At 42.4% G+C, this 482,534-nt stretch overlaps 9 protein-coding genes and 1 long non-coding RNA gene across 32 annotated transcripts; 4 read left to right on the top strand and 6 right to left on the bottom strand.

The window, feature by feature from the left end:
• Nucleotides 1-1,687: 1,687 nt before the first annotated feature.
• ZNF207 (zinc finger protein 207) lies at nucleotides 1,688-11,711 on the top strand. Of its 8 annotated transcripts, XM_089477856.1 has the most exons (12): nucleotides 1,688-1,853; nucleotides 2,604-2,730; nucleotides 3,379-3,517; nucleotides 4,762-4,932; nucleotides 5,763-5,838; nucleotides 6,505-6,605; nucleotides 7,370-7,530; nucleotides 8,315-8,404; nucleotides 9,463-9,705; nucleotides 10,141-10,303; nucleotides 10,430-10,613; nucleotides 10,836-11,710. In XM_089477856.1, the coding sequence occupies exons 1-11, from the start codon at nucleotides 1,813-1,815 to the stop codon at nucleotides 10,588-10,590; spliced, it is 1,473 nt and encodes a 490-aa protein (XP_089333982.1). In that variant the 5' UTR covers nucleotides 1,688-1,812; the 3' UTR covers nucleotides 10,591-10,613; nucleotides 10,836-11,710. The 8 variants fall into 8 exon arrangements, with proteins under 8 accessions (XP_089333982.1, XP_089334009.1, XP_089333992.1 ...); XM_089477883.1 differs by having other exon boundaries at nucleotides 4,765-4,932; nucleotides 6,505-6,575; nucleotides 10,430-11,711; XM_089477866.1 differs by having other exon boundaries at nucleotides 4,765-4,932; nucleotides 10,430-11,711.
• Nucleotides 11,712-36,798: 25,087 nt separating this feature from the next.
• CD63 (CD63 molecule) lies at nucleotides 36,799-56,499 on the top strand. Its single transcript, XM_089477835.1, has 8 exons — nucleotides 36,799-36,909; nucleotides 40,293-40,373; nucleotides 49,515-49,703; nucleotides 51,303-51,377; nucleotides 51,842-51,937; nucleotides 53,360-53,497; nucleotides 53,599-53,682; nucleotides 55,835-56,499. The coding sequence occupies exons 2-8, from the start codon at nucleotides 40,308-40,310 to the stop codon at nucleotides 55,898-55,900; spliced, it is 714 nt and encodes a 237-aa protein (XP_089333961.1). The 5' UTR covers nucleotides 36,799-36,909; nucleotides 40,293-40,307; the 3' UTR covers nucleotides 55,901-56,499.
• RDH5 (retinol dehydrogenase 5) lies at nucleotides 54,743-71,764 on the bottom strand. 3 transcript variants are annotated; one of them, XR_016271777.1, is made up of 6 exons: nucleotides 71,373-71,764; nucleotides 66,511-66,844; nucleotides 63,627-63,885; nucleotides 60,283-60,446; nucleotides 56,893-59,648; nucleotides 54,743-55,283 (listed from the first exon to the last, which is right to left on the bottom strand). XR_016271777.1 is itself a non-coding variant. In XM_089477812.1 (5 exons), exons 2-5 carry the CDS (start codon nucleotides 66,821-66,823, stop codon nucleotides 59,425-59,427), a joined length of 960 nt encoding a protein of 319 aa, XP_089333938.1. In that variant the 5' UTR covers nucleotides 66,824-66,844; nucleotides 71,373-71,764; the 3' UTR covers nucleotides 56,573-59,424. The 3 variants fall into 3 exon arrangements, 1 of the variants encoding a protein (XP_089333938.1); XR_016271778.1 differs by lacking the exon at nucleotides 54,743-55,283 and having other exon boundaries at nucleotides 56,573-56,975; nucleotides 58,206-59,648; XM_089477812.1 differs by lacking the exon at nucleotides 54,743-55,283 and having other exon boundaries at nucleotides 56,573-59,648.
• A 5,299-nt stretch (nucleotides 71,765-77,063) lies between these two features.
• BLOC1S1 (biogenesis of lysosomal organelles complex 1 subunit 1) lies at nucleotides 77,064-88,669 on the bottom strand. Of its 2 annotated transcripts, XM_089477789.1 has the most exons (5): nucleotides 88,562-88,669; nucleotides 85,267-85,339; nucleotides 82,207-82,272; nucleotides 79,224-79,356; nucleotides 77,064-77,267 (listed from the first exon to the last, which is right to left on the bottom strand). In XM_089477789.1, exons 1-5 carry the CDS (start codon nucleotides 88,620-88,622, stop codon nucleotides 77,157-77,159), a joined length of 444 nt encoding a protein of 147 aa, XP_089333915.1. In that variant the 5' UTR covers nucleotides 88,623-88,669; the 3' UTR covers nucleotides 77,064-77,156. The 2 variants fall into 2 exon arrangements, with proteins under 2 accessions (XP_089333915.1, XP_089333924.1); XM_089477798.1 differs by lacking the exon at nucleotides 82,207-82,272.
• A 13,703-nt stretch (nucleotides 88,670-102,372) lies between these two features.
• Nucleotides 102,373-185,588, top strand: ITGA7 (integrin subunit alpha 7). Of its 6 annotated transcripts, XM_089477693.1 has the most exons (26): nucleotides 102,373-102,727; nucleotides 136,593-136,720; nucleotides 139,705-139,784; nucleotides 141,128-141,383; nucleotides 142,280-142,402; nucleotides 161,204-161,411; nucleotides 163,215-163,408; nucleotides 164,020-164,108; nucleotides 164,288-164,415; nucleotides 165,525-165,620; nucleotides 167,417-167,478; nucleotides 167,911-168,080; nucleotides 169,284-169,433; nucleotides 169,711-169,823; nucleotides 170,626-170,815; nucleotides 172,343-172,426; nucleotides 172,544-172,623; nucleotides 173,035-173,112; nucleotides 174,841-174,943; nucleotides 175,790-175,966; nucleotides 176,730-176,828; nucleotides 178,579-178,692; nucleotides 179,329-179,427; nucleotides 181,758-181,883; nucleotides 182,597-182,709; nucleotides 183,818-183,898. In XM_089477693.1, exons 1-25 carry the CDS (start codon nucleotides 102,558-102,560, stop codon nucleotides 182,705-182,707), a joined length of 3,228 nt encoding a protein of 1,075 aa, XP_089333819.1. In that variant the 5' UTR covers nucleotides 102,373-102,557; the 3' UTR covers nucleotides 182,708-182,709; nucleotides 183,818-183,898. The 6 variants fall into 6 exon arrangements, with proteins under 6 accessions (XP_089333819.1, XP_089333810.1, XP_089333800.1 ...); XM_089477684.1 differs by lacking the exons at nucleotides 142,280-142,402; nucleotides 182,597-182,709 and adding an exon at nucleotides 142,851-142,970 and having other exon boundaries at nucleotides 183,818-185,586; XM_089477674.1 differs by lacking the exon at nucleotides 182,597-182,709 and having other exon boundaries at nucleotides 183,818-185,586.
• LOC149322442 (uncharacterized) lies at nucleotides 178,985-190,751 on the bottom strand. The gene is made up of 3 exons (XR_016271773.1): nucleotides 190,532-190,751; nucleotides 183,781-183,954; nucleotides 178,985-179,406 (listed from the first exon to the last, which is right to left on the bottom strand). It is a non-coding gene; the product is annotated as an uncharacterized LOC149322442 (long non-coding RNA).
• On the top strand, nucleotides 190,573-216,023 carry MCRS1 (microspherule protein 1). Of its 4 annotated transcripts, none has more exons than XM_089477745.1 (15): nucleotides 190,573-190,644; nucleotides 194,980-195,080; nucleotides 203,432-203,561; nucleotides 204,944-205,082; nucleotides 205,333-205,491; nucleotides 207,343-207,452; nucleotides 209,797-209,905; nucleotides 210,341-210,479; nucleotides 210,573-210,648; nucleotides 211,821-211,849; nucleotides 212,416-212,508; nucleotides 212,712-212,794; nucleotides 213,835-213,922; nucleotides 214,968-215,095; nucleotides 215,510-216,023. In XM_089477745.1, exons 3-15 carry the CDS (start codon nucleotides 203,452-203,454, stop codon nucleotides 215,594-215,596), a joined length of 1,350 nt encoding a protein of 449 aa, XP_089333871.1. In that variant the 5' UTR covers nucleotides 190,573-190,644; nucleotides 194,980-195,080; nucleotides 203,432-203,451; the 3' UTR covers nucleotides 215,597-216,023. The 4 variants fall into 4 exon arrangements, with proteins under 4 accessions (XP_089333871.1, XP_089333861.1, XP_089333882.1 ...); XM_089477756.1 differs by lacking the exon at nucleotides 190,573-190,644 and adding an exon at nucleotides 190,894-190,992; XM_089477735.1 differs by lacking the exon at nucleotides 194,980-195,080 and having other exon boundaries at nucleotides 190,594-190,644.
• A 1,327-nt stretch (nucleotides 216,024-217,350) lies between these two features.
• On the bottom strand, nucleotides 217,351-287,405 carry KCNH3 (potassium voltage-gated channel subfamily H member 3). Of its 2 annotated transcripts, none has more exons than XM_089477652.1 (15): nucleotides 287,297-287,405; nucleotides 241,931-242,164; nucleotides 240,765-240,899; nucleotides 235,630-235,760; nucleotides 233,987-234,239; nucleotides 231,669-231,826; nucleotides 229,277-229,484; nucleotides 227,805-228,074; nucleotides 225,691-225,890; nucleotides 224,175-224,424; nucleotides 223,385-223,599; nucleotides 220,146-220,453; nucleotides 219,529-219,632; nucleotides 219,346-219,413; nucleotides 217,351-218,464 (listed from the first exon to the last, which is right to left on the bottom strand). In XM_089477652.1, the coding sequence occupies exons 1-15, from the start codon at nucleotides 287,370-287,372 to the stop codon at nucleotides 217,871-217,873; spliced, it is 3,204 nt and encodes a 1,067-aa protein (XP_089333778.1). In that variant the 5' UTR covers nucleotides 287,373-287,405; the 3' UTR covers nucleotides 217,351-217,870. The 2 variants fall into 2 exon arrangements, with proteins under 2 accessions (XP_089333778.1, XP_089333787.1); XM_089477661.1 differs by having other exon boundaries at nucleotides 241,931-242,065.
• Nucleotides 287,406-332,970: 45,565 nt separating this feature from the next.
• Nucleotides 332,971-416,639, bottom strand: SPATS2 (spermatogenesis associated serine rich 2). Of its 4 annotated transcripts, none has more exons than XM_089477627.1 (13): nucleotides 416,620-416,639; nucleotides 408,384-408,670; nucleotides 377,943-378,022; nucleotides 377,291-377,399; nucleotides 368,227-368,276; nucleotides 358,429-358,690; nucleotides 357,700-357,912; nucleotides 355,825-355,960; nucleotides 349,820-349,878; nucleotides 348,998-349,107; nucleotides 335,775-335,877; nucleotides 334,739-334,941; nucleotides 332,971-334,142 (listed from the first exon to the last, which is right to left on the bottom strand). In XM_089477627.1, exons 2-13 carry the CDS (start codon nucleotides 408,406-408,408, stop codon nucleotides 333,825-333,827), a joined length of 1,668 nt encoding a protein of 555 aa, XP_089333753.1. In that variant the 5' UTR covers nucleotides 408,409-408,670; nucleotides 416,620-416,639; the 3' UTR covers nucleotides 332,971-333,824. The 4 variants fall into 4 exon arrangements, with proteins under 4 accessions (XP_089333753.1, XP_089333752.1, XP_089333766.1 ...); XM_089477626.1 differs by lacking the exon at nucleotides 416,620-416,639 and adding an exon at nucleotides 415,759-416,037; XM_089477640.1 differs by lacking the exons at nucleotides 408,384-408,670; nucleotides 416,620-416,639 and adding an exon at nucleotides 405,862-405,880.
• A 3,338-nt stretch (nucleotides 416,640-419,977) lies between these two features.
• Nucleotides 419,978-428,967, bottom strand: LOC149322438 (dnaJ homolog subfamily C member 22-like). The gene is made up of 3 exons (XM_089508201.1): nucleotides 428,928-428,967; nucleotides 426,830-427,722; nucleotides 419,978-421,582 (listed from the first exon to the last, which is right to left on the bottom strand). Exons 2-3 carry the CDS (start codon nucleotides 427,649-427,651, stop codon nucleotides 421,403-421,405), a joined length of 1,002 nt encoding a protein of 333 aa, XP_089364327.1. The 5' UTR covers nucleotides 427,652-427,722; nucleotides 428,928-428,967; the 3' UTR covers nucleotides 419,978-421,402.
• Nucleotides 428,968-482,534: the final 53,567 nt, after the last annotated feature.

The following is a 482,534-nucleotide window of genomic DNA, read 5'->3' as shown; positions in this document are numbered from 1 at the left end:
GTCAATTTTTTGACTAAAATTTATAGACTTACAGATGAGTATATACAGTAATTCCTTTCTTACAATAGCTTCACTGGCTACTGATTCATTTCCAGGCACAATCCAAAGTGCTGGTTATGACCTATAAAGTCCTATACAGCTTGGGTCAAGAGTATGTGAAGGTCCTATGTTTGTATAAGAGCCTTCTCAGGTTTTGAGATATTTCTGGGTGGGAAAGCTGCCCCATCATTGTCACAGGCATGTTGGGTAAGGTCCCAGGAGAGGGCTTCCCCTGTGACTGCTCCCAGACCAAGGAATTCCCTTCCACAGGAGGCCTGTTGGCCCCTCTCCACTCTCCTTCCACCAGTAGGCAAAGATATTTTTATTTAGATAGGCTTTTGATGATTAACTGATTGCTGCAGACAGGAATTTTAACAGGAGTCAAGTGCTGTGCTTTTATTATAATTATGTTTTAGAATCAGAGTTGGCGGAAACCACAAGGGCCATCCAGTCCAACCTCTTTCTGCCCTGCAGGAACACACAGTCAAGCACCCCCAGCAGATGGGCATCCAGTCTCTGTTTAAAGACCTCCAAAGGAGGAGATGCCAGCACTCTCCAAGGGAGCAGGTTCCACTGTCAAACAGCTCTTGTGGTTGTTGGTGTTGTGTGCCTTCAAACTGCTTACAACTTAAGGTGATCTTATTACGGGGTTTCTTTGGCAAATTTGTTCACAGGGTTTTACTTTTGCCTTCCTCTGAGGCCGAGAGTGTGACTTGCCCAAGATCACCCAGTGGGTTTCCATGGCCGAGAGGGGATTCAGACCCTGGTCTCCAGAGTCACTGTCTCACGCTGGCTCTCCTTCTGTGATCTGAGAAAGAAGGGAGCGCTGCCTGTGTCACTGGGGATGCTATTCTCTGGACTCCCCAATAACCCCTCTTAGGCAGTCCTCCCTCCTTTCTTAAATCGAAAACTCTGGGTACATCTGCACTGTAGAAATAATGTAGTTTGACACCACTTTTAAGTGCTGTAGCTCCATGGTGTGGAATCCTGGGATTTGTAGTTTCACCAGGTCTTTAGACCCATCTGCCAAAGAGTGGTGGCGCTTCACAAAACCAGACATCCCAAGATTCTGTAGGCTGGACCCATAGTAGTTAAAGTGGTGTCAAGCCATACTGTTTCTACAGTGCAGATTCACCCACTGTCTCTACTGACTTAAAAACCCTCTGTGGCTGTATCTTTACCGCCGAAAGAACGTAGTTGGACATGGCTTTAGCTACCATGGCTTAGTGCTACGGAGAGAGCTCTCTGACAGAGGAGGCTGAAAGCTCACAAAACCGAAAATCCCAGAATTCCTTAGCACTGAGCCAGAGCAGTTAAACCGGTGTCACACTGGATTATTTCTGCAGTGTGTGTTTTGAGCCAGGCTCTCTCAACTGCCTCCTTTATAAACATTGTGGGGGTTTCCAGAAGGAAGCCATGTGACACTAAAAGAAGAGCCCTGTGGCATTAGGCGCTTTAGGGCGAACAACCCGGAAACTCCTAAAGCGAGCGACCCCGCTGTTTCTGAGGGAGGGAGGAAGAGGGCCGCCGCCGCCGCCGCGCTGCCCTCCGTCCGCGCGTCTCCTCCAATCAGCGAGGAGGAAAAGTGGGCCGCCGGTGACGACACAATACGTGACGCGCGCTGCATGCTGGGAACCCGAGAGTTGGGCGGCGGAGCGGCCATTTTGTGTCTGTTCGAGGAGAGGAGAGAGAGCGCGGGCTGCTTACGGTTGGTGCTGCTTCGCTGGGGCCGCGTTCGGGTTTCGGAGGGTCGCTCGCTGAACCGCCGTCGTTATGGGGAGGAAGAAGAAGAAGCAGCTGAAGCCTTGGTGCTGGTATCCTTTCGGCCGGGCGCTTGACGCGGCCCAGAGGGCGGCCTACCTTGGCTCTCAGTTCCCATTGGCGAGCCAGCAAGCGCCACGGGGCCTCAGTGCTCGCCTGCCGCCTGCCCTCCCACGCATGCTTATCCAGCCCCGAAGGCACTGGGGGAGGCTGGCTCTCTTGAGCGATTTGGATTATTGACCTGCCTCCCCATGGATCCAGGCGGGTAAGAAATAATAGCTATTATTATTATTATTATTATTATTATTATTATTTACCTGCCTCTCCCCATGGATCGAGGTGGGTAAGAAATAGTAATAGTAATAATAATAATAATGGTAATGGTAATGATCATTATTATGGGGAGAGGCAGGTAAATAATAATAATAATTGTTATTATTTCTTACCCACCTCAACCCATGGGGAGGCAGGCAAATAATAATAACAATAATAATAATAATAACAATAATAATAATAATATACCTTTTGCATTCTTTGATGGTGTGGTTAGCAGCCCTCCTTATTAAATGTCATGTGCTTATATATTGTACAATGATATCCACTTGCTAAGAAACATGCCTTTAAAAGAAACTTATTACAGCAGCCTTGCCTGACCTCATGGCATCAGTTATGCCTGGGTTGGCTGATAGCAATTACATGGCAACACCCTGGAGGTCACTGGGTTGTAGTAATTATTACTGATGCATATACTTAATTGTGTAAATACTTTACAATTTAATGTTTTCCTTAATAATATGGAACAGGTATTGTAACAGGGATTTTGATGATGAGAAAATTCTTATTCAGCATCAAAAAGCAAAGCACTTTAAATGTCATATATGTCATAAGAAATTGTACACTGGGCCTGGTTTAGCTATACACTGTATGCAGGTAAGTACACAAGTAGATCCTTTTCTTCTGTTAGTCTGTTACAAACCAATATGGTGTTTTATGGTATTTTATATACAGTGTGTGTGTGTGTAACTTTAATCATCTTCCATTATATACAAATATTACCAGAAGCAGCTGTTAATGGAGGCTTAGAAGGCTAGTCTAACCTAATGCTTTGCTACATATGGTTTTTGAAAAGCAAATGAACTAAAATGTGCCCTTGTTTAATGCTTTGATATATTATAATAAGATCAGTCAGTGAATCTCAGGTTTTTTTAATTAGGTTCTGACTGTAAGGTTGATGAGAAGCACCTAGAGAAAATGTAAAAAGTATTTTTATATGTTAATGTTTCCTAACTTGCATCATAAATGATTTCTGTCAATTGAATCAAATGCTGTAGCTAAGCTATACAAAGATAATTAGTTGACCCTTAATCCTGTGGACAACAAGCAAGACTTTTTCTGAAAGTATGGTTCTTCTTTTTAAAACAATTGAATAACAACCCATTGCCTGACGAGAAATTATATTTTTTGTTTCTTACAAATGGGGACCATACCTGCTTCATTATATCACGTGAACAATTTGGCTGTTATTGGGGCTAGAATTAATAGCAGTAAGTTGTATTACATGGGGTTCTCTTAATTAAGGTACATAAAGAAACAATTGATGCTGTTCCAAATGCAATACCTGGAAGAACTGACATTGAACTGGAAATCTATGGTATGGAGGGCATTCCAGAAAAAGACATGGATGAAAGAAGAAGGCTTCTTGAACAAAAAACCCAAGGTAAATTGAACCATTTTGTTTGCAGTCCTCTTTAGCTAACTGTTGCAATGCTAAATAATAATTGGATTCGAATACACACCAGTGTCTAATGTTTTTGCTAGGAACAACATGGATGGAGATCTAAAAATGTACAGTGCACCCGTGCTGTATGTGGGTGCACCGTATGCGGCGTCCAGTCTATGCTGAAGCCAGGGGGGAAACAACGGTGTGTGTGCTTACGGCGCATGCGCTGTACTGCACCACAGGCTTGTGCCCCATTATTTTCAATGGGCCACGAGCATACATGCTTTTTCCTTTACTCAGGTGAAGGTCCACTGTAAGTCTTTGTTTTCTCATGTTCATGTCTCACTAATAGTGTTATTAGACTGAAATGTCTGGTTAAATACTTGCCAATTTGCATATCTCTCATGGATGTGTATAACACATGCCTCCTTTTCTCTTCTTTGTAAGTTAATAATTGAACATTACACAGAGAAACTGATAATCAAGTCTGAAATGATCTTGATTATTCTTGAAGTAATTTTATTCATACACTGTATGATAGTTGTACTGTAACCGGCTCACATTTTAAAATTATTTTGATTGAAAATGACACAGAGAGAGGCTGATTTAGTTTGCACTTATTTGCTATCATGGGCCTGTTACAGACAGCCAAAATAAAGCTGCTTCGAGTCACAGTGGAGGTATGGTGTTTCAATGATGCATACGTCCTAAGAGTCCAGAAGTCGCACCAAAGCCATGCTCCAGCCCTAAGGACTGGAGCGTGGCTTTGGTGTGGTTTCTGGACTCTTAGGACACATGCATCATTGAAACACCATACCTCCACTGTGACTCGAAGCAGCTTTATTTTGGCTGTCTGTAACAGGCCATGGTAGTCTTGCTTTCTCACACTCCTCTTTCTTCATAGCATCTGTTCAGTAACTGGCCAGTTTTGAAGTTGTTGGTCTTGGTTTCTTTTGCTTGGGGTGAGATCTGATTATTCTGAAGGAAGTTAATTGAATACAACTGAAATAAATAAAGTGAACATTGCTCAAGAAGAGTTGCAAAGCCCTCTCAATAAGTGCCGAAAGTGTTTGTTTAGCTTTAGCCATAATTTTTTGGATTGAAAAGATATTACCATGTTAAAAAATATTGTAGCATTGTAGAGATCCACTGCTCAAAACATTGCAGGTAGAGTGATTCCAAGATGGAAGGGATCTAATTCCAAATAATTAACATCAGTCTGAATGTTAAACTCTTTTTAGCAGAGAGCCAGAAAAAGAAACAGCAAGATGATTCAGATGAATATGATGATGATGAATCTTCAGCTTCAACCTCATTTCAAGCACAGCCTGTGCAACCCCAGCAGGGATATATACCACCAATGGCACAGCCAGGTTTACCTCCTGTGCCAGGTGCCCCAGGAATACCTCCAGGTTTGTTGTTGCCGTTGTTGTTGTGTATTTTCCAGTTGTTTCTTATGGTGACCCTAAGGTGAACCTATCACAGGGTTTTCTGGGGCTGATAGTGCGTGACTCGCCCATGGTCACCCAGTTGGTTTCCATGGTCAAGCAAGGAACAGAATCCTGGTCTCCAGAGTCATAGTCTAATGCTGAAACTGTACCACGTTGGCTCTTGGATAGCTCCAAGTATATCTCCAGCTAGCTGGCTATTAAAGCAATGGGATGATTATCTTAGAACATACTCCAGTAATAGGATACAGTCTTGTGTGACTACTTAAAATGATAACTTAAATCAAATTATTAGCTGCTATTGACTATTATAGTAGGTCTCACTTTAATTGTTCTTAAATTTGAGTGTTTCTCATTGGTATCAAAATCAAATATCTTGATTTACATCCTTTTGTTCAAACGCTTCAGACGTGGTATGGTTTAATAAATTGGCAGCTAACTTTCCAATTTTGCAGCCCCTTCCTTGTTGTCATGATAAGCAACCTGTAGTTTGGAATGAACTGTCCTTGAATGGTGGGATTTAAGCATATAAATTGTGAATGGACAAAACTGTAAGGTATGTTGTCAGAGATTTGAAAATAGAATGATACAGCTGGCAATGTAGACATAAGATAAACATCAGAGTAAAATTCAGTGGTCATAGTATTAGATATATTGCTGTGTTAAGGTAATGATTTTGTTAGTTTTCAGATAATTTCTTCACAGATTTAACTGATGTTATTGCAATTACTATATTGATTATTTTAAAAAAGAAATTACCAGTATCAGTTATCCTTAAACATTCTGACTTTCAGGTATACCACCATTAATGGCAGGTGTTCCACCAATGATGCCAGGAATGCCACCAGTGATGCCTGGAATGCCACCTGGGTTAGTATAAACTGTGGCTTCAAGTACTCTCTTCAAGTCATGCCCTGTCATTTGAAAAAAGATAATTCTTTATTTTCGGTTTCCTATATGTTACAGCCTCAGGAGGTTCCAAAATCAGTATTGCTAATTTGTTGGTCTATAGAGATTAAGGGTGGTTAAGACAATTTGACGTAAACAGGACCTTTTCTTAGTACCACACTTTTAAACTTCTTTCATTGGTGTTGAATATTGATTTCTAAGGTGATTCTGCTCAAATGTACCTGTTTCCCATCTCTTCTGTTCAGCCTTCACAGGCATGGGGAGAGTTCTGAGTAAAGGCTACCACTTTACTTGAGTCTCACTTTACCTTTAGCCCTAGAGGTCTTGGGGAAAGCTTGTTTATATCCATGGAAGATACGGAACTAAATCCATTGTTGCCCTGATGATCACAATCCCCCCCCTCCCCACCGTCCCTTCCCTTCTGTAGTACTTGGTGCCATGTGAAAACTAGCCCCATTTCTCAGCCTTCCAGAGCATGTTCACCTACTGAATGCCAGTAAAAGATTAGGCAGAGATGCCATAGCTGGCTGGCAGTATCATTTTCTCAGTTGAGGAATATCTTCCATGGCCCTATTCTGTATTATCTGTAGCAGGTTCCGTTTTCATGTCATTCTTTGTATGTCACAGGATGATGCCGATGGGTGGCATGATGCCTCCAGGGCCAGGAATCCCACCTCTCATGCCTGGTATGCCACCAGGTAGGTCAGGAGTGATGAATCCATACTGTGGTGAGAGTTACTTTATTACATTTTTAAACTGGCTCTGTGGTTGGTAAGAATGGTCTGCATAGAAAGAATGGTCACAGGAAGCAAGGACATAGAGTGGCACTGTAGTGCAGTGGTATTAAAAATACTGGCTAAGACACAGAGAAGTGTATCTGCCTGACTCATTAACCTTTATTTATAAAAATTGGAAACCAGTAAAGTTTAAAAGACAAATAGTGGTAAGAAATAATATTTAAGATAGATTGTATTTGTGTATGTATATATTTGTAGCTTTCTCTTTCAGTCATAGATACAGCTGAATTTATGCGATTCTTAAGCTGGTTCAGGCTGCTGTTGCCATTATTTAAAATCATACCCACCCCTTGCACCATTACCATTTGTGTAGGTTTTTTGTTTGTTTATTTGAAAAGGTTGGGTGATACTCTTGCACCTTAGCAGTACCAGAATTTTAGTTTGTATGTGTCATGGTATCATAACAAGCTCCCTAATCCTTATTTACAGACTTGTGATGGTAGTCTATCTGACTGGAACGGGTGAAAGCAAGCTCTGTGGAATTGCTGCAGCTTATTTCTGCCTGATGTATGCAACCAGTAAAGGGGCCAAGAGAGGACTGCTTTCTAATGGTCCCTGGTCCTATTGTTGATGGATAAAGCCAGAGTTTTCAGTCCTAGAAGTAAAAAAGAAAAGTTGTGTATGAAAAAAAGTATTATTGTTGTAGTACCAAAAATTTTCAAAAAGAAAAAAAGTATAATTTTATTGTATTATAGGTATGCCTCCACCTGTTGGTCCTCGGCCAGGTTTGCCTCCCATGACACAAGCACAGCCTGTAACGGCTCCAGGTGTTCTTAACAGACCCCCAGCTCCTGTTGTTGCAGCACCAACCCCTCAGCCTCCAGTTACTAAACCACTTTTCCCCAGTGCTGGACAAGTAAGTCTAAACATCCTTTAGTGTATTTTTCTCTTTTTTCTTTTTAATGCATGAATTGCAGTAATAAGTTAAAGTGCAGAAACGCTAATTCTTTGCCACTGAAATTGCTAGAAAGATTGCTTGGTATTATCTGATATGTTGCACTGTATTTATTGTGCAGTATATTCTTATCACAACGTTGCTATTTATGCTTATGGTCATTTTATCTTCTCAATATCCAGCTAAGGAACTTGATATTCTTGTCAAGTCAATACTGAATGGGTTTTTTTAAAATTTTTATTTTCTTTACAGAGAAATAAGAATGGTTTATGATTTTTGTAAGTAGGTGCTCAGGGCTTATTAAAAATTCCTATAAAAAGTTAGTAGACATTTAAACAGCCTTAGATTTATACTTTCCTGTTATAAGAAAACAAAATGTATGACTAAGGATATATCCTGCAACTGATTTTTTCATATATTCCTTTTTTTCATATAAGTCTAAAATAAGTTCAGTTATTTTATCTTACTGGGGGGATTAAATTGTTTACATGCAGTTATGGAATAAAGTTCACAGCTTCAGAGTTAAACCATTAACTCACTAAAATAGGATAGTCTGCGTGAGGGGTTCATGTCCTCTACTGTTTGTATTTATTGTAAATGATTTCTTCATAATGTAATGTTGCATTTTGAACTTCTGCTGGGAAGATATTCATTTACAAAAAAACAATCAACTATCCTTCCTCTCCGTTATTTTTCACGCATTTATTTGGAGACTGTTTACTGTTTCCTTTCTTTTATGCTACAGATGGGGACACCTGTCACAAGCTCAAGTACAACTTCATCCAATTCAGAACTGTCAGCACCTTCTAAAGCTCTGTTTCCTAGCACAGCACAAGTACGCAGGAAGTTGCAGTTAAAATTGCTTTGCCGATTAACCCTTTAGACCGTTATGTAAACTTGAATGCCTAAACATATTCAGATAATTGTAGATTCCTGATTATGTTTAGCTGTGTGCCTTAATCTTAAATTGCTAGAAATTTTTACATGCCATGTACAACATTTGGATAATAGAACAAAGCGAAAGATTCTACATTGTGGTTCTAAAGGGTTAAAAAGAGAGCATGAAAGCAGTTAAGTGCATTTTAGTGGGCAGTAGTTTACTTGATGCATGGTTTATTTTTTTCTAGTTCATGCTGTTAGTTCTGATGCATCATGATAAATATAAGGAAATGTGGGAGATAATTGCATTGTGCACTAAATCCCAACCTAGTTAGTTCTAGTTTGGTATTCAGTGATTAGTTCAAGATACGTGCTGTTTGCTTGTCAAAGCATTCTCTCATAACTGAAACTAAGAGCTCTATATGTTCTGATATCTATATCATTTCCACTGGGAACAAGTATAGCTTCACAGATTGTAGGAAAAGAGACTAGTTCAGAACAGTAGGAGATATTTGAGCGGTCTCAGAACATCAGTGGGTTTTTATGCAGAGAATGCTTTTAAACTCACCTCATTTAATATTACAAATTTTGACACACTACTGTTCTTACAAAAAACCTTAAATGTTCTAATTCTGCAAATGCTAACTTATCTAATATACGTTAAACTAATACATACTAGATTTGCCCAATTAGTCTGTTTCTTAGTGAAACAGATCTTGAGCTTACTTTCTTGAGTGCGTTGTACAAAATTATGCAAAAACAATGGCAACAAATAGATAACGTAGTTTGTTTTGCTTCTGTTGTGGCTTTTGATCTGTAATGTCTCTAGTGTGTGTACATGGAGGGGGCCTTTTTATTTTATTTTGTACTATTTGCTTTGTGAAATAAGGCTGATCTTTTACTTTGGGCTAATGTAAGTGTGCCAATGGGCTAATGTAGGTGTACTGCTTCAGAGTTTAATGTTTATGTATTTTAAGTGCAGCTATTCTTATATTTAAACTTTGTATTTTGCAGGCTCAGTCAACTGTTCCAGGGCCAGTTGGTACAGATTTCAAACCTTTGAATAATGTGCCTGCAACCACCACAGAACCCCCCAAACCTACATTCCCTGCTTACACACAGTCTGCAACTTCGACCACTAGTACAACAAACAGTACTGCAGCTAAACCTGCTACTTCTATAACAAGTAAGCCTGCTACCCTTACAACAACCAGTGCAACCAGTAAGTTGATCCACCCAGATGAGGATATATCATTGGTAAGTCAAATAGGATTTCTGCTTGCTGCATAAATTACGATTTCCTGATCAATAGTTGTATAGATTGTATACCAGCTTTCCAACTAGTTCCTTACAAATTTAGTCTCAGTAAAATGTATATTTGATGTATATGGTAGAGAAAGATTATGGCTTGTTTTTGGACTGTTTCATATTGATTGGTGCTTTGTAGAAAGCAGGTACACAAGCAATTGTTGGTGTGAATGCTGCCTTTAAATTCTGCCTTAATGGTACTAAAATATTAATTTATTACTTGTCATTGAATTTACATTTTGTGGTATTTATCTCATAAGTTTAAAAATGTAATTCTCAGAGTTGATCAATTTAAGTTTATTATATATTACTTGCTTGCTGACACCTATGTTTCTGCATCTGACTCATATTAATGAAATTCCCTCCTTGTGTTTCCATTTATAGGAGGAAAGAAGAGCACAGCTGCCTAAATATCAGCGTAATCTCCCTCGACCAGGGCAAGCATCCATGGGCAATCCACCTGTTGGACCAATTGGAGGTATGATGCCACCTCAGCCAGGAATTCCCCCTCAGCAACAAGGAATGAGACCTCCAATGCCACCTCATGGTAATAACACACTAAATTTGATCTGGTTTGAAAGCTTCTGAGATATACTTAACCGTGACATTAAGTAACTTCTCAAAATTTAACTAATTACAATATTCCTTATTGTTTTCAAATGTTCCTTTTTAGGTCAATATGGTGCTCATCACCAGGGCATGCCAGGATACCTTCCTGGTGGGATGCCTCCCTATGGTCAAGGGCCCCCAATGGTGCCTCCTTATCAAGGTGGACCTCCCCGACCACCAATGGGAATGAGACCTCCAGTAATGTCGCAAGGTGGCCGCTACTGATGCTACTGCAAGCGCTCTAATAGGTTTGGAGATTAAACCTTTTCTCATCTTGTGCTGTTAATATAGCCAAGCTTCCATCAATTAAAACTTCGTTGTGACTTTTAGAAAAAAAAAAATCTTTCCACATACAAGGAACTGTTGGACATTCTCATTTTACATGGGAAAAATTATTTAGAATAATAAAGCAGAACCTTCCCTGATGTTGCAATTTATACTGTATGGCTTCTTTTTCATGTTTCATCTAGGTTTTTAGAAGTGAAGTATAGTAAATATGGTTCGTTAAATTGTGAAGGCGCTGGAAATACATGAACATACCATCTTAAAGGCAAGTTCTGTAACCTTACGTTGCTGTTCGTAAAATGATGCCTTCACAGCACTTCAAGTGCTGTTGGACTTCATGTCCCCAACAAAAGTTTGGTGAGGGCTTTAACTGTTACCATCAACTTGTACACTCAAGTCTGAACATGTAACAGTATTTAATGTATTTAGATTTCTTCCTGTTGCAGGGTTTATAAAATTGACCCACTAAGTTCATGTGACTTTCTGTATTGTTTAACTTCATTGTAATAAAATGAAAGAAAAAAAATTGTCTTTTTATTCATGACCAGCTGTGGACAACTGCCTGAAGGTTTGTACGGATGCATGTTGTGGTAGCTTATGCTATAATAAACACAGATTACCTGATGCTACATAGATACATTTTGAATTATTTAAACTTCAAAAACTGCTACTTATGCTGTAGGTGGCTCCTGAGTAAGTAGACATAGACCTGTACACTTATTAACCATTTGCAGCAAAACAGTCTTTAAGAATGTGGAGTTAAGAGGACATTGATACCTTTTTCTGAGTAGTGCAGCTTTCTTTAGCACAACTTTTAGACTTGCATAGCTCACCTCGTTACAGTACTGGCATGTCACATTTTCCTTTCTTTAAATGTGTTCTAAGTATATTTCATTATAGAGCACATTTCTTGATCTGTCTTAACTGTCTGCCTGTGACTCAAGGTAGGGACCTCCAACTACTTAATGTAATGCTTTCCATAGTGGTAGAATTCAAAGATATAGCCATGTTAGTCTGTAGAATCAGTACGTAGAGAGATCTTGTAGCACCTTCGAGACTAAATGAAAGAAAGAAATTGGCAGCATGAGCTTTCATAATGCATTTACATAAACTCATACAGCCAATTTCTTTCTTTCAGTTAATTTCAAAGGTGCTACAAGATCTCTCTATGTACTTAATATAATGTTTAGGTGGAAGATAATGCTGCCACATGCTTTACATTCCATGAGGTTTGTGTCTTAAATTTTCATTTGATCCTGTAGTTGATTTTGGGGCAGAAAAGGCATCTCTGTAGATAGTAAAGAGCCTTCAAATTGCTGTAGAAAGTGGGCTGTGTAGAATCTTCTAGTTAAAAACTATGGCTGAAGCTCCAGTATATGATACAAATCTTGCCTACCTTACATGATTACCAGGGCCTTGAAAGGGTTATGCCAGTGTGAGTGCAACATACTGTGCTGTGAACCTTACAACAACCCTGGCAAGACTTCAGCTGTCTTTTAACTGAATTTGGTCCAATTTATGCAACTTTTGCAAGAGAGTAAAAATGAAATTTCTTCCATTGGGTGACACTGAGTACTTTTAGTTGGAGAGCTTGGTATGTTTAGTAGGTTTTGTCAGCATATGTTGGGTCTTAACCTTTTTATGTCATATATACCCGTTCTTTTGTTTTTCTCGGTGTCTTCATATCACCAAAATCAATTAATTGCATGAGAGCTGAGAATAACAAAACAGACTGGGGTAATGTTCGTATTTCATCAGCTAGTTTATGTTCAACTCTTTTGCCCTCCCCCATAGCTGTAGTGCTTCTTAATTGCACTGTTTGTAAACTGTTACTGGTTAGTGTTGTGGGCAGTCTACTTCAGCTTTGTTGCTTTGCATTTGAAAGTATAGATCAGGCTGAAAACTTTCCATGCTGCTTTTGTACATGCTTTTAAAAATATTTTTTGTAAATTTCAGGCTAATAGGCTTCAGGTATGTCTTAACTTCCTGTAAAAACACAGGCTTTGTAGTCTTCATATATTGCATTTAGAGAAACTTGTTTTGCAAATGTAATTGTATTAAACAGTTTGGCAGTGTCATTTTCACACTGCATTGGTTGGCCACTCACTTCCAACAAGTACCCAAAATACACTGCCATGTTCAGTGTTGACTAACAGTGGCACTCATCATTTTACTGGCTTAATTGTTTTACTTTACTGTAATAGTCATAATGCAAGTATATGTATTTCTTGGCTAAGAAGTTGTTTGCTCACATGGGTGAGAACAGTGAGCACGTCTTGATCTTCCTTTGATGGTTGCCACTTTAGATCCCTGCTACTGAAGGAGTAGACTGCTGCTCAGTTTTACAGTGAGTTGTGTCTTAAAACTATTAATTGCTGCTACATGAACATTATAGGTGCATGCAACATTTTTTGCCATACATGTTTGCTTGAACACATTTTTCTTACATAATTGTGCCTTAAAGTTCTACGCAGAACCAAGAATCTTTGGCAAGACCAAAATCTTTATTCATCCAAGAAGATTCTAATGACATGCTTCATGTCTCATGAGTCATTAGCAAGGCGTGAACTATTATTGATCATCTAAATTTAAAATAATCAGTATGCTATGTTTAATAGATGTACACATAGTAATCATTTCTGCTATAGCTTTGTACTGCCTGTTTATATATGCAAAGGGGCCACTGAGAGTTGTCTGTATAGTAGTGTGCTTGGATTTGATAACTATATTGTTTTTCAATAGAAGAGGGCATTCTGAAGCCAGTAGATCATTTCATTCACTTCCAGAGGAAGGTTTGTTCAGGTTTTTTCATTTGTGATTGAAAGAGCACAATCCAATTTCTGTCCTGAATCCACTGAAAAGCATGGATACTTTGCATATGTAAGAGCTGCAAAAGAAAGAATACATTTTGAGGATCTGATAAAGGTGTTTATATTGTTAAATCTCAAAGACCTTACTTTGAATAAGATACTTTGTATGTATTCGTGTATGTATTTATTCATGTGTTTAGTTCAGACTAAATGGAAAACCATGATTTGCTGCTATGAGAATGAGCCTCAGTCTTGTGTGCTTTATTGTGATCTCTTGTGATCAAACATTTCTACATCTGATCTTTGAACTAACCACATTTCCTTATTGTGTCCAAACTCAAGAAACAGGTTCGTTTATTGACAGTGAAAGCCAGTCAGGATCAAATTGTGGTTTCAGATCCTGGCTTGTTCCCAAATCACAGTTTGCTCAGTTCAAGTATCCTGCAAATTTGTGGTTCGTGTCACAGTATGTTTGGGGAGGTGAAGGGCATGCATGCAAGACCACACAGCCTGTTCTCATAGTGAGAAATCATGAGGGTTTGGTTTGGTTTGGATCGAGGGTGAGGTTTGAACCCAGGCATAATATAGAAGTGCAATGTGGAACCTGAGCATTTTAATAGATACACCTGACATTGTAAAACCCCCGTCTTTCATCTGATACAATTGCCTTAATAATTGTACTGGTCTAGCTACTACGTAAAGAGTCCTATGAAATTCCAGCAGATGAGATTTCATCTAACATTCTAAACTTTAATGGAATTCATTTAATATATTTCATTGCTTAGATGAGCAAAACACCTGTTAATTGTCTAGGTTTATTGCAATGATCAACCAGTAGGGTGAGCACTCTAGTTGGATTACAACCCCATATGTGAAATCAGATACTAAAATTTTATATATGATATATGTGGGGCTAAAATTTTGAAACCCAACTTCGTCTGATCATTGGAATTTTGCTAATTTTGATTGCATGTATTTTTAACTTAATTGGATCATGTTTTTCTAAAATTTAAACTTTTCTTCTTCCTATAGCCCTGCCATAGGACAGGCTGAGGCAGAGTCTCAGTGTTGCCCTGTTCAGTCTGAGGCAAGTGGGATTTATTTTATTCATTCTAGGGGCTTTCACAGCTTTATAGCTGTTGGATATTTATGTCCCCAAACTTGCAGCAAGTTTGGTGAAGGCTCCTATCTTTAATTTAATTTAGGAATTTTTATAATCTTTGGATGGGCTCTATATTAATATTGATATTCTGACTTTTGTGTTTTCAGTTTATAGTTAGCGAGAAATCTTACAATGAGAAATTTTGCAGTTCAAATATTCCTGTGTAGTATTCTTCTACGACCTCCATGTTTGGTTTGGTGATGTCATCCTTTTGCCCTTGAAATAACAATTAAGAACTTTCAAGAGTTCTCTCGCCTGAGTATTCTTCAGAAAATGTCTTTTACGGTTTTGTTTGTTGATACACACCTCTTTCATTCAGGTCAATGGCATCTGTTGAACCTAAATTTAAATGAAATGATTGTCAGTTGTTTATCATGAATAAATATTAATGTAGAGCCTACAGAGTGGAGAAATATGCAGATCTGAGTTTTGTAAGATGGGAAAATTGAGCTAAACGTTTAGTAGAAAATACAACGTTTTTCATCAGCCTGTTTTTTCAGGGTGAACAGCTTGCAGTATTTCTATGCACCAAAACATAAAGTAATCATAGAGATTTGAGGATTTTAGCATTTGAATACTTGAATAATAGCATACCTCCTGCTAAGTTAATATAAAAAACTTTTACATATGCTTCATTTTAGAGCAAAAGTGTAAAAGGGAGGAATGCTTATAAGATTTTCAAATAGACTTAACAGACCTATGTCTTCTGGCAAATATGACATCTGAAACATAGTTATCATTTGAGAAGAAGAGTACGTAGAATCTCCATAATCACCCAGATTTTGTAGGTAGTAACCCATACAGAGCCTCAAGCTGCTTCTTAAATCGTCATTTATTTAAAAGTTTGGGGTTTGGCATGAAAGCTCTTCAAAGGGAAAATCTGAATGTACACAGTGTATGTGTACACTGATGGCCGTTTTCCTTTATGCAGTTCTCTTAACCCATAGTCCTCAAATTCCTATTGCAGCATTGATTACCTTTCTGTGATACCATTGTGTTTTCACTGGTCATTTTAAAAATGCTTAAAATGTCACATTACTTTAGTAACATGGCCAGATTCCTGTCACTGCCCTTACTCACATGCAGAACATCCTGACAAATTAATGGTGAATTGAGTATGACCACCTAATACCCAACCCTTAATTGTATTCCAATCACAGTTCACTGGTACTGGCATTGTGCACATAACTCCTGACAAATTAATGGTGAAGTTGGACAACGCTGCAAGATAAAACAAAGCTAATCAACCAGTCTTTTGTGCTCTTGAAAAATCTGCTTAGCTAGTTATATTTTGTCCCTTGATCAATAACCAGGCTATTAAAATAATTTGTGGTACTAAAGAGACTTGGTATAGATGAATTGTGTTCATAGTTCCCATTAGCATTAAATATCCATGAGGGAAAAGGCTGATTTCTTAACATGCTTTACTGTCACCATGCTATACAGTGGATACAGAAATGTGTTTTTTGTCCGAATGCATGATTTTAGACAGTCATCACTCGATGCATAGAAAAAGAAACAAAACATCACTAGCATTGCATATTCTCTTCGTCCACAATAGTCTGTGATATAAGATGCACAACTAACCAGTTTTCTGACCTGTGCTTTCTCACAGTGTCTATGGGTTCAGAACTGAGAGATGCTTAGTCTATGCCTATCTTTAATTATAGTACAGTGGGCCCTCGCCTTATGCGGGGATCCGTTCCAGATCCCTCCGTGTAAGGCGAAATCCGCCTATGCTCAAGCCCCATTGTAAACAATGGGGATTGTGCACGGCGGCGCGCGGGGCACAACGGGGGTGCACGCCCATTCAATTGAATGGGACACGCCGCCCCGTGCGCGCCCCGCGGCTTGACCACGTATGCTCAAGCCGCGTAAGGCGTGCCCGCGTATGACGCGGGTGCGCTGTACAAACCAAAAATGTAACTATTTGGTTCCCCATTTGTGCAGAGGTCATCTGAATAGGGTTTTGGCTTTTCTTTGCTGTTCCTTCATACATTTTCATGCATGAATTTCTAAATTAACATTGCACCAATAAAACTATATCCAGGGCTGAAGAAACTCCGATGTGAGCTCCTCCCTCTAGTTTGTTGACTGGTTTTTCCCTGGACGGAACTTATCCTTTCTCTCAAAGTCACTTTGAATCATTAGGGATCTTGAGTCTCTCTCTCATCCTGGTCTCTGAAATGAGGTACATCTCCAACTGTGAACTTCAAAATTAATTTATAAAGGTACATGTATATGTATTTATCCAAATTTTAGATTTCTTCTCCATCTACAGATCTTCAGAATATTCCCCAAATATCACACTGAAAATGTTCTGCCAGACTATCACATTGAAGAACTGGGAGGGGGGGGGGGGAAGAAAACTTCAAGAATTTTATACAGTAGCAATTCAAAGGGAAATTGCCATCTTGTTCCCCCTCTCAGTTTCCCTTTAAGAACTGAAGTGTCAAACTGGGTTTTTTTTGGGGGGGGGGGGGGAAGAGGGTTTAGAAAGGCCATTTAAGCTGTGGTTTGAGAGTTCTATGAGGACAGGTACAGTTCAGATACCTAGGATGTAACTAGATACTATGCTTTCATCTAATGGCATTTTTAACCTTCAGATGCTTAAGAGTATAAAATTCTTAAGGTTAAAACTAGACAAGTACAAAAAATGCTATTTTCTTGTAGGTGTTGAAAATTTTATTAATTTGGAACTGAGAATTAAACTTTTGTTAGCTGATTAACTTGACCTTCCCAATGCTTAGATCTCAGTTTGCTGCTTTTGGAAATGCTCTTTGTGTGAATCTTATTTATAGTAGTCCCCTGTTAGAGATCTGAAGACAGTACTTCAGTCTGTCTGGAGGCCACCTGTTATCCTATGCATAATTTTTAAATTTGACGAACACAAAATTTATTCACCAAGCAACAGCGTGATTGATTGAAAAGTTGCATTGAATTTGGCCACTGGCTAGAATAATAAAGATTCGGTTTTAATGAAATGAGCATGATTTTAAAATTGTATGCACATCTATATTTTTGTAGATGTACATTCTCTTATTAAATTACACAGTTGTCTCCAATGAAAGCAATGATTTTTGTGATAAAACATTTCATATACCATTTTCTCCACATTGCCCATTAAACACTGACATTTATAAAGGTGTTTTAAAATTGTTTGATGTACTGGACAATGTTGAAAGGTTTCAGATATCTTAATAGGTAACATGCAGTTACAATATCTGTGTCAACTATAAAATACATTCAAACTGATACAAATAGAATAAAGAAAATATCTGTTAATGGAACAAAAAAATACGTTTTCTCTACATTTCACATGCAATTCTGTGCTGTAATTAGCTACTGAGGGAGCTAAGGTTTTGCCTATGGCCTACTGTGAAACTAAAATGAACGCTTACAACTTTCCAACTTTTGTTTTTTCTGTGCCTTCTTTCTGTTAATATTCTGAGAAGACAACCCAGGAGGTCCATGTTCACAAATGAGATATTGAACATACAGGGTTTTGGTTTGTTTTTTTGACAGATACATCTGTAAACACAGTCTTCTTGTTATATTGGAATGTCTAGCTGTTGCCATGCTTCTTTGCTGGTAACAGGGATTTGTAATAGAGCATTGTCATCAGTGTTATGGATAGTGCTATCTTTGGCCCTGTCCAGACCGGCCTGAAAGGCCAGCCTGGGGGCAGAGTCAGGGTATAGCGTCCTGACGACACATGCTTGACTCTGTCACCCCAGGGCGCCCTGATGCCACGTGCCGCTCTGGATGGCACACGGCATCCAGATGACGCAGTACCAAAGGAGCGCCATATAGCCACACCGCCACAGCTTTGGCGCTCTTTCGAGGGTGCAAAATGTGCCCTGGAAAGGCCAGATTGGGGCTGCAGCATGAGGTTGCTGCAGCTCTGATCCAGCTGAAGAATAGCTGGCTGGAGCCGCCCCTTCAGGGCTGTTTGTACAGCCCCATAGATCAAAATAAGTAGCTTCCTTTTTTATTCAAAACATGAAGTCACTAATGTATCTTCTCTGATAGTTTTCTGTTAATATCTGCTTGACAACCATTAATTTTTAAATGTTATATCTATACTGATTGCTATTAAAGCTAAATATTAGGAGAAACGGTCAGTATACAGTCATCCCTCCATATTTGCGGATTTGATTATTCACAGATTTCATTAATACATTCTCTCTAGTTCTGTCTAGGTCCTCCAGTGCAACTCTGTGGTCAACTTTAACTAAAAGTTGCACTGAAAGACCATTTGTAGCTACTCCAGTGCCATTCTATGGTCAGTGTATGTTGAACATTGACCACAGAGTTGCATTGGAGGACCTAGAGATTCCTAGAGAAGTGCCCTCTCAGGTAAAAACAGTGTTTTTGTTATTTGCGGTTTTTCCATATTCACGGGGGTCTTGTTCCCCTAACTAGCGAATATGGAGGGACAACTATATAAGATGAGTCTTAAAGGTAACTAATTCAGCACTTTATCCCAGGCTTTCCAGTATATATAGTATACTTGGGCTTTTGTTTTTTCTTAAATCCTCACTACTAGTTGAGTTAAGAGCTCAATTATACATACTTTATCAGACATTAGCCTTAATCCAGCTTCACATGAATGAGTATCCACAAATGTGATGTCTTATTCTTTCACTGCCCTGGCAGCCCTCTACACCTGAAAACCGGTTCCAAAAGGTTTCCTCAATTTCCACAACAGATTTTGAGGGTACATGGAGGGGATGGGGGAGAGAGAACCGACCATTGGATTCTATCCTGTATATTAGAAGTGATAGAGGAACTCTTCGGTTGAGTTTCACTATTACTCTTGAAAGGATTCTTTTCTTTTTTAAAGTCATACCCCTTCATACTTTGGTTCAGTAAATACGTTCCACAAAACATGTTTATGTAATGCTGTGTTTTTGCAAATAAGTGCAAAAATTGGGGTTTGCTTTTTGAAATTTGAAATTTAAATTATTAATTAAGCTCCTTTTTGGTTTAATACAATTTGTGTTTTTGTTGACTAGCAGCAGAATTTCAGCATTTGCTTCTTACTGGTAGAGAAGAAAAATTCCCACAGCACTGCCAGTACAGGTTAGTTTAATCTGTAAGTACCTGATGTTTGTTTGAAATCCAGTACTACCAATACCATGTTAATACATCAGGATGGAGCCATAAGTAAGCTGAAGAAGGGTTATGGCTTATACACTGAAAAATAATAAATATACATGGGCTTCTATTTAGAAAGTGAAGGAATAATACAAGAAATGGCCAACTTGAATTTAACCTATGGCTTCATTTTAGTCAGATCTACAGTAGCAAATCTTTTAAGTTGAAGCCCATTTGACTAAGATTGGTTGAAAAAATAACCATAATCATTTTGGGGTTGAATTGGTATTTATGCCATTAACAGGAGTAATTAAATATTCTGATTATTTCTCCTTAGCAGTCCTCCTTACAAACACCTATCAGTACAGCTTTGCCACCTGACGAGTACATCTTTTCCTATGATGGGTGTTAACTGATGTGAAATGCTGTGTTCTCTTGAAAAGCCTTGGTCCTAGTCTTTATTTCCTCTTCTGGGTTTTCAGTTTTCTTTGATTATTTAAGCAGATCATGTATTTTTATAGTGTTGCTTTTGTGCTTAAAAGTGGTTTGTGGGAAAATGTAGTTTACTTTTCTTGGGACTGTATGTTCTTCCTTTCTTTCATTTACTGCTGCTATGTCTAGCTAGCTTAATTGTGCAGCCTATGTCAATTAAAAACCTAAAGGTAGTACACTAAAGATTTTAGCAATCATTCAAGGAGTTTAATTAAAGGAAGTTGTGTACTTGCCACAGGAGTTGCTTAGTTGGTTGCTGCATCTGTATGACACTGCTGCAGCCTCTGTGCAATGTCCATTATGAGTCCATTTATTCACCATATTCAGACATACTTACATGGAGAGTCCTAAAATGTTTCAGTCTCCACTTGAGCAGTTTGGAATATTTCTTTAGACCTTAATGGACATGGCTAGGTTAAACTGTTGAGGTTAGTGCTCTACTGTATATTAGGTGGATTGAATTTTTTGTTAATGGATCATTTGGATGACACTAGCTGTGTTCCCCTTTGTATTAGGGTACCACGAGCCAGGGAATGTGGAGGGGGCGCACACACTCCTTCCTCCTTCACCAATGCTTTGGCTAGCTCAGGCAAGCAAGCCAAGGCACTGAGGAAGATGGGAGGGCAGATGTGTGCAAACTCACCCCTCCTTCTCTGCTGCCTTATCTTCCTGAGCTGAGAGAGCCAGGACAGCAGAGAAGGGGCGGGCACCAGCAGCAGTACTGCACTCCCCACAGTGGGCGGAGGGCTCAACGAGTTGTCATCCCTACTCTCAAATGTCACCTTGTGTGGTCCACACACCCCTAGTGACACTAGTGACTGTAGCTATGCTACAGTATTCTGAGACCATTCTCTTTGGCTAATGAAAATGCTCTATAATACTACACTAAATGAACCATAGCTGAGCTCAGAAGGAGGGGCGATGTGTACACTAGAAAAACTCTTATTAAAGAGGTTTACCCATCCATTAATAAATTGAACAGTATAGCCCTGAGGATGTATAAAAGATGTTCATTCTTCTGGTAATTTTAATTTTCATTTCTCTAGTGGTCAGTGTTTTAATGTTTTATGAAAGAATGATCATCTGAATAATCTGCCACAGTTATTTACTGTGGAGGCATAATACTGATGCCAGTTCACTATTATCAGTATTCCATTGCTGAAAGGTTCTGTTGGTTTATTCTTAATTGGGAGATTTACCTGCTTTGCTTCTGCAATAGTAATTGAACATTAAAAATCCATCATTCATTTTAGAAAAGCCCCCCTTTTAAAATAAATTCAGCTATATTTTGTAAGATGAGAAGTGTTAAAAAGTGGATGTCTTGCTAGGAAAACAATTTTGAATAGACCTCCTTGTTTCTTATTAGAGGATTTAATAAAAATTTTAACTCATTCTCATTAAGGAATATTATTTTTATAATAATAATAATATATCATTATTATTATTGTTTGAATTCAGGGGGTACCCTGGGAGTGCATATGTCACCAAGATTCAGTATATATGGATACTAGAGCATATAGTTATTCCTTTGTGTACAGTAGTACCTACACAGGTTGTACAATTCTCAGTTATGCTGGAGAAACATTTAGGTCACAGGATGGGATGCTGCTACACACAAGATTATGACTACACTATTGGATATTTCAGTCATTCAGATCCTGGCACTAAGAGTTATATATCTTATATATTATATTATATTATATTATATTATATTATATTATATTATATTATATTATATTATATCTGCTCTGATTTGTTGATGCAGATTCTTTTAACACTAGTGATATTTTAGCAATATTGTATATTCTGTAGCACTGAATATATTAATGTTTCTTGGTACACATTGATTAACTAAAGCTGAATTTACTTCATTTCTCACAGTAACCAGTTTTTTATTTTGTAAAAAAAAAAAATTGGGGGGGAAGAATACATTCTGAACATTTGTCCGTATTGATACTGGGTTGATTTATATTTGCCAAGTGCTCTACATGGTATGAAGCAGCTAGCTTCTGTCCTGCTTATTTCCACACAGCAACTTTGTTATGAGTGACCACTGAAGTATTTTGTCAGTTTGAATACTGTAACAACAGACCTAGTAATCTTACTCTGGTCATATGAAATCAAATTATGTAGTCCTACAGACACCAGCAGTACCACAAAGCAAAGGAATTTATTTCAGACCTGGCAGATTGGTAAGTAGCTCTGTTTACAATCAGCTTACAATCAGCCTTTGGTTGATGAAAGTAATATAAAGATGGAACTGCAAATACAGACGATTTGTTTGTATTTCGCCAATTATTACTTTTATGAATAGCATCTTCAAATGTACAGTTCTTAAAAGCTGTGTATATTCCTTTTGTTTATTAAACTCTTTAGTCATAGCAAATCATTGTGTCTGAGTATTCTTCACGTCCCTGAGTCTTGGAATATTTGCACAGCATTATTTCTCATGTTGTAATTGAATATTGCAGCAAGAAGCATTTGTGAAAATATATCAAAGCACTTTTGTAAAGATCTTGTGCACTGTTACTGGGAAGCAAGGTCTATTGAACATGATAGAGCTTATTAAAGTAAACTTGTATAGGGTTAGGCTTCTTAATTGAAAATAGGGCGGCTTTTGGTTAGATTCAGAATGGGAGGCATTGGATTCAGAAGAGGGCAGAAACCTCTAGAGGAGTCTGAGAGTGAGTCGGCAAGGAAGAATTGTCAAAAGATTTCTTCCATGCCTACTTACTCTGGAAGGGAGCTTCCTCTGGATTCTGGTAGCTCCTGTTAATAGTACAATAGTAACAGTCTCCCCGAGGAGCTCCATCTCATAATCCCCCTAGAAACATTTAAAAAGAGCCTTAAAACCTTTCTTTTTTGCCAAGCCTTCCCCCCCCCCCCCCCGAGGAATGAAGTTGAGCGCTCTTGATGCCATCGATTCTCTGCCTTACCCTATGAATGATTGTATTTGTATAATTGTATTACTTGTTTTTATTTATTTTTATGAGATGTTTTTAATAGTTTTAAAGTCTGTAAACCATTTTGATCTAGGGAAAAATGGTATACAAATAAAATTTATTATTATTATTATCTAATCTGCACCCAATCTAGTAGTTAGAAATAGCCCAAATAATGTGCTGTGTCTGAGATGTTAGAAAAGTTGCACTTGCACATAGCTGTAAAGGAGGAAATTTGCTGTCCATTCCCCATTCCATTTCTCTGTCAGTGGGGAAAAAGCTATGATTGAAGAGAGAGACTGCTTACACCAGTTTCAGAATCTTTAAAAAGGAATATATTGCTCCATCTACTGCTTTTTTTTCTCATGTAAAAATAACTTGATTTCAAGGATATGATGTGAACTCTGCATTTCTCTTACGTAAAGCCTCACCATACATAAAAAGGGACAAGGGGGCACCAAGTACTGGGGACAATACTCTCAATGATAGAGGGCGAATTGGGCCAATAGTATAAGAACCCAACGGTGGACAGAAAATAACAATCAACTAGAAAGAATGACCAGTGGTGTTCAATAATGCTGCACTGATGTAAAGAGCATATGAAATAAACATGTTGAACCTGAGGTCTTCACGTAAGCATCACCGAAATCTGGTGGAATCAGTCTCATGATTGGAATGTAGCAATGAAAGGGTATTGCCTATTCCAAAGAAAATAACCAAACAAAAAAGAGTAGTATTATATGTTAAGGATGTGTACACTTGTGATGTGGCTAAGAGCATGGAAACAAACAGAGTCTTTGGGTAAAAAGGGAAGGGCCTGGGACGGGTGCCAAAGCCCATCCTTTTGGCCGAAAGGGCCCCTTGGAGCCCTTTCGGCCAAAGGGAAGAGCCAAAGGGAAGGGCCTGGGACGGGTGCCCAGGCCCTTCCCTTCGGCCAAAAGGGCTCCAAGGGGCCCTTGAGGCCGAAGGGGAGGGAGGCCGAAGGGAAGGGCTTGGGCACCCGTCCCAGGCCCTTCCCTTCGGCTCTTCCCTTTGGGTGAAAGGGCTCCAAGGGGCCCTTGCGGCCCCAGGCCTCTCTCTCTGGAGGGAGGCCTGGGGCCACATGGGCCAAGAAGGAGCCCGCGGAAGCGGCCTGCCACCTCCGCGGGCTCCCCCAGGGCCCTTGTGGCCCCAGGCCTCCCTCCAGAGAGAGAGGCCTGGGGCCTCATGGGCTGAGAAGGAGCCCGCAGAAGTGGCCTGCCACCTCTGTGGGCTCCCCCACGGCCCTTGCAGCCCCAGGCCTCTGTCTCCACATTAGGGATATGCCATCCCTAAGTGGCGGTGGCCTTGGCGGCGGCAAGACCAGGCTGGGGCCGGTCCTGCTGCCCCGCCGGGCCGGGGGTTGCTGACCCCTGGATTAGCATATCAACTAAGATGTTCAGGGAAGACAAGACAAGATTTAGTTTAGAAAAGGATACATCAGAATTTGCAAAGTATGTTTGGAAGAAAATAATGTATTGCCAAACTTTAATAAATTATTGTTAAGACCTTATACAGAGGAAGAACAAATTGAAGATTGTGAAATGGACAAGGAATGTAGGCCAAATTAATTAGATCAATGGGAGAAGGTATGGGCTAAAAGGTTTAAATTTTCTTGTTATGATCTTGAGAATTATTTTAAGATGATGTGTAGATGGTATATGGCCCCTGATAAATTATATGAAAGTGTAAATAACAAATATTGGAAATGTAATATGTTGTGTCCTTTCACCACCAATGGTAAAAAAGCAAGAAAATGTTGGTTAAAAATTAGGAGGTTGATAGAGATAATATCTATACCTTCATTATTTATCTTAAATGTGATAGACCTTGAAGAGAAATCTGAAATCTAGAACAATATTTTAATCTGTTACATGATCACAGCAGCAAGATTACTACTATATGCTAATTACTGGAAGCAGCAGAAAATTTTGAGTGTTGAAGAACAGAAAGAAAAACTATTGGATTTTGCTGCATCAGACAAGTTGACTAAGGTCAAAATCACGCTGCTGAAATAATCCAGTTTGAGACCACTTTAACTGACCTGGCTCAGTGCTAGGGAATCCTAGGAACTAGTTTATTGTGGCACCAGAGCTCTCTGAGAGAAAAGGCTAAAAATCTCACAAAACTACAGTCCCAGAATTCCCTAGCATTGAGCCAAGGCAGTTAAAGCGGTCGTAAACTGGACTATTTTTGCAGCGCATTTTGGACCCATGTTGATGAAAGGAACTTTGCAATCTTTTATAGAAGAACAGGAGATAAATGCAATTATAGAATTTGATATTTAAGAGAAATATTTTCTGTACTACAGAAAAGACTGTTTATATAAATGGATGTAGTTTATATAAATGGATGTAGTTTAGAGAGGAAATTTTATGCACAGAGTTGAATGACTAGCCAGAGATGTGTAGGAAGTTTACAAGGGAAGATGGGGATGGGGTTGTTTCTTGTACTAGTCTGTATGTAAGAACTTGAAGAGCTAACATGGTGTAGTGATTTTAGTATTGGACTAGGACACGTGGGTATCAAGTTTCAAATCCCCATTTGGTTATGGCTATGAGAGAGCATGGCATAGTGGTTTGAGTGTTGGCCTGTGAATCTGGAGATCAGGGTTTAATTCCCAGCTTGGCCATGGAAACCCACTGGGTGACTTTGGGCAAGTCACACTCTCCCGGCCTCACGGGACAGCAATGGCAAACCTCCTCCGAACAAATCTTGCCAAGAAATCTCCATGGCTTTAGGGTCGCCATAAGTCAGAAATAACATGAAGGCACACAACAAAAAACAAACATGTAAGAACTTGAAGAGCCAGCATGATGTAGTGATTTTAGTGTTGGACTAGGACACTTGGACACCAAGATTCTGATCTCCATTTGGCTGTGGAATCCTACTGGGTGACCTTGAGGAGGTTATATTCTCAGCCTTCAAAGAAGGGAAGGGTAAACCCCTGCTTAACAAATCTTGCCAAGGAAACCCCTTGATAGGGTTGCCTTAGGCCAGGATCACCATACATCGGGAATGACTTGAAACTACACAATCACAATGTAAGGACTTATCAATTGCTATTTCTGTCTGGTGCTATCATAGCCGTGTGTGTGTGTGTGTGTGTGTGTGTGTGTGTGTGTGTGTGTGAAGCATGTATGTGTTTTTATTGCCCACAAAACTGAAAAGTTAAATTGATTTTAAGTAATCCGCTTGCAGGAAATTACTATCAAAATATAAGATTTAGACTACAAAGCTTTGTTTTCTGAAAGGTGTTAATAGTCTGCTTGTAGAAACATTTGTGTAATGATTAAAAATTGCTTGTTGTCTGCAGTCCTCCAGACTTCCATTTTGGGGAGCACGAAAAGGAAACTCAGGGAATTACAGTCCAACAACATCTGGAGGGCTATGCATTCCCCACCCCTGCTTTGTTTGGTGGCATCCCTCATTAACTCTTCATATTTTACCACTCTGAGCAACGTGGTAAAGGAGTGGCCTTTGAATCAAGGAGCTTCCTCAATAATGGTATGTGGAGCTTTTTAAAGTGCTGGAAATTACTTGAAGCTAGTTAATCTCATAGGGTCAAAATACCCTAAAGAGCCCCTCTGATCTTGGAAGCCATGCAGGGTCAGCCCTGGTTAGTACTTGGATGGGAGATTGCCAATAAATAGCAGGTACTGTAAGCTACATTTCAGAGAAAAAAACTGGTAAAGCCACTTCTGAATCTTCCTTGCCTATGAAAGTCATAAATTGACAGATGACTTGAAGGCACATCTGATATAGTTGACCTCATAAGTTAAATAGAAATGCTAATTTCACTGATTTTAAGGGTTCCCAGTGGTTGGCATCTGCCTCTCCTTTCTCCGCTATACCCTTATTAGCCATTCAAAGGCTGCCTATGACCTTCTAGAATCTGTTCTTTCTGCTGCTTTGATTCTGTTCTCTAATGCAATGCTTCACTCTCTCACCATTCACTCATGGATCGGTGATCTTATGATGGTGCTTGCTTTGGAAGTGGTCCAGGGACAACACACAGTTCACCTACAAGGGAACAGTTTTCTAAAGCACCCAAAGCTCTCTTGTCAGTGTTTTGGTGATGATAGTAGAATTTCCTTCTACCTGTTCACCAACAGAAGCAAAATTGTACTCAGGAATTTTAATCTTGGTAACAGTATCACTGCAATTAATAAACCGCATAGCTATAGTACTCATTTTATGATGCAGGAGAAGTGAAATGATGATTCAGAGTAATTCAACTTGCCATTACAGAAAGAAAAACTTAGCAGGAAACATATGTATAAGATCTGTTTGCCTTTCAGTAAAGGTTTACAAAGAGGACTAACTATAAGCAGAATAAGACACTTCACTTTGAATTTAAATAATAAAATATTAAGTTAAAAATAATAAAATGCCAGTAGTGAAAGAAATTGTAATAATTAAAAGTTTGGGAGACAAAACAGACTTCACCTGACACTAAAGAGCTAACAAAGTAAGTGGCCTTTAGTATCTGGGAAGAGTAGTCAACAACTGCAAAGCCAACACCACCGAAAAGGTTTTATATCTGCTCTATGAGTGAGAGCATCAGTGTATATACTCTGCCTAGCATTAGATCCTTGAAACCTCAAGAATAATAACAAAATAGAGGCTGCATTCACACTGCAGGAATAATCCAGTTTGACACACTTTAACTCCCATGTCTCAATGCTATGGAATTCTGAGAACTGTAGTTTGTTATGGTATCAGAGCTCTGATAGAGAAGACCAAATGTCTCACAAAACTACAATTCCCAGAATTCCATAGCATTGAGTCATGGCATTTAGTAATTCTGTACTAGCTGAGTGTGACTATGAGCAAGAGGGGTATGGAGGTATGGCTGGCCAAGTGCTGACAAAATCCTTGAGATAGGGCTGAGATTTCCTGAGGGAAAGGGAAGATTCATCCATTGCTAAAACCACCAAAGTGTTCACAAATTATATCTTTTTTAGGGTTTATTTTTTTAATTTTGAGATGTTTGATCTCATATCTGCATAAGCTTTCAGAATCCACCTATTTTACGTTTACATCGTTTCTGGAGCGGGGGAGCTTTTTGATTTTGATTTTAGTTTAATTGAAATGTTTTGAAAATTTCATTGACATTTAATTGTAAGTGACACAGGACAGAGATTGTTATATTTATTGTTGTTTATTGTTTGCCTTCAAGTCTTTTCTGATTTATGCTGACCCCATCACGGAGACTTTCTTGGCAAGATTTGTTCAGAGTGGATTTGTCTTTGCCTGTCTCTGAATGGGACAGTCTTGAATTGCCCAAGATCACCCAGTGGGTTTTTATGGTCCAGCGGGGATTTGAATCCTAGGCGCGTTACAGACCGCCCCTTAGGGGCGGCCTGTAGGCGCACCTTTCCCCGCCGGATCGGGGCCTCAGCGGCCAGAGTGGCAGCCGCTGAAGCCCTGATCCGCCGCTTTCTGGGCTGCGGGGAAGCGGCAAAAGGCCCCTTCCCCGCAGCCTGGAAAGGGGTGTCCTTGGGGCTTCAAGCCCCAAGGACACCCCGCGGCGGCGGGGAGAAGGAGAAAGGGGCCATTTGGCCCCTTTCTCTTTTGGTCCGCTGGGCGCAGCCGTCTAAAGGCTGCGCCCAGCGGACCAAACCAGGAAGGAGCTCCAAAACGGAGCTCCTTCCGGGGTCGCGGAAAGGGCGTCCTAGGCGCCCTGCCGCAACCCCAATACGTCACAACCGCGCTGCCTCGTTTGGAGGCGGCGCGGTCGTCACGTATCGATGGCGGCGGCCGTGTGGAACAGCCGCCACCATTTTGTGCATGCGGAGCACGTGCTAGGGTTAGGGCGGTGCAGAAGCACTGCCCCCTCTTAACCCTAGTACGCGCTCTGCGCGTACTTTTTAGCCCGTCTGTAACGGGCCCTAGTCTCCAGAGTTATAGTCCAACACTCAAACCACTACACCAGGCTGGCTCTCTAGGTTGGTGTGTTGTGTGCCTTCAAGTCATTTCCAACATCAGGTGACCCTAAGGTGAACCTATCACAGGGTTTCCTTGCCAAAATTTGTTCAAAGGAAGTTTGCCATTGCCTTCCTCTGAGGCTGAGAGCATGGGTTTTATGGCCAAGCTGGGAATCAAACTGATCTCCAGAGTTGTACTACAACATTCAAGCCACTATGCCACACTATAAAAAATGAATAGGAGCCATCTCATAAAAAAAAGAAGCAGCAAAATGGATTTTTTGACTAATGTTACTGTGGCAGTCTTTTTTTAACATAAAAAACCATAAGAACCCAAGAAAAAAATAGTCACAAGATCCTTTAAAACGAATCAAGTATACTTAATACTTCGCAATATGCACCAACTCTCCTAAAATGATTTTATTAACACTTATTATCTTCCAGGAATTCTTTCCTCTTCTAGTTGAGGAAATGTAAAAATCATGGTAGTTAAATAAACAGTTGAATGGGTTTCATTGAACAAAAGCAAAGCACTGGTGGATATAATTACACACTGGTCAGGCTGGTTTACCCAACTGCTCTCTGATCCCACTGGCACAGACAACAATACAGTTTTACCTTCTTCCTCTAGTACTTTGGTTTTTGTGTTATTTGCTATACCTTTATTGTCTACAAAAGTCAATCTGATTTTAAAGAGCAATGCATTACCTTTTAAATGAAGTACTAGTATCACACAGTTAATAAAGTAAATGTGTTCCTGAGCATTACATCTTTAACAAAAAATGTGGTACTACAGGGAGAAATACCATGGAATAAATATGACAGGGTTGTTGTGTACCTTCAAGTTGTTTGTGACTTATGGTGAACCTAAGGCGACTCTATCACAGAGTTTTCTTGGCAAGTTTCTTCAGAGGGGGTTTACCATTGCTATCATCTGAGGCTGAGAGTGTGTGACTTGCCCAAGGTCATCCAGTGGGTTCCGTGGCCAAGCAGGGATTCAAACCCTGTTCTCTACAGCTGTAGTCCAATGCTCAAACCACTACATCATGCTGGCTGTGATCCTTCACCATAGAAAAGAAGAGCAGTTCAACATGTTGCAACAAACTTTGCATCCAAAACTAACAACATGTACCCGTGAATGAAACAACGAGGTTAGGTAAGCCTCGCATAAGTAAATAAAAACATTTTGAATCCTTGAGAGACCACTTGAAATCTTCTTCCAAAGTTCAGCCAAACAAAATACAACCGTATGTTAATCCTACTTATTTTATTTTTGGTGCCCAGACTAATAGATCTCTGCTTCTTCAACTTTATGGGGGTCGCAGGTGAGGCAGGCTTATTGCTTTCTCCCTTTTCTCTCTGTTTTGGTGTTCAGTATGCTCACATGCTCTCAGCCTCAGAGGAAGGCAATGGCAAACCTCTGAACAAATCTTGCCAAGAAAACTGCATAATAGGTTTGCCATAGGGTTGCCATATCTTGGAGCCAACTTGAAGGAACACAACAGGCACACGTGCACTGAAAGGGATTCTACTTACCGTGCTTGTTGTTGACAGGCACACACAGTTGCAGTAGGATCAGCTACAGCAAAATCCCATTATTACCCAGCTGAATATTTTATTGCATTGTTTACTGCAAGCACACTACTGTAATCTAACACTAAAAGTCAGTATTTTTCCAACCTTCTTTCACCTTCCTCCCAATACCACCGCTACTAAAACATCCATCTGGACAAGGAAGAAAAAGGGAGGCTGGGAGAACATATAAAGTGTTTGTAAAAAGGAAAGTAAGGCAGGCCTGTGCCTCAGGGCGAATAAAAATATCCTTCAAGCTAGCAAAAGGGCAGTTAGGGAACAATTTGGGCAAACAAGGATTTGCTTGTTTTCAGGGCAGGCTCTACCAATATGTCAAGTGAGGGAACCACCTTGGGATAGATGATAAAGGGATAGAGATAGATGTCGAGGGACAGGAAGGAGCAGCAAGGTGGACTGCCCTGCACTCCTGCTGCCTTCAAATGCGTTGTCTCATTGTCACTGAAGAATTATTCAGTTACCCTTCTGGCTGGTTTCTGTATGTGGAATGGAGTGTCTGCCATCTTAACTTTTCACTTCAAGTAGCAAAAATTCTTGAGCTGGCTCCTGTTTTTCCCCTTTGCAGCCATTGGCTGTCAAAGCTTTCCACCTGTTTAGTAAAAATTGATCCCAAATATTAGCTTTCAACTTTATCTTGGCTCTCACCTCACTTCCAGTCTCTCTGTATTATCACCACCATCAGTTCTTAAATTACTCATATGAATTCCCTCTCAATGTCATCAATTTCATGAAATTGATGGAGGGAAAGTGTCCCAAAATAGCTTTAACGTACCTTCAAATGTTAACAATTAGACTTCAGTATCCCCATGATACCTAGTTGCAAATGAAATAAAATAAAAGTATGGCAAAAGACCAGGCACAAGATATGCAGGACATATCACAGGGTTCATAGCATCTTTGACCATTTGGCAGCCACAGCTTTTAATTATCTTACACTTATTTATTCCAGCGCTGGAGATAATAAACATGCTTTTAAAGATACAGGATTCTGACCAGACTCCTGGAGATGTCCTAACATTTCTGACGAACTACACTGAAAATTGGCAAGATTTTGAAGTCTCTGGACATCTCAAGACTGACATGATCTCAAATAAATAAAAATAAAATAAATTTTAAAAGGGATACAGAGACAAGACAAAAGAGAGACTACAGATTCAGTTCCAACAGTGTGTGGCTCAAAGGAATAAATAGGAAATGGGCCCCTAAGTACAGCAGAAATGACTTGCCACACTTCGGAGTGACACAGTGTTCATCCAAAAACCATTAACTGCCAGAGTCCAGGGGTTGCCCCACTGATCATGGCTAGCAAAAGAAAACAAAATGATAATTTATACTTGCAGTGCCTTGTTTGTATTATATATTTTAAGACCCAAGCATTTTAACAAGTGTTCAAAATAAAGAATAAATGCCAATGGTTGCATAGTGCCCATAATTTTTTCTTTTCACAGCTCCTACAGATAAAGAACTTTTGCATGACAACTCACAGATTTTAATTTTTATTAAACGGAATTACTGCACTTAGCTCTACATCTGTAATAATCACCAAAGCTTGGATCCTATCCTATGGAATTTAAATTTGGAATATGTTTCATTAAAACCAATGTAATTTACTTTTGAGAAACCAGGCAATGCTAGAAGCTGTAACCTAAGACGGTAGGAAAAGCGGGTAGGAAAAAATAGCTCTCAGGCTGCAGTGGCTAAACACTTTATTTGGAGTAAGCTCCTGGGAGTAGTGGGGAGTGACAACAAAGTGTCCCACATTGGGCTACTTGCACGCAGCAAAATGTTGAGCTGGCCCTGCTTACTTCCAAGTAAAATAAGCAAACAAGCCTTTGCAGTTACTTACTCAATAGTATGATCCACCATACAGGTGGGCAGGCTTAATGAATGAAATCATGGTCCTGTGTTTGCAAGACCCAAGCAAGGCTGTTGATAACAGAGTGACTCATTTATTGTTGTGTACCTTCAAGTCGTTTCCAACTGACGTCAAGGTTATCATGGGCTTTTCTTGGCAGGATTTGTTCAGAGGGAGTTTTACCATTGCCTTCCTCTTCAGCTGAGAGAGTGTGACTTGCTCAAGATCACCCACTGGGTATCCATAGATGGGCAAGGATTCAAACCCTGGTCTCCAGAGTTGTAGTCCAACACTCAAACCACTACACCACGCTGGCTCTCATTGACTCATTCACAGAGTCACAGAGACTAGACAGCAGTCAACAGCAAATGATCCACCAGGATTAACTCAGACACACCTTTACTGCAACATAAACAGGCCATGGACTGCAGCTTTAGCTTCACAGTTCTATGTGCAGTTAACCTGACAATGAGACCTGCTGAACAGAATGAAGAAAATATTTTGTTTTATGCCAGAGAGGAGATGGAGATGAATCTTGGTGAATTCTTGTTCAGCTTTCATTTGCTGGAATATGTCTTTTATGTTATTTTATTCACAAATGGTGCCTTGAGACCAGTGACAGAGCAGACTGTTTCCCCTTGTTTATTTTATTTACACTGCACCCACTCGTTCCCATTTCTAATGTGTTCCTATGCATACAGAATGATCTGTTTGCCCTGTGGAGAATACTGAACAACTTTCTTGCCAATGATAGTGTATATCACACTGGAAGATTGGTAGCTATATAACTCCCTGAAGTTATCATCCTGAGTGTTATCAGAGTAGATATGATTATATATTTGGCAGCGAGTTTTGCTTCAAGATCTGAGCTGATTTTGCTGGATTTCCGCTGTTAGTAAGTTACCTTTTCAAGTTGGGTGGCTACCACCCAAGGTGTGTTCAAAGAAAAAAACCAGTGGGAAACAGCTGAACCAAAAAATTCATAAGAAGGTTCAGCGTCATCTGCTGTGGCTTAAATCGACAAAAGAAAAAAAAAAAGGAAGACACTTTGAAAATCTCACCATGTGTGAATCAGCTCACCAGTGCAAATGAGTCATGTTATCAACCGATTGTTTTCAAAGCGATAACCTTGTTAGTCTATCACAGCATAAAAAGGAAAAGAGGGTGGAAGGAAGAGAAGGGATCTTGCGGCACCTTTGAGACTGACTTAATTCAGCATAGGTTTTAGTGGCTATCAATCCACTTCTTCAGCTGTACTGATTGTTTGTTAACTGCCACTATTAAAGATAACTATGAAAACCCACTGGGAGCAAGTCACATATTCCCAGCTCTCAGAAAACCCTGTGATACATTTGCCTTAAGCTGGAAATGACTTGAAAGCACACACAATAACAACACTGTTTTTGTTTGTTATAGTTCAGTTCCTTGATTCCACTAGCCTCACTTATTGTTACTCATTCAAACAATGTTGATAATGATATAACAACTGGTGTATCCATGTATCAGTTGAAGTGAACTGTAGCCCATGAAGGCTCCAAGACCTGAAAATTTACCTCATAGACTATATTTGCATACTTCATTTATATGCTGCCTTTCTCCCAAGATGGGACCCAAGACTACAACTCTCAGAATCACAAGTTTGGGGGATTCTGGGCACTGTAGACCAAAAGTTCTGGAGAAGAGTGCTAAGGATACTGTGGACAGGCAAGAAAACAAACAAATGGGTTTTAGAACAGATCAAGCCTGAACTCTACCTGGAAGCCCAGATGACTAAACTGAGGCTGTCCTATTTTGGCCATATGCTGAGAAAGCATGACTCATTAGAAAAGGCAATGATGCTGGAGAAAGTGAAGGGAAGTAGAAAGAGAGGAAGACTGCATGCCAGATAATTGGATTAAATCAGAGAGACCATGGGCCTGAATGTGCAGGGCCTGAGCAGAGTAGTAGAGTATAGGGCAGTGATGGCGAACCTATGGCACGCGTGCCAGATGTGATACTCAGAGCCCACTCTGTGGGCACACATGCTGTCACCCTAGCACAGAGTTTGCCAGAGTTTCTTACTAGAAAGCCAGAGGGACGTGGCACTTTGCAATAAATAAGTGTGGTCTGGGTTGCAGTTTGGGCACTCGGTCTGTGAAAGGTTCACCATCACTGATATAGGGGATCCTGGAGAAGTCTCATCCACAGGGTTGTCATTTTAAAATTTTATATTTACATATCTCTGGTTGAAAATTCTAAAGGTCCCTCCTTAAACTGCAAATCCTAGGCCTGTTACAGACAGCCAAAATAAAGCTGCTTCGAGTCACTTTGGAGGTATGGTATTTCAATGATACATGCGGCCTAAGAGTCCAAAGGCCGCACCAAAGCCATGCTCCAGTCCTAAGGACTGGAGTGCAGCTTTGGTGAAGCTTCCAGACTCTTAGGACTCATGCATCATTGAAATACCATACCTCCAAAGTGACTCGAAGCAGCTTTATTTTGGCTGTCTGTAACAGGCCCTAGAATGCACCAGGAGAAATCCTGAGCAGTAAAAGTGGAATAGCAGCACTATAAGAGTGTAGTGTAGTGTGGTAATCTACTATCAAAGGTGCTACAAGATCTCTCTAAATACAATAACTAAGCAGTGAAGGGGAAGGCAGTGCCATCACTAAGGGGGTGCGGACCTTACCAGGTGACACCCTAAGGGGTGTGTGACACCACTGCTCCCAAACACCTGTCTTTTGGCAGAAACAGGCTGAGAGAGGGTTTGCCTTCCCCTGAGATCATAGACCTCACTGAACTACAAACCTCAGAATGTAACAGGAGGCAGTCAGGGCAATAAAAGTGGAATAGCAGCACTATAAGAAAGAAGTTGGCAGCAGGAGCTTTCCTAGGCTACTTCCTCAGATGAAGAAGTAGACTTTAGTCTAGGAAAGATCATGCTGCCAACTTCTTTAAGTGAGTCTAATAGGTGGTACAAGATCTGATTACAGAGACTAACACAGCTATATCTTTGAATCTTCAACCTCAGGGGAAAGTGAAGGCTCTGAACAATGCATTTTGACTGGCCAATAAAGGTATCACTGTTTGGTGGATTTTTGTTTGAATTTACTAAATGGCCAACACAGCTACTCCTGCATATTTCCCTAAATTTCTGCTACCCAAATTCCGTATTTTGGAAATTTTGGTTTGCTCTGAATGGTGTGTCCGTCTGATTGACTATCGTGTGTTTGATTGTACTCCTCAATATTTCTTTATTAATCAAACTTAAAAGTCTCCTATCAGTTAGAAATAGTTTTCCTAGGCTGATGAGAAAGTAGACTGAAGTCTAGGAAAGCTCCTGCTGCCAACTTCTTTCAGTGAGTATCAAAAAGTGCTCTAAGATCTCTCTACAGTGATTCCACAGACTAACATGGCTATTATATCTTTGAATTTTCAGCCTCAGGGGAAGGCAAAAGCAAATCCTCTCTGAACACATCCAGTAACATCCAAACAATGATACCTCTACTGGGCCAACCAAAATGCACAATTACATGTTGCAAGCTTTCAAAGTCACACTGGCTTCTTCATCAGGCAAACTGGAGAAAGAAATTGAAGACATTAATCATAGGCCTGCATTTTCTGTTTCTGGTCTCAGTTCAGATGGCAGGGAGGGCTATCTGCAGGCTGTCACCTCCCCTTTTGGCCATGGTCACTGGGAGATTTTCAAAGTCAAGGAAATTTAATGTCCTTTTGCAACTCAAAGAAGGTATTTCCTTGGAACCCAGCATGTCTCCATCCTTTGTGGAGCCACAGGCTGCTATATAGGCATTTCGTTGGCCCAATGAAGGTATCATTGGATGTTATTGGATTTGCTATATATGGTCAACACAGCAAACAAGTATCTAGAGAGCTCTTGCAGCATCTTGTAGTGACCAAGAGCATCTGAGGGAGTAGGCTGAAATCTAGGAAAGCTCCTGTTGCCAACTTCTTCCAGTGAGTCTCAAAAGTGCTCCAAGATCTCTCTGTAGACTGATTCCACAGACTATACTATACCTTTCAATGCTGCGGCTTGGCTCCTGCAATCCCCCATACATGCCTGCCTGCCTGCCTGCCTGCCTGCCCTATAAGAGTGACTCAGGGGAGCCCTGCCCTGCCCTGCCCGGCTCCATGGCCATCATCATCACCATCATCACATGAGGAGCAGCTGGGCCCTTCTCTGTCGGCGGAGGAGTGACGCTGCTGGGGCGGGGAAAGCGGGGCGAGGCCGCTATAAGAGAGGGAGGGTGCTGACGCTTTGCTCAGTGCTGCCTTTCTGGACCCTCAGGCTCTTATTAACTCGTCTGTGTTGTAGTTGGGCTTTTCTATTTATCTGCTTTCTGAAGGAGAGAGAAGGTGAAAGGTAAATAGAAACTTATTACACACACACGCACACACACACACATATATATATATATCCGGTGGAAGAGGGTTAGTTTTTTTAAATCTGGGAGTAGTCACACTGTCTTTTTGTGTGTGTCTGTCTGTCTCTGTGTGTGTGTGTGTGTATATATATATATATATATATATATATAATATGGTGGAAGAAGGTTGTTTTTTGAATCTGGGAATAGTCACACTCTCTCAGCCTTTATATATTATATTTATATATGGTGGAAGGTTGTTTTTTAATCTGTGAGTAGTCACACTCTCTCAGCCTCAGGGCAACCAACCCCCCCCCCCTTTCCTTTCTGAATAAACCCCAATGTTATGTTATCGCTTTATTTTGTTTTGAGGATTTTGCTTCTGGTGGCTCTCATTGGTATCCCATGCCTTTCTCTCCCCAAATGGCGTTGGTTGTGGTGGTTGTTGTGTGCCTGATTGAAGCCGTTTCTGGTTTATGGAGACCCTGTTTGTTCAGAGTGTTTTGCCATCTTTTGTTTTGCTGGTGCTTCCCTCTGAGGCTGAGAGAGTGTGACTTGGCTTGAGCCTGGGAGAATTCGAACCCTGGACTGTCCCCAGAGTTATAGCCCAACCCTGGAGCCACGCTGGCTTCAATGTCGCCAGGAGTCGGAAAGGGAGGCACATTGCAACAATGAAATGTAGAGTTACAGAGAAACAAAAGAGGGGCTGATGTAGAAAAGATTGAGCTAGAAAAGTGGGTTGATCTGGAAGGCTTGGTGTGGTGGTTTGAGTGTTGGACTATGACTTTGGAGACCAGGGTTATACTGTATAACAACAACAACACTCTCTAAGCCCCACAAACCTCCGTGATAAAGCAGGAAACGACTGGAAAGCACAAAACAACAACAAAAGGGGGGTTTACACAGTTAGCCTCCCTAGTTGTGTTGGGTCTTTTATTGCCTTTGCCCCCAAGAAAAATGCCTTTGGAGCTGTGTGGCGTCCTCCATTTCCAGGACATGCCCTACATCTCCTGCTTTCCCTCCAGGAGGGATTCCCAAAAGCCCTCCATTTTGAGCAGGACTTGAAGAAGCAGGAATGTCTGTTTCCACCAGGAGTGTTTGTTAAACTTTATATTTAGTCCTGTCCCCCATTTTGTTGGAAGGTCCTCCATTTTGTGTCGCCTGGTCCTCCTTTGTAGTTATGGGATATTTTAAAGCTTTTTTGGAATCTTAAAAGGAGAGAGAGGGGCAGAGGAAAAAGGGAGTGGGAAAGAGGTTTTCCTCTGCCAAACCGAGGCAGCCATGGTGGCTTGAAGGAGTCTGCCTCCATTTAAAGGGGAGAAACTAGTCAAGGTGGCCATGGGCCAGAGCCCTTTCTTTTCTCTCCATCTTTCTTTCTCCTATCCTTCCTTCTCTCCCAACCCAGGAAAAAGTCACAGATAAAAACCTTTGACATTATTATAAAATTCAAACACTGAACATGTCTATATAAAATCACATAAAATTGTAATACTGTATAATATAAAAGTCCTAGGTATGGAGGGAGTTAGGAGGGCATGGTCCAAAACACACTGCAGAAATAATCCAGTTTGAGACCACTGTTGTTGTGCCTGCATCCACACTGCAGAAATAATCCTGTTTGCCCACTTTAAATGCCATGGCTCAGTGCTATGGAATTCTGGAAACTGTACTTTTGTGAGACATTTAGTCTTCCCTGTCAATAAGCTCTGGTGCCACAACAAACTACAAATCCCAGGAATCCATGGGATGGAGCCATGGCACTGAAAGTGATTGAAACTGGATTATTTCTGCAGTGTGGATGCAGCCACAAACTGTCCTGGCTCAGTGCTGGGAGTTCTAGGGACTGTAGTTTTATGAGACATTGAGCCTTCTCTGTCAAGAGATAGCTCTGGTGCCACAATGAACCCAGAATTCCCTAGCACTGAGGTTAAGAGGTCTCAAACTGGATTATTTCTTTACTGTGTTTTGAACCTATGGGGATTAAGGTGTGAGAGCCAACATGGCGTAGTAGTTTGAGCATTAGACTGGGACTGCATCCACACTTCAGAATTAATCCAGGTTTAGCTGCCATGGTTCAGTGCTATGAGATTCTGGGACTTGTATTTTTGTGAGACCTCTGTCAGGGAGCTCTGGTGCCAGAGCTACAAATCCCAGAATTCCATGGCATTGGAGCTGTGGGCGTTAAAGCGTTGTCAAACCGAAATTATTTCTGCGGTCCAAAACACACTGGAGATGGAATAAATTTGTAGAGTACGTTTTTATAAGAAAAAAGGGGTGTATGTCTCCACGAGATTCACGGCAGTTTTGGAAAACTGATTAATTAAATGGTGTGTGCACATGTAGTATTATGGAAAAGATTTATGTATATTGTCTGAATTTTAAGTTTAATTATATATTTTTCTAAATATATAATAATAATAATAATATAATGACAATGGCGACAACAACAACACACTGCAGAAGTAATCTACTTTTACTGCCCTGGCTCAAAGCTAGGGAATTGTGGGAATTATAGTTTTATGAAACATTGAGCCTTCTCTGTCAGAGAGCTCTGGGGCCACAATAAACTGCAATTTCCAGGATTCCCTAGCATTGAACCAGGGCAGCTAAAGTGGTCTCAAACTTGATTATTCCTGCAGTGTGTTTTGGAGCTGCAGTGTGGATGCAGCTGAGACTAGGGTTCGAATCCCAAATCAGCCACATAAACCCACTGGGTGAACATCTGCCAGGGGTGCTTTGATTGTGAGTTCCGGCATGGCAGTATGGGGTTGGACTAGGTGGCCCTTGAGGTTTCTTCCAGCTTTATGCCTCTGTGAGTCTATGCCCTTGGGGGAGTCACAGTCTCCCAGCTTCAGAGGGTGGCCATGGCAAAAAACAAAAACAGAGCAAAACCTGTGAAGGAACTTGCCAAGAAAACCCCATGATAGGTTGACCTCAGGGTGGCCATAAGTCTTGAAGGCAGACAGGAACAACAACATGGAGGAGTGTGGGGAGGGCAGAGGGGCTGCTTGCCTTTCTGCTCAGGAATGGCTCACTGTTTGGAGGGAAAAGAGGCTCAGGATCCGGATTGGGAGAGTGGGAAGGTGTATGTGAATGCAGACTTTATCCCATGTCCTCAATCTGTTTCCATCTAGCAACCTATTTCTTATACGTAAGATCCTTTTTTAAAAACCACTCCCTTGAGGAAACTGCCCACAGTTACTGGAATTAAGGCGTCCTTTGGGGGCCCCCTCCTGTTTCCTCCAAGTTTCCTGTTTCCTTTTCCCAGCCTCCATTATAGTATGAATAACGCCCATCTTCTTTTTCTACCCCCTTCCTTCCCTCTCCTGTGGTGGGAGGTTTAGCTCTAACGCTGCTTATTCTCTTCTCTTCTCTTTTATAGGGATTAATCGACAAAATGGGCGTCGAAGGTGGTATGAAATGTGTCAAGTTCCTGGTCTTTTTCTTTAATTTCATATTCTGGGTAAGTCAAATCGGAGGGAGAGGGTGACATGGGGGTTGTTTTGAGCACTGTCTCTCATCAAAAACCCTGGCTGCTGTATTGCTTGCGCAGCAGAGAAGCTGCTTAGTTAAACTTTGGGCAATTAACCTTTAAAGGCTAATTTAACTCCACGACAAAATGGAGTGGCTTTCAAAGGCTAGTAGTTGCTCCATTTTCTTGAGGGCTTTCCTGTATGTATTTCAGAAGCACTTGGTTTCCCTAAGCAAAAGGATCTTGTTGCGCCTTTGAGACTAGGGTTGCATCCGCACTGCAGAAATAATCTATTTTGACACCGCTTTAACAGCTATGGCTCGGTGATATGCAGTTTTGGGAATTGTAGTTTGTTGTGGCCCCATAGCTCTCTGATAGAGAAGACTAAATGTCTCACAAAACTACAAATCCCTGAATTCCATAGCATGGAGCCATGGCAGTTAAAGCGGTGTCAAATCAGATTATTTCTGCAGTGTGGATGCAGCCTTACTGTGTAAAGGAAGTTGTAGCAAAAGCTTTCATAGATGCATCTGAAGAAGTAGACATAGTCTACAACTTAATTCACTCAGTTTCAAAGGTGCTACAAGATCCCATACTAATATTTCAGATTAAGACGGCTATGGCTCTGAATTCTGTTCCCCTGGTTTCCTTAGTAGCAAAATTATGTAAGTGCTAGAAAACTCCCCATCCAGGCTGCTCTATACTTGCAAAGTGGAGGGCCTGGCTGGTTTCCTTGGTCATGTTACATTCCTCTGAGACTCTTACATAGATGATAAAACATTTTACATGCCTCCCTTCATACTTTAAACCTCTCCAGTGTCATGGTTCCTTTACTAGGGAATTCTAGGAATTCAGCTTTGGAGATGCTCATCGTGTCTTAGTAAGAAAGTTGGTTTCACTTATTTCATATAGCAAAAGAGCAACATTTTAAAAAGAAACTTTATTTTAAAAGACAGAAGCAGAACTGCAGTTTTATAGTTCCATGATGTCAGAATAGTTTGCATACTGGTTCAACAAATGTAACCATATCCTCCTTCTCTATCATGTTATGGGATGGGTTTTTCTGTTCATGCGGCACTTCGAATAAGCTTTGAATCAGAAAACTGAGGATTGCAGAATTTCTCTCCTTGAGGTTCAGTAGGAAGGCACCAATCAACTTTTTTGAAGCAGAAAGTACCTCCATTTGTCTTTCAAGAATATAGCTACAGTTATTAGGATGCTTTTAAATGACAAACACTGATCTCTTTTCAACCGAGTGTAAGTCATTTTGCATCAGTTCTCCAGATATGGCACAAAGAGTTTGGGGAAGTAGGAAGCCAACGGTTTTGTGACTCTATTTTGGTCTTAAGCAATCAGGTTGCCAAATTTAACCACCTGGAGAGTTCAAGGTTCTGTTTCTTCCAATGGGGCTGCCACTTTGATCTTAACCCTCCTATTGCTGTTGCTACAAAAGCAGCAGTCATGGGATTCTGTGTGAGAAAATATATCTGGGATAGCCGTATTGGCTATACAGCAAAATAAAACAACACCCAAAATCTGCAAAACAATGATACTTCTTTGGGGACAACTAAAAGTGCACAAAACTCACCATACAAGCTTTTGAAGCTCCACTAGCTTTTTCATCAGGCAAAGGTGTGAGAACAATCAGTGGTAGCTGTGCCATTTTTCCACAAAGCACTGGGCTGGTTCTTACTGCTGGAAACAAATGGGGAGTGTTTGTGAAACAAATTTGGAAGTCCTTTGGCCCAGTTCTTTGTTCTGTGAAATATGGGATCAGGTTGTTAGTAAAGTTTCAGTGACCAAGCCTGAGTCACATGTGTAATTCTACAGAAAGAGGACATGGATTGCTCAATAGCAGAAGAAAACTTGGCTTTATACTTCCACCACCAATGTTCACTGTGACAAATGCTGCATTATATGGGAAGGGAAGAGTCTCTGGGTTGTGGCAGATGATCCAAATATCCCCCCCTCCATTTCTGGAGCAGTAGTCTCCTCTCAGTTGGAGGAGGGGTCCATGCTATCTTCAATTACTGATCAGAGATAGCAGGACTGCCTTTTCTTGTTGTTGGCCAGTGCTTGGAAGTGCTGCTTGAGAGCTCTTTCCTCCTTCAGCCTATTCTACACAGAGGGAAGGCATGTTTATGTGTGAAGGACTGATACCTGGTTGCTGGTTACTAAAGTACTGGGTTAAAAAACTCCACATAGCACTTCATTCAAGAGCCTGATGGCATAATGGGAGTGGTGGCCAGCCATTGATGTCATCTGGCCCACTGAAGGTTTGTGGGTGCGGGAATCCTTATTAGGGTAACTATTGAAGGGATAATATTTTACTTAGATATCAGTCACATCAGGGTATGATTGAGATGGAGGTGAAGAAAATGTATACGTATAAAAACAGAAAATGAGGGAGACCTCAATTAATAAAACTTTCAAAGATTTTCATAGAATCATAGAGTTGGAAGAGACCACGAGGGCCATCCAGTCCAACCCCCGCCATGCCGGAAATCTCAATCAAGCCATCCCCAACAGATGGCCATCAAGCCTCTGTTTAAAGACCTCCAAGGAAGGAGCTTCCACTACACTCCAAGGAAGGAGTGTGTTCCACTGTCCAACAGCCCTTACTGTCAGGAAGTTCCTCCTAATGTCGAGGTGGAATCTCTTTTCCTGTAGCTTGCATCCATTGCTCCGGGTCCTGTTCTCTGGAGCAGCAGAAAACAAGCTTGCTCCCTCCTCAATATGACATCCCTTCAAATGTTTAAACAGGGCTATCATATCACCTCTTAACCTTCTCTTCTCCAGGCTAAACATTCCCAGCTCCCTGAGTTGTTCCTCATAGGGCATGGCTTCACCATTTTAGTCACCCTCCTTTGGGCCCTCTCCAGTTTCCCAATGCCCTTTTTGAATTGTGGTGCCCAGAACTGGACACAGTATTCCAGGATCTTATGGAGAAGGTCATAATAGCACCACAGCTTGAAAAATAAGTTCAGCACATCAAGAAACAGATTACTCTTTCTCTCCTGTATCACTGTTTGAGGTGGAAAAGATTAGGAAGTAAATTTAGAGCCTTGGTCAGCAATCATTTTGTATGGATGAGACACTTGACAAGGAGGTGGGGGTGGCAGCAAAGGAGTAACATATTTTCAGTTTTCATATTGTGTCTCTATAAGAATGGAATAAGAGGACTAGGTTACTGGGTTCTTACTGTTTGTTGCAGAGACCATAGGCCATACCTTTCTCTTGCCATTCATACTGCAGTGACTAATCCCAGGATTGCATATTTACCGTCTTGAGCAAACTAACTGGGAAAGCCCACACACAGCTGAATCACCATCCTTATGAGTGACAAAATAAATTCTGTCCCATAAAAGAGCTTGTAGATATGTCCTGTTGCTATAGGTACTAGTTAGCACTGCCCTCTCTCATTTTGCTTCTGGTGGGGGGGGGGGGCAGGCTAGATAGCACCAAAGGGTCCCTTTAAACATGAGTTCAGCTGAGTTTATGCAGCAGTGCTTGACTTTGCCTGCTCAAATATGCTAACTTATATCCTGTTTTGATAGGGAAGTGAGAAAGGATTTGCCTGGGAACTGAAATAGGAAAAGTGAGTACCAACTTGTTGGTTGGCCTTTCTTAAGAAAAATGATGAGGAATGGAGTAATTTTAAAAAACATTTTGATGACATAGCTTCTATTCTCCCCTTTCCTATATATGGGTGTGGGGGTGTTCCTTGAAATCACTGTCATCGTACAGCAATCCCATAAATTTGATAACATTTTTCTTAGGCAAGGAATATTTAGAGGTGGTTTTGCCAGTTCTTTCCTCTGAAATGTACACTACAGCACCTGGAATTCATTGCGAATCTCCCCTCCAAGTACTGACCAGAGGTGATCTTGCTTAGATTCCAAGATCAGAGAGGATCTGATGCCTTTAGGGTATTTAGGCTACATCCTTTCCTGAATACTTCTTAAAAATCAAGGTACTAATATGGGAGAAGGTGGGGAATAGGCTAGGTAAGTCCAGATACTCATCTTTCTGTGTGGCAGATGGAACTTGATTTTCTCACCTCAGAAAGAGCTCATTAGCCGTATGTTTGCTCTCCCTGTTAATGTGACAAAATCACAAACACTGGTAGGTTAAAATGACCTCGAGGCTTAGTCATGTTGATATGTAATTATGGGATGTAGCCCTACTGAAAATAAAAGAATGTAGAATTTGAACTTCCATAATTGCTACATAATCCAAAATGATTTTTTCAGTATTTCACTTTGTCCTAAATTTACATGTGAAAATCAAAATTCAAAAATAGGTATTTTAACTGTATGTAGTTCTAATTGTATGCTTGGTATAGTCCAGATTTCTATGTATGTGTTGCCTTAGCTCTTAGTGATAAAATGACACTAGCTCTTGTATTCTCAGTGAAAACTACTTGGTTTTAAACCAAAGTAGACATAGAAACATGTACTGTGTTAGGTATTTTATAATAAGCAGTAACATGTTATGATTGTGAGAAGTTAGGATTTGTTTTTATATAACTCAGACAGGATAGTGAAAAACATACTATTTGCTTGGTTTGCACGGTTAAGTGGGAGTATTGCTTATGGTTTCACTATTGAGCTAGAGCAGATGTGAGTTGCTGTGCAACTACCATAGTCTTACTTTTGGTTGTGCTGACTAGGATTGATGAGGCCAAAAATATTGGAAGGGGGCCACAGTTACCCAACCCTAAGTTAAATCTAAAAGAGCTCTGGCCACAATTTTAAAATTTCAGTTCTTTAAGTGTAGGTTTTGGAAGTTGGTATTTTAAATTACTCTCCTCCCAAAAGCACACCCACACACCACTATTCCCTGTTAGCCCCACTTCTGCTAGGACAACTGGATGGCCAGGAGACTCATTTGTTTGCTTGCACTTGGTTACTTAATGTGACCGTAGTATAATATTAGTCAGGAAGTGAGTGAAATCGTTGTGGTTTTTGTCTCAGTTTATCTTTACTTAGGAAGCAGTGGAACATCAGCATGAAGGGAGGAAGTGATTACATGTCTTTTGGGAAACTTGCCAAGTGAGGCCACTTTATGCATTTTAGTAATGCTTATGATAAATGGCTTAACTGTGGATGTGCCATAAATTCTCCAAGTGTCCTTATAAGAAACAGTCTATGAGGATTCTATGCAAGTCTGCCTGTTCAGCTAAACAAAAAGGGAATGATAGAACAACTTAAATACACAATCATTATGTACTACACTTTTGTGGGTGAGAACCCTGTTGGTCAGGGCAAGAAACATTGTGTCATCAGTTGAGAATTATGTGTATGAGAGATGTGTGATGGTGGAGAGAGAATGCCCATGTGATAGAAGGCTGCTAAATGCTCCCTTGGTATGAAAGTGCAGTCTGTCTTGGGTTGAGCAAGGAGTTGTTGAAGATGACCATCTAACAGAAACATGTGGCTTATTATTCTGTTCTAGGACCTAAGTCCCATTGTTAGTCTCAGATAAAGTAGGCCCACTGAGTCATTGGGAGTTATGGAAAGGTTGATTTACCAGTTTCCCATTGATTTGGTGAGTATGCTCTAGATGGGTACAGCAACTGCATTAAGGCCCAGGTATTTTAGGTTGTTAATTTTACCTATTTTCCCCAGTGGAAAATAAGATTATGCCCACATTGACTGGGTTTGATTTATATATCGCTCTCTCTGCCTATGCATGGCTTGTGGAAACTGCCCCAGATATATTTGTAGTATAAAACTGATACAACTTGACATCTGGCTTGGGAAGGAAGAAGTGTGCAAACCTGAATGCAAAAACTGGATTGGACTGTCTTTGTCACACCTTCTCCATGAATATTGAGTTGCCATCTCCTTTGTCATTTCCTATGCTATGGCCAGAAACCATCAGTGTAAACCAACTTCTTGACAGGTTATATTTGGTTAACATATGCAGTAGCTTGATGTTGCCTCGATCTGATGGTTAGGAGGACAGTGACTGTACAAAGGCAGTCAGTAGTTTGAGGTCTCTCAAAGCAGTAAGTGAGCCATTCCCATCCACATTGTCACAGTTGATGCTCCAGAAAAGATCATAGTGTTGAATATCTCTGACAAGTTTAGAGAGTATTTTCCCTCCACAACATTAATTTTCGGATGCAGGAATAAGCTTATAGTACAGTGCGTCCTCGCCTTACGCGGGGGATCCGTTCCGGATCCCTCCGTGTAAGGCGAATTCCGCCTATGCTCGAGCCCTATTGGAAACAATGGGGCTCATGCGCGGTGGCGCGGGTGTGCGTGGGGCGCAACGGGTGCGTGCGCCCATTCAATTGAATGGGACGCGCCGCCCCTTCCACCCCACGCGCGCCCCGCAGCTTGAGCGCATATGCTCAAGGCCACGTATGGCGCGCCCGCGTATGGCGCGGGCGCACTGTAGAAGAATACCAAGTAATGAGGGTGCTCATGCATTCCTTTGGTAACAGTTGGTGTTCCACTTGCAGTGGCCAGTTTGGACTAGTGATTGGCATTGAGTGTCGTACTTTTCCAGTGGGATTAAGCAGAACACACTAGAACAAGATAAATTGGGATGTGGGAGGGTTGTCTGTCTGGAAGCAGCTTTCAACCAATCCCTCCTCCAACATCCTCAACACCAAAATGCGGTAAAGGTTGTTAAATCAGCACACAGGTCTGACTATTACTGCTGTGAGACAATATAACCTCACCAAGAAAGTGGTTCCTTGCCTTCAGAAAGGGAAGGGGGAAATGACATACAGTATATGGCTGAACCACTCCTACAAAGCAAACAGACTGCAACACCTCTTTTCTGGCTCTTCCACAGCCTTTCACTATTGCATCTCTTCCTCTTCCCCATGAGTGCACTTGAGAATTCTTAAAGAAAGGCTAGGGCACTGATTGTCCTTAACAGGTGAATAATGGTGATAAAACAATGTAGGACATTTCCTTTTGGTATGTTCCGTGTGCACCTGACAGCGTAAAACAAGTGGGGTCCCTCTCTCCCCTTGTGTTGAGGCACCTCTTTCTGTCCCCAGTGTTCCTATCTGACAAGAGTGTTGGTGAGAATGGCTCTTTGCTGAATTGCCTCCAAGGTCAGGCCTGGGTACCTGGAGAAGAGCTGTGTGCCATCTGGAAAAGGGCTGGGTCTCTTTGCCTTGGGTGGGTCCACCCTGCTGTGATAGGAAAAAGTAAATACTAGCTCCAGGAAGCACACCAACTATTTGGGAACTGGGTGGTGAGACAAAGTGAAGAGGGGAGGCATTTTGTGCTCTGGAGATGACATAGTGAAAGGAAACCTAGCAATGGTACTTTTTAACTGCAGTGCCTGAAATCCACTTACCAACTTGGTTGCTCCATGACTTGTAGCCAATAAAATTTCCCCAAACACTAGTCTTTTTTAGCACCGTAACTTTTATGCATAGTTCCAAATGCCAGGTTTCTTTATTTTGTCTCCCTGTCAGAATCAGCCTTGATTCTCTAATTCTTCCCCTTGTCCTAATCCTGTGCCTGTTCTTGTCTATTAAAACTGTTTGTTGTAGTTACCATTCTTAACTTTTGGTTTCTTGTCTTATCACCTTTCCCCTAGACTGCTGCCTGGTTTTAGTGGATGCATGTTAACCTTATTTTAGTGCCTATATCTGAAGGCCCAGGTGCTTTAAACTACGAAGCCTTTTTATGCAGTGCAAGTGACATTTGCTCTGAACTGTCCATTAGGGTGAACTTCTATTCCAACTAATATTCTGTTCCAGCTAATAATTGTTATACTTAACTAAAGGAACAAGCAAGCTTTTAAATTAATAGGATCATAGAATCATAAAGTTGGAAGAGACCACAGTGGCCATCCTGTCCAACCCCCTGCCATGCAGGAACTCCCAATCAAAGCATCCCCGACAGATGGCCATCCAGTCTCCAAGGAAGGAGACTCCACCACACTCAGAGGGAGTATGTTCCACTGTGCATAGCAGCTGTGGCTAAGTATGAAATAGTTGTGTGGTGCATCTTTCCTTCCATACCCTCCATGCTCACCTGTTCTAATCATATTTGCAAAGTGTGTTTCCAATTGCAGTTTTATGAAGAGTGGAACTAGATCCTTTGTGAGATTAAAAAATCCCCTCACACACACACAGGAAAGCAGCTAATGATGACTTTACACTTGTACCTGATTTCAGAAGCTACTTAAGGAGAAGTGCATTTAGTGAGGAATAAATGCATATGTCAAGTGGTGATGGAGAAGCCCTTTGCATAGATTGGGGGGGGGGGTGCAGGCTGTATTAAAATTGCAGAAGCTGGTTACCACCTTACCTTTTATAAATGGAAATACTTAACATTGCCACTGTGTGTGTGTTCATGCATATATGTTGCATAGTGATAGCATATATGTTGCTTCTTACACGTAGCTTTGACAGACTTGTTATATCCATAACAAGTAAGAAACAATTGCTGTGAAGTTTGTGCTTATTCTCAGAACAAGTGTGCCTTATTTATTATTTATTTTAAAATATTATTATATTGCCATTCCAGTCAAAGTCTTCTGTTGTTTTTTAAGCTTGAGAATACTTTTTGCATAGGGAGGAAGAGCTACACCAAGCAGGCTTTTATAAACATAAGGTGGGCAGTTGTGAGTTTTAGAAAAATGTGGTATATGGGAAACTGAAATTTGTATAGGTTAATGATTACACATCAAATGAGCTGTTTTCAACTCCATGTTTAATTAAATCAAGGCCAGCCTGAGATGTTTTGCTGCTTGAGTTGGAGGACCATGTGCTTGTTTCTCCACAAGTTATATTGCAGAATAGGATGGTCAAGACATTTTCGCATATGAAACAAAGTTTCAGGAGCACCCCTCCCTCCTGCTGACAGTAACCCTGCTATTAGCAAATCTGTATCAAGATGGATCCACCTTAACAAGGGAAGAGTATTTTGAGTGGAAGGGCATAGCTTTTTAAGAAGTTAATGCATCTTCTAAAAACAAGTTAGCAAAATCACAACTAACATGCCAAAAATTGGCTTATGTATTTTGATCTCAGCCATGTGTGTTTCTATGTGCAATAATTCACTGTTCTCTTTCATCATATGAGGATACTGTCCTTTTCCTCTGTGCCACTAGACAATATGTTCTCTCTCTCTTTCTGTCTCCCTCCTCCAGCTCTGTGGTATAGCTCTGATTGCCTTGGGGATTTATGTACAGATCGAACTCAACAACACGCTGCAGATTACCAACCCATCTGCTTCAGGTGCACCTATCGTCATCCTTGCTGTGGGCGTTATTGTCTTCTTCATCTCCTTCTTTGGTTGCTGTGGAGCAGCGAAAGAGAACTACTGCATGGTCACTACGGTGAGGAGAGGGTCAGTGGAGAAGAAAGAGGGTGTGGGGAGATGTTCAGTGGTCACCAGGAGATGAGTAGCAATATAGATTCATGGGGCTGATAGAACACTTGTGCTTTACTGTTCCAATGCCAGCTTCTACTTTTCCATGAAACCCAGGCATCTGTGGCTGTGACAACAAGTTCTGTTTTCCCTGTACCCCCATGTTCCCACAGCACAGGCTGTACTTTGCCCTACAGGTGTGTTTTAGTTTGGCACGATGAGAGGAGTGCTGTCTTTTTGTAGCAAGGAAAGTTGGTATGGCTGTGATGGGAAAGCCAGGATGCTTAGGATTTAGTAGTCTCTTTGAATTCCATGTGAAAGTTGATCTCTCTCTTTCTGACTTTATTGAGAACCCCACAGAAAAGGTATGCACACACTGATTTTCCTTTAAAAAAAAATAATTATGTACAAAAAAATTAATTCATCAAATCCCTATGCAGTGTAGTTTGCATAATCTATATGTAGATACATTGGAAGCACTGAAATCTTGATCACATGCAACCCAGTTTTGTCCCTCTCCTGTTGGGATTTCCCTCTCACAAAATTGCCCAAAATAATTTAACCTGTTAACCATGTCTGTAAGGAGTAAAAGTTTTGCTTTCTAAAAATAAATAAATAAAACGTAGAACTGCTTCCACAGTTTTGCTGGTGTGCAAGAATCTGTGGATGCAAGATTCTGAAATAGTCATACTCTAGCTAACATTCTATCTGGCCTGATGAGGGACTAATGTGGACCTTTGAGGTGGACAAAGAAAGATCTGCTGCAGAGCATGATTAAGGGCTTCACATTGTCTAGGATTACCCTTTTTTCGATCTCTGTTCTATAACTATGGTTTCTTGCCAAAGAGATAAAGACAGTATCTCTTGGTTGCTGGGAGCTAAATCAGTAACTAGACAATATGTAATTGACATTCTAATGCTATTTAGTTAAATCTAACGAAGTCTGAAAAAGAATAGTCCATGGATCAGAATGCATTTTGGGTAGGGAGACTGTGTAGTTGGTTCTGAAAGAGCCAGGATCTTTAATGATCAATCATTACAGGGTCCCTGTTCCCTACACATTGATCCAGCTCTCTTACATGAGTATGCTTGTATCCCAAGAGAAAACAGAAGGTGGTATTGCCAAATACTGTGGGTTGATATTTGAAGAGCAATTAGCACAACAAGAGATACAGAGACAAGTTAATGCTATTGTTTATCCCTGGGAGATACTGATGGATATGATAATTTAAAGATTATGGAAGCAGAGAGGAGACTGATGGAGAGTCCTGGCAGATTTTGGGAACCCTTGGTATGTTTAGAATAGGGATAAATACTGTGCCCCCTGTCTGAGTAGGCTCCAGTAGGAGGTTAGAGCTGAAGAGATAATTATGCAAGGCGTTCTCCTGTTTGAGGGCTATGCTGTCATGGTGGAAAACTTTGGTCTCAGGATTAAGGTGAGATTTGTGTGGTTTGGGATGGACATAAATTGTTTCCTCCTTACAACACAGGCCAGGTTGAAGAGGCACAATGGGGCTAGAATGCCCAAAGATTCCTGGATGTTAAAACACTTTATTCCCTTCTGTAGTTTGCTGTCCTGCTGACGCTGATCTTCCTGGTGGAGATTGCAGCTGCCATTGCTGGCTACATCTTTAAGGACAAGGTAAGAGATGTACCTGGATTTTAAGCTATTGTTGTCTTCATGCTTTTTCATGAAACTCCCTAGAGAGGAGCAGCAGATGAAGAAATCTTTCTTAAGGTTGATGGACACCAGCAAGACAATTTATCCAGAAGTTGTCTTTGCATCCCCAATAAAAGTGGTCTCCCCCAGGGTAGCTTAATTGTTCAAATTAGGGTCTAGCTCAGTGATGGCGAACCTATGGCACGCGTGCCAGAGGTGGCACTCAGAGCCCTGTCTGTGGGCATATGTGCCATTGCCCCAGCACAGAATTTGTTACTAGAAAGCCAGAGGGACACAGCACTTTGCAATAAATAAGTGGGTCTTGGGTTGCAGCTTAGACACTCGGCCTCTAAAAGGTTCACCATCACTAGTCTAGCTAAATCTGCCCTCCTTCCCTGGGGCTCAGCAATCCTCACTCCCTTTTCTCTTCTGCTGTCTTTTCCCAGGTCAAGACAGTAATTGATGAGGAACTCAGAGCAGAAATGAAGAGGTACAGAAATGACTCAAATATCGCCAAGACTTTAGATGACCTGCAGAAGAGCGTGAGTGAAACATGGAAACTATTTTCTGTGCCATATTTTTTTTAAAGCAAGAGGAGTGTGCAATGATGGGCAATAAAATTGGAATTAAAACCAGAGCCATTACTGAGAAGAGCAATTTTAAATGCACATATAGGGTTTAAAGTCTCAGTTTGCAGAATTGACCTGTATTTCAAAAACAGTTTGATGTAAGAGTATATGTGTAACTAGTGGCATGATAGTTCAGATTTTAGCTGATGCTATTTATTTATTACTGGATCTGTATCCCTGCACCTGAACTCAAGGTATGGCACTCATGGTTCTCTCACTTTATGCTCAGAATAACCTTTTAAGGCTGAAAGATGATTGGCCCAAAGTTACTAAGGGAACATGGAACCCTCTGTATTGTTTGGACCACCAACTCCCATGATAGCTGATCATTGGACAAGTGGGCTGAGCCAAGTGGAAGTTACAAAATACCTAGAGAGCCTCCCAGTTACCTGTGTCCTCTCCACCTGTTGCACTGTCCTGATCATTAAATTTACGAGAATCCCTGTTCACTCACACGAGGATTTGCTCAGCTTGGCCTCTTTTCTTTAGTAAGGGCCAGTGGACTCTTCTGGAGATCAAAGCAACATTCTTGTTTATCGCTCTTGTCAATGATGATGGTGGAGTAGAAAGGCCTCTAGGGAGAGCTACTCCAAATGGAACACTGTTTAAAAAAATGGAGCTGTTTTTAATACTTGTCTAGTATCATATTCACTGTAAAATTATAAAACTATTTTAGGTGGCTTTACTTAGGAAGCAATCATACATGTGCTAGCTGTTCAGGCTTGCTATAATTAGTAGGCTGAATTTTCAGTCCTTCCTTTCTTGGTAAATCAATAGTCTATGAATTCATCAACTCTTTTTTTAAAAGCCCTTTTAAATCACAGGGCATCACTGCCTCTTATGTGGCAGCGGATTCTATAAATCATCAGTGGGAAACTGCAGCATGATGAGGAGCCAGTGTTTCTCTGTCCTGGAGCTTTTGGGGACTGCTTGGCCTGCCAAAAGAAGAGGAAGAGGAAGTAGTAGTAGTAGTAGTAGTAGTAGTAGTGTCCTGGTTTTGAAAAAGTGTGTTTTCTGTTTTAATGTTAAATTGTGCAAGGTGTTCCTGTAGCCTATTTAAAAAAATAGTTTATCTATAAGAGCAAGAATCGGGGAAATCTAGACGAGTCAGTGCCTACAATAACTGCCTTAGGGGCCCTCAGACAGCCCCAGAGCCACTTTTCCTATCTGCAAAAAGGAATAATAATGGAATACTATGCAAGATGCTTAGCCATGAGTGTTAATGAAATATTTTCTGCTCTTAAAATGATGAGATAGATAACTAATCTAAAAAAAATGCCACTCTAAAAGATGCTAACTTCTCTCTTTCCTTTTATTGCCCTACCCTGACTTTAGTATAACTGCTGCGGTGCCTTTAATTATACTGACTGGTTTGATGTGAAAGAGTTCCAGCCTCACAGTGTGCCTCCGTCATGCTGCATCAATGGCACTGATTGCACCAAGAACCCAAATGAAAACAATGTCCATGTGGAGGTTTGTATGAGAGAGTATTAGGGAGACAAGGACATTTATCACTGATTACCTGATGGACTCCCTAAGACACTGTTCCTGACTGTGTTTATCTTTCTGTATAGGGTTGTGTATCAAAAGTAGAGGTCTGGATGAAGAAACACATTATAATTGTGGCTGCAGTGGCATTGGGCATTGCCTTCTTTGAGGTACCAAGAATTATAATGGTCTTTGTGGAATTGTATGCATGCATGCATTCACATCTTCCTTGTTACATTGTGCTTGAGGGAACTCAGTTCAGAATTATTAGCTTTTAGTGCAAACAAGTTCCGCCACTTTGCTCATGCTCTACCTTTTCCCCAAAACTGGAGATGCATCTGCACTGCAGAAGTGTTTGAAACCACTTTACCTGCCATGACTCAATGCTATAGAATTATGGGATTTGTAGTTTGGCGAAATATTTAGCCATCCTTATCAGAGAGCTATGGTGCAACAACAAATTGCAAATCCCAGGATTCCATAGGATTGAAACTTGGCAGTTAGTGTCAAACTCCATTATTAATGCAGTGCAGATGCATCCTTGGAACCAAGGTGGCTAATTAGTGTGTTAAAACAAAAATTAAATTCATTACATCAATAATTAATTTGTTAAATCAAAAAAATATGAAACGGCCTGTCAGTAGAGATCCGAAACATTACTAATCTTGACAGCTTTGAAAAGGCTGTCAAGGCAGAACTTTTCCGACAGATCTTCCCTGAGTAACTCACTTGGTCACCCAATATGAACTACCATATGGAATACAACAGGATGCTCTCTGTTGCTGACTGATTGTTTTAATAACTTTTTTTAATTATTGTTGGGAGAATTATAATGTTGTTGGTTTTGGAGGAAGGGAGAATGGGTTTTATTTTGTATCATTGCATTTTAATCTTGTTGTAAGCAGTCTCGATACTGCAGAAGAGGTGAGGTAAAATTATTATTATTATTATTATTATTATTATTATTATTATTATTATTAAACATTACTTAAAATGGCAAAAAACCTACGAGTTGTCCACCTAAAATAATACATTGAAATAACATAAAATTTAATTTCTAATCAAAATCATTGTTGCAGTTGACATTTATGGAGTTAAAAATTGCTATTGAAATTTTTAATGGATATGAGGGACCTAATCAATTAATATATCCATGGTAGCCATGTTGGCCATACAGCAAAGTACCATAACTTCCAAAATCCTCAAAACAATGATAATAATTTGTTTTATTTTTTTAAATGATACCTTTATTGGCCAACCAAAATGCATAAAATCCATGGTGCAGGATTTTGAAGCTTCACCGGCTTCTTCATGAGGGAAAGTTGCTTAAAATCAAAATGATGATGTTGGAGTAATAGCTCTACTTTTTGTCAAGATGTTATATTTGTTGTCGGTTAAATTGGTATGGCGGAGTATCTATGTAGGTAGAGGCCATTCTTCCTCCTTGGCCATGGGAGCTCTGGAGACAAAGGGCTGTAAACTCCAGGAAATAGAATTTAAAGTCCATTAGCAGCACAAAATGCAACTGCATATGAATGCTAGCAGGGATTCTTGCAGGCTTGAGCAATTTGGTCTGTGGGACAAGAGGAATTATGTTCTCTCTCTCACTGCCCCCCAGTTACAGCTGCTCCTGCAAACACCTCAGGCAGAAAGAAAGGGGTGGTGGTGTCTGTCTGCTTTACTTGGTTAATCAGAGCTGAGCTTTTGTTTGAAGCTAATGTTCTTAAGTTCTTATTCTTTTGAGGTTTTCAGTAGGATGGGAACTTAACACCTTGAAAAGAAAGAGCACAGGTTTGCAGAACACTAAAGTTTTACCTGCAGTGTTTTGGTTAAAAGCTTCAAGAGTAAGTCATAGCATATAGAGATAGACATATGACCAATATGTCATGCTTGGTAGTACCCACAATCAGTGTGCTGCTAAACTCCTCTGGTGGAGACATGCATATTGTGTTTAGCTATCATCTGTCAGCATCACAGTGTTTGAAAAGTTATGATAGCCTGGGAAGAAAGGACAAATGAGCCAAATGGACAAACTACAAGCAGAGACATTATCTATCCTACCACTTTCTCTTATTGGTCATTTTAAAATGTTAATAGTCCAGATACCAAGAAGGACTGCAGCAATGAGATGAGGGAGGAGAGACAGACTTGTGGTGGGGCATCCAAAGAGGAGGGGTTTCTTATATACCCAAGGAAAAGGAGGATGTAATGGTTGCACTGGAAACCTGGGCTACATATCAAAACCGTTTATCCTGCATGTGTATTTGTCCTGCTTGCAAAGAAAATCTTTTTATTGACAGTTTTCTCTTACTGTCTTTTCAGCTCCTTGGCATTATTTTTGCCTGCTGCCTCATGAAAGGAATTCGCAGTGGTTATGAGGTTATGTAGCCTCCTCTCTTCCTGTACATCTGGTTACTGCAACTATAATTACAAAACTCTGGAATATTTCTGTCTCATCTTCTGGGGATGCAGCTGACCGTCACGTGCCAATGGATCAGGGCCAGGTGCATGCCTCCTCTTCTGTTGCCTTTCTTGAAAATATATGCTGCCCTGAAAAGATTCACATGTTGCCTTACTTCTCTTCCCTCCCTTTTCTCATGGGAAGAGAGTCCATTTTCCACACATCATCCTCCCTTACTTGTGCCACCTAATGGGCATCTTGTGATACAGGACTGCTATTATATACCAACAGACTTTTCTGCTACCTTTAATAGCAAGTGAACAGGCACTCTTGAAGTTCTGCTTCCTCCAAATTCATACTTCCTTAAAGACTTCTAGGCTGCAGCTTTCCCCTGATACCATATGCATAGGAAGTAGACATACCTCTATTTTTAGGATGTTTCCTTTCCCCCGTGGAAAGGTGGGCTTTTGAATTGAGTAGGGACTATTGTTTTGGAGGCCATAATGAGATGGAAAATTGTGGGGTCTGATTTTTTTTAAGCCAGTAAATCACTATTTGGAAAATAAAAGACATTGTTTCTCCCAGGTGTTCTGATTGATTTGTGTTCAACCTCATCCTGGCCTACGTCATCCAGTTCTGGGTACACTTACCCTGGTCTTGGCTCATTCATCTGTCTCAGCCTTTTCTTGTGTAAGCTGAGCAGAGGAGGCAAGCTGATGGTACTGAATCTTGCTCTGGAAATGTAGGAAGTGGCTTAAAGTCTTGTGCTATGACAAGGATGGGGATTGTGTGTCCCTTCCAATGTTGTTGTCTACTGTCATGCTTCATTGAGGTTAGATTGAAGTCTTAACATCTGGAGGGCAATATGCCCCCCACCATAAACTAAGGGATCAGTAGGAACTGAGAGTTCTTCTTGTGTTAAACTAATGTATGGGTATTTTGATGCTTATTTTACTTCTTGATAGGAAACAACACTTACCCTAGATTTGTAATATTCCTTTATTCTGTCCTGCTTTCAGTTCTTGTCTAGGCTTTAGTCCATGGTAACTGTTAGTGGAATACCTTTGTAAGGGGTTTGTAAGAGAAATATTTATTTCATTTACATGACATTACAGTTGGTCCTTTGTATCTACGAATTCAACCATCCACAGCTTGAAAATATTTTTAAAAATAATTCCAAAAGCAAACCTTGATTTTGTCATTTTATATAAGGGACACCATTTTACTATGCCATTGTATTTAATTGGATGAGCATCCACAGATATTAATACCCACAGGGGGTCCTGGAACCAAACCCCAGCAAATATCAAGGGCCCACTGTATAACAAAGGATAGGCTCAAAGGTTGGCATTGTGGCCTTAAAAATGTTGGACTACAACTCCCAGCCATAACAGCACAGTGAAAGATGATAGGAGTTATAGTACAGCAACATCTGGAGGCTCACATGTTATCCACCCCTGCTCTATCAATATATGGGAGTAGACTTCCTGTTAATTTGTACAGCAGTTGCAGTTTTCCTGACCTCTTCTGTAAATATCATCTTAGTTATGCCACTGTATTGCCTTCCTTACCTTTAATCTGGTGTTCAAAATTGAACTGGGTTTTGCTCTACTGAATAACAATGAGGAAGTTGTGTGTAGCAGAAATCATACTGTGGTGAGGTCACAGGAAAGGCAGATCTAACACAGTAAGCTTTTCTTGCTGACTAGTTTTGCTCTTCCACCCGCTACCCCCCTTTTTGACCTATGTAATAAAACCAACACTGGAAGCAGGCTGTTTCCAGCACACTCATGTGACTAATAGCAATGCCTTCTTTTCATGTGAGCTGGTGCTAAACACAATACTATATTTATGTTGGGGTTGTTGAATGCTTTTTAAGCCTCAGACATTCTCCCTTAGTTGGGTTTATGAATGAGTCCATACATCCCTCCATGGGTCCTAGCCAGCATGGTTGTTGGTCAAGCTATGATGGAAACTATAGTTCAGTAGCAGCTGGATGGCCTTTTGTCTACCACTAGGAATAAAGAAAGTGCAGATATTTTTCTCCCCTCATTCTTTGTCTGGCAGATCCTCCTTGCTTCAGTGTTTTTTGGTTGTGGTATCTTTATACTGTTGCTGGCCCACTACTACATATGTGAAAGGCATTGTGGCTTGGCTGTGGCTGAAACCTGCCTTCCTAATCTTGGATATCTGTAGGGCAGGTTCTGATTACTGAGGGAGATAGATGAACAGGCCCTGAGCTACTCATATCCAACTAGGCTAAAGCTATATTTTCATTGTGTGGTTACTTACTCTGCTTATCTGTTTCCTTTCAGAGTAGAGAAGCCCTGATCATCTTTCGCCTTCTCTGTAAAATATCCTAGTTCTCAAATTGTAGCATGGGGAATCCCTGAGGTCCTTGGAAGTGTACAGGAACTTCCTTAATAAGGTGATAAATAAGAACAAAAAATATTCTTTGAAACATCTTTCTGTTCACCACACTCTTGCTATTTCTCTGCAGTGTCCAAATATGTGAAAAGTGCTCTGTGTATTTGTAAACCTCCTCGCATTCCAAACTAAGAAAAGGGTAGGATATTAATAATTTCCATGGACTGCTGAGGGAACCTGGCAGCGGTCCTACATAACTGGAGTGTGCTCTAGAATCTGCTGTAAGCTTGTCCCTCTATGATCCCTGTTCCACATTACCATGTCAGGTCTTCCCTTTAACAAAAGTTGACTTGGAAAGCTTCATAAGCAGTTGCCCTAAACAGTCAGCTGCTGCAACGCCCTTGCTCACCATTCCACAACTCATGTAGTTTTATACTTCTGTCCTGCTACTGGATATCCAGTTCTTCTCTCCTGACCCTGTAGATGTTTGGATGGATCCTGTGTCCATTTTTTCCCTTCACAACCTATAAATCCCATGTCTATCACTTACTGTTCCCTTCTAAAGGATCAAAAGCCATTCTTAGAAATAATAATCTTGATTTCCTTTTTGTAATACATCACTTTAGGAAGTACCCTCAGGATTCTACTTTTCCCACCACTAGAATCCTAAGACTAACCAATCAGTGTTGTAAGAGAAGCACATTTTGAATGATAGAATTATGAACCTAGAAATTCATTTGGAGAACTGGAACTGAAAACAACTTGCTGTTTTGTCACACACAAATCCATTTATGATTACCCTAAGCTCTCTATTTCAGCAGATAATGTGAGGAGTGGGATGAATTTTTGGCCATTTTCTTGCTACATTGTTAAACAATTTAGAAGTTAGAAATACAAATCTATAGCAAATCACTCAAGACTTATTTTCTGCCCACCCCGGTCTATATTATGTGTATTACGGAGAGTTTCAGTAACCTAACCCCCAATGACCTGTGGAAGACGAGGTGGGTGGAGAACACCTTTCTCTCACTGGTTAAATACTTTTATTTCTTCATAACTTTTTTTTTTTTTTTTGCAAATGTGATCTTTTTTGACGGTTGGGCCATGGGTTTGGTACTGGGTGTAGGAGAAGAGGCTTTGGAGTCTAGCGGACCCTGTGTGCTGGTTTTGGTAAAACAGTAGCCAGAACAATGTCCACCAAGAAGGCAGGTAGGTAAGTGGCTGGCAGCCATACAAACTTGGCATCCCATCCAGCACTGTAGCGGGAGCGAGGGTGCTTTGCCTGCAGGGCATGCTCCATACAGTTGGTCACTTTGCTGAGATCTGGATCACAGATGATGTTCATGATGAACTTCTGGACCTTCAGGTCTATGGAAAAGGTGGAGACATCATTTAAATGTTCATTAAAATTGGCTTCTTTTGTACTACCTGCTATATTTCCTCTGCTCCCCCATCCCCTCAGTACTTTATACAGATTGAGTCTCCCTAATCTGAAATGCTTGGGACCAGAAGAGTTGTATTTCAGATTTTTTTCTGAATTTTGGAGTATTTGCTCATACATACATAATGAGAGATACTGGCTCCTCAGCCTGTGGAAGATTTGCTGGATCTTACAGTATACATTCAAGACCCCTTCTCATAGTGAGAGCTGTGAATGCTGGGCAGTTACACCAAAGAAAAGGAGGGCTCTTTAAATTCCCAATAGACATCAGTGGGGGGTGCTATGGAAACAGTGTTGCTCTAATAGTACCTGAAACTGGAAAGGCAAATAAAAGCTAGTTTGTGAAAAATGTAAATGTTGATTTTTTAAAAAGCGGAAACAGTTGAAATTTGCTACAAGGAGAAAAACTACTTTTGTTTGCATTAAATTGCTGGAAGTTTTTCTCCTATACCTTTTTATAGAGAGAGGTACAGGCTGGTAAAAGCGGATAGCTCTGTTTACAGGAGCCAGACCTAATTCTTTCCTATCCATTCAGGCAGCTGTGGCTGCATTAGCACTCACAGTTTGGAAAGAAGTCTTCCCCATAGCTCTGGCGGGTCTCAGGGCTCATTCGATCCCAGAGTTGGCGCAAGGAGGCCTCTATTGATTCAAGGTTGGTCACAGCAGTCTTGAAAAAACCTGGTTCCACAATGGAGACCTTTACACCAAAATGGTACATGTCCCTCCTGAAAGAGAAGGAGTTCCATATGTACATTTGCAGCATTTACAGCCACATTCCATCAATACAGTATGTAGGAATCCTTTTCAGAATCTTTTGAACACAAGAATTGCACAGCTGCTGATTTGTTACATAAGTGTAGCCTTCAGTTTGTAGTTGTGTTAATATTTAAATGCTAAACTGCGACACACAACTACAGCCTGCATCCAGTGATCTCTATATGTATTTTGGGTAGGGAGGGGTAGATTCCAAGTTAGTGTTCACTGTCTGGTACCTAAGCATAAATGCAGAATGGAACTTTTTTTTGTCCTCATGTTTCAGAGGCAGGAAATTGACAGTCATTGCTTATTGTGCAGTTAAAAAAATGTGTCTGAAAAAAAGTTGGCAAGACTATAAGCAGTTAACACAAAAAGGGAAACTTGCCACCCAAGCAGCTTCCTGTTGTTCTTCAAGTATGCACAGAGATAAAAGGTTAAGGGCTTAAACTACACACATAACTTTTGCCATTTAAACACTTCTTGTTTTTAGATCATCATGGGAAACAATAAACCAAAATTCTTCCTGTCCACCCCCTTCTTTTTATATTGTTACTCAAGAGTAATTTGGAACCTTAGAAAATAAATGGTTGAAGAATGGTCCATTCTGGTATACCTTTATCTTACTCATTGCATCTGATCTTGGTGAGTTAATGCAATTTAGACAGAAGTTGAAAATGTCTCTTGAATTCATCTACATCAAAATGTTTTTTTTAAATGCTGTACCATATTCAGATTTTTCTGACCACATACTAGGCACAATCAAGTTTATGTTGATGGCTATTACGTGATCTAGTAAACCAGTGTGGTATAGCAGTCTGAGTGTTGGACTAGGACTCTGGAGAGCAGGGTTCAAATCCCCACTTGGCTATGTAATCCCACTGGTTGACCATGGGCAAGTCACATTCTCTCAGCTTCATGATGGCAGTGGCAAAACTCCGCTGAAGAAACTTGCCAAGAAAACCCCTAGGGTTGCCATGTCGGAAACAGGCACACAACACATTATGTGATCTCAGTCATAATGTTGTGTTGTGGTATGGTGACACCAAACCAATCAATGTGCAATCAATACAAAAGTCAGCTGTTCATCTTGCATGTGGCACCATGCTGAGATACATCAAGGGTGGCAAAATACTGACATGATGTGTAGAATACAGCTGAGGAGAAGTTGTTTGTCAAAGTATTTGCTTATTTGGCTTAACTATTTAAGAAGCAGGGGTGTAGTTACAAGAGAGGAACAAAATGAGGGCCATTGCCACCCAAATAAAAATTCTGGGAACTTTTCAAATTTCTTGCACTGCAGGGAGCTGTGTGTGTCTATGTGCCTTCAGCTCACCTGATGACTAATGGTGACCCTATGAACTTCATAGGGTTTTTAAAGGCAAGGAATACCCAAGAGATTGTTTTTGCCATTTTCTTCCTCAAATATAGCCTACAGCACCTGGTATTTGTTGGTGGTCTCCCATCCAAATACTAACCAGGACTGACCTTGCCTAGCTTTCAAGATCAAATGGGATCTGGTGCCTTTATTTAGTTAGACACCAATTATTCCAACCTTATAGTTCCTGTGTTTGCACTGTAACAGTGCTTGCCCCTCTGGATACCTAAACTGGATTTCTAAATACTGACCTGAAGTTTTAAGTTACTGTAATGCCAGAAAGTTGGGGATTGAAGGAAAATTTCATTGGGAGGTTGGAATTATTATTTGGGTGGACAATGCCATTGTCCCCCTCTCCCTCACCATAGCTACATCATTGTTCAGACACTTGTAGAATTGCATTTCTGTCAGGGGCCAGCACCATCAAGGCTCTTATAATTTCCCCCCACCTTGCTAAAAAATTTTCTAGAAGTGGAGGGCTGTGGGTGTCCAGCTGGGCTTGGGGGACGGCAAAAATGATTATGGGGGCTACATATGGCTTATTTTTGCAAACCCCAATGTATGTGGGCATGTTGCACTTTACCTGAGAGGAAGCTACACTGAAATCAGGACTTACCTCTCAGGAAACACAAATAGGATTCCACTTGAATTTTTTTTTCAGCACTCACAAGCTGAGATGAGGAAGAATGTTTGTTTCTATGCTTCCATTTTTAAAAATGTAAGTTCTCTTAGGTCCTTTGGGAGAAAGGCATCTTAGATATTAAACAAGCAAACATGAAAGTTGCCATAAGCTGGAAAGGACTTGAAAGCACATAACAAACCAAACAAAGTGTGCCGGGAGGGCTAAAGAATCCTGAGCAAAATAAAATGATACTAGCAGCACCATGGATTTGGGAACTCTAACTTTCTACGATAAATTGCAAGATAAGAATTCGTGTGATTTGCTGTGGAGGAATATTATTTGACTTCTTAGAGGAAAATGAATATATTTTCTACATTCTTTTCTTTTCTACATGGTAATTTTATCTATTTCTCTATGTAATTGTTATTATCTTAGAGTGTACGCCTTGGGCAGGCTTTTATATACTCCTTAATTTTATCAACTTTGTACAGCGCTGTGTATAATTACAGCGCTCTAGAAATAAAGTTTAATAATAATAATAAATAATAATGTGATCAAATGAAGGCTGAAGTAAGGTGGGAAAAATAATTAAAATGGACAGAGGTCCCTTGAAAAAATTCTAGTTGCTCACTCTGCCCCTCCATTCCTGAATTGTTCTGTCTTTGTGTATATATATTGAATCTAATGCTACAGTGCTATGAACATTACCTGAGGGTAAGTTTCATTCAGTTCAACAGAACTTACTTTTGAGTATACATGTAAAAGTCTGCACAGCTAGAGACCTTTTTTCTTTTCTTTTTGAGAAGTCGGAAGGTGAAAACTTAATGTTTTGCCACCAGCAGGAGGAGCAGCTGAGACAGACTGTTACTCTACCTTTGAGTGATGTGCAAAGAACAAGGAAGAATAAAAGCAGGAGGGGACATATGAAAGAAGAGGGGCTGGCTATGGGAATAAAGGAAATGCATTGTGTTTGCCAAGAGTAGAAGAAATGATGAACCAGAGGACTAGTGAAGACCAGGAAGGGGGGGGTGGGTGGGAACAAACATAGGAAACGAGAAAGGAAGACAACAAGATATGGCTGGAGGAACAAATTAATGGCTGGGGTGGGAAAGCTGGCAGAATGCTACAGAATGATCAAAAGTAAAGCCTTACCTGAGGCTGTCAGAGAAGGCTTCAACGGTGTATTTGGAAACACAGTAGCCACCACCGTTAGCTGAGAGGCGACCTAAGACACTGGAGGTATTGACCACGCGGCCACGAGCGCGCTTGAGCAAAGGCAGGAAAGCCAAAGACACCTCAATCACTCCGAACGTGTTGACTGCCATGACCTTACGGTAGTCCTCCACATTCATCCATTCGGTAGGGCCAATGGGGTTGGCCACGCCTGCGTTGTTAACAAGACCAAATAACCCTGGAAGGATGGAAATGGATTGTTGGTGGGGTGGGGAGAGAAAGAAGGGAGAAAGCACCTCGCTTTCCTCATCCCAAACTTTTGACCACTCCTTTCTCAGTGGAAGGGTTTGTTTGGATGTAAGGAGCCACATGGCTCTCCCACCCCACCCCAATCCTTGCCTATCAATTGGGGTTATAAAGGATGGAGTTAATGGTCAGTTAAGAGATGGATAAGGAGTTTAAATTCCTGCACTGCATACTGGCATTACTCTAATTCTGTGAGAGAACTGTGCAGGGAAAATGATGTCACATGTAGCTGTTGTATGTTGAATCAAGACCATCGGTCCATCAAATTTAATGGTACAGACATCCTGGTAGCCTCCAGCTGTTTCTGGACTAGACCGTGGCTCTATCCACACTGCAGAAATATTTATTTATTTAATTTCTACGTCACCTTTCTCCCAGAAAATGATCCAAGGCAGCTCACAAATAAAAACTCTTTAAAAACCTATTACAATAAAACAGTTATAACATCACATAAAAACAGTATGAAGTTACAAATATTAAAATCATGATAAGCCACGATACTCACCCCATATAAAAAAGCCACCCCATGATTACACATTAAACGTCTGCCTGAATAAAACCATTTTTGCTTGCTGATAGAAGGCAAGCAGGGGAAGCTAACCTCACTTCCCATGGAAGGGCATATCAAAGGGTGGGAGCAGCCACCCTCTGCATGATGCAGTTTGGGACTGATTTTACTGACATGGCTCCATCTTCTGGAATCCTGGGATTTGTGGTTTGTTGCAGCACCAATGCTCTCTGAGAGTGAAAGGTAAATATCTTTCAAAACTATAGTATTTAGCCATGGCAGTTATAGTGGTGTCAAACTTCATTATTTCTGCAGTGCGGATTAGCCTTATGGGAATTGTAGCCCAGAGTATGTGGGAGGTTTTAGATTACCTACCTCTGCTCTGCTCCAAGCAAAAGGGTATGCCTATGCAACAGAGGCAGCATTCTAATCAGAGCTGGGGGACCTGGATTCAAGGCAATGGAAGAGTCAGAGGCCATTCACACTAGGGAATAACCCAGTGTGGAAACAGAGCTATTTCTATTGATTTGCTATCATCAAAACTCTCAGTGGCATTGATTTGCCACGATCAAATCTCTCCATGGCATTTTATTACTGCTCACACTCGGGAATGTGGTAAAAGAGAGATTGTGAGTGCATGGAGAGATTTGTTCCTGCCAGTCACAGTGACAGGAGCAGATGAGGAGGAGGAAGAGGAAGGCAGATCCAGGGCAGGTGGGGGGGCAGATGAGGAAGAAGAGGGCAAGAGGAGGAAAGCAGACCTAGGGCAGGTGCAGGAGGCAGAGGAAGAGCAGGGACAACAGGTGCTGCAGCAAGGGCAGGATGAAGAGGAGATAGGAGAAAGAGAAAAAGCAGCAGTAGCGGGGGGGGGGGGGAGGAGGAAGAAGAGCGGAGGTGATGGGATGCTCCGAATGGGATCAACTTGTAAGTTCTCATTGGTGGCTCCCACAAAAAACCCGGTTCTTTTGAAAATAACCTCTGAAATTCCTGTCTGCCTTCCTCCTCCCCTTAACCCGGGTTAAGGGGGGGTTGGAAAACCTGGCACAAGTGTGAATGACTCCAATTTAAACAGGTTTGCAAACCAGTTTAAAATGTAGTGTGGATGGGCCCATAGTTTCAGTTCCCCACCTGTAAAAGGATATAGTGATGCCACACACTGTAGTTATAATAAAAGGTGGGAAGCATTCTGAAGATTGAAAGTAGTATAAAAATAATAAACCCTGGTTGGAACTTTGAGCCAAAGCTCAGTAAGAGAACACATGTAGAAGTTCCCCCTTCCCCAGTTCAATCCTTTAGAATATGTTAATGCATGTACCGTTAGAGCATGTGCAGACTTCTCTCTGAAACTCTGAAGAACTGTCACCAGTTACTGTGGTCTGTTCTCAAATAGATACACCAATGGTCTGAGTCAATCGAAGTCAACAGCTAGATAGCAGTTACACTAGCAACTGTGTTGTTGTTGTTGTTGTTTTCATTGAATTCCTTGGGCACACAGGTGAGCAGGAGGTTCAACTGTTATTCTTTGATCTTTATGCATTATTCCCAGTCAGTGGTGTGGTTTCTGGATTGTCAGTATTAGTATTCTGCATCAAAGCAATGCAAATTTTGCATTTAAAAAGTTGGATTTTTTGTTATGGGTCCTCAAGTTGGCTTCAACTGACAGAGACCCTGTAAATGACACATCTGCAGGAAAGACTGTTATTAACATCCCTGCTCAGATTTTGCAAAACTGGGTCCACAGCTTCCGTGACTGAGCCAATACATTTATAATGTGGTCTTCCTCTTCTCCCGTTGCCCTCAGATTTATTGAGCATTGTTTTTTCCCACTGAATCATGTCATTTCATGATATGTCCAAATTATGTAAATTAATGTGTTTATACTGTACAATTTGTTGCATATTCTTATTTTACATCAGATAATGGAAATTTAGCACACTGGACTTAGACCAGGGGGACCCATGTTAAAATCTCCATTACAGTGATTTTATTTACATACAGCCTTAATTCCAACCTGTTTCCCCCCCTAATCCCTGCTGGAGTGAGACTCACCTTTTTCACCCACTTCACCCTTCACCCACTCTACTGCTTTGCGGATGCTCTCAGAGTTGGTGACATCGAGGAGGGTGGTGCGGAGGCTTGGTGAACTGGAACGCTGCAGATTATCAGCCCCTTTCTGAGTCAGACAACCGGCTAACACTTGGAAGCCCTTCTTGTCAAGCCGCTTGGCCAACATGTTCCCAAACCCTGTGTCACAGCCTGTGATGAAAACATACTTATCCTTGAAGGTACGCAACATTTGCCGGTCTCGGAAGAACCAGACCACAGTCCAAAGGACACTGATGAGCAGCACATAGCACCACATTGTAGAGTTGTCCCTGAATGCCTGCAGGAAGAGGGAAGATTGGCAAGGTAGGTCAAGAACTAAGGTATGCCTGGCTTTCAATTATAACTCCAATTTGTTATCTTCTCAAAGTCAGGAATGGGACCTGTCTATCCTAATCACATAATAAAAGGCATGTTCAAATTACTGGGTTTTTAGATCTAGAACAAAGACCTTTAGAGTATCCCTTGTCTGCTGGTGTAACTTGGACCTGATACTTTTAACTGGTCTGGTTAAATGTTGTAGAAATAACAGTGCAGTCGTGTGTTCCCCAACCTTGCAGCACTTTCTAATGGATAAAGAAGAAATTTCAGTGGTTCCTAAATTTTGGTCACTCAAGTATTTTGAACTTCAGTTTGCAAAAGCTCCAGCCAGCTCAACCAACAATCAGGAATTCTGGGAGCTGATATCCAAAACATCTGGAGGGACAAGGTTTGGAAACCTTTGGTCTAATTATCTATGTTAGCAATATTACCACTAAAAATAACTGCTAAGTTTAATTAATGCAAAAGCTGTGTGCTTGCAAAAATAGCTTGGGTTTCACCTCACTTTCCATAGTTGAGAACCATAACAGAATGTGCTGGTACTTCGACTCCTTAGCCCAGACCCAAAAAGAGCTGCTGGGCAGAAGTCAAGTAATGTTCTACCACAACACATAATACAATCTTTATAACCCTATCTTGCATTCTGTTTATCATAAAATGTCAAAATGTCTCATTGAGGTTTGAAATTACTGCATGAAGTGAAACAGCAGCAAAAATGTGGGTTGGTTAGATCCTTGAGAAATTCAATAGATGCAAAGGGATCTTGTAGCACCTTTGAGCACAATAAGTTGTAACATAAGCTTTCATAGACTTGGTCTATTTCCTCACACCAAGTCTACGAAAGCTTACCGGTATGCGACAATTTATTTTGCTCAGTTAGGCCTGTTACAGACTGCCAAAATAAAGCTGCTTCGGGTCTCTTTGGAGGTATGCTGTTTAAATGATGCGTGCACCCTAAGAATCTGGAAGCTGCACCAAAGCTGCACTCCAGTGCTTAGGAATGGAGTGTGGCTTTGGTGCGACCTCCGGACTCTTAGGACCCATGCATCATTTAAATAGCATACCTCCAAAGAGACCCGAAGAGCTTTATTTTGGCAGTCTGTAACAGGCCTTAGTCTCAAAAGTACGCCAAGTTCTCTTTGCATAATGGTATTCCAGACTTACATGGCTATGTCTCTGAATTCTATTCGAGCAGATGTTATGTTCAGTCTTCACCCCAAGCCTAAATCAACCCACCATCTCATGTGGCACTCATTTGACACGTGCCAGCTGAGTGTTATAGGACTGTAGTGGCTTAAATCCAGTTCAATGCCTAGGAAATGGATGCTGAGCTTTCTATCACATGTTCACTGTTGAGACTCTCTGGGTTAAGTATTAGAGGATTAGCCCCATGAGCCAGAATTCCAGGATCAGGCAAAGTTTCATAACCCAGTTTTGTAACTGGCCTCATCCCAAACAAGGATAGGACATATGGGGCCTGCTTTATATATGGTCCAGCATATAAACATTGGGAGAAGAGAAGGAACAATGTACATTACAAAAAAAGAAAAAAAAAAAGAATTGAAATTGACATATCCAGTCTGCTTAGACAAGAGATAGAGACTTGGGATGGTTTTCCATCCTGAAATGTAGCCTGAATTGAGTCACAAATACAAAACTAACCTTCAGATTAGCAGGTTTGTTAAAATTCTAAAGCCCATAATCATCATGGTTGTTTTTCATATACAGTATTAATTTAAATGTATGCACATTCACACATGCACTATTATTTTATTTATTTATTTCCAGTATTTATATCCTGCCTTTCTCCCACAGTGGGATTCAAGGCAGGTTTATTAGCAGAGGCATAGCACTTAACATACTGTAGCCTGACCCCTATTCACCAATTTGCCAATCTATGTACAATTTAGCACTCTGTCTGGTATGGAAATTATTATATCACACACTTCCCCAAATATTAGATAACTATACCTAAGGATAACTGCCAAATAGAGAAACAGAGCTGCACCTTTTCTTGGTTGATACAATAAGCTGTATATTCAAGGCAAATAAAATCCCAAGCTCTAAATTCCAACGCTTCCAGCACTAGCTGCCTCGCCATCTCTTGTTCCTTCATCAGATATAATTTTCTTCTACCTTTATCAGTTAGTTATAGGACTATTGTAAATTCTTTAAAAGCTCTTCATATAAATTCCTTCCTTTCTTTTATTCAAAGGGTGTAAATCTAGCGTACATGAAGTGGAAGGTGGTTTAATGAAGTGACAGAATCCTAAATGGTCACTAGCGATAGCAAATACATTTCTATACTGCTTATCAGTGTACTTAAGCACTCCCTATGTGGTTTACAATGTGTAAGCTAATTGCCCCCAACAAGTTGGGTACTCAGTCAAGTGGACTGTAGTACTGGAGGCATATGATCACATTTTGAAAGTACATCAATGTTTTAAAAATAAACTTCAGCAAGGAAAGAGCTAGGTTAAGAACCATTTCTTCTGATTAGCTAGTTGTTTGCTAGGAAGGATATACATATAGATCAGGAGTGAGAATCATGCAGCCCACACCAAATGTTGGATTGCAACTCTCAGCAGTCTTAGCCAGCATAGCCAGTGGTGGGGAATGATCAGGGTGACCAGACATCCTTCTTTTCCACCTTCTGTCCAGAGGATTCCAAAATGGCATCCATTTTGAGCATGAATAAGAACCACACTGAGTAGCACCACATTTGCTGTTCCTCTTCAAGAAATTCATCCACTTGCAGCCTGTTCTCACTGCAAATAGGGGGACAGGATGGATCCTTGTAAAATTCTTTTTTCCTATGAGCAGCAGCAAAGACTTGCCCTTAGACTCTCCGGGGAGTGTTTGTTTCTCAGAGCAAAAATGGACACCAAGCAAACCCATGTTAGGCAGTAGGCTGCTTAAGGAAACAATGCAAATGTTGAAAAGGTTTTTACCCCTTAATTTCAGCACAATTGACAAATTAAAGGAATAATTTAAATGTAGATTCAGTCAAGGCTTTGTTGCTAGTAAAGTACAATTTTAAGCATTGGTCTTGTTCAGAGTTCTAAAAGTATTTTGCAAGCCTACCGGGCCTTTTTAACAAATATAAGTTCAGAAAACTACGGCTGAGTACATGATAAAATGCAGTATAAGTAATATAGCTGTAAATAAATTTTATGAAATGGATTTGTATTTATTTAACACAAATAAGGAACTGGTCACTAGTAAGCAATATTGTGATCATTACCCTCTCTGGTATTTCTCAAAGAGAATACACAGCTATTGGCCTGAAATCTGACTCAGTAGTGTAGTCATTATAATTTGACAAACAAAATGGTGTGAATCAAGAGGTGTGGGGAGGTGAGATTAGATTAAGTTAAATTAAAAATGCACACAGTGTCATCACTAGTATTGGCATCACCCGGTATGATAACTCATGGTGTCACATGCACACACCCCATTGACCTCCTCTCATATCATAAACCCTACAGAATCCTTACTAATATTTTTTGTACTAATGCAACTCATAAATTGTAATTCCCATATATCACTGAATGTAATGGCAATAGTAGGCACACAAACAACTAGTGAAATTAAAATTATACTTTTAAATTACAATCCCATGTGCACAGCCTAAATGTATTCATGCAAACATAGTTTCCTGTAATTAAAGTTAAAATTTGGTCATATGTGATGTTTTTAAAGGAAATTTAAAAAGAATAAAAAAATTAAAAATATATTATTTTAAAAAACCTAGGGCCTCTCCTTTCTCCTCCCATTGAGACTCACCCCACTCACACCATCTCTTTAACATTTTAAAGGTACACAGGTGAACCTGACAGCCCATTTCTGCCAAAAGGTTGATGTTTGGAGAGCAGTAGTGTCACCCACCCCCCTTAGTCTACTGGTACGGACCCTCTAGTGATGCTCCTGACCCTGGTAGAACCGGACACATCTTCAGTATTTCAAATGCCAAATGTTTTAAAAAACAACCCACCAAGCCTATAACCAAACTGTACACCTTTCTTCCACAGTATGAATATTGGAATCCACATCCCTACTTCTGTCCTTATTGTAAATACAGTATGTTGATTCCTCTAAGTAAATCCAAAGCAAGAAGAACTTTTTCAAGTGTTACAAGCACCAACCCTGACAATTGCTTCCTCATCATCCCACAAGAAAAACTAGCTATCCATTGTGCCACTCACAGGGTAGCAACCCTGCAGAGAAAACAATATGTTGTAGTGGTTTGAGTGCTGGACTCTGACTCGGGTTCAAATCCCCATTCAGCCATTGAACCTACTGTGACACTCTCAGCTTCAGAGGAAGGCAAAGGCAACCTCCCCTCTGAACAAATTGTGCCAAGAAAACCCATGATAGGGTTGCCTTAGGCTTTTTGAAGTAGGAAACGATTTGAAGGAACACAACAAGTGGGGTTTTTTTGTAATTGTCTGGGACTGGTCATGGTGTATCTCAAATGCCCCTCTTACCTTCTCACTAGGTGAGTGTGCCAACAGCTTCAGCTAAAACTGGAAGCAGCAGCAGAAGAAGCAGCAGCTATGCTCTACCGTGGTTAGGACGCTTTACTGTGCTTGGCTTCAGCTGCGCAAGACAGCAGACAAAAGTTCTGATCTTAGCCAAAGTCCATGAAGGGGGAGAGACCAGAGCCCTCCCCAACCAGCTCCCTGTTGAAGGACACCCAGGGGCAGCAACTGAATTCAGCATTAACTCTTGGTTCAGCTGCAAGGAAAGTTATCCAATCAACTTCCACTCGTCTATACTCCAATTAAATAACTTGGGAACCTGGAAAAATATGGCTTTGTGGAAGCATAAAATACTAAAGGGTTGCACGGTGCTGACCATGTGTAGGAAAAGAGACAAAAGGATCAAGTCTCCTTGAACCGTGCCCCCGAACAAGCTAGAACTGCAGCCAAACCATGTCATTACGAAGGCAATCAGAAAACAATGGGGAGTTTACAACTTTATTTATACCACAATCTTCCTGTAAGGAGATCAGAACAGCAGATATGAGTTCTCCTTCTAAGGAATAATCCTCTGAACAACTTGTGAGGATGGTTTGGTGCTGAAAGAGTGACTAGCTCACAAGAACCCAGTGAATTTCATACTGATGGAAAATTCAAACTTGGGTCTCCCTAACCTGATACTCTAAAACAGTGGCTCTTTACCTTTAATTAGCTGTGGCCTACTGAGGAAGTATTATCATTATAGCATATTTTCTAAGCCATAGGTAAAATCATTTGAATGTAAAAACAGTATTCCAGGGAGTTTATTCTGGTTTGTAGGTGTATTAATGATATATGTATATGAGATATAGATCTCAGGCAGACATTTAAGGAGATCCTTGTGCTGTCAATTGACTCTTTAACATATACTGAAAGCTAATAAACATACACTTCACAGCCTGATAAGGAAGAAATATAGGTCCACCTTAGGGTCGTCATAAGTCAAAAATGACTTGGAGACACACAACAGCAACAAGGAAAAGTATGTGCCTGTGTGTGGGAGGAAGGAATCTAGCAGCACCCAAAAGCTTATGCTGAAATATATGAGTTTCAAAGGTACTGTTAGAGCTCTCCTCCTCACCACCCATTTCCTTGTTAAGCTCAAACTGACACAGGTATCGCCATGAAAACCTCTATAACCTGTGTTACCTTGATCTCTGTTGATTCTATAATGTCCCCTTTTGCTTATTTTCCAGAAGCTCATCACACAAGTATTTTGTTTCATTCTAAATGTATGGGGGTTGCCCCCAAAGAGGGGAAAGCATTCCTGTTTGATTCTAATTTACATTATAACATTCTAAATGCAGAAACAGGGATTTTATCAAGTGCAGTTAGACATATATAACAGCTGTCCTCTCCAGAAGCTGTTGCAAGGGGGGGGGGGGGAGAGTCCACCTAATTTTGTAGTTAATGTGCTTTTAAGTGGATTCTGATTTCTTATGACCTTGTTATAGGGTTTTCTTGCCAAGATTTACTTAGAGGAGATTTGCTTTTGCTCCCCTCTGAATATTGCCCACAGCACCTGGTATTCCATGGTGGTCTCTTATCCAAGTGCTAACCAGGCCTGACACTGCTGAGCTTCCAAGGTCTAAGAGGATCTGGTGCCTTCAGGGTATATGGGCTACACCTGGCTGACTAATAACATCCCTGTATATCATAGCCTTCTAGGGCCATAACTCTTGATAAAAATGCTATTAGCGGCACTTAAATGTGAAACTGCTTTGCATTGCAAGTTCACTTCTGGCCCTTCAGCGAGCCACCAGCTGGAAGAAAGACAACAAATTATACTATCAGAAAAATGAACCTCATAATTAATAAGAATCTTACAAGAGGTTGAAAATGTGACACTTTGTGTAAATACAGGTTTTCCTTTTATTTAATCACTAATTTAGTCAACAAGGAAGTAGTATTTCCCTATGGTCCTCTGAATGAGGAACCAAATTCAGGAACTCTAGAAAAGTGCCATTTTAACACATGTTGGAACTAACCAGGATCCTTCCAGAGAAGCTTGCCATTCCTATTCCTCCTCTTCTTGACCTGGGTGCAGTTTTAACTGTGTTATACAGATCAGCCTCAGATAATATATCCATTTCGATTGAATTGATTTCACAGTTGTATGTAAAATTTGTTTTAAAATAACAATTCTTAAAAAGTTTTTAGGGCAACAGGAACTTCCTCTAACCTGGTATTGCAAACTGGCTAATTAGAATCAATTAAAGTATGAATTAAATTAGGAATTTGCTAACAAAGGAGGCAACTTAAGTTTATTTTGAAAGTGACTGACGTAAGGCAGGCTTTAAGCATCTACATTTCCCCAGTTATTATTAAATAGCCAACACTGAGCAGCCAACAAATGTTACATTACTAAAGTAGTTCTTTACCCAAAGTTTAGTTGTTTTACATATATTTTTGTAAAACTACTGGTTCCTGAGTCCTTCAGAGTTTAGATCAAAATATTCAGTTGAGTAATCATAAACAAATGCATACTCAATATTTTCATGATCAGATACATGAATATGCCAAAATGGCTAAAATAATACAGTATTTGTTTATATTGGTTCATAGAGTATGATAATAAAAGCAATAAAGGCCACTTGGAAGAGGGGTGGTTTCTTTGCATCCAGATTTTCCTGTGGACATTGCATACAGCCTCCTAATATGTCCCAGGAAATGGAATTTTTTAAGTGTTTCCCTCAGAAACTTTCATTGGGGTCTATATGGGAATCAGCTAAAGAAAGATTGAATACGAAAAGGAAATGAGGCTATATGGGAGGGAGGAAGAGGAAAGCAAGAAATTTTGGTGGGATGGGTGAAAACATTCACCGGGTATACAAAAATCCATGCCGCTGTTTCCTTCCCTCCAAAACTAAAAACACAAATAAGAAAGGAGTGGAAAAGCAATTCAATCATGGTAGGATTTTTCACCTTTATTCTAGTCTACATGGGCACTCTATGTGGGACTGCCTTTCAAAACCTCAGTGAGTCCAAAATGCTGCACTCAGAATGCTCACTGGGACCACTTTCAGGGAGTACATAACTCCCTTGTTAAAAGGGCTTCACTTGTTTCCACTTTGTTTCTGGGCACAATTCAATGTGCTGGTCATGACCATTAAAGCCCTATACAACGTAAGTCCATACTATCTGAAAGGCCCTATCTCGCCAGATGAACCTATCATCAGGAGGTTTTCTCAGTGCCACCACCATCACCTTCATTTCATGAGAACATGGGAGAGAGACTTCTCAGGGGCTGATCCCCCCTGTGGAATTAATTTCCTTCCATGGAAGACTTGGCAGGTCCTTCATGATTTGCTTTCACCAGCAGGCAAAGACTTAAAAAAAAATTAAGCAGACTTTCATGTGTAATTTTTAACCTTTGTATGCCATATACATGACTATATTGTTTTAATGTGGTGGTGTTTGTTTCTAAAATGTTATTGTTGGGCTTGAATAGATATTCATTGGCCTGTTACAGACAGCCAAAATAAAGCTGCTTCGAGTCACAGTGGAGGTATGGTATTTCAATGATGCATGCGTCCTGAGTCCAGAAGTCGCACCAAAGCCACGCTCCAGCCCTAAGGACTGGAGCGTGGCTTTGGTGTGGCTTCTGGACTCTTAGGACGCATGCATCATTGAAATACCATACCTCCACTGTGACTCGAAGCAGCTTTACTTTGGCTGTCTGTAACAGGCCTTAGTGATTCTATTCAAACCCCCTCTGGTAAGATGGTGGCACAAGAATGAAATAAAATAAATTCTGCTAAGGTTTTTAATGTAACAGAAATTTATCCCACTCACCACTTTGAAATTCTTAAAAATGCAACTCAGTATGTAATTTCAGTATAAATATACTTAAGAGTTTTTAAAAAGCATATTAATGATTACCTTAACGTTCTCAACTTTTCCCACCAAATTTCTAGCTCAGAGAAGGGGAGAAAGCATGCACTCTCCAAGCCCAACCAAATTCCTCCCAACTCTAAATGTAGTTTGGGGAGGGGGGCTGCAGAAAGTATTAGGGACAAGAATTAGCCTTAGAGAATTCCAATCCAGTTCCCTCCTCTGGAATTCTTGTAACATTAAATTCTGCCACAGGACATGCGCCTCAATTTAAAGGCAGAATAAATCAAATATCACCAAAATTTAAAATATTTATAAGCTCACTGTGTCTGTCCACCTCACATTTCACATTCAGCTGTACACTCTGTTGTAAGCAGTGCAATGAGAGTAAGAGAGTATCTGCACTATGGGATCAGTGTAAAAGTGCATCCAAAAATGTAAGCTTGCTTTACTTATAGTTGGACTGGTTAATAAAATACTACTCTCCGCCTCTTAAATGGGGTGGAGCTTCTTCCTGAATTTGACAGATGATCTGCTGTGGAGACAAGAAGGATGAGAAAGTCCCATAATGGGGAGGAGCGGGAAGGGTCGTGGAGAGCACGGGAAGCTGGAATGCCATGCCAAGTTCTGACTCCTAATCTTGTGATCTTCAGTGTTGTTGCTTATACAGAACATAATGAAAAGGCATTATTGATTCAAGGGCTCTCCATCCCTGTAGCTAGGAAGCAGATGGCAAGTAGGAGCTCTGTACATGGGGGAGAGAAAACAGGAAATCTGCCAGCTAAAGCCTGCTTTAAGTGGGTGGACAGGCTAAATATTAAGTAACACATTTGGCAAAAGGGAGGAGTGGAATGAGACAAGAGAGCAAGGACTTTTCCCTGACCAATTTAGAACATCCTGTCTTCTGTGCAACAAGGCTGGCAAAAGATGTGGGTGAGAAATTGAAGGTGGGGTGGGGGGTTGAACCCTCTTCCCAAATCCATGTCACCCCGTTTAGCAAGCATGTACTGCATACTGAATCACAGTAGATTAGAAGAAACCAGCCTGAGAAGGGGTCCTTTGTTAAGATTTCAAAAGGACCTTCAGAGAGGGATTTAAGAACTAAAGAGGATGAGGAGGCCACTCTGGGAGAGGTAATGGGCGGTAGGCCAATCCCACACTGAAGTACTCCATCCGCATGGGGTTGCCTTGTTTGGACATGGGAATGGCATATTTGCTTGTTCTATCTAGAATGGATCTGGGCAAGAGAGACAACCAGCACACAGGCTTGCTCCATTTAGTGACTCACACAACACTTGTAGTGTGTTTAAACCACATGATTTTATTCCATTATTTCTAACTTCATAGCAAAAAAATCAGTACAAACTTGTTCAGAAGAGCCAAGCCCTTCCCCTTTCAGTGCAATGTATATATTTTAACTTCTCACTCCATCCCATTTTGTTTTTGTTTCCCCAGAAACAAGACATTACCACACTTGCTCAGCAGAAGCACAACAGCATCCCTTATAGCAGCTGGCGTGGTAGGAGAAGGATCTTGTTCCATGCCCCAAAAAGCAGACATAGGCCTGTTACAGACTGCCAAAATAAAGCTGCTTCGGGTCTCTTTGGAGGTATGCTGTTTAAATGATGCATGCATCCTAAGAATCCGGAAGCTGCACCAAAGCTGCACTCCAGTCCTTAGGAATGGAGTGTGGATTTGGCGTGACCTCCAGATACTTAGGACCCATGCATCATTTAAATAGCATACCTCCAAAGAGACCCGAAGCAGCTTTATTTTGGCAGTCTGTAACAGGCCATAGATACTTAGGAAGGGCTTGCAGGAAAACAGCTTGCCAATTTACTCTCATTGGCTATCAGATGAGAATGAGAAGTAATCCAAGCTCTGCAGGTGCCAAGGACTGATGGGCAGCTGTCCATTTCAAGTGGTGGAAGGCTGTAGCTGCCCCTTGTAAACATACTCCAGGGCTGTGGCAATGGTCCGCATATCCATCTCAATGCTACGTGCCCAGTTTTCCACATCACCAATCTCCTGCCCAGAGAAAAGAAATCATGATCAAATCTCTATCTCTTACATTTTTCAATTTTGTGCACCTACATGCTGTCTTTACTCCCAGACTTGGCTAGGACTGAAGATCTTTCAGTTTGCTGCTACTTCTGTGGCATCTGAATTACTTGAGGTGAATTCTCCAAATGCTCCTCCATTCACTTCAATTTTCATTAAGCCTTTGGTTGAACCACTGTACATGCTCCAATTTACCTTCATCTCTTTACTGTCACCTATACTACTTACATTTAGATTGCAGGCTCACAGGGGCAGAGACACATCTATCTTCCTCAAGTTTCTCTGTAAAATTCTCTGTACACTGACAGTGCACTGCTGAGAGTAATGACAACACAGAGGCAGTTTACAAACTACTGCGACTGGGATTCTACCTTAATAGGTCAAAGGTACATTTCCTGTACTAAGGTACAGGAAATGAACAACATACCCTGGTAGACTCTGCCAGGATCAGACATGACTGCCCTTGTTAGACGGCTACTTAAAGGGGAGTCTTTTGTTCAAGAACATCAATCCCATTACCAGAAAACATTGTAAACCTATAAACATTACAACCATTTGATTGTGCTTTGTTTATTGGAGTCCAGATAATATACTACCAGATCTATTCCATGATTGGATGGTAAACTATACCAACAAAAATTTAATTTCTCTCTCTCTGAATAATATCTGTGTCCAGCAGGTGGTGCTCTTCAACTGGTTACTGTCAACGTTATCTATCCCTTTGAAGGAGCAAGAAAAGTATCAGTGTGACTGGAATAATCTCACCAGGGAATCTATATTTTTGATAGTGAATTTCTGCAAAACTGCTCTGAATAGAAATATGCAGGTTATTATTCTTCCTAGATTGCTCAATCTCTACTCACCGGTCCACTTCCAATCAGGACTTTCCTTACTCTGCTGCCTCCCTCTGATGACTTCATGTTCACTTCTGTACTGCGCTTCCAACAGTGGCCTTTATTAGCTATCTGCTATTTGCAATTTTTGTTGCTGCAAATTTTAGCCTTTTCCCTGCACCACCCTCACCACATTGTCTCAATGGAGATCAAGCCATAAACTAAAACACATTATGACATTTATACCAATTGAGTGACAAATATAAGTAGTTGTGCTGGCCAAATGGCTGTAATAAAGTTATTATTATAAATATAAGTAGCATTTGAGGTACAAGCAACACACAGGTAGCCTATGAAGGAAGAAGCACACTGGTCTCTTACTGGAAACTGCAGTAGTAACTGACATTAGCAGCTGACATTCAAGAGAGCCAGTGCACATCTGTTCAGGCTGAATCCTGCCAATGAGACAGCTGGACAGGAAGCCAGTGGTGGAACAGATGATGATGCCCTGTTACAAGTATTATAAAGGGTGCAAGGCTCTTTACTTCACTACCCTCAATTTACCAAGCAGGAAGCTTTCCTAGGAGAAAGTGAATTTACAATAGTCTTGCAGTCAAATGGCTTCCTATTTTGAAGCTCTTCTGTCCTTTCCAAAAAGTCCTCAGGAGGGGGTAAATGGGACAGAACAGGAATGTTTAACCCTTTCCTGACATGCATAAGTATTCCTAGATGCATTTCTCCCATTAGCCTTCTCCCAAATGATTTTATTCTATAGGAAAGTTTTTAAGGTAAAAACACCTGAAAAGTGTTGCAGGACTGCAACTCCCCACAATCCTCATTAGTGGCCTGTTGTCTAGGGCTGATGAGAGTTGTAGTCCACCAACAACCAAAGAATTAGCATTTGCTCACCCCTGTTCAAGGGCTAAGACCAGGATCACATCCAGTTCTGTCTGGATACATGTCCATGTACCAAGCCTTTTCTTCTGTGTATACCTGTCCTTCTCCCTTAAAACGAATCTTGCCCTTTTAGATCGAGCTGGAGTTTTTCTGAAATCTGTGCCTTCTTCATTTATGTAGACATCCCACTGACCTTCAGAGCCTGATTGAAGTTTTCCACCATACTGATCCACTGGCCTGTCTGTTTGGCAAACTGAGCAGCTTGGATCTGCAGTGTCTTCACCTCATGGTCAAGCTTTCTTTGGTTTACATAGGCTTGTGCCACCCTAAAGTGGGAGAAAGGCTCAGCAATTAATTGAGACAAGAAGAGGAATAGAAGGAATTTCCATTTATCAAGCCCTCTCCACTCTTCTCCCCACCAAGTGACTTCCCAGCTCAGAGCAAGCTAACCCTGGGGGCAGAGGCAGGCGCTGGGAGTCTGTAGCTGGGTAAGTTCCCAAGCTGTAGTAGATTTAATGGCTAAGCAACATCTGGCAATCATTATGAAGCACTGGGAACATCTGGATCCTATCAGGACTTAGGCAAAGGCAGGTGAAAGGTTGGGCATAATATCGCCAAGGGACATGAAGGAATCACCCACACAAGGGTGGATACTGGGGAAGGGCTGGTTCATTGCCTTGCAAATATATTAAGAGGAATGGCAGGAGGTAGGGGAAAGGATGCGCTATGGATAGCAACAGTAAGTCCAAAAATGATTGCTGAACTGTGTCACAGAAAGAGAGAAACCAAATCTGAAGAAATTCAAAGTTATATGCAGGAGACAAGGAAATTCTTCTTGACTGATTAACAGTTATATGCAATTCAGAAGCTTGGCCCTTAGTCCTTTCAAAACTACATGCCCATCAGACCATATATGAACTATTTTGTAGTCCAGTTATATACAGCACATTGATGCAGGGATGCCCCATTTTGCTTCAGTGAACTACCTTCATTTTCAGATACCTGGGTCTTTGCCCTTCCATCTGCTCTAGTACTGTATCTAGATCAGGAGCTGGCAACCCAGTGCTCTCCAGATATTTTAGAGTATGACTCCCATAAAGATAAATTAATAGGTTTATGGTCAAGAATTATGGCAATCATAGCCCAAAACATGTAGAGTGTGCCACTGCTTACTCCTGAGCATGCATGGGGCAAGGCAGGAGCAAACAAACATACTACTCTTGCACCAAAAGCATTTTACAAGTGCTGAACTGTGCCACAGGCCTCTCAGGTGGCAGAAGCTGTCATCTTTTACAGATGCCTCCTGTAAGACATCCAGAGGTCACATATACATCCATCTCCTTTGATTTAGTTGTATCAGTAATTCATCCTAGGGCGGACTGTCGAAAATCAAGGAAAATAAGCAGTTGCTTGCTATTATCTTCCTTCCTGGGCCACCTGATAACTCTTGAATTAACAGCTTTATGGAGCTCTGCTTCCTAAGACCTGAAGAAGAGAGCACCATCTCCATCTAGGACTGGTTTTACAGACGGAGCTCTCTTGCCTAGTGAGATTATAAAGAAAGCAGACTACCACTTGAGTTGTGCTGCCAGAGGTCAGGCAGAAAAGCAGATCCTCTCTGTAAAAAGTTCCAAGGTCATGGTGAGAGAGGCTTTTGGACTCTGCCACATGTATGCCTCCATACATCTTTAAGAGGTATGTGGCAGCTGAAATGCTTTAAATTCTTGACTAGCTGAGTAGATAACTGACTAAACCATGGTAACTGTTCTTCCTCCCCTCTTGTTTTTGAGATAAAGAATGCCCAAAATAAGAGGAGAAAGGTTTGTGGACACTTTTAGATGTTGAACACAACTCATTATCAATCCATATGAAATTTGCAAAGTTAGGTGCTAGCCTATGATTTGTCTTTCTTCAGCTGGATGAACTAGGTTCCTCACTGATGTGTAATTTGTCTGCATGTGGGAATGGGATGCTTTAATGAATTGCCTTGTATTTGATCTTTGAATGAATTACATTATTATATATATTATTCCTAATGACTTGAGTGTTTCAATAGGAATCTAGTATTTTTCTCCAATTAATAGCTTTCAACAGCCCTTCATGAAATGTTGCTCCTGTCTAATGAACTGGGCCAATTAAAACTCTCTAACAGTCATTAGTCAATTGTGTTCTGATCCAGTTCCCTCCATAATCAACTGGGCATTTATTCAAGTGTTTCCTGCTTAATCAGAAATAGTGTTTGAGAACAAGTCTTTAGCTTTCAAGTGAATTATTATAATCTGCTATATTCTCTTCTTTAAAAAGGCATTAATTAAGTCAAGTGCTCTAGCTTAATTATTAAAACATTTTCTTCATGGAATGAGTAAACAAATGTTTTCTGTACACAGAATACAATTTCAAAAAGTAACAAATGCATACAGTGAATATAGTGAAAAAACTCACTCCAGATCACCACTCCAAACCTCAGGGAGCCTCAAAAATGGAACAAAAGCTCTCATTAGAACAATTCCCTCTATATTCAGTCTTTACTTTCTATGGACAACTGTCTTCACTAACGTCATTACTTTACTGTTCACTAGAATTAAGCCAGATCCCTGAGAAACAGGATGGTAATAGTTCTATTGCAAATAGTTGACCATAGAAAGTAGAGACTGTTTTTTTTTTTTTTGGGGGGGGGGGAAGCAGTGCCAGTGGGAGATTTTTCTCCCATTGCCCTCAGGGGAAGGCTTTCTCCTGGTCCCACCACCATTATGGGTATATTTGATGAGAATGTGAGAGAAGACTTTCATGGTGGTTGCACAGGAGTCCAGTCTGGTCCTCTCTCTGCTTTCATTCTCCTGGCTGGCAAGGACCTTTTTATGTAAATAGAATTGTGGTTGTTGTGGTAGTTTTCAATGCTATTTTTTTCTTTCTCTTCTGTTATGTTTTAAATGTTTTAAGCAGTTTTAATTCAATGCTGTTTTAATCTGATAGTTTATTTAATTGTTGATTTAATTATTTGCTGTTATGTTTGATTTTAGCTGTACTCTCTCATAATCCATCTTGTAAGCCACCTTGAGTTCTACACTGCGAGAATAGCAGGATCTAAATAAATAAATGAATAAATAAATAAACCACATTTCATTCTTTGTATTATCTATTTATGTTAACAGTTTAAATAATCTAGTAAGACCCACCTGCTTGGGCCTTCCTGCAGCCTGGGGGTGCTGAGAGAGCCTCTTCCCAATTCCAGTCTTAAAGGACTTGTGGGGGACGAGAAAAGAGGGGCAGTCAGGGGAGAGTGGTATAGGACAGCATTTTCCTCTAGGTCTCTTGAATACCTTGTATCAACTCCAGCAGCAAGGCCAATGGGAGCTGTAGTCCAACGCATATGGACATCATCAGATTGAGAAAGATTTTCACAGCACTGGCTGCTCTACTTTTATTCCTAATACCAGAATGTCTCAGGGTAAAAGAGCAAGTTACAATAGCTCAACAGCCTGGCTCACATGCATATAACTAAAAGAGTGCCAGCTTTAGGTTTGAATGGCATGTTGGTTTCCAGCATATGAGCTATAACAGAGTCAACAAGACTGAATAGGTCAAAGCAAAGTCATGCCCACACAAACTTGGAACCCAGGCAGCTGGAGCCCAAGCAACTTTCCCAGGGCAGCTAAATGCAGCCAGTACTTAGAAGCAGTGATGTATTTCATGCTTTAAAATAGCAGGTGGGAATCAGGATGGTGAATCGAATGCATGGGGTTTTTATTTGTTCCAAAGCAATGGTACCTAAAAATTTACTTCAGGGCAGCTTTCAAACAGCTGTCTTCTCTCCTTCCCTCCGATATATACCATGCAGCAATGCCACAGGAAAAGACTTAAGCAAGCCTTGTCAAAACATTTCTCCCACTATCCCAAATAACTACTGTGGACTTGCACGACTGATGAAAAAACCCCTGGGGGGGGGGGGGGGCAAGAACCAGAAGAATGAAGTGGCAGAGGCAACTTCCTCCCTCCCCCATCAGCTAACCACAGAGCTAGATGGCGCCAATAGCAGAGGCTGGTTAAGGTCAGGAATCATGCTATAAAAATGTAGCAACTTCTACTTTCCATGTAGATAAACACAGTACAAAAGCAAAGGGGAGGTCTGTAGCTTGAATAAAAGGCAATGGGTTACTGGCATTTGCATCCACTTTTTTCTTTTAAATACCATTTATCACAAAAGTGGAGAACTTAAAGTATGACATGGGCAACATGCCATACTTGAAGTTCTCACCCAAAGTGAGAAAGGATACTCATCAAAAACCATGACTGAGTTTGCTGATGTAAGGAACCTTTTAAAAAAAATGTCTTTTGTTCATATTTGCATATTCTTGGCAACTCTGGTTTATGGACCATGGACTACCCTTCCAATATTATCATGTGCTTTTATAATACAAAGGATTAAATTTCTATATTTTAAACCAATAACTCTTACAATCATATCAAGCATTCCTAGGCTAGGGAAAGTGTTTTGTTTAGCTACACAGAGGTCCTGGCTATAGTAGCATTGAAAAACAGCCAAGGTACAGTAATTCAAACAGATGATCTTGCTAACCCAAACAACTTGGAAGTGCAAGACATTCATACTGAGAAAACGTTGGGATCATACAGAAAGTGAATGAAAACAATACTGTCAGTAGCATATTATCAGGGAGCTAGATTCAAAAATATATGGTGCTCTTCAGTTTAGAAGACAGGTAAATAAGGTTGGAGGGCATAATTTATAGAGCTTTATAAAATCATGCATGGTAGTATAAAGAAAGCAGATAGAGGTTTTCTTTCACAGTCAATACTAGAACATGAGGTTGTTCAACGAAGCTGAACAATGGGAGATTCAGGCTAGAACACAAAAAACAATTCTTCACAAACTGCATTTAAACTATAGTATAGAGTTTACTGTACACAAGGTGAAATCACAGCTGCAATGTGGTTGTGAAAGGGGATTAGGCAGATTTATACAGGATAAGACTATCAATTGCTACTAGTCCTGAAAATATATTCTCAGGATCAGAGGCAAGATGCCTCTGAATACTAATTGATGGAGAACGACAGTGTAAGGTCTTTTGCCTTCATATTGTGCTTCTGGGCTTCTGACAGAAATTGGGTTGTCCATGATGGGAAGCAGGATGTTGCACTAGATAGGTCTTTAGTCTGAGCTAGGAAGACTGTCCTTAAGGTTGTAAAGCAATTTTTGATCTTGAGTTCACTGCACTGACTTGACTCAACAGGCATCCAATTTCTGTTGATCCCCCACTAGGACTGAGAGATGCCTAACCTGGCCCCGATTTCTGCAGAATGCACATCCATCCTAGAAACTATCTCTAGAGATATGCGCTGTGCATGTGGTCCAACACCAGAGACCATGATTCATGGTACAGTGGGACTTTGATATCTGCTGCAGTTTGGTTCCAGAACCACCTTTCTACCTGAAATTGGTTAAAACCAAACAAAACCCCACAACTGTCCCATTTCTTTCCACAAACTATTTTGGACAATAGAAATTTCAGGTGGAATTTCAGTCTGCCAGTACAGTAACCAGCTAGAAACTGAACAGTTGGACACAAATACAACAGGACTCTCCTGCATGGATTTCTTAGAATGGCATTGAGCTAATTCAGACCAATCATAGCAGCAAGCAGTTAAGTCCCTCTATCATGCATGGCAAAAATCTTGCTTTGGTCTCCTTTATTTAGTATTTAAATAATGGGATAAATGATGAAGCCATGAATTACTGTATGTACTCATATATAAGTCTAAACATTTTAGTAAAAAAATTGTCACAAAAAAGCTAAGTCGACTCATCCATGAGTCAATATAAATACTGGTGAAAAGCAAGAGTGTGATCTATCCTGGAAGCAATGACCCCCTTCTACTCTCTAATCTATCCAGCGTTTAGTGTGAGCACAAACAGTTAGGCTTGCTGCAATTTTTAAAGTTCTTGGGCATTGTTTTCCTTTGCTTCATCCTTTAGATCCTTTATTACATGCCCCTAAATTTTACTCCCAACTTATCGACAGGTAATACCAACATCCATAATTTTGGCCCCAAAATTTGCCCTTGACTTATACATGAGGTAGATTTATAGTCAAGTATATATGGTAAACCTCAAAAATCACATGCAGTTTGATCCTAACTCATAAGCTAGAATAGTAACACCCATGTATTAACAAGACTTTGCTGGTATTTGGAATTTCCCATTGCTCAATACTACTTACCCTACATTCAAGTGGTCAACCAGGGCTTCTGTTACACAAGTGGCTGCAGCAATGGCTTCTCGCCGACGGCGTTCTAGAAAGAAAAGCAGAGGCCATTTCAATATTATCTGAAAATGTTCATACATTTGTGAGTGGGGCACAAACCAAAGATGCATTCACCTAGGCACTCTTGGCATTTCACATCATTTGTCTTCCTCAATGTCCTACACAAAATCATTAGAAAGAAAGATAGAAAGACAGATGTGTGGGCTGTCTCTGAATTACAAACTTAATATTTTCTATCCCCACTGCTATAAGTGAACACTTGATGTGCATAATTGCTTTTTTTGTGATAATTTTTAAAAAGGTTTTCTACATACACTAAAAATTCCAGTTAATTAAGCAAAGCAGAGATAAGAAAAAGATAAAATAAATATAATGGAAAAAAGAATAAAGTACAAAAAAGGGATCTGACCCTTTTTTCCATGGTTATACATCTATATAAAATAATCATACCTCTCTCTTTATAAACTACATCTTACATTTCTTCTGTTAATCAACTTATACTAATTTTCAGAACCAACAATCATCAAATTATGTTCCTATTTTCACAAAAAGTCTGCTTTCCAGCCATTTAAAAATGTCACAACACTTGTTCCTCCACATTTGCTGGGGTTAGGGTCACAGGACCCTGGTGAATGTGGAAAAATCGCAAATAACAAAAATGCAATGTCTTCACCTGAGAGAATACCTCTCTAGGAATCTCTTGGACTTCCAGTGCAATTCTGTGGTCAACATCTGCCAGACATTGACCAGAGAACTGCGCTGAAGGAGCTACAAATGCCTAGTGGAGTGTTCTCTCTAGGTCCTTCTAAGAATTTCTAGGTCCTACAATGCAACTTTTGGTTAAAGTTGACCATACAGTTGTGCTGGAGGACGTAGATATTCCTAGTGAGAACATATTAATAAAATCTGTGAATAATCAAAAAGTCAAAGCTGCAAACGTGGAGAGACAAGTGTACTATTTTTCTGTAATGAAAGCAATTTATCCATTCCTGTTAACTCACTCACTTTTAACAAATATTCTTCTTAAGTAGGAAATATTGACCTCTTCCATCTGTAAGCATTTAATCGTCTTGCTACCATGATCATATACTGAAAGACCTTTTCCCAGTTGTTCATCCCTAAGTCCCAGAACAAACAATTCTGGTTTTAATAATATATTGATCTTTAAAATCCTCTGTATCAAAGTATGCATTTGCACCCAGAATTTTTTACCTTTTCACATGTCCACCACATATAATAAAATGTATCTTCTTGTTCACACTTCCAATATACCGAAGTCACAATGTTGTAAGTTTGATCCTAGAAGGCATGCCTCTTCCTCCCCTTTCCACTGCCTGCCCAGACCCTCAGCTGCTTCTCTGGGCAGCCCAGGTGGGCAATGGGAAGAGGAGGAACTGGCCTGTGCCTTTTGCTCTTCTCTTCACCCCCCAACTGCCCTGGCCTTCAGCTGCCTCTGGAGAGGCAGGTGAGGGCCCAGGAGGGTGGTGGGAAGAGGAGGAACAAGTGTGTGTCTGTTCCTCTTCTTCATCCCCACCCACCCGACCTTCAGTTGCCTCCAGGGAAGTCCTGTCCCCAGGAAGCAGAAGCCTCACCTTGGGAGACAGAACTCCTGCCCCCTGAAGGTGGAAGCCTCACCCCCCCCCCCCGCACTGGGTAACACCAGGTGTCAGAACATGTTTAAGTTTGGGCACTTGGTCTCTAAAAGGTTCACCATCACTGGCTTAGGGAGTGCTAGTTCACTGATAAACAATACCTGTATATACATCTACTTGCTATTGCTATACATTCAAAACCCATTTTGGACAGTAACTCTTTTCTCATATACTGATACATTAAGATCATTTATACACACACACACACACACACATATATTAGAAAAGTTTATTATTAAAATAATTCGTTACAATACAATTACAAACTTACACACATACAAACTCAAGCATCACTTGTACTTACACTGAAGTATACTGAGTAAAGAAGGTAATATATATATTTCATTATTTATATAGAAAGAATGGGATTTAAACCTTATCTCTTTTATTTTTCCTTTTACACCCCCCATCCATTACTATTCCTTCACTTCCTTCCCTACAAAACCCTCTACTATTAACCTTTCCATATACTCCTTATTTCTTTCTTTCTTTCTTTCCTTCCTTACCCTACACTTCTCCTCTTTTCTTTCAAATTTCAAGATCTTAATCCTTTTTCCCCTCAACTGTATTCTTTCTTATATCTTCTCTTTAAGATCATTTTAACCACATACTTTCCCATTGTTTCATCGATACTGTATCCAAAGTCCTTGGCCCATTTTATCATGCAGTATTTCATTTGTTCTTCTTCCATGTCAAATTTTAACAACAGTTTATATATTTTACAGTCACGTGCCCATACATAATTGCAATTTAAAGTCTAGTTTATTTTGTTCAAAACCATATCTTTTTATCTATCTTAAATCTTTCACTTTATCATACTATGAATATCCATGTCACCCAAAGCTCAACTCATGAATTTCTAATTCTAATGATCTTTTATTTCTCACCATCATTCATTCTTTCAACCACATCAAATAGCAGGCAGTAATATATATATATATATATTCCAAATTTCATAAACCCAGGCCTCAAGCAGACAGCCCAAAAGGGCTGCTGTCTGGGCTGTGCCATGCAGATGATGCCCGCCTGGCATGCAGCCAGGGGCCGCCCCAGGTGCAGCTCTTTGCCAAAGAGCCTATCCAAAAAAGAGAGGTACCACTCCTTTTTGGTACCTGGTTCAGAACTGTGGCAGCAGCCTTAATTGAAGCCAAGCAAGTGTGACTGCCACGCTTCTGGGGCGAATGGCAGCGGTGTGGTCTTCGCCCCACAATCCTCACCTTTCTTTGCATCTTGCAACACCTTAATTTTAGTTTCCCCCCCCCCCCCCCTTCCCATATAAATCCTTCTGCCATAGTTTAATGGGTAGATCCATTGTCAAAACCAGTATTGCCTGAAATAAAAATAGCATTCTAGGCAAAACATTCATTTTTATCACTGAGATTTCCCCCAACAATGACATATTTAACTGGGCCCACAACACACTCCAACTCCCAGAATTCCATAGCCTTGAGCCAAGACACAGTTAAAGCGGTGCCAAAGCGGGTTATTTCTCCAGTGCGGATGCAGCCTGACTGTCTCAGGAAACCGCTACACGCCCCCTATCTCTGGCTGCCACTGGCCAGAGGGAGCAGGAGGGGCGGCGCCAGGCCCGCTCTCACCTTGCAGCTCCTTCCTCTCGCTCTGCTTGGCCTGGTGCTCCCTCAGCAGGCGCGAGAGCATGGCGGCGGCCGTCTCCCTGGCTCCCTCCTAGTCATGTGATGCCAGCCACAGTCACGTGACGACTTGAGGGGGGCGCGCTCCCGCTCCCTCTCGGCCGCGCGGAAAGGCCAGCTGTAGTCTTGTGCTGCTGACTGAGGCGCTTGTGGAATGCGGCCTTCCCGCCTCTGCCCCTCCTCCCCAGTTTTGTGCTGTTTATAACTTGGGTCCAAAACACACACACACTGCAGAAATAAGCCATTTTTGAGACCTCTTTAACTGCCCTGGCTCAATGCTAGGGAATTCTGGGAACTGTAGTTTTGTGACCCATTGAGCCTTCTCTGTCAGAAAGAGAGGGAGCTCTACTCTGGTGACACAAGAAACTACAGTTCTCAGGATTCCCTAGAACTGAGCCAAGGTAGTTAAAGCGGTCTCAAACTGGATTATCTCTCCAGTGTGTTTTGGGCCTGAGTCATTCAGGCCGCATCCACACTGCAGAAATAATCCGGTTTGACACCACTTGAACTGCCCTGGCTCCATGCTGTGGAGTCCTTGGTTGTGTCACCAGAGTTACTTCTCTGTCAGAGAGCTCTGCTGCCACAACAAACTACAACCCCAGGATTCCATAGGATGGAGCTATGACAAAAACACCAGATTGGGGCCATTGCAGATACGCCACACCATGCACCCAACCTGGCATTTTCCACAAATGGACTGTAAATTTCCTGGACTTTGAAAATCTCCCTATTGCTGCATAGCCAGGAGGAGGAGGAACCTGCCTGCAAAAGATATCCTCCCCCCATCATAACATCTTTACTAAGGACTGAAACAACATGCAGGCATCTGACTCACATCTCCAATTGTTTTGTTTTCTCCTGTCTGGTTTGTACCATCTTGCCTGAAGAAGAAGAAGCCCATGGAGCTTCGAAAGCTTGCAACAAGTATATTGTTCATTTCAGTTGGCCAATAAAGGTATCACTGATGGATTTTTGTTTGTATTTGTTAAATGGCCAACACAGCTGCCCCTGCATGTTTAAAGCGAATAACTGTTAAGGAGCTGGGTGTAGTTTGAAGGTGCCAGGATGAACTTGGCCACTGCTACTGAAAACACCAAGGAGCATTACAGAAATTAAGTGTGGTTGGCAGTGACTTGTCATCACCTACATATTGACTAAGAGTGAATCAGCAAAAGATGACATGGCGGTCTGATGATCTCATTGGATTGATTAATATGTGACTCAAAGCTGGAGCTGAATCAAAAGGGACACTATGATTTTGGACTTAAATAAAGATGTGGTTTATAGTGGGTAACAGGTGGAGGTGATCAGGAAAATTAAGATGACCAAGAAAAAAGTCCAGGAATGATGAAGGAGCTGCCAAAGCCACCTTTAAGTATTCCTTGTCTAAGAAAACCCTATGGAATTCATGGGGTTGCCATAAGTTGAAAGGCAACTTGAAGACACATACTGTACATACATATTCTTTGCAACCTTGGTTGAGTGTCTGTGGGATATGTCGCTTCTCGCTTTTCTATGTATCTCTCTCCCCGTAGTGGTATTGGCTTTTTCAAACTGGTATATTACTGCTATATTGGAATACAACTCCCATCAAATCCATCTAGAATGGTGGCCACTGGATTTATCATCTAGCACATCTGGAGGGCACCAAGTTGAAAAATTCTGGGCTAGAGGATTGTTGTGTTAGTACCACTGATTTGAATCAGACTTACTCTCAAGTAACTGTGTTTCGGATAGTATTCTAATAACAGCTTCTGCGTGGTTAACTGCTATCAAGTCGATTTTTAAAAATAATCTTTATTGAAGTTTACAATATGTACACCCCCAACGTTTTACATTCATAATCAGGTATATATGCTTATATTCCAAAAAGAATGACATTTCCCCCCACCCATCCCCTTTACGTTTGCAGTAAATACTTTCTTAACAGCTCATCCAAAACTAATTCTCTTTTATCAACAAGTTTTCCCTATAACTACGATCCTCTTACATAACTGTTTTGCTAAAATACCATTAGAGGCTGCGCCTGACCTTAAGCCTTCTATAGCACTATTTCCCACCTACTGTTATATTGTATTATTTATTTATAATTAATTTTTGCATACAGGAAGAAGTGAAATTAAAGTTGAGAGTGTTTATTTTATCTTCCATCTGTCTTTACAGAATTTTAATAATGGATCCCAAATTTCTTTTGCCTCTTCATATTTATCTTTTAGAGCCAGGGTGATCCTATCCATTTCTATTATTTCTAGAGATTTGCAGAGCCATATATCAACCGTGGGTACTTCTGAGTTTCTCCATAGTTTTGCAATTGTCATCCTGGCAATAGTTATCAGATACAAAATTGGTTTTAACTTTTGTCTAATATCATTGCTGTCCACCATATTCAATAAGAAAAGCTCCGGGTCCATCTTTAAATCCACTTGATATATCTTGTGTACTGTATCTCTAATTTCTTTCCAAAATATTTGCATCTTAGGGCATGTCCACCACATATGGTAAATGGAGCCTACATTTCCGTTACATCTCCAGCATATTCCTGTGTTGTTTTTGTAAATCTTGCTTAATCTGGAAGGGGTCAAGTTAGTACCACCTGTGGATCATTTTTATCAAATTTTCTTTTATATCCATGCATGATGTGAACTTTATATCTTTACCCCAGGCTTGTTCCCATTTATCTAAATTTATTGTATGTCCAATGTTTTTTGCCCAATTAATCACGCACGGTTTAATCCTTTCATTTTCTAGTTCTAATTTAAGGCATAGTTTGTATAATTTTGAGATTAGACCTATCCTTTTATCCCCTCGAATGATCACATCTAATTCAGTTTCTTCCCTACTCACTCCTTGTTCTTTGCTATCCATCCTGAATCTTTCTCTCAACTGGAAGTAGGAGAACCATTGCAATTTAATACCACTGTCCTCTAGATCTTTCTTAGATTTCATTGTCTTTTGCCCTTTTTCAATTTTTAAGATTTCTCTATATCTCAGCCAATTATCTTTCTCAATACCAGTGTTTTTAAATAGGGCTTCATGGGGTGAGACCCATTCTGGGATGGATCTATATATTTTCTCCTTGTATTTGTTCCAAACCCTGAATAGTGAATTTCTAATTATATGGTCGTTGAAAATTTTGTTCTTAGAGATTTTCCCATACCACATGTACGCATGCCAGCCATAGATTAAGTTGAATCCTTCTAAATTTAGCAGTTTGTAGTTTCCAAATGTATCCAATCCCATACCCAATCTATGCAGCATGCGTGGTAGTATAATTTAAGATCTGGCAAAGCCAGTCCCCCCGCCCTCCTTACTATCTATTAATGAAGACCACTTTATTCTTGCTTTTTTATTTAGCCATATAAATTTCGATATATCTTTTTTCCATTGTCCAAATATTAGATCGTTTTTTATTATCGGTAGATTTTGGAATAGAAAGATCATTTTTGGGAGCATACACATTTTAAATAGTGCAATTCTGCCCAACCATGAAATTTGTAGTTTTGACCAAACTTCCAATTTTTTCTTTATTTCTTGCCATTTTTTCTTATAATTGTTTTCAAAAAGATCACTGTTTTTATTTGTTATATATATCCCTAGATATTTGACTTTTTTCTGAATTTGAATTCCCGTTTTTGTTTGTAAATTTTCTTGCTTCTTTTTTTCCAAATTAAATGTAATCATTACTAATTTAGATTTGTTAATTTTGAATCCAGCACAAACCCCAAAATCATCAACCAGTTGGAGGGTTCTTTCCACATTTTTTAAAGGGTTTTCCACAATTATAACCAGATCATCAGCGTATGCTTTGATTTTATATTCTTGGCCTTTTATTCTAGTTCCTCTAATTTCTGTATTGTTTCTTATATCATTACATAGTATCTCCACACTCATTATGAATAATAGAGGGGAAAGTGGGCAGCCCTGTCTAGTGCCTCTCTCAATCCTAACCATTTCTGTTTTGGATCCATTTACGATAATTTTTGCCAATTGCTCCTTATATAATTGTTTTACCCAATTTGTTATATTATCTCCCAAATTCAGTTTTTGAAATAAATTTAACATATACTGCCAATTCAAATTATCAAATGCTTTTTCTGCATCTAAAAACAATAAAGCCAATTCTTTTCCTGGGTTCTTTTCATAAAATTGGATAATATTAATAATTGTCCTTATGCTATCAAGTTGATTTTGACGTATGGTGATCCTATGAATGAGAGACCTCCAGGTCATCCCTGTCATCAGCTGTTCTGCTTAAGTCTTGCAGCTCAATGGAACCTACTTCAAAGTGAGTGTGTGTAGAACACCAGTCTTACATGATAATCCTATTAATAATTACTCTAAAGTAAACTCCATTGAGTCCAATGTGACTTAATCCACAGTAATAGAATATAAGATTGCAGTCTTAATTATGTATATGGCATGTCTTTGTCAGTGTTCAATTTTGGATGCTTAAGAAAAAGTATGTACTGAAACCTCCAAGCTGGTAAGTGTTGAGGGAATGAACATCATCCCCACTACCTTTCATAGGCTAGAAGGCAAGTGGATTGATTTTCTTTCCTGTGAAACATTGCAGCCTGGATGTTTCAGTCCATGATGAGCAGTTGACGATGATCATTTTCTGTTTTAGCTCACAACAGGCACCAGTCCCTTTCTCAATTAATTGGGGGGGGGGGGGACTGATAGTTTCAGTCTCTTGGGAACAATGAGTTCTGTGGGTTGATAATATATTTAGCACTTTAGAGTCTATTCAGTGCTCTGGAGAACTAATTCATCCCTGCCAGAATGGTTTATTATAGTCTTAACAGATATAATGAAAAGCAAAAAGAGACAGACTAGGAAAGAGGAAAGGAGGTAAATCCAGATACAGTACTTTGGTTAGTGAAGGGGATCAAAACTCCTACTGAAACCAATTCTGATTTTTAGGGCTACACATGTTTAGTACAGGCCAAATGTACACCTGTACCAGTTCTGGGCATATCAAAGGATAGTCCATCCACCAGCTCCCTCTGAGGCCACAGGATGTTGCAAGCAGATTTTTTTTTTGCTAGTGAAAAGAGGTCCAGTCAAGCAAGAGTTGCAAATATCTTTGGTACTCAGTCTGCAGGAAGGGGTCCTACCATGAGTGTATTGAGAGTCAATCTGATAAAGAAGGAGGAGGAATCACTTTACCATTTGGATTCCCACTTGTCCACTACTTTCTCTTTTGCTTTATCCATTTTGGAGCCTGGAATACCTAAAGAAAATTCTTAAATAATTTGACCCTTAATGAGTTAGCATTCAAATTGTTGTTCTTTGGACAAGTTATCTGTTTTCTTTGACCCACCCCATATTTACTTGGAAATGCAAAGTGGAAGATGGCAGAAGTGACTGTCTCACCTTACCACTTCCCAGGCTGCTCTGAATTAACAAAAAGAAGACTTAATTGCTGATCCCTGTCCTGGCTATCAAACTCTCTCATCCCAATTTGTGGAATGTTGATCAGATACTTTGACTGCCTCTCAAAAGCTAGCATGAATGTAGACTAGGTTTTCTAGATTTTTTTATCAACTTCAAGAATTCCAAAATAAGAAAGGTCTTAGGAGAAGACTGAATCTTCTAAACAAGGAATTATTTTCACGTGTCTTTCTCTACTGCTATGCTGGTGCTGCTTCTTGGCTTTTTAGAGAAAGCTGCCCTCAGACTGTGATAAGAAGAGGGAAATGAGCTTTTCTAAGCCTAATTTGGAAGTTATGATTTATTTTCTAAGGAAAAATTTCCCATGTTACAATTTACGACAGAACAGAATTGGTAAAACTTGTATCTCTTCCAAGAAGAATGTATATGCTTTCTCTCATCTGGAGGTAATAAGTATAACTGTCATTTATATAACAACTTTTGTTCTTTCTGAAAGGGTGTTCAGAGCCAGCTAGAGGGCAATCCCCTTACTCACCAACTGCAGTGTACTTTCCTTTAATACCAAACATGGCAATTCTGCTGGGGCACTCTATTTCTTTTAGTAGTAAGATTATAAGATGGGCGGATGAGAGTAGAGGCTGGAAAGAGATGTAATGGTTACGACAGGCTGTAAGAAATAACTTTTTGAAAAGGAAAGTGAAGGTTATGTTTGAAAAGGCATTCAGAAAGGTCCTCAATTCTCTCCCATTTCCAGTTCAAAATCAATTAAATGGTGCTAGGAGCGTGACTTACTGGTATCCCTTGATCTCATATATGTTGTAAAAAGAATCTGAAAATGAATTATTTCTTCTATAGTTTGTGGCTTCTCTTCTTTTCTCTTTGTGTGGTTTAGAGTTCTGTTGCCAAGACCACTTGTCTATCTTTCGTAAATCTTGACTGTGTAAATAAAACAATAATTTTATAAAAGTAAAAGTGTTCTTCACAGTTGAAGGAGAATTGTGTAGACTTGCACACAAATTGAAATGCTTGTTTGTCAGGGCTGGGAAATCTTCGCTCCTCCAGGTGGTTGGGACTACACTTTCCATAATCCCTTATCATCAAGTAGTCTATTTTAGAATTCTGAGAGTTCAAGTTCAAAACATCTAGAGGGCCAGTGTACACTGTCTTGATATTTACTTTGGATTATTGAGCTGTGTGGCAGGGGGGAGAAAGGGAGGAGGAAGAGAAGGATAGATGCATCCTACAAGGGAGCAGGGAAGTGTGAGAGCAGGCAATTGCACCTTACACAATAATGGATTCAGGTGATGAGTGCTGACAGAAATGGAGCTAGAACAGAGCCACTGAGAAATGAGACAGAAGAAACTACTTGCCTAGCAGACAATCCCCCCCCCCCAGGTTTTCAGGACTTTAAAAATATTTTAAAAATAAATCTAAGAGGGAAACAGGCAAACATTTCTAACAGTTGCTCAGTAGTATGCTGAATGCTGCTGCTTGTCATAGCAAATGTGGGTATGAGAGATGGGAAGCAGTTTTTCTGGGGAAGAGATGACTATCTGGAAGCTTGAATGGGGGCACTCCTGTTACAAGGCAAGGAACACTGCAGCATTTTGATACAGGTCCCACTTGTTCTTCAGTAATCATCATCATAAAACTTTCAAAGAAGCAAGTCAGTCCAGAAGAAAGCATCGATTGAGGAAGAAAGGAATTGATACTGAGGGAACAAAATAATATCATCTTCCTGACAGTAGGAGCTGTTCCAGAGTGAAACAAGCTGCCTCAGAATATGGTGGAGTCTCCTTCTTTCATAGACTCATAGAATCATAGAATTGGAAGAGACCACAAGGGCCATCCAGTCCAACCCCCTGCCATGCAGGAACTCTCAATCAAAGCATACCTGACAGATGGCCATCCAGCCTCTGTTTAAAACTTTGGAGGTTTTAAAACACAATCTTGATGACCTTCTGTCAGGATGCTTTGATCTTGTATTCCTGCATGGCAGGGGGATGGATTGGATGGCCCTTGTGGTCTTTTTCAGCTCTATGATTCTATGTTTCGATTCTTGGGAAAGGAAAAACCAATCCTAAAGGTTAGGATGTATACACTGCTGCCAGTATTAAAACTTTTTTTGTGTGATTTGTTTTGATCTGACTCTGTCTGTCGGAAAGTTTTGCATCCATGTGTGCGGCATACAGTGTATAAATGCAATATATAGGAAAATGAAGCAGATATTTGGAAAGTAGTGTTTCTTCTGGCATTCAGAGGCAGTGATGGAAAATGTTTCACTTGCTGGATATCTGCCTTGGCATGCTGCTCTTCAAGACAGAGGAACTATGCCAGGAAAAAAAAGGATTGGTAGTTCCACTCATTGCAAATGATGCAGTTCTATGGTAACGATGAGAGGGATTGGTGACCAGACTGGTGGTGCCTAATGGCTTCCATGTCAGGATGGTGCATGTTGTTTGGGTCTTAGGCCAGCCTTTAAAGCAGCTACTCAATATGGTGACTGCTATCCCCAAAATATTATTATTATTATTATTATTATTATTATTAACCTTTATTTATAAAGCGCTGTAAATTTACACAGCGCTGTACATACAATCTTTTTAATTGGACGGTTCCCTGCCCTCAGGCTTACAATCTAAGACACAACACAAAGGGAGTGGTGGTGGGGAAGGGGCCTCTCTAGTAGGATAATACATATAAAATACATAGCAATATAGGAAATGATTCAATAAATCAGGCAACAAAAGAACATCAAATAGCAAGTGACAATTATGCAATGCCTGGGAACGCTGCCCTGAACAGGATGGTCTTCAACTCCGTTTTGAAGCTGGTTAAAGAAGTGATGGCTCTTGTTCACGGGGGAAGAAGGTTCCAGGAGTGAGGGGCTCAGAACCCATGATGGGTGATGTACAATGAACCCCATCAGTCAGCCAAATTGCTCCATATAAGGGCGAGCTTATCCTTGTAGAGCACTGGTTCCCAACCTGTGGGTCAGGACCCCTTTGGGGGTCGAATCACCCTTTCATGGGGGTCGCCTAAGACCATTGGAAAACACCTATTTAATTACCGTTATGAAGTAGCAATGAAAATAATTTCATGGGTTTGGGTCACCACAACATGAGGAACTGTATTAAAGGGTCGTGGCACTAGGAAAGTTGGGAACCACTGTTGTAGAGTTTTATGATCAAGAAGTATGAAGGGACTGTCTCTCCCAGCAGATGTCAATATGTGATATGTATTGAAAAACAGTTGTATCATTATGGTGACTCACAATTACTAGAAGAGAAGCAGGCTTTGCATTGCTTGTGAAACATCCTAAGCCTATGCACATTTATTTGAAACTAAGCCTAAGTGAATTTAGTGGGACTTACTGTTGCTTGGACATGCATAAGGTCTGGCTGTACCCAGCAAACTCCAATTTTCTTCTGAAGAAAAGAAGTGTAAAATAAGAAGCTTGAACATAAGGTAAATCAGAGAACATAGGAGCCTGTGTTACAAAAACATCAGGAACCATTTGTTTTAGAGAAGTTCTGCACTGCACCCTCTTTCTACACCGGACTGTCTTATTCCCCAATAGACAGTCTTAAGTAAACTGCTGTAATATCTTACTTGCTAATTTACCTGTTTGTTTGGAGTGGCATTAGAGTGGCTCAGCTGGATGACCGCAGAGGCGACCTTGTAGCAGCCAAAAGCTCAAGTGGTAGGCAATGCCATCAAATGCAGCTTTAGCCTAGTTGCTCCATTACAGATCCCAGGATGCTGTTGTGCGCCTGTGTTTCCTGATTCTACATTCTTTTTACAATTATTCAAGCTGACCCTTGATCCTGACCCCCTCTTTTTCCCGAGGGGCATTTAAAATTATTACTGAGTGGGAAGGGCAGGCAGGCTGGAATCTTTGTTTCTGCCCAATATAGCATGGTACATCTATTCAGGGGTCTTATTCTCTGTCTCTCTCTCTCTCTGCGCATGTGTAAGGCTGGGGCTTGCAGGAATACCTTTTCTGGGGTCTTCAGAAAGAATTGGGCCAGTACTTAGATTCTGTTTAGAATAAGGCAGTTTCCAGCAATGACTATGGCAAACTTATAGCTTATAGATAATAGATAAGCTGTAGTAGAAACTATAAGATAACCAGAATTTTAAAAGAAGCAAGACACTGGAACTGATATAGAAAGAATCGTCTCCCCTCAAAAAAGCAAGAGCTCTCTCCACTTTCTGACTACTAAAGTTGAAAAAAACAAGCCGTGCAAATGGCAGCCCTGCTAAAATCAGAAGAACAGGAATCCCAAAGGACTGAGGACTTCCAAGTTCTTCCTGTGATGCTTGTGCTGTTCCTTTGCTGCTGCTGCATTTGTAAATGATATGGATTCCCAGGGATGTGGGGCCTCTGCCAACACTCCAATGTCGCTTCAAGCTTTCACAGCTGTTTAAAAATAGTCCCCATGTACTGGAAAATGTGATGGCTGCTTTTTGTCCTGTATGTGGCTCATGGTGGGAGCTGAAGCAACACTATTCTTGTCTTCTTCTTTTTAAAAAAATATCTATAGACATCCCTGGGGTGTCTTGATTTGAAGTAGGGTTTTCAATAGTGAAGCCCCAGGGCCTCTCAGTATAATGAATTACATAACCTCCAAATGTACAAGGTGTGGTGTTATTCTTATATTTGAAGAGATATCTTCAGGTTCACAAAAATATTTCATTTTCTTGCTTAGGATTTCAAGGTGCATAAGGATCCAGGCAACGGAGAGTTTTGAAGCTACAATTCCAGTGGAGTGGGGAATGCTGCTCTTGGTTTAGCCCATACTTGGGGATAGAGTTCAGCACCACAGATAACATCTTTTAAGTTGGGATTAGAGCTCAGAATGGATTCACTGCTCCTTTGACAGAGGCGCCTCCAGTTGCACCTATAGCTACAGGTGAATTTTATTAAGGTAATAAACTGATGGTACCTGATACCTTTAAGGTTGCTGTATGCAACCATCCTGCTCCTGGCTCTGCTGGACAGAATGCCAACAAGTAGGGTTATATTTGCATATGCGGTAGATGTACTCATATGAGATGGTCTTTTCAGAAATCAAGGATATTACTGGTCAGCAGATCACCTTTGACTCACAGTTAGCATTGCCAAACATGTTTCACAATAAAATTAGCAATTTCTTATTTAGAGACTCAGGTCCAAAACACACTGCAGGAATAATCTGCTTTGAGACCACTTTATTTGCCTTGGCTCAGTAATAGGGAAGCCTGGGAATTGTAGTTTCTTGTGGCACCAGAGCTCCCTGACAGAGAAGGCTCAATGTCTCACAAAACTACACTTTCCAGAATTCGCTAGCATTGAGCCAGAGCAGTTAACGTGGTGTCAAACTGGATTATTTTTGCAGTGTATTTTGGACCTTAGTCACTTTTTTTTTTTTGCAAAAGCCAGTTAGATGTCAAACAGCACTATGCTGGAAAACACAGATGACCATGTATGGGGAACTGCACTTGTCCAGATACTGACAAACATTGTACAGTGAGTCATGAAGGGGTTAGAAGGAAGCAGATTCATTTGAGAGCATATGGTTCAAGTTTATACATTATCACTTTTCAAATTGGAGTTAGTTCCCTGCAATTCTTTGATTGCAGGTGGAAGGGTTAAACTGGCATTCAACAAAGGACTTCTGTTCCTTTGGAAGCTCCCAAAATGCACCAAAGAAGATTATCGCACTGCGTTCTGAGAACGTTCTCATCACGTGATGAGAACGGAACGCATTTGAGTATACCGCACGTATGTGTTCCAATTGGGTTCTCAGAACGTTTAAATGTGTTCCAAATGTGTTCCAGGAGGGTACAGATATGAATGTGTTCCCAGAGAGCTGAAACGTGATGAGAACGTTCCAACAGAGGTGTGTGCGGTATTCTTATCTGTTCTCAAATCCCTTCTCTCATTCCTCCGTCTCCTGATTGGCTGAAAGAATGACAGGCAGGGAGGGAGGCAGGCAGGTGAGCGACTGCAGTGAGGGAAGGTATGTGTGTGTGAGGGGGGAAAGAAGGAGGGAGGGAAGGGAGGAAAGTTGGGACAAGTGAGAGAAGAGGAAAGAAGGGAAAGAGAGAGAAAGAGAGAGGAAAACAGGGGGGCCAGAGCAGAGAGCAAGAGGGAAAGGGTCTGGCTGCTTCTGCGGGGGCCTCTAGTGTCATGTCCAGCGGGGCTCCTGTGCTGGCAGCCTGCAGGAGGCAAGGATGGCAGGGATGTCCAGGACCTTCTCCTCCTTCCCTCCAGGAAGGAACCCACAAAAGCTCCTCTGTTTGGAGCAACACACAAAAGCAAGCAAACAACTCCCAGAATTCCATAGCAAAGAGCCAGACAAGAATTAAAGCGGGGAGGGAAGCTCACAGGCCCCACCTGGAATATTGTGTCCAGTTCTGGGCACCACAATTCAAAAAGGACATTGAGAAACTGGAGCGTGTCCAAAGGAGGGCGACTAAAATGGTGAAAGGTTTGGAAACCATGCCCTACAAGGAACGACTTAGGGAGCTAGGGATGTTTAGCCTGGAGAAGAGAAGATTAAGAGGTGATATGATAGCCCTGTTTAAATATTTGAAGGGATGTCACATTGATGAGGGAGCAAGCTTGTTTTCTGCTGCTCCAGAGACTAGGACCCGGAGCAATGGATGCAAGCTCCAGGAAAAGAGATCCCACTTCAATATTAGGAGGAACTTCCTGAGAGTAAGGGCTGTTCGACAGTGGAACACACTCTTTCCTCAGAGTGTAGTGGAGTCTCCTTCCTTGGAGGTCTTTAAGCAGAGGCTGGATGGCCATCTGTTGGGGATGCTTTGATTGTGATTTCCTGCATGGCAGAATGGGGTTGGACTGGATGGCCCTTGTGGTCTCTTCCAACTCTATGATTCTATGATTCTATGATTCTATGAAGGCACACATTACATGCGCACACACACAGGAGGCAAAAGGGTGACAAGCAGCCAAAAAGGGGAATTGGGATGACAGCAGAGGACTCTTCTTTTCTAACCGGTTTAAAGAGCTGCTATGGCTGCCGGGGCTCTGCCCTTGGCCCAGTCCCCTTCCTGGCAACTTGCTTTCCTTCGGCTTGACCTGCATGGAGCTCCTCCTTCTTCCCAGCCTTGCAAAGGAGGTTTGGGATGTAACTTGCAAGGCTCATCTCTCCCCATTTCTCTTTCTCCCTGCCTTCCTCCCGATCCCTCCTTCTTCCCTCCCTCCCTTCCCTCCCTCCTCCTTTCCCCCCTCTCTCTCACACACACACCCCTTCCCTCACTGCAGTCGCTCGCCTGCCTGCTTCCCTGCCTCCCTGCCTGTCATTCTTAAAGCCAATCAGGAGACGGAGGCGGCCTTGGTGGAATATGTTCTCGGAACGGTTTCAGGAATCGCTGTGCGGTAAAATGCAGTTCTGATCACGTTCTGATCACGTTCTAGTTTACTAATGCAGTAATATCTGTTCCAGGAACGTTCTCATCACGTGATGATACGGAACGTTCTCAGAACGCAGTGCGATAATCTCCAGAGTTTTGTACATCCAGTCAGCCTGAAGCTGCCTGGATTTGTTTATATCTCTGTAAAATATGAGTGATTAAATAAACTGAGAAACTGACAGAAATGTGTTGATTTTCTCTTTGTTTTTTCATGACTTTTTATGGGTATTTGTTATTTGCTTGTTCTGTATTTGATAGTTTAACATAAATAACATTTTAAAAATATTTGGTTGTAGTCAATATCTGGCATGCTCCACTGACACACTAAAGGCTGGCCTGCCAGACCTGGGAAAAATTACCTTTTCTACAAACAACAACTGCCAGAACAGGGGTCAGGAGAGATCCAGAAGCTGTCCAAACAATTAACTTTCCCCAGCTTTGTTCCTAGGTAAGTATGTACAGAATTGCAATTAAATTCCTTCCTTGCACCTTTGAGTTTTTTCAGTACTTGAGACAAGTGACAGTATCCCCCCCCCCCCCCAAAGTACAAGGCAGTTTGAAAGTAGGATCTAGTTTGTCCATTGATTTTACATCTAACAGCATTTGAAAGTTTTTGTATCTTTTATCAAAACCTTTTTGAGCAAGGCCAACATACACCATGCTGTGGTACTGAAGATCAGTTGCGTGGTGGCTTATTAGTTCAGAAAGGTTCCTTGGTTCCTTCCTTTTTAACCAAAGTTTTATTTACAGTCGCTGGATCTGTGGCCTTTGGGTTTTTATGCACCTGCTTTTTCCCTCCTCTGGTTTTTCTCTTCATGCTGTCCAGTGGTACATTTGTAGGAAGGGGCGTGTTTGCTGTTTGAAAGCTGTGCTCCTCCTACCTGCACTACAGAATGGAGGGAGAGAGAATGAGAAAGAGACAGAATGAGGAGGGAGACATATGAGGCAAGGTTGCCTGAGGATTTGTACAATCTCAAGCTGGCTAGTCAGTCAGGAAAGGGAGTGAGAGGGCGTGTGACAGAGCCAGGCAACTGTCTCCTCCAACGCCTCCCAGAGAGGGAGGTCTGAGAATAGTTACAGTGGCAGCTCCAAGTATTGTGCCTGCTACAAGCTGCCCAGCAGCATGTTTGGGACACTCAACTTCTCTCTCTTTTGCCTCACCCTCCACCTCCTGGGGACTTCAGCCTTTAATCTAGACATTACTGAAACCATCCTCAAGTATGGAGACAATGGCAGCTTCTTTGGCTTCTCAGTGGCATTGCACCAGCAGATCAGACCTCAGCCTGTCAGCTGGTGAGTTCCATGCCTTGCATGACAGGGTATATTTCTGTTTCTCTCTATATAGCAAGGTCTGAAAGGTGGTGTGTAAGTAGCATGAGTTGTGTTAGTGAATGATTCTCTCACATAAGGCTGGTGAGACAGCAAAGTCTCCCTCCTGCTTTGAGACTTAAAATGACAAGGGTCACAAATCTTGCCGGGAAGTCTTTTGAATTCAGTGTATCAGTTTTAAGCTTTGACTTCCCCACTGCTTTTTTCTGTGTATGGGGAAGAGAGGGAGGGAGAGGGAGGAAATTCAGTAGTCTATGTCTAAATCCCTGGCCTCTGCAGTTAAAACATAAACCATTTGTGTCTTCCTCTTTGGGACTGAAATATGTGAAATGGATATTCTGTGAGATGTTGTTGGCATCCACAGCCTCTGTTGCTGCTTCTGCTGCTCCTGAGTTATTTACAAGGTGTTCTTTCCTTCCCTTCCCAATCCTTTGGCCTTGGCAAGGATTTTGTGGAAGGTGCTGCTGATGGTAATAATTTCTTTTCTCTAACCCTCTAGTGGGTGTTGATTGTTTCTTGAAATTCCATTCGTGTGATGATTTCAGTACTTTATTTGCAGGGTGGGAAGGTGGATACTTACATTGCCCAACCCTAAATATTTATAATGTTTCTGCAGAGAGGGTGTCTTTGACCTGCAGCCTCTGTGCCACAGTTTGCATTACTGTGTTGCTAGCTAATAGGCTGTTTACCCTTTCCCTACAGTCTGCTCACACACTCCTACAAATTTCACTAATAAATCATCTGGTATGTTTTGAAATATGTTCTTCTTCCATGGATGTGTGCTATTTTCTGTCTTCTTCTCCCTCCTCCCGCTACCACTTTCTGTATCTTGGAAGAGACAGGAAAGATCTAATTCTGAACAATTTCCAAAGATACATGCAGACTCATTCTCTCACCGAGAAGCCTAATCACTATTAAATGTGAGGACTCCCTTTTCTGGGACTGAATCCATCACTGGCACACTGATTGCAACAAAACCAGGGATGGATTTTTATCTTCTTTTCTCAGTGAATAAATATAAAGCCACTTGATAATTATTACTATCTTGGCTTTCCCGAGGTTTAAATGCAAAATCATTGCTTTGTGCTCAAGCGTATGGAACTTTGCTAGCCTAGCTACATTTTCCTCTTGCTCTGCCTTATATAGGAACCACAGAGTAAACAGAGGAGAAGCTGGCCATGTGGCACACAACTGGTAGAGAAAAAACCCAGGTTGAGGTCATACTAACTTCTCATCCTGGTAGCTGTTGAAATGTATTAAGAAAGCATGGCTACTAGCATCACCAGGAGGCTTGTAGTCCCCAAGCACTGGAGTGACACCTTCCCTTAATTGGATGGAACACTCAGTGTGGATAGTGGGAATTCTGGTGACTCTCTGAAGTGTTTGATTTCTGTAATAGCTTGGCTGCTATAGGGATCTAGGAGGTGTCTGCCCTCTAACCCTAACCTGAGGATCACACACATCACAAACCTCTTAAACTACTTTGCCTGTGCTCTTAGGTCCCTTCTTTTCAACAGGCAGCCCACGCTGAGCCCGTTCTGGCCACCTGCCTTTTCACTTTCCATTTCTGTGAACAGGGCTTCTGTTTCTTTTGTTTCTGGTCAGAGCCCAGAAAAGTTACTTTATTTGGCTTCAACTTCATAAGTTGTCCCCAGACTTCATGGCTGTGAAGGTCATAGCTTCGAGAAGAGGTCACACACGAACATCTTCAGATGGCTCTAAAACAGTGGTTCCCAACCTGTGCTCCATGGAACCCTTAGGGCTCTGTGAGTCAAAAAGGTTGGGAACCCCTGCTCTAGAAGAAACTGGGTGTGTACAGAAGTGCCATTAATTATAGCAATCCTCATGGGGTTGTAATAGTTTCAAAGTGTTGTTTTTTGAATGTACAACTCCCAGTTGTACGTTTAAAAAAACCAGCACTTTGAAACTGTACTCCTAGTGGATGCTGTTCCTTTCAGCCCTATCATTTTGAAGTTTTCATACGTTAGTGGCTGATTGTATAGCATTGGAGAGAAACATTTAGCTCAGGACTGAACCACAGGCAACCTCTGCAAACAGGGATTGTTCAGGACAAGGGATGGATAACCAGGATGACTGTTTAAGGTTTCAGCTTGCTAATCCAACAAATATTGGCTGTAAAAGAGGTTTCCACCTAAAGTCTGTATTGTGATGATTCCTTTAGTAGGCCAGGTAATAACACTGCATACTCAAGTGCTTAAAAACGATTTACATTTTTTTATTCTGTTTATTTAACTACAGCTCAATGCAGCATAGTTCCCAGGTAATATGCCATATTACCTGGGATGCAGTGGCTTAGTGGTTCAGATGCCAATTCTGATGGTTGTAAGGTTGATAGTTCAAGGCCCAAGTGCCACACGATGGGGTAAGCTCTTGCCACTAGTCTCAGCTTCTGCCAACCTAACGGTTTGAAGTCCTGCAAATTAGCTGTGCTTCTTAGCAGCAGGGACGTCCACTGTAGAACATGTGTGTTTAGGCAAGAAAAAAGTGTTATGTACAAAATCTAAAAGGATATTAAAGTGTGGTCTCTCTTCTCTTACACACAACTTGGAAACATTTTTTCCCCTCATGGCTAAAACTGTGGGTGAACTTTGGTGCTAACCATATCTTGACTACTATTTGAACTGCCAGAAGCCAGAGGAAATTACTTTGGAGGCCAAGACTGGCCCACAGATCATCCTTCATTCCTTTCTAAGGAAAAAGCTGTTAGTTTTTAGAGAGATTATGAAGTCTTTATTTCTTCCACCATAGTTCTTATAGAAGCCAGTGAACCAATCCAATGTGCATCCCATTCCCCACACATCAGTGCATCACAGTCAGTTAGACATACTGACTGTGCCAGTGACCAATTAACAGCCTCCTATTTGTCGCAAAATCCTTACCCATCAAAGTCTCTTCCCTGCCTCCCTTCCAATATTAGGAGGAACTTCCTGATGGTGATTGCTGTTCAATAGTGGAGTAGACTACTTCAAAAGATAGCACTCTCTTTGTTGTTGTGTGCCTTCAAGTCATTTCTGATTTGTGGTAGCCCTAGGGTGAACCTATTGCAGAGTTTTCTTGGCAAGATTAGTTCAGAGAGAGTTTGCCTTTGACTGAGACTGAGAGAGTATGACTTGCCCAAGGTCACTCATTGGGTTTCCATGAGTGGGGATTTGAACCTCTCCAGAGTTATATCCTAGTGCTCAAACCACTATCCCATGCCAGTTCCTCACACTGTTAGAGGTTTTTAAACACAGTTTGAGCAGCCACATGTATGGAATGCCTTAGCAGTGGAATCCTGCAGTGGAATGAAGAATCCCAAAATCCATAGAAGGGTAATATCTTTATTAGGCAAACTCCAAGGTCACACTTGTTTTGAGAGCTCCAGATTTCTTTGTCAATCAACAAGTTACAAAAAGTAAATATGCAAAGCGGGGAGAAAGAGACGTAAAAGGCTGACTTGATGAAGTCACAAAGTCTGCAAGGTCAGTCTCAGGATGAAATGGAAAAGGAGGGGCAGCAAACATTCAAGTTAGACTGCCTAATGATGGTTTCAGATTGTACTAAAACAAAAAAATAGAAAATAGGAGATCCCCTTCTATAAAAAATAAAAATAAATTGAATCCAGCTGTCACTCAGCATTGTTGTCATCCTTGAATATAATACACAGGTTCTTTGGTCAGTGGAAAATAAATGTATACAAATCCTGGATTGTTTTTTATACTAACAAAGCTGGAGATAATTTTAGATGGTGTCCCTCGTGATGATAGGAAATAGAAATAAATGGAGCTAGCTCAAATAAGTAATTTTTGTTGCTAAGCTGTCATCACTATATCTGTTTCCTGTGTTCTGCTTGCAAGTCTGTCTAATTATTCTTGAAGTAGAATGGGAATTTCCCTTCCCACCACCGGCCAACAATAGATTGGTACAACTGCCTGGTTGTTTTGTTGTTGTTATTAGCTGCCATTGAAGGGATGTCATAATGAGGATGGAGCAAGCTTTGTTTTCTGCTGCTACAGAGACTAGAACATTGAGCAATGGAAAGAAGTTACAAGAAAAGAGATTCCACCTCAACATTAGGAGGAACTTCCTGACAGTAAGGGCTGTTCGACAGTAGAACACATTGCTCCCTCAGAGTGTAGTGGAGTCTCCATGCCAGCCATCTGCTGGGGATTCTTTGATTGGGAGTTCCTGCATGGCAGAATGGGGTTGGGCTGGGTGGCCCTTGGGGGTCTCTTCCAATTCTATGATTTTATGAACTGTTGCCCAGAAAACCATTCACATGTAAGTGTCCAAAGCCACTGATTAAGTTTGGGAAGCAGACTCAAAGACAGGAGTGTGAGTCCTATCCCTTTCTTTGAACAAACGGCACTTGTAGAACATTATCAACATCTAGAACTGTCTTTCCCATCTTTCTTTCTCATTTCTTTTCTTTCACATGTGTGACACAGTCCAGCTTATTAAGTAGGTGAAACTATATTAATATCCCATTGTTCTTCATATACAGCCCACTTCCACATGTGTTTGGCTGCCTCTTGTCAGCTGAAGTGTAAGGCAAGTAGTAATATGTCATTGGAGAGGCAGGCAGGTGTGTAGGCATGATTCTAAACTGTGGTAGCAATTAGGCAGCGATTCTGAGAACTGTAGTTAGGGACCAAGTTGCACATCCCTACTCTAACACATAACTAGACAGTTTGACCCTATTTGCTCATATTCCAAAATGCTATAGATTATCTGTGGTACCTGCACTGCAGGCTGGCCACTCACATCTTCACATTTGACTAATCCCTTATTTCATGACATTGTCTATTTTACACAATTAGTTCTGCTATACATGGCTGACCATGGCTTCCTCCTTGACCTTAGGTGGAATATGTGTAGGCTACATTCCATACAATTATCCTTTTTGTTGCTGTAGCTTCAAAGCTTGTTGTAGCCACCAAAGAAAATATCCCTTCCCTAAGAAAACTGTATGAAATTCATGGTGTTTCCATAAGTTGACAAGTGAAAGCAGATACACACACAAGATGACTTTTATTTCCTACTTAGCCTTCTCTGCCAAAGAAGTTGTAGTATTGAAAGGGGATGCTAGGAATTAATGGATGTAATGTTGAATATTTATAGCACAACTCCTCAAGCCACTGACTGCATGCAGAATTACTAATGGGACATTTAAGCAGTGACACTGAAATCCATATCCTCTCTCCTTCTTGTCCTCCCCTACCCCACCTGCACACATGGGCACATATGTTCCACTCTAGCCTTAACCATGAAGCCTCCCAGGGGGTGAAATGTACCCCACATCTAGTAACAGGAATGCTTCTTACTTAACATTACCACAGCATCTTCACAGATAACTGCCTCCCCCCCTCCTCAATTATTGAAAGGCCACTAAAATCAATAGTCCAGCTGGAAATGGGAAATTGGCCTAGCTCATAATACAACCTATATGGACACACGATAAATAAACAAACAAACTTCATATGCATAATTTTAAAAGTGATCTGATAGTTTTATTATGGTTTTATTGTACAGTATAATTTTTATGGCAGGTATCATTTGGTTAAGTGGTAGGAAGAGGGCAATTATACACATGGCACTGTATGCATAGCAGTTTATTAACACAGTTTATTGTCATTTACTATTATTTAAATTGGGAGTGCGGAATCATCCAGGCTGTGTCACTTGTCCCCTGTCACAGCCCCAGAACTATGTGGAAATAAGGGGCAAAACAGACCGCCCCTTTGGAGTGGTGTCCCGCTGCCCCTTTCCTCGCCAGATTCGGGCTGCAGCTACCACACACCGTGGCCCCGATCTGCCACTTTGCCAGTACTAAAAAGAATGGCAAAATGCCGCCCTTGCCACTGCAGTGGCTGCGTTTCACCAGTTCTTTGGTGCAGCACGTTTAAATGCTGTGCCAAAGAAATGGCTTGATGCTGCCCGCTGCCTGGTCAGGTGGGCAGCATGGCACCGGCATCAGGGAAAAGTTGGGGCATCCGACATGCAGTTTCCATACCTCCACTCCGCCCCCATGCCAGCATTTATCGCTGGTCTGTTTAGCCCCTAAGATTTTAAAACTCAGTTTCATTTAATTTATATCCTTAGTAAAAATAGATTAAATGTGCCCATAAGTACAACTAACCAAGACAGATGAAAGTCAATGTGTCCCTATAAATCACATTTCAAATCCCAGACAAAAGAAATAAATGACTAATATTTCTGTGCAGAAGATGGCATCTACATGATAATTCACAGGTAGTTTAAGTACTGTATTTATTCTAGGCCAATGCCACTGTAACAAATATTATAGCACAGTGAAAGCCTTGGGAAAATTACTTTTAAAAGAGGTACTGCTTCCAGGACCTGCCCACCCCCCACCAACATGGTCAGGCTGATTGGGAGATTCCTGGAAGTCATCATTCAAAAAGTAACTTTTCCAGTAAAACTTTTCCAAAACTCTGGAAACTACAGTCCTTCCTTGCCTTTGCCCTGTATAATTGTGGACATAGCCCCTTGGGAGCATTTTGAGCTCATCTGAGCCTCTCAATGGAATATCCATTCTGGCTATGTTGGTAATAGTTAGGTGATCAAGACAAAGCCATTTCGAGTGATCCAAATATACAAAACTGGATGAGCCTTTACTAACCCTCCTGTCCTGTGTGATGCCTGCTTCTTTTTCTGGATCCTTGTTTTTCTTATCTATTGTTTCTTGAGAACTTTGCTATAGAAAATACATTCATGAATCTTTTGTTTGTGGAGTCGAAGGCTTTCATGGCCGGCATCCATATTTTTTTGTGGGGTTTTCGGGCTATGTGGCCATGTTCACAATAGCAAGATGAAGACTCAACAAATGCAAATGAAAAATCTCCCAGAGTCAGGGGTTTCCCAGCAGACAAGGAGCACTAATCAAGCAGACACTAATCCTCTTTTGCAGACCCTCCTACCCTGAGGCCTGCCATTAGCAACAGAACAACACACATGCAAATCACTCCTATCTTTCCAGGTCACACAATATACCCAAGTCCTTTCCAGGCAAGCATACTCTGAAGATGCCAGCCACAGATGCTGGCGAAACATCAGGAAGAAACTCTTCTAGAACATGGCCACATAGCCCGAAAAACCCACAAAAAATATTTTGTTAGTTCCTCATGATCCTGCTTTTGCATGAAGTATAAATTAGGCCCAAGCATAGGGACATTGATATGCCTTGGATTATCTGTCTCTTCTGTCCCAGTGCTGTCTTTAGAATCTATGGCTCCATGCACACTACTGCTGTCAGGAGCAAAATAGATGTGATGCAGGAGACCTATGATTAAATTTTCCACTATTAACAACAAGTACAACAACAATTTAAAAGTAGCTGTAAAGGAGTCTGAATCTGAGTCAGACCCTTGATCCATCTAGCTCAGTGGTATCTATGTGTATTGACTCATAGAGGCTCTCCTGTGTGTCAGGGTGGTTATTTCCTATTCTTAGATATCATTGTGCCCTTCTACTGAGCTAAGGCTCTTACCTGTACGTCTAATTGGATCAGGTTGGTGTTGTTGGGAAGGAAGGGCATGTAACCTCTCTCTTTTTCCACTCTAGTTGGTATTAGAATCATAGAATCATAGAGGTAGAAGAGACCACAAGGGCCATCTAGTCCAACCCCTGCCATGCAGGAACTCTCAATCAAAGCATCCCCAGTGAGAGATGGCCAACCAGCCTCTGCGTAAAGACTTCCAAAGAAGGAGACTCCACCACTCTCTGAGGGATTGTATTCTGCTGTCGATTCTATCTAAACATTACGAGGAACTTCTTGACAGTAAGAGGTCTTACAGTCAGGAAACTCCTCATAATGTTTAGGTGGAATCTCTTTTCCTGTAGCTTGCATCCATTCTTCTGTGTCCTGTTCTCTGGAGCAGCAGAAAACAAGCTTGTTCCCTCCTCAATATGACATCCCTTCAAGTATTTAAACAGGGCTATCATATCACCTCTTAACCATTTCTTCTCCAGGCTAAACATACCCAGCTCCCTAAGTCACTCCTCATAGGGCATAGTGTGTTGTAACCCTGCAGCTCCTAGTTGTTTTGCTACTTTCTACTGGTGTAGGAACACTTGGCTACCTACTGTCCTTGAAGAACCATGCTGGATTTTGAAAGCTTCAGTCCAACAAAGTAATTTTCCCAAACTGAGACTGGCATTGCTTTTGGAAGACCAATGGTGAGGAAATGTGAATGTGGACTCAGTTTGGCCTGTAGGCTTGTTATCTTTCTTAGGGAGGGGGCGGTGGGCCAAAGAAACACCTGCTGGCCAAGTAACTGAATCAGGAGATGCACTAGACAGTTCCAGTGCCCACTGTCCAGCTCACTATGAATCAGAGGCTTAGCAGGCAGCCACATGGGGAATGTGCTGCCAGGGCACCTTGGCTTTCCCAGTTCCATGTGTAAGCCTTTTGTTGGTTGGTGTTGAGGTCAGGCAAGCACCCACGGAGAGATTCCAGGAGGATGGTATTCACTGCTTCCTGGCAGGACTGCCTTGGCCTCTGACTCTGGCAGTAGGAGCTTTGTCCAGCCTCCAGATTGCATCCACAGCTGTGAACCTCTTTTATTTAGTCCCAGTGCACTGCAGATTTCTGCTGAGCAAAGTGTGACAGACTTTGCAGGCTGTTGCACTCTAGTAACTAGTGACCTTAGAGATGTGCTGTAGATGGGGAACAAGGCTGGCTCAAAAAGGGGTCTCCTTTCCCTTATTATTGTGCTTTCCCTGACATTTGGAGTTGAAACCAGAGTTTGGATTAGACTTTGGAAAAGCTCCTTTTTGGCCCACAATTCCCAGGATTCCTTGTCAACATGGCCAACATAGGGATTTGGGGACCTGTAGTCTGAGAAAGTAACTTTCCAAAGCTCTGCATTAGCTCCAAGCTGCGGCTATTTTACCAGATTATTACTTCTTACTGTAGGGTGGATTAATTCATATTTTTTCAGTAATAGCCTGTGACTTGGGTGCTTCTTCTTCCTGTAAGAACTGAGAATAACTTTTGTGTCTGATATACCTGTACAACACCATTAGCATAGCTGAAGTCAAGAAGTTTGCACTGCACTTCACTGAATGAATACTGTGTGCAATATATGTCTTTGTCTTTGTATATGTAAGAGAATGTCATTTGCATTATTTTTCTCTGCTGTAAATCTCCCACCAAACATTCTCTGCATTCCTCCTCCCTGAAGGGATTTGCTGAGACTTCCCACTGAAGGGACAGAAGGCAAGACAGCAGCTTAGTGTGAATAAATAAACTCCCTTCACAGCAAAGAACACTGAAAGCCTGCAAGGTTTGCAGAGGGCTCCTTCTGTTACCTCTTGTACCAGGCTCTGGGGTGCCCCCCTTGAGTTCAGCTCCTCAGAGTAATGAATGTTTTCCCATGTGATCAACTTTTGCTTCATTGGGCATTATCTGATTCTCCAGGCCCCTGCACCCTTTTGATAACCCAAGTGGGCAAGATGCTTTCCTGATTTTATCTGATAATTATATTCTCACAAGGAAGCTATGTGATTATGCTGCCTCTGTTACACACTTAAGAGAATAATATTCGGGCCTCTCACCAGGACATGATTTGAACTTGGCTCTAGCCCTGAAACTCACTTTGAAAGCAAGGAATGGTGAAGGGTATGGAATCCATGCCCTATGAGGAGTTACTTAGGGAACTGGGTATATTTTTTCGGGCTATGCGGCTGTGTTCTGGAAGAGTTTATTCCTGCTGTTTTGCTTGCATCTGAATGCCAGCCACAGATGCAGGTGAAACATCAGGAATAAATTATCCAGAACACAGCCACATAGCCAGAAAAACCCACAAAAAGCTATGAATGGCAGCCAAGAAAGCCTTCGACTTCACATTGGAGCTGGGCATGTTTAGCCTGGAGAAGAAAAGACTAAAAGGTGACATGATAGCCATGTTTAAGTATTTGAAGGAATGTCATATTGAGGATGGAGCAAACTTGTTTTCTGCTGATCTAGAGGTGAACCTCTCCCATTGATGTGATTTAACCATGCTGCCTCATTGATTGAATGGAGCCAAGGTTTAACCAAGAGAGTCAGTGTGGTATGGTGGCTTGAGTGTTGGGCTACGATTCTAGAGATCAGGGTTTGATTCCCCATTCAGCCATGCAAACCCATTGGGAGACCTTGGTGAGTCATACACCCTCAGGCCTAGAAAAACCTGTGGCAACATCTTAGGATCTCCATATGTCAGAATGTATAACTTGAAGGCACACAGCAACAACAAGAAGGGTAAACCAGATCCACCTTATTGTCCAAAAAGGGACTCTGCAGTCTACCAAAAAGTCTTTAAAAAACAAAAACAAAACACAATCCCACAATTTGTTCTTAAATGTTGGGTGAGAAGCAGATGCCTGACCTAGCCTGGCCTGAGCAACAGGGCACCAAAAATTCTTGTCATGGCTTTAGTTATTTTTAATTGTCCCTTCTTTTATGTGCTCGTTGTCTCTGGTGAGTATTTGCACCAAGGGCTCCTGTGTTCTGTCTCGTTCACTCATTAATTGGCATTTGGTGCCAGATGGTGGTGGTGGTGGCGGCAGCGTTGTCGTCATCATCATCATCACCATCACTCTTTTAGAACTGCAGCATGAGGAAAGGAGCTGGGAGTAAAAAAAAAAAAAATCCAATAGGTGACACCTCATGGTAGGCAAAAGGCCGCTGGTCATCTTGGCTATTTTGTGTGAGGATTTTGAGAATTGTAATGTGAATAAGGTAACATTTTGACCTTGTCTAAAAATGTAATAATAAATCCATCCCAATTAACAGTTTCCTGCTTTCTGATGGTGCTTTCCACACAGGCTGTTGCTTATGGTGGGCTGCCATACACCTTGTCTAATGGGAAGGAGCTGGCTTTTTTGGAGCAGCCAAAGGAGCCGATGGGTTTGCTTTAAGAGGAGATGCTAGTGATCATAGAGTCCCTCTGTTTTCCCTTTTCATTATCTCAGGAAACACCTTTTTTTGGGAAGGAGGTAGAAAAGTTAAAAAATCTGGATGTGGGTATTCCCAATCATGCAACTGAAAACTGTTTGGAGGTGGGTATCTAATTTGAATAGAGTCTTCCATGTTCCTTGAATGGTAGAGCACTGATGATACCCCACAGACAGAACACACGTGCATGCACACACATAGTTACATGAATATTTCCAGCCCCCTCCTTTTTTGGACATGCTGAAGGCTGTGTTATTTTGAGTGAATTCCTGTTTATTTTTACCCTCTCTCTCTCTCTCTCTTTCCCTGACTCCCCCTTCTTCGCCACTCTGGCTCCTTCCTGTAGCTGAATTATCCTCTTCCCTAGGGTAATTTTACTTTTTACATAGAGGAAAAATGCTGTTAAGGAGCAGGGGCTGGGATCAGGGAGCCAGGAGGAAATGGAGGAGAAGAGACTTGCTGGTTACTATTTTCACTACTGTTTTATACTGGTTGTGATTATCTTTCCTTTAGACCTAACACTTGGGTCATTATCTGCACTTTCCAAACAAACAAACAAACAAACAAACAAACAAGTTTATTGAATAGCCTGAGGGCCGTTTCAAAATACTCAAAACATAGTAATACAAGTAATGCCACACACACACAAAATGTTAATATAGTGCACTAAGTGCAATAACCACAATACAATATATATACCATACATATGAATAGCCTAAACATGCACAGCTTATATACAGACTATACAAATCTAAAAATATACAATATGTACTGAAAGATATACAAATAAACAGGTAAGAGTAAAAGTGTTTACACAATTGAACAGAAATGTGTAAAATAGTTACCATGGGAAATAAAATAAAATTAAAATGGGAGGTAGAAATAACATAAAACATCCGACATCATATGTAAAATCTCTTCATCACCCTTACAGTTAACACCAATCATCCCCACATATCTAGATCTCAACAGTGATGCTTTATGAAGGAACCGAGCTGTGGCAATAGATATTTTTGAATCTTGTCCACTCATAAAGTATGATATTCTGATGTGAGTATCCCAGAATATTGTTCGTTTAATATAGGGATCAAGGTATTGGTCCCTTTCCTGTTGGTACAGATTACATCTAAACAAAATGTGTGCTAGATCCTCAATTTCGTGGTCACCACAAATGCAAGTTCGTTCATTATAAGGGATACCCTGGAATCTCCCATGTCTTACCATGGTATCAAGTTGGTCAAACCTAGCTGGGGTGAATGCCTCTCTGAGATGTTTTGGGATCTGTATTTTTAGATAAGTTGGCATTTGAAAGGACCGTTTGTATCAGCTCAACCATTTTAAATTGCCTACCCTGCTGAGGGTGGCTATATCTTCTTGGGCTGCCATGTCCAAGATTCTCTGTTTTGCATCCTTTTTTGCTTGATCTTTTGTAGTGCAAGCTACGGGGAGGCCACAGCTCTTTATAAAGTTTATCATTTGCACTTTCCATTATATTTCTGAGCTGCATGGGAATGAACACTCCCACTGACCCTTACCTGATTTAAAGTTAACTTCTGTAAGGTCATACCAAAAACAAGAATCAGAGTTGGAAAAGACCACAGGGGCCATCCAGTCCAACCCCCTGCTGTAGAGAAATATGCAATAGAAGTACACCAACAGGGATTTTGGAATTGTAAACTTAGGGCCTGAACAGACAGGCCAAAATAAAGCTGCTTTGGGTCACTTTGGAGGTATGCTGTTTAAATGATGCATGCATCCTAAGAGGCCAGAAGCCACGCAAAAGCCATGCTCCAGTCCTAAGGACTGGAGCGCAGCTTTGGTGCAGCTTCTGGACTCTTAAAATGTGTGCGTGTCATTTAAACAGCATATCTCCAAAATGACCCAAATAGGGTTGCCATAAGTCAGGACTTCCAAACCGGGACAAATGTAGGACAACATTTTCAAATGTAGGGCAGTTTTAGTAAATGGAGGACACGTGAAAAAAATTGATGATTTTTTAAAAATGTTAATATAAATGCATGTTTCTTAGGCATGATCAAAATGGAGGACATTTTGAAATTTGACAGAAGAGGACATGTCCTGGAAAAGGAGAAGGATGTCTGGTCACCTTGTCTCTGGTCCAAAATACACTGCAGAAATAAAACATAGCTGGACTGAAATGCCCAGAGTTCCTCACCAAAGCTGCATCCACACTGAGGAAAGAATCCAGTTTGAGAGTGACTTAACTGTCCTGGGTTAGTGCTGGGGAATGCTGGGAATTGTAGTACACTGTGGCCCCAGAGCTATCTCTGACAGGGAGTCCCATAACCCTCCAAACGTAGTTGAACTGCAGTGTCCAGAATTCCTCCCCAGGTGCGTCCACACTGAGGAAATGGTCCAGTTTGAGACTGCTCAGTGCTGGGAATCCTGGGAACTGTAGTCTATTGTGGCCTCAGAGCCATCACTGACAGAGAAGTCTCAATGTCTCCCAAACACTAGCATTCCCAAGATTCCCTACCATTGAGTTAAAGCAGTCTCAAAGTGGGTTATTACTCCTGCAGTGTGTGAGAGAGATAGAAAGGCTAGGGACTGGATTCATTCATTAACTCACAAAAGGAGGATATCTGTGTCCAAAACACACTGCTTTGACTGCCAGGACTCAGTGCTATGGAATCCTGGGAATTGACAGAGAAGGCCAAATGCCTCACAGACACCAAAATTCCAGAGCATTGAGCCCTGGCAGTCAAAGTTGGAAAACATACACAGGGGCAAAATAAATATTGAAAATGGCCATGCACCTCCTTCTCCTCTTCCTCATCATCCTCGCCTCGGTGCCAATGGAAATGGCCCTCTCCCCCCTGCTGCCTTGGGGACCAAACAGAGGAGGAGCTCCTCTTCCTAAGTCTGGCAACCTCCTGTTGCCAACAAGCCTCGAAGATAATTCCCCAAATGTTTGGCCAAAACTCACCAAATCCCCCCCATATCTCACCAAATATTCAGTCAAAGTCCCTGAAAAGTCCCTGTAATGTTAATATGGCAATAAAACGTAGCCCTAATTGAATAAAAATAATTGGAACTTATTTCAACTCTCCAAATTACCATTAAAACCAACCATCAAAATCACACCAAAGGCTCTGAAAAGTACCCATTTTGGTGTGAAAGTCACCAGACTGGCAACAGGCCGGGAGTCAAGGAGGAAACCGTGCAGGGACGCCCCCTAGTGGTGAAAAACCAGGAATGTCCCGCCGGCAGGAGGGTTATGGCAACCCTAGACCCAAAGCACCTTTATTTTGGCCTGTCTGTTCGGGCCCTTAGTTTCTGTTGAAATCCAGTGGTGGGGAACCTGTGCTTCTCAAGATGTTTTTGCCTATGATTCCTGTTTCCTTCATCCAGCATGGCCAGCTAAAGAGTGGTGGGAACTATAATCCAAAATGTCTGGAGGCTGAAAGGTCCCTTACCTGTGCTGGAGACCCTGTTACTTGAATAGATGGGGTCGACTGGAGGCAGTTAACAACAAAACTATACTGACTGCACACCATCCTTTTCTTTAAGTGGTTGCTTGTTTATCCTGAGAAGTGTGATTGTCTGTTTCCTTGCTGGGTAGTCTGTGATTTAACAAAAGAAAGATCATGCACTGGAGAAGTTCATGCACTGTGAGAAGTTGTAACTTCTGGCTAGTGCAGTGGTTCCCAACCTGTGGGTCGGGACCCCTTTGGGGGTCGAATGACCCTTTCATGGGGGCCGTCGAAGGCCATTGGAAAACACCTATTTAATTAGAGTTATGAAGTAGCAATGAAAATAATTTCATGGGTTTGGGTTACCACAACATGAGGAACTGTATTAAAGGGTCACGGCATTAGGAAGGTTGGGAACCACTGGGCTAGTGGAAACAGCTTGGAGCCAAATTTGTAGTTTGCATTTTAGACAAAAGAGCTAAGAATTGGTAGCTGGAGTTAAACTGGCAAGGCAGTTTGAGGAAACATGGCCTTGGCGGGCCAGATGCGGCCCACGGGCCGTAGTTTGCCAACCCCTGATATAGATAAATGAGAAGCTAATATTATGCAGAGCTCAGAAAAGTTACATTTTTAGACTACAGTTCCCAGAATAATTCAGTCAATATGGCTTTTGACGGGGGGATTCTGGGAGATCTAGTCAAAAAAGTTTTTCCCTCCCCAACTAATGGTATGATAAGAGTTAGTCCACACCATCATTATTATAAGTCTCCAAAATCCAATAAACATTTTCAAAAATGTTACTTTTTTAGTGTAGTTTCAAATTACCCCCCTTCATTCAGTAGAGTGGTGTACAGCAATAAAAAGAATAAAATACATAAATCCCAGAGAGCTAAACAAGGCAGAGAGAAATACCATATGAGAAAACCAGAGATTATCAGTAAAAACAGAGTGATATTACCATTAAAAGTTTGGCAAAATAATGATAGCCTTACTGTTTCAAAGACAATAAAGACAAACTAGAGCTTAAAGTTCCTGGGGAGGAAATCCCACACCTGGGATGCTGCTGTATGGAAAGGCTCAAATATCCACCAATCCCATCTTTCTAGGGGAGGTGGGACATATAACAAGACCTCTGCTAATGAATACAAAGTTCAGACAGGATCAAGTAGGAAGAGGTAGTAACTATTTAGGACTTAATAGGTCCTAAGGAGAAGCCCATTGATTTGGATTCAGAAACAAACCACATAACAACATGGCTGCCATATTTTGCCTCAGCTGAAGTGGACTAATATTTTTGTCAAGGGAAGACTAACTTAGAGAATCAATCATCAAATCCAAACCACTTCCTGTTGAAATCCAAATTCAATGAGAGAAAGTTTTTTGTGGTCCCTGTGCACATTATTCCTGTGCTTTCCTGTTGACTAACTGACAACAAGGGGTGTCAGTCTTGATTCCTAGGGAGCTGGGGCAATAATAGTATTTGATGGGAATTAGGAATCTCCAACAATTTTCTGCATATCATTAAATTACAAAACATTAGGATGGAAGATAGCCATGACATGAGTTGCACAGGTGCTCCAACAGTGCTGGACCCTGTCTCTTTAGAGATTTGGCCCTGATGAGATCCTGTACAACTTGGAGCAGTTGTGGGAGGGAAAGCAGCAGCAAACCCCCTGTGAGGGCAAATTCACCTGCTGCCCCCAGGCTGAGACTAAATCAGTGTTTTAAGCCAAGATAATATATGGGCTCAACCAAGGCATTTTACTATCAACCAGAACAACAAATGGCTTTACCACCTGTCTCCTGTGCCTAGTCAAGGAGTATAATACCTGAGTCTAGCCAAGTTATTTTGACACCTGAGGAAGAATCTAAAATTACACCCTTCTTGAGAGTTAACACAATAATAACAGATTAAAGAACTAGTTACTTGTTGCCCTTACATGCCTTCCTCTCCTGAAATTTACCTGATAAGGTAAATCCTGATCTCACTTTCAGGTCCCTTAGTGATCACTTGGGAAATCTCTAACTATTAATATGCATTGCCAGTGTTCAGAAATCATGCGTTTCCTGTACATAGTACTGCTTGTACAACTGTTAATGGAAATGTCAGAGCTTCAATGCATCAGACTCTACTATCTCGCATGTGTGTGTTTTCAGAGGTTGGGTGGAATTAAGCAAAAGGACATAAAAGAACAGTGATTGATATTATTGTGTAGGCAGATTTACACACCTGTTATTTTCTGGCTTGACCCAACCCACATTTTTTACTTTGTTTTTGATGGATTTTCACTTGTTGAGATGAAAAACAAGTGGTGTTCCTAAGCCTGACATGGCACATGCAGGCTCTGTCCTCTTTTCAGAGGCTTCTTCAGATAAGCTGCATTGTGACATGTGTCACAAGCCTGGAGATAAACTGGGGAAAGCAAAGCATATTGATTTCATCCCCATTAGAAGAAAAGAATGAATGTAGCACATTTATGTGCAGAAACCACAACAGCTGCACAAATGTTATGACCTCAGCTTTTATCCTATCTGCTGAGAAAACACCTTTCCACTAAAAGCCCATTGGGATATAAGGGCCCTATTCCCATTCGCTTATAAAGCGGATCAAGACTCGGATTATGGGGGCACCGTTCCCCTTTGAGCACACATTCGATCCTCATTGCGTTGATTTAATTTCCATTGGAATTTGGATCTGATCCCCATGTAATCGATTTTTCCATGGAAAACCCGAATCGGGGGCTCGAACCCGGGTTAATTTGACTGTACTTTTTGGAAGGTTTTTGCTGCGCATCCCAAGTCTGATCTGGGGCAAATGAATGGGATCGACAAGGGTGTCCGATCTGGGAACTTGGGGATGGGAGGAGCAGTGCTCAGGGAGCTGGCCTGGGGATGTTACCCACTTTGTTCTCTTTCCTGCATTACCGGAGCCATTTCCCCCCATTCATGTAGCCTTTCCCCCGGTGGAGTGGGAAGCAGGGTAAGCCGATTGCGTGTGTAGACAAATTTATTTTTTTTAAAATTAAGCTTTCGATCACCTAGGCCAGGGGTAGGCAACCTTTTTGAGCCGGGGGCCGGGTTGCTGCCCCTCAGACAACTGGGGGGGGGGGGCGAAGCCAAAAAATAAATAATTAAATAATTTTTTAAAAATTTAGATAAATAAATAAACCGGGACAAATGTAGGACAACATTTTCAAATGGTGGACACTTTTTTTTAAAAAGTGGAGGACACGCAAAATAATTTGCTGATTTTTTTAAAAAATGTTAATATAAATGCATGTTTCTGAGGCGTCTATAGACAATTGCCCCTGCGCGTGAGAGGCCAAAGGCCCCGGCAGCAATCGGCAACAGGACCAGGCTGGGGCCGGTCCCAAGGCCTCGCCAGGCCGCATCCGGCCCGCGGGCCGCAGGTTGCCTACCCCTGACCTAGGCGCTCTGTCAGGTGTCCAAACATAGCAAATTGTTACATTGACCTCCAAAAGTGGTAAACACATTATTCCCCCCTGCAACCTCCCCCTGCTCCACATTCATAGACCGACGTGTGAGGAGACCCATTGAACACCATTTTAAAACTATTATTACATGCCTGCTTGATCACCCCCCAGACAGCCCACAGAGCAAATGGGGGAGGCAAAGGGACTTGGGGGGATGGAGGCTCTTTCTCCTTTTCCCAGAGGGTCTCTGGGAAGACACAGGAGAGCTTGGGAGGCAAAGGGACTTGGGGAAATAGAGGCTGCTTCTCCTTTTTGCAGAGGGGTTCTGGGAAGACACAGAACAGCTTGAGAGGCAAAGGGACTTGGGGGGATAGAGGCTCCTTCTCCCTTTCCCAGAGGGGAAAAGCGCCTAAGCAATTGATTGACTGCTTAAAAACAAAACAAAACAGAAAAACAGATTTGAAACACGCAAATGGGAATGGGGAACAAAAATAGCCTGCGCCAAAATGCATCGAAGCAACTGACGTCACTGTGACGTCTAATCACCTAAGCGCTTGATTGACAGCTGCTTAAAAAAAAAGAGGTTCCGGAAGGGCAATGGAAACGGGGAGCAAATTACTCCGCTTTAAAATACAGCTGGGAAAAATCCAATGGGAACGAAAACATGGGTCAAAATAAATCGAGTCATTTTGCAGCCTTTCCTAATGGGAACAAAAGACCAGATTCGATTAGTACTTGGGGGAAAAATTCGAGCCAGAATCACAACAATACATGTTGCTTTTTGTGCCCAGTGGGAATGGGGCCAAGGTGAAAGATCAGCAGGGCTGGGACAGCTCTCTTTGCTTTTTCTTCTAACTTCAGTTCTGCAATTGTTTCTTGCCTCTGGATGGCACTGTGTCCTTGGATAATTATTCCAGGGTGCCTTTTGCCTGCTTTTATGCCTGTAGGAGTGGAAATCATATGACCCTCCAGATGATGTTTGACTGCAAGTCCTAGCAGCCTTAGCCCAGTGGGGAACACTAATAGTTGCAGTCCACTAACATCTGGATAGCTGCACAATTCATCCTCCCTCCACTGCAGACTCTCCCTCTCTTCCTCTTTGGGTTGTTGTTGTTGTTGTTGTTATTGTTTTGTTCCTTCAAGTCATTTCCAACTAATGGTAACCCTAAACCAGGGGTAGGCAACCTGCGGCCCGCGGGCCGGATGCGGCCCGACGAGGCCTTGGGACCGGCCCCAGCCCGGTCCTGCCGCTGATTGCCGCCAGGGCCTTTGGGGGGCAATTGTCTATAGAAGCCTCAGAAACATGCATTTATATTAACATTTTTTAAAAAATCAGCAAATTTTTTCGCGTGTCCTCCACTTTTTTTAAAAAAGTGTCTTCCATTTGAAAATTTTGTCCTACATTTGTCCTGGTTTATTTATATATTTATTTTTTTTTAAAAAAAATTTAATTATCTATTTTTTGGCTTCGGCCCCCCAGTTGTCTGAGGGACAGCAACCCGGCCCCCAGCTCAAAAAGGTTGCCTACCCCTGCCCTAAACTGAACCTATCAAGGAGTTTTCTTGACAAGATTTGTTCATAGGGAGTTTGACTTACCATTTCTTGGAGGCTGAGAGAGTATAATTTGCCCAAGTTAACTTAGGGGTCTCCATGGCCAACTGGATATTTGAATGCTGGTCCCCACAGCCTCCAGGGTCATAGTTCAACACTCAAACCAGTACACCATGCTGGTTCTCCTTCTCTGGGTAGAAGCCTCTTTTTCAGTGTACCCAGCCATATGTGCTGCATGCCCCAACTCATTGTCAGTTAAATCCAGAGCCACCTCTGGGAGAGCAGCTGGTTTTTTTACAGGCTGTTAAGACATCTCCATGATTGTACTGATTTTTGATTATGCAGGAACAGCTGAGATCAAAAGAGTTTATTTTGCTAGGATTCTACGATCCCACTTTAACTTCCATGGTTCCTTCCTATGAAATCCCAGGTTTGGCAGCTGAAGGAGGGGCATTCGGAATCCTCAGCTAGGGAACCTGTTTGATGCCTTTGACCAAAATATAACCCACCCTTCTTCCCACAGTCCACTAGATGCAGCCATGGCTGTTAAAGTGGAACCACAGTGCTGTAACTGAGTACTGTAAAAGGGTGCTTTAGATCAAGAAGATAGAGTTGTTCTCCTAGCACTGCCATCTTTTCTCTTGCTCACCTTGATGGCTCACCATCTCTTGGAAATTCATTACTCAGAGGCAGCTTTTCATTGTACCCAGCAGTTCCTGGAATTGCCACCGCTATTCTTATCAGATGCTATTCCTCCTTCATTACTAATACAGCCTTCCTATTCACTTGTCATTGGATCCTCTGCCATGCCAGGGCAGAGCTGCACAGAGAAGGTTGCCAAGCCTCACCTTACTGACTGCCCTCTTGTATTTGAAGCTGTATATATAAAGGTCCAATAAGGTTAGAGGGTGTGGGGTTGAACTCAAATCCCTACTCTTGTGCTTTGAAATTTTCCAGAGATAAATGCTCCAGAGAGGCTTGATACTGCCATTGCAGCTGCTTCCGATACTACCTCTGGGGAAGAATGAATGATCAGGTAGTGACTCTCAAAGCAGGAGTATCATTAAAGGACATGAGGATTCAGACCAAACCAGATGATACCTCAGGGGGGAGGTATTACCTAGTGCACTGGTGAGAAGGGACTGCCTTCAGTGTCTGATGGGTCTGCTAGCCAGGTGGAAAAATGAATCCCCTCCTTTCCTGCCTGGCCAGCTCCACCACCTGAAAAATGTTGTTGAAGAGAGGAGAGGGGATATTAGAAAAATGATCCTCATCGGGTATCAAGTATACTAGGTACACCTCTGTCTTAAAGTGCTCCATTTAATAACCAGGGGCCAGTATGAGATGCATGATCCAAAAGATAAGCAATAGTTTTGAGCCTCCCTCTTAGCAGCTTGGATATTCTAGCCTGCCCCAGGATAAAAAGCAGCATTCAGCCCACCCACTCCTATCAATACAGTCACATTTGTTATTGAGTGGAGTGGGGTACTTCAGACCCTGGAACCTTAATCTGGCCCTCCTGGGTTTTCAATCTGGATGGGAGACTGCTAACAAATACCAGGTGCTATAGGCTAAATTTCAAAAGAAGGAACAAGCAAAACTACCTCTGAGTATTGTTTGCCTAAATAAATCCTATGAAATTCATGAGGTTGCCATACATCAGCAGGGGACTTGAAAGTGAACACACACACACACTGTTCTCCACTTGGACCCTCAGAACTCTGCTGCAATTGAATTCTGCCCTTGGAATGGGAGAGATTCATTAGTCTTGCTGTAGACGTTAGGAGAAAATGTTGTTAATTCTGTTGCTCAAAGTCCAGCCATGTTTTAAGCTGTCAGCCCTGCTTAAAGCTAACAGTTAAAACTAAAGGCTTTCAGAGACAGTCTTTGTTCAATAGTATGTAAAATGGGAAACATTTTACATCTCTTCCATCTGGCCATAAAGGAAACTTGTTGATCCTATCTGGCTACTTTCCTCAGTGGGCTTTCAACTGACATTTAACCAGCATACTAAATTAAAACTCTCTCAGTCTAATTTGAAACTAACTGGAAAGGATCTTTATTGGTTTAGGACTACATAATGCGTGATGTTGCAATAAAAGTTTGGAAAAGTTATTTTTGGACAACAGCCTCCAGAATCCCCCAGACAGCATGTACTGTAAGTTTAGGAGCTGTAGTGTAAAAACGTGACTTTTCCAGGCTCTACAGAGACAATACATATTTGAAAACCAAACTTATCCTCCTACAAAGGAGGTGTTGTTCCCTTCACTGCTGTGGCACCTGTTTGGAAGCAGCTTTTCTGAGGTTGTGAAACAAGGATGCCTGTTTTGCTCTCTGAGAAGCAAAGGCTTGCCGACAAACCACTGAGATGGTTGGTAACTTTCTTCCAGAATTCTTTTAACTTGCCAAGACTTATAGCCATTCACTCTCTCCAGTGAAGTCACAGTTTAGCACAGTATGTAAATTTCTGTGTTCATTTTTTAGCAGCCAAAAGTGTTTTTCATTCTTACTTTTCTTAAATAAAACTTCTCTTTTGAACCCCCCCCCCCTTTTTTAGACCTTGCTTTTTTTCTGAAAATTCTGGCATGCTAATCATGTCACCACTTTATTTCTTTGAATTTAGTACAGCTTATTTTTGAGTAGAAATGCCTTGGGCTCCAGTGTTAGATGAATAGAGCACTTTTGTGTACCCCACCAAAACCAATGAGTTCCATTCCAAAAGCTTTTCTGGCCTCCATATTGTGTTTGTTTTCCCCCTGTCCTCTGCAGGCACCAGAATATTTTAAAATATAAATAAATTACAAAGTTAGACATTCTACCCCAATACTATCCATGAGTATTGCTCCAAACAGACCTACAAACCATGAGCAGCCTCTGATTCTGGGCTGCTTAAAATAGAAACGAAGGCTAGGCTGACGGGGGCACAAGGCTGTTTGTACTGTTCTGGCAATTTCCCACGTAACGTAAAAGGTTTATTACACATTTTGAAAGCCTTGGGTTTGGGTGCCTCTACACTGACAGGCAAACCCAGCTTACCTCTGGGTTATAGTGATCCACAGGGAGCAAGTGTTTGTCTTCACAGTCACCACACACAATAAGGCGGTTTGGAACAACTGTTCACACATTTTCCTCTGTCAAATTCACCCCAGTGTGCTAAATCTCAGTGTGCATGGCCACACAACCATGATCACTCCAGCTATTTCCCCCTCACCCACCATGCATGTGATTGTATGTATTTTTGAACTCCTTTCACCCCTGGCCCCCACAATGACTGACAGACAGACAGGCGGGTGGGTGGGTGGGCGGCGAGTGGGTGCCTGTGTAGACACATCCTTTTATATTATTAGCATTGTGATAGGTGTGTGTATGTACATATAAATATAAAAGTTGGAGGTTATAACATGTTGTGTTAACTGTCTCCTCTTTTGTCCCTTTACACCAAAGCTATACCAACATGCATAGACCAGGAACGCTTTCCTCTGTGTCTATGCTGGGGATGGCAACTCCAGTTAATAGCACTACAGAGTGGAGAAGGAGTGTGTGGGTTTTTCTCATTCCAAACAGAGAACAGATTCAGGATTGTTCATGCTTTTGTGGGTTCATCTGTTTTTCGCACAATTATGTAGAAGAATGCATAGCTGTATGTGCTATTTTCACAGCTTCTCTCTGTGGTTTCTGTAGAACCCCTAAGGCTATAGAGATCTCTGCATGTCCTGTGAACGTTTTGATGCAGGTGAAGGAAAGTTCTGGAGGGTAGACCTGAAGTTTTTAGATGCAAGGGCCAGAACCAACCCTGCTGTTAGGCAGAATGAGGCAGCTGTCTCAAGGAGCAGATTTTGGGTATCATGAAAAGGCAGTAAATTTTCACGTATTAATTTGTCTTTATTTTATTTTTACTGCATTGTCAGAATAACTTGACTGGCCCTTGGCAGTATATACCATAATTATGAGGGGAAGGAATACTATTTGCTGCTCCACCTCAGGCAGCAAAATTTATTGGGCCACCCCTCTTAAGCTCTTAACACTGTGTTTGATTACTGACTCTTCCAACCTAGTGCTATCAGCACAGTGTATGCTCTTCCATAGAAATATGTCCTCATATGTTCTCTCTGCATACTCTCTCTGAACTTTGCATGAAGAAAACTTAAACCAAACGGGTGAAATGAGCCAGGCCAGTACAGCTGCATTGTACAGGAGCCAGCAGTGCTTTATTATTGAGATCAGACCGGGGTGTGTGGGGCATGTTTCAAATGCTCCATCAGCCATGAAAATTACTGATCACACTGGGCCATTTGCACATTCACAGCCTCACCTGCTTCACCAGATAACTGCAAGCTGTATTTTAAGGGTTGAGGAAGGGAATAACCATATATCCTACCCTCGGAATGAAGGCAAGGATAAAAATATAGGAAATAATCTCTGAGTGGGAAAATGGCAAAGTTGGTTTGAAAGCAAGGATGGCAATAAGAGTTTCTGGTCATGGGAGTGTGAGCAAAAAAACAAATTAGAGGAGTGAGCAAATCAAGCCAGATAGGCTTGGCATTGTCATCTTGTACCATTGGGCAGATGTGAAAGACTCAGGGCTTTACTGCATGAGCCCCATTCTCACCACAATCGTGCTTGTCAATGAAAACAGAATTATACCTGTTTGTATTATAGCCATTGCTGCATGTCTTTGCAGTTGTGTGACTGCTGCAATTGTGCTGCCTTCCTGACTCTCCTTTAACCTTGCATCCCTGCCTTGTTCCCTACTCAGCATGCCTTCTGGATTTTTAAAATTTGTATAGTGGTTTAAGCATTGGACTATAACTCTGGAGACCAGTATTCAAATCCTAGCTTGGCCATGAAACCCACTAGGTGACAAGTCACACTCTCTCAGCCTCAGAGGATGGCAACCACTCTCTGAAGAAACGTGCCAAGAAAACCCCATGATAGGTATAAGTCAGAAAAGATTTGAAAGCACACAACAACGACAACAACAACAACAACAGACAATCACTATGCCTGAGAATAGTGAGGGGAGAAGATGGGACACTGACACCACATGACTGCCAATAATGCAACTGCCCTGGTAGTGACATTTCACATGGAGCTCGCATGACTGTGAGCTCATTGACAGGAGAAACCCATCAATGAAAAAGGATGCCCTAACACAGCACAGAGACACAGCAGATACAGGTTGGAGGCATGTGATGTGACAGGTATTGCTAAAGCAATTTTTTTTCCTGGTCTAATTGTGGTTTGAAAGCCACGTTTTGTAATCTCCTCAACTCCTGGACAGGATACACTGAGAGATGCCTACCGTCATCCCACTCCACTGGGCAGTCGGGTTAGTAAATTGTCATTTTGAATTTCTCAGAATGTCTTTGCTGCAGAATCACTCGGGTGCATTGTGGGAAGTTTGAAATTACCTCAGAGATCTCACTAGTGTAGGAAGACTCCATCAGACAGGACTTTCCAATCTTAAAATCAACAGGCCTAGAAGATTGGTCTTCTAGACACTGGAGTATTGGATATATTATAATCTCTCCTTAGACTAGGAACTACTTCTTAAAATAAGTTCTGAAATATTCAGCAATTCAAATTTGATGTCAGATAAAAGATTTTTACATTTCATCTCAGGAATCATGTTGAAGACTCCTTACTATATATGTTTGCTCTCTCTAGGCTCTCCTCATCCAGTGCTCACTTTCCTCGTTCTGTTGGACATTGGTCATGTGCCATTTACTTCTTTTCATCAATCATGAATGTGCCTATGCAGCCCAGTGTGTGTATCTTAGTAAGTGTGTTTGTGTTTGTATATATTGTTGTTAACTGCTTTTGAGTTGACCTTGACTTATGGCGACTCTGTGGATGAGACTTCTCCAAGACTCCTCTCTTCTACTGCTCTACTCAGGTCCTGCATGTTCAGGCCCATGGCCTCCCTGATTGAGTCCAGCCATCTTGCATGTGGCCTCTTTCTCTTTTCACTGCCTTCTATCTTTCCTGGAATTATTGTCTTTTCTAATTATTTATGCCTTGGCTTGTCATGATGTGGAAAAAGTATGATAGCCTCAGTTTATTCATCTTGGCTTCCAGCAGGAGTTTATGCTTGATATGTTCTAGAACCCATTTTTTCGTCTTCTTGGCCATCCATGGTATTCTCAGCACTCTTCTCCAGCACCACATCTCAAATGACTTGAATTTCTTCCCAGCTGCTTTTTTCATTGTCCAGCTCACATCCATACATGATGATGGGGAAATACAATGGTTTGGACAATACTCACCTTGGTGTTCAGTGTTATATGTTCGCTCTTTAGGATTTTATCTTCATCCTAGCCTTCTTCTAATTTCTTGACTGCAGTCTCCATTCTGATTAATGTTTGATCCAAGATATGGGAACTCTTTTACTATTTCAGTTTTCTCATTATTTAGGATGAAGTCTTGTAGATTTTCTGTGGTCATTATTTTTCTTTCTTTATTATTATTTGTGTGTGTATATTATACATCCTAAATTAATGTAGTGGTTAGCGTATTGAACTAGGGCTTGCAAAATTTGAGCCAGTCACTATCTCTCAACATGACATACCTCACAGCCGCTGATAACATGGTTATAATAAGGGCAAAGTGGGGAAGAAGCCAGACATGGCTGGTGAGTCTGACATCAACTGACTGTTTGGTCCACTCTGGGTTTTAGTTCAACTTTGAAAGACTATAGTTGTCAAACCCTATGGCTAAAATAGGTTAGTACTTTGAATAGCTCCCTCAGGTTTGGACTCCGTGCAGCTCTACTGTGCTGTACTAACATAGGAGATACCATACCACTGGAAGAGAAAAATGTATCAGCTGCCTTGTGTGAACCAAAAAGAAAGATGAAACATTGATAAAACACTGGCTCCATACAGACAGGCCAAAATAAAGCTGCTTCAAGTCACTTTGGCAATATGTTGTTTAAATGATGCATGCGTCCTAAGAGTCTGGAAGCCATGCCAAAGCCACACTGCAGTCCTAAGGACTAGAGCGTGGCTTTGGTGTGGCTTCCGGACTCTTAGGACGCATGCATCATTTAAACAGCATACTTCCAAAGTGACCTGAAGCAGCTTTATTTTGGCCTGTCTGTTATTTTACTTTATTTTTTAAATTTATATTCTGCCTTTCTCTTGATATGGGGGGGGGGAAACCAAGGTGGCTCACACCTTGAGCTGAAACAAGGTACATTACATTTAAATAGCACAAAAGTTTTAAAAGGCAATTAAATAAACTGGCATACTAAAACATTAGTACTTTAAACAATGTAAAAGCATTTTTAAAAACTCTGATGACAATAACAAAAAAGTACAGCAAAAGTATTTAAAATTAGTAACAAATAATAAGTAATTAAATAATTATTCTAGGAAGAAAGTTAATATATGATCTGCAATATCAAGATGAGGCTTGCCTTCTCAAAAAACTTTGACGTAGCCAAGATGGGTAACTTGACAGAGGCTTCTCTGTTCCTAGCATGGCCTGGAAGAGTGGGTGCAGCTGTTCAGCAATGCTGAATTATTGTATTGGCCATGGTGTGTAGGTGGATGTGGTCACACATCACTCTTTTGCCACTTTTTAAGGCTTTCTGGCATCTGACGTCCTCCTACAAATTATCCTTATCTAGTTTTGGACCCTTTCCTGGCATGCACAGTTAAGCTGGAATCTGACATGCTGCTCCATTTCTTGGGGAAAACTATTTACAGAGAGAAAGAGAAGTTGAGAGAGCGCGGTTCTGCTGCAGCACACTCATTTGGCTATCTTCATGGAAAATCCCTGTCCAGAGCCCTTGACAACCCAGTGGGAAGATCATCTGCTCCCTGAGAAGAGGAGAAGCAGGAAACTGGGTGTGGGGAGAAAGGATCAGCCTCTGCAAGCTTCTTTCCCCAAAGGATTTGACATCCACAAGGGCTGGCGAAGAGTTTGGACTCAAAAGGGGCAGTGTTCTCTCTGAGGCCTGTGAATACTGCTGCGGAGCCAGAGTAGTGCTTTTTTGAATGGATTATAGGCAAGAAGGGTGAAAGACTCTTTTTGCTCCTATTTCGACATAGGTCTAGCAAAAACAGGAAATTGTGGATACATACAGGTGACTCAGGAGTTTGTCACACGTGGGGAAAATCAGGGGTTTAAAATGTCATTTTCCAGCAAAAGTCACACAATCGCAGTGAGGATTTTCCACACATATTGCGATTAGAGAGGACTTATCCCAGGAATAATCAGGGAATAACCAGCAACAAATCATTCACGTAATTTCCCTGTGAATGATTTGTTGCTGGTTATTCCTGTGATATGTCCTCTTTAATTGTAACGTTGTCTGAAAATTTTCACAGTGATCGCATTACTTTTCTGGGAAGATGACTGTTTAAACCCCCAATTTCCCCTGATTTTCCCCTTTTGATAAAGTCCAAAGCTTTTCCTCAAAAGATAGCTGTTTCACAGATGTGTGTGTGTGTGTGTGTGACTTTTTTTCTCCAGGGGCTCACACTTTGAACCATTTCTAATTAAGTACAGAATGAAATCAGTTCTTCCTTTTCTGCAGTTCTTAGAGTTTCCTGAAGTGCCTAATAAGCCATACACCTTTATATGAATACTAACAGCTTATTTAACCTGCATTTAGTCTGCTTTTCAAAATGAATCAAAATATCTTACCAGAAATTAGAACAGGGAATCATAGTCCAAAATTGTTGGACTGCAACTACCACCATTCCTCACCATTGGTTGTGCTGGCTAAGATTGATGGAACTGACTGTCCAGAGATGAGTCCCACCTTTGTCATAAATTGTACTTCAATATAATTGCAAAAATGTGGCCTTGCTGTTAGAAATGTATGGCTCAGAAATCTTTCATATTTTTCATATTTTAAAATATTTTCATATTTTAGTCAAGGTCTGCTGTCCCAGCCCAGGATTTCCTCTGCCCCATCTAGGATTCACCCCTTTTCACTCGCTGCCCCTCACTCCTGGAACCTTCTTCTCCTGTGAGCAAGAGCCATCACTTCTTTAACCAGCTTCAAAACAGAGCTGAAGACCATCCTGTTCAGAGAAGCATTCCCAGGCATTGCATAATTGTCACTTGCCATTTGATGTTCTTTTGTTGTCTGTTAAATTGAATCATTTCCTGTATTGCCATGTGTCTTATATGTATTATCCTACTAGAGAGGTGACTTCCCCACCACCTTTCCCTTCTCCTTTTGTGTCGTGTCTTTTTAGATTGTAAGCCTGAGGGCAGAGAACCGTCCAATTAAAAAGATTGTATATACAGTGCTGTGTAAATTTACAGCGCTTTATAAATAAAGGTTAATAATAATAATAATAATAATAATAATTCTATTGATACTCCATGTATATGACCACGTACAAGATCTTTGCATCCCATCTTAATTAACAACTATTTTTTCTAGCACTGTCCACGGATGCAGTTTCAACCAGCTTTCCTCCCAGAATTCTCCTTCAGGTACAGTGCCTACTAGAGATAGTGTAGTCTAATATATTCAATTGGAGAAGGATAGATTAGTTTCCTTAAGTTTTGCATGAATGTGCATTGAAAGTAGAAAGAAAATCTACTTTTATGTCACTTCTGTATCCTGATTATGATAGGCATATGACAGAATGGGTAAGAGATGTTGAAGTCTAGCTAGTTCTTATCTGGCTATTGTTTTGTGACTGCTGACAAGAACAAGATACAACTTTAATGGCTTAGAAGCAAACAGCAAGCTTCATAAAATGGTTCTCAGCCTGTGAACCTTCTAGCTCTGGCACGCAACTGTGTTGGACTATGAGGCAGAAGCTGCTCTGTTCAGAGAGGCAAGCATGAAATGAGTTGAGGGGTTGGTCCAAATCACATTATGTCCTTGGCTAAGAATTCCTGGAGCTGGAAAGGGAGGGAGGGGTGACAGACAACTGTGGTAGATGTCCAGCAACAGGTGATGAATGTCAGCTTTGCAGTGGTGTTGGACATCCTGTTGAGTTGTGCACATCATACATTTTTCCCATACTCATGGAAGGCTTGAAAGATTTCCTGCTACTCCTTCCTCCGTTCTCTCTCCTGCTCCAAATTCTAGTTGTGGTAGAATTTGATTTCGATTTCCATTTAACTAATTGTTATTTCAATGAAGCATATTAGTGATGTTTATCACACTATACTCTTAAAGTGCTACTATTCCACTTTGACTCCTCTAGCTGCCTCCTGTTGCATTCTGGGATTTGCAGTTTTAAGGAGGGGTATTTAGAATTCTCAGGCAGAGAAGTTCTCTGCCTGAGAATTCTAAATACCCCTCCTTAAAACTGCCAATCCCACAATGCAACAGGAGGCAGCTAGAGGAGTCAAAGTGGAATAGTAGCACTTTAAGAGTATAGTGTGATAAACATCAATGTCATGAGAATGGGATTGAATGGGGATGCTGAGAATCTCTGTGGCATAGTAGATCCATCTTTGTTTCCTTCTCGTGGGCCTTCATATTTTTGCTGTGTTCTCCCAATAGCTTTATTTTCTCCTGTGTATCATCCTTGTGCTGGGACAGCTCCCCTTCTTGCTCTGATCTGCCTGTTTAGGTATGGGTGTGTAGATCTTATGCTTTGCTCTTTTCTTCTCAAAGCTGTTTCTGCTTCTGAGACCACAGTAAACTCTCTGCTTTCCTTCATTTTCTACTCCCATTCAGTCATTCCATTCCATTCCTTTAAATGTGCTTTAAATTAATATTGCTTGTCTTTCATCTTGTTTATTTTGTCCCTCAAAGCCAGGTGAACTCAGCTGGGCTTACGTCTAAGTAGACAGGAACAGGATTATACTGTAAGACTGAGAAGATAAATGTGAAAGGTGTGAAAACATAAATGCATCGTCAGTCACATATATCTGAAGCTGGATGAGAAGAATGTTATGATCCCAGAACATGCCCAGTCTTACCTGTTTTTTGGATGCTAAGGTCTCATTCCCACGTAACTCTTGATTCACTTCCTGCACCGATTCCAGAAAACGGTTCAGCAAACAGCGTAGTTCCCACTATGTTTGTGCCAGTTTCAAGAATCGGTGCAGGAAGTGACAGCCGCGGCTTCCCTGCCATGTCTCCCTCCGTCCTCCTGTCCATACTGGGGGCGGAGGAGAGGCCGGGGGCGGAAGGAGAGAGACAGGCCTGGAGGATGGAGGACTGAGGGCCGAGCATGGAATAATAATAATAATAATAATAATAATAATAATAATAATAATTTATATTTCTCGTCTCTCCCTGCGGATCGAGACAGGATTACAACCCATAATATCAAACAATACAATTACACAATGCCATACTACATAAGATAATCAATTAAAACATGCTGAGATGCAGTACAATCATTAATGTAGCCAAATCGCCATCTGTTTCTGTACTGTTGAATCAAGTGTAGAAAATTCTATAAGATCCACTATAAAAGATCAGGTGGATAGGCCCACCGGAAAAGATCTGTCTTAAGTGCCTTCTTAAAGACTTCTAAGGTGGTGATGAGACGGATCTCTTCCGGCAGACCTATCCACCTGATCTTTTATAGTGATCTTATAGAATTTTCTACACCTGATTCAACAGTACAGAAACAGACAACGATTTGGCTATGTTAATAATTGTATTGCATCTCAACATGTTTTAATTGATTATCTTATGTAGTATGGCCGGGAAAGCCTCTGCCATTGGGAACCAAGTCAGATTACAATCCTATTCGATTCCACTTGGTTCCCAATTGGGCTGAATCGATTTATTTCCAAATAAATCGACTGAGCCCCCCCAAACACCCCATTTTACCAGCATCTTTTTGACATGGGTTAAATGGGTAAAAATGGATAAAAACCATGGCACCCCTTCCCGAATCGCTTCAGGGATTTGAATTAAGTGGGAACAATCATAATTTAAACCGGATCGAGATCCGGTTTAAATCGTAGTGGGAACAACCCCTAAGTAGGGTCAGACCAAATGCTGTGGCTCAGTAGAAGGTACCTTCAGTGCCTCACATGTGGCATTGTTTTTTGTAATTCTCCATAACCAATAGAAGTCAGTTGAGGTTGTAGACAGAAGAAAATTGCAAAATGACTGTCTAACTAAAAATTAATATAACTACAAATTAGCATAATTTGACTGTAAATCATGGAATTCATTTTTTCTTGCAGAAGAATTTTAATTCTTTTGGCACTGAATCTTTTTGCACAAAATGTGGAATGTACTCATTTTTAAAAGAATTCAACAGTTGTTGTTGTTTTCCTTTAAATCATTTCCAACCTATGGGAACCCTAAGGTGAATCTATCACACGGTTTTCTTGGCAGTCTTTGTTCAGAGGTGGTTTGCTTTCCTCTGGACCCTGCTTTCCTCTGGAGCTAAGGCCTTAACTGCATTGGTGATTAAACCCAAGTTCCACCCAGGCTTGCTGGGTTCTGCTGGCATGATGCAGGGGCAAAAACTAAAATCGGGTCCAGACCGTCTTCATGACACCTACACCCAATTTGGGACTTCTTGCCCCCAATTCGCATTTAAATAACTCACTATTTGTTGTGGATTTTCAGTGACAACTGTGGCTACCTTTTCACTTGTGGTCCCTGTAAGCTGGCTGCCGCCACCACTGCAAACACAAGTCTGAGGTTAGAACAAGATACCCAGCATCAGTAACACCAATAGGTGCCTTGTTTTGACCTCACCAGTGATACCAGGTGACAAATGGGTACCATGTGGGAAGTAAGGGGCGAATTCAGGGTCAAATTACTCCAGGCTGCTGGAGTATTCTTGCAAGTGTAGCTGAGTCCTAAGACAGAGAGTAACTTGCCCAGGATCATAGAGGGGGTTTCCATGGCTGAATGGGGATTTGAACCCTGGCCTCCAGAGTTCCACTCCAGCACTCAAACGACTATATCATGCTGGCTCTCAACATTATAGTTTTAAAATAAATGTTATAATTTCCAGTCTTTGGACTTTTGAAACAAACAAACAAACAAGCTTAAGTATTTGGGTTAGCATTGAAATGATGAATATAGTCACCATTTCTCTTTAGGGAGAGAGATAATGGTCCCTCAAACATTTACATGAAATCCAGAAAAAAATCACTCCTTTTCCTACATTTGCCTGGAAAATCTAGATCAGTAGTGAGGACACAGTCATGTGGTCAGAAATACTCTGCACTATAGGACATGTGATTGCCATAGGGCCATCCTTTTCTTTTGGATTGCTCCGGTCTCGCCATTGTGAGTGTACTGTTATCGGAGTTGCTACTGTCTGGAAAACTGTGCTGCAGTTTCTGAGATGGTTATGGGCTTTCCAAATAGTATACACAACTCCCTAGCCTTAAAGGTATAGAAGGAGGAAAGTCTAGAGGGAGGGGTAATTGTACTTGAATACAACACAGACCATATGTGTTCAGTGCAAGCACATAGACTGCATACAGGGGAGGAATGAATGAGAGTATTGACCCCCAATGAAATTTTCCTGCAGCCTTCAAATTTCTAGCATGGCAGTGAGTGAGACACTGAGAATTGTTCACACCTACAATATTTCAATTTATTGTGTTTGCATGCCCTTGGTTGCTGTGCTTGTCCCTTTTCTTTCAGTATCCAAACTATACTTTTAAATGCTCAACTGAAGTATCAAGTCACTGAAAGGTTAGAAATTTGGGACCTGAAGGCAAATTTCATTGGGTGGGAGGGAGAATTCTTATTTGGAGGGCAATGCCCTCATTTTGAGTGTATAGACTGGTATGTGCACATTTAGGCACACACACCTATCCTTATGCATACATCTACTTAAATTCAAATCAAGTGAACTTGCTCTCTGGTAGATGTGCTTAGTGTTGCAACCTAAGGGATATCTTTCATTCTTCAAGGAAATAAAGAGCTACACTATGTGGAACTATGCAGAGGGACTGAAGCTGAACTATTTGACAACAGGCTGTCCTGTTCAGTCTCTTCTTTTTTTAAAACTCTGTTTTCTAAATGTTCAGTTTCTGACTCTGTAGTCAGAGAGATTAGAAATGTGTTTCTTTTTAAAAAATGAAATAAAAAATCTCATGTTCACAAAGGGCAATAAATGAATACACACACAGCAGCGTAGTAATAATTCAGGAGACCTTTGGGTGTTTTTTTTCTATTCTTTTTTTTTTAATTATATGTACATATGTGCAAAAACCTTAAAAATGCATATGTTTGAAGATGGCCCACAAAGACACTTTAGCCAGTGGAGGGGAATGTGTAAAAATATGTGTATGTTAAGAAAAAAATGCATAAAAATACATATATTTGGAAAAATGCATACCAAATATGCACAGATCACCATTCTTCCATGGAAGGGGAAAAACTGGTATTGAGGCCTGATGCAAAAGAACCTGGATACAGTGAGAATACCAGTAGGATTCCAAGAAACAGCTGTGAAACAGCCATTTCCTTCTCCCTGTATGCACTCTGCTAAGATCTTAATCCCCTGAATTCTCTGTTATGTTTCTTTCAGGTTGTTGGTGGGAGCACCACAGGCTGCTGCCCTGCCAGGTCAAAAGGCCAACAGGACGGGTGGCTTGTATGCCTGTCCCTTGACTCATGAGACTAATGACTGCAAACGCCTGGCTATTGATGAGGGAGGTAAGGAACCTATGTGGTTACATTTGTTTGGATGAAAACAACCCCCTTCCCAGGCTGTCATTCAGTGTCCAATTTGGATCAGGGTTAAACAGAGGAGATTTCGAATCTAAATTGGACATGATTCTTCCCCGAGTTTATACTTTTTAAATTACGACTGCTGCAATATCTAAACCAGAAGCTCAATTCTTACATTCTATGTATGGCTTCATTTGAGATCAAGGCCAGGGTCATCAGATGCCATAACCGCAAAGGATGACAAGATACTGCACAGTGTAGGATATTCAAGAAAAATATAGGACATTACCAAATAAAATTCATAAACATGAATATAAATGTAAATTCATGCTTCTTAATCATACTCAAACTGGAGGATATTTTGAAATTCTTCCTGGACAGAAGGGTGAAATGTACGACACATCCTGGAAAAGGAGGGCAACTGGTCACCCTGGCCCAAGGCAAGCTATGTGTCTGGAGCCTGTTTTCATGTAGTGCCAGTACTCTGGCCCAGAACATGTGAAACAAGAATCAGAAAAAAGAAGGTCATTGAACATGTATGTATCACAATGTTGTTATTGCCTCTTGCTCTCATGGCCTGAGAGTAGAGAAGAGGTCTGCAAATTTCAGGAGCTGGTCATCTGAAGGAGTCAGCAAGTTCCAGGATTGCCCCCCAATCCATCAGAGCTATACTCCTTGCTATTGAATTGCTACAGCAGAGGTGAAAAAGGCTGCATTCTTCTTTTAGAAGCACTATTTTTCTTTAAACAAGGTGGTTGCTCCGCACACATCTTTGCTTACAAATAGATTAATGCTTCCAAGGAGATTTCCAGGAGCATGACCCTGTTTATATATAAACAAACTGGTTTAAAGGCAAAACACTACTTTTCTAATGGGGTGGGGCAGAGGACTTTTGGAATTTGGAATGTGTGAACATTATTGAGCAGTTGGTTCCATGTGCAGCCAGTGGCCTCCATGTTGCCCACTGGTGGCTCAAATTGTGTGATTTATGGACAGGTTTTCTCCTCAGCACTTTATGTTTCAGACATTTAGCACAAGCATAAATAGTTCATTATTTGGAGGTTCTTCTATTCCTTTTTTCCTAATAACCAGGGATGGAGAAAGGCATTTATAGAATTCTGTTTGTTTTTGCTTCAGGTGCCAAAATACCTTACTTTGGCTTGGTTTGAGAGATCTGTAAGAACTTTGTTGCACTTTACCTTTATGGCATGTTGATCCGCTCCAGATCTGCTGCAGAGATTCATGTGATGGAAACGAATTACAGTGGGTCCTTGTTCTCTGCTGGGATTTGGTTCCAGGACACACACACACACATACACACACACACACACACCATGAATAACAAAACCATTGGATGCTCAAGTCCCATTAAAGTAAAATTGTGTCCCTTATATAAAATCAAAGTTTGCTATTTGGAATTTATGCTTTTTAAAAATATTTTCAAACTGTGGATGCTTGAATCCATGGATAAAAAAATCTGTGAATAAAGAGGTCCAACTGTATACTGCACCTTGCTTCATTTCCACAGTAATCTTGTAATTAAAACACTCCACAGACGGATTTCGCTTCTGCAGTACAGGCACAGTACAGCGTCACAGCCTCTTCCCCTATCCTGCCCCTTAGCTTCATGATTGGTCCTTCCCCCACCCCTTTATTTTCTTTTTTGCTTGTATGCCGGCATACTGGAAAGATGTTATAACAGCACGTAGCTGTTTCATCACAAAGAGGTTGAATAGGAAGAGAAGGTGATACATTGCTCCTGCCATTTATTTATTTCATGTGCAGATGAAACAGCTTGTCCTCGCCTTTTTGTCTGAATGCCTCTGTGAACTGCTTTTATTAAAAATTGTTTTACAGTGCATACTTTAGTATTTCAGGGAGTGCTTTGCTGTCGTGGCATTACAGTGTTATAGTGTTTCACCACTGTGAGGGTTTAAACATACCGATGTGATCTTCCTGTCACAGTCACTGGACGTAGTCTGTGTACTACCAGCTCAAATCTCCTGGGGAATTCTGAGGGAGTACTAGGTGGCCATCCCCCAACCTGCCCACATCCCACCCAGCCATGGGATTCTCATGGAAGAAAGCGGGATCAGAGTTCCACACCCAAAAAACGACTGTTTTGTAGCGCAAGAGGTAGCCGTTAACTGATTATTCACAACAGGCAAAAATGTGGATTTGCCACAATGGTACGATGCCAGGACACATATGCATCGTGCAGTACAGCAGGCTTGCTGCCGGTGCTGTTGTGCCAGCATGCTGTCATTCTGTTGTAATGCGATAAAGCTCTAAGTGTAGTTGAAGTGTCCACTGCTTGGATTACTTTCTTTGTTTTAGCACATAATAGGTGTTAGTTGGCACCCCATTCTGTTTTTCTAACTATGTAAATTATTAGAAATAACTTCAGAGAATGCTCTGTTTCTTAGGACTGAACTGCATGAGATGAGGTGATCTTCAAATGGGTCTCCCAAATGCCTTTTTCTTGAAACCAACCATCTCATTGTGGGTTTATAATCAGTACTGAAGCAATGGTTTTATGATGATTTAACTCTTCCCCTTATCATGTAGCCCCAAATCCATGTTGCCCCCTCTAGAACTGCTCTTAGCCAAGGAGGGACAGCTGCTAGTGTTGTACATGTATGTATTTCTCCTGTCCATGATTAATGTTTTGAGGGGATTTAAATTGAATAAAAGGCTTATGGGGGAAGTGATAATGCCTGTTCCTCAGTTCTGTGACTTTAACCCTAATAGGGTTCCATGCACTCAAATGTCTTTAACCATGGATCTCTTATGTTACATGTATAGCTTGGTTCTTAATTGGCTTATCCTATGAGGCACTAAATGGACTGAGGTATCTTCTAGACTACCATATTAGGAGAGAAGTGAGTTGTCTGTGTCCTTGGCAATGGAAGAGAATCCATTTCTTAAACTGAGATTGACAGTTTCTCTGTCTCATTCATATCTTGCAGTTGACCTGAAGAAGGAGAGTAAGGAGAACCAATGGCTGGGAGTCACCGTCAAGAGTCAGGGCCCCGGCGGCAAGATTGTGGTCAGTGGCCATGGCTGGCTGGGTGGGTGGTCATTCTGTTTTACCCATTTGGACCGGGATTGCTAAGAATAATTGTATCCTGCTCTCCCCTTTAGAGTGGGAGATGGGACCCCCTTGCTTGCTATAAAATGTTCGGGGGTGGGGGAGGCTACTTCTTCTGTATTGCACACACTCCTCTCAGGTACAAGGGGGTATGTTCCCCCATTTTTGCCATGTAAGTAGGAGCTCACAAAGTAATGTGATGCTATCTGAAACATCTCTGCATTTTAGAGAGGAAATTCCCCTTTTCTCATTGTAATGAATCTGAAGGACCCTGGAGATGGGTGAAGGTGAAAAAAAGTCCTACTCTGGTAACTCATGTGAACAAATTATTCCTGACTAAGGTTAAAACAAAAATCAACAAGTTTTTTGGCTCCTTAAAGCCAACAAGCCCTACCAGCATAACTTTTGCGGACTTCAGCTCATTTCGTCAGGTGCATGTCATATGAGAGGAGTGTTGTATGCTTTTCTAACAAAAATACAAACTTTTGACAGAAAAAGACTTTTGTTATAGAGGATAATTCAAACATGGTGTGAAGGGATCCAGAGTGGGTATTAGGAGTCTCATGGTCTGAAGCTGAACTTGGTCAAATGAGCTGTGTGCAGCCATCTGTGCTTCAGTCTCCAAACCTTCTCGGGGCAACATCCCTGCAAAGGACACACCTCTAGACTGGACGGGCCTATATATACTGGCAAGGAATCTGGCCCTCTATCCATGCTTGGTTAACACAACCTGCCTGTCTAATGGATTTCTGCTTCAGTGCCACCTTCTGTCTTCAAGATTGACCCTGGGTTGGAGACACCTTGCCCCCCCCACATCCCTCAGTCTGCTTCATCTGTGGTTGCCATGCAATCTGGGTGGTTTCTGACCCGGCTTTTATTGTATCCTCTCTCTCATTCATAGAATCAGAAGAGAAATTCAGACAGTATCTTCTCCCATGTGTATCCTTCCTGTCTTTTTGTACAACTCTTCCCATCTTTCCACATAAAATCCACTAAGGAGGAAAAGATGAAACAGTTCTCATTGTCTTCATATTGGTTAGTGCTGGGAGACTTCCATCTGGAAACACCCTTGCATACCTCCACCTGAGGCCTCAAATAATACATTTGATGAAGAGAGATGCATCCTTATCCACTCATAGAGTGATTTTACAGTGGCAAATTTGACAACCAAGGAAATGAGGAATCTAGGAGAAATTCAGGCTTTCCTACCCTTGCTTTACAGATTAGCTTTGTGCAGAATTGAATACCAAAGTGACATGCTTTCTAATCCACTCTGTCCTGTTCTTTCTCATGGATCCCAGACCTGTGCCCATTTGTATGAAGTACGGAACCGGGTAAATGAACCTTTGGAGACAAGGGATGTGATTGGCCGCTGCTATGTGCTCAGCGAGGGTCTGCAAGTTGCTGATGAATCTGATGGTGGCGAGTGGAAGTTTTGTGAAGGGCGACCACAGGGGCATGATCGCTTTGGCTTCTGCCAACAGGGGTTGGCAACTGGCTTTACAGCAGACAGGCATTATATTCTGTTTGGAGCACCTGGCACCTACAACTGGAAGGGTAAGCAAACATGTGCCCAGCTCAAGGGGTATTAAGCAAAGTGGATACCACTTGGGTTTTCCATCCCAGCTTAAAGCTACAATAGCTTTAAGTAGAACAGTGAAGGTCTACCTGTTACCCAAATGTATGAATGGATTGTAGCCATTGGCACTACTGTTGCCTTTATGGTGAGATATCCACGTCTTTGCCTTGGAAATATGCCTTCTTTGCCAGTAATAGGAACGCAGGAGACTGAGACACTCCACTAGTCTATCTACTTGGTAGATGGATTGGTAGTATCTCTCCAGGGGTTCAGATGAAACCCCTTACCCACCCTAATGGAGAGGTTGGGGACTGAACTGAGATCTTCTGCATGCAGATCATATGCTTTGTCTCTTAGCTACAGCCTTTCCCCAACACAACCAATACTTAGTGTCAGACAGGCTTCTCTGTCTGAGAGGGGAGAGACACTGGGTATGCTCATTGATTGTATCATAGCTTCCTCACTGGCTGGTCGTTGTGTTGACCCTGTCCACTTGCAACTACACCAAGGAAAAGCTTAGTGGAGTAAGTGACAGTTTGGAACTTCACCTCCCTACTGAGCAGGGAAAATATTTGAATTGTTGAAAACCAAATCTATTGTGTGTGGTGTGAGAGATTCTCATAGGTATATCCTCTTTACCACTTGTAGGACCCTGATCTGGAAGTGGGAGGATATTATTTGAGACAGAGGGACAAACTGACTAAACCAGTTGAATAAATCAGTTGCTACATCAGATCTCATTTGAGATAGGGGGACAAACTGAAGTATGTACTTCTTCACCAAAAGGCATGGGACTCTTGCTGTGCTGTGAGGCTGGGTATCTCCCTACAACCCCACCTTACTGCCAATCACTAACAGGAGTTTGGTTTGGCAGGGACTATGCGGGCAGAGCTGAGTGGCTTGGATTTGAGTCACTACGACGACGGGCCGTATGAAGCCGGGGGAGAAAAGGACCAGGACCCCTCACTCATCCCCTTGCCTGCCAACAGCTACCTTGGTATGGGGTTGTGCCCAGCAGGGCAAGCACTACAGAGCAATCAAGCAGATCAACACAGGGCTGGGTGCTAGTCAGATCTTGAAGCTAACTATACCTAGCCAGGGGTGGGAGGAGAATTATAGCTTGAAGCAGAGTCATAAATATAATCAATATTCCCTGAACAGATATAGATTGGAAAAGTAACCCACTTTTGTGGAGTCCTCAATAAGCAGGTGTTTTATTATCTTGACCTTGAGAAGTGAAACATGGGGAAACCATTGTTCACAGAGGGGATCATAGGTGAGACTGGAAGAGGTCCACTCTTTGGCACTGTTTGTGAGTCTGACCCAAGCCCTGCTAGTCTCTGACTATGTCCAATGCTCTGTGGTGCTTCCCTGCCTGGGTGCCAAAGTTTCTCATGCTGCTAATCCTCTTTCTCTTTCTCTCTTTCCTTCCATTGGCCTTGCAGGGATATTGTTTGTGACAAACATTGATAGCTCAGACCCTGACCAGCTGGTCTATAAAACGCCAGAGCCCAGTGAACGGGTCCCCGGGAGTGTTGGAGATGTGGCCCAGAATAGCTACTTAGGTTTGTAAGGTGTTGGTGTGCCCGTCTCAGTGGTTTCTTCCTCTTGCCCCTCTCCTTCCCTCAGTACTTATTTTTAGTTAGTTTTTTGTTGTTTCCCCCTTATGTTGTGTTTTGTCACTCTCCTGCTCCCTTTTGCCCAGAGGATACGTGAAATTAAGACTCCTGGGTGTTATTGCTCTCAAACAGCAAAAGCTGCTCTAATAACACAGGCCTGCAATGCAAAACCCTGTTTCAATATTGTAGTCGTTTGTAATGTAATTTTGGGCGCTGACTTCAAAAAATACAATGCAAATGTTATGCCACACACAGTTCTTTCAGAAATTCAATATTTTTATATAGTCAGTTGTTACTCATCTTTGATTAAGTTTCAGTGTGGTTTCTTTTATAGCTTTTGAACAGAGGGTTTTTTTTGTATTTTATCAATGAATTAAAGTGTTTAGAAAGTCTATTAGAACACTTTAACCCCTTTCTTACTCTTTGCAAAATAATTCTTTATAGGATCATTTCATGCAGTCACACATTGCAACATAGAAATAGCAAAACAAGCTGTGAAAAAAACTGTATGTGATGGAGCAAATCTGAGGTCATTTTTGAATTTAGAATGCCAAATTCCATTTTTATGATCCTCAGTTTTGCAGGGCTGAGTAACAGTAGGCTGTTATACAGTAAAGCATAACTATTAGGAGAACAGAGAACAACTATTAGGAGAACAGCAATAGATATTGCCCACATAAACTGTTCAGGTGGCCAGAAGAAGACATCCACGAGAAACAGTTCTGTAAATGGCTTAATTATGACTAAGTATGACTAAGTGTAGCTTGACTTAGGAAGAACTAGCATAGTAATATTGTTATTAAGAAAGCTGCAGATATGAAATTGGGTATGTGAGTTTTTAAAACCTATCTGTAAATTTCTTAGGAAAGAGTTTAAAAAAAAACTCCAACAGTTCTTGTGTCTGTTTTAGAGAACATACTATATATTCTGCCCTATTGTGAAGAAGCAAGCTTTGTGCTCTATAGAAATAAAGGCATTTGTTCATAGCTGCTTGTTTTCCTCATGTTTCTAAATCAGTATGCTTTAATTTGAATTCAGTTTTAGAGTTTTAATTTGTGTGTGTGTGCTTGAGAAGGAATGTAATGAGGGTAGAAAAAAAGTGTATGTTGAGCTGTAGATGTGTATATTTACAGCTCCAAACCATTGAGATTAACAAAACATTTGGTTTTCCTGCATGCCACTAAAATTTGGTTACCTTATAAAGCCAAAAAGGAAAAAGGGGGGAAGGGGGGGCTGAGCCCTGTGGGCTACATGTTCCTCAATAATACTAATATGTAGAATGGAAGGAAACATGCAGGGGCAGGGGTAGGGTTGCCATAGCTGAGGACCTCCAAACTGGGACAAATGTAGGACAAGGTTTAAAAATGTAGGACCTTTTTTAAAAAAATTTCCTAGCCAGGAAATTAAAAAAAAAGTCCTACATTTTAAAACCTTGTCCTCCTTCTCCTTCCCGGCTTGGGAGGAAGCCTCAGCCTGCTCCCAGGCCGGGAAGGAGTGTGGGGGCCACCTGTCATTGAGCGATCGCCGCGATGGCAAGCAGCCTCCTCCTCCTCCCTGGCCTCGCGGAGGCCTTGGAGGACCCCGCGGCCGGAGCTCCGACCGCGGAGCCTTCCAAGGCCCCTCTGGGGCTTGGGAGAGGCTGCCTCCCAGGCCCCAGAGAGGCCTCAGAAGCGGCTCCGCGGCCTCGGAGCCTTCCAAGGCCCCTCTGGGGCTTGGGAGAGGCTGCCTCCCAAGCCCCAGAGAGGCCTCAGAGGCGGCTCCGCGATCGCGGAGCCTTCCAAGGCCCCTCTGGGGCTTGGGAGAGGCTGCCTCCCAGGCCCCAGAGAGGCCTTGGAAGGCTCTGCGATTGCGGAGCCGCCTCCAGGGCCTGGCTGGGGGGGGAATCCCGGGGGTGGGGCCAAACCGGGGTGGGACCGTGCAGATCCGCCCCAAACCGGGAAAGTCCCGCCCCTAGGCGGGATATGGCAAGCCTAGGCAGGGAGCTGTGAGGGGATTTATGCAATGCCATGAAGAAGGGCAAATATGAGCTAGCACAGAGTTTCAGTGTTCTTAATACTAATAGGAGCCCTGGTGGTGCAGTGGTTAAATGCCTGTACTGCAGCCATTCACTCGAAACCACAAGGTTGCGAGTTCAAGACCAGCAAAGGGCCCAAGCTCGACTCAGGCTTGCATCCTTCCGAGGTCGCTAAAATGAGTACCCAGACTGTTGGGGGCAAATTAGCTTACTTGCTAATTAGCTTACTTGCTGTTCAACTAGGGTTGCCATAAGCCGGCTGGGGGCGGGACAATCCCGGGTTTTGACCACTAGGGGGCGTCCCTGCACGGTTTCCTCCTTGTCCCGGGTGGATGAGGTTGCCTTTGCTGGCCCTTGCAGAGCTGCACGCAGGGCTAATGAGGAGGACTTCCTCCTCCTGAGGCTGGGTCCTCCAGGCCTCAGCCTGTGAGGGCTGGCAGGGGGCGGGGCTGTTCCAGCCCCAGTCTGCCCCCATTGGCCAGCCAGACTCAGGAGGAGGAGTTCCTCCTCTGTTGGGCTGGGCTGCAGCCAGAGGGGAAAGGAAAGGGCCATTTCCTTTGCCCTTTTTTGGTGCCAGGGAGGAGGAGGAGGAGGAGGAGGAAGATGAAGAGGAAGAGAAGGAGAAGGAGAAGGAGGAAGTACTGTATGTGTTTTTTAAACTGTATTTTTAAAGTGCATTTTAAGCTGTATTTTTAAAGTACATTTTAAGCTGTATTTTTAAACTATATTTTTAAAGTGCATTTTTAAGCTGTATTTTTAAACTGTATTTTTAAAGTGCATTTTAAAGTGCCTTTTCTGTGTATTTTTGATGCTTTTAATGCTAACAATTGTCCCTTGCTTCGACAATGATAGTGTGGTGATGATGTGATTTGAGTCAGCTTCTGAAGTTGAGAGAGTGTCACCTTCCAAAGGGTGGTTTTGGTGTATTTTTTGTGCTTTTAATGCTAACAAGTCTCCCTTGTTGTGACAATGATGGTGATGATGATGATGATGGTGATGGTGATATTGATATCAGCAAGCCTCTCAGGCATGGCCAATGTTAGCTGCTCTGATTTTTACAAACTCATGTGCAGTGAAAAAAAATCAAAGTCCCTTGACTAAGTACACACTTCTGAGAAGTAGAGTTGGTGCAAGAAACCTGAAACGGCAAATCCACTTCTTGTGAAACCACCTTGACATGTTCAATATGCATAGCCATGTTAAACCGTGCTAAGTGTTAAACTCAAGGGGTTTGATTATGGAATAAGCCTCTGAACTATGCAAGAGGCCATGTTAAGTAAAGCCACGGGAAGTGCCCAAATGTGCTGTTGTGTGTGTTTTGGAATGGAGGGGGGTGGTTTGGGCAGAAAAGGAAGTCCATTTCTGCCATCTGACTAGGAATAATGCCCAAATGTCCTCCATTTTGATCATGCCTAAGAAACATGCATTTATATTAACATTTTTAAAAAGCATCAATTTTTTCCGCATGTCCTCCATTTTTATAAAATGTGCCCTACATTTGAAAAGGTTGTCCTACATTTGTCCCAGTTTGGAGGTCCTGACTTATGGCAACCCTATGTTCAACGCTATGATCTTTGGAATAGCGGTATATAAATAAAACAAATTATTATTATTATTATTATTATTATTATTATTATTATTATTATTATGTTCCTTATAACACAGAGCTCTAGAATCCTAAAACATGGCCTAGTTAAGAGTTAAATGCTTTTAAGGCAGAGTTATTGCTGGGAGAAATGTAACCAACCACAGGCTTAATTTTCCCAGAGAATTTCATGTGAAGTGCTTAAATCTGGCTGGATTATATTTTGATTGTTTATGAAACGAAAGCTGAGATTTTTTTTGTGCATGAAATTTTACAATAACAAACAAAGCAGAAAAACAGTTGAAGGCAAATTGCCCAGTGCATAAATAAGAGCATTAAACACATGTTTTCATATTTACACCCCCTATCTTACTCATTTTTAGAACCAATTTGAATCACTGGAGGAAAAAGAAAACTGTACAGTTGTGCTGAGTGGTTTGAGCATAGGACTAGGATTTTGGAGATTGGGATTTGACTCCCCACTCAGCCATGGAAACCCACTGGGTCATCTTGGATGAGTCACACCCTCTGAGCCCCAGAAACCCCCATGCTAGGTTCACTTTAGGGCTGCCATGAATTGGAAACGAAAGCACACAGCAACAACAGCTATGCTAAGAGTGTACTCCTTCAAAAAGTGGGGATACGGCAATGGCGTCACTGAGGTTGGCGTAACCAAGTTCAGGGAGGGGGGTAAACTGCCTTGCCTTCACCCCCAGACACATAGTCACCTGCCCATACCACTGCTGAGGGAGGTGGCAGTGCAGCCCCTGCTGCACCTATTCACAATCTAGCATAGCTACTCTCGGTCTCGGAACAGTTGCTTCAGACCCTGAAGACAGCCCCCTCAGAAAGGCCTTCAGGATCCAGTGTGGTACCCCCCCCCCCAGCCACTGCTACTGAGGGGGGCAGTGCTGCAGTCTCTGGAGGGCCTATTTAGGGTCCTGTATGGTGATGGACAAATGGGATAGTGAGCTGATGCCCTTTCTCGCTTGCCTAGTAGCCATGCCAATACCTCTGGGTAACACCCTCCTCTGGTGTGTCACCTGGTGCAATTTGCACCTCCCTAGTGACACATCTGTCATTTTGGTTTTAAGAAGCGGATGGGTTCCTTTATTATGCATTTTGTTTTGGGAATGAATGAAACATGGTAGACTTGTCCCCTCCCCAGGGTGACCTGACAGCAAATCTAGCCACTTCTCCCTTTTGCCTTCCCCTTCCTGCTGCCTGAAAGGAAGAGGGAAGTGTCTTAAGAGGAGGCCTCAGAACTCTTGGGTAGTAGAGATGCCTGACTATTGTTGTGATGGTATTAGGATAGACAGTAATTTTCAAGGAGCTGGATTTTGCACCAATTTCATCAGTTACTGATCATCTCTTGTTAGTGCTAGTTAGCACAAGTATACAGTACCTTGAGCTGATGAAAGGCAGATCAATGCCTCATCAGATTGGTGATTTGTTATTCCCCCACCATTCAATGACATGCCTTATCGCAGGGGTAGGCAATCTTTTTGAGCCGGGGGCCGGGTTGCTGTCCCTCAGACAACTGGGGGGCCGAAGCCAAAAAATAATTAATTAATTTTTTTTAAAAAAAATTAAATATATAAATAAACCAGGACAAATGTAGGACAAAATTTTCAAATGGAAGACACTTTTTTTAAAAAAATGGAGGACACACGAAAAAATTTGCTGATTTTTTAAAAAATGTTAATATAAATGCATGTTTCCGAGGCTTCTATAGACAATTGCCCCCCAAAGGCCCCGGCGGCAATCGGCGGCAGGACCGGGCTGGGGCCAGTCCCAAGGCCTCGCCGGGCCGCATCCGGGCCGCGGGCCGCAGGTTGCCTACCCCTGCCTTATCGCATGACAAAAGAAAGACAAAACAGAGCTGGAGAGTAGCAGCTTTTTCTGTTCCGCTCCTCATGCCTCCAAAGCACGTTTGTTCTCTTCCTGAACGAGACAGTCGTAAAAGCATATCTTATGTCATACTGGAAAAAAATCATTTGACAAAAGGCACATTTTTACAACTGTATTCCTCAGGAAGAAAATGGAAGTGTTACAACAGCATGTGAAGAGGCAAGGAGAAAGCCACTTCTCAGCTTTCTTTTCTGGTTCAAATGTTATCCTGATTTTTTTAAAAAACCTACAATAAAAAGGCATCCTATTTTGGTCTATTTGTGGGCATCTTGCTTGTGATGTGGGTTGTGGCATTCAGTATGGGTATGCCCAACTCCCTTGTAATAATAATAATAATAATAATAATTTATAGCCTGCCCAATCACAAGGAATCTGGGTGGATTACAACAATAAAAATAAAGAGATTAAAATAAAATACAAAAAATAAATAAAATACAATAAAATTAAAGAGAGCGAAGTGAGTACATTCACAGTTAGGCCTGGTGGAATTCGGGCCTCTCTTTTTCACTCCCTTCCAGGTCTGATGATGACGGGATGGAGGGAGGGCTCTTCTTCTTGAGGCAAGGATTTTATTTTAATTAATTTTAATTTAATTCTTCTCATTAAATTTAAGAGAAGAATTGGTGGACAGAGTGACGTAAGTCACAGTAAATGGGGAGTGGAACTAGGTAGGGAAAGCCTGCCGGAAGAGATCCATCTTAAGAGCCTTCTTAAAGGCTGTAAGAGTAGAAATGTCACAGATCTCCTTTGGCAGGTCATTCCATAGCTTCGGAGCTGCAATGGAAAAGGCCCTCTGGGTGACTGAAGTTAGCCTAGATTTTATTGGCTGAAGTACCCCTTGTACCCCTCCCCAGTTTGCTTCCAGTTCATGTCCTCATGTGATCTCATTCTCCTCCCCCTGCTGTTTTGCAACTTTACTTTTAGAAAAAAATTTAAAGAAATTTAGCACTATTGCATTAACTTCAAAATATTTCTAGAACTTTAGCATGATTGCTATAAAACCACTAGTTTGCAAATGCTGTGTTGGTGGTGTGATCTCTCTCTCTCTCCCTCCCTCCCTCAACCTCACTCACATGTGCGGACACAAATGCACACACACACTTTCTCCATCCTCTGTCTTTTTGAGTGACTCCTTTTATACAGGATGTAGCATGGAGTGAAAAGCACAGCAATATAATTATAGCAACTTAGAATAATAGTAATAAAGTAAATAATAATAAATAATAAAATAAATAATAATAATAATAAATAAAATACTAAATAATAGTAATAAAGTTATTATTATTATTATTATTATTATTAGAATAATAGTATAGTTTAAGTCTCTCATATCCAAAATGCTGGGGACCAGAAGTGTTTTGTATTTTTTTTTAATAATTGTATATACATAAGGAGATATCCTGGAGATGCAACCAAAGTCTAAACATGAAATTCATTTATGTTTCTTATATACTTTATACACATAACCTGGATGTAATTTTATACATAATATTTTAAATAATTTTTTGCATGAAACGAAGTCCGTGTACACTGAAACATCAGAAAGCAAAGGTGTCACTATCTCAGCCATCCATGAAATACGTTTGAATTTTGGGGTATTTCAGAATTCCAGATAAGAGAGATTCAACTTGTACTAACATCCTGGAGAGAATGAGGAGAAAAAGTATAACAATAGCACTAAATAGGTTTTAAAGAATTGAAATTTTTATGGCAGCCAGGTAGAGAAAGCAGACCATATGAAGACTCCAATGCGTCATACATCAATAGTGCAAAAGGTTTATTAGCTGAGACATTTTTAAAAAATAGGTTTTGATGAAGGAGGGTGACCAGTTTTCTTGAAGACTTATTGGATAATGGGAGAAATTAAACATGGGGCAGACAGTAGCATCACTAGGGGGTGCACTTCTGTGACCCACACTGGCTGACACCCAAAAAGAAGGGTGGCATCCGATTGGGCCCTTCTCACACTGGGAGGGAGAGTGCCTGGCCCTGCTTCCCTGCAGTAGCAGCAGGTCCTCATGAGGAGCTACTGCTATTTCAGGGAAGGACAAGACCAAGTGCACTCTGCCCTGCTTCCCCTTGGTGGTGGTGGTCCCCTCATGAGGAGGCTGCTGCAATCATGAGGAAAAAGAAGGGGTCAGTGTGGCCTTTTGGGCATGCCCCCTGCAGCCCTTCTTCCTTGCACCAGGTGATACTGGAACTGGCAATGCCACTGGGGATAGACAGTGGGCTGCAAAAGCAAGCAAAGTTAACCCTAGCTTGTATCATAAGGCACTGCCACAAAATGATATGAACTGCAACAGCAGGCACATATATAGATTTGGAAATCAAAATGTACCAGGAAAATAAAAGATACTGCGTTCAGCTAAGGAATAAAAATTTGTGGTAATTGAAAGTAATTACTAGGAAATACACTGATAATAGAGAAATGCTGTTTGGATTTGCAAGTCAAAGCAGTAATTATAGTGATGAAAACTGCCATCTGAGCAGTTGTCTTGAAGAGATGTAGCCCACAACCTTAAAGTATGGGGAAGCAAAGAAAGTTAACAGTTTGTGCTAGAATGAGAACTGCTGTTTAGATTTTACCATGCACCATGCACCACGTTCAGGGAACATGGACAAAAAGGTAAAACAGGAGGGGAAACATCAAAGTAGCCTTTTGTGGTTGTCTGTTGCTTGTGTCATGATGTCTGTGATGTTTCTGCTCAGTTGCATGAAGGCATCAATGTTCCTGGTTACTAAAAGTTAGGAGAGCGTGCTCATAGGGTCTGACCTTAGTTTACATCATACAGGTCCTGACTTTTTGTATGGTCCATCAGTGTATGTTTCCCCCATACATTATCATGAAGGGGTGGGAATCCAGTGGTCATCCAGATGTTGTCAGTAACTCCCATCATCCTACATCATGGATTGTACCAGCTAGGGCTGATGGGAAATGAAGTCCAGCCACATCTGTGGAGGTAAATGTTCTTCCCATATTTGCTCTAAAGCATCAAACTCTTCTGGGATTACAACAAGAATAAGGTTGTGTGGACTCTGTTCCTACTGGGTGTTATCAAAAAACAAACCCCCAGAGGTAGAGTGGTATCAAATTGCTAACTGTAGATATACTCCCAGACACAGATTATTATTTTTTCCTTTCCACTCTCCATATGGCATATTGCTTTGGCATACTAGTAGCAGAGCCCCTTTGCTTGATACTAGCAGTCCTTTTGTCCATCATGACTCATCTCACAACTTAGAGCTGGATAGGCCCTGAACCATTCTTCTGACATGTGCCATGCCAAAATTAGGAGCAGATTCATATCCTGTGTTTGAAAGCAGCTTTTTAAAGAAGCCGGGCAACCTCCCCTTCCCCCCACCCTTTAGCTATTTAAGAGATATTTTACACTTGTTACTGTCTCTTCAAAACAGAGGGTAAAAACTACTGTCACTCTGCAGAATTAATACAGTTCGACACTGCTTTAACTGCATGGCTCCATCCTGTGTAATCTTGGGATTTGTAGTTTGTTGTGATATCAGAGCTCACTGGCAGAGAAGGCTAAATATCTTACAAAACTACTAATCTCAGAATTCCATAGCACTGAGCCATGGCAGCTAAAGCAGTGTCAAATTACATTAATTTTGCAGTATAGATTCAATCAGAGAGCTCTGGAAGGGTCCTTGAACTTGTTTGATCCCCTTTCATTTATTCTTTATGGTTTAAGGTCCATGTTAGGGCTATGGCAATGGGGTTGGCAAACTGTGGCTCTCCAGATGGACAGGTTGCTTACCTGTAACAGTATTTCTTCGAGTGGTCATCTGCGAATACATACAAATGGGTTTTACTGCGCCTGCGCAGTGTTGCTCGGAACTTCTAGAATCTCTGGGCAAAGTACACTTTGCAACTAAAAGGCAACTTTTTGGCGGTAACCCCGCCCACCCTTTATAAGGCCCCTGCCTTCCTGCTCTTTCCCCAGTTCCAACTTTTTCTGTTGTGTAAGCGAAGAATGAGCCAATCAAGAGCAGGACACTGAGGGGAGGATGGGCGGGATTTGTATGTATTCGCAGATGACCACTCGAAGAAATACTGTTACAGGTAAGCAACCTGTCCTTCTTCTTCGTGGTCTCTGCGAATCATACAAATGGGTTTAGACTGACAAGCTTAGGTAAGCGGCGGAGGGAGTGCCCGGACCACAAGTGAAGTGAACCAATGTTGTTTATTATTAACAATAAACTTGTCAAAAACAACCACCCGTACTGTCAGTCATTTGTACTTTAACCATAGGTATGGCAGAAGGAGATGCAACTCCTGTAAGCAATAACCCAATTATGTATGCAGTGGTTTAGCATAAAGAAATGGCATGAGCACAGCTTGAGCACGTGCTGGGAACAAACATCAACACAACCTCAAGATGCATAAATACTAATCAATGCAACCCAGAAATCAAGACAGCTCTACCAAAAGCTGCGTCCCGCCTGGCCCTTGTGTCCAGTCTGTAATGTTTAACAAATGTCATAGGCTGGGACCAGACAGCAGCCTAGCAGACATCCTCCAGAGAAACCCCAGACAAAAAAGCGGAGGATGCTGCTACCGCCCTTGTTGCATGCGACCGTACCATGGTGGGGAGAGGTCTACCCAAAAGTTCATAGCAGAGGTGGATGGTCGCAGCCACCCATTTAGAGAACCTCTGCGGTGACACCGGCAGACCCTTTTTCGGTACCGAGTAACATTGGAACAGTCTCTCGGACCGACTCGAACCCGACGTTCTGTCCAAGTAGAAAGCCAGAGCCCTCCTAACGTCCAAGGTATGCAAAGCCCGCTCGACCTCTGTGGTCGGGTTCGAGGCCAGGGTAGGTAGCACAATGTCCTGACACATGTGGAAGGTCAACACCACCTTAGGCAAGAAGGTGATATTGGTACGGAGAACCACCTTGTCCTTATGAAACCTTAAATAGGGCTGGTCTCTCCGCAAAGCACAAAGTTCGCCTGCACGGCGGGCAGAGGTAATGGCCACTAGGAAAGCAGTTTTCCAAGTCAATAGTCTCAAGTCCGTAGTGGCCATGGGTTCAAAGGGCTTGGATTGTAAAGCTGATAAGACAGCGTCCAGACTCCAAGCCGGGGTTGGTGCCGACACCGGCGGGTATAGGTTAGCACAACCCTTAAGGAAAGCCTTGACCAACGGGTCCCTGAAAAAAGAAGGTTTGTTTGCAAACTGAAAATGGGAACAAATGGCCGAGAGGTAGCACTTGATAGATGTGAGGGAAAGGCCCTCCTGCAAAAGTGCCATCAGGAACTGCAACACCACCGGGGTGGAGATCTGGTCCGGATCGACGTCTCTGTCGGACAGGAACCTGGAAAACCTTCTCCATTTGGACGCATAGGACCTTTGGGTGGAAGGTTTATGAGCAGCCTGGATCACCGTCCGTACCGAGTCAGGTAGCGACGCTAGGGATGGAGCCTCCACGCTACCAAGGGCAGACTGTCGATGTCAGGATGGCGAACCTGGCCGTTCTGGATCGTCAGCAGGTCCGGACGAGGATCGATCCGGAGAAACGTCTCTCCCGACAGGGGCAGGAGGGATGGGAACCATGGCTGTCTGGGCCACCACGGGGTGATGAGGATCGCATTCGACCGGTCCGACGTCATCTTGGACACCACTCGAACGATTAGCGGGAGCGGTGGAAAGGCATATAGCAGGCATCCCGCCCAAGTGAAGCCGAACGCATCTCCGAGGGATCCTTCGCAGCGCGTTCTGGAACAGAACTGGGGACAGTGAGTGTTGGACCCGGTTGCAAAAAGGTCGATTTGGGGAGTCCCCCATCCCCGAAATATTTGTGCTATTGAGTCCGGGTGTAATCTCCATTCGTGGGATACAGACGTCTCCCTGCTGAGTCTGTCTGCCAGTTTGTTGTCGTCCCCGGGAAGGTGAATGGCATGGAGGTGGATTCCCCTCGGGATGCACCAGTTCCATATTCGCATCGTGATGTCGAGTAGGGTAAGGGACTTGGTACCTCCCTACTTGTTTATGTAGAACAGTACCGTTGTGTTGTCTGTTCTGAGAAGCACCACCTTGTCTTGCAACACCGATTCGAACGCCCTCAACGATTTCTCCACCGCGAGCATCTCGAGGGCGTTGATGTGGAGATGTTGTTCTACCGGCAACCACCTCCCTTTGACTACCAACTCGAGGAGGTGGGCGCCCCAGCCGTCCAGGGATGCATCTGTGGTGAGTGTCAGCTGTGGCTGGGGCGGGACGAAAGGTAATCCGGCGCAGACGTTTTCGGGTTCGCGCCACCACTGTAGGGAGGAGGCCACCGGCCTCGGGACGGTGAGCCATTTGAGTGGAGAGTCCACCACTGGATTGAAGACGGAAAGGAACCATCTTTGTAGGGGACGTAGCCGAAGTCTCGCCCACGGCGTCACAAAGGTCGTGGAGGCCATGTGGCCCAGCGCCACCTGGACGTCCCTGGCCCTCACCCTTCTGAATCTGAGAAATGGGTTGAGCACGACGGATAGGGTCTGGAAGCGGTCTCGAGGTAGTGACGCTATGGAAGAGTTCGAATCCAGGAGAGCACCGATGAACCTGACCTGTCTCGTCGGAGTCAGGTGCGACTTGTCGAAGTTGATCACCAATCCCAGTGATTGGAGGAGTGTGAGTGTGAATGTGATGGACCGGAGGAGTTCCTCTTGAGATGGAGCCGCTAGAAGCCAATCGTCCAAGTAGGGGAACACCCTGAGACCCCTCTGGTGGAGGTACGACACCACTGGAGCTAGGCACTTGGTAAAAATTCTTGGAGCTGTTGCCAAACCGAACAGCAGGACGTTGTAGTGATAAGCGTCGGAGCCGACGGCGAAGGCGAGGAATCTCCTGTGGGACTGTCGAATCCCTATGTGGAAATATGCGTCCTTGAGGTCGATCGTCGCAAACCAGAGGCCCTGGTGTAGAAGAGGCAAAATGGAAGGTAAAGTTACCATACGGAAACGTTTGTATTGGAGGAAGTGGTTGAGCTGCCTTAAGTCTAGTATGGGCTGAACTCCTCCATCCGGCTTCGGCACTATAAAGTATCTGGAGAAAAAGGCTGTTGGCCATTGGCTCCGTTCTAGGGGGGAAATTGCACCCTTTTGGAGTAAGGTGCGCACTTCGTCGAGAAGGGTGTCCGAGGGTGGGGTAGGGAGGAAGGTCCCCGTGGGGGGAAGGTCCTGAAACTCGAGGGCATAACCCCTACGGACGATGGAAAGCGCCCAAGAGTCAGTTGTTATCAAGGCCCAGGTGTTAACAAAGGGCCTCAATCTGTCCAAAAAGCAGGGAGCGACGAAGTGCGCGGTTCCACTTCAGGAGGCTTTTTTGGGCTGGTCGGTTCCCTGTCGGTGTGGCTTTCGGTATCGGCCCTGTGGCCCTCGCCTGCCGGATGAAGATGAAGACTGAGACGGGTATCTAGGGCGTTGGGAGCCCTGGTGTTGACCTTGTCGGTCCTGGTGAAAGGGTCTGAATTGTTGGCCCTGAGGTTGCCATTGGCGTCTCTTGCGGTATTGGGGGGTGGACGACGAGGACATACCGTGCTTCTTGGCGGCCGCCTTAAGCTTGAATTTTCTATTGAGACAATCGTCTGTCTAGGTATGGAACAAGCCGGATCCATCTAGAGGCATGTCCTCGATTGCCGTCTTTACCCCAGGCGTCAAATCGGTCCCGCGGAGCCAGGCGTGGCGTCGGAGGGCCAAGGAAGCTGACATCGCCCTGCCCGCGCATTTGGCCACGTTTCGTGAGGCAGTGATTAACCAGCCTCCTATGGAGTGGGCCTCGTCCCGAATCTCCACTAGTCTCCTTTGGGTATCATCAGGGACCTCAGGGATTAGGGGGGAAATATCCTCCATTAAGGCCTGTACGTAGGCTCCCATGCATGTGGTGTAGTTTATGGCCTTCACCGCCAAGGAAGCAGCAGAGTAGGCTTTTTTTGCTAGACCATCGACCTTGCGCGCCTCTCGGTCTATGGGAGATGTAGCCTGTTTGTGGGCGACGTTGAGTTGGGCCCCTTCGACAATAGCCGAATTCTGACGAGGATGGCTGGAGAGCCAAGGACAGCTCGTTGGAGAAACCCTATACAGGGTCTCAATTTTCCTGGAGGAGGTTGCCAATGAGGTTGGAGCATCCCAGGACCTCTTTATGAGAGTCTCCAAAGATGGAAGGAGTGGAATTGATGGAGGGGTTGGGACTCGACCATGTACCTGACGCTCCACAGGGTCACTTGCTGCGTCTTCTGGATACTGCAACTCGATGTCCAGGGCCCTGGACATCTTAATAATGTGCTCATTGAAAGTCCTCAGATCGTCAGTCGGGGAAGCTGGCTCGGGATGATGCATGTCCTGGGGAGAGTCTTGCGGGGACAAGTCGTCGTCTGACAATTTGTCCGAGGAAGGAACTGCATCTGGCTCCTACTCCGAATCCGAACGGTCACGGGGTGGACGCCTTACAGGGTGGTCACTGGGCCTAGGCTGGCGAGGTGGAACAGTCACCGTCGCTGTAGGCGTCACATCGGAAGGGCCTGGCTCCGGGTCCGACCGTCTCGGTCTGGGAGGTCTCGGTACCGGTGTCTCGGCAACCTGGGGACAAGTTGCCTGAGCATGACGCTTAGCCTTGAATCTTTTAAAGGCAACCTCCTTGGAAACCGCAACATAGTAGTTTCCAGACTCGGAGTCATAGAAAAAATCTTCCTCGACCATCTCCTCCTCCGAGGGAATCTCCAAAGGTTGCGTCGGCAATGGCGTAGGAGAGCGATGTCGAGTCGGGGAACGACGTCGGTCAGGTGGATGCTGGGGCTCTTGGTCCTCCACAGGCACGAGCTCTTGGTCTCCCATAGGCACGGTAGAGAGGTCCTCACAACTCGGGGTCGGTAAAGGAGCGTCCTCCCGGTCCGGAGATCGCCTCCTCTTGGCCTGTTTGGGCGCCTGATGGTCGGGTGATCGGTGTCTCTTTGACGACGAGGACTGATCCCGGTGCTTGGAATCTTTCTTGAGAGAAGAGGGGTCTTTCCCCTTAGATGTCTTGATCTTGTGTGCCTCAGGAGTCTTGGGCTTCTTCCTCGGTGGCAAGGGTGAGTCCGGAGGAAAGAAAGGGTTGACCTGAAGGTCAGTGATGGAAGTCACTCCGGAAGTGGTGGCAGTGGATGTGCCATCACCCCCTGCGGGGGTGGATTGAATTGACCCTGAGGTCGAAGCCCCCAATTCAGCTGGCGCCATCTTGGGATCAGTCGTCGGCCTCGTGTCCTTGGACTTCGACGCCTTGTCGGCCCTCTTGGAAGCCTTGGGCGGCCTCGAGCCCGAAGTCGCCGGAGGGTCCGATGATTTTGACTTCGAAGATGAAGCCGGATCAACCGGAGGCATCTTGGGCTGATCCACCAAATCGGAGTCCTCGGTCCCTGACGGTTTGCGAGGGCGCTTGGAGGACTTGTCGGTGGCTCTGGACCGGTCTGGGTCACGGGCCACATGAGAAGCCGAACCTTGTAGGGCAGGAGGCGCCGAGGAGGCACTCGCCGGGCTGCTCCGAACCACAGGAACCGCCCCAGAAGTAGAGGTCGACGGAGCCGAGGCCGGTCGTGAAACCTCCCCCCGAACCTTGCCTTGGGCAATAGCAGAAGTCAGCCTGGACTCACGATTTTTTCTTGCTTGTGAAGTCATAGAGCGGCAGAGAGGGCATGACTTCACGTCGTGATCCTTTCCCAGGCAAAGCAGGCAGGAGGAGTGCGGGTCCTGTACTGGGACCTTGCCTCCGCAAATGTCGCACTTCTTGAACGGAGGAGACATCAGGAACGAAGTGAACAAATCCGGAGGGAAGAGCAAAGCGTAATCCAAAACAGTCCGTAGGTCAAGCGAAGGAGAAATCAGCAAAGTCGAAAAAACAGTCCAAATTGAAGCCAGAGATCCAAACGAGAGAGAGAGAGCGAAGTTCCAATAGCACCAACGCGGCGGAAAAAAGGAACTGGGGAAAGAGCGGGAAGGCAGGGGCCTTATAAAGGGTGGGCGGGGTTACCGCCAAAAAGTTGCCTTTTAGTTGCAAAGTGTACTTTGCCCAGAGATTCTAGAAGTTCCGAGCAACACTGCGCAGGCGCAGTAAAACCCATTTGTATGATTCGCAGAGACCACGAAGAAGAAATTATTTGACTGCAGCTTCCATCAACTTGCTTAGTCTTAGCCAGTATAACAAATGGTGAGGGAGCATGGAATTGTACTCCAGCAGCATCTAGCAGGCTACCATTTGCCCACCCCTGGGCTAGGTGAATGGAATCCAGGTGTGTGGGGTCGGGGCCTGAGGAAAAAAAAGAAGGGCTGCAGGGGTCTCATTTCCAGCTATGTTAAAAGGAATGATTTCTCAGAAGAGACTCGTATCATTTCTGGAAGCCCTCCTTCTTTATAGCTTTCAGAAAAGAGACCATCTTCCACCACTCAGTTTGCTACTCCCCAGCCTTTTTACTGCTGGATCCATGGGAAGGATGCATAACTTTTATATAAGAAATAGTATATACATTCCGGGCCAGTGTCCAGCCTTCATTCCTGTACCTTCTCCCAGTTCCTTGTCCTCCACTGGGAAGAAGACAAAAGGCAAAGGGCAAGGCTATCAGCAGAGCTTATGAGCATTGACTGCTGATGCATCATTTCACATAAAAAGAGCAATTAAAAACCAAATTATTTGTTTTGAACTAACTTAGGGAGGGAGAGAGGTGCCCTGAGGGAAGTACATCCCTGACTCTAGCTGTTTAAGATGGTTTTCTTTTCCAAAAGAGATTATCTCCAGTATTCTCATTTAAATGTGAAGTAACTTTCCAGTACCCTGTGTGAAGTCCAGCTTTTAAAACCAGTTTTTTTGGCTTAGCCACCCCGCAAAAATCCCATAATTTAAAAATTAGCCAAGTTGATACCCTGTTTCTCATGTGTATAATTCCCAATTTCTGGCCAAGGAAAGCACTCCTTCTTTTAAACAAGGTAGTTCATTCATTAGCTGAAATCCAACAAACTAGTGATACCTTTATAGGGCCAACCTAAATGCACAATATGCATGTTAAAGGTATCACTGTTTGGTGGATTTTTGTTGTTACACTGGTGCCTCGGGTTACGAAATTAATTCGTTCCGCCATTCCTTTCGTAACCCGAAAATTTCGTAACCCGAAACACTTTTTCCATTGAAAATAACTAATGCGTTCTATGACCTCAGACTGAACCTGCAAGTCAAAACAAAGTTACAATAGAGGCCTATTAAGCTAAGTACCCTACAATACAATGTAATACAAAGTTGCCTGAGGCACTAAAGAGCTTAAGAATGACTTGCAGGTCCATTCTAAAGGTTTCTAAAGGATAAAGAAAAAAAGTTTTTTTCTTACCTTTGCTGGTCCTGGCATCTCAGAGTGAGGCAGGAGGAGGAGGAGGAGGAGGGGGGGCAGCCAAAACACCCAAATTTAAACCCAGACAACCAATTCAACCAATTCAACCAAAGCTAACCCCTAACCCAGCCCCCTTAGCTAAGAGAAGGCTTTCTGTTAGCACTGGAAAGCCTATAGCTGCACTTTGCAGCATTTGAATTTCGCGCCGAAATGAATTTCGTAACCCGAAAAATATTTCGTAACCCGAAACAGTTTTTGCCAATCCAACTTTTTCGTATCCCGGAAATTTCGTAACCCGATCATTTCGTATCCCGAGGCACCAGTGTACTGGATTTGCTATATGGCCAACACAGCTACCCCTGGATATTCATTACCTGGTAGCTCATTGCTTGATACTAAATTGCCCAACAGTGACAACAGTACATAGTGTTGGATGGTGACTTCCATGCAGTGTGGGAGTGAGTCTGCTTCAAACTTTCAAGAAGCTATTTAGATGCTAAACCCATGCCCTAAACAGGTTCATGACTTTGCACGGCATCTTTAAAATGCATACTAAAACCTGGTGCAGACTCACCACCCCACTGATGGCACAAACTGAACTCTCACTCCAAAGCATCATCTGATGACACATCTGTTAGGTTAGCCAACCTTTGTGACTTGCTACAAGGCAAGTCTAAAGTATGAAATGGCATTGCAGTGGTGTGCACTTCAGAACATATGCTCCCTATTCTCTTGTTTCATTAAAGGCAGGGAACAGGCAGTAGCACATCACTGAAATGTAGGTGGGAACCTTAGCCAGAGCTTGTACCATTGCCAGAGTGATCCCTATTTGCCCTGTTCCTGACTAGAGGTATTCATAAATTGGTCACATATTAATTCTGTGTGACAGTATGAAAGAGGCAGCTGATGACAGGCTATAGACTATGGGCACCCACTCAGCCTGGGAAAGATGTGAGAGGAGCTGGGGCCTTATCAGTCTGCCTACAACGTGGAAAATTTGTTTAGTCACATATAATTTTAAGTGGTTTAAGCCATTCTGAAACAAAATGTGAACTTTCAGTTTTCATTATTTCATGCAAACAAAACACTTTCTAAACCACTGTGGTGCTTACAAGTGTCTTGTGCATGTGTGTATGTGAAATGTGTGCATATGTGCCTTGAATTCACAATCAAGAGCCAGAATCAATTGTTTCAAGAGATGAAGCAATCTGCCTATTTGGAAGCTCATCTTGTAATTTTAGGACTCAAACAGCTGCTAATACTAGCACTGTGCTCAGAAACACCCCTCATGACTAACATACCTTCCTCTTGTTCTAGGATTTTCTCTGGACTCTGGAATGGGGCTTATCAGGAAGGATGAGCTGAGTTTTGTAACTGGGGCACCCCGAGCCAATCATACCGGAGCAGTGGTGATCCTGAAACGAGACAATGTCAACCGCCTGGTTCCTGAAGTTATCCTGGAGGGGGAGAAGCTCACTTCTTCCTTTGGCTATTCTGTGGCTGTGGTGGATCTAAATAACGATGGGTGAGCAATGTGGAACAGAGGCAGAAAACCCTCAGTCTGAATGGCATATGGATACATTATTTGTTTCAGATACTAGTCTGGAACTGTAGCATTGGGTGCTTGTGAGCATAAATTATGAAGCTATTAGTGTTCTTATTAGTAATTGCTCCAACATTGATGACCAAGGAATACAGGTTGTGCAAGGCTCAGATTATTTCCTTAAGTGACTGCATGGGCTTTACATTGATATACCACCCACATTATGTTATTTAATGGACGAAATGCCAGGATTCCATGTTCAAATTCCCATTCAACTGTGAAACTCACTGAGTTGCCATCTCTCATCTACCTCTCGTGGTTGCTGTGAAGACAAAATATGGATTATTATTTATTTGATGTATGGTTTATTTTTCTCCCCAAAGTGAGACTCAGTGTGGTTTTGTACACCATCTTGAGCTCTCTGGAACAATGGTGGGATTATAAAATTTGTAAAAACAACAACTTTATTGCAACATTGAAGAACTGTAAAATAATATATAACCCAGTTGTTACTATTGTAAGATGTATAGTGATAGACAGTGACATATATTTGGCTCATTAACTAAGATGTCAAGAGAATGGAGCGAGAGAGAGAGAGAGAGAGAGAGAGAGAGAGAGAGAGATCTGAATGTTGTAATACTTATATAAGTTAATACATTATTTTAAAAAAACAGTTGTAGAATTCAGTATTGGGAACAGAAAACAACAGCTTGAGAATTTCAGGTGATTTTAAAAACAAATAAATAACATTCTAGTTATTTCAACTGCAAGGAGATGTTTCAAAAAATGAGGATTGTACCATGGTGAAATTTCAGGTATCTATTGTGGTTTAAGCAGAATGTCCAGTGGTCAGAGGATGAAAATTCAGTGTCCTGTCTAGTTCTTTGCTTCACTCCCAGGCCTGCTGAGAGCTGGTTCAGGTCCCCCAGCTAGGACTGCCAGATTTTTTAAACAACAAAATGGAATTGGCCCTTCTGTTGCCATGCTCTCTCATGACTGTCAGATACACATAAGAGTTATAGAGTTGAAAGAGACCCCAAGGGCCTTCCATTCCATCCTCATTCTGCCATGCAGGAACACATAATCAAAGCACTCCTGACAGATGGCCATCCAGCCTTTGTTGAAAAATCTTCAAAGAAGGAGACTCCACCACACTCAGAGGGAGTGTGTTCCACTGGCAAACAGCTTTTACTGCAGAAAGTTCTTTCTAGTGATCGGGTTGAATCTGTTTTCTTGTAATCTGAATGCATTGCTCAGTGTGTGGAGCAGCAGAAAACAAGCTTGCTCCTTCTTCAGTATGACATCCTTTCAGATATTTAACCATGGCCAATATATTACCTCTCAACCCTTTCCTCTCCAGGCTAAACTTATTCAGTTTCCTAAGCCACCCTTCATAGCATGGTTTCCAGACCTTTCACTATCCTGGTTGCCCTCCTCTAGACACACTCCAGCTTGTCAATCTGAGGTAGGCCTATATAAAAGCCACCTCAAGTCTTGTGAGAGGAGGCATCTTGTGAAATTTCCAGACCCTCACAAGATTAGGGATCTCATGGGAGCCCAGAAGTCTTGTGATAGGCCTTCATCTTGTGAGACCTGAGGTGGACTTTATATAGGCCTGTGGTAGCAAGTTTGACTTAAGGCACAGTGGAGCAGTTGTACATATTTGTTGGTTTCGTATGAGTAATTTACTCTGGGTTGAGTATTTGGTATAACCCCTATGATAGCTGTACTGTGAGACCAATAGGTATTTCTATGGCAACCCCACTTACAACTTGTTATTTCTAGCTGGAAGGACCTGGTGGTGGGGGCACCAAATCTCTTTGACCGCAAGGAAGGGATTGGAGGTGCAGTCTATGTGTACATCAACCAGGCGGAGCGCTTGAAAAATGTCATCCCTGTACGTCTCAATGGCTCCTATGACTCCATGTTTGGTATCACAGTGGGTGCTCTTGGTGACCTCAACCAAGATGGCTTCCAAGGTGAGAGAACTGTGAGGGTCTGCTGCTTTGGGGATGGGGCAATTGGGGGGGTCTCTTGTCTCTAGAATTGTGGTAGATGCTAGTTCTTGGGATCAGGCAGGAGGAACCACATTGGCAATCTTGAGGAACCCAGAACTTGAGTGTGTATGACAGAAAGAAATGTAAGAGAGTATGATGATCTTAGGAATATGTCTGTATTTTGTGCTGTCCTAGTTTACAGGGAAGAGTAAAGGGAAAGAGTGTGCATGTTCTGTACTCTGCTGTGATTATGAAGTTTAGGTTTGTGTGTAAGAGACTGAAATTAGGCTAGCTTTGCATAAAATATGGGCAGAAGGTATTCAAAGCTGTCAGAGCTGTTTTTGCTTTCGGATACTTCCGTAACATGGTGATGACTGATTCCATCATGTGGGCCTGTAGCAATCAAGTACTGGGTGATTTAAAAACAATTGGTGCAAAAGTAAAGTTGTTCTTATGGTTATGCACCATTCTTTTTTAATCACCTGGTACAACCATACAACAGCAGCTATGTCATGTCTGTAAAATTCTGTCACCAGGAAAGATGAAGGTAGAAAGAGGCACTTGGGGTGAGTGGACTATTACTTTCTTTCCAGACTTTGCAGTTGGAGCCCCATTGGATGGTGATGGCAAGGTCTATATATATCATGGCAGTAATCTGGGATTTGTCACCAAACCTGCTCAGGTCTGTCTACCCCTTTCCCCTGCCTTGCAGTTGGGGTGTATGTGTGTTTTGGGAAACTTGATGCCCCTGCTGTCTTTCTTCCTTTCGTCTCTGAGAATTGTGTGCTTCTCCTTCCTGCACAATGAGTTTCCCATCTTATTGATTGCTACTCTCCTGTTCTGCCCCTTTATCTACTGCAGATCCTGACTGGAGAGAGTGTTGGCATTAAGATGTTTGGCTACTCCTTTTCTGGAGGTTTGGATATTGATGGAAATATGTACCCAGATCTTCTTGTAGGATCACTTGCTGACACAGTTGTGCTATACAGGTAAGCATAAAAAAGGAACAAGAGTGAGGTAAATCCTCATTGATCATTTTACATAATGGAAACCATAACCCATCAACTCACCCTATTGGTTCTCATCCCAACCATATTTCCACGTCCCTGCCATAATGTACAGCTTTCTCTTAAGTAGAACTCTTTTAACCATTAAGTTTATAAACTAGTGGTCTTCCTCCTTTATTGTGAGATCCTCTCATCTTGTCCTGGTTGGGGATAATGGCAGTTGAACTACATTTAGACTATATCTGTAGTCTACAACATCTGTAGGATGTTGTGTTAGAGAACTGTGACAGGGTAAGAGGAGACACCTGGATTAGAGCAGAACCAGCTGCATACAGTGAGGCCAGGCAACAGTAGGTCTAGCCTGGAGTGGCAATTCAAGACCTACAGTTTGCTTCAACAAACTCTGGGTGGTATCTGGGTCACCTGGTACCCCCATAGCCCCAGCCACTAGATCCTATCTGCCCTCCCCATATCATTCAGATACCTCTTGTTCTATATCTGTGTCCTGGCCACTGTTTGAAACTGATTATATGACACACCAGTGGACTATCTAAAGAATTTTCTCAAGGCTATTGGTTACCCTGGGGGAACTTTATCAAGAATCTTATGAGTTATGTCAGTACCAAGGGATGGCAATCGAAATAACCAAGACCATACTTTACTAACAGCCAAACCTTTATGCAAAAGTAATTGCTTGCAGAAGGCATCTGCTGTTGGGATTGTACCATGACTGTGTTTTTGATGTTTATGGCATTTCCCTTTTTGCTACAGCTGTAATGGATATTGGAAACAACTTGACAGAATGGTGGAAGCACCTGGGGCTCTTTTGGTATAGAAAACCAGAGAAGGGGAGATAGGAAAAACAATGTAACACTTTGCTTTTTAAATTTTTTACTTTGTTATTACACTTGAGAGCTTTTCCATGTGTCTTGGTTGCTCTCTTGGGATTCCTGAGCACTGAGAAAATAACCTTCATCTTAAGAAAAATGTGATATAACTTAGGGTCCCACTGTCTATTACTTTACCAGACATGAGGCTCCAATTGTCTACAACTGGTGCACTCTCTTATGAATATCCAATATCTGTTCTAGATCCCGACCTGTCATCCATATCTCCAGAAATATCACCGTCTACCCCCAGAATGTTGATCTGGAAAACATGAACTGCCGGTATTTTGAGGGCATCTGGTAAGGGGAAGAAAAATCTCTCTTCTTCCATCACTGAACTTCCCTGGTTCTGCATCTCCTCCTATTCCCTTTCTCAGCTGATGTCAAGCTATGCTTTCATGGATACACTGGCACTTTTGTCCATAAGCTTAATGCACATGGCTACAAAAGGAAACTGGTGTATTTTTAACACTCCCAGGTAGATATTTGATTTAGCGAAGAGTGAACAACTGTGATAGGCTTGGAGGCCAATTTTATACCCCCTCCAACTCCCCTGCTGCAGTACCACCAAAATTTGGCAGCAAATCATGCCAGGTTTGTATGGTGGAAAACCATGACAATCCCCTTGGAGTAAGAATTTTGTGATTTAATGGCTTAGTGGTTTATTAACAAGGTTTGGTGGCATGATTTTCTGCTGAATTTTGGCATTATGATTTTTGGGAGCGGGCCTTGGAAGGCTAAGTGGGCCTTGGAAGGCTAAGTGATGTCCACACCTGCTCTGCTGGGATGAATTTTAAACACTAGAGAACGTCAAAACTTTCTCTTCTGAACTCCAGGAAGGAATTAAGGTGAGCAGAAAGGAAAATGAATGAATGAATGAATGAATGAAATATTTATTTATCTCCCGCCTCTTCCGTTTTGGGGATCAAGGCGGGTAACAGCAAAATGTATACAATACACAGGGATAAAAACAACAAAACCCACAAGACGCTAGCTCAACCCTCCCTCCCAAGTATGAAATTAAATGGTAAAAACATGGTTAAAATATATATAACAAAGCATCAGAATTATTACACAATCCACGAATGAGAAAAGGTGATGGAAAGGGCGGATTCAATCGGTTCTGGGTATTATCAATCGGGGAAGGCCTGCCGGAAGAGAAAGGTTTTTGTTGCCTTTTTGAAAGCCTCTAATGGGGATAATTGGTCGATCTCTTCCGGCAGGTCATTCCAAATTTTTGGAGCAGTGGCAAAGTTTCTAATCCTTCCATTCATCTCCTTCAAATCTGAGGAGTGTTCTCATAATTCATTTGAATTGCAGACCCAGTCGAACAAGCTCTACCAAGATTCTAAGCCTCATTGCTGTGAGGGTTTTTAAAAAAGGAAAGGGACTGGGTAATATTGCCGTGCTGGCGGGGGAGGCAACTCTGGTACAGGTGGGAAGGCACTGCTCTCAGTCCTCCGGCATGGCCGGCGATGGTGCTGCGGCGCAGCCTATCTGGGTTAGTTCAAACATATGCCCACCCGTATCAAAATATTTGAAATTCAGAGTCAAGTGCAGGGGTGGTTAGTTATAATTGAGGGGCAGTATGGGGAACCAGGACCTCTAATTTATTTCAATTGGATTCAGGTCTCATGCATTGACAGTGCATGCAAATATGCATCTGACTCAGTGAACAGAACCAGCATTATGATACCCGTCTAGCATCTCTGTGGCTTTCTGGGTGAGCTGTTTTCACCAGAATAGATCTGCCCAGTGATTTTGGACACCTTATTGTTCATATTTAAAACAGAGCTTTTGAAAACTCAGTGATCATGGAATGCAACAACACTGCAGTGCAGCCACACTCTTTGGGAACACATCTAATACTGCACATCTGACATACTGGCCTCTTCTGTTCTGGGGCAATGAAAATTCACTATCCCTGCCTCTCCTAATTCAAGAGTAGCTGGTAGAAGGGAGTGGCATCTTCACCATGACAAATTCAAAAAGCTGAAACTGCCATCCCATTGAACCCTGGAGAAGGGAGAGGGGGCATCCCCATGCTAATTCACTTCAGTTGCTGAGTGAGCCTCCTTGTCTGTTTCCTTCCATAGTGTGGATGTGAGAGCCTGCTTCAGCTACACAGCCAACCCTCCAAGTTACAGCCCATCCATCAGTGAGTATTGGTTGGACCACACCATAGTCAGCTCTATAATCAGTTCTACTTAGTAGTCCTGAGGTCCTTGATATCATTATGTCAGGGGAAAAGCCACACGCTTTTGTTGTAGGATAAAGTTGTTGTGTGCCACGAGGCTCATCTTCTAGCACCAAAATTAGTCTTCTGCTTCAAATGTGGTGAACAGTTTCCCACTGCCAAGACAATTTGGATCTATATGTGGAACAAGGAAGAGGAGGTACAATCCTATCCTTTGCCTCAGGCAGCAAAAATGTCTTGAGTCAGCCTAGCATATGTTCCCCTTAATGCCAGGCAAAGGAGCCCCATTTAATCAACTGGCCTCAGTCTTGGCACCAACAGAAGGAGATTTCTATCTTTTCTCTCTCAGCCTTTCCCAAATCCCAAACTCATAGTATCCACTCCTTCCTTTAGCACTTGAATACACGTTTGATGCTGATGCTGACCACTGGGAATTACTCCAGACTCCCAGATTCACCTTCCAAAACCGGAAGACAACTGATCCCGAGCATCAGTACTCAGGAACAGTGCAGCTGCCTCAACAACATGTTCGTTCTTGTGTCAAGGCCACAATGCAGATGAAGGTGGGTCTCCACACCAGAGCATGAGGGCTATTGAAAGATGGTCAGTCTCTCAGTGTCAGTCAGCCAGAACAGTTCTAGCTCAGCTATATGGAAGAAGCTGTGCTTGAAGGAGTAAGAGAACCTGAGAGTTATCATGAACATTATGGTACTAGTACTAGCCACCCCACCCTTGCTTCAGATTCCATGCTTGAGTTTTCTCCTGTAGCAGGACTAGAAATGCTATTCTGGCACTTCCCCCATTGAAGACTTCATTGCTGTTCAGAAATAGACAGGAAATTTAAATTATATTTGCTATGGCTATTGCTATACACACCCACACACACACAGCATGTGTATGTGTGTGTGTGTGTGTATATATATATATATGTATATATATATATATATATATATAAAATTTAAATATATCACCACTTCCCAAAGTACCTATATAGTTGCCATGTGTCTGTCATCACTCTAAACCAACAGTTTGAAAGGGACATTTGAAAGGAGCCCTGGTGGTGCAGTGGTTAAATGCCTGTACTGCAGCCATTCACTCAAAACCACAAGGTTGCGAGTTCAAGACCAGCAAAAGGGCCCAAGCTCGACTCAGGCTTGCATCCTTCCGAGGTCGCTAAAAATGAGTACCCAGACTGTTGGGGGCAAATTACCTTACTTGCTAATTAGCTTACTTGCTGTTCACCGCTATGATCTTTGGAATAGCGGTATATAAATAAAAAAAAACCAAACAAAACAACAAACATTAGAAAATAAGTTATCTTTCAGAATGTTTAGCTTTCATTTCAAAACATCTCTCTAGATTTTTTTAAAAAATCATAACTTCTGGAGATACATTTTAAAAACACATCTAGTTGATCAATAGGAAATCATTTTATTCTGTCTTTGCTCTGCTCTGTTAGTGCCAACAAGCACTTGGCACACATTTAATTTTTATACATAAACTAAATAATAGTGAACCTGTGAACTGTTTGTATTTAAGGATTTTACCATTATGGATTTACTCTCACCATTAAGTTCCTGCACCATTTCTGTTACTGGCCACCACATTCTGCATGAAATATTGGCCATAAACCCCACAGCTTGCATTTCCTACCATTCTGAAGAAAAAGACGCAGGGACATGACTGGCATTAGGTGAAATCTATTCAAAACCTGTTTCTTGGAGAAAAAGAGTTCCTTGTTCCTAAACTGATTTCTTCTATTGCAGGATCATGTCCGTGACAAGCTGCGCCCCATAGTTGTGCTGGTGAGCTACAACATCAAGCATGCCCGCAACAGACGCCAGACCTCGGGAGCCACTTTGGGGCCACTGTTGCCTGTCCTAAATGCCCTGCCACCAAATACTCAGAGGACAGAGGTAATAAGCATAGCAGTCATGGATGAATTAGGGCAGTTCTCCCTTTCCTCGTCTCATTCATAGCTAATGACAGTAGGGTAGGAGAAGTAAAACTGGGGCTCATGCAACCTATACCTTGTATTATGAGAATGAGTATGATCCTTTGGGCATGAGCTGGAGTTCCATATTGCATCTTGAGCCAGCCCTTGACAAACCCTTCTGGAATGCCTTTGGAGTTGCATTACCTTTTTCATTTTTTTAATCCTCCACATCTTTGGGCATTGTGTTCCTCCTACAGGTGAATTTCCTGAAGCAGGGATGTGGAGAGGACAAGATTTGTCAAAGCAACCTGCAGCTGAGCTATAAGTTCAGTTCTCGCATTGATGATGCTCTATTCCATCCCCTGCCCAGGTATGAGCAGGATATGGCTTCTCTTTTGAACCTAGTATATTATTATTACTTGGCATTTATTTAGCACTGACAATGTGGGTGTTGCACATGACACACAGTAGTCATCAGTGAACAAAAATACAAGTGGCTGTCCATTACATTCCATTTCAGCATTCTGATTTATATAAAAGGATGTTGCTATAGTCAGCCTTAACATGCAAAAGGTTGAGACCCTCCTCTAGATTTAGCTGACATCAACTGTTTTTGTCATGTCTGCAGTGAAATCAGGACTTGCAGAGTCAAAATGCTGTGGCTTTTTGATTATACTGGAACCATACCATCATCCAACACTTTTCCTCAAGCTTCTTTTTCACACCTGAGCTTAGCTACAAATCCTCAGTATAGGTTTTTTTTGGGGGGGGGGCAGAGAGGATTTTTCCTAAATATGTGTATTGTTGTGAGCTAGCTCTGTTTAATACAGTGCTGTTTTGTGGTGACTTAGTCTTGAATGGGTAGTTAAGACCAATTTGCTGTGCAAAAGCCCTAGAGATGCACACAAAAATAGCTAAAACTATTGTTGAACTGGATTAACACAGTTGCCATCACTTTTGCCTTCTTTTGGGGGGGCATGGCTGTGGGGACCACGATGATGAGTGACTGCACCTCACAATATACCAGTACACAACTAGGTGTCACTTCTCTCATTATGTACTTCTTAAAAGGAGTTAGCCTGCTCAAAGAGTTCTTCCTCTGAAGCTATTCTAGTTTGTGATTATTTTAGCAGTACAAGACTTTCATGAAAGGCTCTATTTCTTTCCTCTAGGGGTGATGATGGTTTAGACATTTTTTCCATGAGTGACCAAAAAGTAGTAGCCCTTGAGATCTTCATCACCAATTTTCCTTCAGATACTGCTCACCCACAGCAGGATGGAGATGATGCTCATGAAGCCATGCTGTTTGTCTTTCTGCCACCTACCTTGCCTTATTCTGCTATGCGTCCCTACAATGCCACGGTATGCTTTGGAATCTGCTGCAATATATCCCAGTGGCAAGGAATAAAGGGAAGAGCTGATCTGTGGGACTGGGTCATTGCTGTAGCATAGGATGATTGCTGATGGCATTCAGAATTATTTTTCCAGAAAGGAGGCCTTTTCCAGAAAGGATAAATTTGAGGCTGGTGGGGAATGCTGAGTGGAATTTGAAGGACTGGCTCTTCAAATTGTCATGTGGAGAAGGGATGCACAGCTTCACCTATTTTGTTCTTGTATGTGAAAATGGGGAAAAAAAGTTTTCACCCCACTAGCAAAATGGCAATAATCTGTGCACTTTTTCACTCCCCCCCCATTCTGCTACTTCCTTTGCATAAATGTTGTAAACATGCTTTGCACAAAAGCCAGTGTTTTTTGTTATTGTAGGTACTGACAAAAAAAAGTGCTGATCTTTTTGTTCTCCTGCAAGGGCAAACGATCTTACAGTTGATAATTTTTTGACAGGATGTGTTGATGTGCCGAAACACATCAGGTGATAATTTTTTGATGGGGTATCCTGATCTGCCAAAACATTCCTTTTCTCTGAATATGCTCTACACTCCTAATGTGAGGTCATTAATAATTGAGACTGTGGAATAGGAATACTGTCAGAGATAGCATAGTTGCAATTGAAACTTGAAAGCCTCTGTTCCTCACACGTGTGTTACCATGCTAGTTTTATAGGGGTGTGAATAGATTCTGCCAGGTGGAACTGTAGGTAGCAGTGTTGGGTTGCTGGCAGTGGTCCCATGTGGTGGGATGCACTGAAGATTCCAGTGTAGAAGAGCACAATAGAGGACAGTGTATTTGCAAAGGCCAAAGGCCGTGGATATTATGTGGCCACTGGAAGCCTACACAGCTAGGCTTGAGGATTCTCAGGCTGCATTTGCATTGCAGAAATGATGCAGTTTGACACCTCTTTAACTGCCATGGCTTAATGCTATGGGATTCTGGGATTTGTAGTTTTGTGAGATGTTTAGCCTAGTTTTTCAGAGAACTCTGGTGCCACAACAAACTACAAATCCCAGGATTCCACAGCATTGAGCCATGGCAGTTAAAGTGGTGTCAAATTGCATTCTTGGTGTTGGAAGAGAAAGCATGGCTGTGCTCCAGTTTTTAAAGAAGCACTGGCAATGGAGAAAACCAAAAGATGTTACAGTTCTGGTGGCTGGTAGCACTTACATTGTTTGCAGTTCTATTGCAGGATTCAATTGTTTAGTTCTGCTTCCTATGCTTTGAAGAAAAGGTAGAGACTGGGCAGTTTATGATAGCATCTCATAGAGCTACTGCCTATACCTCATTTACCCACATTTTCTGTATCCTTCTGTTGCTCCAGTCTTTGCCATTTTTTCTAAGGTAGGGGGAGGAAATTACTTGATGCAGGTTAAACCACAATTTATAGTTCTTTGTTCTACTCACACCACATGGCACCAAATTTAGATTTCGTTTGCGGCAGCATACAGTAATATACAGCCTCTGCAAACATATGATCAATAACCTTATCTTTTACAGGAGAAGGCCCCAGCCTGTATGTCTAACCAAAATGCCTCCTATGTTGAATGTGAGCTTGGGAACCCCATGAAACGTGGAGCACAGGTGACGTACAGAGTGACCAAGACCATAATCACCTCCATAAAAGTAACTGTCTATGTTTCATCACATTTTTTATTTCCAAATTCCTCACCCCCTACCCCTTTCTGTTTCTCCCCTCAGTTTCGGTTCTACCTTGTTCTCAGCACCTTTGGCATTACCTTGGAGACCACAGAGCTGGAAGTGAGGCTAGAACTTAGCACGTGAGTATTACTTCTCTTCCTCCCAAGAGCTGAAATTGCTAGATAAATCAAAGGATTTATCTAGCAAGAATTCCTCTGCCAGGTTTGCAGACCCCCATCTCCTAGGTAATTTAATGAAGTCAACTTTGCTCATGATAGCCCAGATCTAAGGTATTTCAAGGTCAGCTGGCCAAACCTAAATTCTTGAGCTACTTGGGTTTGTTCATTATTTGAAAATCCCTTAATTGTGTGTGTGTGTGTGTGTGTGTTTGCAGGACACTGTAGAGATTAGATTCATCAGGTCAGGGGTTGTGAGGAATGTACAGGAAATGTTAGACAGTCATCAAAGGGAAAGACAAGGTGGCAGATTGGCATGATGATAGTAAACACTATCTTGGCTTAACATCTCTCACTTCTTGCTTTTGCCTGCAGGACCTCGGAGCAGCCTGGGTTGGCCCCACTGATAGCACGTGCCCGTGTGGTCATGGAGCTTCCACTCTCTGTTGCTGGGTAAGAGCCACATGGGAAGACTTTCCATTCACTTCCAGTCAATGTGATTCCCTTGTCAAGCTATGGTACCGAGGCATAACATAAAAAGAAGAGCTGGTGTCTGCTGCCAGATACATGCAGAGTGGAAGTACACAAGAAAGAGTCATGACCATTTTCTCTATTAACCACAAGTCCCAGAATCTAGTCCACCATCCTGCAATATTCAACTTTCCAGTTTTCCAGTTCTTGGCTATCTCAAGCCTGGCAACATCCAGAAGCAAACTAATAAGTTCTTTATGCTGCAGGGCTTTACTTTCATTCACAAAAAATGGAGAGCAGGAGTGGTGATAATTGTATACTTTGTTTAGTGATCTTGAAGATCAGTTGTAAAATTTCTGTCCAATACTCATGCACTAAGGGATAATCCAGCCACATATGTACAAAGGTTCCCCTAACTTCACAACCCCTCCAGCATTTTGGATTAGCATTGGTAGACATACGAGCCAGTTTGGTTGGGGTGAGGTACCATTGATGGACCAACTTGATAGTATTCAAGTAATGGAACTAGTTTTAAATGGTAAATGAGTCCATGTATTTAATGGTTTATGGAGAAAATGGCAGATAATAACAACAGAGGCTTACACTCTGGATTGACCTTTCATAAGATTTGGCACCCATTTACTGAATACATCCAGCAAGATTTAGTCTCTAGACATCCCACAATTTTAGCTAAAATTTTATGGAAAGATGTCTTTCAGGATCCCTGAATATACCTTTTATCTATAATTTTCAGGGCCTTATCTGGGTTGTTGCCTGTATTTATTGTTGTTTTGGTGTACTGTTTGTCATGTTTTGTTTTAGAATGTATTAATAAATTTTAATTTTTTAAAAAAGAAAGAAAGAGTCATGATGGAGAGCCATGAGCCTAATAATATTTGCTGGTGGGTTTTAGAGGACAGGTGCAATTAGCTAGTCAGTCTTCCTAGGACATTTTCCATATGCATTCTTCACTGAGGACCACTGCAAGATACTTCCATGCAGGAAAAGGCTACAGCATGAGAGAAATTCTAGGTATCCTCTTCCTGTGAAATGTTCCATATTTACTCTGCAGCTTCCATAGCTACAGTCCACAGCTGAATATGAACTGATGCAAATATACAGATTGGTCTGTTTGGCAGATGAGTTCTGTAAGGTTGCCAGAAGGGGTCTGCATTTATTAGGATCAAGGTGGATGTCAATTGTCTTGTGCTATGCCTTTGATTTTAGAAGCACAAAGTGCTTTCTTTATACTTCTTTCCAACACCATGCTTTCAGATGCTGGGAGCTACTTCCCTTGTGGCTGGCAAAAATAAAATCACTAATATACACAAATATTATTTAGCCTTCATATTTTATACCTTTTGGAGAATTCTGGATTGCCTTGGTCAGAATTTGCGGGGAGCAGAGCTGGTATGGAACATGACACCTGCCTGAGCATTCCTGCCAACCTTAGCTATGAATGAAACGCATTCCCCACTTGAGAATGAGGAATTGCAAGCACAATTCAACTGACATCAGAAATTCTTTTTTCATATGTCCAATGGAAATTAACAGAACAATCTACCCTCTATTTGTACCCAGAACCATTACAGCCTATGCCTATCATAGCACAACCATTTCCAGATTGGCAGAGGGTGAATGTCTCACTGTTTCTGCCTACTAAGAGTTCTGTGCATCCAATATTGTCTCTCCCCTTCTCTCATTCCCTAGAATGGCAGAACCACATCAGCTCTTCTACAGTGGAGAGGTGCGGGGTGAGAGTGCCATGAAAAAAGAGAGTGAGGTGGGCAGTCCCGTGCTCTACAAGGTGACGGTGAGTGAGTGTTTCCTCTTGATCAGCCTTGAGGCTTTGTTTGTAACCCACTTTGTTAATTCCTGCTCCTCAAACTACCACCCTCCTGATATCTAAGGAAGTAGACCAGGTCTATGAAAGTTTATTGTACATCTTTCACTCAGTTAGTCTCAAAAGTGTTACAAGATCCCTTTGCATACTAAACCTCCTGATGTGTTAGACTACAACTCCCATCATCCTCAGAAAGTGTGGGTCATAGTCTTAACACATCAGGAGGTGCTATGTTGTGGGAGGATGTTTTATAGCAGATTCATGGATTATAGCTAGAAGCGAGAGTACCTGAAGCCAGGAGTCATAATTTTATAGTGAGAGAACATGTCAGAAGAGATATGTGGTAGATAGCATTCTTTGTCCCTTTAAGCACCCTGCAAAACAGCTACAAGTGTTCCTTTATAGTGCCTGGTTAGGAATGAATGTGGGATTGCACCTGTTCTAACAGCTAGAGAAACAGTGAATATTAGTTATCCCAGATTCAAACAAACTGTGGTCTCTTACATATGTCATGCATTGAGATTTTATGTATGGAGATTAATGCAAAATGTAATTGAGACATGGCACTGTGTGTACTGAGTAAAATCTAAGGTCAGAGCTGGTGAACCTATGGTCTTCCTGGTCTTGTTGGACTAGAGTTTCCATCAGCCCTAGCCAATACAGCCAATAAAGAGGGATAGTAGGAGTAGTAGTCCAACATCTGGAAGTCCAGATGTTCCCAACCCCTGCTGTAGGGGGATGGGTGAAGTGTTTACCTTTGCCTTTGGGTAGCACTTTCACATGCACCTTTTCCTTCCTTGTCTCTCTCACCCCCAGGTCACAAACAGGGGCCAGTCACTGAACACTCTTGGCTCAGCCTTCCTCAATGTCATGTGGCCCCATGAAATTGCAAATGGAAAGTGGCTCCTCTATCCCTTGAAGTTGGAGCTATCAACCCAACCTCAGCAGCGCACAACCTGCTCCCCAAAACCGAACCCACTGCATCTTACTCTAGTAAGTGTCATGGGACTGAGGCAAAGATGGAGAACATTTTGTAGTGATAAGGGCAGTGTATGACTTCCCTATCCCACTTCTTCACAGGCTCACACAGCCTTGATATAAGTATGTCGTAGTTGTTGTGATGGTGGTGGTGCACCTTCAAGTAATTTCTGACTTATGGTGGCCCTAAGGCAAACCTATCATGGGATTTTCTTGGCAAGTTTTGTTCAGAGGAGGTTTGCCATTGCCTTCCCCTGAAGCTGAGAGCATGTGACTTGCCCAAAGTCACCCAGTGGGTTTCATGGCAAGTGAGGAATGGAACCCTGATCTCCAGAGTCACAGTCCAACCCTTAAACCACTACGCTACACTGGCTCTGATACAGGTACTACCAGCCACCAAATTCTTGATTAGCTGTGTTGCTTGTGATAAGCAAAGCACCTCTAAAGGACTGTATTTTTCTGTGTGATCCCACATTGGTCCAACTGCAAGCATTTACTTTTGCAGATATTTTTCTCTTCTCTAATAATCATATTTGGGACTGTGATCTGCCTGCCCTCCCCGAAAGCCCAAAAACCTGATTTGCAAATTTAGCCTTGATATTATTCACAATTCCAGAAATGATGAATGCATTTGCAAAAGCTCTTTTTTGGGTGAATATCTGAAATTACACAGCAAATATGTTGCTTATTTGAGGAAATGGTGAAGTTATAGTTCCTGTTTTGAGAATAGAAAGTGACAGTATTTGCAACATTCCTAATCTTCTACTCTTTTCTTCAGGAGCCTCCTTATCAAGCTAGGAAGAAGCGGGAGGCTCAGCAGACAGAGATAGCCAGCAGGCCATTGACGTACTGGGAGAGGCGAAAAAATGCTACCTTGGTAAGACTCTGTCCAAGGGCAGTGGTCGAGACTGGCTGCATTCCACCCATCCATAAAATTGTCATGCAAGCATGAAACCAAGTGCACAGCATGACATTCAGGGACAAGTCATCCCTGCACACTCACCCAGGCACAGAAAAGGATAAACTACTAATAAATGTAATTATAAAATTATAATTATACTTTTTATTTATAAAAAATGAATGCAGATTCAAGAAGCTATGATTTATAAGGGTAGTTGTGCATCTGGCACCCCAAGGGTACAAAATCTGCAACCTTACAACTTGCTTTCATTATACAACAACCATGTTAGAATTTTGAAAGACCAATTATGTGAAGGATGTAGTTTGTCCATACAGGTATACTTTAGTTAATAAAATATATGTGTTCTGGGTATTATTTCTTTAGCAGAAATTTTTTTTACTAGAGGCAGAAATAACATGGAAAGAACAGAGATCCATCCATCCCTCTAATTATATCCTAGCTTCTCCTCAGACTGGGACTCAAGGGGACTTACAAAATACAAAAAAATATACTTACAGGAGGTTCCTATACCACACAAAAGGAGAGCAATTTAACTATAGTTCAGCAAACTTTTTAATCAAAGCTAACAATATATAAATGTGAAATGAAACCGTCAGATCATGTCAGATATGTATATATAAACAAAGACATTATGAAATTTCTAGAGACGACTTGAAAGCTTCTTTCAAAATTCATCCAGGAATGCTTTTTTCTTCCCTTTTCACCAGCCTCCATTTTTCTATGATTTCCACTTTGGTGGCCAGACTTCTATACCTATGCTTTTTTAACATGCTAGGGGTAGCTGGAGAGTCAAGCTGATCTGCTCTCCCCTTTTTTCCTCTATTTAGCTGTTCACACATATTCAGTAAGGGATTCTGGAGGCAACTGCAGCTTGTATTGCCTATAATATAGGTAGGCACCTGCAGCTACAATGTTAGCTAGAGTAGAATCCCATTTTTCCCAGCTCAAGCCTTATTGCATTGTTTATCGCAGACATAGTGGTGCAGCCCCACAGTGGAAGTCTGTGTTTCTCCAGCCCACCTTCACCTTCCCAATGCTGGTGCTGCTGAAAAACTTCCACCTTACAGAGAACCAACAGGAAGGAGGACTGCCTGTTATAAAAATATTTTTTTAAAGGAGCATCTTTGTCAAAGGCTTTGTTAACAGAGGTGTGCCTGCCATTGTATAGCAAAAATTCTATTTCACCCTTGTCCTCCTAGTCTTTACATGAGAGCCTTTAGGCAGACAAACTTTTGCATTGCTTCTCTAAAATCTTGGGGTCCAGAAACCTTTACTGGTGATGTTAAATGTAAGATGGGAGTTCTCAGGATTCTCATGTAGCAAATACATTCTATGCTAGAAACCAGATTCTGCAATTTATAGTATCATTACAGCCACCCAAACAGCAAGACATGTGAAAGGGGGATGGTTTGTTGGTGGGCACTGCATGTAGCTACCCAACTAGTTACCCTTGGGAGGTACCCAAACAAAAATGTCTATCTTAATCCATCAGGATTTTAAAATGATACCCAGATGGTATCATTGGAAAAAAAGAAAAATGTGTCTGCCTGATATTGCATTTTCTTCAGAAGCCGCTCATGTCTAAACAGAAGAGATACCTCATTTCATATTTCAGAGTGAGGCAGACCCCCACTCAGACCACAGGGTACCTATGATTCTTTTGCTGGCTCTAACATAATCTGTTACCTTTTATCTCATGTTTCAGGATTGTGCTCAAGGCACTGCTCGTTGTCAGCTCTTCCAGTGCCCCCTTTCCAGCTTTGACCGCTCAGCTGTCCTCAATATTTGGGGTCGTCTCTGGAACAGCACCTTTCTGGAGGTTAGTCTGACTCCCTCTGCTGAGTGTGAGAGAAATAGCAACACATGCAGCTATTTAAAAAGTTATGGAACACATTTTATGCAGGATGCCATGCCAGCCTATCAGGTCATGAAGAATATTGGTTAGGCAAAAGAATACAAGTTAGACAAGAACTCTGTGATAACACTTTGGTATTAAGAGGTAGTAAACTGGTGTAGCTTAGGCAGCAGCACTGATGGCTTACAGTCCTTGACCAGAATTTTCTGAAGTATCATTTTGATGAAGTGGTAAACTCCAGATGCTGTCCAGACCCTTCAGTGATGCTTAGGTGTCTCTTTACTTAAACTATTGCTGCAGATGTGCCCCCTAAGAATACTGTTCAAAATTTGATGGGTCTTCAGTTAGCATTCTCCCTTTTTAAAAAGCATCTGAAATTTCCTCCACTATTTTTCTTGTGGTGTTCACTTGTTTCTTGTTGTTTTTCTTGAGTTTTGGGGTTTTTATTTGTTTTGCTTGCCTTGTTATGAACATGGTAGCAGACTGCAAAGGAACTAATATAGGTTCCCATACTGATTCTGAAGTGTCCCAGTAGAAGGCTCTGTCATTCTCTTGGTTGTGATTCTTGGTTGTTCTGAGCCTTATTCCCTTTTGTCGTAGGAATACTCTGATGTGACATCTGTGGAAGTAATTGTACGAGCCAGCATCACAGTCAACTCCACCATCCGTAACCTGATTCTGAGAGATGCCACAGCACAGGTAATTAATAATAATAATAATAATAATAATAATAATAATAATACCCCGCCTCTCCATTAAGAGTGCTTGGTACCAGCTTTGGCTGATATGCCAACTGCGCCCCTATCTGGATCAAAAGGACCTTGAAATGTTAGTACATTCACTGGTAACCTCTCACTTGGATTTCTGTAATGCACTCTACATGGGGCTACCTTTGTACCAAGTCCGGAAGCTTCAACTAGTTCAAAATGCTGCAGCCAGATTGGTCACGGGAACGTCTAGAACCGACCATATAACACCTGTACTAAAATCTTTACACTGGCTGCCAATTAGCTTCTGGGCACAATACAAAGTGTTGGTCGTTACCTATAAAGCCCTACATGGCTTGGGCCCGAGTTACTTGAGGGAGCGCCTCTCCCTACATAATCCGCCCCGCACCCTCAGAACAACGGGGAAATATGTTCTTGAATGGCCAAAGGTAAGATTTCCAGCAACGTATCAAAGAGCTTATTCAGCAATAGCTCCAACCCATTGGAACGCGCTCCTGGAAGAGATTTGACTCAGTTCGACATTAGAAGCCTTTAAGAAGGCATTGAAAACTTATCTCTTCCGGGTAGCATACCCTCCCGACTCGCTGTAGAGAAATCAGTCCCTACTGGAATAGCTTGTTATCTGATGCCCGATTGCTGTTATATATGTTTTTAAACTTTGATTGTATTTTTGGATTTGTATGATATATTGTACTATGAGTCAATAGAGCTTTTAATGATTGTGAACCACTTTGATCTGTAGGAAAAGCGGTATAAAAATAAAAAAATTATTTATTTATTTATTTCATTTAAGATCAAGGCAGCTAATAATATTAAAACATTAAAATACAATAAAATACAATGTCCCAGAAACCCACCCACCCACCATAACCAATAAAAATAATTATAAACAATAACATAAAACAGTACCATTAAAATTATTAAAACGGACAAGACAGGGTAGTCAATGGGGGTGACTGAGATGCTAATCTGGGACCAGATCCTCAGGGCTTAACTCACATTCATTTTATCTTTTCCTTGTATATTTTTTGTGGTCAAAGACAATTTCTCAAATTGCTCCTTCCAACTCCTCTCTCCTGGTAAAACAGATGCACAAACTGCTGACAGCGGCCACCTATGTCCGCTAAAATAAAATAAGTAAGAAAAATCTGAGGTGAAAGGAAAGTACACTGTTAATAAAATACAAGGTTTACTTAGGGCTCATTCCCACTACGATAAGCTCCGAATCTTGATTCGATCTATATGCCCTAGTTCCCACTGGAAATTGATTCTGATCCTCATTGAATCGATTCCAGTGGGAATAAAGCGGAGCAAACACAAAAAGCCTGGGTTATTTTGACAGCAGTTTTTTAGATGTACTTTTGGGAAAAATTGATTCTGACGCCATCCCTAACAATGGGAATGCCAGATCAGAATCGATTCTTTCTGAGGGGAGGGACAAATGGCAGAGCGGGGGGGGGTGTGTGTGTGTGTGTCCCATCCCTCCCTAGAGATGTCACACACACACCCCAGTGCTGCCTTTTGGGTTTATTTTTTAAAAAATAATAATATAGAATTAATCACAAAAGCAATAGATTGGTAAAGCAGCACTGGCGTGTGTGTGTCCCATCCCTCACCAGAGATGTCACACACACACACACACACACACACCAGTGCTGCCTTTTTGGTTTGTTTTTTTTTTAAATATAGAACTAATCACAAAAACAATAGATTGGTAAAGCAACTACTTGCAAGGAAAGCCCCCAGCCCTAATTCCTCCGAAGCAGGTTGCTGCTTACCCTGGTGCTGCCTGGCTCCCCGCATAGCCTCCGCTTGCCCTGCTACCGCCTGGCTCCCTGTGCTGCTGTATGCCACGATGATTGACAGATGAGTGGCGCAAATGGGGACAACTTTCGGGGCAAAATAAAGCGATTTCGCTCCCATTAAGAAAAAGACCTGCTTTATAATGGGAATGGAGGACCTTTTGAATTCGATTATCAACCTGGAATGGAGCCGGATTGGGATTTGGACTTTAATAAAGTCATGAGAGGAAATGGAACCTGCACTTCCTTCCAGTATAAATTGCAGCAGAACACTTAAGTGATACTGCTGGCTTGGAATCTGGACTCACTTTTGGTTTGCTTACAATTTGTGGTTCAGCAAGAGTTTGATCTTGTGCTTCCACTAAGGGAGGCAGTTCACAACCTGTCTCTTTTGGCTTATTGTTGAGCTTGCTGACTTGTTCTGATGGCAGCTATCATTCCTCATTGCACATTTCAGGTCAGCCTGCTTTATCCCTTTTTGCACTCCTCTTTTCTCCAGATCCCAGTGACTGTTTACCTGGATCCCATTGTGGCCCTGGCAAGAGGGATTCCCTGGTGGATCATACTCATTGCAATATTAGCTGGGATTCTCGTCTTAGGCCTGCTAGTTTCCATTCTGTGGAAGGTAAGCAAGCTAGACTGGGGAAAGTGACAGCGCTGCCTGGGATAGTTCTGGGGACTCAGGTCAGCCTGACCCTTCTATTTGCCTTGATACAAATTTTAAAAGGCCCAACTTGCTTCACGACACTCAAATGTGTGCCCTGGCAGGAAAGGAATAATGAAATTGTACTGATTCTTTTCTGTTTCCTGTGGATAGGTCCAAAACACACTGCAAAAATAATCCAGTTTGAGACTACTTTAACTGCCCTGACTCAGTTCTAGGGAATCCTGGAAATTGTAGTTTGTTGTGGCACCAGACCCTTTGACAGAGAAGGCTAAATGTCTCCCAAAACTACAGTTCCTAGAATTCCCTAGCATTGAACCAGGGCGGTGAAAGTGGTCTCAAACTGGATTATTTCTGTAGTGTGTTTTGGGCCATAGTTTCCTTTGCAACAAGAACTCAATTCCTCCAGTCTGTCCACCATAGCTGCACAGTCCTGGAGGTCCAAAATGTACACAATTTATCAGCTAGTTTTCACATTTTGGAAACAATTTTTTGATAACAGGAGATCTAATTCTCAATCCTGTGGAGTGTGATGGATGATGCTCTGCTTGAGGGTTACCTTTGGATAGAAGTGGATGTTTAGGGGAGCAGTCATGACTGCTGAGGTTTTTAGAGACCAGCCCTAGGTCACCTGCAAGGCTGTTAATACCATTCATACTTCTCCCCATTCCTAGTGTGGCTTTTTCAAGAGGACCAGCCGGGTATCCAAATATCCCACGAACTTTTACCGAGCCCGGCTGGCCATCCAGCCGTCTGATGCTGATAGGCAGGCCATGGAGGCCTAGTGGTAATGCCTGTTCTGACCCACCTAACTGACCCTCTGTTTGGACATCTGTATGAGTGTGAGCACATATGTGACAGGAGAGTGGGAACTGTAAACAGTTCTTGATTGTGGACTCACTAAGAATACTAATGCATGTATCAACAAACAGCAATACTCGAGCACTTTTGAGGATCCCTAAGTGCACATGGAAGTGTGTCTGGAGGACTCTGTAGAGCCTAACAAACAGGAGTAATTATCATTCTGGCATGTGGTTGCCAGGAAATTGACTGCAACAATGCATGACCATGAAAGTGGATGGGTATGAGAGTAGCAAATAGAAGGTAGGCCCACTTAAGAGAAAACTTTGACTCAAGGTTCCTCTGATAATGGGACGATGTGTGAAGAAACTTGAATGTACAAATGGATTATACTATTAACTGAATTCTAAAGTGTCAGGCCTGGAATATGGTAGTCCACCATCTGGATACGTTTTAAGACCAAGTGCCTCACTGTAGAAAAATCTGAAGATAACTGCATGCAGTCAAGGGAACTTAGATGAAGGAACTCTCAGTAATGTTTGTGCATGAATGTCAGTGTGCATGGTTACAGGTTATGTGCTCCAGATGCATGCTGTGCAGGGCTAGACCAATATGTGAGACCTGAGGCAAAGGACAACATGACTCTTCCACCCTTCCAGTGGCCAACTGATATACACGATTCAAAAGGATAGGGTCTTGTGACATATCTCAGAGCAGTCTACTTATTTAGGGAGTACAGGGCAGGCATAGTGGGACACAGCACTGTCTTGAAAAGAGAAGCCTGAGTAGAACCCAGGATGAATGGCTGGGGCACTGCTGTTGCTGTTCCTTACCATCCAGTGCCTGAAGAGGACTACCTCACTCTGCCTAGTGGTAGGGTCTGACTCTGAAGGTGTGTTAATAAGCAACCTCTCCTCCTGGAGTAAAAGAAAGGGCATGGGGACATGGTTCATTCAGTTCACCCCTAGATGCAGGTAATGGTTGTAGCCTCTAACTTGGTGGCAAAACAAAGGACATCCCACCTTCTAGTACTTCTGCCTGGTGACTTGTTGATTACCTTCACTGATGTAACAGCATGGCATCTTCTCTTCCAGCTTGGCTTCTTCAAACGTGTTCGCTATGAAGAAGCCAAGGTGCCACAGTACCATGCAGTCAAGATTCCCCGTCAGGATCGCCAGCTTTTTCGTGAGGAGAAGACAGGCACCATCACCAAGAAGGACTGGGTCACTAACTGGAATGGAGACAATGATGGTTATGTTCCTGTCTCGGCCTAGAGATACCCCACTTTGGCCTGTGACTTGTGATTTATAGAGAACTGCTACCTGAAGGACCTTTCTGGTGGCACCAGACTGGATAACAGTAGCAGTGTACTTGCCTGCTCTCCTCTCTGAAAGATCAGCAGACCCTGGACTGTCCCTTTAGGGAGGGGGATGCTTACTAGAAATTCAAGAGGACCTGTGCTTAACAGAGGGGGTGGTGACCAAAGGCTCTACATGTCTTTCCTGGTATTCTATCTTTTCTTATAAAGATGGGCAGCACATGATGCAGGAAACTGAGCCGCCACCAGAAGAAACCCTCCACTTTTCCAGTTTCCCAAAAAGAAAGAGGAGGAAAAGTCAACATGTACACTGCTGTTGAGAGTTGAACTTATATATTGTCTCCTTTACTGTGAATGGACTGCACATTTGCTACAAGAGACATGTTTCTTTGGGAATGAGGAGAAGGTAAATTCCTTGGGTGTGTTATAAGCATTCAAAGCAAAACCAAAACTCTGGTGAAGAAAATGATAAACTGCCTTCTCCTGAGCAAATTCATTTTCTTCATGCTAGCTTTTTATAATTTATACTGTATTGCTTAACTAATATCAAAGACACTTGTTGCCTGAAACGGAGTGGTAGGGTGGATCCAAGATGGCATGCTTTATTCACAGAGGTCCTTAGTATTGATGTTAATAGAGTGGCACCAAAAGGGCCTCTAGGTTGCTCTATAATGGCTTGACTTGTTTTCTAAAACAAAGCCAGATTCTGATTGTTACAGAATTAATTTTCTGCCCAGCCATAAAACATGCACTGACAAACATAGTATGTGTGCATTATTCAATCTAGTACAGCCACGTGGTAGTTTAAGAGACACAGGACCTGCTTCTCCCAGCAACAGGAGAGAGAACTTTTGTGACTACTATACAAAAACTGGGCATTTCTTAATCCTGCCACTCTCCTTGGACACCAAATGGTGGCAGCTATGCAGGGCAATCCTTCATGTGTGTCATCATAAGTATAGCTTGGAAAAGTAATCCCAAAAAACAAGTCCTGTATAAATAAATACTATTGAGGTCAGTGGGAGTTACAGCCAAATAACTGTGTACCGCTGGAGGTTCAGTTGTGTCCTTTCTTTTACTGGCATGCGCAAATACCACAGTGCAGTACCTCTGTTTCCTAGACAGATATAAGCAAGAACCTGTCTTTGGCCACAATTCCTTTTCTAGAAATACAAGTGACATATCATGCAAATGCAGAATGGGAATGAACATGATAAATAAAACACTTCACAGTCTTTGCTGAAAATATCATAGGCATTTTGAACAACAAAAACAACAGGATCAAATCAGAGTGAAAGACAAAAGTCAAAATCAAGATCAAGTCTACTACACTATGAAATGATACACACTGCCTGACACAGATTTTCAATATAGAAGCAAATCAATTTCTTTATACTGTATTGCAAATAATAAAGTTGGTGAATGTAGGAGAGGTGGTGAACATAACAGAGGCTTACCCTTTCTGTGATATTTATTGAACTTCAGGAAAGTTACTATACCTGTAAGTTATAATTAGAGGTGCTCTTTGCTTCTAAGATGAACTGCTAGTGTCTCCTACTCTAGTCCAAAAATACTGAGGCTAGTTTGAATTTTACTGGTAGTACTGTCCATGTTGTTTCCTTCAAATTTCCTACTAAAAAAGATTAAGAATTGGGAGGGTGGCTATGAAAGAACTAGAAAAGGTCCTAAAATACAAAGCTATACAAAAGTTAGAATCATACAAGCCATTCTATTCCTTATTACCATGTATGGATGAGGGAGCTGGACAATTAAGAAACAAGATAGGAGCAAAATTAATTCATTTGAGATGTGGTGCTGGGGAAGAGCAGTAAGGATTCCATGGACAGTGAAAAAGTAAAACAAATGGGTTCTAGAGCAGATCAAGCCAGAAATCTCCCTGGAAGTCAAAATGACACAACTTAGGCTGTTGTATTTTGGACACATAATGAAAAGAGAGGACTCATTAGAAAAAAACAGTAATGCTGGGAAAGGTGGAGGGAAGTAAGCTAGATGGAGGGACTGTATTAAGAAGGTCAAGGGTATGAATTTGCAGGAACTAAGCAGAGCAGTGGACAGGGAATCTTGAAGAAGTCGCATCCACAGGGGGTAGCCATAGGTTGAGATTGACTCAAAGGCAGTTAATAACAGGAGCAACAACAACTTTATGATAATTAACAATCCAACAGCAATAGCCCTTCAAAAACAGGGTCATAAGTTGTACACAGGCATTTCAGTGCAGTTCAGGCCAGGCTGATCCCTCCTTTCTAATGATCTCACTCAGAGCTTGGAAAGTCAGTTTTTAAAAATAGGTAGTTATCATTGAAAGAGCTTCCTAGTAGTTCTACAGTTACAGTTTTTAAGTCAGAGGTTACTTTCTTGTTTCTCAAAAGTAACAAAGCAGAAACTTTAATGTATACCACCATCTGAATGGTGCAAGCTGCTGGCCTTCTGTCCACATTCCAAGAGAGCAAGAGGTACAGAGTGAACAGTTTTTAACAATGTGATACTGTTCCTTCACTGTTTAGTGATGTACACACTTGCAATTACAAAAGTGACTTCAAGCATATATCATGGAAAAATGAAAACTATCTTTTGTTAAGTTGTTATTAACTACTGAATTGATGTTGACTCATGGCAACTCTGTGGATGAGACATCTCCAAGACCCCCTGTCCTCCACTGCTCTGCTCAGCTCCTGCAGGATCAGGTCCATGGCCTCTCTGATTGAATCCAATCATCTGGTATGTAGTCTCCTTCTCTTTCTACTGCCCTCTACCTTTCGTAGCATCATTGTCTTTTCTAACGAGCCATGCCTTCTCATGATCTGGCTAAAGTATGGCAACCTCAGTTTAGTTATCCTGGCCTCTGGGTAGAGTTTAGTCTTGATCTGTTCTAGGATGTATTTGTTTTTTGGCTGTTCATGGTATCCTTAGCAGTCTTCTCCAGCACAACATCTCAAATGAAAAAAAAAAGATTTTCTATTGTCTTTCTTCACTGTCTAGCTCTCATATTTGTACTGTACATGGTGATGAAAAATACAGTGGCTTGAACAATCCTCACTTTAGTTTTCAAAGTTATATCTTTACATTTTAGGATCCTGTCCAATTCCTTCCTATTTTCCCTTCTCATTCCTATTATTCTAATTTCTTGGCCACAGTCTCCATTTTGATCCAAGATACGAGAATTTCTTAACTATTTCAATTTCCTCGTTATCTAGGATGAATTCTTGTAGATACTCCATGGTCATTATTTTTGTTTTCTTAATGTTTACCATTAATCCCACCTTGGCACTTTCTTCTTTAACCTTCTTCAGTAATAGTTCCAAGTCTTTGTTGGTTTCTGCAAACAGCATTGTGTCGTCTGAATATCTTAGGTTATTAATGTTCCTTCTTCTGAATTTCACTCTTCCTGCCTCTGAGTCTAAGCCTGCTCTGTCTATGATATTTTCTGCACACAGGTTGAATAGACAAGGTAATAGTATGCAGCCTTGCCTGACCCCCTTTGCCAACTGGGAATCATTCTCTTTTACCATACTCAGTTTTGATGGCAGCTTCTTATCTTGAATACAGGTTATGCATCGGGACAGTCAGATGTAGTGGCACTCCCATTCCTTTGAGAGCATTCTAGTTTTTCATGGTCTATGAAGTCAAAGGCTTTGCTGTAATCGAGAAGACACATTCCTCTGTGTCATTATATCATTTCTATTTCCACCATGCTAGTGTGGAATTTCTGCAACCCAATTTAGCGTGATGTATACTGGATGCATATCACAGTTGATTTACATAACTTTAAGGTAAACAATGAAGCAAGAGCAGTTATGATTTACATAAGTAGAAACAAAAGATTGCAGTAACTACAGGACCATTGCATTAATTTTCTATGTAAGCAAAGCTGTGCTCCAAGTTGTGAAGCAAAGATTCCTACCATATATGGGGTGAGATATCCCAGAGATGCAAGCTGAATTCAGGAAAGGAAGGGATGCAAGTAATTAATTTAAAAGGCAGTGGTTTGCACACTACAATTCCCAGGCTGAGCATCCCTTCAAATCCAATGGTAGGTATTCCTACCTTGGCAATCAAAATGAGATTATTATGGGAAAAAAGTACATTGCTTAGGAAAAGAAAATTTTCACAGGGTCAGTGATGCTTAAGATGAGATGTACTAATAGCTACAGTCCAGAATGATATTACAAACACTGACAATTATGGCATTGCTGATACCCTGATTCTAAAGATTAGGATTGGGACATAGAAATCATACTCAAAATCACTTGCATGATCAGCTGCTTCTTAAAAAGAAGTTGCAGTTCAATCCCTCAGCTGGCAGCAAGCAAGATTAATGTGTCACAACAAAACCACTTGTTTTTGGAACTCAGGTTTCCTCTGTACATACAGCAGGCAGCAAACCATCTATAATTAAATCAATTGTGTTTCGTATTATACAGTTATAGAAGACACATTCCTCTATCTATGCCATTATATCTTTATTTCCACCATGCTACTGTGCAGGGATGTAGCCAGGATTTTGGGAAGGGGGGGGGGTCCAAACTAAGTGCCACCATTATAATGGGGCATGGGTGCGGCGGTGCAGCAGCACACACCATTCATTTTATCTAACGGAAAGGGGGGGGGGTCCGGACCCCAAGAACCCCCCCCCCCTGGCTACGTCCCTGTACTGTGGAATTTCTGCAGCCCAATTTAGCTTGATGTACACTGGATGCATATCACAGATGATTTACATAACTTTAAGGTAGACAATGGAGACACTGAAATAGTTTAACATTTTCCGCCCCTTGGCTCAGTCGTTAATCAGAATGGAGGCTGCAGTCAGGAAATCAGAAGGCTAGAACATGGAAGGGCAGCCATGAAGGAACCGAAGTGCAAAGATGTATAACTGCATACTGGAGTTAGGATTTAGGATCGTCTGGGCCATAATATTTCCCATTTCTATGTACAGTTGTGAAAACTGGACAACAAGGAAAGCTAATTGGAAGAAAATAAACTCATTTGAAATGTAGTGTTGGAAAAGGCTTCTATAAATACTTTGGACTACCAAAAAGACAAATGGGTTTTAGGGCAAATCAAACCTGATGGAGCCCTGGTGGCACAGTGGTTAAATGCCTGTTCTGCAGCCATTCGCAGCCACAAGGTTGTGAGTCTGATCCCAGGCAAGGCTCCAGGGTCCATTCAGCTTTCCATCCTTTTGTAGGTCAGTAAAATGAGTACCCAGCTTGTTGAGGGCAATTAGCTTATGCATTGTAAATCATTTAGGGAGTGTTTAAGTGCACTGATAAGCAGTATAGATATGTACTTGCTATTGCTATAACTACCCCTAGAATCTAAGATGATTAAACTGAGGCTGCTGTAATTTGGACACGTCATGAGAAGGCAGTACTAACTAGAAAAGTCAGTGATGCTTGGTAAGGTAGAAGGCAGTAGAAAAAAAGGAAGACTGTGTTCCAAATGGACAGTTTCAGTCAAGGAAGCCATGGTCCTGAGTCTGCAAGGCCTGGGCTGTTCAGGATGGGATGATTTGGAGGTCTCCCGTTCAGTTAACAAGACAACTGCACTGGAGCACTGGCTGTTATCAAGCCAGCTATTAGAAAATGATTAGAAAACTGCAAGAAAAAATAAAACCTGTTGTGGAATAACTCAACTCCAGAAGCAGTGAGTGAGTAAACCAGTGAATCCCAGATACCTTTGTGGAGAAAATGGCAAGGTCAGGATCCCATCTGTTTATTAATGTCTTATGAAGAGGCTAAGCGCAAAAATAACTTTGTTTATTCCATGGCTCTGTTTTCCAAAATACAGTTTTTAAATCTTGGAGAGACTTTATCCTAGCAGTAGGATGATAATAACCTTTTAATGACACGCGTGGGAGTTGAAAGAGGTTTAACTGGCAGGAGGTTTAGAGGAAGGTGTGAAAAAGGAGCAAATAAGAGCACAGCAACATATGGGGAAGAAGACAGAAACAAAGGTTAGTTTTAAAGTATAGCCCGGTCTTTCTGGACGAATTACAATTGCAAAGACGCAATGAATTGCAGTTTTGAAAGTACACAGGCATTCATTGCAATTTCAATTTCCACATGTACACTTTACACATTTCTAAAGGCACCACCTATCTACTCAAGAGTTAAATTATACTGAGTTCAATGGGACAGGTTTGCAACCTACAACAACCCCACATTCTACTAGCTCCCCAAATCCTAACTCAACATCCAAAGCCTTGCAAAGCAACGCTTCACATTTTGGAAGCAACCACATTGGAGAAATAACCCGGTTTGGCAGCGCTTTTGGCTCTTTGCTATGGAATTCTGGGAGTTGGAGTTTGTTGTGGGGCCCAGAGCGGAGCACAAACTCCAACTCCCAGAATTCCATAGCAAAGAGCCAGAAAAGGTGCAGCCCAAGGGCCCTTTTCACACTAGGGAGTCGGGACTGGCAACGTGCCTTTAATAAAGATGGCTGCCCCCCAAAACCGCCCTCTATGACAAACCGGAAGTGGGTGGGGCTCCGTAGTTAGCTTTTCTCCTCGTCATCCGGAAGTGATTCCGCTTTCGGTCGCGCTTCGGAGATGGATGCGGGGAAGAGGCCAGAGTCGTCGTAACGGTGAGGCCTCGGTGCAGTAAACCTTCTCAGCGCCTCAGAAAGGGGCTCGGAGTAGGCCGGGGCTACTTTTACTCTCATCGCCTCAGAACAAAGGAAAAGAGTTGGAGGCGGGCGGGAGGCGCATGCGCGACCGGAGACTGCGGCGGTTGTGTGGCTGCGCATGCGCGGCCGACCGGAGACTGAGGCCGGTGTGTGAGTGCGCATGCTCGCGCGTCGTTTCCTCTCGTCCCTCAGTTGGCGTTGCGGGAAACTTGTGCAACCTTGTGCGCCTGCGCACTTGGCAACTCAGGGCAGCGCTGGAGGTGTTTCAGGCTGGCCTTTTTTAAATCCCCGGAACAGCCCTGTGAGGTAGGCCAGTGGTTTGACACACTTCAACTGCCCTGGCTCAGTGCTAGGGAATCCTGGGAATCGTAGCTTGTTGTGGCACCAGCGCTCTTGACAGAGAAGGCTAAATGTCTCACGAAGCTACAGTTCCCAGAATTCCACAGCATTTGAGCCGTGGCATAGGTATACGCGATGTTAAAGCGGCCTGAAAGTGGATTATTTCTGCAGTGCAGATGGGCTCTATGTTTACACTCCCTTCTGCGAAATGCTTGGGGTGAGGAGTGTTTTGGGTTTTGCAGTGAGGCTCTTGGAGACAGCTGCCGTCTTGGTTTGAGTGTTAGAGTATGACTCTGGGGCCAGGGTTCGATCGCCCTGGACTCGGCCCTGGAAGCCCACTGGGGGACCTTGGGCAGGTCACACTCTCTCAGCCTCACAGGGAACAAAGACCTCTCCGCCGCCTCAGGAAACAACCACGTTGTATCTTAGAAATAGGACCCAAGTCTAAACATGAAGCTCGTTTATGGTTCATATGCACAATTCAGCTCGCTTATGTTTCTTGGTATCTCCAGCTAGGGAAGAATTGGGTGACAGCTGATAAGAAAGATTCTTGTCTGCCCAAGGCTGCATCTGCACTGCAGAAATCATCCAGTTTGACACCGTTTTAACTGCCATGTCTCAGTGCTCTGGGAGTCTAGCCATTGTAGTTTTCTGGAACGTTTCAAACGCCTTCTCTCTCAGAGAGCTCTGGTGCCACAACGACCCACTGCTCCCAGGACATGGCATTGAGACGTGGTACTTGAAATGGTGTGAGTCCTGATGGTTTCTGTAGCGGAGAGGCAGCCTAAAATTCAGTAGAACCATTACCATTGGGAGCTGAGAAGGTTATAACTCTGACATGAAGGATGCTCCTAATGTAGCCTCAGGCCTTTGGGGGCACAGAAACAGCCTTTATTGCCTCGGTCACCAGTCATTTTAGAAAACTACTATTTTGGCATTTATTGATTTTGAAAAGGCTTTTGATGCGGTTAATTGGCAGTTTCTATTTAAAATCTTAGATAAATTAAATTTAGGGACGAATTATACCAACTGGATGAGATAAATTTATAAGCAGCAAACAGCCAGAGTGATTATGAATGGAGATAAAACACAAAGATTTCAAATAAAAAGAGGCACGAGACAAGGATGTCCCTTCTCCCCATTATTGGGGGATTAAATAAATTGGAAATAGGGAAAATATCAATAATCAAAATGTCTATCTTACCTAAATGTATGTTTTTATTTCAAATGTTACCGATACTCTTAAATGATGAAACCCTTTCAAATATGGAATAAGGAAATAGCGAAATCTATCTGGGATGGGGAAAAAACATGGGTCAAAATGAAAATTCTACAAGGTTTTAAAGAAAAAGGAGGATTGGGGAGGCCAAATTTAAAATTATATTACGAGGCTTGTGTTTTAACTTGGATAAAAGAGAGGATTAATTTGGAAAATAAAAAGTAATTAGAACTAGAAGGAGATGATCTGAATACAATATGGGAAAGTTGAGGCAGACAGAAAATTTAACAACCGTTGCATAAGGAAGAAGTCACTATTAAAAATCTGGCAAAAATACAAATTTAAATTATATAGGAAAATTCCCAGGTGGATTTCACCCCATGAAGCATTTTATAGAAGAGAAACGATGGGCGGAGAAAAATGGATGACATATAGAACTTTAATTAAAAAGGAGGGAGGGAGGGAGGGAGGATGCAGGAGTATGAAAACACTAGAAGAGCTCTGAGAGGAGGGGATGGAGATCAGCTGGTTTAATTATGGGCAAATTAAAGAGCGATTTAAAATAGACAACACAAGACAAGGGTTTGAGGAAAAGGAATTAGATAAAATAATATCTGGGGATAAACTGATTAGTAACATTTATAAACTCATACTTAATTTGAATCAAAAATGTAATGATTCAGTGGGCACAAAATGTAGGGTATTCAATAGAAGTTTAAAAATGGGAAAATATTTGGGGTAAAATTGGGAAATATACAAAATCACAAAATTTGAGAGAGAATTTCTATAAAATGTATTTACGTTGGTATATTACCCCAGAAAAACTGGCCAAAATGTGTAAAAACAACTCAAATTTATGTTGGAAATGTAAGAACGAACCAGGGACATTCTTCCATTGTTGGTGGACATGTAGTAAAGCAAAACAATATTGGAAGAACATAAATAGTATTGTTGGGAAGATTCTGGAGAAAAAAATAAAATTAAAACTTGAATTTTTCCTACTAAGTATGTGGGGCCCTGAAATAGAGAAAAAACACAAACAAATTTGTTTCTATATGATTACGACGGCACAAATATTGTTTGCACAGAACTGGAAATTAAAAATAGTACCCGAAACAACAAATTGGTTAACCAAATTAAATGATATGATAGAAATGGACATATTGTCCCCAAAAATGTCCCTAAAACCCCTGGAGGAAACTCTTAAAGAATGGGAACCAATTTTAACATATGTGGAAAATAGAAATAATATTGATTAGCAAATGACCCTAAAATATATTTATTTAGAGAATCATATAAAGTTAAATTGCGGACCAAACTGGAAGGAATATAAGAAATAGCAGGACAGTGTGGGAGAGAATTTAGCATGTATATACATATATGTAGAGAAAGAGAGAGATGAAGAACTTTAGGTCTAGTTAGTCCTCTGTGTTAATAATAAACATTTAAATAAATGAGTATATAATTATAGTACATAACTGAATAAAGACAGAATTCACAATTTTTTCTTCTTCTATAATAGTAGCAAACATATTAATAATGGCTTTAAAAATAGAAAAGCAAACAAAGAATTAAAAACAAGTTAACCAATAATACTAATTTTGGAAATCCACATGAGCAGAGGTTAAGAAACTGTCAAGACTTGAGGAGGAAGTTAGCATGTGAGGCGTTTTGAATGAAATGAAGGTAAGATAGTAAGAAGGTAAGAGTGGAGGAAGAGAATGAATAAGATTCAGTTGATGATGGTTGAAAGAAGATGTGAAGTAGAAGGGGCTAAGGAGAAGAAGGATTTAAGTAGGTTGGATTATGTAAGGAGAAGGTTCGAGAAGGGGTAAGAATAAGATGAAGAAAGATGATGAAAGAGACACTAGTAACTGCATAAGATGTCCAGAATATGAAAATAAGAAGAAAACTTACCAACAGACGCAACTTACTTTTTTGTCTTCTTAACCTCTATGAATTCATCAAAGACCTGCTTTGTTTGTTGTTTTATATGATGAATGTGATATGATGTTATTTTAATCAATAAAAATTAAAAAAAAGGGGGAAAAAAAGAAAACTACTATTAGACTTTTAGTTTTGGCAGTTAGAGTTTGTCTTTGGCCACTGTGCTTACAATTGAGTTCAAGCGGCAAATTGCCCGGGGGCAATATCATGGACAAATGGATATTGAAATCAAAAAGCCTAGTGAATGGTAAATGCTGGAAAAGAGATGAAGGTTTACACTCCTGCTTGTTATTCCATACCTCTCGGTGATGTTTGCAACCATTGACCATAGTATCTTTCTAGGTCAGGGGTTCTCAACCTTCCTAATGCCGCGACCCTCAGGTTAAGAACAGCAAAGTGGTCGTAACCTACAGGTTGAGAACCACTGAACTAGAGTATTATAGATTATGACACCAAACCTGGGTCTTAGGCGAACCCTGTGAAAGGGTCATTTGACCCTCAAAGGGGTCACAACCCACAGGTTGTGAACAGCTGTTCTATGTAAATTGGGAATTGTGAGCACTGGGATTCAGTCACTTCACTTCTTCTTGGAGATCCAGTTCTAGAAGGCAGTACTAGTGACACTGTGGCCCAACTTTTATGTGGCATGGTCTCACAGGGTCCCTCTTATCTTCAAGGCTGTTCAACATCAATATGAAACCCACCAAGTGAAGCTGTCCAAAGATCTCAAATGTGGTGCCCTCAATATGCTGATGCCTAATTGCCTTTCTCTTTTTCATTTGATTCAGGTGAGGCAGTAGAAGTGCTGAATTGGCGCCTAGGATCAGTGATGGACTGTATGTGGGCCAGTGAAGTGAAGCTCAATCCTGACAAGGCTGCGGTCCTGTTGGTGAGTGGTCCATTTCCCAGCAGAGAGGGTCCTGTCCTCCTGCAATCTGGGTTTAGCTCCTCCTATTTGCTCCTGTAGGCAGGGACAATAAACAAAAGACCGGCCCCTATATAGGGAGGAGCTAGCCCCCCTGAGCCTCAGTCTTGTTCCTGCCTAAGCTCCTAGCAGGATGTTCTCTTCGAGCCAGCAAAGTTTTTCCTTTCTACGAAAGCGGTTTGAGAGTTTTCTTGGCCTTCCCTTCTTCTCCTCTCTCCTGCCTTTCCCCCCTTCCTTGGTGGTGGCTATGGCAGAGGACCCTGAGAGCATGGGTGAAGGGCCATCCTTAACCCAGGCTTCCCTAGCTCAGGGTCTGCCAGCTCAACAGAGGGAGCTGGCTTCAGAGGGAGACCCATTGGGATGTGTTTGCTGTTGCTCTGCAGCTTCTTTACTACAGCCTTGGAAGCATGAAGAAGACTTAAAATGGCAAGGGCTCCCAGGATTGGAGAAAGGTCTTGGCTTTGCCAATGACTCTCCCTCTCCTCCAAAGCTGCCCCCTTTCATGGTGGGAGCACAGGAGATTTCTGCAAACAGCATTGCAGCACATGGGAGCCGTGGGAAGAGATGATGAGGGGTATCCCCTCCATGTCTCTGTTTCTCCACATCACCTCTGCCCAGCCTGTTTAAGGCCAGGGATCAGTGAGGAAACTGGCCAGAAGTCATGGAAACTTCCCTGCTCAGCCCATTTGGGGCCAGAGTTCAGAGGACAGGCCAGCCAAAAGCCATGGCAAAGGATTTCTCTGCATCACCTCTGCCCAGCCCAAAATGGCCAAGGTCAGAGAGGCAAGCCAGCTAGAAGTCACAGGAGAACGGTGAGTACCAGGGGCTCTCTCTCTCTAGCCACCAAAGAACCTTTGCCAGATCTAATGCCCTCGCTCAGGGCCGGCATTGCCATGAGGCCTCTGCCATGGCCATTGCAGGCACTATGCCTAGCATAAGGTTTGGGACTCTGCCAGAAGGGCAGATGGGGGCATTAACCCTTGGTCTCCCCCTTCCTTCCCATCTCTGGCCCCAATGGCACCCAGGACCCTAACAGGTGTGGGGGATCCTTTTGCAGACTGGGAAACACATGGTGGTGTTGCCAGGGCTCCTGCACATTCCTTTTGAATTCTTATAATGAGATGGTGTGTAAGGAGGCAGAGGATTCCTCCTCTGTGTTGCACAGACACATGGCTGTAAAGGAAGCTGGACTTGGCCCAGCAGGAGCTGAAGCTTCCAACTCTAAAATGGTCTTTTTTGGCTGCCACAGAGCATCCCACAAAAAAGCACAAAATGGCTTCATGTCCAACCCAGAGAGAGCATGGCCTCTGCCACCCACTTCTAAACAGAGGCTGGATGGCCATCTATCGGGAATGCTTTGATTGAGAGTTCCTGCATGGCAGAATGGGGTTGGACTGGATGGCCCTTGGGATCTCTTCCAACCCAAGGATTCTTTGAGAGACCACATGGATACAAATCCTCCTGTGTTCCCTCCCCAAAAATTACAACAACAAAAAGGGGTAAACCATTTGTGGATATCATGGGTGGAGAGTTCCCTTCACCCCCAATTGTGTTTGGCTGCCCCTAACTGTGGCACTCTTGAGAGAAAACCTTGAGCGCTTGGCCTCTCCTTTCCATCAGAGATTATCCTTTCTCAGGACACAGACTTACCTCAGGTAAATGTAGAGCCATGTCCCACAGCAGCCCCTCTGCCCTTTCCAGCTACCTATGCAAGTGGGAGGGAGCTGAGGACCAAGCTAGCTTCTATCATGCAGCCAGGTTACTATAAAGCCTGTCTGAAATTAAAAGGGCTAAGCTGTAAACCCCAGCTTGAAGTTGGGGCTGTTTTAAACATAAAACAAAATGCCCTGTGAGTATCAGGGCTACACTACAGGCCATAGGCAGCTATCTACCCATGATTAGCAATGGTCTTCAGTCACTGCTAACTTAAGAGCAGTTTCCTCAGTGCTTGGAATAAGCCACTGCCCAGGCAGCCTCCCTTGATGGGGCAAATAAAGGAGGGGAGAGCCCCCACATCAACAGGGCTGTGGGCTCAGATTTACAAGAGATACTGGTTAACCTTTCTGGTGTTCATTTTATTAATGTTAGCACATGAAGTTTGAGTTGTGCTGTTTCTGCTCACCTCCCTCTCCTTTTTCCAGGCCAGAGAAGATGCCTGGAAACTAATTCTTCAAGGGAGGGGCTAGCCATAAAAGCCACATGATGACTTTTCTTGCCTCCTCATGGGCCTCCATCACTGTCTCCATTAGGTCCAGAGCCTTTTTGCCTTAGGTGGAACAGCCAAAGACATAGGATGAGCACATGGTTCTACCTCCTTTGTACAAACTGTTATCAGCCATAGCACTTCTCATTAAGAGCATAAGCTTTAACAATACAGTGGTACCCCGGGATACGAATGCGCCAGGATACGAAATTTCCGGGTTACGAAATAAATTTATTTTAAAAAACTGTTCCGCGTTACGAAAGTTTTTTCGGGTTACGAAAAAACTTTTGGTGCTTTTCGGCGCGATTTCGCACCAAAAAGCGGCTTTCGCTATTAGCGCCTATGGGCATTTCGGCTAGCGAAAGTTTCCGGGTTACGAAAAGGGCAGCGGAACGAATTAATTTCGTAACCCGGGGGACCACTGTACAGATTCATTTAAATGCTAATAAACAGGGTGACTCAAGCAAGGAGAAGGTCTCTGGTCACTCAGCAGACCTCTAATGCTTACATGCATTGAGGATCTTTGGTAAAAACATCTCATATGAGGTGATAGATATATTGGATTAAGGTGACCAACCAAACTCCATTTTAGTGGCAAAAGGATTATGTTCCTGTTATAAAACACAGTGAACTTCAGTCAGCTAGCCTCAAAAGATGTGGCTCCCCTTGCCTTCCCTTCTTTCTTGGAGAGATGTCTGTTAAAGGGAAGAAACTAAAAAAAAAAACAACAACAATAACAACACAGTTTCTTCCATGAGATGGTTCTCACTAATACAGGGGGTTAAGAAAAATTCTTATCAAAAACAAACAGACAGACTCCTCTCCATGGGGGGAGAAACTCCCCTTCCTCCATGAGTGTTTTAAAACAATATAATCAGGTTTCTCTACTAAGGGGTGGCTTCAAATCCCATTCAGACATCCTACAGAGCCCTGAGGGGTCTGCCACAAAAATCACAATTACCTCTTACCTTGTCTAGATTGTTAAATTTTAAGTAAGAATGCCTGCTGATGGGCTTGCCGTTCAACTGCTGCCTGGCTTGGAAAGCCTATTGTAACAGGATCTATCATACATATGATGAATTGGGCTCAAGGCCATGGAGGTTCATGCTGCTAATCTCTTTTCTTTAGTGGTCTCAGGGTGCTACAAGATTCCTTTGCATATTGTTGGGCATGCTTTGATTGTGATTTCCTGCATGGCAGGGGGTTGGACTTGATGGCCCTTCTGGTCTCATCCAACTCCACGATTCTATGATTTTATGGTTATAAGGTTAGCTGCTGTGTGGGTGAGTGTCTTATCCCTGATTGGGTTTTCATGGCATGGTCTGGTCCAAACAACACCATTGTTTACTACCTTTTGGGGCTGGAAAAACTTCCTAGTGCCTATGCCTTGTTTTCTGCTAGCAAAAACGCTCAGATTTAATATACCATACAGCTCCATATAGAGACTTACACCAGCCACCTATATGCCCACAGCTTTTATATATATATATATATATATATTCCAAAAAACAATCAAAACAAAAATACAACACAGCAAACTATGATTTTACTATTTTATATAGGAGACTCCATTTTACTATGCGATTATATTTTATGTGCCTTGAGCTTCCATGGATTTGGTATCCATGCAAAGTCCTAAATCCAACTCCATATCGAGGGCCCACTATACTATTTTAAATTTAGGTTTGTGTTCCTTTGACAGATCCCTTTTGTGGAAAAAAATTCTCTCCTCAAAATTAGATACCAGAGGGCTATCCTTGCCAAGCCCCCTGTTCCCATTTCATGACTCCTTAATCAGCAGTTCATTTAGCCGGGAGACCCCTCAGCCTTCATACAGGTTGATGATAGTCTGCTACATGGAGTTGGGGTGATTTTTGAAGTCTCTAGACATGTTCATCCTCAAAAGAAATCAGACTTAATTCTGACCACATGCCCTGTTAACACAGAGTGCATCTATGCTTCTGCATGGACTCACCAATGTCTGCGAGATAAAGGTTAATCCAGTGTCTTCTTTGCCTAACCATGGGATTAGACTTATTTTACACAGGTTCACGGATGTTCCAGTAAACAACTGCACATTGTTTTGAAATTTTAATTGGAGGTCAGACATTAACATTCCTCTTTCAGAGTGGTAAGTCTTAATTACTACAAATGAAATCACCTTAATATCACCTTCATTGCTATAACCAGTTGACAAGGTGATCAGTGATAGGCTGGAAGCTGCCATAGGTCCAGATTAGATCAGGTTCTATTCTGATTGATCACATAATCCACTGCTTAGGCAAGTTCTCATCAACTGCTTCAGGTTTTCAGTGGCTGACCTGCTATAGTCCATCCAAGATGACGTTAAGAAGGGACTTGACCCAACATGGTTATAAGGCAGGTGTCTGCCATCACGTCGTTTCTGCTCCATACGAGAGCAGCTAGAATGGCAGCCATCCCCACATTAAGAGGCTTTTGAGGGGAGTTTTCCAACAGGGCCTGCCCACCAGACATCGTTTTCCATCTTGGGATGTGAACACGGTCTTAAAGGCTCTTGACGGTTGGGCCGATCAAGTCCCTTTGGGAGGCCTTCCTCAAACACCTCTCCCTCAAGGTCATCTTCCTCACGGCCATTCCCTCCGCCAGATGGGTGTCAGAGCTGGGGCCCTGTCGGTACGTAAAGACTTGTGTATTTTTAGGCCTGTCAGTGTGCCTTCGTCCAGACCCTACCTTCGTGCCTAGGGTCAACTCAGCCTTTCAGGTGTCACAGGACATTCTCCTGCCTTCATTCTGCCCCGATCCTAAGAAGGACTTGGAAAAGACCTGGCACACATTGGATGTGTGCAGAGCCCTCAAAATCTACATCAAGAGGACTTCAACCTTAAGGTCATCTGAGATGTTCTTTTCCTTTTGCCTGGGCTCTTTGGGGTGCAAGGTACCAGTCTCGACTCTGAGTAGGTGAATCAGGTCTTGTATTCAAAAGAGCTACTGAACTCTTGATCGCACTCCACCCGAGGGGTTGATGGTGCACTCAACCAGGAGTGCATCTACCTCTGCGGCCTTGACCACTAGCGCCTCCCTGTCAGATATTTGCAGGGTGGCCACATGGAAGTCGCCTTCGACCTTCATAAGACATTACAAACTGGACGTGTCTCAGTCCGCAGAGGCATCATTTGAAAGGAGGTTCCTCCAACAGATTGTGTCGGGGGCCACAGTTCGAGAGGGCTTTTGTAAATCCCAGATTGCAGGAGGACAGGACCCTCTCTGCTGGGAAAAGGAACGTTGGGTACTTACCGTGACACGTTCATTTCCTGCAGAGAAGGGTCCTGGCATCCTGCCCACCCGGGTGCTGCCTGCGGCCTCCGACCCTGCCTGCCTGTTGGTGGACCTGCCTTGTTCTTCTTCTTGTTGCTGGATTGGTTTTTCTGAGTTCTTGTTTGTTCTTGGACTAGTTTTTTCTAAGGTGTTCTAGTTAACCCTTAGCTGATGTTACTAAAGTTCAGTTCCTTGATTACCTTACTAGTCGCTTGGCTTGTTATTGACTGAGGCTCAGGGGGGCTAGCTCCTCCCTATATAGGGGCCGGTCTTTTGTTTATTGTCCCTGCCCACAGGAGCAAATAGGAGGAGCTAAACCCAGATTGCAGGATGCCAGGACCCTTCTCTGCAGGAAATGAACGTGTCACGGTAAGTACCCAACGTTCCTTTTGACTGGAATGGTAGTGTTCAACCTCTATTAGAGGTAGTTGTACTGTTCTCCAAAGGATTAGGTCCTTATTTTGTCACTGGTTAAATTTGTCCCTATTGTAGAAAGTACTTTTCCCCTTCTGAGGGTGGAGTGATAGCCCTGAACCATCCTAGCACAGTGAGAGTTCGGCTGCTGTTATCAATATTAAGTAACAGAGTCGAGAGAAGTCTCTGTTTCACTTGTTCTTCATAACCATATGTCTGCTGGATTTTTGAAGGCAAACCAATCTTTCTTAGCCTTTGCTCTTTGATCGGCTGTTTGTAATTATTTGCAGTGTCCAACCTTTCAAGATCACTGGAAAGGTGATGTACACTTACTGCTTTGAACACTTAAGGTTCTAATAAAGTATTCTCCTTCTCCAGTATTCTATCCAGGAAACTATCATTGCACAGGTACTTGAGTATATCACTCAAGCTCCTAAATACAGAGAGTTATGTTTCTTTCGGACTCTTTAACCCAGATAGGGAATGTGGCTGTCCATTTGTCTCCCACTATTTTTTGTCTGGGGCTGATAGGCATTGCAGTCCTGCACCCTCTTTTAAGGTGTTACCTTGGAAAGCAATATGTTGGTGTGGCTAGAGTGCTGGGCTGGAGCTGGGGAGAACCAGGTTCAAGTACCCACTTGGCTCTAAAGCCAAATTCTCTCTTTCAGCCTAAATTATCTCGCACAGTAACTTGCTTTGAGGGAAAAAAATTAAGGGCTTATAGAGACTGGCACTTAGTGCCAGCTTGTGGGCAGAGCCAGGGCGCAATGTTTGCACACTGGATGCCCTAGCTCCGCGCCCAGAGCGCCATTGGTGTACACTGGTCTACACAGTATGCGCTATCATGGTTCGACTCTGGCACTGCATCTACACGATGCAGCACCGAAGGGTCATCATAAAGCTGTGCTGCCACAGCTATGGCACCCTTGGAGAGTGCAAAAAGGAGCCACTTTTTGTGGCTCCTTTTTGCACTTTCCAGAGGCCATAGAGAGTGCAAAAAGGATCCACTTTTTGTGGCTCCTTTTTGCACCTTCCGGAGGCCAGATCAGGGCTGTGGTATGGGGTTGCCATAGCCACAATCCGTCCTGTAAAGGGGGGACTGCATGCCGCCCATCTGTACAGCACTAAGGTTATTGGGACCAACCATGTATGTCACCTTGAACTCCTTGTTGTAAGCTAATCAATAAATACATGTTGTACAACATAAAATAATTTAAAGTCAAGGTCTTTGCATAGTACAACTCCTAACACTTCTTGCCTAAGATTCTTTTCTTAAACTTTTTTCTGTGAAGGAACTCTTCAAATAATTTTCAGATCTTATAGAAACCTGGCATCAACATTATAATATCTAAACTCAAATATCTTTTTTCCCCTATCATGATTTCTCCCAGAATCCCTGCAATCTCTCTTGGAACCCTAGGGTTCCAGGGAACCATGGTTGAGAATTGGTTTGCCTGCTAGAGTCTTTGTTCTAGGAGACATGTGCTATAGGTACACTGATTTCAGTTGTACTTACTTGCATTTTCCCCTATATATGAAAGTGCCTTTAGCTGGGCAGCTATTTGACTAAGAAAAAAGGAAGTCTGGTTTTACACAATGCAATTTTATAATGACTGTGAGAAAAACCTCAGTATGTAAACATTTATTAAAGAAACAAAAATCCAAAACCATACCAAAATCATCAATTGCCCCTTCATCTTATGAAGAAAAATATATTACAGGTTTAATGTATTAGACGAGAACTAAAGCTTAGTGTTATATCATGTAATGGGTCTAGCTATTCAGAATTTTGAAACAAAGCTGCTTGTCTCCAAGGCTAATACAGGAGTAGACCCTTGGTATCTGTTGGGATTTGGTTCCAGGACTCACCATGGATACCAAAATCCAGGGATGCTCAAATCCCATTATATAAAATGGTGTAGCACAATGGTGTCCCTTATGTAAAATGCCAAAACCAAGGTTTGCTTTTTTGCAATTAAAGAAAAAAATCAAATCACAGATGGTTAAATCCATTGATATCAAGGGCTGACTACTCAGGTTATTGCACTTGCTCTGTTGAGCAATAAATTTCTTCAAACATGGAAGATGTCATCTGTCAAACAATAGTGGTGGAGCACTTCTGTGTAGAAGTAAAGCCCTTTGAAACCATTATACATTTCCAGAAAAAAGTTGTTCTGGAGTAATCTATGTTTAAGAATAAGTGCTTAACATTTTCTTTGGGAATGAGACTAAAACTTGGTTGTTCTGAACTTTTAAGACTTCCAGGATATGGATGAATCCATAACTATTGTGTACAACTGTAGGGAAATATTTTTCTTGCCTCCAGTAGCAGCCATGTAGTCTGATCAGATTAATATAGTGTCGGGGCTGATTTATTCTTCTTTCTTTCTTTCTATGACAGATGTGTTGGATTCCAGACTGATGGCGTCAGGCACAGCGAGCCGCTCTGAAGACGAAGAGTCTCTGGCTGGACAGAAAAGGAGCTCATCACAGGTTTCAGGTGCCATTCCAAAACGGCGCAGTTCTTCCAGGTAACATGTTAGGTTGAATTAGCCAACAGTCTAGAAAAGGAGGGCACTTGATGTCTGGCATCTGTCTTGAGACTGGAGCATTTGAGTTAAATATGTTGCTTGCTAGTTGCTCTTATTCAGAAAATAGTAGTAGTGATATATCACTACAGTAGTGATATATCACTACAGTAGTGATATATCACTACAGTAGTGATATAAAATCTGTTGTTTTTCCTTTTCAGAGGTAGTGTTTTGAAAGGAGGAGCTAAATTCACATGTGGAACCTGTATTTAACAGTATTTTTAGGACATCTAGAGCAACGCTTTATATTTTCCCCCCTGCCAATTTCTGTTAGTTGAGTCAGTTGCCTGATAGTTCATAGCCAGCCCAAATCAGTGGTTTGCCTGCCCCCTGCCACTCCCCTGTGTTGGAGGAGGGATGGAGGCTGAATGCTTTCATAGTATTATGCCCTAGAGATGCTTGGAAGACACAAGTTGTTTTTTTATTATTATTATTTGTGGGGTGATGGTATTTTCAAAGCCCCACCTGGTATTTGAGGTTAGTTTCTACCCATCCATCTTTTTTTAACTTCCCACAGATCCATGGTGGAGGATTTTTTTTTAAAAAAAAGGTTCATAGATAGTACATTTATGGTTCCCTTGATCATAAGGTCCAGAAGAGGAATTTTATAGTATTTCTTGTAGATGAGAGCACCATATTCTAAACTTCTCTACTGAGTTTGCAGCCTGGCTCATATGGTGTTTGAAACACTACGGGAGAAAAAATGAACTTCTGTCCAAAACACACTGTAGAAATAATACAGTTTGAGATAGCTTTAACTGCCCTGGCTTAATGCTAAGTAATTCTGGGAACTGTAGTTTTGTTGGGACATTTAGCCTTCCCTGTCAGAGAGCTCTGGTGCCACAATAAACTACAGTTCCCAGGATTCCTAGCACTGAGCCAGGGCACTTAAAGTGATCTCAGACTGGATTATTTTTGCAGTGTTTTTCGGATGTCAGTCAAACGGCTACCTTAATCTAATTTGCCAAAACAGCTCCAGGCACTGGGACAATAATCTAATTTGCTAAAACAGCTCCAGGCACTGGGACAACATAAATAATCGAAGCATGATGCTGTTTGGATTAGAAATCAGATTTGTTCCCTTCAGAATTGTGACTTACTACCTGATTAATTTCCCTATACAGACTAAAATTTGGGTGGTTTATTCATAACAAACTCTTCTAAGTGAAGAAATATTCATTCTGAATTTCTTCATAGACATTAACCTCAAGGAATTTGCATTAACTTCCATTGATGTTCATATTGTTTGCATCTATCCTGGGGTGCAGGGGGGAGAGAAGTACTTTTATAGAATATAGTAGCATGGATCTTCACCATTCTAGGTTCATCAAGCGGAAGAAATTTGATGATGAATTGGTAGAGAGCAGCCTTGCCAAATCATCCAGCCGGGCCAAGGGTCCTAGTGGGGTGGAGCCTGGGCGCTGCTCTGGCAGTGAGCCCTCTTCCAGTGAGAAGAAAAAGGTGAGTTGTATGACATCTCCTGTGATGGATAAGAACCACCGTGACTGCTGTTTTGTCACATGGTCTAGAATTTCATGCTTTTAAATCTTTGTAGACCTCATGGTGGCCTTCTATTGTTGTGGGTGCTGCTTTGTAATATTGCAATTAAATATGTCAGTGGCCACCTTGTGACTGAGGTCTCTGTTGTCTTTTGGGTGTCTTTGTTATTGGGTCTGCTGCCATCTGTATTCCAACCTCTCTGCCTCCTCAGGTGTCCAAATCAATTTCTGCACCTGCAACTCCGAGCCCAGCTCCAAACCCCAGCCTGGCTAAACGGATGAAGAAGAGCAAGCAGCCATTGCAGGTCACCAAAGATTTGGGCCGCTGGAAACCCACTGATGATCTCCTGCTGATCAATGCTGTTCTTCAGGTAGTGGAGTTGTTTAGACTAGAGAGAAAAAACATTTTTTTAAAAAAAAGATCAAGATAGATATAATAATAATAATAATAATAAATAATAATAACACTTTATTTATACCCCACCTCTCCATCAGGATCAAGGCGGCTTACAATAAAATCCAAACAATATAACAATAAACTCACTTATTCCCCCCCCCCCAATATTAAATAACATTCTGTGTTAAAATAAGCCTTAAAATAATCCAAGATGGGATAATGGGGATATAAGGTCTTCAGTATGTTGGTCCGTTCAATGGGTGGCCAGGTTCATTATTCAGGAAAGACCTGCCGGAAGAGATCCGTCTTAACAGCCTGTTTAAAGCTGTCCAGGCTGGTAATGTGATGGATCTCCTCTGGCAGGCCATTCCATAGTCTGGGAGCGGTTGAAGAAAAGGTCCTCTGGGTCAGGAGAAGTGAATCAGGAGAAGTGTTTGAATCACTTATGTGCCATTCTTTCCTTGAGAAATGCAAAGTACTGTACATGGGCCTAAAAGGCAGTATTCTATCCCCACATCTATACCTAAGTAGTGCCTTCACATCCATTGAACACCTTCTCTTTGTCCATATAGACCTGGTTGCTTTCTTGGAACCAAAGGAACATTGGTATGTTGCACCACAGCTCATACATCAAGATATTAAAGTGCTGGTTTTTAAACCATAAATCTAAAGAGCTTGGGTCCAAGTTATTTGAAGGACTATATCTTCTTTTATGAGCCCACTAGAGCATAAAATTGTTTGGAGAGGCCATTCTCTGTGTCTCACCACCACCTCAGATTAGTTTTATGGGAACAAGGGAGAGGGCCATCTTGGCTGCTGCTCCCAATCTTTGGAACCCCCTCCCTAGAGAGGCCACAATGTCCTTTCTCATCTTCTGGTGACTGGTCAAAACATTTTTGTGCCATCAGGCTTTTACTAATTGACTAGCGTTGCTTTTTTAATGCCGTTTTGTTTTCAGGATTGTATATACTGTAGTCTTTTAATGAATTTTAATATTTTAAATGTATATTGTTTTAACTTCATAAATTGTTTAATAGTTTTTTTTCAAATCTTGTATTTATGCTTTTATTAATGCCTTTGTATTGTTATTAATTTGTATTGTTTTAAATATGTTGCTAGCCACCTTGAGTCCCATTATTGGGAGAAAGGTGGGATATAAATAAATAAAATAATACGAATAATGTTAAGAATTCATGTTGTGTCAACTCCAGCACAGTGACCTTTATAGCCTAGCAATATCGGGAGAGCCACAAGCTCCTTGTCCTCGTGTAGTCAGAGTTGGAGCAAATGGATCCCTGGTCTGACTTGGCACATGGCAGCTTTGTATGTTCTCTTTCTGCCCTTTCCCTACATCCTTTGAGATGCAACAACATTGTTGTTGCATGCCTTCCAAGTTGTTTCCAACTCTCCTGCTAATCTTTCAGTGTATTAAGCCCAAAGTTCTTGACGTTATAAGGCCTTGAATTTAGAAGTATTCTTACTGTTGTTGTTGCATGACTTCAAATCGTTTTCTGACTTGTGTCAACCCTATCACAGGTTTTTTTGACAATTTTTTTTTTCAGAGAGGGATTTTGCCCTTCCTGTGAGGCTGAGAGTGTTTGGCTTGCCCAAGGTCACCTAGTTTGTTTCCTTGGCTGAACTGGGATTTGAAACCTAGTCTTCAGAGTCATGATTATATGCTCAAAACATTGCACTCTTAAAAATAGTATTTTGAGAAAAATATTCTTAGCCTTTTAAAAAAAGTACTTTTATTTTTCAAAAGCCAGACTGTGTGTGGAAAGTGGGAGGCCATTCTCATTTTCTCCTTCTCTCTCTTTCCCTGAAGACCAATGATTTGACCTCTGTGCACCTGGGAGTGAAGTTCAGCTGTCGCTTTAACTTGAGAGAAATCCAGGAGAGATGGTATGCTTTGCTCTACGACCCTGTGATCTCCAAGTAAGTGCTGCTGATCACAAACTGCCATGGGAAGTGTGGGGACTGAGCTGCTTCCTAACCCATCAGAACCTAAAATTCTCCTAAGGCAAGGGCTTGTTTCCAAAGACAGAAAAGTATCAGATTGTTTCCTTCTCAGACCAGCAGCACTGGACTGTCTCCTGCAGAGAAATAGAAACAGATCAGCCTGTATTTTATTTATTTATATAAGTTCTGTAATATTGAAAGTGGTATGTACATTTATCTGACTTCAAAATCAGGGAGTCTTAGGTGCTGTACAGACCGGCACTTTGCGCCAGCCTGCACACGTATGAGGGTTGCCTCGGGGTGTCCTTTCCAGACGCCCCGTAACCCTAATACGTTGTAATGGCGGCACCCTTTCTAGATGGGCGCTGCCATTACGACGTCACGGCTGCACCGCCTCCAAATGGGGCGGCGTGGACGTGATGTCTTGGTACGGTTGAAGGGTGACAAAATGGAGCTCCTTCCTTTGTTTGTGTCACTGGCGCAGCCCTTACATGGCTGCACCAGCGACATAAAGGAGAAAGGGGCTGAGCGGCCCTTTCTCTTGTTCCCCGCCACTGTCAGGGTGTCCTTGGGGCATGAAGCCCCAAGGACACCCCTGTCCAGGCCGTGGGGAAGCAGTCTTTTGCCACTTCCCTGCGGCCTGGAAAAGCGGCGGATCGGGGCCTCAGGGCTGCTGCTGTGGCAGCTGAGGCCCCGATCCATCAGGGAAAGGGGCGGGTGCAGGCCGCCCGAAAGGGGCGGTCTGTACACCGCCTTTGTGTTCTTACGCTTGGATGTCTTTTTACAAAATCAGTGGAGCTTATTTTCAAGTGCATTCTTGGAATGGAGGGTTGCATGTGGCCTAGAATATGGCAAGGCTTGTAGTGCTTCTCTTTTTGTTTTCCCAAATGTTGCCTTCACTTTACAGAGACAATTGTCCATCAGGGATGTATTTGTTCCATTGGAGGTAATGCAGAGTTTACTGTAGTCTTTATTCTTGGTTCTTCAGTAGCTTTGGGTAGGAGGGTGACTCCCTCTGTTTTTAATGATTGTGTGATTAATAACTGTTGTGGAGATCCCCTTTCCCTTCTTCATAACCAGGTCCAACAGCAAGAAGTGATCAGCAGCCCAGGGCTTTTCTGTATACAGTCAGCCCTCTGTTTTCATGGGGATCCATTCTGGACCCCCCTGCGAAAACAGAAATTTGCGGATATTCAAGCCCCATAGTCTTGAATGGGGGTGCGTGCTTGGGAGTGGCTGCGTCTGCGCACCTTGGGCACCCCCCCATTTTAACCCCCTCGGTTTGCTCCGTGTGAGTAAGTGAGGGTCGCTGATCTGAAGTCCGCACAAATGGAGGGTCAACTGTACTTGAAAGTCACTTAAAGGCCCCAGAGGCAATTGGCAACAAAAGATGATGTGCCTGGAATAGTGAAAGCAAAAAAAAAATTGTTTTATTGGTAGCACTGTTGAGCAGTTAGCACTGGATGTAAAAATGCAGCATAGAAACCCAGTTTCTAGACAGTTAACAAAAAGAAATTCAACTTAACCATTAATACAACTTACCTCAGCAAATGCCTGACTATTCACAGTTGAGTTAAATGTTCCATTTCATACATAATGTTCAGCCTTATTTGGTATTCTGCTACTTTGGAGACTTTGATTAACATAGGGATGCCGTCTACTTAAATAGTTCACATTTTCTTAAGTAAAGAAAAGAACTTCCTAGTGTTAGCATTTGCCATTGAACAACCATTCCCAAACAATTGCTGAGAGCCAGCATATGTTCCCTGATTCATCTCTGCTTGAATCAATGTGAAATACTTCTTTGGCACAGCCAAACCTTATCTAGAAAGGTAATTCTTCATCCACATTTCTGGTATTACCTTATTGTGGTGGGGAGCTTAATTAAAAAAAGTCACTTGTGGAACCTTAAAATGAGCCTGCCCCAGCTAGTTCCCTCCAGTTGCTTTGGACTGCTGGTCCCATCAGCCCCAGTTCTTAAGTAAAGAAAGAAACTTCATGACTAGTGGTTGGAATTACTGGGACTGCAGTTGCAAAACCTCTGGAGGGAGCCAAGCAGGAAAAGATTGCAAAATGAAAGAGGTGGGGAGAATGTTCCAGTTGTACTGAGTCTTTTGTACAGTGAGTCCATCTTGATGTTAATGAGGATAGAGAGGTAGCTGTAAGCTTCTTTATGTCCTCTTTTTAAAAGTCTTTCATTTCTCATCATTTTTTGCTCCAACGTTTTACAAGTGTTGCTGGAAGCATTTGGCAAAGATGCATTTGCTCCAGTGACACTTTTTCTTTGATGGCTATTCACCCTTTTCTCTTTCTCTTCCAGGCTTTCCTGCCAGGCCATGCGGCAGCTGCATCCTGAAGCCATTGCCTCTATGCAGAGCAAAGTGCTGTTCAGCAAAGCAGAAGAGCAGCTGCTAAGCAAAGTGGGATCGGTAAGAAACCACTACTGGGTACTTGAAACTCCAACCCTGGTTATTTACAGTAATATACACCAGGATTCAGAATAGCCCATTTTCTAGAAAAGCACTGGTGTGATTCTGATCCTTCCTATAGCACATGGCTTGCTTGACAAGTTTGGGAAATGATTTCAGATTTCTCTTTGTTGTAAATTCTTTCTGTCTCTCTCTGCCCTCTCAACCTTTCTAATATTTACATGTATCCTAAAGATAAATGAATAGGTAATCTGAAGTTTTTGTAGTTGCTTGTAAATTTTATCCCCATGGAGTTTCAGGAGAACCTAAGTTGACATGCTTAACTATTCTAGAGCTGTATTTATATCTGACCGTAAGAGTCCAATGAACATGTTGAGTAGCCCTTATAGGAATGAAGTTCCTTGTGTTTGAGGTTCTTTTCACTCTTTGTCCCAGACCAGCCAGCCCACTCAGGATACGTTCCAAGACCTGCTGCATAAAAACCCAGAGGTTTTCTACCCCTCTCGCACAGCCAAGGTGCTCCAGACACATTGGCAACTCATGAAGCAGTATTACCTCCTGGATGATCAAACAGGTAAAGCAGAAATCTCTCTTTTCTACCAGCTCTGAAGGCTGAGGCTTGTGCCAGGAGTCTAATCTGGCCTTTGCTTTCTCTGGTCATGTTCAGTGCAGCCACTGCCCAAAGGGGACCAGGTGCTCAACTTCTCTGATGCTGAAGACATGATAGATGACAGCAAACTGAAGTAAGTGAAAGGGATAGTAGTACACAGACAGTATTAAGTTCAGCAGAAAGAGAATGTTACTTCATATTCAAGTAGGCTAAGTGGAGTGTGGTGGAATCTCCTTTGGAGATTTTTAAATGGAGGCTGGATGGCCATCTGTCAGGGGTGCTTTGATTCTGTGTTCCTGCATAGCAGGATGAGGTTGGTCTGGTAGCCATGGGGATTTCTTCCACCTCTATGATCATACAATTCTAAGTTAATAAAAGGGAGGACAAGGGCTTTTTGTAAGTCAGCTGCATAGAACGCATGTTTGGGAAGAGACATGGGCCAGTTTTAATCTGCTGCCATTGCTTTTACTCCCATTTTTCATACTTATGGCTGCTATTTAATTAAATACTGTACATTACCATGACTGTGTGAAAATATAGAAGAACATGTGTAAATTTAAATAAATAAATACAAACCTAAAAAATTGTCTGCCTGCCTATTGAAACCATGAATCCACCTAGCTCGGTGTTGTTTAAACTGATTGGCAATGGCTAGAATTTCAAGACCTGGCTGGAGATTTCAAGGACTGAATATGGAATCTTTGGCATGTGAGCTGTAGCTTTGCCCATATGAGCTAAAACCACAGCTTTTCCTAGTTGTCCTTCCTTGTTACACATACATTACCATACCTTGATGTTACTAGTGTGATTGTCTTGATTAATAGGTACAGAACCCTGTTTAAGGCTTACCGTGACAGTCTAAGGCAGGTCACTGCTGTTCCCGTTGTGCAAATATGAAAGCTGCATGACTTGGTAGCCAAGGCTTACCCACTGTTTTTTTCAGAGAATAGATATTTTTGTGCTAAGGTTTTGCAAGCTTCACTTTGATACTAGTTATTGACTGAGCTCGATAATGAATTTCATTTTACATCATTCTGCATCCAGCAGTCTTGCTCCTGTGGAACATCCCAGTGGAAAACTGTTGGCCATTTCTTGCTCTTCAGAGTTAATCATTACTGTAGCTACCACATCTCATACACGACAGAGCCTAAATCCATCCAGTGCTCATCAGTGCATATGTGTGTATCTGTAGACTCCTTTTTTCAGAATAGTGTAAGACAATGCGATGCAAAATTAGTATGAGCTAAAAAGAAGTCATTCATGAATGCAAGGCTTGCCTAACTCCCTACTTTCCCCTTCCTGCAGGGATGTACGAGATGAGGTGTTGGAGCATGGTGAGTTGGATTCTGTTTGTTGTAATTTGGTTCCATGTATCAAAAAGAAACCCTCTTGTCAAATGGTCTTTTTGCTGCACAGCTATTTGCAGTAAGGTTTGGGGTTCTGACTATTATATCCTTGTCCAAAAAGGCCAACTTTTGAACATTATAGAAATTATGAAGATCAGAATTACTATTAGGAATTCAAATATCTGTTAATTATGAACAAAAAGCAAGGCTGAGCCTCACGTACTCAATTTGTAAAGAAACAACACTTTTCTTTAGCTCCTGAAATTTACTTTGTGGTCTTGCACATCAGCAACCCCCCCCCCCCCCCCAGTAGTGGAATAACACTGTTCAAGGAGCACTTGTCTTGTCTTTAGTTAATGGCAGACTTCCCCTATCTTCATGCCTTTTACAGATGTATTGGACATGAGTATGCTGGATGAAGATGATTCAAATTGTAGTTCTGCACATTTGTATGGCATCAAGCTACGGAGGCTTGGCCCATTATTTATTTTAAAATAACTTTTGTCTCATTTTTCCTTGCTTCTTCATCACACCTGTTGCCTTTCTTCTGGCAGAATTGACTGTGGCAGACCGGAGACAGAAGCGTGAAATCCGGCAGTTGGAGCAAGAGCTACACAAATGGCAGGTGCTGGTGGACAGTATAACAGGTGAGAGAGGTTTAAAAAACCTTTTCTGCTGAAATCACCACAGTTGCAATAGGAGATCAGTTGTGGAGGTGAGGCCAAAAGACTTGCCCTTGAGTTAAGTGGTATAAACAAAGAAAGAACCATCATATCTGATATGTAGAAGGTTGGTGTGAGTTACCAGATGCTTCTAAAGGACTGACTAATCCTTCTTTCCTCTCTCCAAGGTATGAGCTCCCCTGACTTTGATAACCAGACATTGGCTGTGCTGCGTGGAAGGATGGTGCGTTACCTCATGCGCTCTCGGGAGGTAAGTTCAATTTTTTGTTCCTTAGGCTCAGATAGCACTTTTACTACGTGGAAGGGTGGAAGTTGAATTCTTTTGTTGGCAACAAAGACTCCAGATAGTTGACTAGCACCAGTTTTAAAAGTTTTTTTAAAACAAGCAGTTTGTTTTAAACAGTCTCAGTCTCCATCCACAGTGCCTTGTAGAAATATTCATGCTCCCCTGCCCTTTGGCATTCTCAGTTTGTTATATTACAGCCTGGAACTGAAATGGATTTGATTGGCATTGCTACCACTTGATGTAGGTAAAATATTCAGCAAGATACTGAGTGAAGGTGCAAAATATTTTTGTTGAGGCACAAGAACACTGTGAAACAGGCACTTATTGGTGCCAGTGTCATCCACATCAGTCCCTGGTTGTAACACAACAAAATACAGAGAAGGCGAAGAGGAGTGAATATTTTGGCAAAACAGCGTATTTCTAAAGAATAATAGAATTGTATTTCTATGTTTTTAGGGAGTGTAGTTCTCTTGTCTTTCTCATGAGCACAGAATATTTTTATATATTCAGTGTGCCTAGGCTGTTTTGTAGCCAAATATCTCTGTAAAAGAACAGATTTAATTCAGGAGGTAACAATAACTTTTTGTTGAAGTTTTCTGACAGTCTCAGAGCAGGACAGTAGTTGAAGTTGTATTCCGTTCATCTACTATTAGCAGTCCTTCTGTGTAATGTGGTATTTGGTGTAGATTTAAATACCCTGGGAAATTCTGGACTTTCTCTCCCCCCCCCCCCCCCAATGGGCTTTCTCGTTAAGCCATACATTTCTTCCATCCTTCACTTATCCTTATCTTACCTCCTATCATCAGGTTGCCCTTTGCAAGTAATGGCAATATGGGAATCCATTTTAGAATATGATGCACATATTCAGCTATTTAATGCAGAACAAGAAAGGTTATGTAATTATTGATTTGCCTCATTTTTTGACTGCTGAATTGTAATTTTCTGGTAGCAAAATTCTGGTTCCTTCTTCAGATAGTGTAAATGGTCTTGGTCATCTTTTCCAGATCACACTGGGTAGAGCCACGAAAGACAATCAGATTGATGTGGATTTGGCATTAGAGGGGCCAGCCTGGAAAATATCCCGGAAGCAAGGTACTGGAGAATAGGAAATTGGTTGTGAATTGCTGGAGTGGGTGCCTGGTAGTGGTGAGCTTTTGTGGGATAGCTATGTTAATGTTGAAAGAAAAGGCCTGCCTCAAGTCCCTGGAGTAGGATAAAAAGCCAGGTCTCTGTTCTAATTGCTCTCTGGATTCTGTTACAATAGTTGGTTCATAATATACAAGAGATGACCTCATGAGATCTTTTAAGGTGCTTGCTTGAATTCTCTAGACTCCAGCCAACCTCCCTCCTTTCCTAATATCATAGAAAGTCCCATTTTAGTGGCATTTCTCTGCATGGGTGTTTTAAGAATTGGAAATACTAAATTGAGCTTTTCATTTTTAAAATTTTGATGAGAATAGTATAAATTGGGTGGGCAGTTTCTAGAGGCCACTGGAGTGATTACATTCCCCATGATGCTCTAATACTCCCATGATTTGTTTTGTTTTTTACTTCAAGAGGTCCCTTGCACCTTCTGGAAGTGAAGAAGCTACAATTCTAATAATTTTTGTATATCCCCCAAGCTGCCTCAAGTGGCTAAGAATCTATAATAGCACAGGAGCAGGAACATAGTGAAGTTCCCTAGTGTGAAAGATACGAATGGTTGTTGGATATATGAACATGCTGGTTCTGGGAGGTCCAGTCTTTGCTTGCTCATGGTGTTAAAGAACAGCAGTATGTCCAGCCTATTGTAAACACTATACTACAAGTAGGAATTCTGGTGGCCCTCCCCAAAAGCTATTGTGTTTGTTTCCTTGGCTGCATCCGTATTGCAGAAATAATCTAGTTTGACACCATTTTAACTGTCCTGGCTCAGAGCTGTGGAATTCTGGGAATTTTAGTTTGTTGTGGCATCAGAGCTCTCTGTCAGGGAAGGCTAAATGTCTCACAAAACAACAGTTCCCAGAATTTCTTAGCATTGAGCCAATGAAGTTAAAAGAGTGTCAAACTGAATTATTTCTGCAGTGTGGATTCAGCCTTCATTGCCCTTGGGGATATTGCATTTCTCTTCACCTTTCCATATGTGCCACATCCACAGGGGTCATCAAGTTGAAGAACAATGGTGACTTCTTCCTAGCCAATGAAGGCCGACGGCCCATTTATGTTGATGGGCGTCCTGTACTCTGTGGAAGCAAATGGAAGCTCAGCAACAACTCTGTGGTTGAGGTGAGCTTGGGAAGAGAAGGTGGTGATGGTTTTGTCTTCCTTGTTGTCACATAACAAGATGAGGTTGGTATCAAAAACATCTTTCCAGTGGGTCCACCTCATACTGGAAAGGTTACTTGCATATTTGGTCTTTGGTCTTAATGAAGGGGGGAAGCAGAGTTGTTCACCTCTTCCTTATATGACCCATGTGCTAGCTGGAAAGAAATCTACAACTGGGATCTTGAGGTCAGTTTTATCCCAACATCTTTCTGCCTGGGGGAGACTTCAGAATTCCTGCAGTAGCTACTTTAGGTCTGTCATGGAGGGTTATGACCCTGAGGGGCAGAGAAGTGGTTAGAACAGGATCTTTAAACGCCAGTGCTTTCCCCTTTTCTATTTCTTTCCCTGATTTGACTTCATTTCTTTGTTCCCTAGATTGCTAGCTTACGCTTTGTCTTCCTCATCAACCAAGACCTGATTGCGCTCATCAAAGCTGAGGCTGCCAAAATTGGCCAGCCTTGAGGCTTGGATCATACCAAAGGTGTTGGTGGACCTGTGGTATGGGTTTCCTGTCCTATTCCCTCTGCCAGCAGGGATTATCACAATGCTCTCCACTGACGATGCCACTTCAGAGTCTGCCCTTCCCTCAGCTAAGACTGAAACCTATCAGTGGCCTTTTCTGTTGAGGAGGAGAAGGAAGAGCCCTGCTTCATCAGTCAGAAGATGCATATGGAAGAGTCAGGCCTAAACAGAAGTCTGCAACAGATAGAAGCACCTTGCTGGGTGTCCTGCGTGTGTGGGCAGGCAAGGACATTGCTATTTCTGCTGGCAATGCTGGCGGGCCTGTTGTGTGTGGTTTACTTTGGGACAACAGAGTGACTCACTCTTTCAGGGATGGGAACCAGGAAGAATAAGTGTCAAGTGAGCTAATAAAATAGTTATCAGTGTATCCTGTTTTGTTGGTGCCTTCTTACTCTACAGCTCTTTGTCCAAATACAAGGTGATTAAAAAATGATGCAAAACCAAGTAAAAACAACTTTATTTTTATATATTTTAGTGGTGGAGGTGAAATCCTATCCTTTTAATTTGAAGTAAAGATTGAAGTACAGCAGTGTATATTCTTCTCTGCTGCAAATAGTTTAACTTACCTTATCTGTCTAGAATTCTTGAGGTGCTTAGTTCTGAGGAGGAGATAGTAAAAGGAGGACTTGTCCAAATATGTTTGGACCTGTAATGATCTGAATAGCAGAATCTATGTATGTTATAATTGCTGATCTGTGTTTGGTTAGTGTCTATTTTAAAACCAGTAGAGTCATACCAAACCTAATATGCTTCAGCAATATCACCATCTTTTTACCATCTAGCTATTGTGCCTATAATAGGTCAGTATTGAGCACCAGCTACTTAACTATGTATTTAACATAGTAATTTAGCTAAGTAGCATCTTCTGGCCCAATTCCTCAATTTTGCCTTGCTGGGCAACAGCTGCTGTGAGCAACAGGGATCTGTTCTGTCAATGCGAATGATGTTTCTGCTCCACTCCTGCAAGTGATCTCCAGAATAATCAGAACAAGATTCCTGTAGTAATTCTTCCTCCCCTGAGAGATCACTTACAGGAGAAGGGTAGAAATGTCAGTCTGCTGCAGCCTGATCAATAGGAGGACAGAGACCCCCCTCCCCCAGTTGTTCAAAGTGGCTGCTATCTAGTATGGCAGGACTGTGCAACTTTTATGATCCCTATGTATTTCCTACACTATTGAATACATAGTAATTATGAATACAAATCAGTTATGAATGTGTAACTCTGGGTTATGCATTCATAATCATGATCATGAATTCTAGCCACAATTTTTAATGTGGTCAGTGTAGTCCTATAGCCAGAGTAGGGTTTGCTCATGAGGAGAAATCTCTATTTCTACTCCGTTACAAAGCTTGATTGCTGACTCTTGTCACTGCCCTGTCTTCCCAACAATTACACAAATGAAGATTGCTTTACCTTGCATAACTTCCAAACATGGAATTAAGGTTTTTGCTAGGTGTAGTTGGGAGTATGTGGTTGTGAGGTTATTTTTCTGGCAGTGGCATAAGAGGAGTTGCATGTTGTGAGGGAGTATTATCCAAGAGGAAGGAATATACAAACCCACCTTCACTTTACTTTTTTTGGCTTGGAGATTGTCTCTCTTGACTTTCCTCCATATTAGAAACATTAACCCATCCACCCGCAACGGTGACATATTTGGAAACCAAAATGTCAGTGACCAAAATGTACCTTTTATTTTAGATTTAAAAAAGATAACCATCTGCATAGACCCAGCATCAAAAGGGGCCCGAAAGATTGTCATACCCTCCCACCAGACAACTGCATGCACAATGGGATTCCCAATCTTACACTAAAGCCCCAGCTGATAACAGTTTGCCTGAAGGAAGTGAAACATGGTGTGTATTTTGCATATTTCAACCATCTGAGTTTGGTATTGTTTCCATTTCCCAAGCCACAATCCAGCTAGAATGGGTCTAGCTTTTAGCAAAAAGTACTGTTGTAGCAGGTCCAGTTTGCTTGTTTCAGCCAAGAAAGTCTAAGATTGCCTTTTAGTCCTTTCCTTCTGTCCTTATTGTGAGAATTGCTGCAGCTCTTTTGAAACACTATGTACTTTCTAGCTCCTCACTACTCAGGTGTTGTCTGTACCCCAGAATGTGGTAGCACCCCATACTGCAAGACATAGTACCAGATCAGAATATTCTTTCCAGATCAGAATATTCCCAAGATTGAGCTTTATGTAGACAGGAAAAAACAGTTCATATGTCTGTCCCTTCCACCTCTGGCCAGCAGTGGGCACTATCTGTAGCCTCCTCATCCCCAGCGCCAATCAGCACCATCTCAAGGCTTGAGGAATCACAGGCTTCAGTCCTAGAAGATTTGGTTTCTGGCAGGCCTGTGTGGGAGGAAGTGTGGGGAAGAGGGCTCTCTCTTTGGCTCTGGCTTGGTGGCTGTGTATTGCTCCCTTGGTTCTTGGATCCATGACCAGCTGATGAAATGTCAACCACAGCCCCTGAGTCTTTTCCTGGCCCCAGTGTCCAAAACGTTCCAGGCCACGGTGAGCTCTGCCCGGCTGGTGGTGACCACATCCACTGTACCCGGCTACAAGCACCATTAGGACAAGGTGCTGGAGGTGCACTGTGTGAACAGAAGGCTGGCAAGAGTTCTGTGTCTACTCGGAGTGGGCTCAGCAGAGGAGTTGCAGGGGCATCCGTGTGGGGCATGGGCCCATAGGACAGAGGATCTGCGTGGGGCTGAGTTGGTGTCTGGGAGAAAAGGAAGAGCTGGACTGCCTGGCGCAAAGAGTGCAAGCCTTCACGCATTTGTTGCACCTGCCTGGAAAGCTCAGCAACCTGAGGAAGGACATGGGGGGTAGGTGAGTAGTGTTGGCCAAATTCCTCATTCCTCCCTCCCCCATACCCAGCCTTGCTAACCAAATGACATTTTTGCCTTGTGTATGCATTTTCTCTCTTGGGGATCCTGACAAGCTTGACACAGGCTGCAAATTTACAGACCCAATGTCAGGGAGGGGGAGAGAACAGAGGAAATAAGTAGATTGGGCTTCTGTCATCACTTAGGGAAACCATATGCTTTTGCCCTTGAATGGGTCAACCTGCCTTATACGCCTGCAGATTTCAGGCTGATTACTTATTTTAAATAAAAACTTTGCCTTAGCCAGAAAGATAGTTAGAAGGGTATAGAAACAGCTCTTTTCAACAATCACACTCATTTGTTGTATGGCCGAATAGAACAGAAACTTGCTGAGATGAGACCAGAGGACCTCGGTGTAGTCCTGTTTCTCCACAGTGACCTACCACAAACATCCTTGGAAAGCAGGGCATGAGGGGTAATAGCTCTCTGCCACTGTTTTCACTATGCCAACTGACATCAAGGGGCATGCTGGCCACCTGGAATGTAAGGACAACTGCTGAGTGATTTAGCACACTTGAGACCAATTTGTGCATTCAGCAGAATTAAGGGCTAAATATTTTTTTTAGAAGACTTTAACAATTTAGGCAGTAAATGGGAGCTTATCTATTAAGAGTGGTCTACCATGACTGGAGGAGAGGTCTAGCCCAGCCTTCTCCCAGATATGTTCACTTTCTAGCCACAGGATCCCCCTTTTGCCTGAGAGCATTTAATTTAACCGTATGTTCTTCACTTGCAGGCTGGAGGTGGCAGAGCTCACTTAGTGCTGCAAATATTTTAACTGATTCTTGGACACAAATCTTACCGTGTGGCGCAGTTTCTCAATTGTGTCAGCACTGGAGAGCTCTGGGGGGATGGTAAGCAGGCCACTGTCTGTAAAAAAGGAAACAGGCTGGCTTGCAAGGAAGAAACCATCTTAAAGGTGCCAACAACACTTGGGCCTATGTGCTGCCATTATGACAGAGAAAACACTGTGCAGGATGCTTACCTGTACCAGGTGAAGGGCTGCTGTAGTCTGGGCCTGAAGGACCAAGGCGGAAACTAAAAACGGGTTTGTCGGAACCAGACCCATCCTCGATGCCATCCACAACCCTTCAGTGGGAGAAGCAGGGAGGGGGAAGAACATCTAATAAGCAGGGAGCAAGAAAAGGGCATTTGTGACACTCCTTGAGCACATGCATGTTTATTTGAACAGCAACCTCTGGCTGCAAAATGTGGAAGGACATTTTGACAAAACAGGGAGGACCTTAGGCCAAGTACTTCAGATGGTTTAGCTATGTCAAGGAGAGAGTAACAATATGGGGGCAGAGGTAATTTCCTTCCCTTGATGAAATCATAGCAGATTTCATAGTAAGGCAGCAGATATAAATCTGTTCCACACTCTCTCACCCACTCTTACTTCCAGGACTCAAAAAGGGGGATTGTATTGAAATGCATATCATCATATCTATATGTGGACTGACTGACTGAATACAAAATATAGATGAAAGTGCTTTAAAAATGCAAAACAGAATCTTAAGCTAGGTGAGGGGAAGAAAGAGAAGGGGGCTGAGCTGCCCCTATGCCATCAAACTGCTTTCACCTCTTCTGTCTCCTGCTCCTTACCTGGGACTGAGGTCTGGGGGGCCACTGCAGGGGGTGTTGTGTAGACGCAATGCTGTGGGACGTGAGGATGTTTCTGAGGGTGGGTGGTGTGGAAAGCCTGAGCATGGTAGCTGATGGTTGGCGGGCCCAGAGGAAGACGAGAATAAGGGGTTGGAGGGCTCCTCCACTGTCTCTGGGGGCAAGCAGGGGGCTCGATGATGTGGAAGGAATGAAGTGTCAGCGTCTTTCCCCACCACAGAGAGGAAGTTGGTGGGTTCCCTGGCCCTCAGGGGAAATGGTGGGTTCCCTGGCCCTGATGGGGACTCAGCCTGCAAAGAAAAGACACAAACAAGCAAACTTTACATCGTCTATCACAGCCTGATGCCTTCTCTGCACCATGTCTTACTGATGGTTCAGGAGCAAAGAATAGGGTTGCCATCATTCTCTTCCACAAAATTGGGACAAAAATATGAAAGACAGGATTGGGGTGGCTTATAAAAAACACACACCTAAAAATAGCTCCCCTGCCCACACCACATTTTAATATTTAATATTGCATACAGTCATATCCACGGATTCAACCTTCCATGACTTCAAAATATTCCAAAAATATACAAATTCCAAAATGCAAACTCTGATTTTGCTATTTTCTATAAGGGAGACCATTTGACAATGCAAGTCTATATAATTGGACAAGGATCCATGGATTTTATTATCCAAGGTGCCCCTGGAACCAAACCCCAGCAGATATACCAAGGACCCACTGTATTTCAGTTGTTTATTTTTATAGTGCCATCAATTTACATTCTGGGATTTGTAGTTTGTTGCTTCTACCAGCCCAGCTGGTGCGAATATTTTTCAAACCCTTCGATCTAGGATTTTCCTGATTTACTGGGACAAATGGTAAACCCAGCAAAGAAGGATCCTCCTCTTTCTATGTCCAAATTAGCCCTCTTCCCAAAAAGCTTCAAAGTAAGTAAACTTAGGCGGGTTACAGACCGCCATTTCGGACGTCCTTAGGACGTTCCAGTTTGAAAAAGGGGCGTCTCTTCTAGACGCCCCTATTCCTATTATGGACAGAGTCCGTAACAAATGGCGGCGGCCGTTCCACACGGCCGTCGCCATTTTGACGTAGCAGATACTGTGCATCCGCACGTCGTGCGGTGGAAGTGATGCCGCGAGTGCGTGACTAGCGCCTCGCGGCCTCTCTTCCAGGCCGCAAGAAGGAGCGCGATTTTCACGCTCCTTCTTGGCAGCGTCCGGGAACCGCACCATTTGGCTGCTGCAGTTCCCGGACGCTGCAACCGGCGGCGGCGGCAGACCACCGCTTCTCGGCGGTCTGTAATGCACCTTAGTGTATTATCTGTGCTCTTTTGTTCTTGTCAAGAAAATGATTCTTCTTTCAACATAAGCATATTTTTTTCCATCTATTTCAGCATAACTCTTCATTCATGCTTTCTGAAACTGATGAGGTTGGAATCCACTTAATTTCCCCCAGGCTGAGAATGGTTTAACATATTAACATTAGTATATAGACAAATATCCCAAGTAGAAATCAGTATGAAACTTCCCTCTGTCCCACTCCAGATTATACATGAGGCGTACATGTGCTGGGAAGTCCCTATATTTCCATGTTACAAAACATGGAACTGATCATTCATTACAACCTAAGTATGGATGTCTCTTATTTCCTAGTGGTTTAAGAAGTGGCTTTTAATATGCACAAGCACTGAGTATACTGTACTTTCATCTTACAGTTGCAGGCCCCCCCAGGTCTTGTTCAGCCAATGCACTTATCAAATATATTTTCCATCCTCAACATTTGGCTGAAGTTGTTGGTAATCTCCAACAACAACTGCTGGTTTGTTTTGTCAGTTTTGGGAAGAGTACTTGTGCACATTCATTTCAGACACGGGTTTACATGCTTATCATAGATTCAGAGACCATCTAGGGCTCCATGTCTCATCCACAATGAGTCAAAACTTTGATCAGCATTGCCCAAAGAGCCCTTAAGGCCCTAGTGTGACTGTAGCACCACTGGGCATTGACGCCTGTAAGACCCTATTGTGGTCCTTGTGCTGTCAGTACTGTGTTGAATCCCCCTTTTCTTGGAGAAAGGCACAAGAAAGGGGAAACAGACAAGGGTTCCATTCATAGCACAGTAAGAGTCTGAGATAACAAGCTTGTCTGACTGGGCATTCAAGCTGAGACAAAAGGCAACTCCTCTTCCATTTGGATTAGATGCTCAAACGCTAGGCATAATGAGTTATGTTTCTGTGCACCAAGCTGACTCCTAACAGATAAATGTATTCTTTCTGGATTATTTTTGTAGCAGCTCCCAAAGAACCGGCATGCATAACTAAGGCCTTATCATTAATACTGTATGCAACAAACCAGAGGGATAGGGGGCAATACCCAGAAACATATTGATATTCCCCTGTTAGTTTTAGGCTGATTTTATAATGGTCTTCTGATTTTATACTGGCTTTATAGGTAACTGTTAACGTCAGATGAAAGTTTTTCACCTTCCCACCACAGCCTCCTGCTCTCCACTTTGCAACAGAAGGTTTCCCAACTCTCTGGAGCAGGCAGTAGTGGAAATTTGCCCACTCCCCATTCTCCTCATTGAAGCAGTTTCATCAACATGGAGGGATTAAATGGATACTACACATTGTTTTTAAATGTATTTCATGCTGTTATTCAGTTGTATTTTGTAGTTTATGGTTTTACAAGTTTTATAACCCAAAGAAACTTTATTCATGATATAAAAAATATGGATTTGTATTGAATATTGCTGTTTCAGATTTATAACAGAGTTACAGATTCATAACTCATCTTTATTCAGGAAGACTACATAGTGTAATGGTAATCTATGTAAATACCATCCTGTCCACCTTAGGAGTGAGCTGCAGGATCAAGCAAATGAGCTGAAGATCACAGTGCAAGCCACCCCGCTCCTCCAGCAAGAATCCACTACTATTAAAAGTAGGATCTCTGCTGCAAGTCCTAGCAGGAAGGGGTGCAAATGTCCTTTTTGCTATTCACTTGCCAGCTGAATGGATCTCCTTTTCTTGATCAGGCGGTTGGCTCCTAAAATGGATCAGGAGTAGGGTCAGGCCAGGAGACATTCCTTAGTTATGTCTCCTTAACCAAGTAGCTGACCTAGAATTCTACCAACGGTTGGTAGGAAGGACAGCCAGAGGCAAAAGTAACCAGCCAGGCCTTTACTATGGTCTTCTATGTAGCAACTTCCTACTCACTGAAATGTTGCTGCCCCCACCCAGGTTGTAGCTGAGCTCGCAGGGGAGTTCCCGGCGGAATTTGCTGGCAAAGTCTGGGTAGAGCTCCAGACTGGCAAGGAGGCCTGGCAGGTTCAGGCACTGCAGATCACAGTAGGTCAGGCCTCGCACATCTGCGTTGGCTGGAACCACCTGTTCCCTGGATGAGATGTGGCAACCAATCAGGTCCCCTTTACCTAGCAGAAGAAGAAAAAGTAAAATCAGCAATAATGGATGGGTTCCAGTGTGCCTCAGAGCTTGGAAAAGTTACTTTTTTTACTGCAGCTCCAAGAAGCTCCATACCTAAATTCCTCCAAGAAACAGAACAGTATTTTCTCCCAAACTCTGGATTTGGAAAATAAAAAAGCAAATGGAGAAGAGTTTGAGTGGAGCCGTAGAAGGCTCTTCTTTTTCACTGTCAGGGAGATGGGCAGGTAGGCATGGGGAATAAAAGAAAGTGCTAGAGTGACTATCCTTGGAGGTATAGCACTGAAGAATGCGGTGTGTGTGTGTGTGTGTCACATTTCAATGTGTCCTCTATAGAAGGATTCCATGGAAATGTGGTGGGTCAAAAGGAAAGATCCTGGCTTAGTCTCCCCACCCCCACCCCCCACTGGAATTTTTCAGGCATAGCACATGGAGAGCCATGAAACCTTCCACTCTCTTTCACACATTTGCACAATGAGCTCATTTTTTTACAGCCATCTAATATCCCAGCTCTGTTGTATGGGATGGGGAACAGCACAGGCAGAAACAAAAGGGGGCACTGTACCTAGGATGGCAAGGACAGTGCCATCTTTCAGAACCTCCATGGAGCCTGAGCAGACCAGGTAGAGGGCCTGGAGTGCATCCCCCTGCCGGATAAGGTATTCTCCAGGTGTGCAGAAGGAAGTACGGACATTGAGCGAAAGGGAGCGACGGCAGCCCCGGCTGGCCCCCTCAAAAAGAGGCAGCTGCAGGAGGTCCTTGTGCAGGTGCAGGGCAATGTCGGCGCGCAGTTCGTCTGGGAGGCTCTGCAACAGCTGGATAATATGGGGAGGAGTAGGAGGGGAGAGAAAGTGACGGGAAGAGGGTTATTACAGTAAGAGCAGTGCTACTGCCACTTTCCCAAAGCACTGCACAGGAGAGGAGCAATGTTGGGAGGACAAATTCAAAAAGGTTCAAAGAGCCACCATCACAACATGGCTGCCACTGAGATTGTGAAGCAGGAGTGGGCAACATGTGGTTCACCAGATGTTCTTGGGCTGCAATTCTCATCACCTCTACTCAGCACACCCAGTGGTGAGGGATGATGGGATCTGCAATTCAGCAATTCCTGGAAGGCCATATATTGTCCACTCCTGACCAGAATTAGATCTCAAATCTAAAATGATGACAAGCATGGCAGACACAGAAGAGCTTTGGGTGTCCTCTGCCTGCAGATATTTCCCAGTTCTTTGTGATGTCAAAACATAGTGAATCTTTGGGAAGAGGCTTGATTACTTTTCATTCTCCCAGGTGGCAGATCTTCATCCCAAATGCAATGTGGAATAGAGGACAAAGTACTGGAACTATACTGTGTAATTTGGATTAAAATCTCCAGTCACTCAGCCAGCCTCTAGCTAGGTACAAGCTCTATTTGCTTCATAAGGTTGTTGCAAGGATAAAATGGGATCGCTACATGGTCTGAGCTCCTTTGGAAAAAGACAAGATATACAGTACATGAGTTGTGTGTGTGTGTGTTTGTGTTGTGTTGTGTTTTAATGTTCTTTTATTCCACTCTGCACAAGTTCAGGAGTTCCAACGTTTGTATCCAAATGCAGATAAAGTGTGGAATTTTACACTGGGCACTGAATTCAGCCTCACAACAATATCCATATGTTTTATTTTAAACCAAGTTTTTAAGCCCTTATGATAGCAAGAACAGGTTCTGACAAGATGTAAGCAGCATAGAATGCTCTCACCCTGAAAGGAGGCCGAATAAAACTTCAATTTGTGAGAGAAATGAACAATTTTGTTGCTTTATTCAGGACCAGGAGAAGTAGAATAAAAATATGCAAGACAAACAAAGGAAGGCAGGCTTGCTCAATCTGAACAATTTATACCATTTTCCTTAGTGCAACATTTTGGTGTTTTTTTTCTTCTTTCTTTCCTTTTTTAGCAGGAAGTATAGATATAGCCCTACCTACATCCTGAATTACTAAAGAGCTCACAAGCAAACTTGCTTTCTCATTTTTACCTTCAGTTTCATTTACCATCCCCCATCCCCCCATATCATTTAGGACTTCATCTACATGATTCAGTCTCACCTCACGAGTATCGATGCCATTGCTGGCACTCCAAGTAGCCTGGAAGTATTCAAGCATGCGCTGCTTCAGTGGTGGAGGGATGCGGTGAATGCGGATGTAGTCATGTAGGTCACGCGTGCGGCTGTGGTAGAGGAAGCGGCGAGCATACATGCGCTGGATGATGGCAGTCACATTGCCAAAGACCACTGCATGCATCAAGGCTGAGGCGGGGAGAGGAGGAAGAAGATGGAAGAAAGAAAGAGAAGCAGGACTAGAGTCTGGCAAATGTGGCAAAGAATGTCCCCACCATCACCACAACTCCATACTTTAGAGAAATGACTATGCAACTGCTTGCCTCCCTAAGGTAGGTCAGAGAGGGGGAAGTTCATAAGCCACAGTAAGTCAAACATGCAATCTAAAATGCTGGTCTTTTTTGCCCATGGGGAAAACTCTCTGACACATGCAGCAGAATTAAGTGGAGAAAAGATGGCAGACTGGACTGAACTACTATAGGCTGTCACTAGGATCCTACTGGTGAGATAAGAGACTGTAATCCTCAGTTACTGTAGGTACTCTGTGGAAGAAGGCATCCAATAATCTCCTTGTGCAATGACCTCCCCTCCCCACCACAATCAAAGCTTGAATGCATGGGTACACATCTCCATAGCCAACCTGAGGTCAATGGGCAGGGGGGCACTATGTCCTGTCCAACTGCAGTTGAGCAGCTGGGTAAAAGATAACTGTTGCCCTTCACATACAACATAAGACTGACCAAAGAAAACACAATTTTGCTACGAGTGTCTGCCCTGGCACTACCAAGCTGTGGTTGTGATGGGGAGGGGGCACTGTGCAAGAAAGTACGTAGTGGATTCCTCCTTCCACAGTATTTATCAAAGTAGATAATATCTCCCCCACCCCTCCTCAATGTCTCCTCCCCACCCACCCACCCACTCACTTGCTTTCAGGGAGCACCTCAGCACTGTCAAGCTGCATTGCACAGCTGCAAAAAAGGGTAGCCCAGCATAGTAGAGTTGGCAGATTTTTCTATTATGCAACATTATTGCTGAATCTCAACCAACGGGTGGCAAGACCACAGTTTTTGGTAGGGCTCCCATGTGCAATATTCCCTACAAGTAAAACAGCAGCACTTCAGGAGAAATATACTAGCCCAGCATTTTCCCTTTCTACTAGTTTTCTCCTTGCAGGTTACTTTACATGGAAGAGAGCATTTAAAATGGGATTCCCTTCTACCTGCAGTCAAAAGAGTACAGCCATTTAGAATGCCACCATCTCATCCCAATTTTATTCTGCTGTGTCTGGGTACCAAAGTTTACAGTCCAGAACTGAAACACTCTGCTTTCATTTTATAGGACAGGTAGCAGGCTGGAATGCAGGCCTAAGCTAAGCCCATGGGCCTTCCTGTTGCTAAGATTGCTGCAAACGCTGGGTCTTGGGCCACTTGCAACACTTTTGCTGCCCTACCATTGAACAGAGTGAACTTCTGCCTCAGGCAGTACAGGATGGGAGACTGCATTACTAGCCTCCAGACAGATCCTTTCTATTTGAGGGGAGAGCTGTATCTGCCCTGAGCCTCCCAACCCATCTGCTGTCTCAGGTGAAACAGAGGATGCTTCCCCATCATTTATTTTGAAATAAGAATTCCAGCTACCATTCCAGTCAGTTTCCATATGTAGACAAGTGTCATAGGCTGACCTGTCCCTCCCTCTATCCCTCATTTCCTTTCACTTTTTCTAGATTTAAGTTTAAACATAAACAAACAATTTTCAGTCTTTGTGCCTCATTTAATCCACCAGCTAAACAACTAGGATGAAAAAGGGCCATCTGCCTCTCTTTTTTGCTATGGGGAGAGAGCCTAAGAACATAAAAACCACCTGGCTAGATTTGGGTATGGCACCAAAATAAAGAGTATAATAATAGAAGGTGCCTGGATCGTTGTCATGCTAACCAGATTGCCCAGGAACCCACATTAGAAGCTGAGAATGAGGGAAATGGGAGCAGGAGGGAAGAGGCAGGAGATGGCCTTCTTCTAGTATGGATGCTTGGGCCTTTTTAGTCCATAGACCACTGCCACTGCTACCACCTCCCCCCACCCGCTGAATTGGGGCACCACTCACCCCCCACCAGCATGGTGCATATGGAGAAAATCTTCTCTGAATCAGTGTTGGCTGAAACATTGCCAAAGCCCACACTAGTCAGGCTGCTGAGGGCAAAGTAAAGGGAGGTAATGTAAGAGCTACGCAAGGAGGGCCCCCCCAGCAGTTCCCACATGCTGTAGTTCATGGCGGGACTTGTCTCATTGGCAGAGTGGTCTTGTCCACTGGTGCTGTTCCTCTGCAACAGGTAGTAGGGAGTCGACAGGCGCCGAGCCAGCTCCTGCAGCCAACCTGAGAGGAAGAGGAAAGCCAGGTTGCAGGAATTCCCACCAGCAAGGTCCCTTCCCCATGAATGCCAGCTCCCTCCTGTCACCTACCCAGTCACTCCTTCTTAGACTACAACCTCCAGATTTCTTCAGCTAGCACAGACACCGGGAGTTGCAGTCCAAAAAAAAAGTAACTGTTTCAAGTTCTATTCAGGAAAGGTTCTCAGCCCTAAAAGGCTTTTCAAGATATGCTTTTCCGAACTGGGCAAAAACAAATAGTTTTGGGAAGCACATTGGAAAGAAATCCCTAATCCCAAAATACGATGGTCTTGAGATCCATTAAATGTAATTCAAATTCTATTAAAATTAATGATGACAATAATAAAAAAATATTTTTGGCTGATATTCAGTACTGCAGTTACTGTATGCATTTATACTGTAGAGTTATGGATCAGTAACTGCTCTGTATTCACTAATCCTACGTAGCCACAGCCCATCTTATTGACCAACAGCCCCTAATCCATCTGAAGAGCCAGCTGCCAGGTGGAGTGAAGGAGGTCCATTCAGCTGGTGATTAGGGTGCAAGGAGAATGAAGCTTCTATCCTTCTCCCACCAGTGAGCATGCCTGTGACCACCAGGAGCAAGATCTCTGTCACAAATCCTTGTTTCCTTAATCAGAAGTTGAATGGATCTCCTTGGCCATATCCAGTAGTTGTGCCTTAAAATGGGCTGGGGAGAGGATCAGACCAGGAGATATTATTTAGTTTACATCCCTAACTAAGTAGCTGATCTAGGATTCCAGCAGTTATTTTTCCATGCAACAAAATAGTTATAATGATGCTAAAAAAATTCAACAAATTGCAACAGATCACCAGGTCTCTCAAGCCTCAGGTTAGCAGGATCTAAATTTCTGAATATTTGGCCACTCTGCCTGCAGGAGCTGCTGGTTAACTTGTCAGCCAGAGGTTCCCAGCATCTGCCAGGCAACTGTAATTATATAAAAAAAATCGTCCTCTTAATTTCTTCTTGCCATTTGGCTGTCATCCTTTTTAGCAAATGTGTATGGATTATTTCTTTGATCAAATGGCTGTTGTGGCATAATATGCATCAATACTTCCTTTCGTATGGTGCACACAAACTATTGTCCTGCATCCATGCTCCTTTAAGTTACAGCTGACTTGCTTTCCTCTGCATGTAAAAATATTAAGATGCTTCACCACACACACCTATTCCTGGCAGCTGGGAAGGGTTGCTTTCGACCTCGCGCTGCCCAATGAAATACCAGATACAGGCGACCCAGTGAGCCAGGAGCGCAAAGACGGTCATGAGCAGGGTGAGAACCACAGCACTGTACTGAGAGTATCGATCTAGGTTGGGTAGCAGCCGCAGTAACCGCAAGAGCCTCACAGTCTTGAGTAAGTGAGCCCCAAAGTACTGGGAAGGAAAGAAAACAGAAATTGGCTCAATCCACACTAGCCCCTGATGACACAGAGAGGAACTGCAAAACTAATGGGAAGCAAGGGAACAGGTATTGGGCCCCAGAAGATGTAAGTCTTGTAAAGTTGGTGCAGAAGTGCTTAGCTCTTGACTAACTAGGACTATTGGAAGGTGGAAAGCTTCTTTGTTAGGTTAAAAAAATTCAAATCAAAGAAAAAGAGAAAACAGGGTACACACGAGGTTTGATCAAGAATTTTACCAAATTAACAAATTCAATGACATTAAATTGTATCAGACTGATACCACAGGGTCTTGTTCTTTTTGTGGTTTCACCCTAACTGCCACTGTCACTATCCTCTACCTACTCACTCCTTGTCCCTCTTAAAGTCCTTTCATTGTAACATGTCTGGTTATAGGGCTACCACTGGTCAGAGAAGGCATTGCATGGAAAATGGGAAACAGCAAGTCATAAGCAGAGTCAAGATCAGAAAGTTCCACTAGTAGTGAAGGAAGCTTTCCTTCTGGAGCTAATACCAGTTCCAAAAGTTTGGGTTTTTTCTTTTTTTTCAAAGGAGAGGGGGAAAAATCCCCACTGTAGGGAAGGCATAGGTTTTCCCCCCCTCTCTTTTGGGTAGCCATGTCAGGGGAATGGGAATGCCTTGGGCCCAAGAGATGCAGAGCCTCCCATGTTCTCCTCACCAGGCTCTTTTGTACCCCATACCAGTAACAAATGCTGTCACTTTCCACCACCTAAAGGTGGCTTTCTGTGGTGGAGTTGCAATCTCTGTCTGCAGATCCTCTCCCCTTCTTCTCCCTGCTCCTCCAGCAGCTTTGCAACATCCAAAGATCCCTCAGGCACCCCCTCTAGGTGCTTCCAACTGTTCCCCAAACATATTTATATATTTAACACTGATATCTGTCTTGTTTAAGAATTCTTCTTCAATATCAGAACCCAAATTCTAGAATTAGGATATTCAGTCAGTCCTATGGCCTGCAGAGAGGTCTGTAAGGTGACTTATAACCATGATATTAATGGCTGAATTCTAGGAAGGCATGCTGGTGGAGTATTAATCTCTGCTAGTATGCTTACATCACCATTCAAGAGCAGAGGTTTCACTCTTTCCCATTTCATCCCCACGTGCACAACAGCAGCTTGGAGCAAGGATCCACACATGTAGCTCCATCCTCTGAGCCATAGATTGGTTGTGGGGATACATGCAGGTACATTCTGGCTGCCTTCATGCATCTGGGAAGGAAGGAACAGAACCCTTCCCCAGTGGGAGGCTGCTCCTTCTTCCCTGGATGTGTGATAGCAGCCAGAACATGTATGCCACAGCCAATAGTGGCCAAATGGATGGAACTGAACCCACAACTCTCCCCAGCAGTTATTGTGCACGGTACCCACAGCAAGGGGCACTGCACAAGGCGATACAGGATTCCTTCTTTTAGAATGTTCCCCAAAATAAATATGTAAGTGCTGAAGAGGGTTCCTAGACGCAACAAGCTGATTTTATTGGCCCAGCAGTCTGTTTCCAACATTGGAAAGGGTACAGTGTTCTTGAAACCAATTTCAGTCCTCTCACTGGATCCTCATGTTTATTTTCAGGTAACTATAAAAATTTACATCACCCCTCTGATGCATCAGTTAGACTATTTTTTCTGGAACACCTGAAGCAGAGAGCACTCCTGAGCATATGCAAAGCACATTTACTTTCCCAGAGATTCATGGAAGAGGGTCCCAGATCATAAAGCACAATTTTGTGGCAGAATGACATGTCACATCCTTTTTAAAAAGAGAAGAAATATTAAAAAGAAACCAAGCTCAGGAAGCAATGAGGGAACCCAGGATTACTGAGTTCAGTGGAAGTTTTTACCTAGTAAAGATTGTTCAATACCTGCCTATTTTGAATCAGGGATGTAGCCAAGGGGGGGGGGGGGTCTTGGGGGGTCCGGACCCCCCTTCCATTAGAAAAATGAATGGTGTGTGCTGCTGCTCTGCCGTACCCAAGCCCCATTATAATGGTGGCACTTAGTCTGGACCCCCCCCCCCCCCCTTCCTAAAATCCTAGCTACGTCCCTGTTTGAATGGTAGCTGAGCTGACAGCAGAGGATTTTATAGACACATTCAGATACCTCAACCTCTGGCACATGCCATGATTAAGCCCTCGATACCCAACTCACCACATTGACTTGGAAGGCATAGAGAAGGTCAAATGGCAGGGCTGCCAAGAGGTCCAGCATGAACCAACGGGTCAAATAGTGCAGGAAAATGGTGTGAGGGTCAAATACCACCTGCCCTGACTTGCTGACAAAAGTGGTGCGGAAATTCAGCACGATGTCTGGAAAGAGAGGAAACAAAGATTCATGAAACTTGGTAGTCCTCCCGGTTGTGGATCTGGAGCTCATAAAGAAAAAGGAGGAGTGTGAAGAGATGACCTACCTCTTTTAGGCCTAAACACTGGCTGGAAGGGCAGTAGATGTCAGGATGGGGTGAGGGGCTGGCAGGAGTGTGTGTGTGCTACAGATGGAGATGCACATAGATAGTGTGAGAAATGTCTCTTCCCTATATAATACATTGCCTAGATATGAACCGAAGGGTGAGAAGGGTCGGGAAGGGGGCAGATATGCAGGAACAACATAGTTGAGTAAACACCAGTGATCATTCAGCTTTGGGAAGGATTGCATTTGCTGGCTGCTTGTTTTCCAGCAGTTCCTTTGCAATCTCTTACTTTATAGACTAACAGATTTTCAGAGACCACAGCCCAAATCTCCAACAATCTCTGCCAAAGGTAGTAACTTATTGACAGCTACAGCATACTCCCTATTTGCCAATGAAAGAAGTGGAAAACAAGACCAAGTTAGACCGATTCCTGCTTACCAAACTCGGTGAGGTTTATCACACGGAGGTGCTTCCGCAGTGATTCCAAAGTGACCCCTCATTTTGGTAAAACCGAAAAAAGTGACTTCACAGAATTCACTTTCAGGCTCACTTCGATTGCACTGCGAATTGGCCTGGTGTGGAAAACCACTCCAATGTCACCCCCCTTGGCCCCCTGCGTCCTGCTCCATCATTCCCCTCCTCCTCCTTCATGCCATCTTGCCCCCTCTGCCACCCTGCCACCCATCCCATAATTCCCATCATCCCCTGCCTTCTCCTGCATCCTGATCCTGGCCCCAGGGACCCCAGTAAGCTATCCCATCATCCCCTGCCTTCTCCTGCATTCCAATCCTGGCCCCAGTGACAGCCTGCCATCCATCCCATCATCCCCGATTGCTCCTGCATCCCCATCTCACCCTCTCTGCCAAACTGCCATCTATCCCATCATCCACTGACTGCTTCTTCACCCCATGAAGGATGACAGCTAAGGAGGGGGCAGAGAAAGAGGACAGCATCCAGAGCCCCACTGAGCATGTGCAAGGTTGCTGAGTCGAATCATTGAACCCTCCAGTGTGGTAACACAATGTGCACTCACTCCACTTTGCTTGAATGCACATCACGTGACTTGCTTGGAATAGAACTGACTCCGCTTCCTCCTCAGTTTGGAAGGGCAGTGGAAAGGCAACCAGGTGTGGTAAAACATCACGTTTTGACCTTAATTCGCATTGCTAGACTGGAGTGACTCTGGATTTGGTGTGAAAAAACATCACACTTTGCATTGCTAGAACAGGAGTGACTGTGGATCTGAGCTGCAATCCCCCCCCCCCCCCGTGTGATATGGTCCATTGTTTCCCACAGAGGAAACATTCAACTCCAAAAGCAAGTTACAAATAGAGAAAGCCAATTATTTTATCATCTAATCTGTTATTATCTACTCTGACTGGCAATTACATTTTGGGGCAACCAAAATACATCATGTGGCAAAATACATCAAAACTCAAAACACGTCATCATGCTGGCACCTTTACTGGGTGAACCAAAAGGTGCTAAATACAACACACAAGCTTCCAAAGTCCACATGCTTCTTCATCAGGAAAAACTGTTAAAAATATAAAGGAGAAGAAACATGACAATGTTGGAGTCATAGTTTTGCATCAAGGTGTTTGCTTAAGTTGTTTAAGTTTGATTCAGGTGGTCTTGAGGGAGTATTGATACAGGTAGAAGGCCCACCTCTCTTTTTGGGCCATGCAGGGATTAAGGACAAAGGTAGGAAGAGTCAGGCAATCCAATTTCCACCTCTATAAGACATTCCCTTTGAGACTGAGGCCATCCCTCTTTTCTACAAGGCACCAAGCCCTCTCTTTTTAGTCTCTCAGGAAGCCTTTGTAATAAAGAAAAGTTTAGGTGCAGCAACAGGTAGAATCGACCAATGACAACCAAGTTCAGATTACACCAAATTTCTAGGGCAGAGAAGGGACTTTCTCATCAGTTGCTCCATAGATTGTTTTTAATTGGAGATGTCAAGGACAGAACCTGGGACTTTGCCCATACAAAGAATATGTGCTCCACCATTGAGGTATGTTCCCTCCACGTATACAATTTTTGATCATTGTTTCCTTACCTAGGATAAAAAGGATTTCTACAGAAAGATCACAAATGCTGGGAGGTGCACGAACAGCTCCTGGAAGCCCTTCTTCCTTGGTGCCACTGAAGCAGACATTGTAGGGCACCGTAACAGCCACGTACAACGTGGCCAAGAGAATCAGTCCATCCCAGCCAGCCTTGAAGGTCCCGTAGTGCAAGAGAATGAACGGCGACTTCCGTGCTGCAGCCACTTTGTATTCAGGCAGGGCAGGCTTCTCCCCAAAGACACCCTGTTTGGTGGTGATGGTGAGATGACAACAAAGAGCATCACTTTGAGTTGCAGGCTTGACAGGCCACTGGGAGTAACTTCCTCTACAAAGCAACTATATCATTTCATTCACACACAGATCAACAGACACAGCCTAGACCACAGTGTGCCAGAAGCAGACATCAAAATGTTAAATCACAACAAGGGGTCTTCAGGCCACAGATAGCTCGAGTAAGTGAGTCAAGCTGTATGCGAAATGAAAATTATTATTTTTTCTTTACAAAGCCTGGAATGACTAGGCAATCTGATATCTTTATCACTTATAAACTATGCAGATGTCTGCTGTGTTTAATTGAAAATGGATGAACCAAAAACTATTCTTCTTGTCTATTACTGGTGGTTAATCAGATATTCCAAGGATGCTTACTAGCCACATAAGACAGCGATTCCTTCTTAATTACACTTAATGTGAGAGACTCCATTGTGAGAGGGGACAGAGAATTATACCACATGACTTTCTTCGCACCTCAGAAAACCTTTACTTAGCAACAGCATGATTTCCTCCCCAAATCCTCCTCCAAGCCCTTTTGCTTGCTACCCCATCCAGCCCCTCCTTTCTCCAGAATAGACTTTCTTTGCCCAAAGTCTAGGAGAAAAAAAACTGGTGAGAGCACATGTGGATCAACTTGCCAAAAACTGCAGGGCTCCGTTGCACATGCACAAGGTACATAAATATATAGATGTGAACCAGAATAGAAAGCATTCTCCACTGAAAGTAATGAAACACAGATGGGGGGAGGGGAGGCGTTCACATTTTGATATGCCTAAATTTACTAATCTCACCAAGGAGACTTGTGTACAAAGCCTTGCTCCCATGATTGATCTCCCCTTCTCTCGATCTGGGCAAAAGAATGCATTCACAATTTTAACTAGTTTTCAAAGGGACTTTAAATAAGAATTGTTTTTTAAAATGAATTTAGGGAACTCTCCCTGGGCTTGAGTGCTGGGCAGCTGCTGGTTTGCCTTTGCCAAACACTAGATGCTATAACTACATTTTAGGTTGGCAGTAGGACTGGCAGTCAGCCTCCCAGAGGTCTTGTGCCAGTGATAACCTGCCAGGGACAAATAGCTTGAGAAAGACTCTGGGCTCAGCTTGTCCACAGATTAGCAGAGAGTCTTTATGACTTCCCATCTATCTTTTACTAGTGTTGTCTGTTAAGCCAATTGCCTCTTGTAGTGAGAGACTGGGTGACAAGCATTTCATTTTAATTATTTAATTATTTGCAAATGAATAAATAAATATTTGCCAACTACCAAAGCATATAGATTCAGCCTAACAGCTTAATGCCCACTAAGCTCCTGGGAGTTTCACCCCCATCTTCCCATCTGTTGAGTATTCCTATACCACGTACCTTGTGGATCTTGCGTTTCCCTTTGCCCTGCTTCTGGAGGTGCCCTGACAGGTGATAGAGCACAGCCCGGCTTCGACGACGGTTGGCGTTGAAACCTTTCGCCCCAGCACGGCTGTAGCGTCGTCGTCCACCTAAGAAGAGCAGAAGTTGGATGCAATTTGACAAATCAGCACGAGAGATGTTAAATTTTATTCTTATGAAACCAACAATACTCAGTTTTGGAAATGGACAGTAGAAAAGAACTTGAACGCTGTGTGTTTAGGGTAACTCTTAGTCTTTGCCTACAATGGATTTTTGCTTCTTGTGAACTTTTTGTATATCTGATGCATAAATCTGGGTGACAAGGGTTTGAAGTTTAGCCTCACAACTGAAGCATCTGAAACTGATCTTTATCTGTGTTGTGATCATATATCAATTTATCAGAGTTGCAGACTATTTAAGAGTAATTAGTTGAAGTCTTGCTATGTTTTGCAAAGATTCTCTAGATACTCCAGTAGTCTTACTATCATTAAAGCAACTCTGGGGAGGAGAGCTCTTGTTCAACTTTTCCAGATTTTTGAAAGCATGTGAAATTTCTTTCCGGTGCCAAATGCTGGAATCAGCATGCCATACTATGTGTGCTCTATCTACACCCCCCTTCCATGCTGGCACACACAAAAAAAATCTCTTTGCCTATTAGCTATGACAGTTGTACAGGCAACACTATTCATCATGTAAACCACAAAGGGTTGTCATTGTTTTTCATCTAGCCAAGCTGCTCAGCTAGCTAGCAGAACTAATTGGCTGTTTTTCCATCCTCAGTGTGACATCTCAGCTTGAGAGAATGTAATATAAACACAGCATTTTACATACACATCACCACATGTGGGAGAAAGAAGAAGATGCCTCAATCCATATTCTTGTGTCCATGGGGACAACTGAAGGAGTAAAGCAAATAGGTACCATCAAAATTAATGGGGCCTGGATGCAATAGTAGAGTTTCAAGAAGGTGTGTGTTGACATTATCAGGTCAGATGGGGCAATGGTTGATTCAGCATGAGGCAGCTTCCTGTGCTCCATATCTGGATAGCACACAAGGCTCCCATGATCTAAGTCCCTTCAATTTCATCTTTAAAAAATTAAAGAACAGGTTAGTTTTTTTTTTTAAAAAAAGTTAAATCAATATGAAGTACACTTGTCCCTCCATATTCGCTAGGGTTAGGGGCACAAGACCCCCACAGATATGGAAAAATGCAAATAACAAAAACACCATGTTTTTATCCGAGAGGACACCTCTCTAGGAATCTCTAGGTCCTCCAGTGCAACTCTGTGGTCAACGTCCGACAGACACTGACCATAGAACTGCACTGGAGGAGCTACAAATAGTAGAGTATTCTCTCTAGGAATCTCTAGGTCTTTCAGTGCAACTTTTAGTTAAGGTTGACCATTGAGTTGCACTGGAGGACTTAGATATTCCTAGAGAACATATTAATCAAATCCATGAATAATCAAATCAGCAATTATCAAAGCTGCAAATATGGAGGGATGAGTGTACAATCAAAATATAGCATGACCACCCCAAATGTTTTATTTGCCACACAAATTATAAGCCAAAGGCCCATCTGAATACAAAAAGTCTTCACCTGCCAGCAGAAGGACATAAAATGGGGGACGGCAACTGAACTTGCCATGGGAGAGAATTCCACAACCTGGGAGCAAGAACTGAGAAGGCATGTTCTTGTATCTTCACCAAATGTGCCTGTGATAGTTATTGGATCAAAAACCTTTCCCTGAAGATCTTAACATTTGGGCAGGTGCAAACAAAGAGATAGGGTCTTTCACTTGAAATGCTTCATATTTCATTTTATTTTATATTTAAATGTCATTAATAACAAATACAATCTACCCACTCATATTTGATTAACATTTCAGAAGATTAATTTCATTATTAAAAATAACAGGCACTGATAAAGATTAAATATATTTTAACTTTGATATGGTATTGACTGCTGGGATACTGATGAAATCACAGACTATAGTGCATTTAATACTTTGCCACTGAATTATGACAGCAAACACAATATCAAATTTCTTTTTTAAAAAAACTGAGGAACCTTAGGTGCTACTAAAAGAGCTTGAGAAAACTACATGAGACCATGTGCTTCCGCCCCCCCCCCCATGTTTTAGCTACATCCATGTAAGACAAAAATGTGTGATGACATCTCTTGTCCATATTTTGCAGCCAGATCTGCAATTTTAAAAAAGATTCCTACTGCCTGGCTACTTCACTAACTCCTGGATCATATGACCGGTGACCACACAGAACTCTGCACTCTTCACATGCAATGTTCTCTTTTGAAAAGTTTTTTTAAAACAAGAAAATGGTTTTTTTATAGTGCTGTACTGTTTTTAACTATGTTTGAAAATACATGATTTTATTTCTGTTAAAATGTTTTTAACAATGTGGTTTTACATTGTAATTTCTGGTCTTTTTGTAAGACACCTGAAGGCTGCTGCTACACTGCAGAATTAATGGAATTTGACACTGCTTTAACTGTCATGGCTCCATCTCATGAAATCATGGGATTTGTAGTTTGTTGTGGCATCAGAGCTCTTTGACACAGAAGGCTAAATAACTCACAAAACTACAAATTCCAAAATTCCATAGCATTAAGCCATGGCAGTTAAAGCAGTGCCAAACTGCATTAATTCTGCAGTGTAAAGGCAGCCCGAATCTCGGAGAAAGGCAGAAGGGATATAAATAAGGGGATGGATGGATGGATGGATGGATGGATGGATGGATGGATGGAACCAAAGAGAAATAATGGTTGTCAAAGTTATTATCCAACTGTCTTCCTAAAATAAGACATTCAATGTGACAAATCAGAATGGGCAGTATTAGACAAACTGTACTGCAGTGTCCATGAGCAGAGAAGTTTAAAAGTAGGAAACATACACTTTGCAGACAAACATGAATGGGAAAGTAAAAAGTCCAGGAAAAGGCGTGCATAGCCAAAAATAAAAAAATAAAAAATGGGCAAACATATCTGTCAATTTTAGATTTCTGCTGTCTCATTAAATTTGTTTTGCTTTGTTTCTCCATTGGTTTGAGGCTTTTAAAAAAGTTTGCATGAAAATTTATACACATTTTCATACACATTTCTCCATTATATATTCACACATTTCACCCTAATATACATATCCCTGCAAGCAATTTCCCTTATATCAAGTTACTTACATGCATTTCCCCCTAATTTTTTTTTTGCCACTGAATTATGACAGCAAACACAATATCAAATTTCTTTTTTAAAAAAAAGAAATTGGAGAACAGTATTGAAAAAACTGTTGAAAAATCAGAACTGTATTGAAAAATGCAGGCATTAAAGTTTATCTGTTTCGTTGCATGTATGAGATCAAACAGTAAAATTTAGGCACGTGCATATAAAAATGTAAAGCATATGAATTTCTCTCCCATTCCAAATGGAATGAAAAATGTAAAGCATATGAATTTCTCTCCCATTCCAAATGCTGCTGCAGCAGCTGTATAAGGGTATCCACCAGAAATTATTCCCAGTGGCATCACCATGCTTGGTATGCCCAGTGTGTGTGTGTGTGTGGGGGGGGGCGGCTGTTCAGGGGGGCCGGCACTGGCCTGCTTGCCCTCATGGCTTCATTGCTGGTCTGGGGCGCTCACTCCTCCACTGCAGCAGGAAGAGGACCCCACCAGGGTGTTATCTCTACTGTCTGATTTGATTTTGAGAAGAAATGCTTGAAAGCGTGAGCAGAGTAAGCCCCAAACTGGGCTTCTGTTGAGGCAGAGACCAAGTCTCTGAGCAATCCCTTCTCCTTTCTTAAAAGCCAACAAAACTGGAAAAATATGCAAAAATATACAACCATTTATAACTTATTCAGAATGCACAGCTTTGCTTTGCTGAGCAAAGAAGTAGGATTTGGAAGAGGCAGGAGGGATCATGCTGGCTGGGAGATTGTGGGAGCTGTAGTTCAACCTTCCCCCACACTTCCTAGCTCTGATTAAAAGTACACTGCATTTAAGAAATTAAAGTAATATGGGCAGATGGTGACATTGCCAGTTTTCAAATCATTTATATATTTTCAAGAGATTTAAGGAATCGAAAACTGCACAACCAGCTCCTTAATGCAAGTCGCCACCCCCCACCCCATCCCCAAATAAATTTGACAAGTGATTTTGTGATATGCCTAACAGGAGGCTGGCTGCTTTTGTTTCTGGCAAGATTCCTATGCCTGTCATCAATCCATGACTCGCAGAAATTCAAAATGTGTCATTTTCCCACACCTGGAAAGGTGGTGATGATGAAGGAAATGTCACCTGCCTCATGTGCAGCTGTTCAAAGCAGAAGACTCCAGCCAAGGAAAAGTAAGCTGTGGCATCTTCCTGGTTGATGTTAATAAGCATTTGAAGCATTTTCTCTCCCTCCCTCTCTCTTCTGTTTTGCCTGTCCTCATTCACATCTCCCTTAACATCTGTTCAAGAAATGTCTACCTCTCACTGAGGTATGTGGATTAAAAAAGGTAGTAAACTTTAAGTAGTCAGTAAGGGCTCATTGGAGAGCCAACCTGGTGTAGTGGTTTGAGCACTGGACTACGATGCTGGAGAACAGGATTGGATTCCCCATTCAAGCATTTAAAAAAACCCACTGGATGACCTTGAAGAAGTCACAATCTTTCAGCCTCAGAGAATGATAATGGCAACCCCCCTCTAAAGAATCTTGCCAAGAAAACCCATTCCCCACCCCCGTAGGAACACCATTTGTCAAAAACAATTTGGAGGCAAACAACAACAACAACAACAACAACAACAAGGGCTCATTGGAAAAGACAATCATGCTATGAAAGGTAGAATGTAGTAGAAAGAATGGAAGGCAGCATGCCTGATGCCTAGAATCAATCAGGGAGGTCACAGGCATGAATCTGCAAGATTTAAACAGAGTAGTGGAAGAATGGGGGACTTGGAGATGTCTCCTCCATAGGGATCTCCACGAATAACAACAAAGGGGGAAATACTGTCCCAGGACCAGAGAAGGAGCCTTTTTCACCCATCAATTTAATTTCTCTGAGGCATTCTGGATCCACTAAATCTACAGGACCATTCTGCCCTCCCTTAGCCCTCTTCTCACCTCCTTCTTTCCAGTTTTCTGTTGATGCTTTACTCTTGGTCTCAGTGATATCCTTATGAGAGACCAGAAAAAGTGCCACATCTCCCTTTTCATTCTTGATGGGCACCACATCCAGTAAGCACCAAAAGGGAACACCTAAAAAGCAAGGAAACATGTGAGATTAATTATGAACTCAAGTGTGTGTATAGGCTGGCATGGTAAAAGACATTGCGCTTGGAAGAAAAATATTGAAACCTTCCCCTTTGCCACTATGCCTCCACTCTGGAAGAGAGAGCTTCTCCAGGGCTTGGATGTGCCAGCTCACCCCTTCCACCAGTCCTTACATGGCCATTTCTGGGAAATGATTAAACCACAAGAGAGACACCTCTGCATCGCTGTGTCTCAATCTCAGAGCCAGGCCAGCAAAAAGCAGCCTTCTTTAGGGAAATGGCTCAAGAAGAGTAGTACCTGCTTTGCAAGCAAAGAACACAAGTTCAATCTCTGGCACTTCCAACAGGGGAAAAGACCAGGAGCAATCCATAGCTTGAAAAAGTAACTTTTCCAAGCTTTGAACTAGTAGGACCAATAGTTCTGCCTGACACAAGGCAGCATTCATAAGTTCCTAAAACAGTTTTCCTTTTCCACCCCAGATGGATCCTGTCACCCAGATGGATTAGCAGACAGGACTCCTGCCCTTTCACATGGGAAGAACAGGGACACTTAGTAGATAAAATAGTGTTGTCAGGTAAAAAACAGGAAAGGACTCCTGTACCTTTCATGGCTGTGTGGAAGTGGGAATTATAGCAGGTGCTGCTTATCATGCAGCCACTGAAAGCAGGTTGCCCTGTCCCTTATTTTACCTAGTAACAGATGAAGAGATAATTCTTCTGCTGCATAGTTGTTAAAGGTGCAGAGGCTCTTTCCATTTCAACCTTCTTGCATGCATGCCTCCACAGGATCACACTGTAGCCAGGCTTTGACCCCGCCTTTTAACTCATCCAGAGCTTGGGGAAAAATTACTTTGACTACAGTTCTCTGAAAACTGGTTGGGTGATTCTTAGTGTAGTAGTCCAAAAAAGCTACTTTCCTAAGCTCTGACCCCATCCCATAAGACTGCCTCATTCCTCTCCCCAGAGAATCATGGGAGTCTTGCCAGTACCAGCCATTTTATGGGAAAGAGAACTCACCACTTTTCCTGTACAGAATGAGCTCAGCCTTAAACTCCTTGCGCTCATCGAGGGCTTTGCGGATCTGAGCACGGACGAGTTCACTGGTGTCAGGCCCATAGAGAAAGCTGCAGGCACAGCAACGCTGCATGACCTCTGCTCGGGAGAAACCAGTCAGTTCACAGAAGCCATCGGAACAATAAACCACTGGAAAGGCTCCCCGCACTTGGGCATTACCCAACACAAAATTGCTGTCTGCAAGAGAGAAAGGAAGAAGCATCCAGCAGATAGCCAAGAATCTGGGGAAGAGATGCGTTCAAGATCCACATAAACTATACAACCATAGCTTGAATCTCCCTCATCCGGAATGGCAAAATCCAAAACACTCCAAAAACCCAAACTTTTTCCATGGGTGGCTAAGATAATGACACCTTTCCTTTCTGATGGTTCAGTGTACACAAACTTTGTTTCATGCACAAAAGTATTTAAAATATTGTATAAAATAACATTCAAGGTATGTGCACCAGGAGTATATGAAACATAAATGAATTCTGTGTTTAAATTTGAGTCCCACCTCCAAAGCGTCTCATTATGTACATACAGATATTTCAAAATAAAAATAAATAAAATAAAATGCTGGAATCGAAAACCCTCCTGGTCCCAAGCATTTCAGATAAGGAAAAATCAACCTGTACTTAGCAGATTTTAGGAAAGTAATTCTTCCTCAGCCTTTGCTCTGATATATAATTTAATCCAATGGTAGTTCATGGGAAGATGTGTTTGGAGAACTCTATGTTAATTGGTGGGAGGTAGTATCTCTCCTGCTTCGCTAGAAGACACCTGTAATTTGATCTCACATCACCTAGAAGTGCAAAATACTCAATAACTCTCATTTTCACGTTTGAATTGACCTGTTACTGCTGAAAATAATTTGGCAAATATTATTTAGTAATCCTCAAGGCAATAAACAGGATTTGAGTTAGTGATGACCGTGGCCACAATCCTGTTGGCACACCATGCTAGCATTTATACTTAGGGCCCTTTCACACTACCTATTTATTTATCTATTTTAGAGTATTTATACACTGCTTTTCAGCCACACAGGCTTTTACAGTGGTTTACAATTAATCTGACAGTTCCCTGCCCCTCAGGTTTACAGCCTAAAAAAGACATGACACATGAGGAAAAGTGAATGGCAGTGGAACAGGGGATTAAGACCTGCCATCATCAAAGCAGAGTGGGAGGAGAAAGGGATAATCTGTAGAGGATATGCGGAGACATGTAGGTATAGGGCAGAGTCAGTGGATGTAGGTATGCTCTGTCATGTCTCCTTCTCTATTTGCTCAGTATAAGGTGGGGAAGGCAAGATGTCTCCTCCACTACTTCCCCACCATCTTTCCAGGAGTTGGCACCATCTGGTACATCTCCAGCTTCTGACTATTTTTACTCTGTTTGTTCTGTGCAGAGTTTAGTCATCGCTTGCAGCATCTGGACTCAACACTCCCAGATTCTCACCAGCAGAGAGAGCCAGAGCCCACCCCCACCCCTGATTCCTTTACATTGATTTGAATCAAAAGAAGATGATGGGACGAGGAAATGCGTGCTCTGTTGGCATCTTCCTCCTGCTTTGTCCCTTCTGTATCTGGAGGGGGAAATGAAAATAAAAGATTGGAATCAGTTCTAGAAAATCTGAGTGGTGATCGTAAGCATCAGAGAGCAATAGTCTATTAGACCAGGCAGAAGAGTGTTGCCTAGTGGCTAGGGCAGGAGCAACAAGCGGGCGAAATAGAAGAGAGGATGGCTGTGGGGCAGTCTGCATCTACACTGCAGAATTAAAGCAGTTTCACACCACTTTAATTTTAGTGGCTCAATTCTATGGAATCTTGGGATTTGTAATTTTGTGAGATATTTAGCCTTCCCTGTCAGAGAGCTCTGGTGCCACATCAAACTGCAAATCCTAGGAGTCCATAGCATTGAATCATGATAGTTAAAGCAGTGTCAAACTGCATTTATTCTGCAGTGTGGTAGCAGTCTTAGTCAACAAACCCTGAGAAAGTAAGAGACCAACCCCCCCCCCCCTTAATCATAAAAATTCTCTGGCTTCACTCCCCCGTCCCCCCACAATCAAGTTTATGTTTTAACAATTTTCTAACAATTAACATTAAAATGAGCCAGTAAAATTTCAAATCAAGGAAGCCATGTAGATCCAGTAGTGTGTGGCTAGCCTCAGGATTTGAGTGCTGGTGGATCAAACCAGGGACCATCATTATAGCACCTTTTTGCACTATTCAGTTATAGTACTATTATTCCACTTTAATGGCCATAGCTACCTCCTATGCAATGGGGTGGGTGTGTTGTGGTTTAAGCAGAGGCACCAGAGAGGATCACTTGCTGAGCCTTCTAAAGGCACCTCCCTCAATTGTCCATCCCAGGATGTTGTCACAGTTGTTAAAGTGGAATCATAGTGCCATAATTGTGTAGTATGGAAAGGGCCCTAGTTCAGCATCCCATTCCCACAGTGGGCCAGTCAGGTGTCCCAAGGGGAAGCCCAGGAGCCAGACCTGAGCACAGCAGTGCCTTGTAACCCATGGAAGTGATCAGCCAGATGTAGCAAAGTGTTTTTTCCCCCTGTTACTCGGTGCAAAAAAACTAAAGAACAAGCCAGCCCATTAGCACAGCAAGGCCTTTGTCTCCAACTGAATGTTACTAGGTGAAAGTGGTGAATCACACGGTTGTGCTGATTTGTACTGTTTTAATTGCTTTTCTTTGTTTGTCACCTTGGGAGTCCTTGTGGGCTTAAATAAATAAATAAATAAATAAATTTTAGCATTTGCAAAACCACAAACTTCCATGCTTCCTTTTGTGTGAAAGAGCTGCACTACATATGGTATGGAATTCTGTGGAATTCTCTCTCCAAACTTTATTGCGGAAAAGAGGCCACCAGAAACAGACAATACATGGGTGTGTGTCTGTGTGGCTCGCTAGCAATTTTCTCCTACTGCAGGGATGGGAAACCCTCCAGATGATGCTGGGCTCCCACTTCATCCTTCAGTATTAACTATGCTGGCTAAACATGATGGGATCTGTAGTCCAACAACACTAGAGAGCTGCATGCTCCCAAGTTTGCTCTACGAGGAGAAAAGAACCACGAGAAAGTTAAATCTGAAAGGAAAAACAGCAAACACTTGACAGCAGAGATGAGAATGTTAGTGAGAATTGTAGGACACCCAAAAGTAAGAGTTTATCTTTCACTGTTACCAAAAAGTCTAACCCCACATTAAGAAGTGTAGCAGGAGAAAGTTTCTGAGCATAGACAGAAGTGAAATGTCAATGGCCTGTTACAGACAGCCAAAATAAAGCTGCTTCGAGTCACAGTGGAGGTATGGTGTTTCAATGATGCAAGAGTCCAGAAGCCACACCAAAGCCATGCTCCAGTCCTTAGGGCTGGAGCGTGGCTTTGGTGCGATTTCTGGACTCTTAGGACGCATGCATCATTGAAACACCATACCTCCACTGTGACTCGAAGCAGCTTTATTTTGGCTGTCTGTAACAGGCCAATGTATGTATTTTCAAGGCCAGCCTTATCACTGAGCAGATTTAAATTATTTTTGTTCTGGTAGGCTTTTGTTAATTCAAGATACTGGGACAGACATTAGATCCTGCCTGCAGGCTATATTTCAGAGAAGGAACTGGCAAAATCACCTCTGAGTCTTCCTTACCTAAGAATGCCCTGCTGTTGAAATCCATGGGGTCACCCTAAGTTGACAGGCAACTTAAAGGCACATGTGCACACACTAGGATAGGTGCTTGTAGTCTGCCCCATGTGTCTCCCCCAAACACCTTGGCTGGCTTTAGGTACCATACATTTTAATCTGGGCAGGTGGGGTGGGCACAATTTGTTTTTCTACCTCTGGTACCAAAATATCTTGGACTATCTTGTCAATGTTTACATGCTAAGTTGGAGTTAAAAGCACAGAAGCAAGACCAGATTTTTGCAGACAAGGAAGAAGAGGCAGCAGCAGCAAGCAACCCAGAAATTCCATGGCATGTGCAGTGCAGCCCTTATTTATTTCACCATTAAACTACTGACAAATCCAAGTCCTCTCGGCAGCAAAAATAACACACCTTTTAAGGAAAGTATCTATGTGCAGTACATTGGATCATACTTATCACACAATCAATGAACCATTGAGGATGCTGACACTTTCCACAGTATATTAAAGGACATGTTTCATCCATCCTGCCCTTTTGTATGTATGACCATGTCAGAAGCTGCTGGATGCTTCCTAACCATCTCAAAAGCTAAAAATAAATTTGCATAAAAAACAACTCTCTAACACTGGAGAGAGAGCCTTGATTTTGTGACATGTTTCAGGCTAAATGTACACATACTGAAATACACAGCTGCTTTCACATGAAAAGGAAATACAGCAGTCAAAGGTGATGGCTTATACCATGGCCTCCCTTAACATTGCACCCCCTAACTGTGCAAGAACACAAGAATGACCAGTGGCTGAGGAATAACAGGGATCATACTCCAACACAGCTGGAGGATATCTGGAAGTTATGGAAGGCTGGTCTATGGTGTAGTTGACTAAACAAGACAGGTAGATCAAAGCTCAGAGGGCATAATTCTTCATGGTTCAAACTGGAATTTGCCCAGGCAAGGGAAGTAGATTTCATTTTTATAAAGCCAGCATTTCTATCTTGTCTGTTCTTTCCACCAGATGTTTTCCTTCTAAAGAGCAGTATTTCTTCTAAAGAACAGTATTTGCTGTTGTCGCTGCTGCTTTAACTTAACTGTCTTAAGCTTGACTCTTCCTACCCCATCGTGGCTCCTTACCAAAAGGAGAAGCTTGTTCCTGAGCCTGTAGAAAAAGACACACTCTCAAACCCCGAAAGAGATTGTGTGTAGGAACCAAGGCAATGAGCCATCTGGGAGAAGATGCAGTTCTATGTAATAAGTGGTAGGGACCCAGGGCAACAGAGCTGTTTCCAGGAATACACCTGTGGAGCTGAAGACGATAGAATTGCCTGGGGGAACCAGTTGCAGAAGGAGTCCCACAGTCCACCTTCATTACTGACTTAAAGCAGTTGCCCCTTATCTTTAGAACTATAGTTCTGTGATGGTCATATGCGTTAAGGATTCCTAATAGAGAACCCCCAGAATTCTGGGAGTGGGAGGTCTGACAGGTGAACTGAAGTTCAGATATACCCAGAGAGTGAATCTCCTTCCCTGAAAGTGTCCTCCAAAAACAGAACTTGGAAAGTTATTTTTGAAAAGAATGAATATAAACACATATGATGCTCTGAACAGTACTAGAATGAAGTAGAACTGAGCAGTGGATAGGACAGTATGTATGTTCTTGTTTATTTACAGATCTATACCCTGCTTTTTTAGAGGGGAGATTTTTACAGACTAGTTTAACTATAATTGCCATAAAAATAAATAAAATCAATAATATGATCCAGCCTTTAAAAACAAATAAAATGAGAACAACTTAGAATGAAACTATCTAATATAAAACATCCCATTGATCTTTGTACCAGTTTTATAGTACTAGTCTTATTTAAAATTTCTGCCAACAGTGTCTTTCTGAAAGATAGCGCAAAACACATATTAACAACATTTCACCCTCTCTAGAATCTGGTGATTCTGTCGATGCCTAGTTGATCTGTGGAACAGGGAGATGATCCAGGCAATCCACAGAGTTACTCCCAAGTGTCCTTAACTTGAGTTCAGAGCATGGACTTCTTTGTTTTCTGTGGAATCCAGGGCAATGAAGCACTTGGGTAGATGAATAGAGCAACAGTGGAGAAAGACTTGGGATAAATCCCATCAAGCATGGGTTAAGGTCAATTTTAGAATTTATTTCGCAGCAGTGAGGGTAGCACACCCAGAACAATGTGGCTGTTCTGGGTAGTTAAAGGGTAAGATATAATAATATCCTACACCTTGGACTGCTGAGGAGGCGCCCTTAGAAAAGTGTTGTGATGAATTTGCTAAATACTTTGTGGAGAAAACTGCTCTCATTCGATATAACTTGGATTAAGGTAGAGTCTGGGGGGTAACTGAGGCACATATTTCTCCAGTTTTGAAGGATGAGTTTCAGGTTATTCAACATGCTGATGTAGACAAGTTCCTAGAGAGGTGAGGCCAACTACTTATCTGTCAGACCCATGTGTATTCTGGCTAATTAAAGGTTCCAGGGAAGAATGGTCTGTGAGATGATGGAGGTTGCAAATGCTTCTTTGAAAGAAGGCTATGTCCCAACCTTCCTAAAAGAAGCAACTGTAAGACCTTTGCTGGGGGGGGGGGGGGGGGGAGGAGAGGGACTTCATTGGACTACACTTCCCAAGGTAACTATTGGCCAGTCTCTAATTTCTAAGTAAGTTTCTAGAGTAAGTGGGGGCACCATAACTCTAGGCTTTCTTGGGTGAAATGATTTCCCTGGATATATTCCAATCTGGTTTCAGGCCTGGTTATGGGACAGAAACGGCCTTAGTGGATGACCTACATGGGCAGGGTGACCAGATGTCCTAATCACAAAGTTGGAAAAGGTACCATAAATGTACGGCATTCAAGAAAATGTATGATGTTACAAAATAAAAGCTGACACACTAATATAAATATTAATTCATAGAATCATAGAATCACAGAGTTGGAAGAGACCACAAGGGCCATCCAGTCCAACTCCCTGCCATGCAGGAACTCCTAATCAAAGTAGCCCTGACAGATGGCCATCCGGCCTCTGCTTAAAGACCTCTAAAGAAGGAGACTCCACCACACTCCGAGGAAGGAGTTTGTTCCACTGTCAAACAGCCCTTACTGTTAGGAAGTTTCTCCTAATGTTGAGGTGGAATCTCTTTTCCTGCAGCTTGCATCCATTGGTCCAGGTCCTGTTCTCTGGAGCAGCAGAAAACAAGCTTGCTCCCTCCTCAATATGACATCCCTTCAAATATTTAAACATGGCTATCATATCACCTCTCAGCCTTCTTTTGTCCAGGCTAAACAGGGTGTGATCCCAGTCCCAGGTTGGTTTTCCTGCTGACTGGCAGGACTTCCATCTTATTTGGATTAATCCTCAGTCTGTACACCCACATCCAGTCCTCAGCGGCTTTCAATACCATCGACCATGGTATCCTTCTGGACTGCCTGAGGGAGTTGGGCATAGGGGGCACTGCGCTCCAGTGGCTCCGATCCTACCTCTCAGGCAGGTCCCAGATGGTGAGGCTGGGGGACAGTTGCTCTTCTTGGAAAGAGCTTATATCTGGCATCCCTCAAGATGCCATTCTGTCCCCCATGCTATTTAACATTTACATGAAACCATTGGGAGAGATCATCTGGAGTCATGGGGCGTGGGGTTATCAGTACGCTGATGACACCCAAATATGTTTCTCTATGTCTCCGACTGCTACAGTGACTAAGGATGGCATCTCCCCTCTGAACTCCTGCCTTGAGTCAGTAATGGGCTGGATGAGGAAAAACAAACTCAGGCTGAATCCAGAGAGAACGGAGGTACTTGCCATAGGTTCCTTAGGTCTGGGGAAGGAAATCTGTCCTCCCCTCCTAGACGGGGTTACACTTCCCCTGAAGGATGAAGTTCGCAGTTTGGGAGTACTTCTGGATCCATCTCTACGTTTGTCATCTCAAGTGGATGTGACGGCCAGAAGTGCTTGGTACCAACTTCGGTTGATACGCCAACTGCGACCCTACTTCGACCAAAAGGACTTTGAAGCTGTAGTACATGATCTGGTAATCTCTCGCCTTGATTTCTGTAATGAGCTCTACATGGGGCTACCCTTGTATCAAGTTCAGAAGCTTCAACTAGTGCAATATGCGGCAGCTAGGTTGGTCACTAACTCTTAGAGACTTGACCATATAACACCTATTTAAAAAGAGCTACACTGGCTCCCAATTAGCTTCCGGGCACAGTACAAGGTGTTGGTTATTACCTTTAAAGCCCTACATGGCTTGGGCCCGGGTTACTTACGGGAACGCATCTCCCCATACAATCTGCCACGCACTCTTAGAACAAGTGGGAAGAACCTGTTAGAGGTGCCATCATCCAAACATGTTTCCACTTCCTAAAAAGCTTTCAGTGTAGCTGCTCCTAGACTATGGAATGGACTCTCAGAGGAGACTCGCCTTGTTACATCCTTGGAGATTTTTAAGAGGGCGGTAAAGACAGAGCTCTTCCGCCACACATATCCTCCTGAACTTTTATGAAGACCATTGGTACGGACCAAGAGCACCTGACCCAGTGATTGATTGATGATTGATGTTTTATGTTTTTAGCTGTGGTTTTAATTGTAATTAATGTTGTAATATTACAAGTGTTTTTAACTCTGTTGTGATCCTGCCTTGATCCATTGGGAGAGGCAGGAAGATACAAATAAAAACTATATTATTATTATTATTATTATTATTATTATTTACTGCATCCAAACAACAATTCAGTACTACCACAACCTCCTTGGCATCAGTTGTAAAGGACAGATAGAGATGGGTATTATCAGCATACTGATGACACCCGGCCACAAAGCTCCAGGTGACCTCTCCCAGCAGGGTGTTCCTGGACCCAGCACTACTCCTGGAAAGACAGGCTACTGTGGTGGCTAGGGGCACCTTTGCCCATCTCCAGCTGTTGCACCAGCTGCACTCTTCCTTGGGGAAGGCAAACCTGGTCGCTGGTTCATGCCTTAGTTACCTTTCAAAAATGCTTTAAAAATTAGCCATGGATAGCTGTGTTGGCCATGTAGCAAAGTACAGTACAATAACATCCAAAATCCACAAAGCAGGGCTACCTTTATTGGGCCAACTGAAATGCACAAAATACATGTTGGAAGCTTTCTCCGGAATGATTTTTAACATTCTTGATGAAGAAGCCAGTGGAGCTTCAAAAATTTGCAACATGTATTTTGTGCATTTTGGTTGGTCCAATAAAGCTAGCAGTGTTTTGTGGCTTTTGGGCTTTTATGCGGGGATACTATAAAAATACAGAAAAATCCCTCTAAAAATAGGGCTGACCTAAATGAAGATAAAATAGATCCTGAGAGTGGAACTTCAAGAACTGGTTTGATCCAGGAATTAATGTGGATTGGGACTTATTACTAGTGAGCCCCAAAAGTAGCAGCATCATGTGTATAGCCTTGATCCCACAAAGACATTACAGCTAGTTCGTGTGCTTCCAGCCTGATGATGTTTCATGTTTCACATTTGCATATGGAAAATGAAGGCAAGGGAGAAGGGAGTGTATGGCCTTCTAACGCTGGCTGGATTTTAACTCCCATCAGATGGGGCAAAACCCATTTTATTCCATCATCAGTCCTGCAAGAGGTAGTCTAGGACACTGGTGTGCCCTAGACAACACAGCAGCTTCTTGGTGCCTGTCATGCTTCTCTTCTACACATCTACCTGCACTAATTACTAGACACTAATAGATCTATCAACCAAAAAGCACAGAAGTGTATCATAATTATATCTATAACAGAATGTATCTCCTATTAATTACTTCCTTTACTTAATTTCAACCATGTTTGTTTACTGACGTTGGACTTTGGAGCCAATGTTACTCCCACATCACTTATAAGCTACTACTCTCTTTTCTTTGTACCTACAGACAGGGTAAGACAGAACATCTTTGAGCATAAATAGAATACATTTGATACTCTGGTCTGTTATTCAAGATGAGGGATTCCAGAGCAGATGATTTAGCATCCAGGAGCTTTATTATTTTTATTTATAAATACAAAATTACAGAGGGAGAGAGAGAGAGATGCAGGAAGACTTCTGAGCAGAATGTACCTTCCTCCCACTAACCATTTCAGGAATCTACAGGCTTCCCCTACCTTTTGATAACTTGCTTTCCGATGACTTGCTCTTTCAACACTTACAAATTACAGACAAGTTCCATTAATCTGATAGGTGTTCCATTCTTTTGTTAGTTCTTCTTGCCAGTAAGGTTCATTTGGGACTGCTAGTTTGTGTGCGTGTGTGTATGAATGTGTGTGAATATTGTTTGTTTTGCTTTTGCACACATTCAAAAGTGTTATATAGTATGTTATTTATGGTTCTGGTGGCCAAAAGGCATTTGCAAGCTAAAACTAAACAAACCTTGGGTCCCAATTTTCAACCAATTCCACTTTCGGACAGTCCTCCAATCCCTAATCTGTCAGATAAACAGGAGCCCTTGTTACTCCTTTCCACAGTCTTGACTGGCATTGTCTGCTGGTTTATCCAACCTGCCCTCATTCTGAACAGCACAGAAGCCAGCTATCTGTATTATGCAGGCAAGTGGTTTCAACACAAGGTATCCACACACCTGCTCTGTGCTTCTGTTATTATTAAAAAAAAAACTCCTGCTACCTCCCTCCCTCTGCACTTAAGCTGTAAAAGCCTTGCTCAAAACCTCTTCTTTCAGCCTTCTCCTGTTTGCTATCTCCATACATCAGGGCCTTCCCTTCAGAATGGTAACCCCATGGGGGGCAACCTCAAGAGACTTCCTCATTAGCTCATAATCTAGGGCACATGCTGTATATTACCCGGCACATTCAGGGTAAAGCACACATGTCCTCAAAATGCAGCTAAGGAGCAAGAAACCAAGAGAAAGCTAAAGACCAAAAATAGCCTCTTCTAGCTGTTCATTTGAGGCTAGGTCTGCAAGGTCAGCAATCTCACAAATCACAGAGACATTCTGGGCACTTGGGAGCTGTCACAGAAATCTGACTGCTTCAGGAAGGCTCAACAGTTCACACAGAAGTCTTGCAGGATTTAGCCCTCCCTCACATTGGAGTCACAGAACTCAAGCCGTCTCTGCCTTGGCCCTCCTCATCTCCAACCCTTGGTACTCCTCCTGCCCTTCTAAATCCTTGCCAAATAAAACAAAAGCAGATAGCTAAGTCTGGAGACACAACTATGCAAACTAGGCTTGGATCCTGAGGGGTACTATATTTCACTCATCAACTCCAGTTATAATTATTTATTTTCTCTTTAGCTCAGCACATGATTTGCAGTTAGTTTCACAGGAAACCTGCCCTTTTAAAGGGGTGGACAAACTCTTAAGCAATCTTTGGCCTGTTACAGACAGCCAAAATAAAGCTGCTTCGAGTCACAGTGGAGGTATGGTGTTTCAATGAGCCCTAAGGACTGGAGCGTGGCTTTGGTGTGGCTTCTGGACTCTTAGGACGCATGCATCATTGAAACACCATACCTCCACTGTGACTTGAAGCAGCTTTATTTTGGCTGTCTGTAACAGGCCTTTGTGCTCTTTGATCTTCCTCTGCCTGTTGAATGCAGAGGTAGCTGACTTGAGGTGTCTGTGGAAAAGCATCCCTATTGTCTACTAAAACATCTCTCTTTTGGTCTTCTTTTTTAACACAAACTTTTGCTTGCTGCCTTCTGGGTTATTTTTTTTAGCGGGGGTGGACTACAACCTCTTGAATCCCACCACCCCACCAGGGCCACTGGACTTGCTGACTGGGGGTTTCTGGGAATCACTGTCTTTAAAGAGTAACTTTTCAAAGCTCTATAGTCTACAGCCCCTCTTTATTTCCCTATAACAATCCTTCTTTCCTTCTTTGGCTTTGCATTAAAATAGCACTGAGGAGTAGAGAAATGCCATTCCATCATCACCAAGTGCTGCTGCAAGGGAAATGTTAACTTTACAAAATAGCACCTTAGGCAGCTACCTGTAATTGCTGATAGTCTTTCAGCTAGAGCCATAATCATGGCAATAGATGAGGAAATTTTTCTATAAATAATGGTTCCTCCTTCCTAAGCCAGAGGGGACTGAGTCTCAACTCCCTTGGTAGAAAAAGATCTTGTGCTGGAGGTACAGATTGTCTCTATGTACACCAGAGCTACATATAATCTGCACTTTTAAACACACAAACATACTTACATAAAATTCACAGAAATTCAGTCCCAAGGCAACCCAAATTGTTCAATCTGCATGAAGTACACTGCTTACATTTAAACACCATTAATTGTTAATTAGAGAGAGAAGGAAAGGAGCATGGAAACCGTACCTCTTGGCCAATGACAAATCCTGCTCCCCCACCCCAACTTCCAAACTGTCACCTTCCCTTGGACTTCAACAGACACTGCCTGTAGAAAATGTTGTTTTTTGTTCTTGTGTACCTTCAAGTCATTTCTGACTTCTTCTGACCCTAAGGCGAGCCTATCACAGGGTTTTCTTGACAAGATTTGTTCAGAGGAGGCTTGCCTTTGCCTTCCTCCAAGGCTGAGAGTGTGTGTGACTTGCCCAAGATCACCCAATGGGTTTCTATGCCTGAGTGGGGTGTGTGTGTCAAACTCTGGTCTCCAAAACCATGGTCCAATGCTCAAACCACTACACCACACTCTCTATAGAAAATGTAGACTCTTCAAATTTAGTTTTGCTGCCAGAAGAGCTAACCCAAGAGGCAAAGAAGTCCAAATACCACTGTATCCTTGCACCAGACTGCAAAATACACACAGCCCTATACAATGGAAAGGCATCAGCCTAAGGCAGTGGTTCCCAACCTGTGGGTCGAGACCCCTTTGGGGGTTGAACGACCCTTTCACAGGGGTCGCCTAAGACCATCGGACAACACATATTTGCATGTACCAATGAAAATAATTGTATGGTTGGGGGTCACCACAACATGAGGAACTGTATTAAAGGGTCGCGGCATTAGAAAGGTTGAGAACCACTGGCCTAAGGGATGGTTCTGATATTAAGGTGAAAAGAAGTGCCTCCCTAGAAGCAAGTCCTGCAGCTGATGTTTGCAAGCCCTCTCTTTCTCTACCCCCACGATTCTTTATAGGCATTCATACTAATTGTAAGAGGACCAAATCCTCTCGAAACCCACCCACCCTCCTTCCCTGCCTGACCCCCCCCCAAAGGAAGCCTTGCTACATGCTAACATTCTCTTCTGACTGTGGCTTGAAGACCCTCCTCCCCACTGCTCTGTTGTACATCATTTGAAGCCACAATACAGTTCTTTGAAATTAAAAGGTAATTAAAACATGGGGTGGAGGGGGGTGTCAGGCAAGATCCCCTGCATTCTTCTGCCTGTTTAAACTGCTCTCCCCAGTTCTAGTCTACCCTCTAATTATACGCAGGGTGACAGCAGCTTTCAGGCTCTGGGCCCATTAGATCTGCTTGAGTTGGTGCCGATGTGAGCTCAGGCCCTGCTCTGTAATTTGCCTGCTGTTGTTACTCACTATTAGCCATGTAGGGTGGGTTAAGTATTTATAGAGCAGCCTGAAGCTGGGGTCCTTTTGGAACTGTTTGATTAAGAACACAGGATGGCGCCAGAGGGTGTCAATCTCTTTCTGGCCCATCATGAGTGGAGAGCAGTTTAAGGAATGGGTGGGTTACCTACATGACTGAGATTCACAAGGTGTGCCAGCCTAGGGCAGAAGGAGGATCTAAAGAGAGAAGTTCTAGGAGAGGATAAGCAGTGATCTCCAACCAGCCCTCCCTCTGCCATTTCTGTCTCCCACTCCGCAGCCTTTTATCATGCCTCCCACCCACCCTTTCATCTTCTCCCACACTTGTCTCTGTGACCTCTCTTAAGCATGTCAGGCTACCTTCTGCCTCCTCCCTTCAGGGGATGGAGCCTACTTCTCTCCCATTCTCGCTCCTCACATGTTATTCTGTCCACCTCTGCTACCTGATTCTTCCATTGCCACATCAGGTAGGGCTGCTGTTTTGCCATATATCCCCCCAATCTCATTCATCACATCCCCCTCACTGACTTTTCTGCTGCTACAAATTCCTTGAGCAGAAGTTGCCCCCTACATGGGCTTGAAATCCAGGACCACTGCCTGTTGGTAAAAACATAGGCTAGGGCCAGCCCTCCACCCTATCCCTCAGGAAGCAGAGCAAGCCAGCTCCCTCCAGTGGTAAAACCTGAGCTATATGAGGGACCAACATTTGCAGCCACCTGGACACCTCACCAGAGCTCCTGAACCATTTCCCTCTAATAGAGACCAGTGATGTGTTTGCCACATAGTCTGCTTTGCACCCACTAAGGTAATCTTCTGCCCTCAGGTGTACTAGAAGATGCTTTCTGGCCCACACTGTTGAAATAAGATTCAAGTGTCCATCTGATCATCTTCTGTAGGTGAGTTCAGAGGTGACAATACATCCCTCATGCACTGTCCACACATGCACATTCTCTAGATACACATAAACAAGGATCTCTGAGTAGAATTCAGAGACAACGAAGATTATCACACATGGACTCACCGAGAGTGAATCACTGGGGAAACATTAGGCAAGCACAAGTGTGTGTAACCCTGAAGCGATTCACTAGCGTCAGGGAATTGTGAGCTCCCTCTAGCGTCCTGGAATCATCGTTCAGGGACAGTGACTTTCCTATTAACGCTAATTTTCTGTTAATAGGAAATTCACTCTCCCTGAATGATTCCAGGATAATAGAGGGAGCTCAAGATTGCATAATTCTGGGGAAGCATTTCAGGGTTATATACACACGCGGTTGCTTAACGTTTCCCCAGTGATTAGCTCATGGTAAGTCCTCATGTGATAATCCTAAACACCATGTTAGTCTGGAATATCAGGATGCAAAGGGATCTTGTAACATAAAGAAGTTGTAGCATACACTTTTGTAGACTTGGTCTGGGGAAGTAGTCCAAGTCTATGAAAGCGTATGTTACAACTTTTTTTTACACAGTCTCAAAAGTACTGCAAGATCCCTTTGCATGCAGGTGCTCTGTAGTTTCAGTTCTACTTGTTTGTTTTTAAGGGAAAATCCAACTACAAGGGGGATCATTTTTATTAGGGCAATGGTGCTGGAAAGAAAGGCTTATCACCATCACACTGCTGCTTTACAGAGACATCTTGCCTTCTCTCACATTCCTCTTGCACTGAAGAACCAAACATACAAATACTCCTTGGACAATGGTACTACAGGGTTCTTAATCTGTCTGGGGCTCTTCTCTATAGCATACTTAGGATACTGATTAATTCAGAAAATGCAACAAATATATTGTGCATTTTGGTTGGCCAATAAAGGCATCACTGATGGATTTTTGATTAATGCAGAATTATGCACCTTGAAAGAGATTAACCCCCATAAATTTCCCCTTTCTACAGTACCAACACACACCTGCATAAACATGCACACACAAAGAAACTTAATATTCAGTCACACACACACAAAAAATAAGGGGATGAGTGTGCAAATGAGGTGTGGAGAACTGACACTGACTCCCCTTCTGAATCCAGGCAACTTGTTCTCAGCACAGGTGGCACAGCTATTGTTACTACTCATTGCTGGAGCTATTTATACTCAGGACACTGTGTGCTCCTGCCTATTGCCTACTCAGGGCTAGTAGTCTGTTGGAGAGTGCAACTCAGGGGAGCAGCTGCTATTCAGGGTGTGTGTAAGAGAAGAGCACACATGCCAGAGCACTGGGGTATGTTGAGTTCAGCTTAAGGGAAGGGGGAAATTGCCTTTGATACCCACCAGAAAAGATGAGAAGATAGAAAATTTGCTAGGAGAGAGAGACTCATTGCATACAGATGCATGAAGGAGGGCACACATGAGTTTAATTTGGTTACCCAAGCTTCAACATTTGGTACTTATTTTAAATGCTAAAGCACTTAGCCCAGACACCTACTACTACTTCCATCTGAACAGCCTAGTTGATAGTGTCCTGCAGCCAAACAAAATACTGGGCCAGATGCAATTCAATGCTATCTTAAAGAAGGAAGTTCCCCGAGGTATATCACTTTATGTTTGCAAGTGCCCCAAAGCTTCTTGTGGGGTGTACATCCTTTATTCACCATTTATTTCTACATATGGAGGTTATTATTGTCATGAGCTTAACAGGAGGGCCTGTTCTATCATTTGGCAGAGAGAGGTGTCTGCCTCAGACAGCAAATGTTGGGTATCATGGAAAGCAGTAAACTGTTAGTTATTTCATTTGTTATCTTGCTGCCAAGGACGGTGGAGAACATCCATTCCACAGTGAATGAAGCAAGCCATGTGGGCTTATGTGAACCAATAAATGCTAACACAGAGAAGTTGTGAAATGGGAAATGTTGAAACAGTGCTTGTAACCCCCCTATAATAAGACCCATCAGGATGAGATTTAGGTGAAAAACACACATCAACCAATTTTTAGTTGATTATCTGCCTTTTCGCTGATATAGCCTTCATATTGCAAACACCCAACATCAGTGCCTGTTTCCAAATGTTAAGTGAATCACAGAATCATACAGCTGGAAGAAACTTCAAGGGCCAACTACACTGCCATGCAGGAATACACCATCAAAGCACTCCCAACAGGTAGCTATCTGGTTTCTGTTTAAAACCTTCAGAGAAGGAGATTCCACCACTCTCCAAGGCAGCATATTCCATTGTCGAACAACTAAACATATCCAGCTCCCTAAGCTACTCCTCATAGTGCATGGTCACGTGATCACTTCCTTTCAAAATATGAAATATAGTTGTTATGGGGGGAAATGCAGTTTTAACATTTCCCTTTCTTTCTGTTCAAATAAACATGTTGCCATCCACACAGCCTTTGAAATAATCACTTGTGCTATGTGCTTTCAACCATATCATTTACAATGGCCTGTCATGAACTGAAACTGGCTTTTACCAGCTATTTAATCTATCACTTTCAGCTTGCAACCTAGTAATCATATCTTAAACTCTACACAGTTTATATATGAAACCTGACACAATGCACAGTAATTGAAAAAGAAGATGTGGTCCTTCCCATAAGAGTGGTAGTTTTGTCGCATTGGAGTGTAGCTTTATTAAGTGCTAATGCATAAAGAAAAGATGTCCTTTGAATTCAGTTCTAGGAGTTTGGCTCAGAAAATCCTGAAGTGGAGTTGTCCAGGGTGCTGAATGGCTTTGTCCCACTGAAAAGGCAGAAGGTAAATAAGGGAAAGTCGTCCTTTTTGCCTCATCTACTGAAGGGTTTTGTTCCTTTACAAGATTCTGTTTCTTCAAAACATCTTTTATAAAAATAATGCTGGTGTGTACTTAACAGTGGAAATGGCCTCAATTGAAAGAGTTTGAGCTTTCTATTCAAATGATCGCTAAAAGTAGTGCATTTAAAAATTTTAAAAAACACGCATTTAAGCAAGGGATGTAAGAACAACTCTCAAACAAAGGCCTATCCAGTCCAGCATTCCACAAGTAGGGTGCAAAGACAGTAGGGTGCAAAGACAAAGGCAATCCTCTTCCATTGTTTATTCCACAGCAACTGGTATGCACTCCCTTTGAACACAGTGGTTCAATTTAGCTATCGTGGCTGGTAGCAATAAGTAGGCCTACTCTCTATGAACTTGTCTACTTCCCACCTTTAAAGCTGTATAAGCCCTCAGTGGCTGGTGCCACTTATTGCAGTACTGAATTCTCTGCTAACGTGAATACAATAACATATGAAGAGCTCTGCTGGATCAAACCAAAGGTTCATCTGGCCCTGCTACTAGCAGATTATGAACTGTTTTCCAAATGTGGCTGTACTATAGAGTATTTGAGCATTTGACAATATTGCTTATTTTATTTTTCAATCCCTTTCCTCTTCAGTTTGCACCCTGTCAATTCTCACTTGTACACTCATGTATGATAGTAGTTCATGCAATCAAAGAATTATACATGTCAAAATGAACATGAACACCACATATACGCACAGAAAGAGCACAGTTGGGGCTTGGCTCCACAGATATACTCGCCTGAGCAGAAAGTACTTCTAGCTGAGCTTGCGAAATCCCCCTTATTATGTGATTCACCTTTGCTAGTGCAACCCTGCTGCACCACATATGGCACCTTGTTCCAAAGCAGCCTTCGTCAACCTGCTTTCTTCTAGATGTGTTGGGCTGCAGCTATCATCATTCCCAGGCAATAAAATTACTGGCCTTGATGACTGGGAAAGATGGGAATTATACGCCAGCACATTTGGAGAATGCCAGATTGTGGAGCTTTATTCTAGGAGATCTTACTGCACCCCACAGCAGATGTTTTGGAGGCTCAGATGGCTATAAAGGTAGGAGTAAGGCAGGAAATATTTGCTCTGTTCAACATACAGAAGTTCCCATACAAGAGACTGCATCGTCCATTGTGATGTTAATAATTTTGTGAACCTAACAATGCAAGTAATTATATCAGTTATTGTAATGGTGCTAAAGGTTGAATCTCTCTTATCCAAAATGTTTGGGACCAGAAGTCTTTTGCATTTTGGAATACCTATACTGGCATATGTATACATAATGAGCTATTCTGGGGTTGGGACCAAGTCTAAACACAACATTCATTTGTGTTTCATTTACACTTTATACATATAGCCTGAATGTAATGTTATACAATATCTTTTAATAGTTTTGTGCATGAAATAAAGCATCAGAAAACAAAAGTGTCATTAGCTCAGCCACCCATGAAAAACATTTTGGTTTTTGGAGGATTTTCCAATTCCAGATAAGTGAGACTTTATCACACTAGGGGGCAAACAGGATTCAAACAACAGTTAAATGAGAGTTAAACAGGAAATGCCTGATGTTTATCACATATTTCCTGCTTAACTCTCATTTAACTCTCGTTTAATCCTGTTTGCCCCCTAGTGTGATAAAGCAGTCAACCTTTAGTGATTAAAATAAGATTCTTTCTATGTATAATTACTCTCACTACATTCTCTTTCTTGACCAGTCTTACTCATTTTGACAGGAAAATTAAGCAGGTTTTATATTGGGGTCTGTATGGAATAATATTTATTTATTTATTTAATGAGGTTTTTTTCCCCCTGGCTAAACAGTCTCCAAACCAGCTGTCACGGAAGTAACTATTCAACAATAAAATACATCAGTAGCAATCAAAAGCATCTGTTAAAATCAACAACAATAATTGAACAAACTTAACAAGCTATCTGCTCTTGTTGTAGAAAGATATAATGTGCGCAATTGGATGTCAAGTTCTGCATACAACTCATGCAATTCTAGAGGTGCCTCCATACACACCCACACAGTGACTTTGCTGGGGATATTTATACTTACCAGACACACACTCTGTTTTCTCTAACTGCTGCTGTAAAAATACATAAAATCAACTAGTGCGTGTGGGGTGAATGTTACACAGCAGCAAGTGGCTGATCTGCTTTGGTGTCGCAGTGCTTCTTGCTAAATCCCATCTAAAACACCATATATATATATATATATATATATATATATATATATATATATATATATATATTAGTTCAGAGCTTTATGAAATTACCTTTTTAGACTACAATTCCCATAATTCCCTAAGCAGCAAGTCAAATGGCAATGTGGAATTGGGGGTATTCCAAAAGGGGAACTGGTTTAGCTGCTCTCATATATTACTGAAAGGCCAGGTATAGGCAGGGTCTTGGAGATCTGGAGAACCTAAAACTGAAATCCAAAGCCCCAAGCAAAGATTTATCTATTAGTCATATTGATTAAACACCCCATAAAATGAATTATTAGCCATCTACAACAGTTAAAAACATAACAGTAACACAACAAATCATTAAAATTCAGCACACCACAAAAACCCAGACAAACACTATTCAACGATAAAATACAGTATAGATTGTAACAGCTAAAAGCATCACCAGATACAGGTGTTAGGAACACTCCCCCCCCCCCCCCCCATACACCACAGTGCAAATAGTGAACTGATCTTTGTTCTAGTAATTCAAAAGCCCTGATAGGGAAAAGACAACACTGTGGAAGGCCAGAAAATCTTCTCTAGGGAAGGCATCCCTACACCAACTTTGGGATGCCTTCCCTAGAGAAGATTTTCTGGCCTTCCACAGTGTTGTCTTTTCCCTATCAGGGCTTTTGATTTAAAAAGTCTGCCTCCCATCTCTGAGCTTCAAATTGCAAAGGGATCCAGAGAAGGGTTTCGATAGAAGACCTTCTGAAACAGGTAAATTCCAGCTGAACCTACAGTCCCATGTTATGTAAAGCTTTATAGGTTACAAAAATTCAGCACCTCCATTTGGGTTTGGAAACTAAATGGAAAGCAAAGGAAGTGAAAAATTAACTTACATATCAGTGTAATCCTACACATGATGAATACTAAATCTTTTTCACTGTGTTTAATGGGATTTAATTCTTATGCAAAGGAACCGTTGAGAATGAGTGAAAGAAATTGTAGCATAAGCTTTTGTAGACTATGGCCCCATACAGACAGGCCAAAATAAAGCTGCTTCGGGTCACTTTGGAGGTATGCTGTTTCAATGATGCATGCTTACTAAAAGTCCAGAAGCTGCACCAAAGCTATGCTCTAGTCCTTAGGACTGGATTGTGGCTTTGGCAAGCTTCTGGACTCTTAGTACGCATGCATCATTGAAACAGCATACCTCCAATGTGACCCAAAGCAGCTTTATTTTGGCCTGTCTGTATGGGGCCTTGGTCTACTTCCTCAGATACTACAACCTCTTTTGCTCAGTCTCAAAGGTACAATAAGATCCCTTTGCATACTGATATCCTAGACTAACACGTATAACCCTGGATAAGTGTGCACTGTATTGCAGCCTAAGTATCACAGAATCAGGATGGACCACTTTCAATGGACACCTAGCCTTTACAAAATCACTGAGCAGCTTGGTAACTGCTAGAGATTGCAAGCCATTTGTCTGAGCAGCTGTCCAGACTCTTCCAAAAATACTCACCATAACAGTCATTAATTACATGTTGCTGTTTATTTTTGAAGACGCTGCAATACCATAATAAAAATCACACAAGGTATGTTTTCCCCTATTCTTTTCTTTTTTTAACTTGCTCAGCTTCCTACTTAAACTGGATCAACAAATCCTATTAAAAGCCACAAAGCATTGTGGGTGACTGGTTGTATATAATCGGAGCTGCACTGGGCCCTTTGTGTTGTATCCTATGATTGCTCCAGCAAACCAGTTACAATTGTGTGCCTCTCTGGGTAGTGCTATCCCTGCTATAGTTCAGCAGCAGCAGCACAAGACAATTTGATATGATTGACCATCACCCGTGGATTAATCAAGCATGCATATTATGTACCCATGTCATCAATTGCAGAGGGGCAGGGGAATTTATTTCAAATATGTGCACTGTATTCTCCTCTTTGTCATTCTGAGGGTATGCAGAGCAGGGAAGAACCATAGTGAAACAGCAACAGTAGCAAACTACAAAAGTAAACCAATTAAATTCTTCCCAACAAACTTGTTCTGAAGTCTTTTCAAACAACAGGCAACAGAATAATTTAAAAGGGGTGGGAGGAGCAGACATACACAGATAGTCAAAATTGTCAACCTGCTTTTTAGGACAAAGGTGGAGAAGCAACAATTCTAACTGCCACCAGCAAGTGTAAAAAAAAAAAAAAAGCCTTCCAGAATTAGCCGCATTATGACAACTACATGCCAGAAAGCCAACGGAGAGGAGAGGCTAAAGAATATGGCTTACATCAAGCCAAGGCCTCCTGAGCATGGGCCCCACAGTAGAGGAGACCTGGATCCCTGCCCTCCTAGTTCTCACATCCCTCAGAGGCACCACCTGGAGTAATGCCTCCCCCACAGAGTGGTGGGAGAAGGCAGCATGCACTGAAGAACACATGCCACTGAAGCCATGAGGAGAAATTTCCAGAAATAAATCATACATATAAAAGACACACACTGTACAACAAGTTATGACAAGGCATGTATACACACTGCATTTTTGCAACATCTAAAAAACAAAACAAAACAAAATAAAATCCTACAGTAGATGGGGTTTTGCCACTGAACGGCTTTATCTTTGCCCACTCATTTTCACCTTCAGTACCTCACACAATAATGCCCACTCCCATCATTATTTTAAAATACCACAAACGGACAAATATTTGGTGTAGTGCAGACTTTCCTATCCTGGCATTGTCTAGATTTAGTGGATTACTACTCTCACCATCTGCAGCCAATGCAATAATAGGAGGTGATGGCTGTGGGTGATGGGTGTTGCAGTTCAATGCCTCTGGAGGGTGCCAGGCTAGGATTAGCTGCTGTAACATTTTAAAGGGTCCACAACAGTTTACATACATCATCTCATTGCATTGCTTATAATAGCTCTTAGCATTACAGGTAGGGAGGACTGAGGCTCCATCTACACTGCAGAACTAATACAGTTTGACACCACTTTAACTGCCATGGCTCAATGCTATGGAAGTCTGGGAACTGTAGTTTTGTGAGACATTTAGCCCTCTCTCCCAGAGAGCTCTGGTGCCGCAACAAACTACAATTCCCAGAATACCATAGCAATGAGCCATGGCAGTTAAAGCTGTATCAAACTAGATTATTTCTGCAGTGCAGATGCAGCCTGAGGCTGAAGATAAGTAGCTTTTTAAGCCCCTCCCACTGGAGTTTAATGGCAAAGACCATATTCAAACTGGAGACATCTTAATTCATTTTTTAGCCTCTTAGCCACTGCTCTGTATCAGCTCTCACAGCCACTCACGTGAGACATAGGCTGCAAGTATTTTCTTGGTGTATTCTCAGTTGTTTTGGCTCATCTAAGAAAATCTAGTCAACACACAGAGGAATTCTACAACAACTGACACATGAATGCATTTTGATCACCTAAGAAAATAAACTGTGATACAGTATGAAAAGACAAAGCTAGGAGTGTCAATTGTGTGTCCCCTCCTCCATGTTGTTGGGCTGCAATTCACAGCATTCCTCTTAAGCGGCCATGCTCCTTCAGGTGATGGGAGTTACAGTCAAACAATATTGAGAGGGCCATATTTTGCCCATCAATGTCCTAACACAAGATCAACCTACACTTTTCAGTGGGTTAATACAGGCTACTGTATTGAACAAGAGGAAAAAAGACATTCTGCCACAGTTGCTAACAGTTTGTGCTACAAGCAGATGCATGCATTTCTGAAAGTCAGAACTGGAAATGTTACTTTCTTTGGACTTCAGCTTCCAGAATTCTCCTAGCTAGCATAGAAAGACTGTAGTCACAGACAAAAAAAGTAACTGTTCTAAAATCTGATGGAAGCAAGGCTCCATTAAACAACAAAGTATACCTGCATAGGGATCCTTCACACTTTCAATTTTATGTAATAAATCAGTGTGTGCATGCTTAAGTATCTCATTAAGCAGCAGCAATTTATTTCCTTAAGATGTTACCCATGCTGCTTCATATAAATTTTGGTATAAATGATAACCCTTAATGACCCCTAGATGAACTCTGTCCACCATTGCCAGCAAGGCACAAGGACATGTACCACACCCCTGAGGGGTACCCACATCATCATATCTAGAGAGTCGCATAAGAGGATTATCATAGGACCAGGAAGAGCAAATATTTGCCTTGCCTGAGGCTCTTGCCTCCCCAGGGTCTGTTGTCCGAGCAGCTTAAGACCACTAAGACAATCAGACAGGGACATCCAGGTGAAAAGCAAGTAATTAAACACCTTTGTTCTCACCATCAAGCACCTTTGCCAGAGGCAAGATTTTGCCTATAAATATCATCAGATTTGCCTGTTCACGGGGCCAGTCTGGATTTCAGGGGGAAGCTCTGTCCCCTTGAACCCTGACCTGGCTCCTGGCTCCTGGCTCCTGGCCAGTCATTCCATGGCTGAGCCTCATGCCATCCTCATCATATTCCATCTGGATTCCTGGAGGGAGTCTACATTCTGGTACGTATCACCCCAGTGATGCCTAAAATCCTATTCCATGCTAACCTATGTTTTTCCTGAGCCTTGTATGTGTGTGTGTATGCTAGTGAATCGTATGTGTTTTTCCCCTTATAAATAAATTGGTTATTAATTCTAGAAGTCTGTCTCAGCTCCATTTATTGGGATACCCTGGTCTACTCCGTATACATATCGGGAGACGATCTCGGTGGGCTCTTGTAGCCAGCCCCCCTCTTGCAATATTTGGACTAATAACAACATAATAAAATTCCCCTACGGACCCTTGGCTACAATTTGGTGGAGAAAGCTTGGGCATAGAACTCTCCCCCGAAATCTAGACTTTCCAAACTGATCACTTGGGCTGTCTAGATCTCGGAACGTAGGGAGAACAGGGATTCCAAAAAGGCCGCTGCAGACAGGAATAAATAGGGAGGTGTGTGTATGTGTTCTTGTGCGCTTGGCCATAAGGGCAAAAGGGCTATCTTGGGTTGGCTGATCCCATTTCTGGCTTTGGCTGGATGTTCTGCTCATTGGCTCTGGTACGCCATCCAGTGGTGGGCCCAGTCACCCCTGGGCGTGTTTGTCGGAGTAGGCTCCCGACGCCCTATTTTTGTTTTCACTCTCCGTGGGTTGGAAAAAGTTACTAGGCATCCTGAAAACTTTACAGTTAAGAGTTGGAGCAAGGAACCACTGCAGCCAAATCCAGGCATTTGGGCTGCAGTGCAAAAAGGAGTCACAAGGCAAACCTCCAGTTTGAGGCATCCCTCACATGGAAGAGCCTGTTTTAAAATGGTGAGCCAAGGAACCCTTAAGGTCTTGGCATGTTTGGTTTGAAGCCAGTGGGTCTTAACTCCTAGCTTCCCCCAGGTGTGTACCTCTTAAAGGTCACAGTCCACCTAGCCAAGTTGGTTTAAAACCCAGAGCTTTCTTTTTGGTGTGCCTTTTAAGGGACACCCCATCTGGCTGCATTGGTTTTTAACCTCAGCCTGTCACCACTAAAGAAGCTACAGTACTGTGGGTTGGGAACAAACATATCCCTTTCCATTGTGTTATCCCAAAACAAAGCCAGAGAATAAAGGTCCCATAAAACATAACCCAAAAATCACAGTCACAAATCCCCCTTGGACGGGTGAGGTAGGCAAAGGAGGGAGACGTCCTGGTCCGGAAGCCTAAAGCCCGGGGTCAAGGGAAGGAAAGGCAGCTCCAAGGAGTGCCATTTGTGGGAGCTTCAGGGAGGTCCCAGGGAAGGAAAACTCAGGCAGGAGTCTAGCTGGGGGCCAAAGTTTGGGTTGTTAGCCAGGCCACGCCGGAGTGGAGCTACAGCGTCCGAACTCCCCAGTGAAAGTGAGGCAGGGCTGAACTGACTTCTGGCCGGGTCTAAACGGAGGACAACCCTTAAGTCGCTCGCTGCAGGAGCGCCGGGCCCTCACGTGAATTGGGCGGCGTCCCTGACCCAGAGTTACATTTAGGAGTTCTGTGGAGTCCTCAGGGAGGATCCCAGGACAGCAGCTCACTGTAGGACAGAGAGTTGCACCAGGTTTAGGTGGGAAAAGAGGCCCCGGTTCCATAACCTCTCCCAGCCTAGGATTCAACATGGACATACCATCCGTAGAATAGCATAGTATAGAAGAAGGACCCCAAAAGTCAGAACCCTAGAGGTTGCCTGGCTTTGAACTTCTCCCTTAGCAAAAAGAGGAGAAAAATAGCAAGACGCCCCTTAAGGGTCTTGGTCATTTCATCAAGTGGTTTCAACCCAAGCTCTGCAGTGGAGAAACCTCTTAAGGTCTCCACCAATTCGGGCTACAGTTGGGTCAAAACCCTTAGCCCACCACACAGGACACTTTGCAATTTTGCAACAGCCTTGGAGGACGATCCTCCAGAGAAAAGAAAAGGCAGGTCCCAGTTCCCAGCTCATTGTCCTCTCACTGGAGGTCAAGACACTGAGAGTTCCTCCTAAGATCCCAAGGACCCCACCACTAAAATGGAGAAGGAAATTAGAGAATTGGTAGCCCAAGTCAACTTCCTCAGAGAGGAAAATTCCACTCTGGCAGCTAGGATCCAGAAATTGGAAATAGCCTCTAAGCAAGAACCATCCCTTTTCCCCATCACAGAAGCTTGTGTGATGGCAGAATTGTTGGGCCCCCTGAATCAAGAGACCAGCCTCAAATGGATGCTTCAAGCAGCAAACAGCCTCCCATCTGCCACAGGCTTCCATTTAACACAGATAGCCAGATTATGCATGTCTCCTGCACACAGAGATATGCTAGAAGCAGCAGTAATGTTTCAGGACCTTCTGTCCAGAGATATGTACTCTTGCATGGGAGAAATCTTGAGCCTATTGTGGCCAAGAGAAGGTGTCAGGTATCTGTACCATAGTCTAAAGCAAAAAACAAATGAGGATCCAGAGGCATACATTGCCAAAAAGGTTTTGCTGGCAAAGGTAGCTCTTTCCCCCGAGGAGAGGGAGACAGAGTTTTTCAGTGATTTACTTGAGGGATTCCATCCCAAGAGCAAAGCAGTTTTGGACCGTCTAACCGAAGGGCAATATGGGGGACTTAATGCCCTTCACCCGAAGTTGGGGTTGCTTTCCCTGATATTCCGTGTGAAAGTAGCAAAAAGGCAAGAGAAGGCCCTAGCTCAAAAGAGAGAGAACAAAAAGAAAAGTAGGGTGAGTGCCCCAAGAGAATGCTTTTCAGGTCCACCTAGAAACCCCACTCAGCCTGCTCCCACTCCTCAAAGGGAGATGGCAACATCAGATGGTGCAAATCTTCCCAGCGTACAGCCCCCAGAAACCCCCCAAGGACCCCATTCCCCTCATTCCCAAGGGACCGACACCAGCAGTTGTCCTGCAAACCTCCGGCAGACAACCCCTCATTGCCCACGTAAAAAGGAAAATGTCCCTCTTCCCTCCAGAAACACTTCTGCTGCAGTTCGGACTACAGTCCACAAGAAGAAAGGTCACAGCCAGGCCCCACATGGGCACCCAGGGGCCAGAAGAGTCAAAACCCCAGAAAGTAGGACATGGACTCCCTCCCAAAATCCCAAAACTTGGAAACCTTTCCAGCCAGGCATGTCAGAGAAAGGGAACCCTAGAGGTCATCCATCTCATCCCCGTGGTTCAAGTTGGAATGGCACTGGGAGATGTGTTCCCCCAAGGAGGCACAAGCCCAGCTCCGTGGAAGAAACAGCAGGAATGGATGACACTGTTTCAGCCCAGTTCCTTGACCGAGAGGTGAGCCACACTGTCTCAGCCTCAGTTCCCCCATCCTCCATCACATGGCAAGGAAGAAAGGCCCCAGAAAATAGCTTTCGAAAAGGTATCTTAGAGACTGCCCTTTGAGGAACATAGCACTCTGCAGGCACTCCAGGCATGTGCAGAGAACTTTTGTAAGAACTTTGGTAAATGTTGAGATTTTAGGAAACAGGTAGTTTTCTTTTTCTCTCCTTTAAGCCTAGCTTGCATAATGCCACAGCCTCATAGAAAATTTGGCTGCTAGAAGCCAAGAAAACCGAATCATGGGCAAAGGAAGCTGCAAAGCCCATCATCCTCGTTAGCTTAGAACTCAAATTCAGTTAATGGCAAATTGCCTTTGTTTCCCATTTTGTGATTTATACCACTCTGGTGTGAATGGAGGGTTTGTCAACAAGGGAAAGATGGTTTATCTGTGTAAAATTTGCAACACCATATTTGTGAAGGCTTGGAGGGAAAAGATTCCCTCCCCCGCTCTTCTTTTCCTGCTTTGCAAATTAGAGATTGAGAAATGCCTCATTGTTTTCTGTTTGCTTACACTCTGCATGTGCTCAGATGCAATGCAGAACAGAAAGTTCAGAGCTGCAGGCTCAAGTTGGTTGCAGAGACCCCCTGTTCCATAGAACTAGTTTGGATTTTGAAATCCATTGTGGATATGGTTTCAAGCCCATTCCCCATTGTGTTTGTTCTTTAGAAATCTCTTTTTGAGTTTCTTGGTATATCTTGGTATAGTTAGGATTGTCATTCTGTGTGTTTTAAGTTTTTGAAATATTATTTTTGTGATTGGTGTTCTGATTCTACTTTTGGCAAGAACACACAATCAGTCTCTTCTTTAGTATAGGTTTATGCTGTTAGGATTTTGTCTTTTGGATATTGCTGTGTCTATGTCATATTGTGCCCCTCCAGTTCTTAGGAACACATGGTTTGGACCCAGAGTGTGTCTCTGCTGCCATGTGCTCGGGGCTGCATAGGTTTTAAGCTGTAGTTTCCTGTTTCAGTTTTTTGCTCTCTTTACATGCTCAGAGGCCTCCTGCCACCCAACACCCCCATATTTTCTTTTGTTATTCTTGCATTGCTCAAGAGATCTACTCCTTTGTCTTGTCTTCAGTAATCAGTACTGTGTGTAAAGTTTTGTAGACCTTCTGCTCAGCCAAAAGTTTTTCTTTTGCTCGTGTAAGTCTGATCTGGTGAGTCTTGTCCTACATCCTCCTTCCCGAGAGTAGGACTCAACAGAGTTACACTGTCTCAGCCCCAAACCAAAGTTTTGGTCTTTTCTTCAGGTGTTTTTAGCTGATTGGTGTGCCTTTCTTCAGCTCCCCCTCTTCTAGTGAGTACAACATGCTTTCAGACTGTAATTTGGATGTTACTTGGTTAAACTATAGATCTCTTCTGTAATTATGGAGAATGGAGAAGGGACAGGACTTTCTAGTTTTTTCTCTTGACCCAAATCTGCTACTTTTGTTGTTTTGGTTGTGATAAGAGAACATAGCATTTTGTGAAATAAATCTGGTACTTAGGTTCTGGAAAAACTAGACTTTCCATTAGCCTGCTTCATCAGGAAAAGGGAGCCCCATTTGTCTCCCTTGCCTTAATTTGCATAGATTTGGCTGGCCAGCAGGGTCAGACATTGTAAAGTTGTTCTGGTTTGTTTGTTTGTTTGTTTGCTTGACTGCCTGGGATTCAGCAGTCTGAAGGCAACTTCCTCTTTGTCTAAAGTCTGTAGGGATTAATTCATGATTCTAAATGTCTTTGTTTGTCTGTTAAATAGTTATAAAGAGCCTCAGGTCAGCATAGTCTATCTGTGAAAAACGTCTTAGCTGCTGACTCTCAACCAAGGTATTTCCATACATTGATTGGTATTTGTGTTTGTTTAATTGTTTGAGATTTGGGAGTGTGAAGGAACTCCCTCCACTTTGTCTATTTTCAGAGCCTTGGAATTCATAGATGAGCCTCACTGGCAGAGCAGTCTACCTTTTTTGTCCTCCACAATTTATGTAGGACAGCACATCCACTGTTTAATTTGAAGTGTGTTCATACCAGTTTGTCTCACACACGCCCCCTGTCAGTCACAGGCTGTTGCTTCTGCTTTTCTCTTTTCATGCTCAGAGACTATGCACTCTAAGCATGCTCAGGAATCCTCTTCTCTTTTCCTAGGAATTGGGAAGGGTAGATTTTCTCATAGTTGCTCTGTTTTTTGTTCTTTGCTGTGAGTGTTGCCAATGATGCCACACAGCACCTCCTAAAGGTTTTACTTTGCTCTCTGCACATGATCAGAGGCTAGGATCATGCTGCAAATATACCCAGTTTTGTTCTGCTTATGCTCAGAGAACTGAGTGATTTCTTCCACAAGGCGGTGGCGTATTTTTATGTGTGTTGTTTTGTTTTCATTTTGTTTTGCAACTTTGAGACTGAGTGAAAGGCACACTCTCTCAGCCCAGAATTAGCTGTGCCTTCTCATTTTTGTTATTGTTTTGTTTTATTTTTGCTGTTAGCCCCACACATTCCAATGCAACACCTTTGTTTTGGATTCCACCCATTTTTGGCTAGCAGAGTTTTGGTCTTTGGATTGGTCTTTTAATGCTGCTTCTCATACAGTGTTTTGGTTACCAGCAGGCCTAGTGGTCAAATCGCCTGACTGTGTGACTTTTTTTTTTTTGGAGTTATTTTCTAGTCACAGTACTTTCCAGTGATACAGTTGTTGTTTTTGCTTTTGCTTTTTTTCCCCATTTTTGCCGGTCAGCAAGCCCAATGGTTAGAGGTTTTTGCCAAAGCTAAAATTGTCCCTCCTAGACTGCTCCAGTTTATTTTCATTTTTTTTGAAGGAATGCTTCTAAAATACACCCATGGCTAGACTCCTCTGTTCAAATGGTGCAAGTATACCCAGGCATTGGGATCCAAAAATGAATAATTTGGCTATTTTTGGAGGGGGTTTTGCTAGAAGTTGGACTAAATTTACACATCTTCACAGCAGCCTTGGTCAAGCCTGGAAATTGGCCACAACCAAACAATGCAGTGCCCTCAGTGCATTGCCTCACAAACCCCTTGGTTTTCTGTTATTAATGTGTGTTTCTATATTCTGCATGTGTATGCCAGTCCTACCCCTGGCCTCTATTTACTATCTGTCTGCCTATTTAAGTGCCGGACAGTGGCCTCACTGAACTTCTCTGCCACTGCTTTAAATGTTGACCTCTTCCGCATCCTTTACCTATCAGGATTGGCTCCAGCGGGGAGCCAGGGAAAAATTCCTATCTTTTTCAGTAATTCCCATGGCACATAGATATAATTTGGAGGTCCTATCCTTTTCTTACAAAACTGTCCTATAGCAAAGCCAGCCTGGTCTCTGCGGGAGACCAGGGGGGGGAGAGAAGAGACTGTCCTCTTCATCCTCCAAGGCAAGTAAAAACCATATCTCTTTTCCACTCCTATTTTGAAGCAGACCCGCTCTGTCGGGAGCAGGGGGGGGAGTCTGTCTTCCTCCATCCCCAGTGCATGTAGAATTCTATCCTGTCCTTGCTCTGTTCTCCTATATCCTCATGGGGAAGGTAAGCCCCAATATTCTTCCCAAAAGCCAGACCAGACCCCACAGATGTCATCCCATCGATGCCATGATACAGGACTCTCCAAGCTGTTTCCCATCCTTCGTGATGTTCCCCACTCCAGGGTTGAGACTCTTTTGCCTGCATCCTTCCTGTGATGTCCTCCATTCCCTGCTGCCATGGACATCCTCCAAAGGCTCATTCAAGACACAACCAGTGTCCTCGCACCTCTGCTCCTGTTCCAAATGGTCCTCCATGGCCCTACCTACATTCAGATGCCTTTCTTATTGCTGTCTGTCCAGATGACAAGCTCCACAGACCTATCGCTGTTAGCTTTCATCACTGTTTTCCAAAAGCTCATTGCCTGCATTCAAGTGTTCCACATGTGGAACTACTCGCCACTGGACTTAAACTGCCATCTCATGGACATTAGCCCACTTCACCATGACCAATGCCCGCATACAGGATCTATGGCTCATCCTTTCGCCATATGGATATTGGCCGCAAAGAAACTGTTTCTTACCGGACAGCTATGCCTTATGCCCGCATTCTCATATCCATACTGAGCCATCTGGCTCCCGCTGGACAAAACCTAACATGGACTCTGTCATTCCATATACAAACCACCAACTGTTTGGACTCATGTCACATTCATTTGCTCTTTTCAGTCATTGGACTCATTTCTATTGGTTGTTGCTTTTTCATACTACATATTGATTGCTTATTGCTTTTCTCTTGGCCTATTGAAGGCTTTTTCTGTTGCTTATGTTTCCCATAATTCCTTTTTTCACCCCCACTTTTGACTTTGTATAATCTTTGGTATGTATGGTGTATGATTGGGTTCCAGACAATCAAAGGCTTCCCATGTGCATCACCAGTGTGATACTTCCCTTAATAGGATGCCCTCTCCAATATTCTCACACCAAAATTTCTATGGCAAAGATTAATTCGGAAAATACTCATCCCCACCCACCTGTGAGTCCTCGTAATTTCCGAGGGGGGGGAATGTTACCCATGCTGCTTCATATAAATTTTGGTATAAATGATAACCCTTAATGACCCCTAGATGAACTCTGTCCACCATTGCCAGCAAGGCACAAGGACATGTACCACACCCCTGAGGGGTACCCACATCATCATATCTAGAGAGTCGCATAAGAGGATTATCATAGGACCAGGAAGAGCAAATATTTGCCTTGCCTGAGGCTCTTGCCTCCCCAGGGTCTGTTGTCCGAGCAGCTTAAGACCACTAAGACAATCAGACAGGGACATCCAGGTGAAAAGCAAGTAATTAAACACCTTTGTTCTCACCATCAAGCACCTTTGCCAGAGGCAAGATTTTGCCTATAAATATCATCAGATTTGCCTGTTCACGGGGCCAGTCTGGATTTCAGGGGGAAGCTCTGTCCCCTTGAACCCTGACCTGGCTCCTGGCTCCTGGCTCCTGGCCAGTCATTCCATGGCTGAGCCTCATGCCATCCTCATCATATTCCATCTGGATTCCTGGAGGGAGTCTACATTCTGGTACGTATCACCCCAGTGATGCCTAAAATCCTATTCCATGCTAACCTATGTTTTTCCTGAGCCTTGTATGTGTGTGTGTATGCTAGTGAATCGTATGTGTTTTTCCCCTTATAAATAAATTGGTTATTAATTCTAGAAGTCTGTCTCAGCTCCATTTATTGGGATACCCTGGTCTACTCCGTATACATATCGGGAGACGATCTCGGTGGGCTCTTGTAGCCAGCCCCCCTCTTGCAATATTTGGACTAATAACAACATAATAAAATTCCCCTACGGACCCTTGGCTACAAAGAGAGATGTAGTAGCAACTTCCTAACTATCAGAGATGCAAAAATCTGTCTAATGTATCCAGTGATTAGAAAAGTAAAGTGAGCTAATATGAGTTCAGTTCAGAACCGAAACAGATTTGCAATACCAGCTAATGAGGGGGTCATCCCCCTGCATTCAGCGGACAATTTGCCCTTTGCGATGATGATACAGGAGAGGAGAGGAGAGAAGCAGAGAAGACCTCAAGCATCTTATGGACATGTTTATCTCCTATCTCACCTCTGTTCTCTGTATGGATCAAAATATATCAACAGGTTAGGTCAGAGCTCTTCTCATTCAAAATTATTTCTTCAACCACGCACACAGACACAAATCACAGACCATTAAATACAAACCACACTGTTCAGTGTGGAGACAGACTGAATGCCAGAGTTCAGCATGAGCATGTGCATGTCACCATGCTGTAGTTCTAATTGTACCCAAAATAACAGGAAAGGGTGCAGGAGAGAGAGAGAGAGAGAGAGAGAGAGAGAGAGAGATGGACTCAGATTGATTGGCTCTGTTTATGTTCAAATTACACAGCAGCCCAACTGCAGCAATATTATTAAGTACTGCATGGAGGGATCATTTATTTATAGATTGGTGCAGGCGTTGTTCCCCCACCACCCCCTTCTGAGCCTAGAGGCATTTGCAAGTGTATTCCCCTCAGGGCCTGTCTGCTAAAATGCCCAAGTTTATTTCAACTATATGCATGCTGCAGAGGTGCGTCATATTTTAATACTATCGGGTTCAATATTTATTATACAAACTTATAATCAGTCCTAAGATTAAGCGGGAAGTGCAAAAAAGTATTTATTTACTAGCTTGCTGGGACCCGCAGCAGAACAGGAATAAGGTTGCCACATTTTTCATTTCCTGGAGCAGGCTGTGCCTTTTCACAGGAGTACAGGAGGCAGAAATCGAACTGTTGCAGTTTTTCTCACCACTGCATGGCCACACCAGGACATGTCACACTATTCAGGTTTGTGACTGTTAAAGGTGATGAAATGCATCATGGTTAACAGAAGGCCTTTGGCAGAGGACACTGACCTCACGGCACTGTTTTGCGGTTTTATGCTTTGCCCATTTTACTACAATTTTAACTAGTTTATTTCCTGTTTAGAATGTGATCTTTTTGGTTTGTGAATTTTGATCAGTTTTGTAAGCCTTGAGGTTCCTGCTGGGATCACAAATCGAGGTTATATAAATAATGGATTATATAAATTGCATTTATTTAATCTGAAGTCCATCCCACTTTTTAGACAAGTTTTGTGTCCCAGAACGTCTCACGTTGGTTAAATATGTATGTAAGACAGGGCTTGCCCTGAGGCTTACAAATTAAGAGATAGGGAGAGGGAGACTAGAAAAGAGAACAGGGTAAGAGGGAATAGAGCAAGGAGATCAGTTTGACAAATTTAGTAAAATAATATAATCTTGTTACCCCTTCTTTCTGCTAGATTTCAATTTTCATACAACCCTTTGCTATAGGAACCTTAGTACTACATCAATATAATAAAATGTGTGTACATGTGAACATACATACTAAAGCCCAACTTACTAGCTCTTATTCATCTCTGTTTGGGAGCAGTATACCTCCTCCAGGCCAAAGGACAAGAACATGGAGCAATGGATTCAAACTATAGGAAAGCAGATTCCACCTGAACATTAGGAAGAACTTGGTGATAGTAAGCGATGTCTGACAGTGGAATACACTGCCTTGGAGTATACTGGAATCTCCTTCTTTGGGGGATTTTAAACAGGCCTAATGACCATCTGTCAAGAAAGCTTTGAATGTGTATTCCTGCATGGCAGAATCAAGTTGGACTGGATGGCCCTTAGGGTCTCTTTCAACTCTATGATTCACATTTAAGCAAGTTATATGTCAGGAGCTGCCCTGGGCAACTGTGAACCACCAAATACTGCTGGGCCAAAAATCCTCATCATCCCTGATCATGGCAGTGCTTCCTGTGGCTGGTGGGAATTTAAAAATCTGTTAAGTCACATGTTCTTCCTCGTTTGCTCTACATCCAGCCAGAATTCTCCAACCCGCTGTTCATCGCGTCCGCGGAGTCGCGTCCAGCAGAGCTTTCAGAGTAGTGAGGGAACTTACGCAGCTTCCCTCCTCCCTGAACCCTATTTTGGAACCATCTAAGGCCTGCTGCGACCAATTTAACAACTTCTTCGCGGATAAAACCTCTCGGATAAGGGCTGATCTCGATGCCATTGTTGGGTCAGAAACCAGTGTAGAGGTCTCCAGAGCTTCTGTGGACTCAATTAGATTGGATCACTTTGAGTCTGTAAGTACTGAGCATGTGGACAAGATCCTTAGAAGTGTTAGGAAGACAACCTGCTCTCTCGACCCCTGTCCCTCATGGCTAGCGGCTCAGGGGGGATCGGTGGTAACTACCTTGTTACGCCGAATAATAAACACATCATTCAGGGATGGGCAATTTCCATCTAATTTGAAAACGGCTATCGTAAAACCATTGTTAAAGAAGCCCTCCCTTGACCCCCTGATGCATAATAATTATCGGTCGGTATCGCTATTGCCATTTCTAGGGAAGGTGATCGAGAGGGCGGTTGCCATCCAGCTTCAATCGATCTTGGATGAAACTGATTTTCTAGACCCATTTCAAACTGGCTTCCGGGCGGGCTACGGGGTTGAGACTGCCATGGTCGTCCTGGTCGATGATCTCTGTCTGGGCATGGACAGGGGTAGCGTGTCCCTGTTAGTGATCTTAGACATCTCAGCGGCTTTCGATACCATTGACCATGGTATCCTTCTGGGACGCCTGAGAGAGTTGGGAATTGGTGGCACTGCGCTCCAGTGGTTCCGTTCCTACCTCTTGGGTCGGTCCCAGATGGTGCAGCTGGGGGACGTGTGCTCCAATAGGAGGGCACTTACATCTGGTGTCCCTCAGGGAGCCATTCTGTCCCCCATGCTATTCAACATTTACATGAAACCGCTGGGTGAGATCATCCGGAGACACGGGGCGCGGTGTTATCAGTACGCTGATGACACCCAGATAGTCTTCTCTGTGCCTCTGGCTGCTGCAGTGACCAGGGATGGCATCTCTCCTCTGGATGCCTGTCTGGAGTCGGTAATGGGCTGGATGAGGGAAAACAAACTCAGTTTGAATCCAGAGAAAACGGAAGTGCTTGTGATAGGTTCTCCTGGCCCGGGAATGGTTGTTTGTCCACCTGTCCTGAACGGGATCACGCTCCCCGTGAAGTACTCAGCTCGCAGTCTGGGGGTGCTTCTGGACTCGTCACTCCATCTTACATCCCAGGTGGATGCGACGGTTAGGAGCACTTGTTATCAGCTTAGGCTGATACACCAGCTGCGACCCTACCTGGGCCGGGGGGACCTTGAAATGGTAGTACATGTTCTGGTAACCTCTCGTTTGGATTTCTGTAATGCGCTCTACATGGGGCAACCCTTGTACCATACTCGAAAGCTTCAGTTGGTTCAAAACATGGCAGCGAGACTGGTCACTGGCTCTTCCAGGACCAGTCACATAACACCAATTCTGAAAGATCTCCATTGGCTGCCTATTCGCTTCTGGGCACAATACAAGGTGTTAGTTATTACCTATAAAGCCCTATATGACTTGGGCCCAGGGTACTTGGAGGACCGCCTCTCCCCATACATTCCGCCCCGCACACTCAGATCTGCTGGGAAGCAATTGTTACGTGTCCCAGAGGCAAGATATTCTACCACCACTCAGAGGGCCTTTTCTATCTCGGGCCCCATCCTCTGGAACTCGCTTCCGATCGAGCTCCGCTCAGCCACCTCCCTGGAACACTTCAAAAAGGGGCTTAAAACTTTTTTGTTCCAGCAGGCTTACCCCTAACATTCCATGTTGCCCCCTTCTCTCTCCTCATTGTTCTTGTAATCTTGTGCTAGTTGGAAAAAATTTTAACTGGATTTTAATTGTTGTAAGATATTGTGAGGTTTTGTATTTTTGTATTTTAATTTTTTGTATATTGATTGTATCGTGTTTGGCTGTTGTGACCCGCCTTGATCCTAGGAAAGGCGGGCTAAAAATAAAGCTTTTATTTATTATTATTATTATTCATGTTCTTTGAGATACCACTCCCGTAAGTACCAGCCAACACAGTTAATAATCAATGTAATGGGAGCTATTGTCCAAAATTTCAGGACATCAGTTTTGGGGGAGGTTGCCTTAAACCAAGTCTCAACCATACACTGGTTACTAATATAGTCTAGCACTGATATAGTATAGCACTACATACTCTGAGTAATATGTCTCCATGATTTCAGTTCCCCACTTCTGCTACATTACCTGAGCTAGTTATTTCCCTGGATGGAAATGGCACAGGTTGAGGCCAGCAATACAAAGCGTATGTTCTGTGCACAAAGGAAGTATTGCACTTTGCCAGTGAGATACAGCCATTCCCTCCCTCCCCATCTTTCTTGTCTATTTTGGATTTGCACTTGAGGAGATTTCAGTAGTTCTTGTGGTTACCCCACTTTCCAAGGCCTCTGCTGTGTCCAAGGCCTCTTTCATGATACACAATGATAGCACTATTATTCCACTTCAGCTGCTATGGTTTGGTTCCAGCCTATGGAATCATTAGGTTTGGAATTTAGAGTGGGTCATTTCAGTTATTAGCCAGAGTGCTCTCCTGTCTGTGACCAAACTACAAATGCTAGGATTCATAGGATGCAGCCATGACAGTTATATTGGAACCATAGCACTATAGTTTGGTAGTGTGATCTAAGTATGAAAAATCCCTGAGAAAGAAAGGCAGAGGGCAGAAAAGTTCACCTTTCCCTCTGCATAGACGGAAACAAAGCTTAGAACAACCTACCTATTGGTGTCAATAGAAACTCCCTATGATTTTCAGCTGAGGCAATTTTCCTCCAGGAGGAAAAGAGAAAGAGTGAAATTCAAGGTATTATCATGCTTAGAGACTGCTTAGTTCAGTATGAACTGCTATTGCTACTGCTAATATGTCTTGCCCTCAGGCTTACCACAATATGGGGGGGGAGGAGTGAAGTGAAGGGGTGAATAGAGGAAATCCATTCCTCTGCAGCCAGGATCAGCTTCAGCTGATGTGCCACCTGTCCTCTTCCTAGAATTGGACGCCCCAAAGATGATAGTGCACAAACTGGTAAGCTTGGGGCTAGACTTTTGCAATGTGCTCTACATTGGGCTACCTTTGTAACAAGTTTGGAAACTTCAGTTAGTTCAAAACACAGCAGCCAGATTGATCATGGGTACATCTAGGAGTGAGCATATCACACCAATATTAAAATCACTCCACTAATTGCCAGTTACTTTCTGGGCAAAGTACAAAGTGAGGCCCTACATCAGGGGTAGGCAACCTTTTTGACCCAGGGGCCAGGTTGCTGTCCCTCAGACAACTGGGGGGGGGGGGGGGGCGAAGCCAAAAAATAAAGAATTAAATAATTTTTTAAAAAATTATATAAATAAATAAACTGGGACAAAAGTAGGATAAAATTTTCAAATGGAGCACACTTTTTTTTTAAAAATGGAGGACACGCGAAAAAAATTGCTGATTTTTAAAAAATGTTAATATAAATGCATGTTTCTGAGGCTTCTATAGACAATTGCCCCCCTTGCCCCCGCTTGCCCACCTCCTCCTGATAGGCCAAAGGCCCCGGCGGCAATCAGCAGCAGGACCGGGCTGGGGCTGGTCCCAAGGCCTCGCCGGGCCGGATCCAGCCCACGGGCCGTAGGTTGCCTACCCCTGCCCTACATGGTTTGGGTCCAGGTTACCTACAGGATTGCCTCCTCTGGTATTATTGTCCTGTACACTCAGATCCTCTGAAGCCCAGGACTACACAGGCAATTATCACCCAAAGGACTTTTTCTTCAGCTGCCCCGAGACTATGGAATGACTTAACAAAAATCAACAACTAAATATGCTGTTTATATTTAAAAGAGCATTAAAGACCTGTCTTCTGGTAGGCTTAGTTAATTTTAAATTATGAATTTTAAATTAAGATATTTTAATTATGCTGGATGATTTTAATGTGCTCTACCTTATGTGTTTTAACAGTGTTTTTACTGTTCTGTGTGTTTTAATGTATGTTGTATCCCACCTTGAACCTTAGGGGGTGGCGGATAAAAAACTATTATTATTATTATTATTTGGAGAAAAAGATTGGGGAAAGGGTGTCTACTTCCCTCTCAAAAGGTTAAATAATCAGAGCAATCTCCCCCCCCCCCCCAGGTAATCCAACTATTGGCTCCACAGTCACTCAACACTTCTGGAATGGACTGAGCCTCAAGGTCCACTTTCAGGTGGTTCCTGGAAGAAGCAGCTGAGTGTGGACTTCGCCTCCTTATCATCTAAGCAGTGAAGACAACAGAAGAGTAAAGTGGGCTCCTTGGTCAAAGCACCAGCTGAAAGCAGCTACAGCCAGAACTTTGTCCAAAAACCCAATGATGTTCATGCCCTCTAAAACATTGCAACTCACAGAGGAAAGGGGTCTGTGAGGTGTAAAAAAAAGTACCCAACTTTTCAGTACACCAAGTTAACACACCAGGAAACTGAACAACATTCTCTGCATTGTATGGCTGTCACAGAGCCCTGTGACACTACACAACAACATGTGCACAACAACACTGGAATAGTTGGCAGGGCTGGTACACAGCCACAGTCCTGTCTCCTATCATATGGGTATAATTATGGACTTTATATTAAGGGTAAGGTCTTCTTTTTGCATATTTATAACCAACTTGGCTTATAGCTTCATTGCATAATTGGGGTACCCAACTCTTGTAAAATCAACAGATATTAGATCAAAACAAGCTGCTTTCATCTGCTAAACCAGGGTGCTCTAATTTAGAACAGTGCAAAGACTTCCCAACTGGCAGCTGGATTCTCAGAGATCACCCTAAATCTCTTGTTGACTAGCCAGATGTGTGTCTGTTATTATTCTAATAAAATAATAAAACTGGGGAGAGGGGGGGAAAGCATCCCTATTTCCTCCACCACCAACAACCTAGACACCAATGTGTACAACAATTTAGTGGGAAGGAGACTGAAAGTCCAACATATATATCTGAAATCGGAAATAATGTGGAGTGGGATTTTAATTTTTTAAAATATTTCTGAGTTATAGTGGTGCAATCCACTGGTTTCCTATATCCCTATGATGTTCTACCATTCATACTCCATGGAGCACATGAACAAGCTTCATTTTAAAAGAGTCTGTGGACTTCACCTGTTTATTATTATTATTATTATTATTATTATTATTATTGCTTATTTAAACATTTTCCAAAATACAGCAACCACAAAGTTACCAGAGCTAAGCCCTCCTAACTACAAGTCATCAGGAACATTATTTATCAATAGATGGTTTTCTTCAAATAGTGTTTTGTGTGCCCAGAAAAGGACAGAAGGCAACATATAAAAAGGAGAAACATCCCAAAGACAAGGAGAAGTTACCAGTTTATATGCTTTTAGTATTTGGATCTGACCAAATTCACTGTGGTAAGAGAACTTAGTAGTTACACTGAACTCTTCCCCAGATCCAGTATTTGGAATAAACAATCTGTGTAACTCAAAAGCTTATGAATCACACTGTGGAGTTTATCACACAGAGGAATTTCTCTTAATTTTGAATGAAAAGAAAGTGGGGCCAGAACACATTCACATGAATTCGCTAGTTCAGCAAATTTACGTGAATTCGAATTGTGTTTGAACTGACTTCCCATTGCCCAAAAATAGCTTGCCATTGCCCAAAATTGTGTGTGATCACCTCTGACGCAATAACGTGAAACCCCATGATTGCGCTCGGACTGACTTCCCATTGCCCGAAATTGCGTGTGGTGGTCTATCACACAATAACATGATACCCCATGATTGCGTTCGGATTGCCATTGGATAATACTTCCAATTTCTCTTGTCTGATAATCGTCCTGTGAAGCTGGTTAATCTGAATAAAACCTTATTCTTTCTTTGCGTAGTGAAGTGCATTCTCTACTGTGCAGACTTGATTGTAACAAAATTCCAGCAACCAAGATCCATGCTTTCTGTACATATTATGAAAACACTATTCAGTCAATGCGCAGGTAGATTAGCTGGCTGTTTGGTATGGATGATGTTGACTGCATTATGTTGAACTCAGGCAGACTTTACAGAAAAGCAGGTAAACCAAAGAAATGTATGCATGGATACAAGGCATCTTTCCTCAGTGATGAATCTGAAAGATGCCAAGAGAATGGAGATTTTTTGTTTCCCTTTAACATAGGTGGGCAGACTTCACATTTGTGAGATCTACATTGTTGTTACTTTTTACTAGAACCCCAAAATACAGCAACTACAGCCTGGCCGATACACTTCTGAGCCAAGGAAATTGTGAGCACCAGAACTGTATTGACTTTCCACACAAACAGATTACCCCAAGTTTTTTTTTTTTTTAATTTCAGAAGTAGCATTATTAAGCAATTCAGAGAGAGAAACCCTTGCTGTTTGATTATACAAGTCACGGATCTACTGTCTGCCCACCCCAGCCCAACACAAATTTCCCCACTTGGCTCATCTCTTACTCCAGTGATATTAAGGAGACATCCGCATTGTCCATCATCACCAGCCCACACATAGCCCAGACTGTAGGTAGAAAGACAATGGTGGTAATTTATTGCCTTTCCTTTCAGGCTTGATGATATTTGTTGTTGTGTGCCTTCAAGTCATTTCTGCCTTATGGCAACCCAAAGGAAAACCCTTCACGGGGTTTTCTTGTCAGGTTTCTTCAGTGGGGGTTTGCCATTGCCATCCTCTGAAGCTGAGGCAAAACTGGAAGTTTAAAGTGAGGCCAATGCAGGATTACCCAGGGTTCAGGGACCAATTCGCAGCTGCTTTCCACATGACGCTGAAGCCAATCAGGAGAGAACCCAGGGTGAATGTGCGGTCAATCTGGAAATAAGTAAATTTGCAAAACTACCAGATTCACCTGTCCCTTTTCCTTGCGAATTGGCTGCTCTCACGTAATGGCTGCTGCGTGATAATGCAAGGCTCCAAATAAGTTTGGTTTCCTGATTTCCCCAGCTGACTAGCTGTCCCTGGGACTTGAGACTTCTTGAAGGGAGACACACAAACTTCTCTCCTCGCCCCATTCTCTCCTCCTCTAATGGAGCCTCTCATGAAGGGCAGAGCTGGTGGGAGAAGGCAGAGGGAAGGCCCTTTGGAGGGAGAAATGGAGGACATAGCCTGGAAAAGGAGGGCATCTGGGAGGTTCAGCCCTCGCTGGAACCAGGCAACTTTATGGGCCCTCTCTCTCTGACAGAGATAAGTAGATAGATGACCAAGATAGGTAAGTGGATGATGGATGGATGGATGGACGGACGGACGGACGGACGGACAGACGACAAAGAGAGATAGTAAGTGGATAGATAGATAGGTAGGTAGATAGATGACAGAGAGAGATAGGAAAGTGGATAGCTAGCTAGCTAGATAGAAAGATAGATAGCAGAGAGAGAGAGAGATGACAGAGATAGGTAGGTAAGTGGATAGATAGATAGATGACATAGATAGATAGGTAGGTAAATAGATCACACACACAGAGAGATGGATGACAGACAGACAGACAGACAGACAGGGATGGATGGATGGATGGATGGATGGATGGATGGATGGATGGATGGATGACTGGATGACTGCTTGGTCATGAAACCCACTGGGTGACCTTGAGAAAGTCACACTCTCTCAGCCTCAGAGGAAATAGGACTCATATGAGTTTGTCTGCCTTCCTCTGACACAGCTTTTGGGGCCTTGGAAGCAAGCTTCCCTCCCTGGTTTCCCCTCCCTCCCTGCATCATGTGGAGGGGGGACACTTGTGGAAGTGACAGTTTGGAGCATGCTCAGAAAAGATATTTCTAAGCAAGCAATGGGGATTTGTCCTCACCCATCTGATAGCCAAATTCAAATCAAACCCTAAATAATGTGCCTTTAACCCCTTGTTGTACTCTTGCATGTGATAACCATTAGCAAATGGGCTTGCTTTTCATAAAATCATAGAATAATAGAGTTGGAAGAGACCGCAAGGGCCATCCGGTCCTATGAGGAACGACTCAGGGAGCTGGGGATGTTTAGCCTGGAGAAGAGAAGGTTAAGAGGTGATATTATAGCCCTGTTTAAATATTTGAAGGGATGTCATATTCAGGAGGGAGCAAGCTTGTGTTCTGCTGCTTCAGAGACTAGGACCCGGAACAATGGATGTAGCTCCAGGAAAAGAGATTCCATCTCAACATTAGGAAGAACTTCCTGACAGTCAGGGCTGTCTGACAGTGGAACACACTCCCTCTCTCAGGCTCAAAGGAAGGCAAAGACAAGCCTCCTCTGAACAAATCTTACCAAGAAAATACTGGGATACAGTTGCCTTACGGTCACCATAACTCAGAAATGACATGAAGGCACAGAACAATAATGCTTTTCCCCAGCCATTACCTTCTAAACTACTGGGACAACCACAGCCTGGGCAATGGAAGGGATCACAGGAGTGTCTGTATTCTAAATGGTGTGCTATTCCTTATTCCTTCCTACACCTGCTGCTTTCCAAATGATTTGGGCTATGCCTCTAACCTACAGCCCCACCTAACATAGTCAATGGGAAGGAATCAAAGGAATGTGTATACCCTAAATCGGATGTTAGTCATTATGCCTTCCTTAGCCCGGTGCCTTCCAAAAGATTTGGACTACAGTTGCCATCGCCTAACATGGCCAATGGTGAGGAATCAGGGAGGTCCAAACATTCAAAGGGCACTGGGTTGGTGAAGACAGACTTGCAAAGCGGCTGCTGTGAGAGTATGCTGTAGGATAGGGTTTGGACTGTAATTGTATGAACCACTGCCATGTTAGCTGATGGAGCTGTATTACAAATCATTTAGAAGGCACCAGCTTGCCTGAATAAGTCTTTGAATGTCTGTTAAATATTTGGCATGAGGAGGTACTGAGTGATGAGGATATTTAATAGGTTTGTCATCCCATCCTGATTCAAACTTCAGAGAGTTTTAAAAGCCCATCCAGCTTTTGGATGGTGAAAAAAGTCTCTCAAAAGCAGTGGTGTGAGTAAGCCTTTCATCCCAGGGATGCCTTATGGAATGACAAGGCATCTACTCATCAATGCCCAAATTAAGGGGAGTGGGAGGACGGAGGAATCCTCAGTGAAATGTAAAGCCTATCAGTCTTGCTAAAGCCAGGGTCTTCCCAGAGCTTTTTAAAAATAGCCACAAAGTAAGGCTACAAAAGGCAAGGGGGCAAGCTCCCCGGGACACCTTCTACTTTGAGCACTGGATCTCTTTCCTTTCAGATAGCCCTCCTGTCTTTCCTCAAGCTCAACACACATTCTGACAATCCAGCCCATCTTTATCCTTTGAGACTGAGCCTAGTTGCTTCAGAGTTGTCTGGGACCATCCTTCTAAAGACCAATGTGGTACTGTGACTCATCTGATGGACTAAAGACTGGAGAGGCTCAGTTTCAAATCCTTCATGCCACAGTAAAGGCCACTTTGGGCCAGTAGTTACTATTCCTACCTCCTTTGAGGCACCTACCTCTCAAGGTTGTGGTGATGAGAAAGGGCTGCCTTTATCCTGAACAACTAACTTGGAATTGTGCATTTTAGTTGGTCCAATAAAGGTATCAGTGTTTGGATGAACTTGGTACAAAATTGTGATCAGGATCCTATTGTTGCCTTGATCACTCTAGCTCCAGATAACAAACCACTCTTGCCTCCATAAAACAAATCTTCTGATGTTTTCACCCTTCCAAAGCCCTGTCCTACAGAAAAGCCCTTAATCCATTTCTCCATTTCACAAAGTCCATGTACAGTTTGGAAAGAGCCATGGCTTGGAAGGCCCTTGCACTGGCAGGCAGCTCATTCAGACATTTGAAGCACAGTACACTCAAAATATCCAATGTCTGTCTAAGCTATCACACAAACCACACAAGCGGGACCCTGAAACGTAGGCTCAGCAAGTTAGCCAAAGTCAGCCTTGGTGCCCTAAAGACACACATTTGCAAACTTTTGTCACAAACACATGGTACAAAGGAGTATAGATAGAACAGCAAAGAGAAAATGGGGAAATGCTGTGTAGTTTCAGGATTCACCCTTAAGATGGTCCAGATTCTTCTAATGGCTTTACAGCTATTCTTTTTGACACCTGAGGATACCTTTCTGATACTCAGGACAGGTGTGGAAGGATGTTGTTTCTGCCAGAGAAGGCATAATTTCACCAGGGAGGTACAGTTCTCCTTAGCTATAGAGTTTGGGGTGTGTGTCTTAAACTTGGTGAAAGTCTCCCTTGGATGGGAAAGAAATCTTTGAAGATTTTGTTTAGGCGGAACATTAGCCCCCTCAGAGTGTGTATTTGGCAACCCTTAGCGGTAAGGTATCAAAAAGCAAACATCCTGCGCTATACAGTCAGAGGACCAGAGCACCAGGCATGGGAAACATACAGAGCCCCAGATGTTGTTGGACTCCAACTCCCATTAGCCCCAGCCAGCAGGGCTAATGTTGGATCCATTAGTCCAAGGCTGTCAGGAAGGCTGCAGGCTGTCCATCTGCGCCAGAAGAGTAAGGCTAGAAGCGGAATGAATGTGGAGTCTGCCCCAGAGCCGGATCCAGCTCAGCTGGGCATGGAGGGAGGGGTGATGGATGGGGAGATGCTTTGGGAGGTCAGTCTAATCCCAGCATGAGCAGTCACTCTCCCCCGAGACCCCCGTGGTCAGTCAGGGCAGGCAAAAGGGAGCAGGTCTCCCGGAAGGACCCTTGGGCCACATCCGAAGGACGCCTCCACTTTGAAGAGACACTGCCTTCTCTCCCAAAGCCCTTCCAACCCTCGATGCTGCTAAGCCCCCAACCAGAAGCCGGGCTCAGGGGCTGCGGGACGGCAAGGCCCAGCCCTCCTGGCCCCGGGCGAGCCTGGCAGTTGCCCTTTCCGAGCCCCCCCCCCCCCCGCCTCCCTTGACTCTGAGTTCGGGATGCCCACTTTCCGAGGCAGGAGGAGAGCCCTTTCCCGGGGCAGCAGCCTCTGCCAGGGACAGCCCCGACGACAGCGCCCTGGACTTGCCCTGAGAGGCCAAGGCAGGAAGGGGGAAGAAAGGAGGGAAGGAGGGAGGGAAGCCAACTAACTCACGGGTGCCGTCGAAGCGGGTGGCGATGGTGTCCAGGAAGGTGTTTTGGGGAGCCAGGAGGCCCCGCATCACCGGCATTTTAGGAGGGGCGCCCGGAGCTCTCCATCCTCCGAGGCGGGAAAGGCAGCAGGAGGAGGAGGAGGAGGAAGGCCCCTCAGCTGCTCAGCCCCTTCCCTCCCGCCTGGGCCCCCGCCCCTTCCTCGCCAGCCGAGAGAGAGAGAGAGAGAGGGGGGGGCAGGCAGGGGCTCCCTCCCGTCGAGGGCCAGGAGGGGCGGCGGGGCTCTGGGGCTCAGTCCCGATGGCCCCCAAAGAGGAGCCTCCCAGCCTCAAAGGAGGGAGCAACCAGGCGCCGCTTCCGACGGGCTCCCGAAAAGAGAAGAGAGGGGACGGAGGAGGCTGAGCCTGGTCGGGGGCCCCCGGGCTTCCTCTTGCCCCCTCCAGCAGCCCTCCAGCCCCGCCGCGGCATCCCTCCTCCGGCCTCGCCCTCCCGGACCGAGGAGGCTCCCTCCTGGACGACGGGGCCAGCCAAGCGCCCCCCCCCCCCGGTCCCCGGGCCCAGGCTGCTCTTCCCTCCCTGGCAGCCTCGGCCTCAGCCCCGGAGCCAGGCTCACAGCCTCCGCGGGGAAGAAGTTTCCATAGCTACTCCAGCCCCCCCCCCGGCGCTGCTGGCGCTCCCTTCAAGCCCCAAGGCTCCCCCGGGCAGGCAAGGAGGCAGGCAGGCAGGGAGGAGGCAGGGCCAAGGCTTGGGGGCCCGGGCCAAGGGAGAAAGAAGGCCTCCAAGGCCCTCCCGACGGGAGGTTGCTCAGCAGAAGCTGCCTGGCTAGCTCTTGGGGGGGGGGCGCCCCCATGGTGCATGGCAGGGTGCGAGACCTGGCAGAGCTTGGAGCCCCTTTGAGACTCAGTGGAAGAAAGAAGTTGGCAACAGGAGCTTTCCGAGACTTCATCCCACTTCCTCAGGTGCTCTTGGTCACTAGAAGGTGCTGCAAGATCTCTCTGGATACTTGTCCGGAGGGGCTTTGCCTTTGCCTCCCCCTGAGGCTGAGCATTCAAAGAGATAATAGCCCAGTCTGTGGAATCTGTCTGTAGAGAGATCTTTGAGCCTCTTTCAGACTCACTGGAAGAAAGAAGTTGGCTTTTAAAGCTTTCCAAGACTTCAGTCCATTTCCTCAGATGCTCTTGGTCACTACAAGGAGCTACAAGATCTCTCTAAATTTTTGTTCAGATGGGGCATGTAGTAGAGAGATCTTGAAGCACCTTTGAGACTCACTGGAAGAAAGATGTTGGCAGCAAGGGCTTTCTTTCCTAGGCTTCAGTCTATGTCCTCAGAGGCATATGTGCATACAAAATCTCATGCTGCCAGTTTCTTTCTTTCACTAAGTCTCAAAGGTGCTTCAAGATCTCTCTAGTACTGATTCTACTGACTAACACAGCTATAGCTTTGTTCAGAGGGGCTTTGCCTTTGCCTTGCCCTGAGGCTGAGCATTCAAAGGTATAATAGCCCAGTTAGAATCCATCTGTAGAGAGATCTTGGAGCCCTTTTGAGACTCACTGAAAGAAGGAAGTTGGCAACAAGAGCTACCCTAGACTTCAGCCTACTCCCTCAGATGCTTTTGGTCACTACAAGGTGCTGCAAGATCTCTCTGGATACTTGTTCAGAGGGGCTTTGCCTTTGCCTCCCTCTGAAGCTGAGAATGGAAAAATAATAGCCGTGTTGGTCTGTGGAATCCATCTGCAGAGAGATCTTGGAGTCCCTTTGAGACTCACTGGAAGAAAGAAGATAGCCACAGGGGCTTTGCTAAACCAAAGTCTACTTCCTCAGATGCATGGCGGGATGAGGGTGATCTGGATTGGCCCTTGAGGTCTCTTCCAACTCTATGGAGTTTATCACATAGGAAAGAACCAAATCCTGCGGATAAACGGGTTTAAACCTGGGAATATCCTACAAGAATGGGATTGTTTTAGACGATGTCACATGACTTGGGCATTAACATGACATTAATCCATGCAAAAAACTGCAAAATCACACCCCTTTTAAACTTTAAAGAATTCTAAAAATGCTTTCTCTTCCTCCCACTCCTTCACCAGTGCTCCAGGGGAGCATCCATCCTGGACAAATGAGGAAGCTTGATGCCATTTTAACTGCCATGGCTCCATCCTACCACATTTGCAGTTTTATGAGGCACCAGTCCTCTTTGGCAGAGAAGGCAAAAGATGCTGTTCTTGTTATGTGGCTTCAAATCATTTGGGATTTATGACCCTAAGGCAACCCTATCATGGGGTTTTCTTGGCATGATTGGTTTGGAGAAGGTTTGCCATCATGTCCGTACACTGTAGAAAGAATGCAGTTTGACAGCACTTTGAATGTTGTTGCTCCATGCTATAGAATGCCTGGGGTTTGTTGTTTTGCAAGGTCTTGCAAGGAGCCAGCCTGGTGCAGTGGTCTGAGTGTTGGAATAGAGAGTTTGAATCTCAGCTCGGCCATGGAAACCCACTTGAGCACATCACACTCTCACCCTCAGTGGATGGCCATGGCAAACCCCCTTTGGAGAAATTTGCCAAGAAAACCCCATGAGAGGGTTGCCTTAGGGTCATAAGAAGAAATGTTTTTGCCAACAGTCTCAAGAACTTGATCAGGAGAGCTTTAAACTGAGTTCCGAGGGGAAGGGAGACAATATTAAGGAAGGCGAAAGGGATGGCGAAAATAGTCAAACTGACATAGAGGAAACAAGGCAAACATTGCAAGGACCCAACATTGGGAGGCAAAAAAACTTGCACAGGCAGCAAGTAAAAGGGAACCATGGTCTGCGATGTCTCTACACTAATGCACAGAGCATGGGAAATAAGCAAGATGAACTCGAACTCCTAGTACAACAAAGCAAATATGATATAATAGGCATCACTGAAACCTGGTGGGATGAGTCTCATGATTGGAATGTGGAAACAGAGGGGTATAACCTTTTAAAGAGAAATAGGCCAAACAAGAAAGGAGGAGGAATAGCACTATATGTTAGAGATATTTACACCAGTGAAGAGATCCTGGACATCAATCATGGAAGCCAGGTGGAGAGCATCTGGATAAGAATCAAAGGGGAGGGAAACAACAAGGGTGTTACGGTGGGAGTCTCCTACAGACCCCCAAGTCAGACTGAGGAATTGGATGATATCTTTCTAGAACAGATGACCACACAGTCAGAAAAGAGAGATGTAGTAGTGATGGGCGACTTCAACTATCCTGATATTTGCTGGAAGTCAAACTCAGCAAAATCCTCAAGGCCTAGCAAATTCCTCACTTGCCTGGAAGACAATTTCATGGTCCAAAAGGTGGAAGAGGCAACAAGGGGGTCAGCTATTTTAGATCTGATCCTAACCAACAAGGATGACTTGGCTAATGGGGTGCAGGTAGTGGGATCATTAGGTGGAAGTGACCATGTTCTCCTGGAGTTTGTAATACAGTGGAAAGGAGAAGCCAGGCATAGTCAGACACGCATCCTAGACTTTAGGAGAGCGGATTTCAGTAAACTTAGAGAAGTATTGAGGGTGATTCCATGGTCAGAAATACTAAAAGATAAAGGAGTTCAGGACGCATGGGACTTTCTCAAAAGGGAGATACTGAAGGCACAATTTCAAACAGTTCCAGTGAGAAAGAAAAACGGGAGGTGTCTCAAGAAACCAGGATGGATGACTAAGGAACTTTCAACCGAGCTAAGTTTGAAACGGAACATGTATAAGAAATGGAAAAAGGGGGAAATCACGAAAAAGGAATTCAAAGAAATAGCAGGCATGTGTAGGGGTAAAGTCAGAAAAGCTAAAGCACAGAATGAACTCAGGCTTGCTAGAGAGGTTAAGAACAATAAAAAGGGCTTTTTTGGATATGTCCGCAGCAAGAGGAAGAAGAAGGAAACGGTAGGGCCACTGCGTGGAGAAGATGGCAAAATGCTAACAGGAGATAGAGAAAAGGCAGAATTACTCAACACCTTCTTTGCCTCAGTCTTCTCAGAAAAGGCAAAGGGTGCTCAACCTGAGGATAATGGAGCAGAGGACAGAATAGGGGAATTTCAGCACAGAATAAGTAAAGAGATAGTAGAGGAACACCTTGTTAATCTAAATGAATTTAAGTCTCCGGGACCAGATGAACTCCATCCAAGGGTATTAAAAGAACTGGCAAAAGTAATATCGGAGCCATTGGCAATCATATTTGAAAACTCCTGGAGAACAGGAGAGATCCCAGCAGACTGGCGGAGGGCAAACGTTGTCCCCATCTTCAAAGAGGGGAAAAAAGAGGATCCCAACAATTATCGTCCAGTTAGTCTGACATCAGTACTAGGAAAGATTCTGGAGCAGATCATTAAACAGAGAGTCTGTCAACATCTAGAAGGCAATGCCATAATCACAAAAAGTCAACATGGGTTTCAGAGAAACAAGTCATGCCAGACAAATCTAATCTCTTTCTTTGACAAAATTACCAGCTTGGTAGATGAAGGGAATGCTGTGGATATAGTATATCTTGATTTCAGTAAGGCCTTTGACAAGGTTTCCCATGACATTCTTGCAAACAAGCTTGTAAAATGTGGGCTAGACAAAGGAACTGTTACATGGATCTGTAATTGGTTGACCGGCCGAACCCAAAGGGTGCTCAACAATGGCTCCTTTTCATCCTGGAGAGAAGTGACCAGTGGGGTCCCACAGGGCTCTGTCCTGGGCCCAGTGCTATTCAACATCTTTATCAATGACCTGGATGACAGAATTGGGAGCATACTTATCAAATTTGCAGATGACACCAAATTAGGGGGAATAGCTAATACCCCAGAGGACAGGATCAAGATTCAAAATGACCTGAATAGACTAGAAAGCTGGGCCAAAGCTAACAAAATGAAATTCAACACAGAGAAATGTAAGGTATTGCACTTAGGGCGGAAAAATAAAATGCACAGATATAGGATGGGTGACACCTGGCTGAATGAAACTACGTGTGAAAGGGATCTAGGAGTCCAAGTAGACCACAAGTTGAACATGAGTGAACAGTGTGATGCGGCATCTAAAAAGGCCAATGCTATTTTAGGCTGCATCAATAGAAGTATAGTGTCTAGATCAAGAGAAGTAATAGTGCCACTGTATTCTGCTTTGGTCAGGCCCCACCTAGAATGTTGTGTTCAGTTCTGGGCGCCACAATTCAAAAAGGACATTGAGAAACTGGAGCGTGTCCAAAGGAGGGCGACAAAAATGGTGAAGGGTCTGGAGACCATGCCCTATGAGGAACGACTTAGGGAGCTGGGGATGTTTAGCCTGGAGAAAAGAAGGTTAAGAGGTGATATGATAGCCCTGTTTAAATATTTGAATGGATGTCATATTGAGGAGGGAGCAAGCTTGTTTTCTGCTGCTCCAGAGAACAGGACCCGGAACAATGGATGCAAGCTACAGGAAAAGAGATTCCACCTGAACATTAGGAGGAACTTCCTGACAGTAAGGGCTGTTCGACAGTGGAATGCACTTCCTCGGAAGGTGATAGAGTCTCCTTCCTTGGAGGTCTTTAAACAGAGGCTGGATGGCCATCTGTCAGGGATGCTTTGATTTGGATTTCCTGCATGGCAGGGGGTTGGACTGGATGGCCCTAGTGGTCTCTTCCAACTCTAAGATTCTATGATTCTATGATTCTCTACCAAAGAGTGTGAGTGCAGGAGTACAAATTTCAGGATTCTGTGGAATGGTGCCATGGTTGTTAGAATAGTGTCAAATTGCCTTATTTGTACAGTGTAAATGCACTCCTGGAGTACTGGAGAAGGAGTGGAAAGAAAAGAATGAATTTTTAGAATTATAGAATCATAGACTTAGAAAAGACCTCAAGGGCCATCCATCCAAACCCCATCCAGACACAATCAAAGCATTCCTGATGGTCATCCATATAAACCTCCACAGAAGGAGTCTAAAATAGTGTTCTTTTGGGGAAAGAACAAATCATTCTTCCCCAAAAGCCAATCCACAGCAGGGTCTTCAGGTCAAAACTGCCCAAACCTCTGTGTCTAAAGTGGTCTTTAGTAACCATCCTGTGGGTAATGGTTGGAGCCAGTTTGCCCAGTCTGGATGTGCAAGAGAAGAGCTGAATAGGAAAAGTTTTTAGGGCAGAGGGCTGGTTTGGAGGTTCACAACTGAATGGTGCTTATCTGCATTCTTCTGTGGCCAAATAAAGTCTCATTAACTTGTACACTTTTAAAAGGATAGAAATGATTGGAGAAGGGAAATGTCTCCCTTCTTTGGCAGAAACTCATCTCATAAAGATTGCCTTGAAGTTTCAGTATGTTTTGAAAGGGGAACCACATAACAACACTGATACTTGTTATTTCACTCTTCTAAAGGCAGGATTTTAACTTGACTGGAAAGTCCACTGCTCCCCTTGTGCAGCATAATACTTAAACAGAGGCCCCAGTTATATCAAACATCTCATAATGTCGGCACATGATAGAAAATTCGAAGGCAACATCTAAATTGACATTATCTGAGCTTGTGTAAGAACTTAGAGGTGATGGGATTTTTCTTAAAAGGACTCTTATATGTGTACGTGAGAGTCCTTTTAAGAAAAATCCCATCACTTCTAAGTTCTTACTCAAGCTCAGAAACAAAGTCAATGTATGGATACCTGTAAAGATCACAGTGTAGTTGTGTTGCTGTTGATACTGAGCAGCACAGAAGGCCCTTTCTCTAAACTTCACCTCTATACACATATACATGTACTCCACTGAGGCACACACAGAGAAGATTGTGCAGGTATGCACTTGTCTTGCATGTTGATGTTAACTGCCCTTGAGTCAACCTTGACTCACAGAGAATCTATGGATGTGACATCTCCAAGATTTCCTGTCCTCCACTACTCTGCTTAGGTCCTGTAGACTCAGGCCCACAACCTTCCTGACTGAGTCTATCCACCTGGCATGCAGTCTTCCTCTCTTTCTACTAGTCAAACTCAGCCAAATCCTCAAGGTCTAGCAAATTCCTCACTTGCCCGGAAAACAATTTCATTGTCCAAAAAGTGGAAAAAGCAACAAGGGGATCAGCTATTTTAGATCTGATCCTAACCAACAGGGATGACCTGGTTAATGGGTGCAAGTGGTAGGATCCTTAGGTGGGAGTGATCATCTTCTCTTGGAGCTTGTTATACATTAGAAAGGAGAATCCAGGCATAGTCAAGACATGCATTCTAGACTTTGGGAGAGCTGATTTCAGTAAAGTTAGGGAAATATTGGGGGTGATCCCATGATCAGGAATACTAAAAGAGATAAATGTAAGGTACTGCACATAGGGCGGAAAAATAAAATGCATAGATATAGGATAGGGGACACCTGACTTAACAAGATTATGTGTGAAAAGGATCTAGTAGTCCCAGTAGACCACAGGTTGAACATGTGTCAACAGTGTGATGTGGCAGGTAAAAAGGCCAATGCAATTCTAGGCTGCATCAATAGAACTATAGAGCCTAGATCAAGGGAAGTAGTGTGTGCCTCTATTCTGTTTTGATCAAGCCTCATCTAGGCACCACAATTCAAAAAGGATGTTGACATGCTCCAGCTTGTCAACATCCTTTTTGAATTGTGGTGCCTAGAACTGGACACAGTGTTCCAGAAGAGTGCGACTAAAATGATGAAAGGTCTGGAAACTTTACCCTATGAGGAGAGACTTAGGGAGCTGGGTATATTTAGCCAGGAGAAGAGAAGATTAAGCGGTGATACGATCGCCTTGTTTAAATATCTGAAGGAATGTCATATTGAGGAGGGAGCAAGCTTGTTTTCTGCTGCTCCAGAGAATAGGACACAGAACAATGGATGCAAGATACAGGAAAAGAGATTCCACCTCAACATTAGGAGAAACTTCCTGACAGTAAGGGCTGTTGGACAGTGGAACACACTCCTTCCTCGGAAAGTGGTGAAGTCTCCTTTGGAGGTCGTTAAAGAGAGGCTGGATGGCCATCTGCTACTAGGGTTGCTTTGATTGTGAGTTCCTGCATGACAGGAGGTTGGACTGGAAGGCCCTTGTGGTCCCTTCTAACATATTCTATATACTCTCTACCTTTCGCGACAGTATTATCTTTTCTAGTGATCCATGCCTTCTCAAGATGTAGGCAATGTACAACAGCCTCAGTTTGATCGTCTTGGCTTCTAGGAAGAGTTCAGGTTTGATTTGTTCTAAGAACCATTTGTTTGGCTATTTGGCCACTCATGGTATCCTCAGCACTCTTCTTCAACACCACATCTCAAATGAGTTAATTTTCTTCTTATCTGCTTTTTTCACTGTCCAGCTCTCACATCCATACATGGTACTGCTGCATTCCTTTTTTTTTTTCTCCTCCCTCTCCCTTCTTTTGATGCCTTCTCTGTCTTTCTTGTGTATGTCTCTCACATACACAGGGTTGTGTATGTACACATGGTGATGGGGAATACAATGGCTTGGACAATTCTAATTTTAGTTCTCAGTTGTAAATCTTTACACTTTAGGATCTTGTCTAGTTCTTTCATGCCAGACCTTCCCGTTCCTAGTCTTCTTCTGATTTTTTGAATGCAGTCTTCTTTCTGATCAATGTTTGATCCAAGGCATGGCTCAAACTATTTCGATTTCCTCATTGTTTAGCCAGAATTTAGGTAGATCCTCTAGGTAATTATTATTATTTTTTTGTCATCCACATATCTTAGATTGCTGATGTTCTTTCCTTCTGTCTTCATTCCTCATTCTTCTGAGTCTAAATCTGCTCTTCGTATGATATTTTCTGTATACAAGTTAAACAAACAGTGTGACACAATGCAGCCTTGCCTGACTTCTTTGCCAGTTGGGAACCATTCTGTTTCTCCATGTTCTGTTCTGACAATAGCCACTTGTCCTAAGTACAGATTTCTCCTCAGTACTATCGGCTGTACTGGCACAGATGTAAAATGCTTTACTATAGTCTATAAAGTACATGCTGATTTTCTTTTGGAATTCCTTGGTGTACTCCATTAGCCATTGTACATTTGCGGCGTGGTCTCTAGTGCCTCTTCCCTTCCTGTACCTCACTTGCACCTCTGGGATTTCTCTCTCCATATATTGGACTCTGTGTTGAAAAATTTGTAGCATAATTTTGCTTGCATGGGAAATTAATGCTATAGTCCTATTGTTGTTGCAGCCTTTTTTATCTCCTTTTTGTGGATAGGGATGTATATTGAATGTTTCCAGTCTGTTGGCCAGCATTTTGATTTCCATATTTGTTGGCATATTTCAGTTAAAATTATAGAGTTGCTTCTGTCTGTGTGGACTGTAGCAGTGCAACTGAAATATCTTTTGTTTATTCTTTCCAATTTCTAGAATCTGGGGTTCATCTTCATATGCTTCTTCATTCCATGTGTCTTTCATTTTTTTCATCTCTTTTATATAGGTCTTCTATGTATTGCCATGAGAGGCTTTTTATTTCTTCTTCATCTTGTAGTATGTTCCTGTTCTTATCAAAAAGCATCCTGGCTTTTGGGTTGAACTTCCCTTTGAGTTCCAGGATCTTGTGGAAAAGATTTCTTGTGCTTCCTTTTTTTGTTATTGTCTTCAATATCTCTGTTTGTTATCACAGCCCTCTTTATCCTTACACACTACTCATTGAACAGTTGCATTTATGGTTCTGATTTTGTTCCTATCTCCTTCTTGTTTTGCTTTTCTTTTTTCCTTAACTGCTTGAAATGTTTCATTTGTTATCCATTGTGCCTTCTCTTTCTTTTTGGCCACCGTAACCATTTGTTTTAAGTGTTCACCATATTCACTTGAGCCTTATTAAAACACCAAAGTTTTCTCTTATATGCATATAGGTGTTTCCTTGCACACATACACACACACTATGTTGTCTGCAGAATAATCGCAGAATTATCTCTGTGCTTTTCTTTCATTTAGTGGAGGCTGCCTCAGAGCTGTGACAAACAGGCCACCTGACTCACTTGTAATGAATTAAATTCTGTGAGTTTGCAAAAATGTTAAAATTGCATTAAAGAAGTTCCACCAGCCATGGCAGCTGGAAACTTTTTTCTCAATTAAAAGGAAACAAACAGAAAGCTAAGTTGTTCCACTGCAAATTCTGTTGCACTTAATGAATTCTATGTGGAATTCCACATGTAGGCAGAAGCACAGAAGATGAAACATTAATCCAAATGTGCAATCCTCTATAAAATACTTTATATAAACAACCTCATTGTCAAAACATGCCCATCCTAAGGCTGATTTTTCACAGCAGTTGACAACAGCCGTCTCACTCTGCTGCCTCACCTGCTTCTATTCCTGCCTGACCTAGAGGCACACTTGGCCTTCTAGGTTGTTTCTCAGCAACAGGTCCCACAAGAGAAGCACAACTGGCTCCCTCCAGGATGGTTCAGGACTGAAGCCAAAAACTCTTTCTTAGGAAAGCTACTCAACCATTCTTGAATAGAGAAGCAGCAGGCTGTGGAGAGAAGATTTAAAGCAGATTTCCCCTAACTCAATTATTTCACAATTTTTTAAAATCAATATTTTCTTCTAACAGCCTCATCCCAAGCTTGATAATTATAATAGATTTAGGAATGAAAAATAAAAGTTTCTAAAGAAACTACTGAATTTAAACATTTTTGTGCCCTCAGGCTTTTAAACTGATGAGGGTTGGACTTTTAAATTCTGTGCAAGCCAGAGTTTAAAGTTTGTATAAAGTTTTTTTTATTTTGAAATGCTTGTTTTTATATTGTTTTTAACTTGTACTGTTTTAAATTTGTTGCTAGCCACCTTGAGTCTCTTTATTGTGAGAAAGGCTATGTGTGTATGTGCACATAATAAACTTCATAATCAACAATCTTAATACACAAGATAAAGATTTTGTTTTGTTTTGTTTTAAAATAAAGGACTTTTCCAAATGAAATTTGGATGAGCTGGAGGTGTGTACTGTTTTAACTGTATTGTTTTTAAGCATTTTTATCTTTTTAAATTGCATTTTATTCTTTTAATGAGTGATGTGATTTAATACTGTTTAATTCTATTTTTATGCTCACTTTGTTTTTAATTGCATTATTCTTTTATCTGTAAGCCACTTTGTGTCCAAATTTTGGGGGGAAAGTGGGATTATTAAGATGATGATGATGATGATTATTATTATTAAGACAAAATTTGCAAGGATTTGAAATTTAGTATTACTGGATGCAGAAAGTTTTATTTCCCTGTCTCATTTCATCTTGATAAGGGGCGAGTGTTGAAAATTTAAAAAATTCAACCTATGTGAAGTTTTCCAAGCTCAATTTGTCAGGAGCAGATCTGGAAAAATGAAGAGTACCCAGGACTGGTTTGCTGAAATGGATCACCACAGTTGCCTGCATTTTGGGTCATTCCTGCAGGAGTAGGGCTGCCAAGTGGAAAAAAGGACAGGTCTTTTGTGGCTTTGATTAAATTAGCTTGTTGACTTCCAGAAGCCTTTCACTCCAACTCCCATCAGCTCTAGACAGGACAGTCAGCGCTGGAAGCTGCAGTTCAGCTACCTATAGCAGGCCACAAGTTCTCCACTCAAGGCTAGCAAAAACAGAACAGGACTCCTAGGCCTATAATACTTGTTCAGAAGAGAGAATTTCATTTGGTATTGCTTTTCAAGCGTGCTCCATCTGCTGACATTTACAATTCTACACAACCATTAAAGGTACAGGAGCTCTGTCCTGGTTTTCACTTGGCAATCATGGTGGGGGGAAATCATTATTTATTACTAAATCACTGCTGGGGATATGACATATTCCTGATTGTTAATATTACCAGGCTACTATGACCATGTACACTCACATGGAAGCAGGTCCCACTGACCTCCATGGGACTTGCTTTTGAGAATTTATTTGAGCAATGTATTCCAGAGGTCTTGTTTAGGTAATCTCTATAGAAAACTAAAACAAGGATAGGAGCACAGACCTCACAGGATGCACAAGGTGTGGCACTTACATGTCATCCATCCCATCATATTCAAGGCAAGGCAGAGTCCCGCTGGGGTAGCAGTGTATCCAGTTGCGAAGTCTGATAATGCAAAACATCTATATATGAATGAAGGGAAAAGACACAACTGAAATGTGCTGCAATCAGAGAGTTGACAGGGCCTGTTATGTAAAATATCACACAGCACAAATGTTGTTCAGAGTTCACTGACTTCCAGACCATTTGTGAGCCCAATGGGTTTATAAATGATATGAAACAATCCTAAAAACACAGTTTTCAAGCAAGATATTACTGTATATACTCATGTATAAGTCAACCTCATGTATAAGTCAGGGCAGGTTTGGGGGGCAAAATCATGGATTTTGATATGACCCATAGGTAAGTCGAGGGTCAAACTCAGGGGCATGTAACAAAGGATCTATACGGGAGGGGGACACACCACTTCCCTCCCTCCTTCTCCCTCTCTCAACCTCTCCCAAGGGTCACAGTCTCGGCATGCGAAGTGTGGACCCAAAGCTCCAATTTCTCTCTCTTCCCTGCCTTCCCCACAACTTTCCCAAGGTTCATGGAGCAGTATTATCACATTGACCCATATATAAGTCAACATACGATTTTGGAGCTCATTTTTGGGCTGAAATTTTTCGACTTATAGATGAGTATATATGGTAAATGGTCTCCCTCTCTCCAGAAAGTAATCATGTCCATCCACTGAGATCTTTGGGGAGATGCTGTTCCATATCCCACTACTGTCAGAAGTGGAGCTTGTAAATACGCAGAAATGACCCTTTCCATGTGCAGCAGGGAGACTGCAAAACATCTACGCTGAGAGGAGGTACAGTTTTGTAATCATCCCTTTTGCTGATGATTTGACTTTATTTTTAGGGTAATTGTGGATGGAAGGCTCTTCATGTTAATAGTTAAAAGGCATTGTGCAACTATCTTGTATTTTTCTCTTTAATCAGTTTTCTGCAGTATGGAAACAGATAAAAGCAGCAATGAGAAAATAGGGAGAATTCAGTCATCTGAAGTTGCTGTAAAATTAAATGAGTAAGACAGTGCAATGGTCTCATCATGCCTAATCTGGAGCTACGCTTAAGAATTTGTCTACACTACAGTGTTATAGCCACATGGCACACTTTAACTACTATGGTTCCAATTCTGGAATGCTGATATTTATAGTGTAGGTAGGCACTTGGCATTAGTACTTAGAGACCTCTAATCCACTCCCTGAACCAGCCAATTTTTAAATAACAGTTGAGTGTCCTAATGGACTCCTAGTCCTGGATTTTGGATATCTAGAAGAGATAAATGGATGCATACAAATTAACCAGCAAACCCTGTTTCAGTGCTTTCTGTAAGTGACTGCAAACGGAAAATTAAAAAAATCCCAAATCTATATATTTTGCTTTCCCAGATCAGTTGCGTTTTTAACCATTTTATCTGAACTTTGTTAAGAGTTCCAGGAATGTGTCTTCTTTTTAGTTCAGATATTTTCTGATGGTAGTGAGGATAATAAAATGGCTAAGATATATATATATATATATATATATATATATATATATATATATATATAAAAATGTACCTGCAGCTCTGTATTGACTTGCTCTTTTAAAAAACAACAGTACTTTCAACACAATCTGAATGCCAGTTTTGTGTGCAGGCGAGAATTATGTACTCAAGAACATTTTGAATGAGAAAATGGACATCCAGCAATGATTTCTTCTTAAAATACCCTGCATCAGACTAGAGCACTACACCTCTCTAGTACTGGATTCTGTCCCACTCCCCAAACTCCATACCTTAGAATTCCATAGGACGGAGCCATAACCAGGTAAAGTGATAGCAAATTGCACCAAGCGTGTGATATGATATATGTTTTTGGGACACAGATTATCTGAAGCTTTCCCCTCTTATTTGTCAGTTTTATTTTATCTGCCTTGTTTTTGCTGCTGTCATTTTAAAAGCTTATAATTATTACAGTTATTAATATTTTTATGAGATTGTTGTATTTTAAATTCCCGTTAGCTGCCTGAAATAGGTCATGGATTCAATTATATTTTGTTTACATAAGTAAAAATAAATAAATGTTAAATCTAGCTTGTTTGAGGTCCACATAGGCCCCTCTGCCCTTCCATTAAAAAACAAAACAAAACAACAACAACAACAGGTGACAGGACATAAGGAATACCAGGTGCTATAGATGATATTTCAAGGGAAGGCAATGGCAAACCCATTTCTGTGGATTCTTTCCCTTAAAAAATGGCATATGAAATTCATAGGGTAGCCATAAACTGACAGGTGACTTGACACATATACGTACAAACTGGAAGTCAACTTCTTGTTCTGTTCCTGGTTTAATAAAAATGTATCTGAGCTGGGCATGTGCATGTGAAGTTGCCTTCCACTTCCAGGGATGGGTGGGTGTTTAGTTTAAAAGAAATGGAAACTGCAGGGAAAAAATTGGAGAGGGTGGGAATATGAGTGGGCAGATGCATGGCAAGGGCAGAACCCTCCTAAGTTCCACAGATGGTCTCCCAATCTCTGGCAGGTGCCCAATCTTGTATTGACAGCTAGGAAGACGGAACAGATTGCAAAACTGCAAAAGCAGTCAAAATATAAGAGTAATGTAGGACAGAAAGGTGGAGTGTTTGTTAAAGGCACAACAGGCTGAGTTTCCCTTATCCAGAATTCCAAAGTACTCCAAATTCCAAAAGTGTTCACATGGGTGGCTGAGATAGTGACACCTTTCCTTTCTGATGGTTCAATGTATGCAAATTTTGTTTCATGCAAAAAAATATTTAAATTATTGTGTATAAAATTATCTTCAGGCTACATGTATAACGTGTATCGGAAATGCATAAATGAATTTAATGTTTAAACTTGGGTCCCATCTCTAAGGGCATATTATATAATGAGATATCATAGAGCTTTACTGCATGAGAAAAGAAAGCCAAAATGGAGTGAGAGAGTTGCAGCTTTGTCCGTGTCTCTTAGCATTTTGTCATAGGACTTCCATTCTCTTCTGAAGAGAGATGGTCATAAAAGCATGCCTTTTGTAGCATTGGAAAAATCTGTTCAGCAAAAAGCATGCTTTTATGCCCATCTCCCTCAGGAATAGGGTTGCCATAATTCTCTACTATAAACCGGGACAAAATGTAGGACAAAATTTAGACCAAAATTTAGGACAGTTGTAGGATAAAATTTAGCCCAAAATGTAGGACCTTTAAGAAAAATAGAGGACATTAAATGTCCTACATTTGGGGCTAAATTTTATCCTGCAATTGTCCTAAATTTTGGTCTAAATTTTGTCCTACACTTTGTCCCGGTTTATAGTAGAGAATTATGGCAACTCTACTCAGGAAGGAGAACAGAAGTGCTATGATGACATGCAGAGAGGTATGGAAAAAGTCACTACTATCCTGCTCCATTTTGGCTTCCTTTTCTCATGCAATAAAGCTCTATGATATCTCATTATGCATATGCAATATTCCAAAATGTAAAAAATAAAATAAAATCAAAATCCAAAACACCCCTGGTCCCAAGCATTTTGAATAAGGAATATTCAACCAGTAGTAATGTTAGAGCAATGTGCAAGTCTGGGTTTTCATTCTGCAAGTTCCTTGTGATACTGCTGAACTTAGTAGCTCCTGATGCCCAGGGATGCAAACCCAGAGAACTATCCCTATTCCTATGCCTTGGGGAGTAACACTTTCTAAGATCTTTGTACAAAGCCCACGCTGGAACAAACTGTCACTGGTGAGCTGCAAACAGAACAACTTGTACACTTTGACCATCGCTGCAGATGAAAGAGATACTTCTTTGTAGAAAAGCCGCTTACCATTATTGTGAGCAATAATTAGAGCTATTTATGCTTTATGCTTTCATGGGAGAGTGGGATGAGAAGTCTTTGCCTAGGTAATTCAAATTTTATATCCGTATATGTAAATTGAACAGAGCTGCGTCGAATAACTTAATTTGCATAATTTCTTCCACTCATCGAACAAACTAACTAGGGCCCTGACAGCTCCTTCTTCCTTACCAGATCAGTAGAAATCCTATTCAGACTGTTTTCAAGGAAACAAACATGTTATTCTGTATCAGCCCAAGAAGGAATGAGGTTGGGTAGGCTATAGCAGTACTTCTGGAGCTGATATATTTCAACATAAACTGAAATATTTAACCAGTTTCTGGTCTGTAAGAGTTCACCAGAGATTTCTGACTTACAGACAAATCATTAGACAGGGGCAGATAACTCTGCTCTACCAGATGATATTGGACTGCAGCTCCCAACATCACTCCCGTTGGCTATGCTGGCCAGGGCTGATGCAAACTGTAGTCTTGCAATAGCCCTTGGGTGATATACACTTCCCTTTTAAAAAACATTACTTACAGACTGATGTTATTAAATTATAAATTCCCCAGACACTATAAAATATAGTGCTTTTATAGAAAGATGCTCACAGATCTGGTGATGGCAATCCTCAGAACTGTTCTTGTTGTATGCCTTTAAGTCACTTTTGGCTTAGGGTGACCACAAGGCAAATCCATCATACGTTTTCTTGGCAAGATTTGTTCAGAGCAGGTTTGCCATTACCTTCCTCTGAGGTTGAGAGCATATGAGTTGTCCAAGGTGATCCAGGGGCAATCCACTGTCTGTGCAGGGATTCAGTCCCTTGTCTCCTGGAATCCTAGTCCAGCACTCAACCACTAGATCATGTTGGGTCTCACCACAAAAACAGAATCAATACATAATTAACATTGCTTCAGAACAGGATCTGGTCCATTGCTCACACCACTCTGTTTTGTATCAGTTCATAGTGTCTTTATTCAAGCTGCTCCACCCCTAGAACTAAAATCAGCTAAGGAATTTTTTTTAGCAGTAATAGATTTCAAGGCAAGTTTACATCTTACCCATCAGCAAAAGAAGGCAGAGTGACAAGGTCGGGGGTGTTATCTGACTGTGTACCTGATTTTCCAGAACCATCTCCCATTTTTGTGTGGGCGAGCACCCGACCTATTAGGCAAAGCCTTTTATCTTGAGTACAGCATGTGTGGGATGGACTGCGAACATGCTGTCTGGGTACAATGGGAAGGTGGAAAAAGCAGGGAGGAAGCTATGTGGAGTCAAATGTGTGAGGATTCAAGGGCAGAGAGTGAGCAACACAAAGGTGCTCAGGTCATATTGGTGTATCCTCTTGAATTGGTGCACAATATCTAGGACCCTGGCTTTCAGCACAGCAGTATGTGTATCCATCATTGAAGCAAGATATGAGAGATGCATTTGAAAATGTAAGTGCTCAGGCACCATTACTAGGAAGCAAGTAAAAGAGCTGAGGATCATGAGTGCATTTACACTGTACAAATAATGCAATGTGACACCACTTTAACTGTCATGATTCCATCCTATAGAATTCTGGGATTTGTAGGATAAAGCATAAATAGCTCTGATGGTCTTTTACTCTGGTTTTGTGAGGCACCCACACTCTTTGGCAGAGGAGGCTAAAGATGCTGTAAAATTACAAATCCCCAGATTCCATAGGATGGAGTGACAGCACTTAAAGTTGTGTAAAACTGCATTATTTCTAGAGTGTAGATGCGACCCCATGACATATGAAAGGCAATTCAAGCCCATTCATCAAGGCTTTTGTAGATGGCTGATCATTCTACTTCACCATTTCAGAAAAAAGACACAGCAACTTTCTTGAAACACCAGCAAGCAATACACAACCCATGGCTGCTTATGTGCAGAACCAGAACCTTCTCCCAAGAACGACATTGTGTTGTATTTTACCAGCACGCAAATTTCTCCCTCTCTGTGAAGTCAAAGGCTTTCATAGCCAGCATCTATACTTTTGTGTGGGTTTTTGGGCTATGTGGCCATGTTCTAGAAAAGTTTGTTTCTGACATTTTGCCAGCATCTTTGGCTGGCATCTTCAGAGAATGCTGGCATGGAAGTTAGCAAAGTTAGCAAAGTTTGGCTACCAGTCCTGAAAAACACCAAAATCAAGACCCAGCAAATGCAAATGAAAACTATCCAAGGTCACGGGTTTTCCCAGCAAACAATGGATCTCTAGTTAAACAGACACAAATCTTCTTTGCATATCTTCCCACCCTGACACCTTGCCATGTCAGGATTTGAAGGGTTAAAACACAGCACACAGGGAAATGCTTGATGTGTGTGTGTGTGTTTGGCCATGAGCATTCAGCACAGTGGCAAGGCTGATCATCCACAGCTGATGCTCATTGGGCCAAGGACACTTCAATGTCATGGGGTCATGGGGTTTTTCTTTTGACTTTTTTCTATTGTTGGATTTGAGCTGTTTAATTGTATATTGGATATTTTTATTGTACTTTTACGGTAATTTTTATTGAGTTGTATTTTAAAATTGTTTGTTTTTACTGTTGTGAGCCGCCCTGATCGAAGGAAGGGCGGCACACAAATAAAATTTATTATTATTATTATTATTATTATTATTATTATTATTATTATTAATGTCCAAGTGCACGTAGCCATGGATGATGAAACATGTGTCTGGATTGCACAGGAGACACATGACATGGGTACACACCTGAACTCACTGGGTTTGGGAGACCACATGGTCTGGAGTCTATATAAACCCAGGGGTTGCAAGGGTGTGGTGTGGGTTTGAAGTAGGAGTTGGATTGGTATGTTTTGGAGTTTGAGAGATCTAGTTTTGTATTATAGCACTGTGAATAAAGAGCACTTTGGGGACTTTTGTTTCTCTGGTGGTTTATCAGAAGAAGCTACAGCATCAGTTTGCTGTGTGTCCCTGGAGGTTCCTGCATTGCTGCAGTTCCTGGAAGACATCCAGTTGCTGTCATCCCAATTGGACTCTGGGAGCCACGCTTCGGCTTCTGGAAATTTGCCAGCTCTGCTCCAAGGGTCTGATTTAACCCCAGGACTCGTTTGAGTTGCTGACAAGGGTTGTTGGACCCCAGCAGTTGCGCTGACAAGCCATTCAACAACAGAACAATACACAGATTAATATGGAAATCACTCCTCCCAACCAGTATATATATATATACCTACTCGATTCCATGCTAATATTCTCTGAAGAATGCTCTGAAGATGCCAGCCACAATGCTGGCGAAACGTCAAAAACAAACTTTTCTAGAACATGGCCACACAGCCCGAAAAACCCACCAAAAACTATTCTCCCTCTCTCTTCATGACATACCTAACAGGGTTGTTGTGAGGCTAAAGAAGGGAGGAAGAGAATCATGTATGCCATCTTAAGAGACTGAAGGAAAAACAGGAAGCTACTGTAACATATAAATTAAAAGTTGTATTTATAGCTCCAATGTTATTGCTCACAAAAATGTACTAGAGTTTAGGAGAAAACATTTTAATTCTAACTGTATAGATTCAAACATTTCTGAAGCCTTTTAAAAGAGAAGATACGGTGTGGTAAGTTGTTTTGTCTGTTGAATGTCTGTTTATCATGCAGCTGTTAAAGCAAACAGACACTAAGAGAGTTATTTTTTTAAAATAAAATAAAAAATAAGGTGGAGGGATAACATTATAAATGTCTTGGCTCTTGCTAAAAGCATTCCCAGCATTTATATCCCATTGTGGAATAGATTCTACCTCTTTCAAATTAGTCACCATCCAGAAAAAAATATTTCTCTGAAACCAGTAAGGGATAAGAAGAAGAGGCCCTTTCATGAACTGAAAATTGGTTAAAGAACAGGAAACAAGAATGGGCAGTTCTCAGAATGGATTCAACAGTGAAGTCCCCTGGACCCTGCATTGAGATGGGGTTCTCTCTCCCCCCACCCCACCCCCGCCACACACACACTACACCATTACAGCACTTTCTTCTTCTTGTGTGCCTTCAAGTTGTTTCTCGCCTATGGTGACCCTAAGACCACCCTATCAGCACTATGATTCTACTTTGACTGCAATGGTTCCATCCTATGGAGTCTTGGGATTTGTAGTTTGGGGAGGGGCCTTTTGAATTCTCAGTCAGGGGGCGCCTTTGGTCCCCCTGAGCAAACTACAGATCCCTTGGGATGCCATAGGAAGCAGTGGTACAGTCAGCCCTCCAGATCCCCAGATTGTGCATCCACCGATTCAACCAACCATGCTTCAAAAATATTTTTTTTAAAAAAAATCCAAAAAACAAACCTTGATTTTGCCATTTTATATAAGGGACACCACTGTCTTTAATGGGATTTGAGCATCCACAGATTTTAGCATCCATGGGGGTTCCTGGAACCAAATCCCAGCAGATACCAAGGGCCCACTGTATTAAACTACTATAATTGTGCAGTGCAAAAATTGTTCATAGTTCAGTGACAATGTCAAGTTGTGGAGTGGAGGAGAACTTCATTTCAGTTTGCTTTTGGGAATTTATCAAATTTCACAAAATTAAAATGTATGGGAAAGTGAAACTAACAGATTTGCCATTCCTAAATCAACCAAGGGTAGAAATAATGTGGCTCTCCCTATGTTTTTGGATTGCAGTTCTCAGTATGCCTAAAAAGCATAGCCAAAGATTAGGAATGCTGAGGTCTGTAGCCCAACAAGCTATGCAGAGCATGATTCTCCCTCCTGAACTAGATGTTAAGAATAATGGTGTGCCCTGTGATGAACACATTTCCCCCCCTCCAGCATACCTCAGAAATCAAACTTGCAAAGAAAGCCAGTGCTCATTTTCCAGTGATGAATCACAGAAGAAAGCACTCTAAACACAAGTGAGGAAAAGCATGTGCCACAACAAACAGATTTCTTTAATTAATTGAAAGTGTATATTTTCTAATCATATGTTAACCATATCACTTAATCCTTACAATACAGCAGCTGTGAAAATTGCAAAGCCCATTTTAGGAATTACCAGGAAAAAGATACAAAATGACTATATATATATATATATATATATATATATATATTTGGTTTAGTGGAAAGTCCCATTTGGAATACTCTGGCAATTTGAGTCATTCCTTATCAGAAAGGCCCTCTTAAAGCTGGGAAAAAAATGCAGAAAGGGATAATCTAAATGATCCATGAATTGAAGCAGGTTCCTTGGAAGAGTTGGTTAAAACATTTGGGGGTTATTAGGCAATTTGTCCTCCAGATATTGTTGGACTACAAGTCCCATCACCCTTCATCACTAACTACGGCTGCCTGGGGCTTGTTAGGAGTTGCAGTTCAGAAACATCTGGAGGGCCGTAAGTTGCTCATCCCTCCACAAAGGTTTATGCATGTGAAGAAAGAAATAGATTTTCCTCATTCTCTCATAATATTAGAATAGGCTGCTACATAATGAAAGTAATTGCTAGTAAACTCATGATAGACAAGGGAGGGGGCGAAAGAGTGAGAAAGAAAAATGCATCTTCACCATTGTTGATATATGAACTCTGCTGCCACAAGTTGCCAGAAATCTAGGTGGCTATGAAAGGGGCTAAGACAAAATACTGGAAGATAAGATAGGTCCATGGCTACCACCCATGATGGCTACATGGACTCAAGAGACCTGGAAAAGTTGATCTAAAAAATTTCAATTCTATAACTAGCTATCCTGACTGAGTATTCTGGGAGCTGTAATCTTATGAGGAAGTAACATCCAAGCTCTTCAACAGAAAGAGAATCTGATTTGTGTGATTCGGAAGTCACTGTGTTTTTCCATAGCCCTCTGAATCACACCAACTTGAAATACATATACAGTGGGACCTTGGTATCCTCTGGGGTCTGGTTCCAGGACCCGCCATGGAAACAGTGGGACCTTGGTATCCTCTGGGGTCTGGTTCCAGGACCCGCCATGGAAACCAAAATCTATGGATGCTCAAGTCCCATTATATACAATGGTGTAATAAACTGGTATGCCTTATATAAAATGGCAAAACCAAGATACAACACAAATAAAAATGATGCCAAGTATGATAAGTATAATCCTATATATGATAACAGCTGCTCGCATCTCCCTAGCAAGAAATGGGAGATCCAAGACATTACCATCTTTAGATGAATGGATCACAAGGGTATATGACTACTACGTAATGGACAGACTGACTATGTTATCAGCAGAAAGAACTATGCAAGAACATGAAAACAAATGGAAAAATAAAATTATGGCAATTAAGCTAGATGGTCCTAAATAAGGAAATATTAGCAAAATGCTGGCGCTGAAGTACAGAAAGATATAAGTAATTGTTTAATTTGATTAATAATACAGTGGTAAGCGTAAAGCTACCTATGGAAGATCAGAATAATGTAAACTCTTTTTTCTATTTGTACATTATTATTTTTTCTTTTCTCTATTTGTACACTGTATCTGTATGTATATAAGAAAATCTCAATAAAAATAATAATAATAATAATAAAAAACCAAGACTTGCTTTTGGAAATTTATATATTTTTAAAAATATTTCCAATCCATGGATGACTGAATCCATGGATAAGGAATCCATGGATAAGAAGAGACTACTACATTTTAAACATGCTAGGGCCCTGCCAGAGCAGCTTAATAAATTAAAGCTAACTGTAATCTAAGAAAGAAAGGAAGGGTTTTTTTTTTGTTTGTTTTGTTTTTTTGAGAAACAGTGAGAGTCACATTTAGTTATTTAATGACTGATATCAAATAAATAAATAACAAATATATTTGCGGGGTGGGGCTGTTTTGGATTTTTCGATTATGTTTTTAACTTTTGTATGTCTTAAATTTTAACTTTGTAATGTTTTAATTAGGTAATTTTAATTGCTTTTTAAAATTTTTGTTTCAATGCGTTTCTACATTGTGAGCCACCTTGGGTCCCTTTTTGGGAGAAAGACAGCATAAAAATATAAATAAATAAATAAATCCACATAGTCCACCAAAGCAGCATTCTCTTATCTGTCCCACAAACTCAAGCAAATATTCAGAATTATTCCATACTAGAACTGTTTAGAAAAAAAGTCCAAGCTATTGCAAACCATACCTGGTGAAAAGAAAAGTGAATGCCACTTCAACTCAAAAGCATTTTTGAGGCTTGTGAATATACCCTGCACTTATGACATCAGAGTAATTACTTTAGATTTCCCTCCTCCTTTTTAAGGGGGGAAAATAATCTGTGGTGCTTTTCATAGTTCCACCCCTTCCACCCACAAGAAGCGTGATTTTGGAAAGAAGAGACAGAAAATTCTATCATTATTTTGAGGCATTTTAAGAGCCTTGATGAGCTTTCATTATCCACATGAACAAAACATAATTTAACGCCTGGTGCACTGACAATTATTGTTGTGCTTACAGGAGAACGGCACAAAGCTATTTGTGTGTATAAGCCACCTACACTTAAAAGAAACATACTTAGAAATTGGAGGTGGCAGGAGAAAGCGTCTTCTCTGTTCAAGAGGACACCAAAATATGTGCGCAAACAAGAGAGTGAGATCTTCTTGTCTGCTGTAAAGCTATCAGGTTTTTTAAATTATTTATCTCAAGTTCCAAAACAGAACACAAAACGTTTGGTAAAGTGGGAGGCTTTAGGGAAAAAGGTAGATTGATTCAAGCCAGGAAGCCACAGCCCTGAGTTTTGCAAGACCTGAGCAGGGCAGCTGATGACCTCTTGGAGGTCTCTCATTCATAGGATTGCCCTAAACTTGATGTTGACATCACCACCACCACCACCATCATTGCCCATAAGAAAATTTGACAGAAATGGCACAGTTTTAGAAAGATAATTGGGGAAGAACTACAGCTTTATTTTGGAGAATTAATCTTTTTGGAGAATAATTTCCAATTGAGAATATGTATACAGTTTTGATAAGCAAATTATTGGATAACTGGATTGATTTGAAAGGAAATAGACAATACAAATATAAGTAAAATAATGAAAAGAAAGAAAATTTAAGGTGTGAACAAAATGAGAAGGATGGAAAGAGGAAGTCATTTGTATATAGTAGTACTTATTTTTGTTTTTAAATGTTTTTTGTTGTCTTCTATATGTGGTGTATATATGTATGTATATATGTTTTGTAGTGTATGTATAAATAAAAATATTGTTTAAAAATCATTGCCCATGTTAGGGTTGCCTTATGGTCATGAGTTGAAGGCACACAAGAATAACAACAACAGATTATTATTATTATTATTATTATTAAATATTTATACTCTGCCCTATAGCAAGAGATAGCAAACAGCAAATAACAAATACAGTTGTCCCTCCATATTCGCTAGGGTTAGGGGCACAAGACCCCCGTGAATATGGAAAAACTGCAAATGACAAAAACACCATGTTTTTACCTGAGAGGACACCTCTCTAGGAATCTCTAGGTCCTCCAGTGCAACTCTGTGGTCAATGTTCAACATACACTGACCATAGAATGGCACTGGAGTAGCTACAAATGGTCTTTCAGTGCAACTTTTAGTTAAAGTTGACCACAGAGTTGCACTGGAGGACCTAGACAAGTCCTAGAGAGAACATATTAATCAAATCTGTGAATAATCAAATCCACAAATATCAAAGCAGCCAATATGGAGGGATGACTCTAAGAAAATGTATACTTGATGGCAACCCACAAAAAACAAATTGTCCAAAGTGATACTTCTAACAAAGTCCTAAACTTCAAGAGTTTCTATCATTCATTCCTATGGTCCTATCAATAGCACTTCACAGAATAAAGTAAAAATAGGGAAGGTGGAGGAATTTCCTTGCCCCAGGCCCAGGTTTTACAGTGAGCAAGTCTAAAGAAGACAGAAAAAGCAAACGTGAGGAAAACTTAGGAGAGATAGGTACAGACTTAGAAAAGAGCATATGGATTGGTTTTGAAAAAAACAACTGAATAAACTGTGCATTTCTTAATTTGCTAACTTAGAAATATGCTACACAGAATCTTCCTAGTACATTTTGTTTTTCCTACTAATTGTGCAGTGATTTGGCAGTGAAGATTTTAAACTAATTTAATGGGTGTTTAGGTCTCCCACACTAAAGTAAACCAATTGTTCACAAGCATTGGCATTGTTTTCCTCTAAGGCTGAAAGACAGTGACTTTATCCAAGGTCATCTAGTGGGTTTCCTTGGTTGAGAAGAAATTCAAACCTTTGTCTTCTGCAGTCTTGAGTATCCAAACCACTACCTCACTCTGGCTCTCCACTGCTGTACGCGCACACACGCACACAATAAGTGGAGTTTTGATCAAACCTTATCTTAATCAGAACAAGACAAAGGTATTTGTAAAATTTCTCTGCGACTTGATAAATGCCCAAGAACTAATTACATCTTATGAGATGTTACATTTTGCTAACCATCCTTCCTTGCATTATATTCAAGTATATGTCTGTAATCTTAGCATATAGCCCTGCAGTGCCTTTTGTTTCCTCGCTTCTGCAGCATTTCAGAACTTGAAAACTCAAGATACCTCAAAAAACCTGCTTCAGTTTAATATGTGCTAGTTCTGAGCACCACAATTTAAAAAGGATGAGCATGTCCAAAGGAGAGCGACTAAAATGGTGAAGGGTCTGGAAGCCATGCCCTACGAGGAACGTCATAGGGAGCTGGGGATGTTTAGCCTGGAGAAGAGAAGGTTAAGAGGTGATATGATAGCCCTGTTTAAATATTTGAAGGGATGTCATATTGAGGAGGGAGCAAGCTTGTTTTCTGCTGCTCCAGAGATTAGGACCTGGAACAATGGATGCAAGCTACAGGAAAAGAGATTCCACCTCAACATTAGGAGGAACTTCCTGACAGTAAGGGCTGTTCAAGAGTGGAACACACTCCTTCCTTGGAGTGTAGTGGCGTCTCCTTCCTTAGAGGTCTTTAAACAGAAGCTGGATGGCCATCTGTCGGGGATGCTTTGATTTGGATTTCCTGCATGGCAGGGGGTTGGACTGGATGGCCCTTGTGGTCTCTTCCAACTCTATTATTCTATGATTCTATGATTCTATGTATTGTTGTCGTTGTGTGCCTTCAAGTCTGACTTGACAGATAGCTGCCATAAAGGGATGGATCCATTCATAAAATGGCTGTTGGCTTGGTCTTGGATGATCACAGACCACCCATTTTACATAAGGCAAACTGGTAAGACTAAAAAACAATAAGTTGCCCAGGATCTTGATTACAAGCATTTGTGCCGCAGCATTACTGACTTTAACCCAGTTTTGTGTTCTAACAGAACATATAATGTACAGAGGGCAAACATCCTATCCTCCCCTCTCTGCCAACTGTGTCCTTTTACAGAAGTGATTTCCAAACTCTGGTCTTCCAGATGTTTTGAACTTCAGCTTCCAGAAGCCTCAGCTATCTTGGCCAATGGTTTGGGATTCTGGGAGCCAGAGTCCAAAACACCTGGAAGGCCGGAATTTGGGAATCCCTATAGAGTGAGTGAAAATACAAAGACTAGAGGAGAAAGGGGATAAACTGTTGCCTTTTTCTAATCTGAAACTGGTACAACTCTTTCAACTGATAGATGCCAGTGCTCTCTCCTGCTAAATGAAGAATTGAAACCTGTCTCTTTAAAGACTCCCATTCCTCAAATTTGTATTTTGTCCTTAAGCATGTCGTGTTGAGAACTAAGAAAAAGGACTTATTTTCCAGACAATTTGCACCTGAGGCACTTTTGCTTCAAGGCCTCTCACATCACATCCAGATATGAGTAGGAAGCAACACTGCCACAGCAATGAGATGTCAAGCAACTATGGTTGCCAGTTCACGAGATAAAATACCCAGTCTGATCTGCTGCTGTGCCTTTTTATCAGCAGTCTGTCATACAGAAGTGAGCAGGTGAAGCTTTTCATGGCACAAAACTAAAGGTTCGGTGCTAATAGCAGCACATCAAATGGCTGTTTAAAGGCATAGCTACAGTGGCTATCTGAAAATCTCAGCAGGAGATCTACTAAGCAGTTTGATGTACTCTCTTTTAGGAAAAATTATAGATAGCATACTCTCCAGCATCTCATAGATCAAAACCAGGACACATGTAGCCGAGTAAGTGGCCAGCATGGCAAATGAGGAACAACATACAAACTAGCAGAGGCCACAGCAGCTTACTTTTGCCTGAGCCTACTGAGAAGGGAAAGACTTCTCCCAGTCCTACTGAGTTAATTGAGTGCAAAATACTTTTGCGATTTTAACAAAGTTTGCAGCAACTGAAGTCAAATGAGGATGAGGAGTGGGAAACTGTTACTTTTTAAAAGCAGCAGAAAAAAGTGGGAAAGGACAGGATTAACTGGAACAGCTGGGAAATGTGAATTAGGAATAGGAAAGATCTGATGACAGCTTCAGTGGGTCAGCTGATATATGGATAGATCAATCTGCATCATTATCAAAAAGGTCTAGTGTTGCCACCAAACTCTTCTTTTAGCAGCAGTTGAAGGGACAGAATTCATCAGAGTAGGCACAACTTACCCTACAATCATGATTTCAGGGTTGTTGTATTTAACTTTCCATATGTGTTTTGTTAACAAAGAATAAAAATATTTTGAAAATTTTAATGTTTTATTATTATGTTATTTTATTTAGTTTTACCCTGACTTTCTCCCAATATAGGGACTCAAAACAGTTAACAACAAATTTAAAACAGTACAATGTGAAGTTGAACCTGCTTTAGGGCCTAAACAGACGGCCCAAATGTGCCATGTTGGTACCGATTTAGGGTTAGTGACCGTACAGCAACCGCACAGTCCCTAGCCTTAGCACGGAGGCGCTATAATAGCGGCATCCCATCCATACGGGCACCACCATTTTGACATAAGCCATTGGCGCACCCATTACGTCCACCCTGTGGTGCTAAAAGAGCTCTTTTTTCTGGGTTCTTTTTCCTCCAGAGGGAAGCCGTGCGGTTTGGGGGCTTCCCTCCAGGGGGAATTAGGCTGCCGGCAGGGCGCCCTTTCCGGGTGGTCTGTCCCATGCCTTAATTTAGTGTATACCCCACTCTCTTCCATGCCAGCATTCTCTGAAGATCCCAGTTACAGATGCAAAAGCAATCTGTCAGGAATAAACTCTTCTAGAACACGGCCACACAGTCCGGACAACCCACAAAAAAAATATTCAAACAGTATAATTTAAAAACAATATAAAAGCATTTAAAAAGTATAAAGTTTAAAAACAATTAAACAATTTAAAAAGTTAAAAAGTTAAAGCAATCACACATTAAAAACATTAAAATGTAGTAAGTACTATATACAAACCTGACATTTGATTTGCACAGCATTTGAAAGCCCAATCTTCATCAGTTTAAAAGACCTGACAGCACAAAAATGTTTTTACCTGCTGCTGGAAGGAAAACAAAGACAGAGCCATCCTGGCCAATTTGAGAAGGGAGTTCCAAAGTCTGGGAGAAGCCACCAAGAAGACCGTCTCCCTTCTTCCCACTAAATAAGTGTCTAAGGGGCTTGACAGACCGCCCCGATAGGGTGGGCTGGAGCTGCCCGTTTTTGCTCCTCAGGGAGGCCACAGCAGCTAAACCGTGCTGAAAGTGGGTTCTTTTTGCTGCATGCGGATGATGCACCATGCTTGCATCATCATGGTGGCCCCTGTGTGGACGGGAGGCTGCCATGATGGCACCGCCACCGCGCACTAGGTTTCGGGAGCATGCAGTCACTCCACTCTCCCAAACCCTAATTTTGGCCCGAGGCCAGCGTTTTGCTCCAGTCTGTACTGGGCCTAAGTGTGGTGAGAAGGGCCTCTCAAGACTATCTTAGAGCTCTTGTGGGCTCGTAAAGGTAGTTAAGTCATTCAAATAACTGTCTATAAAATATGTGCCAGAAATCTGGCAATTTTAAGCTCCCCCCTGGACATTTTACCTCCATACATTGAAATGTTTATCGGCTTGATTTTTGTATTTTTGGGCAAATAAAGTGTAGAACCATTTTGGTTCAGGGGCAGATTTCCAATTGGGAGACTGTCCCAGGGCTGTATTACAGCAATAGGTAGGGCAAAGGCCAGAAAGTGCAGCCAAAAGCATTGGTTGTTGATGAGTAGTTTTCATGTCAGAAGGGTATTGAAACACACAAGATTACCACTTTAGAGCTCTTCTTTAAAGTTTATACTAAAATCTGGATGGGAACCACTGGCTGCCACTGAAGCAAAGAGTGAAAGATAGAAAGTAAGTCTTACTGGTTTGGACATTTCCCATTAACCATACGAAGTGCAGTTCATCCCAGTGCAACAACTTCCCATAATGCAACTAAAGCTCACTTTAACAATCCTCTTCTGAGAGGGCAAAGCAAAGCTCCGTTTCTGATGTGAAGTCGAAGGCTTCTGAGTTATAAATAACACCTGGGAGATTACCGCATATCGTTCTCAGAACGTTCTGCACGTAACGTGATGAGAACGTTCCTGGAATGGATATTACCGCATTGAGTAAACTGGAACGTGATCAGAACGTGATTGGAACACATTTTACCGCACAGCGCTTCCTTTTTCTTGAAACCGTTCTCAGAATGGTTTGCTGTATTACGTTTTGTGGGCTGTGTACTGATGACGTCGCCACTCAGTGGTTGGACGGCTCAGGAGAGGCGCTGCTCCCAGGAAAGAGGAAAAAGGGAGGCTTGGGGCATGGAGCTCGCCTCTCCCGAGTCCCTCGGCTTACTGAAATCCCTCACCTCCCTTCCCCATAGGAATCAATCCAAAAACGGGTTTTTAAAAGGAGCAGAGAGCCCTATGGGTCTTCATCTGGGGAGGCAGAGGTTGCTTGGCTATGGGGATGTCCTGCCATCTCTCTCTCTCCCCTCTTTCCCCATAGGAATCAATCCAAAAACGGAGTTTAAAATCTCTCCCAGATGCAGACCCAAAGGGCTCGCCTCTGCTCCTTTTAAACTCAGTTTTTGGATTGATTTCTATGGGGAAGGGAGGTGGGGGATTTCAGTAAGCCTAGGGACTCTGGCCGGGAGAGTGCTTCTCAGCCTCACTGAGAAGTCTTCCCTCCGAAGATTCCCTTGGGAAGGAAGGAAGGCAAGCGCCCCCCCCCCCCCCACAGCTTGTCTTCCCTCCGAAGGGAGTCCGAGGATTCTCTTGGGAGGGAAGGAAGGCAAGCCCCTATAAAACGGGGCTTCATATGCTGGCATATGTTTGAAGAAAATAGGATAAAACCTATGTAACTTGATGGGCCAAGGGCAGAGTCCCCTCCTTGGCAGCCTGGGCTTTAAGGGAGCTCCACGGAGGTCCCTTCAAGCAGAGGGAAAGGGAGGGGACTGGACCAAGGGCAGAGCCCCAGCAGCCATTGCAGCTCTTTAAACCGGTTAGAAAAGAAGAGTCCTCTGCTGTCATCCCATTTCCCCTTTTTGGCAGCTTGACACCCTTTTGCTCCTGTGTGTGTGCATGTAATGTGTGCCTTCAGGTTGTGAGCTTCCCTCCCCGCTATAACTCTTGTCTGGCTCTTTGCTATGGAATTCTGGGAGTTGTTTGCTTGCTTTTGTGTGGTGCTCCAAACAGAGGAGCTTTTGTGGGTTCCCTCCTGGAGGGAAGGAGGAGAAGGTCCTGGGCATCCCTGCCTCCTGCATTGTGACAACACAGGAGCCCCACTGGACATGACACTAGAGGCCCCCGCAGAAGCAGCCAGACCCTCTCCCTCTTGCTCTTTGCTCTGGTCTCCTCTTTCCCTCTCTCTTTCCCTGCTTTCCTCTTCTCTTCCTTGTCCCACCTTTCCTCCCTTTTTCCTTCCTTCCCTCCCTCCTTCTTCCCCCCTCTCTCTCTCACACACTCACACACACACACACCTTCCCTCACTGCAGTCGCTTGCCTGCCTGCCTCCCTGCCTCCCTGCCTGTCATTCTTTCAGCCAATCAGGAGACGGAGGAATGAGAGAACAGATTTGAGAACGGATAAGAATATCGCACAGACCTCTGTTGGAACGTTCTCATCACGTTACAGCTCTCTGGGAACACATTCAATCTGTACCCTCCTGGAACACATGTAGAACACATTTAGAACGTTCTCAGAACCCAATTGGAACACATACGTGCGGTACTCTTAAATGTGTTCGGTTCTCATCACGTTCTGAGAACGTTCTCAGAAAGCAGTGCGGTAATCTCCCTGGTTTCCAATCACTGGCCAGATAGAATAGCAAAGATGTTGAAGGCCAGACAGGGTAGCCAGTGGGCCACATGTATCCTTCAATCTGGAAATTTTCCATCCCTGCACTATATCAAATTAATACAACTGGGCAAGGGTCACCAGATTTCAGAACCTGGTCCTAAGTTTTTTTGGGGCCATACTGGACAGGACAGAAGGGTGCAAATTCTCCAGTTTTTATGGACTCGGCTCCAGGCAAGAGAAAGGGATAGATAGGGCTCTTCAGCTCAGCTAGCAGAGCACCAGCCTGCTACAATTTGCAAGGCTTATTTGTTGCAGAAACTTGCGAAGACTAGCCAAGAAGTCCATGTATTTATTTAGTTTCCTCCTTCTTTCCCAGTCCTTGAGGTGCCAGGGCTTACCCTCTGTTCTGCTTTGCATCGATCTCCTGGCTAGAACCAAGTAGACTAGATTAAATGCTCCTAAGTAAGTGTAAAGGAATGTACTCCCCTCATTTCACATTATTCTAGAAACAGCTCTTTCTGTGTGTATTTGAATTATAAGCTGGAGTAAGTAACTCTGGTTTGCTATTTAATGCATAACTCTTAATGACATCACCAGGGGCCATCTCTGGATCTCAGATTTTGGTTTGGAAAACTCATGGCCTGAATTCTCAACTAGAAACCCTACTGCTATATGTTTTCAAGTCGCTTCCTACTTACAGCAACCCTGAGGCTACTTATCACAAGGTTTTCTGGGGCTGAGGGTGTATAACTCACCCAAGATCACTCAGTGGATTTCCATGGCTGACCAGGGAATTGAACCCTGATCTACAGAATTGTAGCTCTATGCTTAAACCGCTACACCAGGCTGGCACATATTGAGCCTGCCAGGCATTTGACATATGAGTAATGCCACTTTCTGAAGGCAGAAGGCAAAAACAGTTTGTTAAGCTCCTGACAGTCTAGTAAAAATAACCAGGGGATTGTGTTTGAACTCAGGGGCCACAGGTAATACAGCCATTTATTAAAAGGCATAGGCCAGGAGCAGGGGACATGCATTGATCCAACTATCATCCTGACCACTGGCTATAATGGTTAGACCAGACAGAAGTTGTGATTGAAATATATCTTGTAGGACTAGATATTCCCCACCCAGTGGCGTCACTAGGGTTGGTGTCACATGTTGCTGTAACAGGTGCCTCCCCGCCATTTACCTCCTCCCATGCCACACCATACAGAATCCTGAGGAGTGTTTTTATGCACTAGTATTATTTATAAATCATGATTCCCATATGTATCACTTAACATAGAGGCAATAGTTGTGACATAAACAACTAGCAGAATTAAAATTATACCATAAAATCTTATACACGCAGCCTAAATGTATTTACATGTATATTGTTTCATATGGTTAAAGTGAAAATTTGGTAGGATGTGATATTTTAAAATAAATTTTAAAAAGAATGTATTTTTTAAATTTTAATCAAAAATTTAATTAAAAATTAATTATCTTTTAAAAATGGGGCCTCTCCTCTCTCTTCCCACTGAGCCTTGCCCTACTCACACCATCTCTTCTGTGTTTTAAAAGATACAAGTGAATGCCACAGCTCATTTCTGCCAGAAGGCAGATGTTTGTGGACCAGTGGTGTCACACACCCCCTTAGGGTGTAACCTGGTGCAGTCTGAACCCCACACACCCAAAGTGACACCTCTGTCTCCACTTTAATAGAGGCACAAGAGTAGAAGTTGTCTTACATTAATTCTGTACCACAAATGTTTTAATTTGGAGTTTCATCTTGATCAACACATGATGCTATCCTCACTCCAACTATTAATGTCAACACAAAGCATTGCTCACCCTCCATCCGCTGCTTTGCCTCCTTGTGGGTTCACCTCCGGACTTAATCTCTCTCCAGTGTCAGCGTAGCAACATGACAACCCAACAGCCGCCCCCCCCCCCCCCCGCACCTCAATCTTTCTTGCATCAGTAAACTTTAGTGGGAGTGACAGGCTTAACTGAGAGAGATGGGAAGGTGTCTGAGAAAATTTGCTAGAACACAGGGGTGGGATGGGGAAGGAGGCACACCACCCACTGACTCAGCACTCCCAGGGACACTGTCATTATGTGAACTTTAAAAAACACTCTCACACATAACAAATTGTAGAATGGACTGAAATATGTTGGTGAAACTGGCTGATAGGCCAGTAGTGGCAACTCTGCGAGGGCTACTCAACTAACATAGCAGCTCATAGGATTGGGTCTGAAGACTGACATGTCCAAGGATTTATAAATCCTTCAGAAAGAAACTCTTCTAGAACATGGCCACACAGCCCGAAAAACCCACAAAAAACTAACGATTCACAAATCCACTCACCAGCTTGCCACTGGAAATGCCCTTTTTGCTCTGGTGGGAAAAGTGTATGGATTCTTCAGAAACTAGGTTGACCTCAGAAGCATGACAGAATGGCAGGAGCTTTTCCTCATGCTGAAAATACTCTTCCCACTAGGCTTCCTACTGTATTCCGAGTCTTCAAGGCTTAGCTGGTTGCAACTGGGATGAACCCTCACTGCTCCTGCTCAAGTGTAGAGCAGGGCTTACCACCTCCCTACTGCTATGCTGGTATTCAAACTCAGCATAAAGCAGAAGAGCTGGTCCCTTCCTCTCAGGGTCAGGTTTGCCTAAGCAAATTTGGACTCAGTAGCAAGGTAAACCAAGGATTGTTGCTTCTTGGCTAGGTCTCTGGTAATCTTTGCAGTGGTTCAGCAACAGACACCACATGTGGAACTGCCTTAAGGGGTGTCCTTTCTTTTCACAGACAAAGACTTTTTATTCTGACAGGCATTTGAAGGGTGATTATATAAGGCCCATCTTAAACAATGGATGGGATATTGCTAATTGTCGTGCTGGTGTATGTAGGTATTTTAATTATGTATGTGTTAACCTTGATTTAATAATTTTTATTGTTTAATTGTGTTTTTATATCTTCTGGATTTTTAGCAATTTTTTAAAAATAGTTGTAAGCCACTTTGAGTCCCACTCTGGGAAAAAGGCAGGATAGAAATTAATAACAATAGTAGTTACTACTACTACTAATAGCAGCAGCAGCATTTGGTCTATCTTGACCAGTAAGTGCTTATACTGGTTGGCACTGGCTTTTCACGATCTCATGCCCAGGTTTTCTCAAATGAGATTCCCTCTTTAATTGGCGATACCTGAGGCTGAATCTCATTCGGCTATGTATAACGTTTATGCTCAAATTCAGGAACTATTAAGTCTTACCTTGCACATGAAGGTACTCCATAGTTCACCTCAGCCTTTGGAGTCTTCACTGGGACCCACATCTGCTGCCTCTGAATCTCCCTCATTCTCCTCCAAAAGTTATCCCACTTTTACTTCAACCTCATGCAACTCATACTCCTAGAAATTCACTGGACTAGGTGAAGAGAAATTTATATTGACAAGAGTAGACATAAGATTGAAAAGAGTTGTGTTTTAAAGGAAAATTGCTTTGTGTATGTCTCTGTCTCTCTGTGTGGCTATGGCAGTAGTGGAAAATTAAGCAACATGGTGATCTGGTATTATGTTTCCACACCTGTGGGTCTGGATGGGGCAATGAGCGTACATCATGACTGAAAATTGCCCACCCTTGCTCTAAGTAGCTGGTGAACATGAGGGGAATACAGAACTCTGGCTGTTTTATGAACCAAGGCAAAAGAAAATGTAGATGTTAGATACAAAAGATTTTTTTCTCCTTGTCTGCTCAATTTGAATATGATGAGCTGATGACTCTCTAGAGGAAAAGGAGATGCAGACATTACACAAGCTGCCTCTTCCACAGAGAGAGATGAGGTGGTCTCTCTAGGATCCAAGTTTCAGAGCCAAGTGGCTATGGGTTACATGCTAACAATTACATTTCCCATGGCTCAGTGACTATGGTAGCATGTTTTTTTGAAAGGCAATGATTACAAGGCCAAAATGGTTTCTTTTCTCTCCTGTCCTGTGGCCTATAAGCAAGGGAAAGAAAACTTACATTGGCATATGGAAACTTATTTCCAACCAAAAGAAAATCTCCCTCCCCGATCAAAGGTGCACTATAGAAATAATGCAGCTGACACCACTTTAAGTGCTAAAGATCCATAGTATAGAACAGGGGTAGGCAACCTATGGCCCGCAGGCCAGATGCGGCCCGGCAAGGCCTTGGGACCGGCCCCAGCCCGGTCCTGCCGCCGATTGCCGCCAGAGCCTTTGGCCTCTCATGTGAGGGCGTGGGGCCTTTGGCCTATCAGGAGGAGGCGGGCAAGGGGGGGCAAGCGGTGGGCAAGGGGGGAAAATTGTCTATAGAAGCCTCAGAAACATGCATTTATATTAACATTTTTTAAAAATCAGCAAATTTTTTCGCATGTCCTCCATTTTTTAAAAAAGTGTCCTCCATTTGAAAATTTTGTCCTGGTTTATTTATTTATTTAATTTTTAAAACAATTATTTACTTATTTATTTTTTAGCTTCGGCCCCCCAGTTGTCTGAGGGACAGCAACCTGGCCCCCAGCTCACAAAGTTTGCCTACCCCTGCTATAGAATCTGGGATTTGTAGCTTTAAAGACCTTAGTCTTTAGCCTTTTTTTCCAAAGAGACTGGTGCCCCACAAAACTACAAATCTCAGCATTCTGTAGGTTGGAGCCACAGCAGTTAATGTGGTGTCAAACTGCATTCTTTCTAAAGTGTAGATGCACCCCAAGTGAGAGAGGTAAAAAGCAAAAAATTGAGATAACAAAAAGAAGATCCTGTCCCTGTATCTCAGGTTGTAGTAACTTTAGCTTTTGAAATGCAGTTTTCCCCCTGTATCTCTTTTTTGCCTGAGGCAAAGATATGCATTTCCCTTCCCTGTTTGCTTCTCCTACATTGTTAGAGTACTTGAGAGGTTAAAGAAAGGATGTCAGCTTGGTCTGTTTGGTGCTGTTCTTCATTTTCTTTTTTCCTTTTTTTCAGTAGGAGTAGGAGTATGATTTAAAAGATGTCAACCTGAAACTAATGTTAAAAATAACACGTCCTCCTGGTAAAGCAAGGGGTGAAATTAATTTACTGCTCAAAGACTTGCTTGATGGAAGCTTCCTGCTACTGAGGCATGGCCTCTACTTTTGCAAATGATATCCAGAAAAGGGCACAAGAGGTCAGTGGAGTAGATTGGACACAATGGGCACCTTCACATAGATTAAATTCAAAAAGCATGGGTAACTGTGTTGACCATAAAACAACATCTAAAATACACATTGTTGGGATGGCTTTATTAGGCTAACCCAAAGGCACAAAAATCCATCACACCAGATTTTTGACGCCTCCTGGCCTCTCCATCAGGCAATGATGATTTAAAATATAAAATCATTCCAGAGAAGAAGATGGCTGATTCAGAGTTACAAATCTGCATCTGGTATATAAACTGCCCCAGCAATCAAAACACAGGGGCTCAAAAGGAGGTCCTCTGTTGATGCCAACGGAGGGGAGAGAAGCACTTATTTTACTTCCTTTATTCCCATTTGACTCATTAGACATTGGTCTAATGCTTCACAGGCATTTAGGGATGCCAATCCAGGGGTCCATGGTGTGGTGCAGCATTTTAAAAAAATCAATGCAATTGTGGATTGCATCAACAAGGGGTATAGTCTCCCAATCAAGGGGATTGCTTCTGCTTTGGTCAGACCTCACCTAGAATACTGTATCCAGTTCTGGGCTCCATAGTTCAAGAGGAATATCGACAAGCTGGAATATGTTGAAAAAGGGGTGACCAAGATGTTCAAAGGTCTGGAAATGATGACTTATCAGGGATGATTTAGGGAGCTGGGTATGTTTATCTCGGAAAAGAAAAGACAGAGAGATGTGATGCCCATCTTTAAATACTTGAAGAAAATGTAATGCAGAACATAATGTAAACTCCCCCCCCCCCCCCCGCTTTTCCATGGAACAGAAATTTAGCCTCAACATTGGAAATAACTTATTTATTGTAAAATCCGTTTGGCAGTGGAATGGTGGACTCTCCAACTTTGAAGGTCTTTAAGTAGAGACTGGATGAGCTTCTTTCAAGAGTGCTTTAGTTGTGTATTACTACATGACAGGGGTTGGCCTATCTGGTCCTTGTGGTCTTTTCCAATGGTAATATTTATGATTCTACCATCCCTCAAAACCACCTTAAGCAAACACCTAGAACAAAATGCAGATATGTGATTCTGGGTGCATCATTACTACAGAATTAATGCAGTTTATACCACTTTAACTGCCATCATTCAATGCTATGGAATTCTGGAAGTTGTAATTTTGTGAGATATTTAGCCTACTCTGTCAGAAAGCTCTGGTGTCACAACAAACTACAAACCCCAGGATTCCATGGGATGAGCCACAACAGTTAAAGCAGTGTCAAACTGCATGAATTCTGCAGTGTGGTAGCAGCCTCTGACTTTGTAAATTCTCCTCTCCTGTCTGATTTTAAAACTGTCTGCCTGGTGATGCCAGAGAGCTTGGAGAAATCACATAGATAGCTTCATCTGATTTTTTAGTCTGTCCCTCAATTGATGTGGGCTTCTCTTGTGCCTTTCCAGACTGGAATAGCAGCCTCCCATTCAAGGCACAGACTAACAGAAAAAGAAGATGTTGAGTTGTTTTGGTAGGTAAGAATAGGAGGGAGGAGAAATTGCAGAGGAAAGGGCTGCGAGAGGGGTAGGGGTGAGAGAGGAGAAGCTACAGTTGCTAGAAAACTATGAACAAGAGCTCCTGGAGGGACAGCTCTAATTTGACTGCTTCAATAAAAACAACAGAAGCCCCTGTGACACTTTATTTAAGCATTTTTTAAAGTATGGATTTCTGTGAAATATGAAATATTACCTGAGGATAGAACATGTCATCTTCTCTGATGAAGTGGGCACTGTATTCTATGAAAGCGGCTGCCACGACATCTATCAATCCTTGAAGTGTACCATATTGTTTTTATTAAAAAAAACAATAAATGGTTTATAGATTATGACCTCTCAACCACAGAGCCTGGAAAACTGCTAGAATCCCCCAGTTGACATGCCCCATATTTTAGTTAAGTGGTAACCTATTTAATTACCTTCCGCTGTTACATAGGATGTTGCCTTAATTGAAGTCAGTCCTGTTGATCCATCCAGCCATTGATCTATCAATGCTGACTCCCAGGTGCTCTTGAGGGTGCCAGACAACCGCCCTGTCTGGACATGCCCAAGATTGAACTTGTGACCTTATGTATGCAAAACAGATGCTCTGCTAGTGAATTCTGTCCCTACCCAAGAAAACCACTGTTGATAATGAAACCTGGCTCTTAAATTTAGCCTTAATTAATTCCAGGCAGAGCCAGATATACAGGAGTCTTCATTTCCATTTGGCTATCCTAGGTTGAGTTGGACCTACTGGACAAGGGATTCTGGGAGGTGCAATCAAAAACTAATTTTTCTAAGCTCTTTAAGCAGGATATTCAGCACATAAGCAGGAATGAGACTGTACCATATATCCCTTCCTGCAACATTGCATACGAAACAGCATACTTCTGCTATACCCTCCAACTCTCCCAGTTTGACAGGGATAATCCCAATTAAGCCTCTGTCATTCCACTTTTTCAGCTGCTTTTGAAATATCCCAGTTTCCTTCCCTTCTTCCCAATGTACCCCTTTGTCAGCTTACCTTATTTGCTGCAAACAGTTCACAGTGCACAAGTAGTCCCCACTCCATTCAGTCGAAGGGAAAGGAGGAGATGGACTCTTGTCCTTCCCAGTAGGCTCAGGCAAAAGCAAACTGCTGCAGCATCTCCTCACTTTTTTGTTCTTCCCCATTAACAACATTTGCCACCTTGACCACATTTCAAAATTGCTTGGCCACATGATGACCAAGATTTTAATCTGTGCCATGGTTTTCATCTGTGACGTGTTGGGAGATATGGTTCTACACCTGGAAGGTCTTGTGGACCTCTGCAAGAGGGAAAATGGCCCATGTGGAGGTTTCCACGTAATGCAGAATCCTGTACAATTGGGGTTCTGAATCACTATAGACACCTTCCCAGTCTACATATAGACTGGTTAGTCATCAACCCTTGAACTAGGTTACTTACTAACATTTTTTAAAAATCTTAGCAACAGCCTCTTGAATTGCCTAAAGGCAAGTGTGAAGTTTTAGGAACCCAGAGTTATTTAAGCATAAAAATGTCAGAACATTTAAAGCTCAAAAGGGGAGGAGGAAAGAAGAGGAAAAAGAACCAGGCCTAGCAAGAGTTTCATTGATGTGCACATCCAAGACTGAAAATATATTTTCCTTTCAAAAGAGCACTCCTCCACCCCACCTCTCCATTTATTTTCATCCCTCCTCAACCCTAGAACAGGGGGGAAAAAAGAGTCAGGAAAAATAAGACAATGAAAGGGGAAAAAGGCGTAAAAATATGAATGTCAGAGTACTGTTCTTTACATCTTATAATGAGAGATTAGCTATGCAATTGGAATGACACCCAATTGGTATGGGCAAGCAGAGGCAGATTGACAATCTTTTTGGGAAAATTTGAAAAAGATTTCTTTTTATCCCATTCATTCAGTGCAAGTAATTAGCTGAATAATGAGCACAACAACAAGCAATCAAGCAAAGCAAAAGTAAACCAAAGGGCTCCATCTTCAAACTCACTTCTCTCCCTCAGGTCTCTTCAAGGGCTGCTTCTCTGCCTCCAGCCCCAACCCCTCAATCACCATTTTTTCTCTCCACCCCCCCCCCCCAATATTATGCCTCCTCCCTTCATTAGCCCAGCATTCTGTGACCTCAAAGGAGTACAGTCACACAGCCCTATCCTACTCTTAATATGGGCACTACTGAGCTAGAACTGACAGTGGTGTGCGTTTGTGTGTGCATAGCAATCTAAGACTGTAAAATCTCCTTTCAGCTGAGGAAACATAATTTACTCCACAGAAAGAAGGAAGTGCAGTCTTCTCAAAGCAAGACACACATTTTGGGATTCTCTTGGCACCAGTAACAGGAGTAATTTTAGATGGGAAGGAGACAACAAGAACAGAGTCTACACCTCTTGACTCTACAATGCAGTATTGCAGCTACAGTAAACGAACTCACAGTGGGCTTTTGTGGTCTACTAAGAGATTGACCCATGGCACCTCTCTCCTTAATCATGCATGGGGTGAGCTTAGGTATATAGCCTATAACAAAAGGGACAATGCAATACTATTTTGCTCAGAAGAACAGCACAGACACACCAGAGGAGTGGGCCCAGGCAAAACCAACTCTAGCCTCCCATTATCCTATCAAACACCTACACATCTGGCTGGGAGGGCTTTGCTTGAGAGTTCCTGCATGGCAGGGGGTTGGACTGGATGGTCCTTGTGGTCTCTTCTAATTCTATGATTCTAAATTTCCAGCAATTAAGAAAGCATCCTTGTCAAGTTGAGGGAGGCAACAAGAATGAAGGTCAACATAATCCAAGATATTAATTTCAGGAGTTTGAAAACAGGCCTCAAGGACAGAAATGCTGACCTGGAAACAGGCAAGTTGCTTCCAGCACTAGTCTTAGGCAGGCACAGCTCTTCAATGGTTGACACCAGCTGGTCCTAATTGGAACTTCCCTATTGCTGCTTGGCCCGCAGCCATCTTTGCTGTATCTGCTTTTCCCTCCTCTTTGATTGTAGGCTTAGGACCCCAGCTGTATCTTCAGCCTCATCAGCAGGTTTGCATTTATCCTGCCCGCTGAAACTGCACTTCTACAGGATGAGCTGGCTCAAGCTCTTCAGTAGGGAGAGCTGCAGGCTGTTTTTCATCTGGGACTTGCCTGAGTCCCTTCTTCAGCTTCCTCATCAGCCTCTTCCTCTAGGTCCTAGTCCTGCAACTCCTGGCCCATGACCTCCATCAGAAATTAGGACCATGAGGTCCATGGACCCATTTCCCATCCTAGCAACCCACTGCTTTGGCTAATCTGCAGGAATAGTGTTCAGACCATAGCTTCACTTAAAGAACTGTGAGTCTTTGCCTCCCTCCTTCATCTTGGAGCACCATTACCACCCTCTTTACCATCCTGCCATGTGTCCCCCCTCACACCCTATGGGAGTGCCAGCACCAGCTGGTTGCTCCCCATAGAAGAGTTTGATTCCTATTTGCCCATTCCATCTTTGACAGCCTAATGTCATTGTTTACCCCATCAGTAGTACCAGGGGACTACAAGATCAAGAGGACTCATCTCCTTAGCCTTGCTATGACTTAAGTTGCCAGAGCATTTGATGGACTTTAAATTTAATCAGTCCTAATTACCCCGGCCAACAGAGAAGGATAATGGGAATAGCAGTCCATCAAAATTTGGAGGACTATAGGTTCCTGACTTCTGATTTAGAGGAAGAATAAGCAATGGTAGTGTTTACAGGCAGCTGGCTGACAACAGTGGATGGTTCCAATGAGCAGGTGCTCATTAAAAGTTGTTGAATGAGGAATGGAGAGAGCATGACATCATCCAGGTGCTTTCTCATTGTTTACTCCTCAGCTCAAATCTCCACTCTCTGAAGCGACATGCTAAGGTTTGTATACACAGCCAGCAAGGAGAAGATATGTTGGGCCCATGTCTGGTCCAAGACAATTTTGCTGCTGGAGGCAAAGCCCCTCATCACTCCTCCTTTTTTCTCTGCAAGATGCACTGTTCCCAAGGCTGGTTATTTTGCCACCAGAGGCAGCAAATCCCATGAGTGTTTCTCCTTTTTTCACAGAAGTAAAAGGACAGGAAGATATCAGTTGGAGGACTAAAAATTTGCTGCCTTTCCATGCTACCCAAAACAAGACAGCTGATGAAGCCACTTGCTTTAATACCAAATTTTCCCTACCTGTACCTTTTAAAACATGATTTATTCCAAGAATAAATGCCTTCAATGGAAGAATGATTGGTAAAATTACTAGATGTTACCGAGATGGATAAATTGACTAGAAGCCTACAAAATAAACTTTCAAATAAATATTTAGAAGATTGGAAAATTGTGTTAGAATACTTATCCCAAAAATGGGGGAAAATAGATGTTACAGAGTAACTCTGATACTATTAGAAGTGGTATGCAGAGAGATCTTGTAGCACCTTTGAGACTAACTGAAAGAAAGAAGTTGGCAGCATGAGTTTTCCTAGACTAGTCTATTTCCTCAGATGCATTTGGTTTGACCAAATGCATCTGAGAAAGTAGACAAGTCTAGGAAAACTCATGCTGCCAACTTCTTTCAGTTAGTTTTAAAGGTGCTACAAGATCTCTATATATTTACAGACTAACATGGCTGTATCTTTGAACTCTGCTATTAAAAGCAGTTACAAAGAGGTATTCAGACATGAATAATCATGATTACAGAAACACACACACACACACACTCTTCACTTATAATTGTGAGATCAGACATATTATTTTCAATGTCAGATGGCCTTTACCCAGACTTTGTAGAGTCAATAATTCCTAAAAGATGTAGTCAAGGAAGTAACAAATGTTCAGTGTTTTGTTTTATGAATGTTAAATGAATGATTGTTATAATTATTGTGTTATTGTGTTATGTGTTGTATTGTGTGGTAAAGATTGAAGTGGTTGTATAAATTTTTTTTAATTTTATACTGTTTTTAAATAATAATAATAATAATAATAATAATAATAATAATAATAATTTAAAAACATTAATTGTTCCACACCATTAACTCCTGGCTCTTCTTCTTCAAGGAGGTACATCTCAGAATATTTATTTGGCAGTTGATACCAATAACTGATGCAGCATAAGCAGCTGTGTTGCAGCATAATTCTAGCTGAGGTCTTGGTGGGTTTTTGTAACTTTTTTATTATAAAATATGACATCATACCAAATTTTTACTTTAACTACACGAAACTATGTAAACTGTTTCTATGGTTAGGCTGTTTGTATGATATTGCAATTTAAAGCTATAATTTAAATTTTGCTAGCTGTTAATGTCACAACTATTATCATTATATTAAGTGATATATGAGAATTATGATTTATGAGTAAAATTAATACAAAAAATATTACTAAGGATTCTGTATGGTGTGGCATGGGAGAAGGTCAGTGTGTGTGTGTGTGACACCAATGGGTGATGCCAAGCCAGTAACAGCACTGAGAAGAGTGGTTGCTCTTCATTTTGTCTTTTTGGGAGGTGAAGGATGAAGAAGTACAGATATATTTGAAGGCATAACATTTCTCTTTTTCCAGTCTGGTTTTACCTTTGTCAGGTAGATTCTTTTAGGAGTTGCAGAAATGTAGCTGAACTCCACATGTCTATCTTGAGTCCCTAAGTGAATAATAGAATCCTGCACTGCAAAAAAAACAAACAAAACAAACAAACAAACAAACAAAAAAAACCACAAAAAAACCCAGTTTGATCCCACTTTTACTGCCATGGCTCAATGCTATGGAATTCTGGGAATTGTAGTTTGTTGGGGGACCAGAGCGCTCTGGCAGAGGAAAGCTAAATGTCTCAAAACTATAGTTCTCAGAATCCCATAGCAGTGAGCCATGGCAGTTAAAGTGGTGTAAAACTGAATTATTTCTGCAGTGCCAATGTAGCCTAGGACATGTATGTAAGACTTATATGTGCCCCTTCCATTGATATGTAAGAAGCACCTAAGCCTCAGTGGCTTACATGTGAGCATTTTTTAACATTTCCTGTGTGTGTGTGTTACAATTAACTATCCACATTATGTAGGGAGCACAGATTGCGCTTTAGTACTTGCTGCATAGTTAAAGTAAATACTCTGAAGGGAGGATGCGCAAAAAGTTTCAGAACTAAAATTCAACTGCTGCCTTTCCTTTATTACCACTGTTCAGTAAATCTCTGCATACACAAAGGCAAGATCCATGCACAGAGCAGATTTTTTAAATTTCCACTGAAATCTTTTAGAATGAGACAAGCTGCTTCCCTGTTGAAATTGAAAGAGAAGTTGCATCATCTGCATGTGGTATTAATATAAAAGAAACTACTACTTGTTTGGCCATGGAAAATCCCCTAGGAGTGCAGCAGGAACCATTGTTTAGGAGCAACAGTATTCAAACACCTACTTCCTGCTCAGGACTGGCAGGATGCAAATATATTTCACCTCTCTCAGCAACTTCATTTGAGATCAAAACATGTTTGAGCCAAAAATAATCTTTATCAGTGTTTTCTTCAAAGCCAACCCATATCTGTTTTCTCAAACTGATATTTGAGGTGGTCTCAGTCAACTTCAAGGGAGGAACTTAACATATTCCATCCTCTCTCTCATCAATGCAAAAAAGAAATACATTTTGCCACCACTTGTTTTTATTATTACCTGCACTTCTTCCATGTGCATTTATCTCCCTTTTGCACTGAACACCTATTAACGCTGCTTTAGATGATGCTATCTTCAACTCCAAAGTTCACAGGCAGACTTGAGAAATTTTAGTGCAGTACAACCCCTGTATCAGTGGGAGATACATTCCTGGAGTTACTGTGGAAACACAAAAACTCTGGATAATAAGCAAACCCTCCTGAAATGAATGGGAAATTCCTAGAGAACACCTCTCTAGTTATTGCTAAGTCCTCTAGCATAGTGTAGTGGCTTGAGCACTAGACTGACTCTGGAGATCAGGATTCCAATCCTTACTCAGCCATGTAAACCTACTGGGTGACCTAGGGCAAATCACACTCTCTCCATCTCAGAGGATAGCAATGGCAAACCCCATCTGAGGAAACTGGCCAAGAAAACCCCATGATAGATTTGCCTTAGAGTTGGAAACAACTTGAAGGCACACAAGAACCAAGTGTGACTCTATGGTGAACTTCTGCTGGAAGCATACCACAGAATCATGATGAAGGGCCTAGAAAATGCTTAGAGAGAACATATTTGGGACATCAGTAAGTGAAAATGTGGGTACTAGTCTTATGGATATGGGGGCTGTACTGTGCTTTATTGCACAAGTTTTAAACAGCTGTGGTAATTTTTGATATATTTACTTCTTGGTAACTCTTTCAAGCTAAATGCTACACTATTTGGTGTGATTTTGGACTTACTTCTGTGGTGGTGTTAAAAATCCCAGCCCTACTTTACACTACAATTACACTACTAATTATTAATTCCAGCCATACAAAAACTAGTACTAATTTAGTACTTATGTACTCAGCTGGTTTTATATGAGTAGCAACTAAACATTTGTGGGTCTGTGCCTAGTTCATCTCTCTGAACTAGACTCTGATCTCCAACAGCACTCTATTATTTGACTCTGCTGGCTGGAACTCAAATCTTACTGTGGCTCAACTGATTGTCTCAGGCAGGTTACCATCTTTTCACTTGAGTCACTTATCTGAAATATGCAGGATAATATATTACATCATTGTAAAAATTATTGAGATTATGTGCTTTGAACACCCTAAAGTGCTATATAAATGCACATTATTGCTTAGGGAAATAGCAGCTTTTCTAATGGCTTTCTTTTTCTCTGTCCCCTGGACTAAATGCCACAACTTTGAACCCAAGCCCAAGTATCTTATTTGTTTTGTTACCCATGGGACATCCCAAATACGTTTCCCATCTTAATTTATCAGTCACAGTTGCACCAAGTTTAAGAACCTAGCTTATAAAAGATAATCAGTTCCACCTAGTAAACAGAAATTCAATATTTGTTTGCTAGAAAGATTAACTAGTACATTTGGTTCATCTGACATAAAGTAACTGTGAATGAATTTATTTAGTCCACCTCTCAATGAACACACATCTCCATGAATCCATTTCCCACAAATCCTCACTAGTAAGAAGAAATAATGGCACAAAGGATCAAAACTTTTAAACATGTATGTTGTTTTTATTTATACAAGGATAGAGAAAGACTGTAGCAATTTTTGTTTTACTTGCAATTATCTAAGATTAGCACTGCTAATTAAATTGCTAGAAATTTAGTTTAGGATCAGATGGCAGGATTGCAGCTGGGAGATGGAACAAATGGAACCTCCCATCCCTCACTAAACATTAAAAGTAGGGAACATCTAAATTCATATATAAGATTCAGGTAGAATGTGGCTTCTCTCAGGACTGGGCCCCTCTCATCCTCTGATGGAAGAGACATATAAACCCAGTGTTCCCAAGAGCAGTATTTAGATAAGATGTAAAAAGAAAGTAATAATCCCAGCAGTTTCCTATGGCTCCTCCCATCTGGATTTTTCAGTTTGGTCTCACAAATCACAGCAATTGGTTTTCATTGCCAGCATGAATAGCTTTGCTGTTCGGAGTAAGGCCTGGCTAGCAGCATTGGGGGAGGAGCAGAAGCTTTAGGGATGGGAATATTGGAAGACTTCTCCCCTCCTTTTTCCCTTTTAGGCTACAAGCCTGCCATCAATTAAAGATAGCACCAGAATAAGAGAAGCCACAGAGTGCAAAGGAGATGGCCACAGTGTGGTTTCTGAAGGCCACGCCTGGACAGCATGTGTGCATTTTCCACTAAAGCCTGACCCGTGTCACATGGCTGGCAGGAAGCAAGGGCAGGAGAAGCACTAGGAAGCTGCTTTCCTGGAACGGAATGACTGGGGAAGAGAGGTGGCACAGGGACAGTGAGTGTAAACTTTCCTTTCTTAATATATCTAGCTAGGTGTTTCCTACAATCCTGTTATCCAGTTTTGAAGGTGGCAGATTTCATGGTCCTCAGGAACTGGTCACTTCAGGTTGGCTAGATCTAGGTTTCCGCTGTGGCAGGGCCTTGGCTTCTTTGCTGAGGGGGGCCAAGCATGCCTGTGTAGACGAGGTGAGTGGACTTGGTTCAGACCCAGTACCAGTTCCATTGGTCCCTGTGGAGTATGTCTGGCTGAGGTTGTTTGTATTTCCAGGAGGTGGCCGGTACCTGGAGTTGGACTGGTACCAAGGCCCACTTCTGTATCGGTTTGAACTCGGGTGTGAAGGCCCATTTTGGCGTTGTCCTTGGGGCCTGTAACCTTGACCAGGTCTTTTATTACCTTGGAACCCCTGGAATGGAAAAAGGGGGCAATCACTGTGAGCTATATCTACTGTAGCTGGCTGGTATAGAGCTAGAACCCACAAACACCAATGAAATTCTATCACTAAAATTGTATCAATAGAATAAAAATATCTTGTCAGGTTTTTATTGCAACAGTATCTCGTAAGTCCCCCCACTACCACCCAGCTACTAAAACAGCAGTATGCAGACACACTTGGATGCATCTTCTAGTTCAGTGATGGTGAACCTTTTACAGACCGAGTGCCCAAACTGCAACCCAGACCCCACTTATTTATTGCAAAGTGCCACGTCCCTCTGGCTTTCTAGTAACAAACTCTAGCAAACTCTGTGCTAGGGCTACAGCATGTGTGCTCACAGAGAGGGCTCTGAGTGCCACCTCTGGCATGCGTGCCATAGGTTCGCCATCACTGTTCTAGTTGCATAACTATTGCTCTTTTTCTATAAGTAATGCTGACAAGTGCATGCGCCAAGTGGACGTTCTATAGGTGGTTCTGTAAGCAAGAGTAATTAAATATACTTGCATACATACATATAGTCAATCCTCATGCACACTCCACTATAGGTGGCAGAGGCAGGTTATTACCTCACGGTAGGGTTGATATGGACGGCTTGTTGCATTTCCAGGGGTTTCTGCTGGGGATGGTGGTTTCTTATTGGTCACTACAAGGCCCGGTGCAGAGGCAGAGACACATGCCATAGGAGGGGATTCATTTTGTATGGGTACAGAAGTGGAAGTAATGGAACTACATCGTGACCTGGTTGAGTAACTGTTCTTTGGATGAGAAACTGTAATAAGAACACAAGCAAGTCTGTAAGTAGTACAGGTAACATTTTGTAATGTAACTGGCAGAAACCCTGAATCAGCCCCTCCCCATAACAACAAAAAATTACACAGAAGAATGAACATGTTCAGTATGCAGATTGTAGAAAAGAAAAACAGAGAGGAAGGGAGACAGAATGGAATGCCCTGCTTTGCACAAGGATAAGAAGTGGCTGGCTGGCAGGACCTAATTTCCTAAAGGGGAGATATTTTTAGCATTTTTCTTTGCAGGTTTCAATTCACTAGTAAAACAACTGGGGCCCTAAAAAGCAGGCAAGTCTAAAAGGTAAGTAATACCTACTATACACACTCAAGGATCAAAGTCCTATCAAGCTACCAAATGCATTTGAGGAAATAGACTTAAGTCTACGAAAGCCCATGCTGCCAGTTTCTTTCTTTCAGTTCATGTCAAAGGTGCTATAAGATCTCTCTACATACTGATTCCACAGACTAACACGGCTATATCTTTGAATTCTAATACAAGTGCAGTTATGCACACAGGTCTTCCATTTTTTCCCTACAAATCTTACCATGCTAGGCTATGACAAGCCTCACAAGGCAACTGTAGGCAGATGGCCTTGCTCTACACCTAAGAAGACAGGATTCTGAGCAAGGCCTTTTCAGCTGAGGTTTACTGACAAAACCTACACATACACTGGAAATGACTTATGGTGGATATTCTATCTGTGGCAGACATTTTTCTCAATCCAATTTTATCATTCTATGAATATGACTTTTATTATGCCTTGCATGGGTTTCCCATATAATTTACTGTTTCCCATATCATTCATTGATTCACCTTGTCCAAATGATTCAATGCTCCTTTTTAGTGCATCTAGGTCACAAGTGAAGCGAGCCACCCGTCCAAGATCCTCATCGTATTTGCGCTCACTAACAAAGTGCTGAATAGGAGAAATAAATAGTGGCATGTTAAGGATCCAGATAGTTTCATGCTAAGAAAATTCAGGGTTTGAGATAAGATGCTAAAGTACAGATTTGACATCAACCAAACTGACAGAAGAATGTCCCTTAACTCTGCCAAAAAATTAGCACTTAGATTAGATTCCCTTGTTTTTATTTTTTTAAACCCCCAATCTGAGTAAGTCTGCTCAAGCAGCAATTTAGATGCCACCAGTCACAAATTACAGCAGATGAAAAATAAGCATGGTCAAACATGGGATTTGCTGGTAGAAGGATAGTTACAAAAGGTTACATTTTGCAGCTCAAAGGGATTTAATTTAGAACTTTTGCACAACTTTATTCTGCCCTCTGGTGGTGAGAATAGGGAGCATTAATCAGAGCTGCACATTCATACAGTGTAACCTAGTGGTTCCCAAACTTTTTACCCTTGTGACTCCCTTTACATCTACATGCAGATGCCACACTCCCCCCCCTTGATATATGAATAAAAATATTTTGTTCGTTTACTGTGGGCATTTTCATTCACACATTCATTCATAATAATATTTTAACATTTGATAAGGAAATAACATCTTTCAAATTAGAACATTACTGAAATAAATTCAATACTCAACATGCATAAATTTTACACATTCTGTCTCACACCGCCACACTCACATAAGCTAGTGCTCACAGATACGTACACAGTCATGCTTTCATTCTTTCTTTCACTCACAGACACATTCATTTACTCTCACACACAGTCACAAAGAAACATTGATTCTCATGAGTATACACAAGTGAATATGTAAGTATGAAATAACAGATGGTGTGTGTGTGTGTGAAAAAGAGGGGGGGGAGAATTTGTGTCGGAGACTGTGTGTGAACACACGTATCAGAGTGTCAGAAAAAGAGCATTATTGAGCGTGTGTGAGAATTAGTGTGTTACTCACACACCAAGAGAGATATCAAGGATGTGTGAGAGAACTGGAGCAATGACAGGATGGGTGGGGGAAGAAGTAGTGGTGGCTCAGGAGGAGCCCCCAGAGGCCACAATCTAGTGAGCTTCCCCACTCTTTTCCTCCCTCAGGCAGAATCGCTACTCCAAACATTCTCCTTGCCTTTGTCCTCCCCCTCCAGGACAGGAAAGGTTTGAGAAGAATAGGAGGAGGAACTGGCGTCGGAGGTGGGGTGGGGTGGGTGGGCGGGAGAATCAGGGCCTCTAACTCTCACAACCCTCTTGAGCAATTATCGTGCCTCCCCCCCCCCCCCCCGTCCTGCCCCACTGTTGGAGAACAACTGGTGTAAACCAAACACGTTTGCTTCTCTGTAGTCAAAGTCAAAGTATTCTTTACTTGAATAAATCTCCAGACCATTTCAAAATGGCAAAAGCAATCAAACAGTTAAAATAATGAAATACCAGAAGTTATATACAATTAAAACAAATAATCATAAAAAGGTCATTCAGTTCCTCTGTGTGAGAAAAGACCAGGCCAATCCTTTTTCTACTTCTTGCTTCCTCAGGGTAGGTGCTTTGACGAAAAGGGCAATCCTTCAATTCACAAAGGGGTTGATCCTTTGCAACAGGAACTGTAGTCAAATAATCAAATTATTCTTTATTTTTTAAAATGGGAGTAAGAATAAATGTGAAAAGAAAATGAAAAGGGGGCTATTTGTCTATACTGAATGGACAGGTTGCTTACCTGTAATTCTTAGAGTGGTCATCTGTGCCCTCACACACATGGATTTTGCACCTGTGCAGATGCAAGCATGGAACGTTCTAGAACTAGCTTTTTGGCAGTAATCCTGCCCTCTCCAGGGCATCCTATAAACAGAGCCAAGAAGTTACTCCCCTCAGTTCCAAAATCAGTAGTAAAGAAAGCAGGTCTGCAAGAAAAAAAAGGAGGTGGGTGGGTTTGTGTGAGGGCACAGATAATCACTTGAAGAACTAAAATTACAGGTAAGCAACCTGTCCTCCTTCTTCATAGTTTCTGTGCCTCACACAAATGAGTGATTAGCTAGTTTACCAAGGAGGTGGGGTAGGTCATCTGAGTACAGATTATAGCACTGACTGTCCAAACTGAGTGTCCTCCCTGGCACTACAGTCAAGAGGGTAATGTTTGATAAATGTCATAGCTTGAGACCAGGTTGCAGCTCTGAAGACTTCAGGAAGAGAAATACCCTTGAGTCATGCAGAGGAAAATAACTGCAATGGCAGGGGCTGAGGTTTATTTGCTGGTTGATAGGAGATCCATTTGGACAGTCATTGGGGAGATATAGGAAGACCACATTGAAGGGCCCCATATCAAACAAAAAGATAAGACTGCCTAGTAGCTCCTGTGCGATGAACATAGAAGGCTAGTGCTCTATGACATCCAGGCAGCATTAAACCTTCTCAAGGTTTCTTGAGAACCTTCTAGGGTTCTCGTAGAACACCGGGGGAGTGGGGGGACCATATTCAGATTAAAGTGGAATGGAGAAACCATCTTTAGGAGAAAGGTTGGATCAATATGGAGAACAACTTTGTCCTTATGGAAAGTGGTATATGGAGGGGTGCAGCAGAGGGCGCAGAGCTCTCCTGCATACTTGGCAGATGTAACCATGTAATGAAGGGTGTCTTTAGGGTTAGAAGTCATATGTCAATGGTGACCGTGGGTTCAAAGACTTGGATATCAGCTATAAGAGGATCAGGGACAGCGACCAAGTGGGAGTTGGGTCCTGCACTGGTTGGTCCAGATGAGAGTGACCTCTGGGAAAGCTTGAATAGTAGAGTGTTGTGAAACAGAGAAGTGGACTGGTGCAAAGCTGGGTGGTGTGCTATTATAGCCACCAGGTAGACTTAAAGAGTTGAGACAGCAAGACCTTGGTCCTTCAGGTGAAGAAGGAATGACATGATGGTATCTTAATTTGTGGGTGCTTCAGATAGTGAGCTTCAGCTTTTTTGTATTGTAAAATAATGGGAGAACTAGCCCGTGTGATGGGTGCAATGTGGCAACATTTCTATAGCATTCATTTGAGAATGAATGAAGGGCCTCCTGTTCAAGTATGGCAGATGGTGGTGTGTACTGCAATATTCCCAATGGAGTGGGGCATATAAATTCTATGGTACAGCCCAGGTAGATGATAGTGAGGGCCCAGGAATACGGTAGATGCATTCCCAGTCGTGAAGGTGATGGTGGGTGGCAGAAGAGTCAGCAGCAAAAAGATGAGGGAGGAGAGTGGGAACATTTGGAGATTTCTTGATGACTGCCCTCATTGGCAGGAGGATGAATAAGGTGAGTTTCTGCTCTAATCCACTATAGCAACAGGTTTTGTCTGGGTTGAGATTACTGTAGGAACTGGAGGTAGGTCAAGCAGTGTGCAAGGATGTATCCTGGGCACAACTGTCATTGCCAAGCCTCGTTGAGTCACGGTGATGGGAACAAGACCAGGAGTGTTGAGTGCAGCTTCCACTTTGGTGTTGAGGAGTTCATCTCCCAGTGACTAGGGGCTCAACTGCAAACATGCGATTGACCGGTTGCATGTCTTGAGAGGGCGTTTTTGTTGCCCCTATGTCATCCCAAAGCTTAGCCATGACCAAGCAATTCAGTTCGTTGACCAACCAGGGGTTGATTGACCGACCTTGGCAACGGAATGCGGTATGCCAGTTGAATATATAAAGAGACTGGGCATGTGGAAATCTGGAGCCTTTGCTGGCTATGTTCGCCCACATATGGACTCTTGTTCAGAATTCTAAGTTTGGTTTTGTAGGGTTGGTGGAAGGCGTTCCTGCTTGGAACAGCCTTCTGTGGCAGTTGCATAGGTCTTGGATTTGGTGGGTGGTTTCCAGGGCTGTGAAGCACTAGATCTGGAGTCCTTTGGCACCCGGGAGCGCTGAGGGCATGCAGTGTGGCCACTGCAGGGGCCTCATCAATTCAACATGTCCCAGTGACTAGGAGCTCAACCACAAACATGAGATCAACTGGTTGCATGTCTTGAGAGGGTGTTTTCGTTGCCCCTATGTCATCCCGAAGCTTGGCCGTGACCAAGCAATTTGGTTCATCGACCAACCAATTGATTGATGTCAGATCTGGACCTTATGCTTTGGGGCCAACCCTACCCCTGTTCTGTTTGGTTGAATAAATTTGTGGCCTTTCTTCCAACCCTGTGTTTTGGTTTTCATTGGTGACTTCCCTCCGCAGCAAATGGGGCTGCCTCGGCCTGGTTGCTGCCGGGGGGGGGGGGGGGGGAGCTGCTTCTGCAGAGGCCTGGTAGGCCCGGTTGGGCTACCAGAGGATTAGCCGCCACGATCTCCCGGGTGCAGCTGATTGGTTCAGGGAGACGGTGCCTCCTCCTTTTCCTGGCCCCTGATTGGTCATTAGTCCTACATAAAGCCACGTGGTGTCCTACCTAGGCACCATTCTTGCTCGGCTCTTAGAGAACTGGAGTTGGAAAAAGAGATGGGAGAGCATCAGCAGTGGTGAGAATAGCTGGCATAGCCCTGAGGAGTACCAATAGGGGTGAGAATATGCTGCATATGGCAAGTAATCTCTAGGCAAATCATGCCAAGCAGAGTAGTAATAAGCAGTGGATATATCAGATTTGATCAATGTCCACCGGGCTGGATAGTGCTGGTAATACGACCTATTGGAACAGGACCGAGACCTATAGTGCCAGGGTCGGGATCGAGACCAACATGAGCAAGATCTAGAGCCGACTGGGGCTGACCCAGGTGGGATCAAGAGCATTATCAGGTTGAACCCTATTGTGACTGTTGAGCTCAGTATCGAGACCTTATTCGAGATCAGGAGTTGTGGAGTCAAGGCATGCTTGTGGTCAGCATCTAGCATCACTGGATTGAGCAGGGAACCTAATTGCGGTGGTGGAGTTGGACGATGTGGAGAAGGATGATGACTTGGCAGTTGTGACTGCTGAATGTACTGCTTGGTTGTGGGTTGATTGGATTGGGAGCATGCCACTTGAGGCACATCTGAAACCAACTGGTCCTTGGTTGGGGCTCTCTCCGGAATCATAATCAGAGAAGCCAAACTGGATGAATGTAAGTGGCGTCTTGGTTTTCATTACGAATGTGGACACCTGCTGAGGGACCTAGTAGTCTGAAGGCGGATTTTTATCTGTCTTTTTCTCCTTCTTTTTTGCCAAGACTGTAGTGTCAGCAGCTGGCCACTTGTGGGACTTTGCAGACTTGTTCAAATGAGAAGATGAGCAACCAGGAGTCAATGAGGTTATAATCTCCAGTGCATCTCAAGATGTTTCAACCATTGAAGAGGCAAAGGGACTGCTGAATGACTGAAAGAACCAAGCAGTGTTTACAAATTGACACAGATGTGGTGTGAAGCATGTGGTTCTTTGCTGCCACTGCCTTTAATGATTGTTTCCAGAGATAAGTCTGGAGACAGGAAAATCAGTTTTTGAGGACTTGTTTCATAAATTCCTGGCAAATGGAGCAGGGACCGATGAGGTGTCCTTTGCTGAGGCAAAAGAGGCAATCATTAATGTCTGCATGAGGATTTTTTCTGTCACACGAGGTGCAACATTTAAGCAAGGCCTTGGAGGCCATACAAGTGAAGAAGATGGAGTCGGTAATACTCAGTGTCTGATGACTCAAATCACCAAAAAGCTACTCAGCTCTGGAACATTCCGTGGTTGGATCTGCAAAGATGTGAGATCCATTTGTGTGAGGCAGAGAGCCCACAAAGAAGAATTTGCAAGTACACCATATCCTTTTAACATGTCCTACAAAAAACTACAAGGACAAATATTGCTTGAATATTTAGTATTTGAGTTTAGTACTTGAGTTAGTTTATGCAAATGAAATGATTTTATGTATCTTGTTTTTATGATCTGCATACTACAGCCTAAATCCTGTTGTTAGTCCTGACACATGAATCAATGCTTTATCTGCCTTTCAGTTCAACAATAGACTAAATGAGTCTAGTATAATATGGCTAACCAAGAGCATGTCAAGCAACATCTACATTTATCACAACTGATGCTATTTTAAAAATCAGGTGTAAACTGAATACAAAGAGGGAAAGAGCTAAAATCTCAAACCGTGATATGACATATCTGTGTAGAAGTAAAAGCAGAGATATTGGTTGAGTGATAATAGACTTCTGTTTTCTAGAGTTCAACCAGCAATAACCCCAGAGTAATCCAAAAACTTCCTGACTTTTACAGCACATTGCTCATGTGTATAAAAGCAACATGCAAAAACCAATGCTTCAACCAGCCCAGGCTGGGAAGACTGTAGCCCTCTGTTATTTGACTGCACCTCCTAAAATCCCTCTCCACTGGCTACATGGGTTAAGCCTGCTCGAAGTCATAGTCTAGAACAGGGGTAGGCTACCTTTTTGAGCCGGGGTCCAGGTTGCTGTCCCTCAGACAACTCGGGGGGCCAAACCAAATAATAATAATAATAATAATAATAATAATAATAATAATAATAATTTTAAAATTTAAATAAATAAATAAACCAGGACAAATGTAGGACAAAATTTTCAAATGGAGGACACGCGAAAACATTTGCTGATTTTTTTAAAAATGTTAATATAAATGCATGTTTCTGAGGCTTCTATAGACAATTTCCCCCCCTTGCCTGCCGCTTGCTCCTCCTTGCCCGCTGAATTCTGGAGATCCGGGATCGATTTCCAGGTCAGCCATGGAAACCCATTGAGTGACTTCGGGCATAAAAGGGACCCATGGTCTGCGATGTCTCTACACTAATGCACAGAGCATGGGAAATAAGCAGGATGAACTCGAACTCCTAGTTCAACAAAGCAAATATGATATAATAGGCATCACTGAAACCTGTTGGGATGAGTCTCATGATTGGAATGTGGAAATAGAGGGGTATAACTTTTTTAAGAGAAATAGGCCAAACAAGAAAGGAGGAGGAATAGCACTATATGTCAGAGATATTTACACCGGTGAAGAGATCCTGGACATCAATCATGGAAGCCAGGTGGACAGCATCTGGATAATAATCAAAGGGGAGGGAAACAACAAGGATGTTACGGTGGGAGTCTACTACAGACCCCCAAGTCAGACTGAGGAATTGGATGATATCTTTCTAGAACAGATGACCACACAGTCAGAAAAGAGAGATGTAGTAGTGATGGGCGACTTCGACTATCCTGATATTTGCTGGAAGTCAAACTCAGCAAAATCCTCAAGGCCTAGCAAATTCCTCACTTGCCTGGAAGACAATTTCATGGTCCAAAAGGTGGAAGAGGCAACAAGGGGGTCAGCTATTTTAGATCTGATCCTAACCAACAAGGATGACTTGGCTAATGGGGTGCAGGTAGTGGGATCATTAGGTGGAAGTGACCATGTTCTCCTGGAGTTTGTAATACAGTGGAAAGGAGAAGCCAGGCATAGTCAGACACGCATCCTAGACTTTAGGAGTGCGGATTTCAGTAAACTTAGAGAAGTATTGAGGGCGATTCCATGGTCAGAAATACTAAAAGATAAAGGAGTTCAGGACGGATGGGAGTTTCTCAAAAGGAAGATACTGAAGGCACAATGTCAAACAGTTCCAGTGAGAAAGAAAAACGGGAGGTGTCTCAAGAAACCAGGATGGATGACTAAGGAACTTTCAACCGAGTTAAGTTTGAAACGGAACATGTATAAGAAATGGAAAAAGGGGGAAATCACAAAAAAGGAATTCAAAGAAATAGCAGGCATGTGCAGGGGTAAAGTCAGAAAAGCTAAAGCGCAGAATGAACTCAGGCTTGCTAGAGAGGTTAAAGGCAACAAAAAGGGCTTTTTTGGATATGTCCGCAGCAAAAAGAAGAAGGAGGAAACAGTAGGGCCACTGCGTGGAGAAGATGGCAAAATGCTAACAGAAGACAGAGAAAAGGCAGAATTACTCAACACCTTGGCAATAATCTTTGAAAACTCCTGCAAAACAGGAGAGATCCCAGCAGACTGGCGGAGGGCAAACGTTGTCCCCATCTTCAAAGAGGGGAAAAAAGAGGATCCCAACAATTATTGTCCAGTTAGTCTGACATCAGTACTAGGAAAGATTCTGGAGCAGATCATTAAACAGAGAGTCTGTCAACATCTAGAAGGCAATGCCATAATCACAAAAAGTCAACATGGGTTTCAGAGAAACAAGTCATGCCAGACAAATCTAATCTCTTTCTTTGATAAAATTACCAGCTTGGTAGATGAAGGGAATGCTGTGGATATAGTATATCTTGATTTCACTAAGGCCTTTGACAAGGTTTTCCATGACATACTTGCAAACAAGCTTGTAAAATGTGGGCTAGACAAAGGAACTGTTACATGGATCTGTAATTGGTTGACCGGCCGAACCCAAAGGGTGCTCAACAATGGCTCCTTTTCATCCTGGAGAGAAGTGACCAGTGGGGTCCCACAGGGCTCTGTCCTGGGCCCAGTGCTATTCAACATCTTTATCAATGACCTGGATGACAGAATTGGGAGCATACTTATCAAATTTGCAGATGACACCAAATTAGGGGGAATAGCTAATACCCCAGAGGACAGGATCAAGATTCAAAATGACCTGAATAGACTAGAAAGCTGGGCCAAAGCTAACAAAATGAAATTCAACACAGAGAAATGTAAGGTATTGCACTTAGGGCGGAAAAATAAAATGCACAGATATAGGATGGGTGACACCTGGCTGAATGAAACTACGTGTGAAAGGGATCTAGGAGTCCAAGTAGACCACAAGTTGAACATGAGTGAACAGTGTGATGCGGCAGCTAAAAAGGCCAATGCTATTTTAGGCTGCATCAATAGAAGTATAGTATCTAGATCAAGAGAAGTAATAGTGCCACTGTATTCTGCTCTGGTCAGGCCCCACCTAGAATATTGTGTCCAGTTCTGGGCACCACAATTCAGAAAGGACATTGAGAAACTGGAGCGTGTCCAAAGGAGGGCGACAAAAATGGTGAAGGGTCTGGAAACCATGCCCTATGAGGAACGACTTAGGGAGCTGGGGATGTTTAGCCTGGAGAAAAGAAGGTTAAGAGGTGATATGATAGCCCTGTTTAAATATTTGAAAGGATGTCATATTGAAGAGGGAGCAAGCTTGTTTTCTGCTGCTCTAGAAAACAGGACCCGGAACAATGGATGCAAGCTACAGGAAAAGAGATTCCACCTGAACATTAGGAGGAACTTCCTGACAGTAAGGGCTGTTCGACAATGGAATGCACTCCCTCGGAGGGTGATAGAGTTTCCTTCCTTGGAGGTCTTTAAACAGAGGCTGGATGGCCATCTGTCAGGGATGCTTTGATTTGGATTTCCTGCATGGCAGGGGGTTGGACTGGATGGCCCTAGTGGTCTCTTCCAACTCTACGATTCTATGATTCTATGATTCTGTGAGTGAACAGTATGATGCGGCAGCTAAAAAGGCCAATGCAATTTTAGCCTGCATCAATAAAAGTATAGTGTCTAGATCAAGAGAAGTAATGGTGCCACTGTATTCTGCTATGGTCAGGCCCCACCTGGAATATTGTGTCCAGTTCTGGGCGCCACAATTCAGAAAGGACATTGAGAAACTGGAGCGTGTCCAAAGGAGGGCGACAAAAATGGTTAAGGGTCTGGAAACCATGCCCTATGAGGAACGACTTAGGGAGCTGGGGATGTTTAGCCTGGAGAAAAGAAGGTTAAGAGATGATATGATAGCCCTGTTTAAATATTTGAAAGGATGTCATATTAAAGAGGGAGCAAGCTTGTTTTCTGCTGCTCCAGAAAACAGGACCCGGAACAATGGATGCAAGCTACAGGAAAAGAGATTCCACCTGAACATTAGGAGGAACATCCTGACAGTAAGGGCTGTTCGACAGTGGAATGCACTCCCTCGGAGGGTGATAGAGTCTCCTTCCTTGGAGGTCTTTAAACAGAGGCTGGATGGCCATCTGTCGGGGATGCTTTGATTTGTATTTCCTGCATGGCAGGAGGTTGGACTGGATGGCCCTTGCGGTCTCTTCCAACTCTATGATTCTATGATTCTAAGTCACACACTCTCAGCCTCAGGCAATGACAAACCCCCTCTGCACCAACCTTGCCAACAAAACCCCAGGAAAGGCTCACCATAAGTCAGAAACAACTTGAAGGGACACAACAACAACAACAACAACAACAACAAGCTCCATGCAAGACCTAACCTGCATCTGCACCGGAGAAATAACCCGGTTTGGCATCACTTTCACTGCCATGGCTGAATGCTATGGAATTCTGAAAAGTGTATCAAACTTCTGGTATCAAACTGGGTTATTCCCCCAGTGTGGATGCTTCCTAAGACTCTTCTATACCCAAGGACTCCATCTCTCTACACTTCACAGAACCCCACAGCCATGGCAATGAAAGTGGTATCAAACCGGGTTATTCCCCCAGTGTGGATGCAGCCTAAGCCTCTTCTAGGAAACCCAAGGACTCCATCTTCTTCCTCCTCCCCTTGCTTTGGCGTTTTGCACACAAAGCACTCGCGCCTGTTGTGGCTGCAGACCTGGAGGCAAGGTTACCTTCTCCAAAGGCGGGAGGAGGTGAGAGCCTCTGCGGCCAAAGCCTTCCAATCGAGGCCGGGGCTGGAGATGAGGCCTCTTGGCCCCGCGCAAGAGGCCTTCCCCAGCGAGGCCTCGGGACCAGCCCCATCACGATCCTGCCACCGATTGCTGCAGGCGCAGGGCCTTTGGCGGGGTCAAAGGCCGCTCGCACGAGAGGCCAAAGGCGGCAATCGGCGGCAGGTCCGTGCTGGAGCCTGTCCCGAGGCCTTGCCGGGCTGGATGCGGCCCGCGGGCCGGGAGTTGCCGACCCCTGGTCTAGAAGTATTTGTAGGGTGACACCTGTCCTACCCCCATGTAGCCTACTACATTCAACCCTGACTGCCATGTCAAGCCTGCTTTCTATGACTCAGGAAAAGACATTCCAGCTGATAATGTTAGGGCTCATGCCTAGGATTTATGCAAAGCATGGACTCTGCTATCCAGGCACAACTCTTCTATGTTGCAAAAATAGAAGAATGTGTAAATCATGCCATGACAAACCAAATAACCACAGATAAAGAGGTGCGGCAAAGCTGTATTTTAGCTCTATTTCTTTTTAAGTACTACATTAATGATATATTTATAGAAGTTCGAAATCAAGAATTTCATATGCCAAAGGTTTAGGATAGAAGAGTAAATTATCATTTATGTGTAGACAATATGATCTTGTTATCTACCATGCAGGTAGGTTTGCACAGATTGAGAAGATTTGGTGCATACTGTCAGGAGAATAATAAGTAATCAGTAGCACAAAATTAAAAGCTGTAATCGTTGGCAAGAAAAGAACAACACAAGTCACTTTTAAAGGATAAATAAAATAGGTCAGGTGAGTTATTTTACACATTTAGGAATTTTTTCTCCTTACTGAGTCTTAAAGAGTCCTCAGATAAAAAGAAACGAGCTGAAAACAACTGCTTGAGCCCAAGCTTTAAACAGGCATCTAAATTATAGTTACCCAGGTTCATTACATCCAATTTTGACATTTCCTAAGCCAATGCTGTTGTCTGTTGGTGAAGAAATTTGGGACTTCACCAATAATTAGAATACTGAAATGGTTCAGAACTTTTTGGTTTTTTTTTTACTTTCACTACTGGGAGTATCAACGGTCTGCCCCAGCTCATATAAATGGATGTGAATTTGAAATAACAAGTTGTTTCAGAGTTGATACATGTCAGATAATTATTTATGTAAGCTGGGTAAAATGGGAAAAGACCATGGCAGTTTACCTTTTCTAAAGAGTTATCAAATATGGTGTTAGTGTGGAGAGCTTGGGTGTGTCCAGGCCTACATATTAGCCTTGTCAAATACAAGTTCTATTACAGATGAAGAGCAAAATTAAAAAAAAATTCAATTAGAAAAATATCTGTACTTCCCAATAAGCAGATGGACACAGTGATGCAACAATGAAGATTCCAGGGCTTTCCAGGATCAAAAATCAAATGTGTATATGTTGTGTAACTGAAGTGGAAGATATGACCCACTACTTACTGGAACACTGAATGTATTCCAGTTCTAAAGAACATTATTTATCCTCTTTTTGGGGGAGAAACTGAATGTTCTTCTGCATGGTTCGAACCAGTTAGTTACAGAGAAGGCTGACCTTTTTTGCAGTTAAAGCAGCCAATTTAAGGGGAAAAGAGGTGAAATGTTTGAAATCTTTTTTCTCAAAATTACAGACATATTTCAATTAACAAAGCCTCTGACAAAGAAGCTAGTCTTTACAAAGTCTTTCTAATGACCCCCTTTCCCTCTTCTTCTGTCTAGAAGAAAGTTTTAGCAACATTGGATAGATGGTGAACGATAGCTGGAGAAACACAGACCTTTAGTGTCTGATTGCAGCAGTTTGTAAGAAAATAATGTAATAAAAACATGAACTGGAAAAGTATGGGATTCAGCTCCAGCCAATCCTACTGTCGCTATGTACAATAGGTAAGGTAAATAGCAGCTGCCTCTACAATCCCTTACTGAGCATGAATGAATTATCAACTCAGAGGCAAAGGGAAGAGCAGATAAGCCTGTCTTGCCAACTACACCCAGTATGTTAAAGAAACCCTAAATCTGTAAGTTTGGCCAATAAAATGGAAATCATAATAAAAATAGAAATTGAAGAAAGAAAAAGTCATCTCTGAATACATTTTGGAAGAAGCCTTCAAGTGATCTCTAGAAATTCTGTCTTTGTCTATTCATGTAAGGCTTACCTAATCGGTCTGTTTTCATTTTGCATGAGAATATTGTTAGTTTTGGATAAAAAAATTGCTTAAACATGTTGACATGCTCTTTTTAATTCCTTTTATGTTATTTCTGCCTCTGGTACCAAAATTTCTGCCAAAGTAGTAATGTGCGGGACCACATCTACTTTGTTAATTGAGGTATACCTCTAATACAGTTTGATTATTGTAGACATGGTTTGTTGATTTAATTTTTTAAAAAATCATCATCATCAAAAATATAAAAGTAATCAATTAATCTCATATAGAACAGGACTGTACATCATGAATACTAGTTCAGACTCAAATTTGATCTGACGTCTGCCTCTTTGCTAGTCCAAAAGAGATGACTAGTAACAGAATAAACAGCACACAGACCACACCAATCCAAGGTTCACCTTTATGTCAGCTCTAAGCTCCACCAACTGCTCTTCTGACATTCGGACTGCTACATCAGTAAGCTTCTTTAATGACTCAGCCTTCTTTTGTCGACTACTTAGAATTTCCACTAAAATGTAAAATGAAATAAATATTGAACTCATTTAAATCAAAGGCTAGAAATGTAACCTTTTAACTAGACCCACAAAACTAGCTCACATTTTGCAGTGCTTTCAAAACATGCTCAGCAGTGAATCTTAGAAAATCTTTAGGGTGGAGGGAGTTCAGTATTTGTGGAGGAGACACACAAAATGCTCAAATTGTTCTGACTTCATGGATTAACATATCTCAGTATTAAGCCAGAGATGACATAAGAGATCTGTGAACAGGATCTCCGACTTAACATATTCATCCCTATGAAACCAGTTGTGTCCAGTAATTTCTTTTGGCTTGTGTTCATAGAGCCGGAGTGGGGTGAAACTCTTATGCCTGCATTGTTTTCTTAATTAAACTTGCCCAACACAAGCTGCTATCTGTATATAGGGGGAAAATACAGGCATCATTTGGCCTGCTGGCCACAGACACAGTTCACTCTGTCTCCAAAGGTCGGGGGCAGGGGGAGACATAATTCATTTATAATGCCATTTCGGCATGAGGTATGGGCATGGCTCCCTCTCCCCATTAAAAAGAATATAGATTTGGCCTCCCTATGTACATATATAGTTCTTGATTTGGTAGTGACATGATATGAAAACTTAAGATCTGCCTTTTAGTTTCATTTGGTTCATTTAAAAAAGAAGCTGGTTGCAGTAAAAAGGTGCTTAGTAAAATTGGAGTCTTACTTGCTTCTGCTTTCACTTTGTCCATTTCACCTAGGAGGGCTACTTCTCGATCCATGAGGCTAAGGAAAATAAGAAAGATAACAGACAAGCTATTAATAATTCTAAATTTTCTAGAAGGTATAGATTCTATAAACTTGATCATCAAAGGGCTATCTATTTGACAAAGTTCACCTGCCCAAAACTCAGGCAAGCTTTTACAGCCCTTCGTTTCCAGATCATACCTACAGCTTTGATCAATGGCAGATAGTCGCACACCCCTTTGGCCCTCTGCCTGTGTATTTGTGGGAACCCAGAAACCGAGGATCTGCCTCATTATTTGTTTTCTTCTTCATTATACTCTGAACCTACGGCCAAATTTCTGGGATCTATTCTGCCTTATTTAGATTCTAACACTGTTTCAGGAAAGATTTTTATTTCCTAACTGAAACTAACTCTAGGGTAACTCGCAAGGTTTCTCTTTTTGCCCAAGTACCAATGAAAACTCAGGTAAGATATATTGCTGATATTGCTGTTGATTGCTCTGGGGATGTTCTAATTTAATTACAGTATTAGTGTTCATATTTTGTCTGTTTAACTGAATTGAATTTTAAATGCTTTATATGCATGATTGCTATGCAATTTATTTTATGCTGTATGTACTTTTATTATGCTGTTCTTATATGTTGTATTGTAATTTGACATTTGTATGTGAATGGCCTTTGTTCTAAACATTAATAAATAACTGAACTGAGCTGAACCGACAAAAGGATAGCCAGCTACTAATCAAACTTTGGGAAGTGAACAAGAGCAAGAACACAACTCTGCATTGTTTAGGGATTTCTAAGACTTTGTGGAAAAACTGAACCAACAGATGGCAGCAGGAAGCCAAAAACCTTTCCAATTTTTGGCACAGCTTCTCTCTCTTGTATAAACAGAAACCCTAAACGGGACTTAGTTCCTTCTTTTCTAGAAGCCAGAAGCACCTTGACAGTGAGGGTTTTAAGTTCTGAATCTTCAAAATTATCTACAACTCACCAAGTTATTTTAATTTCTACACACAACACAATGTTGCTCAAGTAATCTGAGATGGCACTTTGAAGAGAACACATGCACCGGTCTCCTATAGCCTAACAACACAGAGATAGCTGATTTTCCAGCCAAAGACCAATGGATGTAATTTAGAGATAATCTTAATCCTCTTCTTTTTCCATTGATTGGAATGCCTTATAGAACCGTACATAGATAAGCTCTTTTTAAAAAGCAGAGGCTCTGACAGCTTTAAGGAGAAGGTACAATATCCTTCCAGGCATTTTTACTGGCCTTAAATCACAAAATAAATTTAAATATAGTCTCCAAGGTTCTAATATACATTGGAATACTTTGCAGTCCTTTAACAACTAGCTGCCAACTGGAACAAACCACTACTCTCTATGAATACAATGAATGCTTGCAACCCTTGGCTTTGGAGGACTTTAGAGCAGTGCTATGTTTAGAAAGACTTTTTGAATAACACAATTCTTCCTTCCACAGGGCTTTCTACCATCAAGGACATTATAAGAATGTAAGGAGCCCTGCTAAATGAGACTAAACGTTTACCTGATTCAGCATCTGTTTACCATATGGCAATGTTTACTGGACACCATAATTTCATTATTTACAGTTACAGTCATTTTATGACAGAGAGCAAATGTGGTGTTGTGGTTATGATTCTGGAGACCAGGGTTCGATTTTCTGTCATAGAAACCCACTGGGTGGCCTTGGGTGAGTCACACTGGTCGTTATCACATGAAAGAAATTGGAAGTATAATTCAGTGTCATCCCGAACGCAATCATGGGTATTCATGTTATTGTGCGAAAGGTTATCACAGGCATTCACTGGCATTCTGAATGCGCTCCAAACCCAATTCCACAGCAATCCAAAATTAAGTAAATTCGTTGAACTAGAGAAGTCACTATTCCCAGGCTACTTAGCATTCAATTCAGTGTTGTTTGGTGTGATATGCATGTCTGTTTTGGCCCTGATGTCCCCCCACCCCCCCGGGCATCAATTCCCATGATCATCAGTTTTGTTTTGGCTTCTGGGGCTCCAAGGTCTTCCCCGGCAGCTGGGAGGAGAATCAGCTGTTTTTGACAGGAAAGAATGAAGGGGGGGAAGGCTCTCCATTAGGCGCCCTGCAAGCGCTCTCTCTCTGCCCAAAATGGTGGGCTTGGGGTTTGCCCTGCTCCTGGCCCCTTGTGCCCATCAGGGACCTTTTTGCCTGCCTGCCTGCCTGCCTTCCTTCCTTCCTTCGGGGCCAGGGGCTTCAAAAAGAGAGAAAACTCTCCCTCTTTTGATTAGCCCAAAGGGTTCTTCTTCCTCATTCCTCCTCCTTTGGTGGAGGATGGAGTAGGGAAGCCTGGGGAATGGGGGTTTGTTTCTTCCCCTCAGGGGCATCGCTCTGGACTCACAACAAACTCCAGCTCCCAGAATTCCATAGCCTTGAGGCACAAAGAGTTAAAGCGGTGCCAAACTGGGTTATTTCTCCAGTATGGATGTAGCCTTAATCGCCAGCTCTGGTTCCTGCACAGCTTCCCCTCCCCTTTCCCCTCTTTCGACTCATGGCAAGGCAGCACCATTGCCTTCAATGGGACTCCCAATGGGCCAGGTTAGAACCAGGGAGGACCCAGTCCCCCCCACAATCTGGCTACAGCAAAGCTCGCTCAAATGAGAGGAACTCCTTCTCTTCCCCCACCTCCCCCCCAAAGCTGGAGACTTAAAGGCACAGACACAGTCACACACACACAACCATATGGAGACCCCATCATGCTTTTTGGGGTTTCTTGGCAGGTTTATTCAGATGGGTTTTGCCATTGCCATTTTCTGAGAAGGCTGAGAGAGTGTGACTTGCACCAGGTCACCCAGTGGCAGTCGATCACTGCCTTCTAGTCATAGTCCAATGCTCAAGCCAAGTACAAGGTTGGTTTGGGCTGATTTTGAATTGATGAATTGCCTAAATAACATGAAATAAAGAATAATGAATGAACAAATAACATGAATTGCCTAAATAACATGAAATAAGGGGTAATGAAAGAACAAGTAATGTGTATTGTCTAATAACATAAAATAAAGGGTAATGAATGAACAAATAATGTGAAACAAAGCAAAACCATGGGAACCGGATGTAAGCCCTGCCAGAAGTTTAAAAAGGTCACGATCCAATTCTGCTCTCACTGCGCATGTACAGGGATGCTCATTCGAATTCTAGACTACGAAGGGTACATATTCATATGATAATTTTTTTGCATTCACCCTACTTTGGTTTTGGGATGGGCACTGTGTTCTTCTGTGCGTTTGATAACCCTTCGCATAATAGTGTTCATTTTCGAATTGGCCCTACTTTCTTTTCTTTCGAAATTGGGAGACATTCCTCCCGTGTGATAACGGCCATACCCAGAAGTTTCTGTGATACAGTCACCTTAGAGTTGTCATAATTTTATTTATTTCATTTCCAACCATTAGGTGGAAACTACTTGGAAGGACACAACAATCTTATGACAATTGTTATGCCTCCCAAGCCCTTACCACCCATTCTACAACATCCCAAACCTTTGAATATTTCAGATCCCCTCTAGTTTTCTCAGTTATTTATATATTTTAAAATCTGTGACTCCTGACAATGTGAAAAAACTCAAAATCTGGAAAACAGGAAACATTCAGAACAAGCAGCATTGATTATATGTGGTGGGCATTTCAAAAGAGCAGTAGATATGTCAATCTTTTACAAAGAAAGGTACCTCCACAGTTCCACAAAATCTAGGTTGCAGTGATTTGGGCCTCTGTTTCCAGACAGATAGGTTTTACAGTTCTTGTTAGCACCACAGCCAAATGCTAACAGCTGTTCAGTGGCGTCAAAGAATTAATTTGTATTAGTGACCTTGTTGGACATTTTTTGCATTCGCTTTTCAGTTTCAGGCTGGGAAATGATACTAAGGCTGGGAACGGATGGGGCGTAATTTTTCTCTGTTGCTAGCCTATTTGTACAGTTCTAATTGCTATTAAGGGACAGATGGGTCACTATTTTTCTGCTTCTGCACTATATAACCCTTGGGAGCACATCAGCCTTGCTTTGTCATGACTCAAGGGCTCCCTATATATACAGATATGGGGATTAAACATAGGTTATTACACTGCAGCTTTTACATTTGTCTTCTTCATGCACAATACAAATATTTAAAATACATTTAAAGATAAATAAATCTTATATAAGGTTTTTATCTTGTGTATCTGTTGTGAGTTACTCAATGTAGTTTATAGCTAATAATTAAGCCACAAAATAATAATACATTAAAAATGCCCAATTTTGGTTTGAAAAACTGAACTAAATGCAACTCCTTCTGGAATCAAAAGTCAGAAGTCTATTCTTCTTTCAACAGCTGACTAAAAGCTATTTACAAAGTAGCAACTGCCCCACTATTCTGAGAGCAAGTCATGGTGGCTTTAATATTGAGCCAACATGACCACAGGCTCAGTGTTTTATCAGTCCTGTGTACAAAGGCTCACTGCAGGAACCTTCTTCACCTGGCATTTATTGAAGGAGGTTCCACTGGCTGACTTCCAAACAGGCACTGCATATCCCTGTGTCACGGAACTATGCTTCCTGGTTTCTGCCCTCACCCCTTCTCATAACAACTGGGACATAGGCAGACTTATCTGGGCAAGGCTGTTCAACCACACTTAGGTCTTTAACCTTTTCTGAACATGACGCAAGTATCAGTCAAAGATCAAAGCACCAACTGATACAGGAAGAAATATTTCTAAGCTAGCAAAACTAGACCTTTCATTTTGCAGGATTTATAGCTGCACGGAGGCAATGATGGAAAGAAGTTATGCAAATAATTAATACTGAGCTACTGTACTATAAGCAAAATCCAGTAACTAGGAGTAGCCTTAAAAATCAGCATCTCAAATTGCCCTTGCATGTGTTCTTGGAGATACAGCCCATATGCAAGCAGACCTGAATCAAACCTTGTTTCCATTAGCCATCTCACAGTTATGTTAATAGAAGTAATCCAAGGTAATACAGCAGAACCAAGGATTTAAGTAAGGTGAACATAATTTTAGCTATATTATCAGACATTTGTTCGGCAACAGCACAGCAATGAGCCACTGTTTAATAAGCAGTACTATCAAATAAGTAAGATTTGGAGAGGGCTGCATGAAAACTACACCTCCAGGCACCCCAATAAGCTCAAATTTTGAAAATGAAAAGTGTTGTTTGGCTAACGGCTAAGAAAATTCTATGCTTTTTAAAAATTATTTTATCTGATTTCTGATTAACTTCAGAGTAGTTCACTGAACCATGACTACTCAAAGTATCTGAAATTTTAAACTCATGGTTAAGCAACAGGCTACTACAAATGTGCATCCTTGTCCACTGCTTATCTTGTATGTTTGTGACAGTAGAGGGGCCAATATGATGTTACCCATCTGGACAGTTAAAATATACACACAAATTCCTGGCCGTGGTGAGGATTATTGCTGTTGAATCTCAGTCTGCTATAGTCAGGGATCTTCTGCCAGAATAGCATGTGTGCTTCCCACTGAGCAACAGCCTTCACCCAAAGAGGGGATTTTCCTTGCGGCTGTGGGCATTCAAGGCATGCCTAGTATAGTGGCTTCACATGATGCATGACAACCACTGTGATTAAGACAAGACCATTCATATGAATCTTGCAGAGTCAAATAGCTAGGATTTGCATCCTGCAACTATGTTCTTCACAGGAGGATCCCAGCTACCATGTGACAAACTAATCATCTGACACTTCCATTCATTTATTGCCAATAAGGTCCTTTTGAGCATTTCCAGGGGATGTTAATTAATAAAAAGAAGTGTCTGACCATATGATTCCACAAGGCCTGGGGTAACCACTCACATTGTATGGAAATAAAATAAGAAAAATCAGTAAGCTAAAATTCTATACTTTTACCCAAACACCTTAAAGTTACTCTTATTTGAACACTTCACTCTCTTTGGATGCTAGCCTACCAGCTCTGAAGCTCTGCAAAGGCCTGCTTCATTTTCTTAATAGAGGCATCCATTTCTTCTTTAACAACAACACGATATCGAGCCAGAGAAACAGTGCAGCGCTGAAGGTCTTTCACTGATTTTTCAATATTGGAACCTGAAACAAAAACATAGATTTAAAAGCAAAATATAACCCTAGTCTTTCTAGGGTTCATACAAATCACCAAAACTGAAGACTATTTGCGTGTAGATAAAAAAAAACCCTGCTGATATCTCTTTCCAAACAAATATTTGTCGAAGTTAATTCTGACAATGTATCTTTCTAGTAAACTCAAATCAGTACAAGAGCAAGTTCTTTTAGAAAAAAAAAGTTGTGAGGCTTAGTTGCCAGTTGCAAGGTTAGACTCTCTGCCTTTCATCACCAACAGAGCATGTCTCCATGCTTATTTCCATCACTGAGAATTGTTGAAGTGTGCACCCCTTGCAAAGTGGAAATGCCAGATGCTTGTTACAGCCCTTGTTATAGCAAGAAGGTGAACCACTGCCACCAGGAGCCGGATATTCCAGTCTCCTCAAAGTTATAGATAATGATCGTGTTTAGAAACAGGGTCTTGGAGGTCTTTCTTCCTGACTGGCACAGATGAGTATAGAGACTAAGAAAGAAACTGCAAGCATTGTCTCTTCTCATTAGCCACTGGGTCTCTTTCTCTGGTTCAAGGACAAGCTCACACTGAGAAAGCAAAAGAGTACAAACACTTTAAAAACTTTGTGGTAAGATGTATAATGAAATATGTGGGGGAATATACACTCTAAATCCATGAGCACCTTCTTGATAAGAATATTAATTCATTGAAGTATTTCAATCACCCAATTCTCATTTCAATTCTGTATCAGCAGGAGGAAAGCCAATTAAAGGACAGGGTGTCACCCACAGCTTGCTCAAAAGAGATGTGAAATTTCAAGTGAACAGCCCATAAAATTCCCACCACTAAGCAATCCAATTAAATTCAATTTCAGCTGACTGTCTGCCTAGTGTGTTCTACAAATTAATCTCCAGTTTACTCAATACTTTCTGTATCTTACAAGAATTCTCTGCAGCCCTAATAGAAACCAAGCTGAAACTCAACTAGAATAGGAGAGAGACATTTACCCAGCAATTTGATTTGTTTATCAGAAGAGCCAAATGATAAACCACCAGATTTAGGTGGCTGTCAAGCACTTTGACATGCAGTCTTCCCTGGAGGTCAGGTCTTTCTGGACCAGCATAAAACTGTTTGAGCTTGATATTAAAGGCAACACAGGAATTTACCAGCCCTTGGTGGGGGTTGGGGGAGAGAAGGGATTGACAGCCATCTTCGAGTCCTTTTCAGGAAGATCAAAATCCTTGTAATGCAAGGATGTAAAGTGGTAACAAAAACAGAGGATAGGAATATCAGTGGTATATGTCAAAATGGATCAATTACTGTTATATTGCACTGCCTCATTCACTGGACATGAAAAAGAGAAACAGAATACATCTCCAGCTGTACACCCTTTCTAACCCTCTGCATCTCAACCAAAAAAATTAGACATTTAAAATTTAAAGCTTTAGATCTCCTGTTGCATATGCTGGTATGCAGAGAATAACCTGCTGTAAGTGGATTGTTCATCTGTGCCATCCAGAGACTGACTTGGTGCAGTTTCCCAATAAGATATGTCTAAACAGATTCAAACACAGTAAAATCCACTATACCACAATGACTCAAAACAGAAAAGAAGAGATACACACTGAAAATTACTAGCCTGACAAGTGTAATTTGGCATTACTCTCATTTTGTAACCATTCAGGATCTGCTCCCTGAAATTAGGAAATAACCATCAGAATTGTGTAGCAGCCACAGATCACTCCAGGTTTACCTAGCTTTTTGTTTCCAGAGGACAGAGGGACTTCATCTAGTATTGTCAGAGATGAAGGAGCAGGCGACTGGCTGCTTGACACAGGCCTGGAGAGTGGTTTGCCAGGGCTCCGCAATTCAGGCTGGACTCTAGGAGACTGGGTATTCTGTGAAGACCGCATAGTGGCAGACTTTGGACTGAAGTCTGTTATTGCATTTTTAAACTCAAGTGTTGCTGAGGAGAGAAAGAAGAGTTTCTAATTCAAAAATTGTAAGTCAAAATGACAGAGCATAACAGACTGAAACTATGTAGATGAGGTTACTTAAAATTTTTTACTAAAGTTTTAACACAGCTTTTCCTCTATAAAAGAACATGAAACAGTAAAGCTTACTGTGAATACCCACCTAGATAGAACTTAGTGTCCATCCCCGAACAGTTATTGCAAATCTAATCTATGCACTTTCTAGCGTAGTACAAAACCTAGGCATCTGCATCTTCAGTTGGTCCCTATTCCCATTTCCTAGCCCTCTTTTTGGGAACCTGTAATGGTTTCATAGTTATCTGAAAAGAACTACTTGACCTCCTTTCTGTCAAAGCAGCCAAAACAGCACAAAGCAAATCTTAACTTAAAAAACTAATCATTGTGCTGGGAGGCATATCAGCAGAAGGGAGAGTACAAGGCCCTCCTGTTTTCTTTGTACACTTACACAGCTTTTCCGCTTCTTTGAAACAAACTGACAGAGAACTTACCTGCTACATCAGGCACCTCAGGCATAACAGGTTCACTTTCTTCCAACTCTCTGGCATCTATGGAAAGTGTGTCCAAGCCTTCACTGAGTGAGTCCACAGACTCTGTGTCATTGGCCGAGCCATTGACATGGTAACCATTGATTCCACCCTTCTCCAATGAAGCTGCAGACTGTTCCTCTTCAGCAGATGTTGGCTTGCTAGGGTCACGAAGGCTGGCACTTGATTCTGCAGAAGGCTTTGGCTTGGTTTTCTTTTTTTTGTTCTGGGGATTAATATACCCAACCACACCAAGGAAAAAGAAAAAGGGAGGGGGGAAAAAAAGCAAAGCTGCATTCCTGAAGTAAAACAAGATCATTCTAAGTGCTTTAACATGAGAGAATTGAATTCTTTATTAGTCAGGTTCTTGGCAATGATCCCTTAAAAGTGGGATTTATTTAACAATTAGAACCAGAAGACTGGGATTAATAAACATGAAGTATGCTCTGCACAGAAACAATTCACAGGGAAAGTCTGTGTTGCTGGGGAGCAATAATCATATTACCGTGCGCCCTTGGCTTACACGGGGGATCCGTTCTGGACCCCCCCCCCCCCCGCATAAGCCAAATACCGTGCACGCTGAAGCCCCATTCAAGTGAATCAGACTCGTGCATGTGACGGCATGTGCCCCATTCATCTGAATGGGATGCACTGTCCCTTGCACCCCGCATACTCCCTCGCAGCTTTCCACATATAGCATGCCCACGTATAACGTGGGCGCACTGTACTCTCCACTATCAGTTAGTGTGAAGGACTGGCTTCTCCTAAGATAAGGGTATATTCCATGACTCTGTAGAAAGGAAAAAAAGAAAGGAAACACAGACTGGCCTCAATTCAAACACTATTTCGATAGGTCTACTCTAGCCAGAAATACCAATAGCCTTCTGGCCAAAGTGTTACTCACCATGGGACCAAGCTCTCTGGAAATCAAAGTTACCTGAGTCTAGCCCCTATGCCAGCAAAGATATGCTTGACAATGTGTGGCAAATGCCTTATAAAATCTTGAAAGCCAGAGGCTTGATTCAATAAGCTTTCTAGTGGTTAGAAGGTAAGGCTTTTCTACTTCCCCTGTTTTCTTAAACCTTTCATCATGATTAGAAGCAGCAGGATTAATCATACTTTATTTGTACCATACTTTATTTGATACAGGACACAAATGCCAATTATTCTTTGCACAGAAATTAAGTAACATTAATGCAGATAAGATTTTTTTCAAACATCTGGAGTACACATACCATTGGCTAGAATCCCATTCTTGTCTACATAAGAAGGTACGGAAGTTACTACAGGATCTCCTGCCTATTCCAAGTGAATTCTTGGTATTTCTATTACATTTCTCCTATCAATGACACGTTACTAACCTGTAACTGTAGTTATTCAAATAGTCATCTGTGAATTCACAACTGGGTATTCCTGCACCTACGTGGAGTATATTCAGAACCTTCTGGAATCACTAGGCATATTTGTGGTGGTAGCTCCACCCATCTCTTATTAGACCCTAGCCATTCCTGCTCATTTACCTCAGTTCCAAAGGATGCTGCTTTGCAGCATCTATAGGTAACAGGTGCAGGATACAACATGTGGAGAGGATGGGTGGGCTTGTGTGAATTCACAGACTACAACCTGAAGAACTACAATTACAGATGTTTTTTGAGAGACATCATCAATGCATCCCTTAGGGAAGATAGTGTTCCATCTTGTCTGAACGAAGCGACGGTTAGGCCGCTTCTGAAAAAAAAAATTCCTGGACCCCCGAGACATATCCAACTATAGGCCAGTCTCCTATCTACCATTTTAAAACAAAGTGATCAAAAGGGCTGTTGCTCTTCATTTTTTTCTAATGGAAGGGGGGTCCGGACCCCAAGGACCCCCCCTTGGCTACGTCCCCGTGGTGTCGATGTATATATTGTTGTACACAGTGGAACTTCTTGTAAAAATAAAAGCCTCATCTGAGAGAAGTTTACAGTGTCTCTTTGCTCATTAAGAAAGGGAGAGGTGTTTCTCCAGCTCACAAGCTGCTGACTACAGTTACGAAGGTGGAAAATCTGGTGCCAGATGTTGAAGTGTTGCCTCACATGCTGCGCAATATCAAAAGTGTTTTAACAAGTGTGACCCCATCTAGGACGAGTGGTTGTAACACAACGCCTGGGTTAGGGGCCCTCACTGGAAGTACCTCTGTGTTGTCTGGATTCAGTTTTAATCTGTTTTTCCTCATCCAGTCCATTACTGCTTTAAGACAATCATTGAGAGGAGAGACGCTACCTGAAGTCATAGCTGTAGACCAAAACACGGAGAAATATATTTGGGGGTGTTTCATCAGCATACTGATAACACCCCGCCCCATGTCTCCGGATGATCTCTCTCAGCGGCTTCATATATATATATTAAATAGCATTGAAGACAGGATGGCACCCTGAGGGATGCTACAATTATGCTCCTTTTTTTGATGAGCAACTGTCGCCAAGCATCACCCTTTGGAATCTGCCTGAGAGGAAGGAACAGAACCATAGAATCATAGAATCGTAGAGTTGGAAGAGACCACTAGGGCCATCCAGTCCAACCCCTTGCCATGCAGGGAAATCCAGATCAAAGCATCCCTGACAGATGGCCATCCAGCCTCTGTTTAAAGACCTCCAAGGAAGGAGACTCTATCACCTTCCGAGGAAGTGCATTCCACTGCCGAACAGCCCTTACTGTCAGGAAGTTCCTCCTAATGTTCAGGTGGAATCTCTTTTCCTGTAGCTTGCATCCATTGTTCCGGGTCCTGATCTCTGGAGCAGCAGAAAACAAGCTTGCTCCCTCCTCAATATGACATCCTTTCAAATATTTAAACAGGGCTATCATATCACCTCTTAACCTTCTTTTCTCCAGGCTAAACATCCCCAGCTCCCTAAGTCGTTCCTCATAGGGCATGGTCTCCAGACCCTTCACCATTTTTGTCGCCCTCCTTTGGACACGCTCCAGTTTCTCAATGTCCTTTTTGAATTGTGGCGCCCAGAACTGGACACAATATTCTAGGTGGGGCCTGACCAAAGCAGAATACAGTGGCACTATTACTTCTCTTGATCTAGATACTATACTTCTATTGATGCAGCCTAAAATAGCATTGGCCTTTTTAGCTGCCGCATCACACTGTTCACTCATGTTCAACTTGTGGTCTACTTGGACTCCTAGATCCCTTTCACACGTAGTTTCATTCAGCCAGGTGTCACCCATCCTATATCTGTGCATTTTATTTTTCCGCCCTAAGTGCAATACCTTACATTTCTCTGTGTTGAATTTCATTTTGTTAGCTTTGACCCAGCTTTCTAGTCTATTCAGGTCATTTTGAATCTTGATCCTGTCCTCTGGGGTATTAGCTATTCCCCCTAATTTGGTGTCATCTGCAAATTTGATAAGTATGCTCCCAATTCTGTCATCCAGGTCATTGATAAAGATGTTGAATAGCACTGGGCCCAGGACAGAGCCCTGTGGGACCCCACTGGTCACTTCTCTCCAGGATGAAAAGGAGCCATTGTTGAGCACCCTTTGGGTTCGGCCGGTCAACCAATTACAGATCCATGTAACAGTTCCTTTGTCTAGCCCACATTTTACAAGCTTGTTTGCAAGAATGTCATGGGAAACCTTGTCAAAGGCCTTACTGAAATCAAGATATACTATATCCACAGCATTCCCTTCATCTACCAAGCTGGTAATTTTGTCAAAGAAAGAGATTAGATTTGTCTGGCATGACTTGTTTCTCTGAAACCCATGTTGACTTTTTGTGATTATGGCATTGCCTTCTAGATGTTGACAGACTCTCTGTTTAATGATCTGCTCCAGAATCTTTCCTAGAACTGATGTCAGACTAACTGGACGATAATTGTTGGGATCCTCTTTTTCCCCCTTTTTGAAGATGGGGACAACGTTTGCCCTCCGCCAGTCTGCTGGGATCTCTCCTGTTCTCCAGGAGTTTTCAAATATGATTGCCAATGGCTCCGATATTACTTTTGCCAGTTCTTTTAATACCCTTGGATGGAGTTCATCTGGTCCCGGAGACTTAAATTCATTTAGATTAAGAAGGTGTTCCTCTACTATCTCTTTACTTATTCTGTGCTGAAATTCCCCTATTCTGTCCTCTGCTCCATTATCCTCAGGTTGAGCACCCTTTGCCTTTTCTGAGAAGACTGAGGCAAAGAAGGTGTTGAGTAATTCTGCCTTTTCTCTATCTCCTGTTAGCATTTTGCCATCTTCTCCACGCAGTGGCCCTACCGTTTCCTTCTTCTTCCTCTTGCTGCGGACATATCCAAAAAAGCCCTTTTTATTGTTCTTAACCTCTCTAGCAAGCCTGAGTTCATTCTGTGCTTTAGCTTTTCTGACTTTACCCCTACACATGCCTGCTATTTCTTTGAATTCCTTTTTCGTGATTTCCCCCTTTTTCCATTTCTTATACATGTTCCGTTTCAAACTTAGCTCGGTTGAAAGTTCCTTAGTCATCCATCCTGGTTTCTTGAGACACCTCCCGTTTTTCTTTCTCACTGGAACTGTTTGAAATTGTGCCTTCAGCATCTCCCTTTTTAGAAAGACCCATGCGTCCTGAACTCCTTTATCTTTTAGTATTTCTGACCATGGAATCGCCCTCAGTACTTCTCTAAGTTTACTGAAATCCGCTCTCCTAAAGTCTAGGATGCGGGTCTGACTCTGCCTGGCTTCTCCTCTCCATTGTATAACAAACTCCAGGAGAACATGGTCGCTTCCACCTAAGGATCCCACCACTTGCACCCCATTAACCAAGTCATCCTTGTTGGTTAGGATCAGATCTAAAATAGCTGACCCCCTTGTTGCCTCTTCCACCTTTTGGACCATGAAATTGTCTTCCAGGCAAGTGAGGAATTTGCTAGACCTTGAGGATTTTGCTGAGTTTGACTTCCAGCAAATATCAGGATAGTTGAAGTCGCCCATCACTACTACATCTCTCTTTTCTGACTGTGTGGACATCTGTTCTAGAAAGATATCATCCAATTCCTCAGTCTGACTTGGGGGTCTGTAGTAGACTCCCACCGTAACACCCTTGTTGTTTCCCTCCCCTTTGATTCTTATCCAGATGCTCTCCACCTGGCTTCCATGATTGATGTCCAGGATCTCTTCACTGGTGTAAATATCTCTGACATATAGTGCTATTCCTCCTCCTTTCCTGTTTGGCCTATTTCTCTTAATAAGGTTATACCCCTCTATTTCCACATTCCAATCATGAGACTCATCCCACCAGGTTTCAGTGATGCCTATTATATCATATTTGCTTTGTTGTACTAGGAGTTCGAGTTCATCTTGCTTATTTCCCATGCTCTGTGCATTAGTGTAGAGACATCGCAGACCATGGTTCCCTTTTACTTGCTGCCTGTGCAAGTTTTTTTGCCTCCCACTGCTGGGTCCTTGCACTGTTTGCCTTGTTTCCTCTATGTCAGTTTGACTATTTTCGCCATCCCTTTCGCCTTCCTTAATATTGTCTCCCTTCCCCTCGGAACTCAGTTTAAAGCTCTCCTGATCAAGTTCTTGAGACTGTTGGCAAAAACATTTCTTCCAACTGGCGTGAGATGCAACCCGTCTGTTGCAAGAAGTCCCTCCTCATGGAACCGCAGGCCATGATCCAAGAATCCAAATCCTTCTCGGCGGCACCATCTGCGAAGCCAGTTGTTCACATCTGCTATTTTCCTCTCCCTTCCTGGACCATGCCCTTCAACTGGCAGAAGAGACGAGATGACAACCTGTACATCCATTCCTTTCAGCTTCCTACCAAGCGCCTCGTAATCCCTTTTGATGTTCTGAATGCTGTGTCTTGCAGTATCATTAGTTCCCACGTGGACCAAAAGGAAGGGGTATTGGTCAGTAGGCTTGACCAGTCTTGTCAGCCTCTCTGTCACGTCACGGATCTTTGCACCTGGAAGACAACACACCTCTCGAGACATCTTGTCAGGCCTACAAATCACTGCTTCTGTTCCCCTCAGCAAGGAGTCCCCCACTACGACCACACGCCTCCTCCGAGGCTTAGCAGCGACTGTTCTCTCGGGTGGGACTCTCAGGCTCCTCTGCTCTGTCCCAGAAGTCTGTCCATGCTGCTCTTCTTCATCCTCCTTGATAAGGGAAAGAGCTTCAGCAATGAGCACACGGTCTCAAGCACACGGTCTCAAAATGGCTGCCAAGCAGCTCTTCTCCTTCTCCTCTCTCTGGCCGGACTGTTCTGGAAGGCTCTGGAAGTTGGTATATAAAGCTAGTCTGCTAGCTCCGCCCCCTTGTGACTCACAGATGTGACTCACAGAAGCTCCTCCCCTTCAGCAATGAGCACACGGTCTCAAGCACACGGTCTCAAAATGGCTGCCAAGCAGCTCCTCTCCTTCTCCTCTCTCTGGCCGGACTGTTCTGGAAGGCTCTGGAAGTTGGTATATAAAGCTAGTCTGCTAGTTCCGCCCCCTTGTGACTCACAGATGTGACTCACAGAAGCTCCTCCCCTTCAGCAATGAGCACACGGTCTCAAGCACACGGTCTCAAAATGGCTGCCAAGCAGCTCCTCTCCTTCTCCTCTCTCTGGCCGGACTGTTCTGGAAGGCTCTGGAAGTTGGTATTTAAAGCTAGTCTACTAGCTCCGCCCCCTTGTGACTCACAGATGTGACTCACAGAAGCTCCTCCCCTTCAGCAATGAGCACACGGTCTCAAGCACACGGTCTCAAAATGGCTGCCAAGCAGCTCCTCTCCTTCTCCTCTCTCTGGCCGGACTGCAATGCAATGCCTCCAATTCTTAACCCTCTCGGCGTTCCATGAGGATGTCATGATTTCTGTAACGCGCTCTACATGGGGCAACCCTTGTACCAAACCCGGAAGCTTCAATTAGTGCAGAATATGGCAGCTAGGTTAGTCACTGGATGCTCCAGGACTAGCCACATAACACCTATTCTGCAAGATCTTCATTGGCTGCCCATTCGCTTCCGAGCCCAATACAAGGTGTTGGTTATTACCTATAAAGCCCTAAATGGCTTGGGCCCAGGGTACTTGGAGGACCGCCTCTCCCCATATAATCCGCCCCGCGCTCTCAGATCGGCCGGGAAGCAATTGTTGAGAGTTCCTGATACGAAGTACACCGTGACTGCACAGAGGGCATTTTCCAGCTCGGCCCCGCAGCTTTGGAACTCTCTTCCCGGCGAGCTCTGCTCGGTTACCTCCCTTGACCTGTTCAGGAAAAAGCTGAAGACCTACCTCTTCCAACAGGCTTTCCCCTAGGCGTTGTGATATCTGCTCTCTCCCCGTTACACTAGCACTTTTAAGCTAGTTATTGTTGTGGTTTTTAATGTTTGTAATTTTTATCTTGTTTTTAAAAATTTGATGTATTTGTTATGAGATTTTATAATGTAGATACTGTTGTAAATTGTACATTGTTTAGTACTCTTGTTGTAACCCGCTCTGATCTCCTTGGAAGAGCGGGCTATAAATAAATAAACAGTAAATAAACAGTATTGTGTCGAAAGCCACTGAGAGGTCCAGTAGCACCAACAAGGTCACACTACCCCCTGTTGATGTTCCAGCAAAGGTCATCAGCCAAGACAACCATGGCAGTCTCAACTCCATATCTTGTCCTAAAGCCAGTTTGAAATGGATCCAGATAATCGGTGTCCTCCAAGACAGCTTGGAGCTGAAGAGCAACAGCCCTTTTGATCACTTTGTTTTAAAATGGTAGATAGGAGACTGGCCTATAGTTGGATATGTCTAGGGGGTAGAAGGAGGAGGAGGAGCAACATCATTCCTGGGTTCTTTTTCTTTATCGATGCTTGAAACGGTACCTTCACATTTATATGGTTTCAAGCGATCCTCAAATTTGACAGAATGTTTCGAGGGGCTGTTGGTAATGAGTTGATGCTGTAAAGATCTCTTGGACTCAGGAATGTATTTGGTCTCTGGCCTTGCTTTATCTGAATGCCACGCAGACCTACTCTCTGAGACTGACCTCGGGGGTACACAAACAGTAGCCGTTGGTGGCATCGGTGGTTTTAAGGTCTGCTCATAAAGTTGCACTTTAAGTCTAGACTCCTGGTTTTATGTACTTGCAGCATAAAAGTTTTACAAGGGACACAAGTATCCACGTTGTGTCCTTTCCCCAAGCAAAGAAGGCAATGGGAGAAGCTGTTCCAGCCGGGGAGTTTTGCCCCACACTAACAATACCTCTTAAAAGAGGTGGAAGTGGTCACCATTGCCAAATCATTGTCAACCAGGATCGACTTTCAATCAAAGGGATAAAACAGAAAAATAAGTAGTTAAACAGTCCAGTCCAGAAATCCAAATGATTTGAAATAAAATCAAAAAATTCAGAGTGAGGGTTCCTGGATGCTGCTAACAGAGTGGACAAAAAGGAACTGAGGTAATGCCTACAGTGTAATAAGAGACGAGTAGAGCTACCACCAAAAATTGCCTAGCAATTCCAGAAGGTTCCCAATATGCTTTATGCAGGCATAGAAATACCCAATTGTGTGATTCACAGAGATCACATAGAAGAATAAGAAATTTTCTATTAATTTATATGAATGGCTTCTCAGTTCACTGAGAAGATGTACCCATTATGTTGTGTGCTTTAGAGACAAGATTATCTATACTATAATACAACTGGGGACTTTCCAGTAGCAATGGTGATAAAGCCTCTGGGAATCATTGGCTAAACTGTCAACATGTCACATATAGACCAAGATAGATTACAGAGTTATTCAGATGTAGAGAGGAACTCAACAGTATAAAAACTTAGGTAAGGAACAGTATATGAAGCCCAGGAAGGGGGCTTTGCAAAAGGAGAATGCTAAAGGGAGAGTGGCAGGGAAAAAGACTAGGAAAGGGGAGCCAAAGCAGATAGTGATCCATATGGATGAGAGGAGAGAAAGAAAACTTGGGTAAAGGTATATATGGTAGGGAACTGCAAGGGTAAGGAACAATGCAGTTTATATACTGATATGAAACAAGCAGCCTATTTTTGTAGATTGTTAGTTTAATAAAATCCAGTGACTTGCACAAATATAAAGTAACCTACTTCCAGGCAACTGACAAAACTGTCTCAAAGTAAGCAGTGAAACATTTGTAAATTCAAACTCAAGACCTATGTTCAAGTCATGGCTAACTATACTGTACATAAGGTATAGGGCACCTGGCAACAAAGGGTGAAATTGCTTCTAAGAAATGGGCCATGAGGCCCTAAGCTTGCCATTAGAATGGAGACTGGGCAAAAATGGGCAAGAAAAGGGCAAAAGCAGAGGTGAAGAAAATAAGAAAGCTAATGTCAGTGTCCAGGGAGCGCAAAGTCTCTGGATCAATTCAGCTGGTATAGCTGCATGTAGGCCTAACACTTTGTATCATGTGCCCGGCGCCATTTCCTGTATGGTGCGCGTGCTGTGTGCACGAGCCCCATTATTTTCAATGGGGCTTGAGCATAGGTGGAACTTGCCTTACGCGGCAGGGTCCGGAATGGATCTCCCGCGTAAGGCAAGGGACCACTGTAGTAGAAATAGGTTTTGAAAAGACCAGGTCAAGAAATACATGGAGGGTGTACACAGGGGGCTAAAATGGTTGGGGAAGGGAATAATACATTTCCAAGGGGGAAGCGAACTTATATTACATTTATAGATGTCTACACCTGCATGTCAGCTGACAATGTACCATCTGGAAACCATAAGATAAGCAGCATCCTAAATCAATGTCATCTAAGCACATAAGTGTACCCTTCCAAAGCTAGTTCACATCCAAACAACAACCTACCTTTTTCTTGCCTGTTACTGTCCATTCTTTCAATACTGCACTGGCACTGCCTGTAAAAAAATAAATACATTATAAGCAGAAATAAAAATGGTTCATAGTTATTTAGGAAACTTGAACAAAAAAAGAGAAGATAATAGATGTCACAAGGAAGAGCAGAAGCTAGAAAAACCAAGGTCCAAAGCACACTGCAGAAATGGACAGGTTGCTTACCTGTTATAGTATTTCTTTGAGTGGTCATTTGCGAATTTACACAAATGGGTTATATCTGTGCCTGTGCTGTAAAGCTTGGAAACTTCTGGAATCACTGGGCAAAACTTAGTTTGCAGCTTTTTGATGGTCGCTTATAAAACCCCTAGCGTTCTCGCTCTTTCCTGAGTTTCATAAAGTTTGCCGCATAGCAGCGACAAAGAGAATTAGCACTCAGCAGGACACGACTGAGGGGAGGATGGGTGGGATTTGTATGAATTCGCAGATGACCACTCGAGGAAATACAGTTACAGGTAAGCAACCTGTCCTCCTTCTTTGTGGTCTCTGTGAATCACACAAATGGGTTAGACTGACAAGCTTCAGTCAGTGGAGGAGGAAGTGTCATGACACATGTAAAGTTCAAACAAGTTGTATTTAACAACAATAAATTCTTGAACTTAAAGTGCAACTGTCAAAGACATTTCTTTAGTGTCAAAGCATATATAACATGCAATGCATTGGAAAATGTCATTTCTAGGTTTTAAAGATATATAATAACAACAAAGCAAATGTCAGTGTAAACTTGCTTAGTTTCAGCAGCATACAGAACATGTAATGCAGCAAATGCATTTAACTGCAAAACCTGACAGTAACACTGCCCTCTCAAAAGCTGCATTCTATCTGGCCCTGGTATCCAGCCTGTAATGTTTGATGAAAGTCAATGGCTGGGACCAGACAGCAGCTTTGTAGGCATCCTCCAAAGGCACCCCTGTCAGAAAGGCGGAGGATGTCGCTAAGACCCTAGCTGAGTGGTTCTGAATCTGAGTAGGGAGTTCTAACATAACACAGATGGATGGTACGAGCCACTCATTTTGAAAATCTCTGAGCAATCACAGGTAGTCCCTTCTTGGCCTCCGAGTAGCACACAAAAAGTCTCTCAGAGTGCCTCAAACCCGAAGTACTGTCTAGGTAAAAAGCCAGCGCCCTCTGAACATCCAGGGTGTGGAGCTGGCGCTCGATACTGGTGGTTTGGTTTGGGGCCAAAGTTAGCAACACAATGTCCTAGTTGACATGGAAAGCCGACACCACCTTTGGAAGGAAGGTAATGTTGGTACAGAGTACCACTTTGACCTTGTGAAACTGAAGGTAAGGCTGGACCATCCGCAAGGCACAAAGCTCGCTCGCATGGTGAGCAGAGGTGATAGCCACAAGGAAAATTGTTTTGCAGGTCAGCAATCTCCAAGTCCGTAGGGGCCATGGGTTCAAAGGGCTTGGCTGACAAACAGGAAAACACGAGATTGAGGCTCCATGCCGGTGTCGGTACCGATGAAGGAGGGTGAAGATTGTTGAACTCTAAGGAATCTCTTCATCAAAGAATCCTTGAAAAGGGAAGGTCTGCCTTCAAACTAGTAAGGTGAACAAATGGCAGATAGGTAGCATTTAATGGATGTGAGGCACAGTCCCAAGTCAGCCAGAGTCATCAAGAACTCTAAGACTATCAGGACTGAAGCACAGGATGGAGAGAGGTCCCTGTTCTAGAGAAAGTCCAAGAACTTGTTCCACTTGAACTGGTAGGACCTCTGGGCTGAGGGCTTTTGAGCAGCCAGGATGACCATCCATACCGAGTCAGGCAGAGTCTCTAGGGACAGATTCTCAAAGGCACCAGGGGAAGGGTCTCGATGTCTGGGTTCAGAATACGACATCTGTGTATGGACAGGAGGTCAGGACAGAACTCGAGCCTGAGATATTCCCTTCGGGATAGATGCAGAAGGGGAGCGAACCATGGTTGCCTTGGCCACCACGGCATGATGAGTAGGGCATTGGACTGGTCCGATGTCATCTTTGCCATGACCTTTGTGATAAGTGGGAACGGCGTAAACCATCCCTTCTGACCACTCAAACTGGAAGGCATCTCCTTGAGAACCTGGCGTTCAGGTTCAAGAACAAAACTTGTACAAGGAGTGTTTTGGGGAGAGGCAAACAGGTCAATCATCGGCTCGCCCCAAACATGAAAGAGGTAGGTGGCTGTCTTGGGATGGAGGCGCCACTCGTGGCACGGGTTGGAAGACCTGCTGAGCCAGTCTGCCAGTTCATCCTCCTCCTCAGGGAGGTGGATGGACTGAAGGAGGATCTTGATCTGGATGCACCAGTCCCAGATTCGAAGCGTGATCACGAGCAACATCCAGGACTTCGTTCCTCCTTGTTTGTTGAGGTAATACATGACAGTGTTGTTGTCCTTCAGTTCGTTCTCCTCCCCAGGGAGGTAGATGGACTAAAGGAGGATCCTGTTCTGGATGCACCAGTCCCAGATTCAAAGCGTGATCTCAAGCAATGTTTGGGACTTTGTTCCTGACGGTGTTGTTGTTCATCAGAAGGAGTACTACTTTGTCCGAGAGAAGTGATTGGAATGCCCACAGAGCTTTCTCTACTGCCAGAATCTCAAGGGCATTGATGTGGCATTGTCCTTCTGAAATGGACCACTTGTCCTTGACAGTCCTTGAAAAAGTGTGAGCAGCCCATCCTTCGAGGGATGCCTCTGTGGCTGTGAAGGTGTAAAGGGCATCCCGACACAGATGTTGCTGGGTTGAGCCTCCAGAGTAATACCTTGGCCATGGGTCTTGGAATTGTGAGCCATTTGGATGGAGAGTCGTACACAGGGTCGAAGACAGAGAGATACTAGGGCTGAAAGGATCTGAGATGAAGTCTCGCCCACGGGGTGACATAGGTTGTTGAGACCATGTGACCCACAGCTATCTGGACAGTCCATGCCTCTATTCTTCTGTGGGAGAGGCAGTTGCGGACCGCATGGGGGAGAGCTTATAATAAAACTTTAATTTATATCCCGCTTTTTGTTACCACAATCAAAGTGGCGTACAACCTTTAAAAAATACAATATATACAATTCCCCCCATTAAAAAGGATTAAACAATTCTATCCATTAAAATTACAAACGATAAAATCTAAAAACAATAATACAATAATAAAATAATGGTGGGCAAAATCTTCGCTTATATATGTCTGTGGGGGGAAGCGTTACATGGCCGGGTTCTATTCTGGGAAGGCTTGCTGGAAGAGATCCGTCTTGACAGCTTTCTTGAAGCTCTCTAGGTTGGTAATTTGATGGATCTCGTCCGGCAGGCCATTCCATAAAGTGGGAGTGATCGCAGAAAAAGTCCTCTGGTCTTTGTGGACTGCAACAAATTCCTCCCAGAGGATCTGAGGGTGCGGGGTGGATTATATGGAAGGAGGCGATCCCTTAAGTAGGTTGGGCCCAAGCCATGGAGGGCTTTAAAGGTAATGACCAAAGGTAATGAGAGCTTGAAACCTGTCTGGAGGTAGAAAGGCCACAGACAGCTTGGTATCAAGAACTGAACCGATGAACCTGACTTGTTTGGATGGGGTCAGGTTGGACTTCTCTCTGTTGATTGTGAGATCAAGAGACTCTATGAGAGACAAAGCAAACTGTAAGTCTTGGATGAGTTTTTCCTGGGAAGGGGCAGTGAAGAGCCAGTCGTCCAAGTATGGGAAGACCGTGATCCCACGTTGGTGGAGATAGACCACAACTGGAGCCATGCCCTTGGTGAAGACCCTCAGTGCCATGGAGAGCCTGAATGGAAAGACTCTGTACTGGAAGAACTCAATCCCGATGACGAAGGCGAGGAACCTCCTGTGATCTCTTTGGATCCCTTGTGGAAATAGAGGGTTGTGAACCAATGTCCCTTCTGCAAGAATGGCAGAATAGAGACAAGGGTTACCATACGAAACCAGTGGTATACAATAAAGGTGTTCAAATGCTGCAAGTCCAAAATGGGCCTAAGGCCAGAATCCCTCTCAGGGACAGTAATGTATCGGGAAAAGAAACAGTAACAGGCTCGAGGGGGATCTACCAGCTCAATAACACCCTTCTGCAATAAAATGCTCACTTTGTCGAGTAGAGCCTGAGAGGGTGGTAGGGAGGACAGCTCCAGTGGCAGGGAGCTCTTTGAACTTGAGGGAATAACCCCTACAAACAATGTCCAAGACCCACAAGTTGTATGTGATCGAGGCCCAGGTGTTAAGATAGGGCCTCAGCCTATCCACAAAGAGAAGTGCACTTCCCCATCTCAGAACCTCCACATGCCTTGTTGGGCATACTTGTAGTCCTGTCTAAACTGGGGCTGAGCGGGATGGCAATGACCAGAAGATGAAGAGGAGGACTGTGAGGGCTGATGTTGTCTGGGTTGGTCTTGAGGCTGGTACTGGCGCTCCTGTGGCTGGTAAGACCTCTATTGGTAAGGAGGGTACCAGGGATGTTGGGTACCATACCGAGGCCAAGGAGACCGAAGAGTAGATGAGGACGTGCCATGCTTTCTGGCAGCAGAAGTTCAGCTTCTCATCCGTCTCTTTATTAAAGAGACCAGAATCATCGAAGGGTATGTCCTCAATGGGCGACCGAGCATAGGGTGTCAGGTCTGAACCACGCAGCCAAGCGTGTCTACGGATAGCCACTGAGCCCAAAAGGATCCTCGACACACAATCTGTCGAGTGGCGTGCTGATATAATTTGTTGGGTCCCAATGGAATGGGCCTTAGAATGGATAGCCGAAGCCAGCGTCTTCTTGTCATCTGGCATCTTGACAATCAAGGGCTCCACGAGATGCTGGATGTATGTTCCCATATAGGCTGTGTAGTTGACAACCTTGAGGTCCAACACTGCTGATGCGTAGAATTTCTTAGCAAGGCCATCTATTTTCTTGCTCTCTTTGTCCACCAGAGATGAAGATGTTCTCAGTGTGAAGGCTAGCTGCGACCCTTCCATGATGGCAGAATTTGGCTTCGGGTGCTCAAAAAGCCAATTGGGACCTGATGGGGCAATGCAATACAAATTGAAGTAGAAGAGATGGTGGCTGGGGTGGTCCAAGACCTTCTGGCAATCTTCTCCAATGAAGAAAGATACCCAAATGAAAGTGGCGCCGGTACCAAGCCATGGATCCTATGTTCAATGGCGTCCACTGCGTCGTCATTGGTATGGGAGACCTTGCGTTCAAGCACATTAGCCATCCGAATGATGAAATCCGAACAGGACCTGACGCAGTCTGTAGGAGATGTGGGATTCAGCTTGGCCAGGTGTTGTGGAGTAGGGGACTTCTCCACATTCAACTCTGGTGTTGGAAAGTGTGATGCCCTCTAAGAGCATCCAGAGCTAGAGAGTGCTCTGGGGTTGCCAGTAAGGGTCTGTCATACAGAGACTCTCGGCGGGGTGTGTGTGTGTGTCATGCCCAGCCTCGAGGAGGACTCAGAGGATGAGCCTGAGTCTCTGGGACTTGACTCTGCAGCTGTGGAGCCTGAGTCCAGCCCTAGCTCTGCTGTGCCTGCTCCAGTAGAGCCTGTGACATCTCAGGAGGCTCAGCAAAGTCTCCCTGTGGCAGAGTCTGTGGACATAGAAGAGGGTCAAGGGAGTGTGCCTACCTTCAGTCAGCGAGAGCCGAAAGGGAATGCCTTTGTAGGTCGCGGAGGCTATGTCAGAAATGCGTGGGTAATCAAACACACCTGAACCCATGCAGCATGTAGGATGTTTGTCTAGTTGCCAGTGATTATCTGGCTTTCTTGGGAAAAGTACTCTGTCTCCTGTTGCTCTTTGGACTGAAACCTTGCTTCTTGGACTGCTGACCCATCTTGACTTTCTGGAACCCTTGACCTTTGGACTGCCTTATCAACCTGTCTACCTGATACCCTGGACTTCGGACTTCTTGACAACACTTTTTGTAATACCTCTTGTGATTCTGCACTTAGACTCAAAGACTTGGTTGCTTTGCACTGGCTCTGCCAGTCAGTAGTTTGTTTGGGAACTGAGCTGGTCTTATCAGCCATTTGGCCATTTTCCAGATTTTTGGGGGGGGGGGGCACTGGAGGAAGGGTCAGAGTGGAATCCCTGATAACCTGAGCCTTCGTCACGATACGAGTCAGGGTGGGAGATAAACCATTTGCATTCAGAGGTTCTGACAGAGGTTGTTGGCATCCACTGGTAGCAGGTACCTGCCGGTATTGTAATCAAAGACCAAGTCGGGATAATGGTGAAGGAGGCCTTCCTGTACAGAAAGTTTGACATCCATCTGAGCGAACTCATCCGCCTTGGTTCTGAGATTGGCTCAATCCCATCAGGGAGGAGGGGTTCAAGCCCTTAGACCAGGGGTAGGCAACCTGCGGCCCGCGGGCCGGATGCGGCCCGGCGAGGCCTTGGGACCGGCCCCAGCCCGGTCCTGCTGCTGATTGCTGCTGGGGCCTTTGGCCTCTCGCGCGCAGGGGCAAGGGGGGCAATTGTCTATAGACGCCTCAGAAACATGCATTTATATTAACATTTTTAAAAATATCAACAATTTTTTTTGCGTGTCCTCCACTTTTTTAAAAAAAGTGTCTACCATTTGAAAATGTTGTCCTACATTTGTCCCGGTTTATTTATTTATTTAATTTTTTAAATATATATATATTTAATTATTTATTTTTTGGCTTCAGCCCCCCAGTTGTCTGAGGGACAGCAACCCGGCCCCCGGCTCAAAACGGTTGCCTACCCCTGCCTTAGACTATTGGCCCCTACATAGACAGACGTGTGTGGTGTCAAAGTAGGAAGGTTAGTATCTCGGTGTCAGTATAGATCCAGACAATCTGGGAAGTGTCTCCCAGTTGGATCGGATGTGTCTCAGTAGACAGGATGGTCGGGGTCGGGTCCGACTGGTCAGGATCAGTGCCCAAGGCAGCAGATGGAGCTGCAGTCAAAACTGAGGGCTCCTTAAGCTTCGATTTGGCCAAGGGCGAAGCTGAATGGACCCATCTCAAGGAGGAATGCTCAAAGGACTTATCCTGCTTATCATGGGATGACTTGCCTTCCACATGCTTCCATTGGGAAGTTTTCTTAGGCTTTCGCCCTGTTCTCTGTCAGACCGAGAGGCCTTATCCTTAGAGGATTTCTCTCTTGATTTTCCTATGGATTTTGATTTTTTGACCTTCTTACCAGAGGTAGCAGGACGAGCTACAGAAGGGTCTTCCAGGGCAGGAGTAGAGGGCAGTCCCAGGGCTTGGTCCCAGAGGGCAGCCTTAAGTTTGAAGTCTCGATTCTTAAGGGCCTGAGTCGTCACAGACTTGCAAAGGGGCCAAGTCCTAGTATTATGGCCTTCCCCAAGACACAAAACACAGAGGTCACGGTGGTCAGAAGTGGGAATTTTTACACCACACTTGCCACAATGCTTAAAGGAGGCCATTTTAATCCGAGTTGAAGGAGCCACATCAGAAGACGTAAGAATGGTCAAACAATTCCAAGTCGATCGATCTACAACAGTATCCAGGCAGAATTCCAAGAGAATGGTCAAGAACAAGCCGAAATGTCAAAACAAGCCGTTAGGTCAATAACAAAAATACAAGCAATACCAGAACGAAGTTCCTTTGAGCTGCTAGCGTGGCAGACAAAAGAAATTGAGGAAAGAGCAGGAACGCTAGGGGCTTTATAAGAGTGGGTGGAGCTACCGCCAAAAAATTGCAAACTAAGTTTTGTCCAGTGATTCCAGAAGTTTCCGAGCTTTATTGCACAGGCACAGATATAACCCATTTGTGTGATTCACAGAGACCATGAAGAAGAAAATCCAGTTTCTGGGAACTGTAATTTTGTGAGATATTTAGCCTTCTCTGTCAGAAAGCTTTGGTGCCACAATAAATTACTATTCCCAGGATTCCCTAGCACTGAGCAAGGGCAGTGAAAGCGGTCTCAAACTGGATTATTTCTGCAGTGTGTTTTGGACCATAGTCACATGAGTAACTAATACAGGGAAGGTGATATGCAGCAGTGAAGAATATAAATTTTCTTTCTGCCCAGGGGCTGGAAAGAAGAATTCCTCCTACTGTTGAATGGTTTTAAGAAAGAAAGAAAAGAAACAAGGCACAAGACTAAGTCTCCAGAAGGATAGGAGGAAGCAATAAGTCTTGTCTTGAATTCTGGTCTTGGGGAGAAGGCAGAAATGTAGATGATGATGATGATGATGATGGTGAAGAAAAATTAAGGGAAATGGATATTTCTAGAGGAATTACATTGGAACAAAGGTCTACCAGATTTTGAGCAGCTAAATCATTATTTCTGGGCTACTGCATAGTTTGCCTAAGCAGGCTGATTTTGCTTACTGGTAGGATTGTGGGGTTTATCCATAAAAAAGTAGAAAGAGTCAACTTTAAGCCATTTCACACATTTCTGATACAAACATAACCTTTGTAGTGAAAATAATCACGTGCAAAAATGAAAATACTCACGTGCAAAAAATGCACTGACACTTGATTTGCAACCATTATACATGTTTGGATGCCATGATGTATCTATCTGAAGTATGTTTCCTGCTTTGATCATGGTAAATGGATGGTTGCAAATTTTCTGTTATTTCTATCATAAAACATGTCACATATGTACCCCTCATGGATAAAATCAAATGATCAGAGAGTGAAAGCTCTTAGTAAAAAAAACCCAAAAAACCCCCACAACCCTCAGTCCTTAGATTTTTTTCAAGGCTATATTGCACACTAACCCCCTCTCCCAAAAAGCTATTTCACAATCCTTGACAAATCTAAGTTGTATAAGACACCCCACAGCAACATTAAAAAGTAAACAATTCATACCTTCAGAGGTTACATCGAGAATAGAATGCAAAGGGATCCTGTAGCACGTTTGAGACTCAAAGGTGCTACAAGATCCCTTTGCATACTGATTTTCCAGACTAACATGGCTCTATCTTTGAACTGAGAATAGAAGTAATGCATGTGTGAGAAATTCTGCCTGCGTCACATTACCTTTTAGGTCACAAATGTTGGGTTTTAAATGTTGTCAACCAGTATTTCAACCAGTACTTTGTTACTAAAGAACTCACCTTCCATGAAAGCCTGCACTGTTCGATCTACACAGTTATCAAAGTGCTGCAGCACCAGGATAATTTCATTGTTGCTTCGGTTGGGAACTATTGCTCTTACAGCACTGATCTAGAAAAATGAGACATACAGGTCACATATTAACCACTTATTTCCAAGTCAAATATTTTCTCTTACTTCCAAAGGCAGGAAACAAATTAAGTTTCTGTTCTCTTAGCTAATGTCAGTTTCGTTTTTGCTCTTGGAACAGTCCACTAATGTTTTCTTTGGAAATGTTTTCTAAAGCCCATCCCAAAGCAGCAAACATGTCTACTGATACTATAGCTGGAAGCAACATGAGGCCACAACAGCAGACAAGCCACCTGGGTTCTTCTGGCTTGAGCTGCAGCTGTAAAGACTGTATTATGTCTCAAGATACTGCCAAATGTACAGATTTTAACCAGCAAACTCTGCCTCCAAACAATTTTTTAAAGGCATTTAAAAACAAAAGTCTGTTAATGTTTCAAGTATGGTCCGAGTCATTTGCCAAGGTGGGAGGTGGTGAAAACGCCTGAGGGGAGACAGACAGAAAGTATGTTCTTGCTTATAGCACTTGTAAGTGCCTTGTAACTTTCAAGTGGCAATGTATCATTTTAAACTGGTTGAATTACTTGCCTTCTCCTTCATGTTCTCAAATGTACCTCCTTGGGCCATCACAGTATTGGACTGTACATCAAAAATAAATCCTGATGAATCTGAAGGAAAGAGAGAGAGGATGAATTGTTCAGAATGGGAAGCACCAACAAGATAAAAATTAAGGTCACAGACTAATTCTAGAGATTTAGTGGGCTGTGAAAAAAAATCATAAAAAGGAGGTTGACAATTACACTGGCAGAACTCATCCCCAAAGACAACTGTATGTGGGCACAGCCCAGGAAAGAGGGAGACAGTCCAGTAGTTTGATCTGCATTTGTACACACTGCCTTCAGGCAGAACCTGAAAACATATAGCCCTAACAATACAGCAAACTCCAAATTGAAGCTTGCCTTGAAAGTACTCACAATGGAACATTTCTGAAATCCAGAGCCCAGATATACCAAAATCTCCCCAAGACTAATATTTATCATTGTTCTATGTGCACATTTTCAAATGTAGCTGTGAGTGCCTACCTCTATTTTCAGAGCAAACATGACAAAGTTGGACAAAATTATTAGCAACAAATAACTATCAGTATTAAAGATCTGGTGCAACACAGATGCTACCAATGTTCCCTGAACTTAACCCAGATCAGTACAGCAAATGGGCTGAGCTCAGGATATAGCAGCAACATAGAAGCAAACACCTACTTGTGGCCAGATACATCTGAAAGTCAGACCAAGCTGAATGAACAGGAAGCCCAGACTGAGGAGGTCAAAAGTGTCTGGCACTGCTTTATCAAGGGACATCCCCAATCTCTTTCTACTTTGACCTGGTCAGTTTTGCAAGTCCTCTAACAGATTGCTGACATTCTGCTTTGTTAGCCTACTCATACAAATGGGAATAACCACATAATACACACAGAGAGAATGAGAACACCGAAGGATCACAACACCAAGGAAACATGAGTATCTTTCACTAGAATAATCTATATTTTGTAACATCTCACCAGGAAACCTGTGATATGAGGTACATGGAGTTATCCCTGAAGATTGTTCAGAAACTTCAGTAAATTCAAAATCTATGACCCAGCTACTACATAGGTCTGGGTAGACCGAAAGGCTTTGCTCGTTTTATAATATTGATGCTGGCACCTGCCACCGCAATTAAAAGTGATACTGTTAATCTTTAAAACCCTCAATGCCTTGAGACCCAAAGGGCCACCTATTTCTATATTATCCTGCCCAACTAGTAAAATATATCCCAGAAGTCTTTTTCTGCCCCCTCCCAAAGAAAGGCTCCCGGGAATCAGAACGAAACAATTCTGGCTTTGGAATGCTTTCCCCAAGGAAGCTTGCCTTGTGTTGAGATGTAATGCACTCTCAGTGCTAAGTAAATTAACACCTTTTTATTTATCCATTTGATTTGAATTTCCTACATTAAAGCACATAATAGATCTGCTGTTTAACATGATTTTTAAACCACATTGATTGCTCTGTTGTACTACCTAATACATTTTTATATTAGCAGGTCTGAGAATGCTGAACTCAAAAGCAATATACATGTCTTAATTTTTTTAAAAAAATCCTTTAAGAAATTGTCTCTCTTTCTAATGTCTATCACTTTTAAAAGGTGTATCTCTTTCGACAGACCTTCCCAGATTAATTTCTCAGGTTAATATCTTAGTAATTTTCTATTACTTCCATCAAGAATCCATTACTGTTCAGAGCTGCCTCTGCTATGTTTTAACAATAGTTTAATATTTAATTGTATTTTATTGTAGAAGGGTGGGTTTGGGATATAATGATGATAGTTGTTTTATTGTGTTTTAAGGGTGTTTTATTATTGTTAGCCCCCTCAATCTGCTTGGAGAGGCGGAATACAAATTATTATTATTATTATTATTATTATTATTATTATTATTATTATTATTATTGAAAGAGAGAAAATAAACCACTGCTAAAGGTGCTCATCATTTCCTAATGTTTTTCTGTTGTTTTAACATTACATGAAATTTGTTGCTAAAGTCACTCATTCATGCAGCATAATATCTAATTGTAGCCTACAAAGAGAAAGCCACAAATATGGGGGTTTTTTTTGTTTGTGTTGTTTTTTGTATTGGGAAGATGTGAAACATGCCCAGTGTCCCTGCCATGCTTTTAATTAAAGTTATGAGGATTCCATCATAAATCCAGGACCCAACAGTTTTGAAGAGCAGCTCTGGAATTCAACTATCATCTGTTCTGACATATTTTCTTTAGTACAATATCTGCAGAACAGGTACACAACATAAAACACCAAGATTAGATCTTGTTCCAAAGTACATCTCTGGAAGCCTAACCAATATTTTTTCTCCTTTCCTGTTCAATATAATTTGCACAATTTCTGTATCTTGCCTCAATCCAGATAATAAAAATGCTACATCTGTCTCTGTCTCTCAAGATTAATTCACAAATTGATTAATGTGTCTTCCTTTAATGTAATAGATGTTATACTGATCCTTGCATTTATGTGTTCAAACCATGTAGGGCCTGTTATTTATTACCTAATGCTGACATGAAACTTTGTGCTTCCCAAGAATAATCTAGAATTTCCCCCTTCCTTTGTCTAGAAAAAGCAGTTAGAAAAGAGGAAATAATTATATGACAATCTTTGTTTTTACAGGAGAAAGCACTGTTCCAAAGCCTCAGTATCAAGCATGCATTCATAATATGATCAGTATGGTCTTAAATAACAAGTTAAGAACCTCCTTTGTACCTTAAGAGAGAGAGAGCACACAGAGAACATTGCAGTTCTTCCTTTGATTTGATGTAACTGATTGCAGAGACTGTATTAACAACCTTAATTGCTTCACACACCTTTCTTCCCTTCACATGGAGATAAAAATACATACAAGTTGCAACCACAAAACAAACTGCTCCACTATGCCTCAGACAAAACAAAACTATGTAGTTTTTTGTGGGTTTTTCGGGCTATGTGGCCATGTTCTAGAGGAGTTTCTGCCTGATGTTTCGCCAGCAGCTGTGGCTGGCATCCTCAGAGAATGCTTGCCTGGAAAGGAGTGGGTATATATATATACTGTGTGACCTGGGAAGGCAGGAGTGATTTGCATGTGCATTGTTCTGTTGCTAATGGTAGGCCTCAGGGTGGGAGGGTATGCAAAAGAGGATTAGTGTCTGCTTGATTAGTGCTCATTGTCTGCTGGGAAACCCCTGACCCTGGGAGATTTCTTATTTGCATTTGCTGAGTTGCTATTTTTCAGGACTGGTAGCCAAACCTTGTTTACTTTAAGGGTTTCCTCTTTCCTGTTGAAATTGTCCAGGTGTTTGTGGATTTCAATGGCTTCCCTGTGCATCCTGACATGGTAGTTGTTGGCATGGTCCAGAATTTCAATGTTTTCATTTTATGCCCAGGATGGTTTGTAACATGTTTTGCTACTGCTGATTTTTCTGGCTGACCCTGTCTGCAGTGTCTCTTGTGCTCCTTGATTCTTGTGTGCACACTGCATTTGGTGGTCCCTATGTAGACTTGTCCGCAGCTGCATGGTATGCAGTAAACTCCTGCGGCTGTGAGAGGGTCTCTCTGGTCCTTGGCTGAGCAAAGCATTTGCTGGATTTTCTTAGTCGGTTTGTAAACCATTTGAAGGTTGTGTTTCCTCACCAGTTTCCCTATTCTTTCAGTGACTCCTTTGATGTATGGTAAAAATTGCTTCCCTTTGGGTGGTTGTTTGTCTTCCTTCCTCTGGGTTTTTCTGGGCCTGGCAGCCTTTCCGATGTCTGAGCTGGAATAACCATTAGCCTGTAGAGCTCGGTCTAGGTGCTTCAGTTCATCTTCCAAGAAGTGGGGTTCGCAGATGCGTTTTGCCCGGTCTACCATCTGTGAAGAGGAGTTTACCGCATACCATGCAGCTGCGGACAAGTCTACATAGGGACCACCAAATGCAGTGTGCAAACAAGAATTTCTGAAGATGCCAGCCAGAGATTCTGGCAAAATGTCAGAAAGAAACTCCTCTAGAACATGGCCACATAGCCCGAAAAACCCACAAAAAACTATGGATGCCGGCCATGAAAGCCTTCGACTTCACAAAACTAAGTATTTATATAGTTGATATAACAGAAACATACCAGTCATCACAGCTGTCTTTCTTGGGAAAATATTGCTTATTTTATTTTAATGTCCATACTGCACAGCATAATTGCATATTAACAGTTCTACTAAAAGGGTTATATGCCAGTATACAGGCACAAACAGATTTAAGGAGGCATCTAAAGCAATGATCTCACACAGTAAAGAGTTCAGATGCAGCTTCCCAAACCAATTTACTATTATCTCGTACTGATATTCAATCCAATCATAAAACATTTTCCAAAGAAATAGCTATGTTAGTCTGGATCAGAATGCAAAGGGAACTTGTAGCAACTTTAAATTATTTTGTGGAACAATAGTCTCAACAAGACATTTAGTTCAACAGTAACTATTGCCTTCCAATTTCAAAGAGCAAGAGAATGGCTGTTTCAGAATCAAAAAAACCCAGAAACATGACAAAAAGAATCACCTTTAGAATGTATATTGCAATCAGTGGTCTTACAAGAATACCTTGGATCCTGGTCACAGGTCATGTCCCACTCAACTGTCATATCAATAGTATTGAAAGGTTGTGCAAGAAAATAAGTGCATTGAACTCATAGTTTATACTGACCATTCCATGTCATTACCTAAGCACAGATCCCAAGGGTCAAATTAGATATCAATATGATACTGGGTTACTTACAAACCTAAATAGCCTAAAGCAGGCCTGCACAACTTTGCAGTAGGTAGGGGCCAAAATTAAAATAGGCTAAATGTCTTCGAGCTGCAGATAGGTTTTAACTAAATACTAATTAATTAATATTGATTAATAATATTAATTGGAATTGATTAATATTAATTCAATTTTCTTCCTCCTCTGCCCAGCCCTCTCCTCAGGAGAAAGCCAAGTTGCAGAAGAGCTTTGCCTGTCCTCGTCTTCCACCCAGACTTCTCCTCGGGAGAAGCCCAAGAGAGGGAGTAAACTTGAGGGGTGAGCATTTGCCTTCTTTCTTGTCTACTGTCTGGCCTTTTCAGGAGAAAGCTGGGTGGAGGAGCAGTCTTGTAGGGCGAGTATTGTAGGAGCCCTTTTCCTCCACCACCACCTGGCCTTCTCCTCAGGACAAAGGGGGGTGGCAGCAGAGCATTGCAGGGCAAGCGTTTGCCTGTCCTGCTCCACCACCACCTGGCCTTCTTCACGAGAAAAAGCTAAGCAGTGGAGGAGCCTAGCAGGGGAAGCATTCACCTGATCTCCTCCTCCCACACACGAACCTCTCCTCAGGAAAGGGCTGAGCATTGAAAGAGTCTTGAAGTCCTTGACCACTTCTTCTTCCATTTCGTATTTTAGTAATAATCTATATATTTTCCCAATTGAGTTGTCTGTATTATCTAACATTAATTTCCCTAATTCCGAATTTCCTTCATTAATCTCTATCTTTTGTTGTTTTGTGTCTTCTCTATATCTACACAGAATTTGTGAATACGCAAACCAATTAATATTCCAGCCTTCTTTATTCAATTTCTCCTTTGATTTCAAGTTTGTAGTATCTCCACAATTTTCAATAAGGTCTCTATACTTATACCACATCATTCCACATCCCCATGGGCCACCCAAAATGCTTTGGCAGGCCGCATGCATCCCCCAGGCCATATGTTGTGCAGGCCTGGCCTAAAGGAATCAGATTCCATCTGATCTTGGAAGCTAAGCAGGGTCAGTCCTATAGAATCATAGAGTTGGAAGAGACTACAAAGGCCATCAAGTCCATCCCCCTGCCATACAGGAACTCACAATCAAAGCATCCCTGACCGATGGCCATCCAACCTCTGTTTAAGGCCCTCCAAGGAAAGAGACTTCACCACCCTCCAAGGGAGTGTGTTTCACTGTCAAACAGTTCTGGTTACTACTGCCAAGGAATACCAGGTGCTGTAGGGTATATTTCAGAGAAAGGGACTAGCAAAACCACCTCCGAGAATTCCTTGCCTAAGAAACCCTATGAAACAGATGACTTGAAAGCACATACAGTGCGCCCGTGTTATACGCAGCTTTGAGCGTATGCGCTCAAGCCGTGTGGGAGCACACAGGGCACAAGGGGTGGAGTGTCCTATTCAGATGAATGGTGCGCTGTTGCACCACGCACTCACGAGCCCCATTCAAGTGAATGGGGCTCGAGCATAGGCGAAATTCCCCTGACGCGGGGAGTCCAGAACAGATCCCCCGCGTAAGGCAAGGGTCCACTGTATGCTGGGTCCTGAACAGCATGAAAATGTGTGGGAGAGGGACACTGAAACCTTCTTGTGTAAAGAATGAGTCTATTCCTAGCTCAATTCAAAGTGAGGAAGGAAAAAAGGAAAAAGCTATGGCACTGAAAGTGGCCTTCAACCCTGTTGTAAATAAAGGTCACAATGACAATTTGAAAACTGTTGTTGGGGAACAGAGATTTGGCTGGCATGTTTATTTATTTTAAAACAAAGAAAAAGCTAATCAAGATTTAAAAAATCATTACATACGCAAGTCGTTAATAAGAATCTGGCATAAATACAGAGAAAGGAATCTGTTTTAAAATTCCGTTATGGACCTCACCACATGAGGTTCTTTTTAGTATCAGTCAGAAAGTTGCTGGTGAGTGGTTAAGATATAAAGATATACTTTATTTTTTGGGGAGATGTCTTAAATTTGAAAACTCTGGAAGATTTAAGAGAACAAGATATCAACTGCAGTTGGTTTCTGTATAGACAGTTAAAAGACACACCACGGACAAAAACAGTGGAACCAAATTGGAGATGGAACTGTTATCCAATAAAGAGCGTCCGTTATCCAGATTATACAATTGTTTATTAGAAATCTCTCTAGAGGAAGAACTTATAAAAGAGAACATGATTAAATGGTCTCAAAATTTTGGCTATAATTTAGAATTACAACAGTGGGAACTGACATGGAAAAAAAGGCTGAGTTATACAAGAACATAAGGGAAAACTCCTACAAAATGTTTTTTAGATGGCATCTTATGCCACAAAAATTATGTGAAATGTTTAAAAATTATAATAGCAGTTGTTGGAAATGCACCAAATGTGAGGGTACTCTTTTTCACATGTGGTGGACATGTGAAAAAGCGGTCCAATTTTGGAAACAGATACACCACGAAATAAAGAAAATTGTAAAAGTTAATACTGAATTTAAGCCAGAATTATTTTTGTTAAATAAGTGGGATGTAAATAGGGATAAAAATATGGCAAAATTATGTTTTATATGCTATCAGCTGCGAGGATAACCTAAGCAAAGTTTTGGAAGAAAGAAGACATCCTGACCCTTGAAGACTGGTCATTTAAACTACTGGATCTAATAGAACTGGATAAGCTTCAAGAAGTCTTGAATATGAAATGACTGATAAATATTTGGAGGACTGGAAATTATTTCTTGATTGTTTTCACCAAAAATGGGGAAAACGAGCAACTTTAGATTGAGATATAAGATTCAAGTTCTGTAAATAATAATAATAATAATAATAATAATAGGATTTATTTATATACCGCCCAATCACTGGGAATCCGAGTGTTTTACAACAGAGGGGATAATAGATGGTTCCCTGCCCACAGGCTTAAGCTGTTGATCTTAATGATTTATGGTATAGATCTGGGTGAGAGCAAAATGAGACCTATCGAAAACAAAATAGTTCCCACAAGAGCAAGTTCATTAAAAAAAAATTTTTTTTTTAATTTGTATTTTCTTGCCTCTCCCAGGTGGACCAAAGCGGGATTACAACCTAGTATAAAAGTACAGATGCAAAACACAGCGATAAAATACATAAGCACTTAATAGTTAAAAACAGAGTATCAAAAGCAACAGTGGGATAAAGGTATTCCAATCCTGATCAAAGAGGTGGATCCATGTGTCACTAATTTATGCTGGAAATTTAGCTCCTGACAAGGAGAAGTCCCAATGAATATTTTAAAGTGTACTGGTTCTGTAGTGTGGTGTTAGAGAAGAGTGCTGAGGATACTGAGGACAGCCAGAAAAACAAATAAATGGGTCCTAATCAGGCTGGAAATGTCCCTGGAGGCCAAGATGATTACACTGAGGCTGTCGTACTTTAGCCACATCATGAGAAGGCATGACTCATTAGAAAAGACAATAATATTGGGAAAGACTGAAGGCAGAAGAAGGAGAGATAGACTGCACACCAGATGTTTAAACTCAATTAGGGAGGACACAGGCATGACTGCAGGAAAAGAGCAGAGCAGTGGAGGACAGGGAGACCTGGAGATGTATCATTCACAGGGTTGCCATGAGTCAAAGTCGACTCAAGGACAGCTAATAACAACAAATTCTGTAGTGCTGTCTATCTGATGCAAACATTTTTTTTGATGAATATCATGTTTCATGTCTTTCCAGAAATTACTTTTTCACTGTAGTAGATTCTCTTAGATTGACGGATATGTGTTGCCAATTACTACAATGAGAGGAATTTAAATTTATGATGGCTCAGTAATCTTTAAATACAAAATTTTCAGCTGGCATTTTCAAAGACATTTTAGGAATGCTCAGAATTATTGATATACATGGCTAGTTCTTGTGTAGTTCCTCAGTTGCTCTCTATACTTTTTTGTCCCTTTGTATAGCAACACTCTGAAAGTTTATTGCTTAAGTTTTGAGCTTCTTGGCCTTGCTGCCCCCAGAATGTCAAGACAGAAGTGTTGACTGTTACCTGTCATCTCTATTATTTCCTCTCCCTGCCCACTTGGACATCAAAAGGTTGTGGCAGTTTCCCCCTAGTTCAGAAGTTTACCTGCTACTCGCATTAGAAACAGAGTTGGAAGAGACCACAAGGGACATCCAGTCCAACCCCCTGCCATGCAGGAAAATACAATCAAAGCTGTCCTGACAGATGACCATCCAGCCTCTGTTTAAAAAAAAACAAACCCAAGAAGGAGACTCCACCACACTGAGGCAGCATATTCCCATATTCCACTGCTGAACTATTCTTACTGTCAGGAAGTTCTTCCTAATTTTTATGTGGAATCTCTTTTCCTGTAGTTTGAATCCACTGCTTCATGTCCTGGTCTCTGTAGCAGCATACAACAAGCTACAACCATCTTCAATATGACATCCTTCAGATAACATAATTTCCTTGCAGAAAAACAGCATCTCAGGAAGAAACCAAGCTGAACATTTCTCTCCAACATTCTGGTGTTCTACACATGGGAGATCTATTCTGTTTCAATGAAAAATTCAAACTAGCAATTCCCATCTGCTGCCTAAAGTGGAGGAACCCTGCAGAGCATTAAACTAGCATAAAATATAGTTGTGCAACCAGCTGTGTTTTCTTAGAGGGTACACCAGTGTTGTTCTTAATTTTCCCAAATTATCTACGCTGCTATCACTGTGGCGTGCAATGAGACTCACTTCTATATATAAATATACTGGAGAGCCAAAGCCAACTACACCTCCAAATCTCAGGCATGTTGCCGAGTCCTGTGTGTTTATAGATACAAGTTCTTACCATTTAACATCATGGTGTCCACTGCAAATACACAAAAAGTGAAAATGGGAAAAACATTGATCATATCAAGCACAAAGTGATCCTTAGCTTCTAAAATATGCTAACACAGAACCAGGTAACTAGCTAACTACAATTTTCTTCATTTTACATAGGAGGTTAAGAAATTATTTTAAAGCACCTCTAAGTGTTCATCCTATGTACCTTATGGTTTCGTTAAGAGTAGCTATTGTCATTCAGTTTATACTTTAAAAGAAAAACAATAGCAAGTGACATCTAACAATTTAAATCTAAAAGAGATAAACCCTTATACAGATTTAAAATGGCCAGAGAGAAATGTTTCTGAAGAATGGTTCCTGGCTATACCTGAAAAGTGACTAGAAGGAATTCCAAATACCTTTAAACTTCAGCCAGTCAGTGCTTAATTCAACATTGAAATGCTATCTAAAACTGTTCTCTCCCCCCCCCCCTTCTCTTCTCTGGAGAAAAGATACTGTAATCCATCAATTTAGCAGAAACAAGGGCAAAAGACTGACTACAGTTTTTAATCGAAAAACAGAGAAAATGACAAAGAACTACAGAGGAACTGTTCAAGAAACAGCAGAATTACAACTAGTAGTTTGGTATCAACAGCAATCAGTATCTATTAATCATGTGACTGCATGTTTCCTATGTTAATTGGTATATTTTATTGTATTGAGGTTGCTTAAGATATTTTTTCAAAACCCAAGCAGTTTTAAAGTGTTTGAGTAAGAATAGCCTACAATACTGGGATAAAAACTTGAAATATTTTTTCAGTTCCTACACAGATTTCTAGACTGGCATTGCCCTGAACCCCACTTTTTCAATCCCAAAGCCAGTCTTCCCAACCCACAGCAATAGGCTACCAATTTTTTAAAAAAAATAGAATTTAGGGATATTTTCCATCAAAAATTATACCAAAAGCTCCCCAAATTTTCTCATGTGAACAGGAAAAAAGGTCCCTCCCTAATTCCCTACTGGTCTAAATGTCCTAAAGGTATCAGATCCTGTCTGATCTTTGGAAGCTAAGCAGAATCAGCCCTGATTAGTACTTGGATGGGAGACTGTCAATAAATACCAGATGCTGTAGGCTACATTTCAGAGGAAGGAACTCACAAAACCACTCTGAGGCTTCTTTGCCTAATAAAACCATTTAAATTCATAGGATCGCCATAATTCAGCAGGCAAACTGAAGGCACGGGCACATACGGTACAATCCCCATCCCCTCAAATAGCTGTTTCTCTCTCTGTTTTCCCTTCAAAGTGGCAACAGAAAGTGATGCTTTCCTCAAGACCTGGTATTTAACTCTGTGTGTGTGTCTGTGAGCGAGTACATGAACAAATTTGAATTTCTATAGAATTAGAGTGCCTACAATAATTTTTTTAAAATCTAGTTTAGATAAGAGGTATTTTGGTCCTCCCTTTGTTTGGACTTCAATTTTCAGAACCCCCAGATAGCAGGTCCAATGGTAATGTGATTAGAGCAGCAGTAATCCAAGACATGAACAGGGCCAAAAACATACCAGCATTAAACTAGATTATCTTTTTAAAAATGTGTATTTGGCACCCTAAATCTGTACAGAGTGAGTCACAGAGTTCATCTCACTGAAGTCAACTGATTTTTTTAAAATTCAGGTTAAATGTGGACAGATCTGCATCTCTTTTCAGTAGCTTGCTCTATGTTACTATGGATTTTTCATTTAAAAAAAAAATCTATATAGATTCCACGTTCTAGCACCCAATCAGCAAAATTGCAGAGTTCCACTTGACTATCTAGTCTGCCCTCATGTCCTCAGAGCATCCTTCCATACAGCATCTTCAATCCATCTTTTTTGTTGTTGTGTGACTTCAAGTCATTTCCAACTTATGATGGCCCTAAGGTGAACCTATCATGTTTTTTGGGGGGATAAGACTTGCTCAAGTTCACCCAGTGGGTTTCCACAGCCAAGTGGGAAATCAAAACCTGATATCCAGAATGATAGTCCAATGCTCAAACCACTATAGCATGCTTATTCTCATTTTCTTGCTTATGTAGTTAGAATTATTAACAGAATTATATGACAAACTCTTGAAAGAAAGGAAGACCAGATGTTATGGACTTTTCTTTTAACATTTTTCTGATTCATGTTAAACTATGTTCAACCTTCCTTCCATTGCACTTTACCTTCAGTCTTCTCAGTAGATCTGTTCATAAACGAAAGAAATATTTCTGATCTTACTTCAGAATGTGGGAGGGTCACACATCTCTAAGAAACCCCATGGCAAGAAGTCTCTAAAGGGAAAGCTTATACAGCAGGAAGAAAGTCACAGATATGCCCCATTTACACAAGTGCTCATACAGAGCAAGAATTGGGACTGAGAAAAGCCTCCTATTAAAGACAACAGCAGCCAGGGTAGTCTCACAATCCTTGTTTGTTTGCATGGGTCCCTAGTTCCCCATCTTGGTCTAACTTCATATGAAATCTATTGTGGAAAATCCACAAAATTCTAACTGGGTATACAGCTAGCCACCATTGATGGCTGCTACCTACCAAAGAGAATTCAGGTGTCGATGTTTCATTTCAAGATACTGAAACTTGGAGACACTCTGAAGCTGAAAGACTGCTTCCCACATGGATATGGTTGCCACTGACAATTTCATTTGTGGGCTTGTCTAAACCACATAGGAAACAACATATTTCTAAATAATCTTAATCTTTCAAGGGAAGAAACTGTTAAAGCCACCTCTGAGTATTCTTTGCTTATGAAATCCCTATGAAATTCATGGGGTCACCATAAATCAACAGGTGACTTGAAGGCACATACACACCCATTAAACAAGCACTCCAAATGCTAGGAAACTAATCCAGTCACCATATCAGCTCATAATATATATGCCACACTGCACAAGAGAAGTGCCTTCACTCTGCCTATGTGCCACAGAAAGCCAAGACTATTTGGTTTTCTGACACTGTGTGACTGTGGTTTTAATGGTCCAACTTTTCCCATGTAAGTTGCAGATACTGTGTAATATTCAGTCTGCAATGTGTCAAGCCACTCATTCAACAAATTCACTTGAGTTATCAGTGGTGATGGCATCACACACTTTCCTATCCAGAGGCACAGCAAGATTGTGCATTTTAATGTTTAAGATTTTGACATCTCCCTCCCATCTTCTTTCACAATTCAGGCAATAGGTATTTTTTAATTTGCTTTAGAGTATTTATACCCTGCTTTTCAGCCACAAAGTCTCTAACAGCGGTTTACAGATTTTTAATTTGACAGTTCCCTGCCCTCAGATTTACAATCTAAAAAGACATGACACAAAAGGAGAAGAGAATGATAGTGGGGAAGGAGATCAAGTCCAGCAGATACTGCCAGTTTTTCTTTCCCTCCAAGGCCAGGGTGGTAGCAGTTAAGGTAGGGAGGGCCCTTTCAACTTCCTCTGAGGCTAGGCATGGTGGAGCTCTCTCTGCCTCTCCTCTCCCTCCAAGCCCAGGATGGTAGCAATTAAGATGAAAGGAGGGGCTTTCAACTTCCTCTGGGGCTAGGCATGGTACAGCTGTGCCTGCCTCTCATTTTCTCCCTCCAGAGCCAAGATGGTAGACATTAAGATGGAGGAAGGGCCTTTTAGTAGAACTAATTCATGTGCACCAGTGTGGGAAAGTGGTCTGAGTACTCCACCGTGACTCTGGAGACCAGGGTTCAAATCCTCACTCATCCATGGAAACTCACTGGGTGACATTGGAGATTTCTCAGCCTCAGAAGAAGGCAAAGGCAACTCACCCCTCAACAAATCTTGCCAAGAAAACCCCATGATTTGAAGGCACACAACAGCAGGAGTAGCAGCAACAACACACCACTCACCACACAACAACACAAACCTTACAAACATTTACTTTAATTATTACTACTCAAGATAGCTAGCAGCAGTTTTCCATGGAATTGCTAAATAGTTCTAATATGAAGCCAATGAATTTATGACTAATGTCTTCCCACTGGAACTAGTTACACACATTCTGTCATGAGCTTGGAGGCACAGCAATAGTAAGACAAGGCATATGAATTCTCAAGCAAAAGTTTCATTTCACACTTTCAGACATTTCATAACAGTTCTTTGAAATTTCAACTGTGGTGAATTACATTAATATAGTTCTAAAGCTGCTCTGTTTTTAAAAAGCAAGCTCCCTATTGCAAAAGATTAAATCATTTAAAAATTCTCCAGTTGCACAGCTTTCAGTTCTGACAACGGTATATTTTGATTTATAACAAGCAACATTTCTTACTTAAATGTACTTTCAAAAAGACCACCCATGCAATCTAAAGCACGTTAAAAAAATATGGGTGAACAGAGACAACCAAAAGAAAAATGAGAACAAATTCATAGAGGTAACTCTTTCCCAAATGCTTTCAATCACTGTTATGTTTATGCAACAAATACATAAATAAATATGAAATAGAAGTGTAATTATTTGTAAAATACATTTTATAATAATTTAGCAAATGCATTTAGTGAAGAAGGATTAACAAGGCAGGGTGCAGAATTAAAACAATCAAATTAAAATACAAAAACAATAAACAAATAATTTCTGCTAGTTATTAAAATCAGCAAATGTTTTAAAATAGCCAAACAACACCTTCATGGTAGGTGACTGCTGTACTGCAGTGAGGAGAGAATTCCAAACGTTTGTGTGTGGGTTTCCACAGCGAAAAAATATTTCCCCATACCCACCCCCTCCAGTTCCCATCAGATGTATATGTGTAGATAGGACACCAGGAAACCCCAATCTGTACAATAAATAGGCTTGTTGACATAATAATAATATATATATATATATTATTTGTATACCGCCCTATGGCAAACCAATCCGGGCGGTTGACAACAGTAAAATATAAAATATAACAATTAAAAACACTTTATCCCTCCCCCCCCTTAAGACAGTATTAAACAGTATAACATATTAAAAACACAATATCAAAGCATAAAAACAACAATTAAAAACTAAAAACCCTGATATCCCTCTGTTGATCCTCAACCATCACTAAGATGGGGCCACGGGAGGAATGAGGGAATCAGGGAACCTGGGCCGGGATGGTTAATCTGGAAAGGCCTGCCGGAAGAGATCCATCTTGACCGCTTTTTTAAAGCTGTCTAATGATGTTATCTGACGGATCTCATTCGGCAGGTCGTTCCAGAGTTTGGGGGCGACAGCAGAGAATGCCCTCTGGGAGGTCGCCGCAAGCCTACATTTTAGAGGCTGCAGTAAGTTCTTCCCAGACGACCGGAGAGCGCGGGGAGGATTGTACAGGAGGAGGCGGTCCCTGAGACAAACACTTCCATAGGTAACATCATCCCAAGTTGTTTAGGGCAGTGGTTCCCAAGCTTTGGCCCTCCAGATGTTTGGGGCTTCAACTCCTAGAATTCTTGACCACTGGCTATTCTGACTGGGACTTAATAGTCCAACATATGAGGAACCAATGTGTGAAAACTACTGGTTTCAGGCCTCATATTCAACAGTGTCACCATGAACACAATATACTGGCTGCCAGAATAGTACTTTGAGCAACAGGTATAATATGCTTGATGCAAGCTCAGATAACTAATTGTTCATTCTCTTTAGTAGCTGCAGTTTCTGGATCAACCTCAAGCAAAACACCACAAAACCTGGATTACAGAAATCTAGCTCTGAGTTTATAAATGAGCCATTGTGAACAGGCTATCCCTATTCAGTAATAATTGTAGCTGCCATACTAGTTGGACTTGATAGAAGGCTCTGATAGTCACAAAGTGTACCTGGGCTAACAGACAGAAATACTTTCTAAATGTTCTTCCATCAGGAGCTCTAAGGCTGATTTTGCTCTATGATTTTGATGAGTTGGAACTGGTCTACATAAGGCTTCAGTCCCTTCCACAGCAGTCTACCAGGTGCAGAGGAAAAGAAAGATGTGAGTGGCAGAAACAAATAAAAAGGGTTGGCATATCTTTTGGCTAGAGATGGGAAGGCTTGGTTAAAAAACGGAAAAATTCGGGGGGAAATTGAAGTTTTTCCATTTTTTTCCCCTGAAGCCTTTTTTGGTTTATTTTTCTGAAAAATTGAAAAAAGGGAAAAAAAAAACGATTATTGAATGTTTTATTTTAGCATGATGAATAAAATCTTTAAGACAAGGTGTTCATATATTCTCCAAATCATATCTAAAAACTACATTCAGTACCATATTATTCTAATGTCTGTGTACTGAATGAGGACAAGCAAGTCCTCAGTTACAAACTGAACTCTCCAATGCAAGAGCAAGATGCATTTCTTCTTTTAGTGGGCACTGAAAGAATCTGGGCTATGTTTGGAAACACTCACACTAAAGGTCGAAACAAACTGGCAATTTCAGCTGGCTTCAAGCTGGCTTGGGGTCATGGCATTTAGATGACACAGGCCCCAGTTCTGGCAAAAAGCTGGCTCCAGAGGCAAAGATGTGGATTTTTTCCTCTCCTATTTGGGGCAGGAGCTGGAAGGACTGTTTGCCACAGCCCCAATCCAGCCTAAATGGGGTGGCTCCAAGCCACCCCATCGGGGTCATCTGTTTCGCCCCCACAAATCAAGAAATATACTGACATGTGAAAGGGTAGTGAAGCTTATTTTAATCCAAGTACACCTTCGTTTTTAGAAGTCCATGATAACTGATGATGGTGAACATAAAGCAGAAGCAGAGACTTTGATAACCAGGACTGCATCCACACTGCAGAAATATTGCAGTCTGACACCATTTTAATTGCCATGGCTCAGTGTTATGGAATTCTGGAATGTGTAGTTTTATGAGACATTTAGCCTTTTGTGTCAGAGACATAAACAAGTTTATTGAATAGCCCGAGGGCCGTTTCAAAATACTCAAAACATAATAATACAACAATGCCACACACACACACACACACACACACACACACACACACTAGTGCACTAAGAGCAACAAACCACAATACAATATAATAATAATAACAATAATAATAATAATAATTTGTTTTATTTATATACCGCTATTCCAAAGATCATAGCGGTGAACAGCAAGTAAGCTAATTTGCTTGAGTCGAGCAATATAGATACGTATGAATAGCCTGAACATGCACAGCTTATATACAGACTATACAAATCTAAAAATATACAGTATGTACTAAAAGATATACAGTGAGCCCTCGCCTTACGCAGGGATCCGTTCTGGGGCTCGTGCACGGCGGTGCGGCGGCGCGCGGGGCGCATGTGCCCATTCAATTGAATGGGACGCGCCGCCCCTTCCGCCCCGCAGCTTGAGCGCATGACGCAGGCGCGCTGTACAAATAAACAGGTAAGAATAAAATGTTTACACGATTGAACAGTAATGTGTAAGATAGTTACCATGGGAAGTAAAATAGAATTAAAACGGGAGGTAGAAATAACATTAAACATCCGACATCATATGTCAAATCTCTTCATCACCCTTACAATTAACACCAATCATCCCCACATATCTAGATCTCAACAGTGATGCTTTATGAAGGAACCGAGCTGTGGCAATAGATATTTTTGAATCTTGTCCACTCATAAAGTATGATATTCTGATGTGAGTATCCCAGAATATTGTTTGTTTAATAGAGGGATCAAGGTATTGGTCCCTTTCCTGTTGGTACAGATTACATCTAAACAAAATGTGTGCTAGATCCTCAATTTCATGGTCACCACAAATACAAGTTCGTTCATTATAAGGGATACCCTGAATCTCCCATGTCTTACCATGGTATCAAGTTGGTCAAACCTAGCTGGGGTGAATGACTCTCTGAGATTATAATAATTTATTTTTTATTTTATTTATATACCGCTATTCCAGAGATCATAGCGGTGAACAGCAAGTAAGCTAATTTGTAAGTAAGCTAATTAGCCCTCAACAGTCTGGGTACTCATTTTAGCGACCTCGGAAGGATGCAAGCCTGAGTCTAGCTTGGGCCCTTTTGCTGGTCTTGAACTCGCTACCTTGTGGACTTGAGTGAATGGCTGCAGTACAGGCATTTAACCACTGCGGCACCAGGGCAGATGTTTTGGGATCTGTATTTTTAGATAAGGTGGCATTTGAAAGGACCGTTTGCATTGGCTCAACCATTTTAAATTGCCTCTCTGTGTCAGAGAGTTCTGGTGCCACAACCAACTACAATTCCCAAGATTCCCTAGCACTGAACAGTTAAAGTGGTGTCAAACTGGAATATTTCTGCAGTGCAGATGCAGCCCAGAGATCAGAAAATGTATCCGATGAAATTTCATGCCTATAAATCGAATCAAAGGGGGGGGGGGGATACAGACAGCCTTTTAGGCAGGATCGGGGCCAGGGCAAATAGATACCTGGCCGCAATCCTGCCAGATTCCAACCAAAAAGGAGCAGATAAGATCCGCTCCTTTTTGGGGTAGAGAAAAGCCACCCCTTCCCCCAAAGAGTTGTTTTTCCTTGGCAGAAGCCGGCTCTGGGGAAAATGGTGTCTAAGCACCACGCCCCCAAGCGGGAGAGAAGCCAGCTGACATGTATTGCCAGTCCAGCTCCTATCCTGCTTGGGGGCGTGGTACATCTAAACGCCACGTCTCCAACCCAGCCCCAAGTGGGCTCAAACAGGCTGTCTTTTCAGCCCCTTAGTCTCTCTTCCCTCGCATACACTCCCTCCCACAATTCATTTTAGGGGAATGGGTGTTTTATGTCTATTTGACCACTACCACTAAGAAAAGTCCAGTGACAAGCATAGGGATCTTATGTAAAAAGGTTGTTTGATAGGTATCTTAATCTTTCCCATTATTTTTAGTGATGAAGTTACCATTACATTTACTTGTCATTGTGATTTCTGAAGTTCTTCATTTTTACTACAGACTCCTTTTCTTGAAAGGAAAACATTTCATCAAAATCAAGGGGAACTAAACCAGCAGTTCTTTAAGAGATTTAGCATATGCAGATTTGTTACTGCTAGTTCAGGATGCCAATTCTCTCAGAAAAATACAGTCTGAAAGAATATGCCCTACCTTGACAGGAAGAGGGAGCATGTGATTTTGAAATGGACCTTTCATTTTAAAGAAACTACTTCAACATATGGTGAAGAATATAACTAAAATTATGAAGAACTGAAGAGGCAACATTTAGTATGCCGTGATATGTCCTTATCACACAACAGGATTTTTCAACAGCAATCATAAATATTTAGTTTCCAGTATTTATAAGTCTAACATCCAGGCAAATGAGGCTATTATTATTATTATTATTATTATTATTATTATTATTATTCTTTATTTATTAAGCACTGTAAATTTACACAGCGCTGTACATACAATCTTTTTAAATTAGACAGTTCCCTGCCCTCAGGCTTACAATCTAAAAAGACACGACACAAAAGGAGAAGGGAGTGGTGGTGGGGAAGAGGATGAGGTCCAGCAGTTCTTCTCAACCTCCGAGGCCTGGACCAAGGCAGATGGACTGGAGGGAGGACTTGGCTTCTTGGAGCTAGCCTGCCTCTCTCCACCTCAAGATGGTGGCTGAAGGGAGGGATTGTCTTCTTCCAGGCAGGCCTGGTGGAGCTAGCCTGCCTTTCTCTCCCTGAAGATGGTGGCTGAAGGGAGGGCTTGTTACTGTAGAATTATCTAATACATCATTTGTAAGCCATTATAAACTGGACACATCATGGAATTCAGAGTCTCTCCTTATGAGGTTAAAAGGTTGCCAATGCTGGTAGCACAACAGCTATGAAATCTGCTTATACTGGGCAGGCATCTGCAATGACCACAAGGCAATTCCTAATATAATTGTTTCCAAGATCAACACTGCTGGACAACAGAGCCCAACATGAATGCATCCAACTCCTACATTAGACAGTCTCCCAGGTGGCCAGTAAGAGAAGTGCTTTGAATTTGCATGGTAGAAGCACAACAATACAGTTGTCTATTAGTTTCATATAAAACTTCTCAAAAAGCCACATTTCAGATTAAACTCTTAAACAGATAAACTACATTCAGACCCACAGAGATTATCTGTACTCTCTTGAGGATTATCTGTACAGACAGTGTCTAAGTTAATTCTTCTTAAACCTAAATTCCAGATGTTTTTTCATTCACACCTGTTTAGTTTAAATATGTAATAATTCCAACAGCTGGAAATGCAATTAGCTACCATCTGTAAATGTGAAAACTATCATTCATAGATTGCTGGGTTGCATGCATTAAATGTGTCCTACTGTTTTAAATGGAAGAAATACACTATTGTGATAATTCTATCATTAGTTAGGGTAAGAAAATGCTCCCTCTTTGCTACAGCCATGCAGAGCCAGACTTCAAAAGGACTATGAACTCTTAACTAGTTAACAAAGGACAAATCAAACTGAATAGAAATCATATGTATTTTTGACACAGCTGCAAGGCCTTCTAATGTGGCAGAATCCTGTGGATTTTATGACTTCATTTACATATTGTTCTTTCGCCAGTGCACACAGGGCAGCTGGTGGGCGTTAAGTTTTTTTTAATCCTTACAACTTTCACATCAGATAACCACTTCACCTTTTCTTAGGGTATTTTTTCTCACAACACCAAATTTTGGGATATTAGAACAAAATAAATTGGAAAGAGCTTCAAAGGGATCCTTTCAAATTGGGAAAATGGGAACTAAAATGACAAATAAGATTGTAGGCAACTGTTATGTTGGGGGAATCCTAATTTTACACATACACTGATGGGATCTGACCTGGTAGTGACTAATGAAAATGCTAATTCTGTGTATGCCTGCTGTGAAACAGGCAAATTCTAAGCTAAGAATAACTAGAATAATAAGAAAAAAACCTGAAGCTGCTAGTATCATATTCCTCTTACATCACGATGCAACTAGATCTGGAATACTATATACAGTTTCAGTTACCACATCTGAACAAGTATACTGTAGTACTAGAAAAGGTGTAGGAAAAGATAACCAGTTTTCTCCAGGGGACAAAATCAACTTGCCTTTGAAGAAAATGTAACATTTGCACATCTTTATCTTGGGGAAAAAGGAAAGGAAGGAGAGAAATGAAAAAAAACTTACAAAATATACATAGTGTGGAAGCGGTAAGAATAAAGTTCTTCTCCCTCTTTTATGACCTCTGGAATCAACCACTGAAGCTGAAAGCTCAGAAATTCAAAAGAGACCAAAAAAAGAACTTCTTTTCCCAGTGTACTCTTAAACTACAGAATCAGTTATAACACGATGAGTCAATGCCCATTATTTAAAAGATAAGATAAATTCATGGAGTATATGCCTATCTATCTCTTCCAGAACACTCAAGACACCAGTTGATGGGGAATACAAATAATGTCAATTCTCTCATATTATACTTGTGGACTACCAATAAGCAACTGGCTGGGCATTGTGGAGACAGAATGCAGGAGATAGGCTTTTGGTATGATTTAGCGAAGTCCTCCTTATGCACTTTTGCCCTGAGCCATCAAGCAAGCTCAGCCAGGATTTGAGCCAAGCTCTCTCCAATCAATGTCCAAAACATTATTTAATATATTACAATAGACCTAATGCAATGAGATTGCTTGAACTATTTATTATCTTTGAGCCCATATTAAAAGATTAGCCAATCAAAGATTTAGCAGTTTTGAATTTAACTTCTAAACTGTTGTCAATTAGTATTCCTTAATAAGTGGTTGCTACATTAAGAGATAGCTGTATACACTACTACTCCAGGAAATTCAGTTGTCTGATGATCATTACTGAATCATAAAGTGCAAGATCTGTGATGAATTCAACATCTTTTTCAAAAATGATTGTTGATAGCATAAGGGAATAAATTTGGTTTAATGACTTACTACCACCAAGCAACATATCCAGAGGTATGTTTCCTGGACCTGAGGATAGCACATTTTAACAGCAACAGGGGAATCCTAAAGTAGTAGTCAAGGGACTGAGACTTAACTCTTTGAAGTGTCTACCTCCAACAAAGGGGAAATGTTTTTGTTTTTTAAAAAAATTGAGACTGCATTTGGTGTGTTTTACCTATTTGTTGTTGCTAACTGCCTTCAAGTCGACTCCGGCTCATGGTGACCCAGTGGATATCCCTCCTGACCATTTTAACTGATAACAACAAAAACAACATCTTAACAATATGTAAGCCTGTGAGTTTAATACTGTCATTGTTCTTTCTTCTCCTGTATAGTTTTTAACAACTTTGCCTAATGAAAAAGCCAATGGAGCTTTGAAAGTTTGTATGGTGTATTCTGTGCATTTTTAGCTGGTCCCATAAAGATATCACCTTTTTGCAGATTTTGAATGTTATTATTTCATAAAGTTTGACAAAACTTGCTTCTTGATTAGAACTGCGGCCTCCATTAAAGGCCACACATAATTTTAAATGTTCCACTCAAAACAAATAAAAAAAATAAAAATTACATAAAAAATACTCAGTTTGTGAGATAAAGGCATACACACATTCAACTAATTCTCAGATATGAGAAATTGCATCATGCTGCATTTAATGCTCAACAAAGCAATATTAAACATGCACCAAAAGATTTAACAGCATGCTTATTCTGCCTTCCAGGCATCTAAATCAATAACTGCAGCCCTACTGGAATTAATGGAAGTATCATGCAATCCACTTGCATTCTATTTTTAAAGATATACAAAAGTATTGTAACATGTATTGCATGGTCTATTACAGGAAGAAGAAAACAAAGAGCCAAAATTCCTGTTCATTATATTTGAAAAGCTGGTTGTTAACTATGCTGCACTCCAGTGCTTAGAAATGGAGTGTGGCTTTGGCGCGACCTCTGGACTCTTAGGACCCATGCATCATTTAAATAGCATACCTCCAAAGAGACCCGAAGCAGCTTTATTTTGGCAGTCTGTAACAGGCCCAAGACTGACAATCCTACAAATATCATAAATTGATCATGCTCACAATTTGGTAAAATATGGTAAAAGATCCCACAGGTAACCTTCTTTTGGACAGAACAACAATGCAATTCAAAGAGTATTTACTGGAGCTTGAAGAGTTGGGTAGATGATATTTTAATTAGATCCCCCCCCCCCCCCCCGCAGTTCCTCTCAAGAAAAACAAACCTTTTTTTGAGTTGTATGAATATACAAATTTTAGATAGCAGGAGCATAGATTAAACTCAAGACACCAAAAACTTTAGAAAGAGACTGTAGTGATAAATTCTATTCCTAAAACACTAAAAACATGCATGCATCTGAGGAAGTACTCTCAAGTCTACAAAAGCTCATGCTTCTTTCTTTCAGTCAGGCTGAAATCAGATAGCGGTAAAGGGGCAGCTTAATGCCACCCCTTTGAGTGCTGGGTTGCGGTTGCAGCAACCACACACCACACCCCCAACCTGGCATTTTCCCAGCACAAAAAGTAATGGCAGAAAGCTGCTCCTTTTGTGCTGGGGTAGAGACACTTCTGCTGCTGTGGTTTTTACAGGTTTCGGTGGCGTGCAGCATCTAAATGTTATGGCGCCTAAACACTGATGCCATGTTGTTGCTTGGGGCAGCTTCACAGCATGTTCCTGCCATCTAGGGGGCGTGCATCATGCATACACCACACCCCAAGCTGCCAGGAAGTCAGCTCTTTTTGTTGGTTTGTACTTAGAAATGATGTGACTTGTACATCTTGAACAGGACTAAGTTAATGATATTTTCCAATGAAAACTGGTTTTTATTTGGTTTAAGTGTAGAAGAGTAAATCCCACTATTAAGCCCAGGCTGATTATAGCTTCCCAACATGGATGAATATCAAGAAATAAAAAGAAATCATCATACATAGGGTGTTTGCTACTTCCTACACAGAAGTAATGGCTGTGTATCAAATGTGTAACATTTGAAGCACTCCTCAACATTTCCTTCTTCGCATGAACTAAGCTGGAATGGTCCCTGTAGCCACAATAGCCACAAAACTACATACAGTATTTTGTTTCAAACAGTACTTTTTCCTCTTCCCTAGGAAAAAAGTAGAAGCAGGATTAAATAAACTAGTGATTGTTCTCAGAGAAACAAAGCAGAGAAGAAAAAACACTTGCATTCAGATGACACAATAAACAAAACAGGAAGCAAAGACTGTAGTATGCACACTGCTTGCAACCATGGAACTAAGCTTCCCAGAGTTTATATGTTACTGTGATATCCAAAATGACCTATTCTCTTATCAGAATTTAGGAGTGGCAGGGAATATGAATCCAGTTCCTGCTACAGGTATCAGTGCCAGTCAGAAATCTGAGGCTATCTGAGGACCTAACAATTTTGGACTGGATCAGCCTTAAACAGAGATGATGTCTACAAACATTTCACTGTTGTTGATGTTATGCTGCCTTCAAGTTGACTCTGACCAACAGGACCCTTATCACGATTTATTCAGAGGTCTGCCACGACCTTCTCTGAAGCTGAGAGCATGTGACTTGCACAAGCCATCAAGTGGGTTTCCATGGCTAAACTGGGCTCAAATTCATGTCTCCTGGAGTCCTAATCCACACTCAATCCATTATACCAGGCTGGCCCCATTAAAACACTTATACAAGAATCCTAAAAAACTTTTTCTAGACCTTCAGCCAGAATGTGTGTCACTCAGGAAATGACCATTCTCCTTTAGGGAGGTGATCACAAAAGAAATAGCTAAAAGTATGAGGAAATCCAGTACCATGGTCTACCCATATTACTTCTTTATACATACATATTGTCAATTGTTAATAATTAGAAAAGTTAAGCCCTGATTTTCCACAAGTTAGAGACAAATAAGACCTGAAGGATTCCTGAATGCGCCAGTGAATTTCTTATGGATACAGCTGGTGATTCTACCGAGGCCCTGTTTTTGCTCTAGAATCGAAAGATGAAAAGGCCTTGTTGACACACTTGCTTCTAGGTGCCCTCTAGAGCATTGCAGACACTGTGATATTTCAAGCAGTTATGAATAGTGAATCATACTGGACAACAGCTAGAGAGCAGGTGTTGGAAATCAAGCTCCAAAGTTGCCAAAGCATAAGTAAGAGCACACAGTGACAGTCAGGTTAGCAAAATGCACCAACTATTTAAAGTCACTGAGAGGGGTATTGTGGTGACTGGGAGCGAAATGTCATGAGTACTTTTGATTAGACCCACCTCTATTTCTTTGTAATGTCTGAGTGACGTGAAGCTGCATAAATGTTTGACTTTTATCTAGATATTTATTAGACCAGATGAAAGGGCAATAAACTGAGTCAGAATTCTGGCAAGAGCAGAGCTCTGTGGATGATGGGTTCATGTGTCTAGGAAATGGATCAGTTGCTTCTCAGTAAGAGGTTGCATTCCCTTTGAAGAAAACTTACTCTTTGATCCAGTGTTCACACTGGAGACACATATTTTTACCAGCTTCAGCTGTTTCTGGATGAGGATTGCCTGCCCACTGCTGCCCACACATTGGTAATGTTGAAATGCTCTTTCTGTGGAACTGTTCTTAAGGTTGAAGTTGCAACTGGTACAAAACATTCCAGCAATGTAATGGTAACTGAAATGGCTTATCACCAGCATATTACACCTTTGCAGGGGAAACTGAACTGCTTGTCTACTGTATATACTTGACTATAAGTCAACCTCATATATAAATCGAGGACAGGTTTTGGGGCCAAAATTATGGATTTTGATATGACCTGTGGATAAGTTGAGGGTAAAACTTAGGGGCATGTGACAAAGGATGTAAAGTATGATGCCAAACAACGTAGAAAATTCTGGCAGGCATAATTGTTTGTGCTCATCCTAAAGGCTGGATGGGTGTGAGGGAAGGGATCCATGCTTTTTTTTTGTGCTTCCAGGATGGACTAAGCTCTCGCCTTTTATTACTATATTCAGAGAAAGGGGATGATTCTTTTTAATATATATATAAGAGTTTAAAGTATAGTACTTACCCATGGATAAGTCGACCCAAGTTTTTTTGGTCAATTATTTGACTACAATTTCTAAACTTATACATGAGTATATACAGTATATTTTACTGGCCCAAGTTCATTAAAAGATAGCATAACACCTGTGCTCATCAAGAGAAAACAAAGACCTAGTCCATGGTGGCTCAAAATAAAGTGTCCACTTGCTTGAGCTCCCTCCCAGTCCAAAGGGAAAAGGTACCAAACTTTTGAATTTCAAGCATCTACAGAAAAAGTACGTACTAGTTTCAATAATTTTCCCAAGAAATACAGGTATGCTTCAGATAACAAGGTATATGTATTGCTGGACATTCCCTCTTTAACAGACTATTTGGTACCAGGAGCAGAAATAACATGGAAAGAATTGGGATAAGTTCCTTAATCCCAGAAAGAAGAACAGTTAAACATTGCAACAAATCTGGACAAGTAAAATGAAATAACTAGGTCAGGTACACCTTGCAGAAGTAAAGAGATACAATTAGAGACCACTTGAAGGCTTCCTCCAAAACACATGCAAGGATGGCTCTTTTTCACCAGGCTTCACTTTTCTTATACTAGTAATTTTAGTAGCCAAACTTATAGATCTGCACCATTTTAGCATGCTGGTGATGCAGGTTTATCTATTCTCCCCTTTTCTCTATGTTTTGCTGTTCACATGTGAGATTCTGGAGGTAGCTACAATTTCACTGCCTGTTGGAAGCAGGCATACACAGCTACAGGATAGGCTAAAATCGCATTATTTCTCAGAACAAGCTTTATTGCATTGTTTACTGCAGGCATACCGCTGCAACCCAACACCAAAAGTCTGTTTTGCTTCTCTTCATTCACCATATTTCCAGTGCTGATACTGCAAGAAACCTACAGTTAAAGAATGATAAAGCAAAAGAGAGGCTGGGTAGTCACTGTGTAAAAACGCATTTCACTGTCAGAGGTTTTGTTAAATAAGGTGTCTGTATTTTGCTTTTATCTCTATTGTCATACTGTTTATTTATTATGTTTCTGTATCACTTCCCAGCCTTCAAGGGCTCCCAAAGTGACATAACAAATAAAAACAATAACTACACATTTTAAAAACATTCAAACACTCTTTAAAAGCTGTCTAAAAACAACCCTAGAATCCAGTTTTGAAACAGTTAAAAAAGCAATTTCAAAAATGGAACAGCTCTATTTTGGCTGCCCACTGGAAGCTTAAAAGAAATGGGGCCAGACTAACTTCCTTGGGCAGGGAGTTCCATGGTCGAGATGCTGCTACAAAGAAAGCCCTGTTACATGTACCCACCAGCCTAACTCCTTGAGGTACTGGGAAATGTATGAGGGCCTCCTCTGAAGATCTCAAATTTCTGGCAGGCTCATATGAGAGGAGGTGTGTTTGTATTTTATTATGTACTTATCACTTAGTAACTTTCTAACGTAAATGTTTCCTATATACAACACTTTAAAATAAGTCATTTGTTTAGGTACAAACAAATGCAATTAGAAAATACAGAATAGTTCCAGTAAGCTAATAGCTTAAAAACTCATTCCACTGAAGAATAAATGCTTGATCCATCCATCCAGTTTCCAGACACTACAACTTCCAGAGCCAAGTATTTTAGTACACTGTAAAAATAAGGTAGCCTGGAACCAAGTGCCTGCTCTGGGACAGAGAACCACAAACTGTCCCCCCATCTGCCAGATCCCCTGCAGGATGAATAGAATTTAACAATTTAGCAGCTGGAAATAAGGGCTGCCCAGCCAATTCAGTAATCTCAGCTCTAACAGTATTTCTCATACTGAGGACAAATGCATTCATTTTGGTGTGGCGACAGTAGCAGAAACTGTACTGGTACATATATTTATGTTTATGGGACAACATAATTGAAGTTTTAATTGCATCATATCCTAGGCTTGTTATAAATGAAGAATTCCTCTATCAGCACATTACTCATAATAATCCAAAGACTTTAAAGAAGACCTGTTAGACAACAAAGCTCATGAACCAGAATAAGCCTGTAGATAATGTTACAGAACTGCAATTCTCTGCATTGCTAGCCATCATAGCTAATGGTTAGAGATATTGAGAACTGCAGTCCAAAAACATTTAGAGGGTTTCACAATTTCCCCCTCTGTTGTGGACCAAAAAGAAAAAGAAAAGTTAGCTTCAATTCCAGGTGACAGAACATGGAACTGACTGCACAAAAAGCTCTGGTGTACATTTTAAAGTTGTAAATTCTACAATGACCCATGTTTTACAATGAGGAAACATTACACAGGAAACACTCTGCCCCTACAGAAACTGTCAAGAAAAGGACAAAAAATTATCTTGATAGGCAAGTCTGCAATAACTGTCTCAGATTAAGAATTAGCTCTGTCCAAGTTACTTCATATTTTCCACTTATCCCATCTAACTGTCAAAACCTGACGTACAAAGCAGGAATATACAACTTTGCTCCTTGATGATGTTGGTTTTAACCCATAAACCTGGACCAGGATACTTTATCTCATACTAACCTGTTTATACTTAAAGGTCTTTCTTAGACTAGTTCATATACTAGCAGGTTCATAACAAATAATTACTTGGGACAGAATCTTCTTGGCAGTGTACCTAAGTTCACCGAATACTCTCAGGAGGATTTTTTCATCCTTGTTCTGCTGACCGGCATGGCAAGAGCAGCACCTTTCCAAACAGAGATCAGTTTGGACCCTGGTTAACCATTTTTTTATTCTCCTGTTCATTTTCAGACATTATGTCTAGTTCAGACATAATGACAAGGCACCATTCTTCAGAGCTGAGTGGGAAAGATTGCTTGGCTGGTCCTGTTTGGCTCCTCTTATCAGCAGGAAATCACCTGTGTTTTGTGTAGAATTAAATCCAAAATGAAATCTCTAACGTGCTGGTTTCTTAACAAGCCATAACCATTATGCCAAACTTTGCATTTAGTTTATGTGGGGAAAACTGAGCCATGTGCACTTGTATGCTTACTCTTTTCCTGATCAGTCAGACCTTTACCTTTCTGTTACATATCATAGAAGCACAGAAGCACAGTTGCAAGAGACCACAAGGGTCATCTAGTCCCAGCCACTCCCATGCAGGAAGACACAATTAAAGCACTCACAACAGATGGCCATCCAGTTCCGTTTAAAAACTTTCAAAGGAGGAAACTCCACCACATTCTGAGACAGTATACTTCATGGTTGAACAGCATTTACCATCAGGATGTTCGTCCAAATGTTTAGATGGAACCTCTAGTTTGAATCCATTGTCCTACTCTCTGGAGCAGCAGAAAACAAGCTTGCTCCTTCTTCCTTATGATATCCTTTCAAATATTTAAACATGGACATTATGTCACCTCTTAACCTTCTCTTCCCCACTGCTTCTTCATAATAAATCTAATTAGTTATCAGTTACCTCTTGTATTCTTGAGACTAACTGAAAAAAGAAGCCAGTAGCATGCATTTTTGTAGACTTGTATCTGCTTCCTCAGATGCATGGAATGGAGCAACTGAGGAACTAGACTCTAGTCTATGAAAGCTCATGCTAGCAGCTTCTTTATTTCAGTTAGTCTCAAAGATACTACAAGATTTCTTTGCATAGTGATTTTCCAGACTAACATGGCTATGTCTTTGAACTCTTGTATTCTGTTTTAGTTTTTTTTAATATTTTGGTTGAGATAGATGTTTGTGCCATCAGTGTTTCAGTCACTCTTTAAATCAAGCTATGGACCACATGTGGGCCCCAGGGCCCAACAGCACCCACAATTATTTATTTAGTGATAAAATGCCTCTCTACATCATTTAGGGCAATTTTATCCAAGAGCTTCTCTAACTAGGAACTAGCTGACCTAAACTGAGACTAAAAGTATGGCAAAAATGCCAAGACCATTTTTATCTACCTATCTGTCTGTCTGTCTGTCTACCTATTTATAAGATAACCATTTTAAGGGGTGAGTGTAAAACCCTCCACCATCCCTGAAAGGGGCATCCCCTACTTTAAATTGTTTCAGAATCTAAAATTATTAAAGGATGGCTAGTACTAACAGCACATATAACTAACTAAACAAAAACAGTTAGCTTAAGATGTAGTATACAGAATGTTTTTTATAAATGAATTGTGATTTTTTTTAAAACCTAAAAAGGCACAACAGCCATGAACAGTAAAGACAAAAATACAGTATGCTTTACATTAAAGATCAAGCAGCCAGTGGAAATGGCAGCTCCATGTTAGCACCTCCTATTGCAAGATATGTAGTAAAAATTGCTTGTGTCCTCAAATCATCATGTTGTTCATTTCTCTATTCTTTACTGGCCACTGCTATTGAAGGGTAAGAAAATGAAGAACACAGCAAATCAAGAAGCAGGTAAAGTTTACATGTCTCAGAGGGAAGATCTATAGGCAGCTAACATTTTCAACAACAGCCACACACTTAATGTAACACTGAATTCTGCTCCAAGAAGGCCCTTTAATACACCTTTAATAGAAATGCTCTCATTGTCCAAGATCCTGTACACAAGGACTCAAAACCTTTGTTGGGATACCAAAGGTGAAGAAGCAGTGGCTCAGAGCAATTTAGGACTTCCAAGAGAGGTGGGCATACACCAGCTTTCCTCTGACTGGCAAACAATTATGTGCATCTCTCAAGTAGGCCAGGTAGCTAAATGCCAAGCTACTGCCTTTGGAAGTTACTATCAATAGTTAGTATTGATAGCCATGAAACAATATTCATGTTTGTCATGATCCTTGTTTCCTTTCATTCCTAACACCACCCCATGACAGTTCTCCCCACCCCCAGATCCTAACATTATGTGGCATGATATTAGAAATTTAATATTATATTTAAGGAGACTTGAATAAGAGCTCTCTTTATACGCGCACGCACACACACACACACATTCACTCACTTAAGGAGACAGTTTGACAATCCTTAACCTAATCTTTTTACCACTAATGAAAATCCCTCAAACGAAGCTCCATATTTGGTGTTGACCAATAACACAGTTCTTGCTATCTGATCACTATGCATGTTAAATCTTACCTTTATGGTTTTGCTTCTTAGACATAATAGTTTGTCTGTATTTAGTATGTTACACAGCAAAGAATCCGTTTCCACAAATACCAGAGAATGGCAGATGCAATTCAAGTACTGTTTTGCATCAAGGCAGGAAATGGTAGATATCTGCTTGGAGACAGCAACTTGCCAGCTCCAGAGGCAACAGTTGTCAAAAAGTCCTACTAATCCAACTGCAAATCACAGTAGATCTTTCCAATTAGCATCTATCTTTGGTCAGGAAGTAGCCGTTCGTGTTTATTGTTTCTCAGAATCTGCAAATACATATAAGAGAGAAATTTAATGTACTAGTATGGCAGATACTGCAATCTCTGTGCAAGAGCATTCCTTAAAAGCTTGGTTTTTTAACATCTGAAGGCAATTCATGTTGCTTAAAGAGAAATGCAAAACACAGGGTCAAGAAAAAGCTATCTAGATACTTAGTAAAGTAACAAGCAGACTTTGCCCTGCATGTTGACAGCTTGCAATTCCAAAATCAGTGTTAGTGCATTCTGTAAAAATAAAGTTTGAAGTACAGTGGCCCTCCTATATGCAGCAGATCCATTCCAGACCCCCCCACACACACACGTATGGCAAAAAATGCATAAGCTCAAGCCCTGTTTGTTTTAATGGGGGTATGCCCCCATGTGCAGTGCAGCATGGCGCATGAACCATTTATTCTTCTGGGGCTTGCCGTCCGCGTGACCTTGAGTCCACATATGGCACGGGCGCGCTGTATAAAGGCTTTAACATACAGAATATTTATAACTAATTCACAGATGAAACATAAGATGTTTCTAAGAACATAAAAATATTTTCAATGGATAGGATATATTAAACTAGGAAATCTTTTGCACTTCAGCTGTGTTCACCTGAAACTTTCAGCAGCCCTACCCAGCACAGTCAACAGTAACAGACTGAGGATGTTTGACTTCAAATCAGCTGGAGGCCAAAAGTTTGTCATCACACCACTACTGTAATGTGAAGCTTATCTTAAAATTGTGAGCTTCTCAAGTATTTGATAACATAATGCAATAGAAAACATAGTATTGATGGAGTGGCATGCTCATCTTCCAAAATTCTAGCTCACAATTTAAAAACTGGAACTTACAATTGAGAAAAACCATCTAAATGACTATAAAATGGCTACTATGTTCCACTTTGCAGTTGTTCTCTTTTACCTGTCTAACTAACTTGAATCACTAATTAACAATGACAGGTAAGACATGAGATGGAGTAGAATACACTAGGCTGCTACACTTAAAACATATAACTTGAACTTTGCAGAGCTTAACATGCAAAACATAGTACTATGGTTGGCCTAAACCCCCAAATTATTTAGTCTGTTGTGCAAAATATAAATATTATTTGGATTTCTTGTGAGCCGCCATGGGTCCAATTTGAGAGAAGGGCAGCATATAAAATAGTCTTTGAAGTTCCATTGATTTAATAAAGGACAACAGTAAACATGTTTAGCTACCTTCCTTAATATCCTTTCTTTGCTATAGTATATCAGTCTGTCTTGTTGGTCCTCACATCAACTCAGTCTACAGTTACAGCACGTACTTAAAGTTTAAAGATGAAACAATTTACCATGTTTATGAATGAGCAGTGTTTTGGGCTTCTTGAATATATAGGATTATATTATCTTTTAGTAATCTTTAAGTAACATTTCAAATTATTTTCACAAAAACAAAGCAGCATGTTTAAGAGGGAAAGCTTTATTATGCTTTTCCAAAGTATGGTGTCATATATATCTGCAGGATATTATATACATGTTACTGTCATATAACCAATTGGTGAAAGAGCAGGATACAACTGTAACAACTATACCACTGTCATATAACCAACTGATTAAAGAGCAGGATACAACTGCACCAAATGCAGGGAACCAAACAGAAATGGACAACTGTATGTTGTTTCTTCACACTCCTATGAAGTCCACACTCCTTCACACTCCTATGAAGATAAGCCTACCAACCAGCCAGATGATTTCAATGCTGATTAAGAAAAGATAAGATTTTGGGGGCTACTCCCTTCCCAACAAAATCTGATTAGCAAAAATAGCTCCAACCTTAAACTATGTTTATTCTTACCTTGTGGGTATGTGTATATGTGCCCTTAAGTCACTTGTTGACTTATGGTGACCCCATGAATTTCACAGGATTTCTTTAGGCAAGGTATACTCAGGTGGTTTTACCAGTTCCTTTCTCCAAAATATAGCCTATAGTACCTGGTATTCATTGGCAGTCTCCCATTCAAGTACCAACCAGGGCTGGCCCAACTTTGCTTCCAAGATCTCATGGGATCTAGTGCCTTACCTTACAATAAATAAAACATACCTGATTATCTCAATATGCTGCTACCCTACCAACCATATTAGTTCAAAAAGGGCCTCATCTGAAGCATTTAGTGACTTGTCTTTCTTTGGGAAAAACACCTTTGTTATGATTAAGTGAAAAGTCAGTATCCGCAACATGAAGTAAGATTTGTCAGTCATTGGTTTTAGGTCCTCAATAATTAATTATTTTACCAATAGATCTGAAACAGTTCTATAAAAGTGTCTAAGGCAAATTTATATTTGGATGTGTTTCTACTGTTAGTTAAAAGGCACACAAGTACCAACAACTGTCTAGATTTCTCACTAAATCTACAAGCAATATTCCTGCCATCACTATCTACACCCTGTAGTCTAGACAACAAGTCTATTATCTGTAAGAATTGTTTTTTCATTCTTGATTTCAAACAAAGGAAGAGTTTCTTCTCTTCTAAGCTTTAACAACATCTAAACTATGTAGCAGCATCTGGCTAATTGGCTTTTGAGTATAAGAGTCCCTTACCAAGCTATTTTAATCTTGTTGATCACATATACAAAGTTCTCTACAAGGTGTATAATTTAAAACTTACAATTATTTTCAAACACACATAAGATACTAGATTTACTACAGATAGCAAATACCCATGAGGTCCAGGATGTTTGTCATAAAATATACATGCTTTAGAAATACAAGCATATGTATTAAAACTCAGTGAATTCATATCAAAATTCTTTAGTTTCTAATATATTAAGATGGTCAACTATATTTGAAAGTTAGAATCCCAGATTTAAGTATTATTTATGCAGCACTTTAAAGGTGTAGCATAATACTTGAGTTTTTGCAATTCTAAGCAGACTAATGTGTTTATAAGTTTATGGTCCAATCACAGAGGCAAATGAAGTAGAAAATGAGAGATTTTGTGCTGGAGTCCAGGAGGAAATTGGGTCACACAACAAAACAGGACTTCTTGTTAAACTAGGAAACAGTGTTGGATTTGGCCTGGGATCAAGAAATGAAGCAGGAGACCTGACTGAATGAATTTCGTGAGGCCAACAGTTTGTTCACCACAAACACACTCTTCATGCAGCGCAAGGAGCAACTGCATACATGGAGATCACCTAATGACCAATGCAGAAATTCAACAGGATACATAAATGAAAGCGGATGGAGAAACTCTATACTCGCCACAAAAACAAGGAAGGGAGCAGATTGTGGCAGAGACCATGAACAACTAATAGCAAAGGTAGAGTAAAGCTAAAGAAGAATATTAAATGAACCATCATACCGAAATACAACCTGAAGAATATCACTGAAGAATTTAAAGTGAAAAACAGAGATGCACTATTAAGCTTAACTGAGCAGGAGCCAGAAGAACTCTGGATTGAAGCCAGGAACACTATCAGGGAGGAAAGCATAAAGATACTATCTGTAGTCAAAAAGAAAGATAAGCCTCACTGTATGACAGATGAAACTCTTCAAGCAGTCAAGGATAGACGAGAAGCAAAAATAAAAGGGGACAAAAACAGAACCAGAAACCTGAATACAAATGTTCAGCAACTTGTGCATAGAAATAAGAACTACAGTGCGCCCGCACCATACGTGGGCGCGCCATACGCGGCCTTGAGCATATGCGCTCAAGCCGCGGGGCGCGCACAGGGCGGAAGGGACGGCGCGTCCCATTCAATTGAATGGGCGTGTGCACCCGTTGCGCCCTGTGCGCTCCCGCACCGCCGTGCACAAGCCCCATTGTTTCCAATGGGGCTCGAGCATAGGCGGAATTCACTTTACGCGGCGGGATCCAAAGCGGATCCCCTGCGTAAGGCAAGGATGGACTATACTATAATCCACGCAATGAAACAAAAGCTGACAACAAAAAGGAAAGAACAAAAGACTTTTCAATAAATTCTGAGCAATCAAAGGAAAATTTGAACCAAGAGTGGGGATGTTTTACAAACATTAAAGGAATGCATTGCATGATCAAACAGAAATAAAAAAAAAATGCAATGGAAACAATACACAGAAGAACTCTATAAAAGAAATGAAAGGATGACTGCTTCATTTGAGGAAGAACTATATGAAGATAAATGAAATAAATTAATGTAAAACAAAAGAAAAGAGACAAAGCTCCAACTTTAGAAAGTGAAGTGGAAGCTGCACTCATGGGCACTTGGGAGAACTAAATCAGGAACAGATGACATACAAATAGAGCTTCTCCAAGCTACAAATACAGAATCTACTCTACTCTACTCTGGAAAACAAAACAATGGCCCACAGACTGGGAACACTATGAATATAGTCCAATCTCCAAGAGCCTTATCACATGAGAAAGAAAGAAAAAAACGGAAATGGAACCAGAGAGTAGTGGCTTTCTATGCCTTACTGCATGACATCATAGCACTTCAGTTCTCTTCCAGCAGGAGACAGTTGTAAAAGCCTGTCTTTTGTCAATCTGGTATTTCCAGCTACACAAAAGATAATATAATAATAATATGCTTTATTTATATACCGCTCTTCCAAAGCGATCAAAGCAGTTCACAGAATCATTTAAAACTTTTACATCATAAAAGCAGCATCTCAATGTATATATCAATAAAAACCAATAAAAACCAATCGAACATCGATAAAACATGCAAACAATAAAACAGGGAAGGAATCTATCAATTGTGGTTAATCATTCGTATCAGGGGAGACAGTCTCTATGAGGAGTCCGAAGGAAATGCTAATCGGAAGAGGTAGGTCTTTAAAGCCTTTTTGAAGGCGTCCAATGTGGGGGTCGTACGAAGCTCTTCTGGAAGTTTATTCCAGTACATTGGTGCAGCTTCTATGACCATCTCCCATGGAAAGAGAACTCAAGCACTAAGAAATTATACGGTAAGGTACAGAGAAAGGTACTCTCCAGCTCCACTACAGCTCCATTTTCTGCTTTCTTTCCTTGTTCAAAAACCAAGAAAGGGGGTAACAGGAATTAGTATAATCACAGGACCACTGCATTAATCTCCTATACAAGCAAAGTGATGATCAAAACTCTACAGCAAAGACTCTCACCGTACATGGAGTGGGAAATGCCAGATGTCTAAGCTGGAGGTTCAGGAAAGAAAGAGGCACTAGAGAAGATATAGCAAACATATGCTGGATAATAGAACATACTAAGGAAAAGAAAACCGTCCTGTGCTTTATAGATTACTGCAAAACATATGACTGTACACATCACCAAAAATTATGCATCACTCTTAAAGAAATGGGTGTCCCACAACAATTGATTGTCCTGCTGCATAGCATATACTCAAGTTAACTGGCCACTGTTAGGACAGCATAGGAAGAAACAGAATGGTTTCCATCTGGCAAGGAAGTCATGCAAGGCTGCACTGTACCACCCTATCTGTTTAATTTTTATGCTGAAAATATTACATGTAAAGCAAGATTAGACTTAGAAGAAGGAGGCATGAAAATTGGAGAAAGGAACATCAACAATCTAAGATATGCAGAGAAGACCACAGTACTAGCAGAAAATAGCAAAGAAATCAAAAGATTATTGAAAGAAGTCACGGCCCCGCAAGGCAGGTTTACAGCTGAACATTAAGAAAACAAAAATAATGACAATACAGTGCGCCCACGACATACGCGGAAGGGGTGGTGCGTCCCATTCAATTGAATGGGCGCGTGCGCCCGTTGCGCCCCACGCGCGCCCGCGCCGCTGTGCACATTGTTTCCAATGGGGCTCGAGCATAGGCGAAATTCGCCTTACACGGAAGGATCTGGAACGGATCCCCCACGTAAGGCGAGGACGGACTGTAGATGATCTACATAATTTAAAGTAGCTGATGAAGACATAAAAATGGTTCAAGATTTTACATATTTGGGCTCAGTCATTAATCAAAGAGGAGACTATAGGTCCAAAACACACTGCAGAATTAATCCATTTTGAGACCACTTTAACTGCCTTTGCCCAGGAAATCCTAGGAACTGTAGTTTCTTGTGGCACCAGAGCTCTCTGACAGAGAAGGCTAAATGATTCCCTAGCACTGAGCCAGAGCAGTTAAAGCAGCCTTAAACTGGAGTATTTCTGCAGTGTGTTTTGGACCTATAGGCTGGAAATCAGAAAAATACTAGGAATGGTAGCTATAAAGGAATTAGGCAAGATGCTGAAAAACAAAAAAGATTGCTGAATTCTACAGTTAGAATGGTCTACACCATAGTATTCCACATCTTTATGTATGGTTGTGAAAGTTGGACAGTAAAGAAAGCTGACAGGAAGAAAAGCAACTCATTTGAAATGTGGTGCTGGAGAAGAGTTCTGTAAATACTGTGGACTCCTAAAAGACAAATAAATGGCTCCCAGAGCAAATGAAGCCTAAACTCTCCCTAGAAACCAAGAAGACTAGACTGAGGCTGTCGTACATTGGGCATACCATGAGAAGAAAAGATGACAATGCTTGGTAAAATGGAGGGGAATAGACAAAGAGGAAAACCAAACAGTGGATGGACAGATTCAGTCTGGGAGGCCATGGCCTTGAGTCTGCAAGACCTGAGCCTGGCAGCTGAGGACAGGGCGACTTGGAGGTATCTCAGCCATAGGGTTTCTGTAAGTCAACTTGGCAGCAGTTAAGATAGTCAATAAGTGATGTACTCCACTTCTGCACTCTATGCGCTGCTGGTAGATTTCAAAGGGAAAAATTGCATCCATTCCTCTGAGAGAAGGCCATTTCCAACGCCTCAAAGGGATGCAGGATACACTCTAATTAACAATAATAATTGTAAGCCGCTCTGACAGCCTTTAGGGCTGAAGGGCGGGGTATAAATACCATTAATAATAATAATAATAATAATAATGCAGCTTCAATAGCAGCCAAGGATGGAGCCAAAGGAGCCACAACCCGGGTGACCACATGTCATAACCACAAAGGAGGACAAGCCACCACAAAATGGAGGGCATTCAAGAAAAATGCAGGACACAGCAAAAAGCTGAAGGCTTTGGTTTGGAGGTGGCTAGGCGGGTGGGCATGTAGGCAAGAGGCTTCAGCAACACACACAACACACACACACACCGTCCTCCAAGCTGTCTTCGTCCTCTTTGGACTTCTTGCCTACAGTCGCCATCCTGATGGAGCCCAAATATGGAGATATCCTCAACTACTAAATATGAAAAGCCCTTCAACCTTCTTGAGACGGTTAACAGGTGACAAGATAGCCCTGTTTAGGTATCTGAAGGGGGGTCGCAATGAGGATGGAGCAAGCTTGTTTTCTGCTGCTCCAGAGAACAGGAATAACGGAGGGAAGCTCCAGGAAAAGAGATCCCAGCTCAGCATTGGGAGGAACTTCCTGACAGTCAGGAACACACTCCTCCCTCTCCTTTCCTGGAGGTCCTTAAGCAGAGTCTGGATGGGGTTTTGTCAGAGGGGTGCTTTGACTGAGAGTTCCTGCGTGGCAGAAGGGGCTGGGCTGGATCAGGGCCCTTGGGGGCTCTTCCAACTGTGCTGTGATTCTGTTTCCATGTCTTCATCATTAGAACTGCGCGGATCCTCTGCGGCCATTAATTTTTGTTTCCTTCACGTTCAGCTGTAGGGCCTTGGATCCGGGAGGAGGAGGAGAGGAGGGGGCAGTGCACTCCTTCCACGGCCAAAAGCGTTGTGTATGTGAGAGAGAGAGAGAGAGAGAGTAGAAAATGGACTCCAGACACCCCTCTCGAGGCAGAGGCTGAAGCCCCCTTTGGTTCACGTGTCGCCGAGTTCAGACGAGATGAGACACAGAGGGAAAAGAGGGCCGTTCTCTACCCGCTCCCCGCTCCCTCCTCCCTCACAACAACCCTCCCTCCCTCCCTCCTCCTCCCGGTTTCTGCCCCCGAAAAGCTTCCTCTCCGCTACCAACCGCCCCTTAGGCTCCCCACAACCGCTATCGCCCCTTTTTACCTCAAGCCGCCGCCGCCGCCGCAATAAGCTCCGGAGAAGAGAGCCCCGCCCACTAAGGCGCGAGAGCAAGAAAGAGAAAGAGAAGAAGAAGAAGAAGAAGAAAAGGCACCGAAGGGTGTACGAGCGCCGCAGCCAATCGTGAGGAGGCAGCCCTTCCTGCTCCAGCCAATAGGAACGGCCTCTGGTTTAGCCAATAGGAGCGAGGGAGCAACGAGTTCCCGCCTCCTCCTCTCTTTTTCTCTTCTCTTCTTTAGCCACCGGCTGTCGCTGTTTGCGGCGGCTAACCCAATCCGCCTTGTCGTTACAAGTGGCCAATCAGATGAAACGAAACAAAATTTTCGCCCACGGGGGACCAATCGCCGACGTTGTGAGGGGAGGGTCGAGCCAATCAGGAGGCGCGGAGAGGGGCCAGAGACTGCGGGAGGCCAATAACGAGGCGCCGAGGAACAGTCGCTCGCAAATTCTTTCTCTCTCTTCCCCCCCCCCCCCAGCTTTCAGGTGAATGAGAAGGGAAGATACACGAAGTGTTTCCGGAAACAGCCGAGAGCAGGATCGAAGACCCCAGCCGAGCTTTAGGGTTCTCTTCTCCATAGGGCTGTTGCGAGAGCCAGCCTGGCGTAGCGGTTTGAGAGTTGGACTATGACTCTGTGAGGCCAGGGTTCGATTCCGCGCTCGAGCATAAAAACCCATGGGATGACCTTAGGCGAGCCACACTCTCTCAGCCTCAGAGGAGGGAAACAGCAACAGCCCTCTGAAGAAACTTGCCAAGAAAGCCCCCCATGATAAGCTTACCTTTAGAGTAGCCACAAGTCAACAATGACGTGGAAGAGTACAGTGACGACAAGAACAACAGCCACAGGATTGCTAGCCTTGTTTAGGGAAAAACCTTGAGGCATAGCAGTGCCCTTTAAGGGACTTTGGACTTCCCAGACGATTGGCCAGCATGGCTGAGGCTTCTGGGAGCTGAAGTCCAAAGTCTCTTAAAGGGCACAGTTTGGGGACCACTGAGGTACAGGGCTGTTGTTGTGTGCCTTCATTTCTGACTTATGGAGACCCTCAGGCGAACCGATGGTTGGTTTTCTTGGCCAGCTTTGTTCAGAGGAGGTTTGTGCTTGTCTTTCTCTGAAGCTGAGAGAGTGTGACTTGCCCAAGGTCACCCAGTGGGCTTACATGGCCAAGCAGGGATTTGAACCCTGGCCTCCAGAGTGGCAGTCCCATCCATGTTCAAATCTTTTCTCCAGCTGCTAGAGGCTTCTCAGCACTGGACAAATAGGCAGAGCTTCATGCCTCTTCTTTAAAAAAGGTGTCCCTCCTCCTCATGTCCTAGTTTCCCAGACTTCAAATGCCCTGATTATTAGCCATGTTACTCTGGAAAATTAGTCTGGAAAGGGATCTTGTAGCACCTTTGAGACTAACTGAAAGAGAGAAGCTGGGAGCATGAGATTTTGTGGATGTGGGTCCAAAACACACTGCAGAAATAATTCAGTTTGACACTGCTTTAACTGCCCTGGCTTAATGCTAGGGAATTCTGGAAACTGTAGTTTTGTGAGACGTTTAGCCTTCTCTGTCAGAGATAGCTCTGGTGCCACAAGAAACTACAGTTCCCAGGATTCACTAGCATTGAGTCAGGGCAGTTAAAGCAGTCTCAAAGTGGATTGTTTCTGTAGTGTGTTTGGGACCTTTGCGTACTTCTTCAGATGCATGCATGTAGGCTCAAGTTAGGAAAGCTCCCTTTCAAGTTAGTCTCAAAGGTGCTACAGGATCCCTTTCCAGACTTATTATTAAATAGTTAGGCAAAGGCATTCATGGCATCTTGTAGTGGTGGTGATGGTGATGGTAGTCGTGTGCCTTCAAGTAGTTTCTGACTTATAGCAACCCTGTAAAGGGGTTTTCTTGGCAGGATTTGCTCAAAGGAGATTTGCCATTGCCTTCCCCCAAGGCTGAGAGAGTGTGACTTGCCCAGGGAGTTTCACAACTGAGCAGGGAATCGAACCCTGGTCTCCAGAGTCATAGTCTAACACTCAAACATTACTACACTGACTCGCGGCATAACCAAGACTTTATCTTCCTAGGAGTATATTGTCATTTCCAAATATAAACTGTGACAATCTAAACAGGTTCTGTGAGTGACCTTTGGTTAATCCCAGTCTTAACTCAGAAGGTTTGCATAAGATTATTTTTTTCCTGTATTGGGTGCAATATGGCCTGGATCTGAGTCCAACACACCAAGATCCTATGTTCATTTTTGCCCCCAGGACTTACTCGGCTGCTGCTTTTCTGAAACCTATATATATTCCTCGACATGGTTTTTCTGTCTGCAAGCTTCTGCTTGGGATCATCTTTCTTTACCCAGGAGATTTTGTTGAAAACAGAAGACCCATTCATTCCTTTTCTTCTCTGTTTCTGCAGCTTGATAGCGACGCCTGGTGGGCCCAGATGGATTTGCATATATTTTACATGCAAATACAAAAACCCAGCTGTGTGTCTCCCCAGAAAATGCATCTCTGTATCCCCCTCCAAAAAAATATTACCAAGGGTGTAGCCTCACTGCAGAATTAAAGCAGTTTGACACCACTTTAACCGTCAAGACTATCCTACAGGATCCTGGGATTTGTAGCTTGATGAGGTACCTTCAGCCTGGTCTGTTAACTCTGGTGCCTCACCAAACTAAACATCTCAGGATTCTGTAGAATATAGTCATGGCAGTTAAAGTGGTGTCAAGCTGCTTTAATTCTGCAGAGTGGCAACACCCCAATGCACTCCAAGAATCAGAATTGGGGTCAGAGGGACACTTGATAGGGGCTCAATGGAATCCCTTGCTAGTCTTGCTAGCTGTACCAATCATCCATGTCTCCCCTAGCAGTCCTATGCATCATCGAAGCAAAAAGAGATAACAATTACACAAAATCTCCCTCTTTTCCTCATGGTTGTTTTGCCGTGGTTTTATCGATATGGGACAACTGTTGGCTTAGCTCCATGGTGCATGGGAAGCTGCCATGTGAGACGACACTTGATAGCATGAACAGGCAGAGCCAGACTGGAAGGTTTGCACCAGGATTGGGATCCTCACAGACACATGCTGAGGGCCCACTAATGTCTGGGACAAATAATAATTCAGGTTTTTCAGAGAAGCCAGCCAGCCAGCCGGAAGGAAAGGTTCCCTTCTTTAGCTGGAGACAGACATCTGCTAAGACGATGCTATAAAACATAGTGTTGTAGAAATGTGTAGTTTCCTTATGTTGGGGGAAATTCAATATGTTTATGGGAAAGAAGGAAACTAGAAATAATAGATTTAATTATGGTGATCTATGAGACACATTCTGGGGTATATTTTATTGCCATTGTTAAAAGGCTTAAAAGACACACAAAGAGACATATCCAAAGATAACATATAGAACGAGTGGTTTTAGTAAGAATATTCAAACTGCAATCCTATTCACAGTTATTTAGAAGGAGGCAGCACCTTTCCTCTTTGTCCCTCAATGACCATAGTTAAAACTGAACTAGTCACCTGATCACCATACCCACAATTTTTAAATTTCTGTGGCTATTCATATAATCTGATTATAAAGGGCCTTCTCTCACACAGTTAGTCTCAAAGGTGCTACAAGATCCCTTTGCCACTAGATTCAGTGAGACTTACTTTGCATTAAGTTTGCACAGCAACACACTGCATTGACATTGTTATGTTACGCTATCAAGTCAGCTCCAACTTATGACAACCCTATGAATGAGAGACCTTCAAGAAGTCCTGTTATTAACAACGTGGCTTCAGGTCTTGCAGACTCAGGGCTGCAGCTTTTTTTATTGAGCCAATTTATCCGTAATACTGTACAGTCTTCCACTTTTCCTATTGCCTTCAACCCTTGCCAGCATTATTGGCTTTCCCAATGAGTCATGTTTTCTCATCAGACTGCATATTAAACCACAACTCCAAGAATAACTGCTTATTTATTTAAGAAATTTGCATTTGGCTTTTTCAGTATAAAATTGCTCAAGGTGGCTTACAAATACAACTGAAATAGTTATCTTAATAAATCAATAGTGACAATTGTCTAGTTCCTCTTTTACAGTCAGCCCTTCATATCCACAATTTTTTTTTAATCCATGGATTCAAGCATCCACGGCTTGTGATATTTGAAAAAAAAGGTACCTTTCAAACAGGAAATCTTGATTTTGTCATTTTATATAAGGGGCATCATTTTACTATGCCATTGTATTTAATGTGACTTGAGTATCCATGGATTTTGGTATCCACGAAAGAGTCCTAGATCCAAACCCCAGCAGATACCAAGAACCCACCGTACAGGTTTCTGAAATAAAAATAGATAATACCCACCACCCCAGTTTTAACAATTTGTTTATTTAATAAAGGTAGTCCCTACCTTGTACAGAAAAAACAAAGATTGACAACGCTCATTATTTTCCTGTGTCAACCTGAAGAGAAAGACAAAGAGAAGGCTCATGTGTTATAAGACTTGCAGAGAAAGTGAACCAGAAGGCCTTGTTCTCTTTAAATTACTGCGTCCTTGATAAGCAGAGAACCAGAAAGCCTGAAAAACAGTGGGAGATTCTATTGGCCATTTAGCATATGAACAAATGGAATGGTCTGTTATAGCATGTGTATCCTCCATCTACCAGATGGGGCATGGACATTTACTTTATTGGTCTACAGTTCCCCAAATCCTCCAGCCAGTACAGTACTTGCAATCAAAATATGACAGCTTCAAAAGTTATGCTTTGGTCCCTAAATATATTAGGACAATAGAGTTCTGAAGTCCAGTCATTTAGTTTTACGTTTCCTTATCTCCATGAGGAACTCATAGGCAGCCTGCACTTCAATAAAACGTCTCTCCGCCTCTGCAACCCGGTGTCGATTGTGATCTGGATGCCAAAGCTTCACCAGCTCCCGGTAGCTCTTGTTGATTTCTTCAGGTGTAGCATCATCATGAATGCCTAAGACCTAAAAGAAAGAAGAAGGAGGGGATGTGGCAGAAACACACCCTGTCAGAGATATGAGATGGAAAGGATGTTCCCAAAGATCTTGTAGACATGGCAGTGGACTCAATGATGCCGCAGTCAGGCAGGCAGGGGTGAGGGGGTATGCAGTACGCACAACTGTCTAGATGAGTTGTTTAAGCTGAGAGTCCTATGTACCTAGGCCTTGGAAAGGGTTTTATTTTGTTTTGATTTTTTTATTTTTCTGGAGATTCTGAGAGTGGTAGTCTGAAACCAAACATTTCCAAGTTCTGAGTATTTCATCATCAAAACATTACTGATGCAAAAACATGGAGACTTCTTTAGGAATCAATTGTTCTCAACCTAAAAAGAGGCCTGTGACCTCATTGAAATGGAGACATATTGGATTACAAAAGAGGGGTCCCTGTTGAAATGCAAATGGACTTTAAATTTTCTGGACTTTGAAAAACTCCCTATTGCCACATGGCCAGAAGGAGGAGGTGCCTGCTTGCAAAAGATATCTCCCTCCCCCCCCCCCCCCAATCATACCATCTTTACTAAGGACTGAAACAACATGCAGGCATCTGACTAACATCTCCAATTGTTTTCTCTCTCTCTCTCTCTCTCTCTCTCTCTCTCCTGTCTGGTAACATCTTGCCTGGTGAAGAAGCCCATGGAGCTTCAAAAACTTGCAACAAGTATATTGTGCATTTTGATTGGCCAATAAAAGTATCACTGATGGGTTTTTGTTTGAATTTGTTAAATGGCCAACACAGCTACCCCTGAATGTTTTCTGTAGACAAGGAGTGGGGAACAGGTAAAACTAACTCCCATATGCCCCAGACAACACAGACAACAGAAGAGGATGATGAGAGTTGCAGTCCACCAACATCTAGAGGCTAACACATTCCTAATCCTTATTGTAAATGAGGTACAGTGTTTAGTTACGCTGGGCATCTGCAGTTCCATAGAATTTTGGGGAAGGCAAATGTTTGTTCACTCACTTCTCTCTTTCTTTTCTCTTGCATTCTGCACAGCCCAGGTCTCCTCCTTTTAATCCTCCCAGTTCCAAAAGCATCAAAGACCCTTTCTCGTCAGTCTTCTCAGGTCCTAAAGGTTTCAACTTTCAAATAACAAATGGACAGTTTTTTCCATGTAGTTTTTGCTTTCTTTTTAGTTTTCATGTTCTGGCCTTTAAGAGGACATTCTCTGCTTAAGGGTTTCAGGCAATAACTAATGCTTTGATCCTACACACTTACTACTTTGGAGTACCTTTGTACTATTAAGATCCTAAACAGGAAGTAGATGAGTACTGGCAAAGCTATATATGACAGACAATTATTCAGATAGTTTACTTCTCTTTTCTTATTTGTGCTTTGAACTTTTTGGTTACTCTTTATTCTGAATAGTTAGTTCTAACTTTAAATTACCTGATCCTTGGCATCTATTATATTTAAAATGACTTACTCAGTGATTCCAAAGCAACAAAATCACCAGGTGGGTGGCAACTGTGGGGACCTTTCTTTTTAGAAGCTGCTAAAACAGAGTATCTTTTTAATTAGGTTATTCATTGGGTTCCCCCCCCCCCCCTCATGTATTATGTTTATTTCTCTAGTTAGATTTTAGGTCTTCCAGTCACATGCTAGATTTTTTTAAAAAACATCTTGATTCTATATTGTTTTTGCTTTTTTTTAATGTTGCCTTGTTGCCATTGGCTTGTACAGTTAATAAAGTATTAGTTTTGGGGCACATTATGCTACAGTCTTATATTAGGCTGCATCCACACTAGAGAAATAATCCAGTTTGGCACAATTTTAACTGTCATGGCTCAGTGCTATGGAATTCTGGGAACTGTAATTTGTTGTGGCACTAGAGCTCTCAGATAGAGAAGGTGAAATGTCTCAAAAGACTAGGCTTTCCAGAATTCCATAATATTGAGCTATTATAGTTAAAGTGGTGTCAAATTGGATTATTTCTGCACTGCGGATGCAGCCTTTAACTAACAAGGTTTAACTCAAAGAATCCTTGCAATTGTAATTTGGTGAAAGTGCTAAGAATTCACTGTTAAAGATCTTAGTGCCCCCCCCCCCACCCCACTTATCACAACAACAGTTTACAGTGTTCTCTGTGGAAAGGGAATGACTGTTAAACTAAGGCCTTACCTAGATAGCTGACAGGGATGGCTGTGCTGAGACCAACTGAAGATGTATTGAATCCAAACCCCACTTAACCTAAGGATGTTGGAAATTACTGAGGACTACCTTGATGTAGGCCTAAATTTGTGCTGAAATAGTGGCTGTGTCCCTGCCTAGGAGATGTTTGGATCTAGCATTACTAGATCCAACCTCCCTTGTGCTGCTCCTTCCCTGGTCCCTTTTTTGGCTCTTTGGCTGGCTGATCCCAGCTGCTAGAGTAGTCAAACCAGCAGATCTCTCTTCCATCTGATTTATGAGATCATTTGGCACGAGGGGATTATGCAAGCATAAAGGCATTTTGCATGCAGGCAAATGCTGATCAGAATGCACAATGATATAAAATATATATATTACAAGATAGTGTACATGACTGGACATTGACTAGACAGTGTAAAGACATACAGTCCACAGTATAGATGTATTGGTTATGTTCTCTCCCCCCCCCCCAATTATTTATATGATACAGTGTTTGCTATTGTGCTGAGTCTTCCTTTTATTTGTACTTGATAGCATTTATGTTGTTGGTAACTGCTGTCAAATCAACTTCGACTTATGGCAGCCTTATGTGAGACATCCAAGTCACCCTGTCATCAACAGCCCTACTCAGGTCATGCAGAATAAGGGCCTTGGCCTCTTTGAGTCTATCCACCTGGAAAGCAGTCTTCCTCTTTTCCTGTTGCCTTCTACCTCACTAAGCATGATTGCCTTTATTAGTGAGTCATGTCTTCTCATGACATGGTCAAAGTATGACAGCCTCAGTTTACTCATCTTGGCTTCTAGGCTTGATTTGCTCTTGGACCCATTTATTGGTCTTTTTAGAAGTCCAGTATTCACAGAACTCTTCTCCAGCATCACATTTCAAATGAGTTGATTTTTGTCCTATCAGCTTTCTTCACTGTCCAGCTTTCACATACATAGAAATGGGGAAAATGCTGGCATGGATAACCCTAAGTTCAATATTAAATGATGTATGTTTATAATTCAGGAAATATCTTTACACTCTGCCTTTATACTGAGCTATTGTTGTATGAGTAAGAGCCAGTGTGATGTAGTAGTTTGAGCACTGGACTATAATTCCAGAGACCAGGATTCAAATTCCCGTTCAGCCATGGAAATCCACTGGCTGACCTTGGGCAAATCACACAAACACAGCCTCAGAGGAAGGCAAAAGCAAGCCCTCTCTGAACAAATTTTGCCAAGAAAAACGGTCACCTTAGGGTCGCCATGAGTCAGAAATGACTTGAAGGTACACAACAACAGGTTTCTGTGTATTATGTGGCCTGTCTTAGGCAATCAGGTATAATATATATGTTTTACAAAACAGTGTTGCCAGTTAACATTTTGTGATATTTGACTAGCACTATTGCTCATCTGTTGTTTGGCTATATAAAGGACAACAATCTGCACAAGGCCAGCTCCTGCCTATTCCTAGCCCTCCACAGCTACTATATCTTCGAATTTGGTATGAACTAACTTGAGTTAGTTAGAAGAGCACTGTGCAAAGGGATCATGTAACCACCTTTGAGACTAACTGTGTAAAAGGAGCTTTAGCAAGAGTTTTGGTACATCCCAGATTCTTCCCTATCAATGATTGCAAGCCTGGATTTCTAGAAAAAAATATTTTCCAGTTTTGGAGGCGGGCTAGAGGAAGATGATTTCAAATGGCTGGGGTGATTAACATTGGTGTGGGAGAACTGGCAGGCAGGAATGAATTTTGATGGAGTGGACAACTTGTAGTCTTTTAGATGTCATTGGGCTGCATCTCCCATCATGCCTCTCATCTGGCTATGCTGGCTAGGTAGGAGTGACAGAATTGTGGTGCAACACATCTGAATATCACAAGTTGTTCTCCCCTGAATTAAGCATCTTCTTCCTGCTTTCCAGTTTTCAGGTGCCTTCTGAGAGTTCCTCCCTCTGCCTCATGAAGAAGGCATGAGAAAGGGAATCCCATGTTTTACTCAAGAATTCGTCCCATCCTAGGTTTGTTGCGCGGATAAAACACCCTCAACCTCTCTCATTTTTTGCAGCTGTCTTGTCCTGCTCATCACGTTCTTTACTGGTGTCTGTTATGCTTCGAACTGCCTGTTAGAACACCTCCATGCAACAGGGTTGATAGAAATAAAAAGTGTAAATAAAAATAAGAACCAGTTTTAAAATTCAATTCCATAATTTTCTTACGATGTCTATTTTAAAAGACTGTAGGTCAGTCTCAAAAGAGATGCTAATTATAAAGCCTCTAATTATAATCTATAAATATGTAACAACATTTTATGGAAATGGGAGATAAACTGCTCAGTCCTATTTAGCCAATTGTGTACATGAGGTCAACCACTCTGCTCTTGCAACACATAGACATAAGAACAATGAGCAGAGAATTTGAAGAAATGGACTTGAAATGAATAAGAAATCTAGATATAAATGCAAGGGATCCCATTTTTATGAATTGAAAATTAACTTGGATACAATTCAGAATAATTGCTTAATGTTAGCCTACCTCTCTGAATAATAAGGTTGTGTCAAACGATAATGCAGTTATACTGAAAATGATGATTAAACATAATCTACCTCACTAGTGGCATAAACTATGATTTAATCACTAAAATTGAGTCCTTCAGAGAAGCAGTTTAAATCATGTTTTTAATCAATTTAATTTAAATTTCATTTCCTTTAAATCAAATCAACCTTACTGTGAGGCCTCTGTTACATCCTTAAATCCTTCCTCAAAATACAACTTTTCTGGAAAGCCTTTTGAACCAGGGTGAACAACTTCTGAAGGTGACATTAGCATTCCACCCCTTGATATCCTATCCCTGCTGCTGAGTTGCTTGATGCAAACTACTTTTGCACTTGGAACCCAATCTGAAGCAAGGGATGTAAGCTGGGGACAAAGAGAGAAACTGGGAAAAGGAGAGAGAAACTGGGAGACTTTTAAAGAGCTGAAAAATTTGGGACGACAAAGGATTAACAAGGACCATTCCTGCGAAGTTGGAGGGTTTGCTATAAAGTAGGCTTCACACAAAGAATACTAAGCCGAGTAGTATGGTAGTGTTGCGTACCTTATATGCCATCTGCTGCCTCTCGCTCTGGAAAGACTGTACGAATGCAAAAACTTTCTCCCAATCCTGGAAGGAGCCACCACTGAAACCCATCAACTTCCATGCATGATATGGTAGGAGAAGCACTGACTCCAGAGTGCCACTCAGTGATGGAAACACACTGAGCCAATCCAGCATAGCTCCAACACCATTGGCTATGTAGGTGGCAGTAACTGCTGTGTTGTAGAAGGCACAATAGGCCAAGGGTGTCGTGAAAGCCAAGTAGGCCAGGCCCAATCGGTACAACCGAGCACTAAGCTTCTCACGGGTATCTCTGCTGGCTTTGTAGTGTCTGTGCCGCTGGGCTGTCACACTTGTGGTAAGAGTGATGGGCAAGATAGCCACAGGACGGCCATAGAAGATGGGTGCAGTTATGAAAGCAGCCAACAGTGTAGCCTGAAGATCAGAGGCTTGGTCACCCACTGTAGATACCAGGTGAACTCCAAGGCCCACAGCCAGAGGCAGAGCCAGAAAGTAAAAGCCAGGTAGAGTTGAGAGGCCAACAAGGGCCACTAACCCAAAGTAGATCCCCACTATGGCTTGGCCAAGGAAGCGCACAGGGCTGAAATGTGGGGGCTCATCACAGTGCTGTTCCATGGGACAGTTGGCCTGTGTGACCCAACCAGGCAGCAGCCACAGCTCCCAGAGCCACCCAATGCCAAAGCCCCCCAAAGTCAGCATCCACAAGAGTGCATGGTTATCACGGCCCAGGTAAAGATGATGGAATCCAGCAGGGCCTCCCAGAGCCCACAGGGCAACAGCCACCAGAAGTCGCTTGGCCATCACCCACCAGGCACTCTCTCACTGCAGATGGTGTCTTTTGCTGCAGCACATTTTGCTGACTGCCAAGAACCCTGCGAAAGAAGAAACAGGGAAAGGTAGCAACACTTGGAAAGCATAAACTGGGCCTATGAAGGTGCCAGGCCATTAGGTCAGGTTGGGCGATGGATGATGCCAACATGCCACACCCACCTTCCAGGGGGACTGGCTTTGTACCAATCCTGCCAGTAATTCTTTCTCACTTCCTTTCTGCTGGTTATGTAAGGAAATAGGTGTTGAAGACCATCTTAAATAAAAGGAAATATGTTTATTATAGGAAAAACACCTGAAGGCAGAGAGATATGGTTAGGATGCTATGACTAGCTAAATGCCTGAGAAAAAGAGGAGGATATGAAGTCATCTTGAAAATATTGATCCAAGCAAGAAAGAGGCCACTGAAACAAGAGGAGGACGCCTTTTCCCTCTGTAGAAACATACTCCTTTGTGCAAGCCACTTCCAACACTTTCCTGGCTTTCAAATGCTTACAATACTTGTATAGTACTAAGCACAGGGCTGGACAAAGTGCTGCATGCGACCTCCAAGGCTTTCTTTGTGGCCTACCACATATACCCCACCCAACCAAAGCAACCTAAGAAAATGAGCTTATATATAATTAGATGGGGGGGAATGAGCCATGGTTTTGCATTCTGACAGTTGTAGAGGGAGGAAGAGTCCGACCTCCTCCCAAGATCAACACTGGAAGTGCCAATCCAGTCACTTCTGGTTTTGGTTTCTTGTATTTTTGCAGCGTTTTTGCTGCTTTCAGGACCAGCAGGGTGGATACCAACAAAAGCTAGGGACACACATTTTGCTCCTACCCCTCCCAAGTTATCCAGCTCTGAACTAGCAGGTGCCCACAATACCAATTTGATTTTCCTGGCAACCACCGGTTGTGTTGGGGGAGGTTTGCCTCAATGCCTTGCTAGGGCTTACCTTCAAGATAAGGTATTTCTTAGCGACAGTGCTATACATTCCCCGAACTCTCCAAACCTCTCATATGCTGAACCAAGGTCAACTCAGCTTACTATTTAGTGGACTAACAGGAGGAATCTGAACAGCACCAAGTGCAAGCATTCAGCACAGTTCAGAGACAGAAACAGGACTGGTGATGTTTGGAAGGCCTTTAACCGGCACTGTGACTACAAGCAAGAGTAGTACAAATGGGCCAGGGGTCCAGCTTGGTGAAAATTTGCTTCCCATGTGCCAATAAACAGCCTTTCCAGAACCATAGTCACATACCTTTTAAGATCGCTCCCAGCACAGGAGTGTCAGCAATCTCATCCGGGCTGTTAATGTCAACTCAGAAAACCTTTGATCTCCTGGGGATAGCTTGCTTGGACTTTACCTCCCTCTAGGTAGAGTGGGGGGAGTGCAATGGGATTGGGCACAGGACATGAGTCAGGAGGAGGGGGGAGGAGAGGGGAAAGGGCAACATGGCACACATCCCATGTTCCTGACAGTGCTAGAAATGTAGTGGTTGTGTAGAAGCACTCTGAATCCCATCGCAAGAAAAAGACAGGAGATAAATCCTTGAAATAAATAAACTGTACGGAGGAGAAACAAACAGTAATAGTTTGGTGTCAGAGTTTTCTTGTGCCTTTCAGACTATGTTTGCATTGATCAGACTGATATTGTCATTGGTGCTTCTACCTCTCTACACTCAACACTTACCTTAATTTTAAAGCTGCTGCCTCATGATGAATTGCAATTTTTAAAAAAGTAAGTACTTCATTACTCCAGGGCAGAAATAATTTTATTTATTCACTTATTTATTTTATATGCTGCCTTTCTTCTGGAGTGGGATCCAAGGCTGCTCCCTGATAAAATTGGTTAAAAACATACCCATATAAATTTTAAAGCAATTAACATAATTTCATTTAAAATAGTATAACATTATGTTTTAAAAAATACAAAAGTTAAAAAATAAAAATAAACACAGCACACACCCCAATAATAAAAAGCTACCCTGAGAGAGATTAGATAGTAAAAGCCTGCTTGAGCAACAATGTCTTTGCCTGCCAGGGGAAGGAAAGCAGGAAGGAGGCTAGCCTGGCTTCCCATGGAAGGGAGTTCCAGAGGGTGAGAGCAGCCACTGAGAAGACTCTCATGTCCTCACCAAGTAAGCCTATGATAGTGGTGGAACCAAGAGATAGTACTCCTCTGAATATCTTGGGGTTATGGCAGGTTCATATGGGGAGATATAGTCTTTCAGATCATCTCCTTCCGACCACCATCTTGGGGAGAGAGAGGCCTGGCCTGAAAGACTTAAGAGCCCTCTTCCGACCACCATCTTGAGGGGGAGAGAGGCCTGTTATGTTTGTTTGTTTGTTTGTTTTTACTTTGTATTGTACTCCCTGTTGTACACTGCTTTGATCTAATTTGGAAAAGTGGTATATAAATAAACATTATTATTATTATTATTATTATTATTATTATTATTATTATTATCTGGACTTAAGCCATATAAGGCTTTATAGGTGATGACCAGCCCTTTGAATTGTGTCCAGAAACAAACCAGTAGTCAGGGATGTGGTTTTAATATGGTGTAACACTCACAGCCCAACTCTGGCTTGAGTTTGCTGTGTGGGTTCAGGTGTATAAGGCTGGTGAAATGACCACTCAGTCCTGGTCTCGAAAAAGGTTATTTTCTTTAAGTAGATGAGATAGGAAAGAGGAAAATATAGGTACATAAATCACACTCCAGTCTCAAGCACAAGCAAATTAACATACACACAATTAAATGCAAATAAAATAAAAGAAAGATAAGCCAAACAGGCACATTGTAGCTTCAAACAAGTTAACATATCAAAAGGAAAGAAACCAAACACACAGCATCTTTGCCCAGCTGCACACCATGATGAAGTACACACACACCTTGTTCATGCAGGGTCTACAAGCTTGTCTGAAGGGCAAAGATCCTTTGTGTGTTGTCTTCTTCTACAAGCTTCTAGAGACACACACATTATCATCTACCCTATATAGGTAGGGCCCAAGGAAAGGGGGGAAGGTTCCCATGCCAACTAAGCAAGCTGTTTATCCAATCTCCAGGTGCCAGGATGGACTAACATCTTATCTCTTAACACTGGAATGCCATTCCTCCACCTCCTGTACCATCTCACTGCATGGGAGAACTTTCCTTGATCCATTCTTCATAGGATAAACAAGGCCTATCATGTCTAACACCTGCTCCTAATTTTATTTATTTATTTATTTATTTATTTATTTATTTATACCCCGCCTTTCCCTTTCGAGGATCTAGGCGGGTAACAACAGTCCAATATAACATTTAAAAACTATATAATAACAGTAGCAGTATCACACATTACACCCAGTTGCATAGAGAATGCAGCTAAAATTAGGAGCACGGAAAAATATTTACAGGAGTGGTCATAGGGAGAGACAGTGGGTAGGTGAGCAGTTTAGGTTCTCCTTTTGGAGGTTAGTCTGGGAAGGCTTGCCGGAAGAGATCCATCTTTATCACCTTTTTAAAGGCCTCTAAAGATGTAATTTGGCAGATCTCCTCTGGTAGGTCGTTCCACATTTTCGGAGCTGAAAAGGTTCTCTGGGAAGTTGCCACCAGCTTGGTTTTGTTTGGCTGTAGTAGGTTCCTCCCAGACGACCTGAGTGTGTGGGAAGGATTGTATGGGGATAGTATAACTGGTCCCAATCAGCATGCTGGCCACAGCATATTGGACCCACCAAAATTTCTGAACAGTTTCCAAAGGCAGCCCCATGTACAGTATTTTACAGTAGTCCAAACAGGATATAATCAAGGCATGTGTCACCATAGCCAGATCTGACATCCCAAGGAACAGGTACAACTGGCACACTAGTTTTATCTGTGCAAGTGTACTCCTGGCCACTGCTGAAACCTGGACATCAGGCTCAGTGCTGAGTCCAAGAGAACACCCAGACTACAGACCTGAGATTTCAGGGGGAGTATAATCTCACCCAATACAGGCAAAGTCCTTATTCCCTGATCTGCCTTATGACTGACCAGAAGCACCTCTTGTCTGGAGCAAGTTTCAGTTTGTTTACCTTCATCCAGTCCATTGAGCGGAGGACAGTATTTTCAAAGCCTACACCAGCTTTCCCCCACCTGGTGCCCTTTCAGATGTTTTGGACTGCAATTCCTAACAGATCCCAACCAGCTTATTGATTATGATGAGCAGAAACAGTGAAAAAGTCAGTTCAACCCATATGGAAAGCACCAAGTTGAGGAAGACTGGACTACTCAAAGGCTTCCTTAAGTCTTTAGGAGGAAGCTACATGGAGAAAATGGAACAGTAATACTTTTCTTCTGAGTCTGGTGATACGGCAGCTGTCAGAACATAAGCACTGTTTCCTTGGGCGTGATGAGGAGTTGCACTGTTATGCTCCCATTTGGACTATAGGTGGGCCAGTGTTCAGTCTGATCTTGACAATAAAGCTATTCTTCTGTTAGGCATCCATTTTGATCTAGTTCCTCCCCTGAAATAACCTGACAATCCATCTCTTTCAGCATGTGTCATTCAATAACCAGTGGCTGATTAAGGAGCCTCCAAAAATTCAGAAAATGAGACATGGGTGATAATCGTCTACGATATGGGAATCATACAATCCTCTAGAATCTAAAGTCTAGCCATAGGCAAGGAATGTTGGGAGTTGCAGTCCAACATCTGGAGGTCTGCGTGATTCCCCTCTCTGATATAGCTTGATATTTCATGCTAGAATCCAGCAGTTATATTTTAGTTTGAAGGAACAAACTACCTGTTTGACTGGAACTTACTTTCAAGTAAGTTTACACAGGATTGGAATCTCAGAGGTATACTCAAGAATCTGGTCAAGTTACTTACTAGACTATAATTCCTAGAATTCCCTGGCCACCATGGAAAATACAGTCCAAAATAGTAATTTTTCCAAGCTTTGTGTATGCTATTATAAGTGAGCGCCATTCCGAAGGCCAATCAAAAGGGAGTCGGGTTGAGATACCCAAATCTGAAGCATGGAGAAGGGTCCCATGTGAACAGCAGTTGAACATAGGTCAGTTGGTCCTAAGACTACCATATATCTGATCATGGAGGTTTATGGTCTGTATAACTTACTAGCAATTTTTTCTCCAGTTGAAGCAAGCCCTACATCTTAGAACTAGCTCTGCTGGGAATTGTCACCACAAGACTCCTGGAGTACCTTGAACTTGCAGTTTCAAAAGGCTTTCCTCAGCTTTTTCTAACAAACACTATTCCTGTTCCATTGGAATCTGCCACTTCAGCAGTGAGTTTGATGGATCTTAGGGGTGATCGAACTGGGCTGTTCTTATGGGTGCACCACATGTTTAAGGGCTGAACTGCAGGTTCTGGAACAAAGCACTGGCAAACTCAATTTAAACCAGAGTTTGAAAAGGTCGTTTTTGGATTACAGTTCCCAGAATCCCCTAGCCTTCATGGCGATAGCGGTTGGAGGAGAAATGTCTTTTCTAAGCCCTGGCTTACAAACTGTTGGTTACTTTATGAAACACTCATCGGACTGTTGTCTCCCTCTCTGGTCCTCATTTACCACACCAGAGGTTTGCAATGATCTGCCATTATCATTACCACCACCACCACTGTCAGTGTTGTTATTACAGACTCAAAGAATCAAACAGACTGCCAAAATAAAGCTGCTTCGGGTCTCTGGAGGTATGCTGTTTAAATGATGCGTGCATCCTAAGAATCCGGAAGCTGCACCAAAGCTGCACTCCAGTGCTTATGAATTGAGTGTGGCTTTGGCGCGACCTCCGGACTCTTAGGACCCATGCATCATTTAAATAGCATACCTTCAAAGAGACCTGAAGCAGCTTTATTTTGACAGTCTGTAACAGACCAAACAGTTGGAAGAGACCTCAAGGGCCAACAAATCCAACTCCTTGCCATGCAGGAATATACAAAAAGTACTCCTGACAAATCACCATCCTGCCTGTTTAAAAACCCATGATGATGATGATGATGATGATGATGATGATGATGATGATGATGATTAAAATTTATTAGTAACTTTAGTCCTGTAAAAAGTACAGTTAGAATTATAAAAGGTTACACCAAAAATAGTATCTCTCCAGATGAAGATAATACATAGTATGTAATGACACCTCAATAAGAAATCAATCTCACTCTTAAAATAGTAATACAAGTACAGAGCAGTGCAGTCTTGTGTGTGTGCATGTGCCTTCAAGTTGTCTGTCAACATGGTGACCCCATACATTTCATAGGATTTTCTTAGGCAAGGAACATTCAGAGGTGGTTTTGTCACAGCCTGCAGCACCTGAGTGGTCTCCCATCTATGTACTAACCAGTTGTGACCCTGCTCAGATCAGATAGGATCTGTGTTTTTAGTTTAGACTATTTAACGGCTGTTAATCTGTTTTATTTTCTTCCAAATTAAAGCCAGGGGACGCTCTTATCCTAACAAAGACTCTCAAACACCAGGTGGCAGCATCTGCATCAGAATCAGAAATAAACTTAGATTTCTAGCCTCACCATGTCCACAGATGCAACACAGAAATGATGTTGCGGGAGTTGGAATGGGAAGACAATAGAAACGCTTCAAAGCATTATGGAATCCCTAGGTCAGTGATGGCGAACCTATGGCACACGTGCCAGAGGTAGCACTCAGAGCCCTCTCTGTGGGCACATGTACTGTCCCCCCAGCACAGAGTTTGCCAGAGTTTGTTACTAGAAAGCCAGAGGGACATGGCACTTTGCAATAAATAAGTGGGTTTTGGGTTGCACTTTAGGCACTCGGCCTCTAAAAGGTTCACCATCACTGCCCTAGGTAATAGGCTTGCCATGAGCTACATGGGGTTTTTATGTCAGTTCCTATATAGAAGTACCTTCTATCTAGTTTAGGGATGGAGAAAGGAAGCTGTCCACTTACTGTTTGAGAGCAGCTTCCATCATCAGTGGCCATGCTTTCTGGAGCTAATGGGAGTCCAACAACATCTGGGGACCCACTGGTTCTCTTCCCCCAATCTATGAACTTTCCTAACTTGTGAACTGGCTGTGAGATACTCAGATATCAGACATTTACAATAAACTCATTTGAGGTGTGAGTTTTGGGCACTGGTGATTAGGGGTTTTGGTTTTGGTTTTTTAGCCCAAACTGAATAATGCACAATGCAGAAGGACCTTGATAGGCTCTTTCCAGTTCTGACTTTTCAAAACCCAACTCTGAATTGAAATGTATACTGGAATTTGATGTCAAAGAGTTTTCAAAATAGACTGATGGACCAGTCTATTGTAGAAAAGTATTGTGTAAGCATGAGAGGATTCCCCTTTGAAAATATTAAACAAAAGAAGTATGTCAGAAATTTATTTCACAGTATGCATCTTTGTTATTTGCATTTGTTATTTTGGTTCCCCTTATTTCTTTTTTCTTTTTTTTCTTTCTTTCTTTCTTTCTTTCTTTCTTTTTTTTTTTTTGTATTGTATTTTCTTTAAAACATAATGTACGTCCTCTTCTAGAGATGTATCTATTCTGTAAAGCTGTGCTACTCAGTCTAGTTGTCCATGGAGCAATGCTGCTCCATAGGCTCTTGGCTTCCAGTCCAGGGTGATTTTTCAAAAAGAAACAAGCAACCAAAAACCAGTTGTAGCCAATGGGCACAAGTATGGTACCAGTCCCTGGCACATTAGGAGAAAAAAGTTGCAGGTCCCTGGGATGAGAAGCACTGTTACAATGTGACATCTGATTCATCACACATGGTTCTAAAATTACAGGGGTGGAGCTCACCTTTCTTCATAGCCTCCTTGGGTAATGTTCTTAGAAAGTTGTTTTTTGTTGTTGTGTTTTTTCCCCATTATTTGCCTAGAATTTTTAGGATGGGGGGTGTTAATTCAAGATTCCCCTTCTTTTCATTCCATAATTTAAGCACTGGGTGTAAACATTACAAAGAGAGAGAGAGAGAGAGAGAGAGAGAGAAGTATCCCAGAATGCTAGATGCTTGCATTAATAATAAAAGACAAGCATTGTTGGTTTTATATTTTGAGATGACTACGTAGACGGACAGGCAAACAGGAGGGACACTCTGTCTATTATTCAATTTCCCAGTCACTCTCCTTTGCCCCCTGCAAAACATTCATCACCTACCCACTTTTGGGGAGAATAATTCACCAAAGGATGCATCCAGCATCAGTTTAAGCAGAGCAGCCCATGGGAGACTGGTACCTCATTGCCCATGTAAATTTCATGCTGACACCCCATAAAAATTAATAGCGCCACAAAGTCTCCCCTGACCCATCACTGCAGGGATCTCTCCGTAGCAAGCTCCTGTTTGCACAGGCACTCATGGTATTATCGTCCTTATTTACATAGATTAGTGAGTAGCAGGCCGCCAATTTGTCCTAATTCATAATTAATCAGCCCAATCTCCTTGTGGGCTGTTGACTCAACTGCCTGTCTCCCAACCCCATGCAAATTGAGATAATTTTGCTTCAGCCTAGAGGTGGATTGGGAGATTTTAATATTTCATTATTATTATTAGTATTAGTATTTTTTTTTTTAAAAAAACAACCCACCAGTAACCCACACTGATACCCCAAGGCTGATTATGGGGAGGGAAAATGTTGCTTCCCCTTCTCCAGAGGATGGGAATTTACTTTGAAAGCATCAAACTGCAACCTGACTTTCAGTTTGTCAAAGGCTAGCATATGCGAACAACAATTGGTCTTCCTTCCTCACAAAGGTTCAGGTTCTGATTTGGCATTGATGGTAATTGCTGCTCCTATTTCATGGCAGCATGGCTATGTTTCTCAGTACCGGTTGAGTCTCTCTTATCCAGAATTCCAAAATCCAAAATCCTCCAAAAACCAAAACTTCATGGGTGGCTAAGACAGTGATACCTTTGCTTTCTAATGGTTCAATGTACTTTGCTTTCTGATTGTTCAATGTAACTTTGTGTTTCATACACAAAGTTATTTACAATATTTTATAAAATAACCTTCAGGCTATGTGTGTAAGGTGTATGTGAAATAAAAATGAATTTTGTGTTTAGACTTGGGTCCCTTCTCCAAGGTCTCTCATTATGGACGTATGCATAAATACAGGTATTTTTAAATAAATAAATAAAATATCCAAAACCCAAAACACCTTTGGTCCCAAAGTATTTGGAATAAGGGAGAGGAAACCTATATATTCATTCATACACTTACTTACTATTTATTTTTTTATTTACTTACTTACTTACACACACGCGCGTGCACACACAGACACAGAGTGCATCCTGCCTCAGGTTGTGCCCTAAATGGGCTGCACTTCTTGTTTGCAGTTATTACTTTGCTTTAAGAATTTTTATCCAGCAGCAATGCACAGCGTCAGTCCCCATGTCTTCTCCGCATCCCATCAGTGCCATTGCTTTTCTCTCTTTGCTTCTCATTGCTGCCCCAAAACTTTAGTCTAAGAAAGTAGCCCTCAGACTTCTCCCAAGAGTGTCTACCTTTCTCCAGAATCCTTCTTAGGAATTTGATTAAATGATTGGAACTGACAGGTTTTCTAAAGAAGGTCCTACCTAAGGTCTCCCTCCCTCCCTCCCTCCCTAATTAAATGCCTCACTGCGAGCAAGGACTAAGGAAAGCCAGAGTATTGGGGCCTGGCTGATTCTCCAGAGAATAAATCCTCTGTCTTATTTTTAAATGTTCCTTCAAACTAAGGTATGGCCAGGGCAGGTTCTCTGGTAAAACCACCCACCTGATCTCTGGTTATGAAGGGACACCTCAGATAGAGTCATCATCCAGGCAACTACTCTGAGGGGTCATACTAGCTACTCTAGGAAAGCAGGCAGCGCAAGTCTCCAAAGCAATTCCCTAATGCCTCATAGGGGCAGGTTGCAGAATCAGGGATGCGATTCACCATCCATCCTGGTCTTCGTGTGTTGAGGTATTCACCCCACCTCAGGGGGTGGTCAGTCCTATTTTTACTCAGTTTTTAAAACCCAAACAAAGTAACTCCCAGAGCAACTGAACAAGATAAGTAATAAGAGAGTCCCTGCCCTCAGGCATAATATTTCAAAAGAAAGATGCAGAGGGGAAAGGGAGGAAAAATACATACTCAGACATCAGTTCTTAAAACTTACAGTTCTTTCTTTGAGCTGGACAGCTGAGATGGAAGCAGTTCAGACAGACTGAATGAATGCCTCCTGGTACAGTGAAAGCTAAGGAGTGTGGAAAGCTGAGGAGTGTTTCTCAGCAGAGGTGTCAGAATAATCTTGCTGCTTTTCTCTTCTCTCACTCTACTCTGGGCTCTGATGTGATGGCTGCCTATCCTTGGACAGGAACAGTCGAGGATATAGCATTTCTTGGAACAAGCTGCAACTCTCTTTTATTTTTTTAAAGACAGGAATGTAAATGCTTCTGATCTTAACCTACAATTTGGATCTTCGTGTCTCATGAGCTCCATGAATTCCTGGTCTTGGATAAAATGGGGGCAAAGTAGAAAGTGCTACCGGAGCTGCCCAGACAGCCCTAAACTTGTTGCTGCTTTTGTGTATCCTTTCTCAGAATCAAACAATTGCAGTTGGCAGCCTAACAATGACATTGACAGGTGAGAAAAACCTCTCCCTTTGGATTCCCTCCACTCTGCACATTATGCTTTGAGCAAGAGAGCTGGGAACCAAAACAAAATCTAGTTGGAGGCATCCTTCTGAAAGTCCTGATCCCGCTTAGCTGGCAGGAGTCATCAGCATCACAGCACTCTTAGGGAAGTGATGGGAATGCAAAAAGACAGTGGGGTCATGGAGAAAGAGAAGAGCGGTTAAAGAAGGCCAGCTGGGAGCCAGGACTTCTGGGTTTTTGCTTTTCTTGTGGGCAAGTAAGGGGGCTTATTTTATTTTATGTTAAGTGACTGAAACGGAGGGGGGGGGGAGGGGAGGTGAAGGTGGGGGCAGGAGAGAAGAATTATAGCTTTCTATTCCAGATATGGAGCTAAGCAGAGGCCAGCAGGTTAGACAAAGGTAGAGGAAGATGCAAGGCAGGTTTCCTTCATGGGAATGGAGTGAAGATGAATGATGGCAGTGGGAGGGTGGATGGCTGGGTGTTAAATATTCAACAGGCAGATGAATTTTAAATTTTAAAAAGGGTTGCCTCTTTGCTGCCATCCTATCCCCCTAAGAGCTGACGGTGCAGCATGGCCCTGAATCCTCATCCCTGATTAGCAGGTACTTGTCCTGTGATTGGCACAGATTACGGAGCTGGGCAAACTGTTCACTCAAAACCTAGGCTCCAGAGTTTTCCAGCACAATACACCCCAGCTGATCAAGGTGTTTTTGTTGGAAAATGCTTCCCAACCAAGCATTCTCCTTAACCCCTTTTGCCCATTTGCTATTAGAGCAATGGGGCTTTAGACAGTAAGGGTTTCTGTATGCTTTTACCCTATGCATGCATTCTCTAGAAGTCTCCCCATTGACTCAGTCACCCATGGTGGTGATGTAGCTATGTAACCACACCACATGATTATAAAACCTTCCAGGTGTGTTTGCAAGCACATAAAACACTTCTCCTACCTCTCCCCAAATCCCCGCCCCTTCTTCCTCCTCTCTCAAGATGGTGAATGCAGGCTCTGAAGAACTGCTCCTCTCCTTCAGATTTTTCTGTAGTTAGCCAGGGTTTAGACACTGCATAAGTGTGTGTTTGTGTGTATATATATATGTGTGTGTGTGTTTGAATTTACCTTTAAATGTAAACTTTTTGGCTGTGAAACTTTCATACTGCCTAATTATCTTTCTTTGCTAAATCTAGTCTCAGTCCTTCCACTCACAAACTCTGCCAAAAGCCCAGACTAAGGCCCAGTACAAAAGTGCTGCACAGCATCTGTATGTCACTGTGCTGCACTTGTGTCACTGATGCGCCACTGTGCGCCAATGGCACACTCATGTCATTGGGCATGTGCTCCTAAAAAAACCTGCTTTTTCCAGGTTCTTTTAGGTGCAGAGGGACGCTGTGTGGTTTGGCTGCTGCAGTGTCCCCTGGGAGCAGAAAGGGGTGGCTGTACAACCCCAAAATCTTAATTGAGCCATCTTTCCCAGAAGATGGGAAACACCTTGTTATTTTCCCCCTGCCTCGAATCAAAGGCTCTTTCTGCTGTGACATAGGGACATTTGAGAGTGGAGGGAAGGAAGGATGGTAATGTGTCAGGCTACTAATGTTTTGTTCTTAGAATTCTAGAAATGAAAAATAAGCATCAAAATAGAAAAGTGTGGAGGGTTGATAGCCAGCGTGGCAGGGGATGATAGCATCACTACCATAATGGCTGACAGAGAAATATCAGAAAAATCTTTACAATTAAAATGATAGTTTGCTTCCAGAGGAATACAATGGAGGGTGTACATTCAGTCTTTAGGAGTGGAGAACAGTTCCCACATTTGGACTGGATATGGTTCATGGCATATTCCCATCTGGCCTATAGTCTTTCCTCCTCCAGAGCAGCCTTCCCCAGTGTGACTCCCCTCATACAACAGCCCTTTGAGGTAACTCAGGCAGATAGAGGCTTAGAGAATGATCATTGTGGCTCAGTGTGGATTTGAACCCAGTCCTAATCCAAGGACAAGTAGAGTGAATCTCACATGGGCTTCTGACATTGTACACTACATATACAGTTTGTGTGCCTCTGTTTAAACCTGTGTGTTAATCATAGCATAGCAAAACATGCAATTGCAATTCTATTCTAAGACTATGAGAAGAGCCCAGCAGAATCAGACCAAGGAGGCATTAGCACTTTGTTTTCAGGAATGGTCATCCAGTTGCTTCCAAGGAGCCCACAATCAGGACACTAAGGCAATAGGCCAACTGAGTTATTCAGGAGTCATTGGGATGCACAGATCAGAGTGTTAGACAAGTTCATGCCCCACTGAGCAGGAGATTAACTGGACAACCTTGAAATAGTCACTCTCTCACACTGCAAATCTACCTCACAGATTTTACAGGGACAAAATGTAGAGGAGGAGAGCCCTTGGTATCCGCTGGGATTTGGTTCCAGGACTTCCAATGGATACCAACATCTGTGGCTGCTCGTCCCATTAAATACAACGGTGTAGTCTCTTATATAAAATGGTAAAATTAAGGTTGGAATATATTTAATGTTTTTAAACTGTGGGCAGTTGAAACCATGGATGGTTGAATCCATGGATACTACAACTATCCTGCACCTAATTGAAAAAAGGCAGTATATTCTTGTAACTGATTTAAACAAATAGCTTGTTCCCTCAGCAAGCAAATAATATTCAGGGATACACTGCTCTCTGAACTTGGATGTTCTGTTTAAATACTATGACTTCTTTGTTGTTGCTGTGAACATCCAAGTCATTTCCAATTTATGACAACCCTAAGGTGAACCTATCATGGGGTTTTCTTTGCAAGTTTTGTTCAGAGGGGGTTTGCCATTGCCTTCCTCTGAGGCTGAAGAGTGTGACTTGTCCAAGGTTACCTAGTGTATTTCCATGACCAAGTGAGAATTTGAACTCTATTCTCCAGAGTCATAGTCCAGCACTCAAATCACTACACCATGATGGCTCTCAAGACTAAGGCTAGTAACTCTTAGTTAGTCTATGCTTCTTGAATTCATCTAATCCCATTTTTGTGAAGGCATTGATTTTATTTTTAGCAAAATGTATGTACAATGTCTGGGGGAGATGGGACACCAGATTTATATAATCCATGAATCCTGTATGGATGATGTAAACATGTTAATTCCAGTGATGGAGCTTGCTATCTGCCGAATCACAGAGTGGTGTGACAAAAGATCTCAAACTCACCTACAGTAACTTTGTTGTGGTAGTTAACTGATCACATTCTTCTAGCTTTGTTTGTCACACTGAAAAACATTCTGTGATAACATCCTGAATGCTGATTTTTGCTTATGCAAAGAACTAAGGGAAAACTTGAATGTGATCTGAAGACTGAAAGAAACAGGCTTACATAAAGGAATATTAAATGGGGGGAATATAACTGAAGGCACATATCAGGCCTTGAGGGACCATGGATTGGACTCTCCAATAGAAAATTATTGGTATATGATGCAGAGTGTCCCCTAAAAGTCATCAGAAGAAGCCACCCTGAAAATGATTTTTAGTGGAAAGGTGAGGTAGAAGAAGCAAATAAACTTTCTTTCCTCCTCCTTCACAAGCCAACAAGAATCTCACTTTCAGAAGGAAAATAAGTAAAATAGAATAAGAATAGGCTCCCCCTAACTTGGTGATCTTTTTCCAGATATGCTGGACTAGACACCCCTCCAAAGGTAGGGATGATGCGTGAAGATAACGGGAGTTGTAGTCCAACACTTTTGGAGAGCAAGAGAATGGGGAAGCTTGATTTAAGATGTCTTTTGCCAGGGACAAGTGAGTCTGTTTGGTGAAATGAGAATGATAGCAACAATACAGAAAAGGGAGGTGATAAGAATAACAGAATGGGTAATAATAAAGCAGCATCTACAACTTTTCACTCATGTGTGGCTTTCTTTCAGTAGTCCTGGTCCCCCATCAATCAGTCTAGCCACCCACCCACTTGTCCATCTCTTGCCCAATACCTTTGGATGGAGGCGGTGCCCTCCCTGTTCCAATCCCAACCTGTCTGTTCCAGAACAGTAAGTCTCACTGGGACGCCAACTAAGAATCCTCCAGCGCCAGAAGTGCAAATGCTTGATTGGCTTTGAGCTGAGCTGTCCCATTGGGGATCCCAGAGAAGCAGTCAAGAATGGAGCTCAGTCAAGCACAAACTGTCCAGGAACGCCTCCTGAATCCTGGTTTTGGCCAGCAAGGAGGAGGACTGAGGGTCGGGGATGCAAATAAGGGTCTGACTCTTCCTGGTCTGCAATTTTCCCAACCAATAATCCCTAAAATGATACAGTGCAAACTCTTCAGGCACTTCCTGTAACCTTCACACATACACCTCAATTAGGGCACATGACATGGGGGCACAGGGCCGTATTTCTACCCCATCTGAGCAGGTCATTTTGAGCACAAATACACACACAGATACACACACACACACACACACACAGAGAGAGAGAGAGAGAGAGAGACTGTTTCTTACATCTATTAAAGATTTCCTGCCCTACTCTTTTGAAAAGATCGATATGTAAGGAAGGGAGGGGGGAATTCATCTCATGACTCTGATCGATTCAGTAAAAGATCTGGCTTTAAACTGTCAAATTTGCCTTTTTCCACTTGGGGCCAGATCCAGGGAAAGGGATGGGGCACCAACATTGAAAAATGTGTCTGTGGCACTGGATACGAGGAACTCTGTCTTGCTCAGGATGACCCTCCTCACACACCCCACACCCCCAAAACCCCTGTTTCAAATCCATTCAGGTTTGCTGCCCCTCCATCTCCCTGTCATCTGAGCTAAGGACAGCAAAGGAAGGCATCCCTCTACTCTCAGGAAGCAATTAGCTACGGATGCTAGGCTTAGCCTTCTTCCATTTTCAGTTGCTCATTTCAATACAAGCCCTGCACTAGAGCAGCCTGAGAGCCCATCACTCCAGCTCCCTGTTTGTGTGTTGTCATAGAAATAGAGTGTTGGCATTTCCCCCCAGCTGCTGTGAGACAAATACCTGACAGGTAACCAGGCAGGTGATGGGGCTGTCAGACTGGCTTGGGTGGGAAGGAGGACCGTTTTGAGTCTAGCGATTTGGGAAAAAGAAGGGAAAGAACTGTTTGACTGAAGGGTGGTGATTTTCCAAGCACACAGTTCCTTGAGATGGCTGTTATTTAGAGCAGCACTCCTTATTTCATAACGCAAGCCTATATAGATCTACTCATAAAGAGATTCCACTACATGTAATGGGGTTTACTCCCTTGTAAATATGTTTTGGGTTGCAGCCTTATATGGCTTCTCTTTATTCCTGAATATTACAAAAAAGGCAATACATAGTGATTCAAAAAGAATGGTGCAAAACCAAAGGCCTGTAGGTTTACTTTTGTACCAAACTTTTTTAATCACCTTGCATCTCTTGTTCTTGAAAAAGTTAGACAGTAAAAAGAGGAAGCACACATACATTTATAATATTGAATACACAGACACAGTCAGGGCACAATGCACAGGCATACACACCAGCTTCAATGCCATTGAATCACGAACAGAATACCAAACACATGCATACACATGTACAAACAAACATACATTTATTTGGACAGGCAGCATAATCACATGTCTCATGTCTACAAGAACATGTCCAAATATCACTGAATTCATAAAAAATGTACTCAATTTGAGCCAGCGTAGTGTAGTGCTCTCAGTGTTGGATTAGGCTTCAAGAGACTAAGGTTCAAATCTCCACTCTGTCATCGAGAGGCCTTGGGCAGGTCACACATTCTCAGCCTTAGCAGGCAATGGGAAACCTCCCCTGAATAATCAATCTTGGTCAAGAAAACCCTGTCTGTGATAAGGATGTGTTGGAGGTGATTTGAAAGCCCACAATACCAATGAAAGCAAGGTGGAATTTCAGGAGGGTGGGGAAAACATGTACATGTGACTGATCTGTGAATAGTCATGGACATGACACCACACGCTAGTAGATGACACCACACACAGTATGATGTGACTTTGTCTGCATTTGGCCTTTGATGGACTTAGTGAAGCCAATTCAGTTCTTGGGATGAAACAGTTTCCTTACCCGTGCTCTTGGACTGCACTGTTGTGGTCAGTGAAAAGGGAAGCCTGTAACATCATTGTGTGTACTGACACAAAATAAATGTGCTGGGAGAATGCACATTGAAAATTATTATATTATTGGGTGTCTGTTGTGTTTTGATCAGCAAGACCTGCTGCATCCAGGCACTATAAAGTCTTGTTCACAGAGCAAGGATTTGGAGTATGTCACATTCGGAATGATATAAAAGAAGAGTATGTGAAATAACCTATAAAAGCTGGCAACACTTTTAGTGTCCATTAACCCCATGGAGGACAAAGTAAAAGAAAGCAATGAAGTTTGCTTTCCCATTTGTAAATACAGAACACTCTCCACTCCCCCTTGAAAACTCAAGTTACCCAATATGAACTTCAAGGTTCCATTGTAAGAAATGTGCTGTGAGTTCCTCGAGAAGTCTCTGGAGACAGATTTAGATGGTGGATCAAGCAAAGGATGTTAGTCTGAGCCAAACTGGGTAGCTTTACCTTTGTTGTTGGTGTGAACAAAAATCCAGTCCCAGTTTAAGATTTCCATTCCACTTTTCCCTAGTGTCTTTTGGGGTCATGCACCTAATTTCCTAGAGAGCTAAGACTCTCTGCATTTGCACACGTTAACAGTTTTAACAATAAGCAAGACCTAAGCTATCTGAATAAGCTTTTTCCAGCAGGGTGTGGCCTGCCAGGGTCCACAGATCAGAAGGATGGCTTTAAGCTATCAGGAAAAGAGCCATCAATTAGGTAATTAAGGACTTTCAAGTGAAGAATAATTGAGAGGCTAGAAGAATTTATCTTGGGAGGCCTTTGAAGTACACATAACAGTGATTTGCATGAGACTAGCAAGGGTAGAACAAGAACTCCAAGGTTAGCTTTTAAAATCAGTCTGATACCTAGCTTTTTGCAGAAACCTCAAATATGAAGTTATTGAGCCTGGGAAAATGGAAGAAGACAACACAAGACAATCTATCACTAATACAAATTAAATATAATCTATATGACATTCAGTGTAATCATACATTGTTCTGTATGGATTACATAGCAGTTTGCATTGTTACAGTGCATAAATGCTTTTAATTAACAGTGAGCTGAGCATCTTTCAAGGTCAAAAAGGAGAGCGATCCACACCCTTGGGGTTCACGTGCCTGATCTCATCTTGTGTCCCTTTATTCCTCCTTTCAACACATCACTGCAGCAGACCAAGATCAGTACATATCAATCATGCATCTGATACACTGGTTAACTTGAGAGAGGTTACAGGGTTTCCTGAATTGGGACTCTGCATCAAAGGGCAGCAATTATACAGAGTGAGACTAGGCTTATTCTTCCTTCCTCTTTGTTTTTCCTTACAGTCACCTCCATAAAAAGTTTCCTGAGTCACAAGGCTCAGTTCTTTAGTCTGAGCAACCAGACAGCCTCCAGATGCGGAGCCTCCCATCATTTCCAGCCATGATGGCCATTGTGTCACTTGAGAGTTGTTGTCCAACACATCTGGAGAGTACCTGGTGAGAGAAAGTTATACTACAGAATCTCTGCTTATCATATCATGTTCTCACCCTTCAGTCTTGACTTTAGACCACTGTCTTTCATCTCCTTATTTGCCCCTTCCCTATTTTGCCTAAAACTGTCTCCATCTTTGCCTTATTGGAGGTAACACAAAAACCATGCATAAAAACATATACCCCTGCCATCTGCCATACAGCCTGGCATCTTGCTCAAAGGTGATAGATTCACCTTTGGGTATTCATGAGTTGCAAGTGATTTGAAAGCACATAACAACAGTCCTCAAAAGTAATTCTTCTAATTTCTGATACACAGGCGTATAGGTTCCTCACTGTACAGTGTTCACACATCCAGAAGCTATGACTTACAACAGGCATGGGGAACCTATACGCCTGCATATCAAAAATTGGGAGAATTACTTTTGAGGACTGTTATGTACCTTCAAATCACTTGCAACTCATGATGACCCTAAGGTGAATCAATCACAGGAGGGTTCCACCATGGCTGAGTGAGAATTTGAACTCTGGTCTCTTGGGGTCCTAGTCATACCATTACATCATGCTGGCTCTTTCCACCAATGATTCCCAAATTCTGGTCCACCAGGTGTTTTGGGCTTCAACTCCCAAAAGCCCCAGCCAACTTGGCGAACTGTCAGAAATTCTGAAAGCTGAAGTCCAAAACATGGAGGACCAGCATTTGGGAACCACTGTTTACAACATGCTAGCTGTCTTTTAGCACCACTGATCTCCAGATCCCCTACTGGCTGTGCTGGCTGAGGGATCTGTGGCAATGTAGTCCAAAAACTAACATTTCTAATGTCCATTTCGGATGTTGTTGGATTGCAACTGCGATTAACCTTGACCAGAAAATAAATGGTGATGGATAATGGGAGCTGAAGTCCAATAACATGTGGAGGGGTGAATGTGCCTCACCCTAACTGAAAGAAGAATCACAAAAACATAACAATTCACATAGGACAACAGAGGCCTGGCCATGTGATTCCTTTACACATACACACCATCTTGAATAAACTGACCTTTGCTTAAGGATAAAAGAAATGATATTTCAGTCATGATGTCTGTTGGTAACCTTTTGTGGACCTGGCACATTGACTCTTTACCTGCTTGATCTGAGTTGTGACCTATGATCTCCTCAAGATTATCCAGACTGACAGTATCCCTCAGAGAAACCAGCAGGCAAGCCAGTGAACTTGGCCATGCCGGGATGTCCTGCCTACTCTCTCAAACCAGGCCCAGAGGCCCAGGTGGGGCAGTTTTTCTTCCTGCCTACCTCCCCAGATGAGAGCAGCAGGACCCCATCCGTGTTCTACTGCCACACCTGACCCATCACACATCAGATCCTCAGCTCTGCGAAAGGTCAGCGGTATTGATCGCTCAGGCTTGTCAGAACTCACATCAAGGAAAGGCTAACAGGGTGGGGAGGGAAGAGCACTAGCACTGGTTTCCATCCTCAGGTGCCAGCCCTCAACCTATGCTCCCATTTGCCCACCTCTGTGGCAAACTGGTGACAAACTGGCAAATAACACCTACCTATGTTTCCACAAACATGCACACACATGCAGCAGAATCTAACTGATTTCAGAAATACCTTTTTGTATTGCTAATGGAATTCAAATTTTATCTCCTGGACTTTAGAAGGCTTTGTCTCCCAGTGCCACATGGCCAGAAGGAGGAGGGACCCACTTGCATGCCTCTAAAGAACATTTTGAGAAAATGTAAGCCTGATTCACTTTGTCATTTTATGCTTTTTTTTCTCCTGTATGATTCTTAATCGCTTTGCCTGAAGAAGAAACCAGTAGTTGAAAGCTTGTGTTGTGGATTTTTATGCATTTTGGTTGGTTGAATAAAGGCATCACTGTTTTGTCGATTTTGGATGTTATTGTACTTTCATTTCAGATATGTAGAAGAATGGGGATAGGGCTGAACTGCCACTCCTCCTGACATGTCAAAGTTGCTGACTTCACTATGCAAAGGAATAAAACTGCAGGGAAATTAGGTACAGAGGTCAGAGGGATCAGAGGGATCAGAGATGGAGAGCAAAGGATGGCATCAATAATGGCTAGTGTCTTCCATGTCAGTGAAATGATGAACTTTAAAGGAGCCATTCAAGCTGGCTAACCTAGATTTGGGATGGGATTTGGCAACTTGTATAGCAACTTTGAAGTTCAGAATGGAAACGCAGAGTGGATTCATTGTCCTGCCAGCATGGAAGCCACTGGTAGGCAACACAATGGTTGTGTGCCACAGGAATCACTGCCCATTTTTGTGGCCCATGGAAGCCCATGACTGATGTTGTTCTTGTTGTTGTTAACAACAAGAAAAATCAAGCTGCTGAAGGAGACTGTGTGAGAGGGGCAGAGAGTTTGCTGCTTCTCCTGAGACAGCAAAATCTCTTGGGCTGGTTCTGATCACAAAGAGAAGCAGGAACCAAGCTAGGACAAAACCCCAAGAGCTGAGATTTGTCCAAGAACTCCCTTCCCCCATACATTGGACAAGATGACAAATGTCTCAATTAGTAAGCAGATTTTGCAGATCGATTTCTCTTAACTGTTGGTGGCCGGGTCTGATCAATGCCCCAAATTATGCATGATAACAGGCATCTAGTGCGTACTTATAAGACACGTGTCTGGCCCTACTCAACCTAAGAATATTCATTACACTGGCAATTCAAGGTCTAATCAGAGTTTGAAAGCAGGAAGAGGCTTGTTGATTGGATTCTATCTTAGATGAAGATCCTATTACTCTTCTTTTGAGCAAAGGAAAGATATACCAAGCCTGGTGGGTCCATGCTTAAGATCCCAATAGTCTAGCACATATTTGGTTATCTCTGGAGGAGGAGGAGGAGGAGGAGGAGAGGGAGAGAGAGACAGACAGACAGAAGTGCCTCCAAACAATCCAGTGGATGAAGTGGGAGGGGGGGGGGTATGGCCAGGTTTTAAATGTCTAATACTGGCATTTGTATGTGAAGGATATAGTAAAAATGTATATACCAGTATACTACCACCTCTTCTGATGTTTATTTCTGCACTAGTTTGGTAAGAATCTTTCTTTTCAGCACAGTTAACTGAATTGATCTGACTCAGTTTCCTCATGCTGATATGGGGAATATTGTAATTTCTAATGTTGATCTTCAACACTCTCTTTTTAATTCAATTATTGATAGACTTGTTATGATGTTTCTATCCATAGTTTTCCAATATTCTCATTATCCCTTCAAAATGCATTGGCACTTGAAACTATGGTTTCAAATGCATCTGAAATGGCTATAGTCAGTCTACTATTTCATGTTATTCTTTTGTATGGTAAAATCCATCTGAAGTTTCCTCTATTAGGTGAACATAATACCAGTATAAACTGAAGGAGGACAAGAACAAGGGTGACCTCTTTCTGAAAAGCAGACATCCCAAGACATTGAATGTCCTGAGATAGAGAAGGACAGGTTGCATACCTGTAACTGTAGTTCTTCACTCACATAATCAAGTACATAATATTAAAGGCTGATCAATTTACTTTGGTACCTGCAGCAGAAAAACACACACGAACATTTCCCCTCCTGATTGGCAAATGCAATAAAAATAAATTAAACAATTGACGATCCTTTCATGAAAGCCAAAATTAGTCAGTTGTATGAAGCAGACACCTCATTCTGGATAACGATAAAGGAAAACTTGGGAGAATCCATCTATACTCACTAACATAAATTAGCAGAGTGAGGGTACCATCCTGGAAGCATCTGATGTCTTATAAAGTAGAAAATTCAGAGGGCTCCATTTAAAATAAAGTTTTGGGAGCTTCTAGTAGTGGCTCAAAGAAAGAACATTTTAGCCAAGAAGACTGGGCTGAATTAATCACTGTGTTAAATACACCATAAAGCAGGACCACCATCAAATCAGACTGAGTTCTGTATCATGACTCAGTAATTTTAGATCTTCAAGATTTCTCATTGTTGTAGTGTGACATTTGACTCTAATTTGGCCATAATACATGTCCCTTCCTTGCAGTACTAAGGGAACAACTTCCAGGTCCTCCAGATTGACTTTAGGAACACCAAGAATAACAATAAACTGTCTGATAACCTAACTACAGGAGGCAGGACAGTTTACTACATGGTAGACACCCTCATTTTCTCCCATCATTTCCCAGAATCAGGACAAATCACTGTACGACAGGCTCAGGTACTGCTATTTCAATGTTCATGCCTGTTCCCCACCTGGAAGAATGGTTATGATGTTTTTTCCCTCCTTAGCAGTGCTGGTGGTGCTGCGCGCCAAGGTCAGAATGAGGTGCCGGGTGCTTTGCAAGTGGTAAAAAACTTTCTGTAAACATTGTTCTGGGGGTGGAACTGGCCTAGACATTGGCAAATTGCAGCACCTGCCAGGCAGTGACCTGTCCTGACTCTGCAAGCTGATGGAGCAAAGGCAGCATTGATGGACCACAGAGACATCCACAGTAACACATGTAAACATGTCTCCCTAACTGTCATCTTTCGGCCTCTGAGGGAGAAAGAAGGCTGGCCCAGTACCATCAAGGGCTAGCCTGAAGAAAGAGGCTCCTCCCTCCCTAACTGTCATCTTTCGGCCTCTGAGGGAGAGAGAAAGCTGGCCCAGTTCCATCAAGGGCTGGCCTGAAGAAAGAGGCTCCTCCCTCCCTAACTGTCATCTTTCGGCCTCTGAGGGAGAGAGAAGGCTGGCCCAGTTCCATCAAGGGCTGGCCTGAAGAAAGAGGCTCCTCCCTCCCTAACTGTCATCTTTCGGCCTCTGAGGGAGAGAGAAGGCTGGCCCAGTTCCATCAAGGGCTGGCCTGAAGAAAGAGGCTCCTCCCTCCCTAACTGTCATCTTTCGGCCTCTGAGGGAGAGAGAAGGCTGGCCCAGTTCCATCAAGGGCTGGCCTGAAGAAAGAGGCTCCTCCCTCCCTAACTGTCATCTTTCGGCCTCTGAGGGAGAGAGAAAGCTGGCCCAGTTCCATCAAGGGCTGGCCTGAAGAAAGAGGCTCCTCCCTCCCTAACTGTCATCTTTCGGCCTCTGAGGGAGAGAGAAGGCTGGCCCAGTTCCATCAAGGGCTGGCCTGAAGAAAGAGGCTCCTCCCTCCCTAACTGTCATCTTTCGGCCTCTGAGGGAGAGAGAAGGCTGGCCCAGTTCCATCAAGGGCTGGCCTGAAGAAAGAGGCTCCTCCCTCCCTAACTGTCATCTTTCGGCCTCTGAGGGAGAGAGAAGGCTGGCCCAGTTCCATCAAGGGCTGGCCTGAAGAAAGAGGCTCCTCCCTCCCTAACTGTCATCTTTCGGCCTCTGAGGGAGAGAGAAGGCTGGCCCAGTAACATCAAGGGCTGGCCTGAAGAAAGAGGCTCCTCCCTCTCTAACTGTCATTTTTCGGCCTCTGAGGGAGAGAGTAGGCTGGCCCAGTTCCATCAGGGGCTAGCCTGAAGAAAGAGGCTCCTCCCTCCCTAACTGTCATCTTTCGGCCTCTGAGGGAGAGAGAAGGCTGGCCCAGTTCCATCAGGGGCTAGCCTGAAGAAGAAGAGCCCTCCCTCCGGTCCATCTGCCTTGGTCCAGGCCTCAGAGGGAGAGAAGAATGCTGGACCTGATTCCCTCCCTCCCTCCCTCACCATTCCCTTCTCCTTTTGTGTCGTGTCTTTTAGATTGTAAGCCTGTGAGCAGGGAACTGTCTGTTATCCCCTCTATTGTAAACCGCTCGGATTCCCAGTGATTGGGCGGTATATAAATAAAACCTATTATTATTATTATTATTAAACAGATGCAGTATGGCTCCAGCATGGGACTGAACAAATGTGGAATTCATTTGGACTTTCCCCCGCAAGGGTAGACAACTTAGAACAAGCAGTGCTTATTTATATTTTGCATTTGTATTCCACTAAGTTGATACACATGGTTTTCTACCCTTGCCCAGTTTTAATCCTCACATTCTGTCTGTCAGATTGATTGACCAAAGAGAACTCTGGTGTCATGGTTGAGCAGATATCTGAACCCAGACCTTCCTAGTTTTAATCCCTTATAGGCTCGTCACACTCATTCAGTATATAGAGGCCTAAATGCAACTACACACTAGAGCAGGCTCCTTGAATCATTGCAACTTACATACATGTTGACTTGCCACGTTATCATTGACTGAATAGATCTACTCCCCTTGGGACTAAGGATTTAGGACACTATCTGTGATGAAGAACAATGGTAAAGATTTCTTGGCCAGAAGTACACGGAGACGGGCAAGTAAAGGCACAAGGGGGACCTGGTATGTGAATGTTAACATGTGCACTTGTATACTCCTTTCTTCTGTAGGTAAATGCTGGTAAATGAAAATATGTTAATCTGTGCATCACAAGCTTGACTTTCCGAAATATGATTTCTTACAGGGTCTTAATTTTCCAAAATCCTGCACTGTCCCAAGGCAGAACTACATACAAGTGGAGTATCCCTTATCCAAAATATTTGGGAGCAGAAATGTTCTGTATTTTGATTTTTTTAATACCTGTATTTGCATATATACATAATGAGACATATACATAATGAATCTCTCTAGAGAGAGACTGAGGATCTGTGAAATGGCAGGAGGAGTAGCTTCCCACCATTTCACAGATCCTTGTGTCTCTGTCCAGCTAGTCCCTCTCCAATCTTGCAAATACAGTCCAGTCCAGTACTAAGCTTGTGCTATAGCTCAAAAGGTTTTGGATTTTGGAGTACTTTGGACATGGGAATCCCAATAAGGAATAGTCAACTGGTATTACACGTGGTATGAGTCTGCCACTGAAAGCTGCATCTGTGTCAAGCTCAACCCAATCTGCTGGTAAATTCGTAAGTAAATGTACCCCTGTTGTAATCATTCGTTACATACATGTACAGATTTTGCTCCACAACACAGGCTGCTGATACTGTTAGGGGGAACAGAGTAAGATAAAGCAGAATAAACTTGCGGGGACCTCTGCCATTTGGGAAGGTAGTTCCATGTCAAGTGTTAACAAGAAAGACATGGGATCAGAGGGTTCTCAATCTCCAGTTTAGAAAGTGTTGTGCCATGTATACAACAAGTTGAAAGAAGAAACCTCAGCTAATGTTACTTCAGTGCTTAAACCTTAGTTGAACATGATATATATCATGGGATGACGGAAAAAATTAAATCCACACAACCATCCTGTAACAGCATCCTATACAAATAACCAAAGAGAAGAAGGTTAGTAGAAAATGACTGGTGTGTTTAGTTAATTACTACGCTAAAACAGTTAATCCTATTACATACCTGAGGCCTCATACCACTCAGTACTGCAGCCAAAGAGGTGGATCCATGGAAGCTCATGCAAAAATGAAACCCAGATGGTCTTAAAGATGCTGTCACATTCCCTTTTTTCCCTCCCATTCCTGCAGTGGTGTCACTGAGGAGGTGCAGACCACACTGCGTGAAACCCCAGAGAAGGGGTGACACCTGGTTGGGTTCTCCTCCCTCTTTGGTTCAGGAGGGGTGAATGTATGCCCTTCTTTGCTACTCTGTCCTTATAATTTCATCCCCATACTTTCCACTTTCAGGAGTCCTCCAGATTTCATAAAGAAGTGTGTGGTTTCAGCAATATGGTCCTTTATTAATTTTAGAAATGGGATGTGGTGAAGAAGGATCACTGAAACTGCTAACATCAAAAGCTCCTCAGCATAATTTATCTCACTAAAATTACACTTGAGCAAGTGGCTTAAATGCTGTGACCTAAACATTTTAATTTCCCAGACCTGAGGAACTAAACAAGCAAGAAGCAATTTTGCAAAAATCCAACAGAATTAATATTTGGGGGGGGGGGGGGAACAAATTGAGAAATGGAAAATTTGTTGGCTTTTTAGCACTACCCTTCATTTAATTAATTTATAACTCAGTTAATACATTAATGCTGGAATTAAGTGAATGCTCAAATTCCAACAAGCCAATCACTTTAATTTAAAAATAAATTTAATTAAGGTGCCTCTTTTGTAAAAAAAAAAAAAATCTAACTTCATTGGTCTTGATTGATTTCACCTAGTTAGTTCCTATAAGTGCAGCTCAAACAATTATCCAATTGTTGAAATGCAGAGAATATATACACACGTTTACCTTGTATTAACACGGTGATGCTTCTTGAGCATACATGTATAAGTGTGCAAACCAAGAGGGGCTTTTTGTGCCTTTTTTCTATACACAAACACATGTGATATCTTTTTATACTCAGTGTGCACATATTGATATTCTTCATGACTGCAAAGGTATTTAATTATGGCTTAGGAGTATAAATGATTAATTGATGTATTTAACTACCGTATTTGTTTTCCCTCATTTTTAATATATTTGGTCTTTTAACATGTCCCTTTTGCATGGCCAGTCAGTCAGAAATTAGCTCTAACACTATTTCCATCTCCAAAAAACAGACAAACAGACACAGAGACACACTGTTTTCTTTCAGTTACTTGCACAAATTTTATTTGTTTCTTGCATATTTACAAACATATACATATTTTACGCATGCATGTGCACACGCGCGCACACACACACAGACTTCCTACACTTCTCTTGCATAAATACACCTCAATATAATCCACACTCTCTATACGTTGTTGTTGTTGTTGTTGTGTGCGTTCAAGTCATTTCCAACCTATGGTTATTCTAAGACAACCCTATCACAGGGTTTTTGGGGGCTGATACTCTGTGATTTTCCCAGAGTCACCCAATGGTTTTCCAGCTGAGATGGAATTGAACCCTGGTCTCCAGAATTGTAGTCCAGCACTGAAACCACTACACCACATTGGCTTTCATACATCTCCATATATTTTTACTATGTTCTTGCTTATACAGATACCTCTTTTGATACACACAGGAGTTTTACACAAGTCTCTTGAGTATACACATTTCCTTTTACATCTCTTTCTACACACATGTGCACTTTACAACCCTTACCTTACAAACATAAGAGAAGTACAGGTTGACTCTCCCTTATCTAAAATGCCTGGGACCAGAAATGGTTTGGGTTTCAGATCATTATTTATGTATTTATTTTAATTTTTTCAATTTTGGAATAATATAGCTACTTCTTTGAAAATCAACACACAAGTAAATCTCACTGATTGGAGGGCACTACTCCATTTGGGACTCACAATATAATATGACTTAGGTTAGTGGTTCTCAAATGGTGGGGTGGGGCCCCAGTGGGTAATGCAATAATTACTCAAGGGGAGGGATGCGAGACTTGGAGGCCCTGATCCCCCCTCCTCCTGCTTTCCCCAAATTTTTATGCGTAAAATTTACATCTGCGTTGAGTTAAATATTGAATTTACTTAAATAAAGCTGTTCTAATCTGAATTATGTTATTTCCTTATAAAATGTAAAAATATGAATATACATGACTGTGCAAAATAAAATAAAATACACACACCAAATAAATAAAAATTCAGATAGGAGTGTGAGGAATAACATCCACATGTAGATGTAGAGAGGGAGAGGGGTCCCAAGGCTAAAACGTTTGAGTACCACTGACTTAGGACAATGCATTACAAGTGACAACATCGCCCATGAAATATTATTTCAGTGGCAGGTATAACGAGGTTTTAAAAGTAGCTTAATGACTGGTAAAGTTAACATTGTTTCTTTGCAACATTTACCCATTAATCCTAATTACTTCTGAGGGAGGTTCATTTCGGAGGATTTTTTTTTACCCATTTTTGTATTTGAAAGGAGTTCTCCTCCCTCCCTCAATAATTAATATAACACATTGAGTCATCCTTCTAATAATAAGTAATAAATAACTTTTTTTAAAAAACTATGGAGTACACTCAAAAATATATAAAATGTGCACTTTCACCTTTCTTCCTTTTACACACAGATATAGAGCCAGAGTGGTGTAGTGGCTTGAGCATTGGACTACAGCTCTGGAGATCAAGGTTCAAATCCCTGCTTGAGCATAAAAACCCACACTGGCCAAGTCATACTCTCTCAATCTCAGAGGATGACAATGGTAAACCCCTTCAGAAGAAACTTGCCAAGAAAACCCTTCAATAGGGTTGTCTTTGGGGTTGTCATAAGTAAAAATGATTTGGAGGCCCACAACAGCAACAATGCGTGCACTTATTGTCCATTTCTCATGGTGTGCATATAGCCCATCATGCCATTTGCAGCTGGACATGTGTATGCTCATCTTTATTATGCGCAATATAAATCCCTTTTACTTACAGGGAGAGCGGGAGAGGGAGAGACCAGCCAAAGATATTATAAGGGGGCCGCTGCCTATTCGGCGCTGTCACGTCGGCCTGTCAGTCGGCTGGTAATTAATGCGAACTGCAGGTCCAGCGCCCCACCGGAGTCGTATATCAATGCCAACTCCAGCACGGCAAAGCAACCCCTTTTGCCCAAGCGCTGTTATTAGGGGAATTTGCTAGGTATTAGCTGTTGATGCACATTAATACATTAAAAATGTCAGTAGGAGAGGCCAGCTAATTGTCTGATTTAAATGTCTATTTGTCAGTGCGCGGCTCAGGTGGGCATGAGCCGAATCGGGAATGAGGCACAGAACCTGCCTAAGAAGGGGGAGTGGGTCTCACCCATGTGGGGTGGGGTGGGGGCTGATCGATGGCAGGGACGGCAGGTCCAAAATGTTTGTGTTTCTTCTTGGCTGTCTTTCTGCATGTTGTGGGGGAATAGGGAGGGGGTGGCATTGAAACGAGAGAGAGAGAGAGAGATGCCATAGAGACAGAAGCTCTCCAAGCCTGGGGAAGGGGTTCCAGTTCTTTCAACCAGCTCAGAGGAGAGGCTGGCATTTGGTTGCAGTTTCCAGACTTTCTCCAGGAGAGTGCTGTGGAGGAGGGAACAGAGATACCCCCAGTATAGAAGAAAGCAACCCAGAGTGCATCTACATTGTGGAAATACCATGTGTACTAGACTATAAGTTGACCTCATGTATAAGTCAAGGGCAGGTTTGGGGCTAAAATTATGGCTTTTGATATGACCCATGTTAGGGGCATGTTAACAAAGGATGTAAAGGATGAAACAAAGGAAAATGATGCCAAAGAACTTACAAAATTCTGGCAGACATAAATGTTTTTGCTCACACCAGAGGCTGAATGGATAAGGAGGAATCTACCACCACCATTTTCCTGCCAGAAGGAAAGACCAAAAGCAGTGCCACTACAGAGAAAGAAGAGGAGGTCAGTGTTTCTTTTAGGTTCTCTTAGGACTGACTAAGCTATCACATTTTGCCACTCTTCTCAGAAAAGGGGATGGTTTCTTTTAAAAAAAAAACCTGAGTTAAAGTACAGTACTTACAGTGACCCATGAATAAGTCTACCCAGGTTCTTTGGGTCAATTTTTTGACTAAAATTTACTGATTTATACATGAGTATACAGTATTGCAGTTTGACACCACTTTAAGTCCTGTGGCTCTATGCTATGGAATCCAGGGATTTGTAGTTTTACAAGGTCTTTATCCTTCTCTGCCAAAGAGTGGTTACCTCACAAACAAAGCAAACCAGCATACACTATAGTAATAATGCAGTTTATTTATTTAGTTTGACACCACTTGAACTGCAGAATCCTGGGGTTCGTAGTTTTGTGAGGTACCAGCACTCTTTGGCAGAGAAGGCTAAAGACCTTGTCAAACTACAAATCCCAGGATTCTATAGGATGGAGCCACAGTACTGAAAATGGTGCCAGACTGCATTATTTGTACATTGTAGATACACTCCAGGACTTACTGAGAATTGGCCCTGACTGTTCTCACACCACAGTGAAAGCCTCTCATCGATAGAGATGCCCATGCCCCCAGTGCAGGAAATCCTCAGTCAAGCAATGGCACCACAAGAGAGGGAAAGGCTGTAGAATGGAGGGCATCCTTTGGGCTTATAGTCAAACACAGAATTCTATCATGGTTCAACCTTGGGATCTGTGAATGAATCACAAAGGAAATAAATGCTCCTGAGCATATGGGAACTGAGGGTTTAGACTGTGTTTTTCAAATCGATTTCACCTCTTGTTTTAAGTATTGTCTGGAGGAAAGCCTGGCTAGAAAGCCAATGTGATTCAACAGACGGAAGCCTATCTTTAGATGAGATGAGCCCTCCTCAGCCTGCGACCTGCTAGAAATAAACAGTAGAACTTCCATCAGTCCCAGCCAGAGTGGGAAATGGTCAAGGAATTTCAAACTTCTGCCAGGCACCAAATTGGGGAAAGCTAGATCAAATTGCATGCAAGTGTGATTTAAGGCTTGTGTTCAGCCAGGCACTGTCTAGGTGAGCTTGGACAAAACTACTGTCTTGGAGATGGATATCTGTACTTTCTGAAAAATTTGAGCTATAATTACAACTCAGCTAAAAGGGGGGGGGGGAGTATATTTTATGTATATGTTTTTTATTCCCTAACATGCAAAAAGTAAATGATTTTTCCAGGGGAGACTCAACAGGGTGCAAAAGTGTCCCAGTGGACATGCTTGTTTACCTGTGGCTAAGGTTTCTTTGCGCGGCAACACAGTCACCTCTGCTGCATCACAGAAATCACAGCATTCCCATTCACATGGGGAGGGCAATGCAGTCAACATATTTCATTTGTTCCCAGTGATTTCACACAAACAATCTGATTGCCTACATTATCACATCATTGTGGAACAAGATGACAATTAAGAACAACAACAAAAAAATGTAGAAACACATGTTCTTTCAAATTATTTGTCTGTTTTGTTTATATCCTGTCTCTTTCCTAATATGAGATTCGGTGATTTACAATATAAGATTAAAATGAAATACAGATAAAATAATACAATTGGCTGTCTCTATCCACAGATTCTGCATCTATAGATGACTGCTTGAAGTACATGATACAAATGTTTTAAAAAGCATTAAATATACAATCATATTAAAATATTTTTAAATTGTTTTAAAATAGTTTAAAATAGATATGAAATATAAGCTAGGTACAGCACATCCTATCTCTCTCTTACATCCCCACTAATTGAGCCTATAGTGGGAGAGAGTGAAAGTTCTCTCCCAAAGAGCTTAGGGTTCAGGCCAGCTCATACAGGGATATCCCTGCAAAACTGGGAGGTAACTGATGGTCAAAGTGATTGGATACTGCATGCTTTTACTAGCATTAAAAGACTTGTCAGAAAGATATTCAACATCTATTGTTCAGTAGTCAGACACTTTTACTGCTTTAGTCACTCATGAACATGTATTTTATAAATAGCAACTTCAAGTAAACATACTTTTAGAAATATTGTCATTTTATATTAATGTATATAAGCATTCCTTGCCTAAGAAAACCCTATAAAATTCATAGGGTCACCATAAGTTGACAGGCAACTTGAAGACACACACACACATTGTATATCTCAACCATGTTCATATTCATGTACTCCCCCCTCCTTTTTTTCTTATTTTCTTTGCAATCATATTTTTAAAATCCAGTAATATTTTAAAGGGAAAAAAATGACACTAGCTCTCCTGCAACTGTGCACAAAACAACAGTAAACGGGGGGCTTTGGGAGAATATCCCACACCCAATCCTTTCTTGCAGAAAATGTTAGCTTGTGAATATTCAGCAGAGCCTTGGTGATAATGAATGAATTCATGGATAAGGTTGGTGTAAACCACAGGTGGGAATTATGTGACCCTTCAAATCTTCCTGAACTACAACTACTAGCATTTCTTGCCATTGACTATGTTGGCTAGAGCAGCTGCGATTTGCATCCTCAAAGTATCTGAAGGGCCACATGGTTCTCACTCCTGGGGTAGCTAGTTCCCCCCCCCCACACACACACACACCATGTGTGCTGCTGTACAGTCTGTCTTCAGTATCTACAGATTTTTTATCCATTCATTCAAGCATCCACAATTTGAAAATACTCAAAAAAATGAATGAATTCCAAAAAGTAAAGCTTGATTTGGCCATTTTATATAAGAGACAACATTTTACTGTGCCATTGCATTAAATGGGACTTGAGCATCTATGGATTTTGGTATCCACAGGGGGTCCTGGAACCAAACCCCAGCAAATAGCAAGCACTCACTGTATAATATACATTTGCAAGCAAGTTATTGTCCTATATGAACTGTGACAATGTCATGTGTACTCATAAACTTTCACGTGTGTATGTAGAAAGCAGACCTTGAACAATATTTTTTAAAGTATGATTTTAAAAGCCTGGGAATTATGTTCCATAATTTATACTCTTCTGTTTGTATATTTATAATCATGCCATGGTTAAAGAAAGACATTCTACATATGCTCAGAAGTACTGTATACTGGACTTTATTGTTCTTTCCAATGAAGGTGTCATGACTTTGTAAAGGAAGTTCAACCTGGATTTTGCTACTCTGTCCTTCACTGAATCCTTTTACTCTTCTTGTGATCTATGCTCATATTCCTAGAAGCAAACCCAATGTGTGTGTGTGGGGGGGGATGAGGGCAAAGGACTCCTGTACCCTGGGACCAGAGCGCTCACTGCTGCTAGGACAGGCTATGACCCATGGCATCCATACCCCGCTGGGAATCCCATCTATCCACCCTGATCTTTTGCTGCCCGCCTAATTGCCAGCGAGGGCAGGATGGATTTCTTCATCTGACATCCTCAGAATGCTTAATAAATGCCGCTTGTCCAAGAAATTAATTCAGGCCGCCCTGCAGATATCTATCTTGGCGTATACTGGCATGCAGGTGATATACGGCCTGGCTGCCATTTATTAGCACAGGGCCAGTGGATTTAGGAAATGACTAATTTTATATGGTCTGGAGCGCAGTGCATCTCCTCGGACAGTAAATCCCAGCTGAGGAAATGTGAGGAAGGAGAGGGGACAAAAACTGTCTTTTTTCTATGCATTAGCCGCCCCCCCCCCCCCCATTTCTCCCATCCTCAATAAAAAGCACCATTCTTCCCTCAGCTCTGGAGAGCAGAAGAGCAGCAAGGTTTAGGGAGTCAGAACAGTAGGAGAAAATATACAGAAGAGAAACTGGACTTGGTGGTATGTCCTGGGGATTCTTCTCACCAATTGGGCAAGTAGTACCCAGGAGTAAGAGAACAGAAGAAAGGAAAGCAGAACTCAAAAATCAAGATTTCAGTCCAGCAGCAGAGAGTTAGGATGCTCTGCCTCTCCATAACTGCTGGAAGGGAGGAAAGAGATTAGACTAGCCCCCAAATGGCCAATGAGTCCTTAAAAAAAATCATTTCAAATACCAAATGAGTCCTTTTTGTGGTAAACTATGGTCAATATACAGCCATGGGAACTAAACAATTAGTTGATCACTTTTTCATACAAAACAATTTTGGGAAGATTGCTGTTCTGAGTGAGGAACAGAGAGCAGTTTTTGGACTGACAAAGCCAACAGCTGGCAATGTTAGGCAGGAATCTCATCAGCCCTCTACACATGGGGTAGTAAGCAGCCAGTTCTATTGAAATCCTCAGAAAATGTTGTAGAATCTTTCACAGGTGATAGAGTCAATAAGAATGGTAGAGCTGCCAGAGCCTGTATAAACAAGTTTCTCTGGACAATGACATTGTTGTATCCAGCTTTTTAACCCCTCGTGATGCACCTGACATCCTGAAAGTGCTTGCTGGCAAGAGTACGTCTTCTGGCACCCCTCTGCCTCAAAGGAAGGGGAAATGAGACAGTGGGCATACCAGGGGACCCACAAAAAATGTCCAAGGGGACCAATCTCTGAGTTCCAATATGAGAGCAATGGACTTTTGGGTGTCTGCTGGGGTGTTTGAACAGTACCTCTGCCTGTGTTTAACCTGTACATCTGTACAAATAAATCATGTAGTCTAAAATACACTAAGCCACTTGTGGCCTCCCTCCCAAGGGTACCAAACATGGGTAAGAGCTTCACTCTGGAAATACTCATTATTTGGATGAGCAGGTTACATTTAACAATCTGCCATAAGCATTCAGTAAAATACAGGCCAAAGTTAAAAGCAAAAAATAAAATCGGTGCCTTTAATTTTTGGTCTGTGTGTCAACAATGAATAGTTCATTATTCTTTGTCATATACTGCCTTGAAATCTAAAATGAAGGAGGAGCTTCTGAGTATGAAACCTATCTGAAGAAACTTGTAATGAAAACCCTGCGAAAGGGTTGCCATAAGTCAGAATCGACTTGAAGACAAACAGCAACAACAACCAAGTGGAATCATAGTGCTACAATTCTGTAGTGTGAATCATCCCCAGAAGTGAGCAGCTGTGGCCCTTCACTTTTTCTTCTTCTTCTTCTTTTTACTACAGATCTTAGCTGTTCTAGGCAGCACAGCCAGTGATGAGGGGTTATGAAAGCTAGAGTCCAAAAATGTCAAGACTACAGTTGTCTGCACTGGAAGAGGTCACCTGGCTGCTATTTTCTGCACACTTCCTAAAAGTGAATCCCACTGAATGCAATGAGACTTACTTCTGAGTATCCATATGGGATTATACTGTCACTTGGCACTGTTGTTATGACATTAATTAAGGCTACCTTCCTAGGCACGTTCACTTGGGGTACAACACCCTGAATTCATTGGGGACGTGCTGCTGAGTAGTTTTGTCCAGGATTATAGTGGAAACTGAGCAAAGAAGACATCCCCACAATCACTGCCTCTGATTACTGGTAGCATGGTAGGGCCAATAGCAGCAAGATGATTGTTTTCGTTGGGTGGAGTGGCTACAATTCTAACTTATTTCTCCTCAATAATAAAAGAAAAACCTTCTACCAGTGCTTTAATCAGAACATGAGCACACAGGTTTTCCTCCTGCTTTGCCTCCCATCCATCTTTTATCTTGTTCTTCTCATAGCCATCAATTTTCCTTCTGCTAATACAGGCGTGGTAATCATGCAGCCCTCCAGATGTTGTTGGTGCTCCCCACATTCCTCACCATTAACTATGCTGGCTAGGACTGCTGGGAGCTACATCTCAACAATATCGGGAGAGCCAATCATTCTTACCCACTAGTATATAATAGACAACTGCTGCTCAACACATGCCAATCCCTGAGCCATGGGCTATGGCTCTCTAGTGAGTTTCCAGGAAGGAAACAAACAATTGCAGCCAATGGGCACAAGTATGGTGCCAGTTCCTGGCATACTGTGAAAAAATAATTGTTACTCCCAAACATAAGAGAGGCTGTGAAGTATTGTACTAGAACACACCACTGAGCACCCCCTTAACCTGAATGTGTGTGGCAGGGGTGCGAGGTGCCAGGACTTTTCCTCCTGTACATGATCATCAGGCCTGTGGCACTTGCTCTGAAGGATTCTAGTCCTCACGGAGCCTCTACCCCTTGGTCCCTCCCACATGTGCCATTTGCAGCAGTGGGACTTTGCAGCTCTTCTCTCAGGGTGTAGCGGCCTGTTTAATTGCATCTATCCATTACCCTCTGCTGCCAAGTCTTCAGATCTCATATCCATGCTCCTCCACTCCTCGCTCCTGTGCAGCCTGCGGCGGGCAGCTGTCTGTCACCAGCAACCGGTTTCAATATTTCATTAAGCCTGGGCAAGAGGTGACTCTGGGCGAGGGAGGGAAGGAGTGGAGGGAAATTTCCCCCTCCCGCCTTGTTTGTGTTCAAAAGTCGGCAGGTGTCCAGCTCTGTGTTGCTGCTGCCAGCCCATCAAGGCAACAGGCGTGACTGCCCAGGGAAAAGGCTCCTCTTGACAGGCCGTCTCCAGGATGACATGTGCCATCAAGAAGGGAGCTGTCCTGTGGAACTCTAGAAGCCCAGCTGAGCCTCCCTGCCTGAGCACAGGCAGTTAGGCAGGTGGGCAGGAAGGGTGCACAAAGGGGGAGTTTGCATAGGGCAGGACAGGCGGAGAGATGTGCACTCAAAGATCTATTCTGAAGAATTGGAACTCCCAGCCCTTCCAAAAACACCATAGCTTCCCAAAGAACTGCAAACTGGGACAAGGCCAGTTACACCGATCTCCCACACAATGGATCCCTCTGGTGCTTCTGCCACACTCCAAGGTCCCTCAATTGAATATCTCAGGGGACTTCACATATTGTTTTTGTTAGTGCGACTATGAGAATCAGCTCACTCACACATTCTGGGTTTGTTGTTCACACTAGGGAACCACATCTATGCACATCTCTGTGAGTTCTGTCACTCACATCTCTTGGCACTGTGAATAAAGATGGAATTGATGATGCAAATGTATTTGAAGCACATTCAAGGCATGCAGAGTTTTATCCCAGTTTATCCCATGTCTATTCGCATCGGTTATTCACACAGCTGAGAATGAAAATTTTTAGAAAAACTTGAAAAAAGCCCAAGATTGATCATCCTGGGTTAAGTGGGTTGTTTTGGCAGCAACCCCCCCCCCAACTTAATCAGATGCATTCAACCCAGATACTATCTGGATTATTTTCAGTGTCTGAATAACCCTTCAGCCACCCTATGGATCCAGTGTTTTAATCACCCTAAAATGCCATAGCACCAGCACTGTTGTGGCTTTGAGGCATGTGGTGGAGAGACAAGCAGGCTCTCCCTAAGACTCCCCTGGGGAAACCAGCTACACCTTCTGCAGCAATCTCACCTGCTGCAGTTTAATAATTTATCCCCTGCCTGAGTGACAGGCGAAATTACCAGTCCCTTCATCTCAGCAGCCAGCCCTCTTGTCAAGGAAACAGGAGGTCAACCTGTGTCACTTGGCAAACAGCTGCTCCCATGGGATCGCAGGTTTCTTTAGGGAGCACGTCTACAGCTATCGGAAATTTGGCTTCTGCCACCAGCCTAGATTCCTCCTTTCCAAATAAATTTTTTTAGATCCACACATGTGTGTCTGCAGGCCTTCAAGTTGCCTGTTGATTTATGGTGCTCCCATGAATTTCATAGGGTTTTCTTGGATAAGGAGGTGGGTTTTGTTCCTCTGAAATACAGCTTACAGTGCCTGGTATTCGTTGATGATCTCCCATCCCAGTACTAACCAAGCCTGACCCTGCTTAGCTTCCAAGATCAAATGGATCTGGTGCCTTCAGGGTATATAATGGCTGCTTATAGTGACGCTACAGAAATCAGTGGGAGTGTACTAGCATAATAGGACGGTCTTATTTGGGACGAGAAACACAAGGCCCTTTTAACACTGTTGGGGTGCAATTCTCATCACTCCTCATCATTGGCTACACCAGCTAGGGGCTGCTGGGACCAAAAACATCTGAAGGCAACACATGCTCCCTACATGCCACATTTTCCTTCATTTATGCACAGGTCAGATTACTAAGGCGATAATGACAGGTGTTGGTCTCAGTTTGATAGGAGTGCAAATTTGGGAGAAAAGGAGAGTGAGAATAAAGCCAATAGTTAGTTGAGATGATCAGCAAGAAAGCTCTGCCCCAGAACTATGTAAATGGTGAGGTGTGAGGACTCCTCATTTTTCATTTTAACTTCACACCTTTTAAATAGTTAACCTCATAGTGTTTACATCTAGTTCTTGATTCAACCATTAACACACTAGGGCTGGTATCTTGGTTAGTCCCATTTAGTCCCACTGAATCAATAGCTAAATGCTAAGTCAAGGCATAGGTAAATTCTCATTGATTCAATGAGTTTACTCTAGTCAAAGTTAACAGCAGGATTTAGGCCTAGCTGTCCACAGGAAGGCTTCAGACTTTTAGTCTCCTGTCTGCTTCTGTAACATAGAGCATTTACAAAAACAGTCTAATTCATACTGTCATCACCAGCACCATCAGCACCACCACCATCTAAATATAGCCATAACTCAGTGAACAAAGACTTTGAGGGTGAAGCTCCTTTTTCTGCCCCTTCTTCCTTGTGAAGCACCACCCTGCCCCTTCTTCCATGTCCCCTGTCTAAGCTGTACGTTTCTTAGCAGCATAGGCATTGGGGAGATGGTGAAGGGGAACAGACATTTGATGTTAGATTACAGTAGTGTGTCTGCAGTAAACGAGACAATAAGCAAAGCTTGAACTGGAAAAGAGCAGGGTCTATTCTAGCTGACCCTATTGTATCTGTATGTCTCTACCTAAAATGGGTAAGGTATAACAAAAACTTTCCCCAGGATCCCTCACTAACTATGTGTGAACAGCAAAATGTAGAGAAAAGGGAACAGCAAATAAGCATGATTTGCCTGATATCCCTGCTTAAATGGAAAGAACACCCCACCAGTGTTTTGGAAGATGCCTTCAAGCAGCCACTAGAAGGTTCAAAATGTTTTTGTTTTTAGTACTTACCTGACTTGGCTGATTAAGTTCACTTGTATATATTGTTAGTTCTGGATAAAAGGTTTGCTGAAACATATTGAACTGCACTCCTTTTTTGGTGTGTAGGAACCTAATCTTATTCTTTCCATCTTATTTCTGCCTCTGGTACCAATGTTTTTTGTTTGTTTGTTAAAGAAGAAATGCCCAGAAATACCTCTGCTTTGTTAACAGAAGTATGCCTGTATAAGAAGACTTGAACTCTTATGTACCGTAATTCACTGTCACAAATTGTGGTAATGGCCATTAGTTCAGGACTGGTCAGATTCATGGAAGGTCAGTTTGATTAGCTGAGGCTCCTGGGAGCTGAAGTCTAAAACACAGTTGAGTTCCACTACTTTCAAAAACAACCTGATATTTTCTCAGGTGTTAACTTATCTAAATGGTCTAAATGGGCTATCCATGGGCATAAACAGTTATGTCTGAATATTATGTCCATCAAAAGTAGCCAGAGTTGGAAAAAGAATGCAAAACTAAATGGCTTTTAATTGGAGGCAGCATAGTTTGCAAAGGATACTATCTTGGACTACAACTCCCAGAAAACTCCAGCCAATATGACCAGCTCCATAACAAACTATAGTAAGCCCGCCACATGTGCAACACTGACTTTTAAGAAATTTATTATTTGAAGCTTTGATTAATATGTTATATCTAGGAAACTCTAGGTTTTCCAGCGAGACTCTGACAGAAGCTGACCACAGAGTTGTGTGCTAGAGAACCTACAAGTTCTTGGAGAAAACACTTCTCTAGGCATTTGTAGGTCCTCCAGCATGATTCTATGGTCAACTTTTGGCCGATGTTGACCATAAAGTTGCACCGGAGAAGCTGGAGTTTCCTAGAGAGGTGTTCTCTAAGGTAAAAAGAAGAGTATTTTTTAATTTGTGTTAATTTGTTTTCCACATTCACAGGGGCCCTTCACGCCTAGTCCCACTGTAGTTCTTAAGTTAACACCTGAGAAAATATCAGGTTGTATTTGAAAGTAGTGGAACTCAAGTCTCACCCTTCCAACATGACAAAGATGAGCCACCTCCAGCCATTTTCTGGCCACGTCCTGGAACACATTTTTAAAATGTCAGCAAGGAAGTGTAAGGTCAAAAAAGGCCTGTAGACATTGGACCTTTCTGTACAATTAGGTTACTGAGCATTAAAAGCATAGTTGTTTCACAGTATCCGGGTGTTTTTGGTTGAGGTGATGTTTCCAATGGAGCATTATTGCATTTACTGAGCATCCAATGAGACCATTTATTTTGTCCTAGGAATATGGGATAGCTTTTCAGAATAATGCATCCAAGTTAGTGAAACTGCTGTGCAGTACAAGCAGCATGGGTATCTACTACATATGGACAGAATCCTGTGGTAAAACTGTGTAATTTGAATTAGATCTGCAAAGATTTCTGATTCTCCATTGTTTAACAATAGAAACAAGAGATGATGCTCCACCCTAAACTATGCTATTGAAATGAAGAAACCTTGGGGCAACAAAGATTGGGGTTGTTTTTTTGTTGTTTTTTTTTAAAGTACTCTGAACTACATTCCCTTCTTATTCTCAAAACAAATTCCTTGGCTTGGGGTTCTTTAATTCTTAGGATATGCCGTTTGCACCAGGCTCTGGTTGTAATAAAAGACAATGTAGATCCTACAAGCCTGAAGTCTGCTCAGCCCTGAGATATTATACTTGACATCGCCATAACTCATCCTCTGCTCAGCTGTATTCAGTGAGCTGCACAAATATGACACATCATTTTAAAACCTGTGTGTGTCTTTCTTATCCCCACCATTCCAATCCAAGGTTTAAAAAACAAGCACAGCATTTAAGGGAAGTTAAGGACATGTGAAATATATAGCATCCCTTATGTGTGAGGATGCATACTTTGTGGATTTAAAATTATTCTTAGTGGCAAATAGCAGAGCTTTCCTGCTCTTTGTTTCTCATTTACTATATGCAGTCAGAATATTGTATTAATTTCATGAAATGTGGCTGGAAGTTACACTATGCCTTAACTGGATGAACTGTGGTTAGAAATAGCAGTGTAGATTAGAAAGTAGAACTAATGTGCCAAGAAATGTTTCATGTCATGTTGGGGAAAAAGGAAGACAGTGTTGCTGAATATGTTGCATTTATTTATTATTTTAAAAGAAATTCATAAACTGCCTTTTGAAGCATTTTTTTCTCAAGCTGGCATGCAAAAGACTAGAAAATCAGTAAAAACCATGCATGAAAATTAATTCTCTGTAACAAAAGTAGCTCTCTAAGTAACAAAAACAATAACATGTAAAAATTATGTCAATGACTGTTTAAAAGGCCACTGAAAACACCACACCATAAGAAAAGCCACATATGTGTTCTTATAGTTAGAAGTCTGAAATTGGGGGAGAAATCATTGGGGTCTGCCTAAAATAAAATTCCAGAGCTGGGGAGGGCGGTCACTTTTATAGACAGAGCCTCTCAGTGGCTTTGTTGACTGTAGAATTCTGGAAGTTGTAGTCCAAAAAACAAACAAACCCCTAACCAACAATGAAGGAGCTAAAGGAAGAGCGTCCTGGAAATATGGTGCCACCATTGCTAAGGCTCTGTTTCTTGTGCCTACTGGCCTAACTAGAACCCTCTCTAAGCTGATAAGCACATAAGTATTCTCTGTAGCTGATCACAATGCTTGTGTCTTTGTTTTTCTGTTTGTTTCAATACTTGGAATCTGTGTGTTGTATTTCAGGCTAGAAGGGTTTTTGCTCCCTGCAGTATTGGACTACACTAGTTACTAATTTTGGAACTGTAGAGCTGCCTTTATTTAGAGGCACATATTCTCATTGAGTAGATGGGATAAGAATTTGGAAGCCTTCCAGATGTTAGTGGCCTGCAGCTCTCAGTATTTGACACCACTGGCTCTGCTGGCCTGGGAACTGGAGTCCAACAATATGAAGGGCCATTCAACTCTCATCCCTGGATGAAACCTATCATCCTTGTGCTATGGACATTGTGTGGCATGACAGGACAGAACTGGGCCTTTTCCACTTTCTGCAGATGATACTCCAGTCTCCGGATGATGTGAAGTAACTGTACGATTGGTGTTGGGCTCACCAGGAGTACAAGTACAAGTGAGTAGGGTTAGACATTTTGGGGCTTGTTCGACCTTCGCTTCGCAGTAGGAGGCATTGGTGGAAAGACGACAAGATTGTCATGGTTGTTGGGGCCACTCTTGGGGTGCATGTGGGGTGTCACACCCTCCCCCACCCAGCATGCTCAGATGCTGGTTATCGACCTTGCTGTGGCAGGCTAGCTCTCGTTTATCAAGCTGCCGGTGTGGGGGCCCTTTGCCACTGGAGTCAGCCGCCTGCCCTGACACTCTTTAAATTGCTTTCTGCTGAGCCCAATTTAAACAGCGTGACGAGACTGCAAAGCGGGCTGGCCTGACAGCTCGGGGACCTGCTTGCACCTCGGGAGCCCTTAATAAAGAGCAGCCTTCCCAAGCAGCTGACGGGCAGAGAGCCAGGCCTGCCGCCAGCCAGTGTAGTAAATGGGCCGGGAGGGGGGCAGGTCTTGCTAATTATCTTAGGCTTCTCTGGGGAGGATGGGCTCATTATCACCAATTAGGGCCAAACACTTTAATTGATACTATAATGCACAGCATCAAGTGTGTGGGATGCATGTGGAAGTGGCGAGTGAGGAATGGAACAGCTCTGGGTGCAAAAGTCAGAGTGAAGGACAGGAGAACCACCTTCCTTCTTCTGCCCACATACATAGGGTGGCACACTTCTGTGCATGAGGGATAGTAGGTTTCCAAGTCCATGTGGGAAAGGTCTCATATCTTTAAATAGATTTGGAGTGGCTATGTGCTGCTCTTTGGCCTGAAAGGACTTGCAAAACAGCTTTCAATCCATTAAACAACCACAATTTCAGATTTTTAAAAACAAATATTAAGAACAATTGGGGCTGGTTCAAGACTTTTTGCTACCTCAGGCAGAACAACAAATTGTGCCCTCCCTCCATCCAAGTCAAATGGCGTGTGTCAGAATAACCCAGTCAGGTTATTCTGACACATGAGACAGAAAATCCCACAAGCACCTCTTCTCCTCCCTGGCTATCTATCTCTCAATCTATTTTAAAAAATACAGTAACAACAAATTGAATGAGTAACACTGGGTGTCCTTTCATGACCCCAAAAATCTGTTGCCAGAGGCGGTTGCACTAAAAACAGAATGAAAAACAGCGGGACTTGAACAAACAAGGTGGATTTCTAAACCACATAAGACAGAACCAGGAGGATAAACAAAGCCAGCAAAGACATTAAGAACCGCAACTGAAATGTCTGGGCAAATGACGAGTGATATGGCAGCCTGAAAAGCCAATACAGTCCTAGGCTGCATCAACATGCACATCAAGGTAAGTAGTTAGAAGAGATCTCAAGGGCCATCCAGTCCAACCCCTGCCATGCAGGAAGACATCACCAAGGCAAACAAACAAGAGTAGTAGAGCTACTCTATTCCACTTTGGTCAGAACTCAACTGGAATACTGAGTGCAGTTCTGGTCACAACAGTTCAAGAGGAGATTGACAAACTGGAATGTGTTCAAAGGAGAGTAATGATGAAAGGTCTGAAAACCAAATCCTTAAAAAAAAAAAAAGAAGCTTAGGTAGCTGGGCATGTTTAGCTTGGAGGAGAGAACATTCAGAGGTGACATGATAGCCATCTTTATATACCTGAAGGGATATCATGTAGGCTGCAAAGATGCACAGGCTGTAAAGATGGAGTAAGACTGTTTTCCAGAGACTGCAGATGTATCCCCACTGCAGAATTAAAGCAGTTTGACACCATTTTAATTGTCATGATACTGTTCTACAGAATCCTGAAAGCCCAGACTGAATACCTCACCAAACTACAAATCCCAGGATTCTGTAGGCCAGAGTCATGGCGCTTAAAGTAATGTCAAACTGTCATTGCTTTCTGCTGTGTGGATAGATACACCCTAGGACAGAGGATTCAAATGAAGCAGTGGGTTCAAATTGCAAGACAAGGGATCTCACCTACAAGAGTAATGTTTGGTAATGGTAAGAGAGCTGTTAAATAGTTGAATAGACTGCCTCAGAGGCTAGTGTGTGGGCCCATTCCCACTTACCAGAAAATCAGTTTCCTGAACCAATTCCTGAAACCGGTTCAGAAAAAACGTGGTTCCCACTATGTTTGTGCCACTTTCAGGAATTGGTTCAGGAATTGGCAAGTGGTGGGGGACAGCCTGTTAGCCCGGCCCGTCCTGGCCCGAAATCCCCAGTTCAACCTCTTACCAGCTTCTTTGGTTGCTGACCGGCTTCTCTGCACCTTTTTTTAAATTTCCTGCGGCCAGGGAGGCCAGAAGGAGGTCACAGAGAAGCCGGGGGAAAGCCAGGAAGGAAGTTGCAAGGCTTCCAGCTTCTCTGCGACATCCTTCCGGCCTCCCTGGTAGCAGGAAATTTAAATAAGAGCCCAGGGAAGCCGGTCAGCAGCCAAAGAAGCTGGTAAAGAGGCTGGGCCAGGGATTTTGGGGCCAGGAGAGGCCAGGTAATGCCAGCTGCCCCCCCCCCCCCGGGCTGGGCTGCCAGTGGGAACCAGGGCAGATTAGAATCCGCCTGATTTCCTCTTGGGCTGAATCGATTTATTTCTAAATAAATCAGTTCAACCCCCAAAACACCCTATTTTCCCAGCATCTTTTTGACATGGGTTAAATGGGTAAAAATGAGCAAAAAGCATGCCCCCCCCTTTCTGAACCAATTTCTAAAATTGGATTCAATGGGAACCATGCCCATTTAACCCAGATCATGATCCAGATTTAAATGTAGTGGGAACGCAGCCTAAGTTCCTTCACTGTTGGTTTTTAAACAAAGGTTGGATAGTCTCAGGATTGCTTTAGCTGTATATACCTTCTTAGGTAGCCATTCAGACTACCTTTTACCCTGAATCAGAACCCAGATTAACCATGGGACGTTCATTTTCACCCTGAATCTCCCACAAGCGAATCCGAGGCTTGCACATCTGTTGAGGGGCAAATGCCCCTTAGCGTGGGTCTTTTGGAAGCAGAGTAAAAGCTGTATCTTTTGAAAAAAACTGGGTTGGGCGAATGTGAACTTGGCCCTGATCATGATTGGGGCAAGTTCAGGGGAGGGATTTAGGTCAGAGGGAGGGCAGAGGGCGTAACTGGAGAAAGGGTGCCATGCCAAGAGAATTGGGGTGACAGAGGAGGAGCAGGAGGAGAAGGAAGGAGCCTTGAAAGGGTGCCAAGGGAAATCAGGGTAACGGAGCATGAGCAGGAGGAGAAGGAAAGAGCCTTGGAGAAAGGATGCCAAAAGACGGAGGAGGAGGATGAGGAGGATGAAGGAGCCAGGGGAAAGAAGGGGGCCATGAAGGGCAATTGGGGTAACGGAGCAGGAGGAGGAGAAGGAAGGAGCAGGACGAAGGGTCAAGTTCAGGAGAGGGAATTAGGTCAGAGGGAGGGCACAGAATGGAACAAACTTCCCTCTTGCACCAGGCAGCTTTCTCTCAGTCTTTTAATTTTTTTATTTTTGATAGACTATGCGCATGGTTTTGCTACAGATAGATACATATATAGATAAATGTGTCTGCTTGTGCTACTTTCCCTTTCATTTCCTTGCTCCCAGCACAGCACTTTGCAAGAGCCTTTTTTTATAAATTATTTTTATATGCAAATGCTACAATGCAAATGTTACAAATGTTTCTCTTTCAATTTGGCAAACTGATACAGAATGCTTTTGCTACTGTATGTGTCTGTAAGGAATTCTGGGGTGGCTGAGAAAAAGCAAAGGATGCAGAGATGCCATTTGGGGTGAGGAATTAATTATTATTGTTGTTGTTGTTGTTGTATGTGTATGAGGCATTCTGGGATTGCAAGGAAGGAGGACGCAGAGATTGCATTAGATTGCATTTTGGGGTTGAAAACGGAGGCAGGCAGGGGAAGATGCATAATCTGTAGTAAACCAAATACACACAACACACACACACATCTGGAGGTTTTTAAATTTGACAGCATCTGCGCATACTGCTGCCTGTTTTTTTTTTTTTTAAAAGGAGAGGGAAGCATACTTCTGATTGCCCAGTGGCTGCAGGAAACGTCACCTTGATGACAGCAGAACTGAATGTGATTGACAGCAAAGGCGCCTTCATTGTAAACTGGTTCCATCTCCACAAGAACTGCAAGGGCATTCAGGGTTTAATTACCCTGATTCAGGTAAATTTTTAGTGGGCACTTGCTTCCAGGGGGATTCGGGAGGGGGGGACCTGATTCTACCCAGTTTCATCCAGCGCAAATAGGTGAGTCTGAATGGGGCCTTAGCAAGGGATTGGAATAGATGGCCCTTAATAATAATTAATTAATAATTTGTTTTATTTATATACCGCTATTCCAAAGATCATAGCAGTGAACAGCAAGTCAGCTAATTAGCAAGTCAGCTAATTTGCCCCCAACAGTCTGGGTACTCATTTTAGCGACCTCGGAAGGATGCAAGCCTGAGTCGAGCTTGGGCCCTTTTGCTGGTCTTGAACTCGCAACCTTGTGGTTTTGAGTGAATGGCTGCAGTACAGGCATTTAACCACTGCGCCACCAGGGCTCCTTAATGGCCTTTCTAACTCTATATGAACCTATGAAAAGGACCATATGCAAGGAGGCATGGCCCATCTGAGGAACTTCTCTCCTGTAACCCACAGAGCAGTGGCTCACCAGCCTTCAGTTCTCTCTTCTGAAAAAAGGCTGTTCACCCACAGCTCAAGCATATACCTTTTCTGATCCAGCCACACCACAGTGTTACGTGTGCAAGGCTCTACCACTAGCAAAGGTTTCCTAATCTATTACACAGACACGATACAAGCAATTGAGGTAGGTCCAAGGGCCACCTTTCTAGCCCCTGGGGCCCTGTAAGCCCCAGAGAATGCAGCCCTCTAAGGCCTCTCTAGCCTCCCACAGTTGCCCATTTCTGCCCCAGTGGCTACACAGGCTGGCCAAAACAGCCCCTACCCAAAAGCAGAAGTGGCCAGTTGCCCTCTAAGCCCCCCACTTAAAAAAAAAGTCAGTGCCAGAGGGTCCGGCAACCTATTTAAAAATGCTCCTGGCACCTTTCTTGCCTTTTCTTTCTGACCAGGAAAAGGGCATTCCAGGGAATCTAGAGAGTTCAAAGGCTACTAAAAAGGAAAGAAACAAATGAAAAAAAGCCTTGTAGAGAAAGTATATTGCTAGCCTCTGATGGAGTAATCCTATTTCTAGTTCCTTTGTGTTCCCCAGCAGTGGCATAAGCATGGCCACTAGCACCCCCAGTTCAGCCACAGGCTGCAAGGATGTGCCTCAAAAGGAGCTTCAACACATCTGCCCTCAACAGAGAACCGGATGTGCAAATGGCTTCTGCTTTCCTAGTTCTTTGTTCAGATTTTGCATTTCCAGAGATCTTTTTAAAGGAATAAAATCCCCCTTCCCACAACTGGCTTGAAAGAACGGGGGGAGGGGGGTCATTCTCTTCTCCTTTCGATGTAGGTGACAGGTGGGATTTTAGGACCGAATAAATTGCCTATTCTTAAACTTGTAAGGTGAAGGGAAGGGAGAACTTGTTACAATGTTTATTCATAGTTTAGGGATCTCTGAAGAGCCATTTTTGGAAAGTGAGAAGAACTGGGGTGACATGGAACAGCAATACTATTTTCCTCATCGGCAGCAGGGAAAACATCACTCTAACAGTGATTGCCTTTGCTATGAAGCACACAGATCATGGTTTAGCCAGAAGTGGAGAATGTGTGACTATCCAAATGTTTTTTGGACTACAACTCCCATCAAACCCATTCTGCATGCCCAGAGGTAAGGGATGAAGGGGACTGCAGTCCAACAACACTTGAAGGGCTGCAAACAGAGGCCAACACAGTAGTGTTCAAATCACACAAGGGCCAGTGGAAGAAAATTATTTTCCTGTCAGTAGTAGATTTCAAAGAAATTTGTTTCTTGCAGCATAAAAAGGAAGGGAAGACGGAGGAATGTATCTTTAAGACCAGTTGGTTTTTATTTTAGCATGACCTTTCAGGAGTATAAACCCATTTCTTCAAATACAGCGCAGAGTGATATTATTAAAGCCTCCAGTAAAAAAGCATATTTATGCAGTTGTGGGAGTGGGACAGAATGTACTGCAACAGGATCCAGAAAGATTCAAATCATGACATTCTCCCTAAATTTTCAAGGGGCTGGGTGAGATGATACAGGTCTTTCAGATCTTTACAGTGACCAGTTAGTCTCAGAGGTGACTCCACTAAATGCATCTGAGGAAGCAGACTGAAGTCTAGGAAAGCTCATCCTGCCAACTTCTTTATTTCAGTTAGTCTCAAAGGTGCTACAAGACCTCTCTACACAGTGGTCAATGGTTGCACTAACTGGCCACTGTAAAGATCTGAATCACATCACCCTGCCCTTTGAAAATCTGGAGGGTCATGATTTGCATTTTGCTGGATCCTATTACTTCCTATCCCACTCCTACAACTGTATAAATATATATTTTTTAACCTGAGGCTTTAACATCACTCTGTAATGTATCCGAAGAAGTGGATTTATATCCCCCAAGGCTCATGCCAAAACAAAAAAACAGTTAGTCTTAAAAGTGCTGCTTCTTGTTGTTAATTGCCCAGGAGTTAACTTTGACTCATGGCAAGCCTGATGGTGAGACAATTCCAAGACCCCCTGTCCTCAGCCACTCTGATCAGGTCTTGCAGGCCCAGGCCCTTGTCCTCCCTGATCCAGTCATTTGGCATGTGGTTTTCCTCTCTTTCTACTTCCCTCCACTCTTCCTAGCATTATTGTCTTTTCTAAAGTGTCATGCCTTCTCTTGATGTGGCCAAAGTATGATAGTCTCAGCTTGGTCATCTTGGCTTCCAGGGAGAATTCAGGCTTGATTTGTTCTAGGACCAAGTTGCTTGTCTTCTTGGCCATCCACGGGATCCTCATCACTCTTCTCCAGCAGCACACCTCAAATGAGTGGATTTCTTTTTATTGGTACTTTTTTTCCCAGGCTATGTGGCCATGTTCTAGAAGAGTTGAGTGGCTGGCATCTTCAGAGAATGCATAAAAGAGAGTTGACCCTGGGTAGGAAGGCATGATTTCCATGGTAATCTTCTTGCATATTCCTCCCACCCTGAGGCCTGGCCATCCACCAACAGACTAACACACAGAACGCTCCACTAGGCATTTCTAGGTCCTGCAGCGCAACTCTATGGTCAATGTCCGGCAGAGGTTGACCACATAGTTGCACTGGAGGGCCTAAGGATTCCTAGAGAGATCTCCTCTCAGGTAAAAACAGTGCTTTTGTTATTTGCGGTTTTTACACATTCACTGTGGTCTTGTGCCCCTAATCCCAGCGAATGTGGAGGGATGAGTGTATATGTATATAGGGTATGTATATATTTTAAAATGTATGTGTATGTATATGTGTGTGTATAATGTACACATCAGCACACCCATTTTTTTAAAAATCCCTCCAAACCCAAGCTTGGTTTTACAAGGGGAGCATCCCTCCTCCTTTTCCAGGCCCTGACCTCCTTTCCGCCAGGACGTCCCTCCCTTTGGAGCCCCTCCAAAGAGCAGGGATTGACCTTTCCATATGAGGGTTTACAGCTCTTGATATGGTCGCGTCCTCCCTTTTTTCTTGAAGGTCCTCCATTTGGTGGTGAGGGGTCTCTCTGCTCCCTTTGTGATTGTGCCATTTTACAGGAGGGACACCCTTTTTATCCCACCACTGCCTCCAAGGGGACTGGGGCATCCACGGGGGTAGGTATACGTGAAGGAGGTGGAGTGCCCAGAAACCAAACCCCTGGGGATACCAAGGGCCCACTCCATGGAGGAAGAGGAGGAAAAGGAAGAGGAGGAAGAGGAAGAGGAGGATCAGGGATGCTGCTGGGATGCGCTCTCCTTGATCACTCCGGAGGCCAGACAGGGACTGCATCCACACTGCAGAAATAACCCGGTTTGAGACCGCGTTGACAGCCAGGGCTCCATGCGATGGCATTCTGGAGGCTGTAGCTTGTGGAGGCCCCTCTAGGTCCCCAGAATTCTACCGCATGGAGCCCTGGCTGTCAAAGCGGTCTCAAACCGAGTTATTTCTGCAGTGTGGATGCAGCCAGAGGGCCAGCCAGGGATCCTCCCTCCCCAAGCTCCGGGCGAGGGCGGCTATTAGGCGAAGCAGCCTCCTCCTTGTCCTCCATCCCTTCCCTTCCTAGGCTTCTTCTTGCAGGCGTTCAAGGGCAATTTGCCTCCAATTTGGGCGGAAGCGCTTCTTTTATTGCCAACATGCCCGGGATTAAAGGAGGAGGAGGAGGAGGAGGCCCCGGCTGAAGCCCATCTGTATTCATTTGCACGATCCTCCTCCTCCAGCCCCTGCCTGCCTGCAGGAAAGAAGAGGGAGGAGGGAACAACGCAAGAAGGGACCAAGGAAAGAAGGAAGGAAGTCCCGCACTCTTCCAAGAGGCCCCCAGAGGGCGGGCTGACCAGATGATGCCCTGACTGCAGAGAAGGACAAGGCCCCACAAAATGGAGGGCAAGGCTAGTGATGCTCCTGGTCCTTCAGAGTGGCTGGAGGTCCAGTTGGGGTCTAAAACTAATGAGGAGCCTGGCTTCGGATGAACCAGATGGATGAATGCTCTCTGGGTGGCAAGGATGGTTGACTTCTTCTGGGAGCCTTTCACACCACAAAGTTGTAATGCTATGATTCCACTTTAGGCGCCATGGTTTCTTCCTTGGAATCAAAGGGTTGGGATTTGGGGGTGGGGCCTTTGGAACCCTCAGCCAGAGAGATCCTCTGGTGCCAAGTAAAGACACACACATCCATCCCATGGCTGATAAAGTGGAATCATAGTGTTATAACTGTGTAGTGTGAAAGGGTCCCAATAGAGCCAGATCTCCACAGCATCTAGCACTGCTGCCACACTGCAGAATTAAAGCAGTTTGATACCAATTTAACTGTCATGGCTCCATCCTATGGAATCCTGGGATTTGTAGTCTGTTACCAGAGCTCTCTGACAGAGAAGGCTTAATATTACAAAACTACAAATCCCAGAATCCCATAGCATTGAGCCATGGCTAGCCCAATTGCATTGCAAAGAATTTTAAGATGGCTTGGTCTTAAATGAGCAATTAAGATGCACTAGCTTTACTGATAGAATTCCAAGCTATAGCTGTGTTAGTCTGTAGAATCAGTATGTAGAGAGATCTTGTAGCACCTTTGAGGCTAACTGAAAGAAAGATGTTGGCAGCATGAGCTTTCCTAGCCTAAAATCTACTTTCTCAAATGCACCTGAGGAAGTAGACTTTAGAGATTATCAGATGGCAAAAAAGGATGGGAGAGAAGCGGGATGCTTTGTCCTTATCACACAATTGTGGGAAGATTATCAGACAACATCCTGCAGCATTGCTCTCATCCCGTCCTTCTCCCATCAGTGAAGTGGAATGGCCATTCAATCCAACCCCCAGCCATGGAGCAATACACCATCAAAGCACTCCACTCAGATGGCCATCCAGCCTCTGTTGATAAACCTCCAAAGAAGCAGACTCCACCACTCTCCAAAAGAGTGTGCCCCACTGTTGAAAAGTTCTTGCCATCAGGATGTTCCTCCTAATGTCTAGGTGGAATATCTTTTCCTGTAGCCTGTATCCATTGTTCCCTGTCCTATACTCTGGAGCAATGGAAAACAAACTTGATCCATCCTCAGTATGATTTCCCTTCAATTATTTAAATGTTGAGCCTTATAACATGTGGGGGGGTTGCAGCTCAGATCCACAGTCACTCCTTTTCTAGCAACACGAAACGTGATGTTTTCTCACAGTAGATCCGGAGTCACTCCTGTCTAGCAATGTGAATTCACGTTAACACGTGATGTTTTACCACACCTTTCTGTTGCCCTTCCGAATTGAGGAGGAAGCGGAGTCAGTTCAATTCCAGACAAGTCACGTGATGCAGATTCAAGCAAAGTGTGGTGAGTGCACATTGTATTACCACACCTGAACATACTTTAAGGGTTCAACGATTCGAATCGGCACCCTTGCACATGCTCAATGGGGCTCTGGACGCTGTCCTCCTTTCCTGCCCCCTCCTTAGCTGTCATCCTTCATCGGGATGCAGGAGCAGTCAGGGGATGATGGGATAGGTCACAGGGAGTCATTGGGGCCAGGATCGGACTGAAGGAACAGTCAGGAGATGATGGGATAGGTCGCAGGGGGTCACTGGAGCCAGGATTGGGATGAAGGAGTAGGCAGGGAATGATGGGATAGGTCGCAGGGGGTCACTGGGGCCAGGATCGGACTGAAGGAGCAGCCAGGAGATGATGGGATAGGTCGCAGGGGGTCACTGGAGCCAGGATTGGGATGAAGGAGTAGGCAGGGAATGATGGGATAGGTCGCAGGGGGTCACTGGGGCCAGGATCGGACTGAAGGAGCAGCCAGGAGATGATGGGATGGGTGGTGAGGTGGCAGAGAGGACAAGATGGCATGAAGGAGGAGGAAGGGGATGAAGGAGCAGGAAGCAGGGGGCTAAGGGGGGCGACATCGGAGTGATCTTCCACACCAGACCAATTTGAAGTGAAATCGAAGTGAGCTTGAAAGCGAATTCTGTGAATTCACTTTTTTTCTGATTTCACCAAAATGAGGGGTCACTTTGGAATCACTGCGGAAGTGCCACAGAAGGAGTGCCCATAGAAAAGAATCTCGTCTGATAACACATTCACATTATGTGAATTCGCATAGTTGGACCTGCAGTCACCACGGATCTGAGCTGCAAAATCTCCAAAAAGCTCCGTGTGATATATTCCATAGCTATCATGTCATCCCTTACCTTTCTCTTCTCCAGGCTAAGCATACCCAGCTTCCTTAGGTGCTCCTCATAGGGTATGGTCTCCAGACCTTTCACCATTTTGGTCACTGTCTGGACACACTCCAACTTGTCAATATCTGCCTTGAATTGTGGTGATCAGAACTGGACATAGTAGTTCAGGTGAAGTCTGGCCAAAGAAAAATAGAGTGGTATGATTACTTCCCTCGATCTAGATACTATACTCCTATTACTGCAGCACAGAATCATATTGGCTATTTTAGTATCACACTGTTGGCTCATGTTCAGTTTGTGGTGTACTAATACTTTTGGATGCATTTCACCTGAATTTCATAATGTAACATGTGATATAGTGGTTTGAGCACTGGAGTACAACTCTGGAGACCAGGGTTCAAATCCCCACTCAGCCATGAAAACCCGCTGAGTGACCTTAGGCATGACACATTCTCTAAGCCTCAAAGAAAGGAAAAGGCAAGCCCTCTCTGAAGAAATCATGCCAAGAAAACCTTGTAAGAGCTTCACCTTAGGGTTGCCTTAAGTCAGAAACAACTTGAAGGCACACAGCGACAACAACAGCAGCATGCATAAGGCAAACTGTGAAGAAAAGTTCACACCACAGGTGAAGAACCAGCTGCGGCCACTATCAGGAATGTCACTACATCTGTTTTCACCCTGACTCTAAAATCATCCAGTTTTATTCTTCATTTCCTCTATGAATGCAGGCTTCAACATAGAGTTAGATCTAGGATACTGTGGTGATCCATGGAGCCAAGCAGCCACACAGCCCCTCTGTCGTGGCTCTTACTCCCAGGGAGTCCCTTTACACTTTCCCTTAGAGTCTCCTAGGTCTCCATTCCCGCTCCCTGCTGAGCTGAATGATACCCCTTGAGGTTCTCTAGTCTTTGCTGCCACCACCCAGTGAATCAATGAACTACGTCTCCCTAAGCACACACTGGGACTTGCTAGGGATGTCTAGTTTCCTTCCTTGCTAACTTGAGCAATCAGTAACCGAGCTAAGGCACGTGTGCAGGAGCAAAGAGAGACAGCAGATACTTTTAAAGAAAGATATTTATTTTAAAGAAATAGAATAGAAATAAGAAGATATTCATGCAAAGCCTCCTTGCCTTGCAGGTACAGAAAGCACAGTTACAAAGTGTTTATTTCAGGCAGGCTATTAGATAAACATAACAAAACCTACACGCACTAGCTAACACATTTCCTAGCTACTCACACAGTGATGGGATTTGCAGTCCTTGCTGAGTTCTCATCATTACAGATACGCATTCCGCTAAATAAAGCAAGTAAATTGTATAGACACCCTCCCACAACAAATAATTTGCTATAGACTCTTTTCCTTCTGCCTTTCAGCAATCTGGATTAAATCTATAATATGCACATGCATCTGAATCTGTTCACTACATGGGTATAAGTTGCCTTTAGCATGGCTCTCCCTCTTTTACCTTCCTATTACCATGGACAAAGAAAGCCTTGGCAATCAAGAGCCAAGACCCTTCAGGTCTCTTCCAACTCTACTGTTGTCTGCCTGAAGCCTTTGCCCAGAAAAGCTGGCAAATATGAATGAATAAAGCACTGCAACTGCTGCATGAAATGTAAGTTCAGGATGAAAAGCTATTTGGTGTGCTCATGGTGTAACTCAGGCACAGACCTACCCTTGCTTATTTCATCCTTATAACATCTGTGAACTTTAAAAAGAAAACCTGTTAGTTTTGATTCTTTGTTGACAGTGTTTCCCCCTTCTTCTTTTATTGTTTTATTGAATCATTTCCTGTATTGCTATGTCCTCCCTCCAGTCCATCTCCCCTGATCCAGGCCTCGGAGATCGAGAAGAACTGCTGGCCCTCATCCCCTTCCCCACCACCACTCCCTTCTCCTTTTGTGTCGTGTCTTTTTAGATTGTAAGCCTTAGGGCAGGGAACCGTCTAATTAAAAAGATTGTATGTACAGCGCTGTGTAAATTTATAGCACTTTATAAAGAAAGGCTAATAATAATAATAATAATAATAATAATAATAATAATAATTCTGCAACATGGTATGCATTTTCTCGGATTCCTTTCATATGAACAAAAAGATGAATAACAGCATCTCCCCTGCCCACTGCACAACAAAGGGATGCCTCCCTTTCTACACTACATCTGAAGATCCATTTCTCACGGAACACAGATCTTCCGCCAATATAGACCACAACTATTTCACACCATTATTTGGTCACACTTGTGGTGGTCAATTTGTCGCCTAGTGACCAGCCAACCTTCAGTGAAGAGTCCCTCCATATTTAGTCCTCAGACAGCAGACATGCAACCTCCCACTAGGACCTCACCTGCACTGCAAAAAGAATTCATTTTAACACTTTGCAGTCGTCAAACCACATTTGTAGTTTGTACACTTGTAGTGATTTGTAGTTTGCTGTGGCACCAGAGCTCTTTGACAGTGAAGGCTAAATACCTCACAAAACTACAAATCCCAGAATTCCATAGCACTGAGCCATGGCAGTTAAAGTGGTGTTAAACTGCATTATTTCTGCAGTGCAGATGCAACCCAGGGCCTTACTGAAAGCTTTAACAACAGGGGTGAGAATTACAAAGCCCTCTAGATGTTGGTCTGCAACTCCTAGCATTCCTCACCCATAGGCTATGCTAGTAGGGGCAGTCAGATGTTGTTTCACACCTCCATTTAAC

The sequence above is a fragment of the Sceloporus occidentalis genome, unplaced genomic scaffold (genome assembly GCF_023333645.1).
Source record: "Sceloporus occidentalis isolate IW3139 unplaced genomic scaffold, rSceOcc1.0.p SCAF_1, whole genome shotgun sequence".
Lineage (NCBI taxonomy): Eukaryota > Metazoa > Chordata > Lepidosauria > Squamata > Phrynosomatidae > Sceloporus > Sceloporus occidentalis.
The sequence above is the reverse complement of the archived record's forward strand: the minus strand, read 5'-3'. Positions and strand labels throughout refer to the sequence as shown.

Coding starts and splice junctions, on each gene's coding strand:
- LOC149322438 (XM_089508201.1), bottom strand. CDS start 427,651: ATGGCCAAGCGACTTCTGGTGGCTGTTGCCCTGTGGGCTCTGGGAGGC. Junction 421,583..426,829: donor GGCAGCAGATGGCATATAAG/GTACGCAACACT, acceptor TCTTTCTTTTAG/GTCTTAGGCATTCATGATGA.
- BLOC1S1 (XM_089477789.1), bottom strand. CDS start 88,622: ATGCTCTCGCGCCTGCTGAGGGAGCACCAGGCCAAGCAGAGCGAGAGG. Junction 79,357..82,206: donor CTGCAGGAAGGCCCAAGCAG/GTGGGTCTTACT, acceptor CTCCCACTTTAG/GGTGGCACAAGCCTATGTAA. Junction 77,268..79,223: donor ACTTCAATCAGGCTCTGAAG/GTCAGTGGGATG, acceptor TTCTCTGGGCAG/GAGATTGGTGATGTGGAAAA.
- ITGA7 (XM_089477674.1), top strand. CDS start 102,558: ATGTTTGGGACACTCAACTTCTCTCTCTTTTGCCTCACCCTCCACCTC. Junction 142,403..161,203: donor GCCTGCCAACAGCTACCTTG/GTATGGGGTTGT, acceptor CTCTTGTTCTAG/GATTTTCTCTGGACTCTGGA. Junction 179,428..181,757: donor TGAGAGATGCCACAGCACAG/GTAATTAATAAT, acceptor TCTTTTCTCCAG/ATCCCAGTGACTGTTTACCT.
- SPATS2 (XM_089477627.1), bottom strand. CDS start 408,408: ATGTCTAAGAAGCAAAACCATAAAG. Junction 355,961..357,699: donor CTCTGGAAACAAAAAGCTAG/GTAAACCTGGAG, acceptor TTTTTGTTTCAG/GTTCCAATATTGAAAAATCA. Junction 349,879..355,824: donor TTTGCAGAGCTTCAGAGCTG/GTAGGCTAGCAT, acceptor TATTTTCCTTAG/CCTCATGGATCGAGAAGTAG.
- ZNF207 (XM_089477856.1), top strand. CDS start 1,813: ATGGGGAGGAAGAAGAAGAAGCAGCTGAAGCCTTGGTGCTG. Junction 9,706..10,140: donor CAGATGAGGATATATCATTG/GTAAGTCAAATA, acceptor TTCCATTTATAG/GAGGAAAGAAGAGCACAGCT. Junction 10,304..10,429: donor ACCTCCAATGCCACCTCATG/GTAATAACACAC, acceptor GTTCCTTTTTAG/GTCAATATGGTGCTCATCAC.
- CD63 (XM_089477835.1), top strand. CDS start 40,308: ATGGGCGTCGAAGGTGGTATGAAATGTGTCAAGTTCCTGGTCTTTTTC. Junction 40,374..49,514: donor TCTTTAATTTCATATTCTGG/GTAAGTCAAATC, acceptor TCCCTCCTCCAG/CTCTGTGGTATAGCTCTGAT. Junction 53,498..53,598: donor AAAACAATGTCCATGTGGAG/GTTTGTATGAGA, acceptor CTTTCTGTATAG/GGTTGTGTATCAAAAGTAGA.
- KCNH3 (XM_089477652.1), bottom strand. CDS start 287,372: ATGCCGGTGATGCGGGGCCTCCTGGCTCCCCAAAACACCTTCCTGGAC. Junction 231,827..233,986: donor AGAAATCCTTTTTATCCTAG/GTAAGGAAACAA, acceptor CTCTCTTTCCAG/ACATCGTGCTGAATTTCCGC. Junction 219,633..220,145: donor CCCCCAGACCTCAGTCCCAG/GTAAGGAGCAGG, acceptor CTCCCACTGAAG/GGTTGTGGATGGCATCGAGG.
- MCRS1 (XM_089477735.1), top strand. CDS start 190,614: ATGCGGGGAAGAGGCCAGAGTCGTCGTAACG. Junction 205,083..205,332: donor CTTCCAGTGAGAAGAAAAAG/GTGAGTTGTATG, acceptor CTGCCTCCTCAG/GTGTCCAAATCAATTTCTGC. Junction 212,509..212,711: donor GCTGGTGGACAGTATAACAG/GTGAGAGAGGTT, acceptor CCTCTCTCCAAG/GTATGAGCTCCCCTGACTTT.
- RDH5 (XM_089477812.1), bottom strand. CDS start 66,823: ATGTGGTGCTATGTGCTGCTCATCAGTGTCCTTTGGACTGTGGTCTGG. Junction 63,886..66,510: donor GGGTGAAGTGGGTGAAAAAG/GTGAGTCTCACT, acceptor CCATCCTTCCAG/GGTTATTTGGTCTTGTTAAC. Junction 60,447..63,626: donor GCCTTCTCTGACAGCCTCAG/GTAAGGCTTTAC, acceptor CTTCTCTTTCAG/GAGGGACATGTACCATTTTG.